This window comes from Manis pentadactyla, chromosome 12 (assembly GCF_030020395.1).
Source record: "Manis pentadactyla isolate mManPen7 chromosome 12, mManPen7.hap1, whole genome shotgun sequence".
NCBI classification, from domain to species: Eukaryota; Metazoa; Chordata; class Mammalia; order Pholidota; family Manidae; genus Manis; species Manis pentadactyla.
Window position 1 is genome coordinate 97,115,001 of NC_080030.1, and position 576,716 is coordinate 97,691,716.

General features: G+C 35.1%; 1 long non-coding RNA gene across 1 annotated transcript; it reads right to left on the reverse strand.

The window, feature by feature from the left end:
* Positions 1-90,749: 90,749 nt before the first annotated feature.
* Positions 90,750-448,458, reverse strand: LOC130679889 (uncharacterized). The gene is made up of 5 exons (XR_008992885.1): positions 448,401-448,458; positions 348,435-348,537; positions 261,286-261,342; positions 114,325-114,501; positions 90,750-91,313 (listed from the first exon to the last, which is right to left on the reverse strand). It is a non-coding gene; the product is annotated as an uncharacterized LOC130679889 (long non-coding RNA).
* Between the last annotated feature and the right edge of the window lie 128,258 nt (positions 448,459-576,716).

Genomic DNA, 576,716 nt, shown 5'->3' on the forward strand with positions numbered 1-576,716 from the left:
CAGCTTTGTTTCATAGTTCTTGAGAATTCTTTAAATTCTCTGTCAGCTTCCCAAATTTTCAAAACAAAGGAATTTTTATAAGACTTTGTAATTGATGAAATAAGTAAGAGGACCTTTCAAAATCAGAAAAAAATAGGTTGTGAACAAGATGTGCTGGGAAAGAGGCATGGATAGACCTATGGGAGTGAACACAAAGTCTGATTATTATATCTCATGTTCATACCACATGTTATTCTCATGTTAATACAGAGCATCACCTATAGAAGAGGTATTAAAATCCAAGTAAACAAATATCTTGATTAGTTGACATCAGCCAGACTTTGTCAGCCATACTAAGTTTGGTGTGATGGGCACTTTGAGTATCAATGATGATATCAAGAGAGGATGTGAAGAGGCTTGTGAGTATGAGCCCCCATTCAAGAGGCTGATCTTAGCTACTGCTAAGTAGCCTGCTGCTAATGACTAGAACTAAGGACCCCTATTGGTCAGGGTTCTCCAGAGAAAGAACAGAGCCAATAGGAAGAATATAGGGTGTGTGTGTGTATGCAGAGACAGAGACAGAAACTGATTAATTGTAAGGAATTGTCTCATATGATTATGGAATCTGACAAGTCCTTAGATCTGTGGTCAATGAGCTGAAGGTTCAGGAGAGCCGAGGTGTAGGTCCTGTGTGAAAGCTGGCAGGCTTGTTACCCAAGAAGGGCTGATATTTCAGTCTGGGTCTGAAGACCAGAAAATGCCAGTTTCCCAGCTCAATCAGTCAGGCAGCAGGAGCTCCCTTCTTCTCAGCCTTTTTGTTCTATTCAGCTCCACAATTGATTGGATGAGGCCCACCCACATGAGAGAAGGCAAGCTGCTTTACTCAGTCTATTAACTCAAATGTTAAGGTCTTCTAGAAACACCCTCAAGACACACCCAGAATAATGTTTGAATGACTGGACATCCTGAGGCTCAGTCAAGCTGACAGGTAAAATCACAAGGAACCAATATGGCATTATTCTTCAAGGAAACTAACCAGCTTTGTGCTGGCAGGTTTATTATACTGGACTCCTTCTCCCTGGAAGGAACAAGGATTTATCTTGACTAGAATCAAAATCAGACATATATTTCAAATAGAGGCTTTACTTGCCTGTGTGCAGGATCTGAGCCAGCATCATTTTTTAAGGCCATTCTGAGGGCTAGATCCATCAGCTTGCATAGAACCAAAGAACCCCCTTTATTACAAAAGCAATTCACCAATGAACATACGACCATGGTTATCTGCTGCGCCTATCACATACCTCATCTCCCAAAAGCTGTTAGATCAATAGGCTGACAGAAGGCACAGCTGAGGCACTAGTTTAGAGATGATACTTTTTTAGGAAGGAGTGCAGTCCTATAGGACACTGGATATTCCATGTATCAAGAGCAATCATATGGTGCTGTACACATGGGTTCAAGAATCAAAGAATGTCTGTCAGGATGGCCCTACTGACAATGACTCCCAGGGAGCTGCTTGGAGAATTAGTACCTTTCTTCCCCAAACCCTGAGCTCTGCAGGTTTATGTGTTCCTGTTTCCAGAGGTATATGCTTCCACCGATGGACAGAATGTATTAACTACACACTAAGCAATGACAACCACTTCATCTCCCCAGGCTCCTCATGCCAAGACACAAGTAGGAAAGAAGAAGTCACAATTCTGACCGAGGTACCTGATCCTGATGATCTGAGAGAGACAGTGTGGATGGTTTAGAATGGAGTTGGAAGAATATATAGGCCACCTGAGTGATTCACTTCAGTGTCCCTTGCTGCTCCCTTGATCAATGTTGATAAATTGGCAGATGCAACAGTCACTGCACGAGAAGGGTAAGGTGATGCGTGCTCAGGACGCTTAGGGTCTTGGTCTCATCATACCACCAAGGAAGCCTCTTGGATGAACAGGGTTGGTAGCTGAAGGTGAGGCTCTAGGAGTAGCAGAGGAAGGAGATGATGACTGCCAGGGTCAGCTCTAAGGTCAGCTATGGCAGCCAGGCCACAGGTCACTCCTCTAGACTCCTTAGTTTTGCCAGGAAATGGGGATCACAGTCCTGGAGGAGCTACTGTGTACGTGGTGACTGAATGGTGTGCTGATTCCTCCTTCAGGACTGAGGCGTTCACTGTCTGACCAACCCCAAGCCCTGTCATCTCAGCTCTCCGCACCTCTTGGGGTTGACCAAGTCCTTCCTGGTACTTGTATCATAGTTGTTTTTTTTCTTTTTAATTTTATTTTGGTATCATTAATCTACAGTTACATGAAGGACATTATGTTTACTAGGCTCCCCCCTTCACCAAGTCCCCCCCACATCACAGTCACTGTCTATCAACATAGTAAGATGCTGTAAAATCACTACTTGTCTTCCCTGTGATGCACAGCCCTCCCCGTGCCTCCCCCCACTATACATGCTAATTGTAATGCCCCCTTTCTTTTTTTCCCACCCTTATTCCTCCCTTCCCACCCATCCTCCCCAGTCCCTCTTCCTTTGGTAACTATTAGTCCATTCTTGGGTTCTGTGCTTCTGCTGCTGTTTTGTTCCTTCAGTTTTCTTTTGTTCTTATACTCCACATATGAGTGAAATCATTTGGTACTTGTCTTTCTCTGCCTGGCTTCTTTCACTGAGCATAATACCCTCTAGCTCCATCCATGTTGTTGCGAATGGTAGGATTTGTTTTTTTCTTATGGCTGAGTAATATTCCATTGTGTATATGTACCACATCTTCTTTATCCATTCATCTACTGATGGACATTTAGGTTGCTTCCATATCTTGGCTATTGTAAATAGTGCAGTGATAAACATAGGGGTGCATCTGTCTTTTTCAAACTGGAGTGCTGCATTCTTAGGGTAAATTCAAGAAGTGGAATTCCTGGGTCAAATGGTATTTCCATTTTGAGCATTTTGAGGGACCTCCATACTGCTTTCCACAATGGTTGAACTAATTTACATTTCCACCAGCAGTTTCCCTTTCTCCACATCCTCGCCAACATTTGTTGTTGTTTGTCTTTTGGATGATGGTCATCCTCACTGGTGTGAGCTGATATCTCATTGTGGCTTTAATTTGCATTTCTCTGATGATTAGTGATGTGGAGCATCTTTTCATGTGCCTGTTGGCCATCTGAATTTCTTCTTTAGAGAACTGTCTGTTCAGATCCTCTGCCCATTTTTTAATTGGATTATTTGTTTTCTGTTTGTTGACATGGGTGAGCTCTTTATATATTTTGGATGTCAGCCCTTTGTCGGATCTGTCATTTATGAATATATTCTCCCATACTGTAGGATACCTTTTTGTTCTATTGATGGTGTCCTTTGCTGTACAGAAGCTTTTCAGCTTGATATAGTTCCATTTGTTCATTTTTGCTTTTGTTTCCCTTGCCCGGGGAGGTATGTTCAAGAAGAGGTCACTCATGTTTATGTCTAAGAGATTTTTGCCTATGATTTTCTAAGAGTTTTATGGTTTCATGACTTACATTCAGGTCTTTGATCCATTTCGAATTTACTTTTGTATATGGGGTTAGACAGTGATCCAGTTTCATTCTCTTACATGTAGCTGTCCAGTTCTGCCAGCACCATCTGTTGAAGAGACTGTCATTTCCCCATTGTATGTCCATGGCCCCTTTATCGAATGTTAGTTGACCATATATGTTTGGGTTAATGTTTGGAGTCTCTATTCTGTTCCATTGTTCTGTGGCTCTGTTCTTGTGCCAGTACCAAATTGTCTTGATTACTGTGGCTTTGTAGTAGAGCTTGAAGTTGGGGAGTGAGATCACCCCCACTTTATTCTTCCTTCTCAGGACTGTTTTAGCTATTCAGGGTCTCTGGTGTTTCCATATGAATTTTTGAACTATTTGTTCCAGTTCATTGAAGAATGCTGTTGGTAGTTTGATAGGGATTGCATCAAATCTGTATATTGCTTTGGGCAGGATGGCCATTTTTGACGATATTAATTCTTCCTAGCCAGGAGCATGGGATGAGTTTCCATTTGTTAGTGACCTCTTTAATTTCTCTTAAGAGTGTCTTATAGTTTTCAGGATATAGGTCTTTCACTTCCTTTGTTAGGTTTATTCCTAGGTATCTTATTCTTTTTGATGCTATTGTGAATGGGATTGTCTTCCTGATTTCTCTTTCTATTAGTTTATTCTTAGTGTATAGGAAAGCCACAGATTTCTGTGTGTTAATTTTGTATCCTGCAACTTTGCTGAATTCCAATATTAGCTCTAATAGTTTCGGAGTGGAGTCTTTAGGGTTTTTTATGTACAATATCATGTCATCTGCAAATAGTGACAGTTTAACTTCTTCTTTACCAATCTGAATTCCTTGTATTTCTTTGTCTTGTCTAATTGCCGGGGCCTAGGACCTGCAGTACTATGTTGAGTAACAGTGGGGAGAGTGGGCATCCCTGTCTTGTTCCCGATCACAGAGGAAAAGCTTTCAGCTTCTCGCTGTTCAGTATGATGTTGGCTGTGGGTTTATCATATATGGCCTCTATTATGTTGAGGTACTTGCCCTCTATACCCATTTTGTTGAGAGTTTTTATCATGAATGGATGTTGAATTTTATCGAATGCTTTTTCAGCATCTATGGAGATGATTATGTGGTTTTTGTCTTTCTTTTTGTTGATGCGGTTGATGATGTTGATGGATTTTCAAATGTTGTACCATCCTTGCATCAGCGGTAATCAAAAATGATGTTGATGTTGATCCTTTTGATGTATTTTTGAATTTTGGGTGCTAATATTTTGTTGAGTATTTTTGCATCTACATTCATCAGGGATATTGGTCTGTAGTTTTCTTTTTTGGTGGTGTCTTTGCCTTGTTTTGGTATTAGGGTGATGTTGGCTTCATAGAATGAGTTTGGGAGTATTCCCTCCTCTTCTATTTTTTGGAAAACTTTAAGGAGAATGGGTATTATGTCTTCTCTGTATGTCTGATAAAATTCTGAAGTAAATCCATCTGGCCCAGGGTTTTGTTCTTTGGTAGTTTTTTGATTACCGCTTCAATTTAATTGCTGGTAATTGGTCTGTTTAGATTTTCTGTTTCTTTCTGGGTCATTCTTGGAAGGTTGTATTTTTCTAGGAAGTTGTCCATTTCTTCTAGGTTTCCCTGCTTGTTAGCATATAGGTTTTCATAGTGCTCTCTAATAATTCTTTGTATTTCTGTGGGGTCCGTCGTGATTTTTCCTTTCTCGTTTATGATTCTGTTGATTTGTGTTGACTGGCTTGAAGCTTATCTATTTTGTTGATTCTCTTGAAGAATCAGCTCTTGGTTTCATTGATTTTTGATATTGCTTTATTCTTCTCAATTTTATTTATTTCTTCTCTGATCTTTATTATGTCCCCCCTTCTGCTGACCTTAGGCCTCTTTTGTTCTTCTTTTTCCAATTTCGATAATTGTGACATTAGACCATTCATTTGGGATGGTTCTTCCTTCTTTAAATATGACTGGATTGCTATATACTTTCCTCTTAAGACTGCTTTTGCTGTGTCCCACAGTAGTTGGCGTTTTGTGTTGTTGTTATCATTTGTTTCCACATATTGCTGGATCTCCATTTTGATTTGGTCATTGATCCATTGATTATTTAGGAGCATGTTGTTAAGCCTCCATGTGTTTGTGAGCCCTTTTGCTTTCTTTGTACAGTTTATTTCTAGTTTTATACCTTTGTGGTCTGAAAAGTTAGTTGGTAGTATTTCAATCTTTTGGAATTTACTGAGGCTCTTTTTGTGGCCTAGTATTTTGTGGTCTATTCTGGAGAATGTTCCATGTGCACTTGAGAAGAATGTGTATCCTGTTGCTTTTGGATGTAGAGTTCTGTAGATGTCTATTAGGTCCATCTGTTCTAGTGTGTTGTTCAGTGCCTCTGTGTCCTTACTTATTTTCTGTCTGGTGGATCTGTCCTTTGGAGTGAGTGGTGTGTTGAATTCTCCTAGAATGAATGCATTGCATTCTATTTCCTCCTTTAATTCTGTTAGTATTTGTTTCACATATGTTGGTGCTCTTGTATTGGGTGCATATATATTTATAATGTTATATCCTCTTGTTAGACTGAGCCCTTTATTTATGTAATGTCCTTCTTTATCTTTTGTTACTTTCTTTATTTTGAAGTCTATTTTGTCTGATACTAGTATTGCAACACCTGCTTTTTCTCTCTCTTGTTTGCATGAAATATCTTTTTCCATCCCTTGACTTTAAGTCTATGCATGTCTTTGGGTTTGAGGTGAGTCTCTTGTAAGCAACATATGTATGGGTCTTGCTTTTTTATCCATTCTATTACTCTGTGTCTTTTGATTGGTGCATTCATTCCATTTACATTTAGGGTGATCATTGAAAGGTATATACTTACAGCCATTGCAGGCTTTAAGTTTGTGGTTACCAAAGGTTCAAGGTTAGCTGCTTTACTATCTTACTGTCTAACTTAACTCTCTTGTTAAGCTATTATAAACACGGTCTGATGATTCTTTTATTCTCTCCCTTCATATTCCTTCTCCTCCCTTCTTCATATGTTGGGTGTTTTGTTCTGTGCTCTTTTTAGGAGTGCTTCCATCTAGAGGAGTCCCTGTAAGATGCCCTGCAGAGGTGGTTTTTGGGAGGCAAATTCCCTCAATTTTTGCTTGTCTGGGAATTGTTTAATCCCTCCTTCATATTTATATGATATTCTTGCTGGATACAGTAGTCTTGGTTCGAGGCCCTTCTGTTTCATTGCATTAAGTATATCATGCCATTCTCTTCTGGCCTGTAGGGTTTCTTTTGAGAAGTCTGATGATAGCCTGATGGGTTTTCCTTTGTAGATGACCTTTTTTTTCTCTGGCTGCCTTTAATACTTTGTCCTTGTCTTTGATCTTTTCCATTTTAATTATTATGTGTCTTGGTGTTGCCCTCCTTGGATCCCTTGTCATGGGAGTTCTGTGTACCTCTGTGGTCTGAGAGGCTATTTCCTCCCCTAGTTTGGGGAAGTTTTCGGCAATTATTTCTTCAAAGACACTTTCTATCCCTTTTTCTCTCTCTTCTTCTTCTGGTACCCCTATAATGTGGATATTGTTCCATTTCGATTGGTCACTCAGTTCTCTTAGAATTCTTTCATTCCTGGAGATCTTTTTATCTCTCTCTGCATCAGCTTCTCTGTGTTCCTATTCTCTGTTTTCTAGTCCATTAATGGTCTCTTGCATCTCGTCCTTTCTGTTTTGAAGTCCTTCCAGAGATTGTTTTATTTCTGTATTCTCCCTCCTTAGTTCTTGCATATTTCTCTGCAAGTCCATCAGCATGGTTATGACTTTTGTTTTGAATTCTTTTTCAGGAAGACTGGTTAAATCTATCTCCCCAGGTTCCTTCTCAGGGGAAGATGTAAAAGATGTCGAAGCTGTCTGGGTTAGTCTTGTCTGGATCAAATTTTTTTGCCTTTTCATGTTGATAGGTACAATGGTGAGCTATTGATGCATGTATCAGCTGAGAGAGTCAAGCCTCTTTCCACTAGGCTCCTGGCCTTTCTTTACTGGGACCACTGCGACCCCTAGTGGCTTGTGTTGGGCAATTGCGTGTAGACTGGGTCTCTGTATCTTGCCGGGCTGGTATGGAGGAAGCTCCCTTGCTGTGGGCGTGGCCAGCCTCAGGCTGCTGCTCTGCTATGTCAGGACCCCGGAGGGGTGATGGACGGGGGGCTGTTTGGCTGTTTACCTCCGTGAGGGGTCTCAGAGCTGTTGCCCAGGGGGTTAGTGCGCCCAGGGTTCCCTGGAATTTCCAGCTGCTGAACTGTGACCTGGGATCCTTCCGTCCAGCCGTGGGGTCCCTGTCACTTTAAGACTTTCAAAAAGCACTTGCTTTTCTTTGTCCCAGGGGCGCCGGCTGCGGGACCCACTCACAGATTTTACTGTCCTGCTTCCCTAGTTCCAGCACCTCACGCATGCACTGTGTCTGCGCTCTGGTGCGGATGGCGGGGGCTGGGTGTTTAGCAGTCCTGGGCTCCCTCTCCCTCCCGCTCTGACTCTTCTCCTCCCACTGGGAGCTGGGGTGAAGGGCCTCGAGTCCCACCAGGCTGGGGCTTGTATCTTACCCCCTTTGGGAGGCACTGGGTTCTCGCAGGTGTGGATGTGGTCTGGATGTCCTGTGTCTTCTGGTCTCTCTTTTAGGATTAGTTGTATTTGTTGTATTTTCAAAAATATGTATGTTTTTGGGAGGAGATTCCCACTACCCTACTCACGCCACCATCTTGGCTCTGCCCCATATCTTAGTTGTTTTGCCCCCTCTGCACAGTCCTGCTTCCTTAACTTCCCCACAAGTAAATATCATCCTCAAAACACACCAGGGAAATTCCTGCATACACATCTTCATCTTGCAACCTGCTTCCTGGGGAACTTAACCCAGCAAACATATTTTAAAAAATATCTTTGGTGGAATATTCTATAAAATCACTTCCTATAAAGTAAAAACCCTATTCTAATCTTCAACTGCCAGGATGATATTTTTAGTGTTAGAATCCTCCATGTGCTTTAGAATTCTGGTTTTCCATTTATTTTGAGTTGGGATTCTTTCCCTCTTTACCTGCCCATCTCTTGTTGAACAGGTGCCTCCCTCACAGCTGCCACTACCTATGCCCTTCTTCACAGCCTTGCATTCAGTCTGTGGCTTATCCTCAGCAGGGATATGGCACCTCCAGTCTTCAGGAGAACGAGGGGTTTGAATTTTGTCTCGGTGTCAAGGTTGTAATTATCTCTTCCTAACTAGGTAGAGCCGCAGTGGGCTAGCAGCCACAGCATCTATCACAACACCAGTGATGCTATTTGTTTCATTTTATTATATTTTTAGGGTTCCTCTGATGAACAGGGAGAACACACCCCTAACCACCCGAATTCCCACAGTAAACCAAGCTTCAACCCTGAATACATTTAGGCCCTTCACCCACAGCAGTCTATCTCCTGGTCACAGGAATCCAGAACCCTGCAGTGGCGTGGCTTAGCTTAACATTTACGTTCTCTCTGTGCTCTACAAGATTATCTCTGCTCTTGAGACCTTTTTAATGTTGTTTTGTTTTCCTATTTGATATATCATCATCATGTGCATGGGGCAGAATCTACAGCAACCCTGAGAAACCCTGAGAATTACCTAACAGCTTTTCTTACCACAAGCAGTCCCTGATTCTGCACTGTGGTATATACCATCCTCTTTCATTACCACAATTATGTGCCCATCCTCAGTTTTCAGGCCTTATGAGCTCTCAGTATGGTCAGAAGCTTAGATCTTTCATAATTTTTAACTCAGTGACTTCCACAGGAGAGAGTAAATTAAGTATTTCTTAATAATTTTGAGTTTAAGGAAAGTCCAATGCCGAGAAAGAAAACAGAGGAAAGATAGACCTTGTGGGATCTCCAAAAGGTGAAGTCACCTTTCAAGACTACTTTTCCATTAATATTTTATATCTTAAAGCACTCAGTTAAGCTCCCCATTACATTGTTATGAAAATATGACACCCACCCAGGAATAGAGAACAGGAGTGGAAAAGAGGGTGCCAGGTAATATCAAAGCATGGCGTGTTCTTTAAAAATAGAGTTCCCAGTGGGTTGCCTCTTTATATATATTGGTATGTACTGTTTATGGGGTTTGGGGACTCAACTTTAGCATCAGGATGTAGTACAAAGTGCTGGATGCCTAGTGGAACACAGAGCAAATGGGGCTTAGTATCATCAATATTGCCAATTTCTCAATATTGCTAAGATTTACTTTGAGTTGGTTGCAACACTTATTTATTGGTTTCTTTCTCTTGAATATTATAATTAGTTATGTTCCCTTAAGAAATTACACATGTATTTATCTCCTTTAAGGATTAGGAGAGGTTCAGATTCAATAACAGGAGAGGAAAGATAATAGAGAATAAGAAAGAAGCTATTAGTTGAACATCATTCCTAGTTCTACAGCACCTAATGTAGTTGTGGCAGGAAATCTCAGCATATGACCATATCATTTTAATTTTGCTTGCATGGCGAAGTTAATTATATTGTAGCATCAGAATGTGAGCTTATTAAAACCATGGGTCTTTAATGGACAAAGTGTTCTTCATGTTTTTTTTTTCTTCGAAATTTGGCTCAGTTGTTATTATGTATTATGACCAACCTAAAAATTGTTCATTTAAATATTATTGCATATCTAACATGAAGGCTTTATTTTACTGCAATTCTATTTTCATGCTTAACTTTTTTATTGCCACCAATTTTTAACTGTCCAGTAATCCCACTGTGGTTTTACTACTGAGATAAAAGAACTAAAAAGACAACCTTGGCAACCCACTGCTTACTGGGATAAGCTCTACACAGCTCCCAAGCTTAGATTCCTACACTCATAGGACCAAAAAACTGTTTTGTGCTTTAAAAAATGTCATGACACTGAGATGAGAAGAGAATCAATATAGAGCAACATTTCAAAATGAAATATGGTATTAAAATGTAGAAAATTCCTCTAAGGTATCAAATCAAATATATTCATTTCTATAAACCACATTCAATTTATTAAAAGTGAAATTTTAAAGGTTTACATTTAATGTATCAGCCACCTGTCTAAACTGATATTAATTCAATTAAAATAGTAAAATTTATTTCATAATGAGTTTTCAAAAAGGAAATTAAAGAAAACATATTAAAAATTTTGTTAACCCCTGAAGTTCGTTAATATAAATTTAAAAGTGCAGTTGTTACAGGATATTTTGAGGTTAAAGCTCACATAATCTTAAATGTGTTGTATGCCAGTTTTGGCTTAGGTACTGAGCAAAGCGCCTGTTGATAGCACTTGTCAGCAAAATCTGGCAGTAGTGTCAGTGGTCTTGAGGCAGAAATCATAAAAAAAGTGAGAAGGACATTAGATCATGGTTACACTGTGAGGATCTGAATCCTGTCTATGCCTTACTTTACTCACCTGTAGAATAATGATACTAGAACTCAGCTCATAAAGGACTTACGTTAAACAAGTTGGTAAGCTAATATGTGTAAAATATGTATGGCAGTGTCTGAAATATTGCATACTCCCAGCAAATGTTAGCAATTACAGGTATTGTTTGTATAGATTATTAAACTCAAAGTGTTAAGGAAAGAGTAGCATCTGTAGGAGCTTCGGATGCCTTTACACTAGTTCAGCTGATGCCTTCTTTGCTTTAAACCTATTTGTAAGCTTTTCTTTGAAACTTCTTTCAAGGCCTATAGAACCAAAGGATTCAGCTCACACTGAATACATGACATATACTATATGCAAGATATTATTCTTGGTGCTGCAGATGAAAAATAAGTAATACACAATTCCTGCCTTCACAATGCTTATAGTCCAGAGGGAAAGATGAAATATACAAGTAAGCCCCACAGCACAGCACGCACTCAGTGGTTTAGTACAGAATTTTTGACACAGAGCCATAAGTGAGGATTTAAATGCATATTTTATTCTCATGGCACTGAAATATATACAAAGCAAGGATTGCTCAAGAACCAGCATTGGGACTGACCCTGTGTAAGTGTCCAACAAATGATTCTTGAAGGGATGCAAATGGTAATAAACATAAAATGGACGTGATGGTGGAAGCAAAGCTTCATAAAAATGAATAATGTCTTTGTTAGATTTTGAACGCTAAATAGGAGTTTATGAGATAGGGAAATGTGAAATAATTTTGTGTGTCCAGGGAATTGTAAACAGTTTGGGATTGATATGGTGAATAAAACATACAAAATTTTTTTCTAAGCCATCTCAAGAAGTAGAGCATCTTTGGAGGAGGGTTATCCAGAGAGGAGAATACGGTAATGTGAGACTTGAATCAAGGCTGTGACAGTTGAGAGGAGAAAGTCAGATGCTGAGCAATTTAGGGATTACTCTCTGCAAGATTTGGGGGTGAATTAAATGGGGTGGAGTGGAGATAACCTAGTGTCTTTTTAGAGATTTCAGTGTAGGGTGAAGCTCTGAGTGACTGGAGTGGTGACAACTGTGATATGATGACAGATCAAATTTTAGACACTACCAACATTTTTGGAGTCATTATTGTGTGAATAAAGACGATCATAAATTTCTGTAGTGTCGTTTTTATTGACCTCAGGGAAAATGAAACTGATTTTCTTCTCCTGCATACCCAATGGTTATATAGACATTTTCATTAGAAGAGCTTCCAAACATTTTAATTAATGGGGATGTATGGGAATTCGTATAAAGCCTAAATTGGGTTAATTAAAGATAAAATTTAGTTGAATAAACAAGTTCCTATTTATGTACTGTTGTCCTATGATTGTATTTTTTTATCTTATTTTTTTTTATTACTTTGTGGCACTAAGAATTCAGGAACCTGCCATGGGACCTCTCACTAACAAATACCAATTCTTTGTCTTGCTTAATGCAGAGTTGCCAGATGCTGATAGAAATTAAGGGGACAACATTTGTGTTTGGTGTTGGGATGTCCATTTAGTCATTTAGGCAATTTTGTCCTAGAGTCATAAGAATGCTGTGATCTAAGCTGTGTCTCTGCTTAGCTCCTGTATTTCAGAAATCATAATGTATTTGTAAAGCACTTGGTTTTATAACATCATTAGCAGAACTATTGTAAGGGTTAAAAAGTCCCTTTCTTCGGTTTTTCTGTTTCTTGTGATCCTCAAACTGAAGAAAGTAATGTCTTTAGAATATTTTGGAGCTAAAGTTTTACTAAAGTTGGTGCAACTTCAAAAGCTTAAATCTGACATTACAGAAGGTTTGCACAGAAGGGAGGGATGGAAGTCCTTCTAAAATCCAGGAAAACTCCAGAGAGTTATATTTTTTAAAGTTTGGGGTGGCAAAAATTACAGTGTTGTACATTTACTATACATATATGCTGAAGATCAATTTCAGATAAGAATCCAAGTTAATGATTTAGACTGTTGACATTGTTATTCTAGATTTACAAGCATTTTCCTTATTAAAAATAAATGCCAATAGGTGCACCCGGTTACCATGGATATTTCTTTAAACATTTTATGCATGCATATGGTATTTATGTACAGCCCTTAGCAAAGCTGTATAATCAATGCCCGCTGCGGTATCATTATACACGATAAGATTATTACAGACAGGCAGGTACATTCGGAATGATTAAAATATCTGTATACATTTTGCATAAAAAAGATACTTTTTGATAATTTTGGGGGGTACATTAATTGCTCTGCAGTTACTTTTAACGCAAACCACATAGCGCATCCTCAAATGGGATCATGAATGACTCAGTCTGTGTCATATCCTTTTTATTTAATTCCGGGATTTTCTTTTTTTTTTTTTAACATATTTTATGGAGCAGCTGTGGGCCCTGAGCTTCTTTTTGTCTCAAAAAAAAATAAAGGCCTCATTTAGCTCCTGTTGGAGCTACGAGATGCAATGTGTCTGATAGTCGAATGCATCCCGTCCTTTGTGTAGCCACTAACTCCAGACAGCATCGCAACGCCCTTCCTTGCTAAACTATGTGAGAAGACAGTAGGTCATTGCTGCGGTCTGCCATTCAACAACAAAAAAGAGAGGTGTGAAGAAAATGTCTGTGTACATTTGAGACAGACTGACTATCGCTAAGTAATTAGCATAAGACAGAGGCTGGCGCATAACCACAGGAAGGATAAGAAATTTTACTGACAGCTAAATTGGGACTATGTTAATCTGACAAAGATTGTGTAGAAAGGATGCTTGTATTTGGTTTCCAGTGCTGTGCTATGTACAGTTTCCTTTATCATCAAGCGATATTCAGGCTTCTTGGTGAAAGCAGGCAGTGTCCTGATCTGTGCGGTGTGAGACCATGGTCAGCTGTAACCATGACTACCCTGTCAGGGAGAAGTCGGACACACAATGGAATGCACTAATTCTAACTTTATAACCCTACCCTAGCTCTAGTTTACCAAATTCTTCTCAGGATTATTGCATTTAATTTGTTTCTTAGTAAATGACCTGGAAACGCCACAGCTCTCATACAAATCTTATCAGGGGAACTGAACACCATTTCCAGAAACCTCCCTGAGCTTTAGCTGCGAGACAACCTTTAGCTTTCCTCATACCCAGATGTCTTTTCAAGCAGTACAACCTTCTTTCTAGTTGAAGATTTACTTCACCCATTAATCATGTGTAATTATTTCCATGTTACAGAGTTTTTAGTATATCTGTAATGATGGGATTTATTAAATTTTATGTTAAAATGACTTATTTATGCGCAGAAGCAGTAAAAGACATGCACGATGCATTCAAGAAACACTACCCTTAGTTACAGGTGGTAATTACCTTAACATACTTGAGTGATTTCTTCCACTTTAGAGTCATAATTCACAACCACTTTTATGACCTAATTTTAGCACTTGGAATAAAAAGATGAACTTGTATTAATCTTTATACTTTTCGAATGCATGTACCTACATATTTGTTAGTACTAGAAATAGTAGTGATAGATTTAGTGGTCCTAAGTGATAAGAAAGTTCACATTATGATTTCACAATGCAAATTTTGCTTAGCTAGTTAGTAATTTCAATATCTCTGTGTAATAGCAATGCTGTGTCTGAATTATGAAGTAGCCACAAGACAAACTATGTTTAAAGTGTTTTAAGCACAAAATTTTATGTTTGAAGTGTTAGCAGCAGACAGTGGTTCAGGATGAAACCATAAAACATCACTGTAGCTACAAAGAAAATAATCATAACAACAAAACCAGATACCAGATAGAGACAAACTTAATGAAAAGTAAAATAGAACAATATGACTAATAAAACTGTATCTATAAGAATGAAAACACTCAATATATCATATCAGAAACTGTAAACCATGTATGTCATAATATTTCATCTTTTGGTCTGAAATTCCATATGATTTGCTATAGGTGTTAGGTAAGTATTACTTTACTTAATTAAAAAACACTTACAATCCCTATTCTTTCTAATCATTTGATGTTACTTGAAAATCATGCCTTACACATTTTTAGAGGGAGGGCTATTCTAGACATACTAGGTTTACAGCAGTGGCAAGGTAATTTAATCTCTGAAACTAAAATTCAAAAGAGGGGAGAAGTAACCTCAAAAAGAAGCGCTAGAGACTGAACTGTGTGCTCCCCAAATTCACATGTTGAAGCCCTAACCTGGCCCAATGTGACCATATTTGCAGACAGAGCCTTTAGGAAGTAATTAACATTAAGTGACATCATAATGCTGGAGCCTTATTCAATTGGACCGATAGCCTTATAAGAAGACGAATAGAGAGACAGCTCTTAGGAAATGTCTCCTTGCACATACACTGAGGATAGTCCATGCACCCAGTGAGAAGATGGCCCTCTGCCAGCCAGAAAGAGAGCCTTCACTAGGACAGGACACTCCTGCCATCCTGATCTCAGACTTCCAGCCTCCAGAGCTGTGAGAAACTAAATTTCTCTTGTTTAAGCCACAAGGTCTATGGTATTTTGTCATGGCAATTCAAGCTGACTAATACGGAGCACAATACATATAAATTATTCATTTATGTCTGAATAATTTTTATGTCATGAAAACTGTATAGTCCTATGCATCACATACCTAATTCAAGGTGCTGCTTCCGATGTTGGGCTTAGAGCAGAAATGCAAAGCCTGGGTTACTGTATTACTATGTAACTAGAGATTTTCACAAGTATTTCAATATCAGCAGTCTTGGAATATTAAAAAGTAATGTTTTTAACCACCATCTTTTCTATCTTGCTCAACCTTACTTTCACATATCTGAAAGATGAAATGGGTATATATTGTATATTAAATATTCTCGGTTATATGACTCTTCTTGCTGAGGAGGACACTTGACAATATGGTTTTTAAGATCATTGTTAAAAGTTAGTTTTCCTTATTTCTCCTTAGATATATATAAAATCCTGATGCTAGAAGAGAAACAAGCAACCATCTAAAAAGGTGAGAGATAAGGAAACTAACGTAAGTGCTATATGTAAAACAGAATACTACCAGTTTTTAGGAAAACTAGTGCTTTTGAGGATCTTCTCAAACAGTACCCTTAATCAAATTGATTGTTGTGAGTGATGTACAGGGTCCCCTTTCAGGACCAAGGACCTCATTCTCACAGCTGCCTGGAGTGCTTGCTGCTCACAGAATATACATCCTGACTGCTAGGAACTACCTTTGGGGAAGGGACCTGCCTCACTTGAGGTCTTTCCCTTCCCCAAGGGCAGTCCACCTACAATGACTAATTAATGCAGGTACAACGGCTTGCTCCCCTACCCTAACTGGGAACATCTCTAAAGGGCCGTCTCCGCTCCTTATACCCTCTGGGGTGAGCTGATGACTGTGATGGGCACCTCAACATCAGAATTCTCTGTAGACCCAGTTCCGTCTCCTTTGTCCCCTTGCAGGTATGGTCTCAGAGCACTCATCTCAATCTCCTCTGGGCACATCTTTATTTCAAGTGTCCATTTCCCAATGTCTTCTTGAAAATCATATTTTACATAAGAAGTCAACTTGTGGAGACATTTGAGACATATCAGGTAAGATTGTGAAAAGTCACCTGGGAACGGTGATGTTTGCAATTACTTAAAGGTAACTCACTACCATGTTTTACCTTTGTGGGCGGTGCAGAAATGCACTTGCTTTTCCCTTTACGGGAATGTAGGAACTTTTTTCCAAGCTGATGGGAGAATTGCCATAAGACTTTTCGTAGCTTCCAGCCATCTTTGGGGAGCTCCTCCAGTGAGGAAAACTGCCTCACCCGAGGTCAGACCCCTCCCTGGGGCAGCTTGCTTCCAACAGCAGATTACAGTGGAATCAAAGGCCATTCTGAAAGGCCATCCCAGCTCTAGAGTTACTGGTGGGTTTGGCTAAGCAGTGGACGAATGCACTCAGGCCAAAGGCAGTTCTCAGCAAGGACAGTGTGCTATACACCAGCAGCCAGCATTCGGAGCTAATGTGAGTATGAATTCCTGGTCCTGAAAGGAAATTGGGGAAAGGTGCCTTCTACTCCCTTCTGCCCATCCTTCCCTCCCTTCACTTCCACACGCATTAGTCCCAAGGGCACTTGGTAATAAATGTCTTATGTGCTAAAATTTGCCCAGGCTTCTTTCAGGGAAACCCATCCAGCAATGATATATTACATGTTTGTGTGTGGGGGTGTGTGTGTGCATGCATCTTTGTATGTGCATTTTATCAGGTGATGTAATTCTGTTGCATATTTAGCATCTTAAGTTTCAAAAGTTATCTTTTTTTGCTCTTTTCCCCCCTCACTAGGATTATATTTTTGACAATTCTAGGTGGTATTTTGTGTACTTCATATTAAAGCTGAGCTGTACTTAACTTCTTTTTCTTTCCATCATGCTGTCGGTTATCAGATAAAGGAAGCTTGATTGTGGAATGAATTATGATTTTGTGCTCAGTCTTGCTATCTTATTAGTAGGTAACTGAATAGCCTTTTCTCTCATGGTATTTAATGATTCTTCTGTATCAACAATATGGATTTAGTGAAATTTTATTTTCTATCAGACTACTTGGTAAATGTAAACTGTTAATTTTTGTGATGATACTGGTAATGTAAACAAAGAACACATCTTCAGTTTATAAATCTTTCAGCACTTGCTAGCTTTGAAATAGGAGCACAAGGTGACAATGTTAAGCACAGTGCTTAGCCTTTGCTATGTTTTCTATAACTGTACCACTACACTGCTGAGAGTCCCATATGGAGAATCACTTTTGCAACTTATTTGTCCATTACCCAAGCAGCTAATCTTGGGAAATCCTATCTAGAATAGCAATAATATGACTTACATATCAGAATCGTAGGTATTATCCACTGTTAGGTGGGTATATAGCCTTGCAGTATACATAGGCAACATGCAGCCTGGATATCAGTGACATCAGATTGCAGCTGGGCACTTATGAGACTCGGAATAGGGGTTCACATGAGTCATGGTGTGCACACACGCAACATGGAGCATGTTGTCCGAGGGAGTGCACAGAGAGGGTCCCTTTGGATGGAGGGGTTCTGCATTCTAGCACCGTTATGGGAAGTAGAGTGACCCTTGATATAAAGAACACAGGGGATATAGCAAGTTGATAGCTAGTTTGTTGGTACATAATATAAGAAAAGTATAAAGATATAATACAAGTGTTGGTAAACGACAAAGTGAAGAAATGGTGGAAGAATATGATCACTCACACAACAGAACAAGGAAGAGGTCAAAGCCACCTGCAATAGTAGAATGTTTCCAGATTCATGATTGACTGAATGAGACTCTGAGAAAGAAAAATTTTAAACTGTTGTTGTTTTATGTAATTTAATTATGGTGAGCATATATATTAGAATTGTATCATGGAGGCAATACAAATGTAGGAAATTAATTGCAAAAAGGACAGAAACAAAAAAATGCAGGGATCTTTTTATGGTGAGACAAAAATTTAGGAAAACATAAAAAAGCAGGGGATTATTAAGTAGATCATACTAACAACGGAGGAAAATTTATTTTATGAAGCAAGAGGATGATACAATTTTAGAAATAAAACAAATTAGGTAATATGCTTAAAATTAAGGATATCATATTTGGCAGTTAAACTGTTGACCAAATATAAACAATAATAAGGGTCAAACTATAAATATTTACATTGTAACCAAAAAATTTCAAGGGAGCTAAGAACACAATAGGAGTTTAACCAAGTAGAATTTACTAACACGGCAAAGGTCCTGAGAATTGGGTCCCCATTTTATAATGAGAAACATCACATGCAAATGAAGCAACCAGAAACTAGATGCTAAGTCATACTCTACTCTGAGAGAACGAGTAAGATAGAATCTGACTTTGTAAGACAATTGAAGCATTAAGTTAAAACGAAGAGAATCTGAGTAATGCTGAAGGGTTAATTTTTGTTTGCAAATTTGAGTGCTTCTGGGTTTATCCTGGTGAACCCGGTCAAGTCAGTGCAGTTTTACAAGCCATCTTATGCTCTGTTTCTTTGTTTTGTTCTAGAACATATTTAGATGTACAGAAAAACTGAGCACATAGCACAGGGAGCTCCCGCCCTACCAGCCCCCCAACCCATTTCTGCCATTATTGACATCTCGTTATGTTCTGTTTCTTGACAAGCCAGATGCCAAGAAGGAAATGGCGAGAAGAAAAGTTCGGGAAAGCAATACGTGGGAATACCAGTACTTCTTCTCCTGGTCACGTTTATGAATGCACTTAGGGACAGGCACCATGGCGTCAGTGAGGGTCACTCGCTGTCTTTCACATTCACCCCGGTGAGCGGCAGTGGAAGAACAGAGAGCAGAGCCATTAAAGACACAGACTTCTGGGCTTCATGTAATATGGAACTTCCTTCAAGGATTTCGTTTAGGCAATTTATGATGAATTCTTCCAGGATTGTCAAGATTAACATTTCATGTTTTTAATTTTTTTTAACATATTAACAACCTATATTATTTTATTTTCCTTGTATACAGTCAATGATACTTTGGCAATGAGTGTCAAACTTCTCATGGTATTTTCTTTAGCTTGTTATAATGCATAAAATGATATGTTAGAGTTATTTTTTCTATGTCTTATTTTTACAATTAGAATATAAGATCCCTGAAGGCAGGAACTAGGAAAATGTCCACTATTTTGTCTTTAAATTATAAATATGCAATAGATATGAATTCAGGCATTGCATTTGAAATATCACCAGGAAGAGGATAAAGAATAAGATACGGCTACACTAGCCTGTAAGAAGTAAAGCCTTTAGCTGTTTGACAGCTCCTGACATTTCAGGCCAACCCCTGAGGGGTGTATTGGTCATAATGTCAAGTTGAATATACTATTAATATACTTCACTGGATAAGTCTGAATGTTATTGCTTTTATTATCAGTGTGAAAGGCCCATAACTCAAAAACCACAAACCCAGTTGACTTATTAAAGAATTTCTCTTAGGGAAAAAAAAAACAAAAAATGAAAGCTTGGTTTATGATGAGATCTTTGCTGAACTGCTCTGTTTAAAAATGAAAAGCAGAGAACAGAGCCTATAGCCTTAACATCAGAATGGAGCCTTTGGAGAGCATGATACACATTCAAAAAGAATTGGTCGCAAAGCATTTAAAAATTTTTACCAAGCCCACTGGGAAAGGCAGTGAATGATTTCAAGAGGTTCCATTCTTAAAATAGACTAGAAATTTAATTAACACTGTGTAGTTTATTATTTCAAACATCACAACATCCATGATGTTGCTTCTGGCATGATTAACGCAGGCAACTGCTGAAGAGATGTTGAGTAAAGACTCACAAAGAAGCTAACTAATCTCCATGAAATTTGGTTCCTCTTAGTGATTCAATTTCTCCCACCTCAAGTGCACAACAGAATCAGCAGTAGCATGTACTTTTTTAGAACCTGTATATAGCCTCTGATGTGTCTTTAGATTAGGTGAAGTGCATACTATGTATGAAGGAATTTTTAAAAACTAATTATGACTGATTTTAAGATTAAAAGTAAATCACTCTCTTTGTAAAAAATGGTTTAAATTAAAAGACAAAATTTGAAATACACCAATCATCCCAAATCTCACAATTTAGAGTTAATGACATTTCTACTCTGGTGTGATTTCTTACTTTTAATCTGAGCTTTTTTACTATGTTGAGATAAATCATAGTATATATAATTATTAAAATGATAGGTCATATATTGTATCATATATAATTTATAACATGCATATAATATATAAGTACATATAAAATTAGAATTATATAAAAATGCATTTGTATTTTTTTTTCTCATCATACACTTAACTGTTTTCACATATCTCGAACTGAATGTTTTAGAAAATAAATGTATTGTCCTCCTTTTAAACATCGTCTCCTCCTGGTGTTCCCCATCCATTCGCTCTGATGCTAATGGCAGACCCCTGGGAGCCGTGCTCCACGCTGGGGCTCCCTCCACAGTACCTGCCTCAGTGCACTCCACTCACTCTTGCCTCTGCCAGTATCATTTCTCATGCAAATGAGTTTTCCAAAATCCAAATACTGTATGGTCTTGCTACTTCTCTGCTTCAAAGATTTCAATGACTTTGGTTGGCACTTAGTAAACTCCTTAACACAGGCCCTTGTGATCTGATTTTCATGTGTGTTCAGCCTTCTCTTTCCCACTCCGGACTTCTTTTAGTACTTCACATATTCGAAACTCCCATTACACTTCCGGGGCACCTCCTCGTCTCCGCCTTCCGCCTGGAGCGTCTCCCTTTACCTTTTTACTTTGCTCATACTCTCAAGGGATAACCTGAAACATGCCACTTGTTCACTAAAATCTTCCCTGCTGGATGTTTTTTTTTTTTTTTTAAATAATTATTTTTTATTGAAGGGTAGTTGACGCACAGTATTACATTACATTAGTTCCAAGTGTACAACACAGTGGTAGAACATTTATATACATAATTCTAGGTTCCAGCTATCACCCTACCAAGCTGTTACAATATCTTGACTATATTCCTTATGCTATACATTACATCCGGGTTACTTATTTATTTTACCATTGGAAGTCTGTCTTTATTTATTTATTTATTTATTTATTTATTTATTTATTTATTTATTTATTTTTGTGAGGGTATCTCTCATATTTATTGATCAAATGGTTGTTAATGACAATAAAATTATGTATAGGGGAGTCAATGCTCAATGAACAATCATTAATCCACCCCAAGCCTAATTTTCGTCAGTCTCCAATATTCTGAGGCATAACAAACAAGTTCTTACATGGAGAACAAATTCTTACATAATGAATAAGTTACATAGTGAACAGTACAAGGGCAGTCATCACAGAAACTTTCAGTTTTGCTCATGCATTATGAACTCTAAACAGTCAGTTCAAATATGAATACTCATTTGGTTTTTATACTTGATTTATATGTGGATACCACATTTCTCTCTTTATTATTATTATTTTTAATAAAATGCTGAAGTGGTAGGTAGATACAAGATAAAGGTAGAAAACATAGTTTAGTGTTGTAAGAGAGCAAATGTAGATGATCAGGTGTGTGCCTGTAGACTATGTGTTAATCCAAGCGAGACAAGGGCAATAAAACATCCACATATGCAGAAGATTTCTCTCAGAACAGGGAGGGTGAGGTTCTAAGCCTCACCTCTGTTGATCCCCAATTTCTCACCTGATGGCCCCCCTGCGACTGTGCCTGTCTTAGGTTGTTCCTCCCTTGAGGAATCTTACCCGTCTCTGGCTAACCAGTCATCTTCCGGGGCCATACAGGGAAATGTGAAGTTGGTAAGTGAGAGGGAAGCCTTATTGTTTGAAAAGGTTACCTTTTTACTTCTTTGCATATTTATGCCCTGTGGCTTCTATGCCCAGCATTTGTCTTGAGGTATCTTTACCACTTGGAGGAGTTATGATACTCGGTAAATTTGATATGAGGCACGAATTCTATTTAAGGGTTGTAATTAGGAAGGAAGAAGAAAAGCTATAGAAGTAGCAGACGGAAGAAAACATGGGAAGATTGATTATTTCTTTGACATATCTTCTTGTAGAGTTACTTCAGCATATATAGGTTTTAAGCTACTACTTAAATTGCACACACACATTAACATAATAGGAGTATAGTTACATAACCAAAGCATACCTGTAACTACCAGCCATCTCCAGTGAAACCAAGAAAACCATTAAGGCACCTTAGGCATTTGTGAAAACTTATCTATGATATGGTGGATATTGTCCAACTGAACTTGAACAGTCTGAGAGAAATCAGACAAATTAAAACAACCCATTCCTGGGGACTGTTCAAATGCCATATGTTCTTTTAACAGTAAATAGTCTGTAGTTGTAAGAGTTTGGAGCGCTACAATTTGCACTTCTCCAAATTCTTGGTTGAGTTCCAACAGTATAGATCCAGTCAAATTTGTTGTTTTACTGTATGCACAGGCCAGCTTAGATATCTCCTTCCTCATTCCCATGGCAAGTCCAGGAACTGGTGGGATGAGTGCATCTACAGCTGTAGCAGTGCGTGGATCTTTGTTGGGGATTTTTGATGATCATCTTCTGGCATGAGTCTTCCAGAGAGTGCAGATGTTGGAAGTTCTTTTTCATATCGTATCTTAGTTCATTTTCGAGGTAGCCCAATTAGGCTTTGATCCTCTGTATAAACACAAACAGACCCTTTGCCTACACTTTTATATGCCCTTTATACCCTTGTGTAGAACTCGTTGGAGGTTACCACACAGGAACTGCCCTATTTTTTTTTTTTTTGCTTTGTTTTTGGTATCACTAATCTACACTTACATGACGAATATTATGTTTACTAGGCTCTCCCCTATACCAGGTCTCCCCTATATACCCCTTTACAGTCACTGTCCATCAGCATAGCAAAATGTTGTAGAATCACTACTTGCCTTCTCTGTGTTGTACAGCCCTCCCTTTTCTCCTACCCCCCCAAGCATGTTAAACTTAATACCCCCCTACTTCTCCCACCCTTATCCCTCCCTACCCACCCATCATCCCCAGTCCCTTTCCCTTTGGTACCTGTTAGTCCATTCTTGAGTTCTGTGATTCTGCTGCTGTTTTGTTCCTTCAGTTTTTCCTTTGTTCTTATATTCCACAGATAAGTGAAATCATTTGGTATTTCTCTTTCTCCGCTTGGCTTGTTTCACTGAGCATAATACTCTCCAGCTCCATCCATGTTGCTGCAAATGATTGGATTTGCCCTTTTCTTATGGCTGAGTAGTATTCCATTGTGTATATGTACCACATCTTCTTTATCCATTCATCTATTGATGGACATTTAGGTTGCTTCCAATTCTTGGCTATTGTAAATAGTGCTGCAATAAACATAGGGGTGCATCTGTCTTTCTCAAACTTGATTGCTGCGTTCTTAGGGTAAATTCCTAGGAGTGGAATTCCGGGGTCAAATGGTAAGTCTGTTTTGAGCATTTTGATGTACCTTCATACTGCTTTCCACAATGGTTGAACTAACTTACATTCCCACCATCAGTGTAGGAGGGTTCCCATTTCTCTACAGCCTCGCCAACATTTGTTGTTGTTTGTCTTTTGGATGGCAGCCATCCTTACTGGTGTGAGGTGATACCTCATTGTAGTTTTAATTTGCATTTCTCTGATAATTAGCGATGTGGAGCATCTTTTCATGTGTCTGTTGGCCATCTGTATTTCTTTTTTGGAGAACCGTCTGTTCCGTTCCTCTGCCCATTTTCTAATTGGGTTATTTGCTTTTTGTTTGTTGAGGCGTGTGAGCTCTTTATATATTCTGGAAGTCAAGCCTTTATCGGATATGTCATTTTCAAATATATTCTCCCATACTCTAGGGATCCTTCTTGTTCTATTGATGGTGTCTTTTGCTGTACAGAAGCTTTTCAGCTTAATATAGTCCCACTTACTCATTTTTGCTGTTGTTTTCCTTGCCCGGGGAGATATGTTCAAGAAGAGGTCACTCATGTTTATGTCTAAGAGGTTTTTGCCTATGTTTTCTTCCAAGAGTTTAATGGTTTCATGGCTTACATTCAGGTCTTTGATCCATTTGGAGTTTACTTTTGTATATGGGGTTAGACAATGGTCCAGTTTCATTCTCCTACATGTAGCTGTCCAGTTTTGCCAGCAACACCTGTTGAAGAGACTGTCATTTTGCCATTGTATGTCCATGGCTCCTTTATCAAATATTAATTGACCATATATGTCTGGGTTAATGTCTGGATTCTCTAGTCTGTTCCATTGGTCTGTGGCTCAGCTCTTGTGCCAGTACCAAATTGTCTTGATTACTATGGCTTTATAGTAGAGCTTGAAGTTGGGGAGTGAGATCCCCCCTACTTTATTCTTCTTTCTCAGGATTGCTTTGGCTATTCGGGGTCTTTGGTGTTTCCATATGAATTTTTGAATTATTTGTTCCAGTTCATTGAAGAATATTGCTGGTAGTTTCATAGGGATTGCATCAAATCTGTATATTGCTTTGGGCAGGATGGCCATTTTGACGATATTAATTCTTCCTAGCCACGAGCATGGGATGAGTTTCCATCGATTAGTGTCCCCTTTAATTTCTCTTAAGAGTGACTTGTAATTTTCAGAGTATAAGTCTTTCACTTCTTTGGTTAGGTTTATTCCTAGGTATTTTATTTTTTTTGATGCAATTGTGAATGGAGTTGTTTTCCTGATTTCTCTTTCTGTTGGTTCATTGTTAGTATATAGGAAAGCCACAGATTTCTGTGTGTTGATTTTGTATCCTGCAACTTTGCTGTATTCCGATATCAGTTCTAGTAGTTTTGGGGTGGAGTCTTTAGGGTTTTTTATGTACAGTATCATGTCATCTGCAAATAGTGACAGTTTAACTTCTTCTTTACCAATCTGGATTCCTTGTATGTTTTTGTTTTGTCTGATTGCCGTGGCTAGGACCTCCAGTACAATGTTAAATAACAGTGGGGAGAGTGGGCATCCCTGTCTAGTTCCCGATCTCAGAGGAAATGCTTTCAGCTTCTCGCTGTTCAATATAATGTTGGCTGTGGGTTTATCATAGATGGCCTTTATTATGTTGAGGTACTTGCCCTCTATTCCCATTTTGCTGAGAGTTTTTAACATGAATGGATGTTGAACTTTGTCAAATGCTTTTTCACCATCTATGGAGATGATCATGTGGTTTTTGTCTTTCTTTTTGTTGATGTGGTGGATGATGTTGATGGACTTTCGAATGTTGTACCATCCTTGCATCCCTGGGATGAATCCCACTTGGTCATGGTGTATGATCCTTTTGATGTATTTTTGAATTCGGTTTGCTAATATTTTTTTGAGTATTTTTGCATCTACGTTCATCAGGGATATTGGTCTGTAGTTTTCTTTTTTGGTGGGTTCTTTGCCTGGTTTTGGTATAAGGGTGATGTTAGCTTCATAGAATGAGTTTGGGAGTATTCCCTCCTCCTCTATTTTTTGGAAAACTTTAAGGAGAATGGGTATTATGTCTTCCCTGTATGTCTGATAAAATTCCGAGATAAATCCATCTGGCCCGGGGGTTTTTTTCCTTGGTAGTTTTTGATTACCGCTTCAATTTCGTTGCTGGTAATTGGTCTGTTTAGATTTTCTGTTTCTTCCTGGGTCAATCTTGGAAGGTTATATTTTTCTAGGAAGTTGTCCATTTCTCCTAGGTTTCCCAGCTTGTTAGCATATAGGTTTTCATAGTATTCTCCAATAATTCTTTGCATTTCCGTGGGGTCCGTCGTGATTTTTCCGTTCTCGTTTCTGATACTGTTGATTTGTGTTGACTCTCTTTTCTTCTTAATAAGTCTGGCTAGAGGCTTATCTATTTTGTTTATTTTCTCGAAGAACCAACTCTTGGTTTCATTGATTTTTGCTATTGTTTTATTCTTCTCAATTTTATTTATTTCTTCTCTGATCTTTATTATGTCCCTCCTTCTGCTGACCTTAGGCCTCATCTGTTCTTCTTTTTCCAATTTCGATAATTGTGACATTAGACCATTCATTTGGGATTGCTCTTCCTTTTTTAAATATGCTTGGATTGCTATATACTTTCCTCTTAAGACTGCTTTTGCTGTGTCCCACAGAAGTTGGGGCTTAGTGTTGTTGTTGTCATTTGTTTCCATATATTGCTGGATCTCCATTTTAATTTGGTCATTGATCCATTGATTATTTAGGAGCGTGTTGTTAAGCCTCCATGTGTTTGTGAGCCTCTTTGCTTTCTTTGTACAGTTTATTTCTAGTTTTATGCCTTTGTGGTCTGAAAAGTTGGTTGGTAGGATTTCAATCTTTTGGAATTTTCTGAGGCTCTTTTTGTGGCCTAGTATGTGGTCTATTCTGGAGAATGTTCCATGTGCACTTGAGAAGAATGTATATCCCACTGCTTTTGGATGTAGAGTTCTATAGATGTCTATTAGGTCCATCTGCTTTACTGTGTTGTTCAGTGCTTCCGTGTCCTTACTTATTTTCTGCCCAGTGGATCTATCCTTTGGGGTGAGTGGTGTGTTGAAGTCTCCTAGAATGAATGCATTGCAGTCTATATTCCACTTTAGTTCTGTTAGTATTTGTTTCACATATGCTGGTGCTCCTGTGTTGGGTGCATATATATTTAGAATGGTTATATCCTCTTGTTGGACTGAGCCCTTTATCATTATGTAGTGTCCTTCTTTATCTCTTGTTACTTTCTTTGTTTTGAAGTCTATTTTGTCTGATATTAGTACTGCAATCCCTGCTTTCTTCTCACTGTTGTTTGCTTGAAATATGTTTTTCCATCCCTTGACTTTTAGTCTGTACATGTCTTTGGGTTTGAGGTGAGTTTCTTGTAAGCAGCATATAGATGGGTCTTGCTTTTTTATCCATTCTGTTACTCTGTGTCTTTTGATTGGTGCATTCAACCCATTAACATTTAGGGTGACTATTGAAAGATATGTACTTATTGCCATTGCAGGCTTTAAATTCGTGGTTACCAAAGGTTCAAGGTTAGCCTCTTTAGTATCTTACTGCCTAACTTAGCTCACTTATTGAGCTGTTATATACACTGTCTGGAGATTCTTTTCTTCTCTCCCTTCTTGTTCCTCCTCCTCGATTCTTCATATGTTGGGTGTTTTGTGCTGTGCTCTTTCTAGGAGTGCTCCCATCTAGAGCAGTCCCTGAAAGATGTTCTGTAGAGGTGGTTTGTGGAAAGCAAATTCCCTCAGCTTTTGTTTGTCTGGTAATTGTTTAATCCCACCGTCATATTTGAATGATAGTCGTGCTGGATACAGTATCCTTGGTTCAAGGCCCTTCTGTTTCATTGTATTAAATATATCATGCCATTCTCTTCTGGCCTGTAGGGTTTCTGTTGAGAAATCTGACGTTAGCCTGATGGGTTTCCCTTTATAGGTGACCTTTTTCTCTCTAGCTGCCTTTAACACTCTTTCCTTGTCCTTGATCTTTGCCATTTTAATTATTATGTGTCTTGGTGTTGCCCTTCTTGGATCCTTTCTGTTGGGGGTTCTGTGTATTTCCGTGGTCTGTTCGATTACTTCCTCCCCCAGTGTGGGGAAGTTTTCAGCAATTATTTCTTCTAAGATACTTTCCATCTCTTTTCCTCTCTCTTCTTCTTCTGGGACCCCTATAATACGGATATTGTTCCTTTTGGATTGGTCACACAGTTCTCTTAATATTGTTTCATTCCTGGAGATCCTTTTGTCTCTCTCTATGTCAGCTTCTATGCGTTCCTGTTCTCTGATTTCAATTCCATCAATGGCCTCTTGCATTCTATCCATTCTGCTTATAAACCCTTCCAGAGTTTGTTTCATTTCTGCGATCTCCTTTCTGGCATCTGTGATCTCCTTCCGGACTTCATCCCATTTCTCTTGCGTATTTCTCTGCATCTCTGTCAGCATGTTTATGATTCTTATTTTGAATTCTTTGTCAGGAAGACTGGTTAGGTCTGTCTCCTTCTCTGGTGTTGTCTCTGTGATCTTTGTCTGCCTGTAGCTTTGCCTTTTCATGGTGATAGGAATAGTTTGCAGAACTGGGTCGAGTGACGGCTGGAAGGACTTCCTTTCTTGTTGATTTGTGGCCCTCCTCTCCTGGGAGAACAGCGACCTCTAGTGGCTTGTGCTGCGAAGCTGCGCGCAGACAGGGTTTCTGCTTCCTGCCCGGCTGCTATGGAGTTAATTTCCGCTGTTGCTGTGGGCGTGGCCTGGCTCGGGCAGCTGCTCCAAAGTGGTGGAGTCGCGTTGGAGCAGGAGCGGCTGGGAGGCTATTTATCTCCGTAAGGGGCCTCCCTGCTCCCTGCAGCCCAGGGGTTAGGGTGCCCAGAGATCCCGGATTCCCTACCTCTGGATTAAGTGACCCGCCCTGCCCCTTTAAGACTTCCAAAAAGCCCCCGCCAAAACAAAACAACGACCACCAAAAAAAAAAAAAAGAAAAAAAAAAAAAAGAAAAAAAAAATTTTTAATTTAAAAAAAAAAAATTAGTTTTTAATTAAAAAAAAAAAAAAAAGGTGGTTGTTCGTTTTTCTTTATTCTCCGGTGCCAGCCTCAGGACTCTGCTCACCGGTCTTTCTGCCCTGTTTCCCTAGTATTGGGGTCCCTATCCCTTTAAGACTTCCAAAAAGCGCTCGCCAAAACAAAACAGCAGAAAAGCAAAAAAAAAAAAAAAAATGGTCGCACACTTTTCTTATGTCCTCCGACACCCGGCCTCCAGTGCCCGCTCACTGTTCTTGCTGCCCTGTTTTCCTAGTATCCAGGGCCCTGCACTCTGGCCCGGATGGCTGGGGCTGGGTGTTCGGCAGTCCTGGGCTCCGTCTCCCTCCAGCTCTGCCTGCTCTTCTCCCGCCGGGAGCTGGGGGGAGGGGCGCTCGGCTCCCGCCGGGCCGGGGCTTGTATCTTACCCCCTTCGCGAGGCGCTGGGTTCTCTCAGGTGCGGATGTGGTCTGGATATTGTCCTGTGTCCTCTGGTCTTTATTCTAGGAAGGGTTGTCTTTGTTATATTCTCATAGATATATGTGGTTTTGGGAGGAGATTTCCGCTGCTCTACTCACGTCGCCATCTTCCGCCCCTCCTCTGGATGTTTTTAAAATGTTTCTTGTGTTTCTGCCTAGCGGCATTTATCAACATTTAACTTGTGTTACGTCCTTGTGTCATGTTTATTGGCCTTGTTCCTCAAAAATTCTAAGATCCATTCATACAGGGGAGTCTGTGTTGTTTTTTCAACATCATGTACACGGTATATTTAGGCCAACATCTGACACATCTGGCCACTGGTTGTTATAAGTTTGAATAAATGAAAGAGAGCACCGACTCTAGTAATATTTTTCTGACATATTTGTTGCTAAAATCCTCCCATTTTAGTTTTGCCATATTACTGCATAGATCTATCTAAAAAACATTTTCAATGTGGTATATCCCATAGGTTTTAGGCTTGGATGTCCTCATTCATCCAGTTATTTTATAAATACTCTTTTTTATTCCTATCTGATTTTTGTTTTAAATTTTATATGAAAATAGTAAATCTTTATTGAGTTATTTTGGATTTGAGCTTGCATTTCTCTGGTCTGTGATGTCCCTTGTTATTCTATTCCTATCTATACCAGAGTCTAACTCACTGACACATTTCAATAGATGAACTGCATATTTCAGGGGCTTTGGAATTTATTCCAAATTATTAGTTGTTGTTTGTTTTTCCTTCACATTGTGATTTTCTTCTTAAATGGCAGATCCTCAGTTTTAGTGGCAATTGCCGCCCACACACTGTGCTGTAACTTTGTGAGTTTCCAGTGTGGTGTGTATGTGTGTGTCTCCCTAGGCTTATTTTAATGAAAACATACCAGAGAATTCGGCAGAGACTGCAGGATGCTTGCATGTGAACCTGGGAATTTAAGGATTTATTATTTACTATAATGAAATGAAATGCTGCCTTTAACCTAGTAGACCTTTCCCCTCAAACTTTCCTTAGAATTTTGTGTTCAACTAAAGTGTTCTTTTCTTTACTTTATACAGTTCTCTTAATAGGATTGTATTCTACCCTCTATGACCTGTGCAATTATTATAAGATACACCATCATTCCTATTCCTTGGCTTTTCCTAGCTGGGATCATAATGGTCTAGCAGAGTTGATAGCCCATCTAACCTCTTCTCTGAAGAAAATACTACTCTGAGTCTTTAATTTTCTGTTCCATGTAGTTGCTAGGTGGTTAAAGTGTGGTATGAAAATATTAAAAACAAGTTCCACATAACAAATAATTCAACATGTAACTTTGGGTTTATGCTATGCTATGTCATGGTCAGTGTTAGGAAGTTATTTTTGTAGAAATAAAGTATTATTTTTATCAGGTATAAAGCAAAATTTAGTTTTGGAGAGGTAGAATAATTTCTTAAATCCTAATAAATTCTCAGGTCAGAATTTGAATCCAAATCCATCAAATTACATATTCCAGTTTCATTTTATTAAATCATGTATAATTTCCCTTTTTAATTTGAGGGAATTTAATTCAATGCAAAGTTACATCAACATCCACACACGGTGGCACAAAATAATTAGTGGTATCCTTACCTTATAAGGTAAATTAAGAACACATTCTTTTGTATGTTATATCAAGTTTTGTTAAAATTAGAAGAAGTTATGAAAATCATGCACTATATAATGGTTGGTGTATCAGGAAATATGGGGCTAAACATTTACTCTCATATTATTCCACATGTATAGGTTTCATATAAAGATGAAATGATAAATATAAGAAATATGGGGCAAATAAAGCCTGTGTTTCTGCTCAGTGAATGAATTCTTGATGTATATTCTTCAGTATTATATTATTCTGCATGTGGTAGATATAATCAACAAATACATTGGGTATAACCTTATTTAGTTTGATCAATAGTAACTGTTAAAAATAAATGTGTACATGTGTGGAGACCTACTAACAGTTCAGAGGGAAAGGAATATATTATTCAACAAATCACATCCAAATGACTTCTTTGTAAGTTGTAAAGAAAAAGCAGTACATCCATATTTCACAACTTACATCAAAACAAACTTCAAGTATGTTGAGTATTTTCATATTTACAAAAACAGTAGAAAATAGAAATGAGCATTAAATATGAGTGGAGGTAGTGGGAAGCAAATGTTCTAATGTTAGATATAATGGGGGAAAAAACAAAGAAAAGATTGATAAATTTAAGCATATTGCAATAGAAAATATCCCTTTGTTTAACATGGAATAAAATTAATGTATTTCAAAATTATTTGCTGCAAATGTAAACTAGATCTAATGTTACTAAAAAGTAAATCATTTTGTTTTGTTTTGTTTTTATATACCACAAATAAGTGAAATCTTATGGTATTTTTCTATCTCTGCTTGGATTATTTCACTCAGCATAATATCCTCTAGCTCCATCCATGTTATTGCAAATGGCAGGATTTATTTTCTTTTTATGGCTGAATAATATTCCATAGTGTATATGTACCACATTTTCTTTATCCATTCATCTATTAATGGACACTTAGGTTGCTTCCATATCTTGGCTGTTGTAAATGAACGAAATGGCAGTAGACTCATAGATACTGAGAAGTGACTGGCGGTTGCCATGGGGGAGGAGTAGGGTGGCGGGGAGGAGAGGGTGAGGGGGATAAAGGGGCACAAAAAGTCTCAATCATAATAGAAGTTGCTCACGCGGATGACAGTATGGTATGGAGAATATAGCTGATGTTTCCGTAACATCTTTCTATGTTGGCAGATAATAACCACACTAGTGGGGTTAAGGATCTAATAAATATGCGCAGCTTTTGAACTACTGTGTTGTACATTTGAAACCAATATAAGATTGCATATCAATGATACTTAAATAAAAAGTAAATTTAAAAAAAGTAAAACATTCAAATTTACAAACAGCATAAAAATGTAAATGATGAAAAGTATCAACAAAGTGATCACAACTAACAACTGATTCTAAAATCACAATCCTTACTACAAGTAAAGAAATGCCAATTAAGTCATTAGTGAAACAGGCATTTTCCCTCTCAATTTAGAAAATATTAAGGAATACTTTATGTTATTAAAGGTAAGTAAAAATGTGTATTTTCTTACTTTGCTGGTGGAAGTGTAATTTGTATAACCAATTTAAAAAATAATTTTGCAGTATTTGTTAAGTGATTCAAGCAGTTCCTCTTTCTGGATTCTTCCATAAAGAAATTACCCTGGGGGATGGGAGTGGGAAAGCATTAGGCAAAAGTATGTTTGATGAAGCATTACTCAGGATATTAAAATTTGGAAATAATTTTAATATCCAACCAGTAGGAGCAGGCATAAACTGTGCAATATTCATCCAGTACTACCCAGTTCTTAAAATGATGTTTCAAGGTTAGTAGTATCTAGATAGTCATGCAATTTCCCTTTATAATTTCGCCCTGCCTGTGGTTGCACATTACTTAACATCAGAATAACTCAAAATCTCTTCGGTTGTGCTGCTACCTGCAAGTGGAGGAGCTCAGCTTCCACAGTCCATCCCATCAAACTACCCATTGTCTGCCATGACTTCAAGAAATTTGGGGAGACCTCTGATTTTTCATGTTCTTATGATCAAGCCTACTTCTGTTGGGGCTGCTGTTTCTCTGTTGGAACGATTTTCTGCTTCCCAGAGTTGATACTCGGTTATGTCTTTCCAGAGGGTAGGTCACCATAGGTCAGCAAGCCCAGCCATTCCCTGGAGGTCACCATGGTTTTAGCATTGCTGTAGATTTAACTGTTTTTTTTTTCTTCCTGAACCCACTCTTATTCCGTGGCTTGCTGCAGTTTCTGCTGCTCTCCGTGGGCCCTCAAAGCTACCTTGATTAAGTGTGTGGCTTTCTGCTCTTCATGACACTCACATCTACATGGAAATTGATGCACTGCCAAAATGTTCAACTTCTTCACCAAAGAGCAGTACCTTCTTCACCAGGGGCCAGGCGCTTTCACTACCTCTCCAGGCACATCCGTCTGTGCCCCGTGCTCCTGTCCCTCACTTGTCTCTGCCACCAAGGACTCATGCTGCCAAAACAGCATGACAGCTGTATCGAAGGGACTGTAGCAAAGATAAGAAGAAAGCTTGTTTTCCCCTTTTTGTCACATTCCACTAGAGGGTCCCGAAGCAATGCTGCCATGAGCCGAGCTCTTACAAAACATGCTTTCAATTTTTTTCTCACAGCCCTTCTCATTTCAAAGATCTAATTTCAAGTGACAGCCACCCTGCTGTATTCATCACCGCTAGCCTTTTTGAAGACTAAAATCTTTTTATTGGATTAAGAGTCCCACATTTGGCTCTATGCCTTCCCCTTCTTCCTAGGAAACCGGCTGCCCACTTCCAGTCCTTCTCACCATTACCAAGCAACTTTCTTGAACAGAGTCTAAATGCTTACCCTCTTTCCGGGGATCACATATACTCATGGGACGCATAAGCACATTCTTAGCTCTGAGAAACTCTGGGGTCCAGGCCAGTCCAGGGCAGCAACTACTTCTGTGCATCATCATCAGAATATTAACTCAGTTCGTGAATCATTTTTTTAGGTTTGCAGCTAGAATTCAGATGAGCGGTTTAAGAATTGGACAAATGGTTCTCAGAACTTCCTCTGGAAATCTATGCCTTTGTAGTTCCTATTTTATCACTTTAGGATCTCAGCAAAACCTCCTTTTCAGTGCAAAGTTACACATTCAGTGTCAACACGGGTGCAAACCTAAAATTAAGTCAAATGATGGTCTTCTGCATATAAACGTGAAAGCTGATGTGTTTTATTATTTGTCTTTTAACAGAGCAGATCATAGCGATGGGTCTCTGTCTGCATGGTATCTAAATAACCAGTATGTTTCCTTTGACATTTGATAATTTCCCCCCTGAAATACATTACCAATTATACATGTTGATTTATGACAGGCTCTAGATCAAACAATTGAACTTCAACCTTTCACAAAAGTATTGCTACTAAGAGACAACATTACTAAAAGACTTCTTTAAAAAATAAATTTCCTAACTTATCACAATATCATAAAGTCAAATTTTGATAGAGTAGTCCAGGGTATTTTCCCTACATATAATTTTTATACTTCACTTGGATTTGTATTTAGAGTCCTTGATAAATAATAACAATAAAAATGTTGATAATACACGAAGAATGTTTCTTGGCAGTTGCCACCATGTAAAGGTTATTGTGAAAAGTTTTATGGATCTAAGTGATACTGAGCTGCTACTGAACTTCTGATCATAGACCTAAAATAAATCAAATCTCCAATATTTTTCCCCCTGGAAAGAGGCATATTGATTTGTTTCTCACATAACGTGATTCACCTTTCTAAAACAAGATGTTCAGAAGAACCGTTTCACATTCCATCCCCAACAATTTTAAAGGCAATGGCTATGGATTTCCACTCCATCTTGTGTGTGTATGTATGTATATGTGTGAGTAAAACGAATACATATATATGGCTTACACACACATTTATGTATATATGGAATACATATTTTTACATACGGAATACATACACATACATATATAATACACATGGGTAAATACATATATATTCTCTAAGTAAACATAAGCAAACTAAGTAATTAATTCATATTAAATATTTAAGCATCTTCAAATTAATGCCTATTGGTTTCCTGGCTAATTATTCCCTAGTTTCTTACCTGCATTCCTTAATATGGTAAGTAAATTTCTGTTGCTATGGTTTAGAAGTTTGAACAGAAGACTGACAATTACATGATTCAAAGTAGATGACAGTTTGCCTTTTTGGAGGTAGTATTTATAGTCTAAAATAATAATTATCTGTAAGATTGTCAAGAGTCACAAAGTTATTATAATTATTAAACACTTTTATTCATCATAGTAATTTGGAATACAGCTTCAAATGGTTAGTCTCTACCTTCATAGTAGAAATTATACATTTTTCATTTAAAGAGTGAGGTAAGAGATGGAAAAGAGAAAAATCCAAATAAATTAGGCACTGACAACTAACTACATAATGCATACCTTAGCATAGAAGACTTGCTATAGTGATCAGGCCAATGCTCCATCCTTTCCATGATTCTATTTCTTCATAATTTGTGTCAAAATACTTTATATAATGGCCATAATATATTCTGAAGGGCCTGTCTTTGTCTATCAACCAGGAATTATAAAATACAACAGCACTTTCTTCACTGACTTTTTAAGATAGATAAATGAGATGGCAGATGAGTAGTATTTAGAACAGTGTCTGACATGTTGCATAGAAGCTCAGTAAACAATGATCATTATTATTAGACACAATCAAGGATAGTGCATAGCTGTCCAGCCACCTAGCCCCAGGGGTATAAAATATTGCATTAGTCTTTCTGCTCATCTTCAACTCTGCTCCCAGGGAGAAATGCTGATATGGATAGTTCAAGAGCCAGGGTCATGATCTTAGATGCCTGGTCCTTACTTCTGGAAAGCCATTTCTTGGAATGTTAATATCCCCTCCACTTGTGAATTCTGGGTGACTGTTAACTTGGAAGATAACTAGGCCTAGAAAGACCAACCTTTAGTGAGGGCTCTTCTGTTCTTACACATATGGATATGTTTTTGTTTTTACTGACTTTCTCTACCATCTAAGTCTTAGAATAGATGTAGGCTAGGAAAAAGTGGAAATAGGGCGCTTAAGTACTTGTCTTTAACCTAGATAAAAGAATGCTTCATCAATCCAGTGCAAAAAAAATATCACTCTGGGCTTGGTGAAGAAGTATAATAGTAAGAGAAATGTGCAGACTTGGTCTGATGCTCTGCATAGGTATTTGGGAGATCTTAAAAGAACTTGATAGTCATGGAACAAGACTATGTTTTTATATGACTTAAGAAAACTCTGTGGTCAGATATTTAATAGAGTCCTTATGATAGAGCATTTGGTTTATTGTTTGTTATTTTTAACTCTATCTCTAAGCTAAACTGGCCAGTTCTCAGAGAGCATCACTGATCAGTGTTTAGTAAAAATAGATGTAGAGTTACTTCCAGCATATACTCTCATATTCTGCTCCTTTCCATCATGAGATTCTCTGATGTTGCATTTGTCACAGTGACCGAACTTGTCTTCCTTAGCTTTGATCTTTGACATACACTCCAGGGTATAACTTCCATTCATTCATTTAGTCTTATAAACAAACAAAAGCAACAATATGATTAAAAGTTTGACCTTCTGGATAACCACTGCCAGATCTCTGGGCTGCAACTCCCTTGGTAAACGGTCCACATGGACATAGAGTGGGCCCCCTCAAGGAGTCATCTAAATCCTGTTGCATTTTTAAAGCCCATTTTATTGCATAAATATAACACAGATAAGGATACAAAACAAAATTCTAAGCTTATGCATTATCATTAAATCATCTCATTTACTGATTCAGAGCATGTAGCCAGCACCCTTTAAGCTCCCTTTCTGTTTTTTTCCCAGCCCCTCTCATCCATTTGTCCAAAGATAACAAGTATCTTGGCTTTGATGATAATAACTTGTGTCATATTCTTTATTGTATTGTTGTATAATCTTACATTCTTAAATATTAGAATTAAGTTTCCCAGGTTTTTAAAATTTTATTTTAATGGGAACACACAGCATATATGGTTTTATTTAGATTCTTTCACTAAATATTTTGTGTGGCATTTCTTCTTATTTGTGGAATTTGTTGATTATTCATCCATTAAGTAAATGTTTCATAATTTAAGTGCTCATTCTAGTTTGATGAGCATTTAACTTGTCTGCTGGTATTGACTAACGTGAAAAATCACTGCTCTAAGCATTCATATTCATGTTCTTTTGTGCATGTGACTACGTAATTGTTTTTCATATATTCCTAGGTTGTGCACTTTCTAGATCATAGGATAGAAAACATGTTCAGTTTTAGTAGACAATGTCAAAGTGTTTTCCAAAGGATTATATCAATTTATACTGCAACAACAATGTCTGAGATTTTCCATTACCTTACATTTTCTTCAACTCTTGGAATTCAGACTTTGTATTGTAGAGATTTTGGTATGTATATAAGAATGTCTAACTTTTGTTTTACTTGGCATTTTCCTGAGGATTAATACTATTGAGTATCTTTTCACAAATTTATTATCCAGATAAAATTGACCTGTTTTGTGAAGTGCTTATTCAAGTATTATGTCCCAGCTGTGTTGAATTCTTTATTTTTACTAACTGATAGAAGGAGTTCTTTGTATATTTTGGATATTAACCCTTTTTCACTCATAGATGTACTAAATATCTCTTCCCACAATATGGTTTGTGTTTTTATTTTCTGAGGGATTAATTCTTATGAATACAAAGTTCTTAATTTTAAATATATAACTTTATGTACACACATATATTTCAATGAATTTTTTTCATTTTGTTATTTAAATGTAACCATAGTAAATGCAAAAATGGGTATATGCTATCATACACGTGGTCCAGAAAATCAGTTACATGCCTCGTGTAAAATTTTTTCTATGTAATAGATGAAAAATAATAATTGAATATGGAGAATGATGTCTCATCAAAACATTTCACTATTGCTTGTATTAGTTTTATTATAAGTTGTGAATACTTTGTCTTTTCATGCTAAAGAGTGAGAGTGGCTTTAATACAATTTTAAATATTCAATTTTTAAAACTCTTATTATTGCTTATTCAAACTTGTGAATCAATGAAACTAAACAGTACCCTCAGATATATGATAGGTTGCTTAAAAACAGAAACTATTGCTATTGGCAATTATTTATTTATATAAGTGAAACTTTTCTCGATATTCTGCAAAAAAGAAGTTGATCAAATGATGGATAGAGAGAAAGAAACTAGAAAATCTTCAGATTATAAAGCAGATGTTTAAAAATAAAAAATCACTATTTGGAATACTGAGTATCCAAAAATATCACTTATAGAATTTGGGACTCATTGAAGCCATGTAATGGATCAACTTAATAAGGAATAAATGGAAGAAATTATGACTGAAAATAAACATATACCAGTACAAATATCTATAGAGCACTGCAGGAGGAGTTATGTGTTTCATAACTTTGCAGGCTTTGTGGAGGTTACAGAAGCACTCCACTGGGTTTTGGTCCTTAGCGTTAATGAAGGAGTCCAACATTGGTTATCCTTCTGGGATCTGTGGGCAGTATTAAACTCCCATCTTCAGGAATATGAAGACCAAATCCTTACTTCTTCTGAACCCATCATCTTTTCAAATTGATTAGAATAAATTACCCTAAATATATTACTTTATAGAAATGGGCCTTTTGGATTTGCATTTATATTTAAGGCAATTTCAGAGTTTATCCACTATGTTCACACCTCTATGTTCATCTCTAATTTCCTTCGGTTTTAAGGTCAGTACATTATTTACTCCTTGACAGAACCATATATTTTAATATAGTCATTGTTCCTATAAATCACTGTGTTAAGTGGAACAACGTGAATATGTTTATGTTCCAGTTTCCATAATGTTTATGTCACCTCCTATCCACACTTTTATATAGTTTTAGATATTGCTTACTTTAGTCATAATTTTCTCAAATAATAGAATTGTTTTCCTCCCACACACATTATACTAAATAGGTAGTTTGTGATTCTGAAATTTTTGTATATTTTATAAGCCTGGATGAATATCGCTAGTTTTCCACAACAGGAACGTTCAAGGGAACATTCTGCTCTGATTGCAATGGTCACTGCATATGGCTATTGAGCATTTGAAATGTGGCTTGTGTATCTGAAGAGCTGGGTTTCAGTTAATTTTTGATTACTTACAAAGAGCTTTAATTTTATGTAATAAATTTAAATTTAAATCATGACATGTGGTCAATGGGTACCACTTTAAACACTGCGGATATAGAAAACTACCTGCCTAGAAAATTTCTCCAACATTTCTTGTAGTTGTAGAAACTATGTTGACAAACTGTCACTCTTCAAGCATATGGCAATTTCTGAAAGTCCCTGATTATGGACAACTTTTTAAAACCTTGTATTGATATTTCTTAAAATATCCTGGTCTTTTGACTTATTTATGTCTATTATGTCATTATCTAGTTTCGTAAATAAGTAATAGATTATCTTAAGCACTTACATGGGTTACATTATCATAAGAATAATCTTAATATTCTCATTTATTGCCTTTTCCAAAAGGCTTACTCTAAGAAAATCATCAAAAAACTTTTTCACTGAAGATCTGGTGAAAATAATTCACCGGGTTTAACCCTGTATCATGTCAGCTTGTTTTGCAGTATTTAATAAATGGTCCCAGTTAAAAATTTTAAAAAAGGAAACTTGCTTTGGAATTTGAATGGCTATATTTAAATGGTATTTATTCTTTGATAAAATATTTCTCCAATTTTGTATGACATCTAGCCCATGACAATTTACTGTCTTCATTATTCATTTTTTCCACTCCTTGAAAGTATAATTTAAAAAATTTTAAGGACTATCTTGAATGTTGACAATTTGAGCTGGAAACAGTGGTTTTTCTGTTTCAACATTTGACCTTTTTTTACAAAAGACAGGGAAAAAATGTTTTTAAAATAGTCTACTGAATAGTTTTCATTTAAATATTTCCTTATTACTTATATTTTGCTGTGTTTTCCTTTTCAAAAATTGGAAAGCACATCTTAACTTTTCATTTACTCTTCTTAATGTTGACTGGTGTTGCAATCAATAATTTCCAGAGCTACATTTTCCATACTTATTTCTGTCCTCTACTGAAAGTCAAATTCAACATCCTTACTTGCTTTGTAGGTCTCAATAAATTTGTTTAAGGAAGCAGTCCTAACTCTTGTCTCAAAAACTTATCTCCACATTTCATTATAGTAAAGCATTCTATGTTTTTGTGTGGAAAAGATAAAGTTTCCTAGTACTTTACCTACAGCTTCCCAAATCTTATTAACCTATTGAGATAGTTTATCTGTAGAATAACTATTTTTCCTATTAGTGCTAAAGACTATATAGCCCATAATTATTAAATTGTTGGAGTGTTAAAATATCCTTAGAAATCGTCAGTTTGGGTCTTTGTAGGATTAAAGCTACCGTTAAACATGAATTTTGAGAAAGGGCAGAATATAATTCTGATTATTAGTAGGAAATCGTGCTGAAAAAACAGCAAGAAAATGAGATTGGGACATAAGAACAGAGACATGGAGTGTGAATTATGAAGAATTGCAGTATCACAGAGATGGAAGGATAAGGAATATACATTTTCTTTGTAAATGTTGGTATTTTCTACAAGTTTTTGTTTTGTTTTCCTTTGTCAATCCATCTCTCCTGGTTCTGAGAATTCATCCATATTCAGAACCTTAATGATATTATCAGTTATTGGTAAACGTTAATATCCCTTGTGAAATACTTGGAGGAGATATTTCTATCAGCCTTGAACTGTTCATCAAACCAACCAAACAACCAGATAACTAAGCAGAAAAAAAGCATTTGCTCTGATTTTAAAAGCATCTTTTAATGTACAGATTTTAAATGTATTAATCATCTAGTTAAGATGCTTGACATAAGAGAAATAAAAAATCCTAACTATTTTAGAGAGGAATAATTCAAGACTTAAAAGATACACATCTTACGTCACTCAACAAATTGAAAGACCTGGCAATGGATAGTTATTACTTCCTGGTGTCTATTCAGTAAACTGATACATTTTAGAATGTGTGTTTGCAAGATTCTGTATTGCATTGATGCATGAGCCCTGTTTATGCTTGTTTCCCATCATTCATTGAAATCCTAACACAAATCTTAAACCTGTGGTCTGGTTTGCAGCCTAAGTTTAAAAATAAACACTTAGTTAATGGTTAACAAGAAAAATGAAGGCAACAGTTCCTGTTAATCCTATCTCTTTTAAAGTAGTCTCATGTTTTTGACATGCCTCTCTAGTCCTGAGATAAGAATGTGGGCTTTTTGACCCCTTGTTTGTTTCATTTATTTCTCCTGGTTTGTGAAATACATTCTCAAGACATTAGTGAAACTGATAACTCAGGAACAAAACTGTTAGAAGTCACTAGGTGAGACAACATACCACAGCATTTATCTCTCAGGAAGACTTTCAAAGATGGCCGCATGGAAATCATTTTTCTTCCAAGTGCTTAAAAACATATAATGGTCAAATTCCTTAAAAATTAAGTACATTTTCAAAAGCTGTTCTGGGATAATTTTTTTTTTTAAGAGGTAGAACTTTTAAATAGATCTCAGAGAACTTAAGCAAATAACTTCACGTCAACATTCTTTTTGTTGTTAAAGGCAACAAACAATGATAATGTTGACAGCTAATCATGTAACGGTGAAGATTTGACATCGACCTCTGACAGCACATTTTAGCTTCCATTTATTACTAAGACATCAGCTAACAAAGATCGGAAGGGACAGTCTCCCTTTTCCATCCCTATTTTGGTGTGTTACTGCAAAAGAAAATTGATTTAAGTGACAAAGTCTCAATTACCACTGTTCTTTTCACAGAATACTTAATGGATTCTAAATCTGTGCAGAGAATCTTACTCAGACAGAGTCTAATTCTAACTAGCATCCTAACCATAAAAATGTGACTCTTCTGTCAGCACAACCCAGACCTCCTATGGAAGATTTTAAAGGAACCATGTACAGAGCTGCAAATATTTCATTTAACTTCCATATCATCCCATGCTGGGATTTTTTCCTTGTTCCTTATGTGTAGGTCAGTCTGCATATTTCCCACAGAATTCCCGCAGAGGACCTTTGACATGTACACGAAGTTATACAAACATTTGGTTGAGCCAGGCTACAAAATATGGAGACACATTCCAAAACTTCACACAGTAAAATCCTATGAAAATAGTCACAGGGGGAAAGCTAATTACCTGAGTGAGATGTTGCTTTTCTTTGATTTCTTTATTGTAACTTCTAAAACGATGTTTCCAGAAATACCAATGGAACCTCAATCAGTAACTTAAAATGCAAACACATATTTAAACATATTTTCTTTGCCTGCTTTGGTGGCCCGAAGATGCTAAAAGGGGAAAGACTGCTACATTTTTGTTTTGGGTGATCTCTAATATCAAGGATACTACTACAACATTTAAATATACAGTGAAAAGGACTCTTACTCTTCTTCAACATGTACCCTTGAAGTTAAGTGGAATTTAATATGAACAAAAGCTAACAAAGGAGGCAGCAGTTATTAATTGGTGTTTATTACACAGCTATTCGGTTCATAATACTGATACCAGAGTCATATAAAAGTGAAGATATCAATGAATTAAAACAAGGTAAATCAATGCCACGGTTGTAATCTGTGAATATACTAGGATGTATGAAGTGTGTTTCAGTTGGACGACACACAAGAGTTGTTGAGGAATCTCAGTTCCTGGACCGAACATAAAATATTTGGATCACAACTAATTCTGTGAATGTTCAATTTTACCTCTCTCACAGGAACATTATTTGTAGTCAACATGAGTAATCTATTTCACCACCTTTTATGCTGAATATAAGTGATATTTTAAAAAATAAAGTTTATTTTTAAAAATAAGTTTTAGATTCACAAAAATTTGCAAAGGTAGTACAGAGAGTTCAGTTCCCATGTAAATCAATATTCAGTTCTCCCTGTTTTACACCTTATATTAGTATGGTACATGTGTTACAATACACTAATCAATATTGATACATGACTATTAACTAAAGTCCATACTTTATTCATATATATACTATGTTTAGTGGAGAAATATTGAGGGCCTATGGACAGTGGAGAAAGCTGTTGGATTACAGATCTGAGACTTGATTAGCCTTCAGTTACTAATATGTTTGTGTCCATATTCACTTTCCGGTTTTAAGTTCCCCATCTCAAATTATAAGGTTGAATACTGTGAGCTCCAATCTGTTTCCTCGCTCTAAATTATCTGACTGTATTACTTATCACAAATCTCCAGAGCAGACATGCAATATAAATTACTTACGCAAGTAAAATAGATAAAGCTTTACTAGTTTTTTAAAAGTAGGATGATTAGAAATGATTTATTGAATCTTTTTGTTTTCTTTTGTGTAGAATAAAAGAAAGAAAAAATTCTAGAAACCCACTTTCTTTTAATCAAATTATCTCATTCAATAAATACTCACTGAGTGCTTAGTATATGCCAGGTACTCTCTAAGCAACACAGATAATAGGCAAAAAACCTCTGACCTCATGGAGTTTACATTCTACTGGGAGAGATGAGATTTACACCCAATAATTCTAAATAAATTCAATTCTGTATCATATCATGTATTTGGAATTTGAAGAGTATAAATTTCAAAACAAAGTACTTACCATTAAGATTATTTCAGGTTAGAAGTAATGAATCTGTAGTAAAATATGATGAAGAAAATCTAAAAACAAAATACCCCTCCTTTCACATACACAAAAAGGAGGAAAAAATAAAATAAAAGTTATGAGGATCTTTTTTTGATCTGCTCGGCCAGACTGTTTCAGTTTAAGCCAGTTGTTTTGGTGTAGTTCTTAAGTATCATTATTAAAACTGTTTGGTTTGGACAATAAATTATATCTTTACTTTAACCAAAATACAGGAAGGAGTCAGATCTCAAAGTATCTTATACTTCACATTAGGGAATATTTACTGCATGTGTAAATAGCTGTGGGCCCCTGGATAATCACCAGTAAATAATGGCCTGATGAGATTTAAGTGAAAATTCACTTGTAATAAAAACATTTTTCTCTATTAAAACAACTTGTAAAATTCTCAGTCATGATGTAGGTTGGTCATGGGGATAGTGGTACAGCATGGAGAGTATACCAGTGATTCTGTAACATCTTCCTATGTTGACAGACAGTAACTGCACTAGTGGGGATGAGGATTTAATAATATGAGTAACAGTTGGACCACTGTGTTGTATACTTGATACCCACATAATGTTGTATATCAACTATACTTCAATTAAAAGAAATAAAAAGCATAACAAAATTTTGAAAAGGAAATAAAAGTCCTAAGAGGAAAGGAAGAAACACAAAATAATGACTTGTAATTAATTAAGAAAATATGCAATGTATAAAAAGAGTACAAGGAAGATAACACAAATCCTATGAACCCTGTTATTCACATAGTATTTTGATATATATCATTCCAGTGTTTCTTTTAGATTTTTATTTCTTTTATTCTGTACACTAATGTACAGACACAAAATTTGATTGCTGGTCCAGAATGGGTGTGGGCAAGTATTAGAAATAGAGAGTCCAGAAACTGTTTTGTTGTAATAATTTTGATTAAAAAAATGAGGAATTGGAGTGAGTACTAGCAATAGAAATGGAAAAATACGAATTCCAGAGATAGTAAGTAGGAGACACAAAAAGAACTTAAGAAGCCAGTTTAGTTTGGAAGCTGAAGGAGACAAACGGATTGGAAGACTCCCAGGTTTTAGTGTTGAGTGACTGACCATACTCTGGAAGGAAATGATGAGAAGATGCTACGTAAAACAAGAAATGTTTATTGATTCATTTGAATTGAGTCAAATAGTGATGCGTTTGTTCATGATTTAACATCATCTTTCCCTTTGCATATTGTAAAAGTGCCAATTCCATGGCCTGTGGCTATTGATTGGCACAAATTACACAAATAAAGTCATATTTTATGGCCATTATCATTTTTTTCATATTACTTTAAAATAAACTCTTATATCTTTACTTAGAAACTGGATAAAACCTGTTTTTAAACCAAAACCTATGAGTAAAGTTAACAAATCATATTTCAATAGAAGCCAATTAAAAACAATGTGTCATGCAGTGGTTTTTAGTTTTCTCAAAGCCTTGTCATCTAAATGGGCTCTGAATTGTTGACATATACCCCCAACTTGAAAAGGCAAACTGTTGGAGTTTCAGCATGGACACCTCTGATCCTACAGTCTTTCTGGTTTTATATATAATTCAATTAGGGATAAAATTATATCGGAGCCAGTTCACTGTGCACAACAGTGTGTGGTGAAGGAAGGAGACAGAACCTTCATTGCCCAGCTTCCAAAGCTAATTGGCTTCTCTATGTGTTGCCTTTCAATGGGACTCCTAGGGAGGAGTAAGTTTAGTATGACAGCATCTCCCTGTCTGGGTTGACAGACTGTCAATGCTGAGTTTTATGAGACAGTAGCAGGCGTTTCTGATGCTGAGCACACCTGCCCAGCCTTCTTTCATATGTGTCTTTCCCTTCCACAAAGTTTGATGAAAAATTTCCTGGACACAAAATGAAACTTATATATCATGATTCTCTGCAAAGTATCACCATCCTCCTGCCCGCCTTCCTGTGGCATTCCCCACGGTAGGCATCCTGTCATGCTTAATGTCCAGGTGGTGTGAACATGCCAGAAAACTTAAGGGAGGAAAACCCCTGACCTGGGGCACAGCTAGAGAAATCATGCTGCTTCTATTGCCTTCATTTGTTCTGTTCAATTTTTCTCTCACTTTAAACTTAATCTTTTTCCTTATGCTTATTCTGTTTCCTTTGAATTTCTATCCCATTCCAAAGGTTTCCAAAGTCTGTCTTTCATAATATGCTCCTTTTATAGATATAATAATTTCCTAAAATTAAGAGAAATAGTATGATGTCTATGTTCACTTTTTTTAAAATTTTGGTATCATTAATCTACAATTACATGAAGGACATTATGTTTACTAGGCTCCCCCCTTCACCAAGTCCCCCCCACATCCCCATTCACAGTCACTGTCCATCAACATAGTAAGATGCTGTAAAATCAGTACTTGTCTTCTCTGTGTTGCACAGACCTCCCCGTGCCCCCCTACACACTATACATGCTAATCGTAAGGCCCCCTTTCTTTTCTTCCCCCCCTTATCCCTCCCTTCCCACCCTTCCTCCCCAGTCCCTTTCCCTTTGGTAACTGTTAGTCCATTCTTGGGTTCTGTGCTTCTGCTGCTGTTTTGTTCCTTCAGTTTTCCTTTGTTCTTATACTCCACAGATGAGTGAAATCATTTGGTATTTCTCTTTCACCGCGTGGCTTATTTCACTGAGCATAATACCCTCTAGCTCCATCCATGTTGTTGCGAATGGTAGGATTTGTATTTTTCTTAGGGCTGAGTAATATTCCATTGTGTATATGTACCACATCTTCTTTATCCAAACATCTACTGATGGACATTTAGGTTGCTTCCATATCTTGGCTATTGTAAATAGTGCAGCGATAAACATAGGGGTGCAACTGTCTTTTTCAAACTGGAGTGCTGCATTCTTAGGGTAAATTCCTAGAAGTGGAATTCCTGGGTCAAATGGTATTTCTATTTTGAGCATTTGAGGAACCTCCATACTGCTTTCCAAAATGAACTAATTTACATTCCCACCAGCAGTGTAGGAGGGTTCCCCTTTCTCCACAACCTCGCCAACATTTGTTGTTGTTGTTTGTCTTTTGGATGTTAGCCATCCTCGCTGGTGTGAGATGATATCTCATTGTGGTTTTAATTTGCATTTCTCTGACGACAAGCGATGTGGAGCATCTTTTCATGTGTCTGTTGGCCATCTGAATTTCTTCTTTAGAGAACTGTCTGTTCAGTTCCTCCACCCATTTTTTAATTGGATTATTTGCTTTTTGTTTGTTGAGGTGTGTGAGCTCTTTATATATTTTGAATGTCAACTCTTTGTCGGATCTGTCATTTACAGATGTATTCTCCCATACAGTAGGATACCTTTTTTTTCTATTGATGGTGTTCTTTGCTGTACAGAAGCTTTACAGATTGATATAGTCCCATTTGTTCATTTTTGCTTTTGTTTCCCTTGCCCGGGGAGATATGTTCAAGAAGAGGTCACTCATGTTTATGTCTAGGAGATTTTTGCCTATGTTTTTTTCTAAGAGTTTTATGGTTTCATGACTTACATTCAGGTCTTTGATCCATTTCTAATTTACTTTTGTGTATGGGGTTAGACAGTGATCCAGTTTCATTCTCCTACATGTAGCTGTCCAGTTTTGCCAGCACCATCTGTTGAAGAGACTGTCATTTCCCAATTGTATGTCCATGGCCCCTTTCTCGAATATTAGTTGACCATATATGTTTGGGTTAATGTTTGGAGGCTCTATTCTGTTCCGTTGGTCTGTGGCTCTGTTCTTGTGCCAGTACCAAATTGTCTTGATTACTGTGGCTTTGTAGAAAGAGCTTGAAGTTGGGGAGTGAGATGCCCCCAACTTTATTCTTCCTTCTCAGGATTGCTTTAGCTATTCGGGGTCTTTGTTGTTTCCATATGAATTTTTGAACTACTTGTTCCAGTTCACTGAAGAAAGCTGTTGGTAATTTGATAGGGATTGCATCGAATCTGTATATTGCTTTGGGCAGGATGGCCATTTTGACGATATTAATTCTTCCTAGCCAAGAGCGTGGGATGAATTTCCATTTGTTAATGACTTCGTTAATTTCTCTTAAGAGTGTCTTATAGTTTTCAGGGTATAGGTCTTTCACTTCTTTGGTTAGGTTTATTCTTAGGTATTTTATTCTTTTTGATGCTATTGTGAATGGAATTGTCTTCCTGACTTCTCTATCTATTAGTTTATTGTTAGTGTATAGGAAAGTCAGAGGTTTCTGTGTTTTAATTTTGTATCCTGCAAATTGGCTGAATTCCGATATTAGCTCTAGTAGTTTCGAAGTGGAGTCTTTAGGGTTTTTTATGTACAATATCATGTCATCTGCAAATAGTGACAGTTTAATTCTTCTTAACCAATCTGATTCCTTGTATTTGTTTTGTCTCATTGCCGTGGCTAGGACCTCCAGTACTATGTTAAATAACAGTGGGGATAGTGGGCATCCCTGTCTAGTTCCTGATCACAGAGGAAAAGCTTTCAGCTTTTCGCTGTTCAGTATGATGTTGGCTGTGCGTTTATCATAGATGGCCTTTATTATGTTGAGGTACTTGCCCTCTATTCCCATTTTGTTGAGAGTTTTTATCATGAATGGATGTTGAATTTTGTCGAATGTTTTTTCAGCATCTATGGAGATGATCATGTGGTTTTTGTCTTTCTTTTTGTTGATGTGGTGGATGATGTTGATGGATTTTCAAATGTTGTACCATCCTTGCATCCCTGAGATGAATCCCACTTGGTCCTGGTGTACAATCCTTTTGATGTATTTTTGAATTCGGTTTGTTAATATTTTGTTGAGTATTTTTGCATCTACATTCATCAGAGATATTAGTCTGTAGTTTTCTTTTGGTGGGGTCTTTGCCTGGTTTTGGTATTAGGGTGATGCTGGCTTCATAGAATGAGTTTGGAAGTATCCCCTCCTCCTCTGTTTTTTGGAAAACTTTAAGGAGAATGCATATTATGTCTTCCCTGTTTGTCTGATAAAATTCCGAGGTAAATCCATCTGGCCCGGGGGTTTTGTTCTTTGGTAGTTTTTTGATTACCGCTTCAATTTCGTTGCTGGTAATTGGTCTGTTTAGATTTTCTGTTTCTTTCTGAGTCAGTCTTGGAAGGTTGTATTTTTCTAGGAAGTTGTCCATTTCTCCTAGGTTTCCCAGCTTGTTAGCATATAGGTTTTCATAGTATTCTCTAATAATTCTTTGTATTTCTGTGGGGTCCGTCGTGATTTTTCCTTTCTCGTTTCTGATTCTGTTGATGTGTGTTGACTCTCTTTTACTCTTAATAAGTCTGGCTAGAGGCTTATCTATTTTGTTTATTTTCTTGAAGAACCAGCTCTTAGTTTCGTTGATTTTTGCTATTATTTTATTCTTCTCAATTTTATTTATTTCTTCTCTGATCTTTATTATGTCCCTCCTTCTGCTGACCTTAGGCCTCATTTGTTCTTCTTTTTCCAATTTCGATAATTGTGACATTAGACCATTCATTTGGGATTGCTCTTCCTTCTTTAAATATACCTGGATTGCTATGTACTTTCCTCTTAAGACTGCTTTTGCTGTATCCCACAGTAGTTGGGGCTTTGTGTTGTTGTTGTCGTTTGTTTCCATATATTGCTGGATATCCATTTTAATTTGGTCATTGATCCATTGATTATTTACGAGTGTGTTGTTAAGCCTCCATGTGTTTGTGAGTCTTTTTTGCTTTCTTTGTACAGTTTATTTCCAGTTAATGCCTTTGTGGTCTGAAAAGTTGGTTGGTAGGATTTCAATGTTCTGGAATTTACTGAGGGTCTTTTTATGGCCTAGTATGTGGTTTATTCTGGAGAATGTTCCATGTGCACTTGAGAAGAATGTGTATCCTGTTGCTTTTGGATGTAGAGTTCTGTAGATGTCTATTAGGTCCATCTGTTCTAGTGTGTTGTTCAGTGCCTCTGTGTCCTTACTTATTTTCTGTCTGGTGGATCTGTCCTTTGGAGTGAGTGGTGTGTTGAATTCTCCCAGAATGAATGCATTACATTCTATTTCCTCCATAATTCTATTAGTATTTGTTTCACATATGTTGGTGCTCCTGTATTGGGTGCATATATATTTATAATGGTTATATCCTCTTGTTGGACTGAGCCGTTTATCATTATGTAATGTCCTTCTTTATCTTTTGTTACTTTCTTTATTTTGAAGTCTATTTTGTCTGATACTAGTATTGCAACACCTGCTTTTTTCTCTCTGTTGTTTGCATGAAATATCTTTTTCCATACCTTGACTTTAAGTCTGTGCATATCTTTGGGTTTGAGGTGAGTCTCTTGTAAGCAGCATATGGATGGATCTTGCTTTTTTATCCATTCTATTACTCTGTGTATTTTGATTGGTGCATTCAGTCCATTTACATTTAGGGTGATTATTGAAAGGTATGTACTTATTTCCATTGCAGGCTTTAAGCTTGTGGTTACCAAAGGTTCAGGGTTAGCTTCTTTACTATCTTACTGTCTAACTTAAGTCACTTGTTGAGCTATTATAAACACTGTCTGATGATTCTTTATTTCTCTCCCTTCTTATTCCTCCTCCTCGATTCTTCATATGTTGGGTGTTTTGTGCTGTGCTCTTTTTAGGAGTGCTCCCATCTAGAGCAGTCCCTGTAAGATGCCCTGCAGAGGTGGTTTTTGGGAGGCAAATTCCCTCAACTTTTGCTTGTCTGGGAATTGTTTAATCCCTCCTTCATATTTAAATGATAATTGTGCTGGATACAGTAGTCTTGGTTTGAGGCCTTTCTGTTTCATTGCATTAAGTATATCATGCCATTCTCTTCTGGCCTGTAGGGTTTCTGTTGAGAAGTCTGATGATAGCCTTATGGGTTTTCCTTTGTAGGTGACCTGTTTTTTCTCTCTGGCTGCCTTTAATACTTTGCCCTTGTCTTTGATCTTTGCCATTTTAATTATTATGTGTCTTGGTGTTGCCCTCCTTGGATCCCTTGTCATGGGAGTTCTGGGTACCTCTGTGGTCTGAGAGGTCATTTCCTCCCCTAGTTTGGGGAAGTTTTCAGCAATTATTTCTTCAAAGACATTTTCTATCCCCTGTTCTCTCTCTACTTCTTCTGGGATACCTATAATTCGTATATTGTTTCTTTTCGTTTGGTCACTCAGCTCTCTTAGAATTCTTTCATTCCTGGAGATCCTTTTATCTCTCTCTGCATCAGCTTCTCTGCGTTCCTGTTCTCTGTTTTCTAGTCCATTTATGGTCTCTTGCATCTCGTCCATTCTGTTTTGAAGTCCTTCCGGAGCTTGTTTTATTGCTATATTCTCCTTCCTTATTTCTTGAATATTTCTCTGCAAGCCCATCAGCATGGTTATGAGTTTTGTTTTGAATTCTTTTTCAGAAAGACTGGTTAAATCTATCTCCCCAGGTTCCTTCTCAGGGGAAGATGTAGCAGATGCCGAAGCTGTCTGGGTTAGTCTTGTCTGGATCATATTTTTTTGCCTTTTCATGTTGACAGGTGCTATTGACTCTCAGCTGGGAGGGCCAAACTTTTTACTTGCTACTGGCCTTTCTTTACTGGGACACCTGCGACCCCTAGTGGCTTGTGTTGGGCATTTGCGTGTAGACTGGGTCTCTGTGTCTTGCCCGGCTGGTATGGAGGAAGCTCCCTAGCTGAGGGCGTGACTCACCTCAGGCCTCTGCTCTGCTATGATGGGGCCCCGGAGGGGTAATGGATGGGGGGCTGTTTGGCTGTTTAACTCCATGAGGGGTCTCAGAGCTGTTGCCCAGGGGGTTATTGTGCCCAGAGTGTCCTTTAATTTCTAGCTGCTGGACTGTGACCTGGGATGTTTCTGTCCAGCTGTGGCATCCCTGTCCCTTTAAGACTTTCAAAAAGCACTTGCTTTTCTTTGTCACAGGGGCATCAGCTTCAGGACCCGCTTACCATTCTTGCTGCCCTGTTTCCCCAGCATCCAGGGCCCCCTGGGCACGTACTTTGTCTGCGCTCTGGCCCGGATGGCGGGGGCTGGGTGCTCGGCAGTCCTGGGCTCCGTCTCCCTCCCGCTCTGCCTGCTCTTCTCCCGCCGGGAGCTGGGGGGAGGGGCGCTCGGCTCCCGCGGGGCCGGGGCTTGTATCTTACCCCCTTCGCGAGGCGCTGAGTTCTCTCAGGTGTGGATGTGGTCTGGATATTGTCCTGTGTCCTCTGGTCTCTCTTTTAGGATTAGTTGTATTTGTTGTATTTTCAAAAATATATATGTTTTTGAGAGGAGATTCCCACTCTCCTACTCATGCCGCCATCTTGGCTCTGCCTCCAGGGTCCTATGTTCACTTTTAATAAAGAATAAATATATCTGTATAAACTCACTTTTATTTCTCATCCTGTGAAGGAAATCTGGTTGCAAATAAGGTTCCTGATCTAAATGAGAAATTTTATATTTCCACCAATAATGACCCACATTTGTGTCTCCCTGGAGCTTAAACATGGAGACAAAACTCGATCTACTCTGAAAATTTTTATCTTTCGCTTAAGGTACTGAGGTGTAATTGTTCTGATAATCAGAGTTCCAACCATTCAAGATTTAATGAATTTCCTTGATTTTTTGAAATTTTATCACTGGAAATAGAGATTTTTCAAACTAGTGGTTACCTATCAATTACTACCAGTACTTTTTCTCCTTCACGAATATATTTTTCTGACAAAATACATTTTTTAAAGTAACCTACATTGTCACCTATTGAAGTCACATAAGAATTGAGAACATATTTTAATGTCAGGAAGACCCTAATACTCATACATGTATCCATTCAATAGTAAAATAATATTCATTAATCACTTAATATGGGAGGTGTATTTTTCTGAGCTACTCTAGGTGTTAAAATTATACAGGTGACCTGGTCCCAGGTTCCAAAGAACTTACAACTTAATTAAGAAAAAAAATTAATTTCCAAAATAATTATGAACTAAAGCCTATAATAGTATTATAAATGAGGTTCAAGAAAGTCTCTGAGGGCTAAAAGGTCAGAGAGTTGACTACTGGCTGGGAGATATTAGGTTTGTTAAAGGAAGTCACACGTGAGCCAGACCTACAGACACTCATCAGTGGGAGGCCAACAGAAAGAGGGGGGCTGATGAGCAAAGGTAAAGCAGTGGGAACATTTTTTCAGCAACAAAACTACCTTTGGCTGGAAGAATGTTCTATGTAGAGTGGTGGTGAATTCTAGATGCAGAGATTGACTTGGGTATTAAAAGACCTGGAATTTCAAAATCATGGGTCTCCCCACAGTTCAGTTAGCAACTGAGGAAAAATCAAATGCTTATGAATTTGAAAGTGAGTTTCTTTTTTTTAAAATACTAGACAGGTACCTTGGATACTGTTTCTAATTCAGAAATAGGTGACTATACATCACAGGAGATAATACACTGGGTTACGAGCCTCATCTTTCATATTAGAGAATCAATAGTTACTGTCTTGAGTAGATTAACCAAGAAAAGAAGAAAAACCGTAATATTTAAAATTATGGAGGTAACCATAGGAGAAGCAAAACAGAAACCTAAAGATGTCATCTCGGGAAAATGCGGCCAGAGGAGGTGAGGTGTGGCAATGGGTTGTGCCCCTTCATCATTTCTTATCAGGAGGAGGGTAACGAGGATAGGAATGACTCAAATACAAATCTTCAGCACAAACATCTTCACTGAGGAACACAGTCTCAACTCCAACAGCTAAAAGAATATCAATTTAGATGTCTTTTAATTCCATTAAAATATAAATTCTACAAGATGGAGGCATTGACTGTCTTGTTCACTAATTTACGTCAAATTCTTGGCCCATTGGTAGTACCTGGCCCATGTGGGCACTGAATAAATATTTGGACAATAAACAGTCTTCTTAGAATTAATGTGTCCATACATAAACTCTTTATTTCTCTGAGCCCAGACAGGCTCCATTACTAAGAATTTTTTAGTAACGCAGGTCTCTCAGATTAATACATAGGAAGTAGCTAATAATGGATTAATAAAAATGTATTGAGAAAAGAACACAAACCCTTTAGGGTAACTTTAAATTAAAAAATATTTAATTTTAATAATTATTTCCCTTTGAAAAAGATGCCCATCTGGGTTTTTGTTTTGTTTATTTATTTGTTTGGATTTTTGTTTTGTTTATTTATTTGTTTGTTTATGTCTTTGAACTTACTGATCACTATCAATAGCATCTTAATAGCGGTGATTGCTTGTTTCAAGACTTACCAAACTGAATGGAGCATGAAGAAGAAATGAGGAGAAAAATGTGATACATTTAACAATAACTTTGTGGCAAACAGAATCCTTTGAGAAATTCCAGTGACAGAATCACTACTTTCCTCTGAAAAGAAAATATATATATATAGTTTCCACAGTTTTCCACAGTTACGTAGATTTGACAAAGCCCCTAATCCTAAAGGTGGGTATATGGCAAAAACCATATTAAAACAATTGCTACCCTGGTACTAGAGAGAATCATAATGATTCACCTGTAGCCTCTGAAATGGAAAAGGATGTTCGCAAAGACTTAAAAGGATGTTTAAAAGGGAGAGAGAAATAGAGAGAGGACGTGCAAGAATATAGAGATAAAAGATAAAAAAAAAAAAGGGGAGATGGTGGATATGGATGATATTTTGCTTTTGGATCAAGCAAGAATTACAGCTCTGTGTCTTTCAGTTTCAAGAACCATTCCATTTTTTGCAAAATGCTCAAGGAAATTGAGTTGGGTTGTCTGCAACTTGTACCCCAAATGTTCTCACATTCATCTCTGTCTTAGTTGAGAGGATTTATTTTTTTAGCTAAATTCTGAAAAACAAAAAACCTAGGACATTAACAAGACCGATTCCATTCCATTCGTTTTCTGTAATACATTTATTTTTTGGCCATAGAGAATTATATAATAAGCAAGCGATTTGCTGTTATTTTATTAAAAATAGAGAAGAATAATTGAAAAAAAAATGATATTACAATTGCTGAGCATCAATATGCTGAGTATATTTTCTATACATATATAAGCATGAATAAAACAGGTCTTAAAGCATGAAAAGGTCTAGCTTAGGAGGCAGAAATAGAAACTGATAATTGAAACCTGATGGAGACATGTAATGAGAGGAACATCAGTATTTGGGATGTAAGATACTATAGGAAAGTCACCTGAACTCAGTTTTAATGGAAAAAAATGCAGCTATTTGGATGACAATGGAAAGGCCAACTTTCTAGGTAGAAGCCATGGCAGAAGCACAGTTGCGACTGGAATGAGTGGCACAGGTGTGTAGCTCCGGGATGGCTGGTGTGTAAAGAAAACTTTGTGAAGTTTTCTGTGATCACTTGGTTTGATTTCACGCCACTTCTCTAATCTGCCACAAACATCTTCTACTCCAAACAATTTTGCTCCATGAATTAGCTCTCCCTATTGGCACTAGGCTCCTTGAAGGTAGCAAAATATGGGCTACAAATTTTTAGAAATGAATGAATATACATACACGTACATTGAATGCCATTGGTCTAAATGTTTAAATTAATCTCTTTCTCACTCATGATTTATTAAATATTTGAAGAATGAATAGGTAATCAATAAATCCAGCACCAATTAATCATCAGTGAGGAAAGACAGTTTATGATGTTTTTTTTTTAGCTTATTCAGTTACCAAGATGCGAATATTCTTGAGAATTTTATAGAAGACTGAAATTATTGTAAAATGCTATTTATAATTTGGGCAAAATTTCCTTTAAATTTAATTTTTATCTCACTGCCTTTTTAAAAGAGTTTTAAAGCAAGGAAATAGAATTGCTTTGGAATGAAATATAAGGCCAGAATGCCTTCAGTTCTCAACACTGATAGAGCTGCTACAGTCTATTAGAAAACACCAATGATTTGTACGTTCCTACTAACAAGGTTTCAGAACAAACTAACATAGTGAAGAACATATTTTCACTACGAGTTTACTTACTTCTTCCCTTAGAATTCATAGGAGTCACAAACATGAACTTTCCACAACATTTAAAATTTTATTATGAGATAAAATTTGGCTACCAGAATCTTATAATTTAATATTAGATAAGCTATCAGAATCTGATAAGAAAAGAGACTGTTTCATTGATAACCTATGGCATGTCTATTACACATCTAAAGGCAACGCTGGCCCTTAGCAAAATATTGAAATGGGACCGCTTAAGAGTTCTTGGATTCATCTTTTCAGATACTTCATAGCTTTGCTTGGAGAGCCCGTCCATATTTCCTTGCTCTAGGCCGTTTGCGTGGGCTTCGAGGGCGGTCTGCCCTTGACATGGGCAGGATGCAATGCTCCCAAGACAGACCTAACTTTCCTATCCTATCCTGCAGATATTCTCTCTCCATCAAACTACTCTCTTTAAATGCTCACACCGTTAGTGCCAGTGGGAGCAATGGAAGGTACATATTTAATCAGGAAAAGAATGATGTATGTTAAATTCATAGCTAGCTAAATACATAGGCCTCCTAGATCACACAATCCTTTGTCCCACTTGAAATACAATCTTATGACAAATGAGTGCCTGAAGATTTGATACTAACAGTGAATTAGTTCAATATAAGGGCAAGCTAGCAGAATAATATGAAGTGGATATTTTTATGTATGGTTTTGGTGAAATCGTATCAGTGAAATGATTTATTCTGTTTCCACATGAAGCTAGGCTTTCCTAGCTTCCTAGGTAAAAATTGAGCTGTGGAAGAAAGCATGAAAAGTATTAAACTAGATAATTTGTACATTAAAATAAACATAAGATTTGGGAGACAAATTTTAACCCATCTTTTTTTGTACAACTGGTTGTGTTTTGTAAATTAATAGTAATAGTCTTAATACACTGTATGCTTTGATCAACTATCACTGCAAAAACTCAAAGAGAAAATTGACTTGGTCTTCAAGAAAATATGTATCAGTACAGATGAAATCTAAACTATGTATGACTAGAGTTGGCTTGAGGGAAGAAATGGGGTTGGAAGTAGTTGCTATTCAGATGCAATTGTTTCATAAGCCTGAATTCACATTTCGGTTCCCAGAAAATGAAATATTAAAAATAAGACTTTCTAGTCCATACCAGATTACATTTTTTCTTTTAGCCTGTGTTTTTCATTTGCATTATCAGTTTTATACCCTTCTTGCTGAAACTTTAATGAGAATTTTGACTGTAAAGAAGCTTAAGAGCATCTGTCCACAATTCATCAAATCATGATTTGTGTCCTTGCAGGCAGTTATTAAATTACTACTCACACTTCTCCTTTACAATCACACATTTCATGTAATGCTTTTGCTTTTTTGAAATTACAATTTATAATCATTTTCATAGACTTTTATTGTTGGGTCCTGTACAGATTCTTCAGATGTCAGTTGCCCCAAGTTTGGTGCCCTGTTTTAGCTTTAAACTGATCAGTCTAACATGTAGATGACGTCTTATGATTTTTTATCAGAATAGTCCTGTTTTTGATAGTACATTTCAGTATTATATGTTCAAAACTCTCAATTAATGTGATGAGCTGAATTACGTTCATTTCATGTTACCTGTGATTTCTAGGTTCTTTTGGGCCACAATCATGCCCAATTAGTCATTCCCTGTCTTGTATGTATCATGTTTTCTTTACAGTAGTTCCTGCTTTATATCTGACCTCAGGATTTTCATTATTTCCAACTACTCTTTTAACTTGTCGAGATCAATTTGAATCATAATCTTCTCTAAAGGGCTAGCCAATACATTTATTCTTCTGGGTCACTGATAAAATACATAAAACTGTATTCAATTCAGAATCTATGAGATATTCCTTACTACTTCTGTACAGTAGGTATTAATAATCTTTATCAATTGAAAACATGTCTGTAGAAGCCAATTTGGTGAAGGATGCCAAGATTATAACTCTAATCTCACACCAACCCATTGGCTTTCCTATACTTCATAATCACAGACCATATCTTTCTGACCTTTGTCACCAGTGAGATAAAGACATGAATGTTCAACATTTGAAAGATAAATTAAACGTCAAAGAACATTAAATATCATATTGTTATTTAAAGGATATACATAGCCTGTTATCGGAGATCATATATCTTCAAGATATAGACTAATAAGAAGGCAAAATGTAAACACCAAGGCCAGTAATTTAAGCTAATTACTGCCACCGAGCGTGATAAGAAAACTGGGTTGAATAGTGAAAAGGAAGAGGTGGTGGAATACTTTATTCATTTTATCACCCTCATGATTCTCACCACACATGGAAAGCAATCTTTATTAAGCCTTGTTAAATTTTTGTATTGGATTTTATGAACCAAGGGTCTCAGAAAACAGAAATAATAAATATTATACAAAGCAGCCTTTTTCTCCTTGAATTAATTCTGAATAAAAATTTATGTGCATAGGGTGTACATACAAAGCATAATTAAATATTTCTGTATAAAGATCATTCACACATATGTTGAGTTGCCATTTCCCTTGACATATGATTTTCCTGTGGAAGAATAAACTTGTCTTCCAGATCAACACATTCTAGGGATGTTCTACGTACTGAATAGCAAGTACTTTTTAAACTCCTTTGCTAGGCCTTCCCAATCTCCCTGGCCTTTTAAAGTTAGAGAAATTCAGGCCTAAGCCTGTGGATCTCTTATATTTTCTATTAACCTTCAGTTGCATAAACTTAGGCAAATCTCATGGGTTTATAGCCTATATGTAGATTAAACATCACATATCAATATACATGTCCAAGTTAAACCTTTTCCTTTAACTCTTTCAAGCCACACTTCCACTTCTATAGTCCATTCCACCCACCGTGACCTCCTTATAATTCTTTAAATACTTAGGCATAGGTGTACCTTAGGAGAGTTGTACTTGTTTTACTCTTGTTCTGAAGCTCTGTTACCCATGACATAACATACTTACTCCTGCTTTTTCAGTATTTCACTCAAGTGTCTCATGAAGCGAGATCCCCCCCGATCACCCAATGTACAATCTCATGTTCTGCCCAATCATAACTCTTTATCTCCCTTACTTTCTACTTTTTCTTTAGCAATATTAATATCTAAAATAATACATATTTTTTCTTGATTATTTTGAATTCCCTCATTAGACCAAAATGTAGACTACTTTTCTCAGTTTTATTTATTAATGGATTTATAATGCTTAGAATGATACTTGGCATATAATGGTATTTCAATAAATATCAACTACAAAATAGGCATTAGGACTATGTATCGGTATACAAAGAATACAAAGCAGTTAAAGTGTATGGTCTTGAATCAAGTCTCCTGAGACCAGAGTCCCAGCTTCATCACACTCATGGTATGACTTCCAGGAAGTCAATAGCTGCACTGGTCTTTGGATTCTTTATCCATACGTATAACAATAATAGTTGCTATCCATATTAGTTTCCTAGGGCTCTGTAACAAATTACCACAGAAATTTATTCTCTCAGTGGTGCATGAGGCAAAGCTATGCTCCCTGTTGAGGCTCTGGGGAAGAATTTATTCATGCCTTTCTCATAACTTCTGGTGGCTGCCATCAATCCTTGGTGTTCCTTGGCTTGTAGGTGCATTACTCTAATTTTGCCTCCACTGTCCGTGGGCGTCCCACCTGTGTCTCTCTGTGTGCCCAATATCTCTTTATGAGGACACCAGTCACTGGAGTTAGGCTTACTCATCCTGATAACAGTCTGATCTCATCTTAACTGGACTATATCTGCAAGGACCTTATTTACAAAGGAGGTTATATTCAGGTCATCATAATGAAAATGATAATAATGAGAAAAATAATATTGAAATATCTATCTCAAATTGGGGATCAACAGAAGTGAAGCTTAGAACCTCACCCCCCTGTTTTGAGAGAAATCTTCTGCATCCGTGGATGTTTTGTTGCCCTTGTCTAGCTTGGATTAACACATAGTCTACAGGCACACACCTGATCATCTACATTTGCCCTCTTACAGCACTAAACTATGTTTTCTACCTTTATCTTGCATCTACCTACCACTTCAGCATTTTATTAAAAAAAAAAATAATAATAATAAGGGAGAAATGTGGGATTCACATATAAATCAAGTATAAAATCAAACGATTATTCATATTTGACCTGATTGTTTATAGTTCATAATGTGTGATCAAAACCGAAAGTTTCTGTGATGACTGCCCTTGCACTGTTCACCATGTAAGAACTTATTCACTATGTAAGAATTTGTTCACCGTGTAAGAACTTGTCCGTTATGCTTTAGAAGATTGGAGACTGACGAGAATTAGGCTTGGGGTGGATTAATGATTGTGCATTGAGCATTGAGTCCCCTATATAGAATTTTATTGTTGTTAACAACCATTTGATCAATAAATATGAGAGATGCCCTCTCAAAAAAAAAAAAATCTATCTCATACTTCATACTCTATGCTGTGCACCAATCTGTAATTTGCAGGAGTTAAAGTCCTTTGAAATTCATAACAACTGAATTGGTTAATACTACTATTTTCTCCTAATTACTGAATGAAAATGAAGACACAGAGAGGTTAAATAAATTGCTAGAGGTGACATGGTTAGTAAGTGGTAGAGTCAGGATTAGAGCCCAGGAAGTCTGGCACGAGAGGTCTGCCTCTCATTCACCATTGTACACAGCCTCTCACTTCATTTTCACATTTCTCCCTAAACTGTGAATTCCATCTCTGCCGGAAGGGCCAGAGCCCGCTCTCATGCTCGGCACTGTGCACCCAGGGCTAGCTCACTTTCTGGCATCACTGTACTTGAATTTGTTTACTACTGACAGGCTACTCTTTCAATTGGGTGGCAATTGATACACTTGTTTATAAACAAATATTGAGCAAACTTTTGACCTTGATTTCTCTCTAACTTAAAAAGGACAAGCCAGAAAACAGTGGTCCTTTTTGAATATTATGTGGATGTATTTCCAATTGATCAACTCTGAAAACCACTTAAGTAATTTTATAATCAATAATCCATTTAGTAACTAATGTGAAAATATACCCCAAATAATGATTTCAGAAGAATTACCATCACAAATGCAATATTCCTATTTGATCATATCCCCTGTCCTAAGAGATTTTATATTCCTTGCTTTACAGTAGGGATAATTATGCCCCTAATCATTGGATGGTATCACATACTTAAATTGCTCATGTTTTTAGGTGATTTTCAAACAGAAACCTTCAAAACATTCACTTGTTATATGCAGTAAGCAACACTGTCATTTGTAATTCCATCCTGTACCTTCTCTTACTTTATATCTAAAAGACTAAGTACACATAAGATATCCTCAGATTGAAGACCTCTCAAATTATTATAGCATTACCTCTAGATATGAAGTAAACTGCTTGTTAAAAATACTAGTTGATAATCTATAATATTAGTAATACAAGAAATAGTTAAATATTACATATGTATCTGCATGTATGTGTACATACATATGTACTTTGCTTCCATAAAATAACATATAAAAATACTCAAAATTTAATAGGGACCAATACATAAATATAGGAGGGAAAAAATGTCATTATTTGTAGATAACATGATTAGAAAAGTATTGAAAAACAGACAAATTGGATGAAATGCAGAGCAGAGAAACTGGTCCTCACATACATGGAAACAGATATTGACAGAAGTAGATAAAACTCAGCAGAGGAAGAATGGATTCTTAAACAACTGTGCTAGCAAATCTGGTTAGTGTATGAAAACGTAGTAGATCCATTGTTATGCATTAAGATAGATTATGTATGCATGAAATAATTAAATGTTGAAAAGACACTTTAAAATGTTAAGGGAGGATATAAAAGATGAGATCATAAAACATAAGCATAGTGGCAAATTTCTGAAACAATATAATAAAAATATTAGAAATAAGTTTGATTTATTTAACTATATTAAAAATAAAGCTTTGATACAGCAAAAAGAACCATTAACAAAGTTAAAAAAGTATGCCAAGGAATGCATAGAAGAGTTTACAACACATGTAAAAGACAGAAGGATACCACCTAGATACATAAATAAGTCCTTAGTTCATTTATTATTTTAAAGCTCAACTATTAAGTACCTGTTTTATGTCAGGCACTTTTGTAGTCTCTTGGGACTTTTGGGAGAACAAAGGTAAAAGAGATCTCAACCTTTTTGGGAGATTACGTTTTAGCTAAGGGACTAGAGACAATAAACAAGTAATAAGTGATATGTGGGGAAAAATACCTAGTAATGAGAATTGGGACTATTCTGAATGAGATGTTGTAGTAGTGAAATTGATTACACATACATTACATGATTAGTCTCCTAGTAATGAAAACTGGGAGATGACTTGTAACTTTAGGTCTAAGGGTTAGGGTTGCTATGTGCAATGGTTAAGAGGCCCTCATTGAGAACTTTACATCTGAGTGATGATGGACAGAAATGAGGCATTAGCTTTTCACGTAGATAACAGTTGTTGTAAAACTTCTAATATTGAAACTTGTCAGCACATTCAAAGAAAAAAAAGAAGTTTGTGTGGTTGGAGTGTAATGCAGACAGAGGTAGTACTGAGATTTCAGGGAAGTAAGGAGATCCAAGCTATGTAGAACTGCACAGGCCACTGTTAGTATCAGACTTTGACTCTGAATAAATCCGAAGACTTTGCAATGGTTTGCTCGGTGTGGTGATAAGATATGAGCTGTATTTTTAAAAGAACACAATTCGAAATCAATAAAGAAATTGAAAACAACACAACTGCCCAGTGGGCTAAGGATAAATAAATATGCAACTGAAAAGCAAAGTTTAAAGACAAAATAGAAAAGCAGGTTAATTTAAAAGCATTTGAAATAAACGCACTGGTAATCAGAATGTACAAATTAAACATGAAGGAAATATTATTCCATTTTACACAACTGACAAAAATTTAAGCCATTTGGTGAAAATGGGCTGTCCTATATACTAATTGTGGGGATATAAATTGGTACAAAATTTGGGAAAACAATGTGAAGGCAAGTAGTAAAGATGAAGATATATATGCTGATAAACAGCTCTCTGGTATATTATGGTTATATAAATCAAATGTTATTTGGATACTATAATTTTTTTTTTTTTTACTTCTCCCCTGTCATCCACTTTTTTTTTTGGTATCATTAATCTACAGTTACATGAAGAACATTATGTTTACTAGGCTCCCCCCTTCACCAAGTCCGCCCCATATACCCCTTCACAGTCTCTGTCCATCAGCGTAGTAAGATGCTGTAAAAATCACTACTTGTCTTCTCTGTGTTGCACAGCCCTCCCCGTGCCCCCTCACACACTATACATGCAAAATTGCAGGATACAAAATTAACACACAGAAATCTGTGGCTTTCCTATACACTAACAATGAACTATTAGAAAGAGAAATCAGGAAAACAATTCCATTCACAATAGCATTGAAAAGAATAAAATACCTAGGAATAAACCTAACCAAGGAAGTGAAAGACCTATACCCTGAAAACTATAAGACACTCTTAAGAGAAATTAAAGGGGTCACTAACAAATGGAAACTCATCCCATGCTCCTGGCTAGGAAGAATTAATATTGTCAAAATGGCCATCCTGCCCAAAGCAATATACAGATTCGATGCAATCCCTATCAAATTACCAACAGCATTCTTCAATGAACTGGAATAAATAGTTCAAAAATTCATATGGAACCACTAAAGACCTGGAATAGCCAAAGCAATCCTGAGAAGGAAGAATAAAGTGCAGGGGATCTCACTCCCCAACTTCAAGCTCTACTATAAAGCCATAGTAATCAAGACAATTTGGTACTGGCACAAGAACTGAGCCACAGACCAGTGGAACAGAATAGAGACTCCAGACATTAACCCAAACATATATGGACAATTAATATACGATAATTTTTTAAAAAAATTTTGCCAATGTGATAGACAAAAAAATAGTATCATTGCTTAATTTGAACATCTTTAATTTTTAGTGAAGCTAAGCAATTTTCACAATCTGGTAATTCACCAATTATCATTGCCTTTTGTAAAAACCATGCTGTTTTTTCCTAAGAAAACTGTAAGTGCTTTGTATATGTTAAGATAAATTATGTAATACATATGTGGAATATACTATGAAGACCAATGTCTCATTATGATTTCTAGTTTCATTCTATTGTGGTCATAATAGATAGTTGGTATGATTTCAATCTTAAATTTGTTGGACCTGTCTTGTGACCTATCATATAATCTGTATTGGGTTATATTCTATGTGCACTTGAGAATAATGTGTATCTGCTGTTGGGTGAGTGCATCTCAAGTAGCATAAAGCAGGACTCATTATGTGGCATTTTAAATATGCTTGTCTTCATATATATATATATTTTTTAAATAATTATTTTTTATTGAAGGGTAGTTGACGCACAGTATTACATTACATTAGTTTCAAGTGTACAACACAGTGGTAGAACATTTATATACATAATTCTAGGTTCCAGCTATCACCCTACCAGGCTGTTACAATATCTTGACTATATTCCTTATGCTATACATTACATCCCGGTTACTTATTTATTTTACCATTGGAAGTCTGTCCTTTTTTTTTTTTTTTTTTTGTGAGGGCATCTCTCATATTTAGGATCCAAGAAGGGCAACACCAAGACACATAATAATTAAAATGGCAAAGATCAAGGACAAGGAAAGAGTGTTAAAGGCAGCTAGAGAGAAAAAGGTCACCTATAAAGGAAAACCCATCAGGCTAACATCAGACTTCTCGACAGAAACCCTACAGGCCAGAAGAGAATGGCATGATATATTTAATGCAATGAAACAGAAGGGCCTTGAACCAAGGATACTGTATCCAGCACGACTATCATTCAAATATGACGGTGGGATTAAACAATTCCCATACAAACAAAAGCTGAGGGAATTTGCTTTCCACAAACCACCTCTACAGAACATCTTACAGGGACTGCTCTAGATGGGAGCACTCCTAGAAAGAGCACAGCACAAAACACCCAACATATGAAGAATCGAGGAGGAGGAACAAGAAGGGAGAGAAGAAAAGAATCTCCAGACAGTGTATATAACAACTCAATAAGCGAGCTAAGTTAGGCAGTAAGATACTAAAGAGGCTAACCTTGAACCTTTGGTAACCACGAATTTAAAGCCTGCAATGGCAATAAGTACATATCTTCATATTTTAATAGACATCTTAAAATAAATGTTATTTTAATCTATATATAAAAATTAAATATTAACTAAGTCCTCTCCCATGATTCTAGGACACTTCTAATTCGTTATCATTATGAAAGTACTATATCCAAATATAAAAAATATTTAAATCATACTGAAATACAGAAGAAAAAATTAAGTACCCATATTCCTGTAACATAGTGATAATAATTATTATCTATTTTATTTATGCAATTTGTGACAATTTATTATCAATGTTTTCCAAGTTAATAAAATAACCTATAGCATGTGACAATATTTGGGTTTTATAGGTAAAATTTTATCAATATCCTTACTAATAAATTCTTGCATTTATCTTTACCACACATCTTTAGATATTCAGTATTTGGGTCAAGGTCTGTTCATGTCTTAAATATATTTTTTAAATATATTGCACCTCACTTTCTTGAAATGTATCAGTTTCTTCCCACTTCAAATATATGAAAGGGCTCACTTATAGCCTTCATTTGCCAAGACTGGGTATATTCTTTTACCAAATGTCATAAAATAATATTTCATTGATTTAATTTGAATATATGCAAACAACTATTTTGAATATGCTTCCTAAGCATTTGACTTTACCTTTCCAGTTTCTTCTAGTTTATTTCCTAGTTTATTATCTTCTTGTTATTTTATCCAATTTATGAAAGGGGAGCTTACATATCTTTTTAATCAATGGGAAAAAAATGGTAGAGAGATTCTGGTCCATTTGACATGAGACCAGAGGTGAAAAAATGAAATAAGTAAGCATAAAATTAAATTGGAAATAAAATGAGATGCACTGATTATTTCAGTTAAGACTATTTTAGTTATGATAATAAAAAAGATATGTGAATCCCCCTGTACTCCTAGCTGCTAATTACCTTTATGTTCTAGACAATCATATATTTTTCATTTCCCCTTAACTTTCAACTCCATGAAAGATTGGCAAGCTATAGGTGGCGAGGACTAGAGTATATTTCCATACTCCACCTTTTCTTTCTACTTAGAGATTTAGTAACATGGGAAATTTTACTTCTAAATTTCAAAATTCCTTTTTCTGATACTGATCTTATCTCCTTCCAGTTGGTTTTTCAGATATTTCTAATACAACTGTCATCACAATACATTCAGATCTGCAGCCCACTGTTTTTATGAGTATTCTCAATTCATTAGCTCTCCTTTTCTGCCCCTCACTTCCTTTCTTCTCCAGCTTAAAATCCTGTTTTAATAATTGCAACCTTCTCATAGCAACTCAATAAATTAATGAATAAGAAAGATGTGGTATATATATACAATGGAATGTTATTCAGGAATAAAAAAGAAAGAAATTCTGCCATTTGCAACAATATGGATAGACTTAGAGGATATGATACTAAGTGAAATAAGCCAGTCAGAGAAAGACAAATACCACTTGATTTAACTTATATGTGGCATCTGAAAACAAAACAAAGCAAAATAAACAAAGCAGCAATAAACTTGTAGACACTGAGAAATTACTGGTGGTTACCATGGGGGTGGGGTTGGCATGGGTGGGTGAAATAGGTGAAGGGGATAAAGAGGCACAAAATATTAATCATGATATAAATTTGTCATGGACATGAAAGGACAGCACAGATATTATAGTCAACAGTACTGTAATATCTTACTGTGTTGACAGTAACTACAGTAGTTGGGGTGAGCATTTAATTATGTAGATAACTATCAAATCACTATGTTGCACACTTGAAACTAATATAATATTATATATCAACTACACTGCAATAAAAATATGTCAATAATAATGATAATAATAATAATAATAATAATAATAATAATAATAATAATTGCAACATTCTTGGAACACACAGACTTCATTGACCTTCTGTTGCCTCAACAGTCAATAATCTAACCCTGCATGAATGTAATTCTTTTTGTTTGAGTCTTTATTTTTGCTTGTAGCAAAGGCAGACCACACAACTGAAGTAAGTCACGCAATAGGAAACCATACATTCTAATCCTATGAAGTCTCATTTATCAACCTCAGTTCATCCCTAGCAATCTTACTATGATTATCTGTATGATTCACATATTTACCATCAATCATACCATGTTGAACCATGCAAATATTTGAAATCCCCCTGCATTTCCTCTCATCTTGTTGTACACTTCTTAGTGAAAACAGAAGCTATCAGATCTATCAAGGTGCAAACTTACCCATGTTGTGCCTATCGTGTTTTTCTTGCTAAAATAGAGGAACTCTCTGTTCTCCTACGGAGGACCAATCCCTACTTTAGATTTTATCCTTAACCACTTGTTTTCCACTGGATCTTTTCCATTAACTTTTAAACTGGTTTAAGTCTTTTTTCTTGTTCCATTAAAAAGAACTCATACTTTTTTCCTTCTAGCTAATACATGGTGTCTTTACCTTTCAATCAATGGTCTCTGTTTCTGTACTGTCCACTGTGTCTTCATTTTCTCAGATACAATAACTAAGGTCATCAGTAACTTCTACACAGCTAAATAAATGGACATTATTTAATTTTTATAGTGCAATCTTGGTTTCATCTGCTCAGCACTTTTAGTTACTTCCTCCTGCAAAGAAACTCTGTTTACTGTAAAGAAGTTTTGCTGTGAGATTTAGTTGGAGTTGACATTATTTTTGAAATCCTAATTATGAGTGGGCCTACCAAGTCAGAACACTTCATCCATGTTGTTCAATTCGCGGGCAAAGAACAAGCACAGGATTCAAGCAAAGTCAGGCACAGAAACTGCTCAGCTCATCTGTGAGATTACATCCCACATATTCCCTAGGAAGATTACAAGCACAATACCAAGAGTGGTTAAGAGTTTTGCTCCAGAACCTGGGTGTTGAGTAGTTTGTTGCCTTTTTTTTCATAGAAGGGACTGACTATGCAAACTATTTTGGGGGGGATTGATACAGTGAGGTCTTTACTGGGATATGAAAGAGGAGGAACACAACCCTGGTTTCTCTGGAAAACAGGTTACCTCTGGTGAAAAGGCACTTATTCACATTGGTTTGTGCATCTTATATTCTGGCTCTGAAAGTAAAAGTGAGTGTGACCTTGATCTTCGACTTTAATTTTTTGGTCACGTTCTTTCAAACTTTATGTTAGCCATGACTTACTTCACTCATCTATTCCTCTGTTTACTGCACATAGTAAAGTTCATCAACGATCCTAGTAATATGGTTTCTTCTCATCTTTGATTCCTGTTCTGAGGGTCTTCCACTTTCTGTACGTCCTCACATCTATCTGAGTAAGAGGTTCCAGGCTCTGTGAACCATCTGCCATCTCAACCTCTATTTCTCTATTACATATGTTACTTTTTATCATTCACTATTAATAATACTAATAATTATTATTATCCTTATTTGATCCCCAAACATAAGGCAAGCACGGTGCTAAGCACTTTATATGATTCTATATTTTTACCGTAGAATCCTTCAAGATTACAATTATTATACCCATTTTACTAACAAAGTTACTGAGTTTGAGCAAGGTTATATGAATGATGATGATTATAGAGATGGTTGGCAGTGAAGAAGGATTTGAAGTCAGAGTCTCTGCTCCAAAGTTTATGTAACTTTCATTATGAAATGATTACACCCTCTTAAGCATTTTAATCCATATGCCCTAATCTATGGGTGTTGCACTCCTTCTTTAGAACTGAATTTTTTAAGCAAATCATTTCATGCTTTTATTCATGGATACCAGGTGTATAATAAACAAATCAATAAATTTGAGCCTGTATCATAAGAGAGCAATAATTTGCCTATTTTTCCTGAACATTTTAAAAAGTAGTATTAAACTTAATTTGTTTAATATCAATTTTAATTTTGATTTATGTTTATTTATTTGCTATTTATTTTTAGTAACAGGAAAAAAAATCACACTTCCTTAGTTTTAAATAATTATTTTAATAGTTTTAAATAAATTATAAATACTTGTCTGTCAGGGTTTTTCTTCTCATTGATAAATGTTGTAAAAAAAATCACCAATTAATGTTTTGGGGGGCATTTGTTTCATTTTTCTTGAGTAAGTTTTCAATATAGCACATTTTAATTCCAGACAAACAACTGGAACTGAGTCACATTTCCAGGGACAGATAGATTTATGCTGCCCTGGTTGTGAATGAATAGAATATTTGATTACAAAGTGATGTGACTTTTTGGAAACAGCAATTAAAGTTAGCTTGACATGGTTAATAAGCCAAACAGTGGAGGACAAATTGAGTGTAAATTACTCCTTTTGTAGTGATCAAACACATGAAGGCATTGTTATGAGTGATATTAATCCTAAAACTGAAATTACACAGGTGTGAGCATTAGTCAAATTCTTTTAAAATAAATGTTATGTTAAATGCTTTTTTATTTGCATAAATTGCTCTTTTAATTAGTTTTTCACATAAATAAAAATAAAAATAAAGTAATTGCTTTTCTCACATTGCACTTATTTAGGATGGACGAGAGAGATTCTGTTTACAGAATCTGGAATTCAAACACTCGCTTTTTTTGTGACCATGCCTGTCACTGCTACATAAGAAATGATGTCAATTCCAATACAAAAATATTGTATTTTTTCCATTAACTGGACCTGGGAATAATTACTTAGTTGATAAAGACTAGAATATGTACAAAAAATCATGTCTCTATATTAGGGCTCCATCCTCTTTGGTGTGTATATATAATCAATAAGCCTATTTGTTTATTTGCTTATTTGAGATTGACAGATTTTAAAGGATTTCAGGAACAAAAACTGCTGACTAAAAATTAAAGAAAAGCAATATCTCAAGGAAAGGAATCTGTCCCCTCCAGTTATATAGATGTCAATATTGACAGCCCCAATAAACTTTAGAAGGAAAAAAAAAACTCCATAAATAAATATGGTAGCAATCATGTTAGGCAATCATTAAAAGAATCTCAACGTGTGGGTGGAGTTGAGGACAGTAAGTCATATCATCCTGCTTGTTTTATAATTTAATCTTTTGGTACTTGAATTTGCTAAGAGAACATTTAATTGCTTTCTTGAACTATGCAAAATGCAGCCATGATTACATAATATTTTAGTAAAATAAAAACCAAAGACATTTTTTATAAATTCACTGTCAGTGTTAATTCAGGTAATCTGCTTTTGAAATATCACAGGTCACAGAGCAAGTTTTAAGTTGAAGAGGATGAAGTTACTTATGATGCTTGAAAACAGATAAAACCTGAGGTTTCTACATGGATTTGGCTCTTGTTTGCAAATTTGTACATATCAAGCTTAATAATACAATTTAGGATAAATGGAGTCTGGATAAAATTTAGTTTGAACTAGATGGATGCAATCACTCCTGAACCATTGCTGCCAGGAAGACGGTTAATGATGTGTACCGGAAGTGCCCAGTCACTTCCCAATAGATGGTCAGCTTTCTTGGAAATGCGATGAGAAATTGCTTTCTCCAACAAAGAGAGCAACCGACGCACCCATGCCTGTCACTGCCACATAAGCGATGATGTCCATTCCAATACAAAGCAGAGATTCCTGAGCCCTCTGGTAGAGAAGAAATGCTCCTTGCAAAAGCAATACAAAACAAAACAGAAAAATCTCACAGAACGTAAAGGAAGAGGAGCTTTATTGAACTAAGACATTAAATGTTTCCCTTAAACTTAAATCTTAAACCCATACAAAAATATATTCATAGAAGCTCTTAGACAAGACAGCCAATAACACAAGATTTAAAAACTGTAGTGCACTGACCTGTGTGGAAGACAGACAGAATAATGCAACAGAATTTGGACAGTAAGGGGAAACAGGCCAAGATCACAAAGACGATAGCTCAGCAACTGGAAACTGGTGGGATTTATGGTTCTTGTTAGAACAAAACACAAATGTATATACGTCTTAGTATAAAACACTGGCTTATTCTTTTTCCAGAAATCATATATTTTTTTTCTTTAAAAATGCTAATGTATTCATCCTAAGTACTATTGTTTATAGATCATTGGATAAGGGGAACACAGATTAAAAAGTAAATGGGAAAAATCCAGGTGCTGGTGATAATGTCAAGGAAGTGACTGGAGATGATATTGCTGGAGATGATTTCACATTGCTGGAGATGCTTTGATGATTTCACATTGCTGGAGATGCTGGAGATGATTTGACAATATGAAGAAAAAAATTAGTTTTTTAGATCCTATGATACAGCAATTTCTCTTCTGGAATTGATCTTTAGATATAATGAGATTAAGAATAAGTATTTATATATTAAGGGTATTCACTGTAATTTTTAATTATGAAAAAGTGAGTATGATGGCTAATTTTATGTCAGTGCGACTGACTGCAGGGTGTCCAGATATTTGGTCGAACATTATGTAGGGTGTGTCCATGAGGGTGTTTCTGGATGAGATTGACTTTTAAATCAGTAGACTTGAGCAAAGCGGATTGTTCATCCCATTGTGTCTGGGGCCTCATCCAGTCAGTTGAAGGTTTGAATAGAACAAAAAGCCTGCATAAGGGACAATTCATTCTCTCTGCCTATCTTTAAGCTGGGACAGCCGTCCTCTCCTGCTCTGGACTCAGATGAGAACTCACACCATTGGCTACCTGGTTTCCAGCCCTTTGGGAACTACACCGTCAGTGCCCTTGGATCCTGAGCTTGCCTACTGCAGGTCTTGGAACTTCTCAGCCTCCATAATCACATGAACCGATGCCTGACCATATATGTATACATATCCTATTGGTTCTGTTTCTCCAGAGAATCCTCACTAATACAATGAGGCAATCTAATGGTCCAAAACAGATAATGCAGTAAAAATTTACATTAATTTGTACGAACTCTTTCCGGAAAGCTAGAATTAAACACTGTCTTTCAGATGCTCCATACAGAATAACATTTTAATTATGCTTTTAAAGTGGAATGATACATACAATCTTCTTCACTGTAAGTGAAGCAAAATTTTAATTACTCACCAGAGGATTTCCAGGATTATGTTTGCTTGATAAATTGCATACCAACCATAGTAGATTAAAGATGGCCAAAAAATGTGTCACTCCCTCATGAGGAGGGCAATGTAATTCTCATCCCATTGCATCGGGATGGCACCTATAACTTCTGTGACCAATAGACTATGGTCGAAATGATATTGTGCCAGGGACCTACCCTTTGAGCAGCTTCTACTTCCAATCTTTAGGAATATAATCACCATGCAGTCACATGGGAAAGCCCAAGTGGCAGACACCAGATGTCCCCAACTAAGCCATCTTTCTTAAACTCCCAGCTAAAGCCAGAATGAACTCCGTAGATATGTCAATGAGCCATCTTCAAGTTGACCCTCCAGTTTCAGCTGAACATTCTCAACTGAGGTTGCATCAAGTAAGGAGAGACTGAGCCTTGTCTAAGTTATAAAACCAAAACTATGAGCTTATTAGTGATGCTATTTCAAATAAGCCACAGTTTCTAAACTGTATACTGAGTCATCCTGAGGTGCTGTAGTAAACCCTCAAGGTTTCCATGAGATTTTTTTTAATTTTGGAGAGAAATACAATAATACTTGATATTTATCAGTTATTGTGTGATTCACTAGTTTCATGTAGTTCATAGTTTCAACATTATAAGAGGCTGTGCATTTTTCAAAATAGGTATTTCAGACTCTCACAGCAGACTTCTCTCAACTTTATTCATTACTACCTGTAGGAATTTGTATATGTTACTTTTCTGTGACTTAGTTTCTTCATCTGTAAAATGGACATAATTATAGGACCAATTTAATGGAGTTTTTGAGAGAATGAATTAATTTCTAAATTGTTGATTACAGCGAGTAGCAAAGAATTCAATAAATGTCAGCAATGATTGTTATCCTGATGACATTTGTAATTCTTTCTGTATCATGAAATGAGCTACTTTGTAATAGTAAACATTATTAGAAATGTTATTAAGGCAGAGAGGATAATGCTACTTTCCTCTGCACTACATACAAATTCCTTATTGAATTTGTTCTTTTCCTACTTCTCTTCCCCATTCTCCATGATTCTGATCTTGTTTAGTGAATCTGATATAAATACAGAGGGAATCACACTATGCACTCTACTGAAATTGTGTGTTCTGGATGCAGCATTGGACCAAGATTGTTTTAATTTAACTAGGAACTTTCTATGACAGAAAATCAAGAAAGGAATTGAGTAAATATCTGAGACTGAGCCTGGAATTTAGCTGGGAACATTTAATTCAAAATATACTAGTTCTAACACTACCTGGGAAAAGGAGAGGTTCAAATAAGACATGATGTGCCACAAATGAGACAGAGCACATAACTAGGACCAAAAGTGGCTAGAGAGTGGGTACAGGTGTCTGGTTCACATTTGTGACACTTGTGTTTAAGTACATGTATGTGTGCACATGCATATGGATTTGTGTGTGTGCACATGCATGTGTGTGTAAGAATGGAATGTCCAGTTTAAATAATAAGTTAATCAACTCTTCTCTTCTTCATTGTGATTATCATTTGGGATTCTTGTACCTGTAAATAAATATAGGTATAAGCAGAGTGAGACTATATGGATAATTGATTTGAAAATAAGAATGTGTTTTAATATTGTTTCAGGAAAAAAAGCCTTTCCACATTATCATGCGGCCTAAAAGTAATGATTTCTAAAGTATGGCATGTGAGTTTTACTTCAGATTCTACATGTCAAAGATGTGTTTTTAAAAATTCAGGATATATTCATATATTAGAAGAAAGTAAACTATTTGCTTCACTTTAAAGTGAGGCTGAAATTTCATCTAAGATAATGATATAAAACTTAAATCATTAAAGTAAAAATATGACTTGATTTACAACTATATGTTATGATTAAATTGACATCAATCATGAAATTGTTGCATCACTAACTGAAGTTGGAGAAACATTGCATTAAGAGAGTGGATTTGACAAATTAGAGGGATGGGAGCAGTGACGAATAAGACTGTGTCCTGAATAATTTGATGGAGGGATAAAACAGCTTTGCTCTTTTCCCTGTAACTTTGCTTCACTAATTCACCAAAAATCCCTATTGGTCCTTGGCTTTGACACGTGATATCGTGAATGCATCACAGTAAAGGCCAGTTCTTGTTCAGTGATCTTTTCCAGATGACTGGCAAGGGCGCCAGGGGGCTCCACTGCAGTTTCCATCAGTCCCCCAAGAGGCACACAGCCCTGTTGCTTATCTGATGCACATTCCACAGGCTGCTAAGTATGCTTCCTTTCCATGAAGGATACTTTTTCCAACCTGAATTCTTAATTGCCATATGAAGGGCAGCTCTCCACATACATAACATCTATCATTTTAGAGCTAGACTTTTATAGAGAATGTTAGAGTCAGTCCCAAGCCAAGAGTGAGTTTCAGCAAATACCTGTTCTATTGTTCTTGACAGTGCTAAAATTTGAAACAGGAAATTATTTAATATACAACTAAAAGTCCTGAGTTTTGCATAACTAAAGGAAATAGTAAAATCTTAGAGAAGTTAAAGCAAACATTTGTGGACATGTTTGAAAATCAGCTTATGTTGAAAATCAGAAAATGTTCAACTTATTAGAATAGGTTTATGACATTCTAATATCACATAATTAGACATTTCTTACAGTTTTAATATTTATGGCAACTTCAAGAACTTCAAGATTCATTTCTTATCAAGTAGCATTAATATCTGTTTAAAAGTTACCCATGAAAAATTCAAAAAATTTGGATATCTCATAAATTCTTATTATAAATATGTAACTATCAAGATAATAGGAAACTATATCTCATAACTTCTGTGTCTATGTTGGCTAAAATTAAGTAGTGTATGCCATGCTTCTTTAGATATTTCTTAATAAAATGTTAGTACTACAGGGCAAATGGTTACAATAAAGTTTTTCCAGAAGTAATTGTTCTTTTCACGTTTTACATAGTCTTCATGTTAATAAGAGTACAATATATTCCACTAGTGACCATGTTTTATCATCTTTCCTTTCCCTCTACCCTACAGGAGTAACATGGTTATTAATAAGAATAGATAAAAGTTATGGCAGTGAATACAACTTTTGTTCCTTAGTATTATTTATGATAATTGTAAAATATTCTTATGCTGTTTGTGAAAGCTTAAATATATCAAAATAAAATCACATATCTTTCTCATTCTCATAATTCAGTAATTTTCCTAGTAATTTTTTTAGTAAAAAAGGAAAAAAACATTTATACATTTATACAAACATAAATTATTGTAAGTTGACTCAAAAGTAGAAAACCTAGCACACTACCCTCTAGGTACATCCATGTTGTTGAAAATGGAGGATTTCTTTATTTTTATGGCTGAATAATACTCCATTGTGTATATATATATATATATCACTTCTTCTTTATTTATCTATTGATGGACACTTCAGTTTCATATATATCTTGGCTATTGTAAATAATGCAGCAATAAACACAGGGGTGCATATATCTTTTTAAATCAGGGATTTTGTTTTCTTTGGGTAAATTCCTAGATAGCAGTTATTGGGTCGTATGGTATTTCTACTTTAATTTTCTTGAGGAACCTCCATACTGCTTTCCACAGTGGCTGCCAATTGATGTTCCCACCAGCAGTGTAGGAGGGCTCCCTTTTATCCACATCCTTACCAACACTTGTTATTTCTTGTCTTTTGAATGTAGGCCATCCTGACTGGTGTGAGGTGATACCTCATTGTGGTTTTGATTCGTATTTCCCTCATGATTAGCAATGTGGATCACCTTTTCATGTGCCTGTTGGCCATCTGAATTTCTTCTTTGGAGAAATGTTTGTTCAGGTCCTCTGCCCATATTTTAATTGTGTTATTTGGGGGGTTTTTTTGGTGTTGAGGCATATGAGGTCTTTATATTTTTTGGATGTTAACCCCCTATCAGATGTATCATCTACAAATATATTCTCCCACACTGTAGGATGCCTTTTTGTTTTGTTAGTGGTGCTCTTTGCTGTACAGAATCTTTTTAGTTTGATGGAGTCACACTTGTTCATCTTTTATTTTGGTTTCCTTGCCTGAGGAGATGTATCCAGAAAAAAATTGCTCATGCTTATGTTCAAGAGATTTTTTTCCTATGTTTTCTTCGAAGAGTTTTGTGGTTTCATGTTTTATATTTAGGTCAGGCAGAAAAAGACAAACACCGTATGATTTCACTTATTTGTGGAATCTATAAACAAACAACAAAAGAAGAACAAAACAGCAGTAGACTCACAGACACTGAGAAGTGACTGGTAGTTAACATGGGGGTGGGGTTTGAGGTGGGTGAATGAGGAGGGTGAGGGGGATAAAGGGGCACAAAAATCTCAATCATGACAAAAGTTGTTCAAGGGGATGGCAGTACAGCATGGAGAATATAGCCAATGATTCTGTAACATCTTTCTAGTTGACAGATAGTAACTGTACTAGTGGGGGTGAGGATTTAATAATGTGTGTAACTGTTGAACCACTGTGTTGTGTACTTCAAACCACTATAATATTGTATATTAACTATACCTTAATAAAAAACCAAAAAGGGCAATAAATATTGGCTGAAATGTGGAGAAATTAGAACCCTTATACAGTTGGTGGCAATGTAAAAAGTGCAGACACCATGGACAGTATGGAAGTTGCTCAAAATATTAAAAATGGAACTACCATATGATCCAACAATACCATTTCTGAGTATTAATCTAAAAATATTAAAATCAGGATCTCAAAGAGGTATTAGCACTCCATGTACATTTAAGCATCATTCATAGTAGCAAAAATGTAGACACAATCTAAGTTTCCACCACCAGATGAATGGCTAAAAAAAAAAATATGGCATATACAAGCAATAGAATATTATCCCGACTTTAAAAAGAGGAAATTCTCTTTATAGAACAACATGGGTGAATCTTGAGGACATGGTTCAGGTGAAATAAACCCATCACAGAAGGACAAATATTACGTGATTCCACTTATATGATGTTCCTAAATTAGTCTAATTTATAGAATTAAGAGTTTAGAATGATGATTGCCAAGGGTTGGGGGGCAGCGGGTTCAAGAGTTACTAATCAAAAGGCATAAATTTTCAGTTAAGTAAGGTGAATAAGTTTTAGAGATCTCCTGTACACATTGTACCTAGTTAACAATAGTGCATTACACATTTAAAAATTTAAGAGGGTAGATTTTTTGTTAATTGTTACCACAATAAAATTTAAAAATAAAAAAAGTGAAGGCAGAAAACTTTTTGGTATCTGATCAGTAAGATAGATACTGTCTATAGTCCCATTCTTTCATAAATTCAGTATTTTTAAACTGCATTACCAAACAGTTTTGAAGTGTCATGAAATCATAAATGTTCTTGGAAAATAATGTACTTTTGTGTCAGAAAAACTCATAGTAGAAACAGGCGAAATGCAGGGAGACTAAAGGAGTATTAGCATCCCCCTGGGTGATAGAAGAATTATTTTGAATATAGAGGTGTTGTCATCAATTTATACAATCTTTTAAGCTCCACCCCCATTCCACCCAATGCTACTGGTTTCTTCAAAGGAATGAAATGCTTTATCTTTTTGACAGAACAAATTGACTGGAAAATTACATAAACCCCTCAGCAGATGTTCTTCTCACTTTATTTGGGAATCTGCACTGCTTTAGAGTGTTTCCAAGACCCATGTGGAGACAGGCTTGCAGAAAGCAGTCAATGTGGGTAGAATCTACTACAACATATGCAAAGGCTACTGGTTACTCTTTTGTTGTACAGTCAAGCTCAATTTGGGTGATAAGCCATAATACTATTTCCTAATTTTTTAAAAAGTTACTAAACATTAAAAGACTTAAGCTATTCAAATTAGCCCTGTAAACACTAAGCATTTTCATACCCCAGTGAAGTTCCAAGGTCCAAATAGCTAGAAATGTGTTCATCATAATGGATGAGTCTTGGAATCAAGGATGTCAGGCAACAAAAAATAGGAAAAAGAAACCAATTTTGACTTCCAGTCCCCTGCATCATCTCTCTAAAAGTATGGCATACTAATCTCTGCAGCTCAGATGGCGTCCTCAAAATTATAATGCACACCATTGAGTTAAGCATCTGTATAACAATCTGAATAGTCATCCATCTCTCTGTGAAAAGTACTGCAACTTAATGCCACTTAATGCTACACGACACCCATTTATATAGTCTGCCTCTCTAACATGGCAAACTTATAACTGCATTTTAATCTCTTAATTTTTCAAGCTTTGCAAAAGTATTTTTTGTCCTGTAGTAAAAAATCAGGTACTGTAATGCAACCAGCTCTCAGTAAAAAGGCTATCAAGCTGTTCAATAAATTGTATATAAAAATATTTAAAAGCAGATGCTTACATTCCCAACACATTGCAATTTTTTGCAACTGTACGTAATGCATTAGTATTTTCAGTTACAGAGATCGTTTTTAGAAGGAAAGGGGAGCAAGCCACTCCAGAAGTGGAAAAGTATTTTAATGGAAATTTCAAGTTACATTAAGTCAGAAAAAAATTTAAGATAATATTGGTGTAAACTAAAATAATGATTGCCATAGTAACATGATTCACAGATAAGCAACTGCTCTATACATGAGCTTCCATTATGTAAGCTAGGTTTCTACTGAAGTGTTGATTATGAATCATAAAAAGGCATTAATCATAGAAATGATCACCTTCTAAAAGAAAATGGTCAGTCAGACTTTGCTAGCTTAATACAAATAGCTTTCCTGGTAACTAAGATTTCATTTTGGTGATTTCTTCTAAATATATGATTTTAAGCCCAGAAAAAAAAAGAAAAGGGTAACTTTTTCACCATTTTTTTTTTTTTTACCTAAATTATTCAGGTTTTTACATTTAGAAAGAGCTTGACCTGCCTCCAAAATACTTGAGTTCTACTTGAGGCTTTTCCAGTAACTAAATGTGCTTCATTGTTCACGTAATATTTGGATGCCATGTTCCCCATCTATAAAATTATGGAAGTTTCTGGCCCTTCCCAAAGATCCCTTAGGCACAGTGGAAAAGTGCGGAGAGGTTGGCAGAAGAGGGTGTTTGGGAAGGCACGGATCTCATACCAAATAATATGGATTTTATCTTATAAGCAAATAGTCTTTTAATGTGTTTCAGTTACAGCAGCAACATTGATAATGCTTCAAGGTTTGAAGAAAACAACAAAATAAAACTGACTTTTTAAAGTGATGGCTACTGGGTAAATAATTGCAGGAGAAAGAATTTTACATTTTGATTGATGTCATAAAATAGATTTTAAGGAAAAGAAAAATCACCTGGGAAAAATATGTGGAAAATGGGTATTTGAATTCTTTTTCATTTCTCCTGATGCCAAAGGTTTTCTTGAAATGCCCTATTTTTTCCTAAAGAGCACTCCACCCCTCCAAAAAAAAAAACTCTTCAATTACAATTTTGTGTAATTGTCAGTGTTTCTATCATTTAAATATGTATTAAATTGCCCTTTTCTTATATAAAAAACAGTTTCATCTGATGAATTTTTGAGGATATTCTACTATAATTATGATGTCAGCTCTACACAGAGTAATCTTAGTTCAGGAGTTAAAACCTCTAATACTCATTACAAAACTAGAATACCTTTAGATTAATGGCTAAAACACTGCTAATTTAGGCTAAAGAGAAGCCTAATTCCTTTCTTTTTTTGTTAAGCACACTAACAGCAAATTAAATATAGCATATAACTTTCTGAATAATAAGGATATCTGACAGGGCTACTATCTCTCTCTTTTTTTAAATTTTGGTATCATTAATATACAATTACATGAGCCACATTATGGTTACTAGACTCCCCCCATTATCAAGTCCCCACCACATTGTCACCATTACAGTCACTGTCCATCAGTGTAGTAAGATGCTATAGAATCATTACTTGTCTTCTCTGTGCTATACTGCCTTCCACGTGCCCCCCTCACTATATTATGTGTGCTAATTGTAATGCCCCTTATTCCCCTTCTTCCTCCCTTCCCACCCCCACCCTCCTCAGTCCCTTTCCCTTTGGAAACTGTTAGTCCATTCTTGGGTTCTGTGATTCTGCTGCTGTTTTGTTCCTTCAGTCTTTCCTTTGTTCTTATGCTCCATAGATGAGTGAAATCATTTGGTATTTCTCTTTCTCTGCTTGGCTTGTTTCACTGAGCAAAATACCCTCCAGCTCCATCCATGTTGTTGCAAATGGTAGGATTTGTTTTCTTCCTATGGCTGAATAATATTTCATTGTGTATATGTACCACATCTTCTTAATCCTTTCATCTCCTGATGGACACTTAGGTTGCTTCCATTCCTTGGCTATTGTAAATAGTGCTATGATAAACATAAGGGTGCATATGTCTTTCTGAGACTGGGAAATTGCATTCTTAGGGTAAATTCCTAGGAGTGGAATTCCTGGGTCAAATGGTATTTCTATTTTGAGTTTTTTGAGAAACCTCCATACTGCTTTCCACAATGGTTGAACTAGTTTACATTCCCACCAGCAATGTACGAGGGTCCCCCTTTCTCTTCATCCTTGCCAGCATTTGCTGTTCCTATTCTTTTTTATGTTGGCCATCCCAACTGGTGTGAGGTGATATCTCATTGTGGTTTTAATTTGCATTTTCCTGATAATTAGCTATGTGGAGTGTCTTTTCATTTGTCTTTTGGCCATTTGAATTTCTTCTTTGAAGTACTCTATTTCTTTATATGGATACTCTGAAAAATTATGCAATGTAAACAGAAAGTTCTAACTACTGTAAATTTACTCAGCACCCCCATTATTATTTAGCACTGCTTCAAGTGCTTCACAACCTAGAGGTAAACAAAGCATGGTTGTGATGGGGGTGCAACCCTTCATTGTTGAGGACAGTATCACAAGGAGAAAACAAATACAAGTGGACAAACAACACCTCTCCATCAAAGAACAATAGCTATATTGTTTCAAATTATAATATTATATCATAAAATATCTACAAATACCTTCATGAATTCATACATTTCTGTGAATCAATAGGTAGACACTAGTATTTTTTTTATTTTAAAAATATTCCTTTTATATCACCATATAAAAATGACTCAATCTAACTTTATATCTACAATCTGGCATCTCAGGAATACTGTAATTTTTAAGGGATAATCATGTTTTTTAGAGTTTCTACAATTTGCATAGAGTAATTATATTTTTCTTAATTAAATTCTTACATTTTCAATTATTTAAAATTAAATTCTTAATTAAATTCTTACATTTCCAATTATTTTCAAAAATTATAGTGTGGGTGGGAGATACTTTTATTTCATCTCAAAGGCAAAAACTTTTAACTATGTGATAAATGTTCCAGATAAAGGACACAAAATCACCATAAAAAGAGATGTGTGATCATGGTAAAATAAAACAAAACTTGCCTGGCTCTACCATGAGATAAAAATGCATATTTCTAAAATCACATGGCTCTTTAAAGCTGCAGTTTACTGCCTGTATTTCAGCAAAAGAAGTCCATCTTATTTAAGGCTCCATTCACTCAAACCCTGTCGCTCTGATTTAGATTGCCTTATATGACACTTTGACTTGAAATATATTATCCATCAGATCCTTTCAAATCATCTGACTAGCATGAATATTATCTATTTTGTTATGTGCTCCTTATCTTTTAATCCACCTCTATTTCCATAACTCCAGCATATATATTTGTTCAGTAAGCTTTGGTTTTGTCTGATCATCAGTCCAATTATTTACACATCATTTAAATTCTAATAACTTAAATCAAAGGAATTTAAAGAATAATGGGGCTCAATCGAGGTTAGTAAACATTCTCTTGTTTAGAGATGTTCACCTGTAAGTTAACTCTCTAGAGACCAAACTTGTGTGATTATGGTATATTTTGTAAAGTTTGAGGGGTGACAGCTTTCTGCCTATAGTTCAAGAGCACCAGGAAAGTTAAGATTAGAAAGCATGTAGAGAGGAATTTTTAGCAAGAACTGTGAACAAAATGTAAACAGGGACTCAACTTTTGTAATAACCAAAAGAAGCAGATAAACAATAAAATCTTTAACCATTCAAAATCAAGCCACTACTATTTTCTCCTCATATTTTACCCTCAACTGAATCTATTCAACATTTATAAAATATATGAAAATCCTTAAGAATTTACTAGGTCATGTTTTTTTCCTTGGTTCTCTGCTACATTAAAAGCTTCCAATTTAAAAATTCTAGTTTCAGAAATAACCTTGGGATTTCTTTAAACTCAAAGGTACTCCACAAATCACTGCAAAGATTCTATATACCACTATGGATTTACTGCCACCATTCTTACTGTAAATTATTTTGCAAAGTGATAAGAATCTGGGAGAAATAAGAGGGTTTAGTGTTTAAAAGTACATTTCAGAAAAAATGACCTTAGTATTGTGTGCTTTTCTAATAACTCGTAACAATAAAGAAGCCAATTGAAAACTTATCTTCCTCTTCATTGTGTTTAAAATAGGAAGGCAAATGTGCAGGGCATGCCACGCTGGTGTTCTCAATGGCTGCTCATATGTATGACATCCTCTGTGTAACAAAATACCTCATTTAATTATAAAAATAAGTCAAGGAAACTCAGTTGATTATTTAATGAGTATATAGAAATATTTTGAGGAAAATTAGTTCTCAAACATGTGAAGTGATAGTAGAAATGCAGGTGGCATTTATTTGAAATTTACAAAAATTTTCAAATGAGCACTGAATTGGCATAGAAAATACACAAAAGTTTCTGGTGTGTGTGTGTGCTGTGTGTAGTGGGCAGTGAATTATAATGATACAGGCTAAGGTATAAAGATGACAAAGGTAAATAGCATAAAGAAAAACAATATAATAAGTAATAGATATATCAAGCAGCTCTTCAGAAAAATAGCTAAGAGTGCTATGATTCCAAAACATATTATTGAGGGTATTCTATGGCACATGCTTTTATATATACACTATCTCCCTAAGTGAACATTTAACGATTATGCTGAAAATTATTCCAGCATACAAAATACAATCTCACAGGTTTCTAAGTAAATGGATAGTGAATGGTCTTCTACAGATGAATACATGTTGGTGGTTTTATGCTCTAGGGACATTTCCCTCTCCCTGAACATTACTATTGTGAAAGTCAATTAATTTGAAAAATTGAATATTTGGGAAAAATCATTTGATTAACTTGCTATTATCTAAATCCACATATTATGTTAACTAAGAGAAGCAGTTTTCAATATTTATAAATGGAAATCATACTATGAGAAGAAGGCTCCAGTCTGAATAGATAAAACTATAAAGCAGAGGACAGGCATTTCAAATGTTATATAACTATAATTGCTGCTAGTTTTTCTTTCAATAGGCACTATTTCAGTAAGATAGTTATTGTGTACTACAATTCTCAGTAGATGACACTAAAGATGCTAATTTATTTATTGTTCATAGCACAATTCTTCTCGATATAGATTATAGATTCTTTAAATTAACTACATAGGAGCAGTTCTATATTCAATATTTACATAGGAGCAGTTGGTTGCCTATTTGAACCAAGAGAAATCTCTTTCCCCACATCTGTATATCTGGAGACATACACACATACCCACGCATACTTATATTTTGCAGAACATTGAATATTCAAGTTAGAATATCGCAAATATCAGATATGAAATGTCAAATATTAGGTCACTGAGAATTTCTATGGTTTCTATATTTTCTGGGCAATAACTGTCCCCATGAGAAATAGTGCTTAGGCAATGCTGAATTCACACCTTCTTGCCATTAAGCTTAGAATTGCCTTAACTATTAAATTTCCCTAAACTTGACTTTCTAGCACTTTCAAAGAAAGCTCACAGATACGAATAAAAAACTTAATGAGTGAATTTTAATCATTCCACATCATCAGTACTCTAGATCATGATTTCAAAAATGAAAATGATATTTTGCTAGCATCAAATTTTTCATAACACAAAAAGGGAAGAATTTTTTATTGTGTCTTAAACTTAAAAAGTAGAAGTTCTTTCAATGTCTCTGATTTTCTAAATGTATCTGGCAGGTAAGCATTTGTACGCACAATCTCTAAAGTTAACTCCAGAGAGAAAAGTTAGTAATGTTACCCCGAAGAATAGTCTTGTCCTCTTGTTTTATTCTTTGACTCAGAAAATGGATAGGTGGTTCTAAAATAGATAAGAGAGGACTTAAATATTCCTACTATAAGAACTCAAAATATAAATATGTTAAGAAGAGCTAAAAGAAGGGAAAGTATCATAGTAGATCTGTGCTTATGAAATATAGCCTTGACTTTTTACTTAATCTATATAGCTAATAAAATTTTAAGTGTTCCTTGTGTATACCAGCTCCTTGAATTCTTTTGAGTCCTTCTTCAACTGCCAATGCAGTAACAAACCTTATTAAAGAACCTCAATAAAGAATGTTATTATTGACCAACAGCTGTTCTGCACAACACTGGTCCTTAAAACATTCTTGGAGAAAGGGAATTTTGTATTAAAGTAAGTTTATGAAATTCTGCACATTATTTCTCACTCTTGGAGATTTCTAATACACATTTTCATTTGATATTGCATCATGAGCATGTTCCTACTATAATCATTAATCTTTGAAAACATTTTAATGGCTGCATAATCAACCAGTATATAGATGTTCTATAATTTATCCATTTCTCTTCTGTGGACATAAAGATTTTCAATAGTCTGATTTTATTAAAAATACAGTATATAAAGTTTCATGTATATTTCTTATTTTTTATGGAATAAAAGATTAGAATAGAATTGGAATAATAATGGATCATACTGTATGAGCATAGTAAATATTGCCAAATTGCCCTCCAGAAAGTTATACCACTATATGAGTGTATTACTGTATATATTCCCAAGGTTATACACGTAAGAGCTTTTACAATCAGCATAAGGGCAATCCCAAAGGACAGTGAACAAAGCACTTAAAAGTAGGAAAATCAAATGGTTATAAATGAAAAGAGAATGTGCAAACTCTTGAGTAATTAAAATAATGCAAATTAAATCAATGACTAAAGATGTTTAATGTTAGATTAACAAAGCAATTTGAGAATTAAGATAATATTGTAGGCATTCTTATATACTGCTAAAGGAATGTCAACTTGGCGCAAGGTTTCAGGAGAGCAATTTAGCAATATTTATCATGCCCTCTAAAATAATACATTCACTTGATACTTCTATGAATATTAGAAATGTAGAAAGTAATTATTTGTTTAAGGATGATCAGCATGGCATCCTTAGAAGCAATGAAAAGTAAAAAAAAGATAATAATAATGGCCAAGAGTAGAAAATAAAAATCTATGTTGAAACTGCTAATAATGTCTAATGATCCCCCATTCTCTCCTACTTTCTTTATTAAAACAGCACTCAAATGTTTATACATGGTCACCTAAAATAAACCTTCCTTTTTGCTAGACTGGATGCATGATAAATTCAGGTGAATTGGATATAAACAGAAAATAAATATACAATATCTATAGCTTTAAAATGAAGGGTAGTCCTCTACTATTTCTATCTCCTTGCTATCATGTGGACTTGGTAGAATGAGTTGGATCAACTATCTTCATTCAATGGATATTGGAACATGGAGGCAGAGAAACAAAATAAGTGGATTGTAGATCTATGATGATTTTGGTCCTGCAGAATATTCTGTATCACATAACTCAGACTTTTACATGAAAAATAAATAGAGGTCTATCTTGTTTAAAATACTATTCTGATTCTTTTGTTACAGTAGCTAAAAACTACTTAAGTACATAGGAATACTATGCAGCAACTAAATGCCTCCTAATGTCATGGAAGAAATTAATACAATAATGTTGCAAAAAGAAGGCAAAAAAAATTATGCTTATTTTCTAATTTATAGATATTAAAGGAAAGTAAACTCCAAACTGTTAATGGAAGTAAAGTTTTGATGATAAGATTAGGAATGCTTTTTAAGATGAGCCTCTTATTCCAGACCAATTCTGAAAAAAACACCAGACAAATTCCAAAGAGAAACATTTTACAAAATGCCTGACTGGAACTTTCCAATAAAGTCAAGATCATCAAAAACAAGGCAAGTCTGATAAACTATTACAGCCAAGAAGAGTCTGAAGCGTCATGAGGATTAAATGTACTACCGTGTCTTGGATGAGATCCTGAAATGGGAAAAAAAGTATGTAAAAAGTAAGGAATTCTGAAAATGGAATTTAGTTATAAATATTTCAATATTGGTTAGTTAAATGTGACAAGTGTACACAGTGATCTATGAGGTTAACAACAGAGGAAACTGGGTGTGGGCCACATGGGATCGAACCACTGAACAGAGGACGGTGCCTGGTAACCGGCGCCAAGGGAGAACTCCAGCTGCGTGAAGAGAAGCAGAGATCAGCGCAATGCCAGACACCAGGAAGAGAAAGAAGCCCCAGCACTTCTGCCTGCTGCATCTTGGTATCTGAGGCCCCAGGAAAGCATAACACAGCGAAGCACTGGATGCAAGGGACAATGCTTTTACTCCCACAGAGAATATTCACTGTGGAGGGATGCCCAAGGGCCAGGTCTAAGCAGAAGGAGGAAACACTCACCGAGCTTAAACAGGGAGAAACTTTTCCACAAAAGGTGGTAAGTGTGCAGTTGTATCTTGTGGTAATGAAAGTTAAGGCCCAAGACCTGTTCTTCTTTGGCTGAGCCATAGTCCAAAGACAGCACACGGGACAGCCTTTCCCAACAGAAAGTCTCACACTAGCCTCCCAACTTTTCTGTAAGTATATATCTCTTCTAAAATGTCTTAAAAGAATTATTTTATAAAGGTGTTTCAGGCACTATCGCAGGCCACAGACTTTGCTCCCGATCTGTTACTTCACTTTGTCTGCAGAAGCCAGGCCTGCGGTGTCTCTAGCTTCTGCCAGATTTTCCGTCCAGCTTCTCTGATTCCCGAGCCACATGCACACTTAGCCCCAGGATGACGGGCAGCAGCTTCTCGTGCAAGTCACAGGCTTCCCTGAAGCTGGGGGCTGGGAGGCAGCGACAAATTGGATGGGGTCTCAGCTCCTTTTTCATGGATACCAGTTTTCCTTTACTTTCCCCTCTTTTATGTTCTTCTCACCTTCCCGGCTTCCTGCCCTGCTGACCTCAGATCCACCACCAGGCACTGAACCAAGACACAAACAAGAACTGCCTCCACAGTTTCCAAACAACATAAGATTAAACCCACATAATAAATCCCATATAATATTTCTTCCCTCCTGGCTATGCTTCCCTGATCAAATCTTCCCTGCTATAGCTATGGAATCTATCAGGACTACTTATTAAAAATCTTATGCATTGAGCACTAACTTCTTTATTTCAAGGGCTAAGGGCCATAGAATCAATCACGAGGAGCTTGAAGATTAGAAGAAAATGTGTCCTTGGACTTTGATTCCGTTTCATGGAACCTCCTTAAATGCTGCCATTTTCCAAAATGAATCAAGATAAACAACCATTTCATTGAGCTCTCCACTGGAGAATTAATAATGTTAATGAAATCTACTATCTAATCACTATATATTCTAGCTCTTTCCTAATTTCAAATTCATTACATCTCTAATGAAAATAAAAGTTATTTTTTGTGGTCAAAAGACATAAAATGATTAATCACATATCTACTAATGACATTTTAAAAGTCCCTCAGCCTAGAAATGTGACACTTTACAATCATTAAAAATCAGATTCAATTTTCAAAGATACTAATCTTAAACTTTATACTGCTGGCAGAAATATATAATTATATCCAGTAAGCTCAGATGCTTTGGATAATGGAAAAGCTCAGTTCTATGGTGCTGCCAGAAAATAATGTGCTCTTAGAAATTCTGCAAGTTGAATAGGGAGATAACTGATCCGAATATGACAAAGTGATGTTACAAATTGTTCAGAACAGAAAAATTCCAGATCCAAAGATATTTTTTTTTTTTTGAGACACTGATTGAGGTCCAAGAGCAGCATAATGGTACCAAATGGATAAAAACAACAATAAAGTCACTTTTCATGCATAATACATAGGCATTTTCTATTGGAGTTGATATCACCATCTGGTGTCTAATTATTCCCGCCTCACACCACAGGGTGGTACGCACCTAACGGAATGGCTGTACATTATAATAACTCAGTACACAGACTCTTAGCTGCTAATTGTAAGGTGCTAGTTGTGGTTGCTTTAAAGATCATGGAAATCCCAAGGAATTTGGTGTTCATTCCTTAAAATAAATATTTTGTAGGGTGTCCCTAGGTAAAGGAAATTCTAGTTAACTTTTATTTAAAAGATCTATTGTTTATTTACATTTAGTTAGTTTCTTCTAATATCTATAACAGAAATTAAATAAGGTCCTGATTCTCTAAACTCACCACATGATCCTTTTCTCAAATGGAATACTTTTATATTGATTTATTCATATGTACCTTTAAGTTTCAGGAATCATGGTTAACAGGTATATGTTCCCTCCTAAAATAACAAAAGAGCCAACAATTCTTATGAAACCATACATTTATTCATTCATTCATTCATTCATTCATTTAATTAGCATTCATTACATATTTACTAAGTATAAGAAACTTTTTTTAGGGTGTGAGGGAATAATTTATTAACCCTTGAGAAGGACTCCATTTCATCAATGAAAAAAATACATATAGATAAATAATTAAAATAAAACTTCGTAAATGCTGAAATAAAAGTATTTACAGGTTCTTAACAGAGTAGAGAGCAGATACTTGCTTTAAACCCTGAAGATACTGCTTATTTTCTTGGTTGGGGTTTTAGTTATTTATTGCTACAAGGAAACTTCCCCGAAACGTAGTGGCTTCCATCATTTATTTACTGAGGACTTTGTAGTTTAGCCATGGCTTGGAGGTAACAGCTCATGCTTGGTTCCCATGGCATCTTCAGGAAGACTTTGCAGAGGAACTGGAAGATCCCCTGGAAGATGGCTCCCTCACAGGGATTAACAGTCAGTCTGGCTTTGGCCAGTAGTTTAGGTGAGATGGTCAGTTGGGGACCTCAGTTATTTGGCACCTAGGGCTCTCCACGTGGCTGCTTCCTCAAAGAATGCAACTATTTTGCAAAAGAGAGGAAATAGAAGCACAAGTCTCTTGAAAGTTTAGGCTCAGAACTGGCAGAGTATCACTTCTACAATATTCTATGTGAGAAGATACAGGTCCAGCCCAGATGCAACGGGTTGGAGAATTAGACTGCACTTCTCAGAGCTCCATTTCTGGCTCTTTAATTCACTAGTTGGTATGAAATTTAGCAAGCAAATATAATCCTAGAAAGTACTTTAGGGAGTAATGTAAAGGTTTACTTCTCTTAAAATCCAGAGTATATGCAAAATTCCATTTTAAAACTATGATTCTAAAAGGGAAGCCCTATATTCCATGGAATATCTGAAATACAGAATTTATTTCAAGGTTGCCTGAAACAGTTATGCTAATCAATGGAAATTCTTGTCTATATCACAAATATATGCTAGATAAATTTAAGTTTGAAATTAACTTTTTGGTATACTGCAACTATGTGTAAAATGTTTATTATGTACCATAAGGTAATAAAATGTCATATATAATATTCATCCAACTATAAAAAACTTTCAGGTAAAATTATTATCCCCCTAAGGAAACTGAGGCTAAGGGAAATGAATAGCTTCTCTGAAGTTGTCCAGCTAATACATGGAAGATCTTGGGTTCAACCCAGAATGCCTTCTCCAAAGTCTTAGTGCTCTACAGTACTGCCTAGGCACAGAACAATCAAATATGTTTCACGAAATGTATTTTCATCTATTTTTCCATCTGATATAAAAATACATATTACCAGATGCACGTGTGGTAACACAAATTAATATTTAGAATAAAATAGGTAAAACTGGAAGATTAAATTATGTATGTTTAAACATCAGATTTAGGTAGCAAATTGTATGTTGAATCATATATTTGCTTAAGTGTTTATGTTTTTTGTGCCTTTCTTTCTATTTTATAGACTTTATGATGGACAGTAAGAGGCTCCTTACTTTGTACACAATGCTGACAGCCTAGTAGGTAGGAATTGAATAAGAGGAATAGATTGTAAAACTACTGCATGAAAAATTTATGAAAACAATACATTGGGTGAAAAGTCATTCAGAAGACCCAAATCCATAATATTAGGCCAACTGTTATCATATTGGAAAATTTCCTTGGGAGTTTTTACTCTCCATTTTTCTGTTATGCTATGAAAAAATTACATGAAAGTAGATTATAGTTATACTTTGAGACAATTATTTCAAGACCATTTGAGAGAAAAGAAGAAGTACTGAAGAGCTTTTTGAAATATTACAGTTGTATTTGTTAGACGGTTTCTCCATTAATGTTAATTAGGTTCCCCCTAGAGTCAAGAGCTCAGGAGTCTTTTGAAAAGAAAAATTCATTCCCCAACAGGTGACTATTTGAAGTTTTCAATTCATTCCCCTTTGATCTGAAACATTAAGAGTTGCTTCTTTTTCTTTCGTTAAAAGCAAATTTATTGAGATATGATTTACATGCCATAAAGTTCACGCAGTTAAAGTTAAAATTCAATGGATTTTAGTTTGTTTACTGAGTTTTGTAATCATCACCGTAATCTTTGAAGATTGCCATCACTCCAAAAATAAACCTTTTACCAAATAGCAACCGCTCCTCATCCCACTGTCCCACCCGGTGGTAGGCAACCTAATTATTTGAATTTATCTGTCATTTCAGATAAAGTGGGAAAAGGAATATAATCTCAGATTATGGATGATACAGTGTGTGACTCATAGGTCTAGATTACCCATGTGCCCATCTTGTATTAATAATACATTAAAGACCAGGCGATAAGGCTTAAAGTGCATCTTTGAAGTAATCAAAACCCTTTTAATGAAATACAGTTTAGCAATGGGAGCTGGCTCGACCTTCAGCTCAGGAATCCTGAATTAGTGTCACTTTCAGACGCCCCACCTGGATAACTGGAGAGATGAGCCCCAACTTCAAAGTCATGGGCTTTCTCCACGCTTCTCTTGTGCCATTATTTTTCTTCATGTCCTTCATTCCTAAAATACGTCATTTTAGGATCTACCCTCATGCCCAGAAGTTCTTTGCTATCAACTTTTTCCACATCGTTCCTGACAGTCACCATTCAAATTTCATTCTCTCACTAGTCTTGGGAGCCTCCTCCTCCAAATCCCGCCCACCAAAAATGCACACAACATTCAAAGTTTTGTTTTCATTTGTTGGTTTTGTTTCTTTCACAAATAATCTCTTTAGACCCCTGATTTATTTCACTGAGGCTCATTTTTACTTTGACACCTTGGATAATTACTTTCCCTTTTTTTTCTCTGCTTCTCGCTGTCCCCAGATGTAACATCTCATTACCCCTCCAGCAGGTCCTCGCTTCTTCAGAGCACTCCATTAAACACATCTTGCATAGCCTAATGCAAATGTTGTCCCTGGTAATTTATCAGCAGTTCAGCTGTGCCTCTAGTGCCCGCTTTCCTGTTGCTGAAATAAAATAAGTAAATATACATTTTTTTTTTGGCATTTTTAAGATGACTATGTGGCACAACATAGTATAATAAAATGGTAAAGGCATGGATTTAGTGTCGTATGATAGACATAAATCCCGTTTTGCCTAACTCTTGTCATTTGAATAATCTAAACCGCAATTACCTCATTTATAAAATAGGAATGATAATACTGCCCTCATAGAGTAACAAAGAGAAAACAATAATGTATTCAAACACTTGTGCAATGCCAAAAATGATCAGTAACATTAACAAACATTATTTTTATTATTACTGTTCATACACATTAACCTTCCCTAGACTTTTTTGGGTGAATCTGGGTACAATTCATTGAAGATGCTATTTTTATTGGAAAGTAAATTCCAAAAAAATGACTTAGACCAATTTTTTATGTAACAGTCTACTTGAGACTTGCTGAAGACTTGCTGTGTAAAAATAACATAAATGTTAAAAGATGATCTAGTTGATTCTGATCTTTACTTAGGAATATATACATATTCATCTGCTTCTTAAATTTCTCCATGAATAAGATGTCATTTAACCCTTACTTGACAAACTAAATGTAATACAAAAATCGTTCTAAGACACGTGACTGCCATCAAAACTTGTTTGGTATAATCTGATAATTAAGATAGAAAGATATAAGGCATAAAAGCAAGGTCTGGAATCCATTTCTTATTTGATTCGGCCTCACTGGGATCCCTTTTACTGAAATCCCTAAATACATTTCCGGTTTGGGGCAATCCCTTTGTATGTTTGCTTTTTTACATGAAACAAATTCTTAATTGTTTAAGGTCCCTTTCCTTGTCCAAGTTTGTAAGTTCCTTTAAAGCAGGCACGTTGTCTCTCTATATGTTGCTAATCTCCATAAAAAAACTGTGGTTGAATGAATAAATAGAACTGTGAATTCAGAAGAATATTTTAGACCTATTCATCTGAAAATAATGCTCTGATCCAAACCGGTTCCTTTGAGAAGAATAACAAGAAATTGATATCTGATATCACAAAATTCTGAATATTCACTGAAAATGTTTAAACACAATGTAATAGGAACTGCAGTTAATATGATTAAAAGTTTCCACTGAAAATCTTGGAAAACTTTTTTCTAATTTAGTAATGTAGGTATAAAATGACGAAGGAATAGTACTAAAATTGGGAAACTAAAGAACACTGGTGTTCTGCTAGCTTGACCAAGGCAAATTAAATTATAGAAGGACCTTCCAAATTGTTTGAAAAAAAAGAATAGAGTTTTCTCAAGTTAAAGACTTGCTCACAGTAGCTTTTCTTAAACCTTTGGCATCTGCTAGAAAACAAGAGCAGATGACTAAATGAACATGGAGTAAGCACACAAGACACTAACAGGACTGGAAATAATCTGGTCCTGGTGAATTTGACAGCCTTTTTCTTTCTGCCATCTAATCAAAAGTGATTTCGTTTGCATGCAAGGTACCATAGCGATTTTTATTTTATACTAGCAAAATTCGTTTTGAATTTATATTGTGAAATGATTGTGCCAATATCTCATGCTGTAGTGCAAATAGAGAAAAAAGTAAAAGGACCGTTTGGCATTCATGATTCATGAGGTTAACTCCCTGGCTCTCTGAGATACACTGGGGTATAAAATGGTACCCAAACGTACCAACCCCAGCCAAGTGCCTTGACATCGGGGCCAGCATTTCTCTCTTCTTTGTGCCTCATCATTCCACTACATAGCCTTGCCCATAACCCCTTTTTTTAAAAAAAATAAATGAACTACTTCATTAAATACATGCCCTGGAAAGTTATCTATAAAACCTGAAACTTGGGGAAGTGTGTGTCGTGTGTGTATGTGTGAGAGAGAGAGAAAGACAGAGAGAGAGAGAGAGAGGTTAAACAATCTGATTGAAAGTCTGGTATATCACTATTGTGTACCTTGCTTAAAATATGTAAAAGATATGAAATCAGCCATGATTTATTTGGGCAAAATGTTTTTAGCAAACAAGTTTGATAGAAGAGTGCAATTTTTATTTGAAGGGAGTGCCCCTATTTCTCTGTCAGCAATTCTAACATGTGGATGTTTGAAGCAGTTGGCGAGAAACCCAAAGGGGATTTATCTGGAGGCACCAGATGACGCCTAGGCAGGGCTAACAGGAAGGACGCTGTGCTGAGGATGGCCATGGTGGTTTAGGGGATCTACCATTGCTTTTAAGTTCAGAAACATAATTTCTGAACTTAAGAGCCAAATGTAATAAGTTACTCAGCACCTACAGTGATTATCAAATCATAAGTGATCCTCCGGAAAAATGCAAACATTTGTAGTTTCTGCTGACTCAGGCATTCATTCCTTCTCAAAAACTCTTTTTTGCTAACTGGAGTACTCTCCCCCGAATATTCTCCTGACAAACTGTTAAATCCCTCCAGCCTCAGCTCAAATACTAACTCCATGGCACACGGTTCCCTGGCTTTGGCATTCTTCTCATGTGCCAAATTGCATTCTAGATACCACTCCCTTCTAATAATCAACTCATCTTTTTATTCATTTGACTGTTAACCTACCTGTCTCTTCTATAATTTAATCCTAAATCTGAGTTTTCTCTTCAGTGAAATTAGTGTATCAAATTAATTAGTCTCTGAATTTCCCTCTAAGAATTGAGTTTGTTGTTGTATTAGGGATGCATGAGACTTCAGAGTTTCCATAAAATGTTCATAACATGGCAAAATTTTTTCAGGGTCATTTCCCCCTGGCTAGGTACTCCCCACTCTGTCTACCCTCATCATTTAAACAGACACCCGCAAGCTCAAAAGTCAATTATAAGGAATTAGAAGCACATCATAAAAAGGTATAAGGCTATATGTAGACCCATCTGAAAAAAAAATCAATTTCAAGTTGAGATAAAACCTGCTTTGCACATATCTGTTTACTGTTCTCTATCTCCCACAGCGATTACAACATTTGAGGTAAGGGCACACAAACTATTAATTTTTGCTTCTTCACTGTCTCAAAAGTAATATGAAAATATAATACCTGATGAATGAGTGAATAAATAAAAAGGAATTTACATAATTCATATATATATATGTATATATATTTGTTTCTTCCTGATATTGCTTGTAAATAAAAAAGCAGCTTACATTATTATAATTTTCTATATATTAGTACCTAAAGTATAAATGACTCAGGGAACAGTTGAGAAGTAGTCCAAAAATGCATTTAGTGTCCCTGGGACTCTTTTTGTCCCAAAGTAGTTGGTTTGATTGATTCCCAGATGCCAGTGCTATATGTCTGTCATATCTTCCTTTCTCCCAGTCATGGCTCACTTCAACCAAAAATATCTGTGTCTCGGTGTGTGTTTGTGTGCATGTGTGCACGCATGTACAGTGTGCTGAGGGCGATAGGTAAATATGAATATATCCAATAAAGAATGTGTTGATGCTCTTTATTCAATTACTTGATTTATATTTGAATGTTCCAAGCTGCACATAACCATGTGTTAGGAACTGTGAGGAATTAAAAAAGAATAATAATGACCCTTCAAAGCTCAGATCCTGATTTTACATTTTAATGGGAAAGCTCCTATAGCAGTAAACATACAGATACGTGAGTGACTCATGTCGGTTCCTGCCACGCCACTGTTTGCTTACTCAGCTTTTACTTATAAGTGGATCTTGCTTTGTTGTTTAATTTCCACTCCCTTAAATGAATGTGGCTTCTTCACAGCGGAATCAACACAAACCTCCAAGGCAGGCTGCTTCCTTCAGCTCTTCCAGATGCCACAAAGATTTCAGACAGTGAAACGGCCATTGCTATCAAGATGTTTGAATCATAACAGCTAAGCAAATGCTAATTTCTATGGAAAATTATCCATTCTCTTTTCGACTGCAAGTTTATTTTAAATTAGACAAAAGTGATAGATACTTGGAAATGTTATCAAACCACTGAAATAATCTATAAACCATGTTGGAGGTTTCTAATGTGAGTGTTATGAAACTATCCTTATGCGTCAATTTGATTCAGATTCTGCAAAATAATAGAGGACCATTAAGGAAAGAGTTTCAAGCATGCTTGTAATTTCAATTTAAAAAGAGCTACAGAATTTCTCATACTAGAACAAACCACTATTATTTTAATACGGGTATTGTCCTACTAGTCATCTGCACATTTCTAAAAGTAAAACAGGGACCAACCTGCTACTACTCACAATCGCTTTCCCTCCCTCTCCTCCCCCTAAAAAGGTATTCATTGAAAGTGATTGTCTTGAAAATTGGACCTACTGTTATACAGAAAAACTAATTCAGGAATAATATAAAAATCCTATAGCCTCCAGCAACTGCTTTTGATGTAAAGTATTTGTTCTCTAATTCTTCCTTTGCCAATCCAGAAGAACCTGGAATGTGAAATTTCTGTTTTTCCCTTTTGCTTTGAGACTACCTGCAATCCTCACAAGGCTGGGGTCAGATGAGGGGACCATCTGTAAAAAATGCATATCAGGTTTGCTATACTCAAAAGACGTGAAAAGCTTTAAAATGAGCACTTTTCTCATCGGTATTCTGCAGCACCACCTTAGCATGGAGGAGAAAATACCACGGTGAACCTCAAAGGAGAAGATAAAAGGCAATGACTGAGAGGGGCCAAAACCTCTTCTTAATTGAGCTTTAAAGAAAGAAAGGAGAGGAAAACAGTCCCATAGTCTTCTCTTGGCGAGATAACTTTGGACCATTTTGAAGTACATGTATTTGTGAGACAGCCACTTTTAGTGCACCAGATGGGATATAGTTAGACATAAAGAAAAGGCTTATGGGTTGTGGACACAGAAGCTGAGTGCCAAGTGAGGGGAAAGACTGTCAAAGCCACTCTGAGACACAGGCTAGGAATGCTCTGTGATCGGCAGACTCACCATATGGTACCACTGCACAGTCTGGAAATATTGAAGTTATCTGGACTCCTCTCTTCCCTGTCTCCATGTAGATACAATTTTAAATCAGGAAGTTCTTTTATTTGTTTTTGTAAGATTTTCTGCTCTATGGGCTGTCTCTCAAAATCAAATTTTAACGTGGACTCAAACCCTAACTTAATCAACTTGTACTTAAACGGCAGTTAGTCTTCTAACAACCTGTCCTCCCTGCATTTGTAATCAATGATGCCTTCATAATGCTATGAAGATGTTAACTTTCCTAAATGTTATTTTCCTTTTGCCACTTGCCAATTTTAAGAAATTTGAAAAGTTTTGTACGGTGTGACCAATCATGACAGGGACACATATTATGTTGTAAGCACTTATAATTCTTCTTCCCTGGAAAACCTTTTAACTTTGCCCCAGGGCTGATTGGGTTAATAATTGATGCAGATTGGAGAATCAGAAAGGGGGCTAAAATACCTTAGAAGAGGTTGCCTTTAATCATCTGGAGCTCTAAGACCCCATCATCTTTTCCCCCCTCACCTTCTGCCATATGCCTCATCCTTTGCCTGTGAACAACCCACTTTCCAAGGAGCTCTGAACGGAGGGTGGGACGTTGGAGACCTGATGGTGGGCGAGGACCATAAAGGGAAGACTCGCCGCTATAGCAAAGCGGCACTAGACGGCTGAGTTGGACATTTTCCTATGAGCGAGGGCATCCCTAGACATATCACCACTGTTTGAGATGTGGAAATCCTATTTTAGGAAGTTCTGTTAAAAGATTTATTATGTATTGCACTTCCTCCCACATTCAACTCGGGGTCTCCCTTTCCTGCCTTCCAAAGAAACTGTAAGTAAAACTTCACATTGTTCTTCACACATTTTAGATTTGGTCATATGTACGGCCCCTTGCTGCTCCCATGCCAGGGCAGAGGCTGGTCTCTGGGCAGGGCGTGGGGCACAGCACAGCTGACCCAGGGAGATGAAGTTATCCTCAGGTGAGACTGTGAGCTCTGTCGTCAGGACTTCTGAATCGCAGGTGAAATTCTTAAGGCAATGAGATCCTTCCTCAATGGAGACAGAGATATGGAAAATATTAGGATGCGTTCGAGGTCCTGGCCAGGCTTCCCAGTCTGGTCCTGGTCTTCAGAGGTCTGAACTCAAGCCAGCGGCCACCAGATTTAGCCCACGTGCTCCCAGTAGAGAGAGAAAGTTTAGGGAGTGCAAAACCAAGGATAGGAAAGAAATACCTGAGTCTTAAGTAGAAATGCTGCTGACATGTTACTGGAGTTAATAAGGAGCGGAGAGGAAGGGTTAGAGAAAGCCTTTAGGGTAGAGAAACAATGGAAACTAAAAGACAGTATAGAAACCTTAATGACTTTATTTCTCTATTGGAAACTCCAACTCAGGGGTTCTAAATTCTAGCTGTATATTATAAACTCTTGGGTGATCAAAAAAAAAAAATCAGTGCTTGCTCCCATCCCAACTTAATTAAGTCTAAATCAGGGGGGTGCTTCCTAGGTATTGTCAATTTTTTAAAAGTTCCCTGATTTCTTCTTAACATGCAACCAGGGCTAAGAATTACTGACTGCACTGGAAAGGGGACATGGCCATGTTGAGAGTTACCTTAGTGCGAATGAGTGAATGGAGCACTGAACTGCAGGTTTCTAGGGAAAGAAGAGGCCCTCTCCCCACCTAGGCAGATCCCAGAAACCCTGGCAGCCATATGATGAGGGGTGGTAAGGGGAGGACAGGAGACAAGGGAAGTGGAGCATCGGTTAAGCAATTCATACACAAATGATACTGAACACACATAGGTTCTGCCAGAATTATCCCTGTTGCTTAACTTTGGGAAAAAAAGAAAGGAAAGCTTTTTCTCTTATTGTACCAGGAAAGGGCTAAAAGCGAGTCTTGGAGCAGAGGCCTTAGGGCAGATTTGAGAAACTGGGACCAAGCTAAGTGTAGCTCCCCCTTGAGGTCAGGCATTAATAGCTGAGGTCCTGCAGGTCAGTACAGTCCAAGAAGAGTCTAAGCCCTAAATCAGAGACCCAACTTGAAGCCAGCGGGGTCCCATCAGTGACCCAGAGGCGCACGCCATTCTGCTTACAAATTAAATTTTAATTCTGCGCAATTAAATTCCTCAATCTAAAAATGGAAGCCACTGTCAATATGTTGTTATCATTTAGCAAACCATGGGCTTGTTGGACACAAAATCACTTCAGTCAAACCTGCCTTCTTTGCTGTTGTATGGATTTCTCTGCCATTTTTATTTTTTATTTTATTTTTTTACTATTTAGACAAAATGATTATTTCTTTTCCCCAATCTGTCTTGCCATGACAAATTCATTAGATATTTTTAATCCTGGCTTGTTATCTGGCTTGATCCATTAATTGAATTCCTCATACGCCTGCTTGTCACCTTAGCATTCATTCATTATTTATGTTGTAAATTTATGCATTTCTCATGCATATTCCTTGGTAAATGAGTTATTTTCAAATGCCTTGCCCTATCATCTTTAAACTGAATGTACAGGCTCTATTACTGCAGCTCCTGGCTCCTCCAAGCTGTTGAACATTGTGAGGAAAGATCAAGGAGCAATTCCCAAGGTATTAACTGAACGTCAAGTCATGGTTTACATCCAGCACCCAGATTCTCCTTCACAGCCCCAGCATTCTTCATTCAAGTCCTAATCAGTTCCTCTAAATCCCTACCACTTTTTTTCCTACCAGCTGTAATTTCCCAGACTTTCACTCTCAATAAACCTGGACAGTTTTGAGGAGTTGTTCTCATGTTTGAGCAGACGTTATGCATTTTAGGGAGGAAGACCGTAAGAGTAAAATGCCATTGGCATCATATCTTATCAAGGGGCACATATTATGAAGGCGATTTATCATTGTCAGTGTTAAACTTGATCACCTGGTTAAGAGTGTATGTCAAGTATCTCCACTATAAATGTTTTATTTTTTTCCCTCTTCCTGTACTCTCATCTAGGAAGTCGTTATGCATAGCGCACGCTTACAGTGAGGCCATGTAAGCTCCACCTCTTTGAGGCCAGAGTAGTGACGTCAATTATTTGGAATTCTTCTGCAGGAGAGAGTTTGCAATAGCTTTTTAACTGGTATTCCTACATCCCCATACTCTGTGCAACTTAGTTCCATCCTATAGCCACAGAAGTCATTTGAAAGCAGACATCTGTCCTCTGTCTAAAGCCTTCCAATGGCTACCCATTGATAGAAATATAAAATTATAAGCCCCGACCTCAAGGTATAAGGCCCCACATCCCCTGGGCACTCTAAATAGTGAATCTCAATGCTGGGTTCACCTCACAATCATGAACTCTCTTCAGAGAAGGCACATGCCTGGTCCCTGCTCTAGAGCTCTCCAATTTGTTGGTGAAATGTGCCTTTGAAATATTTTAGCACAGATTACCTTTTCATTATTATAAAATACATATTCTCACCTGATTATTTTTATAAAAGCCATGGTCTCAATAATTACATTTATTTATTATATTATTTATACATTTTCTAGGTTTTCTTCAGTTGCTTATTTGGAGTCAGTGATTGCCTTTTGATATTTCAGAAGTATTTGGGTACATGTCAGAAGTATTTCAATTCCCTCTCATTTATACATTTTTAGTAAAGGGTTTCCATGGTGCTGAAAAAAATGTAATTAGTTTATAATCAAGAAATGTATTTTAATGTTGTTACAGACCTCCAGAGCAATGAAAACTTCTAAGATATTCCCCAGATAAACTAAGTTATGAAGTATTATCTACATGTTATTAATTTTCTCTTCATAATCTCTGAACCTCATTTACCTATACTAAGTTATATTTATCATGTATTTGAATAATTATGGTAGAATATTCTCAAATTAGTTTATTAAAACATTAAAATATAGGTAACACAATGTATGTATATGTAAAGAAACAATGAAATTAGAGAATGTTGATTTAATATTAGAAAATGGTATACTTAGCTATATAACCAATTGATTTAGAAATATTTTATTTCTAAATATTTGTAAATTGATATCTAGAAAATGCTCAGTAGCTCACAGATCAATGTTTCACCACCAGAAACCCCTATTTTACACCATAGAAAGGGACAACATTTTCCTGAGTCAACTACAAGTTCAAGATACGTTAAGAAAGAGATGTTATTTTGGATATGATTTGACAATTCTGTATTTTTATATCTGTCTTTGGAAATAACCTCACTGCTATTTGTTTCCTGAAACAAGAAACGTTTATTGTCAAAATAAGAAAATTGAAGAGTGTAAGAAAAATAATTTGTCTTAACTTCATATTATCCACATCTGCTATTATCAAAAATGGTCCTTGTAGAAATATCATATATATACACACATACAATGTATATGTATGTATACATGTGCATGTATGTTCATATACAGTAATAAAGTACATTTGTATATGTATGTACTATATATAGTGTTAAAGGAAGAAAAGTTTCCAGAAGCCAGACATGTGAGGAAAGCCCAGTCAGGACCCTAGAGTAGAGGGAGGAGTCATAGCCTCCACAGGTCACGTCCAGTCAGATGCAGGGACTGGCCTCCCATGCACTCCACAGGAACACGTTGATCGGAAGGCTGTGCTGCAGTTGGTCCCTCAGGGCAGGAAGGTTCAGACAGTCAGAGGTCTGAGGAGATTAGGTGATACCAGCAGGCATGTGACAAGGTCTCTTGATTTGTCAAGAGGCCAAGGCCCAGAAGGCAAAGGGGCCAAGCAAATCTGGGAAGGCAGGCAGCCTGGATCTAGCATATGGTAAACTTTAACATTAAGGAAACCGATCTCATAATGAAAGTCTACAATGTAGGAATGAATATTTCAGTATCTAAACACTGACTGTATAAAATATATGAAAATGTTTCTGATTTGAGGTGCTGCAAAGGAGGCAGAACTGTAGTACTACAAAAAGGTTTCAAAATATATAAAAGGAAATATTGACAGATTATCAAGAAAATTTACAAATTAATCTCATAGGTTGAGATTTTAACAAACTCCTATCAGTAGATAGATCAAGTGAAACAAACATTTCAGGAAAGATATGTAAGATTTAAATGACATAAAACCACACACTTGATATGCTAGACATGTATACCTCCATAGAACACAGACATTGTATCAGAAGTCCCTCCTCTTCTCCCTACCGTATAGCTACACGTCTACCACCATCAGCAGTCAAATTCTGTATTCCCTCTTTCATATCAGATATCTCTTCCTTGTATCTAAAATCAATCCTCCAACTATATGTTATTCTCCAGCCCCTTCCTGTCCCTTTCTCAATAAAATAAGGGAACTCTTTAAAAGACAAATCCAGGTTTTTTTTTTAGACAGACAGAATAGAAAAGGTAAATAGATTCTGTGTGCTCATATATTAATTTTTTATATCCACTGCTCATATGCTTTTTAGATCTTCTTTTCTGAAAGAATACTCATGCTGAAAATAAAGTTCCCACCCCAAATAGTGAATATACATGATTGAGGAAATTCCTCTTCTGAAATTTCTTTCTAGTGTACTGTACATTAGCACAAAGCTATTTAAAAAGAACATTTCATAAGCTCTCAAAAAAAGCTAAAGATGAATTAATTGATATAACCTTCATTAAGTACTTGCTGTGTGTCAGGCATTGTGGTAAGTCCTGAAAATACACATTTAAGTGAGCTATTATATGGATCAGGGACACATTGAGTTCGAAGACTTGATTCACAGTGTTTAAAAGACAAAAATATTTATTCTGTCATATATAAGAAGTCCAGAGGAAGGCAGTGCAGGGCTGATACTGTGGTTATACGAAGTCCCATCGTGTTACCTGGTTCCTTCTATTCTTCTTCCTGCCCCACGTGATTTTTCATTCTCAAGGGTCACCTCAGGAGCCATGACGGTTCCTGGAGCCTCACTTATTACATCCTCAGGTACAAGAGGCAGGAAGGCAGGAGAAAGGAAATTAAAATATATACCATCCTTCTAATACACTTTTCAGCAATTCCACACAATACTTCTCAGAACTCAGCCACGTGGCATAGTGGTTTTAAAAGGGTCTGTACATCATAGCCCTCCCCACCCCCCAGGGCTCATTATCTTAGAAAGAAATTCAGGATTCTATTAATGACCAGAAAGCATGTTTTGGTAGGCAGCCATGCCTTTGTTCCCATTTCTCTCTGCCTTCAAGGGATACAGGATCTAGCAAAGGAGATTAATAGCTATTTTTTATTTTTATTTTTTTAAGGGCAAAGGGAACTTAGGAGATATAAAAGTCTTTTCTTCTGTATTGTGGGTCACAAAGGGTATAGTAGTCAAGTCCACTTGGAAAGGTCATGAATAGAATGATTTGCATATATTTATTTATTAATGGTATTGGTTTCAAAGTGTTTCCAATATATTACAAAAATTTTTCAAAAGGGATGGAGAAATTGGTCCAGTGTTTGGGTATCAGGTATTTTATTTGCACTTTCTCACTTAATCCTCATATAACCCTGTGAAATGACTATTATGTCTATTTCCCTGATAGAAACATGGCTTTTGGTCAATAACAAAAACTTACCCAGACTACATTTCTAGCAATGAATAGTAGTAGCATTGGAATCTAGGTCTTTCTCCCAGATCTTCCTGTTCTTTCAATATGCCATAAACTATCAAAAGCATTCAACTCAAGATGCAAAACTGGAAAACAACTCTCAGTCTTTTATTGAAGTGTACAGTTAAAATTTATTTTTAAAGGATCCTCCTAATTGTATATTCTTCATTTAATATACCAAGATTTTAGATTTCAGATCTGTCTGGATGACAGTCATCCTTCCCTAATCCCTTTCTGACTCCCCCTATTTTTCTGGCTTCCCAACACCTTTTGAACAATTTGCCTTAATCTGCGTGTGTTAGGACTCCCACCTCTGCCAGGGAGAAGTCAGGAAATGCACTTTCTCACTCTCCTTGGCTGTGCAGCAGAGGACTATGATTCAGGATTCCAATAACTGCTCTTGTCTGGTGACGCTTTATTTGGCAGCAGTCCACTTGGGGAGTAAGTAAACCCTGCATAGGGCTCATTTAATTAACACTGGATTTCCCAGAGTGGTACTGGCTGCAGTTCTGACTTCCAGTCCTAGAACTGACATCAGTGCTGGCCGAGTTTGGGCTGTAGTCAGGATGAGTTCTTGGTAGCTGATGATCACAGGGCAGCAACAGAACAAGCCATCTTTACCCTCACGCCAGTTTGTGGAGGGTTGTGGGCCATTGTTCCTGGAACTTGAGCATTGAGCTACCTTCCTAACAAATCTATGAACTTCCCAATATACTTCTGATAAACTCTTTTTGCATTATAGACCCAAAGATTGCTTCTCTTGCTTCCAATGAGTAATTATGAATAATACAGTACCTACATTAAATATCATAATTAGAGCAAAGAAAAATTGCTATGACTGAAAGGTAATGTTTCTTGAGAAAGAATGTTAGATCTGAAGGAGAAGAGCAAATTTGTCACACTAGTTTTGTGACTATAAAAAGACTTTTAACTTCTCAGAAGGTTGTCTTCTTTAAGAGGTGAGTAAATGTAATACTAAGATGCCATTTACCTAAAATGTTTTCTTCTCCCCAGATGAAGAGATGTAGTGAGATTGAGTACTGAACGTAAATCATTTAAGTTTGCTGAGCTCCGTGACAGTGATGGTTAATCTCATTTTCTCATCTCTCCTGCTGTGTGACCTTGAGATGATCATCTAAACGTTCTGTCTCAGTTTTCTCATCTGAAAATTGCCTACAGATAGAACCTGAATGACTGGGGTTGTTCTGAAGATGAAATGAGTTAATATGATTAAAGGACTAAGTGCTGATACTTACAAAGCCTTGCTGAGTGGTCATGTGTTAGCTGTGATTAGTGCCATTACTATGTTTGTGATGATTCTTGGAGCACTTTATTAAAAATACAGATTCTAGGGTATCAACCTAGATCAAATAAATCAGTAACTAATGGTGGTGCTCAACCATTTTTATAAGAATAATTGCATATAATGACTTCTTTGGGAGCAGAACTAGGATTGAGGACTATTGAGCTATAAATATCTGGGTTCATTATCAATGCTAGCCAAGTAGCAGAAGCTTTGTGTTTTCACACTTCAGTAAAAACATGTCAAAATATGTTAAGTTGCATAAGCAAAAAATTATGGTAGAGTCACAACAATAGCATGATGTAATAGAAAGTCCCCTCAGGAAAGATCAGGAGACATGTCCTAGATTCTAACTCTCAGATCAACTCTTTCAGAGACCTTGGACCCCTCACGTAATCTCTGCCCTTCAGTGTCCTGAACCAAAATCAAGGGGGGGCGCTGATTAGATGACCCAGAATTGTGTTACGGTTATTGATTGAAATAATTGCGAGGAAATATATGTGTATGTGCGTGTGTGTATATACATTGACTTATATGCATATGTGTGTGTGTATGTATATATATGTGATAGATCAGATTCAGGAATCAGAAAGAACCTACTAATTTATCAGTATTTGACCTTGAGCAAGTATCTTAATCAACTCAATACCCCCTTTAAAAAATAAAGTTATGTGAGACATATACAATAATATAGTTAAATAAAAAATAACTAAGAACTAAATAAACATTAGTGTTCTTTGAATACTACAATTTTACAATTCTCTGAATTAAATTGGACCTCATGCTGTATCTAACCACTTTTACCTAGCTGAATATTGAGTGCTGGACGCAAATACACAAAGAACGCATGACAATTACAGAGCCTCAGAAATCTCACGATAGTAATTATTAGAAAACACCTTTAAATACATTTAAATTCTTGATATAATGAAAGCTCTAACCAAAAATGCATGGTGGCTGATGAATCGCACATCTGCCCTTTCTGTTCTACGTGGGTGAAAAGTGAGTGCTTTCATCCTCTACCCAATATCTTAGTTTATTTTATGCCACTTTGGAAGTGATTGTTTTTCTGTAGAGTTGGATGATGTGATGGCTAACCATAAGAAAACACTAAAAGGTCAAAGTCAGTAAAGTCTGTCTTTTTCCAAACAGAAGTAAAAATGACTTCATGCTTCTGCAATGTTTCACTTTCATGCTTTTCATATTGGCTTGGTCAGGAAATACATCTCATTCACATTGATCATTATAGCACATGCCATCAGGATAGACGTAGCACAGTGTTCAAAAATAAATCAGCTAGACATCAGTGAACAACAAGAAGTAATACTCTTTGAGTCCCCTACAGTCTGAAACTCATATATTTATGTCAACTTGCAGGAAAATATATAGACATTAAGCCAACGTTAACACAATTTTTGAGAAAAGAACATGATAAATCTGGTTGTTGTATAACAATTTCAGATGTTGGTTTTTAAATTAGATTATTTTTCTATTTAATAACTATAACTTTATATACTTTCCTCTAAGTATACAATTCTCATCAGCCCTCATTGTTTATAAATGTTCCTACCTATGGTATTTAATTGCTTTGCAGAATGTCATTCTGAGCATTTCCATTCAAAGATCTTTAATTGAGTTAGCTAGAGTCCTTACATTTTTTTTTCAACTAGCTGTTCTTGACTTTTGAGATTTTATTACTTAAAATAATTTCTGTGTGTTATGTTCATTTTTTATTAGTTTTGTCTTTTATCCTATTTTTCTTATGATTCATTACTCTTGCTTCAAACTTAAATGGTTAAGAATTTTTAAAAATCTGTTGTTTAGAAATAAAGTGTTACTGCGATAATTACCTATTTTTTTCCTCTAGATATCTCTTTTCTTGAGATTACCTGCCTCTTGTAATTGATAACACAAATTCCTAAAACATCAAAAATGTCTGCCATATTCAGGGATCACTTGTTTTTTTAATGTATTTTCATATAACATGTAAAATCATTATTCGACTAAAAACAATTACTTCTCCATTATATCTCACAGAATGAATTAGAAAAATATGAACATCGTTAAAAACTATAAATCCACCTACAACTAAATTATTTCTAGTCTTTAGGTTTTTCAGGCTGATTCCATTCAGAGGTACATGATTCTACATAAAATTTTCATGACATTCCAGTGGAACATATCTCTTTTTTCTGTTTTGCCAGATGTGGAAAAAAGTTGATATTTTCAAGTTTGAAAAACCTATCGAAAAGTAACAGAGAAGGCAAAGATATTCAAATCCTACTTGTTTTCTCTTTTTTTTTTTCTAAAGACATTTATTGTTCAGTTGGAAAAAGAAGAAATGGGTGTAATAAAGAATTAGAACTCAACAACACAAGATCAAATTTAACTTAGCCTTTAGAGAACGTAAATAAATTCATGTCTTCAAATAATTACTGACTACTGAATGAATCTGTACTTTTAGAATGTCCTGCCCCTACTTACACCCCCTGTCCTGATTCCCGGTACTCTTTCAAGGTTCACCTTACACGTTACATTGTCTGTGAAGGCTTCTTTCTCTTTCCATCGTGCACCCTCTGGCACTCCAAACTTTTTAAGTTCTATAGCATTTAAAACACTACATTTCCTTATTTGCAATGTTGGATTGAAAAAGTCTTTCAGTTAAAATGTAAGTTACAGGAGCGCAAGATTTGTGTTTTACTAATGTTTTAGTATGATTGTTGTATCACATTGTAAGTGTTCCTGATAAGTGTTCCTTTTAAATGATTTCATCATAAAATCAACTTTGTAAATATTCGGAAATCATTAACATGCTGAAGAGGTGCTACCATATTTGTACAATTACTTTCAAATAGTGCTATGCAACCTCCTACTAGTTCCTTGCAGGTTCCTTACAGTGGAAAGAAGATGGGTCACATGTCCTCCAATATTCCTATAAAATCCAAGCATCTCCTCACTTGTCACTTGACCAGGACAGGTTCACTCCTTTTTGATTCAGACATTGAGGCTTTGTGTAACTCTCCTAGCATGTATTTATGAGAATTTCCGATGGGATATATTCTCAGGTCATTTAGCTTCTCCTACATACAACTTTGAAAGAATTAGGAAAAAAGAAAAATATAGGCTATCTATAAAAATAATTCTACCTCATCTCCATTTTCCAAGGATTGTGTATAAAATAAAAACCACAGACAAAATGTCAAAAATTGTGATTTCTCCATTGCTTTTTCAAAGCCTTCCATAATATCTTTGTGCAAAATCCAGAGAAATACATGCTGAGTGTACTGAAGAGTTTACAGTTAATTAAGCAAACATGCTAAAAGAGAGCCAATTAAGCAATAGTTTTTAGTATTATAGGAGACTGTACTTATTAGGCCCCTCCCCAAACTTGCAGAAGTTTATACATTACATAAATGCATTTGATATAGCAAAGTGCAAGGCTATTCTGATACCTAACATTAAGGGTCTTTAACCTTCCTTAATGAGCACATAAATAGCTTTATTATTATATATACAAATGCAAAAAAAGGATAAGAAGAGCTAATGCATTATGGAATTAAAGTTTAAAAAAGCATCAACATCTAAGTGGTACAATCTACTGAAATAAAAGTTCATGTTCATAAAAGTAACTGCATAAATTCAGTAAAAGAAGGGCCCTGGTTTTATAGCTGTTTGTGTAAAAACATATATCAGGAGTTTTAGTTACTGTGAAAACAGTGTTTAAAACATTAAGGTAATTTAATTCATTAATAGCAGTGTGATAGTCAAAACAAGAAACAAGCTATTGTATTCTGCCGAGATGAAATGCATTGAGCTCAGTTGTTAAGTTCTCATTTTGGGAGGAGCCCTGAAATATGTGGGAGCACTGTAAGTAGGAAGTCCAGAAAGAGTAGAACCTTCAAGGAGGCTCAGTGAAATGAGGAAGCTTAGTCCAGAGCAGAGAAGCCCTGCCACGCTCAGAGTACAGTTCAACACCCGGGAAGGACTGTCTTGGTTGTCTTATGTTTGGTTGCTACCTCCCTTCCCCTGAGGGAAAGCCAGATATATAGAAATATATATGCATAGAAATATATATGACTAATTATAAGGATAAACTTTCTGACATTCAGAATTGGTTAACAGTGCAAGTAATATCTCAGTTCCCTACGGGTGAAGATGTTCAAGGTAAGCAGGGATGTTGAAGAAAAGAATCTTCACTGGACAAAACGTGTTGCTAAATGCTAACAGAGGGTTCATAGCAACCCAGAAACCCATAATACCTCAGGACCACGTACGTCATGTCTAATTCAGCAGCCGACCTATACCTTTAAACTACTATGATAAGATGACAAAGAGGGCTATGATGTAGATTGTCAGAAAGTGTAGATATTGTGGGAGAAGATAGGAGTACTAACACTTCCTTAATGTCAGCCCCAAGTACTGGTCTAAGCAATTACTACATACATTAGATCTCACGTGACGTACTTAAATAGCCAAGGGAAAAAAAAAACCTGTCAAGCTCCTTGTGTTATTTACTTAAAGATGATATACCCTGTAAATCATTAGGATGAGTAACAATTAAAATGATTTTTAAATATTTGTATGGGATACAAAGCTGGCTAAAGAATGATTATAAGGTTTAACACCCAAAATGATGCCCCTTTCCTGATGCTTCAAGGATTCAGTGATTTTAGTATAAGGTCTCTTGATGTTTTCTGCATTGCATTTTTGTCAGCTTTCTGTGCTAGGAGTCACACGTCTCTATGAAGTCTGTTCTCTCTGATGCGATCCAATGGTCTATGACAAAAGTATTACATTTATATGTGTTATAGCTACTAACTGTATTCCTATCAGCTTGCTACTAACTAGCAAGTGCCTCTAACTAGCTGTGCTTCTTTGGCATGTAACTTACACTCCTGTGTTCAGCTTCCTACCTGCAACATTACAGGGTTAGGTTGGCTGGCTTTTAAGTATAGTATATTTACCCTCTGAAATTACTTGATTCTTTGCCAGCAAAGCCAAACAGAACCTACTTTCTCAGGGGAATTTTGATGACAGATGGCCTCCACCTTTTATCTACTCCGCAACACCAGAGAGGCTTAGACCAGTCTCTCTTCATCCTGTTATGTAGAGGAATCATAGCTTTTCATAGGTACTCACCAGAAAGCCTGTAGTCAGGGATTCTTCTGTTTTGCTTTCCAAGAATTCAAGGAATCTGAAATCCACAGACAAAAACGGCCCTTTTCAACTCAGTTTTGCTTTTGAGCTTTTGCTGGAGCCAAATAAGTAAATTTCAAAGGCTTGCACAGCAGTGTGGGTCCTGCCCTGGTGTGATGGCAGTTTTGCCTTATCAGAAAGCACCCAGAATGAGTTTCCTGCATGATCGCTTTGCGTTTTCAGTTCTCCACCTGCTTCTTAGGACATGTGTAAAATGTATTTTGCTTCTGCTATCTCCAGTTTTAGCATTTTCCCATTTCCCATTTTTAAGCTCATAGAATTTTAAAGTAGCCAATCCTTTTCCTTAATGAATATTTTAAAATAATTTGAATATTCAAAATATAGCAAAATAGTTGAAAGAAAAGTTTTTCACACAAAAACAAGAACATGTTTTACAGATTTCACACTTGTTCCTTTTTTTACTTGCTCTAGTCTAAAATGACTTTTGGGTATAGACATAAACCTAGCTACCAGCTGTCCAGATTTCTTCCCCTAAATTGTCTAAATTCAATTGTTGTTGAAGGCTAACTTCTGATGGTAGTTTGTATTCGGCAGCAGTAATTTTCTACATATTTTCTGAGGAGATTAGAAATTAGTTTGACATTGAAAAAGTCTAATATATCCCAAGAAGCAAGTTATATATCATATAGGTGAAGTCACCTAGTAATTTAAACAAAGGAAGTTAATGTAAAGAATAATTAAACTATGCTAGGTATGCAGAAAAAACAGTTAATATTAACAAGCCTGAGACTATTGTCCTTAGAGAGGCCTGCTTGCAAGGTTAGCCTTTGACCATCATCAGCAGACTCTTATTTTAGAAGGGTCCTCACCGTCCTCGGTAAGAATGCTCACTGTGCCTAAACTGTTGATGCAAATAACATCTTTTATGCTGAACACCTGCTTTCCTTCTGGGAATCTGGAATTTGGACACCTTCTAGGCAGAGGGTACCTACTACATGATCAGATTCTAGTAAAATCCCTGGCCACTGAGTTTCTAATGAGCTCCCCAGTAGACAATCCTTCATGTGATTGTCACTACTAGATGCTGAAGGAATGAAATAAGTCTGTACGACCCAACTTAGTGAAGACTCTAGTAACTTTTTACCTGGTTCCATGAAACTACTCCTTTTGCTGATTTTTCTGTGTATCCTTATCCTGTCATAGAACATGGTTATGAGTACAATTATATGCTGATTCCTGTGAATCCTTCTAGTAAATCATGAAAACTAGGGATGAACTTAGGGACACCTGACATGCTAACTTACCAAGAAAACGTAAAGGACATGCTAGGACAGAGAGAGAATACTTCAGAAAGGACACATTTGGAAGGGAGGCCCTGTGGGGTTCTTCTCATTGAACAAGCTCCAGTGGCAGCTCCATGAGTGGCAGAGAATTGAGTGGGTTTCAGGGAGCGAGATCTGGTTCTTAATTGCTGGGCAAGCAAGAAGCAACATTCCAGAGATTAGGCAAGACAAATCGGTGGGCAGACACGCAGAGGGAGTCAGTGAGTTCTACAGGCCGGGAGCTCCTGTTCTGCAATGGGAAGAATGAGAGAAACAAACCTCTGTGGCTCAGTCAAGCTGAGGCTGGTGTGGGAATGCAGATGGGGTCCAGGCCATGCGGGCTTGAGTACTGGCTCATGCACGGCCTGCATCAGGAGAGCCAGAGCTGCGAGTTGAGGGACCGCCTGCTCTGGGCTTCCTGTTGGAAGGAACGTCCCCCATTCCTCCACCACACACATGATGGACATTTTGCACAGCAGAAGGAAAAGCAAACGCAGCACTCCGGAACCAGGAAGAAACACCCCACCCCCTTCTTCTTCCTGCAATGCCCCTCCAGCTCCCTCTACTGACAAAGTTTAACATCATTTCACTGCAAAGGAGACGGACTTAAAGAGCCCAGTTCATCACCTCCGATCAGATACTGAAACATCAATTTCCATCTGAGAGGGAATACATTGATAACTGACTGGCACATACAGTGAAAGCACCTAAGAAGACCACTCAACAAACTTCTTTATTGAGCATTCCAGCCTGCCAGTTGATGTAAATCAAACCAAACCACATAGTATTTCTATTCCCTGCAAATAAATACAAAATTAAATATATTTACATTCCTCTTTGCTCCAGGTTTAATAACTCAGGACATACTTTTCTTGAAGTCCTCAGTATTTTCCCAAACACAGTATGCCTTTCACCTGCTCATGTATTTTTTAAATGGTAAATAAAACTGCAGGATAATAAATATGCAAGTAATTTCAATTCTAAAATTGACTGGAAGTCACTAGTCTCTCCTTGTTTCACTGTCTGTACTAAACTAGTATTAAGTGAATATACAATAACAACTAAATTGGGGTAAAGAGAAAAAAGTGCTACTTAATTTTTAATCTGTATTTTGCTGTTTACTATTCACATTTTGCTCAAATGAAGCAATACAATTAGATTTCAGCATTTTTTCTCCATTTTGTTCTCCCAGGCTACACTGAATATTTAAATTAGAAAAAGTGTTATTGATTTTCTCTTTTTTATCTTGAGCATGTTTCTGGTCTTATTAGGTTGGTGAACTTATTTTTTAATGGAACTTACATTTCCAACTTAAATTACTTTGTAGTACAACCTAATGTCCCATGCAATGATGTTATACCTGTATTTGTGTCAAATTTAATTATGAAGGCTTGATTTGCGTAATGTGCAAGAAATTATTTCCACTTTCCCTACCATGCAAACAGATCAATTTTCTCATTAGCCCTTTACATCAGTTCTGATTGCTTTAAGCTTATGCTTTCCTATTACTTTGTGCCTTAGCCAAATCTGATCTTTACCTTATGTGCGGACAGATTGACTATATTTAAGGAGATTTATTCGTGTTGACATATTAACTATATTAATCAATAATAGTGTAATATTTTGTCATTATTTTCTTTATTATTAATTATTTACATTGTCCCATCATAGTCTTTTTGCACTTTGTAATCGATTTCTAATAGATTTCTTCTTGCTCTTTTCTTCATGTCAGAATTTTGGAAAAAAACAAGCAATGAGAGGAACAGCAGAGAAGGTGACAATAAAAGATAAAGAGGAAGTGGGAAGTAGAGCTCATTTTAGGAGCAAAGCTTTGAATAAAAGACTCTAAGGAGAGTTCTTCAGGCTCTGTGCTCTGACAAAAGGAATGATGTGATGGTGCATAATTTTCCCACAGATCCTTTGTTCTTTGATGTGTTTGATGCACAAATAAAAATGTGGGTTGAAAGTTTGCAGAGTGGAGTTTGTGTGTTTACAAAGGGGGCTGTAAAGTAAATATGCTGATGCGTGTGAAGTCAAACATGCAAAATGGGCACTATTAGGACAACACACTCAGAAGAGGGTTTTCAGAATCCCACATGTTTCTGTGAATGCCAGGTTTTGTTTATTGTCTGCATGTAACAACCATTCCCCGAGAGCTTATTCAAAATATTTTCTAATAAAATGCTCTAGACTAGGAAGGTTGATTTTGTTTCATCAGTGGAAAAATTGAAGTAATAGTTACATGATGAAAAATGGAACTGTAAGTATGGTTACCCATTCCTTTATATTTTTGAATCTTTAAGACCCTGGTACTCAAACAAGGTGGTAGTAAAATATTTCTTACCTTCATTGTTATTTCACTAGAAATACTTGTGCAGTTTCTATCGAACTTTCCTTTCTTAATCTGTGTATGTATGGAATTTATATCACCCCCTCTATGTGTATATGTAGGATTTGTGTAACCTGGACCTCAAAACCTTGAGGAGTAACACCAAAATATTTCCTATTTAAAGTCCAAATTACATGATTCCTAGAATTGCACTTCTCTACTCTTTCCTCCAAAAAATACTTTAATTTCCCAGTGAGAAATCAAGCTCATGGTAAAGGTCAAAAACTCTTTGTGCTGACACTGTTTTTTTTTGAGGGTCAGCATAGTGCAGTGTGTGGTAATATCTAATAAATAAGTGTTTATTGCATGAAAAAGCAAGTAAATGATAGAAGAAGTAACCCTACTGTTCCCACCTTAACTGGCGCCCTGGTGTTTTCAAATGACAATGCCCTGGTTTTTTGGAATCCAACTGTCAGTACAAGTCTACATCTGAGATGCACTTTGCCCAGTCCCCTACTCACCGCTGCCAGAGCGTTCAGAACCTGGATTTATGCCTATTAAGGCTCAACGGTGACTAGACAAAAACAACTTTCCTGCTCCACAGGGGCAGAGGCAGGAATCAGTCTCGGACTTCGAACAGATGTACCTGATAGAAAAACAGACTAGATTTTATTGGAGACAGACCACCTCTTGGGAAAAAGAAGGTTCCATCTCTATCGGAACCAGTAGCCGAACTGGCAGGCTTGGATCCCAAAGTTTGTCCAGGGCACTGAGACAAGCTCTAGTCTCGTTACAGGTATAGTGTTGCATTTAAGGTTACCATACCATTTGCTGCTTAAGCCAAGACTCTACCGAGAGTGCAAGTGATACTGGTGATGACGACAGGTGGAAAGGGGGACGACCATATGCAAACAGGAATTCACGGTCACACTCCCCGTGGGGACACTTCCAGCTTCCCAGGGAAGGCTGTTCTGTGGAAGTAATAATATCTCATTCTTTCTGAGCTCCTTTAGTTCACTTCAGAGGGGTCAGGAAGTTGTTGCCTTCTGATGACATGGCTGTGTTTCTGTTTCAAGCAAATTTCACCCAAAGATCCACAGACTGGGTCTTCTCCCTTTGTTTCCTTCCTCTGTAGTCATAGGCTTCGCCTGTTTCATTCACCAAACTATTGCAAATCCCTAGAACTGTGCATTCCAAATAGCTGTTGTTGGATGAATATGTTATTTGTATTATGAATTTGTATCATAATACCTTTAGAGCTAAGTGCTGGTTTTCCCTATTCTTTAAAGTGCTACTTTCTCTAGTTTATATGGGAAAGTGGAATTCATTCCGTTGGTTTTCACATGATGACCTCCCTTCCAAATGTTATGCTCCCCTTCAAACACCACAGGTTTCTACTCACATTTATGAAGGACTGAAGAATTCCAACCTCCTCTTGGTGAGACTGTGCCATATTTTCAGGACCTCAGAAGAAGATGGTGGTGGTACTGAAGCATGGGTCATTCCCTTACACGGCCCCATCCCTTCTTTTCCTTCTCAGTACTGCCAACTCCAAGTTGCATGGTGGTATTAATCTTTACTGAAAATGAATAGAAAAGTAAAGTGAATTTCTAAGTCATGTACCCTTACTTACATAACTCCCTAGTGGAAAGAGTCAATTGCCACTTGTTGGGACTCAGTTACATTTTTAGATAAGGACCTCATAGTCTTCATTTCTTGTGAAATGTGTACATGCTGGATGGAGCATTGGAGGGTGGGAAAGGCAGAAGGCATTATATATAAGACAAAGAGGTTGGAAAGTAGGAAAAAATTTCCTTTAGTTAAGAGTTAATACATAAAGTACAGCATTAAAACAGATGACCCTATACAGACACACTCATAAACATATAAGACAAATTTGTATTGTCTTTCTGTTTGGGGGTGTGTATGTTTTAAATACCAGCTAATGAAGATGATGAGGTGAACAAGTATTTCATTGTTATTTTTGGACAAAATCTCTTCAGGATCACAATTGAGATATGTAGTTACTAGAACTCCAGATTAATCACTATACTAATACGGAATCATTGTTTCACATGTGGGCACAGATGAAATAATTAGCACTTTGCCTAATTTCACTTTTCAGATGGGAAGTTGCTACTCTGAAACTAAAAGACATATATATATATATATTAGAAAATATAAGCTTCCAGCTGACTACAATATGAGTGTTTTAAAAATGAGAAATGTAGTTGCTTATTCTGTGATTTGAGTTTGAAAATTTTGTTACAATACTCTGGACAGAATGCATTTGGAAGGTGAACCATGTATCCATTATTCTAGCCTATAGTTTCCTGAAATTTGTGTAAAACATACAATATGATCTCAATTTTACTGTTAGCTGGCTCCTGCTTCATAGATCCCAGAAAGTGAACACTTGTAGCTAAAACAATGTGAACTCAGTGCTCAATAGCAAATTTGGATGACATTTTGGTTTCATGAACAGATTTCCCAGGGTCTGGATGAAGGCAGCTGGAGGCAACGATGGAGACCTAATTCCACTGACAGCAGCAGGACGGACACCTGTTGATGAACAAGGGTTGGCATTTTGAGCAAAAAGGAACTTGTAAGTCTTATCAGAGTGTGAAATTTAGTGACTCTTCAGGGCTTCCTCGTAGTTGAATCACTTTTTTCAGCAGGACTCCAACTTGAAGGAGGTCTCATTCAAAGTATTATTCGTTTTAATCAAGGGCAAATGCTTATTTACTAACAGACACAGAAGACCCTGACAGTCTGCTCCTGGAATCCTTACCCGAACTCCTTGTCAGGGGCCATCTTTGTTTGCTTTCCCTCAGGGTTTCACGTGGAGAGACCACCATCTAAGGAATTTTGCTGGCCCACGTTGCTGCCTCTTTCCTTTCCCTTCTGGGAATGAGTGGTCAGTTTGAAAGAAGTAATTAAGCTTGCTCGTTCAGATTCCTGCTCTTTTGTTTTGTCTTGGGAATATGCCTGTGGGGTGGAAACACACAATCCCTACTGCTTAGTGCAGTAAGTTTCATAGAAGTCGTGTCACTGATTTTCCAGCTGTTTCCATTATGATCTAGCCATCATGAGTATAAAGGTGATGCGCTCATCTCTTTGGCTGACTTCTTTCAATCTTTCATAAGTTTTGAATCAGTTGAGGAATTAAGGATGATGTTGACAATAATATATATTTGGCCCCATAAAATACTAACGCCTCATTTTGTCCTTCTGTAATCCTTAAAGCTCTTTAAAATTCGTGATATAATTTCCACTATCTAATATCTTAAGAAAATTTCATGTGGACTAATGTGATATTCTTTACATCAAAGAAGAGTACACTGAAGCCCAATGTGTTATTTTCCTTGTTATGCACGTCAGTCAGTTTAAGAATTCGTTACTCAAATGCAATGTGTACTTTGGGTATGTGTATAAGCACAGGGTACTGCTAAGACTTGCCTGATCCGTCTTGCTACTGTATTTTTTGTTTGCAATCATCAACTAAATATATTAACCAAAACCAATTTTTTTATGGCGACTTTATGAAAGATTCAGGTTGACATTTTAAAACTTCCTTGAGGGGAACTACCAAGATACATTAGGAGAAAAATAACAATGCTGAGTAAGAGCTGATGAAAGAGTAAATCCTTCTGCATGATTAGTTCAGTGAAATGTTGAAGAATATTTTGTGTGCATGTCAGATCTCTTTCTTGTTTCAAACTAGTAATTTGGATTTACTTCATTATAGCCACTGAAGTACCTTAGCAGAGCCTGGGAAGAGGAGTGAATAGCCAGAGAGAAAGAGCAACAACACTTATAAAATGCGTTGTTCTCATAACTCAGCTCCAGATAACTCAAACAAGCACCTCGCAAATGACAATGCTAGGCTGAGCTCCACTCACTGTGAATGAAATGCATAAGACACAGGAGCCCTCCAGGAATTCCCTTGGTGAGCCTCAAAGTGAATATCCAAAAGATGAAACTCATTTCTCTTTGTTTCAAGAGCTGATCCTTCCGTTTTCAATCAAGGAATCAAGGATACTTTTCAAACCAATGCTATCTAACACTGTGGCTGACTTTTAAGGTAACAGAAGTTGTTATGTTTTGCTATAGCAACATGGATTTTTGTATGTGATGACTCAGTTAATGGAAATTTCATACTTTTTTTTTTAACTCTTTACCTAGTTAGTATAATTTTCCAATGTCAACATCTAGAATATGTCATTTTCTGAATGAAAATGTATTTGTCTGGCTCTTTTCAGGGAAATTTGGTATTCAAAAAATACTTCAGTGATAGCAAACAGATTTGTATTATTTGTAAGCAAAAGAAAAGTAAGGGGCTTGGTACATGGGTTCTGGATTTAGACAGAGGACATACAACATGGGACTACATAGTAGCTCCAAATCCTACTAATTGTGTGAGTGTGGCAAATAAGTTAACCTCTCTGTGCTTCCATTTTCTAATATTTAAAATGGAAAGAGTATTAATACTAACCTCTTAAGTTTTGAATACGCATATAAAAAACAACCCATTACTGAATAGTACTTCAAACATTACTGAGTGCACATCAAACACTAACACAATTGATTTTTGTGATTTAATTTAATCGTCACAGCAACTATTTGAGAGTGTACTAACTTCTCTGCCTAAGCTACGTTTTAGTATGTGGTAACTGCCTCTCCCATGCTGAATACTCCCAAATTCTGACTTCTGATTCAAAACACTCTGAGCTCCAGACATGTATATTTCTGCATTGTCCCATTTGACCATCTTTATAACTACATGAAGCCCAGTTGTAATTGGTTTTAATTCTATTTCATTCTTTTGTTTATTGTGTTTTCCTTGGTAAATGGCATCACACCTGAACAGTGCTCAAGCCGTAAATCTAGAAGTTATTCAATGACCTAAATATGCTGATTTACCTCACATTCATCCATTCACCCCCTCCAACTGTCCCAATCATCTGACAGCCCAACTCATTCTCCAGTCTCACAACTGGCCTTCCTGCTAAGAATTGTCTCCCCTCCTTCAGCCCTGTAATTCATTACCTCTATTGCAGCCAAAATGATCTTTTAAAAACTCATGTATGATTGTATCGCCCTATTGTGCAACACCCTTATTTTCCCTTTAGATAAAGGTAAAAACACTTCAGGTCCTACAGGTTCCTGCTGAGGAGGGCTTTGCTGACCTCAGCAGCCTTATTGTGCTTCCTCTGGCATCCACTGTCTATGCTTCAGGCATACCAGTCACGTTTCCTTTGCCCAAATGTTCTTCCCCTATATTGTCTCAAGACCTTTCCTCAGGCTTTGTCACTGCCTGGAAGACTCTCCCTTCCTGGCGTAGCCGAGCTAATTGACAGTCAGCTCGCAGGTCAGGGAGTAAGTTACTCCTCCCCTTATGCACCTATTAGACTTTGTACTTCTTTGAGCTCTCATTGCATCGGAAACTATGGTAACTGCCCAAATAAGCTGCCAGGCTGGCAGCTCCGTGATGGCAGGGAACACGCCTGCCATCTCACTGTAAACCCAGCACGGTGCGGTGCTTGTTGCTCATCACGGGTGCTCAGTGACTCTCCTTGCATGAGTCAAAAATTCAAATGAATGGTCACGTGTCATCTGCTTCCTGTACCCCGGAGGTGCTAGGAACTGGCTTTGAGTTACAGATTGAGAGAAGGATCAAGATCCACTGGAGACAGAGAAGGAAGAGAGATGTGTGGAAGAAAATAACAAGAGACAAAATCTTGGAAGCCCAGAGCCTAGGCAGTGCTGCTTTGAGATCAAGAAGCCGAGGGGATAGAGAAGGCCATTCGCCCCTTCCAACTCACAGCCCCTACTCCACAGCAGAGCTTCAGCCCAGCAAGGGCAGTGACACTATTATTTCTAGTTTCCATTTACTAAATGCTTCCTGTGTGTTTATACATATTACCTTATTTAATTATAACAAGCCTGTGAGGTGGGCCTGTCTGCTGTCCTTGTTTTAGAGATGCTATAGTGGAGACAAAGAAGCCTGAAGTAACCCACCCAAAGTGATGCAGACCAGAGATTCAAACTCAGGAAATCTGGTTCCAGAGCTTGTGCATTTAACAGCTATGTGCCCCCTGCCCACCGCCCCAATCAGGATGCCTGCTGCCAGCACGGCAGTCAGTGAGCACTGGCCAGCACTATATTCATAAGAGAAAATGGCCTGGGTGATCCCAGCAAGGAGAAGTCACTACACTAACAGGGAGAGAATACAGAGGGGACTCCCACTTAGCTGAATAATGTGAGACGGCTATTCAGAGCTTGCCCTGAACCAGCATTTCTGACATCAGGGTTCATTTCTGAAAGAATATTTGTGTGTGCTTTTATGTGTGTGTGTGTGTGTGTGTGTGTGTGTGTGCAGGTGGGGGGGAATGTTAAAAGATAAGATTCACCAAAAATCTGAAAACTAGAATTTAACTGACCTTTCTGTGAAGTATCCCTTGGTACATGGAAGGCATGAGTCCTCAGACACTCAGCTCCTGGAACTATCTGTGTTAGTGTGCTAGGACTGCCATAACAAAAGGCTGGGCTGTTTAAACAACAGAAATTTATTTTCCTGCAGTTTGGGAGGCCAGAAGTCCAAGATCAAGGAGTCGACATGTTTGGTTTCTACTGAGGCTTCTTCCCTTGGCTGTGGGTTACAACTTTGTCACTGAATCCTCACGTGACCTTCCCTCTGTGCAGGTGCATAGCTTGTCCCAATCTCTCCTTCTAAGGACACTAGTCATCATTGATTAGGATTCACCCGTGTGGCTTCATACTGCCCCGTGAAAGGCCCTATCTTTAAATGTGGTCTCGTTCTGAAATACTGGAGGTTGGGACTTCAACCTGTGATTCTGAAAGGACAAAACTGAGCCACTGATACCATCCTTCCTAGGAAGGCTGGGAGGTACACTGAGGCCTTTGAGAATGATTGCGTGGAACTGGTTAATCCCAGACTGAGAAATCTTTAGAGAATAAGGGCAAAAGCCAGTAGTGTTTTCTTTCTTTCTTTCTTTGCCCTCAGTGGCAAATGCGGAGCTAGGAGGATCTGTAGTGTCTGTTCTCGGGACGATCTTCTAGTGGCCCCACTGCTGCAAACTACTGAGACAGCCGGTGGGAGGGTTTTAGATGAACTGGAAATTTTGGAATTTGGAATATTGAAAATAAAAAACTAGCATTGTAGTGTCTAAACTTGCAATAGACAGCTGATTTATTGCTTTTTATGACAAGAATCACAAGGATTGAGTCTCTTACATGTGTAAAGAAGTATAATTATGACAGACTCCTTTTACTGCTGATGTAACAGTCATTTTCCAAAGTCTTCCTTTGTCACGCATCTTTTTCTTTTGTAAAATGCACTAATTCTATTCAGAAATGGGCATTTGTGCCCTTCAGTGAAGAGTAATCCCTTCATAACCCAGGAAAGGAATCTTAGTATATACCAATCGTGGGAGTTGTTTTTTTCTCCCAGCTACTTTAGGGTTCAGAAACGGTATTTGTTTCTTGAAAATGAGACATGAAGGACCCATCATCTGCTGGGTGGAACTACTAGGAATGTATTCTTCCTTCTGAAAATCAGAAAAACAAGTGAAGGCTGTTCTTTTCATGACTGTGTCTAGTGTTGAGAAGGTGACATTTGCGGTAGTAGACGGTGAACTTACATCAACGGAATCACATGAAGATGAGGCCATATTTGATGACGGTGGTATCTAACCCAATGATGAATGTCCTTATAAGAAGGAAGTGGAGACACACAGAGACACACACGGGGCCAAGGCCACGTGATGATGGGGCAGAGATTGGAGTAATGCAGCTGCCAGCCAAGAACATCCAGGGTTTCTGGGAACAAGGTAGGAAGAGTCAAGGAAGGCTTCTTCCCTAGAGGGCACACAGTCCTGTTGATGCCTTGATTTCAGAATTTTAACTTCCAAAACAGTGAAAGGATAAATTTCCATTTTTAAAAGCCATCTCATCTATGGTGCTCTGTTATCGTTATTCTAGGAAACCAGTACAGCAAAGCTGCCCTTGGATAACAGCAGGGTGAGAAATGGAAAGAACCCCAGTCAGTGATGCTGAGTCCCGGATGAAATTACACAAGCTCTGGTCTTCTTGTCTTGAAGAATATTTTTTATCCCTATTTCAGCCAATTCTAGTTTTCTCATTGTTGCTATTTATTGCTTTGACATCTCAAAGTGACCTGCAACATTCGGGGTGTTGCTAATATTTACGGAAGAAAAATACTTGGAATTGCCTGGAATTCCCTATGCTAGCCAAACAGGTGGAGGCTCCGAGTGTAGAGATTTGGGGGATTAATGTAAATGTGGCCTCTTGCATTCTCACAGTCTGCTGAAGCTTTCCCCTTATCATTCAAGTTCTGTTACTTATTGCCACTCCACTGTTATTCCAGACTGGTGTGGCCTGGGGAATCTCTAGCGACATTTGTTTGGTGACCAAGCACCACAGAAGTAAATTCCATTTTCCGTGTATCAAGATCCTAGCCTGAGTCTTGATTAAAGATAAAGAGATGCAAAAATACTCAAATCACATGCATGAAAACAAAATGTCTGCTTCTTCAGATAGTTCTATTTTTGTGTCTATAATTCTGTTCACCAACTGCATGGGTAACCTTTCTTAAATTTGCAAAATAATTCAGAAGTTTTCATGCTGCCAATTGCTAATCAAACCTTCTTCATCAACATCCACGCCCTCTTCCCATTTGTCATTTTATTCGTACATTGCAAACAGTGGCTCATGCAGCTCCTCTTCTCTTTGCCTCAGGAAAACAGGCTGTGTAACCAAGGGGAAGCTTATTAGCAGCTAAAAGCTCATTTTTAATGCTACCTAATCAGGTTGCTGACTCATTTAAATTATGAACCTTAAGAAAAAAATCTTCATTTAATGACTCAAATATTAGTGTGCTTGTCACACAGTGTCTTTAATATTTTGCTTCCTCCTAAAGGGTTTAAGTACTAATCCTTTGCCAGAATAAATGGGTAAACCTGTTTCTTTCTCAGTACATATGGTGAAAACCTATGAGGTCTGTCTGATTTATATAAGTGTATTTGGCTGCTATTTTATATTTATCCAAACTATGTTATAAAGAAAAAGTAAGGCTCAGATCCAAGAATAAGATTTTTTGATATGAAGACTGGACATGTTAGTGAATATGGCATATGCAGACTTCTCAACTATGAATGGCTTGCTAAAGTGAGTTCATTCATTCTGCACCATGCTATTTATCCTCACAATTGATTTATCCTATAAGTTAATGAATGAAAATGCAGGTACTTGAAATTTTCTTATTTTCTAAACATGTTTTTAAAGCTGTAGCATTGGAACTTTTATAGTGTTTGGAAGTTTTCTAACTGGGTGTGTGCTTTCATTTGTCAAGAAGAGGAAAACCCTGTGGCAACAGTTTGGCATCTCTCTGATGCCATTTCTCTGAGAGGAAATGGCTTCTCATTTTCTTTGTCAAGGAAATGATGTGAAATCGTATTACAAACTGAAGGACACCATCCATTCCTAAGCGGATTGGGCATGGATGTAGGTCATGTAAATCGACTGATAGCCTAATTATCATTATGTGGCTTCAAGTCCATGACTTTCCTACTAGAGAAGAAATGATTTCAGGAGCTACTCATGGATATAAGTGGGGCACCCAACAACATTTGTAGAAACAGCATCTGACACAAGAGAATTTTGCTCCCTTGAGAAGTTTCAAATATTACAAGGTTACTCTAGAAGGGTTCAACTGATATATTTGAAACATATGGGCTGTATAATGTTATGAGGGACTTAATCTGTCAACTAAAAGCAAGGGATATTTGAATAACATGGAAGACAATTACCTGGTCTCTGACTGGGGACTCCAGGAAGGACAATCTTAGTGATCCTCACTTTCAGTTCTAAGGCCCTTTCACTGAAACTATTCTTCTTGGCTACAACCAAAAAGAAAAAAAAGCTTATACTATCCTCCTTTCCACATGATATTCTTTCAAATATTTTGAAGAGAGCTGTGTCTGTACTCAATACATTGTAATTTGAGCATTGTAATTTGCTCTCCATTTATTTAGATCTCCTTTTATTTCTTTTGCAATGTTTTGTAATTTTCTTTGTGCAAGCTTTGTTTGTTTTAACTTATTCCTAACTTTTATTTCTTATGCTATTTGAGTAGAATTATTGTCATCACTTCATTTTCAGATTGTTCATTTTTAGTATGTTGAAATACAGTTTAGTTTTATACATCGGTCTTGTATTCCACGACCTTACTAAACTCATTTTTCAGTTTTAACAATATGAGTGAATGTGTATTCCTTGTATTTTTCTATACACAAAATTATGTCATATCTTATAGATGACTTCTTCTTTTATAACCTCTGTATGATGTCAAGTTTCCAAAACAAGTTTTTACCTTATCACACTGGCTAGAACCTCCAGAATACTGTTGTATAGAAGTGATGAGAGCAGATATTGTTGCCTTATTTTCAATCATAGGGAGAAAGCATTTCATCATTAAGGATGATGTTGTGGGTTTTTCACAGATGTGCTTTATCAGTTCCCTTACATTTCAGTTTTTTGGAGGGTTTTACTGTAAATGGGTACTGGATTGTGTTGAGGATATTTTTAACTGACTGAGATGACCATGTGAATTGTTGTTCTTTATTCTCTAAATATGATGTGATAGATTGAGTAATGGACCCCAAAATATGGAGTCCAAAATATAAGGATGCTCACATCCTAGTCCCTGGAAACTGTGAATATGTTATCTCAAGTACAAATAGGAAACTAATAGAGACCTTGGTACCTGGTAGTGGGATGCTACTCCAAAAAATGCCTAAAAATGTGAATGTGGCATTGGAATTGGACAGGGGCAAAGCCTAGAAGAATTATGCTGAACATATTAGAAAAATCCTAGGTTAAAATAAATAAGCTGGTTGTTAAAGACATCATTAGTGAAAATTCAGTAGGAACATGGTAGAAAAAGATGATGTTTTCTTAGAGAATATTGAACAGTCATAAACAGACTGTTAGCAGAAATATGCTTATGGTATTAAAGGTGCTTCTGCTGTGGGCTCATAAGGAAATGAGGAATATATTTTTTAGGAAAGGGAAGAAAAGGAATCCTTGTTAACACAATGCGGGAAGCTTAGCTTAATCATGTCTTACAAGTTATGTGGAAAGTAGAACTTGTAAGCAATGGTCTTGAATATTCAGCTGAGGTTTTCCAGCGTTGAAGGTGTGGTCTGGTTTCTTCCTGCTATATATAGCAAGCCATAGAATATTGTTCACAGTCTTCAAAACTGAGTGAAGTTTGCCTGGTAGGATTTAGAATCTTACTAAGACAGATGACTGCTTTTGTCTTCTGATTTTCCTCCTTTTTGAATGGGGTATCTATGAATGTTTCCTATACCTGTCCCACCTTTGTATTTTGGGAGGAGTTAATTTGTTTTCTAGTTTCACAGGTACACAGATGGACAGGATTTTTGCCCCAGGTTGGAATACTCCCAGTGCCTTACACATAGCTCATTTCAATGATTTAAATGATGAACCTGGGGACCTGAAAACCAGTATGTCTTAGAAGAGATTGTGGACTTCAGTTGATATTGTACTGAGGATTTTAGAATATGGTGAATGTATTTTACATGTGGGGTGGGCTCCCTTGGGACCAGAGGAAGCCCTGTGGTAGGCTGAACAGCAGCCTTCAAAGATATCCATTTTCTAGTCCCCAGGCCCTGTGAAAATGTTACCTTACACAGCAATAGGAAATGATTAGGAAACACATCTGACATATTACACCTACATTCTAGACTAACTTGGTACTCGTCAGACCATTCCCAGTTGATCATGGTGTTTAATGCTTTTACTTTTTATATAACCAGATTTGGTTTACTAATATTTTGATAAGGATTTGCAATTAACTTTTAGACATTCATAATGATACTTTATTTTTATTTCTCTTAAACTTCATCTCATGCATACCTTTTCTAGATGATTTAAATTGCCACACTACAACTTGTCCCAGGTAAAATAATATTGAGTATATCAATATTAACTTTCATTGGGTGAAAAATATGCAATGCATTTCTATAGTGAAGACATTTCTTTTTGGTTATACTTTAATCCTTAATACCTGCATATTTCTATGTAAGTTTGACACTTAAAAAACACTGTATCTACTTCCCCAACACCATCTTTGATCTTCATTTGGAACCAGGTACATCCTTGAAGTGTCATAACCTCTAATATGTAGTATACTCATTCAGTTACGTGAAAAGTCAAGTATCCTTAAATACCCATTATTTTAACATTAATTTAGATAAATCTTATTTTATACTTTCCTCATAGTTAATAAGCCATTGAATAACAAGCAAGGGTATTGCTGGTAGAGCTGGACCACTTCTTCAAGGTAGACTGAGTCTCCAACAAGATCAAGATAACTCAGCTTCTGTCTTTCTCCAATTTGCTCTGATAATGGTTCACTCCTAAAGTAACTTTATTCAGATTTTAGCTTTTCCTAATATTTTTCTTCTTCCTATGTGTTTCAATCTCTCATAATCTGGATGTCTTCCCAGGTTCAGTAATCCCAACAGACTTTGTCTTTGTTCCAGAAGTGAATAATTGGTTATGTACTTTGCCTATGGATTTTTCTTCTTATATTAATAGTTTCTCATTCTGTGTGTGAGCCCTGATGACTGCTCCGGATTCCAAGTCTTCTGGACATACTTTCCAGTTGTACCTGAAGGCAGTTAGATCCACCTGCATCTTTAGTCTCTAAAGCCATCAATTTAGTCACTCTCTTCTGGTCCCTCTGGATTCAGGTGACACTGCCTCCACCAAACTCTGAATTCATGGGATCATTATAAATACTGCTCCTTTCACATCAGACACATTAGACTGGAAAAATTTTAAAAGTAATTTAGCTGTATTTCACTATTATTTTTTCCTAAATCCCTTAAAATTGAAAGAATTCATGATTATATCAGTGAATGATACCAGAAAAAAAAAAGCCTCAACTCCTTCAATCAAATGTCACCATATAAAATACAAATGTAATTTTATTAAATACAAACCATTTAGTGTTTCCCGGTACTAGTCACTACACAAGGCACTAGGGCACAGAGGTAACAAGACCTATCCTGACCTCTCTCTCAAGCTGCTCCTGGGCTATTACAGGAGATGATCGTCAACTACAGTTGCTATCAATAACAAGGAAAAATGGTGATATTTTTAAAACTTTAATGACATTTGCCAAATAAATTCTCACAAACCATAATGTGGGAGGATATGGAACTTTCTCTCATGAATCATGTGTCCTCAGAGCGTTTCAGAAGAGGGTAATCACGCATATGCCAGAGGCTTCGTTTAGGCTCTTCAGAAGTAAAGCCTGAGATAATGTGCTGAATTTATGCAACTTTCTTGGGGGTGAACCTATGAGGCTCGATAGAAAGGGCTCGGTGAGAAAGGAACAGGGATAAAAACCAATGTAAAGTTTCATTCTGAGTTGCTGTTGCAGGCAGCAGGAGCTCCGTTCCTTCAGTGCCTCTGAGAAACAAAGGAAGGGTCTTCAAGCTGTCCCCCTAAAAGCCGGGAGAGTAGAATATTCACCCCTCATTTCTGCACACTATCGGCTGAGGACTGCCCACGGGGAGGTAATGCCCACACGCCCCGGTTCGGAAAGCACGAGGGTCACAGGAGCTCTTGAAGCAGTGCAATGAGAGCTTCCACAGAACTTCCGCCACATTGGTGGCTGAAACCAAAGGTGGGCAGAGGGGTGACACAGGCACCAGAGCCATTTGCTGATAGGAAACTTTAAAGTGATTTGGTATCCCTGAGGTATAGGATGTGCACGTGTGTGTTGGCTGGGAGTAGGAGGGTATAGAGGACACCTGCAGTGAATGGCAAGATACAGGATGAAAAATCAGGCAAGAGTAGGACTGATGACTGAAGGTGCCCAAGTATGAAATTCTGACTCTCCCAGGTTTTATAAGCAGTGGAGAACAGGTGATAATTCCTAAGTACTAATAATGTAGTAGCAGATGTGTTTGAGAAGGGTTACTCTGAAAACAGTTTTGGTGATGACATGAAAAGGAGCAAGATAAGAAGGGTGAAACCAGCAGAAGATGAAAGCAGTGGTCCCTTGGGGAGACAAAATAGTAACACCGAGATTGGAGATAAATGCCTGTATAATGGAGATGATGTACATAAGTTATGGAGCTGGAACTCATATCTAACAAGATGTGGAGAGGAAAGGGAAAGAGAGAAAACAACAAAGACTCATATCTCTGCAGATGAACAAGTGGGATGGTGGTCTGTCAATAAGAACTAAGAATGAAGTTCACAGACTCAGCTCATTAGGAGTGCAAAGAAGCATCTGGAACTTGCACATAGGAAACTGGCTGGCTAGGGATTTGGATTGGAGTTTTATATCACTAAGTAGCAGGGCAGTCTGCACCTGAGGTCATCCACAAAGAATATACATAAAGAGAAAAGATAAGAGGTCAGGCTCTAAGCAATGCCAATCAACAAAGAGTGAGTGGAAAAAGAGGAATAACAAATGTCAGGGGAAGGAGTGGTTGCAAGATGTTCACCTGGACACTGTAGTCATCGAATCTGAGAGGCTGAAACATGAAGGACACCATATTCAACTGCTTCAAATTGCAGGCATGTTAATAGAGCTGGCCATGGTCAACAGTGTTAAATATCTTGTACGTTTAAGTAATGTGAGAATGTTAAGTGATAATTAGATATTGCAGTTAAGCTATTAGGGATCTTAGTGAGATAAATTTCTGTATAGTACTGAGAGAAGTTGTCAGCTCACAAAAAGGTAAGGAGAGAATAGAAGAGGAGACAAAGCAACCTGGAGAGGATGGAAAGAAGAGAAATAGACAGAGGGGTGAGGGAGGAATAAACTGGGGCTTTTTTTCTGTGGGAGAAACTTGCACACATTTACATGCTTAAGAGAAAGGGCCAACTAGTATAGGAGAAAGAAAAGTCAGAGAGGAACAAGGCACCTAGGGGGAGAGCAGTGCATGGAGTTGGGTGGCTTAGTGTTGGATATGAAGATGGACACATCTTTGAAGAAAGAAGGGAAAAACAAAACAAAACAGGAAAACAGATAAGTTTAGGAGCTTTAAGTTATGAAAACATGACGTTCACAGTCTATTTACAATTTTAATGGTGATAAAATTAGACGACACAGATTTGGCTTCGTGATGACATCAGTTATTCAGGAGAACTTCACAAGGAGAGAATTTGTTAATGGATTTGCAGCACTTCTTCCCTAGGAGATCTTTAAGGAAGCAGAGACGGCCGTCAATCAGGAGTGATTTAGGTGAAGCCTAGCAATGAGGCCCCTGTTAATACCTCCCAGTACTCTCATTCTATCATATGTAGAATATGTATCAAATAAAACTCATCTTGGAAGCAGCAGTTCTTAGCTCTGTTGTAGGTAAATGGCACAAAGTAGTTACTTAATAATAGCTATTAATTTAATGACATAACATTCTCTACATTTTAAAAAGAAAGATATATCAATAGTTTCATTATTATCCTTGGACCAGAAAATACTAGCATCACTGGGGTTCTAATTAGGAAAATTATTAATAGAAAGATGTCCAATCTGGAAAATTTCCTTAACTGTATTTTTGAGATGAATTTTACACATTTCTGTAGTAATAATGTGCTTTTGTGATTTTGGGTTCCTATTTGAATATAGAAAAGTCCCTGTTTTTTTAAACAAAGAAGCACTGCATCTCAAGACTTTGCAGAAGTACAAGATATTGGGCACCATTGGGTCAGTTTCAGTTTCTGAAATTACTTGAAGCCTCGTTGGAGTTGATGCTGATGATAAATATATCATTTGCTCACAACAGGCCTCTCACTGTCTCTTAGGTGGGGGTCCCTTAAGACGTGGAAAACTTGGAGAAAAATTGCCCAGTCCACAGTCCATAGGCAAGTTTTTTCTCGACTGAGAATTATTCCCTCGCCCTGACTTACTTGATGGGTGTCCTAGTCGCTCTGCAGATCCAGACGCCAGCAGGGAAATCTGCTGCGGAATGTGGTTGTCTGCCTGTATTTTCACTGAACTTGGATGATTCTTTTCATGTCATGAGCGCAAATGTGCATTCAAAGTATGAGAATTAGATCCACGTCTAGTTTGTCTAACCTTCAACAACATGAAAACATAATTTGTAGTTTTTGCTTCTATAATGTTTTGGCACAGGACCCTCACTGACTGACATATTCTTCTCATATCTTAGCATTTATTTCAAACCAGCTATTTGGAGAGCATTCTCTCTTTAAATAAAAGCTAGAACAACTGGTTAAATTTTTTAACTTATGTAGATAACATAAAAGACAAAATTATGGTTTCTATAGGAACTAGGATATAATGGCCTTATTCTTCATTTCTGTTTTTAATGTAAAGAGATTCATCTAAGAATATATTGTGGAGTAGTAATCCACCTTTATGAAGGGAGATAAATAACTTTCCCTCTTGCAAGTTTCAGAGAGAGCAAGAAGAATAGGCATGAGTACAGTGGATTACGCTTAGAACTCTGTCTTACTAAGATGTCATTGTCCATAGGGGGCTATTTATCTGGTATAATTACAGCTGCCAGTTGGATTCTCCAAGTCCAGAGGTCCTTTAATCTTGAAATTATGAAAAGCAAACCAGAGGCGTACTGAGAATATTGAGCGTACACTAAAGGATGAAAGTGATTTGTCGTTTTCAAAGCAGTGGGCTCATATATAGTAATCTACACCATCAATTGTCCACACTCAGTGTAGGATTCTATCCTGTTGGCAATTTCTGTGCTAAAAGTTACTCAATTCCAAATCATCACAGTCCTGGCTTATTTTATATAATCTCAGAGAAAATTTTCAACCACTTGGTCTTGTAAAATAACAGGTAACTACTTTAGGAAAATTCTAACTTTGCCTTCAGGTACAGCTGAAATTCCTTGTTCAAAAGAAGTACAATAACCTGTCACAGATTTTGTGCAGAAAAGCCAATCACACCTATTCTGACTTCCAAACCATAAGCATAGACCAGCACTGAGTAGCACAGGGTATTTGTGCTCCAGGTCCCTACCAGAGAATACCATATATACTAGCAATTATTTTTCCTACAAATCTAGAAAAGCCTTATTTGACTATATATACCGCCAAAGTATCTGCTTTGACTCAAAGGCCACAGATTGGTGTCCCATAGCACAAATAAACTCACATACAAGTGTTTTGTTCAGCTTATAGTATCCAAAACTTACCTTTGAATTAGATAGCAATATTTCAAAATCAGGAGATTTCACACGAAATCGGACTGTTTGGCCTTTTCATGGGAAACTGGCAGCCTGTGTGGCTACAGCACATTAAAGTGGTCCTTACTAAAGTTTACCCACTTATTATTTTTGCAGTCATTTGTCTTTGCAACCCCTGACTAGAAAGTCAAATTCTAGCTCCACTTATGAATTGTCAGCTTGAAAAAAGGTTATATAACTTTACTGCACCTCAGTTTCCTCATATATCAAATATCACAATAACTTTTACTGAGTAATTTCAGTTAAAGTAAATTATATATTGCAGACAATATAGACTGTCACAGGCATCAGTGTGGTGATACTGGGGAACCTGTAGCTAGCTCAGTTTAATTTCAAATTCTTTAGATGATCAATTTATGAGGTGATCTAGAATCTGTCCTGTTTTCTCCAGGGTCCAAAACCTAATGGGTCATCATAAACATCGTGCATATTAATCAAGTCTACAATTCCGATATTAAGCATTCAAATGTATGCTATTTTGTAGCATAAATTTTAATTGTTGAGGTATTGCACATTGGAGCCCTACAGTCAAACACATTTTCCCTTTGGACATTTTACATGGACTGTCAATCTAAACAGGTGGCTGTTCATTAACAATTAAATATATAACAGGCCAGATTAGTTATATGCACTATTGAAGTCCTTCAACATGGTATTATTCTGTTCTATAGGTTCTTCAATGAGAAAACACATTTTAATCAGAAGATGGCTTGGTAAATTTGGAATCACAAAAATCAGGGAATTCATTGTACGATTTGAGTTGATTAAGTTATATTGTTACACCGGGCAAGAGAAGTCTTTGGTCTTTTCATCTGCTTCCTTGGATTATCCTTGGATGAACAGAGATTAGATTTGACACTGAACTCTATTTATTTTATTTTTCATGCTTAACCTACTCTCCTTCTGATTGATACTGATATTTTGTTGGATGTGTGAATTCATGCAATCAGGATTCATTCAAGGCTTGCTCTTCTCCTGAGAGAATCTTTGCCTTTCTAAGATAGGTTGTCTACTCCTGTCTAGGTTGATTATGTCTTGATCTTCCTATTTAATTTGCAAATGATCATCTTATTTGAAAAATCTTTGTAACCTGTTAGTTACAATGAGATTGGCTTTTTTCTTCTTAATTCCTTGTGAGAACTTGCTCCCTAAATTCCACTAATAACCTATTCAACTATTCTCTGTGTGTTGTTCGTATGTCTGTATTTTATGTGTTTGCTTGTGTGTCCTTTGGGAAGAATGTTTAATATAAGATGTCACACAGGCCTCTGAGTTTCTAAGAAAATAGTTTACCCTTTTGGGCTTCCCTTTTTCTAATCTGCCATATGTGGTGATTAGAATATTTATCTGAGATCTTTTCCATTTTAACAGTAACAGTCCTCTGATCTCATGATCATCTTGATATTAAAGAAGTCATGATATTGAATAATAAGCAACAATTCATAGTATCTTTGGCCTAAAAACCTTAAGCAACTGCAAAAGAATCATATGTACTTTCAAAAAGTTATTAAATAAGTAACTTGAATTTCTCCAGACTTTACCGGCAGATCTAAAAAAGAAAAAAAAATGTGGCTCTCAGTCTTACTTGAGTGGGACCAATGACTAATAGAGTTATAAAAAAGATATAAAATATACTGATTAAACATATACATTGAATATAAAAATATAATACCTTTATTTTAAAATGGCAGGAGAGTGTTTCTATATGTATTTTACACAGTATAATTATTTACCTTTTAAACATTTAGTCATATTCAAATATATTTAGTTACCTTACTTGATATGGTGTAATAGTTATAAAATAGCACCAAACATATAACAAGTGCTATAGCCATTGTATATATTCCATGATTATAAAAAAACTATAATATAAAATAATACAATTTGTATTTTTCATGCTTAACCTTATTTTTTTTACAAAAGGTTTGATTACAAAAAAAATTCAATTGATCCTAATTTATTGAAATCAATTGAGCTCTTAATTATTCACTGTGCTTTATAAAACTCAAGGTCTCTTTATTATAGGTCAGGTAGGCCATGAAATCTAAAGAAATTAAATTGGGTCATATAAAAAGGAGAGACTTCCCTTATGCTAAGTGAAATCTTAGTGAAAGGGGTGGAAAAAAAGGAAGGGAACTAAATTGATCAGACATGCACATTTTTCAGTCCTATGTTTCCATGTTCACACAAGAAAGTCAGGATCAAGAAAGTAACTGAGTTGACAGTAAACTCAGTGAATGTAAGTTGGTAATAAATTCCTGCTTCATTTAATTTTCAGAACACATATAGTTTTAAGATAGTCAGTCATCAGTGAGGACTTTTTTCCCAGGGAATTCATTTTTTTTCTCCAAATTTTGTGGTATTAGAAGGGAAAGAGTAGTCAGAAGTGAAATGAAACTTCTACTCTCACGTGGCTTAATGAGGAATTTTTGAATTCCAGTGCAATCATTTTCTGTCGGTGTGCCGGAAGAACCGGCAACTGAAGAGTTGAACACAGATATTTATTTAACAGAGAGTTAAATGTAAAGGACGGTTAATGAGGATATCAAAGAGAGACCCGCACACATGTTCATTACAGCATTACTCGTAATAGCCATGTCATGGAAACAACCTAAGTGTCTATCAATGAATGAATGGATAAAGAAGATGTCATGTGTGTGTGTGTGTGTGTGTGTGTAATATTATCCATGAGAAAGAAGGAAATCCTGCCATTCATGACAATATGAATGAAATGAGCCTTAAGGGCATCATGCTAAGTGAAATAAGCCAAACAGAAAAAGCAAATATTGTATGGTATCATTTTTATGTGGAATCTAATTAAAAAGTCAAAATCATAGAAACAGAAGGTAGAAAAGTGGATGCCAGCTAGAGGAGTGAGGAGGTAAGGAGAAGTTAGTTAGAGGGTATAAATTTTCAGATATAAGATGAGTATGATCTGACGATCCGATAAAATAACATTAGGTAACTACAGTTGATAATACTGTGTTGTATGATTGAAATTTGCTGAGAGAACAGAACTTAAATGTTTTCACACAAAAAAGTAATAAATGTGACATGATGGATATATTTGGATATGTTAATGAACTAGATTGAGGAGTCTTTTCTCAGTGTATTCATATATCATATCATCACAATGTATAATTTAAGTATCTCACAGTTTTATTTGTCAGTTATACCCAATAAAACTGAGAAAAAAATAAAGAGCAATGAGTGAGGTTTGTGGACTGGGTGGAAAGAGGTTCACTGAGATGTGGGACTAGCATGTGGAAGGAGAAATGGATGGTTTTATTAAGATGAACGGCCAATCCAATCACTGATGTTCCTGCATTTCAGGTTCTTTAAAATCATTAGCCCTAGAAGAATGACTCACTCTGAAAATAGGTAGTATTTAAATTGACACAGCTTCTCTGTGTCCTAGTAATAAGAGGCTGAAACACAAAAGAGCCTACTAGGTAGGCAAATAGATGTCTACTTCATTCAAACTTTTTGATGTTGGTCATCAATCCACATTGTGCCCCACTGCCTGTGGAAGAATGACAGAAAATATAACTGACTGCTGAATGGATACCTCTGGTTTCCGAAGCCTAATTGCCCAGATAGACTTCGTACATACCTCATAATTCTTTGCAATTTCTTAAAATTGCCCTGTATTTCAGATGCTTTGTTTATGCAGCTGTAACCTTTGCAATGGATTTTCCATGCAATGGATTCAATCATACTCTCTATTTGATGAATTTATGTTTATGGCTAACACCTTGTTCTTGTCTTGCTTTATTCTCTATAAACAAAAGGAAAATACCTTGAAAATTTCCAAAATATGGATCTATACTCAGAGTAGCTCAATTTGTGGTAAATTTATGTTTTAATTTATAATCATTTGGTAATCAGCCCCAGCCTTCTTTAATGCATTCATAACATGTGAAATGTTTAAACTAACACAAACTAAAAGGTGTTGTAATATATATACTGTATATATTTTATTGCTCTATAAATAACTTTTTCCCTGAAAAGAGGGAGGAATACATTTTTCATGTAGTTCAACAATTCTCAATTTATTTTTAAAAGAATCACTTTTATTGTCTAAATATTTTAGAGTATATCCTGAGAAACCTCTAAATAAATTATTTTTCTACTTAAAAATAAAGCATATCTCTTCACTCCTTAAATGTGTCCTCACAAGTAACCTCCTTTAGAAGAGTACTGAAAGTGGGGGAAAAGTGAATTGTCAGTGGAGAAACCTGAAACACACACCTCAGCCACATGAGCAAGGGTAACATCAAGTGAGTGTGCTCTTGATAGCATGTGGTGACAATGGTATTTACTTCTGTAATTGCCCTCCTAAAAAAAAACATAACCCAGTCTAATTATGATAAAAACATCAGAGAAACACACATTGAGAGATATTCTACAAAATAACTCACCAGAACTGCTCAAAACTGTCAGGGTCATTAAAAACAAGACTGTGTATGAAACTACATCCACTGTGACACCATGGACCTTGGCTGGGTCCTACCAGAAAGTGAGGACAAATCCATCTGTCCACTGCTCAGCAAAGAGAATGCATTCTGTCCTCTCTCCTCCATTCAAAGCGAGAGGGAGGTAGGGCACAAGGCCTGGGAAACAATCCTATTTCCACCTGCAATGGCCTGAGCAATAGGAAAATTTGATTCTGTCTGATAATCTATTCTGTGAAATCTTTCTGTTCTTATATCTAAAATAAGACATGTACTTAAACGTCAAAGATTGCCTGGCTTTTATTTGTTTGTTTTAATTCAGTTCTCCTAAAATAACTTCTCAAAATGTCATAATTATCTCCAAAATAGTGACCAGTTTGGAAGAAAATTACTGAAGAAATAAGCACATCCCCACTAGAGGAAAATAAACTATGATAATCTCATTATGTCAATAGCCTTCCAGAGAATATTTAAGGCTTTCTCATTACCTGCAAGTGAAATCCACTCTTAATGCGATTTTCAAGGTTTCTAGTTTTTATTTCCAAGTGTATACAATAAATATACCATAAAACTTCAGTCTAAAATTTAGTTAACCTCATAATACTAAATAGAATGTCTATCCCTTCCTCTGTACCTCTGTGCCATTTTCATAGCCTGGAATCTCATCTTTGATCTTATCCATGTTTCTAAGTTACATGAAGATTTTAATTTTAACCTTAGCTTTCTTTAACCATACCAGCTTGCAGTGTATCCTAATACTTCTTTAGTAATATATTGAAAATTGGAAAGCTTTATCATTCAGTAATTTGCCATGCCCTGCCCAGTGACATCTCTTGTGGAATTAGGTAATAGTTGGAAACCAAATGGAACAGAGTATGAAACTTTGTTATTATAGTATTTGTCTATAATATATTAATAAAGGATTTTATACGCTGAGAATTAGAGTGACCTGCTTAAGATCACAGAAATGGTAGGCAGCAAGATTATAAGGCTAGATCCACAAGTTAACCTGACCCCTGAGTCTGGAACTCTTTTCTATATAACATTCTGCATTGTTCAGTCCTGAACAATGACAAGATGTTAGAAAACATCTTGAAGATGTTAGAAAACTGTATATATGCATGTGTATATAAAATATATATTCCACTTGGGCTTTCACTCTTTTCCACTATTTTGTTCTCCTCTCGCTGCAAGAGCTGGAAAGATTTCTCTTGCATCGGTAGCTGACTCTCTTACCACTGCATGCAGTCAAGAAGCCAGGACAAGTAAGTTTTAATAATATACATTAAACGCCTGTGTCAGTGAGGCTGATGGTACAAGATGAACAGATTTGTCCCTGACCCATTTGTTCTCAAACCTCTTTCAGAGTCAACTCAATACATTATGTTTGCCTGCTTTCTCCCTCCGGTCCAGAAAAGTTTTTGACTGCCAAATAGAGATCCCCAATGTTTGTCATAAAATGTATTATTTTGACCCTTCAAACTATATCTTAACAATAGAAAAATAATATTTGGCTGCAAAATAAAGAGGCATTGCAGTTAATGTTTTGTGAACATAAGCATGTTAGAATTTAAGGATTATGATCTCTTGCTATGCACTCCAGAAAGTATGTGAAAGTTTTCATGTTTGATAGCAGCAGCCTCTCCTAGTGCAAGGACTAGTGTTGTAATTCCCAGCCTTCTCAATAGCGATTTCTCTAGCATCATGCATAGAGCATGAGCTGAATTACTGTTGGTTGATGGAATATTATATATGGGCCACATCAGAGATAGCCCTGCTCAATGAATGACACAGCATGTAATAGGATTCAGTTAAGTTACTTTGTCATTGATATATTTAGTACAATGAGATTACAGTTTTTTTTATACTACAGCAATGATGTTAAGTATAACTTTTCTTACTGTAGTTTTCTGCCTGATATTCTTCCTGTCCTCTAGTCTTATTAACATAATCCTACTTAATTAAAGGTAGAAAAACATTCAGTTTCCCTGGCTCCTTTGCCTCTAAGGGTTGCCATGTGACAAAGTTCTAGCCAATGAGACATAATCAAAAATTGCATTAGGGTGGAGAGAGTCATGAAAATTATTTTTTTCTTGGAATAAAGGGACAAACTCAGCTGGCTTCAGTGGGATGATCGCCATCTACTTCTCTGCAGTTTAGACTCTGATGTGAGGCCACAGACTGTAAGTGGGAGGGAGGAAGGAGCTTGGCTGGTTCCTTTTTGCACACGGAACTGTCCTGAATGGCTTACTTCCAGACTTCTGTGTTATGTGAAAAAAACAATTTGTTTAAGCTGGATAATTGAGTCCTTTCATCTGCAGTCTAACATAATCCCAACCACAGCACTGTTTTAAAATTGAATCAAGTATATGGTAAAAGAAACAAGGTATAATTATCCTTATTATCCATGAAGATCTGTCCATAGGGATACTGGTAGTCATGATTTGTATGATCAGGTTTCCTATAGGTGTTGTACAAACTCTGCCAAGATTAAGGTCAAAGCCAATATTACATTCCAGTAAGTTTTCCATGCTCTGTTGTTTAACAAGGTCTTCCAAACATGGAATCAGAAGGGAGAATTCCCAGGAGTAATTAAACATCATTTGTTTTGTATTTGCTTTTGGAAAAATGACTTATTTCAAGATTCGAAAAGATAAGTGACTGATCAGGTCATTCATCAAGAAAAAGTAATATAAGTGCCAAATACAATTAGCAAGATATATATATAAGTCTAAGTATGTGGTCCCATTAAATTTATTTGTGATATGAGGCCTGCATATTGTGATTTAATTATCAGAATCCTCTGAAATTTTACTTCCGTTTTGAAACTCATGTTTTACCTTTTTATTCATGTAGTAAATAATTTTCTCTCAATCTTAGCCATATGTCTGAAACTTTCATTATGAATAATCATTGAGAGTATAATGAGTTTACTAGACATCATCTTACCTACAGTTGGCTTGCACCAGCTCTGGAAAGTCTAGCGTGCTCATCCCTTCCCATTTCCTCCTTCAGATGTGTCACGCTGTTAGCTTGAAATTGGCCCTAGTGGGAATGCTTACACCAAACAAATCGGCAAATGCTGCAGATCAGCCAATGTGTATGTGTTTTGGGGGTGGGGGAAGTTACTGGTTGGGTTCTGGGAAAACTGCAATGACATGCTACATGATCCTTTCATTCATTCATGAACATTTTTATGGAATTCACACTACAAGAAGACATGTACTACTGCTATTTGGAGTTTCCTTCTAGTGTGCAAGGTCTTCTACTAAAGATGTTTACAAGACAGCAGGGGATATTTCATCTGCTCACAGACCTCTGTAAGGCAAGGCAGTGTGTGATAAAGACTGGTGAAAGGCAGTGTCAATTAGTAATGTAATTCTGAGAGGGGGAGCACTTGTGTGTGATCTAGTGAACTGTCCAACATGTCATTGAAGTGGTATCATTTGTCCTGAATCTTAACACTGAGAGAAGAAATTCATAGGTGATAGTGGGTATGGGTGATAGACAAATAGCTTTTTTGCTATTTTGAACTATTTTCTTATATTTTATTGATATAATTTTATGTGTCTTTTCTCCCATTAGGTTTTGAAAACTCTTCACAAAGCAGAAGATGAATACTAATCTGTTTTGTTTCCTGCCACAGAAACTGTCACAGTCTACATCCTCAGTTAATGCCTCTGGACTGAATTCAGGTGGGAAAAAGAAAAAGAAAATGCAATCTGTGTTTAAGAAATGGTGAACACTATAATTAGGCTGGATGAGATTGTGGGAAGTAAAGTGCATTAAGAGAGATAAATAAGAAAATGAGGTGAATTCAGATCATGAATTTATTACATAGATGGAAAGCAACTTTTATTTTTAGTAGGCATTTAAAAAGTATTTAGTAGTAAAGGAGAGTAATCAAAGCATGCTCTAGGATAATCTGACAGCTGTATTTGAAAGTGGATTACAGGGTTGAGGCAGTAATGAATATTCAGAAAATAATGAAATGATATAGGTAGCAAATCAAAATGGCCTGAATTATCAAGGGGATGAAAAGGAATGGAATGATAGAATACAGTAGACTCCAAGGTAAATAAGACAGGAGAATTTATCATATTGTACAAGATAGGTGAGTGAGAAAAAAATATATAGATGACATTAGAAATTCTAAGTCAAAGTGACTGTGAACATGAATCTATTTGAAAAACTTAGGAAGTTAAAAGAGACTTTTATTTTTGTCTGTTTATATTTTCAAGGATGTGAGCATTTAGTATGTGTATAACTATTAGATGCTTTATAAATATGAGATATTCATTAAGAATATCAGACCTGAATAAATTGTTCAATATATACATGCTTATATATATATATACATATATATGTAATCATATTTACTTGCAAAATAGTATGGCATATATTTAAAAGAAAGTTTTATTTGTAATATATTGAATTTGTCGCTGAAAATATATAGCATAAACCAAACTTAGTGCCTAATTCATTTTTATTCTTAATCAAAGTTTGTTTGCCAAAACCAGTAGAGTTGCAAAAAAATGTATACATATTCCACTAGTTCATGAAATATTGGTAACTTTACCTAAGTATACTTTGGGGTTATTTAGTAATAGTCACTTGTTAATAAATAAAAAAAATCACACAGCTATTCAAATTGGCATATTATTAACAAGGGACTAGTATACAACTGATCAATTTTCAAAAATTCCATTGAACTTAAGTTTCAAATACAGCACGACTATATTTTCCAGTTTTATTGAGATATAATTGATATACATCACTGTGTAAGTGTAAAGCAGAATGGTTTGAGTTTAGACATGTGACCTAGAAGTGTACTTTATGCTGTAAGTACAAACTTAATGAAATTTGCAATTCTTATTTAAATGGCAATGAAACACAAAGTCAAGTTTTATTTACAACTTGCTTAACTTGAGTGTGAAATGGTTATATTGATCCTTTCTGTGTTGCGTGTTAACCCTTTCTTGCTACTAGCTACTTACTGAAAGTATTTTCTCATTTTCTTTGTTAAAATAGGCCTATTACCATGTCTATAAAACCTTCTATGATTCTTTTTTCCATTAAGTAAGATACAGAATAATATTGACTACTTATACCTCAAAGGAACATTTTTGAGAAAGAATAATAGTTTTAAATGCTCTGAATTATTTAAAAAAACTTATTTCTGCCCAATAGTTTAAAAGTATTATTATGATATGAATATATGAAAATAATATTATGAACAATAACTTTATAATGCAAGAAACACTAGAAAAGACCCTAAGAGTTTTAGAGACTAAAACTGGTAAACTAGTATGATATGAGATTCACTTTAACTGCTACCAATTCTTTAGGGCACTAGATAGACTGACTAAGATGCAGATTTACTATTCTTTGGATTCTCATGAAAGAAAAAATAAAGACATCATACCTAACTTTCATCTGAGTTTCTTACCTATTTTGAATCTTTAAAATAGTTTGTGTCAGGAAGATGTAACGAGGGTACATAAAAGGGTGTATCTGAACATGTACATGATTGCCAGGTATGATTATTATTAAAATATATATGAATATGAAGAGTTATAAATCTGAATTAAAAAATTATGACTTGAATTTAAAAATCCACAACAGCATATATCAACAAGGCAAAAATTGACTTGTAAGGGGACACATAAAATAATACTGGACTATGTGAAAAAATGAAAATAATAAGGTGAGCAGTCTCCAAACGACCTCTTTCTTGTCATGTGCATTTAAGAATGTCATACAAGTAAGGAAACCTAGAATATCACATAGAGAAGCAATATGAGATTTCTTTGAATTTAGAATAAATGGTTTAAGATCAGTTTGGGAGTTAAAACAGTTGTGTGGAGTTGAATGAAGCATGTGTTTATCTCATTGAATTTTTATTTGTGATTCACTAATAACCCCATGATTTTTTGGATTTTACTCCAAGTGAACATGCAAGTCACATTTTACTTTATTTTACCTCAAAGAATAATGTTGCTGCTTTTGATGAAGTTAACACAGAGTCTTAGTTGGCCACAGTGACAATTCACCCCTTTTTTCTATGTGACTACCTTCTTTAGTTAAGAGCTGATGGACAGAATAGGCACTTTGTTGAAGGAGCAATTAGAGAGTAATAAAATCTACTTTTCTCACCATAAACAAATACATTTATGGTAGCTTGGCACAGTCATTGATGATGCAGTTTATGACAGAAAATGTCATATTCATTGTGCATATGTGTATTTTAAAAGGGTAGTCTAAAATGGATCTAAATTGTTAAAATTTAATCTACCATGGTGATTAAATAAACTATGCTGATGCTTCATGGAAAATTAAATGACAGAGCAAAAGTATAATTTTTAGGATAATCTATAAATCTGAGTCATTAATTATGTCCTAAATTCTTCTTTTTTAACCTTTCAATGATTCCAAATATATATATATATATATATATATATATATATATATATATATAAAGAATCTGAAAACTTTTTACTACCTCTCTGGTCCAGTCCATGAATATCTTTAGCAGGTATTATTGCAATGACTCTCCCATTTGGTTTCCCCATATCTACCCTTCCTTCCTATAAATATTCTCAACACAGCATCAAAAGTACTCTTTTTTTCAAAACCCTAGTAAAAGAAATACTGCTTATAATGGCCAGAATCCCTACATTATGTTCTCTGCTCCACAAACCCATATCTCTAACGTTCTTTTTTTGCTCTTTTCCTGTCTCTCGCCTCTCCTACTGTGCTGGTCTTGCTTTCCACCACACCAGGGTTGTCACGCTTCCACTAAATATACTCCACCCTGGTTGTTCCCTCTGCCTGGAATACTCTTTCCCATATATCCACAAGTCTGATTCCCTTATGCCCTTCAAATCACTTTCTCAAGGATATACAGACCACTCTCTTTAAAATAACACTTCCCATCCAATGTCCATGCCCCTCCTAGCCCTGCTCTGCTTTATAGTGTTTATCCCCTTCTAACTTACATACAGTGTTCCTGCTTTTTATGTTTATTGAGTGTTTCCCTGTTAGAATGAAAAGTTTACAAGACAGGGCCATTTCCTTGGTTTGATCACTGATGAATCCGAAGACTTAGAGAAGTGGGACAAAGAAGTGTTCAGTAGATATTTGTTGAATGAATCGATGAAAACTCTACTACGGTTAAAAGGTTGGGAAGAAGTAATAATCTCTTTCCTATACAGAAAGGCATCCGGCTGACCCCTGAATCCCTCTTTGTCAGGCAGAGCAGGGGCATATTCTGTGTGTAAGTCCACAGAAATGGATGGAAGAAACCTCATGATCTTAAAGTGCATCATTATAATAAAAGCAAATGAAATTAGATAAAAAGCTGAATTCATTAAATATTATTTCATTTTGAGCATAAGTTAATATTTGTTGCATTAACCCATTCAATTGTACATTTGACCCAACGTCATGATGTAGCAACTTAGGTTTTCTTTGGGAAAAAAAAAAAATGAAGAAAGTATTTCAGATCTTTTTCTTTTTTAATTAAAACAAAACAAGTAAAAAAGTGAATACTGCTTTTCAAACTTTATCTAACTAAGCACAAAACACATGGAAAGATGCATAAATGTAAAATTAAATTTTTGCTGTTCAGAAAAAGAATTTGGATTTGAGAGCAAGTGAGCTAAAATAAAAACATGCATAATTTACACTACAGATGGGTATATTCTCTGCATTAAATGATACCTAGCAATTTCAGGGAGAAAGAAAATAAAGTGACAATCAACATTAAGAAGGTGGCAAAAGTAATCAGACACATGCCATGTGTAAGAAAAGCCATAATGAAGTTTCCATAGGAATCTTTTTTTCATGACTTAGACACCAAATAACTATTTCACAAGCTTCAGCAGAAGTTCACAGTGCACTTATCAATAATGCATCCAGCCACAGCTTTAGATATTAAAACAAGAGAAAGTTGACTATATCAAAGACCCGAAGTTCAAACACATTATACTGTGGAGTTTAAAGTCAGGCAAGGAAAATATGGGAGTGAGGGAGGTAGATTATATTCAGATGCAAAAATGCTTTTGTTAAAGGTTGAGAATACATTAGCAATAAGGTACAGGGCCTTAAATTTTACAAATCAGAGTGTATACCAAAAATCCCGAAGGTGTGAACAAAATGTTCACCATTTAAACAATACGAAGCAATTGAAAGATAGAGATCATTGTAATTTAAAGTATTTGCGTTGCATGAGATATTGCATGGAATAATCACTGTTGAAAATATCAGCAGAAAGACAAAGAGCTATAACACAAACCTTTACATTCATATGTGAAGCACAGTAAACCAACAAAGTGAATTTTGCATAGCCACGTCTGTTTTTTTTAGTTGCATAGTTGCAAAGAAAGATTCAATGTGGCCCTAATCATAATTCATAAATAAAATGGTATTATGAGAAAAAAATCCATCATTGTAAGAACAACTGACTGATAATATAGTTGGCTGGTCTTTAACAATTATAACAGTAAGTAGCACATGGTACTTTATTTTACTTGGCCCATACCATTTTTTATTGCCCTCTTATTTACCATTATGTAACCAGAACACTCCGGAATTGTTTCAGTATGTTCAGAAAAGTAAAGTCTGCAAAATCTATATTTTATGGCACTATACAATTCTGATAAATATCTGAAAATTATCCCTTGATTAATCAATGGGGCAAATAAATAAAATAAACATACTTAGCTTTATATTTGGTTCTATGGAAGCCAGTCAAATGAAGTTCAAGCCTAGTCAAAGCTATTAGGCAGCAAGAGTTCAGAAGATTTAGCAGGTGGCAATCACATACGTAAAACACATGTTTTTAGAATGCCGAACTTTTAGATTAGATCAGTTGTAGAAATTTGCTTTTGAAGTTAAGCATTAGGACACTATTTTCCAGTTTGGCCACTTAAAGGATTTGCTTGAATCATAGCTACAGGTCCAGAATCATGATGCTCAAAGATGTTAAACCAGATACAGCCTATATTTGGATCACTCCCAGATGCCTTAATTCATATTATATTATATTATATTTAAAAGGCAGGCCAGTCATGTCTCTCTACTTAAATTCTTTATTAGAACCACTTGAAATTTCAAATGCAATAAAATTTAACATAGATAAATGTGTATCAAGTTAAAACTCAAAAAATAAACATGTATCTCTTGGTATCTTTGTATCCCTCTAAAAGTCACCCTTAAAATAAGAATTAATGTTATTTTCCCCCTTTAACCATCAATATAATGTTTCTAGGTAGAATAATGACTTAGTGTTCCAATAGGAAAATGATTCAGACCATAGTTAGAAATAATTTCTCTTGGTGTAAACATGTTTCAGCTGCTAAATCGGCAGCAGTGGGCTTCTGTTCCAGAGATGAATAGTGGATTTTCAGGGACTGTATTTTCTTTAAATGAGGTGCTCCTCTCAATCAAGAGCATATTCATTAAAAACTCAAGGGAAACAGAATTGAATAAAATATGGTGTTTGGCTTCACAGAGCTCTAAATACACCTAGTAACTTCAATATGTGGCTTAATCGACTCAAGAAAGAATGGGATGTTTGGTGTCAGTGACAAAGACAGAAGTTGTCATGGGACTTGGTGAAAAACTATTTCCACCTCAGCTGGTCTCCCTGCAGTTGTGCCGATCATGACCAAGCCAGCAGAGGGGCATCTGGTTACGGAGGACAGGTGACCAGGGCCACAGGCAGCTCTACATGGAAACACACAAAATACCATTGCTACCTGTTTTAATTTTTCATTTTTTTCTGTGACTTAAGCCAATTTAAAATGATTATGAATTATTTTGTATTTGTATTTCAGTCTAAAAAGCAAGTACAATATGAAATAAAATTTAAGGAAAGAGAATTCTGGAACATCGGCTTTGGCTGACGTTAAGTACAGCTGACCTCATTTGATTTTCACTTCAAATCCGGCTTCAAACAATAAAAGATGTCCTCAATGTCTTCCCCCCAAAATGTGACACTGTAAGCCACTTATGGTACAGTTAAAAATAGTTATGTGACACAGTTTGCCTTAAAAAATGCTCTCTGAATATGAGTGATCATATGTTACAAATTACATTCCTGTGCATTTTTATATTATTCATAGGTATTTATTTTATTAGCCTAAATGTATCTCTCTGTCAATAGCAAACTTCATCCTGTTGAAAAGAGGACTGGAGTGTACTAGATAAATACAAGGATACTAAATCAGACTGTCTTGGATGGAGTCCCAGAAACTGCAATCACAAGTTATGCGATCTTCGGAGAATTATTTCAATATTTTGTGTCCCAGTTTCCTCTTAAAAATGGGGATAATAATGGCCCTGTAACTGTGTTGTGTGGTTTAAGAGTTAATCAACAAAAAGCAGTAATAGTGCTGCCTGGCACGTGGTAAGCTATCAATAAATGTTAGATACGGTTAAGTTTAAGAGTCTTTTTTATTCATTGTGAAACATAAATTCTTAAGGGAGCTGAATTATTATTTTCCTACTGAAACACTAAAGCATGTTTCAAGCACAACAGATTTTAAGTTTTTCAGTACGGCCATTGTGTGCTTTCATTACTGTATGAACACATAGGTTTTATGGGTCAATAAATTAAAATATTTTCATACTTTTGTTAGTGATATGCTGAAATACTGTCCAACAATGTAATGCTTTCAGGTTTATTTTTGAAATTTTTGTATGATTTTTATTTTTCCAGTATAATGCTTGGCAGAAAGCCAGAACAATCGCATTAAGACAAAAGTTTTCAACATGACAGGATAAACACATAAATTATAACTCTTCTGATAAATTAGTTGTATGAGTGAGGCTAGGTTTGTGTAAGAAGCAGACTGTACTCTAAAATTCAAACTCGTCATTTAATTTTAATTTTTTTTGGTAGCCTGTTTGATTAATGCAGGTGATTTCAGCCCAAATTGGGAAAGGAATTGCTACAGGTGTAAATAATGATACTTCATTGCTCTATTCAGCTCAATAAAAACTGAAGCTGCACACTGATTAGAAGTAGCCTGAATTGTCTTCTGCAACATGATCATTTTTCTGATTACTACTAGGAGCTAGCTTTTCTCTATAACCTTTCACTATTATCTAGAGTTCTTTGTGAGCAGATATCTATTCCAAGTGATTAAATGGGCTCTTTGTATATAAAGAGTATTTCCCCAGTATCTAGCAATTCTTTGTTTCAAAATTGAAGTGAGTGAAAACAATCAAGTACCTGGGGAAAGAAAAGAGGAATAAAATGGACCTCTTGAAGCCAGAAGTTCAGAAATCCTTGAAAAAATACCATTTCATTATAATCAGTACAATTGTTCAAAAATAGATCTAATCTATTTTAGATTTGAACAACATGCCACAGTTCATTTTAATATAAACAGAGAAAGAGCATTCCACTAAGTTGAACAAAGAAAGGTTTCTGATTATTTTTCAAAACGTTTATGGTTTTACAACAGATGTTATTAGGCAACTTGAAAGATCTTGTGTACTCATCCAGGTGCCTCTAATGACTTTACTATCTCATTGTGTACATATTTCCAAGCATGAAAACAAATGATTGTGCTACAAGATAGTCTTTGTAGTGAAATTCGTGGTATTTTCACAAAATTCAAATGAAAGCAATTAGTGAACTGTAAACATAAAAAGAAAATAGCTGTCAAAATAATATTCAGCTTATCCATTAAAAGATAACTTTTATTTTCTCTGCATTCATGGTGAAATTCAAGATTAGCTGCAATAGTGAAATAATTAAGGAATTCTTTTAAAATATTTTCATGGCACAGGGGATTCCTAAAAATGGGTTGGAATTATCAGTGAGAGAAGAGAAAATGGAAGAGAAGATATGTACAGTGCTAGGCTATAATAATCCAATTACTTTCCATAGTGCAGAAACAACATGCAATTTCCACACCTGGGAATATGGTAGGATGTTATTTACACAGTTTGATTCTGAATATATATAGTAAACTCTTTTTTTTTCCCCCTATTTCGGTGCCTATTCTTTTCTACTTCTCTAGCTTTAAGTTAAAAGTGACATTTCTTTTAGCTTGCTGTTTCGGTTGACAAACAACAGTGTTCTTCTCTTGGGATAGACTTGACTGAAGGAAGTGCATCAAGTAGGGAAGTAAAAGTTTGTTTCCCATTGCTCTCAATGTGCCTGCCGCTGGCTTCCCATGAGGGAGATGACAGCAGCTTCTAGGATCTTTGCAATTTCATTTTTGCCTGTAAGAAGGAACATAAAATCTAAACCACCTAGAGGAGCATTATACAATCTGGATTGCAAGGCAAAGTAATTCTATTTAAACTCAATCCCCCTTTTTAATTTGACAACTCTCCCACTGAAGAATATTAACGTTTGAAACTTACTATTAAGAAAGGTGCTGTGTGGTTTTAACAAAGGGAGAAATTTTTTTCATATTTTACCATTTGCCTGCCAGAAAATACATTGATTTGGTAGTTGAATTCTTAGTCCTTAGAAACCACTCAGAAGACTTTATTTATTCAGATATCTATGTTTTTTATATTGCTTATGAACATGGAGAGGTTATATTTGTTTCTGGAAGATGCTGTTTATTGTGAAGTCCATGAAATAAATAAAGGCATAGAAAAAAATAGCAAGCCAATTTTTAGAAAACACAGTGAAATGATATTCTGGTGGGCAGGGTTTTTCTTTTGTCTGTCTAACCACTTGATTCCAAGTAATTACCTTTGTATCTATACAATTGAAATATACTATTTATAACTCCAAGAATTTTAGTTTGTTATAGCAAACACTAAGAAAAGGAGCCTGATTTTTCTACATATTTCTTTCATTGCTGATGTCTAGAGTTCTTTAATTTTGATTCATCATTTTAGCCAAAAAACAGGCATACTTATTGGATGCATTGTGATATCTGTCATCTGCTTTTCAAGTGCACAGATTATTTTCCAAATATGATGTCTGGTCACTTGCTGTTATGCTATTTTGGCAAACACTGAGTGGGTGAACATGACTCTCAGCAGCAACACAAATTTATCTTCCAATACTTGGGTTAATATAATGCTATTAGTTGTATTAAACCACAAATATATCTTTCAATACTTGGGTTAAAAATGCTATTAATTGTATTAAAACAATGTATTATATACCAGTGTCACTAGTCCTTTTATTTGAAGACCCTCTAACAAAAGAACCACTGACAGTCTGTTACATTCAACTTAAAGTTGAGTTATTTAATATGTTTTCAGAGATAAATATGTATTTTTGTAAAATGTTGAAAAGGCCTTGCTCTATACTCATCCCACCATCATGGATAAAAGGAATAGCTTCTTTTGTTGAACAGAAAAAAAAAATCAGGTCTAAGTCTCAGTGTGACTGATACATTCATATACTGAGAAAATTAAAGAATTTCAAGGCTGAATGTATCTTAAAGTAAGACCAACAAAAGCAAAAGGTAATTTACAGAGGATGAAATCGGTGTGCATAGATGTGAAATCACTGAGCACAGCTCACACTGCTGACATGGTAATAGGAAGAAGACACCTTTTCCCACCTCTGACTCCAAAGAAGAATGATGGCAATTTGAAGAAAAAGGTGCCATGACTCTACTTGACTTTGACGCATTTTGAAGGAGTTTGTGATAAAGAAAATGAGCATATTAATTAAACTTCTTTTTAGCCAATAATATTTATGTTCAAGGTCAGAAATTAACTTGTGGATTTTCTTCAGTTAGGATAATGTTAAAGAGTAATGAAAGAAACAATTGAACATTTGTGATTTGAGGGGGTAAGATAGAAAACTGATCGTTGATAGAATACAAATATGAATCTATGGACTCCTTTAGACACCAGGAAAATGTCTGATTTAGGAGTACAGGTGCTTTGGAGAGCTAGTGGTAGAATAAAATGATTTTCATTGAAAAAAATAAAAATACTAAGCCTATTGCTTTAGTTTAGTCAATCTAATATTGGAAATCACAAAGTATATATAACCAGTAAGTGCAATTTCATGAGCTACATAGCAAGGTATAAAATACAAATCTCACTTAATAGTTATATATACTTGGATATTTTTTGATAACTATAGGAAATGTCTCTCATGTATTAAAAATTATTAATATTTTCATGTTACAATTTAGAGAGAAGTAGCATGTATGATGGAAACTGCACATGTTTTTGAGTAAAAGGTCCTAAGTTTATGTCTTTTGCATGATTTACTAAGTGAAAATTTTAATGAGTTAATTTAATATATATGTTGTCCTATTTAAATGTAATGTAACTCTATATGTATGTATGCATTTTATAATATAAAATTATAACATATAACTTATCTTATATATAAATATAGTGATAATAACTATCTCGAGTTTAGTTGTGAAGCTAAACTAAGGGCATAAAAATATTTGTTAAATGTCTTATAAACTCTAATATATATATATATATATATATATATATATATAAATGCTAGTTACATTTATCAAAGTTTATTGTTATTTGACCTAATGCAAAATTATTTTTCAGTGATCTATATTTCTATTTATTTTAAGGGTCAACCACATACTCTATTATAGCACAGTCTTATTTGGAATGTTACAATGCAAATTTAATAATTTAATTTTTAGGTATTAAATATATTTTTAATAAAAAATTTTATGTAATGGCTAATTGCATGGGTCTGTGTATTTAATTTTCCAATGATAATGATAGTATCTCCTTATTTTATACATATACAGTTTTGTAATATGGAATATTGGTTTGAAATGATGGGACACTTTATCCTTTTAGCTTTAAAACACATTTTATGCATTTTATTTAAAACACTGTAACAGTTATTTAAAAACAGAAGTCGTCCCTATGAAGTCTTTAGTACATTTAATAATGCAGCTATATATACAAAAAAAGATATAGATTCATTGAATATATTGCAATGAAATACCTACATAAAGGCCTACAGTAATTTTAAATAAAATCCTGTCAATGTGGTAAATTTGTTATATTTATATTACTAAATAAGGTAGGAGAAAACTAGTGAAAGAGGAAAATTTTGTTTTTATTCTTGGCATCAAATCTGAAGATCTCATAAGAAAACAAGCTCAAATGATTTGGGTCAGTTCAGATATTTTTGGTTAAATATGCAGTATTCATATGCCATACACTGGTACATCAATTAAAATAAATTAGATAGAATATTAGCTCTACCCATGTGTAAATCTTGCAGCTTCCTGGAGAGAATTCTTTGATCTATGTATGTAGAAAGAAAGAATAGAGGCTGTTCATCAGTCATTTACTCATTTCCTAGTTGATTACCCATCACAGATCTCTTCAAACTTGTGGGCCTAACACATATCATTATGATCAATATTTGAAGAAGAAAGAAGTGATGTAACTGTAGAAGTATAGTGTTTGCCAAACACTGAATCTGGTCATTGCAGTGGAAGTAAAGACTATCACAGCTTTTGTTTACATTTTGCATCACATTCTTTTAAAACCAATATAAGAGTAATAACATTCACAAAGTATATTTTTCAGCTACAATAGAATAAAACTACAAACCAAAATTTGAGAAATTCATAATATGTGAACTTAAACAGCACACCTCTAAATAACCACTGTGTCAAAAAATTTTGAAGGAAATTACAAAATACTTTGAGATGAATGAATGAAAATAAAAACACACATACCAAAACTTACAGGATGAAAGAAAAGTAGTGCTTACAGAGAAATTTAAAGTTCTTCTATAGCATAAACTAAGACATATCTCAAATCAGTAACAGAAGCCACCACTTTAAAGCACCAGAAAAAAAAAGAGAAAGATAAACCCAAAACAGGCAGAAGAAAGGAAAATAGTAAAGGATTGGATTGGAAATAAAATGCATAGAAAAAAAACACTAGAGAAAATTAATAAAATCAAAAGCTGGTTCTTTGAAAAGATTTTAAAAATAACTAAAGTATTAGCAAGATTGACCCAAGGGAAAAAAAAAAAGACTCAAATTTCTAAAAGCAGGGATTAACAAGAAATATTAGGGTTATAATGGACTACAATTAACAATTGTAAACTAACAGATTACAAAACCGAATGGCTTGATGGGTGAATTCTCCCATGATTGCTATACTAAAAAATATGCATAGTAACAAGTGTTGACAATGATGTAGAAAAATTGGAGACCTCATAAATGGGTGGGATTATAAATGGTAACAACTGCTTTGGAAAATATGATGGCAATTCTTCAAAATGTTAAATACACATTTACCATATGACCCAGCAATCAACTTGCTTCAGTCAATGCTATTTTAAGAGATATAATGCAAGCAGAAGTTTCAAGTGTACTTGCTGTTTGGAATTGCTCACTTCTGCCTCTGTAATCAATATTCAGTGAATGTGCCCAGACAAATCCAGTGGTCCCAGGAAGAAGAAGAAAGAGGAATGAAACAGGAACGTCCCAGCCAAGCCTCACCTACATCAAATGACCTGCAGCTTACCTGCCACTAACTGACATGTGAGGACACAAAATAAATGCTTATTGTTGCAAATCACTGATATTATGTGACTTATTTTACGTAATAGTAAACCGATTCACTTCTACTTTGCCTTTTCTTTCAGATGTCCATAAAGTTTGAAAGAAACTGAATTAGTTGATCTCAAAAAACTGGCCAAATTCTATGAAATATTTATTATAGTACTATATCACTGAAACAATCTTGGAAAGAAAAAGAAGTAATGAAACATGATTCATAGATTGAAATAGATGTGAATAACTTTTTAACACATGGAAAATTTTAGTATATAATGAAAATAAATTTCTATTAAGGAGAAACTTTTTGAACATTACCACTGATTACATTTCATTATCCAACCAGAAGTGTGCTATCTCCCGAATTTTCCAACCATCTCTTGTCTTTCCAAATTCACACATCTTTTCTGCCATAAATTTAAACTTTTATTAAAAAATATATTGTCAAATAACATTTTTAATTGCCTTTAACATTATATAATCTCTCTTTATGCACTCTTACAAATTATATGACATCAACTAATATTTGTGGGTTTAGTTTGTTATAATCGGCACATTTCAACTAGGTGGCTAAGGCTGGCCCTAAACCTATTTGAACAAATGGTATTTCTCTTTTTAAAATTTTATGTAATTATAAACATTCTGAGTTATTAACCCTGTAATTAAATTAAATTATTTTTCTTACTATCTTATTTAACCAATTTATTTCTTTTTCATCTTTTGTGAATCACTTCAATGTATGAATTAACATTTCTGTACACAGTTATCTATAAAATATTCTGACAGATAAACTGTTCCTCCTAGTTAAAATATTCTGCTTCTAACTCTCTAGGATCTGTAGGGAATTCTCACTATGGCTCTTAATCTTTATTTTATTTATTTATTTATTTATTTATTTATTTATTTATTTATTTATTTTCTATTTTTCTGAAGAGCATTATGTTTACTAGGCTTTCCCCTAATGCAAGTCCCCCCCACAAACCCCATTACAGTCACTGTCCATCAGCATAGTAAAATGTTGTAGAATCACTTCTTGTCTTCTCTGTGTTGCACAGCCCTCCCGTTTCTCCCACCCCCTCATTATTCATGCTAATAATAATACCCCCTTTTTTCTTCCCCCCCTTATCCCTCCCTACCCACAAATCCTCCCCAGTCCCTTTCCCTTTGGTACCTGTTACTCCATTCTTGGATTCTGTGATTCTGATGCTGTTTAGTTCCTTCAGTTTTTCCTTTGTTCTTATACTCCACAGATGAGTGAAATCATTTGGTATTTGTCTTTCTCCACTTGGCTTATTTCACTGAGCATAATACCCTCTAGCTACATCCATGTTGTTGCAAATGGTAGGATTTGTTTTTTTCTTAGGGCTGCGTAATATTCCATTGTGTATATGTACCACATCTTCTTTATCCATTCATCTACTGATGGACACTTAGGTTGCTTCCATTTCTTGGCTATTGTAAATAGTGCTGCGATAAACATAGGGGTGCATCTGTCTTTTTCAAAGTGGAGTGCTGCATTCTTAGGGTAAATTCCTAGAAGTGAATTTCCTGGGTCAAATGATAAGTCTGTTTTGAGCATTTTGAGGAACCTCCATATTGCTTTCCACAATGGCTGAACTAATTTACATTCCCACCAGCAGTGTAGGAGGGTTCCCCTTTCTCCACAGCCTCGCCAACATGTGTTGTTGTTTGTCTTTTGGATGGTGGCCATCCTTACTGGTGTGAGGTGATATCTCATTGTGGTTTTAATTTGCATTTCTCTGATAACTAGCGATGTGGAGCATCTTTTCATCTGTCTGTTGGCCATCTGAATTTCTTCTTTGGAGAACTGTCTGTTCAGTTCCTCTGCCCATTTTTTAACTGGATTATTTGTTTTTTCTTTGTTGAGGCGTGTGAGCTCTTTATATATTTTGGACGTCAAGCCTTTATCAGATCTGTCATTTACAAATATATTCTCCCATACTGTAGGGTACCTTTTTGTTCTATTGATGGTGTCCTTTGCTGTAAAGAAGCTTTTCAGCTTGATATAGTCCCACTTGTTCATTTTTGCTTTTTTTTTCCTTGCCTGGGGAGATATATTCATGAAGAAGTCACTAATGTTCACATCCAAGAGATTTTTGCCTATGTTTTTTTCTAAGAGTTTTATTGTTTCATGACTTACATTCAGGTCTTTGATCCATTTTGAATTTACTTTTGTGCATGGGGTTAGACAGTGATCCAGTTTCATTCTCTTACATGTAGCTGTCCAGTTTTGCCAGCACCATCTGTTGAAGAGACTGTCATTTCCCCATTGTATGTCCATGGTTCCTTTATCGAATATTAATTGACCGTATATGTTCGGGTTAATGTCTGGAGTCTCTAATCTGTTCCACTGGTCTGTGGCTCTGTTCTTGTGCCATTACCAAATTGTCTTGATTACTGTGGCTTTGTAGTAGAGCTTGAAGTTGGGCAGTGAGATCCCCGCCACTTTATTCTTCTTTCTCAGGATTGCTTTGGCTATTCGGGATCTTTGGCGTTTCCATATGAATTTTTGAACTATTTGTTCAAGTTCGTTGAAGAATGTTGTTGGTAATTTTATCAGAAATGCATCAAATCTGTATATTGCTTTGGACAGGATGGCCATTTTGACGATATTAATTCTTCCTAGCCAAGAGCATGGGATGAGTTTCCATTTATTAGTGTCCTCTTTAACTTCTCTTAAGAGTGTCTTATAGTTGTCAGGGTATAGGTCTTTCACTTCTTTGGTTAGGTTTATTCCTAGGTATTTTATTCTTTTTGAAGCAATTGTGAATGGAATTGTTTTCCTGATTTCTCTTTCTATTGGCTCATTGTTACTGTATAGGAAAGCCACATATTTCTGTGTGTTAATTTTGTATCCCACAGCTTTGCTGTATTCTGATATCAGTTCTAGTAGTTTTGGTGTGGAGTCTTTAGGGTTTTTTATGTACAATATCATGTCATCAGCAAATAGTGACAGTTTAACTTGTTCTTTACCAATCTGGATTCCTTGTATTTCTTTGTTTTGTCTAATTGCCGTGGCTAGGACCTCCAGTACTATGTTGAATAACAGTGGGGAGAGTGGGCATCCCTGTCTAGTTCCCGATCTCAGAGGAAAAGCTTTCATCTTCTCGCTGTTCAGTATGATGTTGGCTGTGGGTTTATCGTATATGGCCTTTATTATATTGAGATACTGGCCCTCTATACCCATTTTGCTGAGAGTTTTTATCATGAATGGATGTTGAATTTTGTCGAATGCTTTTTCAGCATCTATGGAGATGATCATGTGGTTTTTGTCTTTCTTTTTGTTCATGTGGTGGATGATGTTGATGGATTTTCGAGTGTTGTACCATCCTTGCATCCCTGGGATGAATCCCACTTGGTCATGGTGTATGATCCTTTTCATATATTTTTGAATTCGGTTTCCTAATATTTTTTTGAGTATTTTTGCATCTGCATTCATCAGGGATATTGGTCTGCAATTTTCTTTTTTGGTGGGGTCTTTGCCTGGTTTTGGTATTAGGGTGATGTTGGCTTCATAGAATGAGTTTGGGAGTATTCCCTCCTCTTCTGTTTTTTGGAAAACTTTAAGGAGAATGGGTATTATATCTTCTCTGTATGTCTGTTAAAATTAAAAGGTAAATCCTTCTAGCCCAGGGATTTTTTTCTTGGGTAGTTTTTTGATTACCGCTTCAACTTCTTTGCTGGTAATTGGTTTGTTTAGATTTTGTGTTTCATCCTTGGTCAGTCTTGGAAGGTTGTATTTTCCTAGGAAGTTGTCCATTTCTTCTGTGTTTTTCAGCTTCTTAGCATATAGGTTTTCACAGTAGTCTCTAATAATTCTCTGTTTTTCTGTTGAGTCCATCGTGGTGTTTCCTTTATCATTTCTGATTCTGTTGATGTGTGTTGATTCACTTTTTCTCTTAATAAGTCTTGCTAGAGGCTTATCTATTTTGTTTGTTTTCTCAAAGAACCAGCTCTTGTTTTTGTTGATTTTTTATATTGTTTTATTCTTCTCAATTTTATTTATTTCTTCTCTGATCTTCATTATGTCCCTCCTTCTGCTGACTTTAGGCCTCATTTGTTTTTCTTTTCCAATTTTGATAACTGTGATGTTAGACTGTTCATTTGAGTTTGTTCTTCCTTCTTTAAATATGCCTGGATTGCTATATATTTTCCTCTTAAGACTGCTTTTGCTGTGTCCCACAGAAGTTGGGGCTTAGTGTTGCTGTTGTCATTTGTTTCCATATATTGCTGGATCTGCATTTTAATTTGGTCATTGATCCATTGACTATTTAGAAACGTGTTGTTAAGCCTCCATGTGTTTGTGAGCCTTTTTGCTTTCTTTGTACAATTTATTTCTAGTTTTATACCTTTGTGGCCTGAAAAGTTGGTTGGTAGGATTTCAGTCTTTTGGAATTTACTGAGGCTATTTTTGTGGCCTAGTATGTGCTCGATTCTGGGGAATGTTCCATGTGCACTTGAGAAGTATGTGTATCCTGTTGCTTTTGGGTGTAGAGTTCTATAGATGTCTATTAGGTCCATCTGTTCTAGTGTGTTGCTCAGTGCCTCTGTGTCCTTACTTATTTTCTGTTGGTGGATCTGTCCTTTGGAGTGAATGGTGTGTTGAAGTCTCCTAAAATGAATGCATTGCAGTCTATTTCTTCCTTTAGTTCTGTTAGTATTTGTTTCACATATGCTGGTGCTCCTGTGTTGTGTGCATATATATTTATAATGGTTATATCCTCTTGTTGGACTGAGCCCTTTATCATTATGTAGTGTCCTTCTTTATCTCTTGTTACATTCTTTGTTTTGAAGTCTATTTTGTCTGATACTAGTACTGCAACACCTGCTTTTTTTTCCCTATTGTTTGCATGAAATATCTTTTTCCATCCCTTGACTTTTAGTCTGTGCATGTCTTTGGGTTTGAGGTGAGTCTCTTCTAAGCAGCATATAGGTGGGTCTTGTTTTTTTATCCATTCAGTGACTCTGTATCTTTTGATTGTTGCATTCAGTCTATTTACAGTTAGGGTGATTATCGACAGGTATGTACTTATTGCCATTTCAGGCTTTAGATTCGTTGTTACAAAGGTTCCCGTTTACTTTCCTTACTCTCTAAGATTCTAACTTAACTCACTTAGTATGCTGTTACAATCACAATCTAAAGGTTCTTTTCTATTTCTCCTCCTTTTTCTTCCTACTTTAGTCTTTATATATTGGGTATCAGATTCTATGTTTTTTCTCTAACCCTTTATTGGCTTTGGGGATAGTCAATTTAATTTTGCATTTGCCTCGCAATGAGGTGCTCCACCCTCCCTTCCATGATTTTACTACCTCTGGTGACAGCTATGCGACCCTAGGAACACTTCCATCTATAGCAGTCCCTCCAAAATAGACTGCAGAGATGGTTTGTGGGAGGTAAACTCTCTCAGCTTTTGCTTATTTGGAAATTCTTTAATCCCTCCTTCAAATTTAAACGATATTCTCACCGGATAAAGTAATCTTGGTTCCAGGCCCTATTGCTTCATGGCATTAAATACATCATGCCACTCCCTTCTGGCCTGTAAGGTTTCTGCCGAGAAGTCTGTTGTTAGTCTGATGGGCTTTCCTTTGTATGTGATCTTATTTCTGCCTCTGGCTGCTTTTAACAGTCTGCCCTTATCCTTGATCTTTCCCATTTTAATTACTATGTGTCTTGGTGTTGTCTTCCTTGGGTCCCTTGTGTTGGGGGATCTGTGGATCTCCATTGCCTGAGAGACTATCCTCTTCCCCAGATTGGGGAAGTTTTCAGCAACTGCATCCTCAAAGACACTTTCTATCCCTTTGTATCTCTCTTCTTCTTCTGGTATCCCTATAATGCCAATATTGTTCCACTTGGATTGGTCACATAGTTCTCTCAATATTCTTTCATTTTTAGAGATCCTTTTTTCTCTCTGTGCCTCAGCTTCTTTGTATTCCTCTTCTCTAGTTTCTATTTCATTTATGGTCTCCTCCACCATATCCAACCTGCTTTTAATACCGTCCATCGTGTTATTTAATGATTGGCTCTCTGACCTGAATTCATTCCTGAATTCTTGGGTGTCTTTCCGTACCTTCATTAGGATGTTGATGATTTTTATTTTGAACTCCCTTTCAGGAAGAGTCACGAGGTCCATATCATTTAAATCTTTCTCAGGAGTTGTATTAACAATTTTACTGTGGACAAGGTTCCTTTGGTGTTTCATGTTTGTATATGGCGCCCTCTAGTGTCCAGAAGCTCTATTCTGGAGCTGCTCAGCCCCTGAAGCAGTGTCAGGGGTCACAGGGGAGTGGTACTGGTGCCTGGGGGTAGGAAAGAGCTGTTCCCCGCCTCCCAGCTGCTGTGCCTGTCTCCACTGCCTGAGCCAGTGGGCCGGGCACACAGGTATAAGTTTTTGTCCCAGAGCAGCCAGATATGGATCCCTGCTTTCTACAAGTAGCCGGAATCCCAGTCTCCCCAGGAACTCTGCCTGTATTAACTTTCCAATCTGGCAGTCACGTGAGTCTCATGAAAGCACCATGAAATGTAGGTTTGTGCTCCCAGAGCAGATCTCTGGAGCTAGGAATTCAGCAGTCCCAAGCCTTCCACCCCCTCCCTGCTCCATTTGTCTTCCTCCCACTGGTGAGCTGGGGTCGGGGAGGGGCTCGGGTCCCGCAGAGCCACAGCTCTGGTACGTTACCCCTTTCAGTGAGGTCTGCTCTCTTCTCCAGGTGTGTGCAGTCTGAGTGTCCTCTTTCCTGTTGCTCTCTCAGGATTAGTTCCACCAATTAAATTTTCTAATTGTATCCAGTTTTAGGAGGAAGCCTCTGTCTCTCCTCTCATGCCGCCATCTTTAATCCTCTCAGGCCTCTTAATCTTTTTAACTGTACTTTTTTTGTCTCATTAGACAAATCAGAGAGATATCATAGTTTTCTTCATAGAATTGGAAATAATTGTTCAGTGGCAAATTTTAATTTTGAAAACTATGTCCACATACATATGCCCAAACTGTACTTTTGAACACTTTATTTTGAAATTTAAATTTTGTTCTGTAATGGGAGTCTCTGTGTTTGAGATTCTGGATTAAATTTAAGTTTATGCAATCTCATATTAAAGGAGAAGGAAAAAAGATAGAAAAAACATACTTTTTGCAAAATTTTAGATTTGTGAGGTTAGTTTGATGTCTCATCTTCAGTATTCTCAGGTGTGTTCTCAGGTGCCATAGCAACAAAATATTATTTATGATTGAGAAAACTTGTCATCCACCTGCCAGACATGCTACTGGTTTAGTGGATACTGGTTAGGGAAGTGGAGTAAGGCAATCTTCTCCCAATCTAAGATCCATAGATTCCTGACAGCCACCTGCTAACTCACCATTTATATTCAATAACATATTTTTCATATGTAGTTTCATATTTTCATGAGAGAAAGAGATGCTATGCCCTACTGAATGATTTTTAAAACTGAGCACCTACTGTGTACCAGGCTGGGTCAGGAATACACCACAATTTTTGTTACCCCCTCAATCTGGAATTCCAACTTGTAAAGGACTTAGGCCGGAGCAATAAAAGAAGAAAGCATTTTTACTTGATCATAATATAAACTGTATTTTCTCAGAATATCTTCTGTGATTCACATAGTCACGTTAAAATGTTCTGCATAAACTATTGTATTTGCTAAAATAATGACCCCAAAAGACACCCAAAATACAGAATCGCATAGTTAAAATCACAAAATCATGTCACCCATGTGAATACATTGCCTTGCATAGCAAAAGGGCTCTTAAAGATAGGAGTAAGTCAAGGTTATTGAAATGGTAGTATTATCTTGAATATCAAGATTTGTCTCATTTAATCACATGAGTTCTTATAACAGGGACATAGCTGTGATGATAAAAGCAGAATTTGGAATGATGCGAGGCCTGGAGCCATGAAAGGAGGGCAGACTCTAGAAGCTGGAAAAAGCCAGGAAATTAATTCTCCTTTTCAGCCCCTAGAAGTAATACAAGCCTGACAATACCTTGATTTTAGCTAAGTGAAAAATTCATTTCCTAGTTTTTCTCTCCAGAGTTACAAAATAATACAAAATTATTTCAAAATTATGAAATTTTTGGTAATTTGCTACAGCAGCAAAAGAAAAAGGAATGCATTTGTAATCTCCTAAGTAGTTTGTTTTTCCTTTTTCTTTTATGTCATTAAGAGATAATACATCCCAGGAGGCTTTACAAAAAATTATAGCCTCTTATAGACTGTACCTAAATTAATCTACAGATAATTCCAGTAGAAATATGGGAAATAAATTTTTATATTTATATTTACCTTGTCATCTGTGATGCTGCTGTTTCACTTAAACATAAGCAAAATTACCTTAGTATATGCTTATTAATAAAACTTCAAAGGTTTTATTGTTTGCTCCTGAAATAGTGATTACCCCTCAACCAATCTTTTATTTTTGAAGAGGAAGTAACAATGAAGATGCTGAGAAGTGTTTATTCAAAAATCTTTGCAATATATCTATTTTATCACTCTATCATCCAAAACCACTATCAGTTTGTGTGAACATCAGCTTTGAGAATAATGGAATGAACACACAGTTGTAATATGTGAGGTGGTCCAAAATGAAGTCATAGGAAGACCTGAACTCACCTCCTCTCATGGACACACTGAATTTATACCTACATATGGATCAATTGCTCCTGAAGAACTGAGGGCTGATTGAACAGCTTCAGCAAAATAATAGGGGGGACCACACAAAGAAGGGTAGGATGGATGGAGTAACAATGGGAATACCACCTCCAACATGGCAACCTGGAGTGGGGAGTGATTTCACTGAAGCACCTACATGCAGAGTCACCCAGCCTAGGGCAAAGGGAAAGTACAGTGGTTTCAAGGGCAAGTAGACTATAAGTGAACATATTCTATTTACTAACCTTTTAGTGTCCTCCAAATGGGCAGGGAACTGCTGGAACTCTCTTCAGGGTCAGAGAAGCCAGAAAGTGTCATTTTCCTGTGTTCCCCCTCACCTTGACAGCACAGACAGTATCAGGGGACAAGTGCTCTAGCTGGTGTCCCAGGATGTCCCAGGCCCCTGGCCTCCACCACCCCCAGCCTCCTGCGAAGGCAAGCCTGGTACAGCACGCTCCAGGACCCTTCCAGCACAGCTTGACCTCACCATCTCACCAAAGTGGTTCTGGGGCAGTATAACCTAGTATCTCCCAGCTCACATTGGTTCCAGATCCAGCTGTCCTGCAGGGCAACACCGATGTGTGGCATGCCCTAGGAATTCCTGGCCCACATCTTCTCCTGTTCCAGCCATCCCACCAGAGTGGCCCCAGGACATCATGCTCAAGGATCCCACAGCCAGAATCCAATCCCGCCATGAAAAAGGTATTCCATGCAAATGTAAATGAAAAGAAAGCTGAGTAACAGTAGTCATATGAGACAAAAATAGACTTTAAAACAAAGACTGTACCAAAACACAAAGAAAGACATTACATAACGATAAAAAGACCAATTTAAGAATAGGATATAACTTTCATAAATATTTATGCACCCAACATGGAAGCACCTAAATATATAAAGCAAATATTAGCAGACATAAAGGGAGAAAGTGACAGTAATACAATAATAGTACAGACTTTAATACTCCAGTTATATTAATAGATTGGCCAGATAGAAAATCGATAAGGAAACAATGACCTTAAATGACACATTAGGTCTGATGCACTTACTAGACATGTATAGAACATTTCATCCAAAAGTTGCAGAAACACATTCTTTTCAAGTGTACATGGAACATTCACCAGGATAGATAATGTTAGGCTACAAAATTAATCTCAGTAATTCAAGAAGATTGAAATGATATCACATATGTTTTCCAACTATAATGTATGTAACTATAAATCAATTATACCAAGAAAACTGGAAAAAACACAAACATGTGTAGGCTAAATAACATGGCAACTAAATAACAAATGCATCAGTAAATAAATCAAAGAGGAAACATAAAAAATATCTTGAGACAAATTAAAATGGAAATACAGTGTTCCAAAATCTATGGGATGCAGCAAAAACAGTTCTAAGATGGAAGTTAAAAGTGACAGGCCTATCTCAAGAAGCGTGAAAAATCCCAAATAAACAATATAACTTTAAACTAAAAGGAATTAGAAAAAGAAGAATAAAGTCCAAAGTTATTAGAAGGAAGGACATAATCAAGATTAGAGGAGAAGTAAGTGAAATAATGACAGAAGAGGAAAAAAATTAAAAAATAAATGAAACTGAAAGCTGTTTTTAATGAAAAGATAAATAAAATTGATAAACTACTAGCCATATTTATTAAGAAAACGGAGGGCCTAAATAAGTAAAATAAGAAATGAAAGATAAGTTACAGCTGATATCACAGAATTACAAAGGATCATAAAAAACTACTACAAACAAGTATTGGTCAACAAATTAGAAAACAGAAGAAATGGATAAATTGCTAGAAACACACAACTTTTCAATCATGAAGAATCATGAATAAATTGAAAATCTTAATAGGAAACTTACAGATCATGAAATTAAATCAGTAATTTAAAAAGTACAAAAAAAGTCCAGAAACAGATAGCTTCAGAGGTGAATTGTATCAAACTTTAAAGAGTAGTAGCTAAACTTCTCAAATTTTCAAATAAATAAATAAATAAATAAAGGGACATATCCAAACTCATTTCACAAGGCCATCATTACCATAATACCGATATCAGATGAAGATACCACACACACACACAAAAGAAAATTATAGGCCAATATCCCTGGTGAGGATATTTTCAAAAATACTTAACTTAATATTAGCAAACTGAATTCAAGAACACATTAAAAGTTTCATACAGCATGGTCAAGTGCGGTTTGTTCCAGAGATGCAAAGATGCTTCAACAGCTACAAATCAATTAACGTGATATACCTCATTAACAAGATAAAGAATAAAATCGTATGATTTTTTTTATTTCAATAGATACAGAAGAAGCATTTGACAAAATTCAAAATAAGTTTATGGCAAAAAGCCTCAGCACAGTGAGTATAGAAGGAATGTTATCAACATAATAAAGGTCATATGTGACAAACACAGCTAACATCATAATCATGAAAAGCTGAAAGATTTTCCTCTAAGAAACAGGAACAAGACAAGAATGCCCCATCTTGTCACATTTATTCAATAGTATTGGAAGTTCCAGACACAGAAATTAGGCAAAAAAAGAAATAAAGGATATTCAAATTAGAAAGGAAGAAGAAAAACTCATGTGTTTGCACATGACATGATATTTTACATAGAAAACCCTAAAGACTCCATCTAAAAACTACTAGAACTAGTTAATGAATTCAGTAAAGTTTTAGGGTACAAAATTAATATACTAAAATCACTTGCATTTTTATACACTAATAATGAGTTATCATAAAGACAAATTAAGAAGACAATAACATTCACAATCACATCAAAAACAATTTTTCAAAGTCTAGGAATAAATTTAACCAAGGAGATGAAAAACCTGTACTTCAAAAACTCTTAAGAGATTGATGACAGCACAAGTAAATGGAAAGATAAGATATATTGTGCTCATGGATTGGAAGAATTAATATTGATAAAATGACCGTACTACCCTAAGTAATCTACAGATTCAATGCAATCCCCATCAAAATACTTACAGCATTTTTCACACAACTAGTATAAAGGATCCTAAAATTTTTATGGAACCACAAAAGACCTTGAATAACCAAAGCCATCTTGAGAAAGAATAATGCTGGAGGCATCATGGTCTCTGATTTTAAACTATACTAAAAAGCTATAATAATGAAAACAGTATGGTACTGGCACAAAAATAGATGCAATGGAATGAATAGAGTTCAGAAATAAATCCATGTCAATTAATCTATGACAAAGGAAGCAAAACTATACAGTGGGGAAAAGACAATCTCTTTAATGAGTTATGTTAGGAAAACTGGACAGCTACATAAAAAAGAGTGAAACTAGACCTCATGCCTTATACAAAAATAAATTCAATATATATAAAGTCTTGAATGTAATACCTGAAACCACACAACTCCCTGAATAAGACATAGGTAATAAGCTATTTGACAGCAGTCTTACTAGTATTTTTTTGGGACCAGTATCCTCAGACAAGGACCACACAAAAATAAGCAAATGGGATTATCTCAAATTTAGAAGCTTTTACACAGTGAGGGAAACCATCAACAAAACAAAAACACAACCTATTGAATGAGAGAAGATAATGCAAATCATAAACCAGATAAGGGGTTAATATCAAAAATATATAAAGAACTTATATAACTTAATATTAAAAAACATAATTGAATTAAAAAATGGGAAGAGGACTTGAACAAAGAAGACATACAGATGGATAACTGGCACATGAAAAGATGCTCAACATCACTAATCATCATGGAAATGCAAATCAAAACCAAAATGAGATATCTCCTCACATTGGTCAGATTGGCTCATATTAAAATGACAAAAAATTAAAAGTGTTGGGGAGGATATGGAGAAAAGGGAACTCTCATACACTATTGCTGGGAATGTATATTGGTGCAGCCACTATGGAAAACAGTATAGATGTTCCTCAAAAATTTAAAAGAACTAACATACTATCCAGCAATTCCACTCCTTGGTATTTATCTGAAGAAAACAGAAACACCAAATCAAAGACATATATGTGTCCATATGTTCATTGGTACATTATTTACAATATACGGAAGCAACCTAAGTGTCTATTAATAGCCAAATGGATGAATGAACAAAAATTTTATGATTACACACACACACACACACACACACACACACACACACAGAAGTGAATGCTACTAATTCATGATGGTAAAATATAAAAATACATAATGAAATATAAGTCAGCCACAAAGAAAAATAAACTCTTGCTATTTACAACAACATGGATGAACCTAAGGGCATTTTGCTAAGTGAAATAAGTAAATAAAAATACCATATGACTTCACTTATATATGGAGTCTAAAAAAAAAAAAGAACAAACAAAACAAAATAGAAACAGACTCATAGATACTGGAAACAACCTTCTTCCAGAAAGGGGAGGGCTTGGAGGGTGGGTGAAAGAGGTGAGGAGTATGAAGAGGGTCAAAGTTCCAGTTGTAAAATAAATAAGTCATGTGGATATAGTGTACAGTATAGGGAATATAGTAGTCACTTTGCATGGTGACAGACAGTACTAGACATTATGGATGAAATGCACAATATTGAATGACTATGATATACACCTGAAATTAACAGGATAATGTACATCAACTATACTTTGATAAGAAAAGTAAAAAATATAAGTAAAGGTGATTAGCTATAGACAAAAAAAAAGAGCAAATCTGCATATGTGCACACACACAGACACAGACAGACACATCTACACTCTTGGAAGGTTTGCTTAGTAAACAGATGTAAATTAGCATCAGAAGTCACCCAAGGAAAGACATATTTTTCTCACTAAATCTAAAAACACATTTTCAAAACACCTCAAATGTCTTCTTGTATGAAAACTGGAAAATACTGGAAAGTAATATTAAAGGAAGCAAGAATGGCCCTAAGATACATTGCTTTATAAATCCTTTAGCTAAATATCCTTGAATCAGTTTGACCTGTCATTATTTTTTTTATTCAAATAAAACAGCTAAGAATGAGTGGTTCTTTGAGAAAAATATGTAAATTTAAATGTTTAATTGTGTCAATGGAAGCAAGAGACACAGAATTTCAGGCTATGTCCTTGTCCTACTTTAATGTAACTTACGTTCTCTCATTTCTGGGTAAGTTACAGAGTTCATCTCCTAAAGCCCCATCTGCTTTTCTTGTACTATTACTAATTTCCCCTCCATATTTCCTCTCCCTTTTCCTTCAGAATCCACATTGGCTTCATTTTTCAAATTTAAAACCCAAATACAGGTGTGATCAGTGATTACGACTGTAAGGAGCAAGCTACAATGTTTATGTTTAAACATTGTTTAGTATTTTTCTCCTAATTACAAAGAAGACTGGAAGCTACAGAGGGAGAAAATTTTGTATATAAAAACTGGATAGAATGAGAAAAGATTTAATTAACCCTCAATTCATTCATCTACTTAACAAATATTCTTTGAGCATCAAATGTATGCCAGACACTAGGGCTGGAGAAACAACAGTGACAAAACAAAGTCTGTCCCTATGGAGCTTAAATACATTGTTTAGAATATTAAAAATGCTGTCTAGATATCTCTTCTGATAGTGATAGTTTTTATCTAAATCACTATGTTTCTCTTAAAATCTGTGACACAATATCCATATTCCCTCCATAGCTAATCAAAAAAGGAAGTGCAATTCCCCTTCCAAAGTGCCAGACAAAAACTTCACTTGGCATATTTTCCCTTTTCCCTTTAAATGCTTAGGGGAGGGGTTAAAGAATAATTTTGCCATAACAAATGATCACAAACTGGCAGCTTAAAATAGCAGAAATTTATCTTCTAGAGGCTAGGGGTCCAAAATTGCAACAGCAAAGGGTTACACTCTCTCTGACGGCTGTTTGGGAGAATGTATTCCATGCCTCTCTCTTAGCTTCTGGTGTTGCTGGCAATCCTTGGTGCTCCTTGGATTATAGGTGCATCACTCCAGTCTGCCTTTGTTGTCACATGAATTCTCCCCCATGTCTTTGTCTCCATGCGTCTTCTTTCCTTATAAGGAGACAAGCCATATTGGATTAGTGCCTACCCTACTTCAATATGAGGTAATTTAAATTACAATGACAGTATTTCCAAACAAGGTCACAATTTGAGGTTCTGGAAAGGATAAATTTTGGAGAGACACTGTCCAACTCAATACTGTCTTCTACTATGCCCTACTTGGGAAGTCCACTCTTTCAGCTGTGGAAAGTGCTTCTCCAGTTATGAATACACAGACCATGTAAATCCTCAAGCCAATGGACCTGCTTGTGATAATCATCTTAAGTGGGAATATGATTCCTGTTAGAATGCCTTTTGCCTCTTCCTGGTTAATACCTGCCTCAACTTTTTGCCCCTCAAATTTACAGGATTCCTTTGGCTTCATGAAATTTATTTACTGTGCTATGGTTGAAAGCCTAATTCAGAGAGGTTTTCTCTTGATGTGCAACATAACATATGCTCCCTCTTTCACCTCTACTTTGGTGGCTTTGAAATGCTATTAATTCATGACAATGAAAAGAGTAATTGATTTTAAACATATGTTTGTCTAACTGATATCTTCCAATAGGGAAGGGCATTTGCTAACTTACTCTTAACTAAACAAAGCTGGGTCTTCCTAATGTGAAAGACATCATAATTTTCTTGAATGAGGAATTGGGGGAACATGATAAAGAAGGAAGAAGTCTCCTTTCTAACTATCCAGATAAGAAATTATATCTTGGGGATTGTTTGGCTTGTTTCTGTTGGAGTTGGGTTACCATCATATGTTTGTTCCACAGGCACTTACTTTAAGTGGCAATTAAGGTCATAGTTCTTCCCTATTGATTGTACAAGCACTAATAACAATATAAGCCCCTAAAAAGAGAAGGTTAGACACTAATTTACAGATGGAAGATTAAATACATGAAATAGTCACTCAGAGAACTCCAGTGCAAGGCAAGTAAGTCAAGACAAATCTACGGAGATGAGGAATGGAGAGACTTGAAATATTAATTTGGTAAATGAAGCAGACTAGCAAAGAGTAACTGACTCGCAAAGTGAGAGACAGTTGTCAGCAAGGAAAGCAACATGTTCTGCAGAGTCGCCCAGAAGGTATGGCTTGGTAGGAAAAGGTGTCACTGAAGAGGGATTGAATGTGGGCTTGACAATAGGAGACTTGGTTACAAGTTTACATGAAGTCATCAGGCCTCCATACCTCCATGGTGATGGCAGAAGATTGAACAGATTACAAAGGGCATAAGGATTGAAAGACCCTAAACCCAGGGTTGGGGAGTATATCATACTCAAAAGACAGTGACAAAGTGCATGTTTACATGCTGACTTTATGACTGCCAGCACTCCTGTTTCAGTCTTGTCTAGAATGTTAGCAGACCCTGGTTTGTAATTCAAGATACAGAATCAGAAATTTGCCTTCTCAAATTCTAATCACCGCAGGAGAAGATTTTCACATTAGCAGTCCCCAGTGAAATGGTTCAGTCAAACGAGCCAGAAATGAAGTGCGCATTTGACGTGCTGTGCGTGTACTCAGAATTTCCAAATGGGTTTTCGGTCCTTCATTCTTAAATATGAACAAACAGTCAAGGATTGCCAGTTATCTGAGAAATAACTTTAACCTGAAAGATAAAGACCAGAAAGAAGAAACAAATGAACAACAACAAAACATAGAGGAAAATTCTATTTTGTGGGATGGAGACAACTTGAAAAAAAGGAGTGAAATATAAATTACTCTTATTCTTAGATAAATGAAAATGTTACCTGTAAAACAAAATGAGCAGTTGTAATAAAAAAGAAATTTTCTGAGATCAAGACTCAGCTCTTAGAAATATAAAGCATAGTAGAAAAAAAGTAAAAACTTATTAGAAAGATTGAAGGATAAACATACTATCTTCCTGAAAATAGAGTAAAAATATAAAAATGATTAAAAATTATTTTAAAGAGGATTTGGGGTTTTACCAAGATAGAAATACTTTGGAAGTATATCAGTGAAAATGTACAGATCTAAGTCCAAAAACTTCTTGATATCGAACATTTGGACTAAATTTAAAAGAGAAAAATTAATATTTTAATACAGCTAATATCTAAACCCTTATGGCAATTATGAAAATCACACGTTTATCATGGCAATATCCTAAAATGTGGAATGGGAGCTTGTCTGAAAGTAAGGAACACATGACTATGCTCATCTCTCCCCCTAATCCGATGAGTGACATTGAATGAGCCACTTTTGTCATTCAAATTCCTCATATTAGATTGTCGATCTTTGAAATCCTTTCGAGTTCAAACATACTATCACTGAATACTAAATGCTCACCAAAGCTGTAGAATATGTGCACACATGCATATACGGTCTATATTTCTGCTTTTCCCAGCCAAGATGACATTTACATCTTAGTGCTGTCTTTAAATTGCTTCCAAGCTATTCATACCAGGAACCATTTTCCAGTTTAACTATTCATTCCCGGGTCCTGCCACGTCTGTCTTGTTTTAGGCCTGCTGCGCTGTTGCCAGCTGCTCAGTGGGACATCAAAGTGTCACTGACTTGGCAGGAAAAGTTGATAAATGATATGGAGTGAGGGCCACTTTGAAGTCCTGCAGTGTCACCAGAAATACACAGTGAAACCAAAACAATGAGAAGTAGGGGGCAGGGCATGGACCACCGCAGGAAATGGCCCTCCGAGGATAGAAAAACCATTCCCAGATAAAGTATTAATAGGGAAAGGAGATGGTAGCTTAAAGAATAAAAGTGATCAAGAATATATAAATCATTTAGTTTTCCTCAAATAATTTTCTAAAATCCATGATGAGTTAGCCTCAGGGACTTTCCGTTAGTGCACTTCTGGGGCTTCTGCTCCAACACGTCTACCTGCACATGTGAGATGACAGTGTCGGTAGGTCCTCATTATGTGGAATTTTATTCTGGACATTGTCCCCTCTGTTTCATCATCTGTTTCATTTTTGGAAAGTACACTTGACTACTGAAGAAAGGGTTAGAAAAAGCAAAGGACATATGGAAGATATCTATTTAGTGATGCGTGAATCCACTTACTGTGAATTCTCCATGAAAAAACGTGATCTATTCAAAAGAAAACACCGAGTATCAGGTGCACGTGTAGGAAGCAACACGGCCAGGCAGAAAGAAACTTCATTAGAACAGCATCTGCTCATTGGGCCCTTCCCACTCTGGGCTCCAGAATCAATGTTCGAGTCAGGTAAGACATAAAGCATAAATTTCAGATATATATTACAGAGTTTTGAGGACTTCCACATAGAGATTATAGGAGGACAACAAATTAACAAATCATTCCTGAAGAAAATTTAATGCACACTCTAAAAGGAAAAGGACTTTTGCTTATATATATATTATCAAAACTTAACAATCATGCGATGAATATACATTATATATATGTATATATACACACATATATATACATATACATATATTATTAAACATCAAGGCATTCATGAATATGGGTATGCTTGAGTCTGATCTTCCACATGCCTGATTCATGCAGACATCTAGGTCATAAGATATGTGTAAGTACTTAATTTGCATGGATGACATTATAGAAATGACCAGTATGGGAAAGGAAAATATGAAAGAAATACAAGGATTTTACAAAGAATCAGGGCTATCTGAATTTATACCATTCTGGGATAAATAGTGTGCCACACTCTGCTTTTCCAGGAATACATACAGTCAGGATTAGAATGAACTGAGAATAAATGGACTTCTACTATATCTCAAAACTTGGATAATATTTTAAAGGTAAGGGAGGTTATACTTTATGATTACTAGGCTATGATTCCCTAAGACAATTCTAGAGCTATGCTGAAATCTACCTGTCATGGGAAGCTTTAAAAGGGCCTCTTAACAGAAGAGTTACACACACACACACACACATAAACAGAATTAGAGATGCTTTGTAGCAAGGTAGGGGAGTCTATTATTTCAGTGTCTGGAGGTAAGCAGCAGAGATGGGATAAGTCAAATGGCAAAATAATTGGAAGACTGATGGCTAACTTAATCTGTTGGGCAGAGCGGTGACTAAGGTTGACTGGTGGAAGGTGCTAGCTGGCCATCACTAAGGAAGGAAAAATAATGAGTCTCAGTAGAATGAAGGGATCAGTACACTAAATCAACTAGTTTGATACAGGAGGCATACTTGTACTTCTTTTCATCTTTGCTTATATATTTTGACCTATAACTTAGGGTGGATAGAATGAAATAAAAGTTGACTGAAGTTCAAGCTTGAATTTTTTAGACACTCTAGCCCACTGCTTATGATCTTCAACAGAGTTATTAAGATTACTTTATGTATTTATTATTATATATGTAATTGTTATATATATATATAATTTATGAAGTGCTACTAATTGAGCATATGAAAATGGGCTATTTTTAAATTTTGAAACAATATGGAAAATATTCAATATATGAGGTGGATGAGGTCTCAAAATCTGGAAATCATATATACTGGGGTAGATTTTTTTATTTTTTATTTTATAGGTTTTTATTAAAGCAATTCACAAATATGTACAAGAGTTGAGACAACAAAATAATGAATTTCCTTCATCCTACCTCAGCAGTTACCTATTCACGAGCAATTTTCTTTTATCTTTACCTCACCTATACTCTTTCCATCCCTAAACCCCTGCACTGTTAATTGTTTCCTTTTTTTAATTAAAGTATCATTGATATACAATCTTATGAAGGTTTCACATGAACAACGTTGTGGTTTCAACATTCACCCATATTATCAAGTCCTCGTCACCATCCATTGCAGTCACTGTCCATCAGCATAGTAAGATGCTATAGAGTGACTACCTGCCTTCTCTGTGCTGTACTGCCTTCCCCATGACCTACCTATACTGTGGTTGCAAATTATAGTGCCCCATCATCCCTGTCTCCCTCCCTCTTCTCCCACCCTTCCCAATCCCTTCCTTTTGGTAACCACTAGTCCCTTCTTGGAGACTGCAAGTCTGCTGCTGTTCTTTTCCTTCAGTTTTGCTTTACTGTTATACTCCACAAATGAGTGAAATCATTTGGTACCTTTGCCACCTGGCTTATTTCACTGAGCATAATATCCTCCAGCTCCATCCATGTTGTTGCAAATTGTAGGATTTGTTTTCTTCTTATGGCTGAATAATATTCCATTGTGTATATGTACCACATCTTCTTTATCCATTCATCTACTGATGGACAGGTTGCTTCCATATCTTGGCTATTAGAAATAGTGTTGTGAAAAACATAGCGGTGCATATGTCTTTTTGAATCAGGGATTGTGTTTTCTTCAGGTAAATTCCTGGAAGTAGATTTACTGGGTCAAATGGTATTCCCATTTTTAGTTTTTTGAAGAACCTCCATATTGCTTTTCACAAGATTAAACTAATTATATTCCCACCAGCAGTGTAGGAAGGTTTCCCTTTCTCCTCATCCTTGCCAGCATTTGTTGTTCCTTGTCTTTTGGATGTTGGCCATCCTAACTGGTATGAGGTGATATCTCATTGTGGCTTTAATTTGCATTTCCATGATTAGTGATGTGGGGAATCTTTTCATGTGCCTGTTGGTCATTCAAATTTCTTTATTGGAGAAGTGTCTGTTCAGCTCTGCCTTACTTCTCACACCACCATCTTTTTCTGACTCCCTGCTGGGGTAGTTTTAATTCTCTAATTTGTGAGTTGATAAATTGCTAATAGTTTATGAGAATAGTCTTATGAGGAAGAGTTTCTTCAGTTTGAAGAGAAATAACATAAAACCAAAACAATAATTTTGAATGATAAATAGCCAGTAATAAACACAGAATTACTGGTTGTTGCACAGATGAGTATTGTGATAATTTGCACCCTTGAATCATTACTGGGATGACTTCCAGAACATTTTCTGAGAGGAGAAAAAGATGCTTAAATGTGGCAGATGACTGGTTAACACTTAGCCAGAGCCTAGCTAGCTACATAGCCATTTCAATTCCCTTTTTTTAAAAGCATATTTAAAAGGATTCAAACTATCTGTTGGATTCCAAACCTTGTTGATTCCAAGGCTTGCACTCTATAGTGTCCTGATTAAGGACTTAGTGAAAAATACTGGGGAAAATTTCAGGTATTCAGATGCCAGGCATAGTATATTTACATGATATATTTCCTTCAGTTAGGTTAGTCCAAGAAATATTCTAAGAATGAATTATATTTTTAAAAGGTAACAAAGATTACTTTATTCTTTAGTATATACACACTCTACATCTTGCATATTTGTTTTCATCCTTTTCAGTTGTCATTGGTTTTCCTAGAATGCTGTCTGATTTTTGCTAGCATCTATCTCTTTATCAGTGGAGAAAGTTCCTTTTTATTCCTAGTTTACACTGAGAGTTTTTATCATGAATGAATTTTGAATTTTGTCAAATACTTTTTCTGCATATATTGGTATGATAATGCTCTTTTTCTTCTTTAGTGTGTTGATGTGATGGATTATATGAAATTATTTTTGAGTGTTGAACCAACTTATGTACCTGGGATAAATTCCATTTGGTTTGGTGTATAATTCTTTTCATAGCTTTTTGAAGTATATTTACTTATATTTTATTGAATATTTTTATAGGTATGTTCATAAGAGATACTGGTCTATAGTTTTCTTTTCTTTTAATATCTTCATCTGGTTTTGGTACTAGGGTAATGATGAACTCATAGAATGAGCAATTCAGTCTGCTTCCATACTCTGAAATTTTGGAGAATTTGAATAATTTCTTTCTTAAATGTTTGGTAGAATTAACCAGTGAACCTGTCTGTGCCTGGTACTATTTTGGAACTTTATTAATAATTGACTCAATTTCTTAATACATATAGACCTATTCAGATGGTCTATTTCTTCTTGAAGATTCTTTCTTTTGAAGAATTGGTTAATCTCATCTAGGTTATTAAATTTGTACATATGAAATAGCTTATAGTATACTTTTATTATCCTTTTAATTTCTATGGTGTTTATAATGATGTCCCTTCTTTATTTCTTGTATTAGTTATTTGTGTCTTCTCTCTCTCTTTTTTTTTTTCTTAGGTAGCCTGTTTTATCAGTTTTTTGTCTCAAAGAAGAAGATTTTGGTTTTGTTGATTTTTCTCTATTGATTTACTTTTAAAAGTTTCATTGATTTCTGCTTAATTCTTATTATTTCTTTTCTTCTGCTTACTTTGGATTTAATTTGCTCACTTTTTTCTATTTTCCTAAGGTAGAAACTTAGTTTATTGATATTATTCCTTCTTCCCTATCATCATCTCTTTCATTTTAAGTATCTGATAATAATTTTGGCATTTTCTCCCTTAATCAAAAAAATTTATGTATTAATACAAATTGACTTTATATTTAATAATTAAATGTTCAAATACCACAAGCTATTCATACTTAATGCATTATAGAATTTAGGTAATTCCACTGAAGGATTAAAGTTCAAAATTTGGCAGGTGCAGATTTCATTAGCAGCAGTAACTTTGAAGGTAATTGGCAGTTGAGTCTTTCAGCCTCAGAGCCAGGGGCCCATTTTGTCCCTAACCAAAAAACAACAATTACCATGTGAGTTGATTATTCATGATATGATTGTACCTGTACCTAATTGTGGATGCAAAGGCAAAATTAGAAGGAGACCTCTTTTTGAATTGACTCTACATAGGTATTATCTTTTATTGTTATTATTTGGTTGCCTTGAATTAGGAGTTGCAAAGTGAGCCTTATTGAAGCACTTTTATGCATGGATATTTGAAAGTGACACATTTGTCCATCTTTCATTAATGAAAGTTTCAAGTTGATTCCTGTTCCACTTCATCACTGGCTAAGTGATACTCATTTAGATTTAAGACAAAACCAGGCCTATAGGCATATAAGTATTTAACTTTCTCAATCCTCTACTAGGAAAAATTGCTTGGTATACTCGATTCTATTTTACTCTAGTTTCTTTTACAGATTTTTTGCTACAGTGCACAAAGGATACTGGTATTTTTTCCTTATTTCTTTCCCTCTTCCCTTCCTCCCCCCCTTTTTAAAAATATATCTTTGGTTTGTTTGGTTTTAATATAAGGGTAATACTTGCCTCAGAATGAGTTGGAAAGTGTTTCTTCCTCTTCTATTTGGTGGAAGTGTTTGTGAATAGGTGGTGTTAATTCTTTAAATGTTATAATGTTTCAGTGGTGAAGCCATCTGGGATTGCATTTATCATAGAAGTTGTTTTTAAAACTAATTGAACCACTTTGTTTTGTAGTTTATTCAAATTTTCTATTTCTTCCTGACAAAGTTTCCATAGTTTATGTCTTTCTAGTAATTTATCCATTTCAAAGATATTACCTAATATGTTAACATTGGATGTTAATAATATTCTCTTGCAATCTTATTTATTTCTATAAGTTTAATAGTTATATACCTGGTTTTATTTCCTGATTTAAGAATTTGAGTCTTCCTTCTTTTTTTTCCTTGATTGGTATAGTTTAAGGATTTTTAATTCTTTTGATCTTTCTAAAGACCCAGGTTTTGGTTTGCTGATTTTCTTTATTGTATTTTATTGTCTCTGTTGTTATTTATTTCCTCTCCAATATTTATTGTTTCTTTCCTTCTTTTGGCTTGGGACTTTACTAGTCTTCCTAGTTTCTTAAGGTGTGGGGTTAGGTTATTGACTTGAGATCTTTCTTCTTTTTAAATATAGGCTTTTAGGGCCATATATTTTTCTGTAAGCATTGCTTTTAGCTCCATCCTATAAGTTTGGAAGACTGTATTTCCATTTTCATTCATCTCAAAGTATTTTTTCTTTTCACTTATTATTTCTTTGACTCATTGGTTAGTTAGGAGTGTGTTCTTCAATTTCCATATATTTGTAAATTCCTCACATTTCCTCTGTTATATATATATACACATTTACTTAATTTTTTTATTGAAGAACATACTTTGTGTGATTTCAGTTCTTTTAAGTGTACTGAAGTTTTTTGATGGCCTAGCATATAGTCTATTCTGAAGAAAGAATGCACTTGAAAAGAATATGTATTGTGCTGATGTTGAGTGTAATGTTCTATAAATGACTACTAGTTTTAGTTTGTTTATAGTGGTTATTCAAGTCCTCTATTTCATTGTTGATCTTTTGCCTAGTTGATTCATACATTATTGAAAGTAGGATATTATGATCTTCAAACTATTATTTTTGTGGTTTAAATTTTAATTTTTTTTATTTACTTATTTTTTTATTGAAGTATACTGAAATCATTATTTTGAATTATCATTTGCTCCCTTCAATTCTGCCAGTTTTTGCTTCATGTACCCCCAAATGCATGGGTTTCAGTTGTTAGGACTATCAATGTTTATAACTGTTATAAGTTTCTGACGGACTAACACTTTTTTCATTATAAAATGCCCTTCTTTGTTCCTGGTATTAATTTTTGTCTTAAAGTTTATTTCATCTGATACTAGCATAACCATTCCAACTCTAATTACTGTTTGCTTGGTATATCTTCTTTCATCCTTTCACTTGTTCCTTTTGCTAGTTTTTTTCATGGTTGTCCCAGGAAATACAATTAACACCTTAATTTAAGCAGTCTAGTTCATATTAATATTAATTTTAATGCTATACAAAAAGTGCTCCAATAGAGGTCCAATTCTTCTACTATCCTTTTTGCTATTATTACTACCCAAATTATGTCTCTATTTTTTATAAGCCCATAAACATGCCTTTATAATTACTGCTTTATGCATGTCTTTTAAATATGATAGGAGAAGAAACAAATTCAAACAAACAAAAAAATTTTCATGCTATTAATCTGTGTCACTACTTTTACAAGTGCCCTGTATTTCTTTGTGTGAATTCAAGTTTCTGTCAAGTGTCCTTTCATTTCGGCCTGCAGATTCCCTTTTATATTTCTTATAGGGCAGGTGTTATTAATGACAAATTCTTTATTCTTTTTTTTGAAAATATGAAAATGTCTTAATTTTTCTTCCATGTTGAAGGAAGCTTTGATGGATATAGAATTCTTATATGAAGTTTGTTTCTGAATTCAGGACTTTGAGTATGTCATTCTATTGCTTCTGGTCTCTAGAGTTTGATGAGAATTTAGCTATTAATCTTTTGAGGACCCTTTTTATGTGATGAGTCATTTTTCTTTCTGCTGCTCATAAGATTCTCTTCATTTTGTATTTCAGAAATTTGATTACATTCTGCTTAGACATGGACCTCCCCAAGAATACCCTACTTTGTTTCATTGAACTTCCTTGGATGTATAGATTAATTTTCTTATTTAAATTTGGGAGGTTTTGGCCCCTACTTCTTCATATATTCCCTCTGGCGCTTTCAGTCTTCTACCTCCATATTCGTATAATGAATTTGTTGGTGTGCTTCCTGGTATCCCACAGGTCTCTGAGTCTCTGTGGATTTATCTCACTCATTTTTATTTTTGTTTTTAAGATTAGATCATCTCATTTGACATATTTTGAGGTTTGCTTATTTCCTTTTCTGTCACTACAAATCTTCTGTTGAGCCCCTCTGGTAAATTTTGCATTTGAGTTATTATACCTTTCAATTCCAGAATTTCTATTTGGCTTTTCTTTTCTAATTTCAATCTCTTATTTATCTATTCTATTTGGCAAAAAATTGTTTCCTACTTTTTTTAGTTCTATACACATGGTTTAAAATAATTTTTTGAACTTAAATACAATAGCTGACTCAAAGCTTTGTCTAGTAAGTCCAATATCTAGACAGCCACAGAGACAGATTCTGCATATTGCTTTTACCTTGTGCATGGGCCATACTTTCCTGTATTATGTGTGTATTAGAATTCTTTTTAATTTTATGGACATTTTAAATCATGTGGTAACACCAGGAATCAGATCCCTCCTACTCCCCAAGGATTATTGTTGTTGCTTTTTGTTACTGATTTGGTGCTGATGGTTCAGTGAGTTTCCTGGATCAATTCTGTAAAGTGTGCATTTTTGTCTTGTACAGCCTCTTCAGTTTCTGCTTGCTTAGCTTAGGCATCAGAGAATGGCTAAACAGAGACTTCTTTAGATGCCTAGAACAGTGCCTCTTCCACTGTTAGTTGAGGGGCTCTCTGTTATTGTTGGACTATGTTTTCAATGTTCTGGAAGTTTACAAAGTTACCTTAACACCTTACTTCTTGCCTATTCAGAGACAAGGTCAGCGCCCATGAGAGAGTATGTGTCTTTCCTGCTCATGAGCACAGTGCTAAACATGTCCTTCCAGATTCCTAAGAAGTTTTCAGATCTTTTCAAAGCTCCCATGGACTTATCTTTTCTTAGATTTTCCTTTTAAATTTGTTGACCAGACTCTACTTGACTCCAGCTGATATCACCACTTCAGGTCACTGGGTGTTAAATAATTGCTACTTAGTTTTTTTAGATAAACACAACAGGATAGAGATTTGCCACTGAGTAAACTTTGAATCAGACCAAATCAAGACAAACCTCTGAATAAGGTTTTTCCAGGAACCTGCCACACAGGTCAATAATGATAATTCTCTGTGGTTGAAGCTTTTTGGGGACTCCCAAACCTATTCTTTGCTCTCCAGTGGCTACTGGACACCAAGTTTTCACTGCTACCATGGTTGTGAGGCTCCTTGTTCTCTGTTTCTGGTGATCTGTGAAGAGGGGATGGAAATGGGGACAGATAAACTTCCACAGAGCTTACTGTTTTTACTGAGATTCAGTCATTTTTCTTGAATAAACATTTTTCAAATTGCAAAAACTCTTAATCTCTGGAGTTCTGAGTTAATTTTGACAATTCCTCTGGTGTCCCCACTGTTATTATGTAGGAGCAGACAGAGGTCCTTACTCCATCCTTCCAGAAGTGCTTATTTTTGGTGGTATTAACTTTGATCACTTGGATAATATGGTGTGTGCCAGGTTTCTGCATTTTGAAACTATTTGTTTATCTTGTCATTGATAGTAATCTTGTGGAGAAGTACTTTGGGTCTATGAAAGTATTCTGTTTCTAATTGAAATTTCAATTTATTAATTAATTTATAATTCCTAATTTTATTAGATGATGTATAATCTGTTACTGTCATTATTTATTTTAATGATCAAATCATCTCAGAGTTGCCGAACAGAAGCCATTTCAAGCAGGCTTTTGGCTTTTGTCTTTTGGCATGACCCACCATGCTCTGAGTCCTTTCTTCATTTCCACACAAAAAAATGTTCCAGGTTATCTTTACATTCTTTGCCCAGGCCTGAAATGAACTGTTCTGTAGAGGGCTCCACTCTCTTCAGTAGATGAGAGTGCACAGAAACCAAGACCTGGGCACTGGCTGTGCCTGTTTTTGTAGGAGGATCATTATTCCTAGGCCCTTGCAGTTGACAGAGTTAGGGGACATGTTTGTGTGCATACGTGTGTGACTTTCATGTGCATGTACACATATAAGCATGTATGTACTTATATGCATATCACATTTTATATTTACTTCTATAAATACATAGATATATAAAACTTTGACATCCTGCCAATAACTCCAAGTCTATAGCACAAAGAAAGCTTTATTCTATTTTCTCCCTTCTCATATGAATCCTCCATCTCCTGTAAACTACCTTTACTGTCAGTATATTTACTTATTTAAACAGGTCTTCCTTTACATAACCAGGCTTCCATTGCCAATCCCTCCATGCCAATGTTCTTTCCTTATCAACAGCCTCTTTTCTTGGCTTTGCCTCACACACCTGGCAGACCACCTCCCGCACTCCATCACACGGGTGTTCCCCCTTCCCTCTCATCCTGAGCTGGACCATCGCCCCTCTGAACACCCTTCTACATGCCCTGACTCTGAAACCCCATTCCTGACTTTTCTCTTACTCAGAAGTCATCCTCAGTTCTCTTCGTTCTTGGTAGCCCTTGCTGCCCTGTATTTCCTCACCTCTGGGGACGCCCTTCTTATCCCACGTAGGCACTGACACCTCATAGTTGACCACCACCCACAGAGATGCCTTCTTCACCCGGTCTGGGCTCTGACAGCATGCACGTCTGCCATCAGCTAGAAAACCTTTCTTAAAGCACTCATGTTCCAATGCCCTGAGAAAGGCCACCCTTCTATGCAATGCCCTCCTCAACATGCTGTTTGGACTGAACCCCTTATATGAGGCCACCACAGTTAAGCATCCTGTGCCAAGTGCCATCTTGCATAACCCTGTGTAATGGTTATGAGAATAAATTGATTAGGAAGGAAAAGCAAGGGAAAGGGAAAAGGAAGAAACCGTTTGGAAATTTTAAATATGTTTATGAATTATACCTTATATCCGAAAGATGCACAAATGTAATTTTTTTTTTTTAATTTTGGATCATCGGTACACTACATTTTTTTTTTCTTTTTATTTGTAGATAATTATTTTTTATTGAAGGGTAGTTGACACACAGTATTACATTACATTAGTTTCAGGTGTACAACACAGTGATTCAACATTTATATACATGACAATTCTAGGTTCCAGCTATCACCATACCAAGCTGTTACAATATCTTGACTATATTCATTATGCTATACATTACATCCTGGTTAGTTATTATTTTACCATTGGAAGTGTATACTTTTTTTTTTTTTTTTTGTGAGGGCATCTCTCATATTTATTGATCAAATGGTGCACAAATGTAATTTGTCTAGTAAAAGGAGTACACTTTTGCTACTCTGCCTTTTAAAATAGAGCAGTTTTTAAAATTCTACAGTCTTTGACCAACTGCTGTGTTTTGTTTATAGCATACATTTCCTGGCTTGAAGCAGTTATTAAAGAATGAAGGCTAACAAGGTCAGTGACTTTGATTTTTCATTTGAGTTTATGGAAATACATTCTTGCATAACTCAAATGACTTAAATTCAGGGATATCTAATAAAGGAGTACACAAATCGCTCCCACATACTACCTAAATACCATTGGATTTTTACCAGTTCAAAATGAAAAATGGGATTAATTTCTAAATGGATTTCACAGTCTTGGGAAAGATTCAAAATTAAATTAAACTTTGAAAAATGTAATCATATGCAGTAATACATAAATGTATCCTACATAAACATATTACAATGGACATATATATTGTATTATGTAGTTCATGTGGGTATCAATCATACAGTTAGTCATACATTAATTTGGTTTAAGTATTTGTATGAACTATGAATACACATGTACATAGTTAATACATATATCATCATGTATGTAGTTTTCAGGAGTATTCTTTTTCATTAAATTAAGACTTGAGGCTTGAGAGCTTATTTCTTTTACTTGGGAGAACAGTCAAGAAAATAAGAGGAAAGAGGAAAACCCACTAACAAGTTTTCCATCCTTTATTGAATTCATTTTTGCCTGACCAAGGTACCGAACGTTGAATTGGATAATGACTATGTAATGACATCATTCTTACAAAATAATCTTAAAAAGGAGGGGAGACTGGGAGAAAAATTTTTACCAGCTTGTTCATAATTATCATGTTAACTTACCCACGTTATGTTGTGAGTGAGGATAGTTCAAAACTGTAACTCTAGATTTTGGGGGAAAAAGGATATTAGGGTAATGCATTATTCCTTAAACTTGTGTCCATATAAATCTTTAAACATTCTAAAAGATAAGGTTAGAAACAAAACATGAGGAATTGTATTCCAAAAACCATAATTGCAGCAAAATCAATTAGACAATTTTTCTTGATCGCATCTGAAGACTTGACACCACACATTCCGTTTATTTGCTTCTGGCCTAATAATCCTCTGCATGCTGAGGAAAATCTTTGTTCTCCGATAGAAGTAATAAAGCTGTCTGCATGATTCCCTCTTGTGAGACATGGAGCGTTCGTATTTTATTTAATCTATTGGTGTGCAGCCTTTTCAAAGTAAATACTTCACACACATTGAACAGAGAAAGACATGCAAGGGGGCTGGCCCTAGAGGTGTAAAAATTAAAAAGTGCCCTGTGAAGAAATAACGATGGCTCTCTTAAAAAATTAAATAAATAGGTATCTTGGGTCAAGCGGGCTTTGACTCTCATTGCTCCGGGAGTGTGCAGGGCTTCGTATTCACCCAACCCCCCTGTTCCATTCAGTTGTTCCTGTTGAATAGAAAGCATCGAGAAAATGAAGAGATCTAAATGCCAGCAGGAGAGGAGCTGCATTCTTCTAGGCATGTCCTGAGCCTAGTCACCCAGAACAACTTGTGATCCCTGGACAAAGCTGTTCACAGCAGGTGGCCATATCAAGAAATTTTCCTCCTGGAATTAGATATTATCCCAGGAATCACTACTGAGTCAAACATAATGCCCCATCCTGCTGGGTCAAGTAGGATTCCATTTCAATTTCTTTACACAACGATGCGTTTCATCTTGTCTGCGTACAATGACAGTGCTCAGGCATGAAATAAATCGAAGTGCCTGAAAGGCAGAATTATCCCTTGAACCTGCAGCATTCCCAACCCCAAAAACATACATTGTCAAGTGAGTTCCAGATAAGCAGGATCTTCAGCAAGTGTTTGTGCTGGTTGGCTTCCTTTAATCATACTCCCTTTTGTAAAACGGATTTTCGAGGGGAAAGATAAATCATTGCTGAGGGAAAAAAAAAAAAAGGCTTAAGAGGTTCATTTTGTGTGGCTTTCCAAGGTGAAACAGGTAATTCAGAGTAGTGAAAGTCTTTTGTGATCGACTTAATTCATCCTTCATTTTACCGAGAAAAAAACTATTGAAATAAGACTGAATAAAGTGCTTTACAACAATGTTCCGACAGATAGAAAAGTTATTTCTTGTTTGCCAGGATACTGTCCAAAGTCTGGCAAATGAACGTTTAGGTTGAGAACCAGATTTTCTTCCACCTTCTGTTCAGAAAATGTAGCAGTGCTCTGGGATGCGTGGCAGATTAATTTAAATACTTTTATCCATAACATACCTTTGCCTCCAGGGCCTCAAAACAACTTCAGTGTGAACGTGTGGCCAAGGGACATTTTTCTTCATAATCGGTTATGTTTGAGCCCTTTAGATATACAGACGTGTGAAAAAAAATCCAAGAAATTATATTTCATTTTTGCTTTATGAGATGAAAGAAGACCTTTCTTTGGCAGTCATATGTTTTCCAACCTGAAATTATATTCTACCTGTAAGAATAGTTCTCTGGAATGTATTTATGGGGAAGAGGTTGATTCAGAAATTGGAGTCATCTTAAATTTTAATAATTTTGAATACCTTGAAAAGTTGTTATGCAAAATCACTATTAGAACAAAAGGACAGAAAAATTTAAATGCAAAAGTTGGCTTGGAAATAATGGATATTTCCTATAAAATTATTCTCTCTTGGTTTCAGGTTTCTTTGATTTAAAGGTGCATATTTAGGCAGTGTGGAATGCAAAATGAACTGTACAGTTCAAGTTGTTACACAAGTTTAGAACACTGTTTTTGCTCTTTTTATCAATGTAAATGAGTATACAACAGTGGTCCCAAAACTGAAGTAACTTATATACCAGATGAGATTGAATATTAGGGTTGCTTTCTTCCAAACTGTATAGATTTGATTGTGCATATTGTGGAGTGAATTGCTTTAATTCTGAAAATTAGCTATAGCTAGAAAAAGGCAGGTAGTTATAAATGAACATATTTGCCCATTTAGAACACAGAATTTAATATGAGTGGTCTAGAGAATCTAGAAAAAGAGAAATAGTTGTTACAAGATATTTTTCTGATAGGGCCAATTTAAGACAATCCCATCAATGGAAAAGAAGAACCCTATGCTTTTAAAAATTATGCTAAAAAAATATGAATGATGACTAGGTGTTTCTAATATTTTTGTTGTTTACAATTTTAATGTTTTTTATCATTACTTTATTCTATTAATTTTGAAATGATGTATTGAAATAGCTTAGATATGGACTATGAAAGGCTCTGTAGTTTTTCTAAGTATATCCAGATATCTGTCACTTTGAAGAAAGAAGTATGTGCTAATAAGGTTTTTCTTTTTATTTCTTCTCCAAGTACATAGAGCATTTCATCTTATATCAATATTTGTATTTCTCTGATATATTTATATTTTTTCTTATAGTAAATACATTGAAGTTGTAGCTAATGTTATATAGTTTTATATACCTCATTACACTTAGCTCAGTGTTTTATATCTAAAGATGGTCAATACCCATTTAATAAATGCACCAAGATTAAATGTTATATTTAAAATACACATCTGAAATAAATTTACAAAAAATAAATAGGAGAAAATTATTTGCCCTACAAGATGATTTTTATTTTGAAATAACCATTTTTCCTTTCTAAATTTAAATATTAATATATTAAATCTAGGAAACAATTTAACATATAAATTTTTAAATCCACATAATTTTCGTGAATTCAATTTCAAAATTCTAAGTAGACAGCATGTAAAAATTATCTATCTGGAAGAAATTTTTCACTTGAATTCTTCATTAATATATATTACAGTTGCTGATAGAGCATATCCAGGGGTAATATTTCAAAACACTGAGAGATTTTTATTTTTCCAGCTCTCATGTGTTTGTTCCAAACTTCCTTATGAGTATTTGTCATAATCGCTGCCTGAATATCCTTACTCAGCCACGTATGGGTCTTCAAAGGAGAGATGATTTCTTTCCTCCTCCTTTAAATCTTTAAGAAAAAAAAAATTGCTCCAAATGAAGATTCCTTATGATGTGGTCTGCTGGTGAAGATGAAGTGATAATAGAAGTTTTAACTTCAGCTTTTTAGTTTTCTGATACATACAATCATCAAGATTTAAGGAAAGGAAGTTTTTGTTTCGTGTTAACAATCTATATAAAATGAAAGTGGAAACATTTTGTACTCAGGGTCCTGGGCAAAGATGTTTGAAAACCAAATGTGTTGCGTAGGCCAGGCTAAAATATGGTGCAAAAACAGCTGCCCACCAAATCCTATCCATTGCAGATGGTGTTTCCAGTACCCTGCATAACCTTATGTGGCCATCAGGGCTCTCTGTTCAATGAACTCTCTGGACACTCAGGCTGAGGAAGCAGTAATTATCTCAGAGGTTGCTCATCACCATGCCAGAAGGAAAAGAAAAAGTGACAAATTGCACATGGGCTGTGAAAGCTTAGATTTCACTGGCCAAAGCAAGCCATATGGCCAAAACTAACTAGGAGAGGGTATGGAAATGCAATCCTATCATGTGTCTGCGAGGGAGAAGCAGCAGGGTTCTTAGTGAGCAGAATTAATGATTGCCTCAGCAATTTTTGCCATTTTTGCATCTTCTTTTTTACTTCCTCCAAGATATTCAACTTCTCCTATGTCTCTGACTTTGAGAGTCATTCAGGATATATTCATTTAAAGCCTCTTATTTGAAAAATACCGGGTTCTCCCTTGGGAGATAGGACAGTTTCCTTGCCCTAAGCTCGACTCTTATCAGAACATTTTTGTTTAATAACATGGGTGATAAGCTTCTGCATATTTTTAATTGGATATTCCGCTGAGTGGTGGCCACCATTGCGTTCAATATGTTTCTTTATTATTAGCATCAGTATCTTAGTTATTAACGAGAATATCTAAAGTAACTAATAAAAACACCTGTGAGTGCTTTAAGACAATGAAGCATTGTACTGAATATAAAGGCTCATAGTTCACTCAAAAACAGGCATTGCTCAACTGCCACCCAGGGTCAAGGAAAAAAGAGGTAGAGAAACAGCCAGGTGCGGAGATGCATTCTAGTAATAAATTCTGTGCCCCCCACAGCTTTGTGTCCTGATGATTATTTCTCTTATAGCATCTGTTCTCAAAACATTTCAGACCCACCATGTGAGAGACCGTATCCACCCCCAGGGACAAAAGAAAACATGTTTTTGAAGGAAGACGAAAGGGCTGTTTGTTTTGGATGGTGTTTTAGAGATGTGAAGGAAGAAACAGGATTTGGAATACATGGAATGAGGTATGAGAAGTGGCATGGCTGTGAACCACATGTCTAAGGGACAAAAAGATGATATTGATCTAATGATGGTAAGAAAAATAAGACAGATTAAACATAAAGGACTTAGGATGATTTCTGGTTTTGAAGGAGCTTAATGATCTCTTAGCTGGAAAAGGTTTGCTTGATCATTTAGCTTGAAATATGAAATCTAGAGCATGTAATCTTGCCTAAAGAACTGAATCACAATGCCTTAATCATAAAAATAAAAAAAACAAAATTATCCAACAAGACTAAACCATGGGAGTCAGAATAAGAAGAGAGATAATGTCATAAAATAAAATCAGTTGCCCTAATTTTATTTTGAAGGTAAATGAATGGTAGCTTAAATGTAAGATAAAGGCAAAAAGACACTTACATTAAGTTGAAATTATATTTACAAATGAATGTGTTATTTACAAGGGGAGGAGGACAAGCTAACTTAGATATTTGAGACTAAAGAGACTCATTTTCTTCCCCATGCCCAAAGGTTTTGAAAGTAGAAATAAAAATTGTACTGTGAGTACCTTGTAGAAAAAGGCCGAAGAGACACTAAGGAAGAAAGCACATACTGAAATTGAAGAATTGTCAGGGAATATAGGACTGTGAACTGTAAGCTGTACTATTATAAGATGCAGGAAGACACTTTTCTTATACTCTTACTATGTAATGGAAACAAAGTTTATAACAAACGCACTTTACTTCCACTGTCACTGAAGAAAATATAACTTTGATACAGAGATGTCATGGAGGAAAAAGTCCGCTATGTACAACCAGAACATATCTTCCATGGATTTGAGCAGAAAAGGTGGACAGCAAAGTTAATGTGGGACTGGTTACACTGGGATTGTTTTGAGTAGTGGAGGTCGAAAAATTTGAAGGGAGGTAGTGAAGCTGAGAGAAGAGAAAGTAAGCAGATAATCAATGAAGTAGAACGAAACTGGGACGATGTGCTGGGAAATGACCGAAAAACCTCTGGTAGTTGAACAAAATGCTCTTAGAAAAACTATGTGTAATGATTAGATTTGAGTTAATCTGTATCTACAGAATTAGCACCCCACCTGAGCCTCACATTCCTTTGATAAAACCCACTACACATATACACACATATTTGATGATGGAGAGAATTTTTTTTTAAACTCAGCTGAAACTCAGCTTTATGCCTAGGTCCCAAACAATTTGAAACACAAACAACATATAGGAGGTGATAACATGAGCTAAGGGCTGAATTAAGTCACTAAAGAAAAGAGTGTAGATCCAGAGATGAATATGAGAACATAAGGGCATCATAAGGCCTTCCTTATAGTAGAGAAATCTTGGAGAATGTTCTGGAATTCCAGTGGGAATGATACGAGGAGGAAGTATCCTTGAGGCAAATTGTTATATTTCAATGGGCAGAGAAACCTCAGATCACAACTGGCTTTATGGTAAAGTAAAGAATATATTCTTGTTCAATGTGAGTATTAAATAATCTTGGCTAATAGGAACATATTTCATCTGTCCAATGTGATCCATCATAGATACTGTATAAGCATCAGGCATAAAAGTGTGAATAAATATAGCCCCTATTATTACACAATCTGTTCTTCTCTTGAGCAGGAGTAGTGAGAGGGATTGAATAACCACCCCTACGCGAGGAGATATTCTATGGCAGCAGCATGAATCATGGGCTATGATCATGGAGAGGAAAAGAGTGGGAAAGGATCACAGCAAAAAAGAGAACACTTTTGATGGGAGGCTCGAAGGATGAACAGAGGTTCACTAGACAGAAAAATACAGATATTTCCAAGTCCCTAAATAAGCATATGCAAAATGAAATTGCTTTCTGTCACTGGGGTCAGCTAGGGAGTAATTTGGTGTAACAGAAGAGCAGGGTAGGGTGCCTCCACTGGCTAGTGAACAGGCAGGTATCAAAGCCACAAAAGATACAAACAAACAAGATACAGATAAAATATTGTGTATGAAATGTAAATTCTTTATTGATAATGCTATGTTACTGAGTGCAACAACTGATTCATGTTTCCAGCACCATTCTCGTGTTTTCTCTCACATAATTTTTCCTTTGTACATGTGTCCCAGTCACTGTCACCTTCCTCTAAGACATCCAAGACAGAAAGCTTTAAAGTCATCAATCACAGTACAAATCTATCTTTTCTATTTCCAAAATCCTTTGGTTTGGGAAATAAACAAAACAAACAAACAAACAAAATCCTCCACCTTACCACAACCATCTTCTAACTGGTCCCTAAATTTACTCAGTGCATTCTACAGAATGTTCCTAGTTTTGCTGATTCTTCTCCATTTTTACTGCAGAATTCCTAACTCAGATCTTCATAACTATAGATCTGAATTTTGGCTTTTATTTTCTTACTAGCTTCCCTGAATTCTCCTTATCAATTTCTCTGAGCCATTATCCAAACTGCCTCCAGATGTGTCTCTCTAAAGTTCAGAAACTTTGTCATGTCACTTTTTTCATCATTAATCTCAGTGGCAAAATGCTTCATATGACGTTTAAGACCATTATTTTCCTAAGTGAAAACTGCACACTAATTCTACAAAACTATTCTCTGTCAGTAATAGTTAACAAAGTTAGAGCATTCATGGAGTCACCTCTCCTCTGATTACATTTAATATGGATATATGCCTTTCTACATGGATATATGTGAAAAAATGGTAAATGAAGCCTTCACAACTCGATTAACTGTAATATTTGCAATATGTAATATTATATAGATGTATAGCTGTTATTTATCATGATTTTCCAAACTCCCAAGCTTCAAACTACTACTAACTAGTACTTCCATATTAAGAATATTGTGGCTTTTAAACTACTTAAGATTTCAGAAAATTTATTTGAGGGTATAAAGGTGTTGCTAATGTAATTTCCAAATTTGATGTCACTTACAATGGTCACAGTAACTGAATCTATATGCTCTTGTCCTCATGAGCTTGGCTGAGGTGAGACATGAGGGACATGAAGCAGAATCTGGAACTCATGACTTTTAGATATGGTGCATTCTGTTTAGCAACTCTGAATATGTAATGCCCAAAGGAGTGAATGAAAGCCCCAAACGTCCTGATTTATGGAGACTCTTGGCCTGTACAGCTGCACAAGCCCTGGCTGAACTGTGATTCACACTGTTTGTTGGGTCAAGCCTTTCTCCTGTTAGTGAATAGCATCTCCTTTTGGTGTGAAGAAAGAGTAGGCAGTTTCACAATGGAGCTGGATCCTCTTAAACATATAATTTAAAGCTTCCTTTTTAAAGGATTTACCCATCAGCAACGTTTCAAATCCTACAGTGGTATCACATACAAAAAAAGAAAAACATGGCAAATTCTACCCAGGAAGGTGGGTATTACTTCCAGTAACCAAGTTATGAAAGCGATTTGTCCTCATTTTTTATATGTATCTAATTTTGTTACCATAGATTTATTTATAGATGAATCACCCAAATCGTCATTTAAAGGTTGTAATTAGAAACCCCGAGATCATGGATTTCATGCAGACAGGAATGGTTAGGTGAAATGCACCCAGTGACCTTGACAGTATGCAGACAGATAGAAAGAAGATTAGTGAGTATTTTATATTTTAATATTTTGCTTGCATAGGTTTGCTGTTGAATAACAAATCACTACATAATAAGGACAATGGAAAGCAATAGCTCTTTCAACTTACCATGGTGAGCAACCTAACAAATTTTACATTGTGTGACTCAGGAAATGTAAACATGGATCAAAATATCTTACAACATGGTATGCAAAGAAGTGACAGCTAGAGACACTGTAGTGAGGGAATACACATACTGAAATTCGTTAAATCAAGAAGGTTAAATTGAAAGGATTTTGCCCCTTTACTAAAAGATTGAAAATTAACCTGAGATTACCCACTTCCTATAAAATAAACATGGAGAATCAAGGCAGCAATTACTTTACTGCTTTTATAAACTCTCACACTATAAAACAGTTACTAGCTTTTTAACATTTTACTATGGAAAGTGATTTACAATAATATTTGAAAGGACATTTCTTCCTTGAGAAGTTCTTTATTATTTTTAAAGGGGTAAGAAGAGCATGAGCAGCAGCAGGGAACCACTTAAATAAAAGTTCAAGTGCCCTTTTCCAAATAGGACAAGCTTTTAGTATTTTATATACAACGTAGACTGATACAATTTTCTGTGGGGTTTCTTCAACATATACAATGGCTATTATGAAGACCCAAAGTATTATTGACATGAAACTAATAAAGTGGAATTTTCATCTTTCTTTAAGGTTCTTTCCCATTCTTACTGAAGAATATAAGATTACTCAAGGAAAACCAGTATTCAACTGTACAATGTTTGCAGAAGAAACAATATGGACCACTTCTGTGGACACCCATTTTTTTCATCTTGAAATTGAAAGCTTTTTAACAATGCATCTAGCAGTAGAACTATAGGGCATAGCAAAAAGCAGGGGTCGGGGTGGGGGAATGTTGCCTTCATTTATATTGGAATTATTCTGACTGTAACTATACCATGAATCAATAGCCGGGTAGGCTAAGATAGAGAATAACTGAATAAATATTCATATTTTCATTAAAAAAACTTAATGATATCACATTGGCTCATCATAAAAGTAATCAATGGTAAAATTTGTTTCCAAATTATTTCACAAGATTAAATTTTTCTTTCATCAGGTAGGAAGAGAGTAAATTGTAAAATATCCTTTAGGAGTGAACACTTAATACAAAATACTTCTTTAGATAAAGACGAGTAGATGCAAACTTTAAAAGCTCTTTGCCTTTGGAACGTAGCAGCTTGAAGAACATACACAACCTTCCTGGGATGTTTAATGCCGTTTCATGCTGCTCATGCATGCACGCGTGCACACACACAAGCACTATGCTCATTTAATGGCAAATAGTTGCTGTTTCTATTTGAACTGATTAAGACATATTTTTAAAAGTAGGCTTTTGGCTTTTGAAATGGCACCCGTAATAACAAAGTGACATAACACTGCACTTCTGTAATTCAAATGGGCTGCCATTGAGGCAAGGGAAATGAGTGCCTCTGTGCAATTTTCCTCCTTTTTTTTTTGTGACTTAAGCAGATTTACTCTTTAACAGTGGAGCTTCAGCAGATGATTATGACATCAAAGTGTGACAGACAGTGATTATGAACTGCAGGGAGAAAAGGCGGTTAAAAAGAGACAATTCATTCCCATAGCTTAAAGGAACGATTTCCTTGGCCAAAATGTTGTGCCAGGATTCTTTTTAAAAGAAACGAGAGTGGAGGCTTAAGCTGTTCCGTTTGATTTTTCATTTCCTTTTATATTTCAAATCACGCTGTCTCCGACATACCCAAGTCCTTCCCCATCTCACTCACCCACCGCCTGCATATCCTATGGGATCTGTTTTTGACCCAATTACTTGGTGGATTTGAGTATTTTTATCAACAGATTTCTCAATATCAGGAGCTTTTATTTTAATGAAATTGACATCTGGCTGTTACAGCCTGATTTTGTTTTTTTTAACTCAGCTATAATCTTTTTCATTTTGTGACCTCCCTTTGGTTTTTATAAAGCTGTTGGAAATAGTGCATGCAGTGGTGGTTAGTCATATCTTTGGCTATTTATTAGAAAGATTAAAAAATAGTGACTATTTGCTTATTTTATATTTAATTTTACTGTTTCTAATTCCCAGCTCATTAAAATACTCTTGTCTGAAACATAGTAATTATATGAATTACACATAATATCACGTTATTGAATTTAGTTAGCAAAACCACCTTGATTCTTAGCCAGATGCACTGCTCTAAATATAAAATTAATACATGGTATCTGAGACTTTTAAATGAATATTAATATAATTTCCTGTGACATTTTAAATAATAATTTAAATATTCAACTTTTTTCTGGAAAAAAAAATTGCCCATCATTTTTAAGGCATATGAATTTTTAAAAATTCTTTAAATTTAAAAAATATTTTAGAGAACTATAATTACAAATATTTTTAATTATGCTACCTATACAGTGAAAAATATATCATATTGACTTTTAAGAATATTAGATTTTGCTCTCACATGAGTAAATTATTGAAAGGCACTCAGGTGTGGTTCTTTAAGGTGACTAGGAAGCACAGTGAATAGCATGGCCATAGTACGTTCATTCAAAGCACTGATCTGCCTTATCTTCTGAATTGGGTGCCAGGTAGAATCTGTAACAAAATTTTGTTAAGGTGTCCATAAATTTTCCAACTGGAAAGGAAACAAGCTATATATTCAAAAATTAAAATATCTGAAAATAAATGAAAACTTAGTAATACTCAAATAAATAATAATTAACAATATCTCCATGGATGGAATTTTCAGACCATCATGTACAAAAGTATTCTACTCCCATGTATTCAAATTTGAGTTCTTGAAGAAAAGATAGCATGTTGCAAAAATATATTCTAATATCAAGATCAAGTATTAAACAGATGCCTAATTCCACTGTTTTACTATGCAAGAACACTGGTAGTTTGTTATCTATTCTGCAACCTTTTATTTTTATGTGCTGTGTTTAAAATATTTATCATATTGCTGCTCCTCTTGCTGTTTTTGTGTTATTTTTTATTGTAATAAGCACTGTGCTCTTAGCTTAGACTGAATATTACCCATGTACACGTTTGATGTAGTATGCCTTCTTAAAGGCTCTATACTATTGATTCCAATATTGTGTGACAGAGGGTTACCTGCCAGTCCACCATAAGGAATTTCACTTGTTTGTTTTATGGTCTTCCTTACCTATCTATCTATTAGTCTTCCTATCAATCTCAACCTCAGTGAACAAATAATTTGATATACTAAAATATGCATGTATTTTAGAAGTAAGGCTTTAAACAATTGAGGGAGTCGTATGAAAGATATTCCCACATCTTTAGTTCATGCCTTTGTCACTGACACTGTTAATTATATTACTGATTATGTGACATCAGGCTAAGAGCAGAGTATACACAATTTATTTTGTGGAGTTTTATAATCAAAGAAAATAGTAAGGAAAATGGCATTTTAAGGTTTTTCCCATTTAAAAGTAAGAGAATTTGCTTTGAAAGACTGGATTAGCCCATCTTTGTTAAAGGTACATGTAGACACATAACTGCTGACCCTTGATCTAATACATTTTCTTCATTTCTGTGAATTTATTATGTCTTGTATAATTGGATTTCTTAGAGATTATTCTAAGTATAAAGATATTCTATATTTGTAATTATAACCCTGATCAATAATTTATTGGCAGAAAACAAAAGATAAATATGATTATGAAAACCTTAAAAGGTCTGCCTTATCCCAGTGGTAAACAGAAATTAGGAGCATAGATATCATCAGAAACACCAAAATCCATCCTTTGTATCTATGTCCACATAATCATGCAAAGCTGCTCCAGGTAAGAAAATATATTTGACTTAAATATTTACTGAAACTTACTTATTTCCCAAAATTACTATAGCATCATAATAAATGTAGCAAAATGCTATATTGAAATTAATGAGAAGTTTTTCCAAGACCCCTCAACACTGGAAGTCACTTTTCCATTTTAAGTTTCTGAATCAAAGTATTTACAGCAGCAGTTGTGGAATGGCTGCTTTGCCTTCATGGGTACATTAAACTTGTAGAATGAGTGTCAAGGTCTTGGAAGAAAATTCTCAAGGCAACAGTGGTGCACTGTCTTAGAAAGCACCTTTGTTAGCAAGAGGATACTACTATGAAGAAAACGGATGTGAATGGCTGTGTGTCAAAGTAATTCAGAGGAGTTTTTGTGTGTGTTTGGATAGATGGACTTGAGCAGAAAAAATGATTTTAGAATAGCTTAATCAATTTATTTCACTCATGGTATCCTTTTTACATAGTACAACATTTATACATGATAAAAATCAATGACTGATTTTTAAAAGAGTTCACTGAATATGTAAAATATCTATCTATCTACCATGGAATAGGACTCTACAAGTAGGGAAGTAGATACATAGATACACTATCTGATAAGAAACCTTTATTATTGCTTGATTGACAGTTTTTCTATTCTCAGTAGAAAGTAAAAGAATGGTGTGTCTTAAAACTAATACACCTCCAAACTCAACCAGCAGCTCCACCTGCACTACCTGCGCGTCTGTAGCATTTACCGTTTCCAGTACTCCTTATGTTGCTTCTGCCTCTCAGTGACCATCTTCAGGCCACTTCCCTCAATAAAACTCCCTTTCCTAATTTTGTCACTTAATATATTCATTTATCTTTATGAGATCATTTCAAAACGCACTTCCTTGGTGAAATTGTTCTCAATTATCACAAAATTATTACAGAATTCTAACCATACGTTAGCTAGCACATAGATCATGGATCAGTCTCCTTCTCGATGTATTACATGTATTACTCTCTCCTCCATATATATGAAGAGAGAGAGAAAGAATACTACAACAATGGTACAAGGACACATATTTTTATATGAATCTATTGTCTGACGGATTGTAATCTGCTTGAGGCCAAGGATTAGGCTCTACTTAACAATGTCACCTCAGACAGCAGCACAATGCATGGAACGCACTCTGTCAATAAGTGGTATCTGTTATGCGCTTGTTGAAACTCAGTAAACACTAGTTGAAATAATAAGGAAATAAAAGTGTCAATAGTGAATATATATATCACATATTTTCATAACTTATTTATATATTACAACTGTAGTTAAACAAGTTAACATTACAGTGTTGAAGCCAAAGCTAGGAATTTAATTTTTCTGGTCTGTTACCCATTTATTCTGATTTTGATTATGCACTGACAATGTTTGTTCTTGGATGATGAGACTTGAGAAGATTCTGAATGAATTAGCCCAATTTATCCTTATTATGTTGTTGATGGAGCATTAAAATGGTCAATTTCCCAAATAATCTCATATATAAAAAACAACATATTTATATTAATATTTTGATATTTTCAAATAATTCAAAATATATTTAAAAGCATCACTTTTAACTTTGTTTTATAAACTTTCAAAATTATTTGCAAGATTAATATATTTAGATGATAAAGCCATTTAAACTTTTTGCTTTTACTGTCTACTCAAACATTTATGAGACTAGGTTAACATGAAAAAAATGTACGTGAACTTAACATTTGCTTGAGTGTTATAGTTAAGGGACCAAACTGTATTTGTGAAAACTGCATTATTTAAAATTCAATCATTCTTGATTACTGTGGCTTTGTAGTTGACCTTGAAGTTGGGGAGCAAAATCCCCCCCACTTTATTCTTCCTTCTCAGGATTGCTTTGGCTATCCAGGGTCTTTAGTGTTTCCATATGAATTTTTGAACTATTTGTTCCAGTTCGTTGAAGAATGTTGTTGGTAATTTGATAGGGATTGCATCAAATCTGTATATTGCTTTGGGCAGGATGCAACCCTAAGTGTCCATCAGTGGATGAATGGATAAAGAAGATGTGGTACATATACACAATGGAATATTATTCAGCCATAAGCAGAAAACAAATCCTACCATTTGCAACAACATGGATGGAGCTAGAGGGTATTATGCTCAGTGAAATAAGCCAGGCAGAGAAAGACAAGTACCAAATGATTTCACTCATATGTGAAGTATAAGAACAAAGAAAAACTGAAGGAACAAAACAGCAGCAGAATCACAGAACCCAAGAATGGACTAAAAGTTACCAAAGGGAAAGGGACTGGGGAGGATGGGTGGGAAGGGAGGGATAAGGGGGAAGGGAAGAAAGGGGGCCTTACGATTAGCATGTATAGTGTCGGGGGGGCACGGGGAGGGCTGTACAACACAGAGAAGACAAGTAGTGATTCTACGGCATCTTACTACACTGCTACACTGATGGACAGTGACTTTAATGGGGATTGTGGGGGGGACTTGGTGAAGGGGGGAGCCTAGTAAACATAATGTTCTACATGTAATTGTAGACTAATGATAACAACAAAAACAAAACAATCAATCATTCTTAAAGCTGAACATAAGCCCAATTAAACAGGGTACGAAGTTGCTTACTGTATCTTTACTTAATACATTTTCACTCTATGCATCCTTGGTTGTAATTAATCAATAAAAAAACATTTTCCAAAGCTACCCAAAACGTTTTATCTGAAATCTGTCTTTCTAATTCCCTTTCCTTGATAAAATGTTTCATTTTCACCATGATGGCTTCTTATTTATCTTATGCTTGCTGTACAGTGGGGGACTGTGGGTATCTCTCTCCCACCAAAAAAAAAAAAATCATCAAGTGTGGCAGAATGATCAACTGCTATTGTCTTTTACTTTTCATATTTGAGAATGTTGGTTCTGTTTTAAAAGGTATTTTTAATTCGGAAGAAATCCTAATAAATCTCACTTCTCCCCTTAATAGTTCTGTACCTTTAGGCAGATTTTTTAGACAATGTGCCTAAATTTCCACACCTGTTAAATGGAGATAATATAATAATACCTAACTCAAAGGATTTTCTTGGAGGATTAAATGGATTAATATACATAGAACAGGGTGCATAATTATTTGAGAGTTACTTTAGATGTTATTGTCAGTATTCCCTTTGGTTATAAAGAGAATTCCTACCCAAAACTTCGATGCACTATCATGCTTTCCTGCTTCTAATGAGGACAGGCTTATCCTATGATTCAAAAAACTGTCCAGATGGTCACTAAAGAGATTCCTCAGTTTGGTAAGAACCTGCCTTAGTGGTCAGTTATTCTTACAAAAAAGTTGGTGTTATTTGAAAGCACTATAGTATCTGCCTGCAAGGGGTGATCTGAGAGGTAGCTACCTCACTCACTGCCTGATGTAATGTTTGAAATACCACATATCTCTTTTTTGAATCTTAATTCCATAGCTAAAATATATCTAAACAAGATCTTTTCTTGGTATGGATTATTTAACAATTATCTAAGACAAAAAATTCTTGTTAAATTCCAGATGTGAACTTTCAGTAAAAAGGAAGTTGGTGGAACACTGGAGACAAATAGATTTACTTCTTAATTTGAACCCATTAAACTTGTTACATCGTCATCAGTTCTCACAGTTTTATCATGGAGGAGCACCTGGGTCTCCAAGTTTCTTCCTGTGAGAAGTCCCTCTCAGCAAAGGTCACTGCTGTTAAGTCACATGAATAAGTCACAGGACATTGAAGGAAAACCTCATAAGGATTTCCTGGGAGTAGGTACATAAAGCAGCTACTAATGGGACCACCGCGACTCTGAAAAGCTCAGGTTTGACCTTAGACTGTTAGAATGCAATTATATGCAGTAAAAGTGTTCATCGAGCTTCATTATATTGCAATTTGAGAAACTTACTCAAGAAAACGGTAGGGAAAGTGTTCTGATTAATTTTATCAATTACATTTCAAGGCTACTCTCCACCTGGCTTCCCACCTTGCAAACATATTGTTCCCCTTAAGGGTTCTTTCCATCTTGGTTATTCATTCAGTCATTGTCATCCCCTGCATTCATCTCCCCCGTTTTGGAAGTCTCCCATGTGCAAATACTGGCATGGTACAGCACATAGCCCAGGTCTTGCCGTGCTCTGGACTGGAGCTCCATCACTAAGGTGCTTCCGTTGCTCCTCCTACCAGCCCTTCAGCAGGCTTCTGTGGATGCCGATCTAGAGCAGCCCAGCATACACGAGCATGCATCCAAATCTTCACATGTTCAGGACTCTCACCAACCTTACTGAGACTTCCACGGAACAGATGCACCAAGAAAATATAGGGAAATGATTTTAAGGCACAACTCTCTAAAGGGATAACCTTTGTCTTTGCCCTTCATATTTGTGTAAGTAATGCCACAAAAGGTGTAGCAGAAGAGAACTCATAATGAGGTCTTAGGCCATGACTCAAAAACAAAAGAATGTAAGAATGGCCAAATATTCTTCCATGATTATTTAAGCATTTAAAGCTATAATCATAAAGGAAACAGCAGAAAATAGCTTGATAAACCACAAATTTTATAAATGAGTATATGTGTTTATTTCATTTATCTGTAAAAATATATAAATATGCATTCTGGCTAAGGTCCACCTGGAGCTTAAAGAAGAAACTCAGAACAAAGATAAAAATATCCTATTTTTAAAAAAATCTTTTGTTGAAGCTAAATAAATATTACAAGAATAATGGCATAGTGTCTTAATTCTGGAATATTTAAGTGTTGTAACTTTATTCTGACAAACATGTAAAAGTATAAAAGCATTAAAATTTAAAATCTGTGTAATTGGAAGAAATATAATTATATACATTGCAAATTTTTTAACACTGCAAATATGGAAATTCAAATATGATTGAAAACATTGGCTTTACATTATTCTTTGCCACAGAGATAAGACTCTGTCAAGTGACTATTTCAACATGCCAGTTGTATTACAAAGTTTGAGGCTTTTTTCTTTAATCAAACAAAGCAAACTTAATTATCTTCCAACTATTTCCCTCATATTAGCTACCTACGAAAATAAGTTCTATAATGAAGCCAAGATGTAACTTCAATACAATTCTAATATATTTTAGTTCAAAGGAAGTCTCTTAACACCCTTATATTCTTACTTACAAGACTTGGCTTTAACGGCATTTTTTAAATTTGTTAAATAGTTTAAGGAGAATTATTTATCCCTATTTGAGGACATACATCATTTAAATACAGTAACTTACTTGAAAAAAACATTTACTTAGATGTATAATTTTGATGTGTTTAAAAAAATCACATATTTTTCTAATATCCCCATGTCTTCATTCCTCCAGCACTCTGGGCAATATCCTTAGAAACTGGGATAAAATTGACTAAGTTTTCATTTTAGAAAGAATATCTAAATATTTTTTAAAATTAATTTTATATTTAAGCATTGCCTATAAATATTTAAACCTATATAGCATATAGCATTGATGTTTCTTAAATTCTTTTACATATAAAAAATAAATGTGAGTGTCATGTCGTCAACGTGCAGTGTTATGGACCTACTGAAACTGTAAATCCCAAAGTAACTGTAAAGAATAGAGCCTTAAGGAAGGTAATTCAAGTTAAATAAGGTCATAAAGGTAAGGTCCTAATCTGATAGAATTGGTGTCCTTATAAGAGAAGAAGGAGCCACCAGGGAGCTCCACACACACACAGAGGTGGTGAGAAGACATAAAGGCAGCATTCTGCAAGCCAGGAGGAGAACCCTTGCCAGAAGCCAAATTTACTGGCACCTTTGCCATAAGCCAGGCTCCAGAATTTTGAGAAAACAAATTTGTGCTTTTTAAGCTACTCACTTTGTGGTATTTTGTTACGGCAGCCCACGCTTACTAATACACACAGTCATTGTTATTTTTTTCTTACTGATGATCTGAAGTACACAGAATAGATTGGTCATAGTTTTTGGTTCTTAATCGCTGTTATCAATTGTCCTTTGCCAGGTCACCTTTTATTTTATTTATTAAACTGGAGAACCTATATATTACTAATAACTTGATATTTACCTAGGTGTTCCTCACCCTATATTGTTGCCCAACATTCTGATACATGTTTAAAGTTCCCTTGTGCTTTCTTTTTTAGTTTTCTCATTAAGTAATTAACATATTGTTCAGTTTTAGTTTACTAAATTTTAGCTCTGAACTCAAATCATAGGATTCATACTGTTAGAAGAATAACATTGAGCATAGAAACTATTGTACTAAACACTTTGTGTTCTTTGTGGTGCAGGAGATACATAATTTTAAGCTTATTCTATCATTCCATATATTTGGTGTTATGTTAGAGTGGTTACATTGTAAACACAACTAAAGCACTTTAAATATCTCTTTAAAAACTTCTCTTGTCTCTGTCTTATTAAAAGAAGTTATACATACTTGCCTCTGGAGGAACATATATATTCCAATTAATATAATATACAATAATTGAAGGGCAGGAAGAAAAGAGTTAGCAATGGGAGGAAACTATCATTTGAGGCCTGAAACGTTATTTGAAGTTGTTTTTAGATTAACCTCGCAATCATCTCCACTGGTCGGGTCACTGGGTAAAAATTATCAGGCAAAGGGTTTTCTTTTTTTTTTTTCTTCTATCCAGGGTCCATTCACAGCTACTAAAGTAAATCACTCAACTCACAACTTTATACCTGCTCTGTTTACAGTGCTGTTAACATGGCACTTCTTACAGTTTTTATTCACTAATTCAGTTACTTTCTGACTCTGTTACTAAAACATTTACAGCACATATTTTGCATTTACCATATTCCAATTGTTTGCTTTAGAGTTTGTAAGATGTGAGCCTGTTTATTCCTGTGAGATAAAATATTTTAAATGTTATAATTATTTTCAAATATTCTTAATACTAGTTCAGAACTGAGTTATTTTTAATAATTAGTAAAATTAACAATGGGTATGGTATTTGAAGAAAACGGCATCTTGTATATATTATTACATAGTGATAAAATGAACTAGAAAGCAGAATTATCTAGTCATATTTCTGCACTTCCATGTTCTTATTAAGGCAAACACTGCTCTTAGCTTTTTCATAGTTGCTTCTCAGAGAATTAGTGGGAAGTTGTTATAGAGAGCTGTAAGCAGAGTTCACTCTGAGATTAATAACTCACATGGGAGAGACGGGATATATTCTGCAATAACCGTGCACTGCATTTTCCTCCAGACATGTTTGTACAACATTCCTATTTAGATATATAATTATTAAGAAAGGCTCTCTTTCAGTTTTCAAGACATTTAGAAATCAATTGACATTGATGAAGACAACTAGACAGGATAGAACTTTGAATCGAATTATTTAAGCTAACAAATTGCATTTATGTCGAGATGGTTCAAATAGATGTACAATTTTTTCTTGTAACACGAATCAGCATGTTCGGATGTTTTTCTTCCATCCCTAATTCCACCTAACTGTTCGTGGTGATCTCTATTTATTCCTTACCCCAACACCTAAAAAAAATGCTAAGAATCTGGAAGGCTTTTATTCAACTCTAGTTGTCAGAATACAAAACAGGAAACGATTGCAAATGCTCTTAGCTGATCCACCTTTGTGTTCCAAGCACAATGCCTCAAAAATCCACCTGCTGGAAGTCGGGTGGTGTCCGCAGAAGGATGTCATGGTAATTTGGAAACTGCTGAATACAGAACAGAGGGTTTTCCTGCTCTCAAGCTCGCCACACCGGTTTGGCTGGCTCACTACATGCCAAAACTTTTGATGGATGTGCTCACTTCAGTCACGGGCAATTTTAACTCATATATTAAGTAGCTGCTGCTTCCTCTCCATTATAGTTCCTTGTCTGGGGCAGATCAGAGTTCGGGTTTTGTCTGTGTGGGGCTGACCTCGAGCCGTAGTGTGCTTTTGTTGGGATTTAAGTAGGAGGCAAGCTAATATTTCGAAACTAGCAAACTTTTACAATCTCTGCTTTTCTTAATTATAGGGATCCATGTGGTAAAGAGCTTTTCATTGCTACCACATAGCTTTTTAGGAGCCTCAAGGAAGCCAGAAATGTTGTTAAAAGCTTTCTAAATACATAGAAATTCTTTTGAAATGTAGAAGATTTAAGTGGATTGATTCAATATAACCAACTTTGGCAGCATTTTTTCCCATTTTATCTCCCATATTTATTTGTGGAAGACATTGTGTCTTACTAGTATTTTTTGGTTGTGTATCACACTATCCCCAGTAGATCTGGGGACTGAACACACTTAGAATCTACTCATTGTCGAGACACTGACTGTAAGGGAAATCACCATATAAAGGGTTACGTTTTCAGATTTAGTATAAATTCTTATCAGTATGCATGGTAAGTAATACAAAAATAATTCACACTTATTAGTAACCCTTCTCTGTCTTCAAAAATGTTACCTACTAATTAGAAAAATATAATTAAAATTTGAAGTTAAACAAGTCATTATTATTATCATCAGTATTGTTATTATTATATCTCAAAAATACGATTTACACTGAGACACATTCCTTGATCTTAAAAGGCACTGAGGAATATTTCTGGAATGCAATAAGATTTGCTAAATCTTTCAATTTGGTGGGGGTATATTTTAGAGAAGGTGAACTGCTGAATATACCAATATTCAGAACAGAAACTTTGTAAACTATAAAATCCAGATTATAATCAACAAATAGTTATTATATGTACAAAAAATAGCTAGTCTAAAAGAGGCAAAAATAGTATTTTCTAAATTGCTTAGAGGAAAGAGAAAAATTAAGCTCAAAGTACTTGTCCAGAGATACATTTTAAAAAGCTTCTTTCTTATATGTTCCTTTTTGGCATGAGTTGGTATAAGAGTACTTGACAGGCCCAACAACTTCCCAGTCAAATCTCCTGCCATTTGAACCAAATAAAATGAAATTGCCCATGGAATGAAAAGTTGCAAATATTAGATTATTTTAATTCATGAGACTCTTAAGTCTAAGTTGCACTATCCAGTTTATAGGAGGCTTAGATTTTAGATGCCAGTCTGGAGAAACCAGGCAAAATGAGTGTTTTTTTCTTGATCACTGGGTAAATATGTATTTATTTTATTTTTAAGCTTGTCTTGCCCAGAAAAGTACCAGTTTAGATTTAAAAATAAGCATATTTACTTTGTATTAAAATTTTATGTATAATACAAGTAGTGAAAAAGGGGGGCAACTTTCAAGGACCAAGGGTTAGATTCAGCTTGCTGCTTGTTTTGTGAATAAAGTTTTATTTGAACACAGTCATGTCCATTTGTTTTCATATTGTCCATGTCTCCTTTTGCACTGCAAAGGCAGAGTCCAGTCGCTGAGAAAGACACAATATGGCTTGCAAAGCCTAAAATGTTTATCATCTAACTCCTTACGAGAAAATGTTTGCTAATACCTGAGTTAGAATAAATAAGTATTTTATGCTAAAGATAAAGGCCATAATCCTGAAGTTTGAATGTTTTTAAAATATTTTAATATTTTAAATATGGAGCTAAAGCTAGAAGATAATAAAACAATTGGAATTGTGTTCCTATAATCATTGTTTCAACATAATCACCATCTTATATTTACAATAATACACTCAATATAACATGTCAGAGTGAATAATTAATAGCTCTTAAAGAAAAAATAATAGTATACAAAATACAAATTCCGGGCATGGTGTTTATGCTTATTCTAATATATTATGGTGGGAAAAATAGATTAAAAACAAAAGTTCCCATTTCCTAATCATTAGACTTTATTTTATAAAAGTAAGAAAACTCAATCTTTTTTTTCTTTTCTTTAATTCTTGGTGAATTGTTATGATGAGTTCTAGTTCCCCAATGAGTGAGTACAAGCTATAAAAATAGTCAGTTTTCTTTCCAATGCAGCACAGCATCCATATGACTATAGCTTAATTAAGAAACCAGGAACAGTCAGATGAGGTACTCAGCTCTCACGCTATGGGTGGCTGAGTCACAGGCATTGCTGGAAGAAGTTGGCTCCATCAGCGCTCTTTAAAGAAGCCATCAACTAAGCAGCGTTTGCCTTTTTTGTGTCTCGGAGTCAAAAGGGTGGCATTTCCCTTGTTTAAACAACCTTTAGTGTGTAATGACTTCTTACTGAGAATTTGATGTTTATACATTATATTTTGATTATAACAGGAGGGTAGATAAATTTAGGAATTTATCTGGATATAAGTGAGGAGAACAGAAGAGCAAAGCTAACGTATTTACTGGAAGAAAGGAATTAAGTATAAATAAAGCCCGATGACCTCAGGAAAAATAATTGTAAGGGTTAGCAATGTTTTACTGGGCTCCTTATGTCTATCTTTACCTTTTCTGTTTACTGCCTTTAAATTTTATTTCAATAATTTGTTATTACCTTATACTAGTGCTTCTAAAAAATCAGGCATAGGTATCACCTAGGGAGCTTGTTGAAATACAAATTCTGATTCGGTAGGTCTTAAGGGAGGCCTAATGCTCAGTAGTTCTTGCAGGATCCCAGGGAACTGATGTTTTTTGGTTCCAGAGCATACTCTGAATAGGAAACCTTAGATGACACTAATAATGACTGAAAATTAGGGCATTAGGAAAAAGGCAAATGCATTATATGTGAGAAGACTTTGGTTGTTATCTTAGTACTCTTGCTCAAGTCATTACGTAGCTCAAACGATGAATAAAAGCTGTCAAAATTCATTACGAAAAGGAGTTTTCTACAGATATTCTTAGTGGGGAAGACTATTTTTCCTGTACATAAAAATATCCTTTCATGTCCATAAATAACCATTCTGCTTCACTCTTAAAATGTTTTTGGATTTCAACAAATCTATACTTTGTAGTGCTCTTAATAAATATAGATGAGAAAAATGTTTCCAGTTATTTATTTAAGTAAGCCTCATAGTTTTCATATATTCTTGTTCATTTTGAATATTTTTCTCACTCAGTGGTGCAAAATATTAAACTATTTCATATATTTCCTTTTACTGTAATAGCATTCATAGATATGTGCATATTAACATGAAAATTCTATTCTTTGCATTAAGTCAATGTGATTGTCAAGAAAATCTAGTCCTTGAAAAATAACAGATAAAAATAAATAATTAAAAATATTCCTTTAGCTTAAGAAAATATGGCACATGTAATTCTCTAAGATTATTATATTTAAAGAAAATCTAGTCCTTGAAAAATAACAGATTTAAGGAAACATGTCTAAATAAAGGAGAGATCTAAATAAACAGATAAACAATTATTTACAGTTCAAAATTTTTAAAAATAATCAGGCCTTAAAGAACATATTATAGTTCTCTAAGTTTCTCAAAAATTTAAACCTTAATATGGGAGGATAAAAGGCTTACATTTACAATTTTGGTTCTCAAACAAATATTCAAAAAATGATATAATATTTATGTATTGTGAAATAACTATATCCTAGAGAATGCACACTACTTTGCGATATAGAGACTCCTTGGAGGTGCTTGTGTCTGAAAGAGGCAGGCACTCTCAGAAATTCACCACAGAAAGTGCAAAGCAGAATCGAAATTATGATTGTGATCCTCAAAATACAAACAATTTCCACTGAGTACCACAAAATCCATGACAACAGACGTTGTGTATGCCTAACCACTAACTTTATATTAAGGAAGAAATTCCAAAACAGACATGTTAAGGGATTTTTCCATGAATTACACATCTATATGGGAGAGAAATGGCATATTCTCAAGAAATTCCTTTCTAAATTTTGTTGATCTTCTTCAGAGCCATAAACAGTAGATAAAGAATATTATTAAATCTCACAGGAGGAAGTAAGAAATCCACTTAGCCTAGGGCTAATCTCCTAAAATTCTTCCAAAGAACACTGATAAAGATACAAAATCTGGGATTATTTAATATTCTTTCTTCTACTCCTAATTCTCCCAATTGATTAAAGCCCTGAGAGAATTGGAATGTTTGGAAATACAGCAGGAGAAAAAGCATTGTGAAACTCTGAATACCTTTGACATTCAAAAATAATGCCTCTTGAGATCTTCCCTTATTCCTAAATATCATGATAGCAAATAATTTGCCCAATAAATGCACTAACATAGAATGGACAAAAGGAAGTAATTCACTTGGAGCACCAATGATACTTCAAACACAGGCTTAACGTTAGTTAAATAGCTTTTTAAATCACATTAGCCACTTACAGAAACTTTTTAGTATTTAGTTAAATAATCAGGAACTAACTTGAATTTTTTATTCACAATTTATATCCTCTAGCAAAGAAAAAGACCACAATATTTCTTAGATCTTTTCATTTTTGCCTTATAAATACTGCTAGATTTGCTTTCAAATATATATGAAATATGTATATATATGTACATATATATATACATGTGTGTGTGTCATATATATGATAGCAAAATATTTGTTAAATGCTTATTATTTGCATACTCATACTGTTTCCGTTATCCCAGCATTATGGTAGTTAACAGGCTTTAAAAGAGAGTAGCAATACAGTAAGTTAACAGTTGAAATATACTAAAAGTCAAATTACAACCCTTTGTGAACAGATTAATTACACATACTAAACTTTTTACCAGTAGCATGGATGTTAATTTGGTTTCCAAAATCAACATTTAAAGAAGTATCTCACTTAATATCCCTCTATTTTAATAAATTGTGACTTCTTCAAAACAAGTTGTTCTTTCGCATGTGACTTTCACGTTGAAGCATGTATTTTCTGGGGAATAAGACATGTAAAAAGTATATTTTCTCTGCTGAATCAATTGATTTTCCTCTTCACTCACTATGAAATCAACATGTGTCTCTCATTTATAAACATTACTCTAAAATATCAGCTTTAAAGGCATAAAGATGTTAATGATCCATTTCTAATAGGAAGGAAAAATATTTTAATTGGCCCTACAATGTCTAAAATAAAAATTCATAATCTCTAAATATATATATAACTATTTTAACCAATAGTGTATGATTTGGAAGTAGTCTCCAGAAAGTCTCCAGGTGGCTCTAGCAAAGCAATTGAGTTGTTTTATTACAATCAGACAATCTTCAGGATGTAAGGAAAAGGGGGGGTTGATATTAACAGGTTGCATTGTTTCTTCAGAAAGCTTTGCTTTGATCTCTCCAATGACAAAAAGTTCTTCTCTGGAACTGAATATAATACAGATGTCAGAGATGATTGATGGACTTGGGGTGGGGTGAGGGGGTGGTTTACAGGGCTAAGCCATTGGAGACACTGAATGTCTGTATGTACTGGTATCATTCTATTTTTGTTGTTACTGTTGTCCTTTTCTTCTGGCCTTCCTGTTAACTACAATTTACAAAGGATTCTTTACACTTTGACTTGGGTTCTGGGTGGCTGCTCCTTTTTACAGACAACTAATATGAAAGGTTTTTTTTTTTTCACTTACAATATAATTAATTATTACTGTAAAAATTCTTCCCATAACCCTTTTGCTGTCAGGTGAGATGCTTTTCTGCTTTTTCCTGTGTAAGTTGTTTGTTGATGGTTTGTTTCCTAACCCCAAAACAAACTGAAGATAACGACCTTCAGTCTTAGTTGGAATCCAACCTTTTTTTTAATGAAAAGATACTCTCTCCAACAACCTTCAAAACTGTCCTTCCACACAGTCTCCTAGTGAAAAATGCAAATTGAATAAAGTTTAATGCTTTTGACATGATTCCTTGAAAAAAAATGCTAAGATATTTTCATATGCAAAGCAAGAAAACAAGATGATCTGACTTGTCCAGTGAGAGCTCTGTACTGGCAGCACAGTGCCCCCTAAAGTTATTCTTGAGAGAATATGCCATAGTATCTCAAAATATATATATATTACTTAATAAAATACCACTACCTGACTTCTTTTTTCCAAATAGATCAGCTTCCCATTTTAAAAAAAGCACATTCATATAAGAGACTATACAAAGTTTCTGTATTATGTCAACAATAAATTTAATCACAAAAATGTCCTTTTCTTACCTGAGTTTCTATTCTGTGCTATTGAAAAATAATAATAAGGTGAAATATGTTAATAGCTGAAGGCTCAGTTAAATGTTTATTCTGATTACTAAACATGTTATGCCAAAAACTTGATAATTTTAGAATCTGAATTGAATACTTCTTTTTTAAGTACAGAATAGTTTTCAAATGTAAGGCTGCATTTATTAAAAATATAAATGTCTGTGTCTCAGATCAATGATTGAACAATCAACAAATATGGGAAAAGTATTCAAAGAGAATGTGTACAGATTTATTAAGTTGTGGCTTTCTTACCATTTGCATATATTTACAAATTTTACTTTAGAGTTCACTAAGTAAAATATTGCACCGATGTTGTAAAAGTGAGAATAAACCCTGCTTGAAAAATAAAAACAGAACAGCCATGAAATTTATCTTTCTTCTAAACCAATTTTCTTTTAAAAAGAAAATTCAAATCTTCCATCTTTCATAACAAACAATTAAGTTTATATCAATTCTCACATATACTACAAAAAATCACAGGTTGTCTGAAAGGTGTGGTAAGATATACAATTTATATATGTTTATCTTTCTTAAAATATAAAAAGACCAAAAAGTAAAATATAAGAAGACCAATTTTCAAGACCAGTTTTTCTTACTGATTTTGGGAGAGCCATGGGCACAATCTTGACGCTGACAAAATGAGAACAGAAATTGCACCTGATATTATTGGGTCTGCTCCTGCTTCTGCATTTTATTATTTTATTCAGGATTTGAAGTAAACTCTCAAGTCTGGAGAATTGAAGTTGCAAAATGGTCACCCAAACTGAAATTTTAATGTCTCCTTAGGATGAGAAATATATTCAATGATGATCCCAGTAGACAAAGTGTAACAGGTAATTCGTAGACATTCACCTTTACTATGGCTGCAACATTGTGCTTGTGGTCAATGTTCAAAGGCAAAGCACATAAAAGCCACAAAAATTATATACCAGAGAAAATGAAGGTGATATCCAAGCCAAGAGTCATTTTGCCATAATGTTATAATCACTGATCTCATCAGCTAGAGACCGAAAGGAAGTACTAATCTCTACATACACAATATCTCTGGTTAACTCACAGCCAGTGGAAATAGACAAAGGTGTAGTTTGAAGAGCCACTTTGGCACATTTTCCAGGCCAAAAAAAATTACCAAACTTAGTTTATTTTGTGAAAACCCACTGACTTTCAACTAGTTTATTCCCAAGTCAGTCCATTTCCAAATCTATGGGATCAAACTTCTTTCTGAGTCTTGGAAGTATAAAGAAAGTATTACTTGATTGAGCACTTAGTAATCGCCCACCACTGTAATTCCGTGCATGACTTAGCCACCACAATAAACTTACGAATATGCACTTTTATTCTAATTTTTGACAGTGTGAGCAATCTGAGGCTCAGTTTCTCTAAATTGCCTAATGCCTAATAAATGCCTGAAGACTGCTATAAATCACAAAGTTAGAATTAAAATCTTTCTTTCTTACTCAAAGATAGTGATCTTTCCACTTTATCACAGGGGCCAGTGGATAACTGGAAATGGCTGAGAAATATATAAACCTATTACCCGGAAAGTGAATCTGGACATTTGCTATACCATCAAGCCATTTGAATGATGATACTTTATGACTACATGTAGTTTGTTTTGGAAGTTCTGCACAGCTATTTATCTCTAAGTCTGTCAATCTGTTTATCTATCTGTTTATATATCATCTGTCAATATAAAAATTTTGAGGGCCTATTCATCAGTCTTCTAAGCCTCATTAAGGATGCTATCACATTTCAGTTTTTAATTTATAGGTTGTTTTCTTAAAATTTCAATTCGTCATGAAACAGATAATAGAAAATAATTGAACATTTTTCAGTGTATCTTATTCCCACTACTACCTTGAAAAACATACATTCCTGCTTTTCTTATCATTCATCACAGTAATGTGAAATATTGTCAAATCAACAAGAGAGAATAACTAACTTTTAGTTATTTCCAGCTTTCTACAATCTTGGATTCTCATCACTTCATTTTCTAATTGCATTTTTGAAACTAAAACCTGAGTGATACAAAAATATTATTATATTACTGCCAACTTCAAAAAGTTTTAAATTTGTGTCTAAAAAATAAATATATATCCCTAATTGATGCCCTGTCATTTTTCACAACAGAGAAATGTTTAAATAATTCCATGTATGCTTTTTGATAAAATCCTGCTGTAGAAATATAAATCCCCTAATATATTTACATCTAAAAGAATACCATATAGAGAAAAATATATATGTAATGCTAAATTTCATAAAATGAGCTCAATTACACATGCACACTGTTAGTTAATAGTAGAAATAGTTTTAAATGTAAATCCTAAAAATGACATGGTTGGACCTGATGATCTATTCTTACCACCCTAAATCTGCATATACAATGCATCCTCAATCTGAAATATAATTTCTGTATGACCAGAAATGCATCTAAATAGGATCTTCTTTATTTAATTGAAGTGAAAGAGTTTTATTGAAGAAAAGTAATTTGCCAAAGCCAGGTATTTATTTTCTTTCATTAAAAGGTCACCCAGAATTGTAGAAAAGCTCCTTATCATTAATATGGTTGTTGAAGCAGAAAGCAGTTAACCGAAAATCATGCTCCTTTCCACTATTAATAATGGCTGATGTAACTTCCTTTAATGCTTCCTGGCCTTATTCTGAAAGGAAACTTGGGGTAGGCCCTATGGTACTGACTTTATTTTGCCCTCTGAGCTTGTGTTTCAGAGAACCCCATCCCTCAGCCCACACAGGGTGCGGAGTCTGCCCTCCAGTCTACTTTTTCCCCTCAGATCTTTGATTCCTAGGTTATTTAGTTAATGATTTCTTTCATGTTCAAAATAATTATTTTGCTCAGAGTGATCATATACCAGCAATATTTTTTCACTACCTTCCTTTTAATGATGAATATGTATATATTTTTCATTAAGTGTTACCAATTTCAAAGAGAATATTTCCCAAGAGGTACATTAGAAATAATCTCACAGCAGAATATAAGAAGACAGAATGATTTTTAAAGACAGCAAAGAGCTATGAAGAAAGACATCAGTAAAAGGACCTTCTATCTTGAGAGCTAATTTGGAAAACACTCTTAAATGTAAATTAAATAAGCATAATATAAGCATAACAAGTTCATCAAACTGCAGTATTGAAATGCTGTAATAAGCAGTCTCGGTAAGTCCTATAAATGATTCTTCTGTTCATTCTCCCAGTTTACTATTTTCTCTTAGCAGAAAAGGAAGTATATACACATACACAAATCTGGCTAAAAATAACAGACACTTCCAAGCATACTGACTGAGATTTTTTTCTCCTTTGTTAGAAAACACTTGCACATACAACACATAGAAAAAGCCCTGGCAAATAAAAATCTGAAAAATGTTCTTATATAGATAGACATTTTAGGTATCATTCTTTCTTCTTCCTAAAAAATGTTGGCCATGTAGGAAACAACTTTAAAGAAAAATATATTGGCAAAAATAATAATAATAATTAAAGCATGTATATCATTTATCAAACACCATTTTACAAATGATGCTAAATGAAATTTATAAAGCTTGTCAAACTTTAAATATCAACAGAGAAAATATTACTACTGTTTTTGATATACATGTTGATTGCTCCCTCCAGAAATTCCATTTATTGCACACTAACCAGCTTCTTTGTGTATTACTGAAAGATGCCAATTTAGGATTTTTCTGTTAATATAGGCAAAAGGTTTTGCATATCAAGAGTCCTTTTCAAAACATGCTAAGATTTTATTGAACAGATATAATGCAATATAGAAACTTAGATTCCTTTAATTCAAAAATGAAGAATTATACTTTTGAAATATGCTTCATTATTTTTTTCCACACAATTTAAGTCACTAGTAAGATTTGGCAAAACCACTACCCAATGAATACATTACGACCTCATCTCAGCTGTGAAGATATAAGTTATATCAAGTTTTTCCATAAAATATTTGTATAAATGCTAGTAAATTTAACATGGTCAAGATCTTTATATTTTTTACTAATGCAGAAAATGTTCAAAAAGACCATATTTTTTTAAGCTTGAGGAAACCAATCCAATCAAACTTATTTTTATTAATGACTAATTCATTTGTATTTCCTAGGAATTATGAAATTATAAACATGACATTAGCTAATTAAAGTCTGTCAATTAATTAGTTAATTACTTGTCACCATAAAGAAGTATGAATATCTTAGTGAAAAAAAATACAGAATTTCATTGGAATTAAGGATTTTTAACTATACCATTTAATTATTTCCCATTTTACAAGCACACAACCAGTAGTGCTGTGGTGAATGCATCTGGTAGAGTGGGCCAATGACCTCCATGAGCACTGGACCTTAAGTACAAGCACATTTCCAGGTGATCAGCAATGACATATGACTCATTGTTAATTCTTCACCTTGGTCAGAAACCTTTAAAATTAGTGAAATCCTCTTATAATTAGTTTCCATGAATAGTAACTTTTTATTAGAGAGAAGTTTTCCCTTGACATATTATTTCACATTCATTAAAAAGCCTTCTTTTCAGTCTAATGTCTAGAACTACAAAATACCTTTAAAATTGTGTTGCCTTTAGAACAGGTATTTTCTGGACCTTTTTCCACTACAGAGCTTTCCCTTCACTGATTTACTTCTTATGTAAGTATGTGTTTATTAATTTTACATGCATATATTTTTTGTATATACAATGATATTTTTGCTAACCATTTCCATTTTGTTTGACATTTATTGTACTTAACACAACATCCCTAGTCAAGGTCTTTTATGACATTAATTTATTGTATAAAGAAATTACCTTATAAAATCATGTAGACAAGAAATAAAGTTAACATCTGTTATCTTTCCCTTTAAATTTTATTTGAATGTATGCTTTCTAATTATGGCATGCTAATTTAACTAGGTTATATATCTACTTTATTGAAAGATTGGTTTTGTCTGTTTTTCTAAATCAGAACTTTTTCTTTGTAATAGTGAAACTGTAATAACAATTTATTATTTTTTACAATGATATTTTTCACAATTTTGTAAAAAAGGTAGAAATTTAAGCTGACAAACCTTAAATGAAGGCTATTGTGTGCATATGGAAGCATTCACTTGTGACAGCTTTTTATAATTCTATTATCCAAAAAATTTAGTATTGTGATTATTTTTACATTACTTAATATACATTGATAATCATGGATTCTAAGGCTATGAGGAAATGTCAAAGTCAGAAGTCACAAATCAGAGTCAGGTATACAGGTACATTTAGAATTTTTTCTGTGTGCAATGTGGCGTCAAGCACAGTCAGCTGAAACCTCTGGATTCTGACTCCTTTATTTTTTTTGTAATAGAGTACATGTCAGTAATACTCAAATTTTCTTGATTCTTCTGGGAATCCTTTTGTCTTCTAAACATATATCAATTCTTGCACAGCATTTCCCATCCCCATCCCAAATTTCTGTTCCCATTTTACCAATCCAGATTATGTTTGCAGTCACTTTAATTGAATCATGTAAGAAACAAACAACAACAATAAAACCCTTGGTAATCATACTTTAAGGACTGAATCATAGGTAAAGTAAATACAGAAATCGCACAGCTAGTAGAGGGAATACATTTGTCTTTCTCCATTTTCTAAATGAATCATTTAGCAAAGTGGAGAAAGCTTGCACCATGGATCAGTTAGATAGTAGTATTAATGCTGCAAAGATGTAGAGTATTCTTACAGCTTTGACAGGTGAAAGGAACCAGAAATGTGTGTTACATATCTCCTCAGGAAATGAGCTATAGTAACAAGTGATGGTACTTTGTGTAGGGCATTCTCAGTGGACATAAATCTAAAAAAGAAAAATGCCTGTCACATAGCCGAGATAATACAAATAATAACCTGTCCTTAAAACTTATTCACTCTTGGGGGCTTAAACTTTAGGAAATTTTGCAAGTTAAAAGATGGCAAATTTATTGTTTTAACTTCGAACATATTTTAAAACAAGCTATAATTTCAGTGTTCATATAAATATTTGCATTGTTGCAGTTCATTTTGAAACTTCACGTTGAATTCACATGCAATACAAGTTAGATTTAAAACTTCCAGATTATGAGGGAAAAAATTTAATGTATTCAAGAATTATATTCAGTCCACAGAATGAACGACTTGGGAAAAAATTAACTGAATAACAATAAAGCCTAAGTTAGAAGGATAAAGCACTAAACAAATGAATCCCAAATATCTTAGTTTGACAATACATATAAATTATTTATATTTAAATTTGAACCCTCCATTAGAGAGCATATTCTCAGATTAGTTCAAAGCAACAGTATTAGCAAGTAAGGGCAAGTTCTTGTGCATTCTACAATTATAGACATGAAAATAAACAAGGAGTAAAATATAAATGCAAAGACAAAAAGCAGGACTTTGAGTGTTATCAAATAGTACAAGAGGCAAGGCAAGATGCTTTGTCTTTGACTTTATATTACCAAAAGTACATTAATTGACAAAGATGATAGGAAAATTATTGTACCAAATGGCATTACACTAAAAATAAAGGTTGATTATGAATAAAAACATTTTTGGACAGATCTTGTGAAGAGCTATAGAGACTATAGAGGTTTTTTAAAATATAATGAATACAGCAGATATTAGCTTAAATTTATTTAAATGTGTGCCTTGATAATATGTTATTCAAATGTCAGTCCAATGAACAATTTCAACTGACCATATCTGACAAATTTTAGTTAATTACAAAACATTAGAAATTCTAAATAACACATTCTAAGACCACAATGCAACCAATAACTGCAACTTAAAAAATTAGAAATTAGAAACAAACTTGGAAATACAAAAGAACATTAAATTCTCCTAGCAAGAGAAAAACAAATAAAAATTATAAGTAGACTATGACTCAGTCATAGGCTTTGTAGTATTTATGTAATTCAAGTTTTAAAACTATGATCAGAAAAAAATTACAGCTACAAATATTTTATTATTAATACAAATAAAATAAGTAAATAGGGTATATTTAATTTAGTTAAATGACAGTATAAAGAGAGCAAAGGAAATGGGAAGAAAAATTTCCATGTAACTAATTTTTTGTGTTCAATTTTGATAGTATATCTAACAGCTGATGGATGGGTTTACCCAGAATTGGCATTTTTTAACTGTGACTTTAAGGAGAAGATTGTTTTAAAAACAGACAAAAAGTCTCAATGTATTAGCATGAGCCAATTGTTTTGATATAGCCAAGAGTTTAGTTTGCCATGCAGAGGACTGAATTAATGATTTTTTCTTGTTCCTCTTCCCCATTTTCTTCATTATTATCTGCTTCTTTCTTCTTCCTTCATCTTCATAATACATATATTCTTCTGAAAATTATAATTTCTATAATATTATTTTCACATTTATGGAGTGATGCCTCCCAATGAACATTTCTTTATAGCATTCATTCATGAAGTGTGCCTTAATCATTCCTAGAATCCTAGCTTTGTTGGTTTCATGGATAAAATTTCAAATGGTTTAGTTTTACTCCTTATACACTGGACCCTTATAAGTTGCTATGTGATGCTATGCCTGGATTCTCTTATGTTCATTTTTGAAAGTATGCAATTTATATTACTTTGAAAACATTTATTTATCCATAATTATGCACTGAGAGCTTCAGGGCCAGGCAATGTGGAAAGTAAAGCCAGAAGTAAGAAAGAAAAAAACATCATATTTCCCTGACATGAGGTTGAGAGTTTGGCACAAGGCTGCCTAGATGTGCCTAGATGTGCCTAGATGTGCCTGTTTGTAAAAATCATTTAGCATTTCCTAAATATACAGATTTTCATTAATCTTCTTTAAAGAGTCTACATTCTAGTAGTGTTTTACTAGGCTCAGAATTTTTTTTTTTAAACAAATATACCAGCTGATATTTAGGATCAAGCAAGTTTGGAAAATACTTGTCTACTGACTTTAATCATTGACTACTTAGCCTAAAGCACACATATAAGTTCTCCTGATAGTCAATGCACAATCCATTCAGATTGTCTGGTCACAGGGTCAGTGATCTAGCTAGTAAATCCTCTCATTCCTTCTCATCATGCTGATCACATTGACTAGCTGACCTGATAAATACAGCCTCAAAATCCTCTTCGTTGATGCTTCTCAGAGTTCTTCAGTGTAAGAAGTGAGCTTTTATGAACTCTGGTGGCTTGGGAAAGAAATACATACCTCTCAGATCAATTTCAGTTTAAAGAACTAGAATTTGTAAGAAGGAAAATTTCCTGATTTATTGTTTTCTTTATTTCTGGAGCCTTATTTTCATTTTTATAAGGCCTTTGCTTTTGGCCATTTATTACCATACGCTTCTTAATGGTTCAACTATATCAGAATGATCAGATGAAATAAAAATTGTGATAATGAAACTGATCCTAGGGCCTTATAACCTAACACTATTAGTTAGTGTGATTTGGGAAATAGCCAAATACAGTAAATGAATACTTGTCAGTTGATTCTAATGCAGTCATGTTTTGGAAATACTTCTAGGTGGCCAGTAATTTATTTGAATTGTTATACTTCCTCTCCAGCTGACAAAAGAATTCTAGTTACATTGTGTAAGGAAAAACAAAACTTTAGGAAATGACTACACTGGTCTAAATGCAGGTATTTTATATCTACATTCCTTAGATTGATAATTTTCATGTGCATCATATTAGTACAAAATACACATACACATATGAATATAGATAGATAAACACACATACACACACACGCACACACACACATATATATATATATAGAGAGAGAGATACACACACACACAAATACTACCTGGACAAATAATGACTACAATAAAAATCAAGGGGTGAGACCCACCCTTTCCTCTGGTTCACTTTCCCTTCTCTGATTACAGAACATTGGTAAATCTGTATCACTGGGCAGGGAACTGGAGTACTTGTGTATGGATGAATCAAATGGACCAAGAAAATGATTACAGCTGATAGTCATACTGGATTATGTTCCCTATAGAATAGCAAGATCATCCCCTCACTAATCAGACCACACTAAAAATTACCATTTGAAAATTCTCTGACACATGCATCCATACACAGAGTTTACAATCAAATTTTCAACGTTTTATTCTCAAACATTGACAAAATAGACATTGGATTCTCTAGTATAAAAAGGATAGAGAATAATATAAACAAACAAAATCAAACAACAAAAAATAAAAGCAACTTGTGGGAAATGGAAATAATAGAGAAAGCAGTTTACACACACACACACACACACACACTTCACAAAGTGCTAAGGTAATTGCATATATGAAATAAAAACAACTTGCTATTTTAAAAAAGAAGTAAGTAATCAGAGAACAGCAGAAAGTACTCCTGTAAGTTAAAAATACAAGGGCAGAAATTTAAAATTAGATAGAATGCTTATAGAAGAAATGAAGAAAATTTTCCAGGAAAAGAGAAAAAAGAGAATGCCAGGCTATATGAGAAATTAAAATCAATGAATTTATAGCATCATATTCAGAGTTCTGATATCATATTAATATGAGCCCCAGAAAGAAATAAACATTTTCAGAGAATGGTTAAAGAAAATCATCCAAAGGAGGGACCTAAATTTTCCAGATTAATATAGATAGATAGATAGATAGATAGATAGATAATAGATAGATAGATAAACAGATAAATGGCCTAGTGCAAAAATTGAGGGGAAAACTGAAAAAGGACCCATGTTATCAAATATCAAATGTACACTTCAGGACCAGGGATAAAAAGGAAGACAGCTAGTGTAATGTGTGTGTGTGTGTGTGTGTGTGTGTGTGTGTGTGTGTGTGTGTGTCCATGTGCCTGCACATGTACATGTGATAGAGAGAGAGAGAGAAAGACTGGAAGGGGGAAAAACAAATGAAAATCAGAAGACCCATCTAACAGAGCCAACATGGAGAAAAGAGAAAATAAAAGAGAGGAAATCTTCAATAAAATAATTCCAGCACATTTCCTAGGACTGAAGAACATGATTTTACATATTATAAATGCCAAGTAAATGCCCAGCAAAAACAAATTTTTTTAAGCTCCACACTAAGGTGCATTTTTTTTTATGGTTTTCCAAAACATGAGAGAGAAAAAAGAAGATCCTAAAACCTTTGTAGGAGTGGAGCGGAAGGGAGTCTGCAAAGAAAATACATAAGCTATGTGAAGGATAAATTCTCACTCTATTCATTTGCTTTTGAAAGCTTATCACACTGTACCTTTTCACTGATTCTAATTATAATGTATCTCATTTCACATAAAGAGTACAATAAAGAGACAAGGTCAGGGTGAGGGAGGGTGGGGTGTGTGGATAAGGCACTACAGACTTCTTTGCTTCACCTTTGCTTTTCTCTAAGACACTCTGAATAATGCTTTTTCTTTAATCCTAAAATGAACTGATCATTTTAGGATTCAGTTCTTCTTTTGGCTTTGAAGTTCCCTTTCCAACTTTAATTACCTTTGATGGTAGGGTAAGACTCTCACCCAGCAGAATTTATATGCTTAGGTTGATATAGCACAAATTAAAAAGAAAAAGAAAAAGAAAGTTTTGCTTAAAGCAGCATTTTAAATTGTAAGGACACATCACACTGACACACACTCACTAATAACGTTTAGCAGCTTTTAACTAAGCTGGTGAGGGCTCTTTTTCCCCACCCCGCACTTACAGACAGCCGCCCCTTCCAGCTCATGTACTGTTTTTTGCTGATAGACTGATGTCTTTATTTAGAGAGTTATAAAGAATTGCTTCTAGTCATCAGCAGTTTCAAAAACTAGCCATTGAAGAAGGGATAAAGCCTATTCAGAAGATGGATGACAGCTTTTCATTTAAGGATCATACAGAAGGATATTTCCTTCTATAAAAATAGATTCTGCAGTGTAGCTTGAGACTTACATTTTGCAAGGGATCGCCGCCCTAAAAAACGGCACTGAAAATCAAAGGCTAAAAGGCACAGGAATTCTTTGTTTTCGTGTAAAAAGAGCCCCGCATGACAAAATTGTTTCAAATCAAGGTACACTACTTCACACACAAAACAATTCTGTAACTCGTCCTTACTATAATCATATTTTTATAGAGCATTATAGCTGGGGGGGGAAATGGCTAAGTTATCTTATTTAAATAAGCATTTTGTTTTCTAGGACCTAATTTTGTCTAATGCCGCTAACAAGAATAAAAAAGAACAGAAAAGGAAATAGCTTAGAACCAGGTAAAAGGAAAGCATGTCGCAACTATGAATACACAGAGTAGTGCTTTTTGTTATCTTCTGTTGTTTAAGAAGACAAAGATTCTCAATCAATTCCTAAAGCAGGAAATATAAATGCCGCTAACTGATTAAAAATTTTGAAACCTGGATGATGATATTTTTCTCATGTGCCCGTGTGCCTGCACATGTACATGGGATGGCAATAGCCATCCAAAAATATGGTCCCATTTTCTCTTGACCTGAAAGTCTAAGGGAAGAGGAAGTTAAGGAACAAATCAGTGTACCTAGGATCTCTAAAATGTATGTGTAATTTGGTGAACCTATGTATGGATGGTAATATTTCTGTCCAGGTCTCGGTCAGCACACCAGCACTCTGTTGTTTTTCTCAACGTTTCTCTGTACTGCTCACTTCTGAAGCTTCTTCGTGTTAAATCCCACATAAATCTAAGCTAATTCAAGTCCAGCATTTGATTTAATTACTGAACATTCCTGTCCTCCCTCCCCAATTTGTAGAAAAACACTACCTTGCGATTCTCACTCTTTCGTTCTACAATACAAAAGCTGGAGATTTATTTATTTTTCTTTATTCTTTTCTTTTTATCTATCACACCAACCAATAATAAAATGTTTTATGCTATAAGGCATTGTTGTAAGTCCCTTATCTTTTAATATAAGGAGACAGGGAGAGTGGTTTCTATCTCTTAAATACTTTAGAATATTTTAATTCTAAGATTACATTCCTTGTCTACTGGCTACAAACTTTGTCCACTAAAATAAACTGGCAAGAAATGTGACATTATTTTTCAAAAGCACAGCTCAGTGCACTATTTTAAGTTTTCATTCCATCAGGAGTCAGAAACCTGGCTCTGTTGATTCAGAATATTCCCAGTCCCCACAACCCTACTCACGTCCATAGCTCTGTGTCTGTATCCGGATAGCTTTGGCTGCCCCAAGGCACTGGGTGGAATGCCTTTTCCTCGACCTGTGCCATCTCTATATCACGGCATTCATAAAACTTCCTTGCCCCTTCCAGTCCTCAGGATTGCTGAGTGTTGGTCCTTGTTCATGAATGCAAGGCCTTTCCAGGTCCAGCTCTCTTTCAACCATTTTTGGCCTCCACTGAAAGTTGCCTGGAACTCTTTTAGGCTGTTTTACTATCTGTGTAATACCACACTCCTGCACACAGGGAATCAGCACTGCATATAAAACTTGATGTTTTCTGGCCCATTGTCACTGCATGAAATGGGGGAGCTGAATTTTTGCTCTGTCTCCAAGTTTTAGCTGAAAGTAGGATACAGGTCCTCTCTGCTATCTGGGTAGAACTTCAGAACATTCTCAGATTGTTTAGCCAGGAAGACTTTAAAACTATTTTAATATAAGGATATATATTAGTATAATAAAACTAATTTAATACAATATCCAGACTTTGGATTTTGGCATATCAAAAACCAAGGAAAGTCTTGATTTATTAAACAGTATTTAGCTATAATAATGCCTCCTTGAGTAAACAGAAGACATATAGTTTATCTACTGAAATAGGGGAAGGTCATAGGTTTAGGGAAATACAGATGGATGGAGGAAAATACTCATTAGTAATTATATCAAGATTTCTAACCACACAACTCACACTTTTAGTTGATTACAAGTGTAGTGATTTTTTGTTAAACTGATCCCTTCTTTTTTAATTGGACAAAATCCATTAGCTAACTACAGAACATAATAGCACACAGAATTAAATTAGTTTTGAATAGTGGTTCAGTACTTTAATAGATAACCCAGTAAACATTAAAAAAAATACTTCATTTGCCACATCTTCAAAATAGGGGTAATAATACTTAAATATTGAATGTCATGAAGACTAAATGTCAGAAACATATAAAGAATTTTGGCAACATCGGTAACTGGCAGCTATGCAGGCTAGCATAGCACACTCATACATCGTAGGAGGGTGTGCAAAGAGGTGTTAACAGATTGAAACTGTACGTTACACAGGACATTTTAGAGTAGGTTATTATGAAGATTATTTTTAGGAGGAAATTACTCTATATCTGACTACTGAGTGCCTTAATCCTCTCAAAGTGCTTCAGTGTTCTTTATAGCACTTATCACTGTGTATATATATATTTTTTCATTGGACAACTGTCTGTCTTACACATCATAATGGAATCCATATGAGCATGAGGACTTTGTTGTGCTCCCACTATGTCCCCATTTCCAAGTATGGAGCACATAACTAATATTGATTTGTTAAAAATATATATATATGTGAAATAATAAGTGAATTCATTATATATTGATTAAATTTAGACACTCAGAAATATACAAAACAGAAATGCATGTGTTTACGGATTGAATTTACATGACGGTGAACATATAACACTTAAACTTTAAAAGTAAACAATCTAAGTTTCTCTCTTACCGCTACCTGCTGCCGCTACGTGGATATTTGAGAAAGGCAAATGGGAGGCAGCTATAAATAGAATGAGTTCATGCCAAGGAGCAGAAGCATCTTCCAGATAGCATTTACCTGGAAATTATTTACCTGAGTAAATTCCTCCCACCACATCAAAAGTGTGAACTTAATGAAAGGATTTTGCAAGGGTAGAAATAGTTTCATATTTTAAAATGATCTGTTCTCACTAGATCTAGATGAGAATTTCTACATTTTGCTTTAGCCCACACATTCAGGCATCTTCAAGGAAGAACAGAAGAGTAGTAACAGTGCCTTTGTTTACTCTGAACTTCTTCTTATTGAATTTTGAGTGATCACAGAAGACTGGTAACTCCTGGCGATCCAAATGTTAGCACATGTGTATTAGGAAAGAGAGATCAAGGTAGGAAATTTGTGCTGCATGTGCCACAGACGTAGATCAGCCCAAAAGCCAGAAACAGGATCCCTGGAGAAGAGAATATGAGCCAGAAATAGGACATTTAAGTGGACATAGAATGGACAGTGTAGATGAGATTCAACAGGCAAAGATAGAATAGAGGAGTCCATAAACAAAACAATACCATTGGCATGAGGCCAGGGGTGTGCAGAGGCCATGAAGAGTTCAGTAGTGGTGTGCTACCAAATGGTTAACCAATGGCTCTTTGAAGAAAAATGAAACATGATTTGTTGGCATTTGCCAGTTTCCATGGTACAGATATTCCCACAGTGGCCTATGTTAAGCAAAAAATGTTTAATAACTAGATTATAGAATTCTTGAAAATGGGTGATTTTGCTCAAGATACTCATATTTAGATGATCATGTGGTATTAAGGCCCTGCTAGACATGCAAGTGAAAAATATTAAATTTCAGGCTAATGAATTCAGACTAATGAATTGGCTCTTTATTCTGGAGGAAATAATGACCTGTAGTAGGCTTTGAAGGGCGTGATGTGTTCTGAACAGGCTATTCACGCGCTTTATAATGCTAGAATGAGGCTAATGAATTATAAACTAAAAGCCAAAACAGAGCCATATATTTCAGATTGCCAGGGGATGTACACACTGAATGTATAAATGTATTTAATGGGAAATACATTCTTTTCATCATTTTCCTTTTCCTTTTCCTTCTAGTGATATCTCTTTGAAATAAAATCTTGTATTAAAATAGATGTTTTACTCCATTCTCTCTTACTTTTCTTTAACTCTCTGTTAAACTTGATGCCCTAAGACTCTTCACTTGCCTGGGCATAAGGCAACTTCCCCACGAAAGAAAATGGAAGGAACCTAAAACTGCTGTTACTTTGCTCAGCTGTTTATCCACCAATAAGCCTATTTTTAGACAGTAGTTCTGGCTAGTTTTGTCATGCTTCCCAGAGCAATCCCCATAGCCACCCCTAAACTTCTGTCGAACCTCTCTGCAGTGGGAGTGGGAGAGGGGGACAAAAACACACATTAGAGGCAGCTATGAAAAGGAATGAAAAGACCAGCAGAGAGATGTCTCTCTAGGGAGGCCCATTTCTTAACCTCCAGATATGAAAATCCCCAAAGACAAATGTCAACTGTTTGATATTTATGTTTATTTATATCTTGCTACTTATTTTGCCCAAATAGAAGTCTTTAGACATTGAGAGCTAAAGTAAATTTTTATCCCTTTTAGGAATTCTCCTGGATTCTATGTGCTATGGCATATGACAGTTCTGAAATCTATCTTATTAGTATCTGTAACGATCCTACTCAGAGTTTAAGCAACTTTCATTAAAATGTTCAACTCATCAAGTCATGATGAGTAATTTAAAAACTCCTCCACTTCTTTTCTTGATGGAAGACACGTAGAGCATAATTGGATGCTATTGTGGTAGAGAGCATTTGGTATGATTATTCCTGACACATTGCTTATCACAGTACAATCTTCAGATAAATAAAATAACAACTCACTTCCCTTTACAACAAAGAATATACTCAGAGATAACAATGATGGGGGAATTTTGAAACTCTACTAAATTCATATGTTAATGAACAGCTGTGATGTTTCCCAGGCACATTACTAAAGAGAAGACAATTCCCAGGTTTCTGTACAATCTGAAAACTTTTACAAAGTCTCAAACAAAGAGCTGAAAGCAAATGTATCAGTAGTTTTCACAATATGCCCATATACCTTTGTGGTTCTGTATCATCACTCTGCTTGGCTGAGAAGGCTTGACTATTATATCAGTATTTTTATTTATTTATTTTACACTTTACTACTTTTATTGGAAAATGGAACTCTCCAAATACACAACACTGTTCAGGTTGCTATAATTGTTTACTTCTGCTCATGGCAAAAACTAGAGTACATCAGGAAAAAATAGTGTGTAAGTTAGCAACAACTATGTCAACATATTTATAGATTAATTATACCATGTGTTCATTTTCTCTTTCTCAATGTAGCATGGAGGTCTAACTATGTACCAGCCAATGTAATTAGTAAATAGATGTAAATATGACTAAGAGTCCTCAAAGAACTCTCAGTCAGATATCTACTTGCAAAAACATATTCCCTGCCATCACAGATTTTAAAGTTAGTTGGGTAGGCAAGACATATGTACATGAAATGTAAAATAACCACAAATTTTGAAATTAAATACATTCTTATATTTCCTCTGTGACTAAGTCCTCTGGGAAATAACACCAAGGATATATGATTTTCCACCTTTTGGTATAAATGAACATGAAAAAGTGATTCAGAAACAAATATTACTGCTTTAATATCAGGCTGAGGTATGTACTTCTTGATTTCCTTTATTGGTTGGTCTAATTACTAATATGGTCTGTAAGGATTAATTCACTTTGACATTCACACTGGTAGGAGATTTTCAATGAAAAGCAATTCAAATAATTCTCATTGTCTGTTCAGTCTGCTGTGCCATGAACATGTGAATGCGTCCAAATGATATGGTAATCAAGCCTACCAAGTGGTAGGTGCCATGAGAAACAGAAATCTTTCTCAAGAACTATATATATCCACTAGTATTTGATTTGGAAAAAAATGAAGATATTTCAAAAAGAGGTCTAAGTATGGTCGTTGAAATTTGGATCTTTATCTAACTTTCAGAGCCCTCGAACATTTCTCAACAAACCACATGTACAATCCAGTCAAGGCATAATTATCATTTAGCTCAGGCATCAGTTTATACGTACCCTTTATTTTATTTTCTTGGATAGAATTAGTGGCAGCTACTCTGCAGTGTAACTGCATAATGGTATAATTGTAGAGTCGAGTCAGGGATGACTTCTAACAGATTTTGGGAACATCCTACCTTCTACAGAGCCCAACAGATATACTGTGAGTAAAGATTTGCACAAGCTTAATGTCATGATATAACTTTATTTCTTCTGTTGAACAAATTTACGGTTGGTTTTCTTCTCCTTCCTTACTTTTCAGCTTCTCTGTCTCTATGTATTGCTTCCCTAAGGCTATAAACATGCTGAAGTCTGTTCTATATTAAAGAATTATCTCTGTGCCTGCCCCTTGCCCCCATTACATCCACATTCCCCTTTCTGCCCAAGACAAGTACCTCTAAGGAATATTTCACCCTTTCTGAACAATGACTTCATGAAATGAAAACTGGCAAAATCCCTAGGGGACTTCTAATGCCCCAATTCAATATACATTTGACCTCTGTGGCATTTGAACATGTTGATTATTTCTTGAAATCAGCATCTATGTGTCTTTATTCTAATTGTCTTTGTATATTTAAATATTCCTTCATTTTCTCCACTAGTCCTATTTATTTGCCCGTATCTTAATGTGGTTTCTCCCAGATTCCATCCTTAGTCTTCACCTTGTTGGTATCCTTCGCTCGGGTGGCTTCAACCACTACCCATGTAAAGGGAGCTGTATCTAAAGTGCACATCGAAAGAGAGAGAAGTTTTCAAAATATGATCATATGTCCCTCTCCCACTAATCGAGGTCAGTGGATTTGGATTGGGGCTGTGGTGTCTGTAAAAGGCCAGTAGGTGGGGAGGAACCTATGTGAGTCTGTGTGAGAAGCCCTAATGAATATGGTATTGGGTCTCTAAGCTCCAAACCCATGGACCGAATTGCCTGCTGAGAATATTCACTATAAAGAACCATGGATAGTTCCTACGTGTCTTAATCTAAAGAAGAAATTACATCTCCTCTAATACAAAGCCATTGAGTCTTCTATATTCCTTAACTCAGTTATTAGCATTTACCATCCATATAATAACCGAAGTCAGAAACTTGCAGGTAAAATTCGTTCGTCCTTATTTCTCACTGGGCCTTTTAAATTCATCTTAAACAATTCTATATACATAGCCTTTCCTCTCCATTCCTAATGTTAACTTTGTTTAGAATCTTCCCTCTGTATGAGCCATTCCTTTTCATTTAATGTATACACACACACACATAGACAAAACTTTCAGAATTCAGCTCAAACTCAGTTTTCCAGTAATACTTATCCTGACTGACCCTTATAGATCACACACTGCCCTCCTGTCCTTTCAGTGATGTTTTCGTTGTGGTTCTCAGTTCTCTACATATTTCAGTCACTTTACCTAAAATTCTTAAAATATCTATTTGAATAACTTTCATACTTTGATGCAGGAGTCATGATTAGCTTTTTTTATTTCTGTTGAGGAACAGAATAACTAACCTACTATAGAGCCTTATGTGTATGTATGCACCTGTATAAATATATGTATACATTTAATATTCACGAGGATGTGACTGATGACCTAATGTTGCTTTATAATGCATTGTTTTATACATTATTTCTAGTTTTCTACATTCCTTTAAAAGAGGTTGAGTTTGAAATATAGATTATCTCTCAAAATCAGCGTATGTGTCTTTATTCTAATTATCTTCAACATTTAAATCTCCCTTCATTTTACATATATTTTTACTCTACAGGATTTGTTATTTTTAATTAATCTATGACACACTAAAGTGTAAAGATTTACAACTTATTCACCTTTACACAGTATGTCATTAAGAGTCAGAAAGCTATCTAAGATTTCTGATCTAATGCTATTTCAAGTAGAAGAATAGTCCCAAATATCAGGAATTCCAAGACATTTGCCACTGGTTTAAATGTGAGATTTGGAAGAATTTTCAGTAGGCTCCAATAAGGTTGTGAGTGTCTCCATTTAAATTCTGCTTGAGTATTTAAAACCATTTAAAACCACCTGTTTGTGCATTCAGTTTCTCATGTTGCACACATAAATGTGAGTTTTTGCAAGCAAAAACAGATGCACTCCTAAAATGTGTCAGCACATTTTCAAAAGCCTACTGAAAATGTGTCCTCGTATGTCTCCAGACTTTGTTATAACTTACATCAGTGAGCTGTATAAATTGGTTTCTTGAATATCCATTAATGCAAATTACTAGGCCAGGAAAACACCACACAAGGACCTGTTAAATCTCACAAATATAACATCTTTCCTAGGAAGAAGCTAAAGAGAACAAAGTTATGCTGGCACTTTTTATCCTAGGATGATCTTGGGAGTAAAGATGGTTTATTAGAAAAAGAATCATACATTAAAAGAAATTCATAGATCGTACTGTCCCATTGCCCCTCAAATACACTGAGTGAGGGAAAGAAAGAACAACTACAGTTTTATCATAAAAATTGAAAATGTGTTTCCATATATCTTATTATAAGTAGACTGGAATGTAGAAAAAAAAGGAGAAGATGGGGTAGAGAAGGATGATTAGTTCTTTTGGTGGGGGGAAATGTTCATTAGAACGTATTTGTGAATTTCTAATTATGTAAAAAGAATGAAAAGGATAAAATACCATCCACCTTTCCTTGGTTGATAGGTCTTAGATAAAATTCGTTGGTCTATACATACCCAAATTGTTGCTAAAAGGGAAGGAGTGGGACCTAAGTCCCATGAAGTTCACTGACAGATAACCGAGTGACAGAATTTGCTTCCCAGCATTAAGTGCCAAGTTGGAACATTCCACTTGCTTCATTCGTTTTTAATTCCTGCTTTATCAAGCTCCTGTCAAAACTTATCAATGAAACCCTGTTCTATTTCCCCATATTTGTGGGTTTTTTTCACTGCATCTTTGCATTCAATCTTTAAAGATATGCAACACTACTTTATATCAGTTTGTTTTCTTTTTCTCAAATGTGGTACTGGTGATGGTTCATTTTATGTGTCAACTTGACTGGGGCCACAGGGTTGCCCAGATATTTTGGTTAAACATTACTTCTGAATGTATCTGTAAGGGCATTCCTAGATGAAATCAACATTTGGATCAGTAGACTGAATAAAGCATATTTCCCTCCGCAGTATGGCGAGGCATCCTCCAATCAGTTCATGGCCTGAATAAAATAAAAAGGCTGAGTAAGGAAGAATTCTCTCCTTCCGCCTGTTCTTTAGCAGGTACATTGGTCTTTTCCTGCTTTGAACTTAGCCCCAAACTGGAACCTGTGGCTCTCCTGCTTTCCAGTTTGCGAACCGCAGATCTTAGGACTTCTCAGCTTCCGGAATCATGTGAGTCAGTTCCTTACACAGACATGCCTCATTTTATTGCACTTTGCAGATATGGCACTTTTTTTTTTTTTTTTTTTTTTTTACAGATTGAGGTTTTGTGGTGACCCTGTGTTGAGCAAGTCTATTGGCACCATTTATCGGGCAACATTTGCTTGCTTCATGTCTCTGCATCACAGTTTGGTAACTCACAATATTTCAAGCTTTCTCATTACTATATTTGATCAGTGATTCATGACTTGTTGAAGTCTCAGATGATGATAAACAGTTTTTTTTATTAATCTATAATTGCATGTCGAACATTATGTTTACTAGGCTCCCCCCTTCACCAAGTGCCCCCCCACAATCCCCATTACAGTCACTGTCCATCAGCATGTAAGATGCTGTAGAATCACTACTTGTCTTCTCTTTGTTGTACAGCCCTCCCCATGCCTCACCCCACATTATACATGCTAATCGTAATGCCCCCTTTCTTTTTTCCTGCCCTTATCCCTCCCTTCTCACCCATCCTCCCCAGTCTCTTTCCCTTTGGTAACTGTTAGTCCATTCTTGGGTTCTGTGATTCTGCTGCTGTTTTGCTCCTTCAGTTTTTCTTTGTTCTTACACTCCACATATGAGTGAAATCATTTAGTACTTGTCTTTCTCTGCCTGGCTTATGTCACTGAGCATAATACCCTCTAGCTCCATCCATGTTGTTGCAAATGGTAGAATTTGTTTTCTTCTTATGGCTGAATAATATTCCATTGTGTATATGTACCACATCTTCTTTATCCATTCATCTACTGATGGACACTTAGGTTGCTCCCATTTCTTGGCTATTGTAAATAGTGCAGCGATAAACATAGGGGTGCATCTGTCTTTTTCAAACTGGGCTGGTGCATCCTTAGGGTGAATTCCTAGAAGTGAAATTCCTGGGTCAAATGGTATGTCTATTTTGAGCTTTTTGAGGAACCTCCATACTGCTTTCCACAATAGTTGAACTAATTTACGTTCCCACCAACAGTGTAGGAGGGTTCCCCTTTCACTGCAACCTCGCCAGCATTTGTTGTTGTTTGTCTTTTGAATGGTGGCGATCCTTACTGGTGTGAGGTGATATCTCATTGTGGTTTTAATTTGCATTTCTCTGATGACAAGCGATGTGGAGCATCTTTTCATGAGTCTGTTGGCCATCTGAATTTCTTCTTTGGAGAACTGTCTGTTCAGCTCCTCTGCCCATTTTTTAATTGGATGATTTGCTTTTTGTTTGTTGAGGTGTGTGATCTCTTTATATAATTTGGATGTCAACCCTTTATCGGATCTGTCATTTATGAATATAGTCTCCCATACTGTAGGACACCTTTTTGTTCTATTGATGGTGTCCTTTGCTGTACAGAAAAAAATTTTAACACTAAATTATTTTAAATTAAGGTAGGTACAATGCTTTTTTATACATACTACTATTGCACATTTAATAGACCACAGCATAGTGTAAACATAACTTTTATATGCACTGGGAAATGAGAAAACTAATTTGACTCACTTTATTGCAATATTTGCTTTATTTTGGTGATCTGGAACCAAATCTGAAATATCTTTGAGATATGCCTAAAATACTTTAGGTAGATAGATAACAACAGATAGATAAATGATGACTGATGATAGATTAGATAGATAGATAGATAAATGCATGCATACATACATACATACATACATACTATTGGTTCTATTTCTCTGGAGAACCCTGAATACTATAGTTCCTTACAATATCTCTGACTTTAGTTTCCTTACCTCTCCTTCCTTACTACCTTTGACTACATGGCCATTTGATATAAATCTCAAGAGGTCCTTAATTTCTACTTCAGCACTACATTAATGATACATGTATTTTTTAATTTTTATGTAGATTTTTTTAGAATGCATGAAAGATACTTACATTCCATTCCTTCAACATGGACAGCTATGTTGTCCCCTAGTCTTTGCTACAAAAAAGTGATACTGTGATCAGTACCCATGAATCTTGGTCTCTGAAGATGAGTATCTGTACAACATTATCCAAGAAATGAAAGTGATGTGTCAAACTTATTTGCATACTTAATTTCTATAAAAGTTGACAAAAAGTTTTAAAAAAACTGCAATAACTTATCATTCTACCAATAATGGATGAGTGTTTCTATTTCCCCCAAATCCTTGACTTTCTTGATATTATTTGATTTCCTACTTTTTCAGTTGAGTAGAGCCAAAGTGAAATTTTATTGTTCAGTTTGCATGTGTTTTTTTTCTGATTACTAGTAAGTTTGCATATCTCTTCATAGACTAAGAAGTAATTAGCAAACTGCAAAATTTTAAGAGGCTAATAAAACCTGACATCATAACCAGATAAGGACAGTATAAAAAAATGTTGTAGGACAATTTCAAAAATAAATAATTGACTAGTATTGTACCTGAATAACTGTCTCCTCAAAAATATCCACATCTTAATCCCTGATTCCTATGAATATTAACCTACAGAGGAAGAAAGATAAATGTTACTTTATATGGAAAAACGTGTGATTAAATTAATGATTTTGAGATAGTAGACTATCCTGTATTATCCAGGTGAACTCTATATTAATTTCCTGTGGCTACTGAAACAAATGATCATGAAAATTAGTGGCTTAAAATAACAGAAATTTATTCTTACAGTTATGGAGGCTAAAAGTTCAAATTTGATATGACATGGCCAAGGTGCTGGCATGGTCTTGTTCCCTTTGGAGGCTCCAAGGGGAATCTGTTCATTGCCTTTCCCTGCTTCTGGTGGCTGGTGGTGTTCCTTTGCCTAGCGCTTGCTGTAAAAGCATGCATATTTTATGTCATTTCTTTCCAATTACTGGGGAATAGGCAGCAATTGAACAAGATATTCAGTTCTTCCAATTGCTCTCCATGCACATTGTGTACATCCTTTGTGGATGCCCCTGGTACTTCACATGGATGGGCTGGTTCTTGTAGCAGCAAGAATTTTTCTGGATTCTTCCAAGTTCAAGAAGTCATCAGAGGAATAGCCAGTTGTAGGAGGTCTCTTGAGTTTTTCAGAACAGTTCTTCACCAAATCAATTTGCTTCATCAGGTCTCAGATACCTCGTGGTAATGATGATCCAAGTCCCTCTCTCACAGAGACATTGTTGTTTCTATTAGATTGTGTCTGTGGAGCATAGCGTCTATGTGATCTCCTTTGAGTCTGGCTTCATACAATATTGCTCTGTGCACATGTTCAGATTCATTGAAAAGAAGTTCCATATTTATTTTTGAAGCATTTTGTTAAAATTCCAATGCTCTGTTGTGATTTCTAAATGTCTTTCTAGATTAACCTGGGGAATAACTGGTAACTTTGCATTATTGTGTTATTTCATTTTCAAATACAGACTGTCTCTCCAGTTATTCAGTTGTAGTTTTATGTCCTTTAAAGATTTAAGAATTCTCTATATAATAATTTACATATTGATTCTCTTTGTCTTTCTTTCCTATGTCTTATTTTTTGTATCCTGCTGTATAAACAAGAACGTTTTGCAGTATTTGGAACAGTATTAGTGGACAGTACTACTGATGTGGCTGAAGAACTTAAGAGCAAACAGAAAGCAAAACGTAAGTATGTTCAGCACACACAACAAGAAGCTCAGTGCCAGAAGTTACGTGATGGAGTCAAATCAGTTCCTCCAAAGAAACATGGACATACCATTCAGAGGCCCTGATGGTGCCTGTCTTATCTCTCTTGTTTCTACAGACCGTCTGATACTCTCATTCCAACTTAGTGTATATCCCAACTCTAAGGTCCCCATAGGCTGCTTTGTTGGATACAAAACAGCTTTTATGACTGCTGCCAAGATCCAAACTTACACTGGCTCTCTGCTGTTTTATGCTCCCAATTCTTTCCCTAAATCTACTGCCTAATTCTTTTGTCTCTTCATCTCTACAAAGATAACTTTAGCTTGTAAGAGAATAAAAGGTCCTTGTGGGTAAAAATAACTAAATTCATCAACAAACACACACATGCAAGGAAAAATAAAGAGTTCCTGAGTGGTTACAAATATTTTGAAAAATAAACTAAATATTGTGGATTGCTCCTACCAAATATTAAGTTCTACAAAGTCCAGTAACTCAATAGTGCATCGATATGCTGGAAAAAGATACTTTTCAGTACTTGGAAATGATAACACTGTCATCACAAGCCAGTAAGAAGGGGCCTAGTGAGCAAACGGTATGTGAAAATCACCTCACCAGCAGATCAAAATAAAGTTGTTTTCCTACCTCTAACCATGTTTAAATAATCTCTGGATGGATTGAAGACCTAAATGTGTGAGAAAAATTGTAAAGAAAAAACAAAGGTATTAGAATATATTTGTGACCTATGGTAAAAGTTGTTAGGGAAATAACTGATGTATTTAACCACATCAAAAGTAAAGATATCTTTATCAAAAAATGTGCATTAAATTCTGCATTAGGTGGTAGGCTGAGAGGAGATATTTGTAATGACTGTACACAAAAAGGATTAAGTCACACATTTAGAGTAGACTCTCTGAAACTTGCATATCTCCATTAGCAATGAAGAGACTGCCTACCTGTTTAAAGTAAGACTTACTAGTTCTGGCCTTGAGGCTTTCTTTAGTGGAAGAAAGAAAAGAGCGTCCACGTCTTTGGCCTCCAATATTTACCACACATTGTGTTGGATGCACTGCCCAGAGATAGCATATGAGCATGAAGGGCACAAAACCATACTTTATACCTTATATTACCTAAAATTTCTCTCAGAAAGATAGTATATTTAGGTTTTATGCATATTTTCATTGGGAAAACAATAAAAGAATATTTCATTCATAGTGGAAAATGCAAAGATAAAAACTTCCAGTGCTTTCAAGATAATTTTAATTAGCCTTTCAATCGGGTACGTAATTTGCAGTCTTTCTCAACATTTTCTTCTATTCTTGCCAATCCATTTTATCCTCACTCTTAAACCAAAAGGTTTTTAATTTTTTAATTTAAAATATTTTTATGAAATGACCTCTTGACCACGTATGAATCTATCCTCTTATCTATTAATTCCTTCAAATCCTGGGTATTTGAAATTGCTCAAGCCCCATTTGGTCTGGATGATTATGCTGTTACTTGTGATTTTACTACTAAAAGTTGATAGTATGTTCATTTTAGAATCATGAATTAAGCCATAATCCTAAATAAATTGCTCAATAATAATTTAAGCTTCTGAAGGTTTGATTAAGAATGCTAAGGATTATAAAAAGACTGATGACCCAGTATATGGGGATAAAAGGCAATGTCTTCAAACTTTTTTTAGGCATCCATACTTGGAAATTAATAATACTAGATATTTCTAACACTTTCTGCTTTAGAAAGAAAATGCAGATATAAAAGTTAGTTCTAAATAACTATTTGGATATTAGTTAAGCAATGTTATAAATAAACATAGGCATATTGTAGTGCCTTGTATTAACTTTCAAAATAGCTCTTAAAAGAACTAGAAGACTTTTGAACCAGCAGTTTCAATTGATGCAGAAAACCAGAAATTATATAATTCTTGTTCTATATTGGTACATTCATGCTCCTCCCTCACCTCCTTTTAAAATAGCAATATTGAGTCTCTATTTTAAAAGTGTATATATATAGGTTTTCTTTTTCCATAGTTGGAAACAAGATATATTTTCCTGTAGGCTTATTTCAAATGCCTGCTCTTTTTTGTATCTTCTTTCTTTCATCATTTGTTCTTTAGATTTTTTATTCTCCAAAGTGTTTTGGTCTCATCTCTCTCTCTTGAGATACAACTTAAAAGAGGCTGAAGTAAAATTCTAAGCATGCCTCTATATCTATACTTCCTTGATTTCTCTTGCTGGCATTCCTCTTTTTAGAATAAAGTGTAGTCATACTGTTACCTTGGATTGGTCCCCATTTTTTTCCACTCTTACTTTTCTCCTCAATCCATGTAAGATTCCTTGTATCCCTTTGTGAGGTGATATGCAAGGTTCATTAAGACCATGTACTCTGGTGAGAGAAATTTTCCAATCTGTAAATTATTCATGGGTGACGATCTACCTGTCATAGATGCTGTTTATGCCCCACTCAGATTCCCCTTCAACAGCCAGTGTATATATTGTCACAACCGCTCCTATTCTCTAGAGAATGTCTCACTGCTGATGACAGCCCTCATGTTCAAGAGTTAAACCACCCCACACCCTTGTCCTGGGAACAGTCCGCAAGCAATGACAGATCTGTGAGTACAGAAGGTTGACCACGTATCTGTCTCCAGGGGATGCAGCTCTGATAGTTATTTGTGCTTTAGAGATTTTTTAAAATTGAAGTATAGTTAGTATACTTGGTTTCAGTTGGACAACATAGTGATTTGACAATTATATACATTGCTAAATGCTCACCACAACAAGTGTAATTACCATCTGTTATCAAACCAAGATATTACAATATTGACTATATTCCCTGTACTGTACTTTTATCCCCATGATTAATTTATTTTATAATTGGAAGTTTATATCTCTTTAACCCTTCACCTACATCAACCAACTACATACCCCACCCCTATGGCAACTACCAGTCCTTTGTGTTTACAAGTCTATTTCTGTTTTGTTTATTCATTTGTTTTGTTTCTTTTTAGACTCCACATGTAAGTGAAATCATACTGTACTTGCTTTTCTCTGTTTCTGTTTGACTTTTTCCATTTAGCATAATAATGTTCTCTAACTCCATTCATGTTGTCGTAAATGGCAAGATTTCCTTCTTCTTTATGGCTGAGTTATATTCCCTTTCATATATACATACCAAATCTTCTTTATCTATTCATCTATTGGTGGACACTTAGGTTGCTTCCATATCTTGCCTGTGTAAATAATGCTGCAACAAATACAGGAGTGCCCTATCTTTCTGAATTAGTTTTCTTTACATAAATTCTAAGAAGTAGAATTACTGGGTTTATGGCATTTCTATTTTTAGTTTTTTAAGAAACCTCCAAACTCTTTTCCACAGTCACTGCATGAATTTAGCCACTATTGGTGGAATATACAACAGTGTTGAAAGGTTCCCTTGTCTCCACATCCTCACCAACATGTGTTATTTCTTGTCTTTCCAACGATAGCCATTCTGACTGGCGTGAGGTGGCATCTCACTGTGGTTTCAATTTGCATTTCTCTGATGGTTAGTGATGTCGAGCATATTTCATGTGTCTGATGATCATCTGTATGTCTTCTTTGGGAAAATGTCTCTTCAGTTCCTCTGCCGATTTTTCACTCAGCTCATAGATTAGGCTAAGAATAGATTTACTTGAGGTCCCCCTTTGACCAATTCATTCCCCTTCTCTATCCTCCTACTCGTACTCCCATATATGCTTTGCTGCAGAGCATTTGATGCATCATGCATGCCCAAATTCCTGTCTCATAGAAATCTGACCTAAACATTTTGCTACCAGGAGTGGTTCTAGGAAGCATGCATGAAGGATGGGATTCCGGAGTTGAATCATTTACCAGTCAGCAGGCAATGAAAACCCCATCACTGGTGGTAAGTGGAATATTGATAGACCTTAGAAATGTGACAGCTAAGATTTTAAGCTGTCGCAAAAAGGGGTGGGATTCAGGTAGACAGCACCAACATGATGCACTAGCCTGTGCAGTGTCTCTGGCCATTTAGAAATAGTGAAGAATCATAAGAATTATACAAGAATTATAGTATTTGTAGGGACTGGGGCTTTTGGAGGGTGTTGCTAAACATCATTAATGTTTAAAGAGGGGAAATGATAGGCTTAAGGAAATCAATCATTAATTTAAAACAAAGTGTGATAGTTGGAGTGTCTTCTTGGCAGCCTTTAAAGAGACTCTTGTCTCCAGCTGACAGAAATGCAAGTCAAGCACGGAGTCATCACTGGATTGAAACTAGTCCAATAATTACTTGTAAAGGCAAATGAGCCACCAAAAATAGGCTAAGTCATGGTCAGTGTTCTGGGTTTAAGGATTTCAGGCAAGTGCAGAATATAGTATAGAATGATTTCCATCCAAAATTTTAAGTGTTCTTGCTGAGAAAGATTTAAAAGGTATTCATTAGGTATTGTGAATAACTGAATATTAGGCTGCAATATTGTCCTTATTTTTACAGAAAGGAATACTGAACACTTCAATAACTAGGTATTACACATAATCTAATTTAATTCTTACAACTATCCCAGAGAAGCGGAAACTATTGTAATGACCACTGTACAGATGGGAAATACAAGCAAACAACTGCTGAAACATCTAAAGGTCAGCACAGTGGCATGTGGGAGAGCTAGAATTAAAAAGCAAGTTTTGATTCCATAAAATGCTATGATGCTTGTCTATTTGATTCTTTCTTCTTCTGAATAGTTGAGAATCTTTGAAGATTATAGTTTTGTATTGTTTTTCTTTTCTTTGTTGGACATGGGGAAAATATTTAGTCTACATACTGTAAAATTTAAGCAATGTAGTGTAGAGAACCAAAATGCCTGAAAAATTTACCTAGTGAAATTAGATATGAGCAACATACACCTTCAGTCTAAACACAGCAGTGGTCTACACCTGGAGGTACAGGTGCCCTATCAGGCTCACAGAAAGGTTCATTTTCATTAAAAGGGAGAGGTCTCCAGGAAAATAAATCACCTAAGGGAGGAAAAACAGGAGGAATATGAGATGTTTAAGGACAATGGGAAGACGGGGATGTGACGTAAGGAAATGCATTTGTGGTTAGCTGTGCTGGTCAGGACTTTTGGGTTCAGTATCCACAAACTGACATAGATATTAGGGAAAGTGAAAGTTTACTGAAAGGCTTCATGTGCACTGGAAGCAGTGCCATTCAGAATCAGGAGCAGCCCTAAGGTTCTGCTACTCTCTCAAATCCTGCAAGGCATCTTTGTATGTTCTTTCCTTGTATCTTTTTTCTTCTCACCAATTCCCTTCATAATCTCCTGTCCAGGTTGATTGGTTAGTTCATTGGTTAGAGGCCTACAGGGTAGAGCCCTTTCTCAGCGTCACTGATCAGTCTCTATGATCTGCATGTGAGTCCGATGCTCACACTGGTCCAGAGAATGGCTATCTTTGTACGCAGTTCATTTCTTTGTCTGATTCTCCTAAGCATTGAGCTTTGGATAGGCAGTGTCAAGAGGGTGATTATTTCTGGCAGCAAATGACTGATATCTGGTATACAGATTGTATTCCTCTAATATTTGGTGATCATGTACTTTGTCATCACAGTGAGGTCACTTTTGAGAGTGAAATGGATGCTCTTTATAGTTACATCAGATAACAGGCATAAATCAAGACTCTCACAAACTGGAAGGTCTATCTGCTTTTCCTACGGCTCCCACTTTCCTTTTGTCTTTCTCTTCTTCAGAAGTTAGCGGGCAAAGAAATGCCACATCCATCTGCTAAGAGTTCTCATACGACATGATGTCATCAGGGCTGGTATCTCACACCAGGTCAGGGGCTGCAGGACTGTGGGGCAGCTTCATGGCTGTGCACACTCACAGACCTAAAGCCCTCATATTATGAAGATATTTCCTTGTTGACTGAGAGACAGCAAAATCCTGGGCAATATGCATTATTAAACAGAAAAGGCAAAATGTTTATGAGAAATATCCTAGTATTTCTAGAGTGCCCGTTTTTCATCATTACCAGTTTATTATTAACATTATTACTACTTCAAATGCTTTCTTTGTCGCTTTCATACAGAGCGACAAATATATGAAAAATAACTTTTGTAGATTTGAAGCAATTAGTGGAAAATCAGTAGGATTCAAAAGATGAGTAAATTCTTAGCTGTGTGATCTTAGTCAAATTGCCTAAACTCTCTGGACTTCTTTAGCCCCAATTAAAAATACATTATTCGAATATGAAAACTACAAGTATTTACTTTATAGGCTAATAACATTGTAAAGAAATAATCATGATTTCACATAGAACTGATCTTATGAATGAGACCAAAGTCACATTTGGAGTTATAATTTATAATTTGTGTTTATCTGGTTCCCCCAAGAAGCGAACCCTGGAAAATAATTTGATGTGTAAGGATTTTATTAAGGAAATTGCTTGTGACAAAAAAATGGGGATGGATCTGTAAAAGACTGGTAATGCTGTCAGAGAGCAATACAAGTCTGACCCAAGAGGAAGACAGAGGGAAGGGCAATTAATAGATGGTTAGGCTCTTGAGGAGAATGCAAAACAGACTAAGCCATTAGAAAAACCTTGTTTCTTCAGGGGTGGGTCTGCTTTAATAGTAATATCCTGCTGTCCTCAGACACAGGCTTTGACCAGCTCAAGGAAAACATGACTTTGGTGTGATGTGGCAATGGATTTTAAATTCAGAAGTATGACTAGAGGTCTGCTTCTCCACGAAGATTCAGGAATCGTCTCTTTCATCTCTTGGGTCTTTCTTCCTGAAGGGAAATTGATTGTGATAAACTACACCACTCACTTCTGCAGCTGATCCCTGGCCTGTAATTGGTATTCATATTCTTTGTCCTCCACTATCCATTATAAATTCCCCTTATCTTCAGTGATCATTTGAGTAGGTCCTGTTCATTTACCAGGTAGAAACTTTCATTCCTAAACTGTTCCTATCCATGATAACCATATCCTTCCTTCTCAGGCCTGCACATGTCTGTTCACAGGCACAATGGGGCAAAGGAATACCAGGGTGTGCCCAAGTTGATTCTCTGTGTTTAAGACATATTTTCCCTGTTTCCTGTGTGTAAAAGCATCCCTAAAAAATAAAAAATAAAAACTAAAAATCAAAATGAAGCAAAAAAGTATTTTGCTGTTCAGAGTTAATTATTGCTGCCAGGAAAGTGATTGTTCATCTTAGTCCCCTGTCCCTGGACAATAGGAAGCCAAAGTGGCCTGGTAACAGCTCTAGGGGTTCCGTGTGGCCCTTGCTATGCACCCTGTTAAGCATGTGCCTTGTTTGAGGACTGAGACCTCCCACTCTTCAGAGCCCAAAACTGGGAGGACCAAAAACACAAAATCCCCCATGGATCTTTAGGAATGGTAGTAAGAGGGGCCACTCCAGCTTCCTGCTTTTAGCTCCTGGGGTCATGTATGCTTCCTGTTGTGAATACAGTGCAAGGAGTTCTTTGATCTAATAAATACACTGTGTCCTGAAGGATGGAACCCAATCCTTTCAGATGTTGTAGATTTAGCTTCACTTTAGAAGATTATTACAGTATATTGCATGTTTTACAACCAAAAATTCTATGGTCGTGGGCCTGCTCCTTTACTTCCTTCACCATAAAGTGTGTCCCCTGTCATACCTGTGGATCAGTATTCTGTTGGCCCCTAGATATTAAAGCTAGTTAAGGATTTGTAAGCAGGCAGGAAAGGAAAATTCATACCTAAAATAGGTATCTAATCCTGTCACAGTGAATGGGTGGCACTTCCAGGATAGAAAGTCATCAATACAGACAACTTGCCAAAAAGAGTCTGACTCCTCATCTAAGGAAATAATGCCTTATTGGAGATACAGTGTTGGTCTCTGTTACTGATAAAATGGATGCTTGCAATATAATCACTTCATGGAATATAATCCACTGGTACCATTCTAGCCTTTCACAATATATCCACTCAATTATTCTCATTTTTCTATGCCTCCTTACTTCTTCCCACGTAGGGTAACTATGGCATTTCTAAACTTCCAAGCCACCTGACGTCCTTGCCAGAGGGTTAAGTCCCATGTCTTGAGACAGGGTCCCCAATGTCTATTAATTATTGCCATCCTCTCAGATTTTAGCCCACTTGATCACTCATCATTAAAATCTAGTACATGTGTACTACTGACACTCATGACATTATATGCCAGCCAGTTCTTGCAATTATTAGAACTATGGTCTCTTTCTTCCTCTATCAGCCAAAAAAGTTCCCAGACCAATTACATTGGAATTTTACCTTAGATTTTAGCCTGGCAGCTAGGAGAGCCCATGAGGGCACCTCCTGAAAGAGGCATCTTAGCTTTGTGTGGGAGTGGTTTTTGCAACTTCCCCTACAGCAAATGTGATAGCTGTTACTATAAAAGGTGGTCCCTTTACAAGTTCAGAAAAGCCAGGGGAAGTTGAAATGCCAAATCTTCAGAGACAACCTTATATGTTACCTGCCCTGCATCTCATGATCTCAGATTTTGCATATCAGGGTCTCACTTTACCAAATGGCCCTGCATTCAAACATCTCTGAAACTTTTTGACTCTACCAACTAGGATTTCAGCCATGCATTTCTGGAAATAAAGGCCTCCTTACAGGCTACCACAAAAGGCCTCTGCCTCTCACAAGTAGCCATGAACTGCATGTTACCATCCCATAGTATCTCAGCACCCTTCTATAGGACTTTAATACAGCAAAAGGTAACTAGCCAGTACCTTTGTAGGCATAATTCTCTCCATGTGTTGCAAACTCCTGTATCATTCTACCTATCACAAAGAAGCACTTTCCTTCAACAGAATATTTTCCTAGGCTACTTCCCATAAAATCTTTGACATTGAGTTGCCACATTTTTCCAGAGACTATCCATGCCCCACCTATGAACCAAACTCCCGCTCACTGCCTGTGATTACACACACACACACAAGTACTGTCAATACAAGTTAGTACCTATACATAGTATTTGAGTATATGTGTGTGTGTGCACATATATATGCACAAGCACACACACACACATATAATCTTAAGTGAAGAAAGAGAGAAACAAAGTTAAGTGGAAACATACTAGACCACAGTGCATTCACATACAGTATAAGGAAAGTTTGGCAAGGCTGCCATGAGACCCTCAAATCAACATTAACCATCGGAAGTTTCAATTCTCCCAGGAGGGGACCAATTATTACTTTTGTAAATGAGACTGCTCAGAAGGAAGGGAAAGAAGATGCAAATGTAGAGAAAAATGAAATTTTAAGTGCAAGTTTTCTAATATGTATGACTTTTTAACACATATGATATATTTATTGAAAATAAAAGGCAATTTGAAGGACTTCATGATGGCTGGTTGGAATCTGTTGTTCTTTCAAGCAATAAATAATAGGATTATATTTATGGTTTGCTTTGGAATTTAAGAAAAGAGAAAACTGTGGTTATAGAAAGACTTTTTTTTAAAGAAGGAAAAGAAGGAATAAAATAACATTACTGGTACCCTGTGCATTTTAACAACTTGTGTGGCACGTGACGTCAGGAACTCAAGGAAGCAAGGCAAATCCTTATTCTGATCACATATAGTTTAACAGGTAACAAATGTAAGTTTTTGCCATGTTTATGCATATCACAAATACATGATTCTGCCTGCTAAACTACGTGTGATCGGAATACAGAATTGCCGACTTCCAAATAATAAATAAATATGTATTGATCTACATATATTTGCATATAGAACACATATATTTACATACATATACATATAGTATAGCATATATGCATATATATACACACACATAAACATAGACGACACACACACACACACGTATACAAGATGTTACTATAGTTACTGTAGGTGTCATCACTGAATGAATAGATATTTTAAAATTATAAAGTTTCACTCCTTTTTATTAAACTATCCCTGCTGTACTGCTTTTTTATCTTGAAAAGAAAAGCTATGTCATATTTTATGTGGGATCCCATTGTTCTGGGCCACTGATTACACATGTTGGGCCGTAGTAAAGAGTGATGGTGTATAACTTTTCATAACAGTCCTGGATAATGAAAGAAGCCAAACTGTCTGCAAAGATCGAAATGGATATCCCATTGTAAAAAAGACCTTGGAAATAATTGGCAATCATGTAAAACTTACTGAGTATTTTTTTGGCTGTGTTTCTGTAGTGGTATCTGTGAAAAGTGTAAGAAGACATGTGCAAGTGTGTGAATGGATGTATATATATATTTTATGTGTGAACTTCACACATCTTCATTAGAAAAATATTTTCTTGAAAACCAAGAGTATAAATTTTTCAGAATTTTAAAGAAATTACTCTTTAAGAAAGTTGGTGTCCTATAGTTTGGTTTATTTCTGTGTTTCTGAAAATAAAGCCCAGTCATCCTAGGAGAGACAGCTATACATGTGAAGACATGAGGTCTGGCTAGAACTCAATGACAGAGTTACTACAGGAACTTAGTAAGTTGTTACCTTGCTCCTCAGATAACTTCTTCTTAAAATTAAATGAATAACAAATGACATCATGAACAGAAGTAAATAACGTAACACAAACCAAAAATATACAGAGCTACAAGACAGAATATAACAAAACTAAAATATTTTTTAAAATAGTATTAGTAGTGCAAGCTACTCTCCCATGGCAAAACCAGGATTTGCAGTTCAGAGCCTATGGTAATTCCCTGTTGCCTCCTCTGAAAAAGCTTCCTGATTAGCCCACAACTATTATTACCAACCAACGGTCATGTCTTTAACATTAAAATTACTCCTCGTTTTCCCACTGGAGTAAGCTATTTGAGATAAAGCGATATTAGTCATTTTTACATTCCTGTTTCCCAGAGTACTTCTTGTCATATCCCAAATATTTCCCTAAGTGAATAAGAATGCAATATATTTCTCTAATAGTATTTCATCTCTGTATCTGCTACACACCTGTATAACCTAGGTGTTAGATGGTTTCACCTTCTGTTTTGATATTTAAATATCATAGTTCTAAACCCACATCTCATACAGTATGGACCATTTCAACACACCCAGTCTCTCTAGATTCTTCAGGTTGAAGGAAGGAAGCAGACAGGTATTGTTTAAAAATACTATATAATTCTTCTAGTCATCTAGGGATTCAGGTTCTGGCTTTATGCCTATTAGTTTTATTTTCGGAATAATCTCTGCATGCTATGCTAGATGAATGCAATTGTTAAAAACCCACAAAGAACTTAAAATTGAAAGATAGGCAACTAGATGATTTTCTTCTCAGGTTTCATCTACCTACCATGTTGCAAGTCCTCTTGTTATTATTTTGCACCACTTATTTTGCCCCTATATTACCATATTCTTATACAAAGCAGCTTAGCCATATTTTATCATAAGGTCTTTCCTAAAAATGTTTTCTAAGCTATCACACTTCTGTACCAAAGTGAAGCTGATAGGATTCCATCATCAATATATAGGATTCTATTTTTCCAATAGTTTTCCAGTGCTTACGATTATGAGTTCCCACATTTATTGGAGAATCAGACCATGCTTTGAATTAGATAAGAAAGCAATTACTTTTAAAATGTTGATGACTTAATTCCCATATGCTTCACCCTAATTTGGCTTGTATTTTGACCAATGGTTTTGTTTTTGTGTATACAAATGAAAGTAAAATACACAATGTAACATACAGTATATATTAAATTTAACATATTAAATGAAAGTTTTAAGTATAAAATATATAAATTATGTATATATGTATAAGTGTATTTATAATGCCCCAATTATTCTTTATAGCTGAGAAATGATTGTTCGCTATGGGTTTTGAAAACATAGAGGGTGGCAGGATTTAGGCTAGAGAAGATTATGAGCCCATTTCATTGATGAGTGAAGGGCATGAACAAGGTCTATGCTGGTCCCGGCTTCCATCTTCACTATTTACTTCAGGCTGCATATTTTGTTTTGTGTTTATGTGTTGCTCTTATCTAATCCTCCTGAATTTTACCCTTAGTTTAAATATTTCCAGTATTTCATTTTTGTTTGAACAGCTTGATTATGGTATCACTGCATAATACGTGACTTACACATTCAAGGTGTACAGTTTGATAAATTTTGATATATGTGAATGTCTATAAAAAAAGTTAGCACAAAGACAAATGAACATACCCATTAACCTCAAGAATTCAGTCAGGCTTATTTGTTATTCCTTGTACACGTTCTTCCTCATTGCCTCCAACCCATTCCCAGGCAAGCACCGATATGCTTTCTGCCTAGGATAATTTGTGTTTTCTAGAGTTTTGTACAGATGGAATCACATAAAGCACTCATTCTGATGTTGCTTCTTTCACTTCTCAAAATTATTTTGGGATTTAACTGTGACATGGCTTGTGTTATATTTTCCACAGTAGTATTCCATTTTAAATGTGGACACTTAGGTCTTTCAAGGTTTTCCTTTTTTTTTTTTTACAACTCTTAAGCTGCTATAAACACACACTTTCATTTCTCTTGGGAAAATAACTAAGAATGGAATAAATGGGTCATCTGATTGTTACATGTTCAAATTTTTAAGAAAATTCTGAAATGTTTCCAAAAAGATTGCATAGTTTGTATTCTCACCAGCACTCTATGAGAATTCCAGTACCTCTACACACTTGACGACAGTCAGTATGACATTCGGTAAATTTCACAATTCTAATATGCATGTAGGGGCGTACTGTTGTGGTTTTAAATAATATTTCTGAAATGAAAAAATTGGTGTTGCGTCTCTCTTCATGTACTTATTTGTCACCCCTATGTCTCCTATGGCAACATATCCTCAAGTATTTCGCCAATTTTTTAAATTGGGTTTTTGTTCTTATCAAGTTTATCAATTAGTTCTAATCCTTTGTGGATTTAACAGAATGTTCTACACAGATTATCAAAGTATCTCTAAATAATACAATTTTACTTCTGCTTTCCAATCTGTGTGTGTTTCATATTCTAGTCTCGTCCTATTGAACTGGTTAGAACTTCCAGCACAATCCTGGAAAGAGGTGATGAAAGCAGAAATTCTAGTTTTATCCTGATGTTGATGGTGATAGCATTTTCTTTCACCATTAAGCATAAATTAGCTGTTGATTTTTCATAGATGTCCCGTACCAGATTGAGGGAGGTGCCTATGTTTTGGGGTCCCTGAGAAATTTTATTAAAAAATGAATGTTGGATTTTTCAAATGCTTCCTCTAATGAAATCATCATGTTTTTCTTTATAGCTTTCTATTATGATTAATTACTTTGATTGCTTTTCAAACATTAAAACAAAATTTCAGTCTGGGTAGAAGTCCCAGTGGATTATCATTTACAGTCTTTTTATATATTGTTGTATTAGATTTTGATAAACTTTCTTTAGAATTTTACATACAGGCTCATGTGTGATATTGATCTATGGTTTTTATTTTTTGTAATATCTTTGATTTTGTTACCTGAGTAAAGCTAGTATCATAGGATGAGTTGAAAGCTTCCCCTTTTCTTCGATTTCCTATAAAACTGTGTAGAATGGATTTTTATCCTCTTGAAGCATTTGGCAGAATTGTACAATTCATCTGAAAGTAATTTGTGCCTGTAGTTTTCATTGTGGAAAGGTTTTTTTCACCATAAATTCAATTTTTAAAATAGAGTATCTACTTCTTTTTTGTGTGAACTTTCATAGTTTGTGTTTTTTTGCTCATTTTATTTCAGTTGTCAAATATATTGGCATATGTATATTAACTTGTTACTATTTTAATTTCTGAAGAAGCTGTCATACTGTCATGCCTATCTTTCTTGATATTGGTAATTTTTATGTTTTATGTTGATAAAACTTTGTTAAAGGCTTACCAATTTTTTTGATGTTTACAAAAAAGAACCAATAGTTGGTTTCATTGCTTTACTCTATTTTTTTTGTTTTTTCACTTTATTAGTTCCTGCTGTGATATTTTTGTGTTTTTTGCTACTTATTTTGGGTTGAATTTGCTCTTTTTGTTTTATTTAGTAAGTTATAAGAAGAGAACTTTTTAATAGAATATTTTAGTGCCATACATTTCTATGGTCCCTAAAATATGTGCTATTTATCTACCTCTCACAAAATTCTAATTTGTTGTATTTTCATATTCATGGTATGCAAAATATTTTCTAAGTTGCATTTTGATCTCTTCACTGACCCATGTGTTATTTTTAACTGTTAATTTCTAAACATCTGTCAATTTTCTATGTATCTATTACTGACTTCTAATTCTATTGTATTGTGATAAGAGAAGATACACTGCGTGACTAAATTCTTTTTTTTTTATTTTGGTATCATTAATCGACAATTACACGAAGGACATTAAGTTTACTAGGCTCCCCCCTTCACCAAGTCCTCCCCACAACCCCGTTCACAGTCACTGTCCATCAACATAGTAAGATGCTGTAAAATCACTACTTGTCTTCTTTGTGTTGCACAGCCCTCCCCATAGCCCCCAACACTATACATGCTAATCGTAAGGCCCCCTTTCTTTTTTTCCCGCCCTTAACCCTCTCTTTCCCTTTGGTAACTATTAGACCATTCTTGGGTTCTGTGCTTCTGCTGCTGTTTTGTTCCATCAGTTTTCTTTTGTTCTTATATTCCACATATGAGTGAAATCATTTGGTACTTGTCTTTCTCTGCCTGGCTTATTTCACTGAGCATAATACCCTCTAGCTCCATCCATGTTGTTGCGAATGGTAGGATTTGATTTTTTCTTATGGCTGAGTAATATTCCATTGTGTATATGTACCACATCTTCTTTATCCATTTATCTAATGACGGACATTTAGGTTGCTTCCATATCTTGGCTGTTGTAAATAGTGCAGCGATAAACATAGGGGTGCATCTGTCTTTTTCAAACTGGGCTGCTGCATTCTTAGGGTAAATTCCTAGAAGTGGAATTCCTGGGTCAAATGGTATTTCTATTTTGAGTATTTTGAGGAACCTCCATACTGCTTTCCACAATGGTTGAACTAATTTACATTCCCACCAGCAGTGTAGGAGGGCTCCCCTTTCTCCACAACCTCGTCAACATTTGTTGTTGTTTGTCTTTTGGATGGTAGCCATCCTTACTGGTATGAGATGATATCTCATTGTGGTTCTAATTTGCATTTCTCTGATGACAAGCGATGTGGAGCATCTTTTCATGTATCTGTTGGCCATCTGAATTTCTTCTCTAGAGAACTGTCTATTCAGCTCCTCTGCCCATTTTTTAATTGGATTATTTGCTTTTTGATTGTTGAGGTGTGTGAGCTCTTTATATATTTTGAATGTCAACCCATTATCGGATCTGTCATTTTCGAATATATTCTCCCATACCGTAGGACACCTTTTTGTTCTATTGATGGTGTCCTTTGCTGTACAGATGCTTTTCAGCTTGATATAGTCCCATTTGTTCATTTTTGCTTTTGTTTCCCTTGCCCAGAGAGATATGTTCAAGAAGAGGTCACTCATGTTTACGTCTAAGAGATTTTTGCCTATGTGTTTTTCTAAGAGTTTTATGGTTTCATGACTTACATTCAGGTCTTTGATCCATTTTGAATTAACTTTTGTGTATGGGGTTAGACAGTGATCCAGTTTCATTCTCTTACATGTAGCTGTACAGTTTTGCCAGCACCATCTGTTGAAGAGACCGTCATTTCCCCATTGTATGTCCATGGCCCCTTTATCGAATATTAATTGACCATATATATTTGGGTTAATGTCTGGATTCTCTAGTCTGTTCCATTGGTCTGTGGCTCTGTTCTTGTGCCAATACCAAATTGTCTTGATTACGGTGGCTTTGTAGTACAGCTTGAAGTTGGGGGGTGAGTTCCCCCCCACTTTATTCTTCCTTCTCAGAATTGCTTTAGCTATTCAGGGTCTCTGGTGTTTCCATATGAATTTTTGAACTATTTGTTCCACTTCATTGAAGAAAGCTATTGGTAATTTGATAGGGATTGCATCGAATCTTTATATTGCTTTGGGCAGGATGGCCATTTTGACGATATTAATTTTTCCTAGCCAACAGCATGGTAAGAGTTTCCATTTGTTAGTGTCCTCTTTGATTTCTCTTAAGAGTGTCTTACAGTTTTCAGGGTATAGGTCTTTCACTTACTTGTTTAGGTTTATTACTAGGTATTTTATTCTTTTTGATGCTATTGTGAATGGAATTGTCTTCCTGATTTCTCTTTCTATTAGTTTATTGTTAGTGTATAGGAAAGCCACAGATTTCTGTGTGTTAATTCTGTATCCTGCAACTTTGCTGAATTCCGATATTAGCTCTCCTAGTTTCGGAGTGGAGTCTTTAAGGTTTTTTATGTACAATATCATGTCATCTGCAAATAGTGACAGTTTAACTTCTTCTTTACCAATCTGGATTCCTTGTATTTCTTTGTTTTGTCTAATTGCTGTGGCTAGGACCTCCAGTACTATGAATAACAGTGGGGATAGTGGGCATCCCTGTCTTGTTCCTGATCTCAGAGGAAAAGCTTTCAGCTTCTCACTGTTCAGTATGATGTTGGCTGTGGGTTTATCATATATGGCCTTTATTATGTTGAGGTACTTGCCCTCTATTCCCATTTTGTTGAGAGTTTTTATCATGAATGGATGTTGAATTTTATCAAATGCTTTTTCAGCATCTATGGAGATGATTATGTGGTTTTTGTTTTTCTTTTTGTTGATGTGGTGGATGATGTTGATGGATTTTCGAATGTTGTACCATCCTTGCATCCCTGGGATGAATCCCACTTGGTCATGGTCTGGGACCAATACCTTGATGTATTTTTGAATTCGGTTTGCTAATATTTTATTGACTATTTTTGCATCTCTGTTTATCAGGGATATTGGTCTGTAGTTTTTTTTTTGGTGGGGTCTTTGCCTGGTTATGCTATTAGGGTGATGTTGGCTTTATAGAATGAGTTTGGGAGTATTCCCTCCTCTTCTATTTTTTGGAAAACTTTAAGGAGAATGGATATTATGTCTTCTCTGTATGTCTGCTAAAATTCAGAGGTAAATCCATCTGGCCCGGGGCTTTTCTTCTTTGGTAGTTTTTTGATTACCGCTTCAATTTCATTGCTGGTAATTGGTCTGTTTAGATTTTCTGTTTCTTTCTGTGTCAGTCATGGAAGGTTGTATTTTTTTAGGAAATTGTCCATTTCTCCTAAGTTTCCCAGCTTGTTAGCATATAGGTTTTCATAGTACTCTCTAATAATTCTTTGTATTTCTGTGTGGTCCGTCATGATTTTTCCTTTCTCGTTTCTGATTCTGTTGATTTGTGTTGACTCTCTTTTCCTCTTAATAAGTCTGGCTAGAGGCTTATCTATTTTGTTTATTTTCTCGAAGAACCAGCTCTTGGTTTCATTGATTTTTGCTAGTGTTTTATTCTTCTCACTTTTATTTATTTCTTCTCTGATCTTTATTATGTCCCTCCTTCTGCTGACCTTAGTCCTCTTTTGTTCTTCTTTTTCCAATTTCGATAATTGTGACATTAGACCATTCATTTGGGATTGTTCTTCCTTCTTTAAATATGCCTGGATTGCTATATACTTTCCTCTTAAGACTGCTTTTGCTGTATCCCACAGCAGTTGGGGCTTTGTGTTGTTGTTGTCGTTTGTTTCTATATATTGCAGGATCTCCATTTGGATTTGGTCATTGATCCTTTGATTATTTAGGAACGTGTTGTTAAGCTTCCATGTGTTTGTGAGCCTTTTTGCTTTCTTTGTACAGTTTATTTCTAGTTTTATGCCTTTGTGGTCTGAAAAGTTGGTTGGTAGGATTTCAATCTTTTGGAATTTTCTGAGGCTCTTTTTGTGGCCTAGTATGTGGTGTATTCTGGAGAATGTTCCATGTGCACTTGAGAAGAATGTGTATCCTGTTGCTTTTGGATGTAGAGTTCTATAGATGTCTGTTAGGTCCATCTGTTCTAGTGTGTTGTTCAGTGCCTCTGTGTCCTTACTTATTTTCTTTCTGGTGGATCTGTCCTTTGGAGTGAGTGGTGTGTTGAAGTCTCCCAGAATGAATGCATTGCATTCTATTTCCTCCTTTAATTCTGTAAGTATTTGTTTCACATATGTTGGTGCTCCTGTATTGGGTGCATATATATATATATATATATATATATATAATGGTTATATCCTCCTGTTGGACTGAGCCCTTTATCATTATGTAATGTCCTTCTTTATCTTTTGTTACTTTCTTTATTTTGAAGTCTATTTTATCTGATACTAGGATTACAACACCTGCTTTTTTCTCTCTGTTCTTTGCATGAAATATCTTTTTCCATTACTTGACTTTAAGTCTGTGCATGTCCTTGGGTTTGAGGTGAGTCTCTTGTAAGCTGCATATGGATGGGTCTTGCTTTTTCATCCATTCTATTATTCTGTGTCTTTTGATTGGTGCATTCAGTTCATTTACATTTAAGGTGATTATTGAAAGGTATGTACTTATTGCCATTGCTGCCTTTTAGTTTGTGGTTACAAAAGTTTCAAGGTTAGCTTCTTTACTTTCTGACTGTCTAACTTAAGTCGCTTGTTGAGCTATTATAAACATGGTCTGATGATTCTTTATTTCTTTCCCTTCTTATTCCTCCTCCTCCCTTCTTCATATGTTGGGTGTTTTGTTGTGTGCTCTTTTTTGGAGTGCTCCCATCTAGAGCAGTCCCTGTAAGATGCCCTGTAGAGGTGGTTTGTGGGAGGCAAATTCCCTCAACTTTTGCTTGTCTGGGAATTGTTTAATCCCTCCTTCATATTTAAATGATATTCGTGCTGAATACAGTAATCTTGGTTTGAGGCCCTTCTGTTTCATTGCATTAAGTATATCATGCCATTCTCTTCTGGCCTGTAGGGTTTCTGTTGAGAAGTCTGATGATAGCCTGATGGGTTTTCCTTTGGAGGTAACCTTTTTTTCTCTCTGGCTGTCTTTAATACTTTTTCCTTGTCTTTGATCTTTGCCATTTTCATTATTATGTGTCTTGGTGTTGCCCTCCTTGGATCCCTTGTCATGGGAGTTCTGTGTACCTCTGTGGTCTGAGAGGCAATTTTCTCCCCTAGTTTGTGGAAGTTTTCAGCAATTATTTCTTCAAAGACACTTTCTATCCCTTTTTCTCTCTCTACTTCTCATTTCCCTATAATGCAGATATTGTTCCATTTCGATTGGTCACTCAGCTCTCTTAAAATTCTTTCATTCCTGGAGATCCTTTTATCTCTCTCTGCATCAGCTTCTCTGCGTTCCTGTTCTCTGTTTTCTAGTCCATTAATGGTCTCTTGCATCTCGTCCATTCTGTTTTGAAGTCCTTCCAGAGATTGTTTTATTTCTGTATTCTCCCTCCTTAGTTCTTGCATATTTCTCTGCAAGTCCATCAGCATGGTTATGACTTTTGTTTTGAATTCTTTTTCAGGTAGACTGGCTAAATGTCTCTCCCCAGGTTCCTTCTCAGGGGAAGATGTAGAAGATGTCGAAGCTGTCTGGGTTATCCTGGTCTGGATCAAATTTTTTTGCCTTTTCATGTTGACAGGTGCAATGGTGAGCTATTGGCTTTCTGTCAGCTGGGAGAGCCAAGTCTTTCCACTTACTCCTGGCCTTTTTACTGGGACCACTGCGACCCCTAGTGGCTTGTGTTGGGCAATTGCGTGTAGACTGGGTCTCTGCATCTTGCCCAGCTGGTGTGGAGGAAGCTCCCTTGCTGTGGGTGTGGCCAGGCTCAGGCAGCTGCTCTGCTATGATGGGGCCCCGGAAGGGTAATGGACTGGGGGCTGTTTGGCTGTTTGCCTCCGTGAGGGTTCTCAGAGCTGGTGCCCAGGGGGTTAGTGTGCCCGGGGTTCCCTGAAATTTCCAGCTACTGGACTGTGACCCAGGATGCTTCCGTCCAGCTGTGGCATCCCTGTCCCTTTAAGATGTTCAAAAAGCACTCGCTTTTCTTTGTCACAGGGGTGCTGGCTTTGGGACCCACTCAAAGATCTTGTTTCCCTGTTTCCCTAGTATCCAGTACCCCACACATGCACTGTGTGTGCGCTCTGGTCCGGATGGCTGGGGCTGGGTGTTCGGCAGTCCTGGGCTCCGTCTCCCTCCCGCTCTGCCTGCTCTTCTCCCGCCGGGAGCTGGGGGGAGGGGCGCTCGGGTCCCGCGGGGCCGGGGCTTGTATCTTACCCCTTTCACCAGGCGCTGGGTTCTCGCAGGTGGGGATGTGGTCTCGCTATTGTCCTGTGTCTTCTGGTCTCTCTTTTAGGATTAGTTGTATTTGTTGTATTTCAAAAATATATATGTTTTTGGGAGGAGATTCCCACTGTCCTACTCACACCGCCATCTTGGCTCTGTCTTCGTGTGATTAATTTCTTTTAAATTATTATGAATTCTTTTATGACCCAGAAAAAGGGTATGCCTTTTTTTTTCAGGTCCAAACTCACCACAATGTAAGTATCCCTAGGTTTTTATTTTGGGATATTTGAGTTTTCTTTTGTGGACTAATGAATGGTCACATTTTGTGAAACTTACAGATCTGGTTAGTCTGTAATTTTCTGAGATGATGTTCTCATACTACAGTCTTAGATTAATCATTTTATCCCTGTAGAATTCTATTCTCTGCCATGATAGAATAATGCCTAGATGACTTGCCTCAACCAAGAACCACTGCAAAAGACTGGACTTTATGAAGGAACCTTTATATTTTTTTTCGAGGCACTGGAATGAAGATAGTACACTGCTATCGTCCTAAAGAAGGGAAATAATTAATTTGAGCTTCATGCTCACCCCTTCTTCTGGTACACTCTGCAAACTGTAACACTAGGAAATGGAATACACATAAAGATTAGCAGGTCAGCAAATTGGAGGTGACAGAATTCGCATCCCAGGAAATCTGAGGGAGTTGATATTTGTGGGTGAGAAAACTGGAGATGAGGAAACTGTATAGAAGGCAGGACTCAGAAATCTGCATAGGTTTCCTCTTGAGTTCTGGCCAAACACGTTTTAAACACATGTTTATGCAGGTTGACTGTGAAACCCCCAGCCACTGGGGGACTAAAAACTGAGTGGAGATTCCACTGGTCACATAGTGCTGAGACATACTAAAGTACCCATTAGGCAGAACAGAGATGCCTTGTTGAAAACACCACATTCTTCTGTTTGACTACATCTTATGAAATCCTCTTATCCTAGCATTTGAAGTTTTTCACTTATTCTAGTGTTTCTTTTCTACTCAACTTTAATTCTACTCCTAGTATTGTTTTTTTTTTCTATTTTTTAGTGGAAGTCACTGTCAGTTTGTAAGGAAGATTTTTAAGGTATTCTGAACCTCTAGAATGGCACTAATAAGAATACATAAGTCTCATAAGCAGATTTAACTTTTCTAGTAGCCACATTACAAAAAATGAAGAGAAACTATGGTGCAATCAATTTTAACAATACATTTTATATAATCTTGTTTATCATAAACAATACCATTTTAATTTTAAATCAGTAAAAACTATTGGGATATATTATGGTTTTTTTCCTTGTTTTTTCTAGGTGGTGGGGTCCTTAAGTCTCCAAAACCTGGTGAGTATTATCAGGTTATCAGTAAATTGCAATCTAGACTAGCTTAATAGCCCTGTGTGCCAGGTGGCTATTGTATTTGTCAGTACAGCTCTTCAGAGATTACCTGCCTCAAGATGCTCTGATCTTCATGCTGCTAGTTAGTGGGGCTTGGTGAGTATTTTAAGCCCTAACCCACAAATTGCAGCCTACAGAATCTTTTCCCTGTTTCTCTCACTCTTCTCAGACTGCAAGAGGGAGTATCTGCTGGCATTTTCTGGATTCTGACACTTTAGAATTATTAGGACTCACTAATGATTTCCTGCCCTCAGCCACTTTTGCACAGTTGATAAACCCTGAGGCTTTTGATAAAGTCCTGCTGTTTCATTCATGTTCTGGGCATTTGGGGGAGGGGAGGTGTGGGGGGCAGAAACTTGTGACCCAGTTTTGTTGAATATTTTGATTCTGTTTTCTTTGCTGCTCCAGTTACTATTTCTATTTGTGTGTCAGGGTTTATAAAGCAAACGAAGCATCATTATTTTGCCCCACTCAGGATCATACCTCATTATTTTTAGCTCTATTTTCTACCAATTTATTTGTTCAATATATCAAACCTTTTTTTCTAGGATTACATTAATGCTCAGTAAATTTACACTTGAGAAGTTTCTTGAGTGTTAGCTGGAGTGTGCTTTATTTTCTTTATTATGTTTAATTGTTTAATTTGTTCATGACTTTCTAAAAGTTTTCAATTATATATTTTTCTTTCCTTTGTTGTTATTATTTTAGTGAAATATATCTCTGTGTATTTCCTTCTATGTTATATTGAAAATAAAGGAACTAAAATCTTATTTGGCTTCATTTTCTCCCTTAATTTTGAATGTCACTTTTGTTGAGTATTTAGATAACAATTTGCAAAGCTTTCCCTGATGACCTTAACATATTTTTCTATTGTTTCCTGGCAATCAGAGTTGGTGATGCAATTTCTGATGCTTATTCTACAGTAAAGAACTAGAATTTTGCCTATGGAAGCTTTTAGGAATTCCATTTCCATTATTCTTCGGATTCTGAAATTTTCAGCAAGATGCCCTGGCTATGCCATCCACTCATTTGACACTAGGCCTACTTTTCAGTCTGAAATTTTCAGTTTTAAGAATTTTAAAAAATACATCCTTTTCTTGTTTGTTTGCTTTACTTCTATAATTACATTTGATTTATTTTAGAGCTTATAGCTCTATTATCCACATCTTACTACTTCCTCTAATTCTTTCCATTTCTTTGTGTTTATATGACTAAGAAAATTCTCTGGTTCTTCCTCCATTTGATTAATTTGATCTCTCTGATTGGACATTTTTCTCTCCTGCCTATTAGTTGAAGTAATTTTAATTTTACCTGGGCATATTTATTTGCAATTTATATGAAATCTAATTGTTTATTCTTTATAAGAGAAAGATTATCCTAACCACTCTGATGAAATTATTTATACCTATATAAAATCTTCATCTTATTAATTCTATCATCTCAGCTGTTAATTCTTCAGTTTGTTAATTTTGGAACTGAACTATCATTCTTTTCTGAAAATTATTCTCTGAATCTTATTCTTCTGTCCAGACTTCTTTTTTTTACACACACACACACACACACACACACACACACACACATATATATATGGTATCATTAATATACAAAAACATGAGCAACATTGTGGTTACTAGATTCCTCCCATTATCAAGTCCCCCACCATGTACTCCATTACAGTCATTGTCCATTAGCATAGTAAGATGCTATAGAGCCACTACTCGTCTTCTCTGTGCTATACTGCCTTCCCCGTACCCCTCCACTACATTATGTCTGCTAATTGTAATGCCCCTTATTCCCCTTATCCCTCCATTCCCACCCACCCTGCTCAGTCCCTTTCCCTTAGGCAACTGTTAGTCCATTCTAGGGTTCTGTGGGTCTGCTACTGTTTTGATCTTTCAGTTTTTGCTTTGTTCTTATACTCCACACATGAGTGAAATCATTTGGTACTTGTCTTTCTCCACTTGGCTTATTTTACTGAGCATAATACCCTCTAGCTCCATCCATGTTGCTGCAAATAGCACGATTTGTTTTCTTCTTATGGCTGAATAATATTCCATTGTGTATATGAACCACATCTTCTTTATCCATTCACCTACTGATGGACACTTAGGTTGCATCCATTTCGTGGCTATTGTAAATAGGGCTGCAATAAACATAGAGGTGCATATGTCTTTTGAAATTGGAATCCTTCATACTTAGGGTAAATTCCTAGGAGTGGAGTTCCCAGTTCAAATGGTATTTCTATTTTTAGTTTTCTGAGGGACCTTCATACTGCTTTCCACAATGGTTGAACTAGTTTACATTCCCACCAGCAGTGCAGGAGGGTTCCCCTTTCTCCACATTTTCACCAGCATTTGTTTTTCCTTGTCTTTTCTATGTTGGCCATCCTAACTGGTGTAAGGTGATATCTCATGTTGTTTTAATTTGCATTTCCCTGATAATTAGTGATGTGGAGCATCTTTTCTGTGCATGTTGGCCATATGAATTTATTCTTTGGAGAAGTGGTCATATCCTCTGCCTATTTTTTAATAGGTTATTTGATTTTGGGGTGTTGAGATGTATGAGTTCTTTATAAATTTTGGATGTTAACCCCTTGTCAGATACATCATTTACAAATATATTCTCCCATACTGTAGGGTGCCTTTTTGTTCTGCTGATGGTTGGTGTTCTTTGCTGTACCGAAGCTTTTTAGCATGATGTAGTCCCATTTGTTCATTTTTTATTTTGTTTCCATTGTCCGAGGAGATGTGTTCAGGAAAAACTTGCTTATGTTTATATTTAGAATAGTTTTGTCTATGTTTTCTTCTAAGAGTTTTATTGTTTCATGACTTATATTCAGGTCTTTGAGCCATTTTAAGTTTACTTTTGTGTATGGGGTTAGACAGTGATCCAGTTTCATTCTCTTGCATGTAGCTGTCCAGTTTTGCCAACACCAGTTGTTGAAGAGGCTGTCATTTCCTCATTGTATATCCATGGCTTCTTTATCATATATTAATTGACCATATATGATTGGGTTTATATCTGGGCTCTCTAATCTATTGTATTGGTCTATTGGTCTGTTCTTGTGCCAGTACCAAATTGTCTTGATTACTATGGCTTTTGTAGTAGAACTTGAAGTTGGGGAGCATAATCCCCCCAGCTTTATTCTTCCTTCTCAGGATTGCTTTAGCTATTTGGGGTCTTTTGTGGTTCCATATGAATTTCAGAATATTTGCTCTAGTTCGTTGAAGAATGTTGTTGGTCTTTTGATAGAGATTGCATTGAATTTGTAGATTGCTTTAGGCAGGATTGCCATTTTGACAATACGAATTCTTCCTATCCATGAGCATGGGTTGTATTTCCATTTACTGATATCTTCTTCAATTTCTCTCATGAGTGTCTTGTGGTTTTCAGAGTATAGGTCTTTCACTTCCTTGATTAGGTTTATTCCTGGTATTTTATTCTTTCTGATGCAATTGTGAATGGAATTGTTTTCCTGATTTCTCTTTCTGCTAGTTCATCCTTAGTGTATAGGAATGCAATGGATTTCTGTGTATTAATTTGTGTCCTGAAAGTTTGCTGAATTCAGATATTACATCTAGTAGTTTTCAAGTGGATTCTTTAGGGTTTTTTTATGTACAATATCATGTCATCTGCATACAGGGACAGTTTAACTTCTTCCTTGCCAACCTGGATGCTTTTAATTTCTTTGTACTTTCTGATTGCTGTGACTAGGACCTCCAGAACTATGTTGCATAAAAGTGGGGAGATTGAGCATCCTTGTCTTATTCCTGATCTCAAAGGAAAAGCTCTCAGCTTCTTACTATTAAGTATGAATTTGCCTAGTTTTAGTATTAGATTGATGCTAGCCTTGTAGAATGAGTTTGGGAGTATTCCCTCCTCTTCTACTTTATGGAAAACTTTAAGGAGGATGGGTATTAAATCTTTATTAAATGTTTGATAAAATTCAGCAGTGAAACCATCAGGTCTGGGGCTTTGTTCTTAGGTAGTTTTATGATTACCAATTCAATTTCATTGCTGGTAATTGGTCTATTTAGATTTTCTGTTTCTTCCTGGGTTAGTCTTGGAAGGTAATATTTATCTAGAAAGTTGTCCATTTCTTCTAGGTTATCCAGTTTGTTAGCATACAATTTTTCATAGTATTTTCTCATAAATCTTTGTATTTCTGTGGTGTCCATAGTGATTTTTCCTTTCTCATTTCTGATTCTGTTTATGTGTGCAGATTCTCTTTTTTTTCTTGATAAGTCTGCTAGCGGTTTACCTATTTTATTAATTTTCTTGAAGAAAAAGCTCCTGCTTTCATTGATTCTTTCTATTGCTTTATTCTTGATTTTATTTATTTCTTCTCTAATCCTTATTATGTCCCTCCTTCTATTGACTTTGGGCCTCATTTGTTCTTCTTTTTTCAGTTTCATTAATTGTGAGTTTAGACTGTTCATTTGGGATATTTCTTCTTTTTTGAGGTAGGCCTGTATTGCAATATACTTCCCTCTTAGCATGGTTTTTGCTGCATCCCATAGATTTTGTGGTGTTGAATTACTGTTGTAATTTGTCTCCATATATTGCTTGATTTCTGTTTTTATTTGGTCATTGATCCATTGATTATTTAAGAGCATGTTGTTAAGCCTCCATGTGTTTGTAGGCTTTTCATTTTCTTTGTGTAATTTATTTCTAGTTTCATACCTTTGTGATCTAAGAAGCTGGTTGGTACAATTTCAATCTTCTTGAATTTACTGAGACTGTTTTAGTGGCCTAGTATATGATATATTTTTGAAAATGCTCCGTGTCCACTTGAGAAGAATGTGTATTCTGTTGCTTTTGGATGGAGTGTTCTGTAGATATCTCTTAAGTCCATCTGTTCTAATACATTGTTCAGTTGTTCAGTGCCTCTGTCTCCCTACTAATTTTCTGTCTGGTTGACCTGTCCTTTGGAGTAAGTGGTGTGTTGAAGTCTCCTAAAATGAACGCATTGTGTTCTATTTCCCGCTTTAATTCTGTTAGCATTTGTTTCACATATGTAAGTGATCCTATGTTGGGTGTATAGATATTTACAATAGTTATATCCTCTTGTTGGACTGACCCCTTTATCATTATGTAATGTCCTTTTTTGTCTTTTGTTACTTTCTTCATTTTGAAGTCTATTTTGTTTGATACAAATACTGCAACTTCTGCTTTTTTCTCCCTGTTAGTTGCATTAAATATCTTTTTCCCTCCCTTTACTTTCAGTCTGTGTATGTCTTTGGGTTTGAAATGAGTCTCTTGTAGGCAGCATATAGATGGGGGTCTTGTTTTTTTAATCTATTCAGTGACTCTGTGTCTTTTGATTGGTGCATTCAGATCATTAACATTTAGGGTGACTATCAATAGGTATGTACTTATTGCCATTGCAGGCTTTAGATGAATTGTTATGAAAGGTCCAAGGGTAATTTCCTTACTATCTAACAGTCTAATTTAACTCACTTAGTGTGCTATCACAAACACAGCCTAAAGGTTTTTCTTTTTTTTTTTTTCTCCTTTTTCTTCCTCTTCCATTCTTTCTATTAGCTATCATATTCTGTACTCTTTGTCTATTCCTTGACTAACTTTGGGGGTAGTTGGTTTGATTTTGCATCTGCTTAGTAATTAATTGCTTTACTTTGCTGTGGTTTTATTTCCCCTGGTGACAGCTCTTTAGCCTTAGGAATACTTCTATCTGTAGCAGTCCTTCCAAAATTCACTGTGGAGGTGGTTTGTGTGAGGTAAATTCTCTCAGCTTTTGCTTATCTGAAAATTGTTTAATCCCTCCTTCAAATTTAAATAATAATATTGCTGGATAAAGTAATATTGGTTCCAGACCCTTCTGCTTCATTACATTAAATACATCATTCCACTCCCTTCTAGCCTGTAGGGTTTCTGCTGAGAAGTCTGATGATAACCTGATGGGTTTTTCCTTTGTATGTGATCTTTTTTCTCTCTCTAGCTGCTTTTAAAAGTCTGTCCTAATCCTTGATCTTTGCCATTTTACTTATTATATGTCTTGGTGTTGTCTTCCCTGGGTCCCTTGTGTTGGAAGATCTGTGTACTTCCATGGCCTGAGAGACTATCTCCTTCCCCAGATTAGGGAAGTTTTCAGCAATTACTTCCTCAAAGACACTTTCTATCCCTTTTTCTCTCTTTTCTTCTTCTCATACACCTATAATGTCAATATTGTTTGGTTTGGATTGGTCACACATTTCTCTCAATATTCTTTCATTCTTAGAGATCCTTTTTTCTCTGTGTGTCTCAGTTTCTTTGTATTCCTCTTCTCTAATTTCTATTCCATTTACCATCTCTTCTACTACATCTAATCTGCTTTTAAATCCCTCCATTGTATGTTTCCTTTCAGATATGGAATTTCTTAATGATTGAATCTCTGTCCAAATTCGTCCCTGAGTTCTTGAATATTTTTCTGTACCTCCATGAGCATACATATGATTTTCATTTTGAACTCTCTTTCTGGAAAATTGGTGAGTTCAGTTTCATTTGGCCTTTTTTTTGGTATTTGTGAGATTTTGGTTTGAGCCAGGTTCCTTTCACATTTCATATTTGTATGTGGTGTCCTCTAGTGCCCAGAAGGTCTAATCTCTGGAGCTTCACAGCCCCTGGAGTGATGTGGGGAGTCGCAGGGAGTGGTGCTGGTGCCTGAAAAGAGGAAACAGATGTTTCCTGCTTCCTGATGGTAGTGCCTGTATCCAATGTCATAACCAGTGGGCCAGAACAGGAGTTTAAGCCTCTGTGCTTTGCATCTGTAACTGCCTTAGTTGGGGCCTCCCTCTGACTGGTCTGATGCCATGGAAGGGACTACCAGTTTGTGAGCTTGTGCCATCAGGCCAGGAGGAAGGTGCAGCAGGCTGCGTATCACAGTGAAGGGCCTCAGAACTGAGCAGCCAGCCAGGGAGATGGAGCACCTGAAGCTCCTGAAGGTTCCCAACCTGCTGGGCAGAGCGTTCCCAGACAACCTTGTCCACCTGTCCCTTCTCCCGTGCAGCAAGCTTCATGCAAACCCTGCCCCTTCAGCAGCCCTCTCTCTGCTAGGAAGTCTCTCAGATTGCCCACTTTTCCTTTGTCCCAGAGAAGGTAGATGTGGATCCCTGTCTTCCACAAATGGCTGGAATCTTAGTCTTTCCAAGTATTCTGCCTGTGTTAGCTTTCCAACCCCACTAATATCCAGAGCATCATGCAATGTAGGTTTGTGCTCCCAAAGCAGACCTCCAGGGCTGGGTGCTCAACAGTCCAAGGCTTCCACCCCTTCCCTGCTCTGTTTCTCTTCCTCCTGACAGTGAGCTGGGGTGGGGGAAGGGCTTGGTTCCCGCCAGATCAAGGCTTTGGTACGTTACCCTGTTTTGTTAGGTCTGCTCTGTTCTTCGGGTGTATGCGGTCTGGTTTGACCTTCTTTCCTGTTGCTCTTTTAGGATTAGTTGTATTAACTATAGTTTTTTAATATATGTAGTTTTGGGAGGAGTTCTCAATCTCACCTCTCACCCCACCATTGTGAGTCTCTCTCCTCCTGCCCAGACTTTTTAAAAGATATTCTTCTCTTGAGGATTTCTCAGACCTTAGTCATACTTTGCTGTGGTCCTATGTGACTTTGGGAGGTCATAATGATATTTCTTAGTTTCTTACTGATAGGTTTCTAGCTGAGCTCTATCAGTGACTGGAGGAGGAAGATTGATAATAGCATTATTCCAGTAGCAACTGACACCTTTTCTGGAAAGAGCCTCTTTCTCACAGGTCGGCGGGTGAGAACCAGCCCCTGGTAACTCCACGGTAGTATTGTTATCCCCACCTGGTACTTTTTCTGGGGTTTATAACCTGATTTGGATAGTTGCTCTTCTGTGTTGCAGAACCAGCTCTGGGGCCCTTTGTCAAGGCCTCAGAACAGCCATGCAGCCACTCGTCTTCATTGTGCCCTCCAGGAAAATAAGCCCCCTCCATTTTGTCCCTCAAGCTCAGCAGATCACAGCTTTTTCCTGCAGTTTCTAATATCTGAGCTGTTTTACTATTTCCTTTTTGCTCTCTTAAGCCTTCCAAGATGCATGTAACCAATTCTCTGTATTATATTCCCTTTTTGGAAATGTACTTTCTGTTTCTGTTACTGGACTTTGAATATATTCTTATTATCTGTGTTTGAAAGCTCATTATATAGAATTGCCAGGTAAAATGCAGGATCCAGTATTTAACACATGCTTATACTAATAAATTATCCATTATTTATCTGAAATTTAAATTGAACTGGGCCTCCCTTATTTTCATTTGTCAAATCTGACAGCCTTATGATTATTTTCCCCATCAGTCTCTTGTTTGATTCTGATAAAGGGATGGGATATGCTGTTGAGAAGAATGTGCTGTTGCTGATCTTCTGTATGAAGTGTCGGCTATTTCTTGGGTGAGTCTACCTGAGGCACTGTTCTGCCAGTTAAGTTCTAGTGCCAGCACTCATTGCCTTAGACTGGCAGGAAGTACAGATGCTGCTGCCAGACAGCACACTTAGGGTTGGGGGACCCATGCTATATTGGTGTTCAACATATGAAATCATTAATGTTAAGTGATGGTTTTCTTAAAAAATCCATAAGTTTATCCTGAGGAATTTTTGTTTCACGATTTATAATTCACTCTTGTATTCAATTAAGCTGAATGTGTGCATCTGTTTATTGGATGGTTTATATGTGAAGATATTAAGAAACACATTTAACCAATAATTGCTAAATATATTAGGCCAGATATGCATGATACCTTATCCCACAACAGTATAGAAGATAATTACTTAATTATCCTTTTCTAAAAAAATTAAGAGAAACAAATGAAAGATAAACACACAGCTTGTGATTAATGTACAGCCTTCAATTTAATCAGTTGTGGAAGGAATTTCTGGACTTCATGTACAAGACCTAACAGTATAATGGCCCATCTACTCAGAATCAGGAAGCAGATTTAATTAGACAATTAGTATTTTCTATCTCAGTTCCCATTTTGATTATCTTTCCTATTATTCTGAATTTCAACAGATCTCCTGCATAGTACACCAAACTTGGATTAAAATTCTTATTCCCTGAGCTAAACTTACTTGGATAAAGTTTAACTAAATATCTGATTCAGCTAAAATAAGGTTACACTTTATTGCATTTTTCTACTGTCTTTATATTTGTTTTCCATGTGTCACAAGATATAAGAATAGTCAGGATAATTTGACAATAAAAGTTAAAGATATGGAAACAGTTGAGTGTGATACAAAGAGGGAAAGATGGAAAAACACCTTTGAAAATATGAGATCAAGTCCTTTAAAAATAATTTTAACTGAATAAAGGAAAATACTGTAGGTCAAGAGTCTGGTTTTTATTATTTAATTCTTTTTCTTTGGCTTATAGAAAAATGTAGGTAAATAACTCATCCTCTATCATATTTATACCCACATTCAAAGGGAGTTATCCAATTTAAATTAGTGAAAAGTACACACAACTAACTTGTAAAAGGATGAATGCTAAATAATGAATATTAGCTATACTTTTACTGGAAAAATACATATGCCTGATTCCTGTACTATAAAGTATATTACATATAGAGTATATTGTTTAATTTCCTGTTATTCCTAACAAATAAATTCACATTCTTCCCTGTTTACAGGAATATGGATGACTAAGGCCATATGTATAAAACTAAACAATATCCAAAGATGATAAATAATTTTGATACCTTTTCTGGTTGGGTCCCTGGGAAGCTGTAATGGAGACCAGTGTGTAGGATCAGCCCCTGAGGAAGGAAAGAAAGAATAAATGGACAAGGGGAAAAGTTGGGCTGCAGTTTAGTCTTAACAACATCCTACTTTTTGGTGAAGAGGCTAGGCCTATATAATCATGCATCCACCAGAGATAGACATTTCAGGGGCAAGCTTGGAATGAAATGATTCCCCAGCTGTGGACAATTTTCTAAGAGGGCTAACAGCTAGAAGCACTTTGAGCAGCAGGGACCATATCTTTCAGGCCCAAAGAGAGCTCTAAGGTACAAACCACAGCATCCACTTCAATAGCATAAAGGCCTTATTCGGAAAACCAGCAAGCATTGCGGTTATCACTTGGAAAGAAAGGGATGATAAAATGAAGTGAGTGGCAGAAATAGAAAAACTAAAACTTCAGTATTGTTAATGAAGCTCTGTACTTCATGAGGAAAGTGTGATGCTTCTGAAAAGCCTGATATATTCTTTTCCATTCTAGTTCAGGTAATAATGATTGGGCTGGGGGAGCACAGCTGAAGTTATATAACCCCATTATGAGGTAAGTTACTGGAACTGTTAATTAGGGCATTTGGTACCAGCTAAGAAACCTTAATGAAGTCAAATTCCTTCCACCTCTGGTCTTTAGCTATGGGGTCAAGCCAATGAGAAAGCCAAAAAATAGACTGGAATAAGAACATCCATATACCAAATGATTGATAGTGCCTAGCAGGTTCAGGCATTACTCACTGTGACTAGACTCCAGGTAGGAGATAATTACAGAGGGGCTCTATCCTTGAAAAGTTCAGATACACACACCTAATCTTAAAATCAGTGTTGACCCAGCCCCCCATTGGACACTGCTATTTCCCTTTCAAGCACTGAAAATATATAAACCCTTATATTTAACTGGGTTTCCTATAGATTTATTTGGTCTCATGCTGGTCCTCTTCCGGGAAAGGAAAGAACACAAAGTATGTTGCCTAAAATTAGCTTATAATTTCTCCAAACCTCACTATATATTTTATAGGTCAACTCTTCCTATACTGAGATCTTTTTGAAATATCAAAAGTTCAATTGCTGGACTACGTCCAAGCAATGATGCTGCTGATACAGTTAAAATGAAATTGTGGTCATATACAACTATTCCTACTAAATTCACAAAATATCCATTTGGAAATATCCTATAGTCCACCTAGTTCAGTTATCTCTCATTTGCCATATGAAATACAGGCTTAGAAGTCAAAGTTACACAGTAAGTTACTTGAAGAACCAGGACCAGAATGCAAGATTCTTGACATACATAATTAACGTGAAAAGAATGTTTAGTACTTTTTTTTAAAAAAGATATTCCTCAGTCATATGCTGTGTTTCCACTGAGCAATGTAGAGTATGCTAGTATGAAACAATTTTCTTATCCTGTACCTGAATCAAGTCACTATAATTAGGAAAAGAGAGGAATTTTGTTATTGACTGGGGGGAAACCAGGGGATCCTGAGCCCACCTCCTGCCATGTACACACCAAGTTTACACCTACACACAGCATTTCATCCTGAGGAAGAACACAGGTCTGAGTGAACACCTTCTGCACAAGAGATAAACAGACTCCATAAGAAAAAATTGCATGAGAAACAGAGACATGGTAATGGAGGGAGCCCCATGCCCAGTGCAGCCCTCCAGTAAGGTGGGATATCACTGAGCTACTGGAGCTCAGACTTGCCTGCCCTGGAGCACAGAAAAAAAAAGCCATGAATTGGAGGGTTTAAAGCCGACCATGAATATGATTGAAGGAAGCTGATTTTCAGAACTCAAGCACTCACCAAACAGGAGGGGAACTGTTGGAACTCTGTGACCACAGGAGCTGCTGAGGGTCATTGTTTGCATTCCTAGTGCAGAAACTGGCAGGACAAGCATTATTGTTTGTGTGCCCCCCAGACACTGCTAGTGTGGATGGCAGGAGGCTTTGCACCATTGTTTACATTCCCGTGAACACTGCTAGTGTGAGAGCCATTGTTTATGTTGCCCATGCACATTGCTAGTCTGGACAGGAACAGTATCAGGGTGAACACATCAGCTTCAGTTGTGATGGAGGGGGTCTCCTGGCCCCACTCACAGCCAAACACACCTGTCAGAGATCCAGCAGTCCCACCACGGAGGCACTACTGCAACACTCGCTTGGATTCCCCCTGCTCATTCCCTTCCATCCCTGACCACCCTGTTTGCATGGCCTTGGCCTCAAGCCTAGTCAAGAAACTCCCAGACTCCAGCCATCCACCTACAGCTGCCCCACTGGTATGGCCCTGGCTGGCATCTACGTGGAAGACCCATGCACAGTGCATCTTCACTCTGTCACCCCACCAACTAAGTCCCAGACTGTTGCCAACCTGGAAATTCTCGAACTTCAGCCCTTTGACACCCAGCATCCCTACCAGCCTGGCCCCAACTAGCAACCCCACAGCACACTCAGCGAGAACCTCAACAAAGAAAGGAAGCATATAAAAAAAAAAGAAATGGAGAATATAATAAATGAAATGAGAAAAGCACTAGAGGAAATCACCAGCAGATTAGAGGATGTAGAAAAATGGATCAGAAATTTGGACTACAGAATAATGGAAAGCCCTCAAGCTGAAGAGCAGAAAGAAAAAAATGAAGGAAAGAAATGAGGGCAGATTAAGGGAGCTCTGAGACAAGATCAAACATCCCAACATCCATAGTATAGGAGGCCCAGAAGGAGGAGAAAGAGAGAAAGGGTGGAAAACTTACTTAAAGGAATGATAGCTGAAAACTTCCCTAACCTAGACAAGGAAATAGACATCCAGGTCCAGAAAGCACAGAGAGCTCTAAACAAGATAATGCCAAGGAGGTCCACACCAGGACACATAATAATTAAAATGTCAAAGATTAAAGACAAGGGAGAAACTTAAAAGCAGCAAGAGTAAAGCAAGGAGTTACCTACAAGGAAAACCCCACAAGACTATCATCTGATTTTTCAGCATAAACTCTACAGGCCACTGGGGAGTGGCATAATATGTTTAAAGTGCTCAAAGAGAAAGATCCACAGTTAAGAAGAGAAATGTCATATGATCCAGTAATTCCACTTCTGGGAATTCACCCAAAGAAAACAAAATCATTAACCCCAAAATATATATCCATATGCACTCCTATGCTTATCACAACATTATTTACAATAGTCAAATATGAAAACAATGTAATTTTCCATCAATAGATGGACAAAAATGAGGTGGTGTATATATATAATGGAATAGTACACACTCATAAAAAAAGAATGGAATCTTGCCATTTGTAACAACATGGATGGATCTAGAAAGTATGTTGCTAAGTAAAATAAGTCAGATTGAGAAAGACAAATATAATACGATTTCACTTGTATGTGGAATCTAAAAAAGACAATCAAACAAACAAAACTAAAAGAGATTCATAAGCAAAAAGCAGACTGGTGTTGGCTGTGGGGCAGGGGTGATGGGTAAAACTGCAAAAGGGGAAAAGTTAGTGAGACTGTTTGATATCTTGATCTGGGTGATGGTTACATGAGTGCATACACCTGTCAAAATTCATCAAGTTGTATTCTAAGATTGTGCATTTATTATATAAAGAGTTATGGCCTATAACAATCACACAGAGTTAATAGATAAATAAAAACAGTCTTTACAGTTATAAATTGGGTTACTGGCAAACAAGATGAGGGCTATGATATATTTTGTGTTGCTATTCCTCTGTCAGTTTCTAAGAACAACTGTTTTATTTGGTAATAACAGTTATATGTATCATGTAAACAACAAAACCTACATTAATTCCCTTCTAATTATACCTTTACAGAATATGTGACATTGCAGTCATTCCCCTAAATATCTTAGGAAAGAAATTTCAGATGTACATGAAATCCTCAAAAATATTTTTTTTTTGCTTTTGGAACATTCACAAATAAATATCTCATTTCTCATAAATTAGGATATAATATAATAAGTCTATTAAATTATATGTTTCCAAATTATCTTCATATTTTATAGAAATTTACTAATTTCTGACAAAGACTAAGTATAAATAAATTAAAAAACAGAAGCAGGGCCATCATTCTTCTATGAATAAACTTGAGATTTCTTTATTTTTGTATCATTTATGGTATGCTAATAATGTGAGGGTATTTATCTAGATTTGGATAAAATATAATTATTTACTTCTCTTAAAGAGTATCACTGTAAAAGATAATAAACATTGAGCACATGTTACTATGCATACAGAGAGATTGTCACTGTTAACTAAATAGTAAGGGACTATTAAAATTCTAAATTATGGATTAAATATTTTTTGTTATAATTTGATACTGAATAAGTTGACAGTTGACATATCTTTCCTGAGTCTGTTTATAGAAGCTTCTTAAAGTCTATTGATACGTTTACTTTCCAAACACTCACATCTGCCAATTTGGCTTTTTCTCACTTCTAGGCTCTGGTGCAAGATTATTCAGTAAGGTTTTTTTCCTCTCCAATTAGTTCCTAAGTCCAAGGTCTGGGCTATTTTTGTTGTTGTTATGAGAGACTGAGAAAAAATAATTTTCCAAACCTTTTGATCCTGTGATTGTTAATCAGTGCTAATTTACAAGGGCCTTTGCTGGTCTGTCCTATAGAGAGGGAAGAAAAAGAAAAAGAAGGGAGGGGGCAGGGAGGGAGGGGAGGGGGAGGGAAGAGGAACAGAGGGGAGGAAGGGGAGGGAAGGGAGAGAGGAAGGAAGGGAGGAGGGAAAGGCAACTAGAGCCCTGCTAGAGTTACATTTAAGGAAGCACCCCAGCAAGGCTCTCAGTTGAGCCCATGGGATCTGACTCCCCATTTCCAGTCCTGGAGAGCTGGGGCAGTGCACTTCATTGGTCTTTTCTTTAGCTTGTACATGGTACTGATTCCTGTCAAAAGAAGATCTGTAGGAGTTAATGAGCAATTAATTCCATTTAAGATACTTAGCTTTGTGTTTGATAACTGGTTGGCATTTAAATACGTTTACAGTCCTTATCATTGGCTTTGATGATTATGATAGCTTTATGATGGTGTTGTTATGAATATTCCTGACATTACTTCTATCATGAAAAAAAAGTAAATAATTAGAAAAAGTTTTTGAAAATATGTCTTGAAAGAATATGCAATAAATTGACCAGCCAAAATGTATTTTGCCCTTGACACAAATGGGAATGCATTTGTGTATTCTAATTACTGAGCCCCTTGTACCCCTGGACATTTCATAAAAGGCTTATAGACAAGTACAGGCGTTAGTTGACAATTCTTTAAAATGAAACTGGATCTTTAGCCGTTCTCCGTCCCTATTATAGATTGTTTGGAAGGTCGGCTGAAGCCACAAGGCTAAATGAATTAGAGAAAATCTATATCAATACACAAATTCTTACAGCAAAACCTGAGCGATTATCAAAATGAAACAGAAACATTGTTTAGACAATTTTCCTGATTTATCTTTGGGCACAAACATGTGGTGATATTCCCAGAATGCCTTAGGTGGGAGACTGTCATCCTTTTCTGGTGGCCTGCTTATAGAGAACAACACAAAAATGCAATGAAAGGCCTGAGTATGGGCTCTACTCAGAGAGGCTTGCTGGATGTCTTAGTTCACATTTTATTCTCTAAATATAAGAAAGAACTTAAAATCACACACTGACTTAATGGATAACATTTTGAGATAATAAATTAAGTGACATTGCTATTTCTTTTGGTGACATGCATGCCTTGCTCCTTTCCTAGACACACACGCATCACACACACACGTACCCGAAAAGACAAGACAGACTGTCTCTCAGCACCAAACTCTGTAAAAGCAGAATCCTAAGACTAATATATCTGAAGTTGTGTGGCCAGGTTCCTTATTGTTTATTGAGAAAACATTACATATCATCAGAGGTTTGGTCCTAGATCAGAATACCCTGGTAAACACAAGAAGGCACTTGACAATTTATGTGGGAGGGGAACATAAAGAAGCTTAGTTTAATCACCAGCAAGCAGCATCAGCTATTCTTAGTGCAACAACTATCCCTCTCCCCAGATTTCACATGTAAGATCTAATTTAATTTTTATCCTTAACTATTTTTTCTATTTCCTATCTATGAGAAAGAATAGTGCTTTCTGCTCTGTAATTTTTGGTTGTAGTAGCTCCACTCACTGTACTAGCTAGATCCCTCACTGCCTGGCTGTGAGTTGACCACAGTGGAAACCTTCTCTCCAAGGTTCAGCGCCCTCTCCTATACCTGTAGATGTTAAGAGTTCTGGAATTAACTTGTCCTTTTGTCCTTTTACACACAGAGGTGGTTAACCACTTTCTGCTGAAACAATAGGATGCTTCACCATCCCTTGTTAGATTTTGTTAACACTGACAACACCTTTAAAAAAGACAATGACAATATTAATCTCTCTTTAATCACCTTTTTGAGTGCACCAAAATGGTAATTTCCAGAAGCCTGATAGATAACCACACTGGGTGTTATTTTTCTCTCTAAAATTTTTGCTCAAAGTCACTTTTTTTTACAAAAACTTGGGCACTGATTATACAGAATCTAAGTTTTGTATTTCAGATTCTCAGGTGTGGGCTTCTTGTTGGAGAGACCAAAAATGAACTCTATTCTACATTACAATTTCAGGTTATCACAGGGACAAAGAGGAGCAGTGGATATCAAACAGCAATTTTAAGCTTGATGGACAAATTTAAGTTTTGGTATTTCTTCATTATTTAAAAAACAAAAACAGTTAATATTATCACCTTTATCATCACTAAATGTTGCTTTAAATCAAAGTTTTTGAAGGACTGTGATTCTTATCATATTCCTATCAACCCAGTGTTCCCTCTACCTCCTAACATTTTGCCATGTCATGAAATAAAAGTTGTATTGTAGGGTAATTTCACAGATGTAGACAATTGTCTTGTCCAAAGACATTAAAAAGTTCCTGCGTCAGAAATCCCCAATTGATTAATAGGACAAAATATATAGAGCAATCTATATAAGTTAGATAGACAAAATATATAGAAAGTCATGGAAAAGATTTTGTTTTCTCTTAAAGTTCAGGAAAAAAACATGCTATGTCAGCTAAAAATTAAAAATAAATAAATGACAGCTGAAGGAGGGATTTAAAATTCAGAAAAATAAATTTAAAATAAAATGTATTGTATGAGCCTCCTGTTACATTTAAGGCCAAAATCAGTAGTTATTATTAATTGCTATTTTACTTACAACAAAGTCTGAGAATCACGTAATAAATGTCATTACTGCATGCTTCTTTGAGTTCAACCATTTATAGAAAAGTCAAATAACTAATCAAACCCAAACCAAGGCAAATTGGTATTTCATCTGCAGCTTTATAAAAAATTCAAGGACAGGTAGCAATCCGATGATCACATCTTGATTCTAACATATTTAAGCTGACTTCAACCAAACTGAATTTTTTTTCATTCACAAACTACATTACTGATGTAAGTGCTACTCTAAATCCCATTTATTTTTATGCTGAGGTTTTAGGTATGACCTTTAGAAAATGTCCAGGACAAACAGACCTTAAAACTTTGTTTAGCTGATTTGAGTCATCTTTGTGACCCTAAGAAAAGTGCCAGTGTTTGAACAATAGTTGAAGTGTTAGGAGTAAATGTCTGAAATAGAGTTTAGACGTGAAGAATGTAATGAGATTAAAGAAAGTCTAATTTACTTTTTGTAACCTTAATCTCTGTATAAAAGGTAACATTCGAAAAGTCAATCTATGGAGTATTATTTTGCTAAACATGTATATTAATGTTAAATGGGAAAATAAGTGAAACATTTGCAGGTTTCGTGAGAAATAAATGGATTCTTTCAGGAGTGAAAAATATCTTAGGGTTATTTGTTTTTAATAATATCTGCCAATCAAAAACTTATGAATAAGAAAAGAAAGGAGAAGAAAAGAAAAGCCTGCGATGCCAAACAGATTAGACACAGTGAGCTAAGAAAAGGAAGACGGATAGAATTGTTTACGGGGCACGTACTCTCTCCCCTTTCGCGCTAAGAATAAGCAGAGCCCCATTTGTGGAAACGTAACTGAGCAGAAACCTGCCGCGTCTGCTCAGCGCCGCTGACCCGCCAGCTGGAAAGAGCGCTCAGTTTAAAGGGTTTAAGCTCTCAAAGAAGCCAAGACTCGGCTGATCATCTTGGGCTCAGCATATTGTGAGGCATATGAACACTCTCTTCAAAACTGGCAGAGAAAAAGGAAGGAAAATTGAAAATCTAAACACAGTAGTCGGTTAAAATTCAGACAATCGTAAGGGTTGTGTTTTCTCTGAAGCATTTGCTTATACTCATGCTATCAAATAAAGAAATAAATGGGTTTACTTTTGGTGGAGGGGGGAGACGACCAACGCACGTATAGATTACTAAACTACTTTTTAGTGCACGGCAAGGAAAAAAACAGGCAAAAAGAGAGGACATATACATATTCTACTCTGAAGTAAAGAAATTTGTGTCATTTTTCTTGTGTGATCTAGTTTTTTTGCAGCCCCTAGAAACTGATTTATGTTATTTATTAACATGCTCTATTATTAATTTTAACGAAAAGCATGAATAAGTTTAGACATATTTTAGTAGAATCTTCACCATTCTAATAAATAAACTTCAAAGGCATGGTTTTGAAAACAAATATGTGCAATAACCCAAAAGAAACATTGGCATATTCATTATCCTTACTTATAAGAAGGAAAAATATTGACTTTACTAAATTGACATAACAAAAATATTAATTTCTATTCTTCCTTGTCATCTACTTTAAAATGTCTGTTCTATATATGGAAGAGAACACAATGTCCCTCACTCCTGGGAATATAAAAACATGCTGCCAACACCAGCTTGCACTCAGAGTTTGGATTTATTGCATGGATACAAAGACAATATGGAAGACAGTCAAAGTTCACCACTCCTGGGCATTTCACAGGCTGAGAGCCGGCAGGGCAAATGCTGCCAACTTATCTGCCCTCAGCATTTCTCCTGATGCAACTCAGAATTGCTGAGCTACTGGTTGAGAATCAAATTCTTACTGGTAACACATTACTGACAAGTTTTTGAGAGGTAGATGAATAAGTATTCACTGAAGTTATAACAAGCAATCTTTTGCATTATAGTGAGGTTCCTATTTCTAGGCTGAAACTGAAGTCCAGTTTCAATGCAGAAAAAGTTCTTTCCTTAAGGGAATGAGACACACATGAGAATAAAATACATATATAATCCTAGATTCCACTTTGAATGATTTCAAAACATATAATTGAATACTAAGGAATTCTTATGAAGTTTTAATTATATAACTTTTCTATATTTATTGTATTTACTATTAGGTTGCCTTTGTGCTTAGCCTATCTCTTTAAACTACTCTATTTCAGTTTTGGATTAAAGTTAGTGTTTCAAATATATAACTACTGTCCTAGAAATCAAGCAGAATATCATATTCTATAAGATTCCTACCATGTGATGTAACATTAACTACCTCAGTATGAAAGAAAAAAAGATTATTTTTTAAAGTAATTTAGACATTCTTTACTGTTAACAAATACAACAGGAAGGAAAGTGTAGAATTTTTTGATTACCTCCAACCAGTAGAATCATGTGCTATTTTAAATGGTTCTTCTGTTTGAGAAATACAGTATCATTTTCTAGGAAATAGATTTTCTTTCCAATATTCTCTTGTTTAAAATATTTTCAGTTGAGTTGTTTTTATTGTGCCAAAATGAAGTTTTTATAAATTGTTTATGGGTGTCAAAGTTCCCTAATAGTTCAGTTGGACTGTTTACACTCCAAACAATAGGAGGCAGGCAACATTTCTGTCAGTGTTAAGAGGTGATCTGCCAAGTTTTAATGCAGTGGTTCAAGCAGGAAAGGCAGTTTGGTGGGAAAGCAAACAGTCCACTGCTTGGCAAGGTTTGGTTTGCCAACAGTACAGCTGAAGGTGTCTGATATGATACATTGTTTCTCCACCATTCTTCCAGCCCTACGTCAGAATGTGTATTCTCACCTGGAGTCAATCTGCTGAATTCTTTTTACCTTTTAATGGGAAAATGAAAATTACATTTAAGGAATGATAAAAAAGGATATTAAAGAGTTTTTCTACATTGATTTTCCATGAAGCTATGACTAGAGAGAATAACAAATGCTAGTTGTTCTTTCACATCCAGCAGTAAATTCCCTCATCCAGTCATATGGAGAGAAAAACAATCTGTATGTCTTAAAAAGTTCTATCATATGAAATCTACTTCCCCAAACTAGGAGGGAAAGTGCAGACACTATGCAGCTGAAGGGATTTCTCTGCAGCCTGAAATAGCTGTCTTACTTGGCTGTAAATCTCCCTCACACAATGCCTGAGGTCTTGCTTGCAGGGATGTAATGAAGTTATACTGCCTGAATGAAAATTTGAAAAACAAATTAGGACAGAGGACCTTGCCAGCTATCCATGATTTGTGGCAATGATTATCAGTAGCTAGTGTGGGGTGATTCACTGTGAGAACACCAAATCTCTTTGTCCCAGGCCCCCATGTTTCACTCTAGTGTCAGTATATCAGGGGAAATGAATGCTAAGTTGTAACAGTCATAGTTAGTGTCACACATGTTTGTAACACATGCACAGAGAAATTTACAGCTGGGAAAAACTGTGACACATCCACTGCTGACTTGCTTGATAAAGGTCTTATCATCCAACTGATTCAGTAGAAGTAACACACCCTTACGCATGGTGACTTCATGGTGCATTCATCTAAAAATGCCTTGTGCAAGGCTACATGCATTAAATTATTATGTGATAGGAACCAGGTATATAATAAACCTCTGATGTCTGCTTAAATTAAGTCCCTCAAAATTCAAAAATTTAAAAAAATTACATAGTAAGAACTCATGAAGTGAAACGTTATTAATTTGAACTTTTTGATAATAGACCAAGATACATACTCTTTTCCTACTATCTCTAAAGATAATAAAATGTTTTATACTAATTACATGTTATATTATATTAACATTATACATTTTTAGAAGATTTGTTTTATACAATTTCATAGAAATAAAATCTCTAGGGACTTGAAGCAATTTAGAAACATTTTCATAAATTGACTATTAATTTAAAATAATTTTTATCAATATATTTAAATTCTTTACTAGCTTATCCCAGGTTAATTACTAGAAAGATAAGTTTCCTGTTTTGGGAAAGAACTATCAGAGTGAAAAGGGTGGGAATTTCAGCCATCAAAATTCCTTTGTTCTAAGTACCCAAGCCACACTTGCGCACAAAAGATTGTTGAACACCAATGGATGCTGTAAGAGGAGATTGCAGGATTTTAAAAATAGAATTAGAAATTTGTTATAACTGGTTAATGGTGAAAATGAGGGGGTGGTATCCAAATAAGGAAATCAATGTTAATGCCAAAGCAAAGACTGATATGTAGTAGAAGTGATCCCAAGAACGCAGAAAACAAAGCGTAGCTGTCAATGGGACAAATTACCCTTATTTTCAAAAGTGGCAAAACTGATCCTTGATTCCACACAGAAACAGCATGCATGTGACAAGCCCAAACTGTCCTCTCCCAAGTTGTCTACTCATGTAATCTTCAAATGCTTTTCCCAGTACATTGACAGAGTTTCCTGGGTATTAACATTTGAAGATATGACACCATCACTCATTTCCCTCAAATAGGAGCTAAAGGGAGATAAAATTAGAAGAGTTTTCCTTCAACAGTTTCTATGGAACATATATTTTTAAAGCCTCTCTGAAAAGTGCTATTCACCTCTTCTCAGATTTACACTCCACTTTACAAGTATACAGGGAAGTACATGTAATAAATTTAAATGTGTTTCCAGTTTAAGAACTACCTCTATCAATTGTTATAACCAGTCAATTTGGGATAAGCATTTCTGATATCTGTGTAAACTGTACATTTTATATTCTATTGGGTTGAGAATAGATGGTCTAGAAATGGTAACCAGTGTACACTGTAGATTTTCCTCTTTGTTCAGAAAGGGAAAACAGCTTTTTCAAAAATATATTTCTTAAGATTATCAAAGATACTAATCTATAACTAACACATTTGCCTCAGAAATTTTTATTTTTGTTTTAATGGCAAAAATAAAATCTCATAACCAAGAAGCTAAGATCAAAGTGATCAACGTCCAACTATATAAACTCATTTTTCTAGCTTATTTCTCTTGAATGTCACTGCCACTCAGGGACAGTCATAACGCTACCCTTAGCTCCTTTCTCTCCATCATCAGCCAAGTAATTGACACTTAGTCAAAGATCAGTTTATGTCTTTCTCTCCTTAGCCCCCATTTCCAACTCTCACTATGGTTATCTGTACATAAAAGTCTCACTTCTGAGTTACCACAATAATCTCATATTTGTACTTACTGACTTCAGTTTCTTTATAGGTCACTTTGTACAAATGCCTGTGTAAGCTTCATAAAATAGCATGAATTAGCCTGTTCAAAATTTTGGATAATAGCCCACTGGACGAGAGTTCAGCCTATGTACAAAATGTTCTGTCTTCTGATCATATCATTTTTATGGTATCTTGAAAGTTTTGATTTGTAGTACTTTCAATATTTTTCTGATTTCCACTTTGGCCCTTTGACCCACTGGAGCAAAAAAAGGGCTTCTAAATGTTGGCCATGTTCTATTTCTTGACGAGGGTGATAGTTCTAAGGTCTGTGCTCACTTTACTTGTTCTAGACAGAAAGAGGTATATTTATGTTTGCACACTTTTCAGTACTGAGTTATCCTTAAATTTAAAAAAAAATTCATTTGAAGAGCAAACAGTTCTTAAGGAATAGAAATGCTGTATCAGCTTAGGTTGCTCAGGGGTTAGGATGCAAAGTGCGGTTCCAGTTAACCATCATGTCACACAAAGCAAGCAACGTCCTGAGAATGGATCCAAATATTAGAAACCAGAGTGGAAAAGTGTTGAGAATAAGGCAACATTGATGTAGACTTAAAAAATACATAATTTAACCTTACAGTGCAAAGTGTAGGGTTGTATGCTTTAAGAAAATAATAACACCAATGAGTGGAAAATTTAATAAGCATTTTCATATGCAATTTTAGCTAATTTTAAGAGTACCTTTAATTTTCAAATATATTAGTGTTTTCCAGTTATCTTTTTTTTTTACTGATTCTTAGCTTAATTTTATTGTGATCAGAGAACATTATATGCATATTATCAATCCCAAAAAGCTTGTTGAGGTTTATTTTCTTTGTGGAGTACCATAAGGTTATTTTTATAAACGCACCAGGAACAATAGAAACAAATATGCATTCTGCATTTGTTTTGTGCAGTGTTTTATGAATACATGACAATTAAGTTCTAAAGTTAGGCAATTATGATGTTCTAATCTTCTATAGGAAGATCTGATATTTTTTCTGTGTGCCAATCTATAATTTGAGTCGTGTTGATTTTCAGTTCTAGAATCCATCTGACTATTCTATATGACTCCTAGATTTCTGTCAACATTTATTGTCACTAAAACTGTTGAAATGTTAAGCATTATTTTAAAATCAGAGTCTGAATACTCCAATTTCTAAATTATTTTATCTGAATTTATCACCTGTTTTTTTCTCTTGGTTTTTAATTATTTCTTGATTTTTTAAAATTACCTGTTATTTTGATTGGAATTTTTAATGAGTGGGGAAATTTAGTATAAAAATTGTAGAGATAATTTGAAGGAATAGATATATTTTTCCAGATTTTTTTCTGCTATCAGGTTAGTGAAAATCACCTTAAACCAAGGTTTTATTTGGAAACTTCATATTTTGGATCAGGTAATTCTTTGTTTTACAAAGTTGTCCTGTGCATTGTACATCTCTGACCTCTACCCAATAGATGCTAATGGCGTTACCCCAAGTTTTGACAATCAAAAATGTTTCCGTTTATGGCCAAAGGCTCCCAGGGTGGGAGGGGTGGGAGAGTGACTGTATTGATGCCCCTGCTTAAGAACCACCGCTTTAACCCATTAGGAGCCAAGTTAATTTGAATCTTGTGAGAATTATTCTTTTCTGGTATGATCATATTTCCAGGATTCAGACCTTTATTTTTCCAAATGAAAACCAAAAATGTTTATCAGAACCCCTCCTACTTTGAACCCCTAGTCTTATGAAACTAATGAAAACTTTGCTCTATATCTCAGACTCTCTTCTACTTCTTTCTGCTCAGATTCTCTGCTTTTACCTGGCTATGTATCTGAGAAGAAAGTGATGCCAGTGTCAGACTGACCTTCTGGAGTTTACTTGCTACATTGCTAAACTGCCCAATCCCTTCAAACAGATACTTTTTATTGTTCTTGAAGCTATTTTAGCTGTCACAAGTAGTTGGTTGGAGTAAAGTAAGCCAGCCTGCCATTGTCAGAGGCTAAAAGTCCCTTTAACCCAACTGTTTAAACTTAAGTCCCAGGATTGCATATCCCTGCTCTTATTGGCATTGCATGTGTCGCAAGCTCATCCCTGAGTCACTGTATCCAGAAAAATGAAATCCTCAGTTTCGTTTTTCCTAAGCTCTGTTTTCACATTCAAAGACATGAGTAGGGTCAATCCTCCTTGAACTCCACTGAGAATGGATGACTGGTAGTTCCACAAGTATATCTAATGGCTATTACCTACAGGGGCAGGGGAAGAGAAGCACAGAAGGAGGGAAGGTTGGGCAACAGGCTAAGGTTAGCAGGTGAAAAACAATAGTTTTCCATGAAGCATAAGTGAAAGCTGAAATATAATTGGTCTCCTAGAAATGTCAAATTATTTTTTAAAAAGTTTACTGATTCACAAGACATTTCCTTAAAAATTTAATCTCTAAGCATTAGTTTAAAGTGCTATATTATGATTTTGGATACACGAATTGAACTCAATGTATAAGAAATATCATTCAACAGAAAGAGATTCTAAGTTAACTGAACTGGATAGATATACTTTATCACTTACTTCAAAATATTATACCGTGTGTGGTCAGGAATTATATTTCACCTCCCATGCATTGGTTATGGCTGGTAGACTTAAACTAATGCATTGATTTCAGATATCTGGGATGTGTCAAGAGGGAGGAAATCTAATAGAAACTATCAACCAAGACCCCTTGTGCCCAAAATTTTAGAACTGAAATAATTTTTGTATTGAAATACACAATATACAACAAGTTTTGTATTGAAATATACATATAATTAAATATAAGGGAAGCATTATTTAGCTATATTTTTAAGCAGACATTGTAAGTGAAACTAACATTAAGCTAAGTCAATATGAGGTATTCAGGAATGATTCAGATTTCCTGAATTGCCAATATATTCATGATTATTTATGATTATTAATTGTATTCAGTGGTGATTAATGTTTCCCAGATATGTATGCTTTACCTTATCTGATGAACCCTATTATTCTCACCATTTCAAATACACGATTCATTTGTATGTGTGTGTAGACATATACCAAAATTAAACATATATATACAAATGTGTGCATATATATGCATATGTATGCATGTATCTAAACATATGTAGATATATATGTATATGTCATGTTCAAATATGTAAACATATGCATATATAAATATATATGGATACATATATATAAATGCGTGTCATATATGTACATATGTGTATGTATAAGTACACATATACATAAATTCACAATTTATGTATATATGTTTAAGTTTACTACTATATACTTAAAATTTGACCACTGACTTCAAAATAAATACTTGGTGTTTATCTGTTTCCATTACTTAATAGAGTGTACAAAACAATCATTTATTGTCTAAGAAAATGTTCACCCTTTTGATATTCAGGCAGTTAATGTCAATTCTCTTCTATAGACATTGTTCTTAATAAGTCCAAAGTCAATTTCAACCTAGAGGATTAACTTAGTTCATGAGACCAGACCACCAGAAAAGCTTATTTCAGAGGATCACTACAAATTCACCTCAACTACCTTCAGAAAATAATTTAAACTTCATTTTGTGCCTGTAGATTGTGGGATGTGTATCTCTGTGTGTGTGTGTGAGAGAGAGAGAAGAATGGAGCTATAGTTTTGTGTTAAAAATGGCTGAAGGGCAACGTTATAACTTGTATCATAGAGCACCATTAAACCTGACATCTACAACATACTTGTTTTTTTAAGTAGGCAATAAGTAAATCAGTGATGACTTGGACAATTATTGAATATAATTTGGTAGGAAATTCACCAGGGAAAAGAGGGCCTCCAGAGAATTCTCTGAACCTAGAGTAAGCAAAGTGGAAGGACTGACATGACATCAAAGATTAAAAGGTATTTTTTATAAATATTTTTTTGTTTTTGTTTTTGCTCTTGTTTTTTTGCAATTCCATTAGTAGTATAATTGGAGCATAGGGCAAAGTATAGAAGAAACTTAAGTATGGATTGGTTACCTTAGCCTGAGCAGACTTCAGGAAAAACAAAAAAGCCATTGTTGCTAGATTATAACATTAAGATATAGCTGTTGAAAAATCCAAGTGTTTTCCAGTGTTCAGAGGAATTTCAGGGAAAACATATGCACACACTGTTCCTTCTGTCACTGTCAGAGTAAAAAGTAGTGTCCCATTTCTTTAGGAAAGGAATAGTTTTGAGGATGAGCCAGTCAAACTGTGTTCTAAAGTTTTATTTGTCTTATTCAAATAGAAAGAGGAGACTGAAAGTTGCATTTAAAAATACTTGCAATTATTTTATGAAATAAGGAAAATTTACAAATGTACATATAAGCAAAGAGGAGAGGAACAAAACTATGATTCCTGACATAACAAAAATTAGTCCCTTCTTTGGTTTCTTCTGTCAAAATCTACCCTAGGAAAAGACAAGAAAGCAGTATCCACAATACAGCATCACCACCAAATGCTAGGAGACCGGTGAGGCAGATGATTTTGAAAAAGTTGGGTGGGCTGTGGCTGGTTGTAGCCCAGATGGACTATTTAGGCTAGCCATGGTGGTGGGGGAATGATAAATATGAAAATGTTGGAATTTCTTATTTCGGCCCTTAGTGCATCCTCTCTCTCACCACCACTATCTTGGAATAGCTATTAGCTGCCTCCTTTAGCTGAGGTCAGTGGGTGGTATTGGGGAACCACAAAAGCCTTTAGGTAAGGTGCTGAAGGACATAGGTGTGAAGGGACTGATTTTCTATGATTTTTTTCTATCGATATTCTAAGAACATCGCCTTCACCCAATGCTGCTCTTCTTCAGAATGTTAAGGTGAATTCCTAAAACTGATCTTCTGGAAATGACAGTCAATGTGTGCAACTATCAGTGGGTTGATGGGGCCTGGGGCTCTTGCCGAGGTCTCATCCTCCACAGCCTCCTTGAACTCACTTGAACCAGGTGCTAGCCTTCAATCCCTTGATACATTTTAGAAGCTGTGTAGCTGATAGACTCAGGAAAATAAGAATTCATAACTAAAAGAATGTAAACACTTAAAGTGAACGGTTACCTTCAAAGGAAACAAACCGACATTACCCGCCATTGGGAACAGATATGTTAGAACAATCTGACCAAAAATCTAAAAAGAGAAATGACTTTTATTAGCAAATTTGAATAAGAATGAGAAACCCCTAAAAGAGCAAACTAGAAATATGAATTGTAAAAATTTAATAAAGACACAATAAATGGGGATAGTAAGAGGCATTTAGCTGGGGATCAGGTAGTTTGGATTAAAAGAGACCCACTCAAAGGAAACAGGAAAGGTAAAAACAGAGAAAGTGTACGATTTAAGAAATACAGAATATATAAGGAGAAACACAACATTCAGATAAGTTTTTGAGAAAAAAATTGGAGGGGAATTGTTTGTAGAATTGAAAACAATTACCCTGAATTAAAAAGGATATAAAGAGCATATATGTGAAGAAACAGAGAGCCAAGAAGAGCCACTAACAGCAACGAAAAAGATTAAGGAAGTATTTACCTTGTAAATTATTGTAAAATAATATGACTACGATGGAGAGGTATTGGAGAAGGGATAGATTAAATGATCAGTGGAGCCCAAGTGAGTCTAGATACAAACTCATATTTACTTAAAACCTTGATAAATCGTATAGTGCAATGAAAGATCACTGAGGAAATAAGGAATTATTCAATAACTGGTATTACAAAAAAAATCTCTAACTCATCTCACTTGATTAAGAATTTAAATGTGAAATGGAAAATTTTTTAACTCTTGGAAGAAGATACATCTTTTTGACTGAAATACAGACTGAAAAGTACATCTTACTCACAGTGCAAGAGAAGAGATTTTAAACTTTTGGAAGAAATTTTTTAAACTTTTGGAAGAAAAAGTTTAATCATAAAGAAAATAAACATAGCACTAAAATTAAAACTTACCAAAAGCAATTAAAGAAAATGAAAGATGTGCTATAAAGTAGAAGATATTTGTAACACATAATTACAAAGAACTTGTATCAAGGACAAAGAATAATGTGTAATTTAAAAAATTTCCACAAATTAATTTTAAAAAGGACCAATGAACCAATAGAAAAACAAAAGGTCATAAATCATGAATAGATGCATTCATGATAGGCCACAATGTTTATGACTCACAATTTTATTGAGATATTCAACCTTATTATTAAGCAAAGGAAAGCTAATTTAAACATAAATGAGATACCAGTTTAGAAACATTTGAGTGGCACAGCATGAAAGAGCTAACCATTTCAAGGGTTTGAGGGTCTGTACATAATCTGTATTCCTAAAACATTACCAGTGAGGGTTTTCAACAACTTTCTAAAGCTTTGGCAACATTTTATAAAGCTGAAACTCATAAAGGAGCAAGTTTAGGTCATGAATAACAAAAAACATAATTAAGAATTTTTAAAGCAATTATCTTTGCATTACCAGAAAAACTGGGAAAACTGAGCTACTCATTGACTGAAAATTTATTTAAAAACGCTACTGATTCAATCATGTATTATACAGCAAGAAAAATAAATGAGCAGCAAGCATACTCAACATTTTATTTTATAAGTATTGTATTTGTGTTGGAAGAGAAACTCCCAGTAGAAAATATGTGCTATGTCTTTTAATAGAGATCTAAATAAGTAAAATTTAACCATAGATTGTTTAGGCTTTAACGATATATATGAAAAAATGAGGAAGTGGTAATGTAAAAAATAGTAGTTTCTTCTAAAGGGAAGACTTCGGGATGGTATGGGAAGGTATGCATAATTAGATGTAAGTAATAGTGTACTGGTTTGAAAGTTGATGGTATTTTCATGGCTATTTATATATTGTGAAGAATATGAATGAAATAACAAAATAAATAATAAAAAGTCCTATTGATAGACACATGATGATAATGTGCTGTGAACCAAGGATTGTGATTAATTCAGTTCTATGTATCTAAGTTTCAATTAAGGAAAAGAGCAAACAAGGGACCTAAGCTAATTTGTGTCTGCAAATTCTTATTTTGTTAGATTTAACATTAAAAATAAACTTGTTTCTTTCTATGTAACACAGCAATCATTTTTCACTCATTAAATCTTATCTTGGAGTTTCTATACATAATTATTTTTAAAAGCGCTTAAGTGGTTACAGTGGTCTATCTATTTATATAAAGGGGGAGCACAATGTATTTTTAAATGATAAGAAAATTAAAATTAATGGAAAACATAGCTAAGAAAACAGTAGACACCATAATCTTTTCAAGTTACAGATATAATTGTACTTGTCTGCTTCAAACAGACCATATATACCACTGACTTGATCATTACAGTATTTATGTACACTGTATGATCCATATTATTTTTGCTCAAAAATGTTTTTATACAGTAACTGATTAAGCAAAGTTCACTAGTTTTTTTAATTGAGATATAATTCATATACCATAAAGTACATACTTTTAGAGTACAATTTAGTGGTTTTTAGTATATTCACAAAGTTGTACAACCAATAGTATTATCAAATTTCAGATGCTCATCACCATTAACAGCCCTCCTCATTCCCAAGTTCATCATCTATTCGTAGGCCAGAAAAAACCGCCTTGGTTATTATAGTTTGTAGTAAGTTTTGAAATCAGGAAGTATGAGTTTTCTAACTTTGTTCTGTGTTTTCAAGGTTCTTTTTGCTTTTCTGAGTGCCTTGTATATCTGTGTGAATTTTAGGATCAGCATGTCTTTTTCTAAAGGAAAAGAATAGCAGGTCAGATTTTGATTGGGATTGAATTGAATCTGTAGATCAGTTTGGGGTACACGGCACCTTAACAAAACTAAGCCTTCCAATACACAAACAAGAATGTCTTTCAAATGTATTTAATTTCTTTCAGTGATGTGGTTCCCAGTGTAAATGTCTTATATGTGTTTTGTTTAATTTTTTCCTAAGCATTTCATTATCTTTCATGCTATTGTAAGTGGACCTTTTCATAATTTCATTTTTTTGGATTGCTGATTCTAGCATACAGAAGTACAATTGTTTGTTTTTTTGTGTGTGTGTTGATCTAATATTCTGCAACCTTGCTGGACCCATTTATCAGCTTTAATAGTTTTTAGTGAAATCCTTAAGATCTTCTATATATAGAAGAGCATGAGATTTGTAGAGAGGTACTTTCAATTCTTCCTTTATAATCTGGATTATAAAGAAAATTATTTTTTCTTAATTACCCTGGCTAGAATCTCCAGTAAAATGTTTTATAGTAGTGGTGAAAGGGGGCATCCTTGCGTTTGTAATGTTACTAGGAAAGCTTTCAGTTTTTCTCCATTAAGTAAGTTATTTATGGGTTGTTTGTAGATGTCCTTTTGCAGGTTAAATTCTCTTCTAGTTTGAGCTTATGCAGTCTTTTTTATTATGAAAGGGTGTTAGATTTTGTTAAATACTTTTTTTTGTACTAATTGAACTGATCTTTTGATTTTTACCCTTTATCCTTTTAGTAAGTTGTATGGCACTGACTGATTTTTGTACTTTGAAACAAACTTCCATTCCTGGGCTATATCTAATTTTGTCCTAGTATATACTCCTTTTTATGTCCTGCTGGATTCAGTTTGCTAGTTTTTATTAAGGAATTATATATATATGTTCATAATTGATATTGGTTTGCCGTTTTCTTTTCCTACAATGGCATTGCCTGGTCTTGGCACCAGAATAATACAGGCCTCATAAAATGAGTCTGCAAGTATTTTCTCCTCTTCTAATTTTTGGAAGAGTTTAGGAAAAAAAATAATGTCTATTTAGTGCCATTTTATCTGTGTAGGACCTACATTTTTTTTTTCTCTGCAATTCATACTTTGTGAAAAACTGGGCATTTTAAAGAATACAGTCTCGTAACTCTGGCAATCAGGCTCTCCATCCTCCTTCCTTGTTTTCCTTGTTTTTGTTGTTGTTGTTTATTGGTTTTCCTGAACTGAGTCTGGGTGAATTTTGTGTGTGTCAGTGGCCATTGAAGTTTCTGCTTGCTTAGCTGCATGGTCAGCTACTGGATGGACAGAGATTTCTTTAGATGCCTGGAATGAATGCGTCTCCTAGTCTCCTGTTGAGGCCTACTTCCAACCCTCAGCCAGGAAGTTTACATCTATACCTTAGCCTTTATATCTTCTTGAGAAAGGCCTCAAAGTTATCCAGAGTTGACGTTTTAAGGGCTGTTGCATTTTTCGTGAGAATTCATACCGCCCTAGGCACATGCACAGTGCTACACATGTAGATGGCATTCCAGATTCTGTGGAATATGTGGAAACTTTTAAAGCCATATATGGATATCTCATTTCTCAGCTTTACTTTTAAGATTTTTGCTTAGTCTATTGCTTTCCCCAAATTACCCACTGACTTAGACAATTCAACAATTGTTCAACGATTTAACAATTTTTTATTATTTTTGACAAATACCCAACAGGGGAAGACTGCTTGCCCTGGGCAAGCTCAAAGTCAGGTCCAACGAATAAAGTCTTTTAAGTGGGATCTTCCTGGGAGGCTCAGCTAGATCACATAAAGACAGGTATCTGGGAACAGACACTCCAAACCCAACCTCCCTCCTTCTACTTCTTCCAAATTGCTGATTTTAATTGTAATTGTGGTTGTTAATTTTCAAGACTATTGAAAGCTGGGAGAGGAGGATGGAATCAGGTCATGTTAAAATGCCCTAAATCTCATTTTTCTAAATGAGATTCAGCTTTTTTTTCTTCAATAGACACTCCCTTGATTAGTGAAAGTCGTTGGTTAATTTGAAGAATTCTAAAAGGTTCACTTTGACCATTTTTGCCAGTATTCTCATTGCTTTTGTGGTAGAGTTTTCAAAAGACTTTACTATGCCATTTTCATTCATGTCATTCTGACGAAGTTATTTCTTAAGAAAGAACACAATATACGGGATTGGCCCCACTAAATTATTTATATTTGTTTGTATAAAGTGAAATCTTTATTTGATTTTTTTAAACCACAAATTAAAGGGCTATAATAATAGCTGTAACATTTACAACGGTGAAAAATCATTGGTTAATCAATTCTTTTGTGTGGGATAAAAACTATAAACCTATCAGAAGATGTTTCTCACAATTTTAAGTTAAAATTTAATCTAATTATACACCAATAAAAAGTCTTTCCACATAACTTAAATTTTCCTTCTGAACAAACTTAATTAAGATTTTTGAAGGTGCAGACAGCAATTCCTTAACAAGAAGGCAACTCTAAATCGAAAATATTAAAGAACACTTTGAAGTAGCTAATAGCGTATCACTGATGGCTCCAGCAGCATTGTGTGGTAAACTACATTAAAATCTGTGGGTTTTTTCATACAACATTGAAAGGAGGGTTGTTGGCTATATTTAAATTTAGATATTTCAGACTTTTTAGCAGTACAAGTGAAGTCAAAAAGAAAACATTCTCTGAGTGCTCATTTGTAATCAAATACATATATTTATCTTTGTGTGTATGTATGTATATATACATGTATCTACATGTGTGTGTGTGTGTGTATACTTCTAGAAATTATATCTTTTTAAAAATTAAAACAGGAATCTACAAATAAATGATTTTGAAATGGTAAATAATCCATAAAGCTTTCAGTCGAAGCTGAGTAGATATTATTCTTTGATAGTGGAGAACATAAATCTGTAAGGTGATATCTAAGAAAATTTGAGAATAAGAGTTGGTAAATTTTGCAACTGTCTTACACTCTTTTTAGGCCTACCTTTTTTTCATAGTTTATCTTGCATGCTCACTTGGAGAATAAACAAACCACTGCTGACTTAGTGTCCCTTTACAAGCAGGGAGAACAAGAAGTCTAAAGAGCTTTAAAAGACTTATCAAAATTTAGGGGTTAAAAGGCTTTGTGATATGTTAGTTCATTTGTTTGTTTGACATCAGTTAACAAAAGAGTATGAAATAAAGGCCATAATAGTACTCATTTCTGACTAATAGTCCTCTGTAGAAGGTATTCTAGCTGGTGGTCAAATTAACATTACAAAAATTAAAACAAACACAAAGCAGTTTATAAGCATGGCAGCATAGATGGATCCTTATTTGAGTTTAATTTAACCATGTGAATGGATTCTACTAAAGACTTCTAGATATCTTCTAATGCTGTCCAACTCCAAACTCAGCTGTTACCACTCAGTGATAAACTCTTCGCTTTCTAATGTTTTTCCCCATAAATGCAGGTGGGTGTGGTCATATGGAAAATGAGATTATTGATACATGTAAATATTTACCTTAAAAAAATGGGCCTAGGCATATTGGAGGGGAAAGGAAGGGAGCAGATAGAGAAGACACATTTGGAAAACATTTCCCTATTTTCTGTTTTTAAAACTGACCTATACTTGCAGAAAATAAATTGCCAGTTTCAAAGAAAGGTTCAATCTATTGGCTAAAATATTAAATGTGAATGAATAAATACTTACCCTAGTAATTCAGCTAAGGCCTAAGTGACATAGTTCTTCCTAATTCAACACAGAAACTTGAATCAGTTGTCAAAAAAATAGGTATCTCTTCAAATCTTCAATAATTTTACTTTTTCTATGGCAGGGAGAAAAAATGATTTCACTTCCAGTCATTCAAATTCTCTAGTATCACTGGAATTCTTTTTCTGTATAATGTCAGAGGTGTTTCATATCCATCTAGCAAGAAGCATCTGATTTACAAGTTAGGTCAGAATAAAAGAAAATATTTCATGTGTGTCTAGGTGTGCTGTGGATGAGAATTGGACACTGATAGACTTGAGGATGTATGGGATAGAGGGAATTTGTCATGCATCAGAAAACTCACAGAAGGAATTTGATAGGGGGCTGATATTTTCTAAATCATCGCTGAGGAGGTCGATGCAAATTTCTGTGGTCAATCCCTTCACACACACACAGATACACCAAAACAATAAATAAAATTCCTAAATGTTGTTCTACTCTGTAGAAATTGGGAGTGAGGGAGGAATAAAAAAAGGGAAAAACAGACAAAAAGAAAGGAAGGAAATAGGCAAGTCAGCACAAGGAATACTGAGGAAGAGTCTCTAACTGCCCAGATTTCAGCTGTGTCTACATGCATAAATCTGATACTATTACAGACATGCCTTGTTGTGCTTTACTTTATTGGATTTCACTGATATTGCATTTTTTTTTTTTTTACAAATTGAAGGTTTGTAGCAACTCTGCAACCAGAAAGTCTATTGGCACCATTTTCCAACAGCATTTGTTCACTTTGTGTCTCTGTGCCATATTTTGGTAATTCTTCAGATTTCAAAATTTTTCATTATTATTATATTTGTTACTGTGATCTGTGATCAGTGATCTTGGATATTACTATTGTAACTCTTTAGGGCACCACAAACCCAAAGAACCCAAAGAAGACCATGTACTTATTGACAAATGTTGTGTGTATTCTGACTGCTCCACCAACAAGCCCTTCCCCCATTGCCCTCCCACTCTTTTGGGCTTCCCTGTTCCCTGAGACACAACAATACTGAAATCAGATGAATTAATACAAGGGTCTCTAAAGAGGAGTCACTTGTCCCTCACTTGAAATTTAAAAAATTAGAAATGATTAAGCTTAGTAAAGAAGGCATGTCAAACGTTGAGATAGGCTGAAGGCTAGGTTCCTTACACCAAATGATTAGCTAAGTTTTGAATTCAAAGGAAAAACTCTTGAAGAGAATTAAAAGTGCCATTCCAAAGAACACACAAATGAAAGAAAGTCAAACAGTCTTATTACTTTTATGGAGAAAATGTCAGTGGTCTGGATAGATCAAACCAGCCACAACTGTCCCTTACACAAATACCTGATCAAGAGCAAGGCCCTCATGCTATTCAATTTTATGTAGGCTGAGAGATACAAGGAAGCTGAAGAGAAAGAGTATGAAGCTAACAGAGGTTGGTTCATGAGGTTTAAGGAAACTATCTCCATATCTCACAAGAGCAATGTGAAAGCAGCAAGTTATCCAGATCTAGCTAAGATAATGAATGAAGGTGACTACAACAAAAAACACGTTTTCAATTACAAGAAATGGCCTTCTAGAGGAAGAGGATGCCATCTAAGGCTTTTGTAGCTATAGAGGAGATGTCAATGCCTGACTGAAAAGTTTCAAAGGACAGGCTAATTCTCTTGTTAGGGGATAACACAGCTGGTGACTATAAGTTAAAGATGATGCTCATTTACCATTCTGAAAATCCTAGGGACCTTAAAAATTATGATAAGTCTTCTCTGCCTGTGCCTTATACATGGAACAAGAAAGCTTGGATGACAACACATCTGTTTACATTGTAGTTTAGCCAAATTTTAAGCCCACTGTTGAGACTTACTACTGAGAAAAAAAGACTACTGCTCATTGACAATATTCCTGGTCACCCAAGAGCTCTGAAAAGAGATTTTTAACGAAATTAATGTTATTTTCATGCCTGCTAAACATTGCATCCATTCTGTAGCCCATAGATCAAGTATTAATTTCAACTTTTAAGGCTGATTAAGAAATACATTCAGAAAGCTATAGCTGCCATAGATAGCGATTCTTTTGATGGATCTAGGTAAAGTAAATTGAAAATCTCTGGAAAGGATTTGTTATTCAAGCTGCCATTGGGAACATTCTTGATTCAAGAGAAGAGGTCAAAATATCAACATTGATAAGAGTTTGGAATATGTTGATTCCAACCCTCAAGTATAATTTGAGGGGTTCATGACTTCAGTGGAGAAAGTAGTGGCAGATGTGGTGGAAATAGCAAGAGAACTAGAATGAGAAGTGGAGCCTGAATATGTTGCTAAACTGCTGCAATCTCATGATAAAACTAGAATGGATGAGGAGTTGCTTCCTATAGGTGAGCAGAGAAAGTGGTTTCTTAAGACAGAATCCACTCTTGTTGAAGACACCCTGAAGACTGCTGAAATGGAAACAGAATTAGAATATGGCATAAACTTAATTGATGAGGCAGCAGCAGATTTTTGAAAGAACGGACTCCAATTTTGAAAGAAATTCTACTGTGTGTAAAATATTACATGCTACAGAAAAATCGTTTGTGAAGGGAAAAAGCAACCAGTGGGGCAAATTTTAGTGCTGTCTCTTATTTCAAGAAATTGCCACAGCCACCCCAACCTTCAGCAACTACCACGCTGACCAGTCAGCAGTCATCAATGGCAAGACACTTAGCCAGAAAATAGAGTATGTCTTGCTGAAAGCTCACATGATGTTTAGCATTTCATAGCAATAAATTTTTTAAATTAAGGTATGTACACTGTATTTTTAGATATAAGGTTATTGCAGCATAGTGTAAACATAGATTATAGTATAGCATAATGTGACTTTAATATGCACTAGGAAACCAAAATATCCATTTGAATCACTTTATTTCAAAATTCACTTCATTCCAGTGGTCTGGAACCAAACCCTCAATATCTTTAGGGTATGCCAGAGTAAATATTGACAAAACTCTAATACTACCATAAAGCACTTCCTTGTCATATAATAGTTATAAATGTTAGACATACAAAGCACCTGAGAGGTCATCTATTAAGATTCCTCATGTTACAGAAGAGAAAACTAACATTCCAACAAGCTGACTTTTCTGAGGTCCTAGATATATTTAATGACAAGGACCCAAGCCTTACAATTCTCAAGCCAGTGTTCATTATACTATATCAGTTTGTAGTATTACATTGCCAAAATATCTGTAGAGATACATAAAGTACAAACGAAGGGAGGAAGTCAGTGACTAACAAAAACGAGCTCATGAATGTTTATTGTGACCACTATAACATAAACGGAAACTCAGAGTTTGGCCACTGGTGAGGTTCTGTGGTACAGAGATCTGGTTTAGCCAGTCCCACAGCCAAGACCGCTATGAGTTACCTGACCATGCAATAACACTCATCTTATAACTGCTGTCTTCATTAAATATATTCAAGCATTTTCTGTGTCTGTGGTTGAATAAATCTTAGTGATGCTCACATATTATTATTTTTTCAATTAATGTGCTGGTGGTGACATGCATAAAATTGACCAGAGTTACTAGGGAGAGGTAGAAATTTATATTTTGGTAATAAAATTATCTCTTAATATAAATGTCTGTCTAATTTTTCTAGAATTGTGGGACTCTAGAGAGCATTTTGGTTTTGTTTTCATCAAAATGGTGTTAGGGCAATAGTTTTTTGTCAAAAAAATTAATGGTATTCTTAAAATCCCGAAATTTATTTATTTCTTTGTCTCTTTTTAAATTCAATAGTTTTCTTGTTTTAATTAATCCAGGAAGTTCTGTCCTTTTTTTTTACCCATATGCTATGGTTTTAATAATAAAGATCAGGTATTTGTTAATGCACAATAGATTGTCAATTTTTTAAATATTATACCTCTGTAAAATAGATATAAAATTAAATAATCAGGTTTATTAATATTTATGTGATAGGAAAGATAACCATTCAAACCAAAAATCTACCTTCAATTTTATCCAGTCCAACTCTCACGATGAGACATGCTAAAACAGAGCTAAATAAATGACACATAATCTAAACTGAATGAATGCCTATAGGAATTTATACAGAATAATAAGCAAAGTTCTTCCGTTCAAAATTCAATTCTGATTGGCATGCAAATGTCAAAAGTCTATGAAAATTAGTCCTTTTCATCCATAAACACTTTCCCATCTTTGGTTTAAAAATTAGCTTTGAATATTACCTATTCTATTATTTCAGCCTGTAATCATTTCCTCATTAATTTTAATATTCTTTCAAAAAAGCAAATGGCTTAAGTATTTATTTGACATTGATGAGATGCTACTTTTCTTAATATGACCACTAAAATGTATGTTTAAGTAAAGAGGTTAAAATTTTTCTCTTTTCCTCCAAATTAAATAATGGAAGATGTGTAAAGAAATGTTTTTTTATGCTGTCTTTTCTGTCAAAACCCTAAAACCACTTTTGCTGAAAATACACATGTAAAAAAGTGCACATAGTTTTGCTTGCTTCGTTTATACACAGAATTTTCCTGATTCTTTATACTTCTCCATTGTTGTATATGGAATTCTGCCTTTAAAAAATAGTTCTATTCATAGGCTGCGTTTTTCTTTTTTGGAATGGCAAGAAAAGAACTTGGATGAGGATTTGAAAAGAAATCACTTTAAAATAACAAAATAAAATGATATGAATGAAAAAAAAAACTTTGCAATGTTTTTTATTTTCCCCCAGCCTTCTTGAGGGCTGGATCCTGGTTTAAAACTCTTTCTTTTTCTTTTTTTTTTTCCTCAGCATATAACACAGTACTTGGCACATCATGAAGGCTCAATAAATATTTGGTCAATGAATGAATGTGTGAGTAAAAAAAAAATAATTGCATGTGCAATTAACTACACTCCCAGTGATTTCTTGTATGTGCCATTACCCATTCTTGTTTCAATTTTTATGGAAAACTGACTACTGGAAACCCTTTTGGAAATTTCACCCAGAATGACTTACATCTGATTCAAATCAGAAGAACAATCAATTTGGCGCCATCATAAAAGCTCTCAGATGTTAAAGGTGACAAAGCGGGCAGAACTCGTCCTAACAGATTATGGATACCATGTGTGACAGAATTAAGTGGAAAAATGTTCATAGAAATGCTGAAGTAGAAGGCATGTCATGCCCACGGGGCTTGGCTGCAGGATACAATGCATTCACTGACATGATGGCAAAGCTGGGTGGCATATCATGTATGGCATATGGCAGGCTTCTGCTTCAGCAAATGCGTGCCACATGCCAAAGCGTGGTGTAGTTTCTACTGATTACTCCATTTCTTTTTCTTTCCAGTGTTCAGAATTAATATTTAAGTTTTTTGCAAACCATAAAAGAACACAAGAAGTCCAAACATACACTTGTTCAACAGTGCATTTCCGTATTAATGATTTATCCACCTTAAAAATTGCATTTGTACACATTACTTCTCAAAATAAAAACTAAGAAGGAGACTAAAAGGAAAAATTATCTAATTAGTCAAAACAGAATCACTTTCAAATTCTAAATGTATATATGTATACTAGTACATATGCTTTCATATTCTACTTCTCCATATTCATTTCTTCACTTGTTTAACAAATTCCCATAGAGTCCATATGTTAGGCATTGTGAACACAGAGATCAAGTCATGATCCCTTCTCTCAAGGAGCTTGCAGTATTGATAGGGAAAAATAATAAAAAGAAAGGCTAGTGTGAGAAGTATAGTAGGGACAAGAGGTGGGGGGAAAGGTCATGAGAAAGGTAAGAAAGAATTAGTTGGGAAAAATCTCACAGTACATGACAGCTGTGATTGGCCTCTTTAAAGAAATTATGGATTAACCATTTAGGAGAGAAAAGAGAATATTATTAAAAAAGGTGTGTTTACAAAAACAAAGAAACATTAAGTTAATATGTTAGTTTCCAGGTGGTGCAAATAATTTAGTATTGATAGAACATAGTGTATAGAAATATGTCAGTATATCTAGAAGGTAGGGGCCAGAAATCCACTGTACGTTACGCTGAGATTAGATTTTATACTGATGGGGATACAAAAACCATGAAAGGGTTTTAGTAGACAGTGATGATCATATACATGAATTAAAGACATCAATCAACCTTCAGAGGTCACAAGAACAGGAAGAATGGGTAAGATAATAATATTGAAGGCTACTGTAGTTGTCTAGATGGTAATAATAAGGGCCTAACTAAGATATAATGAATGGAGATGGAAGGGCAAGGACTGCTCGTAGAGCCATATCAGCAGTAGAACAGCAGGTTTCGCTAACCAGTTGGAAACCTCTGAAATGAATAGGTAGAGGGCATTTATTGAAAATTTACTATATGTGGAATTCATATAATCCCCATTAAAGTCTGTATGTCTAATATTATCCCCACTTGGAAGATGGAAAATTTAAGGCTTAGTTTGTTCAGAAGTGTCACCTAGCTGAGAAGTGGTGGGACTATGACCCAACTCAGGTCTCTCTAATTTTATAAATCTTTTAGTTACCATTTAACATATTGAAAATTTCCAATACTAAGGAAATAATCATTCTAAACCCAAAAAAATTTCAAATATAATTCACTGAGAACCTTACCTTTTTAACATAAAAAAGTGCTGGCTTTGGTTATCTTATGAGCATTAGTTGAATATTTATTCACTGAAAATTTTTACCTATTCCATACTAAGATATCTAAATGCTTGTGAATTTTACCCTTAATGCATGAGAACTTTCAGTCATTCATTTAAGCTAAACCTCAGTTCAATGAACCACTTTTTACTGACAGCACTAAGTGCTGTTTTGGTTGCTAGACATACAATTTTGAGCCAGACAGCTCCTGCTTTCAAAAAGCTTTAATTCCAGTGGAAGAGCAAAAAATAATGAAGTAAACATATAGTGAAGTTTCAGGTAGTAAGTCTAGAAGAAAAATAAAGTAATACATAGGCATAAAGAGTGACAAGAATGGATGTGGTAATAGATCAGATCTGAAAGAAGCAATTAAGTCCAGTGGAATTCTGCAGATGGCCCCAGGTCAGGGCATAAGAATGGGCTGGTGGCAAACAGACAAGTTCTTTCAATTTGGCAGCAAGAAGAGTAACAGATAAATTTTAGAGGTAAGATGTAGGATCCCATTGGAAATAAAATGTTAAACATTTCTCTTATTTATTACTAAGAACTATTAACAATACAGTCCCCACCACTGCTAACCACGTGTTATGCTTGAGATTCGTGATATTCCTGATATCTCTGGTACTCCGAAAGGTGCAATACATATTTGATACTGAGGCTGTATCTTCGTGGATATTGAAATTGAAGGGAGATTGAAAGTTGCAGGATAGAGAGGAGAGACACAGCCCAAACTGGAGGTCTGTACTGACTTGTGGGGTATCCATTTCCCTAGGCTAAACTACACTCCCGCAGATTGCCTTTCTGTTATGTATCTGGATGGGGTTGGAAAGACAGTTCAAAAGATGCCCTCCTGCAACAATGTGAAGAAGGGAGGAAAGCAATAGCCATTTCATAGAGCAGGCACAAGTCTACACAGACACACAAACACATCCCTTCTCCTAGTTTAATCAAACTCCTATCTAGGTGCTGCTTTTTGAAGGGATTTTGCAACTGTTAATCAAAGTTTTTAATCAGTTGACTTTAATTTAGTAGATTATCTTGGGTAAACCTGACTTAATCAGTTGTTAGCCCTTTAAAAGAGGACATAGCCTTCCTGAGAAAGAGAAAGAGTGGGCAATTAGTGGGCAGTGGGCTTTGGCTCTTGTGCATGGGGTTTCAATCTGCTTGGAATCTTTCCTTCTTGGTTGCCTGAACTGTGAGCAGTCAGAGCTGTTTAGCCAGCCACCGTGATTGGATAAGCTAATTTCTTGTAATAATCCATATATCTCAAACTAATTATTTTTCCCTGGATGAATCCTGATAGATACAGAGAGTACCTGTCAGAAGTATCCAGCAGGGAAGACACCAAATAGCACATGGACATACCAATGAATTACCAGTGAAGTACCTTTTTACCTCTTTTCCCATTCCTCCAGTCAAACTTGCTAAGGTCAGATATTTTGAATAGAAATTCAGAGGAGCCTTTCCTTACGGTTTATAATTTGTTTCATGTTAAAGAGCAAAGAAAACATGACCATGCCCCAAAATCCAGATAGATGATGTACTAGTATGGCTGCTATACCAGACTTACTTATTTACTACAAATGTACTGGCTGAAAACAATACAAATGTATTCCTTTACAGTAGTTTTGTAGATTTAAAGGACAACACAGTTCTCACTAGAATAAAATCAGGGTAACAGCAGGTATCAGTTCCTTTCTGAAGACTAGGGGAGAATCCATTTCCTTGCCTTCTCCAGCCCCCAGAGGCCACTGAATTCCTTAGCTCAGGGCGCCCTTTCTCCTCTACAAAGCCAGCAGTGGCGGGTGGTGTCCTGCTCACATGGCATCACTCTGACTTTAACTTCTGCCTCCCTATTTCACTTTGAAAGCTGCTGTGATCATGCTGGACTTTCTCAGATAATCCATGATAATCTCTTAAATTTAAGGGCAGCTAATTAGCTGTATTCCACCTGAAAACTTAATTTCGCTTTGTTCTGCAGCATAACATAGTCACTGGTGGTGGAGATTCGGATTTTGACAACTTTGGCAGGGGAGGGAAGTTGGATAATTATTCTGCCTACTACATATGAGTTGTTTATTTGTATCTGGAAAAACTAAACATTTCTGCACTTATTTTCATCCCTTGATGAGATATAACTTTACTGAGACAAATGACTCTCAACTGACAGGAAATCACTCCTGTAATTAAATTACAGAGATGGAAAAATTTGAATTTGTCAGCTAAGTAGGAATTGATCTATATCCAAACATATAATTCCTCTTTTTATTACTATATATCTTAACACAATTGTCATTTTCATCTGGCATTCACATTTTATGTGAAAGGTATTATCATTTGAGTAGAGTTTAGTGTAAATATATTTTTTTCTATGGCTTTAAGTGGTGTTCTGTGAGTATTTCTGTACCTGGGTTTTCCAATATGTTGCTAAAAGGTAACTTTTAATGTGAATGGAATAATAGGCAGTTGGTCTAATATTCAAAGCTATTTCAAAAAAGCATTTACTTAAAAATGTTAAAAATGGAGGTCATTATAGAAAATTGACTCCAAATGGCTTCTTAGTCAAAGAGAGATAATTAGGTGCTTCCCTGAAGAAAGTGGTATATTAGGAAATTAATCTCCATGGAATTGGTAACCTTTATGAATTTCAGTGATTTTTCAGTTCTTATATTTGATTATACAATCTGGAAACCTCCAAATATATCAGCAAACCCACAGGCCCTACTGACAGCTGCTTCAACAGCCAAGAAGAGGAAGAGAATAAAGAAGAATTTAAAAAAAACCCTCAATCTTGACTTCACCATCAGGATTCCAAAGCAGTTCTGAAAGCTTGAGAATGTTCTTGCATTTCAGCAGTACTAGCCTAAAACCATGATTAAAAAGGAGGTGACTCTAAACAGGGACGGGTAAGGATGAAGAGGGAAATGTGAGGAGGGACAGTGTACCAGTGCCACATCTGAAACTGGTTCAGAAAAGAAAAGGATCAATTAGCTCCAAAGTTTAGAAACCATTTGGGCATACTTTTAAAGACAAAAGAAAATCTTGCTACAGAAATGCAGTTCAATGTTGAGAGGGGATGAGCAGTGAACAATGAATTCCATCAGTTTTGTAGGCAGCAGTCCTTCTCTTTCGTACAGTATTATCCATTATTGATGAGCACTATTTCTGAGTGTGAAGGAACTATTTGAAAACATTAACATAGTCTATTGGATGTGATTGACATTGTCATTTCTTTCATATTGCTGTTGGCAAGAGGCATCCCTGTAGACTTATGTGCATCTGGACATTACTAATATTCTTGTTATGCAATCAGGGCAGCTGTGATATGGAAATTTTCAGCATTGTATTTTATGGTTTATTTTTCAGCTTTTACATTGTATTCTATTGAAAAACATGTAAGTCAAGCATTTTAGTATGCAATGATCAATCAGAAAAATTATCTCTTTTCTAATCTGTCTCTTCTCCAAATTTTAAAAAGAATTTATCTCATTGTTGGAGATATGCAATGACTGTCTGCTAGCCAGGCAGTTATTTAGAACCATGTCTATTCATGGTATTCTTTTTTGCCCTCCAGTTTTCAAGGTACATTACACTTTTAATTGTCCTACTGCAAAAAAAGGGTAGCTACTGTCGAACTGCTGTTCAGTATCACCACCACTGACTACCTTTTAATCAACAAAATTAAAAGTAACAAGGTCAAGGACTAGAGAAGTAAAGAATCTAAGAAAAAAAATTAAGCACCCCATCCAATTGACTTTTAAATATGTAAGTAGCTAAGCTTCCTTTCCTCTCAGCTGGCCCCCTTCTCCCTCCTCACAGCCCATATGCTCACCCACACAGAGATCTGTGTTCCTAAATGTTGCTAACTTAACTTCATATGAGCATACCACCAGTCGGTCTGTTTCTCTGTACATGAAGTGAGGACTAAAACATTTTCAGTCAGCTAATGCTGGTAGTCATTAATAGACAGAGGTGCAACATAGCAGCCCTGTTCTTTTTTTTTTTATATATTCTACTGCCAGTTTTGCCAAATGTTTCAAATGTCCTAAGAATTCATCTTAAAAAAAGGCTCCCAAAAGTATGTTTCATCTCTTGGCATATCAATAAGTGTAGCACACACACAAAGGTGGTGGCGGGCAAGGTGTTCCATTGTAAATGCCATGTGGGAATGTTTCAGGACTTTGGGGTGCCTCGGAGTCAGACGAGCTCTCATAAGGCTGACACAAAGTAAGGATTCTCTTAAAAAGGTGTTATAATTATAAGGTTTCCTTAAAATTATATTACTTTAGAATATTTTCATCTCACAGACTATCTAGAGTTATTAATGTTTTATGGAACACATTTTGGGGAATTCTGATTTAACTGCATTTCTCTATTAAATATAGTTATACTAATGGGACCCACTTTAAGGGGAAAAATTACTACTACTCTTTCCATACACAGTGTGGCATAGTGGCTAAGAGAGGGCTGGCTCCAGATTTCCACTTCCTGGGTTCAAATACCAGTTCATGTAACTACCTGTTGTATAACCTTGGACAGGTCTTCTACCCCTTCTATTATTCAAATTTTTTCTCTATAGCAAAATGAGGAAAAGTAATAGTTCCTTTAAAAAAGAAATAATGTGCATAAAATGGTAGGCTATAATAATTCCTATTTACTCTCCCAAATCCTTTGCCTCTGAAGCCATCATTTCTCCTATATCAGCATGGCAGGTCGTGGTTATGTTGCATGGTACAAGTGGCTTTACCAGGATGTCCTATCAAAATACCAACAGCATTTTTTGATAAACAGCTCTAAAATTCATATGGAACCACAAAAGATTATGAATGACTGAAACAATACTGAGAAAGAGGAATAAAGTTGGGGAGATTATGCTCCCTGACTTGAAGATATACTCCAAAGATATAGTAACAAAACAGAATGATAGAGGCTCAAGAACAAACCCATAGATCAACAGAACAGAATAGAGAGCAGAGATATAAACCCACATATAGAGGGTCAATTAATACACAATAAAGGAGCCATGAACATAAAATGGGGAAAAGACAGCCTCTTCAATAATTGGTATTAGGAAAACTGGACAGCTACATGCAAGAGAGCGAAACTGGAGTTTTTTTTAACTCCATAAACAAAAGTAATCTCAAAATGGATTAAAGACCTAAATGTAAGACATGAAACCATAAAACTCTTAGAAAAAAACAGGCAGAATTTTTTTGAATGTAAGCATGAGCAATTTTTTCCTGTATATATCTCTCGAGAAAGAGAAACAAAGTGAAAAATAAACAAGTGGAACTATATCAAACCAAACTGAAAAGCTCCTGTACAGCAAAGGACATGATCAGCAGAACAAAAAACAACCTATAATATGGGAGAATATATTAAAAAATGATTTATCCGATAATAAGTTAACAGGCAAAACATACAAATAACTCATATGCCTCAACATCAAAAGAAAATAAATAACTTGGTTAAAAAGTGGGCAGAGGGCCTGAACAGACATTTTTTTCCAAAGAATACAGATGGCTGATAGGCAGATGAAAAGATGCTCAAAACTGATAATCACCAGGGAAATGCAAATAAAAACCACAATGAGATATCACCTCACACCAGTTAGAATGTCCACTATCCAAAAGACAAGAAATAACAAGTGTTGGTGAGGATGTAAAGAAAAAGAAACCCCCATACACTGCTGGTGGATATGTCAATTGGTGCAGCCACTGTGGAAAGCAGTATGGATGCTCCTCAAAAAACTAAAGATTGAAATACCATACAACCCAATAATTCCACTTCTAGAAATTTACCCAAAGACAACACAATCCATGATTCAAAAAGATATATGCACCCCCATGTTTACTGCTGCATTATTTGTAATAGCCAAGATATGGAAGCAACTAAGTGTCCATCAGTAGATGAATGGCTAAAGAAGATGTGGTACACATACACAATGGAATATTATTCAGCCATTTGTGAGATTCATTTCAACCAAAAAAGTAAGAAATCCTGCCATTTTTGACAATCTGGTTGGACCTAGAGGATAGTACTATGCTCAATGAAATAAGCTAGGCAGAAAAAGACAAATACCATATGACTTTACTTATATGTGAACTATGAAAACAAACACAATGAACAAAATAGCAGTAGATTCAATAGACACTGAGAAGGGGCTGGTGATTACCATAGGGGAGGGGCTGGGTGTGTAGGTAGGGAGGGTGATGGGGATAAAAGGGCCCCAAAATTTCCAATCATAATATAAATCGATCATGGCGATGGTAGTATAACATGGAGAACATAGCCAAGGATTCTGTAACATCTTCCTATGTTGATAGATAGTAACTGTACTATGAGGATTTAATAATATGAGTAACTGTTGAATCACTCTGTTGTATACTTGAAACCAATATAAGACAATCTATCAACTCTATTTCAATTAAAAAAAACTTTATAAAAAATTTTCTATTGTACCTATACTTTAGGGTTTTGGGGAAAGTTTATGTTTGTAGGAGAACTTCAGGGACATCTGTTCTTAGCAGATGTTAATAGTCTAAATTTAGCATTCTGGAAATGAGAGGCAAAAAGAAACATAAGTGAGGGACAAGTGCTGAGCCTTATTAGGTCAAACGGTGCAGTTTAACTACAGTTTCAACACAGTTACAAACAGTACTATCTAAAGAAATAATGAGAATGATTGCAAAGCTCTTGTACCTGCATCCCTATTACTATCATATTAACATATTTCTAAAGAATGTTCCATCCTCTTAAATAGAAAATGATAACTTTATATAGAATACCCAGTAAAAATGAAATGCAAAACAAAGTCCAACTTAATAAGAAATTAGGTCAAACCAAGAAAATGGATGATTAAAATTGTCTTTTCATTGTCTCTAGATGTGATTAAACTATGCTGACTTTAAACCATTGCATATAATTTGACAGCCTTATGAGTTAAATGTAAATCATGGGATACAATTAGAAGTAACAGGAAAAAAGAGGCATGTTGTTTAGTGTATTAAATTTCCACAGCAGGTGTGTGCAATGAAGACACTGACAAAATCAGACATGATTGGCCCACTAAAAGAAAGACTTTCTTGCTGGAATTCACTATTTTCAGTGATAAGAAATGTAAGCCTATCATTTCAGCTAAGGAACCATATTCCTCTGTTCACCAGATCTGAAATAACTAAAGAATGAACTAGTCACATTTTTTTCTGGCTCATTTATTCAAATTCACCATATTTCATTTCATTTCATTTTTTAATTACTGATAGTATGCTAACTCCAAATTATTTTGAAGCTTACTGTCTCTGTTACCATAATGGTGGATTCCTTATTAAATAAGCATATGAACTGCCACAAAAAAGTTATTAATATACTATACAAATCTGAACAATCTGTTAACTATTTATGGATAAAAAAATCTTATTTGGGGGTCATTTATACATACATAGACATGCAAACAGCTCCTATTGTTTCTCTACTGTCTCTTTGTCGTGTACTCACCTTTCTTCCATTCAACTAACCATGGTCTTTACAGCTACTAGGACAGAGTTCTGAGAAAATCTGTTAATGTGAAAGTGAAAGGAGAGCATAAACCCTAAAATTATGAGGAGTTATGGAAATAAATCCTAGGACTCTTAAAATGAACTAGATTATCTATAGGTGGCCCCTCTCCCCCAAATATTATCTCCTTTCATTTTCTGGAATATTGCCTTTTATTTTTAAGTTTTCATTATATTTTATAAGCCGAGACTATTTTGAATTAGAAAGTCATTTATGAATAAGAGAATCAATCCCCTAAAAGCCCCAAGGGCCAAGGAATTATAATTGCATGTTTGCACACATTAGTTTGATGAAATTAGTAAATTCCTAATGCCTATATAGCTCAGATGAAATTACAGTTGATTGAAAATTTAATATAAAGCAATTTAACAAATAAGAGAAAAGCTGGAATAGAAATGAATTAAATCAATTTCTGAATGTATTTTTTAAACTTAACAGTGATTTTAGAAATAATATACTTAAAAATTGTGCATGTTAAATGTAAAATTACCTATATGTTAGCATGTGTAACTAAATGCAAATTACAAACTAGAAAATAGCAAAATAGATATGACAAATGTTGTTAACCTTACATTTACAAACAGCATTTATTTAAAAAATGGTAAGAACTCGATGAATAAAAAGACAAAGAATGAAAATTAGCCTGAAAGGTAAATAAAAGCACTGAATGAATATATAGAAACTATTACAATTTTAGAAGTGATCGCCTAAACATTGATTAAAATATTAAAAGATGTTTATTTCACCATCAAATCGCCAGCACTATAAAAATAAGAGTACTCTAGGCTGGAAAGAGTTTATACATATGATACTTTCATAGTGGGATTCTGGAGAAGGAACAGATGTAAACTTTGTGGAAAGCAGTACAACAATATATTTCAAGATATTTTCATTTCTGTGTCTTCCACCTAGTAATTCTACTTCTTGGTGTCTATATTAAGGACATAAGCAAAATATGAAAAATACATCCATTACAATAAATAGGAAGACAGTGGGTATAACTGAATGTCTAGCAATAAGGAATTATTTTATTTATAGCACATCTATAAATTATATAATTAATGTAATTGTATAATTATTAAAATTGTGTTCATGAAATATTTCTAGGAAAAGGAATGTGTAAGCTATAATGCTAAGTGATAATAAAGGTATTAAAATAAATGAAGAAATTGTATAGAAAAATAATGGAATGAAAACCTGAAATATTAATGGTAATCTCCATGAAATTCCCCTGCATATTTTTCAGTATTACCCAAATTTTCTTTCTGAGCATTATTAGTTTATATCATACATTAATATTATTTAACAGAAGCGTAAAAGAGAGAGATTGTTCAATTTTGGTTAAAACAGTCTTAGTGCCTACACTTACTCAGCCATTCAATTTTTTTGACAAAATACTGCATGTATTTATATATGCCTGGCACTGTTCTACACTTTGAAGTTGATATTGTAAACAATATACATGTAAGTCCTGCCTTTACAGAGCTTACATTTAGTGTGGCAAGAAAACAAACATCACAGTTTTATTGGAGTGAATAATGGAAAAGAAGAATAATAGATAAATGAGTGAGTGAGAAATTAGAACATGGAGATAGGGACTTTAACTTTTCACTTTTTCAAAGAGAGTAGCAAGCAATCAGTGTTAGCTTTAAGATCTTGGTGGGTTTAGGGTTTTGCTGTTGCTTTTATCAGCAGTAATGGGAGAATTCCAGTGGAATAGGAGAAATGGATAATGCAGGAAAAAAAAACCCTCCAGAGAAGGTTACAGAGGATGAGATCCAGAGCACAAACTAGGGACTAAACTTTGATGCAAGAAGAGAAAGTTCTTTCATTTGAAATACACGGAATGACAGAAAATGCAGGTACAGACAGTACAACATTTATAGCTGTAATGTTGGGAATATGAGAATATTTAATTATTTACTTCTTTATTTTTGTCAATGAAAATGATGTAATGGTGTGAGCTGAGCACGTCTGCGTCAGTGTTTGTGTAAAGGAATGAATTAACATGGTAAGTGTGAAGAAAGTAAAACATCTGTGAAATAGTTTGAATTTCTTGGAAAGCAGAAAGTGAACTTACCAGGGAAATGTAGCAATATTGCTGGAAATTTGATTTATAGTTGAAGTATATCCTTTCTGCTTGATTGTATGACTTTCTCATTCAAATGCAGGTAACTATGTTCAAGATCATTGGGATTCAGCCAAATAATTAATGGTTCCACATCAAAAAAGTATTTCAGCACTAACCCTCATCTAATGCATCTCATAATATTCTCACATGCATTTGGATACTTATCCTATAATGTCAAAAATGACTAGGTAAATATATGCCCTTCTCTTTCTTCTAAGGTATCTCATGTATTTTCCTACCTGAACTCTGCCTAACATAGCAGATAAATTTTCCAGCATGCAAAACTTGGCAAGAGAACATGTAAAGGGAGAAGAACTTAGGAAGTGGAGGCACTTAGAAAAAAAGCACTATTTCAGAAAACCTCCAGTGCTCTTGTTATGGTCTTGCTCTACCGCTGCTTCTCCTAGTGTCTTAACTAATGTTGTCTTTACATTTGTTGAAGAAAGAACTTCTTCATGTCTCACAAATGCATGTGAGAATACTATGAGATGCATTAGATAAAATTATCACTAACTTTAGTGCTTTTAAGTTCTTTTGATTTCAAACACCTAAATGACATCCTGTTGTAGAAAAAAAACACTCTGGAAAGAAAATATTGTATGGAATATATTCTTGTATCTTAATTGTTAAATTAGATTGGCATTACAAGTAATCATTTTATAGGAGTAACGAAAACTGAATAATGGAACTGAATGAATGCAAAAGCTTTGGTTACATTATTTCATAAATACTCATGTTTTGTACTTATGATTTGGAATAGTGGGCTTTTAACAGACGCATCTATCTCTCATTCAGTGCCCACTGACTTCCTAATGATTATGCAATGCTCACTTACAAATCTCCGTTTTTATCTGTGTCAGTTTTTCCCTTGTTGCCATACCCTTGTCTGACAGGAGAAGGGAAAGGGCACAATGAACACCAGGAGGTGGGCATTCAGAGCCCACCAACTGGAAAACAAGTAAACTCACAATTCACTTAACTACTCAGTCACTTCAGGCAACATGCATTCAAAACGTCTGCAACAGAAGCACAGGGCATTTTTTAACCATTTAGTCATTTAGAAGCATGTTTAATGTCACTTGTACAGATTTGCTTTTATTTTTTCTTTTGAAAATGCACTGCCCTTAATTGCAACTCCACTCACTGTAATGGGGCAGCACTTGGCCAATGTTTAAAAAGGTTCCCACTACCTGTACACTGTTCAAAATACTTTCCTGTGAGTTTCAACTCATCTATTCTTTCATTCATTCAAAGTGTTAGACACAACTGCTGGTGACTGAAAGACCAATAAGTAATCAGTTATGCAGAGTCAATGTAGGACGTTATACTTGGATTTCTCCAACTCAGACTGATAAGAAGGAAAAGAGGGGCATGAGATTTCAAGAAGAGGAAATACCTGAAAAATTAAACAAGCAAAGAGTAAACAGATGAAAGTGAGATATGAAAGAACACGTTGTGTCCAAAAGTTTCTGTAAAGGTGAGTGGTCTATACAGGAGAAAAATTAGGATTGATGAAAGATGGTGGCGTGAGAGGAGAGACAGAGGCTTCCTCCTAAAACTGTATACAATTAGAAAATTTAATTGGCGCAACTAAACCTGAGAGAACAACAGGAAAGAGGACAGCATCAGATGGCACACACCTGGAGCAAAGGGCAGACCTCAGCAAAAGGGGTAATGTACCAGAGCTGTGGCTCTGCAGGACCGAGTCCCTCCCCCACCCCAGCTCACTGACGGGAGGTAGAGAAACCGAGCTGGAAGGGAGTGGAAGGCTTGGGACTGCTGAATACCTAGCTCCAGAGATCTGCTCTGGGAGCACAAACCTACATTTCATGGTGCTTTCATGAGACTCACATGACTACCGGGCTGGAAAGTTAATACAGGCAGAGTTTCTGGGGAGACTGGGATTCCAGCTGCTTGTGGAAAGCAGGGATCCATATCTGCCTGCTCTGGGACAAAAACTTATACCTGTGTGCCAGGCCCACTGGCTCAGGCAGTGCAGACAGGCACAGCAGCCGGGAGGCGGGGAACAGCTCTTTCCTACCCCCAGTACCGCTCCCCTGCAACCCCCGACATTGCTTCAGGGGCTCAGCAGCTCCAGAATAGAGCTTCTGGACACTAGAGGGCGCCATATACAAACATGAGATGCCAAAGGAACCTTGTCCAGAGTAAAATCCTTAATAAACTCCCAAGAAAGCTTAAAATGATATGGGCCTTGTGACTCTTCCTGAAAGGGAGTTCAAAATAAAAATCATCAACATCCTAATGGAGGTACAGAAAGACATCCAAGAACTCAGGAATGAATTCAGGTCAGAGATCCAATTGTTAAAGAACACGATGGAGGGTATTAAAGGCAGGTTGGATACGGTGGAGGAGACAATAAATAAAATAGAAACTAGAGAAGAGGAATACAAAGAAACTGAGGCACAGAGAGAAAAAAGGATCTCTAAAAATGAAAGAATATTGAGAGAACTGTGTGACCAATCCAAACAGAACAATATTCGCATTCTAGGGATACCAGAAGAAGAAGAGAGAGAAAAAGGGATAGAAAGTGTCTTTGAGGAGGTAGTTGCTGAAAGCTTCCCCAATCTGGGGAAGGAGATAGTCTCTCAGGCCATGGAGATCCACAGATCCCCCTACACAAGGGACCCAAGGAAGACAACACCAGGACACAGAGTAATTAAAATGGGAAAGATCAAGGATAAGGGCAGACTGTTAAAAGCAGCCAGAGAGAGAAATAAGATCACATACAAAGGAAAGCCCATCAGGCTAACATCAGACTTCTCAGCAGAAACCTTACAGGCCAGAAGGGAGTGGCATGATGTATTTGATGCCATGAAGCAGAAGGGCCTGGAACCAAGATTACTTTATAAAGCAAGATTATCATTTAAATTTGAAGGAGGGATTAAACAATTTCCAGATAAGCAAAAGCTGAGAGAGTTTACCTCCCACAAACCATCTCTGCAGTCTATTTTGGAGGGACAGCTATAGATGGAAGTGTTCCTAGGGTCGCATAGCTGTCACCAGAGGTCGTAAAATCATGGTAGGGAGGGTGGAGAAGCTGATTGCCAGGCAAATGCAAAATTAAATTGACTATCCCCAAAGTCAATCAAGGGATAGACAAAAAGTACAGAATTAGATACCTAATATATAAAGAATGAAGGAGGAAGAAAAAGGAGGAGAAATAGAAAATAACCTTTAGATTGTGTTTGTAACAGTATACTAAGTGAGTTAAGTTACACTCTTAGATAGTAAGGAAAGTAATCTGGAACTTTTGGTAACCACAAATCTAAAGCCTGAAATGGCAATAAGTACATACCTATCGATAATCACCCTAAATGTAAATGGACTGAATGCACCAATCAAAAGATATAGAGTCACTGAATGGATAAAAAAACAAGACCCATCTATATGCTGCTTACAAGAGACTCACCTCAAACCCAAAGACATGCACAGACTAAAAGTCAAGGGATGGAAAAAGATGTTTCATGCAAACAATAGGGAGAAAAAAGCAGGTGTTGCAGTACTAGTATCAGACAAAATAGACTTCAAAACAAAGAAAGTAACAAGAGATAAAGAAGGACATTACATAATGATAAAGGGCTCAGTCCAACAAGAGGATATAACCATTATAAATATATATGCACCCAATACAGGAGCACCAACATACCTGAAACAAATACTAACAGAACTAAAGGAGGAAATAGAATGCAATGCATTCATTTTAGGAGACTTCAACACACCATTCACTCCAAAGGACAGATGCACCAGACAGAAAATAAGTAAGGACACAGAGGCACTGAACAACACACTAGAACAGATGGACCTAATAGACATCTATAGAACTCAACACCCAAAAGCAACAGGATACACACTTTTCTCAAGTGCACATGGAACATTCTCCAGAATAGACCACATACTAGGCCACAAAAAGAGCCTCAGTGAATTAAAAAAGATTGAAATCCTACCAACCAACTTTTCAGACCACAAAGGTATAAAACTAGAAATAAATTGTACCAAGAAAGCAAAAAGCTCACAAACACACGGAGGCTTAACAACGTGCTTCTAAATAGTCAATGGATCAACGACCAAATTAAAATGGAGATCCAGTAATATATGGAAATAAATGACAACAACACAAAGCCCCAACTTCTGTGGGACGCAGCGAAAGCAGTCTTTCGGGGAAAGTATATAGCAATCCAGGCATATTTAAAGAAGGAAGAATAAACCCAAACGAATAGTCTAATGTCAGAATTATCAAAATTGGAAAAAGAAGAGCAAATGAGGCCTAAAGTCAGCAGAAGGAGGGACATAATAAAGATCAGAGAGGAAATAAACAAAATTGACAAGAATAAAACAATAGAAAAAATCAATGAAACCAAGAGCTGGTTCTTTGATAAAATAAACAAAATAGATTAGCCTCTAGCCAGACTTATTAAGAGAAAAAGAGAATCAACACACATCAACAGAATCAGAAATGAGAAAGGAAAAATCACGATGGACCCAACAGAAATACAAAGAATTATTAGAGACTACTATGAAAACCTATATGCTAAGAAGCTGGAAAACCTAGAAGAAAAGGACAACTTCCTAGAAAAATACAACCTTCCAAGACTGACCAAGGAAGAAACACAAAATATAAACAAACTAATTACCAGGAAAGAAATTGAAGTGGTAACCAAAAAACTACCCAAGAAAAAAAACCCCAGGCCAGATGAATTTAACTCGGAATTTTATCAGACATACAAAGAAGATATAATACCCATTCTCCTTAAAGTTTTCCAAAAAACAGAAGAGGAGGGAATACTCCCAAACTCATTCTATGAAGCCAGCATCACCCTAATACCAAAAACCAGGCAAAGACCCCACCAAAATAGAAAATTGCAGACCAATATCCCTGATGAATGCAGATGCAAAAATACTCAAAAAAATATTAGGAAACCGAATTCAAAAATAAATGAAAAGGATCATACACCATGACCAAGTGGGATTCATCCCAGGGATGCAAGGATGGTACAACACTCGAAAATCCATCAACATCATCCACCACATGAACAAAAAGAAAGACAAAAACCACATGATCATCTCCATAGATGCTGAAAAAGCATTCGACAAAATTCAACATCCATTCATGATAAAAACTCTCAGCAAAATGGGTATAGAGGGCCAGTATCTCAACATAATAAATGCCATATATGATAAACCCACAGCCAACATCATACTGAACAGTGAGAAGCTGAAAGCTTTTCCTCTGAGATCGGGAGCAAGACAGGGATGCCCACTCTCCCCACTGTTATTCAACATAGTACTGGAGGTCCTAGCCACGGCAATTAGACAAAACAAAGAAATACAGGGAATCCAGATTGGTAAAGAAGAAGTTAAACTGTCACTATTTGCTGATGACATGATATTGTACATAAAAAACCTTAAAGACTCCACTCCGAAACTAGGAGAGCTAATATCGGAATTCAGCAAAGTTGCAGGATACAAAATTAACACACAGAAATCTGTGGCTTTCCTATACACTAACAATAAACTAATAGAAAGAGAAATCAGGAAGACAATTCCATTCACAATAGCATCAAAAAGAATAAAATACCTAGTAATAAACCTAAACAAGTAAGTGAAAGACCTATACCCTGAAAACTGTAAGACACTTTTAAGAGAAATTAAAGAGGACACTAACAAATGGAAACTCTTACCATGCTGTTGGCTAGGAAAAATTAATATCGTCAAAATGGCCATCCTGCCCAAAGCAATATACAGATTCGATGCAATCCCTATCAAATTACCAACAGCTTTCTTCAATGAAGTGGAACAAATAGTTCAAAAATTCATATGGAAACACCAGAGACCCCGAATAGCTAAAGCAATTCTGAGAAGGAAGAATAAAGTGGGGGGGATCTCACTCCCCAACTTCAAGCTGTACTACAAAGCCACAGTAATCAAGACAATTTGGTATTGGCACAAGAACAGAGCCACAGACCAATGGAACAGACTAGAGAATCCAGACATTAACCCAAATATATATGGTCAATTAATATTCGATAAAGGGGCCATGGACATACAATGGGGAAATGACAGTCTCTTCAACAGATGGTGCTGGCAAAACTGTACAGCTACATGTAAGAGAATGAAACTGGATCACTGTCTAACCCCATACACAAAAGTAAATTCAAAATGGATCAAAGACCTGAATGTAAGTCATGAAACCATAAAACTCTTAGAAAAACACATAGGCAAAAATCTCTTAGACATAAACATGAGTGACCTCTTCTTGAACATATCTCTCTGGGCAAGGGAAACAAAAGCAAAAATGAACAAATGGGACTATATCAAGCTGAAAAGCTTCTGTACAGCAAAGGACACCATCAATAGAACAAAAAGGTGTCCTACGGTATGGGAGAATATATTCGAAAATGACAGATCCGATAATGGGTTGACATTCAAAATATATAAAGAGCCCACACACCTCAACAATTAAAAAGCAAATAATCCAATTAAAAAATGGGCAGAGGAGCTGAATAGACAGTTCTCTAGAGAAGAAATTCAGATGGCCAACAGACACATGAAAAGATGCTCCACATCGCTTGTCATCAGAGAAATGCAAATTAAAACCACAATGAGATATCATCTCATACCAGTAAGGATGGCTACCATCCAAAAGACAAACAACAACAAATGTTGACGAGGTTGTGGAGAAAGGGGAGCCCTCCTACACTGCTGGTGGGAATGTAAATTAGTTCAATTATTGTGGAAAGCAGTATGGAGGTTCCTCAAAATGCTCAAAATAGACTTACCATTTGACCCAGGAATTCCATTCTTCTAGGAATTTACCCTAAGGATGCAGCATTCCACTTTGAAAAAGACAGATGCACTCCTATGTTTATCGCAGCACTATTTACAATAGCCAAGAAATGGAAGCAACCTAAGTGTCCATCAGTAGATGAATGGATAAAGAAGATGTGGTACATATACACAATGGAATATTATTCAGCCATAAGAAGAAAACAAATCCTACCATTTGCAACAACATGGATGGAGCTAGAGGGTATTATGCTCAGTGAAATAAGCCAAGTGGAGAAAGACAAATACCAAATGATTTCACTCATCTGTGGATTATAAGAACAAAAGAAAAACTGAAGGAACAAAACAGCAGCAGAATCACAGAACCCAAGAATGGACTAACACTTACCAAAGGGAAAGAGACTGTGGAAAATGGGAGAGTAGGGAGGGATAAGGGCAGGGAAGAAGAAAGGGGGTATTATGATTAGCATGTACAATGTGGGGGGTGGGGGAAAGGGGAGGGCTTTGCAACACAGAGAAGACACGTAGTGATTCTACAATGTCTTACTATGCTGATGGACAGTGACTGTAATGGGGTTTGTGGGGGGGACTTGGGGTAGTGAGAACCTAGTAAACATAATGTTCTTCATGTAATTGTAGATTAATGTTAACAAAAAAAAGTTAGGTCTGATAACCAAAGAAATTTTATGAAGGCATAAAGGACTGGAATTATATGGAAAATAAAGTCGTGTTTGTACTTCACATCTTTGGAGGAATTAGAACCAAGGAAGTCTGGAAGCATTGAGAGTGTGGGTTAGTACTGCAGGAGGCCCACGGGATACCATGAGCATCTGAACCAAATCACTGGTACCAGGTGTGAAGAAGAGGAGAAATGTAAGGCATCTTCAGGATGGAGAATCAACAGGACCTAATGAACAATTGCACAGGATGAAGAAGGAGGACAGCTGTTAGTGACATAATTCTCTGAGGTATACAAAAAGCAAATGATTTTGGCTTTTCTGAGGCTTTTATAAACATACTGGGATTATTAGGAGAGGTACCACCTAAGCCCATATCTTATCATTTCGTACCTGGCATGTAATTGGTTCTACAGATATTAAGAGCAAAACCCTGCACAGAACCCAGAACAAGCACCTACTTCAGGATTTTGCCTGGGGCCAACCCTGTGTACAAATAACTTGCATAATTTTCATAATGGAATTTTAATGGGTACAATTCTCTGGATTTTTTCTTTCTTTCAAAAGAGTGCCAACATCTCATGTAATACCAATATGCAGGTGTTAACAGGATGTATAAGCCTAAGGCTGTTTTTATACATGCGCTATCATGGGCGATTACAGTATCATTTCTCATGTGACTTGGTCAGACACAGCTCCTCTATACGGGGGGCAGAGAGCTGTCATGCAGCAAGTCACAGCTGGCCTATTTGAACAAATTAGTGAGCAAACATCACGTCATTATTTCTAATAGAGAAAATAATAGTGATAATCTAAATGTTTCATTTTTGTTTTTTTCTTTTACCTGCAAAGTAAAAAAAATACATAAAGCAATTCAGGTTAGATATTGTTTGCAAAGTTAAAGATCTATAATTCATGTTTTCTAAATAGAGTTGTCTTGATAAAATTTATAAATTACATTTATACAAAAAAGAGAAATGCTCATTCATGGCTACATGGATTTCCCACAGATTATTTATGGCTAAAATAGTGGTTAAGTTATGTCTTTTATTCAAACCTGATATGAATTAAAGGAAAGTATGAAAAAAGAAAAAAAAGTAAACTTGTGGGTCTACTGCTGAATGATAAATTTATTCCTTGCCTAAAACACGGAAGTTAAAACACAGAATGCAAACAAGTTACATTGCAAAGTTATTGGATTTAAAATTCAATTATACTTTGAAATTTTCATTCAACAATTATATATAAATGTTTATGTATCATTGCTCTCAATACCTATTGACACAAGCATCAGTCTATAATAAATATATCCTTAAGTTTTATAGTAAACAAACCAACAAAGGAAAACAAACACAAAATTCATTAGAAAAGAAAACATAAGTAGATATTGAACTTACAAAATTAATAAATAAATTTTACCCAGGTTCAGGGTTCTATTTACATTTCATAAAAAAATATTTACCAGCTGATATTCCTCATAGAAACCTAAGCCTTTTTGGTCTATTATTGCTCAGTTAGCTGTCCATACAACACACACACTAAGGAATAGACAATTCTAACTAGAAATAGAATATACTTTTGAAGTTCGCGGAAACAAATATATTTAAAAGATTTCTTTATTTCCTTTGATATTCAACCTTGATCAATATTTATTTGAAGAGGTAATTGTAAAATCCCCAGAGCTCCCAAAACAACATAATTAGACTTTCAAGCACAAATTCAAACACAATGAATTCCAATTGACCAAAGAAAATGATGTGAACATCTTGCCTTTTGTTTAAATATATTGATCATTTAAATTACAAGTTATGGGAAAAGTGAAGGGAATTAGTGTTCAGTATATAGTATATATGTGTGGGCATGTATGTGTGTGTGTGTTTTTGTGCCTTAAAATGACGTAGGCAACAAGCAACAAACAATATTACAGTAAAATATGATTTAAAATGCCAGGTATGTGTTACTAATGCATTATTTTTCATTTCATATTCATTTAAATATTGAAATATTGTTTTCTTTGTGTAGGAAGAAAGTGTATTGCAGGAGAAGAACTATGATATTCTTCCAATTGTGAGGGTGGGATCTAAGTTAGTTTACTGTAGAATTTCATTTGGAGGTCATTAGAAGTCACTGTAAACTCAGAATTTATAGTTGTTAATTTGTCCTTTCTCCATGTTCTGGGAGGACAGGGGTACATGTTGGGCATGGCTGGGAGGAAATGTACAAAAGTAATGCCAGTGCACAGCTCTCAGAAGCTCTACCAGTGACTTCATCCGTTGCAAGCAATTTAATCTAAAAACTAAATCTTTGTCTGCATTGAGGATACAGTTGAAACTTTGTAAAGATTATGTAAGTCAATTTAGAGTACTCTTCTGGCTGCAACAGTGGCCTTGAATAAGAATAAATCAGGTCTGAGGAGAAGCCCTTGAATATAAAGCACTCTGAGAAGTAAGAAGATCCTTGATAATTGCAGCAGGCCAAGGAATCAAAGGGACTCGGCCAACACAGGTCACACTGGTGGTCTCTCAGGGTTGTATTATCTTTCAGTCTTTTTTTATATACTTTCACTTCACTCTAAAGTTTTCATTTGCATTAAGATATTAGGAAAGAGTTCTACTTGGTTCTATTTGGAGAAAAGCAGAGAAAAGCGAGACCTGCAGTAGCCAGAAAAAGCAGATGCAGAATTGTAACAAGTGACCCAAAGAGATACCTGGGCATCAAGGAGTCCACAAGAGGTGGAGAAATCCATGTGAGTTAACAAGAATTTGCTGGGGATTTTCAGCAATTGTAAATAAGATATGTCAGAAAAAGGAGTGAAGGAGGGTAGGAGAGAAGGAGGGAAAGAAGAAAGGAAGAAAGCATGGATTTCCTGCAGACAGGAAGAAAGGAGGCTTTGTGTGAGGACATGCGTTGGCGAGGCATTGGAAGGAGAGGGGATCCCCCAAAGTCTGGGGAACTTCAGATTTTGTGATATTACTTGAGTTATGTGTATATTGCAACAGTTGCTTTTTACCATAGTCATAGTCAAAGAAACTTCCCTTTGTGAAAAAAGGAAAACTATAACTGTGATTACAAAATCACATTCAGTATCAAACATTTAATTCAGTTAATCTTATTCAAATTGGGTGAAATATTATTCAGGAGCATTGACCATAACAATGAGGAATGACCTTCACAGTATTAAGAAGTGTGCATGAGTAGGAGAGGAGAGAAGGGGCAGACAAAAGCAGACTGACAAAAGTATCTTTACATATAACTCAAAACCCAGTCCCTCAGTCCTGTTGCTGGAAGGTTCATTTCTTGGGGCTGATGCATTTATCTAAGGCTGTGTAGACAGCATTCACCTATGTCCGAAGCTTCTCTTCATGCTGACACATCAATGTGCAGTCTGTTGTTACATAATGTGAAATAAGCTATCCACATTCATGATTTTATGAAATTTGCTCTATTTTTTATAATGATCTTCACATTTCAAAATGAGAAACTTCACCAAATTAGTAATGGTTTAAAGTGAGGGATTTTAGAGTCAGTGATGGATTGCTTATGCAAGCTGATAATCCTTTCTTTTCCTATAAGTGATATGAAAGGTAACTATTGAACATCACTTCTCTCAATCCCTTAAGTACTCTGCTCTTCAGTTGATCCAGACTGATCATAATATCCCAGAAAGACTGAGTCTAGGATATAAAAGGGGAAATGTTACACTTATTTCAAGATGATCACAAATTGAAAACTTAAGTCAGAAGCCAGAAGGCAGAGTCACCACAACTGCGAAGCCACTGGCCTGTCTTGGCAAGCCACCATCAAATAGCAGCCACTCACCATCTGCACTGGGGACATGTTTCTCACACATCTGAAACACACACAGGAAGGGCTTTATAACCATCCTGCCCATGTCACATTAAGATGGGTGTCAAAGTTGAGACCTTTATTCTCTGCCTCTCTCTTTTTAAAAATGACCCCAGTGTATATTCTGAACTATAAGTAGAGGTTTTAACCTGATTTTCTATTATATTTTAAATAATTACTACTTTAATAACATGCTTATTGTACAGTACAGATAAGGCATACAGTAGTTACCACTTTTTAGGGGTTTTCAATTGAGTCTATACTAGCAGAGAATTTTTAAATATTATATAATTTATCTTTTAAAAAATTCCCCTCTTAGTCTCAACCTGGAAATCTTTGCATGCTGTTGAATACATATATTTAAAATATCAAATTAAAGAGTGTCTACTTTTACTCTACTCCTCTTTCCTAATATTTCAGTTAATAATCAACTATCTCTTACCATTTGATTACTAGCAAAAAAGCAGGGACTGTAAATAGGTAGAAAGAGATTGATATCTAGGTAATTTGACTTAGGAGAAATTGGGCCTAATAGTTGAAAGAAACTTTTTTCTGAAGTTTGACTGTAATACATGTTACTCTTGTACTTAATGCTGTCATTAAATAGTCACTACAAATAATGGACATTTTTAAAACACTGCTTGTGTTACTTGGGAAAGATGAGGTATTAATTACATTGTTTGATTCATTCAAAACATTAGTAATTCATAAAAGAAAACTGGGTTCCTACTATTATGCCTTTAATTGTATTAGCTTTGGGTATGTAAATGTTAGTAAGATATAACTGTTGTCCTTAATGTGATTTTAGACTTTTGGGGGTTTGGGGTATGTATATTACTATACAAGCTGCTAAGGTCACAATGTTTCAAGAGGAAATGTGGAGTATTTAATTAAGAAAGGAATAATGATACTGTCCAGAAGTGGGGTGAGAGCATGACAGAGAAGAGGTGAGGATAAGGAGGATTGTACAAACTTCCACTTTACCTTCCCATTTTCTTCAAGAAGAACCATTTCTACAGGATGATGGTACATAAATATTGAAATAATCTTGAAAACACATGTTGCATTCAATCTCCTGATTTAACTTTCATATGATTTTTACATGATTTTCGTATCTTTGCTCAATAGAGTAAAATTAGTATCATTTAAAAATACTGTTTTAACCTAGGCTAAATTTTTGGTTGACCCCCCCAAGGACAATATGTTTTAAATGTACTCAATGAAAAACTCCAAGTAAATGAATTGTTGACATGAGAGTTTTCTAGAATACAAAGCCCTTAGTTTATCTATAAAGATAAGGAAGAGACCTAGAGAAAATTGAATGTCAGCTGTATTTAACTTCTCTTATACACTATCAGCTCCATGAAGTTGCAGTTCTATCACTTTACTTAAACGAGTAATGGGCTCTCTATACCATCTTGAGGTTTTCCTTTATGGTTTTCTGTAGAGTATGTTGCTATGGAAAACTGAGGAAATGCATTGTTTCAGAAAACTGCATCTATCAATATACAGTTGCAGATAATTGCATTAATTAATTAAAGATATAGCTATGTTAGGTATAGGAGGTTAAATTTTTCTACACATTTGTGTTCATTTACTGCAGATGCTGACCTCACTGTCTTATAATAAATTAACTAGTATGGAAAATCTTCATCCCATTATTAGTTTAGGAATAGATCTAAAAGCCTTTCTCTTTGCAAAAGTTATTTTCAAAAGCAAATCACATGTGATTCTAGTATCTTAAGTTCTTAATTAAAATTTCTTAAATTATTAATTTATGAAGGCAGCACAATACCTCATTATTTCACAGGTCTAACAATGTTTAGTGTACAATGTTTAGTAATTCCATTAAAACATGCATTGATTTTATGTACACTAAACTTCTCTTGCTATTCAAAATTCCAGTCAATTTTCTTTCATTTCTTTCTCAAAGAAAAAAATTTCGGTTAGTCACCAATTTAATAAAATAACTTTAGAACAGCTTGTAGAGCATAATTAAGTTCTTCCTTTTTCATTTTAAGAAATACAATCAGCAGCATGAGTTCAAACCCTGAGCTGCAAGCAAAAGTTTCACAAAGAATCCCTTCTCCTTTATTAACTGTAAAATAATTAGAGGTTGAGGAAATGGCAACCAGGGGTTATGAGGGCAAATGGTGAAAAGAGTTTTTCTTTTCATTTAATTATTATAAGAATGATCTTTGAGCCCAGGAAACTGTTAAGTATCAATATACCACTAAAATATAAAATATTACTAAAATCTCACAAAACATTTATTTTTAGATGAGAAGTTCTGCTCTACTCTTTCAGGTGCACACCTCGTTGGGTCCGCGGCATGTGTTGATCTAAGTGGGGTTCTCCTCTGGAAAGATTTGCATAAAGGGGGGCTTTGCTATGTCAATATTCTCTAGGCTATGTTGCAAACAACATATTCAACTCTTCAGTATTACTCTTGGTTTTGAGAAATGTGAATAATGGGCAAGTGGAAAGTAAAGAGAATCATTTGCTACCTTGTTCTTCCAATCCTGAGAAGCTTTTTTCATTCAGAGCACCCGCCTGCTCTTTCATTCTTAACTACCTGTCCTCGTCAGCGGTCAGCTGGTTGTTGTGATGCTCTGTTAGCCAACATATCCTGTCAGGGCTGCTTCTGTCTCATTCTTCCTACATCAGTTGAGTGCTCCATAGTGAGTGCCGCAAAAGATGGACAGAATGTAAGAACAAAGTCTTACAGAAATTTTTAAACAAGGATACTGTCTTGTCTTTGCTCAATGCATGGCAATTCAAGGGATAATATTTCTTTTATTATTTTGTCATTTCATCAACAAAAATTAAAAAGACCTACCTACTTAAAGAACTAGTATTTGGCAAAAAATACAGTACTTTCTTCCAAATGATTCATACATTTTTAAAACAGTTTTCTAATACCACAATTGATTATGTCAGATTTCTGAAAAATTCTAACACTACAGTGTTTAAGTAATGATGGCTTTTTTAGCGCTTTCTCCGATTGTCATATATAACAATGATAAACTTCAAGTGGTCAAATGTCTATCTTTTTTCTTTCTCACCTTTCATTATTAATATTCTTGATAAATCTGGCTAGTAAGTTTGAACTTCAATGAACATATTCTATTATAATAATTTATAACTTCCTTGTTTATTCAATTTTTTGAAAAATTTCTGTCTCACATTCATGACTACTGCCTATTATTATTATTACCATTTTTATTGTTATCGTACCTGTGCTTATAATTCCTCAATCCCTGTTTCTTCTCTAATGGCTCACTTATTTTTCTTCTGATCTGGTTATAAATCTAAGATGGTCCAACTTAAAGAAGAGTCAGTGATGGCAAAGTGAGACCTTAGTAACATTTTTAACTACATTTTTTGCATTAACTAACTAATTGGCTATTGAATTCTTACTATTCAGTAGATAATTTTCTTGGCAAATATAAATACATTTTTTCCTCTGCTCATTAATATGCATACTTTAGTATAATTAGAAAAATACATAACAAGATAAGAGGAATTATAGCAATGAAATGACAAAGCAGAGGAAGAGCAGCTAATTTTTGCCTTTGTGAATCGAAGAAGTATTTAAGTTGAATTTTAAAAGGAGAAAAACATATTTGTAGGCAAAGAGAGTTTTGGGGAGGAGTAGGTGGAAACAAAGGTGAAAGTAATTGTTAAGTAGCGCACACACATTCGCGTAAAAATTCTATAACAATTGGGTTATTGCTTAGAGGCCATGATTCTCTCCTTCAGAAGTATATTCTAAAATGCTGAAATTGGCAAATGACTCTACTTTAAATGAAGATGAGAATCATAAGTAAGGAGTGCTTCATACTATTGGCCACTGGACTGTATAGATAAAAACAGTAATTTTCGGTACTAAAGAATATAATGAGAAGCTAGCTTACTAACACATGGACTCTATCTGAGACTCAGTTAATATTTTACACAAAAGAACAGGTCTTTAGTTACAAGAAGATACCTCTAAACATAGTTTTTAAATTAACTGGCCTGACAAATCATATTTAAAGAATATTATTGAAAACTATATACACTAATCAGTAAATTTTATTCATTTTTAATAAATACTAATATATCAATATATAATAAAAAAGATAATTCTACACAGTAAATTTTTTGCTAATATTTATAAGTTGAATTTTTTTTTTTTTGCTATTAATAGAAGACTTCTAAATTGCAATGCTCTCACCCTCCTAGTTTTTCAGCTTTGTTTTTCAAGGTATCTTTGTTCTCTGCATTGTTGAATCTTTTTAACAGCTTACCTTCTGGATTTCACTATTTTTCAGCATATTACAAGCAGTATTTGCCCTCTGGTTGAGGCTGAAAGAACCACATGGCTAGGTTCAAAGATTATCTTTAATAACCATTCTATGCTTCAGTTATTACCAAAATTAGAGTGACAGAAATGCATACTTTCCCTTCCTCCCCTCCATAAGTTCCTAGATTCTGTGCCTTAAACAACTTAAGTGCATGCCAAGCATTTGTATTTTAAAAGAATAAGAGCTGGCATATTATATGATGCAGTGGGCAACACTGCCACACACACAAAAAAACATTTAAATTTAAAAATAAAGCCCATCTAGCAACTGCCAGTACCAACAGAAAGGAATCACAACAAGGAGAACAGGACAAACTCCTCAAAAGAAGAAAAAAAAAATGTGGCTATTGAATTTGGGGGCTTGTGCTTTCATTCTCACTATATTTCCCTTTAGAGTGGGGTAGCTCTAGGCAAAGATTTAAATGTTGGCTTGAGCAAATATTTTTTTCCTGTGGAATGTCTCCAGGGAATCTCTGACTGAGATCCAAATTCAAGCCCATTGTAATCTCCATGCACTATGAGACATATGGAGCAGCAGATTTGTGCAGGAGGGCGTAGTGCAGATGTAGGATGGTGAGGATGTTACACCGTGAAGCTGAAGATAGCATCTAGGGGTGTTCAGAACCATCAGTTTCACTCTCTGGCTTAGAAAAAAATGTAGAAAGAAATTCAATTGGAGAAAATGATGTGCAGAAAAAATAACAGAACATAATATTGAAACATTTAATGGTCAAATTGAACCTGAAACCAAGTTAGGCAAAAAAGAGCTGGACTAATAACAGAGATCAGATTGGGTGTGTGTCAGAAATGACATGTGGCATTTGATAATATGATTATTTGCAGTATCTGATCTCACTGACATCTTACTCAGAGTGCATATATAAGTGTAGGAAAAATGTTGACAAATTAGAGGACAATGGGGGAGAAATAAACATAAAAACAACATGAAAGGGAAACTGATTTTCTTGAAAATTTTTTTAATTCAATGAGAAGATGCTATTTTATTGGAAATAGAGAAATTCATATAAAACTGTCTAAATCTGCATGATTAAGAATAGAGTGAAGGCTTTGTGTGAGAAATAGGCAAAACTAGGTCATTAGGTCAGTATCATTACAGGGAGATTGCATTTGGTAATTTTATGAAATTCTTAAGGGAAAGTGTGAAATTTGCCATTTGAAACAATTTTTAGAATACTTGTTCAGTTCCTCAAGTTACTTCATCAGAAGTCAATTTGGGATGGCCTTTAGGCTATTCACAGAGTGGAAGACTGAAAATCTTTTCTTTCCAATCATTTATTCATTCATTCAGTAAATATTAAGTAAAAGTCATCAGTGAATTATCAACATAATAATAATGACTATTTTAATTCCTTAAATGTCAAGGTTAAATATAAGGCCATCCACTTTTTTTCTTTTGCTCTACAATTAAACATTCAAAATGCTATTGTTTTCCCTTTGAGAATGTCAAATTATAAGCTGTGAATACAAATAGCAATTTTATACTCTTAAAGTCAGAGAAATACTCTCTATGTTTAATTTGTTTTAGTTTCAGTATGAGTTCTTTTCAGGGTGCTTTAATGTAGTAAGTCCAGCATAGAATTTGCCTCAAGTTTCAGTGTTTGCTATTGTCATTTAATTAGATAGATGGATGAAGCACCTATTTGTAGAATTGCATGAAGTCTAAGATACCAAAACCTTGGATGCAAACAAATCACACAGAGAATGAAAGTAAATTCTACTAAGAAAAATGTTAGAGTAGTAAAGATAAATTTTGTACATTTATTTATCTTAAAATGAGAAAAGAAATATATGCCAAGAATATTTGAACTACACTTTTTAAATTACAAAACAAATATCAACAAAAACACATATTACATATCTGGATAATATTGAGGCCCTTTAGCCTTATGGACTTACTTAAAATATCAGATCCTAAATTTAGGTGGAAAGAACATTTAGTTAAAAATTTATATAAATCTTAACATTGTATATATTTCCACATTAGTTACTTATTTATACTCTAATTATTTTGCTTACTTTTTTTGTAAAATATCTCTTTATATTACAATTATATCATACACAAACAGCTTACTTTCCTCTTAACTACTATTGCATGTATCTAAATTCAATAGCAATTCTTTAATTCAGCGATTATTTATTTAGTGCAGTGTGTGTTACTCTCTTTTTAGATACAGGAAATAAAGACAGAAAGAAAGCAAAATTTTGTCCTCATGAAGCCTCCATTTTAATAAGGGAGATAAAAGAAACATAAATAAACGTATAATATGTCAGATATTTACAATTCTACAAAACCAATAAAGCAGGGTAAGACACAGAGTGTGAAGCAAGAGGCAAAGAAAGAACGGACAATTTTAGATAAGGGGCTCTTGGGGAGGCTTGCTGGGAAGTAGGCATTTGAGCAGATAATGGAATGAAATATGACTGGAAAACAGCAGAAGAGAAATGGGAAAAGGCAGAAGAGCATGTTCAAGGGTCAGGAAGAGTCAGATTCTGTACAGAGTTTGGGTTTTATTATGATTGTCATGGAAGGACATTGGCTTCCTTTGAACAAAAGAGTGGCAAGATCTGGTTTCTATTTCTAAATGCCCATGCCTATTTGGGTTTGTTCTGCAAGAACCAGGCAGTGACTTGGAGTAGGGCTGCACTAGTGGAAGTGGGGAGGGCTCCAGGTTTAGAATACATATTGAAGGTAAAGCCAAAAAAACGTCCTGGTAAAGGCAAAGAGTATAATGGGAATGACTCCCATCTTTACAGGTTGTGCAAACTGATGAACATTGTGGCGTTCACTAATAAGGAATATGCAGCAGGTAGGAAAAATAAAAATACATTTTAATCATGATATTTTATGTCTGAGGAGATTATTGGATTATTAAAATTACAGGTGCAGAGGAGGGTTGGCAAGACTAGAGATAAGGATTTAGTAACTTTCACTGACATATCTTCTCCAGCTGCTCCCAGTGTCAGATGCAATTGATGTGGTCAGTTCCCTGCAAGCTCAGATTAAACTGGATACTGATACATTTTGTCCATGAGCATCCCTAGATCCATGGGGACCCACTTAACCCAGTCAGGAGAAATGGGGAGTGCTCCTGAGGCTAAACTCCAACTAATGCATGTGTGGAGGGAGGCAGCTAGTGTGTAAACCACAGCGTTCCACCATTTCAAGGAGATAATTCTGAAAATATTTTCCTATGTTTTCTTGGAAGTTCAGAGCAACTGAGTTTTACTGCTTGTGATGGTTAATTTTATGTGTCAATTATGTAGGCCACAGTACTCAGATATTTGGTCAAACACCAGTCTAAATGTCACTGTGAAAGGTTTTGTTAGGTGAGGTTAACATTTAGATCAATAGACTTTGAGAAAAGCAGATCATACACCATAAAGTAGTGGGCCTCATCCAATCAGTTGAAGGTCTTCAGAAGAGACAGACAGAGGTCCCCAGAGGCAGAGGGAATTCTGTCTCCAGACTATGTGGGAGCTGAGGTGAAATGAAGTCTCAGTTACTCTCTTGGTGCCCAGCCTGCCAATTAAAGCTGCAATATTTAGATTGCCAGCCTCTCAGTGTGAGCCAATTCCCAGTCTCTTTCTCACTCTTTCCCATATTGCTTCTATTTCTCTGGAGAACCCCAACTAAAGCAGATTTGGGTAAGAGAGTGTTTCTAAAGGACCAGAATCTTAAGGACCAGTTTTCTGAATTGGTTCTGATCAGAATTAGAAGCACTATGACTCTATTTCTAGCAGTAAAAAGAGTATTAATAATCCCTGTTGTGATGTGGCAATGGAGTGATGAGGAATATCACCATTAGTTATTCCAAATCAAGAGCATTGTAGGCAAGGTTCTAGCTGATTATGTATATGAAACTTTCAAATATTATTGTCAAGTTAATCTTAGGGCTTTAGTTTCACATGTGAAATAGGAATAGTGCTTTCTATCCTGGCATGCCATTGTGAGGATTAAAGAATACCTGAGAGACACAGCACACAATGTACACTCACTAACTTGTAAACCTATCACTATGACTTTGGTGACTGGTCCTAAGCTTTTATTTACTGTTCTCAATCAAGCGACATTTATAAACTATGTATTCCAAGCACTGTTCTGGACATGGGAGTTCAGTGGTGAGAAGCATCAATACCTCTGTTCTTTTAGAGCTTAATGTCTGCATTAGAAGGAAAAAAAGGCTTGAAATAAAGTTGAAAACACTGTATATATTTTAAAAGAAGAGCAAGATCAAAGGCATTTCTAGTGAGAAATAATAATGCGCTTGACATGACAGTTGTGGAGGAAATCTATCAGGAAGTAATGGATACAGAAAAGATGAGTAGTGGCTGAATATTCACCAAAGCCAAAAGGAGTTAAATCATAAGAGCTTAGAAGAATGATTTGAAGTTCTTGTGAGATTTAGGTTAAGTGATTAACCTGTCACCGTACCAGACTTTATGGGATGCCAGGGGTCTGTGACCATCTCTCAGTATCTTAAAATCTGGAAATATTTTCACTGAGTTTATTTCCAGTTCTCAGAATGCAGCTTCATGTTTATTTGCTCTCAAAATAGAAACTCATACAGCAAGAATTGTTTCTCAGTGTAGTAACCTATTTAAGATTCCAAGTTTAAAATACCAGATGTCCCCTACATTTTGAAATAAACAGTGATTTTATTCATCCATAGTCACCTATAATTTGTCCTCAAAATTAGCAGGCATGTGAGTAATGTCCAATCTCTTTACCAAAACCAATTTCCTTCTTTAATCAGTTATATTCTTTTAAATGTTTCAAGCATTTAAATGGGTTTGAATATTATGAAGTAGCATGAGTTCAATTATTTCACACACTAAAATTATAGCATGTAGAATTTATTGTGTTTAAATGCGAACATTATTATAAACTCAGGACAGCAGAGAAAAATCTGATCATCTAGTAGAAATGGAACAATATCAGTCTGAATACTGAGTTTTTAGGTTTATTCATTGAAACCCCAAATTCTGATCCATCAGTCTTACAACAAAAAAAATTAAAAATAAAAAGAAGGTAAGAAAAGAGTCATCATATTATTACTTAAATTAAGGAAATATTACATAAATCTGAAAAAAAAAGTTTGACTAAAGGGTGTTCTCAATACCATTTAATTCGTGGGAATGAAAATGCTGTACATAAAGAGATGAGGAAAAGAAAGAAAAAATGAAGGTGGGGTAAGTGCTCGGTAATGAATCACATAATCCCAATCTCTGTCACAAACTGTAACATTAGAAACTGAAGCAATCCCTTGTGTCAGCCCTTGACTTTCAATCGTTATATTAGCATATTTTACATATAATTGGTAGAAATGTTTGCATTTCTTTTCTCAAGGTAACTTTGCATTTTTTAATAAGGCAAAAATTATTATAAAAATTGAATGCTATTAGCCTCTTATAAACTGGGCTTTTCATTTGCATCAGAGGAAAAATTTTTAAGGGAATTTGGGGGTCCTATTACTTCATTTCAAAATTTTGTCATTAGAAGTTCATCAGCCTACTTTTTATTTCATATTCATTTGAAATTTCTAACATCAAGGCAACAAATATCTTAGAATCTAGTTTCTCTGGTATCCGCCGACTACATCACCTGAGGCATTTACAGAACACTGAGCATGAGACACCCGCAGCTTCGGTGCTGAGCTATATTAGGTGTGGCATCAGGTTTTCACTGAGATCCGTATGAGCAATCCCATTCATGGACCTCTGGATACAAATAATAAAGGGGCAGATGACTAGTTCTGTTCTTAAATACTCAGCAAATTACTAAGCACTGCTCTCATTCATGTACAATTAATTGTCGAGTCTAATGACTAACATTACCTTGCCATAAGAGATTGTATTTTATTTCACATACGCTGAATATTTGAATTACAAAGCAAAAAATAAAGAAATAAGTAAAATATATTAAATATAGTCAACCTATTTCAAACAATAAAATATCAGTTCCTTGTTAGTGTGTAGTAATAAGCAGGTTTATTTTCATCAGTAATCTAGACATTAGTTTCATAGGAATTTCTTTCAATCCTTAAAGTGTCAAAAACTTATAATAAGTAATCATAATTTATCTTCAAAATTCATTAAAAAGGACTAGTTCCATAAGACATATTATTTTGTTTATAATATGAAAGTCAATAAAGCACCAAAAGAGATTGTCAATCTACTTTTAGTAAGAATTATGTTGGAAAATAAATACCAACTAATTCTTTATATCTCCTTAAAGTGCAACTAATGAATTCATGTCATTTAATTGTGAATTATCTATTTACAAATCTATGCAGCTCTACTGTTCTGGTTTATTATGAGAAAATGTATGTTTAAAATAAACCGTGCAATTATGAAGTAGAAAATCCAAAAGTACATATACTGACAATAATTACAAAATAAATATATATTTTCATAGTTGAGGGATACCATCCCTAGCTTTGTAAAGTGTATTTTACTTCATGCTCACAAGGTAAAATACGTATATGTAGTTTAAAATACTCATCACAACAAACAGAGTATTAGGCAGAAAAATAATTTGCCATTAAAATTAATCTAATTCAAAATATAATAAGAATATATAGTTGAGCTGAGTATATTAGAATAGTTTAAATAAATATTATAATTATTCATTAAATTCCCCAGTTTTCCTTTCTTTTTGAAACTAATACTCTCTGACAGAAATTCAACATTGAAACTGAAGGCACTGCAAAAGGACACAAAAAATGACACTTTCTTAAGATATCAGATATATTTTATACAATTAATTATATCAAAATTATTGAGAAAAATTATTAACTCCTAATATTTCTATCATTCATTTTAATACTATGACCAAGACAGGAAATAGGTGTGTAATGTCAAGTCAGCTGAATGGCTACTCTTTTGTGAATTACTCAAATTAGTAATTGAAAATTTGTGTTTTTATAGAAGTTAAATTGCCTTGAGCTGATAGTTGGTCTCAGTGATGTGTATACACACACAGAAACATACGTACACATAAATTCACATATATATTAAATTAATATACATGTGTAAGTATATGAGTGTATGTGTAAATATATTGCATTTACATCACTTTATTAATTTGGTACATCAAAGTAGCTTATAGTGTAGGAAGATCCATAACCAAAATAAATAAATGAGGGTGAATTCCCCAAAACCCCATATATATCGATTGTCATGAAAACTTCAAGAGAGTGTGCTAACACATTTTGCACATATCCAAATGTTAGTGTGTAAGATACTGCCTTTATCTGTTTGTAAAACTCTGTACCCTTCTTTAGCAACTTCTTCAGTAACTTTGTTATTTTTATACCACTTTCTCTAACATAACCTTAATTGTGATGGTTATACCCGATGACAACATTTTTATTCCTAAGATCTCAGTACAAATAAAATGTAACTCAGTATTAGACACACACACACACACACACACACACACATCATGAGAAAGCTAAAGTACACTTGTATGATTTTCTCAACCTCCTATTCATTGCTCTCTGAATCTAACTTTGAATAGTCTTGGAGAGACAAATGAATGTTTTACTACATAAGGGAGCTAAAAATACAAAAGAAATCAGGTATGGTACAATTTGATGGTTTCCGATTTTGAGTGCCTAAAGCTTATGTAACCAGGGATGCCCTCATTTAGAAAAGTAATCACAAATTCACAACACATCTACCTGTGATAGTGCTTTATAGTCTACTCAGTAACAGAGTACAGTTTATCATTTACAATATTCTTTTGTCTACTCTCGACAGCTGTTGACTTCATAGTATATAGTATAGTAGAGTCACCATAGTGACACTAGTAATCAGATTACTCCTTATCTTCCTACATCGTCTTTCTTAATTGAACGCATGAGCAGAGTGATGGTGGCAAGGGTATGCTTAGATTATGCCAACTAGCCATTGGATATTTGGAAGTATTTAGGTACAACTTTTATGTATTGAGATATTTTTGACATTTGTTTCTCTCTAAAATATTTGTGAACTGTGACCCACAGAATATTTTGTAAGCATAATTAAGTTAGGATACTAGGGTTTTTTTATTTTTAATCTACAAAGATTATGTGTAATAATCTCTTCTCAGGCAAACAGTGCTCTTTAAATTGCTCTTGATTTTCACCATGGTTCATATTTATTGTTATAAAATGTTTTACTAAAACATAATCTCCTACTGTTCTTTCTCATTGATTTTTTTCAGGCCGACAACGGAAATGGTAATTTTTTTTCTTTAAGGTAGCCAAATCTTCACAGTTTTCTACCAAATGTGTCTAACTTTGAAATATATTATCTGAAACAAATCCTCTCTAATATGTAAGTATAGGTCTATGGGATATGTTTATTAAAGTTTGAATGCAGATTAAACACTGCAAGGTTAAATGACAAGGTTAAGTGTCTAATTTTGCAGCCCTTTTATACCTGGTGAGGGCTAAGGCTTTACTAATGATAGGATTAAATATGGTTTCGAGCTACAAACAGTTGCTCCTCGTTCCCTGTAGGTTAACCTCTATATTCTGTGCTTATCACAAACAGAGAGGAAATAACTTTCTAGGCCTTTTGTGAGTCTTTTAAAATGCACAGACTTTAGGGAAATCATATTTTCTTGAAGGAAATGAGGCATGACCAATCACACAGAACGTGAGAAAATCCCTGGATAGATGACCTTTGCCACATGTAAAAGAAACTGTTCAGTGGCTGAGGTTTCATGGATTTCATGCATGGAAATCAGATTTTCTGGCCACCAGTGCTGTTCAGTAAATAAATAATCCATCATTGTGTCAAACAGTTGGAACGTGGAGACACTGCCTCTCTTGCTATTCTGAATAGACGTTTCCAGTTAGTAACTTATGTAAACTGTTTGCATATCAGCAGTTGTGTGAGCGATGTTCTAGTTTTCACTATGTAAAATAAAACCACTTAGCTTAGGTGATGTTCACCTAATGGTCAGAGTGTTCATTTGATTCTGCCTACCCCTTTCAATTTACTGGTGTGTCCTGAAGGCATTAGGGTAGCAGTTTTCACTTGTATTCTGTGGGATGTTAGAGCACAGCGCTAATTCTTTAATAGGCAGTTCCAATGATAATATTAAATAAGCCTACATGTTATTTGATCAAAACCAGTAACAAATGCGTTCTTAAAATATGTTGGCATGATTCTCCCCGAATTGTTTTAATATTTACATTTTAAATATACTGGGTTATTACAATAAAGTTGGTTAAGATGATGATCTTTGACATCTACATTAGTTTCATTTCCTTTGGGCAAGTCATAGCTACCTGAAGCTACATTCCTCATTTGTTTTTACCAATTTAGCTAGCTTTTGCTCTTTTACTTTAATTCTACACTAATTGTTGTTTTAGCATTTGCAGCTATATCAGCAAAATATCAATGTAGCCACACACGTGCGCACTTACAGGCAGAATTAATTTAGCTTCCAGATCTGTTTCCACTAATGGACCGCTTCGGGTTTCCACTTTGGCTTTGCTTCTCCTAAACAGGAAGAAAATATCCAAGTATTTCAACTATGTTTCTGACATAAAGCACATTTATGTTGCTTTAGCTAACTCCTACACTTACCTTTGATATTTAAAGTGCCTTCTTGCTAAAATGTCAGGCCCCTCTGCCACAACAAAGAATTTTTCTTTCCTGTCTTATTTCCTAAGTATTTGAAAATAGCACTTTACTTTATTAGCCCTTTTTACTCTTCCAGAGCACAGGGGGACTTCTTTTGCTTTAGAGCAGAAGTGCTCCTTTCATTCTGTTAAATCCATCTAGCATTTTGAGAAAAACTTCAAGGAATTAATCTATTAAGTGGGTATGAAATAAGATATATGGAAAAGTTCCCTGAAAATGGAAACAATGGGAAAAATTGTAATCATTAGATGTAAAATACCTGGTTTCATTTCAAATGATTTAGTAAAAATGTTTGTTTTACCATAATGATATATGCTATAATTATACCCTGGTTTAATTTTAATTCTGTAAGAAATTCAGTTAGAATTATTTTCATAGACATCTATCAGATTATATTTAGACAAATGAAAGTTTAACTTTTTTTAACTATGTTATGACTAAGATTGTTTTGTTTTGAATTTGTCACCTGTATAAACCCTCTAGTTCTAACACATTTTTGGATTTAGAGATTTATTTTCTAAAAAAGGGACCCAGTGAGTGTGAGATTATTATTTAATCTACCAAGTAAATTAATAGAAAAAACAAAATTGACTTCTAACAATTTATAAGCAAGGAAAAAAAGCAAAGGAACTAAGAAAGTCTTCATATATGTTCTTGCTTATATTGTAAAATAAATATTTTTTTCAACCTTGTAAAGTAAAATAACAACCAAGAAAAATCCAAATATTTTATATATTTGTAAGAAAATATGTATTTCAGGACATTTATTCATTAATAACATTTGTTCTGTATTAGCAATTATTTAAAAATTCATAGGTTTATGCATCACCTCACTTGACTTATGATGTATTTTGAAATCTACCATTCATTTACCACAAAAAGGATTTATGTCCAGGAAGTACAAAGTAAATTGACAACACCACAAAGATTTGCCTCAATGGGCGTTTATTACTCCCAGGTTAATCTAGGCTGCATATTCTACTTTAGCACATTTCCCAATTTACTTCTCTAAATTAAAATAGTCAGATATATATTTATAATCAACTCTTAGTACATTTAAATATTCTGGGTATTTTTTCATTTTTAATAGACAAGTATCCCATGTAAACTGTTAAAAATTAGAAAAAAAAGCACTGTTAACAATGTGATCAATGTCATCCATACACTTTTGGACATCTTCAATGCTTAAAATTAAACATACAATAAAGGGAGGAAGAAACCAGCACCATATTATGCATACTATTCTATATTAAAAAAATTTTTTTCCACTTAATTTTTGTGAATATCTTGCCATAGCCTCAGATATGTATGTATGATGTAAGTAGATGAATCATTCAAGGTGCAATCAGGAAAACAGAAACCACTTTAGAAATCAGGAGAAGAAAGATATATAATGTAGGAAATGACAGGCTTAAATGCTTCTCAACAACCTGGGAGAATGAGGATTAGGAAGGCCATATTCAATTAATCTGGAAGTGAAATTACTGCAAAGACCTTGCCACCAATGATTGCAGCTATGTCTCTGTATCAGAGAGAGTGATTCCGAAGAGGACGTCTAGAGGCAGCCGAATACTGCCAAAGACCTAAGGTGCTTCAGCACTGAAGTGCGTAACCCTCAGGTGTGGCCTCCAAAGCCACGGGGTGCTGTGTACAAAGCCTCTAGAAAACAAGAGCTCTCCTCTTTTGCCTTCAGAATCTAACCCGGAACAGTTTGGGAAAGGGATTATGGGCAAAGGGGTAGAGATGAAGTTAAGTTGAGAAAAGGGCATTAAAAGGGTATTTAAAAACAGTCATCACTGTTTTAATGGCTGCATACTATATCTTTATGGATTTACATAATTTTCTTAGTTAATGTAATTTTTGGAAATCCAATTTTGCTATTATATATATAGATATAAATATATAACTGCTATATTCATATTGCTTATTAATATATTATATATCATATTATATATTTATAGGTATTCAAATGATATGTATATGAATATATAACTGTTATATATATATAAATATATATATTCCACATAAGGATCTGACTTAAAATTTAGGAAAATAACAATATAAAGAAAACATAAATTATCTCAGGAAATAAAAATCTGATATATATAAGAAATGTGTCATGAACTTAATAATTCAATTTGGGTTTGGGGTCAAGAATGTCAATCTCCAAATAATTATCAAAATTTGATGATTCATTATTTCATATATCCATTTATACAAAACTGGCTTAAATTCATCTATTCTGTAGAGAATTCTGTGAAAGTTACCCAGAAAAGAAAATGTGTCTTAAGGTGAAGTTTCTGAGATCCAGACACTTATAATCAAGTTGGTTAGATATAACATAATTTACCATTAAAAAATAATAATAAAAAAATCTCAAGCCAGGCTATGTGGCTCAATTTTTAAAAATTTTCAATTCTGATATATCAAGTGCAAAAATGATTTTATATGCAGGGACCCTAGCTGAGCACAATATCAGGCCAATATACAGATTTGAGTAGGTATTGTTAAAAAACAGACAATAGGCCCAAAATAGAATCACTTATGCTAAGCTTCATGTCACCAGAACCTTAACTTTGCAATTTTGACTCTCTCAGAAATGGGATCTTAAGCCGTCAAACAGGAATTGCCTGATTAGCACTCGTTAGATAATCTCCCTGTTAGACCACTGCCATACCCTAAAGAAAAGTAACTTTCCAATAACCAACCCATGTTTTAGCCAATATGATTTCCTTGTTACCTTTTCTCCTGCCTACAAAAGACTTTCAAACTGTACATTAGCTCGGAGCTTCATTTTTTCTGCTAGATTGAATGCTGCCTGATTCATAGCTTTTTGCTCAAATAAACTCTTAATTTTTTAAATATGACTCAGTTTATCTTTTAACAGTATTAATTATATACAGTTATATACTTTGATGTGAAATGTTTCCTCTCTTACGGAGAAAATACCGAAATAAAGCACATTGATGAAAAATGTCAAGGGAAAAACTTCATCACATACAGAGAAAATAAAATACAAATAATCATTTATGCAACATTTCTTGACTTCTCAGGGTCCTATTTTAGCTCTTGTTAATACCTTTAAGTTGCCTAGCATTTAAAAATGCATTTTGAAAGAATCATGTAGAAAGAAACTTAGTCAATGACATAAAAATACTCATTTCATACATCCTACTAAAAGAAGTAGATGCTTTCTAAAGATGTTTTAATGAGAGAATACGCATTTATAATTTTATATTGTAAATGTCATGAGATGTATTCCTTACAGTCACAAATGTCAGTTTTACTCCAAAGTTCATTTATTTTTTTTAGTAGTTTTCTGCCTTAAAAAAGTGCAGTTTCCCTTTTGCTTCAGGCATATATGTATTTTTTAGAAAACAGCCAATTTTTGCTCTTTTGTTAAAACAAAACACACAGATATTGTTAGCCTCTGACTATATAATCCTCAGCATGAGAAGCAATCCCTTCATTAAAAATAAGTAAATAAATAAATAAACAAGAGCCTGTATTCTACACTCTGGAGAAATCCTGAGTGTGGTTTGATACCCAAGAAGAAAAGCCCTTGAAATGAATCTAATGTCACATTATTGAAAACGTAACTGCACAGATTAACTTTTTTCACTCTGCAATGGCTTACAAAGCTTCAAATGCCCAGAAATCTCCTAAACCAGACCATTTAAGGAATCTAAATAAGCTTGCATGGTTTTAAGCTTTCTGACTTCGAATGTTAGCTTTGAAGTTCTGCCAGAACCTGACTGCAGGAGAATTGCTTTTAAACTGAATTCATGACACTGAAATTAGTGTTGGAGGTTCAATATACCATGCTACCCATAGACAGCCATTGCATATGGTACCTTTGAATTAATAACTCTCCAAAGATAAGAAGTGTAACATCCTGGCTTCAGTATTTATTTATTTTTCATCCTTACACACTGGGCTTTGGATATGGTCCAGTTGAAAGAGCCAGTTGCTTTAATGGCACATGGCATTTGTCCATGGGTAAGAAAGCATGGAAAGGAGAAAAGAAAGAAGCTTATAAATGCTTGAACTATAAATTTCCCAATATCGCATTCTTTCCCCTTTAATTTTTTCTACATTTTCTCTTTTTTATTAGATAAAAATCCTACAGCAAAATTCTGGACAGAACTCCATAGCCAAGAGTTTTTTGCCAACTTCCAACCAAAATTAATTCTAATTCCTAACATCTCTAGACCTTTACATAGGCAAATTTCATCTCATAGCGTGAGGTTAATTACTAAGCATTTTTAATATCTACATAAAGATTTCATTTTAATTTGAAGATTTGCATTTTGCCTGTCAGAAAAGAGAAAATTCTGTCATTTGGTTCTCCCCTCTCATCCTAAATTTAATGTAAATTTTTCCACCCAGTGTTAAAAAAAAATCCCAAGTTTTGCCATTTGAAGGCAGAGTCACATATGGGGGAATTTATTACTGTCTTTGTTTCCCCAGGATTTCCAAGAAAACATTAATGCTGTTATTATTATATAAGTCTGGTATCTGTCACAAAATTTTGGGGTAAGAATGTTCCTGCATAAGGTTTTATCATTGTGCCAATTAAAATATTTGACCAGTAACTCTAACAAAAAGTAAATATATTAAATAAATACATACATAGCTCAACTATTAACATAGATATTTCAAATATTAATCCAGAAGGATTTTTTTAAATTCTTCTTGATGTGATGATTTTTACCTCTCATTTTATGAGATTTCCTACTGAAATGTGGCCCCAGGTAAGTAAACATATTCAGCATCTCAAATAATTTAATAAATTACATGCCTACAGCATTTTCAAAATATTTTACATATTTTATCTGAAAACATAACCAAATATGAGAAACAATGTATTGATTTTCTGTGTAGATAGTATGAAGCAGTCATATTTAAGCAGCCTGTCAAAAATACTAATTTCTTTTTCACTTTAGCATGTAAACAGAAGAGTAAACTTAAAGAAAACGCATTGTTTTTACAATTCTTTCTAATCCCATTTCTATCCTCAACTGTTTAGCATTTTGTCCTCTCATTAAACTCATTCAAAAATTACTGAAAAGTCACACCATCCCAGCTTTGATTATTAGCTTAGGTGATATTTAGATGAAAATATATGGTCCCATCTTTGAGGGTTATACAAGTCTATTGGTTAGATGGATACAATATAATAAAACAAGTGCCATAATAACAGTTCACTGTGTTTGGATTATATGCAAACATGAATCATGCATATTTGAAAAAGTATGGTGAAAAATATTAATGAAGTCTTACTTTATGTAAAAACTTTAAAACACGGTGACCCAACACCAAAAATTCAAAATTCATCAAATGTGCCTAATTTTAAAATTTGTAGGCAGAATGAACCATGAACTTTGCTAATCAATTGACTCTGGTTGTGCCAGTTTAAGTGCCAAATATGATCCACCATATTTTTAGGTGTACATTATTTGAGTTTCTTCAGTGAAACTTCCTAATATCTCTCAAACCAAACACACAAACAGGATCCAAGTATTATAAAGGTATTTTTTAAAGGTAAGAATCTAAGCCTAGATAAGACTGCCATAGAATGATTCAGAGATGTAATAATAATTTAAACTTGGGAGTTTGTATAGGAGTTAAATGAGTTTTCCAGTTAAATGCGGTAGAAAGACTTTACTATGCTGAAAAATAAGTGTATGTAAACATGATATGTTGAAGAGTCAGTAGTCCAATAACTATTTCTCAACAATGAGAGGGTTGAACAATAAGGTTGGCCAGATAAACAAAAGATATACAAAATAATTTGGACATGTTATTTTAGAGATTATGATTCATTGAGAGACTAAGTTTATACCTCTATTTCTTAACATAAAACCGATAACTATCCATTTTTTAATGCTCATGGCATGAAAAGACTGCTAGATCTGTCTCTGTATAACTGAATTTTTCAGTAGAAAGGATAAAATCTATTCCTGTGACATACAAGGGTGAACATGATTCTTTCCAATTAATAATAAATATTGGTGGAAACCGTGTATTAATGTTACCCTTTACCAGTGTTTAACAGAATAACTTGTAAAAGTAAGCATTCAAAAAATGTATTTTGAATTGAATCACATTTTATTTGATCAAATAAATCAATTGTAATTTGTTTAGTGCTTTGTTTATAGCTTGAACATTTCCTTCTCTGCTTCTATGTATAATTAAGAACCTTGTAACTCAGTAAAATAACTCAATGTCTCAAACACCAAATCTACAAAATTATTGCTTTATCTGTTTCAAACTCCCTTTTGAGGATAAAAAGATTTTGCAAAAGTGTAAACCTGCCTTTGTAAGTTTAAAATGCTTTGTGCAAACACAATTATTCCAGTTAGAGTAGAGCACTCAATGAATATTTTAATATGTCAATGGAGAAAAGTGTTTTTATGCTTTCCTTCCATATTTTAACTCCTTGTAGACCAAATGGAGTAACAGGAACCAAATTTTTTTTCCTTCTTGGAATTTTCCCTGCTTGAAATAGCCAAAACCTGAAAAATAATGTAGAACAATGTTTTCAAGACAATAGACTTCAGGAAATGAAGAAGGTATCCCTAGAGACCCCAAATAATTTAGATGAACTCACTGATTGTCCCAAGTTGCAGCCTTGATAGAGGGGATTCCCTGACATCTCCCTCAGGGAGGCCAAGGAAGACGGAATTTGCAGAGGAGACTACTGGAGAGTAGAGGAGAAGGATGCTCAGAAAGAAATATGGCGATAAAGGATCATCTCAGAGTGTACAGCAGACTGCTGATAAGGACCTGCAGATCAAACTACCTAATACAAACAAAACACTCATAAGGAATTACAAATAACAGTGCCTACCTGGTACTAATCACAGGGTCAGAAATCACACTGGTTTCCACAAAACAGACTGGACACCTCCTAATTCATGTTCATGTGACATTAGGTAGAATATCCAGATAAATCTTATTTCTGGAGAAAAATTAGCCCTAAAACAAGCTCTCCTCTGGTGCTGCCCAACTGATATTAAAAGCAAGAGCTGAGAGTATCAAACTATTTCCAAGTTAACTGCATTCTAGAACAAAATTCAGGAAGTCTTATAAAACTACAAAAATGTCATGCATATAACAAAGTAAAATTCACAATATCTAGCATCCAACTGAAAAATTGCCATGCATGAAAAGACCAAAAAAAAAATGCAAAATGAAAAGAAATGTCAAGAAAAGAAATGAAAAGAAAAGTCAGTTAATTGAAACTGACACAGAACTGACATACATATTACAATTAGCAGTCAAAGACATTGAAGCAGCTATAACTATATGTGGCCTATATTCGAGTAGATACTTATAGGCATAAAAGATAAAAAATACTCAAATCAAAATTCTAACATGAAATCTACTCTGGCTGTGATAAAAATTACAGTGGCTAGAATTAACAGCAGAATAGACCTTACAGAAGAAAATGTTTCTGAATTTGCATTGAATTTGATATAGTAACAGACATTCCAAAATGAAACAGAGGGGAGAAAAGAAGGTGAACAATGTAAGAGCATCACTGATCCACAGAATAATTTCAAGGTGCCTACTTTTAAGAAATCATGCTGGAAATATACCCAAATTTCACAAAAACTATCAATGAAAGTTCCAAGAATTTTGAAGAACCACAGCACAAGAAGCACACACAAACATAACTGCCAAGGCACATCATAATCAAATTGCTGAAAACCAGAAATGCAGGAAAAAAATCCTAGACATACCAGGAAAAATATGTCTTACTCTTATGTATAGGAGAATTGAGATAAGTAGGACAGCAGCTTTCCTACTGGAAGAAAAGTGAACAAAAAAGGAGATAGTGAAGAATTATTTAAGTAATTGGAAAAAAAAAAGGCAAACCAGAATTCTATACACAGTATAAAATATATTTTACAAATGAAGGGAAAATTAGGATAGTCAAAATCTAAAATATTTCATCTCCAACAGATTCACAGAACAATAGACATTTAAGGGAAGTTGTTTCAGGTAGGAAAAAAAAGTGATACTAAACAGAGATATTAATCTATGCAAAGGAACAAAATTCACTAGAAATGGTATCTACATGGACAAATATATAAGAAAAAATTTTTATTATTTAAATCTCTTTGAAAATATAATTGTCTCTTTAAAAATAATATCAATGTATTGTGGGGTATATAATATTAAATGTACAATGTATGCAAGTGATCATATAAAGGCTGAACGGTTCTTGTTCTATATGCAAAACATTATAATGTCAATTGAAAATAGACCCTGGTAATTTAAACATAAATATTATAAACCCTAAACAAACCACTAAAAAAACAAAATAAAAATTATTACTGATTAGTCTTAAAGGGAGTGGAAGAAGTAAAAATTGTATAAAAAAAATGTTTAAAAAAGCCTAAAAAAGTATAAAAAAGAGAGCAAAGAACATATGAAATAGAAAACCACAACATGGCGGCGTGAGTAGGACAGTGGGAATCTCCTCCCAAAAACATATATACTTTTGAAAATACAACAAACACAACTAGCCCTAAAAGAGAGACCAGAAGACGCAGGACAGTGGCCAGACTGCAGCTACACCAGCGAGAACCCAGCGACTGGTGAAAGGGGTAAGATACAAGCCCCGGCCCGGCGGGACCCGAGCGCCCCTCCCCCCAGCTCCCGGCGGGAGAACAATAGGCAGAGCGGGAGGGAGACGGAGCCCAGGGCTGCCGAACACCCAGCCCCAGCCATCCGGGCCAGAGCGCAGACACAGTACATGCCCAGGGGGCCCTGGATACTGGGGGAACAGGGAGTAAGACCTCTGAGCGGGTGCTGAAGCTGATGCCCCTGTGACAAAGAAAAGCGGGGGCTTTTTGAAAGTCTTAAAGGGACAGGGACTTAACAGCTTGATGGAAACAACCCAGGTCACAGTACAGCAGCTGGAAATTACAGGGAAAACCGGGTGCACTAACCCCCTGGGCAACAGCTCTGAGACCCCTCACGGAGGCAAACAGTCAAGCAGCCCCCCCATCCATCACCCCACCGGGCGCTGCGAAAGCAGAGAAGCAGCCTGAGACAAATTCCGCCCACAGAAAGGGAAATTTCTCCCTCCTGGCCAGGCAAGACACAAAGACCCACTCTACACGCAATTACCCAACACAAGCCACTAGGGGTCGCAGTTGCCCCAGTAAAGAAAGGCCAGTAGCAAGTGAAAATTTTGGCCCTCCCAGCTGACAGTCAATAGCACCTGTCAACATGAAAAGGCAAAAAAATATGATCCAGACAACACTAACCCAGACAGCTTCGGCATTTGCTACATCTTCCCCTGAGAAGGAATCTGGGGAGATAGATTTAGCCAGTCTACCTGAAAAAGAATTCAAAACAAAAGTCATAACCATGCTGATGGACTTGCAGAGAAATATGCAAGAACTAAGGAAGGAGAATTCAGAAATAAAACAAGCTCTGGAAGGACTTCAAAACAGAATGGACGAGATGCAAGAGACCATTAATGGACTAGAAAACAGAGAACAGGAATGCAGAGAGGCTGATGCAGAGAGAGATAAAAGGATCTCCAGGAATGAAAGAATTTTAAGAGAGCTGAGTGATCAATATAAAAGGAATAATATAAGAATCATAGGCATTCCAGAAGAAGTAGAGAGAGAAAAGGGGATAGAAAATGTCTTTGAAGAAATAATTGCTGAAAATTTCCCCAAACTAGGGGAAGAAATGGCCTCTCAGACCACAGAGGTACACAGAACTCCCATGACAAGGGATCCAAGGAGGGCAACACCAAGACACATAATAATTAAAATGGCAAAGATCAAAGACAAGGACAAAGTATTACAGGCAGCCAGAGAGAAAAAAAAGGTTACCTACAAAGGAAAACCCATCAGGCTATCATCAGACTTCTCAACAGAAACCATACAGGCCAGAAGAGAATGGCATGATATACTTAATGCAATGAAACAGAAGGGCCTAGAACCAAGACTACTGTATCCAGCACGAATATCATTTAAATATGAAGGAGGGATTAAACAATTCCCAGACAAGCAAAAGTTGAGGGAATTTGCCTCCCACAAACCACCTCTACAGGGCATCCTACAGGGACTGCTCTAGATGGGAGCACTCCTAAAAAGAGCACACAACAAAACACCCAACATATGAAGAAGGGAGGAGGAGGAATAAGAAGGGAGAGAAATAAAGAATCATCAGATTGTGTTTATAATAGCTCAACAAGCGAGTTATGTTAGACAGTAAGACAGTAAAGAAGCTAACCCTAAACCTTTGGTAACCACAAACTTAAAGCCTGCAATGGCAATAAATTCATACCTTTCAATAATCACCCTAAATGTAAATGGACTGAATGCACCAATCAAAAGACACAGAGTAATAGAATGGATAAAAAAGCAAGATCCATCCTTATGCTGCTTACAAGAGACTCACCTCAAACCCAAAGACGCGCACAGACTTAAAGTCAAGGGATGGAAAAAGATATTTCAAGCAAACAACAGAGAGAAGAAAGCAGGTGTTGCAATTCTGGTATCAGACAAAACAGACTTCAAAATAAAGAAAGTAACAAAAGAGAAAGAAGGACATTACATAATGATAAAGGGCTCAGTCCATCAAGAGGATATAACCATTATAAATATATATGCACCCAATACAGGAGCACCAACATACCTGAAACAAATATTAACAGAACTAAAGGAGGAAATAGAATGCAATGCATTCATTCTAGGAGACTTCAACACACCACTCACTCCAAAGGACAGATCCACCAGACAGAAAATAAGTAAGGACACAGAGGCACTGAACAACACACTAGAACAGATGGACCTAATAGACATCTACAGAACTCTACATCCAAAAGCAACAGGATACACGTTCTTCTCAAGTGCACATGGAACATTCTCCAGAATAGACCACATACTAGGCCACAAAAAGAGCCTCAGTAAATTCCAAAAGATTGAAATCCTACCAACCAACTTTTCAGACCACAAAGGCATTAAACTAGAAATAAACTGTTCAAAGAAAGAAAAAAGGCTCACAAACACATGGAGGCTAAACAACACGCTCCTAAATAATCAATGGATCAATGTCCAAATCAAAATGGAGATCCAGCAATATATGGAAACAAATGACAACAACAACACTAAGCCCCAACTTCTGTGGGACGCAGCAAAAGCAGTCTTAAGAGGAAAGTATATAGCACTCCAAGCATATTTAAAAAAGGAAGAGCAATCCCAAATGAACGGTCTAATGTCACAACTATCAAAATTGGAAAAAGAAGAACAAAAGAGGCCTAAGGTCAGCAGAAGGAGGGACATAATAAAGATCAGAGAAGAAATAAATAAAATTGAGAAGAATAAAACAATAGCAAAAATCAATGAAACCAAGAGCTGGTTCTTCGAGAAAATAAACAAAATAGATAAGCCTCTAGCCAGACTTATTAAGAGGAAAAGAGAGTCAACACAAATCAACAGTATCAGAAATGAGAAAGGAAAAATCACAACAGATCCTGCAGAAATAAAAAGAATTATTAGAGACTACTATGAAAACCTATATGCTAACAAGCTGGGAAACCTAGGAGAAATGGACAACTTCCTAGAAAAATACAACCTTCCAAGACTGACCCAAAAAGAAACAGAAAATCTAAACAGACCAATTACCAGCAACGAAATTGAAGCGGTAATCAAAAAACTACCAAAGAACAAAACCCCCAGGCCAGATGGATTTACCTGGGAATTTTATCAGACATACAGGGAAGACATAATACCCATTCTCCTTAAAGTTTTCCAAGAAATAGAAGAGGAGGGGATACTCCCAAACTCATTCTATGAAGCTAACATCACCCTAATACCAAAACCAGGCAAAGACACCACCAAAAAAGAAAACTACAGACCAATATCCCTGATGAACGTAGACGCAAAAATACTCAACAAAATTTTAGCAAACCGAATTCAAAAATACATCAAAACCATCGTACACCATGACCAAGTGGGATTCATCCCAGGGATGCAAGGATGGCACAACATTCGAAAGTCCATCAATATCATCCACCACATCAACAAAAAGAAAGACAAAAACCACATGATCATCTCCATAGATGCTGAAAAAGCATTTGACAAAGTTCAACATCCATTCATGATAAAAACTCTCAGCAAAATGGAAATAGAGGGCAAGTACCTCAACATAATAAAGGCCATCTATGAAAAACCCACAGCCAACATTATATTGAATAGCGAGAAGCTGAAAGCATTTCCGCTGAGATCGGGAACTAGACAGGGATGCCCACTCTCCCCACTGTTATTTAACATTGTACTAGAGGTCCTAGCCACGGCAATCAGACAAAACAAAAAAATACAAGGAATCCAGATTGGCAAAGAAGAAGTCAAACTGTCACTATTTGCAGATGACATGATACTGTACATAAAAAACCCTAAAGACTCCACCCCAGAACTACTAGAACTGATATCGGAATACAGCAAAGTTGCAGGATACAAAATCAACACACAGAAATCTGTGGCTTTCCTATATACCAACAATGAACCAACAGAAAGAGAAATCAGGAAAACAACTCCATTCACAATTGCATCAAAAAAAATAAAATACCTAGGAATAAACCTAACCAAAGAAGTGAAAGACTTATATTCTGAAAACTACAAGTCACTCTTAAAAGAAATTAAAGGGGACACTAACAGATGGAAACGCATCCCATGCTCATGGCTAGGAAGAATTAATATCGTCAAAATGGCCATCCTGCCCAAAGCAATATACAGATTTGATGCAATCCCTATGAAACTACCAGCAACATTCTTCAATGAACTGGAACAAATAATTCAAAAATTCATATGGAACCGCCAAAGCAATCCTGAGAAAGAAGAATAAAGTAGGGGGGATCTCACTCCCCAACTTCAAGCTCTATTATAAAGCCATAGTAATCAAGACAATTTGGTACTGGCACAAGAACAGAGCCACAGACCAATGGAACAGACTAGACAATCCAGACATTAACTCAGACATATATGGTCAATTAATATTTGATAAAGGAGCCATGGACATACAATGGCGAAATGACCGTCTCTTCAACAGATGGTGCTGGCAAAACTGGACAGCTACATGTAGGAGAATGAAACTGGACCATCGTCTAACCCCATATACAAAAGTAAACTCAAAATGGATCAAAGACCTGAATGTAAGTCATGAAACCATTAAACTCTTGGAAGAAAACATAGGCACAAACCTCTTAGACATAAACATGAGTGACCTCTTCTTGAACATATCTCCCCGGGCAAGGAAAACAACAGCAAAAATGAACAAGTGGGACTATATCAAGCTGAAAAGCTTCTGTACAGCAAAAGACACCATCAATAGAACAAAAAGGAACCCTACAGTATGGGAGAATATCTTTGAAAATGACACATCCGATAAAGGCTTGACGTCCAGAATATATAAAGAGCTCACACGCCTCAACAAACAAAAAACAAATAACCCAATTAAAAAATGGGCAAAGGAACTGAACAGACGGTTCTCCAAAAAAGAAATACAGATGGCCAACAGACACATGAAAAGATGCTCCACATCGCTAATTATCAGAGAAATGCAAATTAAAACTACAATGAGGTATCACCTCACACCAGTAAGGATGGCTGCCATCCAAAAGACAAACAACAACAAATGTTGGCGAGGCTGTGGAGAAAGGGGAACCCTCCTACACTGCTGGTGGGAATGTAAACTTGTTCAACCATTGTGGAAAGCAGTATGGATGTACATCAAAATGCTCAAAACAGACTTACCATTTGACCCAGGAATTGCACTCCTAGGAATTTACCCTAAGAATGCAGCAATCAAGTATGAGAAAGATCAGTGCACCCCTATGTTTATCGCAGCACTATTTACAATAGCCAAGAATTGGAAGCAACCTAAATGTCCATCGATAGATGAATGGATAAAGAAGAGGTGGTACATATACACAATGGAATACTACTCAGCCATAAGAAAAGGGCAAATCCAACCATTTGCAGCAACATGGATGGAGCTGGAGGGTATTTTGCTCAGTGAAACAAGCCAAGCAGAGAAAGAGAAATACCAAATGATTTCACTCATCTGTGGAATATAAGAACAAAGGAAAAACTGAAGGAACAAAACAGCAGCAGAATCACAGAACTCAAGAATGGACAAACAGATACCAAAGGGAAAGGGACTGGGGAGGATGGGTGGGTAGGGAGGGATAAGGGGGGGAGAAGTAGGGAGGTATTAAGATTAGCATCCATAGCGGGGTGGGAGAAAGGGGAGGGCTGTACAACACAGAGAAGACAAGTAGTGATTCTACAACAGGTTGCTACGCTGATGGACAGTGACTGTAAAGGAGTATATAGGGGGGACCTGGTATAGGGGAGAGCCTAGTAAACAAAGTATTCGTCATGTAAGTGTAGATTAATGATTAAAAAAAAAAATGCAGTTCCTATGTGGTGACCTCTAATGAGTTCTACACAATGATATAAAGGACATATAAAAGTGTAGGCAAAGGGTCTGTTTGTGTTTATACAGAGGATCAAAGCCTAATTTGGCTACCCCGAAAATGAACTAAGATACGATATGAAAGAGAACTTCCAACATCAGCACTCTCGGGAAGACTCATGCCAGAAGATGATCATCAAAAAACCCCAACAAAGATCCACGCACTGCTACAGCTGTAGATGCACTCATCCCACCAGCTCCTGGACTTGCCATGGGAATGAAGGAGATATCTAAGCTGGCCTGTGCATACAGTAAAACAACAAATTTGACTGGATCTATACTGTTGGAACTCAACCAAGAATTAGGAGAAGTGCAAATTGTAGCGCTCCAAAATCTTACAACTACAGACTATTTACTGTTAAAAGAACATATGGGATGTGAACAGTGCCCAGGAATGGGTTGTTTTAATTTGTCTGATTTTTCTCAAACTATTCAAATTCAGTTAGATAATAACCATCATATCATTGATAAGTTTTCACAAATGCCTAGGGTGCCTAACTGGTTTTCTTGGTTTCACTGGAGATGGCTGGTAATTACAGGTATGCTTTGGTTATGTAACTATACTCCTATTATGTTAATGTGTGTGCGCAATTTAAGTAGTAGCTTAAAATATATACATGCTGAAGTTACTCTACAAGAAGATATGTCAAAGAAATAATCAATCTTCCCATGTTTTCTCCCGCCTGCTACTTCTATAGCTTTTCTTCTTCCTTCCTAATTACAACGAATTCTTAAATAGAATTCGTGCCTCATATCAAATTTACCGAGTATCATAACTCCTCCAAGTGGTAAAGATACCTCAAGACAAATGCTGGGCATAGAAGCCACAGGGCATAAATATGCAAAGAAATAAAAAGCTAACCATTTCAAACAATAAGGCTTCTCTCTCACTTACCAACTTAACATTTCCCTGTATGGCCCCAGAAGATGACTGGTTAGCCAGAGACGGGTAAGATTCCTCAAGGGAGGAACAACCTAAGACAGGCACAGTCGCAGGGGGGTCATCAGGTGAGAAATTGGGGATCAACAGAGGTGAGGCTTAGAACCTCACCCTCCCTGTTCTGAGAGAAATCTTCTGCATATGTGGATGTTTTATTGCCCTTGTCTAGCTTGGATTAACACATAGTCTACAGGCACACACCTGATCATCTACATTTGCTCTCTTACAACACTAAACTATGTTTTCTACCTTTATGTTGTATCTACCTACCACTTCAGCATTTTATTAAAAATAATAAAGAGAGAAATGTGGTATCCACATATAAATCAAGTATAAAAATCAAATGTGTATTCATATTTGAACTGACTGTTTATAGTTCATAATGCATGAGCAAAACCAAAAGTTTCTGTGATGACTGCCCTTGTACTGTTCACCATGTAACTTATTCACTACGTAAGAATTTGTTCTCCATGTAAGAACTTGTTCGTTATGCTTCAGAAGATTGGAGACTGACGAAAATTAGGCTTGGGGTGGATTAATGATTGTGCATTGAGCATTGACTCCCCTATACAGAATTTTATTGTTGTTAACAACCATTTGATCAATAAATATGAGAGATGCCCTAACAACAACAACCAAAAAAAAAGTACACACTTCCAATTGTAAAATAAATAAGTAACCGGGATGTAATGTATAGCATAAGGAATATAGTCAAAATATTGTAACAACTTGGTATGGTGATAGCTGGTACCTAGAATTATCATGTATATAAATGTTGAATCACTGTGTTGTACACCTGAAACTAATGTAATGTAATACTGTGTGTCAACTACCCTTCAATAAAAAATAATTATCTAAAAAAAAAAAAAAAAAAAAAAAAAAAGAAATAGAAAACCAATAGCAAGATAATGGACTTAAATCTAATCACATCAATAATCACTCAGAAAGCAAATGAAACACTTCCAGTTAAAAGTCAAAGAAAGAATGGAAAAATGAGCAACGCCCAAATATTTACTACCTATAAAAACTCGCAATTTAAATTTAAAAATGGGCTGTACCTAAAAGGACAGAAGATATACCATGTTAACACCAGTTAAAATAAAGTGGAATTGGCTATTTTAGTTTCAGACAAAATAGATTTCAGACCAAGAATTTTACCAGGAAGAAGAAATGATCCTTTTACATGATATAAGTAGTTAACTGGGGGACAGAACAATCCTAAATTTTCATGCTTTTCATAATAGGGGTTGAAAATGCATGAAGGAAAAACTGCTAGATGGAGAGAAGAAAGACAAAAGTATGATTTGTAGTCAGAGATTTAATTACTCATCCCTCATTATATAAAACAAGGAGGCAAAAAATCAGTGAGGATATAGAAGACTGGAACTAACTTGAAATGACTGACATTTATAGAGCATTCCAACCAGGGACATTAGAATATATACTCATTTAAAGGACACATACAATATGCACCAAAAAACAAAACTGTTCATCATAAAAAATTCTTAAGTACATTAAAAATGTAATTAAGTTAGAAATCAATAAAAGAAAATCTCTAGAGAAGAAAAATTCTCAAATATTTAAAAATTAAATAGTATATTTTAAATAACCCATGGTATCATTAAAAAAAAAATCAGAATGGGAGCTAAGGAAAGCCAAATAAAAGCATTGACATGCAGACAATAATAAAGATCAAAGGAATAAAGATGAATATGTAGAAAAATATAAAAGAAAAAGATTATGTAAAACAACATAATTACATTTTGTGAATTTAGAACATAAAAATTAAAATATAAATGAATACCCTACAAAAGTGCAAGGTGTAGATGAAATTTATTTGTTCTAATGCCTTTGCTTTGTGGAACAAATGATACTGTACTCTCTGGGATAATCGTAATAATACAAGTCTCTATAACTAGCATCCTAAAAAATGGGGGAATGGAATATTTTTTAAAAATATTGAATGAAGTCTAAAGAAGTAAACAGAGTAAAGAGAATATAAAACATGAAAGATACAAAGGAAACAAAGGATAAAATGGTAAACTTAATTCCAAATATATAAAAAATACATTAATATAAATGGTCTGAATACTCCAATTAAAAGAAAAGATTGTTAGACTATGAAAACAAAACTAAACTTTTCTTAGAAGACACAACTTATACATAAGGATACAAAAATCATAGAAAATAAAAGAGAGAAAAAGATTTATCACATGAACAGTAACAAACATAGAGGTGTTGGAAATGTACTGTATCAAAAAATCTCTAAGGCCATGGACATTATTAGACATAGGAGAAATATTTTATAATGATAGTTTGGATGATCATCAGGAATATATATGAATTCTAATAGGATGCATCTAATAGAAATTCCTCAAAATGAGATAAACATAAGCTAGACTGAAATAAAAGGAGAAACAAATTCACAATCACACAATGAAAGATTCTAATACCTCTTCCTCAAGTGAATGACAGTAACCGAATGCTGGCAAGGTTGTAGAACAACAGGAACTCTCAAAAACTGCTAGTGGAAATGTAAAAATGGTATAGCCACTTCGGAATAGAGTTTGATAATTTGTTACAACACTATATATACTCTTAAACCATACAATTCAGCAGTTGTTCTCCTTGATATTTACCTAAATGAGTTGAAAACATATGTCAACACAAAAACTTGCACAGAGACATTAAGAGCAGCTTTATTCACAATTGCCAAAATTTGGAAATGATCATGATATTCTTCAGTATGTGCATGGATAAATAAATGTCAGAACACCCAGACAGTGGAATATTATTCAGTGATAGAAAGAAATGAGCTATCAAGCCATGAAAAGACATGGGGAAATCTTAAGTACCTGTTGCTACATGAAAGAAGCCAGCAGGAAAAGGCTGCATACTGTATATGATTTCAACTATATGACATTCTAGGAAAGGCAAACATGGAGACTGTATAAAGATCAGTGACTGCAAGGAGTTGGGAGTGGGGAGAGAGGAATGGATAGGCAGAACACAGGATTTTAAGGGCAGTGAAATGATTCTACCTGATATTATAATGGTGGATTGGTGCCATTATACATTTATCCAAACTCACAGAATGTACATATCAACAGTGGAACTTAATGTAAACTTTGGGTGTTAACGATGGGTCAGTACAGATTCATCAGTTGTAACAAATATATCACTATGGTGTGGGATGTTGATAGTTGGAGAGGCTATGTGTGTGTAGGGGGTATAAAGGAACTCTACTTTCTGATTGACTTCTCTGTTAAGCTAAAAGTGCTATAAAGATAAAATATATTAATAAAATGCAGAAGTAAGTTAGTGAGGCTTGACTTAGTGGTTAAAATGATACCACAAAGGACTAGACCTGCCCCATATCTAATCTTTGTTTTCTGAAATGTTTTATCCATAATATCCCATATGGTAGTCTTCCCTAGATTCTCTCTAGAATGTTTGTAAATTGGCAACTGTAAATCTCACATTCTCACCAAAATAGAGAATGTCAGGGAGATTGTCTCTTCTAATATTGACAGCCTGAAGATAAATTGTTTTGCAAGTCTTAGAAACAGAATATTCTCTTTGAAAGTCATGGGCCCTGATGAAGTTTTTCTCTACATCCCTTAGCTAATTAACTGAGACAGTGGCATTAAAGAGATCGATGGGCTGATGTTAACCAGAAGAGGACAGAAAACCCACATCAACCGTCTTAGAGTAACTGAGTGGTTACTAAATAAGAAATTGAGGATGAAGAGATGTATTGTTAGTTTATTTCTTCCTGTGACTTTGAGTTACCATCTGGTGGCATTTCTTTTCAACCTGAAGTGCTTTAGAATTTCTTTGAAAATGATTTGCGAGCATCATATTCTTTTATTCTTTGTTTATCCAGGAATGGTTTTACATCCACCTCAGATTTGAAGGATCCGTTTCTTAGATATAGAATTATTAGATGAATTTTTTTTCTCAGCACCTTGAATATTGTACACTATTTCATTGCCTTCTGGCATTGATTCTGATGAGATATTAATCATTAATTATATTGACACTCTTTATACATGATGATTTAGTTTTCTCTTGCTCCTCTCAAGATATTTTCTTAGTCTTTCATTTTCAACTTTAACTATGATGTTTCCTCTAGGGGTTGATCTCCTTGTGTTCATTCTGTTTGGGATTAGTTAAGATTCCTGGATCTGTAGATTAATGTTTTTCATCAAATTGTAGAAGTTTTCAGGTATTATATTTTCAAATACTGTTTTCCGTCTCTCATCATCCTTGGGAACTCCAGTTACACTTACATTGGTATATTTAATCTTTTCCTATTGGTCTCTGAGGCTTTCTTATGTTTTCTTCATTCTTTTTTCTCTCTGATAGTTCAATGCCATAGTTCCTATTTCTTTCTTCTGCCATCTTGACTCAGCTATTGAGATTCTCTGGTTAAATATTCATTTAAATTATTGTACTCTTCAATTTCAGAATTATCACTGGTTTTTTTTTAACACTTTACATCCCTTTGAGAATCTCTTAGTTTATTCATTGTTGCTATTCATTCCCTAAATTTATTAAACACAATTCATTTACATCTTTGAACATATTTATAGTAGATACTTTGAAGTCTTTGCTAAAGCCTTCATTTGGAATTATTAAGAGACAGTTTCTAGCAACTATTTTTAACTTGAATATGGGTCACAATTTCCAGTTTCTTTACAGGTATCATAAGTTTCTTATTGAAAACTGGACATTTCCAGTAGTTATTGTAGCAATTCGGATGGATTCTGAAGTTTTCTAAAGGTTGTTATTACCTTTCACTTAAAAAGTTTTTTTATTTCTGTGTTTCTTGCCTGAATTAAATCTGTATCTGTTTCTCCTGCAGTGCGGGGCTATTGAAAATTCTGCTCAGTCTCTGTTTGTTTTTTATTTTTGTTTTGTTTTATTTTGCTTTGGGTTATTGTTATTCTTGTTCTAATTTGTAAGTTTAGCTTCCTAGGAATTGACTTTTATGTCCATAGATTAGTAGTCACTCAAAGATTAGACAGAGATTGTGTTTATGGGAGCCAGTAAGACATATATTGTATGTGGGAGTTGAGGAAGAATATTTAGTGTTTATGTCATTTATAGGTCTTTCTTGATTTTTATTTTCTACTGAACACTTTTGAGTCTCCTATGTTGTATATGTACAAGCTCAGAATAGGCCAGGAGTGTGAAAATAGCTTAGGGCCTCTCCAGTCTACTCTCTAGTGAAGCCCCTTCTGTTTTTATACAGAGAAACAGGTAGTAATATGCTAGACCAAACCAGAATGTAAATCAGACTAGTCAAACTGACCACTGGCTGTTCCTCATATGTTACATTCAAAGGTAATTTTCTCAGGAAATAATGAGCCCATTTGTCCATGACAGAGAAACTACTGGTCCCCATGGCCTGCCTTGCCTGGCAAAACTTCCAATTTGCCCGATTTAGGAGTGGGGATATGGGCTCAGCCCTGTGCCAGAAGGACAAGATTCTCAATTTTTTCTTGCCTAAAGTTCAATAATTCTTCAAATATAAATGCTCCTCAGATTGTTGTATTTCTTTGGTAACTTTCCAGCCTTGTAATTGTTGTTTTGGTCGTGATAGTTTTATAGTTACTCTTTGGGGCATAGCTCATTCATCCACAGCTATAAGTTCTACACAACCTCATTCATATGCATAAATAAAGAATGATCAGGAGCTCATGGGCAGAAGGAATAGGAAAACATGTAGGATTGCTTTTAAAATAGTCAAAAATCCTCAAAATGAAATAATTCAATGACCTTGCCATATATTGAGCTTTTATATGAAATTTTACAAACTGTAAATTCCTATCTTTTTATAAATTCCATGCCAGATTCTTTAACTAAACAAATTCTTTATTAAGCAACTCATTATACTTCTTTCAGCTCTCCTTTGTTCAGCTTCTATATATCAAATCATTTGATGTATTTATTTACTAAACTTTTGCACTTTTTCAAATCAGTGCCAGATGTTCCATGAATGTAGAAAACAATAGTGACAAAGATGCAGACTTTGTATTCAGGGATATCACAATCTTAAGGGATAAATTGAACACAAACCCATTAAAGTATTAGCTGACAGCACAGAACATATGCTATTTGCCCTTCACATTACCTTCAGTAGAAAATATGCATTTCACAAGAGGACAAGAGGTGTTCAGTTGCTTCAGCCACTTTCTTCGCAACATAATTCCACACAAGCATCATCTCCTCATGTCCTGCAGAGAGCACAAAAACCTGTAAGGTTTTAGAAAGCTGCAGCAATACATTTTCTGGAAGCTAATCTATTTTCTCAAAGTCTTCCTTCTTTCCCAGAGCCTTCCATACACACCTTCCCAATTACATCGAATCTCCCAAACCCTGGTATTTTCTGAAATCTTAATTAAGTACTTAAAAAAAAAAAAAGGAGAAACTCCATCTTTTTGGGACGAGGACATTTCCAACTTTCTGTGACTAATACTAAGAAAACAGAATATTTTCATATCAACTCAACAAGTATTCTTTCAATATCTTTTCCAAGGAAATAAATGTCAAAGTGTGATATTATAGTGAAACACTGTAGTTCCCTATAAATTTTGCAATGAAAGCAGCTCTATACAGTAGATTCATGATGAGACAAAATGAAAGAAGAAGGATTAGGCAGCAGTCAACTGATATTAAAATGTCAAACACAAGGTGAAAATAATCCTTTGATTGAAGATAGTGGCGACTGTGGAATACTTTCACAAGGATGAACAACTATTTCAGTGAAGATATCTTCTTTCATTTATTTCACAAGATACTGTTCTGTTGAATGAGGAGAAAGAGGAAGAAATAACAATACTTAGCTTTATATGAGTCAAAATTAATTTGTGCTCTGATAACAGACTAACTTCAAACTCTCAGCAGCTAAAAACAACAAAAAAATATCCCTTAGCTGCTGGCTCAAGGCAGGTGTAGGGACCACTGGCAGGCTGCGCCACCATGACCCACTTTGCAAATGCAGCTTATTTTAAGCTGAAAACCATCAAGGCCCAAAAGACTCAGGAAGATACTTTGACCTTCCCTACCACAACTGCATAGAAATAATTTAGATGGAGGAACTGCTGCATGATATCACCCTGAAGAGATATGTTATAATGTAAACTAGGAGTAATAGGAAGGCATGTGACAAAGCCTGTAAAAATTCTATCTGTGCCCCATTATTTCTGTGCGGCCCAAAAAAACATTTGTTTACTAAACATTTACTCTTTCATATTCCTGTGAATTGTTTCGTTTTTCCTTCGAAGTCTCAGACCCCTACCCCTTTCTTTTTTGTTCAGGGTGCCATGTATATCTCTTTCTCTTTGACTGTCTTTTGAATCTATGTCTATGGAGCAATTTTTCTTTTTTCCTCCTGCTAATCTGTCTCATGTGAATTTGATTCTTAAACCAGAAAGAAGAATCTCAAGGGGCAGAGGAAATTTATTCCACTCCAGCACAGCATAGTGATGAAGTCTTTGCTCATTACAGCCACTGAGGCTAATGGAGACTCCATTTTGCTTCCACTGTCATCAAGGAACAGAAAGGAGGCTCAGTAAACTGTGAATTAGCCACTGTTAAAACTTCTGCCTGAAAGGGACATACCTACTTCCTTTCACATTTCCCTGACCAAAGGAAGTCACAGGCGATTCCTAATGAGAGCAGGCGTGCTCAGCCTTTCCAGCAACCTGGTAGGACAACAAGAATATTTGTGGGCAGCCTTAACACCTAAACAATTGACGCAACCTATAATCTAATGAGGGGAATTAGATCTCTACTCCAATGTCAATATGATAAAGGTAGAAGAGCATAATGATAAAAATATAATGGTAATGACAATAAAAAATATTTATGATGTCTAAGTTTCATCAATTCATTATTTTACCAGTCATCATTCTAAGTGCTCTGTGTGGTACTAAAGTATTTAATTCTCAAAGAACTTGACGAGGCAGGTAGCATTGTTGTTATCTCATTTTACAGATGAGGAAACTGAATTACAGAGAAATTAAATGACTTATCCATAATAATAATAATATTTGTGTGTGTGTATATTTATATATATACACATACATATATACAGTTAGTGACTGAGCCATGAATAGAACCTAAGGGGTAAGAGTCTGCTTTTGCACCTCGACCTTCAAATACTGTAGAATATAAATAGGTTATTTGCCTTAGTACTTCGATTTTCAACCCATAATTTTTATTTATAAGACAGTCCTTCATTAAAAAACTTGAAACTATCAAGAATTTGTTATAAAACTAACCCAAGTGGAGCATCTTTGATTAAAGTGGGGAGACCTTCCCACTTGTATTATCTCCTACCTACAGATCTAGAAGGCTGTCATTAATATAAAAAATACTTCATGCTTCTTGATTTGCTAAAAATATGACTAATTAATATGACCCTTCACATTCTCATACCTGAGCTAAGTTATCTATTTATGACAGGTGTTACTGTGACATTAAAAAAAAACCAAAAAACAGAAAGTAGCCTGAGACACAACCTTAGGAGTCTATTTTCAAGGTGAAATTAGAGATACTGAGCTTTTTATTTCTAGAGTTAAAATTTTTTTTAACTTTTCTCAATTATATATATGCAAACAAATCCAGGATTAAGACAGCTGTAAAGAGAGAAATGGACAGAGCTCCATAGACAGGATGAAAAGCACTATCATCCCAGTTAATTATTAGCCAGCTGTGTGATCCTGTCTAATTCTATAAAGAGGTCAAAAAAGCACAGCTATCTGGCAGCCACCAACAGCGAGAGATTGAATATCCTCTATACTCCATGAAGTCAATGTACCTGTTGAAAATATTTGCTCTTACAGTCTTAAATATGCTTCCCATTACTCTGACTTCATTAATATTGAAATGAGAAAAATACTGACATTATATACTTTTCTAACTTCTCTAATACTCTTTTCTCTGAAATGTCTGGATATAAGAAAGATATACAAAGCCAATATTTACAATGTTTCTTCTAAGAGTACAACATTGAACTTAAATAGTTATCACTTACATATTATTTTATAGAAATAAAAACTTGAAAACAAGCAACCTCAGTTTCCAGTCAATAGCAATATCAATATTTGGCATCTTAAGTTACCTTTAAAATAAGTATATGGTAATATAATATATAATAATTATGTGTGGGATGTGAGAAATAATTTAAATAAATACAAAAATACATAAGTAAAAACAATACACATATTTTATATACACCCCGCCTGCCCACACACAGAGACATATTCATTCATTGAATATTTCCACTTTCTATTGTTCTCTTTTAATTAACCTCATGAAATGTTAATACATTTCAGCCTTGTCATATACAACAGTTTTTAACCTCCATAATTATAACTGGGTGTCATTATGACTTAAAGAGACAGGTTAAAATATTTCATTTCTTAGAATATTTTCAACTCTGCTATTATTAAGATGAATTGATAAGTGGAAGTGTGAAAGGCTTTTTGGGTTTATACAGCAAAATTGATAATATTTAAAATGTAGTTATTATACAATTAAGATTAAATCAGAATACATAATAATTTTACTGGTGAAAAGACAATATAGCACCAATGGTTTCTTTTCCAGTGCCTTTATATTTCTTGAAACCTTCTAATATAAAATATGTACTTCCAATAATTTATCTTCTTTATACTGAGGGTCTTATATTACAGTGCCCTTCTGGACACACCATTCAAAGTTTTCTAATTCTTAAAGAAACCAAAAAATGATTAAGAGGATTTAACTACATTTTTTTCCTATGGTTCTTGCAGAAGTTGTACATCAGACATACGACACAGTAAACAATCCTAAAAACAAAAGTCTCACTTTAGACATTATTGGTTTTTCAATGTCTTGAACTTGCCACCATTGGGACTTTTCCCCCCTGAGTTGTTCCCTATTAAATGCTTCTACCTTATCTTCTAGGACACTTAAAATTCTTCAACACTTTTTTTAATTTAGAATAATTTGTTCTTTTATGGGAAGCGGGGCACCAGATATTAAGCTTATGCCATATTTGTGTTGGACAATTAATTTCTCCTACGAAGTAGTTACATTGTTTAATCAGGTTGTTTGACTCAGAAGAAGCCTGTTTATGTTCTCAGTGCTAAGGTTATGAAACTTGATAACAGATTTTTCTTTTAGATTCCACAAGCATCTCCATATATTCATTCCTGTATTGTTATGGGACATTTTCATAAACCATTCTAGGCAATGATATTATCGTCATTGTCCCAGTATGCTACGAGGCTCCGTTGCTGTCATTAAGGACTCACCTGCCAAACAGAAATACTTATGCTTTAACCAATGTCTTTCCTGCCATCCAAATGGTCACAGCTACTACAATAACAAATGCCATCCATCCTCAATACCTATCTCTCTAAATCTCCAAAGAGTAACATCTGAACAAAGAATAAAATGGGCAAAATCATATGAAGTCACATACAGCCAGATTATATTCTTGGAATGAGTTCTACTAGCTGTTAACTGAAGAGAGTATACAGTGGGTTGGGAAATAAGAAAAGATCAAAATTTGTCCTTAATAGAATTTTTTCCTCTATGTAAGTATTATTGTGTTTAATCTCTGAGTTTTTCATCTCTGGGTAAGTAGGACATTCTAAACCAAAATAATTGAATTTGGCTTTAAGAAGTACCACTATCCCCTGTTAAGATAACTAGACGTTGAGCAATTTTTTAAATTCCGTCTCATTTATTACATAACCTTGGAGTTCTTTAATATCAGTTTAATATTTTGGGGGGTGGCAATCTGACCTCTCAGTTGTATTATCATACATGTTTCCTGCTCTCTCAAAGGGAGGTGATCTAGATTAATGAGTTTGAACTCCACAGATTAATATTCTATAAGCAGCAATCATTTTTTCAGTTGGTACTATTTCACAATTTCAATTGTCTAAAATCACTTGGGACCCATACTAACCTAGAGGGATGACAGACAAAACTAAGCCAGTACTGCCATGATGCAAATTCTCACACAACCTTCAGAAATGAGCATTGATTTCGTTAGGATTGGACCACAGAGGAACTGACTGCTACCAAGGCAAGTAGACAATTTGTTCTTTAAAGGATCTTTCAAAGCTCTTTCCCTAAGGCTTGTCCTCTAACTAAAATCATGCCCAGGAGATAAATGGAATCCAGAGAGAGATACTGCACAGAAGCTCAGAATGTTTACTGAAGTTCGATCAAAGAGAATCAGACTATGTATTTTTTACCAGAGCACTGGTGATGCAAATTAGTCTAGGAGGGTGGTGGTATAATGAACATCAAAGTCTTTCATAGAATCAGGATTTTTAAAAAAGTGAACATGTGCTCTGGAAGTATAGGCAGAATGTTGTTGGAAATGAAAATGAACGAACTCAACAGTTAAATAATTAATACTAATATTGCACACATTGAAAGTATATTAAATATTTTATAATAATATAATCCATGTATTTTTAGGGGGACAAACTCAAAAGAGGTTTTCATTATCTGTCTTCAAAAGTTTCAGTGCTTTATCCCTGTTTTTGTAGGATACTTGATAGTGAAATAAACAATAATAATTGAAGTAACTGGTAACATTCTCCCAAATATTTGCAATCATTTGTATGATGCACCTTATGAGTGGAAAAAAGCATTTGCTTTTAAATATTTATCATTCCTAGCAAGTATGATAACATTTATCACATGCTTACTCCACTACAGGCACATACTAAGTATCACACATTGTCTCATTTCATCCTCACAATGGTGAGACAAAAGAAGATACATTTCTCAAAAGTGCATAATATTTACTGAAATTTGATCAAAGATGAATTTGATGACTTCTTTTAATCACATTGTACAATACAATTTGTCTTAAAATAAAATAATTTTACTATATTCCTTATGAATAAGAATATATATTAGAAAGATTAAATAAGTCACAGTCACAGGGGTAATAAGAATGGTGTAGTAAACATTTGGATGGTGACCATCTGACTAGGGAGTTAGGCTCTTATGTGATCTGGCCATGTGAATATTCACTACAATAAAAATACTGTGAACAGTTGTTTGGCTAATATTCTCAAGACAAGACTAGAAGATGCTGTTAAAGTTTTTTTAAACACAGCCTCCGGGACACAGTAGTCCATTTACTGCACTGCTGGGCTATAAATATTATTCAAAACAAATTATAAACATGAATTTATAATATAGTATGTATATTTTAGATTTCTAGGAATCTGTAGTTGGGAGGGAAAAATAAAGTTTGTGAAAAAAATTAAAAGAAAAAACAGATTTATTATTAGTAATGGCTAAAAGACAGTAAGAATGCTGTTAAGAGAAATTATAGTCTTTTTCCCCATTACACAATAAAGCAAATTGATATAATCCATAAATTGAAGAGAACTCATCAGGTAAGTTTGATCAGAAAATAATTTATGTAACAGATAGGTCTAGAAGAATGCATAACATACGAAAATAGAGGGGACAAATATTATTAATGGTAAGAGAGTCGTAAATAGTAATATGGAACCAAAAAAATACAATAGAGCATCTTTATGTATGGTCCATGGGTTGTTTCTCAATTTTGAACAAAGACAACATAAATGGTTAACATAGCTTACAAAGGTACTTTTGGCTTTGAAAAGGTATGGAGAAAAATAAATATTGGGGGGTTGCATTATGATCTTAAGTTTTACACAGGCAACAGAGAGAAAAACATGCAATGGACTTGATTCCCTAGTTGTCTCTTGTAAAGATCTGATCTTTTAACATAAATTCATAAATGTAAATTCCTAGGCAAAATGGAGTTAACATTGAAAATTAAAGTCAATCAAAATACAGTCAAGGGACTGAGGGTCACTGCATGCCCTGTATACATCTAATCTGCTGGTTCCATGATTTCAGATTTTCCAGCCCCCAGAACTGCTAGAAATACATATTTGTTTTTAAGCCACCCAGTCTATGATATATTTGTTATAGCAGCCTGAACAGACTAGGACAGACTTTAGCACTGAGAAAGGAAGTGCTACTGTAACAAATTCCTAAAAATGTGGAAAGGCTTTGAAACTGGGAAGTAGGTAGAGGCTGTAAGAGTTTTGAGGTATGTATCTTACTTCATTGTGAGTGGTCTGTTGTTATGGGTGAGTGTGATAAAGGCTTGGAAGAAAAGAGAAGAGCTGTGGAAAAAAGCTCATTTCTAGAGTATATTTAAGCAATCCTGAGCAGAATGTTGTTAGAAAATGAATTATAAAGGCCATGTGATGAGTTCTTGGTTGGACATGAGGAACATGTTATTTATTGGAAAGTGGAGAAAAGGCCATACTTGTTTGAATGTGGCAAAAATCCCTGGATGAACTGTGCTCGTGTCCTAGTGTTTTGTAGAAGGTAGAACTTCTGAGTTATGAAATTGGATAGTTAGCTGCAGATAACTTCTAATCAAAATGTTGAAGGTGAAGCTTTGGTTCTCTTGCTGGCTTATTAAAAATCCCAGAAGAGAGAAATGACATAAGATAGAATTGTTAAAGTAGTTGTTGAATTAAAATATTTGGAAAATTCTTAGCCCATCCATATTGAAAAAAAATGAGAAAGTGTCCTCAGAAGAAAGCACTATATGTGTGTCTAGCCAACCCTTTGATAAAGAGGTGAGTCAGCCACTTCCACAGAAGTCAGGAGCTGACACTGTCTTCTCTCCCCAGCAAGTCTTTACAAAGCTCCTCAAGGTTGCCACTCCCACCAGGGGCCCAGAGTGCAAGGGCCCCTGGGACACTGCAGTTCAAAGGAGGGGGCCTTCAGCCTTTGGGACTATGGACAGAGACTGCTCTGCTCTCCTTATTTTGGATTCCTTTGTCTGACTGTGGCCATCACCTGTCCATGTGATCACCAAGGAGGAAAAGAAAATGTGGAACCAGGGTGGGGTAAGGAAAACGTCAGGATAGAAATAAGAAAAAAAAATTATATATATATATATATGTATGTATGTATATGTATATAACCAAGAGGAAAGAAAGTAGATTGTGGCAATTAGAACAAATAGATTTCAAAGAGATGGCCCACAGAATCCAGCATGACAGAGAAGTGAAGTCCTTTTTTCAAGTAGGGCAAAAGTACAAAACGAATTTTAATTAGGATACTTAAAAATCTCTCTCCTTCTAAAAATGTCAGCTGTATATACAATAAATATCTTCACTTTGATGGGCTCTGTGATATTTATAATCCTCACAGCAATCCTAAATAGGAAATTTAATTCCTATTTTTTCAAAAGAGGATACTGACTTTCAGGGAGGTTAAATAAATCAAAATCCAGGTAACTGATAGCTGAGATAGCATAGCTGAGATTTGAACCAAATCTGCTTGATTTCAATTTCATGATTTTTAGGCCTTATAATGTAGGCAATTTTTGTTCAACTTGTAACAACAAAAAAAATATTTTACTTACATATTTTCCCACTGAAAGGAATCCTACTCTTTCATTTGTTTATATATTTTTAATTGAAGTATTGTTGATATACAATTTTACATTGGTTTCAAGTATACAACACAGTAATTCAACAGTTGTATACATTATTAAATCCTTACCTTGAGGGTAATTACTATCTGTCAACATAGAAAGAACCACTTACTATATTCTCCATGTTGCACTTCCTCCCTGTAACCAACTTATATTATGATTGAGATTTTGTGCCCCTTTATCTCCCTCACCCTTTGCACCCACCTACCCTCACCACTGCCCCATAGTAACCACTAGTCATGTCTCAGTGTCTATAAGTCTACTGCGGTTTTTGCTCATTTTGTCTTGTTTTAGGTTCCACATATAAGTGAAATAATATGCTATTTGTCTTTCTCTGCCTGGTTTATTTCATTTGGCATAATACCCTCTAGGGTCTACCTGTGTTGTCACAAATGTCAAGATTTCTTTCTTTTTTATGGCTGAATAATATTCCATTCATTGTGTATATGTACCACCTCTTTTTATCAATTCAGCTATTGATGAACACTTTGCTTGTTTCCATATATTGGCTATTGTAAATAATGTGGCAATAAACAAAAGGGTGCATACATCTTTTCAAATCAGAAATTTTGTTTTCTTCAGGTAAATTCCTACAAATGGAGTTACTGGGTCATATGGTATGGCTACTTTTAGTTTTTTGAAGAACTCCATACTGCTTTCCATAGTGGCTATACCAATTTACATGCCCACTAACAGTGTGGGATGTTTCCAAAAGGAATCCTATCCTGTTGATAAGGCAAATACTCTGTTATGTCCTAAATTAAGTGATACAAGAGCCAGGAAATGAGGAAGAGAAAAAGAAGTCATCAGTCAGTAGCCACAAGCCATGAGTAACTGAAACTTCACATTCCTGGATAAAGTCAACAATCATCTTGAAGGTCTTTAATACCACCGCATCCCCTTGCACATGATCAGTGTCTGACCATCATCAACAATCAATCTGTGAGCCTTTTGTAAGGATTACCACCTATCCCAGGACTTTGCTGTTTCACATTAGTCCACCTTCCTTATCTACAGCCAATATGAATTTAAAGATCTTTCTTTCCATGAGACCCCCCCTCATAAATGTGCCCTGTTTTTGAGTCTGGCAGACAAGTTGTTTCTGTGAACTGACTTGCTGCTGATGAAGCAGAAACTTTGTGTCCTCGGACTCAGTCCATATCTAGCTAGCATGTGTAAAGGCCCAATAAACCCTTTTTATTTCAGAGATTTCTCAGTCTCTAGAGCTTTTGATCTGTCATGTGGTGGCATCAGTCAGTGGGATACAATCTTCAGTGGAAAAAGACAGCATTCCCTCAAAATCAAAGTACAGGTGCTCACTGGTGGTCCCCTTGTGACCCATCAAATTGAGGTGCATCCCTTCTTTTTTTTTCAGCCCCTCCAAAGGTCAGGACTTAGTACCCACAACATGTGGTCACTGCATTCTGGCTTTAGTGGAACTTTCTGTTCTAATTGGCCTTAAGTGGCCGCCCTGCATGTCTGTGGCATGAGTGTCAGTCTGGAGCTGGTGAGTGTGAGGGGATGGCCTCAAATCTGTTGTTTGCTTTGTTGTTTTATGCCAGTGACTATTTATCTAGATATATTTTCTGATTATTTGTTAATCTAGACATATTCTGTCATTTCTCTTTCTGAAATCACTGAGCTCATAGTGATACTTTGGGTGGCCATTTAGTACAATATCAATTTGGATATATTTGCTCTTGGTTGGTCAAAATCCCTAGTTCACAAATTAAACTGCACGAGGATGTACCACCCCAAAGACAGACAATTGCTCCTTATGACCCTCTCAGAGGTATTTCTTGGTGACTAGTAAACTGTGGAAGTGTTGGGACTTGGTGCATGATGTGTAGCAGTCTCACAGGGCTTCCTACAGAAGAACATACCTCATTCCTGGGTTAGAAGGCACATCAGTCTAATTCATCTAGAAAGTGCACATAAGGGTTTGGTCACCCAGCACTTTGAACAACCCTGAATACTGCTTGATATTCAGGACCATCTGAGACATGTAAGAGAGCAGCCAATGACCCATTGGTGAGACCTGGGAGTGGCTGCTCAAAGGAGCATACAGATCAGAAACACATGGTCAACTGAGAGCAACCACTTAAATTATGGGGAGTCAAAACTCCAAAACTTCCCCTGATCCCCCTTCAGGAACACTGGCTAGTACTGTGCATAAGAACTACAGGGCGGAACCATGACTGTTTTTATCTAAACGGGCTAACCTTAGTATATGTTTTTGCAATTCCCTGAATAGGGTACTTCTCATTTGGCAAAATCAGTCTTCTTGTGATCTGAATTGTCTTGTTTTGTGTAAATAAAGGCTTCAGATAATGGAAGAGCCTTTAAATTCTAAAGAGCCCCACATGCCACCTTCCAGCACTAAAAATTATAGTTTTGGAAGCTGTGAATATCTAGCAAAAGTGGTAAAATGTTACTAAGCTTATTTTATGTACTGATCAGTTAGCTTAGTAACTATCAGGTTGGAGCACCTATGATTGGACAGAAATTTGAGTTACACCCCATTTGCAGCCAGATATGTTTGGGCAGAAAAGTGGGTTGAAACTCCATTTGTGACTAGGGTCCTATCAAATGGCTTCAGTCCTGAGAGGAATGAATTACACCTAGACTAGTTATGGCCACTATGAGAAATTAGTGTTCCAATGAGATAAAATTATTTAAGAAGTTCAGTTAAAAGCAAAATCTCCAAAATTTCAGAAAAGCTTCATTAAAAGTTTCACTACAAAGAATAGAAGCTCACGAAGGGTGAGAATTTTTAACCGAAGCAGCTGTTCTGAATCTCTGTCGTGGTGTCCAATTCAGAGGAAAATAATGTTGTCTCTTCCTTTCCAAAATGCAGGCACATTGGTTAAAAATCTTTTCTCTCCCAGGAATAGCTATAGCCTTCTTGCCTGTCCAGTTTTACATCTTAAAACTGGGCTTGGCTCTCTGCCTGCCTGGGACATACAGGTTGTTGATTCTTTTAGCTCTTTTGGGGAGTGGCTCAGGATCTTGAGAAGGTTGTGTCCTTTGCACCCTTCTGCGGACTCCTCTTACACTCAAGGGGTGTCATTGTCCTGACTAAAAACTGACAAGATATTTAAAATAAATTTTAGGAGCTCTGAAGTAAAAAAAAAAAAAATTGGAAGCTAATATTTAGAACTTGACTGAAATTTCATACTCAGGATAATGTAGACAGATAAAGCTATGATGTCATTTAAGTTACAACTCAATTCTTTATGTTGAGAGAAACTGTCCTTATCTTACAGATTTTTCCCAAACCAGGACAAATCTAGGAATATGTCATAGTCTACTTTTAACTGGTATGTGGATCATCCTCAGTTGTTAAAACAGAGAAAAAAAGTAAAAAAAGAGGCCTTTTGAACAACAAAAAAATACAAATGGCTGTAGAAGCCCTTTTATAAAGGATCACTAGAGCTTCTATAAGGTTGGTTGTTAAAGACAAATAGGAATCTTAGGTGTCTTCCCCAGAAATATAAAAACTACGTCTCTGTTTGAGTCTGTCTATATGTTCAAGTATGTCTATAAATATGTGTTGTGAATGTGTGAATTTTTTCTGTCTCTGGATGGTACTGTCAAAATTAATTTGTAAAGAACTCTACTTAATTGGTTTAAAAAACAAGCACTTTTAAGCATTTCCAAATCTCAGAAATATAATAGAAACTAACTCAAATGTTTTTCAAGTTCATGTGATGAGAAAATTTAAGCTTGCTTTAATTAAAATAGGTTATTATCTTTAAGGTTATTAACATTAAAATGAAAATTCATATTCTGCCCTGGCTTACTTAACTTCATGTAAGTTGGTATTATCTGTTAAACCTTTCAAAAATAAATAAAAAGGCTTGTGAGATTGTCTGACTTTTTGGAGGTAACCTATGTATGACTGTTGAGAACAAATAAACTGAATATGTGTAGTAGGTGAACATTTTAGAAACAATCATGTGTTATGGTGTAGGTAACTTAAAATAGCTTAAAAATATTTTTGGTGACCTGAAATCTTAAAGTTTTGCTAAGCTAAGTGACAAGTTTAGTTATTTGTTGAACATCTAGGTCAATTTTAAGTAAGATAAAGTAATGAAACATTAATTACTGAACACAGGCTTACTTACTTTTAACTTCTTATTACAGAGAAAGACAAATTTGGGTATGTTAGGAGACACGTGTGCTTTTTGAAAGATTGTACTATGAAGAAGCAAATGTTTCTAGAAAATATGACATGTATTCATAAATTTGCCAATCTAAAGAATGCTGCTGTAACAGTTCACAGGTGCTTATATTTAGTTTTTGCTAGAAATTAAGGTCTTTCAAAATTAAGAATTCTAATAAGTATCATTGAAGTCACTAGAAATAATAAGGGAAACATCTCTGCACACACACAAAAAAGATGTGTGTTTTCAGTGAAAGAAGGTATTTAGAAATACATTTTATTAAAGGAAAAAGCAAGGAAATTTTATCCTAAAGGTGAGAGCCTCGTTATTTAAAGAAGGAAAACCTAGGAAAAATATGAATGCAAAAGGAAAGTTGTAAATTTGTGGGAAAAGAATTTTAATGTGTGATCCATCTGGCTAAAATGAAAATGAATTTACTTAAAATGATTTTAATATCAAAGTAAGCTGTACAAAATTAAAATCTAGTTCTCTCTATTAAAAAGATAAAGTTTCCTTGTCCTGTTGTTCTGCTCTTGATAGTAAGAGATTGTGAGGAATTTTTGTTTTAATTTCCAGAAGACAAAATTCTGTGCTTCATGATATCTTTATCATCAGATGTTTGATTACTTAAGAAAACTGAGTCTTCTTTATATTAAAAGATCTAAGTTTTGCCAGCAACTATGTAACCTTCTATATTTGCCTGTGAAGTCTCTGTCACTTTGGTTGCATAGATAAGTAACTATTGTTGCACAATTATCCTATTCAACTAAGTGTGGAAAAAAAACAAACAAGTTTTGATACTTTTGACAGAATCCCAAAATTATCAAATTTTAAATGATTAAATAGACTTATTTAATATATTAAATTTACATGGGAAACACTGTCAAATAAGAAGTAATAGAGTCTGTATGTTATATTTGCATAGGCATTTAAATGTTCCAGAAATTATGTGAAATCCCTAGAAATCTAATAGGTCCTAGTATAATATTATCACTTGTAATTATTCTCTTACCTTCTAAAATCATTGTCATCAAAACTGAGGCTCACACTAAAAGAAGTGAACATGAGCATTGGGGAGAGGCCCCTGCTGACTTTCATGTAAAGAGAGCAGTAAAAGGATCTATAAAAAATGTGGCTCATGTGGACAAAGTCCATTTTGCTTCTACCCCCACAAAAAAAAGTCATCCCTTTATGCCAGGCTTTTGCCATCCTAAAGTATGCTCCTGAATCAGAGAACTGGAGATGGACCAATAATACTTGTAAAAATCAATAGGGCAATGGGAAAGCCCAAGGATGCCACTTGGTTCTTCCCGGCTCCCTGGCAAACTCTGTTGTAGCCTCCCCACTCTGGACCCTTTGAACACCTGCAGCTGGACTTCATGCAGCTGCTACTTTGTATTGGTTGTCAATAGGTTCTCGTTACTGTGTGTTTTCTGGGTGGGTTGAAGCTTTCCCTGTTTGCCATATGCCTTTGCAACATCTGTGGCTAAGATACTGATAGAGAACATTGTATCAATCTAGGGAACGGCTTCTGCTCTACATAGTGATAGGGGAACTCATTTTCCTGGATAAATTTTCCAGAAGGTTTGTGCCATCTTGTCAGTATTACAACATTTTTCTTACACATACCATCCACCATCCTCTGGGTTAGTAAAAAGTACAGATGGAATTATAAAAACTTAGCCAAACTTAAGGAAACTTTAAATTTTCTTGGTCAAAATTTTTCCTTAAAAGTTCTTTTGAATCTGAGATCCACTCCCTTAGGAAAGGATCTTTCCTCTTTTGAAATCTTAACAGGAGGACCTAAGCATCCTGGTGGCCTTAGACACTTCAGTTATAAAAGGAATTCTTACTTATTGCCAATACTTATTAAAGCTGTTAATAAAAAGCACTCTTTAGTAAATCAATTTTTACAGTAAGAAGGAGAGTGAAGTTCCATCCCACAGAATCAAACCTGGAGATTGTTTTATTGTACTGAAAAAGACATCTCCACAAAAGTTCTTTACAACTCAGTAAAGATCTGTTCCAAGTACTTTGTGTGAAGCCAAATTGCATGGAATTGGCTACTGGATCCATATGTCCTACCAAAAGAAAACGAAAAGGCTAGTCCAGCAGAATGGTCCAGCACGCCCACCTGCTACCTTGGATCCTGCCTGAGTAGGAAGAGAAGCTGCTGACATCTCTAAGCTGACTGCTTCTACTCAAGAACCTGGACCAGGCCAGTATATTCTCGAACATTCAAGATCACCCTAATCTATATTCCTTCTATTTCCTTTCCTGTCATAATTCCTAACACTAAAGATGGATGATCAGGCTACAGAAATCTAAAAAGCCCAAGTGCCATCACAAAATTTTAGAATTTATTTATTTGGACTATTGCTATTACAAAAAGAAAGACTCTGAGTGATTCAGCTCTGACTGGGGAAATACTAAGGTGATGGTCCATGGGGTTATTTCAGAGATCTCTCAGTCTCTTAGACTTTTTGATTTATCACTATTTTGTTCTTTAAAAAGTCAGTCATCTTTCATTTACTTGCACAGAGCAGTGTGAAAAACCACTAGAGGAGTTTTAGTAGTGGCATGCACAGTATAATAAATAGGTCTGTGCAAGGCTCATTAGGCCTGTCATCACCAATATTTTTAATCATCAGGATGGAGGGTTAACATTATTGCAGTATTATAGATGACATAATATACTCAAAGAAGATAACCTGTTTGAGGGTGCCATATCTTTAGATAAATAATTAAAGCAGACCTAAAGATGAGGAAAACAAAAGGATAAACATTGGAAAAGAAATTCAACATTTTACTTTTTGTCATTATACTTACATATACACATCTCTGGAATTTTAAAGAGACCCTGAGTTTAATTTCAGTGAGTCAATGTTGTATTTTGGAGATCTTGTTTAATGATTAGATTTATTCTTTTTCAAATGTGAATTATTTTAACAGTGCATAGGGCCTTTTCAGTAAAATTTATAAAAATGTATGTAAACTTTGTAATCATATACATACATGTAAAAACTATTATTCAAAAATGAATAGCGTTTCTAAGGGTTCACTTTAAATGAACTTTTACTTTTGCTTTTTGCCCTTCAATCTACCTGCTAAATTAGGCTACTGGTAACCCAAATTCCTTCTCCCTACCAGTCTTAACTGGTGGCTCATTTAGTATTAGATAAAACACTTAGAGAAGGTATCTTCTCTGAAAAGTTAATCCCTTTCCTTTTATTTTGCCCTGAGATAATAAAATTACTTTCTTTCACTTTGAAATAGGCCTAGAATCTTTCCCTCAACATATACTCAGAGCCCCCAACTCAGGTTGGTGTACTTAGGAAATATCCTTCCATTAGGTGTCCTTTCTTTCACCCCGGAGACATGGACAAAATGTTGAGAGTGTATTTCTTGTCACCATTGGGTAATCAAAACAGAAGCATAATAAGGCCAGATGAGTAAATGATATAACTAAAAAAAAAGTTCTTGTAAATATTTCATACAGAATTTTATTAGATGTTGAACTATACATTTGCATTTTACTCTCTGGAGTAAATTGCAAACACATTACTATTAAGAGTTATACTAAAGTTAGGTCACAACAGTTTTTTTTCATTTACATAAATGAATCTTCATTAATTGAAGGATATAATTTAAGAATAATTTGTCCATATTCTAAATGCATAATAATTGTTTGCAAAGAGTTGGATAATATAGATATTTATAACCAAAAGCTTAAAATTTATGCAAGTTGATAATATTAATTTATCATTTAAAAAATCTAAAATTATCAGTAAAATTTCATAAGCCATCAACATTTTCACTAGATATTAATCTGCATTTTGGGTTTTGCCCTGCCACTAGTAAATTAAAAATATGATCCTACAGCCCAAGTCATAACATTGAATTATTTTTGAAAGAAGAGTTTAAAATGAAACATATTTTAAATCTCAAAATTAAGTTCTCTTTAGAATATTCCAGAATATAAAATGAAATGCTCAAATACCTGACTTCTAACCCTTCTCCATTTAGATGGTCAAAATTACAAAGGTAAAGGGATTGAAAGATTCAGCACATCTGTTTTACTAATGAGATATACAGACATTAATGCATAATTTCTCTTGCTTTCCAAATAATACTTAGAATATATGGCAGTGAAATAAAACTTATTTTATAACAAAATTAATTTGCCAGCTATTACATTTCTAAATATTTGTTCTATATCTAATCTTTTCCCTAGATTTTGAGTCATTCTATTACACACACTGGGAACCAATGATTAATACATAAATATACTTCATTTTGTTTGTTATCAAACAAAAAATATAGAGCTAGGTAATAGCAAAAAAAATTGCAACAGTGACATTCAGAAGCTTGTCCAGTTTATCAATTGAAAACATTGTTTCTTTAACTTTTTAAATCAATAATGCAATTTACTGAATTTTAAGACACTGTTTTATTAGTCATTGCCAATGCCTTTTATAAACATAAACTCATATTTTCAGAAAAACATGAAGATGAATATGTGTCTAAGTCATCTACTAACAAGAGTGGAATAAGAGGTCATAGGCAAAGTGCTTTAATAGACCCTTCAACTATAACAGAAATGGATTAACACTGTACATAATAGCAAAATACTACCTCTTTTGAGCTTACAATGGTTAAAAAATAAAACAGGAAAAGCTCTTTATAAAAGCACGAACACAGTTTTTAAAAAAATCTTCCTACTTCCTACTGCAGAAAATATAAATTATATACTTTGCAACCAGCTGTAATGGTAGGCATAGGCAGCTGGTCCAATTTACTGTATAGTACTATTGTACACATTGTTTGATGCACAAATTACTTATAATTTCTAGAAGTGCATCTTTGCAGTTTGATATTTTTAAGCAGCACTCCAACAACTAGAGAAGTTGTAGACTTTTGGAGAGTCTAATTCTGAAAAGTCTTTACCATTGCTGAGTGTGTTTTTCTACATCATGGCTTACAATAGTCTATTTTACAGGTTTGAAAAAGTAAACAGAAATGCAAGATGTTTTCCATAGACTTCAGGAAAGAACATAGAGAAATTTTGATGATTTTTATGTTCTGATTCTTTAAGTTAAGTCTTTTAGCTGTGCCCACGGTAAAAGCTTATCTGCATCTCAAAAATCTGCCATCATCATAAGTAAGGAAAGGAATTCAAACTTCAGAGCGCATGGAATTTGGGTGAAGTGTATTGGGAAATAATTCATGAATTTGAGCACGGTTATTAAAAGAAAATTTTTGGTTTTATCCAAGCCAAAGAAGAAAAGCAAGCACTTAGATTAAAATCAAAAGGTCACTTTACCTACTGTGAAACTGTAAAGAAACTGAATCAAGCATTTTTCTGAGTATCTGAATTTGTCTTTTCATATGTGTCAATATGTTGAATCAAGAAGAGGTAAGGTTAAAAATTCTTTTTCTTTCTTTCAGTTCCATGTCAATGCAAGCCAAGTGACCTAGGATGACTTCTGTCAGTGTAAATCCTGGGTTTTTTTGGCTTCTATTGCCCCTTGATGAGTTTGCATACTACCCAGACTTGTTTGCTCCTGGCTCCGTTTTGCTGACATACTTAGCTTCTTTAGCATGTTCTTCTACTATATCCCCGTTTCTCTCCTGTGAAAATAGTTGCAGGTGATATGTCAAAAATGGAATTGTAAGTGAATGGATTCTAAGTGATTATCAATGGTCTCTTTCCTACATGTTTTCTGCTGGTTTTTAAGGCTCACTGCATTTTCCTTTGGAAATTTGGGTTGGCTTAAAAAAAGAAAAGATTAACTCATTATGACACTTGTGGGTCTCTCCCACTGACCCTGGCCTTATGTTCTAAGCATTTGTCTTTATTCCATCTTATATTTTCTGCACTCATAAAACACTTTCTTTAAGCACTGACATTAGCTTTATCTTTAGTCCTTTTTAGGATGTTCTTAATAGCACTGTCCAAGAATAGAAATATAAGACACATGATTACATTCAAGTAAATAGATATGACTGATGTCACCTTTTATACAACATTTCAGTGATACTTTGCATATTACTTCATGACTCATAGATTGATGTTTCTAGTACAGACATCTCTCTGAGCCTCCGATCCATAGACTGAGTTGCATGCATGGCTTCTCAATTTGAACACAAAATGACATCTTAAACTCAGTTGAACCTATAAACTCTGGACCTGTTCCTCGGATTACCCTTCCTCCTAACTTTCACACATCAGGGAGTGCAACTACCAAACACCTAGTTCCCTAAGTCAAAAAACTGAACATCTATCACCCTGTATTAGTTTACTAGGGTTGTCAACATGACATACCACAGATTGGGTGGCTTAAACAATAGAATCTTTTTTTTTTAATTCTGGAAGATAGGATCTAAGATCAAGGTGTTGGCAGGGTTTGGTTTTGTCTGAGGTCTCTTTGGCTGTAAATGATGGCAGTAGTCCTCCCTACACCTGCAGTTTGACTTCCCCTGGTTTCAGTTACCTGGAGCAAAGTGGTTCAGAAGCAGATGGTCCTCCTGCTGACGTATTGTCAAAAGGTCAGTAGTAGCCTAACACTATGTCACAATGCTTACATCATTCACCTCACTTCATCCTATCACACAGGCATTTTACCATTTTACAGCATCACAAAAAGGGTGAATACAGTATAATAAGATATTTTGAGGGGTAAATGCTATATTCACATAACTTTTATTACAGCATATTATAGTAGTTCTATTGTATTATTGTTAATCTCTTAAAGTGCATAAAAATTTTTATAAATTAAAATTTGTTATAGTATACATGTGCAGAAAAAAAACATAGTATGTAATATATAGTACTCTCTGTGGATTTAGGCATCCATTGGGAGTCTTGGAAATTATCCTGGCCAATAAGGGGGGAGTGCTGTATCTTCTTACTGTGTCTTCATATTTTCCTGTGTACCTATGTCCTCTTTTTGTAAAGACACTAGTAATACTGGATTAGGACCCATCCTAATGGCCTTGTTTTAACTTAGTTAAGTTGTTAAAGATCCTATCTCAAAATAACTCACTTTCTGAGATACTAGGGGTTAAGGGCTTAACAGGAATTTTGGCATAACCCATCCTTACTCTCTCCCACATACTCACTCCCCTATCTTCAATCAATTATGAAACCCTGTGGATTCTACCTATTATATATGTCTCTAATATGTCTGCTTTTCTCCTTCACACTGCACTAACCTAATCTACGACAGCATCAGGTTTCACTTAGATTTTTTTGCAAAGACTCCTAGTCACATGCTGCTCCAATCCATTCTCCAAATTAATAGTTAGAATGGTATCTCTGAAATCCAGATCTGACTATATCACAACAGCAAGTAGTGTCAGGAACTCAGATGAGCTGCCAGGTGTCAGAGGAGCCCATTAAACAAGACTAAAATGAAAAAGTTAAGCCTTTAATCACTTAGTGCCATGGTATAAGCAATAGTCTTAACTCTCCCATTCCCGTGGAAGCATGTACGCACCCGCTGAGGCTTAGGTAGATAAGGGCAAAGGTGCAGGTTCTCACTGTTTAAGGAGCCCTGAACAAAAAGCTCCAGCAGTTTTAAGGAACCTGAGGCTGGAGGGAAGGGGGCAAAAGGGGGCAAGGAGCAGAAAAACATTGAATACTGAGACAGAGTGGGGGAAAAAATGTCTTGAAGTTTCCCCTTCTCCTGTATTCTATAAGGAGGCCTTGGCAGAAGGGCCTGAAGAGGACCTCTGCCCAAGGCCTCACATAAAGAGATGTAGGACTGAGATGCCTGGGCTGGGAATGCAAATACTCCAAAGAGAATGACTGGACAGGCCAGGGGAACCTGACTCCTTGACTTCAACTCCTTTGAGAGCAACTATGAAGTTCTAGCTGTGCACCAAGTCTAGTGTGTGTGCATGTGTGTGTGTGTGTGTGTGTGTGTGTGTACCGAAGGATGGGAAATGGCTTTATCCCATTAAGTCTGCCAGATAAGGCCTTTGCAATTGCCTACTGTCAAGCCCAAAAAATGACACAAAATATTTTAACCAAGACCCAGGCCCCTTGAATAGTACAGTAAGTATATTTAAATTTTAGAAGCCAGGATCAGACTCCATGGGTTCAAATCCTGACTTGAATATTTACAAGCTATATGATCCTGGAACAGTATCTTCAAATTTATACTTTATTTCCACCAATTAAATTTGGTATAATGACAGCATGTACATTTTATGGATTGTGTGCTGTCTTATATGAGTTAATAAAAGATTCTTAGAACATCATTTGTGTGTGCTAATTGGTCAACACATGTTAGCAATCACTATCATACTCATGATCATTACTATTTTGTTTCAAGGAGAACATAACTAAAAAATATGTATGTTAAAATCATTTTAATTATCTTATACTTTTAGCTTGTAAGTAAATGTATTTCAATTGACAATTTAGAAGAATAATAAAAGTAATAAATTAGCCATGATGCAGTGTTCATTATCTTTAAGCACTTACTAAGGTGAAGCAATATAAGTGAACATTTCCATATGTAAAAAAGATGAGAATACTAAATAGTAAACACTAAATTATGCTAAACAGACACATCTTCCTGTTTTAAATATGGACCATGTAAGGATTTTATATTTCTTCACAAAACTTGAATTCTGTGTCAAAACATATTAGTATACTGAATACAAATCCTAGAGTTATCTTAACAATTATGTTGCTCACCACTGAGTTAAAATGTTCTAGACAATAAATGAGGGAAGAACATGATGTCTTTCATTTATAGAAGATTGGCTTAGTACTTGTCTGAACATTTGGAAGGATTACTCCATTACCTGAGTTTTTATCATCCTTTTCTTATTTTAAATTTCTCATTCTCAAAATACAATGTGGGCTTTCCTTGCAAGAAAATTTTGAAAATACTTAGTAAAAATTCTGAGGTTGTTTTGTTTATAACCTTATTCCTAAAAATAAATTTCAAAGAACAATTTAAGAACTATTAATTTGAGAGAGAAACATTGAACAATACAATAAATGTATACTTTAATATAGTCCCTTGAAATTTCTTGTCATGTAAAATTTCAGAAAAAAATTTCAGGATGATATCTCTAATGTAGACCAATATTTACTTAATATGATACAGAAAATCTGAGGATTTTGCTAAATACATGTTGCCCTAGAGAGCTGTGATTATTCTAAGGCTTGGTGAAGCCCAGCAATCCTGAATGGTATATGCTTATATCATTGGTAATGGCTGGGTCTTATTAACCTTATATTATGATTGAAAATGTACATCATGATTCTGCCCATCTAATTCTTATATAGGAGATGCTTTGTATGCTTTAATAGTGAATATTAGAGTTTTTGGTTTTAAAATCATAACTTGAATTAAGGGAATTATAACCTTATTCCTAAAGCTAAATTTCAAAAAGCAAGTTGCATTTCATTATAGACAATCTCCAGAATTAGGTAGGTGTAATCATTTTCATTTAAACATATCAGAAAACCTTACTTTACCAGTATGCGCGCCCTCTCTATTGTCTATCTTTTTTTCCATTGATTTTTACGTGAAAAATCTGAGGACAAAGATTCTTACGTTAATATTACTGTTTCACCTGTGAGAGTGGCATTTTTGCTTAACTGCAAGGTTACGTGGTCAAACAACCTGGTTAAGAGCATAAGTAGGTAGTGACAGACTAGAAGACAAATTATAGAATCCTGAGACTCAATTTGCAATGAATCTATATCACACATGCCCAAATCATTTGGCTACCCACAGTTTAAGGGATCCAAGGGGAACACTTCAAAGAAACAGATACAAGGGGGGTGAATCTTTGAACTAGGAGATTCTTTTAGAGTGGAAACACGAATTGCCAAAAAACCACAGATGTTCACCACATGAACAGGTGAAAAAATACTACTCTTTCAAATATATTTATCAAAGTCTTTTCTGCTTTCTGTAATTTCATTTTAAATGGGCCTGACTTTTTGGCTGTTCTGTGCTTAAAAACCCTAATAAGCAAAGACAGATTTTGTGACTTCACTAACAATGGTGAGCCAGAATCTCAAGGCCTTTTCTGGGCCTCTTCTCTTGGCATATGCAATTTTCTAATTGCTGTTCTCTAAAGCAAGAACTGCAATTAGAAAAATGTTATCTGAGGACACAATTCAATTGAACATAATTTGGCATTTCAATTTGTTTTCTAGCATTGAATCATTGTAATGAAAATTTTACTTGAAAACTTGGTTCGTCTTACTTGCAATTGAGCTTGTGATTTATCCACAGTATGGATTTTCTTTTTCAAATCTTTATTGGGCCATAAGCATACTCATCAGCATCCATGCAAAGTTCCTTGGAAATGCCCTTAACAAAAATTAGCACAAGAAAGCAGAACTGCAAAATTTATTTTTAAATGTACTCATTTATTTATTTTTAAATGTACTCATTTATTATTACCTCAAGAGAAGAAAATGTGTACTCCATAACCAAGAAGAAAGGAAATCTTAAGAGAATATATGTCAGTCTTCTTTCATAGCAGCCGTATGTATTTGGGGAGTGAAATAATTAGGAAATAATTAAAAGCTTTTAAATACTGAACATCTGTTTCACAAAAAAAAATATAAAATGTTTTCGTTCAGTCTCCTTCATTTAATGCTAGGTAGGAAATTGTGGGCCATCAGATAAACTTTTTTGGGTTTAAAAAAATCAAATCTGAGACTTGTTAGAATGAAAGATTGGATTCTTAGAGGCAGCGGTGAAAGTTTCAGTGCTGAAAGATGATAGTGATCTCAACTAATAATTCACCAACAGAAATTTTATATTAATGTGTAACTTTGTTTTGAATATTTTTTATTTCTAATATTTTTTAAGAAGTGTTAAGTGAATTTATCTCTAGGCATTTTGTTTTAACTCTTCCTGGTCAGAAGAATCTATGTTAGTAATATATACTTATCTTTTTTATATAGCTGTACAGTGGAAAATTTATTAAACCAATGTTATTACCATCTGGCATCTTTTTAATTTGTAGCAATAAAATTGGGAATTGGTAAAACATAAATATTTAATAAGCCTTTACACCACTTCATCCCTCTCAAAAGCATAAATAAGCATAGCAAGGAGCTTGAGGAAAAAAAATTTCAGCAGTAGTTTATAAAACTTGAATTACTGATAGAAAATAATTTCAGTAAATGTGTTTATTGAATTTCCTATCTTAAGAGCAAATCGCAAGATGACTCTGTTGTCTTAAATAGGTCAGGGTATTGCTTATTTAAAATAAATATTTAATAAGACTGAAACAACATGAGTTATAGCTAACAATTATTAAATGCTTACCATGTGTCATGTACTAATTTTTTTCATTAATTTCAATAGATTGAATAAATCTAATTATTAATTAGATTGAATAAATTAGATTGAATTTAATCAATTAGATTGAATAAAAATAATTAGATTAAAATAAATAATTTTAATCCTTACAATAACCTGACAGTGTATAAACTACTTTTATACCTAGACATTAGTGCTAAGAGATGTTAAATAACTTTCCTCACCCAAGTCATATAGTCAAGGTATTGAAATAAGGCTTCATACCAAGACGGGGTCTGACACCTGAGCGTAAGTCCAGGTTCATTATGCTGCGCTGCCTCCCAATGGAAGTTTTAGGTTCTCAGCTCATAAAGACTTACCTATTAGAGCACATTAGAGCATGATCTTTGGAATTAGGTAAAATACACAAATACCAGTTTTACCACTTATTACTCTTGATCATTTTTGAAGTTCCCTAACTTTTCTGAGCTTTATTTTTTTGTCTTCAGTAATAACTAACCTTTCCCACCTCTTAAGAATCATTATAAGAATGTCTTATTTTTACATAATGAGAGGTGTCCAGCATTGTACTTGATATAAGCTTCGTGATTAATAAATGTTAATTTGTATTCCTTATTTTTTAATATGACAAGGAATATGTATAGAAGTCAGAGTGGGTGGCATACTCACATTGAATGACTGAAAGGACTAGGAAGGCCAACAAATGTCATTTTTAAAAATAGAAATGACTTCCTAAATAATTTGAATACTCTTTTGACTGAGATAAGAAACTTTCACTGACTAAAAAGAATGCATCCAAGGTTGCTCATAGGTTTTACTCTGAGATATCATTCACAGAGAGTTGTTGCAAAATATTTTATCTGCATTTGGAAGTGAGTTCAAGTTTATAATAAATTATGATTGATAACAGTTCTGGGTTAGTGACAGTGGTGGCTGCTCAGAACATGATGAATCTCAACAGAAAATCATGCAGTGGACCTTCAAGGGCATGAAGAAATAATGAGGGTACTGAAAACAATTATGATGCTTCTGCCCAGCAGAACACCCAGAGTACCAGCTGAGTGGTGACTGAATCTTAGCCAATGTTCTGTGTTCTAGTTAAGAACTGGAAATGCATGACAATACCGTAAAGTAAGATCAGGGAATGCTTAAATAAATCCTCACCATTCCCTGAACAAACAAAATCACGGAGTGGCTAGGGACAAAGGATTTCAGGACGTTTTGTGTTTTTATGCTTAGACCTAGTTGCAGAAATGTTTTTTAGATAACAGTATTTTCTGTTTAATACAGCAATTAATACTTAATGTATAAAATTAATCAGAGATAATTATAATTTTGATGTAACTCCTTTTCAGTATGGTGTGTACACATACACATACATTTCCCTCACTAAGAAATGATTCACAAAATACATGGCATCTTCCAACCTATTGCATCAATTAATCATTTTCCATCATTTTCCCACTGCTATTAGATATTGTTTACACAATGATTTTCAGTGTTTGGAAAGCACAAATATTTTATATCTTAATTTATTTTTGGAAGTTATCACTCGATTTTCATTTACATAGATCTTGTGCTAATCTTTATCTGAATTGATCTTTGGATAAAAAGCTATAGATTAATAATTAGTTCATGGTCATTTTAAGTTTTCCTTTGTTTAGTTTAAATAAATTGCCAAATTGTTCTTTAGAAATGTGCTATAGTCAACAGCCATATATTAGAATGTCATTTCACCACAGATCCATAAAACCTTGATATGGTATTATTTTTTTAATCTTCAAAAACTGGACAAATGGTATCTAATTATAATGTTAATTAATTACTATTGTTATTTTTTCTTCAGAGAGAATCACTTGCCTATCTTCATTTGAAAATTACCTACTCATTAATTTTACCCATACTTCTGTTAGGGAATCCTTCTATTCTTCCCTTCATTTTTTCTTAAAGTTTTATAAGCATTCTTTTAAATTTTTTTTCTGGAGAAAGCATTGAAGTAAACAACAAAAATCTTAGTTACAGCTCAAAGAACTTTACTAAGTTAAACATATGAACATATGCATAACCCAGAGGAACATTTGGAACATTCCCAGCACTTCAGAAGCCTCTTTTTGCCTTCTTACATTCATTTATGTCCCCAAAGGCAACCACTACTCTAATTCCTAGCATCATAAGTTTTTGTGAAATTTTTATAATTGAAATTATATAGTTTGACTTTTTTAATCCATATTTTCTATGCAGTTGAGCCAAGATTTTTCTAGAGACAGTAATTTTTAAAAAAATTTTATCTCCATGTATAGAAGCATTAGTTCATCACTCTTATTTATTTTTATTTATGTATTCTACTGTTGATGGACATTTAGGTTTCCAGCTTTTGGTTATCTTGAATAAATTAGCAATGGATATTCATGTACATATATTTCTGAGCATATATTTAACTATATCTATTATGTGTACACATAGAAAGAGAATTGCTGGTTTATAGGATTTGCATATATTCAGTGTTAGTAGATACTGACAGTGTCCTCAAGTGGTTGTACCTATTTACACTTCTAGTAGCAATGTATGAGAATTCTGGTTGCCCTGCCTCTTTACTCATACTACCTCCTCACCAACAGTTATCTGGTGCGGGTCTGTAATTTATGTAGTTTGTAACTGGGTATTTCCCTGATGACTAATGATGTTGAATGGTTATGTTCACCATACATCATGATATTATCTTACAAGGAATATTCAAGTCTTCTGCCTCTATTTCCATTAGATTTTCAGCCATTTCTATGTGAATTTGTGTAATCTTTATAAAACCTTAATAATAATAGTATGCAAATATCCATTCCCATTGTGTGTTTCTGTGTTCTCATGCTGATTCACCATTGATGACCTAGTAATTTTTGATGCTATACTGGACATTATGGATAATGTATATTTTTTCAGAATATAATTCACTTTCTCCAGGATTTTCAAATTTATTTGAACAGTATTTAATGAATTATCACAAATTGAAAGCCCCCTTATTCATTAGTCATTTTTAATTGTGTGCTTTTATAATTACCCAGCTTTTTCTTATGTTTGTTGTGGATTTACTATTTTATTATTTTCTGTTTATTAAATTTTTTTATGTCACCTATTTATGCTATCACCTTAGTTAATATTTTTTCATCAATCCTTATATTTATTTTGGCCATCTCTATCATTTTTTTAAATTTTGATATCATTAATGTAAATTACAATTACAATTACGTGAACATTATGGTTACTAGACTCCCCCTATTATCAAGTCCCCCCCACATACCCCATTACAGTCACTGTCCATCAGTGTATTATATGATATAGAATCATTACTTGACTTCTCTGTATATACTGCCTTTTCCATGTCCCCCTCCCCCCCACTACATTATGTGTGCTAATCGTAATGCCCCATTTTCCCCCTCATCCCTCCCTTCCCACCCATCCTCCCCAGTCCCTTTCCCTTTGGTAACTGTTAGTCCATTCTGGGGTTCTGTGAGTCTGCTGCTGTTTTGTTCCTTCAGTTTTTCTTTGTTCTTATACTCCACATATGAGTGAAATCATTTGGTACTTGTCTTTCTCCACCTGGCTTATTTCACTGAGCATAAGACCATCTAGGTCTATCCACATTGTTGCAAATGGTAGGATTTGTTTTCTTCTTATGGCTGAATAAAATTCCACTGTGTATATGTACCACATCTTCTTTATCCATTCATCTACTGATGGACACTTAGGTTGCTTCCATTTCTTGGCTATTACAAATAGTGCTGCGATAAACATAGGGGTGCATCTGTCTTCTTCAAACTGGGCTGCTGCATCATGGGGTAAATTCCTAGAAGTGGAATTCCTGGGTCAAATGGTATTTCTCTTTTGAGATTTTTGAGGAACCTCCGTACTGCTTTCCACAATGGTTGAACTAGTTTACATTCCCACCAGCATTGTAGGAGGGATCCCCTTTCTCCACATCCTCACCAACATTTGCTGTTTGTCTTTTGGATGTTGGCCATCCTAACTGCTGTGAGGTGATATCTCCTTGTGGTTTTAATGTGCATTTCTCTGATGATTAGTGATATGGAGCATCTTTTCATGTGTCTGTTGGCCACCTGAATTTCTTCTTTGGAGAATTGTCTGTTCAGCAACTCTGCCCAGTTTTTAATTGGGTTATTTGCTTTTTGTTTGTTGAGGTTCATGAACTCTTTATATAATTTGGATGTCAACCCCTTATCAGATGTGTCATTTATGAACATATTCTCCCATACTGTAGAATGTCTTTTTGTTTTACTGGTGGTGTCCTTTGCTGTACAGAAGCTTTTTAGTTTGATATACTCCCACTTGTTCATTTTTGCTTTTGTTTCCCTTGCCTGGGAAGATATGTTCATGAAGAAGTTGTTCATGTTTATGTCCAAGAGATTTTTGCCTATATTTTTTTCTAAGAGTTTTATGGTTTCATGACTTACATTCAGGTCTTTGATCCATTTTGAGTATACTTTTGTGTATGGAGTTAGACACTAATCCAGTTTCATTCTCTTACATGTAGCTGTCCAGTTTTGCCAACACCAGCTGTGGAAAAGGCTGTCATTTCCCCATTGCATATCCATGGCTCCTTTATTCTATATTAATTGATCATATATGCTTCGATATATATCTGGGCTCTCTAATCTGTTCCACTGGTCTGTGGGTCTGTTCTTGTGCCAATACCTAATTGTCTTGATTACTGTGGCTTTGCAGTAGAGCTTGAAGTCAGGGAGCATAATTCCCCCAGCTTTATTCTTCCTTCTCAGGATTGCTTTGGCTATTTGGGGTCTTTTGTTGTTCCATATGAATTTCAGAACTATTTGCTCTAGTTCATTGAAGAATGCTATAGGTATTTTGATAGGGATTGCATTTAATCATCTGTAGTTTGCTTTAGGCAGGATGGCCATTTTGACAATATTAATTCTTCCTAGCCAAGAGCATGGGATGAATTTCCATTTGTTTGTGTCCCCTTTAATTTCTCTTAAGAGTGTCTTGTAGTTTTCAGGGTATAGGTCTTTCACTTCCTTGGTTAGATTTATCCCTAGGTATTTCTCTCTATCATTTTTAGTTGTATGTTTACATCTGTAATTTTTAAAATTTCTTATTTAGAAAATAAAAATGTTTAGTACACAGACTTCATCTAAGTACTTCTTTAATTGTGCTCATAAGGTACTGATAAATGATATTTTCGTTACATTTCTTTCTAGAAAGTATGCAACTTAGGAATTGGTTTTCATGCTGCCAACAGGAATTTTTCCAAAGATAAGTTTGGTGTATTTTTTTTTCTTGTTTTACTTTTGGTAAATTCAAGGTAGTTAGGTTTTTATTAATAATTTCTTAATAGCTTATTTTTTAGAGCAGTTTTAGGTTCACAGTGTAATTGAGTGGAAGATACAGAGATTTCCCATATAACCCTTCCTTTATATATGCATGGCCTCTCCTCTTATCAATATTCCCCACTAGAATGGCATGAACCTACACTGATACATCATTACTATGCAAAGACCACAGTTTACATTAGGGATAATATAAATTAATAATTTCATTAGAGACTATGATATATACTATTCCTATTTTTATAGAATTTCTTAACTACGAAGAATTGTCAGGGTCTATTTTCATGTTTCATAGGTATGTGAAATAAAAGCACACTGATTTTATGCTTTATTACATAAAAGACTTAAAAATATTATTACATGTACATACAGAGCCTACAATATATTTGACAGAGTTTGTGTGTGTGTGTGTATGTGTATATGTGTGTGAAAAAAATCAGGAGATAAAGAGAATTTTCTACTTCCTTCTTTATTAGTTTACAGTATTCTAAATGTTATTAATAATCTCAATATCTTCGTTTGTTTTGTCTACATAGCAGTAATAGACTGAGTTTAAGCTTCCTACAATTGTTTTCTTTATTCCTTTATGTGCTTATGTAAATTTTTGCTCTATGAATTCAGATCCATATATAAAACTTCTTAATAATTCCCCATTGGAGACTTTTGTAGTTTATAAAGTTATCTTCGCTTCATTTCATTTTTTTTATTAAATTTGACCTCTTATTAGTAATATCATTCTCAATTTCTTTTAATTTGCATTTGCCAAGTAGTTGGTGTTTTCTTTAACATTCAAGGTAATATATTAATTGTAAGTATAATTAATATAGCATATGGAAGTGGTTGGAGCTTCTATTTTTGATCAAATATGATCGTTTTCATTTTTTCAAGACAGATTAAGCTAATTTACAAATATTAATATCAGATATTTTTTATATTTAGATAAGCCTTATATATTTTGATGTTTGCTTCCAGGGCTTCTTTGTTTTGGTCAGTATTTGAGTCAGGGAGCTCCAGGGTCCTGTTCTTCTTATAATAGGTGCTTACTTTTCAGGTTCCTCCTTTGGTCTTACTATTATCATTGCATTTTACAATCATTCTTTACACTTTAGATTTGTGATTATACCTTCTTTCATTGAAGATGAATTCTCTTTTATTATTTTATTTATTCATTATTTATAGAGTTATAACTAAGAACTGGAGTTTTTAGAAATACCTTTATTGGACTGTTTTTGAGTGGAAATTATGTTGCCCATTTTAATAAACTGTTTTGGTGAGGTTTTTATCTTGGTTCCCACTGAACCACTGCGTTGTAGTGAGTGGTGTAGAATGCATCTCTGCCTATCACGGGGCCACACCCAATGACTACTGTCATGACTAGGGAAACAAACCACAAAAAGCACTTCATTAATTGTGAACTGATAAACTCATATGTTAAGGAAATACTTTATATGACAGATGTGTAAGGAGAAAAATAAGGACTATGGCATTAAGAAGAGAGGACAAAAATTATAGGTAATTTGTTATTAATATGTGACTGATCTGTTTCTCTAATTGCACTCCTTATAGGTCAGTGACATCAGAGTGAAGGGTTGTTGCAGAAGGCTGCATTCTATCCTGACTCTGCCTTTTAACTGGCTTTGAAATTGTTACTGAGATTACCTTCCTGATTTGCCCACCTTATTTGTGAAATTGAATATTGATGATATTGTTCTTGTCAGTTTGCACAGGTACTTTTGGAAATGCTTTGTGAAGAGTTATTCAAATAACTGTTAGTGTTATTTGAATTAATGTAACTCATGGAAAAATACAAGCAAGAAAAGAAAGCCAATATTTCAATAACAAATTTCAGTAACAAACTAAACTTGTATTCTTTCAGTTGCTAATACAGCAAAGGTTATAATAATACCCATGGCATATAATTAAAGTGGGTATGTTACAGTACACTGCCCACAATCACTCTGAACTTGTTTTCTAATGAACTCATCTCCTCCCACTAGTATTTTTTTTTAGATCACTTGCTAAACTATTGTGCAAATTTGTTCTTGGTAGTTAGTTTAACCAATACATAGAGAAGATGAAAAATTTTCAGTGATGATTAACCTCATTTCTCTGTCGATATTTCCTAGGGCATTATGCTCATTATTATTATTATTTTTTAAATTCTCATTTAAAATGTATTATTAATCTTTCTTTTCTCCAGATGACAAAGCAAAGCTGGGTGATTATTTAATAACCAAGCACCACCAGCTGGTACTCCAGACTGGTGGAAGTTACCATGTGTTGCCACTTCATCCTATCATAAATTCTTAAAAATGAGAATAGGAAAAGCACATTAAGATCATAAATGCCTTATGATATGAACCATGGAGAAACATCAACATTTTAATGCTATAACCAACCATCAAGGAGATGGGGTGCGAAATGTAGGATATCAAGAAAAATGGATATACATTAATTAGTTTAGCTAACTTATGTGACTTTCATTATAAGTGTCCTCTGAAAGTGTCAAAATGCCACATTTTGAATTTAAATGTGAACAATGCATGCTTATTAATGTCAAAAATATTAGTTCAATTATAAAGTTATAGAGGTAATGAAATAAATGCTACATACACAACAGAGAATGAGCAGTGTGCATTTAATGCTTATTTGGGTCCTTTTTACAGTTATGTGACTGCTTTATTGCTTATCTTAGGACAATTCTGCTTTATATGGACCAGTGGGTAGTTTATTTTCTTTCATTAATTCTGAAGTGTGGACTCTATTATTAACTCATAAACTACTCCATTGACTCACCTCTTCTAAGGTGGCTCAGGTACTGAGGGAAAAGTTTGGTGAATTTTATATTTGACACTTTAAGTCATTAAGTTCTTCACTTATAGAATAAAAGCTTCCTCTAGTATAAAATAAAAATATAACAAAATATTTTAGATCAGTTTAATTTTGGAAAATAGAACAGGCTTTTTAGGGGCACTTTTAATATACTGTTGAATCAGAGGAAGAAGAGAGTTCCTTACAGTTACAGATGAATTTTAGACCCTTCTCCTTTGCTAAGACTAAATAAGGTAAGGCCTGAGACAAATGTGAAGTCTTAATCAGATAGAGGTTAATTTTCTCACCATTTATGCCCTTACTACTCCCTCCTTTGATAAATTGGAACTGTTCTCTTAGCTCTGATTTAGGGAACTGACCCCTTTCCTGACTAAATCTTTTGGATTATTGTAACGTCCGCAGTGCTCTGAGCAGTAAGAAAAAGGGTTTAGCCGATCTACTGTGTGGCTACTCTTACTCTCTCACTTTCCCACTTTTGCTTTGCACCTGCAGCCACTGGAAATAGGGGCAGCAATAGCAGAAAGTAGGAACAGGTGCTCCCTCCACCCTTCCTGCCCTTCCGATGGAGGTCACCCTGTCTCTGAGAGCTCTCTGACAAGGTTGTGGGCAAACATGAATAGTTTTCACACTCAGCTGACTCCTTGCACATAACTTTATATCATAATACTTTGATGGTCATAATTAGAAAGTAATAGGAATTATTCTGGTATGGTATGATAGCCTCTAACTGAGAGAGAAGGTAAAAGGGCAACAGAAGACCCAGACTGGTGTCATAAAGGAACAGAAAACTGAAAGCTTCTGTGGCCAGTGTGACCTCGTGTAGATGCTCTGAATGGTGTGCAACATTGACCATCATGAATGTATAATTTAAATTTCAGTACCCCTTAGCAATGTAAATTATCATCTGAATATTTCAAGTCTGCTAGAATTCATTTTGTTTCTGAAAGTTTAAAACAGAAAGTAAATATTTATCATGCTAAATGAGATAAAATGAACCTTAAAATAGAATTATTTTAAAAATTCACTTACACGTTGTTTGTTTGAAATTCAGAGTATCACTTTTTCCCAAATAAATACATGTACAGAGTCTGACTGTATTTCCAAATCATCTCTAAAGGCCGTTCTAGGGCACTGTCAGGTCAGCTTTCTATTCCTCATTCCAAGAACCATTTGACAATTTTCCCTTCACAATTTGCTGTACCTCATCTCGGTCCTGTCCTAGATTAGACACAGTGTTAGTACTTAGGATTTTTTTCTTGTGCTTATCCAAAACCACTGACCTTGGAAATCTAGTTCTCATGATTGAGAATGCTAAGCAACAGTTTTGATAACATTATTTCAATGTCTGTAAGACTTTTAACACTAGCTCTCTAAATGATGCTTTGCTACCAAACTTCCCCAATAATAAGATAACATTTATATGTAATACTGCTCTAACCCATATATATATATATATATATATATATATATATATATATATATATATATATATAATCTTATATAATCATTACTACAACACTACGTGGCTGGGGAAGTTTAAAAAACTGAAGCACAGAGTAATTAACTTTTCCAACACCACAGAACTAACACTGGATGAGCTGAGACTTGAATCTGAGTCGGCCAGGTCTCAAATCCGTATTAGAGAGAACTCTGGTAGTCGCCCAGTCTCCCTGGTTCATCATATCACTTTCTTCAAAATTCTTTATTTCCATGTTAACCTCTTTGTCTCTTGCTCCAGCCATTATCTTTTCTAGAACTCCCTGACATGCCTAAAGCTATGTTACCAGGATCGTCTCGTCACTATATACATTAGGGGCAAGATAATCCACCACTCTTTGGTCTGGTTTAGGAGCTATGCTGCAAATGCATAAATTAAAAATACTTTGCCTTCCATGAACTTACTAGTGGTAGAAAGTGTTCAGGAAATAAAGAAATGCTAGAATTTGATCAGAATAAGATGAAAGGATTAAAAACAATGCTTCTTCCTTGAGGAGGTCAACTGAGATGGCTGTCCTGGCTTCAGGCTCGAGTGAGAGGTAGCCCAGAGGACGGTGCAGTTTACATCTCTTCTTTGGATCTCACCAAAATTCACTTTCAAAGTTTTTGTTCTTAATATCACCCAAAAGGGCCTATGAAAGATGTTAATTAATTTTAAGTAAGAACACTTAGGCAAATTCAGGACCAGTTAAATAGCTTGAATTCCTCACTCCTCTAGGGATGGCCCCATACAGCAGAGTAGGAAATAGTGGACTACATTATTCATTCTACTTGAGCAAGTAAGGGAATGAATCAGAGTCAGCTGGGTCTTTTGAATATAGTTATAATAGTTGTCCAACATGGTAGAGGACATTCCAGACAAAAACGGGTTCAAAGGTACTAACAGCTTGGGGTTATTAATTTTAGAGTACCACTCATTATTTCATGCATTCATTAGTACCATAGATATTTTAGAAGTCTACAAGATGCCAAAAACGTTTCTAGGTACCTCATAATATTTATAATAATCACAAGCCATTTCAATGCAGATATTATTATCACTATTTTAGCAATGACAGAACTGAAATTCAGAGAGGAATATATTGTTTACAGAATTATACAGTTAGTGTTAGTTGGTCTGAGATTCCAATCCATGAATGTTTACCTCTTAAGTCAACACGCATTGCTCTAAACCAGATAAAATATTGTGGCCTAGGCTGAACTGAGCCAAGAGGGGGAGAAACGTTGGAAGGGGCTAGAGAATTAAACAGGGGTCAGGCTATGAATCGAAATTAACATGATCATGTTTGTGTTAAGAAAATAAACAGCGATCTTTTACCAGTTCTATAAAGAAATATTAGAGAAATACAGATTCAGTATAATGAATAATCCCAAACAAGAACACGGGTCTCTCAACAACTGGAGAGGAATTGGGGTGGTGTAGAGGAATAAGTATTTCAAAGTGGAACCAGCAGGATTTGATGGTCAGTATGTATAATTGATTTTAACTCCTTAATTTGAGCATAGTTTTCTGGGTGTTGAAGTGTTAGAAACTATTTAATTATAGATGATAGGTTTGGAGTGAGAGAAAGAGGTAGAGAGTGCACACACGTGTGCCAGAGAGAGTCGGGGGAAGGGTTCACGGCTAAGCTTGAGATATAAAGAGTCCACCTTTCATCTTGCTACTGAGCCTGCTTGCCAACACTTGTCCCACAAAAATTGATTCATTTAGTGGCTGGGCAGGTGAATGCACCTTTTCTTCTGACCTGCACCACTGCTTTTCCAAATTCTTCCTGATTCCAGCTGGATAATGCAGGAGCACATCCCCATCATCTACGTTGTGATAAAATTTAAACTCTGCAGAACTAATACCCAGAACATTTTGTGGGTGGCTTGTGCAAGAAGCTTGGCTTTAACTCACTCCCCAAGACATATCAATGCCTTCTGTAAGCTAAACTCCATGAATCCCCAGGCTATGGGCAAACAGATCATGCTCTTCCTTATGCCCAAGTCTTTGCTTAAGCAGCACATGGAAGTCTTCACATACAACCCCACTCTCTTTCAATGTCATGTCCTTGGTGAAGACTTCTCCACACTTTGACCTCAAAAAGAGTGTTTAATTCTACCTTTTTGCAATGATAGCACTTTGCATAAAACTTTACTATTGTGTTAACCTCCTTATTACTTGTGCTTCCATATCTGATTCTCTCCTTAGACTATGCACATCACAAGGATCTTGTTTTATTTCCATGTCCTCTTGTAGCACAGTGTCAGTCACTACATTGGCAGTGAATCACATTTGGAGAACCAATTACTACAGGTTTTTGTTTGCTGAGAAACTATGGGATTCCTTTCTATTGTCCCTCCATTTATCTCAAAAATGGTATTTAGGACCACCCCGGTGGGCGGTAAGCTGGAGATGAAACACTGATGCAAGCAGCTTCTAGGGTAGGTAGGGCAGTGCTCTAGATGGAGTACAGTGATAGTTCCTATCACTGGGCTACTTTTCATCAATTAATCTTTAAGTCATTATGCAAGCAGTTAATGATTGCATTCATTTTTCTCTTGAAAGGACTTTCTAATTAGAAGAGAAGATAAAAATGGCTTTAAAATACTGGAGTATTTTGAAGTGAAAGATCACTATCTGGAAGTAGAGGAATAAAACGAGTGTGTAAAAAGAAAAACCAGGACTATAGTGAGACTACTTTGCCTGCTTTTTGGAATAATGCAATCACTGTCAACAACTGAGAATAACAACTTCAAAATGTTTAGAGCGTTCCTTCTGATTCTGATATATTTTGACAAGCATTATGTTTTTAATTATTTGCCAGAGAATAAAATATTAGGCAATGCATTTGGGATCAAATATTGAAGATAATAAAAAGAAATATAGAAGGACATTAACAGCTAAAATACTTTTAAATGGGATATAAGTTCCTTTCTTTAAGGAGAAGAACATTATATGAGATATATACCCTTAGTGTTTTAAAGTATTAAATAATTCAAGTCAACAAATACTATGTAATATAAATTATACACAGCAATGATTGTAGATAAATTAAAGTATTCAGTCATAATGCCATTAAAGAGGGAAATGCGATTGAGATAAATTGAGAAAAGATGGGTTTTAAATTGCAGCATTAAAAGATGAGACATAAGTTACAAAATATTAACTATATTTGCCACATTTGTTTATCTGATTAGACCCAAAGAATGTTCACAGCTCAGAGATATTTTTTATGACTCAGTATGAGCGAAAAAAGGAGAGAGGCACCCTGAGACAAAATTAGTTTTGCAAGGTGATAGATGAGGTTAGATTGAGTGGTAGCATATAGAGTATGAACAGAGTAGCACTGACAGGTCAGACTTATCAAAAATATGCTTGTTTTCCATTTAAAAGATGCCTATAATGTAAAGTGACCAGCCTACATACATACTGGTTGCAAATTACCCACTAACTCTCATCCATGAATAGGTAACAGGTTTAAATTGATTCATCAGTTTAGCTTGTCAACCCCCCTGCAGCCAGACCAAAAGGAATAAAATGTAGGAAATGGAATTTTTCCTGGAAAAGGAACTGTAGAATGAAGAAGCTGCATAACAGTAGATGAACCGTAGGATCTGGGAGTTGGCAACAAGGCACTGAATGTTGTTTATAATCAATGATATCAATGAAGACTAATTTTCCTAAAGACTGGAGGAAGCCATAAAAGGTAATATTATAACCTGAAGCAATTCATTCTTCTGGGTCATTGTTCTGGTTAAGACGTCGTCTTGAATATATGGTGGTGGAATCCATATAAATTCTCCCTGTGAGCATTTTCAGTATTGCATTCCAGGTGATTCTAAAAGATCCTCAAGGGATACAAGTTTGTATTCTAATTAACAAAAGAACTCCCCATGAGGATGACATAATTTTTCTAAACTCAAATTTTATGCTAAAGAAACTATTAAATGTTTGATGAATGAGAGAAGAGCCATCAGAAAAAGATTTGTACATTTATTATCATACTATTTTATTATTACTTAAAAAAAATAATCTCAACACTATGAAAGCTCAACTGATTCCAAAAACTGAGCTACAGACCTATTATAATTCCTAGGGAAACTAGGATGTAGCTATATGAACTTGAAACAAGTATCTTTTCTTTTAAGTTTTGAGCAGTGTTAAACATTTCCCCTAAGGAATTTTACCAACAGCAGAACATTATTTTTAAATTAAATTTTTCATTAAATGCTTGTTTCCCTTGAAAAGGGAGCAGCTGTTAGTGCTGGCAGACTTTTCTCCCCCCAAATCAAAAACAATTTGTTTTGTGAATAATCTACAATATGACAATTTGTCTACAAATATGTCACTGCCTGTTTACCTCAGTGTGTGTCGATTGGATTTAGCCCCGTATTTGCAGAGAAGAGAGGTAGGCAATCTTGACAGCATCCCTGCCTGCAGGCCTGGCACCATAGCCTCTCCCCAGCTTCCTTCAGCCACTAAGAACCGCAGGGAGTGAGAAGCCACACACTGTGCAGAGTGTGGGCTTTGCAGGACTAGGCCAGTTACAAAATTAGAGACCTGGGCTCTCACTGAGAGAGTAGAGAGCTGTTCACACAGAGGCAGATCTTTCTGTACAACACTTTGATTAAGTCTAGGAAGAACCTTAATAGACTGCCATTTACTAGAAAGGAACCTTTGGAGACAAGTGTTGGGGGAATGTAGTTTGATTTATTTTTCCCTTCTATCAGCTCCCTCTATACTGAACAGCTGAGGCTTGCATTAAAGGAAGATCAAATAAAAGGCTTATTCAGCATTTACCAGATTTCCAGGAAGGAAAAAAATTTGTCAGCTTTAGCTTACTTATATGTAAGTATATCCTGCTACATGTCAGCTTATGTCACTCTGTATGATGTATGATTCACCCTGTGTATTCAGGATTATAATGAGAAAAGCTCCTTCCCATCACTGGGCACAGGGTTCCTTTCATTAAGGCACTTGCACTGTGTGCATATATTCACGAGATTGACCTGAGCGAGTGGACTCAAGAACCACACTAGACTGCTTCTATGGTCTGTGGATTATTCGGATAGATCCTAACATTGTTAATTTGTGACAAATGATAACTGTCCCTTTTCATAGCACTCAGCAGCAGCATTAGTGTTATGATAACTGAGTTACTAATCTCTATCCTTTTTCTAAATATTTGTTAATACACACATGCACACACACACACACATACACACACACACACACACACACACACACACACACACACACACCTAAACTGAGATGTTGTAAGGAAATGACAATCCCAATAGACAAATGATTTAAGTGGCAAAACTTAGAGCAGGACATGTATTAACTTGCTATGTGAATAGATATTATGGATTATTTATTAATGGCTTCAGATATGTTTTGAAAATAAATTTCAATACTAAAGGTAATCCAAAGATATTTATCTCAAGCCTCAAGTATGCAAGAAGCTAAAATTCTGAGCAAAAATGAAAATGTAATTTATTTTACACTGAGACTTTTTAAACATACTATGATTTTGCATAGGGACAGGGCTGGCAGAAGTGAATACTACTTTCTTAAAATTTACTTGTAAAACTACAAGTTTTACATAATACACAGAATTATTCGTGAGAGAGAAGTCTTATCTACATGCCTGCACTGGTTTCTGTTCAGATACCATCATAATATGAAAATAATGTAGAGGTGCCCAAACTGGGAACAGCATGCCCCTATCCCAGCTACAAAGGCTGCCTGAAAACACCTTAAAACAGAATGTGCTGTGTGGAAAGGGTAAAAAAATATTCTTTTTACATATGCAGAAAAACACTTATTGAAGACATAATTAGAGACTTTTAGGTAAACACTTAGAAAAATTAGATAAAACTGAGATGATATATGAAAAAACTGATTCCCTTTTAATTCCTCTACATATAGGGAAAGAGAATTTTAACATTGTGTTTCATTCACTCTAAAGTAACTCAAATCCATGGTAAACTTTTGAAAAAATAAACAATACATGAGGTAGAGTGAAACACAAAACTTCATATATTAAGAGTGAGGTCAGGAAGGTATGGGAAGGGATGATGGGCTGAACATATCCATTAATTTTTGTTTTCCACTAAAAAGAGAGAAAAAGGATTTTCTGAGTCATAACCTACAAAAAGATAAAACAACAACTAACTTTTTGGAATCTGGAATGAAGATAGATGGCATGTGACTGACTTAGCATATCCAAAAGAACTAATTCTAAACTGGCAGTGGGGAAAGTTAAGTAACACAAGTTATATAACAGAACCATGAAATGATGTAGAGATTGGCAGCACTGGATGCTTCTTGATGAGGAGAAAAAGGCAGAGAAAAACAGCAGAATCACATGAACGACTATTGAAGAAGCGTTTCGAACCCTCTCCATCCCCGCAGGAGCTCTGGGAAGGCCCACACTTCTGGACACCTACTGCACGGCCCCCGCCCCCCGTCAGTGCATGGCTTGTGAGTCTGCTGCTGTGCGAACGTCAGACAGACTCCAGTGTCATCTCCCTCAGGTCTGACCTCATTCACAGAAGGCCGTCTCATCCAAGTGCTCATCCCTACCTAGGGCAGTCTACCTCTAATGGCTAATGAAGGATGTTAAAGGTCTAACAATTGAAGCCCAAGTAGGGACAACTCTGAAGGGCTCCTCTAGTTCCAGAGCCATCTGTAGGGTTAGCTGAGTCTGTCGGTGAGGCTACTTCACAGCATGGCTTTTCCCTTTGAGCAAATATAATTTCTTCCCTTCCGATCTATGGGTATTGGATCCAAGGGATTTCCTTCATGAATATCCTGTGCACATACTCCATCTCAAGTCTCTTTCCCTACAACGATGACTCTTCCTAATTTCTGATGAAGACTGGTGACTTACCCTTAGCAGTCTGTAAAGCAAAAGGCCTTCTTGAAAGAAGGGGATGCTAGGAAGAACTGAGGGCAGAAATTCTATACTTAAGTTAAAAGTGAGTATTCATATACCAAGGCAAAGATATAAGCCATCTTCCTTCAAAGATTGTCTTTAGGATACTCAGGTAAAGCATTTTCTGGAGAATCTGAACAGCCTAAGAGGAAAGATATAGATATGTTTCTGTTAAAATGAAATGGTCCAACCAGATCCCCTCACAGTGAAACCCAAAGGTGAGCCTCATTTGAAGCTTTAGAAGAAAATCAGAGATAATCAAGTATACATAGAAACCCTCTAAAAAGAAAGGTAAGTACTGGGATATATATATTTATTACATAGATACATATACATATATATGTAATAAATCAATTTGGAGGAATCAGATACTATTAAGAGATTAGGAAAATAAAATAAAAATAATATTGTCAAAAATAAAAGAGAAGGTATTATATGTATGAAACAAAAACAGGATGTTATGAAATAAAGAATAAGAACTAATTCTTGGAAACTAAAAAGATGTTAGCCTAAAAAAAAAGTCTTTAGAATCTACAGAGGGTTGAGGCCCGCTCTCCAAAAGTACATCAAGAAAAGCAAAGATATGGAAAATAAAATAGCAATTACAAGAAACATTGAGAGTAACTCTAGAAGTTGCAATATACAAAATCATGAAGTCCCCTAAAAATGGAACTGAGAAAAGAGAACTAAATTATCAATAAAATATGAAGAAATGTTTCAGTTCTAAAATTAAAAGAACAAATAGAATGCCACAAAAATAGATGAAAACAGACCTAAGCCAATGTATGTTATTTTAAAGGAGCAAAATGAAAATTCAACAATGGTCTTGGAATGGGATGGAGTAAATGCTGCTAGACAAATGACAATTTATTCAATAAATCAGTGCTGAGAGGGTGAAGACAGCAGGAGAATTGTTAAATATCAAAAGAAACTTAAAAGACAAATCAACATAAGCCAATATATGGATCATGTGGACCTTACCTTCTTCGCTTGAATATATATTTTTACCAGACCACTTACAAAAAAAGACATGTATGGAAGATTATACATCTAGTTACTAAATATATTAAAGAAATGTTTAACTTACTGATTGTATCATTGTTATTGTGGTTCTGGTTAAAAAAAAAAAGTAGCCTCTATCTGGAACACATATACTGAAATAATTACAACTGACATCATGATTCGGGGAACTGCTTTAAAATTTTCTTTTCCCTCCTTCCCTGCAAAAAAAGTATGAAAGAGTATGAGTAGATGAAACAAGTGTAGCAGAAAGTTAATGAGTGCTAAAGCTGGGTGATGGGCATGGGAGATCAGGACATTATCCTCTCTCTTTTTGTAAGTGTTTGTAAATGTCTACAATATTCATTTTTCTTAAGTTCTAAAAAGATACCTAGCCAAATAATCAAGTGAGAAGATAATACAAGGTCTCATTTTTAGAAATACAAGATCTCAAAAAAATGTGCCTCTCATATATAGTTTCCTTGAAAGTTATTGGAGGAGATGGTCCTCCAAAATGAGAGCATAAGGCAAAACAAACAAACAAACAAACAAAACAGAGTACAAGAGGTAAAGGACAAAGGAAAGGCAATACAGAAGAGACATAAGAGACTCCCTTAGGATGATTACATCATTTTGAGCTTCTTGTGACTATTCAAACCAGGAGAACACACACACACACACACATACACCTACTTTTCCACTGACCTCACAATCATGTGATTCCAGATTTGACTTGATTTTGGTCCCTTTTATTTGTATTTACACAAGAGTTTTAAGATGGCCTCAGCTGCACTAATTAGTGATCTGTAGAGAACAAATTTTTATAAAATTGCAAAGCTCTTAGGGACTCCAGGGAGTTCTCTTCCAGGCACAGACCACACTGTCGCTCTACCAAAGCAGCCCAGGGTTGTGGTCCTCCTTCAAAATGTTAAGGAAAGGATCCTTCATACTAACTCACAGTGGGTCTCTTGAGAGCAAGTATGAAGCATTATTAGCTGTGACTTGCCAACATTAAGGAGCAAACAATCAGCACTAGACAAAATGTGTTAGCACACGAATGCTAAAGTCTCCCAGTGACTTAGATTTCCATCAGATAATTATTTTTCTAATTTCCAATTTAATTGTGGTATGTTAAATTTAAAGTCATGTTCTTCTTCTCTGTATTTCAGAATAGTTTTGACTTGAGAACTTTTAACAATGCTTTACATTTTTTATTGGACATTATATTTGAAAAAGTTCCAGTTTGCAAGAGATGGATATTATCTTTATGATTTATACAGAAAGTATATTTATTGAAAGAAATAGAGGGGATATCAGAAAATTGCTACAAATCCATAATGTCAGACTCAGGAAAATGAGCAGGCACATCAGAAGACTATGCTTCTCAGATCTTGCCCAGAAAGATGCTGCTGCCATGGCCAATGGACACTAGCATCTTCAGGCGCCCCTCCAGCACAGCTGACACTGGTAATAGTTTTCGCCACTAGCCCAGCTCTCCTAAGATCCTAGGTATCACAGTGCAGCCCCTGTAGCCAAAAGAGTCCTTTACAGGCCCAACTGCTTGCTTCATTAGCTCCAATTCAAAGTAAGAGTGACTGATGGGCCAGGAATGTGTTACATACCTACACCCTGACTGCAAGTAAGTTTGATAAAAACTTCTGCCAAGATTGATAAGAAAGAGATGCCATGAACCAAGGGAAAAGTTTATAGTATTGGGCAATCAGAAACACAAACTTATACTATAATCCTTTTGCAACTAATGTATATAAGCACAAATTTATTTTTTTATTTAAAAATTCAAGAGTTTGTGAATTAGTAATGATTGAGATCTGTCAGTACAAACTTTCTCAAAGTGATGATAATTTTGCAAAAACATTTATTATGAGGGATTCTATGTACATTTTATGTTAGGTACTATTAAGTGTGTGCCAGGAGGAGAGACAGAAGAGTAACTAAGATACCTCTCTAGTTAATAACCTGTTTACCTAGCACCATAAATACTCTCTTCCTCCCTGGTAAAAGTATTTGCTTCAGATCTTTGGAGGTTAAACAGTGGACAAAAAAAAAGACATCAAAAAGTGATGCATAACATAGCATATATATAGAGTTGAACAGTAAATCAACTACCTGAGAACTATACACTGAATCAAACTATACAGGCTCAAACAAAGTTAAGAAGCACAACATCTGGTTCCAGCTTGCCCCCCAAGAACCAGGCTACTTTAGGTGGGGAGCATATACTTTCATGAGAGTTCATAAGAAACATAAACTTAGGAGAGTTTCAGCTCTTCTAAGGTCCCAAAATATTAGATTTTTTTTAAAAAAGCTGTTTGAATAACTAATTAAGAAATTCAAACCTGTAAAGGTTAAAGCAATTAGAGGAAGATTTTTGCATTGCCAGGTACCAGAGCTACTTCAGAATGCAACACCCAGTTTATCAATTCCATGCAACTGAACCTTGTGTTCTTTCCTTACAATAGGAGCTGTGATGGAATTTTCATTTTTTTTCTCCTAATTTAGACTGTGGCTTAAGTCACATCTAGTGGTCACAGTACATAATGTATGCACTGTTCTGCTTAAGCTTAAACAGTGTTGTGTTCACAATATAACATTTATTAATACTTCATGCATGAAACAAAGGTATTATAATGCAGAACATTAAGGTGATATAAATAGTAATTTATCGAAGACAAAAATATGATTTTCTACTATTCTAAGAAATCAGAAAGCATACTTGACAGATCAATTGGCATAAAAATAAGACTCAGTGCTTGAAATAAGTAATTATTTTAGAAATTCTTAAAATAATACAGCCACATCATATTGAATTCTATAAGTCACTTTAATATTTTTAATATTTCATGTTATATTGGACCTGAACTTATTTTAGGTTACTGAATCATGTATGCTGTAGTTCACTTTTTAGTTTCCAATTTCTTTTAGTTTGTAAAAGGTTTTACATTTGCATTTAAATAGGAAGGAAATGTGATAAAGATTTCAATTAAAAGGCTGTCTGTTTGGGTTAATTCATTTTTAATAGGAACAGTAAATATTTTTCAGTTGATATAGTTCTTACCACAAGATCAGTTCATTGTTCTTTTTATCCAGTTATGTCAGGTGGTGCTCAATAAAGAACACTATAATGTCAGTGCTGGCTATTTAAGAAAAATTTCTCATTTCTTCATTGATTTTTTGGGAAGCCCAAGCAAATTTCTGAGTAGTACTTGAGAAAACTTATGATTGCAGGTCACTAAATTAGTATGAAAGTTTCTTAACACATAAATAAACATATAAAATATGTGCAACTTATTAATATGTGTGTTCAAGGAAGTGTATACATAGACTAATGCATACATATGGAATAGATTTTCATTTTAAAGTCATTTGATGAAAAGGAAAAAGGAAAATCTTATCTTGAAAATTTGGCTAAGACTTCTGAGTCTCATCTATTTTATAGGGATAGGTTGAATTCTCTATAAAAAGAATGGCCATCCTTTAATTAGCCTTCACATATACTATCTGCATTTAAAGTGGAGGGAGGGTCTGCAATCCCATTCAATTTTTTTTTTACTTCTAAAGCTAGTTCTTTGAAATTTGATCACAGATCTGTTGTTTGGTTTTAGGTATGTCCTTTGATTCTAAACAAATTCAGCTAATTACATGAAGTCTATTTGAAATATTCCATCTTAAGAAATAATTTACATATGTTTGTCATGCTTCAAGATTTTTTAAAATTTTGTTTTGTTTGTATCTACAACTAAACTTGCAATATATTTCTTAATTTACCTAGTTTCTAAGAAAACAGTTCACTTTCTCCCTCTTCAAAAACCCAAAAATTGCGCTGGACATCCTTTTGTGTAGGTGAGGGAATATAGGAATTTAAATAAAGAATTGGGGCATTTTATTAGTATATTTGGCTTCCTGCTAGCAGAACATCACACTAGTGGGTATAAATGGATTAAGTTTCCTGTAATGCCAGCCAGGAGATATCTTGACAGTTGTATTTTTCATTCTCAGATGTCTAGTTAAAGAAAACACAGGGGTCCAATTCAACCTTTAAAAATGTTATCTTTTGACTAAAAAGATTACTGCTTTGAGATGCAATGAGATTTTCCACAGCAAACATAGAAGAGGATTATGCTTTTCATTACTCTGAGTGAAGAATGGACTGAATAGGTATTGGAAATAAAGGCCATTTCTAGAGGAAATTTCTGTAGAAATTACAATTTATTTCTATTGTTTCTACCAAAAATTCTTAAAGAGAGAAGGTGAAAATTGGACTAGAGAAAGGTCCATATTCTCTTTAGAAATTGCTCCTTAGCTCCAAAAAAATATTTAGAGGGTTTTAAGTGTTAAAATATATTCTATTTCACCTAATTTTCAGCTGTTTTATCCAATTTATCATTAACATTAGAATCTATTTTTCCCACAGTATGTCTGTATTTTTACGCAGTGTCTAAATTGACTGCTTCATGGTAGATATTTTTCCAGCCATATTTAACCACTGATCAGAGCTGAATTGATTAGAGTGACTGTGGACTAATTCAAATCAGAAAAAGTGGCTGAGCTCACCAAACAAACCATGCTACGGCCCAGTAAATGTGTTCATATAAGTACAACCTACTGCAATAAGTTAGACATGTTGGAAACACAAACTCTAATGTGGTTTAAAGCTTTAGTTTATTAGAACTTATCTTAGATTTTTAACTTTAATTTAGCAATGAGTCTTTAAACATATTTCTCTGCAGAACTAGTAAACTTTAAGAAGCATAAATTTGAAATAGGAAAGGGATGAATTGAATTCAGCATCAACAATTTCAAACATCTTTGTTTAATAAAGGTAAAGTAAGTGCTCAGCTGAAGAATCCTCAGGACTTTTCAGAGTAAATTTTATTTAATGTCTTACCAGTATCTCTGAAAAGTCAAAAAGCAGTACTTGCTAGAAATTGCTAAATTTAAGAAAACCTGCATCATGATATTTTTTCATCATCTAAAACCTGAAAGTCCAAAACCTGTGTACACACAAACATACATACATACATGGAGATGATAACAGCAAAAGTATGCAGTAAGCCTATAATACAATTTAAAATGTCTTACAAATAATCTATACTACAGATAAATCTAGTTCTCAATTTATAATAGACTTCAAAGTACTGCTTTGTTTATTTGATTTAAATTGCATTTAAATTTAAATGTCTGCATGCATAAAAGACTTGTAACATTTTAGCATCTACCATTTTAATGAATGTTTCTAAAAACTTCAGATAGATAGCCAGTAAACCATCAAGAAAGTCTATTTCTTGGTGAATATCAAGAAGTTACTTGAATGAATGTATTCAAATAGTTATTTTGATTAAAGTTAAAAATGAGAAAATGTTTATGTTAGTTTATTGTTGTTATCTGGAATACTTTCCACTTCCATTTTTGACCTTGTAATTTTATAATGATTTAAAAATTACATTTTATTTCTTTAAACCAATCATAGCTTTCCAAATTGCAATAAAACTACCTGGTTATTTCCTAGCAAACATTAACTGCTGAGGGTAGATGAGCTATTTTTAAATTATATAAAACAAAAAAAATCATTTTTATTCCTCTACCTTAATGTTAAGACTAGCAATTACATAAGTACATCTACTGTTTAGGGATACTGTTGGGTTTATCACTAATAAATCTCCCCCCCACACACACAATTAGCATTACTGAAGCATCATATGTATCACACAGAATTTTGAAAAGGTTGCTGCCCATACAACAGTGGATAACTTGTAGTCAAGTCACAAATGTCTTCAAGTTTAGTTAGAAAATACCATGTTCATTTATTACATTACTAAGCAAATCAATATGCAGTCTTAATCCTATTACTTTTCATTTTCTTATCTTGTTATATTCTTATACTAAAATTTGAAGTCTTCTGTGAAGAGGGTCAAACAGCAGGGTAGCAAATTGGGGACATCTTTAGGAACAGTATTTTGAGAGATTCTTTTGGAACTTGTGTTTCTCTTTACTAAGAATTACTTCCTTATTACATTCTCAGTTGAGAGCAGAGGTCCTGTCTATATAAGAAAATGTACACTAGAAATGACTCCTGTTTTAGAAGAAATCTTTCATTAACGCTTATAAACCATCATTTTTGTAGTTTTTCTGAACTTTTACTTAAATTATTTTTTTCAGGCAGATTTTCTTCATGTTAAGCACTGATTAGTGGACAGTATAAATAATGAAAAAAACTTCTTTCTTTTAGTAGATTTGTTTTGAAGTCTCTCAATGCTTACATATTAAATAATGGTACTTTTGTTACCTCACAGAAGAAAGACAATGAAATAGTGTCACTTTGGGACAGTGAACCATTTACAAATCTTGTTAGAATTTGTAGCCTCAGGAGAAAAAAATAGAAGTATGATAAAATCTAGTTCAAAATATAAAAATAAATTTTAATGGTATGCAGAGAAATACATACACATATACATATTCACACTTATGTTGGCATTGATCCCAGTGGTAAGATTTAGTGACTTAATTCTTGAACTCTGCTCTCTTTTGTGTTAATTACTAGTAACAAGCTATATTTTGTTAGAGTTCTATAGATTTCAAATGATCTATTTTCTAGTTCAGAAATTATTGCAAATCCATAAAGTAGGTTTTGTCTGCTTTTTTTGAATAATGAAACTGAAGTCCAGAGATTTAATGGACATTCATACCCAAAGTTATACCATTAATTAGTAGTGGATTCAAACTTAGGTTTTCCAACCCCCAGGTTTTTACATTATCAAGAAATAATTATCTGTAAGATCCAATAGAGTCTAGAATGTTTTATTTGTATAAAACTATTTATGAATATACATAAATAGGTATCTAAACATAGTATTAATCTCTACTATATGAATATATTTTATATTAATGGATACATATATTTATCTAAATTAATGTATAAATAGGTAAACTAAGAGTCTAAAATACAAGGGATATAAAGAAAAACATGAAAATTGAAGCAAAGTAATTCAGACCATTATGCTTATTAAGACATTAATAAATAATAAAAAGTTTCAAAATTATGCAGAGAGCCAGTAAGATCCTGGTCTTTAGTGTTTCAGTGGGATCCTTGACTAAGCTTTAAGTGTGGCATTAGCCAGTCAGAGGGGATTTCTATTTTGTTTAATTCTCGTCAAACTATCTCATAATATATATATTTTTTAATTTCTAAAAACTTATTAATGTGCTTTGAAACTACAAATGTCTTTACAAATGATTTATAAGGTGGTACTCTTGCTGCTTTAAAAGTAGTTTTAAGCGTAGGCATGCATCTGGGGGAACGATGTCGAAGTATCGAACAGGACTGTTGATCAGCTTCATTCTTTTACAGCAACCTCAATAAGTAAGTGAGAAAAATTATCTTTAATGCTTATAAACACAGACTAACAAGGATGCATTCAGCTGAAATTGATCAGAGTTATGTTTCATGATTGTCATGTTCTTCAAAGGACAAAGTAGCACTTTTTTGTTTCAGTTAAAAGCATCTGTGTTTATTTCCATTAAATTTAAACATCAAATATATGGAATCCTGCTACATTTTCAGAAGGTACAGGTTTAGGGCAATGACTGTCTTCAGGTTAGCAAGTAGTTTAACATTTACAGCAGTTAGGAGGGTTGAGGACAAAACTTTGTTTTAAAGCTATTTAATTTATAACTGAAACTGACAGCTCAGATAGAAACATTGGAAAAATAAATTGAAGACTACTATGTTGAGTTATTATATAATAAAAAAATAAGCATTTAGTAAGGATAATACAAGCCAAAGTGAGCTGAAATACAAGTCTTCTGTGTGTGTGAAAATAACTATGCTTTACTCACTTAAGATCTATATATTTTCTTGGCTACAGCCAGTATCACTTGCTTATAGAAATAATGGCCTTTTTGGGTATTCTACTTTAAAAATTATGAATCCCATTTCTTGCACCATATAATGTCTATAATTTTATACATTATAGATTCTCCTAAAGTAAAACTTTTAAATGAAACTATAAGATACCAAACTATTGATCAATTTTGTTAAGAAATGCCTTTTACATTTATTCACATTTGCAGATTGTACATACAGATTCATAAATCTACAAAAGAATTGTGATAACCATCTAGGAGCTTTCTTGGTTTTCTCCACTGAAGGTTCCTGTGTGTGTGTGTGTGTGTGTGTGTGTGTGTGTGTGTATATATATATATTTATTTATTTCTAAAGACATTTCTATTAGTGAACATACACTACTCTAAGTAAAACAAAAAATGAATTTGCATCCCCAATACATGAATATTTAATATTAATTTAGTTAGTAATGAGTCTACTATATTAATAAGTAGTATAGAAAGGGAAATGAAGTAAGTATAAGGAATCTTGTGGATCACCTTCACACCTATTGGGGAGTACACAACCACTTAACCTGGAGACCTCTGGTCTGTAGTAAAATCGATCATCTCCTAATGTTAAGGTATAACTCAAAAATATCTGCATCAGGACGAAAGCAGTCCATGCTGGGGAATAATATATTAAAGTAATATCAGGGCCCTGGAAAGGTGAGTTAACTCTCATTCTCTAAGAAGGAAGTATTGAATTCACTCTTAAGGTGAATACAATGCATCCTCTAGTGTCTTGTACATGTAAACGCCAAACTTCAATCCAGTCTTCTCATTCTATGGTCAACACTATTCCCCTCTTCAGTTTACACTGGTGGACCAGTCACATTTCAGTTGTTAGCATAAAAAGGAATAACAACAGCACTTAGACCAACTTATCACACAATAAGAATAATTGTGAGCATAATGATTCTTCAATGTGATGTAAGAGCTGTCAGTTGAATATTTTGATTTCCTTGTATATATTGATTTTCCCCATTTGGTTGGATTCTTTTTGCACTCCTAGCCCAGGTTTGAGTGTCTACTTGTTAGGGCATCCTAAGGATAAATTCTTAATTAAAATAAACATTATAAGATCATAAAGTCATCTCGGCACTTCTCTCTCTGAGGTCTCCTGTGATTTCTAAGTGCATAGGATTTTTCTCAATCTTTCAGCACACCTCTCTCCTTGAGGTGGCCTACACTCCCCTTTGAGTGTGCACTTTCTTTCTATAAATAAAACCTTTAGGGAGAAGATTAAAGATGGTGGCATGAGAGGTGAGACAGAGGCTTCCTCCTAAAACCACATATAATATGAAAATATAATTAATACAACTAATCCTGAAAAAGCAACAGGAAAGAGGACTGCGCCAAACTGCATATACCTGCAGAAAAGAATAAACCTCATGGAACAGGATAATATACCAAAGCTGTGGCCTGGCTGGACCCTAGCCCCTCCCCCACCCCAGCTCACCAGCAGGAGGAAGAGAAACAGAGCAGGGAGGGAGTGGAGGCCTGGGACTGCTGAACACCTAACTCCGGAGATCTGCTCTGGCAGCACAAACCTATATTTCATGGTGCTTTCATGGTACTCTTGTGATGAGGGGTTTGGAAAGCTAAAACAGGCAGAATACCTGGAAAGACTGAGATTCCAGCCACTTGTGGAAAGCAGGGATCCATATCTGGCTGCTCTGGGACAAAAGAAAGGCAGGCAGTCTGACAGACTTCCTAAGAGCAAGAGGGCTGCTAAAGGGGCAAGGATTGCACAGAGCTTACCTCTCAGGAGAAAGGCCAGGTAGACAAAATTGTCCGGGTGCACTCTGCCCAGCAGGTTGGGAACTTTCTCAATCTTCAGGTGCTACAGCTCCCTGGCTGGGTACACAGTTCAAAAAACCCCCTCATGATACGCAGACTACTGTGCCTTTCTCCTGGCCAGCCCAATCTGGCTAATAAACCGGCAAGCCCTACCCTGGCGTTAGGCCAGCCGGGGGAAGTCCCGTCTACAGCAACTACAAACGCAAAGCATAGAGGCTTATACCTGTGTGCTCTGCCCACTGATTCAGGCAGTGGAGGCAGGCATAGCAGCCGGGAAGCAGGAAACAGCTCTTTCCTCCCCCTAGACACTAGCACCGCTCCCTTGTGACCCCCGGCATTCCTTCAGGGGCTGAGCAGCTCCAGAGAGTAGAGCTTCTGGGCACTAGAGGGTGCCATATACAAATATGAAATGCCAAAGGAACCTGGTTCAAAGTAAAATTATGAATATAACCCCTGAGAAAGACTCAAATGAAATCAACCTCATGAATCTTCCAGAAAGGGAGTTCAAAATAAAAATGATTAACATGCCAATGGAGGTACAGAAAAATATTCAAGAACTCAGGAATGAATTCCAGTCGGAGATCCAATCATTGAAGAGCACAAAGGAGCATATTAAAAGCAGATTAGATACAGTGGAGGAGATGATAAATGGAATAGAAATTAGAGAAGAGGAATGCAAAGAAGCTGAGGCACAGAGAGAAAAAAGGATATCTAAGAATGAAAGAATATTGAGAGAACTGTTTGACCAATCCAAATGGAACAATATCCACATTATAGGGTACCAGAAGAAGAAGACAGAGAAAAAGGGATAGAAAGTGTCTTTGAGGAGGTAATTGCTGAAAACTTCCCGAATCTAGGGAAGGAGATAGTCTCTCAGGTCATGGAGGTGCACAGATCTCCCAATACAAGGGACCCAAGGAAGACAACACCGAGACATACAGTAATTAAAATGGCAAAGATCAAGGATAAAGCAGCCAGAGAGAGAAATAAGATCACATACAAAGGAAATCCCATCAGGCTATCATCAGATTTCTCAGCAGAAACCTTACAGGCCAGAAGGGAGTGGCATGATGTATTTAATGCAATGAAGAAGAAGGGTCTCAAACCAATAAAACTTTATCTGGCAAGGTTATCATTTAAATTTGAAGGAGGGATTAAACAATTTCCAGATAAGCAAAAGCTGACAGAATTCACCTCCCACAAACCATCCCTACAGTGCATTTTGGAGGGACTGCTATAGATGGAACTGTTCCTAAGGTTTAACAACTGTCAACAGAGGTAATAAAACCACAGCAAAGAAAGTAGAACAGTTAATCACTAAGCAAATGCAAAATTAAATCAACTATCCCCAAAGTCAATCAAGGGATAGACATAGAGTACAGAGTATGATACCTAATATGTAAAGAATGGAGAAGGAAGACAAAGCAGGAGAAAAAAGAACCTTTAGATTGTGTTTCTAACAGCATATTAATTGAGTTAAGTTAGACTCTTAGATAGTAAGAAAGTTAACCTTGAACCTTTGGTAACCATGGATATAAAGCCTGCAATGGCAATAAGTACATAACTATTGATAATCACCCTAAATGTAAATGGTCTGAATGAACCAGTCAAAAGACACAGAGTGACTAGATGGATAAAAAAACAAGATCCATCTATAATGCTGCCTACAAGAGACTCACTTTAAACACAAAGACATACACAGACTAAAAGTGAAGGGATGGAAAAAGATATTTCATGCAACTAACAGGGAGAAAAAAAGCAAGAGCTGCAGTACTTACATCAGACTAAATAGACTTCAAAGCAAAGTCACGAGAGACAAAGAAGGACATTACATAATGATTATGGGGTCAATCCAACAATGCAACCATTATAAATATCTATGCATCCAACACAGGAGCACCTATATATGTGAAACAAATACTAACAGAATTAAAAGGGGAAATAAAATGTAATGCATTCATTTTAGGAGACTTCAACACTCCACTCAGTCTGAAGGACAGATCAACCAGACAGAAAATAAGTAAGGGCACAGAGGCACTAAACAACACATTAAAACAGATGTACCTAACAGACATCTATAGCACTCTACATCCAAAAGCAGCAAAATACACATTCTTCTCAAGTGCACATGGAACATTTTCAAGAATAGATCACACACTAGGCCACAAAAAGAGCTTTGGTAAGTTCAAAAAGAATAAAAAATTGTACCAACCAGTTTCTAGGACCACAAAGGTATGAAACTAGAAATAAATTATGCAAAGAAAATGAAAAATCCCACAAACACAAGGAGGCTTCACAACATGCTCCTAAATAACCAATGGATCAGTGACCAAATAAAAACAGATATCGAGCAATATATGGAGACAAAGGACAACAATTATTCAACACCACAAAATCTGTGGGACGCAGCAAAGGCTGTGCTAAGAAGAAAGTATATTTCAATACAGACCTACCTCAGGAAAGAACAATCCCATATGAACAGTCTAAACTCCCAATTAACGAAACTAGAAGAACAACAAATGAGTCCCAAAGTCAGTACAAGGAGAGACATTATAAAGATTAGAGCATAAATAAATAAAATCGAGAAGAATAAAACAATAGAAAGAATCAATCAAGGCAGGAGCTGGATGTTTAAGAAAATAAACAAAATAATAAACCCCTAGCCATATTTATCAAGAAAAAAATAGAGTGCACACACATAAACAGAATCATAAATGAGAAGGAAAAGATCAATATGGACACCACAGAAATACAAAGAATTATTAGAGAATACTATGAAAAATTATATGCCAACAAACTGGATAACCTAGAGAAATGGACAACTATCTAGAAAAATACAACCTTCCAAGGCTGACCCAGAAAGAAACAGCAAATCTGAACAGACCAATTACCAGCAATGAAATTGAACTGGTAATCAAAAAACTTCCGAAGAACAAAATCCTGGACCAGATGGCTTCACCTCTGAATTTTATCAAACATGTAGTGTAGACCTAATACCCATCCTCCTTAAAGTTTTCCAAAGAGTAGAAGAAGAGGGAATACTTCTGATTTCATTCTTGAGGCCAACATCACTCTAATTCAAAATCAGGCAAAGACACCACAAAAAAGAAAATTAAAGACCAATATCCCTAATGAACATAGATGCAAAAATACTCAACAAAATATTAGCAAACCAAATTCAAAAATACATCAAAAAGATCATCCATCATGATCAAGTAGGATTTATTTCAGGGATGCAACGGTGGTACAACATTCGAAAATCCATCGACATCATCCACCACATCAACAAAAAGAAAGACAAAAACCAAATGATCATCTCCATAGATGCTGAAAAAGCATTTGACAAAATTTAACATCCATTCATGATAAAAACTCTCAACAAAATGGGTATAGAGGGCAAGTACCTCAACATAATAAAGGCCATATATGACAAACCCATAGCCAACATTATACTTAAAGCGAGAAGCTGAAAGCTTTTCTTTTAAGATCGGGAATAAGATGAGGATACTCACTCTCCTCACTTTTATTCAACATAGTACTGGAAGTCCTAGCCATGGCAATCAGACAACACAAAGAAATAAAAGCCATCCAGATTGGCCAGGAAGAAGTTAAACTGTCCCTGTTTGCAGATGACATGATATTGTACATAAAAATCCCTAAAAAATCCACTCCAAAACTACTAGAACTAATATCTGAATTCAGCAAAGTTGCGGGATACAAAATTAATACACAGAAATCTGTTACATTCCTATACACTAGCGATGAACTAGTAGAAAGTGAAATCAGGAAAACAATTCCATTCAGAGTTGCATCAAAAAGAGTAAAATGTCTAAGAATAAACCTAACCAAGGAAGTGAAGAAAGACCTGTACTCTGAAAACTACAAGACACTCATGAGAGAAATTAAAGAAGATATCAATAAATGGAAACACATCCCATTCTCATGGATAGGAAGAATTAATATTGTCAAAATGGCCATCCTGCCTAAAGCAATCTTTAGATTCAATGCAATTCCTGTCAAAATACCAACAGCATTCTTCAACAAACTAAGAAAATCATCCTAAAATTCATATGGAACCACAAAAGACCCCAAAAAGCCAAAGCAATCCTGAGAAGGAAGAGTAAAGCTGGGGGGATTATGACCCCAACTTCAAGCTCTACTACAAAGCCACAGTAATCAAGACAGTTTGGTACTGGCACAAGAATAGAACCCCAGACCAATGGAACAGACTAGAGAGCCCTGATATAAACCCAAGTATATATGGTCAATTAATATATGATAAAGGAGCCATGGACATACAATGAGGAAATGACAGCCTCTTCAACAACTGGTGTTGGCAAAAGTGGACAGCTACATGCAAGACAATGAAACTAGATTATTGTTTAACCCCATACACAGAAGTATACTTGAAATGGATCAAAGACCTGAATGTAAGTCATGAAACCATGAAACTCTTAGAAGACAACATAGGCAAAAACCTCCTGAATATAAACATGAGCAACTTCTTCTTGAATGCATCTCCTCAAGCAAGGGAAACAAAAGCAAAAATGAACACATGGGATTACATCAAACTAAAAAGTTTCTGTACAGCAAAGGACACCATAAGCAGAACAAAAAGGCACCCTACAGTATGGGAGAATATATTTGTAAATGGCATATCCAACAAGGGGTTAACATCCAAAATATATAAAGAATTCACATGCCTCAACAACCAAAAAGTACATAACCCAATTAAAAAATGGGCAGAGGATATGAAGAGACAATTCTCCAAAGAAGAAATTCAGATGGCCAGCAGACACATGAAAAGATGCTCCACATCACTAATCATCAGGGAAATGCAAATTAAAACCACAATGAGATATCACCTCACACCAGTAAGGATGGCCAGGATTGAAAAGACTAAAAACAACAAATGCTGGTGAGGATGCAGAGAAAGGGGAACTGTCCTACACTGCTGGTGGGAATGTAAGCTAGTTTAACCATTGTGGAAAGCAATATGAAGGTTCCTCAAAAAACTAAAAATAGAAATACCATTTGACCTGGGAATCCCAGTCCTTGGAATTTACCCTAAGAATACAACTTCTCAGACTCAAAAAGACATATGCACCCCTATGTTTATTGCAGCATTATTTACAATAGCCAATATATGGAAGCAACCTAAGTGTCCATCAGTAGTTGAATGGATAAAGAAGATGTGGTACATATACACAATGGAATACTATTATGCCATAAGAATGAAACAAATCCTACCATTTGCAACAACATGGATGGAGTTGGAGGATATTATCCTTAGTAAAATAAGCCAGGAGGAGAAAGACAAGTGCCAAATGATTTCCCTCATTTGTGGAGTTTAACAATGAAGCAAAACTGAAGGAACAAAATAGCAGCAGACTCACTGACTCCAAGAAGTGACTAGTGGTTACCAAAGGGGAGGGGTGTGGGAGGGCTGCTCAGGAGGCAAGGAGATGGGGATTGAGGTCTATTATGTTAAGTACACATGGTGTGGGGGGTCACGGGAAAAACAGTGTAGCACAGAGAAGGCAAACAGTGAATCTGTGACAGTTTAATACACTGATGGACAGTGACTGCATTGGGGTATGGTGTAGGGACTTGATAATATGGGTAAATGTAGTAACCACATTGTTTTTTCATGTGAAACTTTCATAAAAGTGTATATCAATAATACCTTTATAAAAAATTGAAAAACAAATAAATAAAACTTTTGCTATACTTCAAAAAGTAAAGTCAACTCATATTTCCATTGAAGAGCAGAAAGCATATTTTATGCATGTGTCCTAAGCAGTGGTTTTTGAACTTAAATACACATATGATTCTGATTCCGTATTCTGCTTTTCTAACAAGATCTAAGATGATATAAATGCTGTTGGTCCATGAAGCACAGTTTGAGCAGTAAGGCCAAATAATAATAATAAAAGTCATAGGCACATTATATCATCTGCCAACAGCTGTAGCCTCTGTTTAGTAGGGGACTACATAGACAGGCATAAATACTGTGGCATCTATTATCCAGTAAAAGTGGAAATGGTAGAATTTACATAAGGATTAATGTCTCACCATGAAATTGAGAAACTGATGAAGTATGAATTCCAGTCTCAATGAAATCTCATTAGAAATTGATCAGATTAATAACTAGGGTAGGGACCAAGAGAAATGAGATGATTTTAATGAGCACCCATTGTAGTATAATATAATGTGCCTGTGACTTTCATTATTAATTTTAGGCTAATTTGGGTTATCAGAATAAAAAAATGTAGGTTGGGTGATCTTTTTCAGAACAGTGAGTATGTAAGTTTTCAAGGAAAATTAAAAAAAAAAATTTTTGAGAATTACAGAATTTTAGCTTTTTATCACTAGTCTAGCAACTCAATAAAATAGGTTAGATCTAACCATTTCACTTCACTAATTGTATGAGCAGTATATGCCCAGTTTTATTTTCATTTTGACGTACGTGAGGATCCCTGCAGCTGTACCTACTTATACCCCATACCTGCTTATAATTAGATCAATATTCAGAAATTAGCAATCATTTATTAAATATTCCCTAAGTAGATGTAGGCAAATTATGGTCCACAGGCCCATCCCAACCTGCAGCCTAAAATCTTTCATAAATAAAGTTTATTCAGATATACCCACACCCATTAGCTTATATTTTGTCTACTTTGACTGCTTTTTCACTACAATGACAGAAGCGAACAGTTACAACAGAGATCATCTGGCCTGAAAAAGCTAAAATATTCACCATTTGGTCCTTAAAAAAAGAAAGGAAAAGGTTTGTTGACCTTCATTCCAAATTCATATAAAACATTATATAATAAAATACATTTTCTCTATAAACTACTACAAAACACTCTTTGTATTCAGCAACAATCCTGGAGATAATAATGTAAGTGTAATTACAACATTTATTTAGGGTGAGGTACTATTCTAAGGGCCTATGCACATGTGGTCATTGAGGAATCTGGATTGTACTCTGGTATTATGTGTTTCCTTCTGACCAGACCGTGTTTTTTTCTTTTCTTATGAGTTTGCTGAAAAGCAAAACTAACAGTCTCAACCACTTTTATATTAAACAAGGTGAAGCAGTTGAAATATAAAAGAACTTGATTCAAGGATACCATTTGATTCAAGTCATCCAAAGGAAAATGTATATTGTGGTGATTTCAGTAGCATGTTAGTGTTTCACCTGACAAAATAAACCTACTGACTGTAACCTCAAAAGGTATTTACAGGTTGAAGCTTTGGTTCTGAGATAACAGAAGATAAAGATCTTGATTCCAATAGCTGCTCATTCTTGGCCTGTTGTATAATTTGTGCAAAGCTAAAAGGCCTACAGTAGAAAAACAATCCACAATGTCTAGAAACTAAGTCTTAGACTAACAGGAACCCCTTCAGCGGCCCTACACTAACACTAGTACTTAGCACACATTTCAGCATAGTGAGGAATTGGTATATATCACAATGTCTTCAATTTCCTTATGTGTATAAAGAGAAGTCCAAATTAGAGTAGTTATGGACAACTGCATATTAAAATTGTCTAGAAAGCTAAAACAACAAAGATGCCCTGGACCACTCACAACTTATTAAATCAAAAAACTTCAGTAGTTTTAATTTGAGCTAGGATTTAGAAATATTAGGTTAAATTACAGATAATGTCCAATGTTTCACTGGTACGCCAAACATGATAACATTTTTCTCCGGATTTCTATCTGGGATGATGAGCGTGAACAATAGCAGGCAGTAAAAAAGTCTAGGGGTTGCCTTCTGTCTTTGCCTTTGTAGTAACCTAAATGGGTAAGAGCAAAACAAACACATTTATAGTTATACTAAAGAGAATAATATGACAGAGGTTATATGGGGAATTTCACAGATACATTTGCTCAGCAGATGAGTATGAATGGGTGTTCTTTGTTTTGTCTCTGTTTTGTTTTTACTCAACATTTAAATCAGTAGACTTTATTTTTAAAAACCAAGATTTTGAATTTCTCTTGAAAAATGTACTAACACCAGACCTGAATTTCTACATGACAAGAATTGTCAAGATCTGAGTGTCAGGTGCTCTTTTTAATAGGAACACAAACCGCCCAAATCAACACAGTTTCCATCATTGTTTTTCATCTCGCTGACATCAGAGTACAGCGTCAGTTGCCATTTTATTGTTGTCCTCATTCTCCTGCTTTCTTTATAGTATAGAAATATTATCTCTTCCTGTCTTTGCCTAAAGAGGGAAGACAAAAGACAGATTCACAAACTGCAGATTTCAAGAAAAATGGGAATAAACATATTTCTTTCTGGCTCACCTTACTCTTTTACATTACTTGTAAGTGTATGATAGACATTTGAATTTGTGACCCAGTCTAGGGCAAAAATATATATTCTTGTTCTTTATCTTTTACTGAGACATTTTCCAACATTTCTTTGCTGTGAGATTAAGGGCTTTCCCTGATGACAAATTCAGACTGGCTATGCTCATCAAATATTTAGGATGGCAGAAACTAAGCTTTCTTAAGACTGTGTATGCATGCACTTATTTGTGTGTTAAGCATTTGAAACAAGCCTTAGAAATTAACATGTATTACTCAATCATCTCTTTCAATTAAAAATAAATAGCCACTATTGTTTCACTCTTTTAATGATGTGGAAACTGAAGGTCCATAGAAAAATAATTCGCTCAGGATCATTCGATTATTACCTTAGGTAACTTGGGGTAGTACTGTGGTTTACTTCATATCCTCTTATACCGTAGACTGTGCTACCTTCAGAATTTGGGAAGCTAAATGTTTCACCAAATTCAAGCAGATGGAATATTCTCAAAATTAATGTGCTATGGATTGTTTGAATATGTTAAAATCAATATATTAAAGTCCTCCTCTTTATTGTAAATTTAAGCACCCATGTATTTACTATTTTCCAAGTTAGCAGTTTCCTGGTTACCCAGAGGAGGTCAGGATCACTACTGAAGACTTGGGGTTCATAGTCTCTGAACCTCAAAGCTATCTGTCCCCTTCTTTGAGACATTGAACATATGGCAGTATGTTATATTCAAAATTACTTTGTCTTTCTTCACACAATTTTAAGAATAAGTTCCTAGAGGAGTTATTTTTTATTAATTTTATGCCAGTTGTGCCTTTCATAGTATCTTGAAGAGAACTGAATTTAATAGAATATTGAATCTGCTTAGGAGTATTAGTTAATGTAGAGAGAGTCTGTGAGCTCTCTGAAGGCTATTCAGTAGAGTGAAAAAAATAAAAGCCTTGCATATGAGCTGGAGGTAAGAAGACTCATTTATAAGCTGGAAGAAATACAGACTTCCTTATTTGTTTTGTTTTGGTTGCTACACATCATTCTGAAATAGACATGAGACTGCTTGAACTACTTTGGGTCCTGTGGGCTGACTGGCTTTGATGGGACTATGTAAATCTCCCAGGGATAAGATTCTAACTAAGATTTGAGTTCAGTAGCAAAATGAGAAGAAAGGTCTGGTTATTGACATAATTTCCAAAAGAGCTCACTGTGTTTACTTTGTAAGGCAGTGAGTGCCAGTGAATTTTAAGGGTTCAGAATACATTCCTTAGACTGTTGTATTATAAAGTCTTTGTCAGTATATTAGTTGGCTTCAGTCTTCAAACAGCGAGAAAACAAATGAAACTTTCTAGTTCAAGTCTTAAACTCCAGACATAATAGCAAAAGAGCTGGGGTGTTTATCTCCACGTGAGGGATTTACCTTGCCCTGTGGTTATAGAAATAGCATCTAAACGCTGCTCAAAAGATCTTTAGCAAGAGTAAAGTGAAACAATTATTTGATGGGGGTCAGGATGGGAGAAGACACTATTTGAATTATCCTCTCATCTCTAGGCCATAACCAAGCTTGGAATTTTGGCTGCAGAATGTGTACACAGCATGGCTTTGTGCTATGATCTCCAGCATGTTTTTGAACATTTGTAATCTGTCCATGAGAATCTTTTCCTGAGGGTCAGCATTAAGAACATCTAATAAAGGGAAATCATTGCAAGGTGGTGTCACTCTTGTTTCACTTACTCCTAAAGAGTTGGTATTGTAACCCATAGGAGTCTACTTTCCCGAGACAGGCATTCAGAGTTTGCTTTGTAATCTGAGTTTTAGATCCCTCAGGCACTCAGCATGTTGGCAATCCCCTGTAAGATGGTATCAGTGGGGTACAAAGTGAAGTAAAGCGGATTGCATCTGACAGAGTTCCTTAAATAAGTTGTTCAATTGATGGGAGAGGTGGGAAGCCTTCCCAGGGTGATTAATTCGAATGACCGAAACTAGTTGGTGTGTACTTTTAAATGATTCTTGTCTCTTATTATTTTCCTGAAGAATAGTAAAAAATTGATTCCAGAGAAAGAAGAATTGTATAAAAATTTAAACATTTGAAGTCCTATGTTATGGAATAATTTTAGCTAAAGGCAGTTGTTTTCAAAATTAAGTGCACAGGAAAATATCCAGGGGTGCTTGTTCTATCATGCTGATTTCCTGAAGCCAACCATGGAGATTGTGAATCTGTGAGTTTCTGGGCTGGAGCTTGGGAAATTGGATTTTTAACTAACACTTTAGGTATTCGTCATGCAGATAATTCAGGGTGAGGTGGTAGTAAGAGACAACTCCAAGAAATGATGGAAATGTGATCTCTAATTGAACCTTTCCCCTATTTACCTATACAGATGAACCTTTCGTTAGAAAGTTGGAGCAGATATTACTTTACAGATATTACTTTAGAGAACAAAAAGAATGTCAGTAAGGTTCTTAGTGCAAAATGAAAGAACTGGAGCTCCCTGGTCAGAAACTGCCTTGGAAAGTAGCTTTCAAAGTGGTAAAGAGAAAATTAGAAGAGTATTTGGACAAATGACTGTCTCTGTCCATAATTTGTTGCAGACAACCTGTTTTCAAGTAAGTATAAAATTGTCCCTACTCCATTTAAGAACTGTCCCTACTTCAGTTTATGTGCTCTCTCCATCACACTTTAGGAATCATGTACATTTATTTTAAAAACAAATGATTTTTAAAAGTCTAAATCATGCTTAGGTTTAGATCTAGTGGGAAATCATAGGTATACATTTAATTTGTATTTCTACAAATTATATTTCTTCCTAAATTTTGCATTTCTGATTCTAAGATTCTTAGATATTTGTTGTGCTCTCTCTCACAGAAAATAAACTATGAATAAAATGTAATACACTGAAGTTTAATAAGGGAATGCTTTCCAAAGCCTAATGTATCTACCATAGAGCTTTCCAAGCTTTTTACATATTTGAAATTTTGGACTTCAATGACTAATGATTTTCTACTCCTGAATCCATTGATAATGTCTTTGTGTCACTCCTTAGAACTTCTCTTCATAATGTTAGTTATTTAATCAGTTTACTTTCTGGGAGGGAAATTATTCTAGATAATCTAAGTGGGCCTGCCTTACTCAGTTGGAAGACCTCAAAAGCAGGGCTGTGCCTTTACCAAGAATAAATAAGAAATTCCACCTATGGATAATACCTTTGGTCTGTGCTGATGGAGTGTTGTACTATTCATCATATTCCCTACTGACTCCCTGCTTTATTGATGTCACATTTGCTCAGCTAGCCCCTATACAATGACATAAGGCAATTCCTTGAAATAAATTTCAGAATGTAAATCTTAATGTAAATAATAAATCAATATGTCTTAATATGAATAGTAAATGTCTCTGTCTCTGTGTGTGCAGGGCAATACTGGTATCTGACTAGTAGAAAAATTTCTTAACAAAATTTCATACCATTAAACAATACATAGCAGCTTTACTTGGGAACAACAGGTCAAGATCAATGCCTCTAAAAAGGGCTACTTACCTATTATTCATTTGTTAATTTACATTATTATTTTTCTAATTATGGTTAATTCTAGGATAAACTCTTTTTCAGATAACACATTGTTTTAGATTTAGTAAGACTATAGTTGAATAGAAAACTTAATTAAATGTTGAATGTGCTTTTCCTATAGAAAATTAAGAAGTCCTGGGATATTGTACTAAAATGGTACTGAGACAGGTGGTAGTAGGACACAGGCAAATACAGGTTCAAAATCCTTGTAAGTTTCAAAAAGCCCCAATCCAACCATCCTTTTAGATAGACCTCAGCTGCTCTGACTAGTTGTGCCCTATGCAAATGAAGTACTGTATTTTCAGCCAATCAGGAATGAGTTAGTTCAGTTCTCTATTAGTTCTGGGGGTGGGGAGGACTTTCTCCTCTCAGGAGGCAATAAAATCCCAGACACTACAGTCCGTGTGGTATCCTCCCTTGGATTGGCTGGAACTTTCTCTTTCTACTCATTAAAAGAGTTTTGCTGGTTGCTTTGTACCCTTGTCTGCTTCATTCTTCATTGCCTCTGAGACACGATCCTGGAGAAAAACAGCATAGTGGCACTAACATCTTTTGGGGCCCATCCAGGATCTCCTTTGAAGGGTGGGTACTGGTGCGACCAGTGTCTGTCTTTCCCTTTCCTTATAGAGATATGCCAGCTGCTATATGTAACATTGGACACCCATCCATCATGGAAAAGCCACTAGCTCAGCTGCTGACCTTAAAAGACTCAGGTGTTAACCCTCCTACACTGCTGGTGGGAATGTAAATTAGTTCAACCATTGTGGAAAACAATATGGAGGTTCCTCATAAAACTAAAAATAGAAATACCATTTGACCTGGGAATCCCACTCCTAGGAACTTACCCAAAGAGAAGCAACCTAAGTGTCCATCCGTAAATGAATGGATAAAGAAGAGGTGGTACATATACACAATGTAATATTAGCCATAAGAAGAAAACAAGTTCTACCATTTGCAACAACATGGATGGAGGTAGAAGGTATTATGCTTAGTGAAATAAGCCAGGTGGAAAAAGACAAGTACCAAATGATTTCCCTCATTTGTGGAGTGTAACAATGAAATAAAACTGAAAGAACAAAACAGCAGCAGACTCACAGACACCAAGAAGGGACTACCGGTTACCAAAAGGGAAGGGTGAGGGAGGGAGAAGGGGATTGAGGGGTAGTATGATTAGTGCACGTGGTATGGGGGGGTCACGGGGAAGACAGTGTAGCACAAAGAAGACAAATAGTGACTCTGGCATCTTACTAAGCTGATGGAAAGTGACTGCAATGGGGTGGGGGGGGACTTGATAATATGGGTGAATGTAGTAACCACAATGTTTTTCATGTGAAACATTCATAAGAGTATATCAACGATACCTTAATAATAATAATAAAAAAAAAGACTCAGCTGTTAGGTTCCTCTGAATCCTCCTTGGTTGATCCCCTGAGACTCGGGAATGTCAGCCAAGAAAGGGCCAGAATTCTCTTTCAAAGCTATTACTGGCTGCAAGGGACTGCAGGAGACAGGCAGACAACTGCAAGATCCTGGCCAAGGCTACTCTTCAACAGACTCTCTAAGGTCTCCTGTCAGCACTCAGACCCCGACTGCCCAACTGGGTATCCATAAGAAGATGTTTCTCCTTTCTGTCTCTCTCTCTGAGGAGTTTGGGGGGAGGCTCTCCTGAGTATCTTCTTCTGAGAATGACTTGGGTGACATTCTCCAGCAGCCTGCTAAAGCCCCTTAAGTGAATTGAGCATTCCTTTGATTCTTTCTCTACTCCACATTGCAATAAAGATGTCCCCTCTTTGGGACCCCTCTAGCCCCTCCTTCTGCCATGTCCTCCTCACTCAAGATTTGGGAGAATCAGGCACATACCACCATTTGGTCAGATATTGGGCATAACCATACTTACTACCTGTTGCTGGTGTCCTACGGATTATGCGAAAGTAAATGTAAATTTTCCCTCCTTCCACAAAAGGCAGATAATCCCTTGCATCCCATCCCCAGCCATAAGGCACTGACTGGGTGGGGATTACAACCTCTAGATATGGCAAAGGAATGACTTTCTTATATCACTGCCTATTAAGGTGTCGGTAGGCTGCATGACTAGAAAACTGGGTCATGTTCAAGTACAACCTAATAATCATGACTTCCTGGGCACAGCTTCTAGGTTACACACAGAAAAGCTATTGTTCTCATTCTAACCACCAGGGTCTGGAAGGTCTTCCTCAGTATCCAGTGTGTCAGGTACCCCTCCCTACTGGAAAATACATTGAGACATCTTTTATGGCAATGGTTCCATTTGGCATGGGAAGCATACCGAGATCTGTATTTTTGACTGAGATTCAAATGGATGCATATTATACCAAGATGGAATGGAGTCTGTCCTCAGGCAGCTCACTGGTACTACAGCGTGACTGTGCTGGCAAGTCCAGGAGCAGATATTCTCTGTATGCTGTCATGAGTGCAGGAGGGGGCTCAGACTTCCCTATAAGAGGGAAGGGACAGGTCAAGGGATGCCTTGGCCTTCAGATGCCGGAAACAGAAATGGAATGCCCCTCTTCCCTGGTGTCTTTAAGATGGGCAACTCCTGAATCTAAGGCCATTTCAGTCACTACTCCTCTGGGATGCATCCTTTAAAAGTGGAACACCTTTGACCCCAAACCTTGAAGAAGCATATGATCTTCTTCTGCACCCATGCCTAGCCCAGCTACCAGCTAGGAGATGGGGCAGAATGGCCACCTGAGGGAAGTATTAGTTACCTCTTCTGTAGGAAGGAAGGGAAATGGTCATAAATCACCTACATGCAAGTCTTCTTTGCCCTAAGATGCACACTGGAGTTGTGTCAAATACGCAAGATAGACCCAAGAGTCCTAGCCATGATTACCACCAAGCCTGATACCGCAACAGAATCCAAGTCAACTTTGGGGCCACGCCTGGGTGGAGATGGGCCTTTCCAGGAGAAGGAAATGACCCCTCCTTGTCCTCCTTACTCTGAACAGCCACTACCCTGTCCTGTGTCACTGCCTCACCACCTCCTTTACCTTCTCTGAAACCTCACTCCACCAATCCTCTTCCTTTCCATTGGGTGCCATCCCCACTAATCTGCCTTTTGCAGGAGATGCCAGGGGTAGGGGTGGAGAGAATTTTCCCTGCAGGATCTTAGGCAAATCAAGACAGACTTGGGAAGGTTCTCAGATGATCCAGACAAATACGTAGATGTCTTTCAAAGTCTAACTCATATCTTTGACATGACTTGGAAAGATCTCATGTTACTCTTGAAGAAGACATTGACAAGCAATGAAGTTAGGACTGCCCTCAAAGCAGCTGAAAAATTTGGAGATGATTTGTTCCTCTCCTATAAGGATTCCCACAGGGGCATGGCTAAAGGAGAAGTATATCCCACAGGCTGTCAAGCAGTCCCTTGGGATGACCCAGAGTGGGACCCCAGTGACCCACTGGTGACCTGGAAGCATAAGCATTTCCAGACGTGTCTCCTGGAGGGACTCAGGAGGAGCAGAGTCAAGCCCCTAAATTACGCTAAGCTTTCCTTGATCATTCAGGGGAGAGAGGAGACCCCTCCACCTTTCCAGAACAACTAAGGGAAGCCTTGGTTAAATACACCTATCTGTCCCCAGATTCAGTTGAAGGGAGTCTGATCCTCAAGAATAAATTTATAACCCAATATGCCCCAGATATTAGAAGAAAGCTACAAAAGCTGTCTTTGGGACCTGATGGTACCCCGAACCACCTCCTAAAGGTGCCTATGGCAGCCTTATACACTTGGGACTGAAAGGAGTCTAAGGAAACAGACTGGAGAGATAGAAAGAAGGCAGCCCTATGGGTGGCTACACTCTAAACCAGCCTCCCAGAGGACACCCATATGGCTCTACTGGGTTGGTGCTACAACTGTGAACGTGCTGGGTACTTTGAGAAAGAATGCGCCAGCAAGGCCAGAGGGCCTCCCCCTGGGCACTGTCCTATTTGCAGAGAAGGACATTGGAAGGTGGACTGTCCACAGAGGCAAAGGCCCCGGGGGACATAACAACATGCCATCATGGTCCAACAGGACTGAAGGGGTCCAGGGTCTCCTGATATGTCTCATGTAACAGGAGCCATCACCCTCCAAGAGCCCCAGGTAGTCCTCACAGTGGAGGGGAAAGAGACTGATTTTCTCTTAGCTACAGGAGCCTCCCTCTCAGTCTTCTGGTTCAGTCCTGGCCCTCTTGTCTCCCACAAGTACAACCATAACTGGAGTTACAGGAAAAGCCCTGACTCGACATTTCACACATCCGTTGAGTTGCAGCTGGGAAACCCTCTTGCTTTCCCACGTCTTTTCATAATCCCCCAAAGCCCTACCCCATTGCTAGGCTGAGACATCCTATCAAGACTAGGAACCACCATCCTAGTAGCTCCTGGGCAGGCCCTCCTATCCCTCGTGGAAATGGAAATAGACTCCAAGGCATGGGTCACCCAGGGAAAGATAGGCTGAGCTTGAACTGCTCAGTCAGTTACAGATTAGATTAAAAGACTCAGTTATCTTTCCCAACCAGAAGCAGTACTTCCTGACGCCTGAGGCTCATAAGTGCCTAGAAGACATTATCACAAATCTGAAGTCCCAGAGCCTCCTGGTACCATGCAAAGCAACAATCCATGCAATACCTTTATCTTGGGAGTCCAGAAGCCCAATAGAGAATGGAGATCGGTGCCATACCTCCACCCGGTAAATGAGGCAGTGGTTCCCATTCATCCTATAGTGCCCAACCCACATACCTTTCTGACCCAAATCCCTAAAAATGTCAAGTGGTTCACAGTTCTACACTTAAAAGGATCTCTTCATTTGCATACCCTTGCATCCTGATTCTCAGTATCTTTTTGCCTTTGAGGATCCCTCCAACCAGGCTACTCTGCTACCATGGACTGTCCTGTCCCCGGGGTTCTGGGATAGTCCCCACCTACTTGGTCAGGCCCTGTCCGGAGATCTGCCAGACCCTTCATTTCCCTGAGTCCAGGTCCTACAATACGTAGATGACCTCCCTCTCTGCTCCTCCTTGGAGGAGGACTGCCAGGAAGGAACAAAAGCCCTCCTCAACTTCTTAGCAGAGAGAGGGTATAAAGGCCTAAGTGTATCAAACCTCAGTAAAGTACCTAGGCCTTGTGTTGTCTCAGGGGTCCAGGATCCTGCGCACTGACAAAATAAAACCCATCTCCACTTTCTCACTGCCTAGGACAAGAAAACAGCTCAGGGGCTTCCTAGGCATCAGTGGATTCTGCAGATTCTGTGTTCTTGGGTTTGGAGAGATAGCTCGTCCCTCATATCAGCTGGTCAAGGACACACAGGCCCATAATACATAAGTTCTATCATGGGAACCAGGGCTGCAATGAGCCTTTGAGCAGCTAAAGAAGGCTCTATTACAGGCCCAGCCCTAAGCCTCCCAGCAGGAAAGAGTTTCAATCATATGCGGCAGAACAGAAGGGAATAACCCTGTGGGTACTGACTCAGACTTGAGGCCCAGCCTAACAACCTGTTGGGTACTTAACCAAGGAACTGGACATGATGGTAGGGTGGCCAGCTTGTTTACAGGACATGGCAGTAGTCCTCTTAATCCTTGAGATTATAAAGCTGACTCTAGGGAATGACTTGACTGTGCTTTCTCCCCATAACATGACAGGACTGTTAACCTCTAAGGGAAGCCTCTGGTTATCTGACAGCCGCCTCCTAAGCTACCAGGCCATACTCTTGGAGGGACTTGTCATTCAGATAAAGAAATGCCCTCCCTCCCCCATCCAGTCACTTTCCTCCCTGAGGAACAAGCAGAAGTAGAACATGATTGTGAAAAGGTCATTCTTGACACTTAATGCAACATGGGAGAATCTGAGGGGAAACTCTTCTAGAAAACCCAGATCTAATTCATTTTACAGATGGGAGTTCATTTGTGGAATTGGGAACCTGGACGGTGGGATATGCAGTAGTGTCTCTTAGTGAGACTGCTGAGAGTTCTCCTCTTCCTCCAAGAACCAGTGCCCAGCTGGCAGAATTAATAGCTCTAACTAGGGCTCTGGAAGTGACTGAGGGACAGAGGGCTAATATATACACTGACTATAAATACGCCTTCCTAGTCCTCCATGTCCATGCCACTATTTGGAAAGAAATAAATTACCTCCCTGCAAATGGGTCCCCTATTAGATATTATTGTGAAATTGACCAGCTAATGTGCACTGTCTTCCTCCCCAAAGAAGTGGCCGTTATACATTGCCAGGGGCACCAGAAGGGAGTAGATAAGGCATTAGAGGGAAATTGCTGGGCCGACTGTGCAGCCTGAGAAACATAGTCAACCATCACTATAGCACCCCTGTTTTGGGAGCATTTCCTAAATCAAATCAAACCCCAGTATTCAACAAAAGACAAATATAGCCCTCTGGGAGGGGTTCATTTTTCAGCCCTCAGGGTGGTTTCAAAATGAAGAATGGAAACTTCTTACCAACAGCTAACAGGTAGAAATTGTTAAAAACACTTCAGAAACTGAGAGGAGCCCAAGGAAGAAAGAAAGGCAGTCCTCTTTTTGAGCCATGAGACTTAGCCTTAGTTAAGTCAGCACTTAGTTAAGACAATACCCTCTACTGGTCCTTCTCTCACCCCCATTTGGGAAGAACTTTATACAATAATTCTCTCTACTCTCCCTGCAGCAACAGTGACAGCACGTGAATCTTGGATCCATCACTCCCGACTGAAGCCCTGGGTGTCTGAAAAAGCAAGTCCTGCTCTGAACAAAGAAGACTTCCTACCTCATTATTCCTGCAAGACTAGAGAAGATCTGAAGTATCTTTTTAGGTGATAGGCACCTAAGAATTTGTTTCTTCCTACCTAGTATCCAGCAAGCCTCAGATGGTGATGCAAATGAAAGCTCTCATGACAGCCCCTCATGGCCTCTTCCGTGGGCCGCTGGATCACTCAAGGAATGAACACATACTGCCGTCCCCAGCCGGCACCCTCTGCCAGTAGGAATCAGCTCAAGCTGTCTTTGTCCTTCTTCCTAAAAGTTAACATTACCTCTTCTGAGGGGGGTTTGAGGCAGGTGATTGTAGGATGCAGGCAGATAAAGTTCCAAACCTTTGTAAGTTTCAGAAAGCTCCAATCCAACTCAGCCACCTAGACCTCAGCTGCTCTGACTGGTTGTGCCCTTTGGAAATGAAATGTACTTTCAGCCAATCAGGAGTGAATCAGTTTAGTTCTCTATTAGGTCTGGTGCGTGGAGGGGACGTCCTCCTCTCAGGAGGCAATAAAACCCCCAGACACTACAGCCCTGCTGGCATCCTCCTTTGGAGCCCCTCTTGATTAGCAGGATCTTTCTCTTTCCACTCATTAAAAGAGCTTTGCTGGTTGATTTGTACTCGACTGCTGTCTCCATTTTTCATCACCTCTGAGACACGATCCTGGGAAGTAACAGCATTCCAGCAGGAACAGTACCAGCAGCATTTATGGTAAGATTCATCTATGAGAAGTAATTCCTGTTTCTGATTGAACCACATATAATAATATGAACCTCTAAAACTATAGCTTTTGTATTGATATTATACAGCAAACAGTTTTCAGAGAAAACATTCATGATTAAAATTTTAAAAATTTAGAAAAGGGTGAAATGACATTATAATGATATTTGTACATATGGGATAACTACTTCAGCTATAGAGAATGACACATTTTCTATAATGTATAATCTTGCTGACGGTATGATACCACAGGACGTAACTGATGATATTGTTCAACCTAAAGAACTTACCAAGAAATATACCATTACATCACTGCAAAACTATATTTTTCCCTTTTATAAGATATATTTTTACTATATAGCTCCCAGATACCTGATAAGTTTATAAAATATGCCAATTTTTTTGTTAAGGTCCTCCTAATTTTGTATATTTACATAGAGGGAATATTGCCACATGATGTGCACATTAGAAAACAGAGGAAGTTTGCCTTCAAGAAATGTTTTTCGACCCTATTTTGAGGATTTAAAACTCTATACTTCCCAGTAATACCTTAAATGACCTTATAATTTAACACTGATATGCTCATCAAAGTGCAGGTATCCCAAGAGAAAGCAGAAATAATGTTTTCCAACAGTAATGTGGCATACAAAGTGTTTTTATTACCATAACAATCATTGAAAATGGAAGTGTTGCTGCAATACAAGCTAGGCAAAAGAACCTTAACTTTTTGGCTGCAATGTTGCCAGATAATAAAATTGTTTTAGTTCATTTACTAGCAGAACAATGGGGCATTTGCCTGGTAGCTAATACCTTTCACCACATTTGAATAAAACATTCATGACAAGTCAAAAATAGACCAAATACTTGTAGTTCCATAAACTAAGAAAGTGATTAAACACACACACACACACACACACACACACACACACACACAGTCACAACAATAAAACAAAATATGGGGGCAGGGACATGTGTAAAGGATATAGGAACCAAGGAATCATTCTGAAAGAGATTCCATGGTCAAAATTGGAATAATATGGGTAACAAAATAAATAATGAGAGTATTAGATTATAATCCAAAGAATCAAAAAGATACCCATGAGTCCATACTAATATAAATAATATTTAAATAAACAAATAAATGAGGGAGAAGGGATGCATCTTTCCTACAGAGAATTCCAAATAATAAATATAGGAGGGATAAAGGAAATAAAATTCACCATTAAAAAAGCACAGCAACAGTTGCTGTAGACAAGACTAGCAGAGTAAATTTAAAGGTGTGTGTAATAGGAAGGAAAAAACTTTACAGTAAGGAGCTTGGCAAACACTATCTTAACCAAATGACCAAAGAAGGCATCTTCAGTAAGGCATGTTAATGTCAAGAATCCTGTGGTATGATGTCATGAGAAGAGCACTTCCCCTTTGTGAGAATTTCCCACAAATCCATAACTCCAGTTTAACCATGTGAAAACATTAAACAACTGAGGGAGATTCTACAACCTGATCAAGAATCTATGTAAAGGTCAAAGACATGAAAAACAGAGACTCAAAAACTGTCACAAATTGGAAGAAACCAAGGAGGCATGATAACTAATTGAAATGAGGTATCTCGATTTGGATTTGAGACCATAAAAAAGGTATCAGTAGAAAAACCCATGGAACCCAAATAAAATCTGCAGTTTAGTTAATAATAGTGTACTAATATTAATAACTTCTTTTGAAGAATATAGTATGGTTATGCTAGATGTGAACATTAGGTGGGGAGAGGGGAGAAAAATGATTAAGGTGGGACATGCAGAACCATGAGATTTAGACTTACGGATTAGCTAGTTGAAAGAGGTCCTCTACAAATATCAGTTGTGCTATTTCTTTGTTCCTAATTATTGCTCTTTTCAATTATGTCAGTGTTTAAAATGCTGATGTATACTTAACATCCTGTACATTTACACATTAGATGATTTTATATCAGAAAGAATTTGAAGCAACTCTTATAAAGACAACAGAATTGTGTGAGTTTGGCACCTACCACCCAAAATAGTGATCTGGACTGTAAACCTGCAAATTTGCTTATGTTTTTTGCAACCATCCCTCATTTTTCAGTGTAGGAAACCCAGAAGGTTTCTACATGCTGCAGCATTATGTAGAAGGTATCAAAATCATGTTTTATTTAATTATTAAACCTGGTCCAAATCATCTAAAGCTGAATAACATCTACAGATTTAAAGTGGCTGACGTCTGGTGCTGGTAATGATCATACATCTCTAGTAACACTGATACACCGGACTCTCACTGGACGTAACTGAATACTCTTTCCTGACCAATGACAATGGACTTTGTCTTAACTCATCACATATGAGTGTGTGGGTTTGCTCCACCTTACCTGTCGTGCATTCACATTAACATGATCACAATGAACTTCCTCTTTAAGCACATCAAGGAACCACTCTATGAATTTTTTCACTAATATATCCTTGCGCAGCAAGCAAAAGTTCAGAGCACATTTTGTTGATCAATATAGTGGTATTCAGTGATCAATATACTATGTTTTTAAACAATATAGATTTGGTGATTAACAATATGGATATAGGAATTTGGGTGATTATTTTTTCTTTGACTAATTTGCAGTTTTAATTTGAACAGTATTCTAGTACTTTTTGAAGTTTGTATTTTAAAAGAAACATTTATGCCTGTTTCTTAATGTTATTAATAAATGGTTAAAATTTAATATATTTTTTCTTCTTCACTAGTTTCATGACTTCTTGACATTTTATATTGAAGACCTTACAAACTACAGGAATCTGCCTCTTTTCTCATTTTTGTATTTATTTCCAAAGTCATATATGCTAAGATTTTAGTGAAAAAATGAATATGGTAACATCTGTTCAAACTACCTGATGGGATATTATTTTTCTTTTGCTCATAAATTAAGGTAAATGATCAAATTAAAGATGAAATATCCTCAATTACAACAGAACAGTAATTCTTAAGTGTATTCCAGGAAACTAGTTTCTTAGAATTTATCAAGTGTTAAGTGAAAAAAAAAAAAAAAAAAGACCAAAAAAATCACACCCTGGTCTGAGGATTGGAAAGCACTGGGTTCAACAAAGTTTAATAGCTGGTTTTTCTCTAGGATGTTTCCTTTAGTTCAATCATCTTGTCTGTGTATGGAGTGGAGCAATGAAACTCCTACAAGAAGGGATATTTGTATTATCTCTGAGTCATACTTAAAGTATGTTTTTCTTTCCCTTTGGCTTTAAAAATTCTATTATGCTTTGTCTACCAGCCAGGAAGTATATGCTCTATCCTCACTAACCCCACCACCCCTTATCTTTGGTAAAAGATTTTTTTTAAGTATCCTATTTATCCTAATAATTGACATTATGATGAAGGACAAGGTTAAGTACTAAATCTAGCTATTCTAAATATTCTTATTCCAAGGATTAGATTGAGGAAAGTGTTCAAGTTCTGGAACTAGAAGGCATTTCATCCAGTCCCAGATAAACACATCTCACTCTATCATGTTCTTCAAATGAATGAAATGAAACCTGGGCAATGTGCATGAAGCAGTTATCTGAAGACCTTGAGAGGTAAATCTGTTGGCAAGAAGACTAGGGAAAGGTACCAGAATTTAAAATACTAACAAATGTGGGTAAACTTGCAGTATTTCCAGAATCTTTCACCTAGGCTTATTCCATCTCCATACAATAGGTGTGGACAAGGGGCAGGGGAAGTGTGAGCAGACACCTGGACCAGAGAGGTATTTTGGGGCTTCTTCACAGTCCGGATGGGGAGAAAGATGGACCATCAAGAATACATGACTTATTGTAAGGAATAAATGGGTTTCTCCCATTTTATTTTTCCCTTTGACAGATTTCAGCTGCAAAGGTTTATTTGCCCCAGGCTGGGAACACATTTTCTCCACAGAGTTCCACAAATCAGTGGTGAGCTTTTTTACCCTCTGGTATCACCCAGCCTAAACTCAAAAGCAGACTGAAACTCAAAAGTAGACCCTGAATAAGAACTGAGAGATTCCCCAAAGAATCCCTCTCTGTTCTAAGAGTCAAATAGAATGGGGACATCTCTATAGGGCTTTGTCATCTTTGTCCATTCCTCTTGACCAAGCCCCCAAGCAATCCTGCTGTAGTTGGGTGGTAAAATTAGCATCTTTAGCAGGCATCACAACTCTGAAGAAAAGGAATATTTTTATTACCACACAGATTGATAGGCATCTATCTACCAGGGTAGAGTTGTGGATTGAATCCCTGTTGCCCTTTCTTCTCTCTCTGTCCTTGTACTTCTTAATTTCATATGCCGACTCATTTGTAAGAAATGAGCAACAGAGTGGAGAATCCAAAGCCCAGCTTTTTGGCCAGAAGACTGGGAAGGGAAACCTCTAGGAAACCAGAAAATGTCAGAAAGATTGCAGAGTGGTGAAATATCAGGAGAACAATTTCATAAAGCTGTGTAAAATCTCCTGAGTTTACTTCAGAGCCTTACAAGTATGAATCTTACCCTAAACAGTATACAATAATCTTTGAGAACTAAGCGAAGAGGTAGATCACCACATAAAACTGAGCCTGACCACTAGGTGACACATTAGGTAGATCTAAACAGCAGTATAAACATCATGAAAACTGAAATGACATGAAAACTACACACTAGAGAAGGAAAGGTAGAATTTTCACTCAGAGTCTCATCTGATAGATTTCCTGTCATAGCAAAAACAAACAGATAAAAGAACAATTTTATGATTTAAGTAAAAACCCACATTGTCATAACATAATATCCAAAATTTCTGTTACACAACATAAAGTTGTTGGCACACAAAGAACTAAGATAATTTCAACTAACAAAAAAAGAGGCATTCGAAAATGGCACTGATGTTGAGGAGGGAAGGAAGATAGGAAGAGAAAGAGGAAAGGAGAATACCTCAAAAGAGGTAAATATTACATAAGTATTAAGCATATATGACAGTTGAAAGAAAAAATATAAAATTATAAGGCTTCCAAAATATTTAGATATCAGAGCTATTACAGTATAAACAGGGAGGATTTCTGTGTTCCTTAGGTTTCTGTATTCAGCAATGACTTAAAGAAAATTTTGTGGGAAATTCCTATCCAACATAAAACTTTTATAACTGTTGTATTGAACAAATAAAGTCCAATGAAGAGACTTCTACTGTCAGCCAAGGTGAACTAACAGGACAGCCTGCCTGAAACAACTTTAAAAATGCATAAAATATGACAGAAAACGGCACTCAAAATATTGGAGTTTAAATATATCGATAAATCTATTAGAAGTTAACAGAGGAATGTATAATAAAAATTATTTTACACAAACGAAAAAAGTAAAACTAAGAAAAATATCCAAAAGGACAATAACTGGTGAATGGACAAACAAGTATAGTATATAATGGAATACTTTTCAGAAATAAAAGGGACGATATACCCTGTTACATTCTTAAGTTTCAAAAATATTATGCTAAGTGAAAGAAGAGGAAAAATTTATATAATTTATGAGTCAATTTATATGAAATTTGTGACAAAGTAAAACCATATAGGCTTTAAGCAACCAGTGGGACTGGGGATCGGAGCCACAACTGACTGCCAGCGAGTGTGAGAGGACTTCTGGGAGTGACAAAAAAAGTACTGGAACTCTGTCCTGACATTACTGCACAACTCTTTTTCATTAAACAGTACACTTAACATAGATGAATTTCAGGTTAGTATAGATGCTCCAACAAAGTAACAAGGGCAAAAGTTAAAGCAAAATGTCAACAAAATATATATATATATATATATATATATATATATGGCAATTACCTAATTAGTATTCAGAATTATTCACAATTGCAGTAAAACAAAATAAAACCACAATAATCAGATTTATTCATAAATACCCAAACTTGGAAATAAGATCTCCTTCCCTAAGTGAATGCATAAACAAACTATGGTACATCCAGGTAATGGAATATCATTCAAAGCTTAAAAACAAAAACAAACAAAAAATTCGCTTTTAAGTCATAAAAAGACATGGAGGGAACTTAAATGTATATTGCTAAGAGAAAGAAGCCAATCTGAATAGGCTATTTATGGTATGATTCTAACTCTATAACATCTTGAAAATGATATGCCTATATGTTATCAAAAACTATGGAGAAGTAAAAAAGATCAATGAAAGATAAATAGGTGGAATACAGCATAGTTATAGGTCAAAATATTTTGTATGATACCTTAATAATAGATTCATTATATGTTTGTCTAAACCTGTAGAATGCACACCAGCAAGAGTGGACTGTAATGTAAAATACAGACTCTGGGTAATGAGGATGTGTCCAAAAAAGTAGCAATATACTACTGTGTTGGGAAATATTCATAAAGGAAGAGGCTGTGTATGTATGGGGAAGGAGTATATGGGAACTGTTGTACTTTGTTCTCAATGTTGCTGTGAACCCCAAACTGCTCTAAAACATAAAGTCTATTAGAAAACACCATGAGATACTATGACACATACATTAGAATGTCTGAAATTTAAGAGTCTGACCATTTGAAATGTTGGCACATATATGGAGATAATGGAACTCTCATATGCCATTGGCAGGAATGTTCAATAGTACAATAACTTTGGAAAACAAAGCACCAGTACTTTGACAAAAGTCAAATGAAAACCTATTACTTGATCCAGACATTCTACTCCTAGATACTTACCTAAGAGAAATGAAAGCAAATATTCATACAAAGATTCATTCACTAGTGGTCATAGTAGCCTTAATTTTAACAGCCAAAATTAGTAACCATTCAAAGGTTCACAATTATCAGATCGATGTATAAACAAATTGTATTATATCCACACAATGGAATATACTATTCAGCATAGAGAACAAAATATTAATATACACAACAGTATGGATTATAGTTAATGAACAAAGCAGAAGAATACATACTATATGATTGAATTTATACAAATTCTAGAAAAAGCAAACTGTAACAGAAAACATCATAAAAATAGTTTTGTAAAGTGACAGAAAGCGATCAATAGTTGCCTGAGACAGGGATGGGCATGAAGTGGGGGGAGAGAGGCATTACAAAGAGACGCTTTTAGGGGCTTGGGGAATAATTATTATATTGTGATAATGGTATTATGACTTATAGATGTATGAAAACTTACAAAATTGTATACTGTGAGTTAGTGCAGTTTATTGCGTATCAGTCACAACTCAGTAAAACTTTAAAAAATATATTGAAATGAGCTATTTCTGTTTCATCCAAGAAGTTGTTCTGTAGGGTCTTCACTGTCAATTGTTTTGCAGTATTGGTCTGCTAACTAAGTTTAGAACACATTTTCTGACATCCAGTTCAGCAAGTTATATATTTGAGAAGATAATCATGCAATTTCAGGTAAACTGATTCAGAAATGGCATATAGGTAAATTCTGCCATTTCTGTCCAGAACATTTTCAGGAATGCCATCTAGTTGAAAAGCAAAAGCTTTCAATTGCAGATGGGTGGTTGCTTCAATGACATTTATTCTTTAAAATATGATGAATACATTGCTTTATTCAATTTTTTCCCGAAATTAGGCCTCAATAAAAATCGTTTTTTGATACTTTTGTGAGTTTTTTTGTGTGTGTGCTATATACAGAGAGACTGATTTCTGTGAGGCTTATAATACATAGATAGAGGTCATCATGTTCAGACAGAAATGGTTTGGCAATGATTCTATTCCATAGAGATGTTCTGATAAAGCACAAGCTTAAGCTCTGTAGGCTGTTTTGACCTTCTTAATAATAATAGCTAACATTTAGTGAACACTTAATATGTGTAATATATTATCTTATTAAATCTTCCCTACAACCTTTTGAGGTCTGTGCTATAAATATCCTCACTTCACAGATGAGGACACAGAAGTTTAAAGAGGTTAAGCACCTTGCTCAGAGGAGTAAGTGAGGAGCAACATTTCCAAATCAGGTGTGTCCAAGGACAGAACTGAGTTCTATTTCTATATTTTATGTCTCCCTCTTAATCACAGAAAAATAAGCATTCAACATAGAGGTGGAAATTGACAAATACTTACTTTAAAATTATAGATGTTCTATGTGAAGAACCTCTGGTCACATGACTGATTTTATTCAATCACTTATGTATCTTGTATACCTATAAGCAAGGTGTGATTTCACAGGAATATATTTGATGGATTTCATATGATTTTGGAGCCAAGGTCACTATAAACTGTAGCATAATTTATCTCTTATTCATTGTCTTCTCAGCTTTGGCAAAGACACTTTCATAATTTGAGGATAAAAAATAAACAGTTGTTAACAGAATCAGCTACCATTTTCTAGGGCAATAACAAGCGATAATCCTCAGAGGTCCACCACCTCTGAATGACAAGGGCAGCTTCCTTCAAATGTACCTGAGAACATACTGTTCTGTCTGTATGCTTTTCCCTAACTTTCCCTCTTTCCTGTTCCTATCTCTGTGTATGGTTCTTTTTCTTTCTCCAATGTCTACTTCTCTCAGTCAGAAGTGAGGCACTAATCTTTAAAACAGCTCTACCGGACCCATTTTCTGGCCAGGAAAATTACATTGAACTCCTTTGAATTTTTTCCTCAATTTACCACTCACTACCTGATTTATCATTGCCAGTATCTAAAGGACCTCTTGTTCACAGTACTGGAGACACCCCACAGGTGTCCTCACGGTGCTGACCATCTCCACATCTGGTCTCACAGTAAACTCCATGAGGCTTCACTTCTGTCCTACTAGGACCTCACAGATAGGAAGCCTGGCCTATCTCCTGTTATTTCATTTTGCTCAGTACAAAGTTTTATGATACCCTACATATTTCTCTCTTTTGCTTTTATTTTAATTTTTTACTTCCCTTTTCATGTTTTTTCACTCACTAACATATTTATTTTCTTCTATTCACATTTCTGTAGATTCTTATTCACCAAATATGGTTAAAATATTTTAAATATTATTTTGCTCAAAATTGTTATATGTTCCCCATTCCTTATTTTAAAATTATGTGAATCTAATTTTTTGTTCAAATCTGTCTGACACCACTCTTCATTATTCAAAATTATGTGATTCTGAATTTCTGTGTTGCTTTACTCTCAAAGTAATAAAGGACCTCCTAATTAGTTTATAAATTTGTTATATAATATAACATTTCTTCATTTATGTTGGCTATAGGCCATGAATCATGGAATTCCCTACTTCATACCAATTATTTACTAGAATCACTTTCCCATTTCAAATGAAGTACTTTGTTAAAGCCTATAATTCTTTCTGTAACAATCTACATTCTTTCTCTAAATACACTGTAATTCTGAATTTCCATAGAGATACACATTATTAAAAGCACATCAAATATGTCAAAATATATATTTAAAAAGAATTAGGCTGGAGTAGTAATTCTCAGGCTGGGTTTGCACACCAGGTTGTGAACTACATAACTTATAGAAATATACTAAAATAATAAAACAAGGGAATCCTGAAAGTATACTCTACAACACTTGTTAATGGGGATTACAAGGAAAAAAGTTCTCTCACCAGTTTAAAGATGGAGTTAACATAGAACAGGTACTAAATAAGGCATTTAGATTTATTTTCCAAATCTTAATTCAAAAAGCATCATAGTATTTGATATAGACCGATGCTATAAGGAAGATGGAACAAAATTTAAGAATATGAAAGAAATAGAGAAAATCAACTAAGTCATAATTAGTAAAACCATATAAACATATATTATCAAACAAATGTAATTAAACACAACAATAATGGGAAAATTATTCTAAAAATTAGTAGTAATTGACATACATGTAGATATCATTAAAGATAAATTATGGAAAAATTGCTGCAAAGGACAAAAATAAAACTTACTGTTAAGTAAATACTGATAGAGAAGGAAACTTCATCATTAATAATTAAAGCCATGTATACTAATGCAGGTTAAAACATTTTAATGACTGACTTCACATCTGTTACTCTAATAAAAATCATTAACTATGGTTTGCCAGGCTATGCAGAAGCACACATATTGTTAGATATATCCCAGTGAAATAAGCATTCTAAAATAAAAAATGCTGGTTATAGAAGTATATAATACTGAAAAAATAAGCGATTATAGATGCCTCCTTAGTAGGCAACTTGGAAATAACAGTAAAAGAAAATGGTTACTAAAATGAGTGAATGAATTTGATGGAATACAATATAGCTATTAGAAAAGTTGTGTGTTTTTTGAAAAAATATTCTCAAGAAAGCATAATAACTGGTGTATTGATTATGTCCAAAAAACCCATAACTATTCTGGAACACTAGTTATAAAGTCTATGCTTTTTCCACATTTAATATTTAATGTATTTGGCAAATACTTTAAAATGCTTTGGAATTATTCCCTTAAATTGTGTATAATAATGTGTAAGATATTTCACAATGAGCTCAATTTGTAAAACACTACTTTGTAATTCTCAACTGAAAACTACTAATTAGGACTGGACTGTGCGTTTCCTGGCTTAGTCCTTCCTTCCTGGGATTAAAGCTAGATTTAAAGCTGCATGATTGATTGCTTCAAGTGACTTATTAATTTGGTGAAGCAGTTAGCTTGTTGATTGTTTTCACTGAATCAATTAATTGTTGGAAAAATTAACCACATTCATTTAGTTGTTTGCTGACATAATCTTAATCATCTTAACATTCTTCCTTAGTTTTTTCCAAGTGGGAAATTGGATCTTAACCACAGAAATCATGTGAGGATAGAGAAAGTGGAAAAGAACCATCCTCTTTAGTTCATTTGACATTTTCTGTTACATGCAATTAGACCCGGAGATCTAATGAATTAAAAAATAATAATAATTACACACACTTAATAATTTTCACCATAGTTTTGCTATGACAAAAATTGGGCATTTCCTACTTGACTGAAAAGGCAGTACAAGTTCAGGGTTGGGAGCAGCCAAATCCTACAAAGTACTGTAATTGCTACATATCATGACAAATCAGAGTCTACTCCATTTACAACATGAAATGTAGTTTTTCCATGACAACAAATAACAGTTTAGCAAGAAATGATCCATTTATTGGTATCTAAGCATGAGAGATTGTTCTATTTAGTTCATGTATTTTACCTCCAAAAACAGTCTGTGTTGAATTAATGGAATATTTCTAGAACAAAATCTTCTACAAGGCTATAATTGATGGAGTTTCCCTACTATAATTGTAACATCCTTTTTTTCCCTCAATATTAAAATACATGGTGGGAGAAACAGAAGTTACCAAAGCAACAGAAAAGATCTATCTCCATAAATCTCTATTTTTCTACATTAATTTTGCCTCTTAAGGATAGTGGGACCTTTCAAATTGCATTGATTCTATTAGCATTGAATGGATGTTGATGTAAAAATTTAGGAGCCAGAGCTACAGTAGCAAATTTCCTAAGGCATTTATGATATGACTCCCAACACATGTTTCCCCAAATTATCAGTGATATTTAATAAGCTCAATAATATACTCACACCAAGGTACAAATTGAACATATGTTCCTCTTCAGTTCGCAAAGAAGGATAATTTAAGTTTCAGAAAATGGTGTTAAGCAGGCATGCAAATGGGGAGTCTTTTATCACTAGGTAACCTAACTGTCCCTTGGTATAGATTTGGGAGGGAAAACTTTATTAAGTAGCTTTTGCCCAAACCACTAAAACAAACTCAGTTCTCAGTGACAATTGTGATAAAAGCCTAAACAAACAAAAATTGTTTTATCCCATTACCCAATAATAATTGAGGTTTTCTGATAGGATAGATTCTCAGGAATCTTGTGATTTTAGAGTCAAAGTAGGAATCAATAATAGAAGACGCATACAGTGTTGTAGCTAGAAGAGAGAATATGAAAATAGTCTTGATCTTGACAAGGTCTGTGAAGGTAAAAATTTATCTAGGAAAATCACCAATGTTTTTTCATATTATTATTGATCTCTGATGCTTTTTGAAGAAGAGACTTAATTCCAGTTACATGGATCCAGGGGTGATGGGGAATAGGACTATGTTAGCTGTATTTGAGAAAGAAATTAACTAGAGTTTCAAGTGTGCCTTGTCTAGGTGTCTCCAAAAAAAATTTTAGGTGAAAATTTTGCAGATGCCTTTCAACTTTCATGTGGTATTTATATTTTATTGTTTTAAATAAATATATCCCTAATAGCAGCTGATATTTTTGATAAAATGCATTTTATTAACACACATTTGGAAAATCATTCCACATGCATGTTACAAATATTTTGGTATGTGTGTGAAATTGGAGCACCTTGTCTGGTGTCCACAGACTAGAAGTTACTGCAGTACATCTTTAGCAAGGAAAGATTTTACAAGATGAAAACTAATTCAAAGTGCCCATTCATCACAGGTAGCCCTCTAAAGGAGTATTTTTTTAAAAAATGTTACTTAGAACAAATGAAATCTTCAGTTAGAACACCTTATTAAATAATGAGCAGGTGATGCTCAGGAGGTAGAAGGCTGGAGAGAGGTGTGGTGCTCTTCATCATGAGCGGATGGATGAGGGAAGGTGTGGGGGATAACTGAACATGGGACCATAAATGTAGGAAAGCTAAAAACATGGATTTGAAGCACAAAAGTAAGATTTTTAAAGGAATGCCTAAAGTAAGATTATGAACCGAACTCCTATAGATAACTTTATAAATTCTCTACTCACATCCCTCTGAAATCTTCAGTGTATTGATTATCAATTCCTTGAATAAGAAGGGATTTTTCTAATGTAAATGTTCTGGTTTGGCAAAAACAAAAAGCAGTTTTCTCTAGGAACGACAGAGAAACTGACAGTCTAGAAATGACATTACATATGACTGAGGATATTTCACACTCTTTTATTACTTTGTTCTAAGAGTGGAGACAGTGGTTGATAATTTATAAATAGCATTGTAGGTTGTAATAAATGACTTAATGGATCTTTTTGCTCTTTTAGCAATGGGATGGGTCAAGTGATGACAAACATTTTGAAGCCTTACAGATTCCAAATGAAAGGAACAGGTTTCCTCTATTGAAGAGTGTTGTGTGGAAATTCAATTTTTTAATGTCAATAAGGATAAATAAAATAAGAATACAACATGATCAAGATACTTGAGTTTTAATTTAATGCAAAAGCCTCTTGCACTAAATAATGTGAAAGAATTATACCTAATATGAGTAAAAAATATATGTATATAAACATAAATCTATTATTATTTAAATAGGAGTACATCATTTTGTAGACACTCATGACCATGGGTGGGTATTTTTTCTGCTTTAATTTTATTTTTTTTGGAGAAAAATATGTTATCGACGAAAGATAAAGAGTAATTGTTTTTTTATAGATGTAGTCCTGTACTAGAATGTGTATAAGTTGTGACACTCTTGGGTTGTACAGAAAAGAGCATATGATATAAAAACAAAAGGGCGGGTGTTTAGTTCCATCCATATGTCTTATTTTCATGTATCTCATAAAAGTTTCAACAGCTTTGAGTTTGATTTTCCACACCTACGAAATGTCCTTAAATTATACTCCTCTCTTATTGGTGGAATTATAAGGAACTCCAAAAAATTTTGCATAAACTAAATAGGACATATTTATATATATGTATATTACTTGTGTGCTTCTAAAACACTTAATTCACATTATGAAAATAATAAAAATATGTGGACTTACTTATTATTAATATTGCTTCTATGTTCCTTTTCCATAAAAGGAATCCATCAAATTGTTGCTGCTCTAAATGTTTAGTTAAATGAACTTTTCTTCTCTGTTCTCTACTCTTATAGCACTGTACTGTTTCAAAGAACCTATCTATAATATGATTCCTAGCCCAAGAGAATCAGTAAGATTCTTATATGTTTATGGAGTCATTCTTTATGCTTTTCACTTAATATTATAGCATTGATTTCTACAGTGATCTATGAAATGGGTACAACCCATGATTTCTACATTTCCACAAGGAGAACTAAGGTCCAGACAGGTTGAGTGAGTTTAACTAGTGACAATCAAGATTAAAGTAGAGGCTTGCTGAATCATAATCAAGGCTTTTTCCCTTACACTTCATTTGGAAAAGACTTTAAAGATTTTTTTGTGTGTGTGGCATTGAGAGTGGCATCCCAAATTTATACTCAGATCATTTCAGGAATCAGGTTCTTTGAAACCAGTGTAAATTCTCCTAAGTTATTAATTAGTATAACATAATATAGTAGAGTATTGTGTCAGTAAGTCAAGCAGATTAACACAGTGCTTTTCAGTCTTCAAGAATTTTTTCATGTGTGTCAGTTTATATTCACCATCATGCAAATTATGTTCAAATCTTAAGACCAAATCATTTCAGAAAGACTTCTCCATATACTCTAAATTTGTATGTGTCACATATGAAGACTTGTACTTTGAAATACATGTTAAAATTTCATTTAGAAAACCTTAGTACCTATAGGCAGTATCAACAGTCTTTGTTAATCCTTTGCCATACATAATTTCCTTTTAGTGAGCCAACTTGGCCCAATGAACAATGCCTGATTACAGTGAGAGGTTTGGCCTCACTCTATGGATCATTTCTGCATTTATATATAACATTTCAAGTACTTAATATGGGCCCACTACAAGGCTAAGTACCTGAGATAAAATAGTGAGAAGACACAGTTCATATTCCAAAAAACTTAAATAACAGGGGGATATATGGACAAGTAAAAAGACAACTCAATACAATGCAAAGGAATAAGTACTTATAGAAGGACACAGAAAGAATACTACTAAGGTAGTCTTGCAGGGGCAAGGAAGTCTTCCTTAAAAGATATTTGATCTGAGATCTAAAAAGTGAATAGGATAAAACAGAAGATAATTAAAACTTTACCAGAATCACAAACAGGGGAGATAAAAGTGTGAAAGAAAGAAAGAAGGTGTAACGTGATATTGGAAACTGCAAGGTGTTCAGGGGCAGAGTACTGCAAAGTCAACTGCTAAGGTGGGATGAAACCAGGTTGTCAGATGACTAGATAGCAAGTGGGGAGTCTGGACTTCATTCTAAAGAAAAACAAACAATGAGGTATCATGGAAGTATGTGGTTATGGACTGAATTGTGTTCCCCCCAAAATTTGTATGTTTAGGCACCAGTCCCCAGTGTGACTGTTAGGATTCCAACACATGGATTGGGGGAGAGGGGGTACAACCCCCCACAACAGAGAAATGTAGTTAACCAGAAAATTATTTACTGTAATGTTCTTTTCACTCAGTTGCCCAGGTTTACATCGCTGAATAAACCAAACACTGAAAGATTTTTTATACATTTGTGATCTCAAAGATACATGTGGGGCATTATGAATTTTTCTTTGACTAGAGGCATATGTTTTTACTTGATAGTTTTTTTCTTTTTTTGCTTTCTGTGCTTTAACTTTGCCTGAAAAAATCTGCATATTGCCTTTAATTATTAAATCTATTAGGCACCTCCACTAAGAACATAGATAGTGGCAACTATGTGATGTAGGTAAATTTTCCCTGACTGTTCACTCTATGTTATAATGACTCAATATTCACCTTCTGCACTGTCATTGGAGAATACGTACATGTTTCATAATCTACAGTTTGACAGAACAAGGAAACCAGCAGGTGAGACTTACAGGACCCAGCCAGTGAGGTAAAACTAAATGTCCTCATTTGTTATGGATACAATAATTGTTAAAACCACACACATCTTGTGTGGTTAAAGTGTGACCAAATGTAATTTTCTGACTATAAAGTTATTAAAGCTGATTGTATTTCATAGTAGGGAAAATGAAGCGTATTCAAAGAAAATAATTGAGTTACTTGAATCTCCATTCAAGATAAACATTTTTTTATGATGAACACATCTGTTTATTTCCAGTCTCTTTCTAGTCCTTCAAATTCTATTTCTCCTTCTCATTCTCCTCCTTATTATTTTTACACACTTCCTATATAATTAGCTTATTATTTATAGCCTTTGTTTTCTCATATGCCATTAACTGTGAATATTTCCAGATGGAAAATTGAATTATCGGAATTAGGATTTGGCTGAGAGTAATAACAACAGCAAAAACAACAACAAGAAAACCTATCCCATTAAGATCAAAATGTTTTCCTAACTGGAAGAAGTTAGCCTACAAGTGTAGATGATACTTCTAGATTGTTCTCCACAGGAAGCTTCCATCCCCAAGGTCATCTCATAGTTCTAGATGACTGTTGGGTCTCTAAGTAGTATATGTTAATATGAGAGTCGTCCTCTTTAACAACATGTAAAATTTCACTCATTTATTCAGTTTAATAGTGAACACTCATGCTCATTTTAAACTCTTGCCTAAATGTTAGCCTGGTATCGACATTTTATGACTCACTTTATAAACAACTATACCTACACAGCATGATACCTGCCTACATTCAACCTCAGTAACCACAACTGTAGGAAGATTCTCCCCTAGTAAGTTTATGCTGGTTGTCATGAAAGAAATATTCAAAGTTTCCATACTTTGGATATATGCTCTTGAAGTATTAGAGTTTGAACACCAGAATCTGTATCCATCTAAAATGTATTTTTACTGGAATATGATGAACAATTTGTAAGGCAAATTTTTTAAAGACAACAGTGGAACAGATAACTTTATTAAAGCAATGGGTCTTTCAATTAGTTTGGTATCAAGGATGTCAAACGTTCACTTTCTTAGTGATCAAGAAAATATTACTAAAGTAAAAAAAAAACATAGTGATTGATGAAATGGCTAAAATCTCTAGCTATTTTATTTCTCAAGGGAAAAACTGTAGGCCAAACTAACGATTTTATTTATACATGTCCATGATCAGTCACATAACTAATACTCAGAGAGTAATGCAGAAAAAGCATGATGAACTGATATCCAAAACAGTTCTTTAAAAGTGGGTATTACATATTTGAATATTTTTCTTTCCAGTCTATTTCTAGCACTAATTTATGTGCTAAAAAAAATGAAACACTGTAATAGCCTATCACCACTATTTTTCTGCCTTATTAGACAAGATAAATTGTATAATCTTCTTTCATAGCACCAAGTGAGGTAGTCATTTAATTATCTGTGAATCAAAGCAATTTAGGTAAGTCTTTCTGATCATTATCACAGAAAAATCAAGGAACAAAAATGCTCAATAATAACAATGTCAACCACAAAACAAAGCTAAGCCCTTACAATTTTCCTAGAATAGTAGGGTTCGTTGTTTGCTCATGTAGAATTGCACTGATTCCAGAATTCCTCCTCAAGCTCCTTTCCTCTGACAAGATTCATGACTCCCTGGGGTAGTATTGTGTGCCTTTTCCTATTCCTACACTTACCACCACTCATTTATTTATTTCTGTTTCTAGGGTAGTCTAGCTGGCAAGCTTTGAAAATACCAGGGTGCTTAATTGATATGTGTATACCCAATTTATATATATATATATATATATATATATATATATATATATATATATATATATATACACATACGTACACACTCAGAAACTATTTCTCCATAATCTGGGTACCAAATATGTTTACTAGAAAAATTGGTTTTAAAAATATGTACAACTCCTACAGATCTCCCTTTAGAACATGCAGTAGCCATAGGTGTTTTATGATTGGGTTTCAAAAGACAAGTCTGTAAACTTCTTTATACAGTTCATTACATAGTGTGAAAATTATGTTCCATGTATTCTAGTTGTAAGAAATAATAACAGGATTTTCCCCCAAATGACAACAAACAGAAACACACAATGTTCAGGGAAACTTGTCAAGCTTTTAGGGGTAAACTTACAAAATTGTGTGTGTGGCTAAGACTGGGTCCCTCTGGAGTTTTTAACTCTCAGAATTGTCCGCATTGAGTGTCCCACAATTCATCAATCATAGTCCAAGTTCAGGTTTTCCCACCCCAGCACTAGTTTCGGGGTATTTCCGCTCATGAGCCTCCCCTCTGGTAACCTGTAGTTCTCTTCACTTGTCTGGCTCACCAGTCTTGGGGATTGTTCTCCTCATGACTACAGTAAATGGCTTTTCCATATTGTCAGTAGTTACTTATTATGTGTTTACACTTAAAAAGATTATAATCACATACATACTAAGTTGTTTATCTACTATTTTTTGTTAAAGGACTTTGACTAGGAAAGTACTTTCTCCAGCAAACCCTATCTGACTTTATATTTTTAACTATTTTCTCTCTTGTGTAACAAATGTACCACACCTTGTTTAATTCTGATTTTATTCTAATTTTATTATACTCAGCTCTTTATATCTCTGCCTTCTACACGAATTTTTAAGCTTCCTTAAAGTAGAGAATCAGTTGTGGGAGGGAAGGTGTGGGATATATAATAAAAGGCTTGAACCCCCAAGCCATACATATGTCTGGACAAAAATCTCCTATTTCTATTAACTACTATGTAGCTTAAACACAAAGGCTTCTCTCTGAGACAGTTTTGTTATCTGTAAAATGATGATTACACTACTATATTTCAGGGTGTTAAGCAGTGTCTAAGGCATAGTTGGCACTGAGTAATTACTTATGGAATCAATGCTATTTAAGGATTCAATATAAACTATTAGTCCACTTAACTTCCAGTTATCTCTTATCTTCAAGATATGGCAGAATGTTTTCCCTTATCTCTTTAGGATTTTGTGGAATACAACATTATTAATTTTTTGCATTGTACAAGATAATGATGTAATAACTTTAACCTTTTATTATATAAATCTTATAAATAACATGATTACAGCAAAATTAATACAGAAAATATTTAATGAGTGCATTTGAACAAATTAAAAGGGATAAATTAATCTTCAGCTTAAATACAAATATACATAGGATTGCAGGAATCAGTCTCAGTATCCTTAAGAATATTTTGGTCCATGGTCCATAGCTTTCTATTTTTTTTTACTGGATTGCTGTAAACAAAATTTTATCTTTTTGCACTACACTTCTGCACTTTTCCACCTACTTGCCTCTCTCCCAGATACAACACTACTGCATCATCTTGTGTGGTTAAAGTGTGACCAAATGTAATTTAGTAAGGAGAGAGGTGAAATGACATGAAGCATGAAATTTAAAAATGAATGTCACACTGTTTTTCATACTGAATACTTAGCATTAATTCACATTGCAAGCAACTCAATGCAAATAGTTTGTTGCAAAATAGAGGAAAGTAAAGGACTTTATTATATTCACTGTAGTTGGGAAAGTTTGGAAAATTGATCTTCAAAAATCAGACACAGGCACTTAGCTATGTACTGCGATTCAACTTCTAGAAATTTTAATATATATCACTCATGCTATCAACTCAGGGCACTGACAGATAGCTGGTACCACATGGGTGCACCTAACGAATTCAGGCTGATTTCTATGGGACTCTTCAAAGTATACACAGTTTGGACCCTTAGCTCTGCCTGTTTTGCATGATTCTTCCCCCAGTACAATGTCTTTGCAGTTTGCCAGCTCTGTTACCATCCTTTTTTTTTCTTTTTCTTTTTCTTTCAGGAGAGGAGTCAATCTAAACTGATTAAAGGCAGAAAAAGGGATGAAGAAAATAGGAAATACGTATCAATGAATATGAGAATATATTGCTAGTATCTTGGTCAAACTGGCAAGAGATTTCTGGAGATATTCCCAGAAGAGATATTCCCAGAATTGTTTTCAACAATTAACACATTTGGCATGTGAGTTTGGTAGGTCAAAGTATATAGGCTCACTGTTCCAGTCTCAGTTGTGAGATTATTTCTGAGCTGCCTGGTTTAAATAATGAAATACTATCTTCCATCCCACATTTCCAAAGAATACTTTTGTTCTTGTAAGAAAGACCTGGTATGTACATTTATTCATAACCTCCATCTCAACCTTGGGCATTTTAGATGACTGATCACAATTTGAGAGCTCCATGAATTATGAATTCAATCTTCTCTTCAGATAACATAAAGTTTGTGGGATACATGAATGGTAGAGCAATCCTTTTAAAGTCACATCAGTGAAAAACTGACTGGGAAGAATTTTTCTCCATTAGCCATATAACCTAAGCCTAACCACTTTTTGAAAGAGTTCAACAAGTACATTGGCAACCAACAGTATGTCTTTGAAAGAACATATGCAATTGGATGTTTAAATTCTTCTTCACTTGTTAATACCCAGACTCACTTCCTCAAAGCCATAAATCAAGTCCTCAAATGTCCTTCAAACTGTTGGTTGAAAGGAATAAAAGCAATACATTACTTCCCATTGCAAGCCACAGTTAGATAGTACAGTGTTGGATCTGTGGCCAGGCAAACTTTTGATTTTGTGGATTTCAGATCAAACTGAGTGCTTTCTGCTTTGTTTGGCACCATTCAAACCAAATCTTTGAGGCTTTAGACCTTGTAAAGCACCAGGTAAAGTATCAAAGAATTAAAAAAAAAAAAATCAGTGCGAATCAGATTGGTACATTTCTTTTAAAGGCATATACCCTTACACAGCATCAGGGCATAACGTGAAGCTGCTTGTTAATGACTTCACATAAAAAAAGAATTATTTTCTTTCAACACTTCTATTTAATATTTGTTTACTAAGATCTATGTCTGATACAAAGGAAGTTACAATGAAAAATGAAGCTGGTCAATTCTATGAAAAGCAAAGTGAAAATAAATTAGACTAAAAAGAATTGTCCTCCAAATTCTATGTATCTGATTTGTTTAGATTTAAATAATTATAAAATGGATGTTAAAAATTGTATTTTAAAATTGTATAAATTACAACTAGGCCTATGTTTATTTTATTTATTGTTTTCATTTAACTCTGTTCATTATCAGGGTCTATGCAGTAGAGAAATGTAAATTTTTTCAAAGTCTTGTATTTAAATACTATGCTTTGGGCTCCTTAAAATGAAATTATATTATTGTGTTCCAATAGGTAATCACATTAAAGTTATTTTACTGGCAAATAAACCACCTTCTCTAGAAAGTATGTGCATATAAGTACAGCTTTCATTTACTTTTTTATGAGATAGCGAGATTTTATTCTAACCTGTCTAGAATATTCATAATCACTTCATTGCAGTTAATTCTACCTTACATCATCTCTAAGACAAACTAAATTTTCAGACAAAGTAAGAAAAAAATAGTATTCATATAAAAGATATGAAAATTGCTCAAGAGTTTCACAGTTAGGAAAATAATTGATATAAACTGAGAAAATTATTTTAGGTAAAATAATTAAATTATATTTAATTAAATAATTTAATTATGCATTTGTCTCAAGACAATATTTCTCTATCAAACTCTTGTTTAATGGATACATAAAATACATACTTAGCATGAACTTTATTTCAGGATTATTCAGATGTATATTATGTATTCTACTTTTCCTTGTAGGTGTTGGACATATACAGACAAAATAAAAAGCTAGACTATTCCCATATTGCAAATAGTGGAAGAAGGCACTAAACTCCTGGGTCAGAGGCAAATTATTTTATTATGTAGGGGAAAAACACTAAGACTGTAGTCAGTATGAAGTTCATATTGCTCTCCCATGCACCACATGGGTGGCACTTGTATGTATGTATGCCTACATAAGTAGTGGGTTGTATTAGGGAGACCTTGTTAGATTCACCACTTTTTTGGTAAATGAAAGTACACCTGCTTTTTTGTCTGGAGAGAGATGTTCCCTGCTCCTTGAAAATATGACAGTAAGAAATGGCTCAAGTAAAGAGTATTCAGAGATTTCAGTTTTTGAAACATCCTGCAAGAATTTTAAGATCACCATTCCAACAGACTGTTTAATAAACAGAGTATCTGTTTGAAATTTTCAAAGAGAAACAAATGACTTTAAACATGATATGGAGGATTTACAAACCAATGAAATAAGACTCATAGAAATGAAAAATGTCATAAAGATGTATTAAATAGATAAAATGGCAGAATAACTGAACAGAGAAGCAGTAAACTAGAAAATCAAAAGAACCTACTCAAAATAGAGCAGAGAGATAAAAAACTTTGAAAAAGATGACACAAAGAAATAGAGAATAAGATCAAACATTTAACCAATCCTAGAAATGGGCAAGATAATTTAGGTAGAGAAAGTATTTAAAAGGTAACAGCTGATAATTTTCCAAAATGAGCAAAACACATCATACTCATATTAAACACAATCCTAAAGAATCCTTAGTAGGTTAAATAAACTGTAATCTACACCTATGCTCAACATATTGAAACTACGGGAAGCCAATGCCAAAGGGAAAAATATTAAAATAGTCCAAAAAAGATGGGAAATAGAAGGATTTCTTACAAAGATATCTGAATTTGTAGAGCTAATTTCGCTCATTTAAAAGTCAATAAAAGAAGAAATCCACTCAAGTCAAGATATTTGGTATTCTGGGGATGTGTCACAAAACAGCGATGCTCCCTTGGAGGGATTTGTATAATACACCGCACAGCATTCCCATCTGCTTTCTCAGTTGGCACTTCCTCTTCTCTTCCTCTAGCTCTTTCCATTCTCTATTTCTCACAACCAAGAAATGCTAAGCTTCTGAAACTGAGTCACTGCCAGAGGCAGCTCCTCCTCCCCTAAATTCGAGCTTTCATTCTAATCTGGATCATCAAAGAATATCTTCCCATCAGATAGGATGATATTCCTGAAATGAAATATTCCTGAAATAAATTCTGGTTATTACATGTATTTTTTTTTTTACCTCACAGGACACATATGACTTTATGATTCAACCAATCATTAAAGCAGTTGATGAAAAGTTATTCCAAAGTTGCATTGTTAGAAAAATACAGATGCTATAGTTGTAAATTGAGAGGTTGAAATGGTACGATTTTTTCAGTCTCTGAAAGGCTTCTTATTATTCATAAAGTTATATAGCAATTGTTCCTCCACTACTAATGTTTATTCTCAATAGATGTTAGATAGATGATAGACAGGTAGATATAGATAGATGTTCAAGTTTCTCCCATCTTCAAAACAATAAAAATACCAATCCAAATAAACAGTCTCACACTTTTCACTTGTAAACTTCAAAAATATTCTACTTCTGGTTTCACTACATTCTTGTCATGGAACTTTCTCCTCTTTTGGCTTGTGTGATATCATTCTGCTTTGTTTTCTTCCTGCTTTCCTGCTTGTAATGAGGTGTTGAAACATAAAGGCTCTGATGACAAGTTGTTTTGCATGTTAGCTCAGTCCTACCATATAGGAGTTTTGTGACTTTCAAAATATTGTGTAGGCATAGCCTCAGCCTTATCATTTTGAAATAGTGGTGACTGTTTCACAGGCTCTTTTGAGAAATAAATATTTTAACATGTAAACATCTCAGGTTATATTATGTGTTTATTAAATGGTAGGTGCCTCACATACTTCTTCCTTCCTGTACTTTAACTGGTCTCACATGGCAGATTTACTAATTAATTCATCTCTTCAATTCTCCCAATCCAAGGCTTTTAATCTTAAACTTGACCAAAACATTATTTGTCTTCTGAGTAATTTCATCCACATACATGACTTCTAGCACTTTACAGTGAAGATATTTTTATCTCCATATCTTGCTTTGATATCTTTTTCTCTCACAGCTATATAGATCATTTGTAAAATTTTACTCATGTGAAATAGGCAGACTCATGGCCTCATAATTTCATCAAGCCAGGTCTTCTTCCTGATTTTCTAATGTAGTAAATGCCTCTCTCCATAGTCACTTTTTTAAACGTGAGAAACCTGAAGAGTTTTACACAATTCTTTCCCTCACTTTCCACATGCAATTGGCAATTAAGTCTAGCTAATTCCATCTTCTAAATGTTTCTCCAAGCTGTATTCCTTTGCTATTCTATTCTATGCTATTCCACTCATAATTTCTCAGCTGTGGTACCCTAATAATCTACCTTCATAACACCTGCCTTCCAGATAAGTTCAAGCCATCTTTCTTATCATTGCTAAAACAAATATTCTAAAATCCAACTGTATTCCTCTGCCTGAAATAGTCACTCCACATTGTATGTTCCTCCTGAATCATCAAGCAACCATGAAAAAAATCTACAGAAAGCAATTCAGTCATTAACTTCTCCAGGAACAGTGGCCTTATCCTCCAACCATAGATTTAGTGTTTTATCAAGGTAGTCCCATAAAAACAGAGACATATTTTTCAGGCACATATGGCAGCACTTATCTTTCTCAGACAGTACTTTATCATATTGTGAGTAGTAGTGAAATTATCTGTATTTCTCACTAGGTAAGGAGTCTTCTAATGATATATATAATGAACATTTATTCAGTGATAGTAATTGCCAGGAAGTATACTAAAGCTATGCATGGATTACCACATTTGATCCTCATAAATCTCTATGAAGTAGATAATGTTATTATGAGGATTTGACAGATAAAGAAATTAGAAGTCACAGAGGTTAAGTAACTTACTGAATGTCCCTTAGCTAGACTGTAAGGAAGACAAAATTCAAATTTAGCAAGGTAGTTCCAGACCTGGTTTTCATAACTACACAATACTTTCTCCTTTAGAATTCAAGAACCATTTCTTTGTTTCTGTTATCTTTGATGTCTAGTACCAAATCAGAAAAGTTACATTGTGTGAATATTCACTGAATGATAAAATGAATGAATGAATGGATGATGAATGAATAAATAAATGGCTTATTAGAGTGTTTTTCACTTTGATATAGTAGATTTTCCTTAAAAATACTGTTTGGCCAGAGCTCAAGCAAGAGTCTATACTTAAAATACTAATAAAACCTGTATTTGAGTCAAAACATTCATGAAAGGAAAAAAATACAATATTTTTAAATTTTGGAGTATTCACTTATAAAGATTTAAATGACTGCTCTATTTTGAATAAACATGTAAGTCTCTGAAAATGTTTAGATAGATTCAAAATATAGCCGTGTACAAAATGAGTCTGTAAATTTCTCTTTGCTTCCTTTCCTACACAGTTAGCAATTTTAGAGATGGTGACCATGAGCAGACTAACAAAATACATCAACAGATTCCTCATCTGTAAAGTGAGGACAATGGGCTATGCAGTCTCAAAGGTCCCTTTTTACTCCATCATTTATAATCCTCTGACTTAATTTATATCATATGCTTTACTAATGCACAGCATGTTTTCTTTTAGTTCCAGACTAATTTCTTTCTTTTTCTAAGTCTATAGACTACTGTTAATTGTCATGCCTAATCTATTAGCTAATTTGTAATTGAAAAAATTTCACTGGGGACATTGAAAAGGACCCACAATTTGCAGAGGGTAGAGTGGGAGACCTGCTGTGCCTGGATTGAAACAGCTGTTCCAAGGACCTTAAGCATCTGGGGAAGCCATCCAGAGAAAGGCCATCCACTGTGCTTTGATCTCTCCACTGAAGCATGCCTGCCCATATGCTTGAGGAGAGCCCAGCCTGGTAAATCCGCACCTAGGGCCAGCCTTTTTCCCCTTGTTTCTGTCCAGGAAATGGCACCAGAGTTTCTAAACTATGAGTGAAATAAAATTCATCATGCTGAAGTTCTGGATGAAACTGAGGTTACATAATATTACATTAACTGGGCTGAGTAAACCAACATTGTCTTTAAAAGCAAACAAAAGGAAAAGCAAAAAAGAATAAAAGGGTAAAGTTTAAAAATATGTGTGGAGAACTAGATAGTTTTTAAAATGCTTCCCAAGTATTTTCTCCTCTAATCCCCACAAGAGTCCTCTGAGTATACTCTAATTACTTCAGTTTTATAGAGAGAGAAACTGATTTTCAGATGGTTGCTTAGGAGCTCATAATTAGTAAATATGGGATCTGGACTGAAACCCAAATCTCCTGTTACAAATTCTTTATGCTTTCCATCACTGCACATCATCCTAATAGAGAGGATGACAACATAGATATACTCAAAGCACACTTAAGTTTCTAAAAAAAATTGTATATGTATATTGAAGGCAAACAATTTTATGGAATGAAAAAAAATGCATGCCATTTAAGAGAAAACTTTACATAGCTTATTTCTATAAGAACACATATTAAGTTCATGAATATTAAATTTTGTTACACTCTGTCAATGAAAGCAGTTAAGAGTATGATTGAGCATTGATGATGGATAATAATCAAGCATTATTTGACTCACCAAAAATGACATTTAAAGTATCTTTAACTAAAGCAAACCTCTTCTCCCTGAACAGGGGAAAAAGTCAAGGATATCACTGTATCAGGACCAACTCATTTTTGATACCTGCCTTCGTCAGAAACCACTAATTGCCTACCTTACCTAGTCTCTTCCTCTAATTTACTGATAGTACCTCAAATAACTATAAATAGCATTTTTAAGCTTTTGACATATGAGTTGCAAACTACAGTTGTTGTATGGCTTCAAAGAATATTCTTTGTGTGGAAAACTCAATGCAATGTATATATTTCCCTTTGCCCTTTCCTTTTGTGCTGAATGGAGGGTGCACATGGTGCTAGTTGTGGAGCCACCAATTTGAGACTGAAGAAACAAGTATGAAATATCTGCTATCTGCTAAGGATGGTTGAGAAAAAAAACAAAGATTATGGAGCAACTGAACCAGTACCAATACGCCTGGACCTGGTCTTCCTGCATGATATAAATAATCTGATATTTAGTTATGTTACTATTATTTGCATTCCTAGTTATATGCAGCTGAACATAAAACCTGAGATATTTACCCTGAACTAATCACCATATCCAGGGAGAATGATGGGAACCGACTGGCTGATGTTTGGTCTGCTGCTTCTCATCTAACTCCTGTCCTTTCAGATATATTTTTAAATCAGCCTAATTAAGAGTCCACATCACAAACACCATACTGGTGCTATGAAAGGAGGGAAATGCAGGTCCTGTTAGAAAGGGGAAAAAAAATAATGAATAATGAGTAGTCCCTCACAGATGTCCACTGTAATACCCGTGTAATTTGACTACTCCTCCATTTGGATATACCTATAATATTTATATTTTGTTATCATCAGCAACATCTTGTTAAGTTTATTGTAGATAAATAATTCTAAGAGTTTCTGTGGGTTTTTATTTCCTTCTTCTTAATCGATTACTAGAAAGAGAATTACTGGTACAAATCTTACTAAATTTTCTTATAACCTTTAATACAGTTTGCTTAATTGATTTTTATGTTTGTTTCAATTTAAACTTCTGTCCCAAGTGTATAAGAAGGCTCAAAGCACAGTTATTATTATCACCATCATTTACTTTTATCAGCATATGCATTCTGCTTAATTGCATATGCAAAAATTCTTTTGCACTGATCTTAATTTTTTTAATGTAAACAGTTTTAGTTTTTTAATAGGATGTATTTTATTTGTAAATCACAAAGTAGTTAACAAAAATTTCAAAGTGTGAAAAGTAGAATTTTAAGTAGCTGTCAATTAAAATCTCTATAGCAATGGTTCTCAAACATTGAGTATAAGCATCAAAATCACCTGGAGGGCTCTTTATTTTTTCCAGCTTTATGAAGTATAATTGACAAATAAAATTGTATGTAATTAAGGCGTACATTATGATTCAATACTATGTATATGTTGTGAAATGATTACCACAATCAAGTTAATCAACACATTATCACCTCATGGCCATCACACCACTTTTTTGTGTGTATGATGAGAACACTTAAGATCCATTCTCTCAGCTAATTGAAAATACACAATACAATATTATAACAATAGTCACCATGCTGTGCATTAGATTCCCCAGAACTTACTCATCTTATAAATGAAAGTTTTTTACCTTTTAACCAATATCTACCCATTTTCCCCACCTCCCATTCCTGACAACCACCATTCTACTGAGTTCAACTTTTTCGTATTTCACAATGTAAGTGAAATCATACAGTATTTGTCTTTATCTGTCTAGCTCATTTCACTTACCATAAAGCCCTCCAATTTCACAATTTCATCCATGTTATTGCTAATGGCAGGGTGTCCTTTTTTATTGCTGAATAGTAATTGTTCACTTAAATTTTATTTATATATATATATATATATATATATATATATATATATATATATATATATTAATTCTACCATATTTTTAATTTTCTGTATTCATTCACCTGACAATACACACTTAGGTTGTTTCCATCTCTTGGCTATTGTGAATAATGCTTCAGTGAACATGGAAGCACAGGTGCCTTTTTGAGATATAGATTTCATTTTCTTCAAATATATATCCAGAAGTGAGACTGCTGGACCATATGGTAGTTATATTTAGATTTTTAATTCTAACTATATTTCCTTTTTGTGAAAAGATTATTTTATTTATAATAATAATTTTTAAATTATTAAAATAAAAAATTCTTAATTTTTCTAAGGACTGTACTGTCTTTAAGGATTGTATTTGTCATGTTTCAAATACTCTTCCAGTTCTTTAACTCTGTTTAAACCATCACTTTTAATATTTTGAATTGGAAGATTTCATATTTTAGAATAGCCTAAGCTTATAAAGTATCTTTTAAAATTTCATACATTGCTTTTATATTTAATTATAAATCACTTAAGTCTCCCTTGCATTTTTTCTTATTAGAACTTTTTATCAGTTTTTTTAGAATAGCTTCTTGTTTTTATTCATCTCTATAGGCAGTTGATTAGTCTTTGATTAATTTATTTTTTTATTTTTACCAATTTCTTTTTTTTTACATTCCTTTGGGTTGATGACATTTTCCCATCATGTTTAGGAAAATACTCATTAATGTTTATTTCCTGTTTTCTAAAACAAATTTAAGAATATAAATTTTCCTCCAAGTTCTTATTTAGCTTCATCAAACTGCACATCATGCTGCTATTCAATCATATTAGCTTATAGTAAAGGTATTTTACTCATTCACTATTCATAAATCCACTTTTATGTTCCAGATCTATATGGTGAGGACATCTGTTTATTATTTAATTGCTAATGTTATACTGCAGTCAAAGGAAGTTCTTCTTTGTGGAGCTGATTTTTTATAATTTAATGAAACTTCTTTTACAACCTAGAAGTAACTCATTTTTGTAACGGTTGCCTGCACCTCATAAACAGCTACAGAGGGAGCAATTGCTTCTGAAGAAATCCAGACAACAGTTGAGCGTCTCCTATATACTGAGGACTATTAAAACAGAGAGGAGACACACTCTTGTCATAAGCCCACAGTTACGGCCGTGTGGGCTACACATCGAAGGCACCAACTTTTCCTGCGGCCACCTGAGGAACTGACCCCCTAGCTCGCCTGCTTCTGGGCGCTGGCTGGGCCAGCCCTCACTAGTCCCTTGGCACCACAGACAAGAACGAGCCGTTTTAAACCAGGGCCGGAGCATCGCCCGGGGCCAGTCCCGGCGGCTCAGCAGGAGAGCAGCAGGGCCGCCAACGCCCGCTCCCCGCGTCTCCCTGCTGGGGGCAGGACGCCCGTCTGAAGGCCCCACTCCTCCGACTGCCCGCAGAGGGCCTGGCGTCTGCCGTGCCTACCTGGGGCTGCGCACGGCATCCTTGGCCGGCTCCGGCCGCTGGCACCTGAGTGCCTCAGCTGCCCCTAGGTGGACGGCGGGCGGGTGAGGCGGGTGAGGCCTGTGGGCGCCTCCGCGGTGCTCCCTCCGCCCCACGCACTTCCCGGGGGCTCGGGGAGGGACACAGCCCCAGCCCCCACCCGGAAGGAGCGGGCCTGCTCCGCCAGCGCCCGGGTTCTCCGCGGCGGCCTGGGAGTCCGACTTCCGCCCCGCGCCTCGGACGCGCGCCCGCCGGTCACTTGTCTCCTGGGTTTGACAGGGCGGGTGGGCACTTTGCTGAACTCCTGCCCGCCTCTTACTTCAGAAACAGAGTGTCTTGCCAGTGGGTTTCAGCCCCAGGCAATTTCGCTATGGATTCAATGTGACCAAAGAAATTGACAGCAAAATGTTCTTGGGGTGAAAGGGTTATACCCAACTTTATTTCCAGGTGGCAGGTCAGTCACTAGAATCCCGTTCACTCAGAGTGAGTCTGCATACAGCAAGCCGGTCTCTGTCTCTGGGCCTCTCTGTGCACACAGCTGTCCCGCACAGCCGTCCTCCGGGCCTCTGTCCTCGGCGCTGCCACCTCTCCAGCCTCTGCTCTGCTCTCCTGCAGCCTTGCAGCCCTGCCACCGTGTCACCCCCAGAGCCCTGGGCAGAGCTCCTCAGATAGAGTCAGCAGCCATGTATGGCCCACAGGTGTGCAGTGAGCGAGTCAGCCAGGGCCGGGTGAGAATCCTGGCCACAGGAGCTCTCATGTTATCCTGCCGGAGCCCAGCCTCCAGCCAGCCCGCCTGTCTCTGGGGCCTGTGCCCGGGTGTGACGGAGGGCGAAGCAGTGGAGGCAAAGACGGGGAGGTCCGCAGGAAGCCTCAGGCGTTGGCCGCAGCAGCACCCCCAGCCCTGCGAGGAGCGTGGCCCCCAAGCTCCAAGCCCCCAGGCCGTGCCCGAGGAGAGTAGCAATGGGACCACACTAAGCGCCCGCAAATTCCCACCTGCTACCCCAGGACTGGCTTTTGGGGCATGTCTCAGGGAGCTAAAGAGACTTGGCACACTTGTCTCATGGGTAGGTGACCAGGAGAAAATAATAATGGTAAGTACATGAGGAATTATGTTAATTAGCCTGACTGTAGTAATCATTTCACTATGCATATCAAAGCGTCATGCTATCCACCTTATATATATATATATATGGTTTGTATTTTTTAAAAATTAAAAAAACATGGGGCTCTCTTGTCCCCTCCTGGCATGAGCCAAGAGCTCTTTCCTCTCACTTTACAAATAAAAGCCTCTGCCTGGCTCTCCAAAAAAAAAAAAAAAAATTTTTTTTTAAACATGGCTATACTCAATGTGTTTTGGGGACAACAGCTGTTACCTACATATTTCTTAGAACACTTCAACTATTATGTTGGTCAAACCTTCCAAAATTTCAATTGTTTTATCTACTTTATCATTTTCTGGGATTTAAAATGTCTCTTAAGACTTTTGTCATTGTTATTTTTATTTTTTTTTAACTAATAACCTTTTTCTGTCATGGATCGAACCACCATGTTCAGTATTGTCGTTTTAGAGGAGAATGGGGAGGACAACATTGTTTTTTAAGTGTAAATCCCAGTCCTTTTTGCAACAAAACTCTGCTCCCATAACACCTCTTAGATAATATCTTTCATGGGGTGCATAACTCACTAAAACCCTCATCAATATTATTAAAGCTCTCAATTCTCAGAAACAGGCTTCTGAGAATTACAAGAAGATGATGCTCCCTTACCGGGAGACTTTGCTATTGATAATCAGGAATCATAAGGTGTATTTTAATATAGTGTATAGCTTATGTAAACCTGATTACAAAAGCATAGCCGTATAAATACATATACATAAAATCTAATATTAATATTCTATTTTATAAACCCAATGGTTTATCTTAGGTTTACTCCTAATATCTATTATAAAATTAGAGATTTTACATGGTTCCTGTGATTTTTCAAATCTATTACAAAATTTATTTCAATCAGTAGACTCATAGACTGATTCTCAATGACAAACATATGGGAGACTTAGATTTGAGCCAACAGCCACTTATTACTTTAACTATGAGGATTATGCCATTGCTTTTTTAGGGACTGGAACACTGACATTCATCATTTTTGGCATCTTAGCCTGGTATAAACATGCATGGGACTGAATTCTAATCAGAAGGTTTCATGAGAGATAATATGCAGTGATTAGCTTATAACTTTCTCTGAATTTAATGATTGCTTTTTCTTTGCAAGTATACTCCAGTCATTTCCATTGGATTTGAGGATATCCCACATATTTACAGATCGTCCCTTAGGATAAGATTCTTCTATGATGGCTCCTCCTAAATATTACTTCTTGATTTTTCCATCTTTACTCTTTAGTGGCTAATCTTTCATTGTAATTAAAGGGTCCTTTTAAATTTGTCCTCAGAATTCTCACTTGATAAATGATAAGGCTTATTCCTGTCCTTGAGCTGCTAAAAGTAACTCAGAACCAATGTAATGTTTTATTGACCTATAATGAGCCTTTGATAAAGTAGAAGTTTCACTAAAATACATGCATTTGATATGGATTTTTGATTTAGAATCCTTTTAAATATATTAAGGCACTACTGATTAAGAGTAAAAAAATAATGTATTTGATATATATTTTCTAATTTTAAATGATAAAAGTGACGACTTGCTTCTCTCCCATATTTTTATATGCAACATTCTATGATTCTGTATTTGTGATTGTGTAATTGTAAAATCCTAAATAACCCTGTAAATCTTTAATATGTATATAGTATATATAATTTCATATATACTAACTCATTCTATTCTTATACCGTTTTGCAGATGAAGAAATGATTCACAGTGAGATCAAATGACTTTCCTATGTCACCCAACTAGTACGGAATGAAGCAAATATTCAAATCTGATCAATCAGCTTTATCCAGAGTCTTTTGGGCTTGATTGGAATTTTTAGCAACATATGGTAAGCAAGAAAAAATAAAACTACATATATTACCCACAAAAGAGGGTGGGAAAATTCTCATATGGGTATAGGGAAAAGATGTAGTATTGTATTAGAAGTAGAATGGCAGCATACCCGATAGGAACAGTATTTCTGGCAAGTGTAAAATATAAATTTAACAGTTTCATTTCTTTCTACTACTCATTAGTGTGGCATATGCTTTCTTGTTGTTTTTTTTTACCCCCAAATATTGTTAAAGGTATTTGTAAGAATGCCCAGTCACTCTTATCCTTACATAGTTTTTTTTTTTAGGGGGGCGGGGAATGTCTAAACAATAATCAAGAAAACTAACAATAGAAATATATATTTTAAAGAAAGAGGAAAATTACCATTATTATTTACAAAAGTGATTATAGTTTTAAAAATACCTCCCAAGAAATTAAATTAAAATGTTGGAATTCAAAAATTCATCTAGTTTGAAAATAAAATGGGGCTAGTTCCATATGGCAACCTAAAATGTCAAATGTCAAATAGTAAGTGAAATAAAATACACAGAAATTAAAAATGTGCATTATAAATGTTTCTTGGAAGGAAAATGAAGCAAATAATTGGATGTGTATACCTAATAATAGATGGTATTTTCTCTTAATTGGTTGACCACACGCTTATTGAGTAATCAATATATGGCATGTACTCCATGAATAAAATTTGAGTCAAACATTGCCTTTATAGAGCTTATTGTTTAGTTGCAGAGATAGTCATATGACACAAAATATTATTATGTAATTGAGACTGTAACCTAGTCAGGAAATTCATAGAAATTACCTAAGAAATAGACAAACAAATTTACTTAAAATCTAAAATAAATTGAAGAGGTGGGAATGGGTAACCTCTTCAAGGTTGAGGGAACCTATCGTAAGGTTGCTTGTTTGGGCAGAAATATAGCAGTATTAGGGAAAAACTCCTCTAAAGTTAAAATACAATGAGCAAAATGAAGTATATTAAAAGACGAAATTGTGGTAGAGGGTACTTAGCAGATAATATTATTCCTGCTCAGTTAAAAATATGTTCTTAAGAGCTAAGGGACACCATTGTAACATTTTAACTTAAGAAGTAAACATGATCCTATCTATGTTTTGTAAAAATCACTCTGGTCACAGTGAGAGAATAAATTTCAAATAGGACAAGTCAGGAAAATCAAAAGACAAGAAAATATTACAAGTTGAGTTTGTTCTCCTTGTTTCTTGTCCCTACTGCAATAATGAAAGGCAGAGACAGAGAGAAAGTTTTATTTAAATACACTTCAAGGGAGGAGTGGGCCAGTCAAAGTGGACATAGGCTGGGAACTTTAGGGGACAGTCTGTTTATCACAACCTAGCTGGGAGGCACCTCTTTGATTGACAGGGTGAGGTCATTTGATTGATAGCTCTAGTTAAACACCCATTCTTCTTGGGGCACATGTCTTTTTCCCAAAATGCACACAGAAAAGCCCATGGGGGTGGGGAGCAAAATTACAGTTTTATTCTAATGATGTTATAAGGAAGTGTGGTTTGGGTGGTTCTAAATTTTGTTTGGTTAAACCCACATTGGGACCTGTTTGGGACCAGTTTGGCCTGGTCCTGATAGACAAGAAGTTATCTTCCTGCAAAGACTTCATGTGGGACTCCCTGAGGCAGTTTTTTTCCACAAATCTTATCTTCCCCTTCCCAGGCTGCGTATGTCTATTTTTCTACCTAACAAAAGGAAAGCATGAAAGGTGAAGACAAAGATGATACACAGCTTTCTGACTAGAGTAGTGTCATTTATTGAGATAGAAATAATGAATTAACTAAAGATTTAGGAAAATCAAAAAGCAAAACAAGGAAGTAAAATAATTAAACCAAACATCTGTCTACCTACTTATCATCTATCGTCATCTATCTTTCTATCTGCCTTCATTAGAATTTAGAATGTGATAAAAAGGTAATTTTATACAATGAGAGACACAGCATTATTCCATTAGTATTGAGACAAATGACTAACGTGAGAAATTTTTTGATTAGGACATACTTTTGAAACTTTAAGCAAAATAAATTTAAAATATATTAAATATTTAAAATAATGTTTAAAATTTAAAACAAAAATTACCCGAGTAAAATATAAATTAAATATTCTTGAATTAGGGAATATTCTGAATATTAAACCATTGATCTCAGCTTCAAACTGACCATTACGTACTTTGTTTGTGAGCCTGAGTCTGGAAATTTGCAAATCACATTTCTCCTTAATAGCTAATTCTTATTAGGTTCTTTAAATAGTAATAAATAGCATGAAACTGTAGGAGTGCAGGGAAAATGAAAGTTCCATGGCCAGGATCTCACCTGATCCTGATCTACTCACCCACTGTGTATGTGCAATGATGCAATACTTAGCCTACTGCTCAGATGCATGCTTGCATACCTTTTGACAATAAGCCATTATTGCCTGTGATGCTGTAAAAACAGCCCTGCCTGGTTGTAAGAGCAGAGCAGAGGCTGGCGGTGAGGTCAGCGCCTAGAGCAGAGACAGAGCCTGGAGTGGAGGCAGCACCTGGCGCAGAGGCTGAGCCAGAGGCAGAGACAGAGACGGACTTGCAGACTGTCAGAAGCAGATGTGATTCTAGCACTTGACCTGCTGCCATGAGACTAAAGCTTGGTATGAGTCCCTTTTTACCCTAACCTTCCATTGTCATTTCTCCATTTTTTGGCCTCAGTGAATCCAGAGAAAACTTGCCTGAATCTGGGAACCTCCTTCAGCCTAGAGCTACAAGGAGAAAGAAATATATACTACTTCTGTTTGCTTCCTGCTTCTGTTGCCTACCAGGACAACACTGCTTCCTCACAACAACAGAAAGCTGATTTTTTTAGCAGCAACTGGTTCCAGTGTGCAGTCTTTCCATGCTGTGGCAAGGCATGCTTTTCGTGCTGTGGCATCTCATAGGTTGCCCCAACACAGTATCACCCCTTCCTCAGAAATCTGAGTTCCAGATTCATAGGACTCCCTCCAAGCTTCTAAATTTTAACAATTCTAACTTTCTGTCTTTGTTTCCCAGCTATGGAGGTGATAGTTGGTTACTTCTGTTATACCTGTCTGCTCTTTTATCTTTCTAGTTCTCTAAAACCCAGTTAATAATTCTTTATACATAAACTGTCTCTGTCTCTGTTAAACTGTCTGATGACGTTTCTGTATCTGGACTAGACTGATGCAGAATTGTTATTTAACTGTAATATCCATTACAGAAACCCTAAAAGAAAAGAATTTAATATTTGTTAATGTTTATTAGAAAATTGATTAATATTCTCTGGAAACCTATTATTTGTTAAGTAATTCTGTAAGTTCTGGGAACATAGAAGTAAAGACAGACTGAATCTTTGACCTTAAGGAGTTTACATGGTATTCAGGGGTAGAGTATGAAATAAGGTCTAAATAGATAAGCAAGATAAATTTAAGTGTTGATAAGTGCTTTAATAAAGAATGATATGCTAGAATTGCAACAGTGTCTAGGGAAGGGGGTAGGATGGATATTTGACTTGAGACCTAAAAGACTAATGAACAAACCATGAAAATATCTGAAAGAAGAGTTTCCTAAGCACAAGGAAAAGTATGTATAGTCCTGAGTGTGAAATGCGCTGGCATTCTTTCTGTTCTTGTAAGAAGAGAAAAGAAAAAAAATTCTGTGCTTCTAAAAGAAAGAAAGAGGAAGGGGAAGGGAGGTAGAGAAGAAAGAAGGAAATGAGGAGGAGGAAGAGGCAAGTGGGAAGAAATTAGAAAACTAAGCCCAAATCAGATCATGTAGAGCATTTTAGGTCATAGAAAGATGTTTCTATTTTATTCTATTAAACTAAGAGCACTTTGAAGAAGTTTAATCTGTAAATGATATGATGTCATTTATGTATTAAAAGATCACTCTGACTACAGGAGGATGCATGAGTCATGATGGCCGGCAGGACAGGGTGCAGCCAGGAGTAGAGGGAAAGAGTTATTAAGTTACTTGAGTTGCATGGTTATTAAGTGATGAAACTAAGTTCAAAATACTTCTGCCTCATTCCAGAGCCTGCATGCTTTTTACTTCATGTTCTGTTGCTCTCAAGGGTAACACCAATTTCTTTTCATTTATGGTTTGAAAGGAAGACATTGAAGAGAAAGGCTTAGAACATTTTTAGTAAGTACACTTTTGCTCAAAGTCTTTTAATGCAACATTTATCTATCATATAAAGAAGAAAATGCATAAACATAAAACTAGATTAGTGGAACTTAACAGTAAGAAACAAGGTTATATTTTCAAGGCTATTATTTCTTTATGCATTTGAAAGATGTCAAGTCCATCTAAGAACCCTATTGATATATGACTGTGGGGTAAATTGAAGTTTGCACCCAGAATTTCCTGCCCTATTTGTGTATCTTCACATTTAGTAGGTTGAATTTTGGTTTTTTTAACACCTGCAATTTATTATTCCTATGTTATTTGTGGCAAGGGAGGTCTGTCATTTTTCCTTTCTCAGTTTATAACTTGATCTAGCGCTATAATCAATACCATGAATACAACCTCTACTCCAATATTCCTAAATTTTTTTTTCCCCACCTATGGTACTTACCTTAAAAAATCTAAATTCTCCAACCATTTCTGTAGTATACACAGACTTCTGAATGTAGTCAAGCTGGGGTTCTTGTTCGCAGAGGGAGAATGAATTTCATTAACAGGCAAGGCAGGAGCTTTACAGAGAGTTTTTATTCAATTATATAGAGACAGAGCTTGATTCAGGATAAGAGAAAGTATGGAACTCCCCACAGGTGCAGGGAGGGGCAAGGCTGCCTCTTGGGGTCTGGGTGGCTAGGGTTTTATACTTGCTGCAGTGGGAGTTTTCTATAGATTCAGCCAGAATGCTAGTTATATCTTAACCTATGTCTGTGAAGGTTTCCTGGATACCCTATTGTAAACTAATGGGCCTACATGACTGCGAGCAATGAGCTGTTCTATACCACTGGGTCCCGATGGGGAATACATTGTTACACTGTTTCAATCTCAAGCACCCTGTTTTGTAAGACTTTGTCCTTTTCCAGGGCCCACACTGTGCTTTAACTGGGCAGGAGTTAACGTCCGGCTGCCTTCCTATCTCAGTAGGGGCTGGAGAAGAACATGCAGTCACACTGACTGGTCTTTGAATTAAAGGCCACAGACCTCAAGTGAGCCTTCAACCTTTCTCTAAATCTTATTGTATTTTTAACCGATATTTTTTTCATCTCCTCAGATCCAGTCTTTATATATCTCAAAACTGCTCTCTTTCTTGGAAGACTAATCTATATGGGATCTTTAGATTTTGCAAAATTTTAACCTTTACTGGGAACACCAGTGAGGGGTGGAGAATCATTTATCATATCTGTATTTGGATCACTCAAAATTATTGGAGTTTTGTATTTTCAGCCCTTACCACTAAAAAAACTTGGAACCAGGACTATCCATATTCCTCAGGAACTCACACCAGCATCTAAATTATTTTTGCTTTCTCTCTGACTCCCTTCCTCCTCAGGGAAAGAAATATTTTATCTAATCTCCAGGGCTTAGCTATACCACTAACATTTCTCAATTACACTTCTAATATTTTTGCTATAGCATAGAGTCCTTATATCCTACTCTTAAAAGTTAAGCTTTTAACTTCTTGTCAAGACTTGTTATTTTGCATTCTACCCTATCATCCCAATACAATAGGTCAAGCTTTATGAATATCTCAAGCATTAAGATAGCATAAAATATTAAGCAATATTGAGGAATAAGGTAATATTTCACACACACACACATACATATATATATGTGTGTGTGTGTGTGTGTGTATGTATAGATATAAAGTTTATTGGCCCCCAGAGTCTAAAATAGCCCCCCAAACACAAAACACATTAACTATAAATCTAACAGGCTTCTTGAACTGGTAATGAGTTTACATTACTGGAGGTATTAATGTGAATTAGAGCAATCATCTCTCTAGTATATTGTTCAGTAAATTAGCACATCATAAAGAGATTGGAAAAGATAGCTTTCTAAGAAAAACATGAATTTTATGATTCACTCAAACTCTGAAGTTTTATGCTTCTACTGATGAGATTCAGGATGTAGTTAAGCTCTTCAGTCAAAATTCTTTCCATACGATACGTATTTCACTGATGGCACTACTCCATAATAATTACAAAATCAAGCATGATCTGGATTATTTCAGGTATCTAGAGTAGACAGAAAGCTCTTGTGATATTCTGGTAAACATTTTCCCAAACTTAACAACTCCATGCATTGTTTTTAGACCTTGTATGACCTTAAAATTTTGGAAGATGATTATTCAGGAAAGTGTTAGGTATCTTGTAGGTCTCAGGAAAGAGCTATTCCTTTTATAGGCAGATGTTAAAAATTCATTATTTTACTCATTATATAAGTATTTTTGTGAAATTCTATTTTAGAAGGTACAATAGACTAGGCAAAAGAAAGTATAGAAAATAGCACCTTAAGAAGCTCCAAATAAATATATTCAACATATATAATCATAAAACTAGGCAAAAAAATAAGTGCCCTAGTAGATACTGACATTTCTACCATGTTAATTAGGGAAAGCTGCAAGTGAGAAGTGGCATAAAGAGTATAATTTTAAAGTATAGATGAGAAGAAAAGATGTAGGCAAAAATGGAAATGGGGAAGGGGTGAAGAGTATTTACTGATTTTAAAAGGCTTTTAGTTCTATAATCATGACACTGGATGAACTAAGGCTTCAGAATGAACGGTCTGCTGTGTTGAGGTGAAATTAGGGTAATAGCAGCATCTTCTCCAGCAAATGGTTTTTCTCATGATTTCCTCCAATCCTTGGTAGCCTACAAGGCCTGTTTTTTTAAAACAGTGTTGCTATCTTAAAGTTACTATTTGCTGTTTGACTTTTCATTTTAAACTTTTAATTATATCAAAACACTGGAAACCCACAAAGCAATTCCCTACCTAGTTCTTAATCAAAATAATACTTTTGTTTCCCAACAGACAACTATGCTATGAGTTCCCTGACACCTACTATGATTTTTTGTCTCCTTCGCCCTGGAGAGTACCAGTGCCTGCTGTCCAGTGTAAAAATATTGAAACTTATTTTCATTATACATGTCATTTTTATCCTATTTTACTTTTAAAAATGTGATTATTTAAAATTATATTTTTATGTGACTCATGGATCAGTTAAAAATAAGGAGTTTAAACTATAGACAAGATCTATGAAAATATATAACATACTGAGGGTAGCTCATTATTCACTGAGTATTGTGCCAGTCACAGAGTTATCAGTAAAACTTTTAACTATTAAATTGATAAGATATAAAACATATACCAAATATAACTAATAAATCAATATTAATAACAATACATTTAACATTATAGGATGTCCTTAACTACTCACTTTAAAATGAATTTTATTAAATTGGAGTTATAAATACAGCTACTCAAATTGTTTAATCTCCTCAGGTTTGTCATAGTGTTTGAGAAGCACTTGCTTAAATTCACAGCAGCATTATATAGATGCTGTAATCTACTTGGAAGAAGTAGTAAGTAGAATAACTGCAGATTAAAGCACACATGTAAGAGGAGTTTGTGGAATTTGCAAATGGTCAATTTGCAACAAATGACAACTTCTTATACATAAACTTCATGTTACTCTTCATTATTTCAAAAATTATCAAAACCAGAGAATTTAAAGGGTCACTGCATATATTTCAGTAGTTGCTATTAAAGATATATATAGTTTTCAAAATAATATGCTGCATTAGCATAAATACCATTATTTGGTTTTGTCTGAATTACTAGACAAAAGTCAAATAGCAACAATTCAGAATTATTCAAAAACAAAACAAAGCAAAAAATCAGATTCAACAGTTCTCTAAACAATAGTAGTTTGTATGCTTAATGTTCTATCTTTGTTGTTAAAATTATGAAACCAGACAATTTTCTAGTGCAGTGTTAAAAGTTACGGCTACTGTAGTGCAAATGGTATAGGGATAAATTTAAATATTGAAAAAATTGTAGATATTACACTTGACTCAGGAGTGCTGCATAAAAGATCAAATATTCACCAGACTAGTTAGTGGCTTAAAAAAGATCTTCTAGTGATATGTATTTATAATTTATATTTAGTGTATTCAGATAGTTAATTTTATTTTTTGACTTTAATTTTAAATTGCTGGAGAGGGTAGAAATAGTTCACAAAGATTTCTTGGGCAGACAAAAATGTTAATAGACATACTAGGGTTTGCAGCTATTTTAAGTCAAAATGAATTCTTTAATCCTCCATCTAGTGCAGGTAGAATTAATTCATTACCAACCTCACAACAAATATCGAGGAAACTAGGTCTGCTGTAACTGTTAAATCGTGGTAGAAATTAGGAAGTGTTGAAATGGTCTCATCAAGAAACTGTGCATAATGTCATTTTGTGCATTAACAGAGTCTTGTTCAAAAGAGTCTTTTTCTATCTTCATTTCACCATTGCTTGGCTCATTTGAAACAGCCAGCATGTCTGAAGCGGTTTGTAAGTGTGGATGAAGACACTGCTCAGCACAGCTCGTTAACTAGCGATTTTACCGCAGACCATCTTGAGCATTTGCTTCCTCATGGTGCACTCTTTTGAGCAGAAGGAAATAAATAGTTCAAGTTATAACTACACTTCTTGAATGTGGGTGGTTTCTTGAGTCAACTGATAATACTAAGTCGATATCTTGGCTGCAAGTGGTTGTTCTGTGCACATTTGAGTGTGGATTGCTACAGAAGCAACAAAATTCTCTAAATGATAGTTGTTTGGATGCTTAATGTTCCATCTTCATTGTTAATTCTCTTCCTCTTTCCCTGGAGGTTCATAAGGTTAAGAGGGACAAGTAATTCGGGTTCTAGTCTCTGCTGTTGGCTAGCTGTACCTGAGTAAACACCAAAACAGTCCTGATTCTTACCAGAAGCGTTCATTCCAGTTGGTTGAAATAAGGACTGTCTCATTCCGTCCTTCTCATCTCTCTCTCTCTCATACACAGACACACGCACACACACACACATTCCCTTTCCTCTCCATTTTCCCTCTCTCAGAAAACAGATTAAATTTTAGTTTTGATGTTTCTGATAGTTGTTTCTATAATTCTAATTAATGTACTATATGACTGTAGTTTGATTATTCAGCTTTTGACATTGGTGACTATTTTCTATAAATAAGAGATAACTCACACTAACCCTCTTTGCCCTCTCTTTCAGTTATTTAGTTACATTTTCATTATTAAAATTTTACTTGGTTAATTTAAATTACATTACATATTTGCAACCTGCTATCTCTTGATACATCAAAATTCACTATTATATGGTGTTAGCCCATTGTGTAAGAAGAAATTTCATCCTTACTTATTTTTTTTCTTTTGTCTTTTAATCTGTCCATTTCTTTCTTCTATATCATCACTTTTATATTTTCAATGTTAATAAAATTTGTATTTATTCCTGAAAGTATACATTTTCTGTGAAATGTCCAAGAAATGAAATTAATGTATAGTGTTCAGTATATTATGATTAAAATATTTTGACTCCATGCCTTAAAATTATGCCTGTGGGGAAACTTCCCATTCTTTGCCATGTTGCCTCTCTGGAAAATGGGGAAAGGCTGGGTCCCTAAACGTTTGGTTTACTGACTCTGCAGCAGCTCCTGTGGTGGGAAGCTCACAGCCTGGTGTCTCAGCTAGAGATAACCAAAACTCAGCACAGGGTGAAGCCTGCTGTTCTCTGTAACTTGTTTCTCCTAAATATTTGTAGGATATCAGATAGACTATGTTGAAGCCAGAGCCCATTGTAGCCAGGAAGGAAGCTCATCCCCCTGTCTATATCCTTCTTTCACCAGCAATGTGTCCATTGGACACATCGTACCAGTGATGAATTGAAAAGTTGCGTAGACTTGGTCTTTTTAGCACACATCTTGACAGAAGTTCTTTATTCAATCTATAGCTTCTAGTCAGTCAGGCATATCAGTTAACCCAGTCCCCCATTCCCATTCATTCACATATTCTTTATATTACAGAAATATTACATGTATATATACCCAAACTGTAATATCTTTCTGTTTTAATGTGTGATTAAAACTTAGAGGAGTTTTTACCACACTTCCAGTGTGGATTCCTCCTCCTGTTATCCATTCCCTTATATATTTCTTTATATATTGCTAATATTCTACTTGCCTTTACTTCAATTCTTGATGGTCAGTTTATAACCTGATATTATGTGTTCACCTTATTACTGAGATAATAGCAATTACATAATAATTATGGGTGATACAGTACTTACTATATCCAAAACACAGTTCTTAGTATTTCACACATATTAACTCATTTAACCATCACAGTAAGCCTATTATTGTCCAGTTGCCCATTTTAAACAGACCACAAAGAGGTAAAATGACTTGACAAAGATCACAGAATTAGTAAGTGGTGCAGCAGTGCAGTGGAACACTAAAGCTGAGGCTCTCAGACCCTCCAGGATTGTATTTCTAATATTTCTTTAGTTACCAAGTTTGCAATGGAGAATTGGCTTTATATTTTAAAACAGTCTTTTCTCATTTTTCTGTTTTCTTATTCTACCTTACACTGTAAAGCAAATAGAGTTTAATTCTTGAATATTTGAACCATTTATATTTGGTAATTTTCCAGTTTGGGATCTAGGTAGAATCTGTCCTCCTGTGTACAGTGAAATCGTTGCTCCATTTTTTCTAATATCTAGTATGACTGATCAGAAATCTGGAGACAGTCTGATTTTTGTATCTTTATAGGATAAACTGCTTCTCTTCTTGCTAAAAGGTTTTGTAGCTTCTAATTTTCTCTGATATTCTAAACTTTCACAAGTTGCATGTCATGATGGAAGAGTTTCGATTTATCTTTTTGAACACTTAATTCTGAAAATATGCATAATATTTTCATCCACTGTTTATTTCATTATTTTTCTTCCATTTCTTCTGCTTAACTTCACATTTTAAACCTTTATTCAATTATTCAATTTATTGAATGTCATATTTCATATTTTTCTAGAACTTGAACTTTTCTTATTCTTGAATCCTTTTTCATTAAGAAGAACTCTAAATATATTTATTACAAATAATACCTTAAAGGTTTTGCTTCCTTCAGGGTAAGTTGTCTTTCTTCAACTTGATTCTTCACAGTATCAATTTTCCTCCAATGCCTGGTAATTCTTATGCAAATAGTGAATTTAGGACTAGAATAATGAGGTGCAGCTAGTGTACGTGGCATTGTGTTTCACAACGGGCCTCTCCTCAGTATTTGAACATTTACTTAGCTGAACTGAATATGTGGGAAGGTCTTCCTGACTAGCAAGACTCACTTTCACGTATAATGACAAGAAATAGATGGAAATTCTGGGGTCCATACTAGTGCAGAAATAAAAAGAGCTTTGTTTTTAAAACCCAACAGCCATACTAAGTGTCCTAACTCCTTACAGACCTATTGGATTTTTCTTTTTTTTTTGATTAGAGAGTAGAAATATCCCCATAGACAGGGCAGGATGGGGTGTGTTTAACAGCTTGCCTTGCTGTAATGTGGGAGGGGCAAATATGTAGGAGTTTCTCACTTTTGTGAATGCATCTTTTAATTAACTTATTCTGATTTTTGTCTCACAGCATATTACTATTCTCAGTACCCAGTAAGCTGGGAGACTTTCTGCCATTTTGCATGCTAATGAGCATGTTCTTGACTGTGCCTGCTTCCACCATAGTTCATCCCTTAATAAAATACCATGTGATAATGAAAGATAAATTTTTGTCCCTCATTCTCAGAACTGTAATAAACATACGTCATTTAAATGAGATTTCCGAAGGGTATGTAGCTAAAAATATGTATTGTTTGCAATACTGAATTGGGAGCTCTAAAGAACTGCTTCTAGTGGTCATGCCTATTTGGCTGGGACAGTGTGAGGTTTACAAGAAGGTGACTGACTAGTGATATTAGTTAGATATCATGTTCACTTAAAAGTACAAACTTTCCTCGATTTCACTTAATCCCCGCCTCCCATTCCCACTCCCTCCACTTTTCTCTTTTTCCTCTTTGTGTTAAAATTAGATTAAGATATTTCTAATTTCATAGCCTCCAATTTCTCCTCTCCCATCCTTATCTGAGATGACTCTAATTAGGACTTTCTCCCGACACTCTACTGAAGTTATTTTTCTAAGGACACAATGACCTCCACGATACTAATTCCAGTGGTTGTTCATACTACTAGTATTACTGGAGTTATTATAATATTTGGCCAAGCTGCTAAGTCAGTCCTGCTCAATGTTTTTTCCACTTCTCTTGAGATACCTCCTAATTCAAAGGTAACTTCTAGATACTGTTGAGTCTGAGTCTAGTTTTAATATTTGACTGCTGATATCTTTTTAGCTTCACCCTTCCCTCATCTCCTCCAGCCCCACATCTGAGCAAATTGATGAGAAAGCCAGGATGCTCCCTCCTTTGGTGAAGGTGGAGATTTAAGCCACACAAGAACCTGGCTATATTCAGGAAACCCCACTCTAAGCCTACTCCTAACCACAATAAAATTAAGCAGGGTCTCCCATCATTGTCCTCTCAAGCCATTTTGGACCAGTTCGGGAGGACTTCCTCTCTGTGCCTGTGAAGCATTATGTAAGTACAAACATTTTAATGCCCTCTTGGTGCATGTGTGGCATCATCAGTCACCTTATCTGCACCAGACTTCTCAACACTTCAACCTCTTAATAGGGCTCAGGAAAAGGACCTTTTCTTTATTTTAATCTATGTTCATTCCCTCAGTGATTTCATCCAGTCTCATAACTTCAAATACTATCTATGTGCTGGCAGTTCCCAAATGCATTATCTACATTAGTCCCTCCCTTGAACATCTCTATCAGTTAATTACTTAATATCCTACTCAGATATCTAAAAGATGTTTCTAAATTAACATTCAATCTTGAGTTCCTAATCTGCCCCAACCCTTTTCTTCCCATAGTTTTCCCATCCACTTAGTTACTTGATCCAAAAATCCTGGAATCATTCTTAACTTCATTGCCTCACAAATATGTACACAAATCTTATCTGCTGTATAGTCTTAATATATAGAAAATCTTACCATCTTACACTGTGACTATTACCACAACTATCATACAAACTAATATTATTTTCAAACCAGGATTAGAGAAATAGCCTATAAATTGAAATGTCTTCTCCAGCCTGTGCCTCACAGTCTTCTAAACAGCAGCCAAAGTGACCTTATTAAAATGTAAGTTAGCCCATTTCACTTTTCTGATGAGTCCTATCCAGTGGATTCCTGATTCACTGAGAATAAAAAATAAATTCCTTTGAAGTGCATACAAAAATCAGTACAGTGTGGCATCCATGATTCTCTGACTTTGTCTTCTATTACTTACCCACTAACTTGCTTTAAACCAGCCGCCGTACCCACCTTTCAGCTCCTTAAACACAGCAGAAATGTTTTTTTGTTTTTTATTCTCACAGGCTTTTATATTTGCTGTTCCCTATGTCTGGAATGAAATCCCTCCTTGTATCTTCATTGCTCACTCCCTCATGGGCTTTAGGTCATCACTGAACTCTCACTATCTCACTGAAGTATTTTCACTCAATCTCATTCTCTGTCTTTGTTGTTTCTCTACTGCACTTGTGAAATCAATAGCTAATATATCAGTTTTATATTTTATTTAAATTTTGTCTCATAGTTTATCTCCCATCGCTGGAGTATAAGTTTCATGACAGCATGGGTTTTTCTGTTGTGTGCATTGCTGGAAGAGTACTTAACACATAATAGGTGTTGAATAACTATATTTGTTGAAATATTAATTTAAAATAATGATTAAATTTACATAATATAGCATTGATAAATTATTTCTGTTAGATTTCCTAAATGTTCACTTTATAATTCAATCAGTATAATATACATCCTTTAAGTAACTGACTTGCTTTCTCCATTTCTGTAATGGAATAATAATAAGTCATTTTGCCAGGTTTGATGATAAGAAATAACCTGTATGACTTATCTGACCTTTGGTGAAATACATAGGTTATGTTTCAGTTAAATTCTGGGATAGCTGGTATGCAAAATATTGTGCGGTATGTATGTGTATATGTGTGTTTATTTTAATTATGCCACTGTTTAAAAATGTATCCTTAAGAGCAAAGATTAATAAATGAACAATAGCTAATAGAGTACCATTATGAATACATACATCTGACTCACTCTCTCCTGGGGCCTGAGTAGTGGAATAACTTGGGCTGGGTTATGATCAGGCTCTGAGACTGAGAGAGAAAACTTCATCACATAGATTGTTGAAGATATAAAAAGAATGGAATGAATTAGTGAGAATTAGGATTAGGGACAGATTAGAGGTGAATAGTGAGGGTGAGAGCTAAGTGTGCAGTTTGAAGTCCAGGAAACAAGCAATGTGTCCAAGGATGCATATTAAATAATATAGATAGCAAGGATAACCAGAACCAGGTAAGCAAAAAATAGTAACCTTAGAGAGTCAAGGAGAGATGATGGACCAGTGCAATTTCCTTGAATAATTTTGTTGCCTGTGGTTGACCTTTTGGTATGTTATGGGCTAGGACAAATAAATATTCTGACCTCAAGGATATTACAATCTAATGAAAAAAGCAAGCAAAATACATTAAGTATTAACAATGTACAATAAACATTTTTTTTAATTACACAGAAATTTTAGTCCTGTGAGTTGGACAGAAAGTAAACGGACATACAGAATAAAATCTAAATGAATATAAGAAGCAACTAGATTTCCTTAAAACGTTTTTAAGTATTCAGTACCTTTATTTAGACCATCTTGGTTCAATATTATGTCTCTGTTTTTAAATGAAATGAAAGTCACAGAAAAGAGTTACCTGTAGTTCTGTCTCTATACTGTAAGTTGTCTATGAAAATAACTAATTATTAATAAGGATTATTTTTACCAAGGGATATTATTACAAGAAGATTGCTTAAACCTGAATGGTCTATCCAGATTTTATAGCATTAATATTTTTATATTGAAATTGTACAGTATGCAAAAGTAATTATTTGTTCTAATTTAGAAAAATTAGATTTGACACTAATGGGTTATGTAGTTTAAAAAAAAAATCTTGTAAAGAGACATGTAATTTACATTTTAATACATCAGGCTACTTCTATGCAAGGTGGCCAAACCTTCTCTTTTGAGAAAACCTGGTTAAGTGTATTAATGGTTGGGCTGTTAAGCACATCACTTAATATTATTCACTAACATTTATTGATTCTTGAAAGAGACTTGCTAGTAAAGCCTTATTCCTGTACTGCTAAGATTAGGTTTATCCTGTATTAATGCTTTAGTTTGATCATTTAAATGTCTCCCAAGTTCAAGTTTTACATTTTAATTTATTCTTAGACCTCTAACAATGCAACTAAAACTTTAAGACTTTGCTCACTGCAATGATTTAGCCTTGATTTAAATAAGCCTGGGCAGATTGGCAGCTTTAAATAACACACAAAAAGCAGTATTTTTCAAGATTTTTGTACATAACCACACATGATTATAAATGTTATGAACAATGGGATGTGATTGTTCATAGAGGAAGAAAATTTCCTTTTATAAATTACAATGCATCTTTTCTTTCCAAGTAAGAATCTTCACAATAGTTTTGAAATGGCTTTTTAAAATAGCCAGTAGAAAAAAAAAAAACATAAAATAAGTCAATCAAATTAAAAGATGACTAAAATTTTCTTATTTTAATATTGTTTCTAGGCTTACCCATGAAAAGAAAAAGTGCCCAAAGGTCACAAACCAAAGTATCAGAAGTTAAAGATGTCTATATTTTTTCTCAAAAGAAAGTGTCTTTTTTCACAGAATTTCTTTGTATTCTTATAGTTCCATTTTTATGAGCATGGTGCACAAATTTGATGTTAAGTGGCTATTTCAGTTGTCCCTAAAGGATTTTTTTTTTTTTTTGCATAGAATATAAGATGTTCAAATAATCAATATAAGTTCATTTTTCTCAGCAATTATTGGGTTGTTTGGCCATAGATATATCACCTTATCTGGTCATTATCTGAAGAAAGAATTATTCAGATACTTCCTGTCTCCTCCATTTTCTATGGATTTTTCCCAAATTTCTATAGGTATGGTCTTAAGAACTTACTGTATTTGTTAGAACACATTTCACTTAATCTTAGTTGGAACCTATATGAATATGCCCATGCACACGCCATTTCTACCTAGTTTTACTCTCACGAAAAAATCAAGATGAAATAATGTCTGAATGCTCAAACTTGAGTTTCTCGAGGGTAACTGCATATCCAGGATAAATGACATGAGGTAGGCAGCATATCTGTAGTAATTGTGTACTAGGGATGAGGCTTGAGCTCCTATTTATTAGTTTTATATTAATTAAACAAAAACCATACTGGTCCATGGACTGGCCAAAAGATGACAAATGTAACCCAAATAAATGAATTTGTTGCATTTATTATGCACAGATATTCTATATCCATATAACTATAGATTTTGCTTTTTATGGATATTATAATATAATAATGATAAAGCAGTAATACTTGATTTTAAGGATTACTGAAAGAAACTTTTGAAGTTGTATGCAGTGGTGTTTTTAATTTTTTTCTAGGAAGTACCTGACTGAGAAGAGTGTTAGTTAAAACCTCTTGAGTAGTACATCTGGCCAAGACCTATTTCATTTATAGCTCTGAGCAAGTTATTTAAATACCTTTAAAATGTGATAATAGTATTCACCTCTGGTCGCTAACAGTTTTGAGAAAGCTTACTAATAAATAATCGTATGGAATTCATTCAATGTATAAAATATTATACTTCTAATATATCATTTCCAAAGCTGAAAGAGTCCCATATTTTATTTTTCCAGTACAGTAACACTCTTGTTTCTGAAATATACTTTAGCCATGAATCCTAAATAAGCCTACTTAAATAATCCTTACATAACTATCAATTCTCCTTTAAGTGATAAATCTTTCACACATATGTACCTGGGTCTCATCAGACAATGTTATCAGTGATCTGAATTTCCCCAGCTTTAGCCACTATCTTCTCTTACAGCATCCCTCAAAAATCCTTCATATATTGCTTTTTTTCACTCTTCTTCCTCATTTCCTTTCTCCTTCTCATACTGCATAGTATTTTTCTTACTTCTGCTCCCTCTTTTCCTCTCTCCCTCTGTATTTTATTGAAATACTAGTAGTTCTTGGTACTGATTAAAGTGCTGTTATTCAGCAGTGAATAAGACTAAGTCACTGCCTTCATCATGGTAGGATAATGAGATCCTAACAAAATATGCAAATATGTAAATGATTTATTTGCAGACATGAATAAATTATATAAACTAAGTAAAGCAGGTCAAGTCAGTAAAGAGTGACTCCAGACAGGAGTGTGGAATGGAAATGATTATTTTCATGAACATGTTCAGGAAGATTTTCTTTCTCAGGAACTGATACTAGACGTGAATGACAAAAATACAAGATATAAACAAAGACATGGGTGAAGAGTAGACAACTTTCTTTTTAGAAAGAGCTTATTTCATTTGGAAGTTCTCTACATGGAAGATAAGACATGAGCACACACTGTTCTTTCCAGTGATGCATAGATAGTAAATATTAGGAAAGCTATTCCTATAAACAGGCAAAAAAAGATAAGTTATATGACCACATCAGTATATGCCAAAAAGGCATATGACAAAATTTTTAAAACACTCCTGATTTTTAACCCTTAGCAAAATAACAATAGATGATTATTTCCTTACCCTAGTTGAAAAATATAAAAATTTTATATCAGTCCACAACTTTCTGTTTCATTGGAAACATTATTGAAACACTAAAACAATGAAACATGAGACCCATTTCTGTTGAAATCTAAAAGGATTAAAGGAAGCCCACCATCACTTTTTAATTGATCTAGAAGTACTAACCAATGCAAGGGAAAAAAAAAACTCATTGGGTCAAACAGAATTGTATCTGAAAAAGGGTTGAATAGGTAACAAATGAGGTTGATGAGAAAGGCAGATACCATATTAGATTGAAAGGCATTGGCTACTGCCAGCACTGGGTAATATTCTAAGTGTCTTGAAACATAACAGAACCATTAGGAGTCTTAGAAGCCATTCAGGTGATTAGTTATCAAAAAGATTTTCTAAGAGTTTTCCTCTACTGTTCTAATTTGTGCACAAGATACCGCTTGACACTATTTCTCCATCCATTGCTATTACATTCATGAAAATGTTCTTCTGTACAATTTCCATCTCTCCTGAGTTTGCACATGTCCCAGGGATCCTCTTTCTGTGAACACAAAGCCTCTGGGTGGAAAAGCTGCCCAGAACCAGTGAAGTAATTAGTAAAGGTATATTCTTTCTCCAGTTCCATAGTGTATTTTGTCCTCTGGCTTTATAGATAGCATAAAATCTAACAAGCCTCAAAACAAGCATAGGGACCCACTTATACCCCTTTTTCCTGGTTTCTCCCATGACCTAGCAGAATGTCTTCCATTCTCTATGGAAATTTTTATTTGCTTCTTGTACTTAATTTCCTACTCTTTTAGTTAAACAACAAAACACAACTAAAGTCTACTAGCATATTCACTAATGCATATGCACATCAGTGTCTGGTACCAACCTCTTACAGAGCTACTTATTGAAAATTTGTATCCATTAGACTAATAATAATAATAATCTAATTTCTATCTATTAAAAAGACTGAAAAAGAATTCATCACAAGTAGTTTGATTCTATGTTACTGTAAAAATATTAAAACTTCTAATTATAAATGTTTTGAAAATTGTAAAATATGCAAAATTATAAAAAAGAAAAGATTCAACACTAGTAATCCTATCATTCAGAGTGAATGGCTGCTAACATTTTGTAAGTTTTTGTATGTGTGTTCATGTATTATGTGCTTTGTACCATTTCAGAGGTTTATTTTGTCTCAATTTATTTTGAATGTTTTAAGAACAACTTTCTAAAATAATTTTTAATTTTTTTCCTCTTTACATAAGGTTCAGGTTGGCTTTATTTAGGAATCTTATTTCATTATCTTCATTGTCTTTTGGCATTCTTATTTTCTGAGACTTTTAAGTTAACCAGATATTTTCCCCTTAATAAGTACTTTTTTTTTTTTTTTACTATAAGCTTGTAGAGATTATTTTTTAAGTCTTTTAAAAAAATGCAACACTCTCACAGAGGTATGTCTCAGTTCTGGTATATTTTAATTAATGTTGCCTGATCTTCTGTGAACTCTTCATTTATGCAAATTCAAGTCTTTAACATAGGAAGATTTTAATAATTATTAATCTGCTATTATATAACCTATATTTGTTCCCTCCTTCGGAGTTAGGTCATGTTAATCAGTATTCCATTTTTTCCCCTCTGACTCCTGAGATAATTTTCAAGATTTTCATTTATGTTATTAATTTTATTTTACTTAATGTCCAATCTGATTGTCTCATCTCCTTTGTGGTTTTATTTAAGCAGGTATACAGCCATGAACTTCTCTATTTCCTAATCTGAACGTCATTAGTCTTACATAAATTTCATTGAATTGTTTTGAGAACTTGACTAAGACATTTTCTTATATTTCCTTCTTTTTATTATCTTTCAGAGTGGTTTCTTTCTTTTAAAATTCCTTGCATATAGCTCATAACTTTTTTCTTGTTATTTATTTTATTTAGATTTCCTGGTATTCGTATTTGAAATGAGTTCTGTTTATATCTTTCAGATCCAGACAAATGAAGAGCAAAAATACTAAATTTTCAGTGGTTTACTTGTCTGCTTCAAAAATCCACCAACTTGAAGAAAAAGGTAAGGTGGCTAATGCTTGATGTAATTTGAAGAGAAAATATCTTCTTCTATCCTAGGTTTTCCCCACTGTGTTCGGCGTGGCTTTCTTGCTTTGGTAGGTGACTGTTCCTACTGTTTACCAGGCATGGTAGTCAATGTTAAAAACCAGATTTAGAGTGCCTTTACTTTTTGCCTGTTATGGTTGTCTGAAAATTATAAATCAGGAGCAATTACAAGATTAGATTATTTGGTGTAGTCTCTTGTATCTGGCATTCTTGCTAGAGTTGCAGAAGAATCTATATTGTCTTTCCAATTTGTTCCTTTTAAATTAATGGGCCAGTGCCTTCTGTCCTCATACCTCTAAGTGAAGGGATGTTTAATGGGGCTCTGCTAAATTCACTTCATTTATTCCTCAAAGTATCTATTCCTTACCACAGAGGGAGCATTACTCTAAATCTGACACTATCCATTCTATATTTAGCAAAAATAAATTCATTGAATATATTAAATGGTTGTCCATACTTTCTCAGTTTTAAGAACTCACACCACACATACACTCAATACTGAATCTTTTGTATAACTCCCTTTCCTAGAAGATGCCATTTTTATTTGAAAACTAAATAACTGCTCCAAAATCCACATCTCCTTTTCCCTACATGTACTTGTTATGTTTGTCAACAAATATGAAGTTTTTTTAAAGTACAATTAGAGTATGTTCTTTGATGGAAAATCATTAAGTGCTTATTGTTTGCATAGCTTTCTGGATAATAAACTGCATGTTTCAGTGTGCGTGTGTGGGGTGGTAGTGACTATTACAGCACTGGGCAGGCACACCTTGTCTTCCAAGAGTATGAGCTCTAACTGAGACGTAAGGCACTCACAAACAACAACTGCCTAAGGCAGAAAATAAAAAGTCTCCTAAGTAGTAAGTACCAAAGTAAGACAATAAGTACCAAAGGTAGTTGAAGGAGGGAAGAACATTTATTAGACTGGCTTATTCAGAGAAGGCTGTGTAATTTTAACAGGAACCTGGAGGGGTTAGGTTCAGTAGATCTGAGTAGCAGTTCATCCAGGTAATAAGAAAGGAATGGAATTCAGAATGTGAGAGGCATGCCTGAGAAATGTAATGTATCGCCATATAGTCTGCTTATTAGGATTATCATAATTTCTACTAGCACTTCCATGTCATCTAGAATACTTCAATAACTCCCATAATGGAGTGCATAGAAGAAAAACATCCATAAATGCCTACATTTCTTAAGCATCTTAATTTTCCTTTTATGTTTAACTTAGTGGGCTTATACATTGAATTCTACATGGAAAATTATTTTCCCTTAAAATGTTGAAGTCATTTCTCCATTATTCTAGCCTCCTGGTATCATTGAGATGTTCAGTGCCATTCTGATTGTTAACCCTTTACATATAAATCATTTTCTTCAGAAAACTTTTAGTCTTTATTTTATCTATAGTATTAACAATTGTATGATGTACCCAGATAAGCGTCTTTTTTTTATTAATTGCACTACTCCCTTAGATGTATGCTTTTCACTTTTGTGAAATTTTATGTGTTAACTCCTTGATAATTTTCTGCCCCTGTCTTCTTTTATTCTCTTTTTTTTTTGAATGCTTATCAAAAGGACATTGAACTTCCTAGATTGAGACTGATATTTCAATCTCTCTCTTTGTCCATTTCCTTTTGCTTTGGTTCTACTTTGAGGACAACACCTTAAATTTACCTTTAAAACTTTTTAAATGTAGCAGTTATATTGTGTTTAAGAGCATTTTCTTCTCTTACTGTCCAATTTTCCAAAATATCTCATTATTATTTCATGTATGGAATGTTTTCTCTTTCTTTTTTCTCTCAGGTTATTAATAAGGTTTTTCTTTTCTCATTTACTTATTCTCTTGGTACACTTTTCTTTTTCTCTCTGTTTTGCTAGTGGGGTATAGAAACCAAGGCTGTTGATTGTTCGGTAAACTGACATTCACTTAATGAACCTGCTTCCATAACTTTCCAGGATCTGTACCTACCTTTTGCTGTCCCAGCCTCCTCTGACATGAGTTTCACCAAGATTGTATGAATCAAATTGTCTTTTTTTCCTATTTAAGTTCATTCTGCATCCATATGAGTGTACATCTTTCTATACAGGAAAAAATAAGTAAGTCTGTATAGCTACTTACTCCAGATCTAAGAGTTCTTCTCACAGAGCCCTGGAAAATTCTAAATTTAAAGAAAATAAATACATAAATTAGGAGTCATCTTTGAATTTGTAATCAGAGTAAGTAACTATATGGCTATCCACCAAAAAGAAACAAAAAAAACCTAAGTTCCTATGTCCAGGATCCTCAGCTAACCCTAAACTACTTGATGATGTAATTGACCTACTGCTAGGGTGATGCTTCCACACCTGTTGGCAAAGAGCTATTGTTGACTGAGTCACTATATAAAGAGCTCCACCCAGTGCTCTAGGTGGAGGCAGAGATGGAGATGGATTTCAGGACTTAAGACTGCTGGATGCAGATGTGATTATAGTGCATGACCTACTACCATGAGAATAAAACTGGGTATAAACCCATTTACCTTAAAGACATTCCATTGTCATTTCCCTATCTCACTGAATTAATAGTGAACCTGCCTGGATCTGAAACCCTCAGGCAAGGCAGTTGGCATAGTTGGCAAGATTTTCTGTAGACTGAAGAACAGAACAGGCTACTCTCATGTGTGTGTGTGTGTGTGTGTGTGTGTGTGTGTGTGTGTGTGTGTGTGTGTGGTGTGCTTCAGTGGGCTGTCCCTATGGATGGGGAGACATTCAGGTGTCCTCCAATGGACACATGGTCTGAGTGGCTTGCCTCCTAGAGTACTGGGCTCCTCCCCAAGATGGATGGGTAGGTAGAGGCAACACCTGAGGCAGTAGAGGGGGCCCTTGGCACAATAAGGATGTCCTTTGAGAAGCAGAGTGCCCACAAAGCAGCAGAAACCATGGGTTGGTTGTTTCTCACAGTGCTAAAAAAAGCTAAAGATGAGAGGGACATGCTTCTGTGAGAGACAAAAGAACACAAACTGAAAAGTGCTTTAGATTTGTTGAAGAATGAAATGGCACTGACATGAGAGGAGGCAGCATGAGGATGTGAGCTGCAAGGTGCTGTGGAGGAAGTAAAAGATTTGTTGAGGAATGAAATGGCATTGCTGCAAGGCACTGTGGAAGAGGTAAAGGCCATGAAGGAGGAGGACATACTCCTGCAAGAAGCATAAGAAGCAGCAGCACATGAACATGACATGTGAGGTGCTGTGGAGGAGGTAAAATTCTTTGCAGAATGAGACGGTGGCACTGCAGGGTGCTGTGGAAGAGGAAAAAACCATGACAGAGAAGGAGTACTTCTGCAAGAAGCACGGGAAGAGGCAGCATAAGAATGCCAACTTTGAGGAATTGAAGAGAAGGTGAGAGAGTAGTTGAAGACTGACCTAGAATTATTCTGAGGCACTGTAGAAAAGGTAAAGGGTGAGCAGAGGAGGCACTTGAAGAAATGGCAGGAAAGGTGCCACCAGCCCCTGAAATGGAGAAGGAGCTGGGGAAGGATGGAGTGGTGCCAGAGACATCAACCCTTCCTGTGCTGAAAGCCCACCTGGCTATAATCAAGAAAATAAAGGCAGAGCAACCTTGAGTTCCTCTGGGAGAGGTGCAGTCCTCTTCCCACGTCATGGAGTACTCTATGCTCTGCCTCTATACGCAGGCTGAGCTGGTAGATTTAGGCTCCCAGTTTGGCAGAAGCCTTCAGAGTCAATATCAGCTTGGTTCCTGCATCTTTGGGATGTAGGGATGGATGAAATTGTTCTGTTTGAATCAGAGATGGAAAAGCTGGCTTTTGTGACAGTTCATCCTGCCTTGAGGCAGCGATTACAAAATGCACATCAGATCTCAGGGAACCACTTCCTTCTTGATTGTTTTACAGCCATGCTTCACACTGTATGGCCCAATTAGTGATTTGCCATTTTCCCTTGCTATATGGCAGACATATGCCAAGATCCAACAGGTGTTACAGGAGCTAAGCATGAGAAATGCCATTTCTAGCCCAGAGAATTATGGCCCAGATGAAGAGCCTTGTACTATGGGAATGATGAATGTGGTGCTTCAAGCAGCTTCCTTATCCCTCTTTGAGCCCCTCATGGCTATTCTTGTCCCTCACTTAGGGAAGCCCACAAGTGAGGTTACCCATATGGTAGCAGGCTCGGGAGAAGCTCAAACAATGGGAGCAAGGAAGGAAATATGGTCTGTTACTCAGAGGAAGAGTTTAAAGGGCTCTAATGGACATAGTAGACAGCATGCAAGAACAGATGGGCAATGTAAGCAAAGATACGAAAACACTAAGAAAGAACCAAGAGCATAATTTTATAATTGTAATACTAATTAATATATGCAAATGTATTCAGATACAACCTAAGTACTATAGGACCACTATAAAAGAGGTATAACATATATGTAATGGGAATACCAGGGAAAAAAAACAGAACAAATACTTGAAACAGTCGTAACTTAGAATTTCCTCAAATTATTGTCAGACAGTGAAACACAGATCCAGGAAGCTCAGAAAGCACCAAACAGGAAAATTTCTAAAAGGATCCCCCTACCCACACAGCAAAAATAATAAATAAAACCTACACCCAAACATATCATTTTCAAACTATAGAAATTAAATGTAAATAAAAAATCCTGAAAATGCCTGAAGAAAATATACACTTTACCTATCGAGGAACAAAGTAGAGTTACATCTGACTTCCCCTTAGAAACCAAGAAGAGAGTAGAATGAAATAATAAAGTGTTGAGAGGAAAGAAAAACAGAAAAACACCAACTTGGAATTCTGTACCTTGTGAAATTATCCCTCAAAAATGAAAGAAATAAAGACTTTCCCAGAGAAATGAAAATCGACTTTCTTTTTTACTAGGAGAACTGCCTTGCAAGAAATGTTAAAAGATGATTTTTAGACAAAAGGTGAATAATAAAGGTCAGAGGCTCGGGTATATATAAAGAAAGGAAGATCACTGAAGAAGTAATAAGTCAAGATTAAAATAAAAACTTAATTATTTTTCTTATTCTTAATTAACCTAACAGATAATAGTGTGCTCAGAATAATAATGCCAACAGCATACTTGATTATGTATAAGATACACATGCTTGTGTGTGCTTGCATATGACTAAAGTGACTGACAGCAATATTGAAAGGGACAGGAGGGAAAAATTAGGATCATTTCATTATTATAATGTTCTCATATTACCTGTGAAGCATTAGAGTGTTATTTTAAAATGGACATGGGTTAGTCGTAATTGTATATTGTAAAATCTAGGGCAACCACTAATAGTTTATAAAGATGTATAACTGATATGTTAAGAAAGGAAAGAATATGAAATCATATATTATACTAAATTATAACAACAAAAAGCAGAAAAAAAAATGGAAGGCAAAAATAGGAACAAAGAACAAGGGCCACAAATATGAAATAGTAGTAAATATGATAAATATTAATACAACTATATCAATAATCACCTTAAATGTCAATGAACTATATAGACCAATAAAAATAGAGATTGTCAGAATGGATTAAAAAAATCCATTTGCTGTCAGATCCTTTTGCTATATGCTATCAGAGACACGTTAAATGTGAAGATATACATATATATATATATATATATATATATATGTAAATTATTGTATAAAGTAAATGGATAGAAAAAATATACCATGCACATGCTAATCAAAAGAAAGCACATGTAGCTGTATTAATTTTATACATTGGACAATTCAAGCAAGGTAAGTTATCAGGGATAGAGACAATAAAGATGAAGGGGTCAATATTCTAAAAAGACAACAATTTTTAATGGGTATGCCCTTAACAACAGAGGGTCAACTACCTGAGATAAAAAATGATAGAACTGCAAACAGGAATAGATGAATCTACTATTATAGTCAGATACTTTAATACCCCTGTAACAGAAAGAGACCTATCCAGCAGGCAGAAAATCAATAAGAACATAGTTGAGCTCAACAACACCGTCAATCAACTGGATATAAGTGACAACAATAGACTACTTGATCCAACAAAGGTAGAACCCATGTTCTCAATCTCAAGGTAACATTCACCAAGATAGATCACAATCTGGGCCATAAGTCACACCTTAAAAAGCTTAAAACAATAGACATACAATGTCTACTCTCATACCGCAGTAAAATTAAACTAGAAATAATAACAGAAAGTTAATGGAAGACCACAAAATATATGGAGATTAAAGAACATTCTTCTAAATGACATATGGGTCAAAGAAGAAATCTCAAGAAAAATTAATAATATTTTCAACTAAATAAAGATGAGAACACTGCTTATCAAATAATATGGGAGACAGCAAAAACAGTGCCTAGAGGGAAATATATCATATTGGGTGCATTTTAGAAAGAAGAAAGATTTATAATCAATAATCTAAGTTTTCACCATAGGAAACTAGAAAAAGTAGAAAAATTTAATCCAAGTACATAGGAGAAATAAAAAATAAGAGCAGAAATCAGTGAAATTGAAAACAGTATATCAACAGACAAAATCAATGAAATCAAAAGTTGTTTCTTTGAAAAGATTAACAAAATTGATAATACTCTACCTAAGCAAATTGAGGGAAAAAGAGAGAGGACACAAATTACTAATATCGTAAGTAAAAGAGGACATCACTACATATTCCATAGATATAAAGATGATAATATAAGAATTTTCTGATGCTCCGTATGAAAATCTAATGATGAATATATGTCATTATACACTTGTCCAAACCCATAGATATACAGCACCAAAGTAAACCCTAATGTAAACTATGGGCTTTGGAGATTTATGATGTTTCAGTATAGATTCAGCAATTATAACAAATATATTACTCTAATGGGGAATGTTGATAATGGGAGGCTGTGGATGTGGAACAGCAGTATATGGGAACTTTCTGTGCCTTCCTCTCAATTTTGAGGTCAAACTAAAACTGCTCAAGAAAATGGTCTTTAAAAAACTACCCACCAAACAAAGTAAAAGTAGAAGGAAGATGAAAGAAATGAGAATTGAGGAAAATTCCAAGATGCTTCCACCAAATAAGACTGAGGGAAAGAATAAGTAAAGAAGTAATAGAAGAAAATTAATGAGTGAAAATAAAAGCAAAATAATGATTTTGTAAAGGCCCACAAAATGTTAAGCAGGATAAGTGATAAGTAATAGATATCTTGTAAAGTTGTACAACTCTGAGTTTAAAGAGAAAATTCTATAAGTTTTGTAAAGAAACTTAAGAGAGAGACAGAAACAGAAGACAGAGGAAGAAAGAGAGGTCTAGTTTTATTGCAAGAGTGTATTAGTTCCTCTCTCTACCAAACACTAGCCAATTCCTGCTCTTGGTACATTCCACTTCTCATCAAAAACTCCCAAATTTGCTTCACATTTCTGCTGCACACAGTCTCTTTAGGAACATCTTCTAATCTTATTTATCTTTCGTTCATTACAATCCCATGTGCTTTCCCTATTTGGGAAATTAACCAATATCTCTGGTCACAGATTTCATCCATTTCTATAACCAGTCATTGCTTCATATGCTTATTCTTGTTTTATTGCTCAATCTACCATCTTGAATTAGAAATCTGACCTATTACTAGATGTGAAAATGTGGTAAGTTAATTAGTTAATTTCTCAGTATCCTTGTTTCCTCATAGATATAATCCTGGTGAGATTCAGGAGCCAGAGGAGTTTGGTAGAATGAGAAGTACATATAGATCCTGGATAGTTATGTTAGCTGGTATATGAAGTGAATGTCATTTTACTGAAGAATCAACAGACCTGGTCCCCAAACCCAACCAGTAATGCAGAGGAGAAAGAAAAAGAATTTTAAGAGAGTAACTAAATGATTATCAAATAATATGGGAGACAGCAAAAGCAGTGCCTAGAGGGAAATATATAGTATTAAAAAAAAATGAAAAAAAAAAAACTGATAGGAGGAGACATGCCATACATGAAGTAACAGCAGGGTATTTTGAAAAAGTGAACATTTAGAGAACAAGAAAATGCTGTTAAGTAAAATGTAACTACTACATTTGGAAAGATTTTAAAGACAAATTTAAGGAATGAAATCCCTGGCTCATCATATGAATTTAGTAATTACTAGTGTCACTTCCTGTATAAGTAGCCAGAAGTCTCCAGAGAAATCAATAGGGTATCTATATCTTTATCTATAGCTATAGCTGTATCTAAGCTTCTCTATCTATCTATCCATCTATCTATCTATCTATCTATCTATCTATCTATCTATCTATCTATCAATCATCTATGCAGAGATACTTAAGTAATTGTCTCATATGATTTTAGGGGCTGGCAATTTTAAAATTTGTAAGACAGTCTGGCAAATGACCTCATGCAGGAGGCTTTCTTCCCCCAATACCTGTTTTGGCTCTTAAGGCCTTCAACTGATTGGATGAGGCTCACCTATATCATTCAGGGTAATCTCTCCTTAAGAGATGTGGATGTGAATGTTAACTACTATCTTCATAGAAACACCTAGATTAGTATTTGATTAAATAACTAAGTACTATAGCCTAGCCAATCTTACATTTAAGACTAACTATACATTCTTCTGATTGGTTTTCTGCCTAATAGTGTCAAAGACTGATGGGCATACTTCCCAATTTAAGAAGCACAGCTGGTTTTAGGGGGGGAATTAACTTGGTTATCCAGTATCCACCCTGTGAAATCTTAGCCTAAGCAAAGGTGATTATGATAATGGGATTTAGGCTTAGATGAAGGTCATCAAAAACTGAACATTTATTTACTTTTTGCCAATGACTTTTCTGATCAGGAGATTTCAAAGTGATAAAGTAAAGCACTGGAACATTTCCAGGTTATTCCAGGAATTTCCAACACTTTGCATAAAACAGACTCCTCACTCACCCCCTTAGACTATAATGATCTTTTAAAAAAAAGGCAGTTAAAAAAAACTCAAAACCAAGTTCTCAGGAAGCTGTAAGGTGACCCCTTTTTTAACCAAACTGCCCTGGACTTACCCACACAATGTTGTGTTTCTAGAGAAATCACATGGGGATGCTCCTTGCTTATTCCTTAATCACTTTATCCATGTGTAAATATTTGGAGGCAAAGCTGCTAACCTTATCAACTGAATGAATAGATGTTGTATATAAATAAAACTGGAAGAGAGCACAGGTTGCAGCTTCAGCATTTTATTTTGTTTTCACACTGGTAAAAGGTATTCAATATAAAAAGATAGAAGAATTTTATTAACAGAAATTAAGACAAAATTTTTATGCAGTTTTAAGCAGTCAACGTACTTCAATTAAATATTGCTTAAATATTGGTTTTTATCATTGTGTGAATTAGGAACAACTTATTATTGAATGGGTTTTGATTTTTAAATCTTAAGGGACCTTAAAAATAAAGGATAAAACCTTATAAAACCTTAAATGATATTTTAACTAAAGATTCTTAATTTAGGTATAAATTATTTTTATTTTAATATCCAAAAATGCATATTTAATAAATTTGGAGAACCAATGTAATTATTCAATAATTGATTTTCAATTATGATAAATTTATATCAGTGTAAATAATAATTGACTTTCAAATAAAATTCTGAATGATACCAAGACTGTTGATGTCATAAAGCTTATTTCATCAGTCTTGACATTTTATAAACTCTACAAAGGATGTATTCAATCTAAGAATGTGTTTTTGTATTTCTGTGCTGAAATGAATGTTTTCACTGTTTAAACTAAATGATTCAGTCCCAATATTAACTAATTCCCTCAATGGCCACATAATACATAATCCAAACTTTATTATTTACTTCAGCTTGAGGGATAGCTATTTTTTCAGACCAGAGAGAGAAAGGAAATTATCCTTTCCAACTTCATTTTTCCCCATTAATTTTGCAAAGGCATTTTCATCATGTAGGGTCCTGTCACGTGTTTGCTCTAAAAAGGGAATGTTTTTCCATTTAATCATACTTGCTGTATGCTTTCAAAATTCTTGATGGAAAATATTTGGGGAGGGCTTTGTTACTGAAAACTACACCCAGTGTGCATTCCTGCACTATTTAACCTTTGATTTTATTATTTTAGTGCCTACTGTATAGAAAAATCACTATATTTTTAATGCCTTCTATATATAAGCACTTCCTAGGAAGTTTACATATGTTATCTTTTAAAATTTGAGCAACAAACCTTATAGCTATAACTTTTCTCATTTCAAAAGGGAATTTAATGAGGATTGGTGTATTTCAGTAGTATGCCCATGTATACCTATCTAATTGGTAGATTTAAGGTGTATATCCAGCTGTATCATTACATTGAATCCTCCCCAAGTTCAGTGTTTATCTACTATATGGTAAAACTCAATACTCCCGGTAATATCCCAGATATGGCTTCTAGAGTATCTATGACCTGTTGCTTCAGTTTATTGTTTGGCATACTTTTGAAAGTTAAAAAAAAATGAAAGTGACCACTTATTTTTTTTCTTAATTATTTTTGCTTTTTGTAATAATAGAACCTTCCAGGACAGCAGCGGGGCCTTGATTATAGTAGAAGTATTTGTTTGTCATCTTGCTTTGCAACTTTTGTAATATCACAGTTGGCCTAGATTTAGCTCTTCATATTTCTCTATCAATAATAATTTCTAAGTTAAAGGAGAATTCTAAGTTGGCACTTGAACAACTGACTCAACAATAATTCTAACCATTGCTAATGAATAGAACTAATCTCTGTTCATGTTCAAATAGTTTTATTCCTTCTGAATTCTTCTCCTTTGAATTTGCCTATTTTTCTAATCCCTAGCCCTCTTGAATTGTACTTATTCTACTTTTGCCAAAGCATGGGTGACGCATATATATTATTATATTAGTGTTCATTAACTTTGATTTTTTTAACTATGTAAGCAAGTAGCACCATTCTAAGGTACCATGTCTTCAAAAATATATACAGTCTTTTTATTTTATTAGACTCATTCTTTTCAATAATTTTTTGTAGAAGGGACAGAAAAACAATTCTTTAATCCATCAAAGATTTCCATGTGTTTCCCTGTATTTCCCTAATCCCTTAAAATTAAATTCATGTTTTGTGACTAGTTTAAGCCAGTGACAGAGCATAAACAATTGTTTCACTTCCAATCTAAACTAACAATGGTGTGCTTTCTCTACCAGTCTATGACTATTCCCAAGTCATAGCACTATCAGAGGTCGAATGTTATGGATAGTATAACTATAAGGAAAGCCACCAGACACACATTTAATTGAATTAGGAATAATATTTATAGGATTAAATTAATGATATTTTTATACTAATTTGTTACAGTTTTATGGCTTGGGCTATTGTGCATAATAATACATCGGTACAGTCTCCAGATACTTGGCAGTACCTCCCTTCTTCCAATAAGATGTTGACTGTAAACTCTTTTGTCCATACATAATTTTAATCATAACTTTTTAAAAGGTGGATTTTGCTAGCTAAATTTTTCTAAAAATGTCTAAATAAGCTTAACTTTATATCACAACATAAATTAAAAACATTCTAAAAATAGAAATGAAATATTTGGGTATATATTTATAATAGCTCCATTATATTATGAAAGATTAATCTACAAAAAAATAAAAGCATAGCAAAGCAATGAGAGAAGCATATCCCCTCCCCCCATACATACAGACATACTTCATTCAATTGTCTTATCCATATGTCTTATGTACATTTCCAAACTTATATCTGTGACAGAAAGCATACAATAGGGTCTATAAATCAGTGCAGTATAACAAAATATTACAGTATATTAAAAAACATATTGCTTCATTAAAACTTAGAGACTGTTGTAGCACCTTCATCTTCAATTAATGCTATTATTTATTTGTTTATTTATTTTTACAACATAATAGATCTTCTTTTATTATATATGGAATATGCCTTCAGAGCATACAGTAGATTTAATTCCTTACATCAATAAATACTTGAGGTACTAAAGTTAAAGGACAATTCAGCATATTCTAGATTCCTCTCAGTGTGGCCCATCACTGTTCAGCAAAATGCCTGACCTCACTCCTAAGAATTCCAGGAATATAGAAGTCATTTCATAAATGTATATTCAAGTGCTTTTTTGCCAGCAGCCCTCACAAATGATGTACAAGATACACTGAATCAGATTTCCTGGATTTTATTCCAGCTCTCCAGTCCATTTGTGGGGGACTCGGCCTCAGGCTTTTCAATAAAATAAGAGCATTAAATAGTATCAACCTCCTCTCATTGATTTAATGTGTTAAAATTTAATTTTTTAATTTAGTTGTTTAAATATGAGTGATTTAATGTGTTAAAAATTTTGAACAGTGCTGAACATAGTGCTTGGCACATAATAAGCACTATATCATGTGGTGTTTTTTTTTACTTAATTAAAAAAAAATTAAATGACAATTGTGGGCATGTTGTGCTTCCATCACTGACTAAGTTAAAATATAAATGAGTTTCTGACAATGTAGGGTCTTTTCGTTAAAATACTCTCTTTTAGTCATAAGGAAAGAGATTTAATTTCCTCAAAACTTTTGTCCAACATAAAATCAAAACACCTACTATTCCCAAATGTTTTCACAGGTAAGCCATAGTGCCTCCTCCCAGCGGGAACCTTCTCCTGTTCTTACTGCACTTCTAGGTACCTAACTTCTGGTGTTATTCACTGAAGGTGGAGCCTTGTGACTCATTGTTACCCATCTTACATCCAACACTGGTGTCTTGTTCCCACTATCAGTTCTAGCCTGATGATAGGCATCATTTTTGTTTGGATTTGTTTTCTGATTGGTTCTCATTGGTCCTGCCAGGACTTACCTTCTTGAGCCAGTTTTGTTTTTAACCATCATATCCATCTTTTCTTCTGATATTTCCTATTGCAGTTCTTTGTGTACTCAAAGCTTTTGTGCACAGTCATTGACCTCACAGTTACTACTCCTTTTCATATCTTTTCCAGAAAATTTTTTTAAAAAGTAAAGCCAAATAGTGCTTTGAAGGTATGTATTTGATTTGTTCCATCAGTTCATACCTCAGTATGGTGTTACTGTGTGAGACCTTCCATTGCTTTTAATTTCTTTTCTGAAACCGTTGACCCAGAGAAGCAGCGAATTTTCCTGAAAAAGCTATAGAACACTAGTGCCATTCTTTCTTCCTGATTCACAGTCTGTGTGTTGTTTGAAGGAAACCAGAGTTGACCTGGGACTTTCTTTCAAAGATACAATGTGTACAAACTTTGAACATCTGCATAAAATGAATGACAAAGAATTAATAAATAAATGTATACATTAACATAATTTATATTTGTAGAGTGATTTGATGAGTTCACCAAGATAACTGTATTATAGTGTAATTTAGAGGTAGGTGGAAATTTTGCACATGAAACTAAAGTATGGTTATAAATGGAACCAATAAAATCTATAATAAAATGAATGTTTATAAAGGTTAGGGTGGATATTGATGTAATTTTAATTTTTACCTATTAATAATAATATGAAAATGTAATTGCTTACATGGATCATGACATCTATAAAAATAAAATCAATGGATAGTGAAAGCCAAACAAAGATAAGAAATATATTTCCTTGAAGAGAACACACACACACATATTTACAAATGCATACTTTCACACACATGCCAAAACTCACACTTATGTAACTATATATATATATATATATATATATATATGATGTTATGTATTATTTATACATGAAGTAGGTATTATTTGTAAATAGCCATTAAAATCTTTGTAATTTAGAGCTCCTTATAACTATCTCAGAAGCCTGGGTTATTTGCCATGAGAGCTGACAAGGCCATGACAAGGCTGAGAATTCCAAAAAGATTAGAATATCAAGTTTATATTGCTGAGTATTGTGGGTACGCACAGCAATTAATGGCTCTGAAATTATATCTTCTCTAAACCACTTAAAGATTGTGAGCCATAGTTTAAACATACAGAGCCCAAAGACTCTTTTCCCATCCCCTTATCACCAGCCATCACAAGTTTTTTTACACACCTCTTGGCTTCACTCTCTAGCCACAGGACTCACTTAGGAGGTATTTTCCAACAAGAAGAATTTTTACCACTCTGGGAAACAAATGAAATTGAAAATATAGGAGGAAGTTTACTTTATTTGGTCTATCACAATTTAATCTTCAGCTCTAATAGTTTATTTGCTAATCCTACTAGACTAAATTCTTGCAGAGGTCTTTAATCTGTAATGATATTTATATCAATGCCTGCAAGCAGTGCTATAGTTAATGGTCTGTTGTCATTTCCATTATAAACTCCTTATTGCACAAGTAACAGAAGAACCAAGAACCTGTGACTTTCCTAGCTGAGGGCACATTTCAATGCTTTTCTGAATTACAGTATTAGCCAGAGCACTTTTGTCAGGCAGTATTTTCAGGCAATTTAAGAAATAACATTTAAAGGGGAAAAAAGAAATCAAAACTCTACTCACTATCTTAACAACCAAATAAATATCTGTAGGTAAAATTTGTTCTCTTTTTGTAGTTTCTTAAACATGTTAAACATATATTTACAAATAATCAAGTTTTGCATCATTATTATATTACTGAGGTATTGTCTGTAGTAACTGGTTCAATTAAGTACAAAATAATTTATAAACATGAGGAACCTTTTATACTGGTTTGCTCAGATTTTTAAACTATCTACTACTATATCTAAAGAGACATGAATGAGAGGTATTACTAACATATATCTTATGAAAGACAGTTTTGCAGTATAAACATTGAAAGGGGCTGATAATTACAGTTGTAACATAGTTGAAATGGATAAATATAACCATAATCTTTTCACTGAATAAATTATACAGCTGAGTGTTTCATTACAATGTTTCCTTGCTTAATGGAGCAGAATATGGAACCAGTAGTTCTGCTCTTTTTTTGACTAAGCTACTTAGATTTCTGTGAGATGATAGGTCTTAAGAGAATAGTCTTCTCTTAACGAAATTGGGATGTTTCACAGTGTATCAACAAAAAGGGGAAAAAATACAAATTCAGAAAATACAATGTTAAAATTTTTATTTAAATTAAGTGGCAGGAAGATATGTTATCAACTGCATCATTATGTTTAATTCTAAAATGGTTTAAAAAAGTGGGACATGGGAATATAATGTTTATAATTTTCAAAGTTGAATTTCTCTCATTACACAATTCTGAGTTAGGAAAAATGACACGTTGCTGGGGCTCCTCCTTCACTGCAAGAACAGTCCTGTCCAGGCTTCCCTTGCTCTCTATGCATCTCCTAGTCAGTGTGTCTGTGAGGACCGTGGAGGGAAAGACGCACTGAGCCTCACTAGCTCATGGCTGTCTCTGAAGCAAAATGCAAACCTTCTGTGAATGAGTCATTTTGAATAATGTGTTTCATGATTTTTTTCTTACTTTTAAAACAAAGGCACTTAAAAGTCATAGTCGTTTTTGTCATATATTTTGAAATTTATTATATACCTTCCTGTATGTATAAAGAGAGCACATTGAAAACCATTTAAATTGTCATTGATGATTCAGTCAGAATTTAAAGTACTGTCTTGTGATCTAATATAACAAAATCCCCAGGGCATATTGAGTTATGTAAGGCTGTTTGCCATTATACTAAATGACCTTGCATTGAGCTGTATTTGTGGTTCTTATATTCTAGTTTTGTGAATATTTTTCATATTTTTCTCTGATTCCTGGCTGTAGGCTGACATATTTTATTATTCTCATTGGAATTGTTAGTCTGTATTTCAGTTTAATTAAATTTAATTCAGTTTAGTTTTATGTCGCCTTATATTTTTTAAATACTATTTTATTTTGCTTCTATTGTACTGGCAACCCAGAAAAGGTTGTTAAGAACTCATGTAAAACAAGATGCCATAGCTATGAATGAGCACCTTAGTATATTCAGTGCTTAAGCATTATTTCATATATTGTCTGACATGAGTTGGGACTCTATAAAATTTCTCTTGCTCCTTATTCCATATACTTTGTATGTCTACAAGATATATCTGAAAAATTGCTAAATGACAGGTAGGTGATTTGTTATGATACAACAGGATAATTTTTAAGTATATTTACAGATAAAGTACTAATAGAACCTTATGAAGATACCTTCAGTAACCCCACTATAAAAAACCCTCAAATAACTGTTTTGGGGTTTTTGTATGCATTTCTAAAAGACAAAGCTCACTTACTGCTTTAAAATAATAATAGCAATAATTTAGATGCAAAACAAAATCGAAGGAAATCTAATATCTAAATAAATATTTAATATAAAATATATGTCTATTAAAATTTTTCATGGTAGGATTGCATTGGCAATTGTTGAAAATTGAAACTACATGCATGCACAATAAGAATAATGATAGCTTACATGTGTTGAACACAATACCGTGCATCAGCAGCACTGTTCTAAGAACTTGTCATTTAGTAACTCTTATAATTCTCACAACAAAATATAGAATGTGCGTGTTATTTGTTTAAAGTTAAGGAAATCAAAACATGAATGAATATGAAACTTTCTCATGACCCCACAAATAGTAAATGGGTAGTTAGTAATAAATAAATCTAACCCAGGTAGTCCAAAAAATGTAGTCTCTTACCCATTGTATGCCTTAGTAGGAGACATATAATAAAGCATCCATCCAGTAGAACATTAATACCCATCCAGTGAAACATGTCAGTTATGACTATGCAGAAAACTGAAAAACAGAAAAGTACAAAGCAAAAATACACACACTTCATGACTATATCTTTTTCAAAATATGATTTGTAAAGAGATGCTAAAAAAGCACAAAGAAAATGATAGAGATAGAAGAATTGAGTCTTTTTTTCTGTATATATTTTTTTGCTTTTAGAAAAAAGTTGTAGTAACACTTTACATGAGATCTACCTTGTTAACAAATTTTTAAGTGTACAATACCGTATTGTTAACTGTAGGCACGACATTGTACAGGAGATCTCTAGAATTTAATCATTTTGCATAACTTGCATCATCCATTCAACAGCAACCCTCCATGTCCACCTCCCCTAGACATCATTCTCTTCTCTGCTTCTATGTGTTTGACTAAGATTCCTCACATAAATGGAATCATGTAGCATTTGTTCTTCTGTGACTGGCTTATGTTTTTTAGGAGTTTATCTTGGTTTATAATAAAGTAAGTGTATGTTTGGGTATATTTAAAAATATATAGTAAATTTAAGAAAAAATGACAAAGCATATGTTAAAATAAGCACAAAAATACTTATATTAAGGACGAACAATGGTATTTTTCAGCAATATGATTAACGCATAAAAGACACCCCCAAATGTTTGTGATACACCACAAGGGAGTCCATCTCCTGCCAGCCTTTCGTCAGATTCAAAAGCCTATTTGGTTAGAATTGAGCCGGACTCAGTGCACGACGACATAGGTCCATGTGATAATAAGATAAGGCAGACTTTCTTCTTTATCTTTTCCCAGATGATGACAACTGAATATACTTTGGTGATTCCTAATTCCTTTAGTGTCATCCTGATTCCTCTGTGGAACACGCAGCTAGAGTGTGGTCCACTCTCCCTTCCTTGTACTTGGCTCTCACTCCTTACTCCCCTCCAAATCTAGAATCTTGACAGTTAAGGAAAGAGCCTTTAAGATTTGTCCTCACCTAGTCCTCTAATGGCTAGAAAAATTCACAAGATTTTACTCAGCGGGAACACAGAGGGAAGGCAGAGAATATTGAAAATATGGAAAGTGAATGAAAATGAGCACTCTCCCTCCCATGCTCGGAAAGCAAATATTCTTCACCATGAATGGTTCATAGAAACATCTCTCTACCAGGAGTGTTATATAAGGATCTCCTGTGATGAGGTTACTAGTGTCCAATTAGCTGAGTCAATCCCTTTCACAGACAAAGTTTCAGAAAATAATCATTAATATAGCATGTGTTATCTGCTTGCATTAATCCAATAAAAACAGATACACTTTTACTGAAGTATAAGCAACAACTGTAACCATGCTTTTTTTTTTTGAAATTGATATTTTCCATGTCACTATTAATGATCTCTAGTAACCATTCCTGGACCTTTTTTCTGTGTCAAGTACTGTGCTGAGTTATTTATATCTGTCAATCCTCACATCAACCCTGTATTCTGAGATGAAATACTTTCCTGTAGTTGGAAGTGCTTCTAACCTGTGCCCTTGACTACTCTTTATACCTCAACCCTTTTATCACAAAATCAACCAGTAGCCCCAACCAACAAAACTAATTATAATAAATCAGCAGTTATTAAGTAGTCATCATTTTCCCATGTCCCTACTTACACCGAAACCTTTGCTTTAAGGGAAAAGTAACTGTGTTAATAGAAATAAAGAAGTTCAGCCATTATCAAATTGGCATTTTCACACTGAAAAGCTCAAAAGCATTAACCTGGATTCATGACAGAAAATATTTGTAAGGGTATTCACTCATTTCCTTCCCCATCCTCGTAATAGATATAGATTACCCCAGATGGGGAGGATGGGGGAAAAAGAGTTGGTGTAAATACATGCTGTGCATGGAAGGACTCTCTGAGAAGGACTTTCAAGTGCCTTCTTATCCGAGAACGGATCCAAAAAAGGAAGAAAATGAAATTTGAAGTAAGTTTTGAAATGTAACAGTAAGTAGAGTGGTGCCATCAGGAGCTCTGGAGGGGCTGCCCCCCTGGCCTGGGCCGCAGTGATGAGGAAGCCGCAGAGTTGAGGCGGATGCCTGGACGACCCGGGCCAAGGGAGGCGCCAGATAGATCACAGAGATGGTGTCCAGAAGCAGCCGAATCTTCTGGTTCATAATTTTATCCTTGTAGTTGGCTTCATAACTATCCTACTTTGGGATTCTGTAAAGTGCAAACTACCCCCCCAGTTTGATAGATAAGTCAGTCATAGCTCAGAAAAATTCCTACCTCTTTTTTACTGAAACTATAGGTTGTCTCTTTAGGTACCAAACATGAAAACACAAAACCAGTTGCCTTATCTTAAAAGAGAAAGGGGAGTAATTAGATGAAAGACAATGTATTATATCAAAGAATATTATACTGGTCCTAAAATACTTGTATTCCCCAATTCCAGTTGCCTGGATTCTGGTGGTTTATGAGGGTAGTCCCCGCAGATATCTCTCTCCTTGACATACCTGGCCTGTCTTTCCTTGGCAATTAAGGAAGGGAAGCCAAAATATAGGACTCTAAAGAATAGGTGGCAAAGGTCTACGTTTTTAATAAATTCTTTGAGCTGTTGTATAAAGAAAGACAATGGGGGAATGTGGCCCCTGTTTGTATACAAGTGAGGGATAGAGAGAAAAAGCAGAGAAAGTCAGGTTAGAATGTGAATGTGGCCCTGAATCAATCCTGGCCTAGTCTAATATGAGGGACTTGCCTGAAGCCAAAGTCCTCTACCAGCTCTCTAAAAAGGAGGCCCAGTGGGAGCAAACAACTTCTTTTCTGTTTTTCATGCTTTGGGTCAAAGTCAGTTGCCTCGCTTATATAAGTCCTCTTTCCCACCTGGGACAAAGGGCCAGTGAATTCAAGTGTGTCCAGGCCAGAGGGCAGACGCCTGAGGGAAAACAGCCTTTGGTTTGGGAACTAGGACTCCTCCATGTATCTACCAAGTGGACTTTAGACATCTAGTTAGATTTCCTGAGAGGAATATCTGTAGTACAGAGAAGTAACATCAGTTTTGAGGCCTACTTTTCACTTCTTGAAGAATTCTCAAGATACTCGAAGGGCAGGTAGGAGGAGAAGGATATTGGGTAGAAACAGGGCATGGTATCTCTTATTTAGCCCTCTCTGTTTTCTATGCCTGAGGAGCCTGCTTACTAAGCAGCCGCACGGGTGGGACAACTAGTCAGAAGCCTAGCAAATGGCCTTTGAGAGAGGAGGGAAGATCTCAGCACACATACCTGGGCACTTCACCTCAACTGATGAGGAGAAAGGAAAACCTTTTTCAGTTGTCCTGCTTTGCTGAGCTTTCCTGCAGCCAACTTAATGTTATCTTAAGCGGTTTTTTGTTTAATTATCTAGTTCCATTACAAAGTGGGATGACTGCTTAAAATGCCACTTAAGATTACCTTCAGAAGTGTTATTTACTATGTTTCTGGAAGAGTTTGCTTTGTAGGTTTTACATTATTAATAGCGAATGATGTAGGCTTTTTGGAATTTAATTTAGATTGAAGGAGTAGATAAAAGGAGAGGTTGACAAAACCTATAGGATGTGTTAAGAAAATGAGGCAGAATAACGCTGCTGAAGAACTACCGATTTTCCAAAGCCCATTAGTACTGTTAATAGAGAACTAGAATGAAAAGCATCACTGTCTTGCCAATGGGTTTCAGCCCCCGACAAGTTCACTATGGATTCAGTGTGACCAAAGAAATGACAGTAGAACATTCCTGGGGTGGAAGGGTTATACACAACTTTATTTCCATGGTGGTAGGCCAATCACTAGAATGCCATCCACTCAGAGTGAGTCTCTGCCTCTGGGCCTCTTTACCCGCTCAGCCATCCCAGTCTCTGTCCTTGGCGCTGCCACCGCTCCAGCCTCTGCTCTGCTCTCCTGCAGCCTTGCAGCTGTGCCATCGTGTTGCCCAGAGCACTGGACAGAGCTCTCTATATAGAGTCAATAATGACGCATTGCTCATATGTCTGTAGTGAGCAAACCGACCAGGGCCAGGTGAGAATCCTGGCCACAGGAACCTTCACTTTATCCACAATCGCCCACTGGACTGGGGTAAGTGGAGGGCTGCTCATCCCGAAGGCTCCAAGGGCCAGGCCTTTGACTAGGTGTGTTTAGACTTTACAGACTCAGACATTGCCTTAGATCTTCATTCAATAGCATTAATGTATACCTTTTGTTAGGTAAAAGACAGAATTAGTATTTTTCTTCTGTAACTCCGTGATAATTAACCTTAGGTGTAGTTATTTGACTCAAGAACCATGTTACAGAAAAATTGACAGTGTAATTCTGAAATCCACTATGATGTTACAAAGAAAATTCTCATCTAAGTAGTATAAAAGACACACAGTATAAAGAATGTTTTTAACAGCTCACACTACAGCTGGTGAAATCTCTGGTTCTGTGTGTGATGAGAAACACTAACACTCCTAGATTTTTCATACCGGAGCATCGTGGAGGAAGTGAAGGTTCCTATGACCAGGATTCTCACCTGGCCCTGGTCAGTTTGCTCAGTACACACGTGTGGGCAATGCGTCATTACTGACTGTATATAAAGAGCTCCACCCAGTGCTCAGAACTGCTTGGCTGCAGGGCTGCAGGAGAGCAGAGATTGGAGTGGTGGCAGCACTGAGGACAGAGACTGAGACGACTGTGGGGGCAGAGGGGCCCAGAGGCAGAGACCAGCTGCATTCCGAATCACTCTGAGTGGATGGGATTCTAGTGATTGACCTGCCACTATGGGAATAAAGTTGGCTATGAACCCTTTCACCCCAAGAATGTTCCACTGTCATTTTTTTTGGTCTCGTTGAATCCATAGTGAACTTGTTCATCACTAAAACCCATTGGCAAGACAAGCATTTATTTAGAAAAGGGGATGTCAAGCAAAAAGGCAATGAGTGATTTTCCTAAAGAACAAAATGAAAGTAATTTATTGATTCACTCCACCATTTAAGTAAATCCAGACATTAAAACAGGTACTGAAGAATCACCTGAATTCCTTCAAATATAGTAAAGTCCTGTTCATTTAATACAGCTCTGAGAGATTGATCTGTCTTGATCATTCTTAGTTTCCTGAGCATCAAGTCAACCAAATATGTTAAATGTCCAAATTGTAAAAAGCAATGAAGCAAAAGTTAAAAAACAGTAGACAAGTAGGCATTACCTTAAGTTCAACACTTAATTAGGGACAGAGCATATGCACATGGAAATAAACTCCAGCATTATTACATCTTTTTACTGACACAGAAACTAAGTACATATGCACTAATGGGATAATTAAGTAACTCCCCAAGCTGCTTACTAAATTCCTAACTTACTAACTTACTAAGAAGGAATGATTTTGTAAGTGACTTTGACATTAAAAATGAACTGGTTCAATGAGAAATTGCTCAGCTGTATCTGTTTGTTTCCTTTTTTTTTCCCAGTAGCCTATTAGCACATTTAGGTAAGATTATTCTATTAACTGATTAAGTGTTTGCTGTCTGTTGCACTAAGGACTCCAATTACTCTGCTCTTGCATTGCAGGTTATGCTGGCCAAAGTATTTATTAAGGCGGTTTTAAAATCTTGTGGCAAAAATGAACAATTGCACTTATACTGTTAACACACACTTCTGCAAAAACAGAGTCTGTTTCCTTCTACCCTGCCCATCAGGTACCTGTGATTGTGGCCTGCTCCAAAAATAGTCATAAGTAAAATTGTCTCTAAAACTAGAATTTATAGTTGGAAGTTCATTGACACCAAGTATATTTTTGCCCTACTCTCCTGTTGTACCTTTACTATACATTATAAGTACTTGGTAAACAAATAAGGATATGTTTCTCAAACTGGACTTGCCAAACAATATTATCAGGTACTCAGCTATCAAATTCCCATCAACAAATAAGCTTGAGAAAAGCTGCTATTCCCTCTTTTTCGAGAATCACAATGCATATTAACATATGTAGGCATTGAACAGTCCTGAAGTAAAGAAATTTATCTTCATTTAGCCCAATATTTTCCAAATGTGATTCGTAATGTAGCATTTTTATTTTGCAAAGTTCCTGCTATGTTTAGAAATTAATCAAAGGAATATCATTAGAGAAAGGCTGGAATGGAGAATAACCTTCCTTGGGATGGGAAGTGGACTTTCAAGTCTTGGCCTGTCACTGAGAAGAATGGGGTGAGGGCAAGAGATGAGAAAGCGCTGCCAGGGTCCTGTCTCTGCCACTACCAAGCTGCTATGCCTGGTGTGGACAAACTGCCTTTCTCAGTCTACTGTGGCCCAGAAAGCAACCAGGTAGTCATTATATAGAGTCCTCTCGAGACACAGAAGTGTCTTTAATGAACTCTGTAATAGAAAATAAATAAATAAACTTTTTGCAAGTATCAGAAAAAGGTATTAATGATTCTCGAAACACAGTGCCATTCTCATTAAAAGCCAACTGCATTGTGGGCAGTTGAAAAGGCAATGAGTGTGGCTAAGTGGAGAGGACCTTTGGATTTGAGATGTATAGACTGTTTGAAGACTTAGTTTGATGTTTTCTAGATCTAAATCTCATTATTTTTTCTGTTCATGTGTGTGTAGAATTGGTAAACAAATGAAAACAAAAACCGGTATGTAATATGTGGTAAATAAGTGCCATGTTACACCTTTTAGTTTTGAACTCTACTTTCCCTAGGATAAAATATCATGAACTAGAGACTGAAAGAAATGCTACTAAAATGATATAGAAAAATTAATTTCAAAATGAGAAAAAAAAAGACTAGAATGAAAAAATAACTCAACACATAGCTTACAAATAAAGTGAAAATGATTAACTTGTTTCTCTTTTTTTTAAGACAATTTTTAAGAGCAATTTTAGATTTACAACAAAAGTGAGAGGGAAGTACAGAGATTTCCCATATACTCCAGTCCCCACACTTGACAATAGCTTCTTCCATTGTCAGCACTGTTCACCAACATGGTATACTTTTACCAAGGATGAACCTACACCGACATACAAGCACCCATGCAACTTACATTTACAGTTCATTCTTGGTGTTGTGTATTTTATGGGTTTGTGCAAATGTATAGTGACATATATCCATCATTATAGTATCTTAAAGAGTATTTTCACTGCCCTGAAAATCCTCAACCCCCATGCAACTGCTGATTTTGTTACTTTCTCCATAGTGTTGTTGCCTTTTCCATGTCATATAGCTTGAATCATACAATACATAGCCTTTTCAGATTGGCTTCTTTAACTAAATAATATACATTTAAGGTTCTTCCAAGTCTTTTCATGGCTTGATAGCTCTATTTTTTTAGCACTATTGTCTGAATCTATCTCAGTTTATTTATCTGTTAACCTACTGAAGGACATCTTGGTTGCTTCAAAGCTTGGCACTTATGAATAAAATGGCTATAAATATTCATGTGCAGGATTTTCTGTATACAAAAGTTTTCAACTTCAAACTACGGAGCAGGATTGCTGGGTCATATGGTCACAGTATATTTAGTTTGGTAAGAAGGCATCAAACTCTTCCAAAGTGCCTATACCATTTCGCATTCCCACTAGAAGTGTATAAGAGTTCCTATTGCTCCACAGCCTCATCAGCATTTGATGTCACTGTTCCTGACTTTGGCTCTTCTATTAGGAGTGCAGTGGTATCTCACTGCTGTTTTAATTCGCGTTTCCCTGATGACATCTAACGTGGAGCATCTTTTCATATGTATATCTTTTTTAGTGAGGTTTCTGTTAAGGTCTGTGACTCATTCTTAAATAGGTTGTTTGTTTTATTAATGTTGAGTAACTTTGTTTTTAAATCAGTGTTGCAACCATAGCTTTGGCTGTGAAATGTTACAACAGTCCCACTCTTTCTAACAGAATTCAGAAGATGTTACACTGGAAGTACTGCAGTGATCCAGAATGGGATGATCTTTTTTTAAGTATAACTGTCATGTGATTCTTTATATGAAAAAGTTTATGATGTCGTGTCCATTGCCAATGGTGTAGAATGGCAATGCAGTTGGCCCTTGAACAATGTGGGAGTCCGAGGTGCCAACACCCCCACACAGTAAAAATTCACATGTAACTTTTAACTCCCCCAAAACTTAATTCCTAATAGCCTACTGTTGACGAGATGCCTTACCAGTAACAGAAGCAATTAACACACTTTCTGTATGTTATGTGTATTATGTACCATATTCTTATAATAAAGTAAGCTAGAGAAAATGTTTTTCAAATTGTCACAAATCTCCATAAAAATCTCCAATATATTTATTGAAAACAATATCCACATGTAAGTTGCCCTGCACAGTTCAAACCTGTGTTCCTAATGGGTCAACTGTAGTGGTTGAGAAGCTGGCATTTAGACGAATGTGCACAGTTTACAATGAAAACTTCAGAGTCATGTGAGCACAAACATGTGTGTGTCAAAGGGAAAGCAGGCATCCAGCATCACAGAGTGTGTTGATGAAAACAGAATAATCCATTTGTGTGAACTTATAGAAAACTTTGTGCATATGATTTTCAGTAGTAATTTAAAATACTCCACAAATAACAGTAAGAGTATGAAATGCAAATGTACAATGTTCTTATTCCTGATGAGGGTATTTTGCTTTTGACATAAAATCTTAAGCTAAAAATTTCTTTCTATAATAAGTAACATAGATGCATAAACAGAGGCATCCTCCCCATTTCAGTCAAGATTCTAGTGCACAAGTAATAATCATATAATAACTATAATGATAATCATTTTACAAAAATCATTTTAGTATTTCAATTTATAGTTTATGTTAAAACATAACTGGAGACCCATTTAAATTTGAGAAAATTATATTTAAGGTAGGGATTCTCAACTTCTTTATTGAGACAGTGAAAATTCAATTCCTGTTTCACTCAGATGAAGCCTCAGACTCAACTGGTTAGGGTATAACAAAGAAATATATAGGCACAGAGTTTGTGTGGAGGGCAATTAGGGAAAATATCTGCAGTAATTCATAGAGAAGGGAATTTTTACAGATATTTATTTTAAGTGTGATGCCTTCTATCAATAATGCCTCATCTGTAGGTAATTTCTGGGAGATTCACAAAAGAACAGCATTTCTGCTGACTGAAGAAAACTGACCAAATTAAGATCTATAGTACAATTAATAGAGCCACATGATTTAAGACAAGTCAAAGAAGTACACAGCAGGTTAATGAGAGAATCACAGGCTATTAAAGACAGAAGGAACTTTACTAGAATCCCTTCATTTTACATAAAAGAAAAGGTCAGAGATGGGAAAGTAGTGACAATTCTAATATTAGAGCTTCCATCTCCTGGTTACCAAACTCTTTTCATGAAAAAAAGAACTTAGAAGTTTCAATATCTAACCCAAGTTTAATATTCTACTCCTTTATGATTGCTCTTTATAAAACATTAGTTACAAATCTTCTTTGAAGACCTTCTTTCCTGAAGTACTGGAAAACTCTTGTGAGGTATATAATAATAGAACTTTACTACAGTTAAGATAAATTTTAAATACCTTCAATGCATTTTTATATTTGCATAAACAAACCTAGAACTTCCAATTTCCAGTTCTTTGCCTTGAACTGAAGTTTTGGATTAAGCAGGATTATTTAGACTGGATTATTTAGAAAGCTGGTATGTTTCCTTCTCTTTAGTGTCATCTTTGTTCTTCTATTTTCTCCATATTGTAGAGATATTGAGAACTCCTTGAAGGTATTGTGCATTCTATACTTTTTTAAATTCCATATAGTGCCTCACAAATGTTTCAGACCTAGTAAAAAATCTAAAGAAAATTTGTTTGATTGAATGACTCATAACCTTAAATGTATATGTAAAGCTTATCTCCCCTTATTCTTTCATTTTAACAAATAATGTGATTTATTTTAAATGCATTTTACTATGTTGAAGGTCTCAACACACAATTGTCAAGTTAATACTTTTTTGTGCAAAAATCTAGAGAATGCTTATCCTACCAATTCTGCAATATACTACATCATTGCTTTGGAGTGTAATTCTGCTCTGATGTATGTCCACAAACACCATTTTCTGCTTTCTAGCTGCAAATTTCTGAGGTGTAAAATCGTATAAGGCAACCTATTATAAGGTCCATGTCAATCAAGATTTTCAAAACTGCAAATCCAAAACAAATAAAGGAATGAATTAGGCATTAAACCTTGTAAATCTAGAGCCATCAATTTAAATATGTGTTCACTAAAACAGAATTCCTCTTGTTTATTTGTAAGACAGAATTTTTTTCACAGGATGATTTTCTTTTCCAATTTTATTGAGAAATTATTGACATACATTCTCAATATTGACAATATTAGGAAAATATTGACTGTGTAAGTTTAAGGCCTATAGCATAATTGTTTGATTTACATATATATTGTGAATGATTGCCATAACAGGTTCAGCTAATATCTATCTGTTCAAATAAACATAATAAAAATAAAGGAAAGAAGAAAAAAGGAAAAACAATTCTTCTTGAGAAGAGCTCTTAGAACTTACTCTCTGAACAACTTTCCTATATATCATTTACAGCAGTGAGAGCTATCGTCATTGTGTTGTACATGGCATCCCTAGTACATATTTATCTTATAGATGAGATTTATAAAAAGTTTGTACCTTTTAAAACTTTCATTCAGTTCCCCCTTCCTCCAACCCCAATGTCTGGTAACTGTAATTCTGAGCTCTTTTTCTATGAACTTGATAACTTTTGTTTTTTGTTTTTGTTTTTACTTGTTTTTCAATTCCACATATAAGTGAGATCATGCAGTATTTGTCTTTCTCTGATTTAATTCATTTTATACAATGTCTTCAAGGCATTCAGTTTGTGGCAAATGGTAGGATTTTTTTATGGTTGAATAATCTTCCATTTTGTAGATATGCATACCACAACTTCCTTATTCTTTCACCCATCAGTGAACAATTTTGTTGTTCCCATGTTTTACCTATTGTAAATAATTCTGCTATGAACATGGGGATGCAGATATCATTTCAAGTTAGTGTTTTTGTTACCTTTGGCAATTTTCTCAGAAGTTGAATTGCTGGATCACATAGACATTCTATTTTGAATTTTTTGGAGGTCCTCCATGTTGTTTTTCATAGTGGCAGTGCAAATTTACAGTCCCAGCCACAATCAGAACAGTCTCGTTTTCTTAGATACTGGAAACATTTATCATCTCTTGTCTCTTTGATGATGGCCAGTGTGACAGACAGGAAGTAATAGTTCATTGGGATTTTAATTTTTCAGTTCTTAAACTTTTAGTGATGTTGAACATCTTTTCATGTACTTGTTGGCCTTTCATGTATCTTCTTTGGAGAAATGTCTCTTCAGGTCCTTTGCCCATTTCTTATCCTTTTTGTAAAAATGAAACCAACTTCCTTAATCCCCTTCACTTATTTCATCCAGCCCCCTCTCCTCTTCCCCCTCTTGGAACTACCAGTTGATTTTCTGTATTTATGAGTGGTTTTTTTTGTGTGTGTACGTTTTTTGTTTTGTTTGTTCATTTATTTGTTTTATAGATACCACATATAAATGAAATCATATGGTATTTGTCTTTCTGTGTCTGACTTATTTTACTTAGCATAATACCCTCTAGGCCATCGATGCTGTCATAAATCACAAGATTTCATTCTCTTATGGATGGATAATTCATTGTGTATATAGATTATATATATATATATTTTGTATTATTATATGCATATAATCCCACATCTTCTTCATCCATCTACCATTGGATACATATCCATATGTTTCCATATCTTGGCTATTGTAAATAATGCTGCAGTGAGTGTGCATACATATCCTTTCGTCTTTTCATCTGATGGTTGTCTGTCTCTATGACTTCTTTGAAAAAATGTCTATTCAGATCCTCTGCCCATTTTTTGTTTTTTGTTTTTGTTTTATGAATGTTGAGTTGTATGAGTTCTTTATCTGTTTTGGACTGGACTTTTCTTCTTTGAGAGATATTTAATTACTGATTCAACCTCCTTACCAGTAATTTCTCTATTCATATTTCTATTTCTTTGGAATTGTTTTAATAAGTTGTGTGTTTCTGAGAATTTTTCAGTTTCTTCTAAGTTGTCCAGTCAATTTGGTGTATCGTTGTTCATAGCAGTCTCTTATGATCTTTTGAATTTCTGTGGTATCAATTGTAATGTATTTTGTTCCATTTGCAATTTTGTTATTTTGTTCTTTATCTTTTTTCACTTGGTTTCTCTAGTTAAGGGTTTGCCAATTTTGTTTATCTTTTAAAAAAATGAACTCTTATTTTGGTAATTTTTTTCTATTGTTCTTCTATTTAATTTATGGTTTCTTTCATTTATTCTGGCTATGATCTTTATTATTTCCTTTCCTCTGCTGATATCTGCCCAGTTCTTTTTCTAGGTTTTTTAAGGTGTAGAGTTAGGTTGTTTACTGGGGATCTTTCTTGGATCTTAATTATTGCTATGAAATTTCCTCTTAGAATTGCTTTTGCTGTATGCCATAGGTTCTGGTATGCTGTATTTCCATTTCTTTTGTCTCAAGAAGCATTTTTATTTCCTCCTTAATCTCTTCTTCAGCCTATTGGTGGTTCAGGAAAGTGTTTAATTTTCATGTATTCTTGAATTTTCTTGCTCTTGTTATTGATTTTTAGTTTCATATGTGTGCTCAGAGACTTGGTATGATTTCAGTCTTCCTAAATTTGCTGAGACTTGTGTTACCCTAACATAGGGTCTCCCCTAGGAAATGTTCCATGTGTTCTTGAGAAGAATGTCTATTCCACTGCAGTTGAATAAAATGTCCTATATTTGTCTGTTAGACCCATTTGATCTATAGTGTCGTTCAAGCTCTGTGTTTCCTTATTTATTTTCTTCATGATCTCTCCATTGTTAAGAGTGGGGTATTAAAGTCCCAAACCATTGTTTCTCCTGTTTATTTCTCCTTTTAGCTGTTTTAGTTTTTCTTTATATATTCAGTGCTATGATATTAGGCACTTAAATATTTATAGTTGTTATATCTTCTTGATGGATTACTCCATTTATCGTTATAAAATGACTTTCTTTTACTCTTTTTACCATTTTTAGTTAAAGTCTGTTTTGTCTGATATATCTACAGCTGCCCCAGATTTTTGTTTGTTTGTTTTGTTACCATTTGCTGGGAATGCCTTTTTTCATCCCCCACTCTGTCAGGCCAAAGTGAGTATCTTGTAGGCAGCAGATAATTGGATCTTTTTTTTTTTAAGTCTATTCAGCCATTCTGTCTTTTGATTGCAGATATTAATCCATTTAAGTTTAAAATAATTATTGGAATGTAAAGCTTACTATTGCCATTTTGTTTATTGTTTTCTTGATGTTTTGTAGATTGTTCCTTGTTTCTTATCCATTCTACTATCATTTTTTTGTGTGTTTTGATATCTTTTGGTATCTGTATGCTTTGACTTCTTTATCATGTTCTTCTGTAACTACTACATGATTTTCCTTTGTGGTTATTATGAGACTTACATAAATTATGTTAAAATTATAACACCCCATTTTAAACTGATAGCTTCAATAGAATCCACATACTTTATACTTTTACTTTTCTCCCTCACATTTCAGATTATTGCTGTTACAGTTTGCATTCTTTGACTGTTTATAGGTCTCCATTTCTTTACGGTCAGTTATTTGAGCTTTATTAGTTTCCTTTGGTAGTGTCATATTTACCCGCTCTTTTGTGATCCTTGAGTTTTATAATGATGGGGCAGCAGGCCAGGGCTCAGGGCCTGTACTGCTCATTATATGGAGGCTAGAGTCAGTCCTGAGTGTGCCCTGAGTGTCGCTGTCAGGTGAGGCCACTGGTCTTCCTCTGCTGATTGGGTGTGCTCTCTGTTCAAGTTCCATGACACATAGGGCTGTTGAATGGGTTATGCAACTTCCAACATGCTCTAGTTGGGTTTGCTGTTTGGACAGGCTGAAGGCTGTTCTCAATGATGACTGGGGCTACCAGTTAGATTCTCTGCCTAGGCACAGTGGGAGAAGCATCTCTAAACCTGGTAAAGCTCTTCTTTGTTAAATTAAGCTGACCCATACCTACATTCCCTGGCTGAGCAGGGTCATTGACTTTGCTCTGTAAACGATTGGCTCTGTCTGCCCTTCTCTCAGCTTGAGCACTGCTGGTCCACATAGCCTTCAGATATTTTCACCAGTCTTCTGGTCAGATGGGGCTGGAAGACATTCTCCACAGCAGGTGGAACTATGTTTCAGTCCCCTTCAGGCTCTCTGATTGGGAGCAGCTAGGGGCTACTCAGCCTTGTTTATGAATTAATACCCCTGATAGTGCACAGCACAGGGATCCTCCACACCTGATACTGGCTTTGCTCTGGGGCATTTACTTCTCTGCCCACCTGCCTGTCTGCTTGAGTGCTGCTGGGCTGCCCACCCTCCAGAAATTATCACTAGCCCTTCTGTTTAGATGGTTTCAGAAGACACTTTCCACAGCAGGTCGGGCTGCTACATAGCACCTTGCCTGAATGTGGGCAACACCGGCTGGCAAAATGTCTTGATTGAGGATCCAAATGAGGCAGATCTTATGCCCTGCATAGTTCTCTGGTCAGAATGTACCCCTGACTTGATTCTGCAGATGAACAGATTTGCTGGTAGGAATTACCACTTGGGCACTTCAGGTAGCAACTCCATCTGTTCTGTCAACCAACTTCAGGTCTGTCACCATCTGTGTGCTGGCTTTTCCATCATAGATTCCCAGTGCTGGGCCCTATAGATTGTGTAATCCCCATGGTGTGAGATCCTAATAAGAACTGCCCCTGAATGACTTACATTGCTGGACATGCTGGTTGTCCCCCTGGATTCTCTTTTCCCAGTGGAGGGCCTGCAGCCTCAAGGAGACCACTCTGTGTGGTGCTGGGATGGTCTGGAGGAGGTGCAGTGTGGTCAGTGTGTAATGTTTCTGTTATCTTTTCATGAAGTCTGTCTTAGCCTTTGTGATACAGGGAGGTGTTTCAGCTCCACTGCCATGCTTCCTAGGATTCTCTCCTAGTGGTGTCTTGTTCTTGAATAAATGTAGTTGTTCTTATTAGGGCGAGTGAAGTTAGGAAAATCCTATGTCACTATCTTGTTGAAGTTACTCTCTTGCCTATTCTAACATGCCAAGCATTGATATTTTATCTATTACCTATTAAAGTATGGATTCTTTAGCAAAGCTGTTTTCTTTAAAACACACACACATATATATGTACACACTCATGTATTTTAAACCTCAGATCAGAAACAAATAAAAGGCATAAGTGATTACTTTTACTATCTCAAAGGATAAGAAAAGATAGAAATAACCACAAAAAATCAAATAGCTGCAACATGCTTCTATGTATCCCTAACAAAGAAATTTCCCACTCCACAATTGTCATCTAGAAGAAAATATGCCTCTTAGGAACCCAGGTGCAAATGGTTTGACTGGGATTTCTTCAAAGTCTAAGAGGACTTCCATAACTTCCAAACCATTTACAGAGTTTTTCTTTTTTTCTTTTTCACAGCTAATTCTGAGCTAGTGCAGCTGCTGCTGTAAACACAATAATAGATCAGTTTACTGGCATGTGTTTCCTGATTTAACATCAACAGGAAATAATTGTCAAGACTTGAAAGGGAATGCTCTAATACATTTGTTGTACACTTAAAATTTAATATGAACTTACTTAATTATAATACCTAGAGATTTTTTTAAAGTGATATTAAATAGTTTCTCTTTAGAAATAGCTAAATTTGAGTTTAAAGATTTTATGGCCTGACTTTAACCTATGTAGAACATTTTTATTCTTTTATCTTTTATTGTAATGACTCCGATATATGAAAATAGTTAAAAAGAATTCTCTGTGGCATATATAGACTTATGTAAGTAATTTAACTATTATGAAAGTTAATACAAATGATAGAATTTTGAAAAGAATGAATACATTTTTTCTAAGAAATGTTAATTATTGATATTGCATTTGAAATTCATCTAATTTCCTTATTAGATTTTCTTATGAATATGTGGTTGAAACCAACCACAAAATCCACTTAAAATAAGAATTTAATTTGAATATTTTTCTATGAATAAGCCTTCTGAGGTTTTAGAAAGTGATGTAGTCAGGATTACATAATACCAAACAAAATGTTAGAAAGAAAAGAACACAATAAAAGTGGATTGCTTTCAAACCATTGAAAAAGTGTATCTATTCAATTTCAACTAAATTTTTTTGTTATGTTAACTAAAAAAGAGAGATTTTTTCTTTTTTTTAACCATAGATGCAAGTTTTGCCCGTGTTTTAGATTTATAATTTATAAGTACACAAATATTCAAGATTTATTCAATGCTTAGTATATGCCAGACACTGTTTATTTGTTCACATAGATTATCTGACTTTTCATATTTTTCTATATATTTTTATTTCCCATATTTTACAAATGAGGAAGAGGTAGTATAAACTGGTATGTGATAAAGCCAGAATTCTAACCATGTTTTTCCATGTTTTCAAAAATACAGACTAAAGTTAAATTAGCTTGAGTGGAAATGGACTTAAACTTATATTACCATAATATGCTTTCACAGTAAAACATGATAGCTTTTTTTAAAGGTATTTTTTTCCATACTTTAAATATACTATTTTGTTGGCTTAAGGCTCATGTTTATGGATGATCTCCCTAGTACCCAGGTACTTTTTAGAAGCTTTCTTATTTCTGTTTGTTTTGTTGTCGTTTGTTTTATTTGCCCTTATTTTGAACAGTACTTGGCCTTGTGCTTTTAGCTTTTGCATTTTACACTTCCTTAAAATCCTAACCACCCAAATATTTAGTTAATTGTTTAAACAATACAAAAGATATTTCACACAGATCTTCAGAACTATTTTTCCAATGTTTTGAAGCAGTAATTCTGTTTTTGTAAAAGTCCCTTTGACATAATAATACATTTCTCTCCAGCTGTATCTAAATAGGTAATGACATAAAGAAATCCTTTTGGGTACTTTAAATCCTGAATTATTTGAACAAAAGTTGATACTATGTAAATTTTCAAAGAACCTGAAACTGGCTACCAATAGAATGATGTAGTTTATATACAATTAAGCTACTTCATATGGTAGATAATAAAGTACTGCTAATTCTGTGCTTCTTTTTGGAATAAAAATGTATGCCTAAAGAGATTCAAATAGTATATTGAAAATAATTCTGTCTAAAGCAATGAGTCTGAAACATAATTGCCAACTCTAATTGTCTAAATGTCACAGATTCAGTAACTCTATCTAGATAACTAAGTTGCCTTATATGTTACTTAGATCATGAGATTTTTGCCATAACATATAGACTGTAACTTGATGGTGAGATGCTTATCTGGTAAAATTCTGACTCAATGTTTAGAGTAATGTTGGAATAACTACAATGTAGTCTATTCTGGACGCCATGTGTCCATAAATTCTCAGTGAGGTCTATTTGCTCGAATATTAATTTCAGTTCAGATCCATCACCCCTCTTTCAGCAGTTCAGTCACATGATACATGGGAAGGATAGCACATTATAGTCATTCTTTCTTTACTTAACTAATAAAATAAATATTATCACTTTTTTCATGAAAATATGTGTAAAAATAAAAGATACATGGACTCAAAAATAAGCCATTAAATTTTTAATCCTACAGAAGAAGTTACTGAAATATTCCTGTAAAAATATTTTGACAAAGTTGACTTGAAATCCTTTATAAATATATCTGCTCTCTGTAGAAGCACTGATTTATAAGGGAAATAAAGAGTTAATAAAACCAAGTAAAAGTTATTGAGAATGTGATCTTAAAGAGAAGGTTATTCTTTGAAAATCAACTTTGTACAATCTCTAGCAAACTACAAAGTTTATGCAAAATAAGAACACTGCAAATTCAGCATTAATCAAATTACTCCATAATTAATGTTATCAGCCTTACCCAGAGTGTAACCTGCTAACCTTACTTTTGGGATTTGTATTTTCATTCTGTAGCCACTCAGATTACAGCCTTTTAATTTATATTTTATTTTATTATATAACATAAGCCCTAATACTTAAATTATCAGTAATTTTGAGAGGCTTAAAAGGCCATTCCCTCATATTTGATGATGGTAAATTTGGTAAAACTTTCTTCTGAGACTGGTATTTTCAGTATTATATGGGTATTGTTGTTAATGAAAGGGAATATTTGGTACTCCACATGAAATTTTATGCAAGTGTACATGGATTCTTTAAAATGAGATAAACAGTTATATATATATGCTTTTTTGTATGGAAAGATGTCCTTCCTCAAATATAATTGTGGAATGTGTTGGTAAGTTCAATTGTGTTTACCAGGAAGATAATAGTTCTTTTTAATAAATGTCATTATTTTGGTTGCTTTTTTATTTTGTTTTTAAAAAATGAGAAACTAATAGGAAAACAAACTATAGTTCTGAACATACAAAGCAGAATGTCCTATGAAGTAGAGAAAACTTAATTAGAGATTGCCATAGAAAACTGAATAGTAAGAATGAAGAAGTAATGCTTTTCCTCTGATAAACAGGTTTACAAGGCTGTGCTGGATTTATGTCTTTTAATTCCAAGTACTAAGAAAGAGAGTAAGTCAAATTACAAACAAACATGCAAGGAAACAAACCAGATCTCAGCAAGATTGAGATATTTTGGCTAAATAGATGACTGTGTTATACATATAGTTTCAAAACATGTTCTACTATAAATTATGATCCAGTAAAAAATAACATTGTATGTTTTAGATGGTGACTTGGTGTGAAAATATAAAGAGACCTTTAAAATGACACTTTTGTATGGCAAATATTATTTGAACACAGTTAATGTTCAACAGCCAATAATAAGCACCAAGGATTTTTGAAAATTTCTCTCATTCATTCTTGCTCTGCTTTTATTATTTAGATTAATTTTAAAATTAGAATCTTATTTTTATCTTATTGTCAGTATTTCCTTATGGATCAAATGAGAAAAAGAACAGAAATATTAAGTAAACCTTTTCAAAAATTATTGGTAACTATTTTAATTATTATGTTAAGTACATAAACATAAATCATCTCCATGTCATCTTTTAATTTAGTGATTAATGCAAATAGAAATAACTTGGCAGCATGGAAATCCAGAGACCAAATACATTTGCTTTCTTTCCTCACTAATACCCCCAACTAATTAATAAAGTATGTATTGATTTTGTTTATGTAATTTTTATGGATTTGAAGTTACATATAACAGGTAACTACATAATGATTGGGTACTGCATAATTTAATAAACAATATTAATAATATCTAAGATGAAAAATTGAGAAGAGCCAAAGCATAACATTATTATATTTAGATTCATGATGCCTCATAAATTACATAAATGTTTACTTTCTGTTTCACACTCACTAAATAGAAAAGGAACTTAGAAAATAGAAATATATATAATAGAAAAGAAAATAGAAAGGGAAACTGAGGTCTTCCCTAGGGCAAGTGTAGGTTATCATAGACCCTGGACATTTAGACTTATTTTAATTGATTATCTAAAATGTGTACCACTTTGTGATTTTTTTTCTTTTTAATATCACCCGTTGGGCCAGACATGGATTTTTGTCATTTTCTTAGTTGAGACAGCAACTACCACTTCACTGCCACTTCTTAGCTGCTTTTTCGCTGTGTTCTCTTCACAGACATTCCAATCCCTATCCTCAATTTCCCAGATTTTCACCCTGAGCATCATTGCCATCTTTGTGTCTTATATCTCAAACTTTCATTCACCTCCCAGCTTGCCCCTAGACTTGAGCATTATGTGAGCCCCCTGGGAACTGGCCTACCTGTCCCAAAATCTACAGTTTCTATTCCTTACAAACAAAAAATGCTGGACTTAGAATAAGTTGATTTGACTCCAGTCTTGGCTCTGAATAATTCATGAAGATTTATGCAGATCACTGTTAATGCCCATCATCTCTTGGGCCTTTCTCTTCAGCTGTACAATTTATTCACCTTATTTTGGCAGTAGCATAAGAGCAAGTCTCTGGCAAGAGCATTGATTTCTAGGCAATTGCCTCTGCACCTTCCCACTTCTTCAGAGATGGGCTCACTCTTGGAATTGTGTCTTTGCACTGTTCCTTGTCAATAGGCTTCATTTCCTGACTTTTATATTTACATTTGGTCTCCCATTTGATAATTTTTTGGAGTCCTTTTTGGATTTCTGGGATTTTGGATTCCCTCTTGGCTTTTGATTCAGCTTGATTTTCTGGTTCTGGCATCTTCTGCAATCTATAATGCTAAAGCCCAATTTTAAGTACTAGTTCACAGGAGCCCTGACTCCTCAGTCCTAATCTTTTTTGTCCTCTCTTGTGGTTTGACTTTTATTATATGTAGTTGGGGTGTTAAAGTAGAAAAAAGTTTTTCAATTCTGCATTTGCATGCTATTTTTGTTTTTCTTTATACCCAGTCAAAACTATTCCTACTGGCTTCTGGGTGGTGCTCTGAGGGGTCTTCTTGCTGTAATATAACTATACTGTAGAAGGACACATTCTTTAAGACAAGATATAAAATGGTTGACAAGAACACAATGCAGTATATAAATGGGAAACAAATCACAGCAATAGGTGCTACATAGAAGAGAAAACATGGTCATAAAATAAATATGGAATGAATCTCAACATAATTATTAATTGGGGAAATGTAAATTTAAAGCACAATGTATACTGTTTTATATCCCATAGATGGTCAGCTGTCGAGGAACCTGATAATACCAAATAGAGGAGAATTTGTGAATTAAAGAAACCTTTGAACCTGGTGAGAATGTAAATTGATGCATGCACTTCAGGAATATAGTTGCCATTATCTTAATATTCACATATCCTTAGAATAACCAATTATGTAGTTTGATTTTGTTAACTGCATATTTTTTTATTAAGGTAGCATTGATATCCAATGTTACAAAGGTTTCACATAAGTAAGACTGTAGTTATTACATTCATCTATATTATCAAGTTCCCCCTCCCCACACCCCATTGCAGTCACTGTCCATCAGCGTAGTAAGATGTTATAGAGTCACTACTTGCTTCTTTGTGCTACACTGCCTTCCCTGTGACCCTACATTATATGTGCTAATCATGATGCCTTAATCCCTTTTTCTCTCCTTCCCCAACTCCCCTTACCACCCCTTCCTTTTGGTCACTGCTAGTCCCTCCTTGGAGTCTGTGAATCTGCGGCTGTTTTGTTCCTTCAGTTTTGCTTTGTTATTATACTCTGCAAATGAGTGAAATCATTTGGTACTTGTGTTTCTCCACCTGGCTTATTTCACTGAGCATAATACCAACTAGCTCCATCCATGTTGTTGCAAGTGGTAGGATTTGTTTTCTTCTTATGGCAGAATAATATTCTGTTGTGTATATGAAACACATCTTCTTTCTCTAATCATCTACTGATGGACACTTAGGTTGCTTCCATATCTTGGCTATTGTAAATAGTGCTGCGATAAACATAGGGGTGCATATGTCTTTTTGAATCTGGGATCTTGTTTTCTTTGGGTAAATTCTTAGTAGTGTAATTCATGGGTCAAATGGTATTTCTAATTTTAGATTTTTGAGAAACCTCCATATTGCTTTCCACAATGGTTGAAATAATTTATGTTCCCACCAACAGTGTAGGAGGGTTCCCCTTTCTACACATCCTTGCCAGCGTTTGTTATTCCTAGTCTTTTCAATGTTGGCCATTCTCATTGGTATAAGATGATGTCTCATTGTGGTTTTAATTTGCATTTCCCTGATAATTAGCAATGAGGAGCATCTTTTCATGTGCCTGTTGGCCATCTGAATTGCTTCTTTGGAGAAGTGTCTGTTCTGATACTCCACCCATTTTTGAATTGGGTTATTTGCTTTTTAGGTATTGAGGTATGTGAGTTCTTTATATATTTTGGATGTTAACCCCTTGTCAAATATGTCAATTACAAATATATTCTCCCATACTGTAGAATGTTCTGATGGGGTTCTTTGCTTTACAGAAACATTTTAGCATGATGTAGTCCTGTGTCTTCATTTTTGCTTTTCTTTCCCTTACCCAAGGAGATATGTTCTGGAAAAAGTTGCTCATGTTTATATTCAAGAGATTTTTGCCTATGTTTTCTACTAAGAGTTTTATAGTTTCATGACTTACATTCAGGCCTTTGATCCATTTTGAGTTTACTTTTGTGTATGGGGTTAGACAGTAACACAGTTTCATTCTCATACAAGTAGCTGTTCAGTTTTGCCAACACCAGTTGGTGAAGAGATTGTCATTTCCCCATTGTATGTCCATGGCTCCTTGATCATATACTGATTAACCATATATGCTTGGGTTTATATTAGAGCTCTCTAGTCTGTTCCATTGGTCTATGGTTTGTTCTTGTGTCAGTACCAAATTTACCCAATTGTCTTGATTACTGTGGCTTTGTAGTAGAGCTTGAAGTCAGAGAGCATAATCCCCCCACTTTATTCTTCCTTCTCAGGATTGCTTTGTCTATTTGTGGTCTTTTGTGGTTCCATATGAATTTTAGAACTATTGGTTCTAGTTCATTGAAGAATGCTGTTAGTATTTTGAGAGGGATTGCATTGAATCTGTATATTGCTTTGGGCAGGATGGCCATTTTGACAATATTAATTCTTCCTATCCATGAGCATGGGATGTATTTCCATTTAATGGTGTCCTCTTCAGTTTCTTTCATGAGTGTCTTGTAATTTTCAGGGTATAGGTCTTTCACCTCCATGGTAAAATTTATTCCTAGGTATTTTATTCTTTTTGATGCAACTGTAAATGGAATTATTTTCCTCATTTCTCTTTCTGCTAGTTCCTCATTAATTTATGGGAACACAACTGATTTCTCTGTATTAATTTTGTATTCTGCAACTTTGCTGAATTCAGATATTAGATCTAGTAGTTTTGGAGTAGTTTTGGAGTGGAGTATTTAGAGTTTTTTATGTACAATATCATGTCATCTGCAAACAGAGACAGTTTAACTTCTTTCTTACCAATCTGGATGCCTTTTATTTCTTTGTGTTGTCTGCCTGCTGTGACTAGGACTCCCAGTACTATGTTGAATAAAAGTGGGGAGAGTGAGTATCCTTGTCTTATTCCCGATCTTAAAGGAAACACTTTCAGCTTCTCACTGGTAAGTATGATGTTGACTGTGAGTTTATCATATATGGCCTTTATTATGTTGAGATACGTGCCTGTATGCCCATTTTGTTGAGAGTTTTAATCATGAATGGATGCTGAATTTTGTTGAATGCTTTTTCAGTATCTATTGAGATGATCATGTGTCTTTTGTCCTTCTTTTTGCTCATGTGGTGTATGATGTTGATAGATTTTTGAATATTGTACCATCCTAGCATCCCTGGAATAAATTTTCCACTTGATCATGATGGATGATCTTTTCGATGTATTTTTTAATTCAGTGTGCTAGTATTTTGTTGAATATTTTTGCATGTATGTTCATCAGGGATACTGGTATGTAGTTTTCTTTTTTTATGGTGTCTTTGCCTAGTTTTGGTATTAGTGTGATGCTGACTTCACAGATTTAGTTTGGAAGTATTCCCTCCTCTTGTACTTTTTGGAAAACTTCAAGGAGGATGAGTATTAGGTCTTCACTAAATGTTTCGATAAATTTCAGCAGTGAACCCAGCTGTGCTAGGGGTTTTGTTCTTTAGCAGCCCTCTCATTGTTGGAAAGTTTTTTAAAGTAACCTCCTTTCTTTTATACCAGAGCAGCTATCTGTGGATACCTGTTCTCTATAAGTGACTGTAATTTCATTTTCTCTGAGTATTCTGCCTGTCTTTGTTTTCCAACTCCACTAATCTCCAGAGCACCATGTAATGTGTGTTCATGTTCCCTGAGCAGATCTCCAGGTCTGGGTGTTCATCAGGTTTAAGCTTCTATCCCTCCCCACTCCGTTTCTTTTCCTCCCATTGTTGAGCTGGGGTGTGGGGAGGGCTTGTGTCTCACTGGATTGCAGCTTTGCTACTTTACCCTTTTTTGTGAGGTCTTCTCTCCTTCCCAGATGTAGGCAGTCTGTTGCAGTCTTCTTTCAGTTCGCTCTTTCAGGATTCATTTATTTGCTGTATTTTCATATTATATGTGGTTTTGGGAGGAATTTTCTGTTTCGCTTCTCATTCTGCCTTCTTTAAGACTCTCCTTTATGTATGTTAAAGAAATGTTTCCACATTTGGTCCAGGAGATATATAAAACAATGTTTAAAGCAGCAACTTTTGTGATAGCAAAAATCTGGAAATGACTAAAACAAAAAATCGACAAAGGGTTGACAACTAAACTGTTATAAGCAAATGACAGGATATTATACAGAAATAAAAAGCTGTAATTACCTACAAAAACTCACCATAATACACATAAGCATTAAACAATCATTGTATGAGTAATGTAATTGCCAGACATTATCTATAGTAAGATATATTTTCATAAAGATCAGAAAGAAATAATTCTATGTTATTGAGCATGTAAATATAATAAAGTTGTAAGAATCACAAGAATGATAAATATAAAACTTGGGACACTGTTATTCTGTAATGGAGATAATATGATAAAATCAAGTAAAATGCTGGCTAGTTGAGAGCAGAAACCTTTATCCTCTACTGCATATCAAGAAATGCTAAGGAACTATAAATTCTGACAAGCTTGTAGATACTTCTACCTGACTAATAGGTAGAATTTTTTTAAAAGTGAAGTATTTTGTTCAGTAGCACCAAAAGAAATCAGGCAACTGAGCAGTTAGTGTATGTTTGATAGGTCAGATGGTATTATCATTTTCTAAGAGCCTCTTAGATTTTTATGATGTAATCTGTGTGAGCACTTTCCATTTAAGAGAGTCCAAGAGGATCTGTATCAGGCCGCAATAACCACGACTAGATGTATTTACTAATAAGCCCCATTATCAGCTCATTGCTGCTCAAGAATGCATGCTGTGTGAAAAATTTGTTTCCCCCTTTCATTTCAGGTCTCTGTGAATGAACAGCATAGAAAAGTGGGAATCCACTAACTCATTTTGGGGGATCAAAAGCACTCAAACCAAAAGAACCAAAAAAATACATTTCACATAGAAACCTTAAATTAGTCTTGATGTCATCCAAATGATTACGTCTCCCATTCTCTGAGTTCTCTTAACATTTCTGCTGTAAACATGTTTTGATATTTTGACACTTCACTTTCTCCTGACTTTTATGATGTCACTCCATTCATTTCTTAGAAGGAACTTAGGGGTAGGGAAGTCCATCTATTTCTTATAATTCTTCCTTGAGCTCAGCACTGTGCCCCACTAATTGGGCAGCTGTGCATATAAATACAACCTTTCTCCATGAACTTCCACCTTTTCTTCAAAGCAACTTTTCCACAGGTCAAGGGTAAACGACTGAAGGCAGCTAGAGGATGACGTAGTCTTGCCCTGAATCTTTACCCCAGCACTAATGGACTATTGCTGTAAAAAGAGTGTAATGGATGACCTATGTTCATCCGAGTGGTTGACACACTCTTATTTTACTGTCCTTAAATAAATACAAATAATCTGTTAGAAAAGACATAGATTTACCTTTTAATTTTAATGAAGTTAAAGATGAGAAAAAATAAAATCAAAAGAGGCTCTATGGGGCTCACATTGAGTTAAAGAATATTCTGGCTGTTTTGATATAAATATCAATAGAGAATGGTGGGTGCCATGAATTCCTCAAACTTAAGCCGGTGGTTTTCCTGTCAGTATCACCTAGATGCTCTTGTCTGCAGTCCTCTCATCCTTCATTTCTGTTAGTCAGTTCTTTGACCACTGAGCCTGCTAAGGAAGGAGCAATGTGCTTGCCTTATAATAGGGTTTGATAAACTTTTTCTAGATAGACTGTAAGCTTTCTGCGAAACCAATCAATTCTATCATTATAGACAGATAGCAGCTATACACAATATATAAATGAGTGTGACGTAATCAAATAAAACTTTATTTCTTGGCACAAATTTACATTTCATGTAATTTTCATCTTATACTAATTAAGGTGTTTTGATTTTTTTCCAACCATTTAAAAAATGTAAAAACTCTTTTCTAGCTTTCAGGCTGTAGAAAAACAGGCAGTGGGCTTGTTTTACAGCATTCTTGGCACAATCCCTGCCAATAACAGTTAAGACATTCTCAGTTTAATGCAAGGATACCATTGTTACCTTAATCTAAACTAAAGCAAAGTAAATCCACTCTCTTGCATATTCACACTTGTATATACTGGACTTCCAACAATCATGGACAGGCTTTTGAAAAGTATTATATTTGCTTCCCATCAGTCAACCAAAACATGAAGGAAAAATTTTAAAGCCCTCTTTAGGAAAAAATGAAACATTAACTTTCACATTCAAGTGTAATATATCTTGTTTTATAAATATCCTTAACTAATGCTCAACCAGGAAAAATGCACAGTGTGGTGACTAGCCATAACTTCAGAGAATTTAAATAATTTTCTATTTGTTATAGATCTGGTTATTCCTTTTAGAAGCACATACCAAATAAATTTCAGAATTAATGTGCTAAATCTACATTCAGAAATCCAATTTCTTAAAGATAACTGTGATGGACTAAGAAATGGGCAAGACTGCATAATTATGGTGCTGCTGGGTCCTGGTAGAATTCCTCTTGTTAATATTCAGCTGCTTTCAAGGAAGTCACTGGATATCAGGATGTATCTTTCTAATCATAGCTCTGCCTTAATAATACCCTTGCTAAAATCTTCTTCCCTGCATATACTTCCTTAATTTTTGATGTATAAATTCCTTTATTTGGACTACTGATCAGAAAACTGCCCACTGCCAAATCATTGATCTGAATTGTCTTCATTGCCATAGTCTGATTTTTCAAGTATATCAGTGGGAAATCTTTCATACTTTCCAAAGATGCCAGGTTGAATTATGAAGCAATTAAATTGTTTCCTTTAGTCTGCTCTGGGTGACCTTACCCATTTTTTGTCTTTGTTTGTTTATTTCTTAATAGTATCTTGTCACACACTCTAACTACAATTAGTGTTAATTTTCCTTCCTCTAACTTTTCTGCCATGAGATACAGTGATTTCTTTTTGTCTAAAGCTCATTTACATTTTCACCTGAGAAGGTGTAGGATCTCAGTGAGTCATGCTTCCCACTGAACCCAATTACTCCTACTGTGCAAAGGAAAGTGAGCCTGAATATCCCGTGTGGAATAGGCAACATATGGTTGCTATCATCAACACAGCTGGAACATCTGTGTATGAATTCATGCTGTGTGTGCATCACTTTAGTTGTATAGCCTTATATGAGCCTGAGAGTATGTAATCAGGAAGAAGCCTTACAGATAATATAGCAAAGAATTAGGGGAGTAGATGTGAGAGATATATTTTCCTAGTGACTCTACCAGCTCTTCATCCTTGGTAGGACAAAGGTGATTGCAATTACCATTTAAAATTTTCTCAACCTCAAAACTTAAAAGAAATCCCAGAAATGAATTAGAAGAGTTGTGTAAATGATATCAATCTTTTGTTCACCATGTATCAATCCCTTAGCAAATTAATAACAAAACAATGAGAACACAACACTAACCATACTTATGCCCATCACTGTCCTAAAGCCTTCATATGGGTCATATTATCTAGTGTTCCAAAACCACTGTATGTTAAGTCCTATTGTATTATCTATTTTAAACAGAGGCATGAATGAGTTAAACTGCAAAATTGTTAAGAGATGAAACCATTATACATACCTGTTAATTTTCCTCCTGTTCTTGAAATATATCTCAAAAAGGATGACTGCAATTGTGGTTTGTAGATTTTTATAATTTCTTTTCACTAGTGATACCAGCTCAAGAGAGTTACAGGTTTAGTAGGAAACAATGGCTATGTATTCCCTTTCTGAATTACCAGGGAAAGAAACAAAACATACCAGAGAGAAGTCAGAACAGAGGTGAAAACGAACAGGCATGGTAAATGGAGAGAATAACAACTATCTCTTGCCTCCCACATAAGTAAATTGGCAACTAACCAGATGCTTATTTAATAGGATCTTCTTAGTCTAGGAAAGGGAATAGCAATTTCCACTGAGGAAAGAATCTGTAAACATGAGCTTGCTATATAAAGAAGACATAAATGATATAAGGAAAACATCAAGAAAGAAATCCACAAAATATCCAAATCTTTATTTAACAGTTTACAGGAAAAATCTAGATAGCATTGAACATTTACAAGGAACTCTTAGAACTAATTTCGTTTCAATATAATTCCACAAACATCATTAACCTTCTATTTTAATAAGGCACTACTGTTCTCAGAATATTTCCATTACAAATATTAGATTTAGAGTTGAGTTATACAGCCTTTCCCTTCTTTTCCCTGTGTTTTAATTATGAACCAGCAATTCATTAAAAACAAAAACAAAAAAAATGCAAAGGAAATGCAAAATATTAATGTCAATTTAAGGGGAAATTGATCTTCTCAGTATCAGAATGTAAATGGAAGGTTTTTAGCAAAATAATTATATTACGCTAAATTTATTAATGCCTTTTGTGACCTAGATCTCTGGTAAATTCTGAAGAAATAAATTCCCAACAGACATAGGAAAAGCTGTTAGAGTACTAAAGAAAATTAAGAGTCTATGTGTACATTCAAGTCCTATGCAGCATAATAAAATATTTGAAGTTTAATTCCAAAGCTACATGATGAAGAAATGTAAAGTTATCCAACGTTATTTACAAATGGCTATAGGAATTAAAAGCAGGGATAGATGTCCATGGAGTAGCATAAATTGGGATGACTACTGTGTGTTGAAGAAATTGTGGACTGTACTTGAAATAGAATGGGAGCATTTCTGACAAGGGACTTAACAAGGAAGTGAGAATTAGCAGTAATAAAGAGGGTGGCTTGACTGAAACAGAGGAGTTGATTTGAGAGGGTTAATAAAAATTAAATTGGTACCATGAAATTCCTTAAGTGTTACATGGAAAATCAATTGTTTTATATTTCCTATAAAAGAAATTGACATTACACAGGAATTCCACTCCTAGGAATTTACCCTAATATTGCAGCACTCAAGTTTGAAAAAGACAGATGCACCCCTATGTTTATCGCAGCACTATTTACAATAGCCAAGAATTGGAAGCAACCTAAGTGTCCATCAGTAGATGAATGGATAAAGAAGATGTGGTACATATACACAATGGAATATTATTCAGCCATAAGAAGAAAACAAATCCTACCATTTGCAACAACATGGATGGAGCTAGAGGGTATTATGCTCAGTGAAATAAGCCAAGCGGAGAAAGAGAAATACCAAATGATTTCACTCATCTGTGGAGTATAAGAACAAAGGAAAAACTGAAGGAACAAAACAGCAGCAGAATCACAGAACCCAAGAATGGACTAACAGAGGATCAAGGCCTAATGTGGCTACCCAGAAAACGAATTAAGATACGATATGAAGAAGAACTTCCAACATCAACATCCTCTGGAAGAGTCATTCCATAAGATGATCATCAAAAAACTTCAACAAAGATCCTGGTGCTGTTGCAGTTGTAGCTGCACTCATCCCACCAGCTCCTGGACTTGCCATGGGAATGAGGAAGGAGATATCTAAGCTGGCCTGTGCATACAGTAAAACAACAAATTTGACTGAATCTATACTGTCGGAACTCAACCAAGAATTAGGAGAAGTGCAAGTTACAGCACTCCAAAATCTTGTGACTATGGACTATCTACTGTTAAAAGAACATATGGGATGTGAACAGTTCCCAGTGTGTTGTTTTAATTTGTCTGATTTTTCTCAAACTATTCAAATTCAGTTAGACAATATCCATCATATCATTGATAAGTTTTCACAAATGCCTAGGGTGCCTAACTGGTTTTCTCAGTTTCACTGGAGATGGCTGGTAATTGTAGGTCTGCTTTGGTTATGTAGCTGTATTCCTATTATGTTAATGTGTGAACGCAATTTAATTAGTAATTTAAAACCTATATACGCTTCTGTTACACTACAAGAAGATATGTCAAAGAAATAATCAATCTTCCCATGTTTTCTTCCGTCTGCTACTTCTATAGCTTTTCTTCTTCCTTCATAATTACAACCCCTAAGTAGAATTCATGCCTCATATCGAAATTACCGAGTATCATAATTCTTCCAAGTGGTAAAGATACCTCAAGACAAATGCTGGGCATAGAAGCCACAGGGCATAAATCTGCAAAGAAGTAAAAAGCTAACCTCTTCAAAGAATATGGCTTCTCTCTCACTTACCAACTTTACATTTCCCTGTATGGCCCCGGAAGATGACTGGTTAGCCAGAGACGGGTAAGATTCCTCAAGGGAGGAACAACCTAAGACAAGCACAGTTGCAGGGGGGCCATCAGGTGAGAAATTGGGGATCAACAGAGGTGAGGCTTAGAAACTCACCCCCCTGTTTTGAGAGAAATCTTCTGCATCCATGGATGTTTTGTTTCCCTTGTCTAGCTCGGATTAATACTTAGTCTACAGGCACACACCTGATCATCTACATTTGCCCTCTTACAGCACTAAACTATGTTTTCTACCTTTATCTTGCATCTACCTACCACTTCAGCATTTTATTAAAAATAATAATAATAATAATAATAATAATAATAATAATAATAAGGGAGAAATGTGGAATTCACATATAAATCAAGTATAAAAATCAAAGGAATAATCATATTTGACCTGATTGTTTATAGTTAATGGTGCGTGATCAAAACCGAAAGTTTCTGTGATGACTGCCCTTGTACTGTTCACCATGTAAGAACTTATTCACTATGTAAGAATTTGTTCACCATCTCAGAACTTGTTCATTATGCTTCAGAAGATTGGAGACTGTTGAGAATTAGGCTTGGGGTTGATTAATGACTGTGCATTGAGTCCCCTATACAGAATTTTATTGTTGTTAACAACCATTTGATCAATAAATATGAGAGATGCCTTCTCAAAAAAAAAAAAAGAATTGACATTATGTGAAAAGCTTTTGGGAACATCAGTCCATTAGGAAAGTTCAAGAGCAGCAGTAACATGAAAGAAACAAAATTATTGAAGACCAAAAAGACAAGGTAGTTGGCAATGAAGAATTTTCACTGTGACATTAGAAGAATGGCTGAGAAAATGAAGAATGGTATACTCTGATGAAGGGTAGAAAAAAAAAGTTAATCCCAAGTTTTGGAAATTTAAGGGTCAAGGAATTTATAGTACTAAATATAAAAATGAAGCTATTAGCTAAGAAGAGAACTCCATCAAGAGGGAAATAAATTTTTATTTAGACATTTTGTTTTTTTAGTGATGACAAATAAATAAATGTAGTTGTTATTCAGCATAGGTGAATCTAAAAGTCTTAGAGATAATATTGAAACAGAGGATACTGAAGGGAATGATATTCTTTCATGTAACTCCAGAGTGAAATACAGTCCCAGCCTGGGACAAATAACCTCTGAAGCCAAAATCAGTCAAAGGGAGAAATAAAGTGGGAGAAACCCATTTATTGCTTACAGGAAGTTGTCTGCTCCTGCTTGTGAATATCTCTTGTGACCTGGCTGCAAAATGTTCCCCAAAATACCTCTCGGGTCCCGGGGCCTGCTTGCTCTCTGCCGCTTTGTAATCATGTATGTATGGAAATGGACTACTCTCCACCCCTTGGAAACACCTACTGATGTTAAGATACACTAAGGCCATGTGAGAGATTCTGGAAATACTGCAGTTTAACCCACATTTCAAAAGCAATGCATGCAGAAAAAAGTCAGAAGTTCAGTGTGTGAAAGCTAGTGAAGTGCAGAGAGACAATGATCGGAGAAAGAGCAGTCCTAAAATACACTAGTTAATGGCAGGGAAAGAACATGTTAAAATAATGAAGAAGTGATTGGCTATCATTAATGAAAAGTTAGAGGAGGAAGGGAATATCTCAGTATATTTATGGAAAATAAAGATTTTTTGAAGATTATTTCATGATTACAATGAGTGTTTAGCTTATATTCATGTATTTGTTAATGTGTGAAGTTGATACAAATGAAGAAAATATAATCCTACATAACCATTTTTTTCTCCCACAAATGGAATATTTTTATATTTATCTCCAAAGTTTTGTAATTGTTAAGTTTGTCAAAACTTTAGTTCTCATGTACTTGTTTCTAGAGAGTTGTGGAGAATGGGGCAAACGTCTCTGCCCAATCACTAAAGTCAGTAGGCTAGGTATGACTTCTTATGCTTAGTTGTTTCTTGAAGTAACAGAATTCCCACAATAAATGGTGGAAACATTCAAGTCAGTAATACTTTTATACATAGTCAAAGCAACAAAGTTTCAGAAGTTACCTTTCTGCATGATCCTGGAATGCTAGGATACATGTTGCTTCTACACTGAACTGAACACTTATTTGATTGAGTGAGGGATCATAGTTTACTCATAAATTCTACAAACGTTTCAGATCTCAGTTAAAAGATCTACAGCAAACTTCTTCACAGTTATAGATATATGTATTTATATATATATATATATATACATATATATATATATATATATATGTATATAAATTAACATATAAATATGTTACAGGTTTGTTCTCCTGGGTTTTTATCCCTACTGCAACAAAGAATTGAAAGGCAAAGATACAGTAGTGAAGCAGAGCAAAAGTTTAATTTGAATACACTCCAAGAGAGGATCAGGCAAGAGTCAAGGTAGACAAAGGCCCTAAACTTTTAGGGGAGGATCTATTTATCACTGCCTAGCTGGAAGGCACTTCTTTTGACTGACAGGATAAGGTCATTTGATTGACTGCTCTAGTTATACACCCATTCCTCTTGGTGCCATGTCTTTTTCCAAAATGCACACAGAAAAGGCCATGTCAAGGAGGGGAGAGAACCCACAATTTTATTTAAATAAGATTATGAGAAAGGGTGGTTTGGGTGGTTCTTAGTTTTGTTCAGTTGTGCCCCCACTGGGACCTGGTTGAGACTGGTTTGGCCTGGTCTCAATAGGCAACAAATTATCGCCCTGCAAAGCCTTTGCTGTCTTCTCATGGGACCCACCGCCTGGGCAGTTTCAGCAGCTTTATCCTTGAACCTTATCTTTCTGTCTCCCAGCTGATCATGTCTATCTTTCTACCTAACAAATATATATGGAATATATTTTATTGTATGTTACATATATAATATGTATATAAATTACTATATATGTTAATTTTAAAATCTAAATCCCTGATAAAGTACAATTAAAACTAACAATCTATATCCTCAAATTTGAAGGTTAATTTAGAAAAATAATCTTAATCTATTTATAACCTTAAATATTACCTGACTTTTGGGTGTAGCTTTGTTGCTTCCTAGTTGCATAGTTTTTTTATTTCCTCATGTCTTTCATAATGTATTCTGTTAAGTATGTCTGCAAGTTTTAATGAGAAGTAGGCCAGGAGAGAAATGTTACTGTCCACCTAACTTTACGGTATTGAACAGGGATAATTTCATCTTTCCTTTACAAATGTAGAAAAAAATTCTTAACACACATAATTAATAAATGTTTACTGAATGAGTAGATTAATATCTTTATGTTTCAGAAAAAGGAGCCAATAACAAAGAGCACAAGCCATTCCAGGTCACACACAGAATTAGACCAAAACAAATGATCAGGTAGATAATTCCATGTTCTTGGCAGAACATTAGGCCCTGTTCTCAAGGCTAGGTCTCTGGAAATTATTCAATAGGAAAACTTTTTGTTTTATTTATTTAATTTATACCATTCTTTTTTTCTTTGATATTTAGGTTTAGCTCCCCTTAAGTAGCATGACCTCTTTCCCCAAATGCAATCTGCCTGCAGGGCCAGAAAAAGACCCCAGACCTCAGGTGTTCTCCCATCTCTATATTAAATTTGATTATTCTTAGCCCATTGTTATTAACTAGTAATTTAACAAGTTATTGGATTAAATGTAGTCAAATGCTATCTTGTTCTAATTATGTTCATACATCTTAAACATCTAGATATAACTGTTTTAAGAAACCATATAGAATAGAATAAAATTTCCATGTGGAGAGGTAAATGTTACCTCACTTACTAACCTGAGAACCCATGGGCAGATGCTTTATATCACTGCTGCAATTACCCCAAAGCCTGTCACTGTGGGTGATCTTGACTGGGATTCAATACATATTTTTTAACCAAATAAATAAATAAATCTTAAATAGAAAATAAATAGTTCAATAACATCTATACTATCTATTGTTACTTGAAGTTGCTAACTGTCATTATTTCAGTCCCACATACCGCTATCTGTGCTGGTTTTAATGAGATTTTTAGCAAAGAAACAGGACTCAGTTCTCATTTTGTGTTCTATATCCAGTAATAGTTTATTGGCAACACTGAGAGATAACTCGCTGGTGATCTGATTTAAATTCAAATAAAGAATTTGAAAAGGAAACCTCTCTTGCATTGCCTTTAGCTAATATTGTTATGCTAATCCTAAATATGTATTATGCAGTCAGAAGCTTAAATGATCAACAGTAGTTGCACATTTTTCTCCTGAATTATTTTTTGCCATGTTTTAAATTTAGGCAAGGTAAGTTTCCTATCTATATTTTTACTTCAGCTAATGTACCCAATAGCAAAGTAAAGAAAGAGAGATGTTTTAAAAGATTTAGAAAAGCTGTTCAGCATAACTTTTAGAGTTCTACATATGACATCAAATAAGTGGATTTGAAAGTTAAGTTTAGAGAATGAAGACAGTCATTTGAACATAATGGATGATACAACACTTTAATGTTTCTTATTTTGAAATATATTCAACTTTGCCAATAAAGTAAGAAAAAAGTCCTTGAAAAGAAATGACTTTTTTTTAAGCCAAATACTTGTTTATTGTGATTAAATCAATCCCATAAGAAAGAGCGATTTAAGAAAACATCAAGCTACTAACTGTAGAGGAAATATTTACATATTGCCCTTTTAGAAATGGTACTATTTTTATTTACCTTATGAGATCATTATCAATATAAAACACAATATCATAAAATATATTATTTTAAAATTAAAATATGATTTACAATAGTTTAGAGGCAAAGCCCTGCTTCATTTTATGTGTATGGCACTATAAGGAATATATATGAATTTTACATATACACACTAGAGTTTTTGCTTAACATTAATATAACGTATTCCTTTTATTTTAGATCATGTTAATTCACTAACACTTTACATGACCTTGGTAACAGCTGGAACATGAACAATACTCTTAACTTGATAGTACAGTTTTGATAAAAAGTGTTAGTGAAATCTAGTAAGCCCTTTTACATCATTCAAAAAAATTGTCAATGGTAATTATGCAAAAATACATTATTTTTTCAGTAAGTTTGTGTACAAATGTGCAAATGCCTGTACATTTACCCAACCTTTCATAATGATAAAATTTCCACATGCCAACATAGTCTGGTGTGTGCAAGATCATCCTTACATGTAGATGTTAAACTGAGAGCTAAGCACTACATAGCACAAAGGGATTTTAGTGACATGAAAGAATATTTTTCCATTAAAAGAAAGAAAAAGCTTTCCCAAAATGGTCATGAAAAAACAAAGAAACTGACCCTAATTATAAACTTTACATTTGGTCCCATTTTAAACCTTATTTTTATTTATTTTTGACTGCATTTTTCCCCCAATCTTTATGCCTCTATTTTTTTTTTCTTTTATTGCATTGGCCTTTCATACAATGCTGAATAGAAGTGATGATAGTGGGCGTACTTGTTTTTTAGTTAAAAAATATATTTTTATTATTTTAAATTTATTTTATTTTTATTGAACTATATTTTTGTGTGATCAATATCAATGACAGATGATGATATAGAATTCTGATTTTATAGAATTCTGCCCTGAGCACTGGCATCAAGGCCTTTGACCTTGATTGTTTGAATTCATTCTTCTGACACCAGCTGAATGGAAGGTTTAGAAATTTCAATCTTCCCCCAAGGGTTTTACCAGTACATACTGCTGGGCCGCCCCAACTACCTGGTTGGCAGTGGGGAAATTTAATGATCTCACCTGATACAAAATCACCAAAGTTACTGGCACAATGTGATATAGAAGAACATGCATATATATATATATAATGAGTAGGACTTTACACTGATGAGAATGTTTGTATATTGTGATACAGATGAGAGCAATTATTATAATATTATTACAATAACTCTTATAATACTGATACTAGCCAGTATGAGCACATAGCTGCATGTGTGTAAAACTATGCTTTTGTAAATGTTTGGTACTCAAAAATGAAACATTGCACATTGAAATTAATTATAAAATCACATTTTAATTATATCATATTAGACCAGTCAATCAGATCATAATTATAAAATGATAGTTAAATGTTTTAATTAAAAATCCAAGATTTAAAAATAAGTCCAAGGCAAATTACTATAACTGCTATAATCTTTTCAGAGGTTTTGAGATGAGAAGTAGCTGTGATTAAATAATCAACAAAGGGAAAATATATACATTGATTCTTCAGTACAAATGCATAGAAACAATTACATTGATGAAATACCACTCCATATCTATGTGTACTTCTGATCCAGAGGAAAAGAATACAGAGTTTAAAACAAATAATTTAAGTAGAGTATATTAAGGGAGAATAACTATTGCAATTCTATCCCTGCTGCTGCTGGTGGAGAATCACAAATCAGTGGGTTAGCCACAGGTGCTGTAAATAGCATGTTTCACACACCAGGATCAAAATGCCTTTGGAGCTGGAGAGAGAAGGAATCATTGAAAATAGGACTCCCTACAACAGTTACAAAAAGTTTTGTGTGTCTGTGTATAAAAATATACCTATAATGGACATTTAAGAGATAACTGTTTCCTAATTCCAAAGCTGCTTGTCTTTGTCTAAAAAGACTACTTCAAAGATTTAATAAGATCTGTAAAAATTCCCTTCTAAGAAATTATGATCCATAATTATATTACTGTATTTCATATTCAAGAAACATTAGTCAGAAACAAGTATTGGTTTAATATAAATCAATTAAAGTAAAGCCTCAAAACAAAAGTAAATAAGATGCTATTCCTTTTGATAAAGGTGACTTTCAGTAGCAAAAATTCTATATTCCATAGAACACAGCCACTTTACCCATTGAATCAAGTAGAGTGGGAGATATGAAGGAAATACTATTGATTTTAAGCATTATTTGAACCAACAAACAGATTTAAAATGACCTTCCACTGTGATAACAATATCTATAATTTGAAAAGAGTTTGTAGAGGAAGGAATTTTGCAAGGTCTGGAGTAAGATAAATGGCAATTTATAGAGGTCAGTTGGCCAATTTCAGATCAAAATAGTTGATATTGCTGCAAAGCAATAAATATATCAACACAATTTCTGGAAAATCACAATTGAAGGTACTTTAATTTTCAAGGAATTGTTTTACTGGTCACTTTGGAATTGTTTTATCTAGAAAGCTAATGTTATAACTTTGACAGTTACTACTTTCAGGTATGTTCACAGCGAAAAAACATATTGACTCCTTAATAAATATAACTATAGGAATTTGACCTGATTTCAGGTTTGCTGAAAGGGCATTATATAATGAACCGTAAGTCTTTGGTCAGCTGATGATTTAAAAAGTAGAAATAATAATAACGATTACGTTTAAAATTTTTACACATTAACTTCTTTTACATAACATAATGCATATTTTCAATCAAACCTCATAATTTTTTTTAGGGTTAGTTCTATTTCCTCTGTTCTACAAATAATTAAGAATTGATACCCATGGTTACAGTGATTGGTCCAGACTCATGTTTAACTCACAAACAGAAGTCAGTCAAAAATTTTAGTAATGCAATATGAGTAAGTTCTGGAGGTATACTGTATAAATACTGGATTGTATACTTAAAAGTGTGTTAACACTGTAGAGTTTCTATTAAGTGCTCTTACACACACACACACACACACACACACACACACACACACACAAATCAACATAAAAATAATAAAAGGTACAGGAGGAAACCTGTAGAAGTGATGGATAAATGTGTGGTTTGGATGGTGGTGATGCCAATTCTCACCAGTTTTATTTACATAGGAAGTATTAGCCATAGAAATCAGACAAGAAAATGACATAAATGTCATCCAAATTGGTAAGGAAGATGTAAAATTACCAGTATTTGCAGATGACGAGATAGTATGTATGGAAAAACCTAAAGACAGTACCAAGCACCTATTACAATTAATTAATTAATTCACTAAAAAGTCCAGGATACAAAATCAATATACAGAAATCTGTTTCATTTCTATATACAAATAATGAACTAAGGGAGAATTTAAGAAAACAGTCACATGTACAATTGCATCAGAAAGAATAAAATACTTAGGAATAAATCTAACCAAAGAGGTGAAAGACCTGCACTGTAAAACTATAAGACACTTTTGAAAGAACTTGAGAAAGATACAAATGAGTGGAAATCTCCCCTACGCTCATGGATAGAAAGAAATAATAGTTAAAATGGCCATAGTGCCCAAAGCAATCTACTGGTTCACTATTACCTTATCAAATACTAATGGCATTTTTCAATGATCTAGAGCAAATAGTCATAAAATTTATATGGAGCCACAAAAGACTGAGTAGTCACAGCTATCTTGAGAAAGAAGAACAAAGCTGGAGATGTCCTGCTCCCTGATTTTAAACTGTACTACTTAGCTATAGTAATCAAAACAATATAGTACTGGCACAAGAGCAGATACACAGATCAATGGAACAGACTAGAGATCCCAGAAATACACCCACACCTCCATGATCAACTAATCTGTGACAAAGGAGGCAGGAATATACATCGGGGAAAAGACAGACTTTACAGTAAATGGTGTTGAGAAAGCTGGCCAGCTACATGCAAGAAAATGAAACAGGATTGCTATCTTATACGATACACAAAAATAAACTCAAAATGGATTAAAAACCTAAATATAAAACCTGAAACCATAAAACTCCTAAAAGGAAACATGAAGTTTACACTTTTGAACATTGGTGTTAGTAATTTTTTTCTGGTTGTGTTTTCCCAGGCAATAGGAACAAAATAAAAAATAAACAAGTGGGACTACATCAAACTAAAAAGCTTCTGCATAGCCAAAAAAACATCAACAGAAAGGCAACCTACTGATGTGAAAATACATTTGCAAATGATATATCCAATATAGGGCTAATACCCAAAATATATAAGGAACTCATACAACTCAACAACAAAAAAATTTAAAAATGGACAGAGGCCCTGAATAGATGCTTTTCCAAAGAAGACATACACGTGAAAAGATGCTCAATATTCCTAATCAACGGGGAATGAAAACTAAAAACATAATTATATATTACCTCACACCAGAGTGGCTAATAACAAGACAAAAAGTAATAAGTGTTGGTGAGGATATGGAGAAAAGAGAACCCTCATACACTGCAGGTGGGATTGTAAATTGGTACAGCTACTGTGAAAAGCACTATGGAGGTTTCTCAAAAAAGCGAAACATAGAAGTATCATACAACCCAGCAATTCTACTGGAAATTTAATGGGAAGAACATATAATTACTAATTGGAAAAGATAAATGTACTCCTATGTTTACTGCAACATTATTTACAATAACTGGTACATGGAGGCAACCAAAGTGAGGTTCATCAGTAAATGAATGAATAAAGAAGATGTGGTACATATACACAATGGAATATTATTCAGCTATAAACAAAAGAAAGAAATCTTGCCATTTGTGACAACATGGATGGACCCTAGCGGGTATTATGCTAAGTGAAGTAAGACAGACATAGAAAGACAAATACCATATGATTTTGCTTATATGTAGAATCTAAAAAACACAAGTGAACAAAGTATAAATAGACACATTAATACAGAGAATAGAGTAGTGGTTGCCAGGAGGGTGAGGACTGGGTAAAATAGCTGAAAGAGGGTAAAAATTAGTAAGAATGTTTATTCATATCTTGATCTAGGTGATGTGTACATGAGTGTACACACATGTTAAAATCCATCAAACTGCAATCACAAACTGCTTTATGCATTTAAATGTATGCAACTCAATAAAAACATTATTTTAAAAATGTGTGGCCTTGATTGTGGTAGTGATTCTACAAGTGTATATGTATCCCCAAGTTCACCAAGATGTATATATTAAATATCTATAGCTTTTTGTATGTTAGTTATAATTCAGTAAAGGAGTTTTTAAAAAGCAGTTTAAAATAATTCAAAATGTTCCATAATTTCCAGTATTCTAAGTTGGCAAACCTTAGTATAAACTGGCATGTAGAGCTTCAGAACTGATGCATTTATAGTAATTTAAAAAACTAAATAGAAAATAGGCAAAGTAAACCTGTCTAAAAGTAAAGCTCATGTAAAATGAACACTCTTAGAAGCTCTTCTAAAATTGCCCAGAGAAGGGATATTCTTCTAACCTAGCCAGTTATCCATCCAGAGAAAACATTTGTCTTTGTAACCAATTTCAAGCTGCACCATCAGGAATTTTTAACTGTTGTTTGCTTCACTCATTCAGTTCCCTTGTGACTGAGAACTCCTCCCTTTCAGTCTCATTTTGAAAAATTGTTTTCTGGGTTCATCAAATTATTTTGCTGTGCCCTTTTTCAACTTTCAGCTCAAATATTGTTATGTTCTTGTTCTTGTTAATCTGATTTACAGACAAAACATAATCTACTTATAAGAGAGCTGAAGAAAATATTTTAAGTATTTCCTGCTTTGAAAATTATAATTTCCTTAGTTGAATTTTTCAAGGTTTAAAATAACTATAGTTTAGTTATTGGAAATTCTTTAAGAATAATTTTCCTAGAGGAAAGACTTACAAACATGTTATTTCTAGAAGTCTCCGCAAACATTGGGTCTATTCATTTGCTTTACCAATTTGTCTACTGTTTTATCCACTCATTGCTCAAAGCAGAAGACACTAAGTAGACCTAAAAATCATGTGTGAAAATATCATGATAATTTCCTATTTAAATGTATCAAAATCTGGGGAGGAGAAAGGGATAGACAATAGTACTTTAAAAATAACTTTTAAAAAGGAACTGTTGTATGCCCGTTAGCCTTATTTCCCCACATTTGCCTTATCATTCTGTCTCTATCAACCTATATGTACATATAGTATTTCACCTAAACCATTTGTGAGATGGAGCCTTCACTAACCCAACACCCTTTAATAAATAACTTCAGGGTATGTTAACTAAGAACAAGCTCATTCTTTTTTATAACCCCAATAAGGAACTTTCTAACATTGATTCAATGCTGTTAAATAATGCACAGTGTATATTCCAATTTTAAGTTTGTCCAATAAATGACATCTATAGGTTTTGTTTATCTGATCTAGGATCTACTCTGGGATTATTCATTCTATTTGTTCATCATGCTGCTCCAGTCTGCTTTATTTCAGAACATTATCTCAGCCTTCCTGTGTCATTCTAGACCTTGACATTTTTGTACAAGATCCTACAATTTGGGTTATTCTAATATTCCTCGGTGATCAGTTTCATGTTACAGATTTTTTTTGGGCAGTGGTACCACGGAAATGATTTCTCTATTACATATTTCAAGTTTAAATTTTTTACAGGGCTCAGGTGGTCTCAGAACTAACAAAGTGAATCATATCAAAGAAGAACTACAGAGAGGATAAACTACTAGGAACATAAACCAATCACTTGTAAATAATTAATTTTTTTATTAATCCACATCATATGACAGGAACTGTAATAGATGCTAGAGCTATATTGATAAAGATGCTGGATTGCTAGCATCAAGGGTCAGAAAACTACAGTCTTCTGGCCAAATTCAGCTGTGGCCTTTCTTTCATGGATTTTTTCATGACTGCTTTTGTGGTGGAACAGCAAATGCAGTAATGGTGGCAGAAACCTTAGAAAATACCAACTCACTGTCTCTTCACAGAAAATGTCTGCTAATCCCTGCTGTAAAACAGCGTAATTCTAGCTAATACATATTTTCTTAGATAAACAATTATTGATAAATAGATGAGTAATGAGAAAATATGTTAACGGTCTTTATTTTTTGTGGGGGGTAGATTTTGACATTCCATCTTGTAAATATTACACTATTTAGCACAAAGTATTTTATAGCAATACTTTAAAATTCTCTACTATTCTAAATATTCTAAAATATTCTAAAATACTCTACAATTTATAGGCCTTCCTTAGGAAGAATAAGTGATTCCAAGTACCTAGAAATCCTGGTGTTTCTGAACCTACGTCTCCCAAGATTCTCTTGTTCTCTTGTCTACTGCCTACTGTAAACCTTACTTCAAAGGACTAAGCACAGGAGGCTTCAGGATTTCCTGTGTCAGCAAAGACTTTCTTTTCCTTCAAGTGATTTACTAAAGGGGGAATCAGATAGACTTTACTGAAATATATTCCATGTATCCTGAAGAAAAAAAAAATTTGTCCCATTTAAGAACTCTTTTGCTTATATCTTGAGCAGAATCACATTTTGAAACTGGTGTCTGGACATGTGAATAAATCCCATTACCCACTAATAGGATTTGTCTGCACACCTCCTGCGTAATTCTTGGGTAACTGAAAAGTCCTTCACAGTAGGCTGTTTTTTTCTTTAGTTTTTTTCTGACATCTGTCAAAATAATTTCACTCTGTGATGCATTTGTTTCATTTAGACCCAGCAAAAGTGTGTGAGACTAGTTGTTGATAAAATTCCTGAATAGCACCAGTTATTCTCCCTTATTTCACTCAGTGAGATGCCTTGAATTTTGCCTTTTATCTGGGAGAAAAAAGCAACATTCAAACATTTGCAAAACAATTTGGCGGTGAAATCAACAGCTGCTTTTTTTTTTTTTTTGAGAGGGCATCTCTCATATTTATTGATCAAATGGTTGTTAACAACAATAAAATTCTGTATAGGGGACTCAATGCACAATCATTAATCAACCCCAAGCCTAAGTCTCAACAGTCTCCAATCTTCTGAAGCATAATCAACAAGTTCTTACATAGTAAGTTCTTACATGGTGAACAGTGCAAAGGCAGTCATATCACAGAAACTTTCGGTTTTGATCACGCATCATGAACTATAAACGATCAAGTCAGATACGATTATTTGTTTGATTTTTATACTTGATTTATATGTGAATCCCACATTTCTCCCTTATTATTATTATTGTTATTATTATTATTATTAATAAAATGCTGAAGTGGTAGGTAGATGCAAGATAAAGGTAGAAAACATAGTTTAGTGCTGTAAGAGGGCAAATGTAGATGATCAGGTGTGTGCCTGTAGACTAAGTATTAATCCAAGCTAGACAAGGGCAACAAAACATCCACAGATGCAGAAGTTTTCTCTCAAAACAGGGGGGTAAGGTTCTAAGCCTCACCTCTGTTGATCCCCAGTTTCTCACCTGATGGCCCCCCTGCGACTGTGCCTGTCTTAGGTTGTTCCTCCCTTGAGGAATCTTACCCGTCTCTGGCTAACCAGTCATCTTCCGGGGCCATACAGGGAAATGTAAAGTTGGTAAGTGAGAGAGAAGCCATATTCTTTGAAGAGGTTAGCTTTTTACTTCTTTGCAGATTTATGCCCTGTGGCTTCTATGCCCAGCATTTGTCTTGAGGTATCTTTACCACTTGGAAGAACTATGATACTCGGTAATTTTCGATATGAGGCACAAATTCTACTAAAGAGTTGTAATTAGGAAGGAAGAAGAAAAGCTATAGAAGTAGCAGACAGAAGAAAACATGGGAAGATTGATTATTTCTTTGACATAACTTCTCGTAGAGTAACTTAAGCATGTACAGGTTTTAACAAACTACTAATTAAATTGCGTGCACACATTACATAATAGGAATAAAGCTACATAACCAAAGCAGACCTACAATTACCAGCCATCTCCAGTGAAACCAAGAAAACCAGTTAGGCACCCTAGGCATTTGTGAAAACTTATCAATGATATGATGGATATTGTCTAACTGAATTTGAATAGTTTGAGAAAAATCAGACAAACTAAAACAACACATTCCTGGGAACTGTTCACATCCCATATGTTCTGTTAACAGTAGACAGTCTATAGTCGCACGATTTTGGAGCACTGCAACTTCCACTTCTCCTAATTCTTGGTTGAGTTCCAACAGTATAGATCCAGTCAAATTTGTTATTTTACTGTATGCACAGGCCAGCTTAGATATCTCCTTCTTCATTCCAATGGCAAGTCCAGGAACCAGTGGGATGAATGCAGCTACAACTGCAACAGCGCCAGGATCTTTGTTGACGTTTTTTGATGATCATCTTCTGGAATGACTCTTCCAGAGGATGTTGATGTTGGAAGTTCTTCTTCATATCATATCTTAATTCATTTTCTGGGTAGCCAAATTAGGCTTTGATCCTCTGTATAAACACAAACAAACCTTTTGCCCACACTTCGATATGACCTTTATACCATTGTGAAGAACCTATTGGAGATCACCACACAGGAACTGCTTTTTTTTTTTTTTTAAGAGAAAGTAATATTATCAGAAAAATGTACTTCCATAGCTGATCATCTGACACCCTTTAAAAGATCAAAATTAAGGATATGTAAAGCATGCATTAATCATTGATTTGCAGTTAGTTTTATCCTATCAGGGAGTAATACCCCTTTTCTTTCTTTTTTTTTTTGTTATCATTAATCTACAATTACATGAAGAATATTATGTTTACTAGGCTCTCCCCTATACCAAGTCCCCCCCACATACCCCATTACAGTCACTGTCCATCAGCATAGCAAAATGTTGTAGAATCACTACTTGTCTTCTCTGTGTTGCACAGCCCTCCCCTTTCTCCCACCCCCCACATTATGCATGCTAATCATAATACCTCCTTTCTTCTCCCCCCCCCTTATCCCCCCCTACCCACCCATCCTCCCCAGTCCCTTTCCCTTTGGTAACTATTAGTCCATTCTTGGTTTCTTTGATTCTGCTGCTGTTTTGTTCCTTCAGTTTTTCCTTTGTTCTTATACTCCACAGATGAGTGAAATCATTTGGTATTTCTCTTTCTCCGCTTGGCTTATTTCACTGAGCATAATACCCTCTAGCTCCATCCATGTTGTTGCAAATGGTAGGATTTGTTTTCTTCTTATGGCTGAATAATATTCCATTGTGTATATGTACCACATCTTCTTTATCCATTCATCTACTGATGGACACTTAGCTTGCTTCCAATTCTTGTCTATTGTAAATAGTGCTGTGATAAACATAGGGGTCCATCTGTCTTTTTCAAACTTGAGTGCTGCATTCTTAGGGTAAATTCCTAGGAGTGGAATTCCTGTGTCAAGGGTATTTCTATTTTGAGCATTTTGAGGAAACTCCATACTGCTTTCCACAATGGTTGAACTAATTTACATTCCCACCAGCAGTGTAGTAGGGTTTTAAGTCCCTGTCATTCAAACCAGCTCAAAAATATGGTTAAAAAATTGTTAAAGAATAATGATAACTATAGAGATTGTCTGAAGAAATGGAAATACTGCTGATAATTTGATAGTAGAAATGTTGTACTTTAAGAAGTAACAATAATACACTCTAATTTTTAGGATACAATGGTAATTTACACTAGTAACAATACATTTTGGTCAAATTCGATATTTAATATTCAGTAAAGCTGGATTAAAAGTCCAAAATATTCTAATTTGGCAGCCTATTTCTGCCTATACCTCATTCCTAGTTGCTAGCAAGAGGTACCCTCCAGGTCTTCCCCTGTATGGCTTCTCTGTTATCAGTCTAACCTTCTAATAATAACAATACTAACAGTTGCTAGAAATTGGTATTCTGTAGCATGTTCCTTATTTATTTTATCTGTAACTCTCAACAAACTTTCTTCAAAGCAGACATTATTTTCTCATTGTTACTGATAGAAGAATGGGCTATGGAATTCCCTTGACTCGCCAAAGGCCAGCCAGTAAGTGACAGAATTAGGATTAAAACTCAGATGTATTGCCAAAGCCCTCTCACTTATATCCCAGAGCTTTACACATACCATTGGTGATTAGTTGACCTCAATTATTAAATGTAGAGCAAATTTTTAAAATATTAATTCCAATTTGAACACCTTTTGTTTTTCTTGAGCTCTTATTCCAGAATTATATTTTTCTTAATTGCAAAATGATACAAGAAACCAAAAAAACCTGTGCAGTGACAATGAACCTGCATTATTTATGTGTTCTTTGAAACCTGCTCATTACTGTACTGCTTGACATTGCCTGATACATGCCAATCTGACACAAACAAGAAGGCTTCTGGGTATTGAACTTTTTCCTGTCAAATGATGTTAAAGAACTAACCTAAAATATACCTCCAACTTCCGTACTCTGAGTTTTATGCTTCTTACTTATTTATATAGAAACTTTCTATTATGTTTCTTCAAGTTAGCTGAAATATTAGTAAATTTAATTATTTTAATAAAATAATTCTCCTTTCAAAAAGTTTTGTTTTTAGACACAAAAGAAAATAGCCATAATTTCATATAATCCATAGAAAATTAAAAGCAATATCTAAATATAAATTTATCAAGCTATATCTTACTATTTTGATGGACAGTGACTGTGATCAGGGATGTGGGGGGGACTTGGTGAAGGGGGGAGCCTAGTAAACATAATGTCCATCATGTAATTGTAGATTAATGATACCAAAATTAAAAAAAAAATATTATCAAGCTATGATCACACCTTACATATTAACATGTTATATGGACACTCATTTTAAAGAGAGATAACACATAATGCTAGACACTTCTTACTAAGGCCTACTAGGAGATATCAGAACCATCCCTGCAAATCCCAGACACCGTCACAACCCCTTCTATTTCTGCCTTTATGAAAAGAATAGAGAATGGAAAGGAAACAACAGAAGTACAAACGATTCATTTTGAAGGAAGTGAAGTATTTATAGTTAGAACTTTTTTCATTTGTCTAACACCAGCTAGGCTGTATGAGGAAGGGGACATATAGGAGGTCTCCAGGAGAATCACCTATGATCCAGAATGCCTACAAAAGAGGACACTGATTGAACTGCAGAATCTCCAGAGTGACACATAACTAGCAGGGTGAGGAGGGATTACAATATTAAAGAGTCTAAATAGAAAAGAGGCATCTCAAAGTGAATAGATGGTAAGAAGAAGCAGCAGAAAACAGCTGTCCCAGTGGCCACTGGTTCAAGTGAGGTTCTACTTCGCCAGGAGAGAGAAGCGAATAGGTAGGACTGATGGGAGACATAGCCACCCTCTGTGACAGGGATTTTATTAATGGATAGAGTGGATGTGGAGTTGAATAGCATCCCAAACACATCCTCATTCGTTCTCACACTGACCACTAGAATGCAATGAAAATGGACCAAGCCAGGCCATGTCAGGACCTCGTGCCAGCCCTGGTATGGTAATATGCCTGTTTGGATCCTTATGTTTCCTATCTGACTTCCATAAACTCTTCCAGTGGGACAACTGTTGGAAGGAGGGGATGGAGAGAAGTGGAAAAGCAAACCATCTGCCTCCCATTCTCTCTCTCCCAAGCCTCACATTTCCCAAGAGAGGAAAGGAAAGCTGAGGATCAGTTATAAAGTTACAAAGTTAAGTTGGACTGACCAGCAAGTTATTTAGTCCACTCAGAATGATTTTATATGACTGTGAAGGAGGATTGTATGTGGCCCAATTGCAGAACAGTGGTTAGACTAAAGCAAAAAGTGTTGTGTTTATACATTATTGAGACAGAAACTTCACAAAGCTAGTTATATAAATTTAGCATGTTAATGCTGTAATCATTTGCCTTTTAAAAAGTATGCTCTTGTTCTCATAAAATAAAAACTCATTGTCACATATGTACAATAATTTATAATATAAATTTGCCCTTATGCTTAAACAAAAGTGGAACTTCCATGCAGTAGTATATGTATCTTTCATGACATATTAAGATAAGTAATGGGATAAAAAGGCAGGGAAGAAAGGGTTAAAGCTGTGATAGACAATGAAGTTACCTGTTATAACAATATTGAACACTGACTTCTATTATTTTTACTTCTCATTATTCCTGCATCCAAACTGCTAAACTTACATACTATTGTAGCAAGGAATTTGGAGCTTGCTAAGGTTAGATAAAAATTATTTGTTTTTGAAAATTATTCTTTAAGTGTATACATTAAACCATATGTCTCAAAAAGAAGTGCACAAACTCTTAACAAATATTAGCAAATATAACTCAGCAATGTATAAAATAAACCATATACTATGAAGATAAACAAGATTTTATTCCAGGGTTTCAAGGATAGTTCAATATTTGAAAACCAGTCAGTGTTGTTCACCATATTAACAGGCTAAAAAGGAAAAATAACATAATTGAATCAATCGATGCAAAACAAGTATTTGACAAAAATTGAAAACATTCATCATTTAAAAAAAAATCAGAAAACTAGGAGTAGAGGGAATTTCTTCTACTTGATAAAATAAATCTTTATCAAAACAACAACAAAAACTTTTACACCTAGTATTGAAGGGTGAAAAATTGAATGCATTCCCCTCAAGTTTGGAAACAAGGAATGGGTGTCTACTTTCAACAGTTCTATTCAATATGGTACTGAAAGTACTAGTCATGGAAATACGGTAAGAAAAGGAAATGAAAGTCACACAGGTCAGAATGGGAGAAATAAAACTGTTGCTGTTTATGCATAACATGATTCTCTATGTAGAAAATCCCAAGAAACTTCCTTACAAAGAAATCTCTTAAAATGAATAAGTGAGTTCAGCAAGGTCGCAGTATGCAAAATCCAAATACAGAAATCAATTTTATTTCTATGGACTAGCATTTGATACATGGAACTGAAGTTAAAATTATAATACTTATATGGAAATATAATAGAATATGGATAGGACATGCATGCCAAAAGTTATTTTTAAAAACCTTTTAAATTCTGATGAAAAAAATCAAAGATCTAAATAAATGGAGAGACATCCTAAAATCACAAATATAAACTTTTAGATAACATAGGCAAAAATCTTTGGGATTTAGGACTGAGTAAAGAGTTTTTAAACTTGACAATAAAACACAGGACTCATAAAAAGAAAATTTGATAAATTGGACTTTATCCAAATTTAAAATATTTGTTTTGTGAAATGCACAGTAAATAGAATGAAAAGACAAGTTTATAGACTGGGACAAATTTTTGCAAAATACATATTTGATTATGTATACCTAGAATACAAAATGAACTCTCAAAACTCAACTGTAAAAAAAAAATTCATTTATTATATAGGAAAAAGATTTGAGACATTGGCATTTCACTGATGAGCATCTAAGATTGGTGAATAAGCAAATGAACATGTATTCACTATCAATAGCCATTAAGGAAATCTAAATTAAGGCTGTGATGAGATATTACTACACAGCTAATAGAAGAGCTAAAATTTTAAAAAGTAATAATAATGCCAGTACCAAATATGGGTATGGATGTTACAGAAACTGAATCCATCAACATTGATGGTAGGAATGTAAAATGGTACAGCCCTAAGGAAAACAGTTGGCACTTATAAAAATAAACATGGAACTACCATGAAACTTGCAATTGTATATATCTCAGAGAATTTAAAACATGTATGCACAAAAATGTTCATAGCATACATGTACATGAATGTTCATAGCAGCTTTATTTGTAATAGTCAAAACTGGGAAATAAAATGTGCCTTAATGAATGAATGTGTGAATGGTTAAATGAAAGTCATACCATCAAATATTAACAATAAAAAAGGAACGAGATATTGATACAACGACTTGGACAGATCTCAAGGACATTATGCTGATCGAAAAAAGTCAACTGCAAACTGTTAAAACTGCATGCTTCCATTTTTATAACATTCTTGAATGATGAAATTATAGTGATAGAAAACAGATTTGTGGTCACCAGGGTTTAGGGATTGTGCCAGTAAGGCGGATGCGTATGAACATAAAGGAGACCTTTGTAATGAAATAATCCTCTCTGTATTGACTGCAGAGGGGGTTATTTACACTAATCTATATGTGATAAAATGTCATGGAACCATGCACATACATTGTGTCAATATCAAATTCTTGTTATTAATATACTCTGTGTAAATTGTAACCATTGGAGGAAACTGGAGAAGTGTACACAGGTTCTTTCCAAATTAACTTTGCAATTGCCTGTGAATCTAAAATCATTTTCAAAAACAGTTTTAAAATTAAAAATAAATATATGAAAATAAAATACAATCTTGTAAATATATTAAACTGGATGAAATTCAATGACAATAATCATATGCTGGGATTCTTCTGGGCATCTGGGGTCTATATTGTTGCCCCATATTTATTTTTTATGTTACTTGTATGTTGTCTTCTTCCTTTACTAGATTATAAGTTTTAGGAGGGCAGACTTTTGTCTGTTTTGTTCACAGTTGAATCCCAAAAGATTAGCTTAATACTTGCTCAATATTGAGTATGACGTACTCAGTAAAAAATGCTGAATGAGAGAATTAAGATAAGAGATCCACAGCCTTAGCATGTACAGGCCATAATTTATGACAATAAATAAAATGACATTCAGTCTCAAATCCTGATCATGAGAATTCTAATAATTATAAGAAAACACCTTTTTATCTCCTACGTACCTTCAGATCTTGTGTTCAGTTTACCCAAGTATGTGCAGGCAGACAGTTACTCTATTGCTTTTTAAAATTCTAAGTAAACAAAAATTGCCTCGCTAGCTATGAAGTATATGATTTTGAAATGTAGAACACAAAAATAGTTTTTAAAATATAAAGTTCTATGTTGTTTTGCCTATTTTTATTTAAAAATATTTGCCAAGAGGTGACCTTTTCCAGGAGACAGATTAGGTTATGTTAATGTGGAGGACAGGATGTATGGGCACATGGTTGGAGTAATGATTTAGCAACACTGCTTGGACAGTTTGGGTTTATCAAGAAGATAGGCAGAAACAGCTGTCTCACAAATGTTACAGTGGAGCACTTATTTTAGACCTTCTGGACCTTTCCTGGTCCTGTCTTTTGGCCGGGATGGATCTCAGGGACAATATTAAAGCAAATCTCAAAATGTGAGTATTTACTACTCTCTACAGTTTCTGAATGTGAAGAATAAGTCCTGTGATCTCAGGAGATGCTTGAGTCTTGAGCACCATCATTAGTTTTTCATGTGACTTTTGGTTTTCTACAGGGACTGTAATAATTGATCCAATTTCTCAGCTGTGCAGACACATTTAAGGAAGGATATAACATAGGACTGTGATACCAAGGAACAGTGTAAATTAGAATCATAAATAGATCCTTACTATGCACCAATTTTCAGTAGTCCCAGTCAGGAAAACTAATCTCATGCTCCATATGAATTCCTGAAAATCAGTGACTCAGAAAGTGGTACAGTGGCTAGGTCCCTAAGTTTGTTTTTTTTCTTTTTTATACCATTAGTTAGATATTATTACATTAAAGGTTAACTCTTAGAAACAAATGCATTGAATAAAGGAAAAAACTTCATTTCCATTTTTGATAATTAACAGTCTATAATCTTAAACTAACAGTAAAAAAATTTGTCCTGAAAATAAGGGATAGAAAGTGGAAAAGAAAGAGGTAACAGTATGGGACTCCTTGAATTTGGGGTTCTTTGTCCAGGAACTTTTTGAGTAGAAGTTGTTTACACATGGAGGTGGTCTACTAAATTCAAGATTCTTGGGAACCCTGTCTCCTTCATGATTCCATTTCCTCTGGAATATTTTGAGATATTGTCATTTCTACATCTCTAAGTAGTAAAGACCAGTAGGTCATGGGAATGAAATGATTTGTTTTGATCTGGCATGGTCCAGGCATCCAATCTTTGTAATTTAAATGTTGCATCTGTAGTTAATAGTGTCTTATAAGGTCCTTTCAACAAAATTCAAGAGCAATATAATGTTGGTTTCTTTTTCAGTAAAACTAGGTCTCCACTTTGAAGGTGGTGTAGGGATTCCTATGGTTTATCCCTGAGAGAAACCATTTGGATTTGCTGGTTAAAAAAATGGATAAAAAACTGCCTTAATCCTTTAAAGAATTTGACCATTTGCTAGGGACTGAATTGTGTCCCTCCAAAATTCATGTGTTAAAACCCTAACCCCTAATGTGACTGCATTGAAGTTAATTAAAGCTAAATGAGGGTATAGGATGAGTCCCTCTTCCAATTGGATTAGCATTCTTATAAGGCACCAGAGAGTTCTCTCCTCTCTTTCTCTGTCTCAATCTGTGTGTGTGTGTGTGTGTGTTTCTCTCCCCCCTTATGTGAGGATGCAGTGAGAAAGTAACTGTTTATAACTCAGGAAAAGGACCCTTGCCAGAAACTGAATTGGCCAGACACTTCATATTAAATTTCTCAGCCTCCAGAACTGTTAGAAATAAATTTCAGTTGTTTAAGCCACCCATGCTATGACATTTTGTTTTTGTAGCTGAGCAGACCAATGCAGCATTTATACCTGTAAAAATATATAATCAGTTACAGGAGGTGCAGTCCTCATCTCATAGGGTGAGATTAGTGATTAGTTCATGCAGTGATATACTCTGCTTTCCTTAGGGGAATATCTGAAAGGCATTAAAGAGGAGGGCATTTCCCTCCATCACAGCGGCCATACTTATTCTGATAATTTTCAAGTTGTATCTAAAAAATGTAGTCTGTTCTTTCAATTTTCATTGATGACTAAAGACAAGAAGAATGTGGTATTTCTGGATGATGGACAGTGTCTTCCAAAGCACTTTGATTATAGTATCTGTAAAATCGGCACCTCAGTTAGTAAATAATTCAGTATACCCCAAATTGGAAATACAAAGACTGTAAGATAAAAATAAGACATCCAAAGGTAGAGACAACACTAAAAGCATTCTTACTGCCTCTTGAGGAAAGATGAATGCTTAAAATCTATCTTTCAATATTCAAAGAGACCTTTGGCTCTTGCCTTTACAGTTTTGCCAGGTTTACGAGTTTGGCAGATGGGACATAATACAGAAACATCCTTGGGAATTTTGAGTGCAGTGGCCTTATAACGGCAGATTTAAGGTTAGAAATAATTAATCTATGCTATGGGGAAAGAATGAAGCTGTTCTAGGTAATGAATTGTGGTACCTAGCATTATCAGAATGAAGGAGAAAACTACTCCTGAGGGATAACACACAATTAGTTTATAAACAGGTACTCAGTGATTGCCTGGTACTGAGGACATAATATATGTGGTGAAGACACTGAGAATTGTCTAGGGCCTTTTGATTTATACCATGACCAATACCACGGGTATAATTATATATATGATAGAAGTAAAAAGTCAATCAGTAGATTGACCCTGAGTGCTTAGTGCATAATATTTAAAAACAAAAATCAGCTCCTAGACAAATATTATACCAACATGTGCTTGAACATTAGTATGCTTTTGAACTCAGAATTATGTAATCATTAAAATTTATTTACATTAATGTATTTACTTACAGATGATGAACTATAAAAATTGAAATGCCAAACAAACATGATTGATTTTATAATCTTTCTCGTATAAGAGGAAAGAAACAATCAGGTTGGTATCTGGTGGCCATTCCAGGAAACAGATATTTATTCTTAATTTGGTGATTAAACTTGGGAATGACAAGAAAATAACACTTGACCAGGGAGATAAGACATAGAGAAGCCATATTTTTTCTAAGAAATAGTACCAGCAATAAAGGGCTGTGATTTTAGCAATTTAAATTGCACTCCTCAAAATAAAGACACTTTAAAAAAAATGATTCAGTTTGAAAATACGCTAGAAGCATTGAAAGTTAACAGAATATTGTAGTGATAAGAATGAAGGTTTTTAAATCTATTTGATCAGTTTTACTCTTTTGAATTTAATCTAGTAATATTTTTAGAAAAGAAACTATAAAACTTTTCCCTTACAAATAAATCTATTAACATAGAGTTCAAGGTTGTTAGAACTTTTAACGTATTTCATTATTTTCATTATTCATATTCATATGAAAATTTATAATCTATATGTAACTTTACATATGTGTAGACTAAGGCATATACATGGGTATAATTATATATAAGATAAAAGTAAATACTGATATTAGCTTTAAATATAATTAACATTACCAATATATCAAGTAAAACAATGTATATTTTATATTCATTATTGTATCTTAATATGTTTTTGTTAAGAAAGGACACATCATATCCATTACTTCATAAATACATTCTCATCTCTGATTGACATACTCAGTATAATCTCAAATATTTGAAGTATTTATGATCTTTAATCAAAACAACCAACTTTAGTTCCTCTAGAACAAGAGAGAACTAGTAGGTAGGAAATTCAAATGTGCTACCTATTTTCCCTCAAGAAAAGTTATTTTTTGTTACTTTTGCAGATATATAGGTGCACAAAAAATATTACCCAAAGGCATTTGAATATACTGATCAATTTTAGCTCTTCTGTAAACATAAGAATAAGGTTAAACTAAGTTTAGTGACTAATATGCTAAATCTTTTTACTTTGAATTTATCCCAATATTTTTTACAAATTTATACAATTTAATGTTAGTGAAGTTACTAAATTTAATTAAGGGTATGAAAATTACAATTTACATCTATGCATTAAGCCCTTATAATTTATAGCATTAAAAGAAATGAGATTAAAAACTTGAAAAACAGCCATTATTATAATTAAATTAGATAAACAATTTTAGATACTGAAATCTTAATTGCAGAAATAACTAATTTATGTGACTCAAAACTATTGTAGAAATTTAAAAAATCAAGTTATGTGATTTTAAGATTAGTCTCATGTAAACTAAAATATTGTATGTTAATTTATATAATAAAATTTGGAAAGATACAGAGTAAACAAATATTAACTTATTTAGATGATTCACTTGTTTATCAGGAATATTAAAAGAATATTTTTACAGTAACATTTATTTACTATTACTAAAGTTTAAAGACTAATGTTTAAAAGCTCTTTCTTTTTTCTTCGATCAGAGTTGTAAGTTTAACTGTCTTTAACCTACATTCTAAGGGAAAATAAATGCAGCTTAACAATTATTTATTTTTTAAAACTTTACTCCCTGTATTGACTTAATATTTATAGATTACACACATAATGATAATAAAGTATTTTGATAGATCGGTATTCAAGATTTTCAAGAGGATGGGGAAAGGAATGGGAAAATGAGTAAAAATAAATAGGTTAAGGAGAATTAAGAGGAGCCAGAGTGAGACAAGAAATTTCATTTTAAAAATGTAATCATATATTGTTTATAGTTCATGAAGTGTGATCCAAACCGAAAGTTTCTGTGATATGACTACCCTTGCACTGTTCACCATGTAAGAACTTATTCACTATGTAGGAACTTGTTCACCATGTAAGAACTTGTTCGTTATGCTTCAGAAGATTGGAGACTGTTGAGAATTAGGCTTGGGGTGGATTAATGATTGTGCATTGAGCATTGACTCCCCTATACAGAATTTTATTGTCGTTAACAACCATTTGATCAATAAATATGAGAGATGCCCTCTCAAAAAAAAAAAAGTACCTACAGTAGAGCTAGTATTCACGGACTCCAAGAAAGTCAAGATCTGTACAAAATATACCTAATCTTTGAAAGTATTGTTTAAACAGTGATTTTAGTGTGAAGGAGGTAAAGAAAATATGCAGAAAATGCATGTGTAGAATAACAAAGCAAAAGATATTTTAGTTTCACATCTTGGCATTTAAAATAAAATTATGTATGTCCAAAAAAAATGTAATCATATTCCTTGGTCAGTAAGGTTAGTGAGATTAGATAAGGGGATTCCATTTTATACACAGCCTGCTCCCTTTCCCTGCACCACATACGCACAATAAAGATTTGTTACATTTGGTTTAAATAGCCTCTTTCTTCTGTGATCTCTTAAAGACATAAAAGACAATCTCATGAAGGTTTCTTCCCTTTGTTTTAAGGTGACTCTCAAATTAACAGATTTGCTCATTGCAAAGTACTGAGTAAGTCCATGTAATTCTAAATATCCTTAGAACATTTCTCTCAATATTCATACATCTGTGCCAGTAGCAGCATAATATGTGTATACATGTGTGTTTGAATGTTACCACTCTCACCTGTGTGTTCAAAAGTATCCTAGAAAGCAAAGGGAAAACAAAGTGGTGAGGTCTTAGCCAAGGACTGTTATTAATGCTCAAGCTGCACTCTGACATTACAAGACAGAGTGCAAGATAGAAGCACTATTCGTATGTCTGTCTGTGCTCGGTCACTTCCAAGAGCACTGGCTATGCGTCTCTGATACAGCCTTCTTCTAAGCAGAATTACAAGCCTAATAGTGATGGAGGCATGGCACCAGAGCTGTCACTTAAATCTTTATTAGCTAATTTTTTATTGAAACATAGCAAGCATGAGAATAGCTTCAAAATGAATATTTTAGGGGGAACAGGAAGTTTAAAGATTTAGTAGGATAATGGAGGAAGAGCAATTAATGTTCTGTTTTGTGACGATAATTGTTTACTGTTCAAATTGTCAGAAAGTTAAGGGGAAGCATAAGTTTTGTTAACTGTGGGATGAGATATCCCACAGGACTGGGCCATGGTTTATAAGTTGTTGGTTGCAAATTTTGGGTTGGTCAATGCAGGTGGGGAGGAATATTTGAAGGCTAAGTGCTGGCAAAGGTCAAAGGATAAATTTTTTAGTCCTTCATGGCCTGTTAGACATTCAGTCTATAATTCTAACCACCTGTGAAGAGGAATATATTGCTTCTCTCTCTCTCTCTCTCTCTCTCTCTCTCTCTCTTACATGCACAAACACGCACACACACACACACACACACACACACACACACACACACACACAGTTTCCCTTAAACTCTGTGGTATTGTATTGCCTTCATCCTTTTTAAGGCTCATCCCACATTCTTTGTGCCTGGAAAGACTTAGAAAACACAGGCTAGAATAGTGTTCCTTGATGCATCTTTGGCATATGATATTGGGGAAGTCACTTACCTTTCGAATTGATTTTCTATGCTTTTCATTTTCATTATTATTTTTTAACTTATAGAAGAAAATAAAAGTTGTTCAAGAGAGGGCAACCAGAAATGGAATCAGAAGACAATAGAAAGCTGGAGAAATGATCACATTTCAAATCTAGGCTTCATTTCTGTACATTCATGGAGATCACATTCTTTCTGTTATTATAATATTTATTAGATATATTAATAAAACCCTCTACACCATTGTTCTTTTTTAAATACCTAATCATACTTTCTTTAGATACTATTTTAATTCCCTTATATATTTTGGGCAATCAGCTTTCTCTTCATTTGCCTTGGAAGATAGCCTTCATTTGCAGATAGTTAATTTTTAGACTTTTGTGCTAGTGACTTTTTTATTATTAATTATTTTATTTCAGGTAGTAAGTTATTTCCAAATGAGGGGAAAATGAAAAATTAATTGAATCATACAAATGTATGATTATTTCAGGGAATAATTTTGGACATGAAAAATAAAAAAATCTGTGCATACATGCTTACTTTTGTGAAGTTGTTTCCAAATGTGGGAGTTTTCCTGTTCTGTGGAGGTGAGAATAGAAGGACACACATATTCTTATCTTTTATTTGCAATAAATCTACAGAGAGGTCTTACTACCTGATAGTAATAGAGGTGTTTGTATTATGATATTAAATCTGAGCACATAGCATCTTTTTCTGCATATAAGAAAATGAAATTGATTTTATGACTCTATCAATGAGAAAAGTTTCTTCCGCCATGGAAATTAGTCTCCTACCAATGTATGCATGATGGGGCTGCAAACTCTTGGGTACTGATGAGTGCTACAGAGACATACACCTGCCTCCAAATGGGCAACTCCAGGGACTGGGATTGCTGTTCACATTTCACAGTGGTATGAATGTAATGATGCAAATTTGCATGGAGATATAGAGAAATTCATCATCAGAAGAAAAAATGAATCAGAGATACAAAACAGAGTAAAGTGGGATTAATAGAAAATACTTACTGGTCCCTGTTAACTTTCCAGTTCCTGCTTCATATTCACCAAGAATACTCATTGCTTTTGGGTTTTCATTGTTTCAGAATCTTTCTATCAAATTCCTTTATTGTTTAAGCTACCTCAAGTGGGGGTCAGTTGAAACCAATAGAACATTAACTAGATTATTTTGAACTAAAACACTTAAATGCTATTATCTGATACAGAGTTGACCAAATTTTCCAAAACTTTTCCTTTCAAAAGTAATCCCTTAAATGATGGACTTACAGAAGGTGTCCTTATGCTTCTTTCTTTCACCCTCTTCCTTCTCTTTATACACAGAACATGACAAACACTTTAATTTATCAAATGTGGCATTTCTTTACTGGAATAGGTTAACTGGATTTTTGCCAGGCTGTGTTAGAAACTCCTTAAAATATTATCTCAGAAGCATTTCCTGGCTTCTGACTTAGGCAGGCAGGTCAGGCTTAGTTCATGCACAGAAAATTCATTATAACTGCAGCACTTATTAATGAAAAAAGTTAATAAAGAAATTTATTTTACACACTATTGACTTTGTTCACTGAGACCTTTTCAGATCTTAACCCACCCTCAGAATTATCAGTGTATTTTAACAATGCCTATTTTCATCTAAGATACTGCATTTATATGTGTTACGAATAATATTTATCTGCTTGAATACACTTTTTTCTACCTCTCCTGATTTTTTCCAAGCTTGGAAAATATACCAAAACAAAGAGAATGAGCTGTAGCTGCCTTTCTGAGAAGGAGGAAAAAACCCAAGTTTTTATTTCATCACCAAAGATACCTTGAGTCACTGGGGAAAATTCTACTTCATTTGTGACTGAAAGCTTTATGTTTTTCAATAAGCATTTTCAAGACAATGGATATCTTCCATAAGTATGATGTAACTAAGTGTTAATTTTACAGTGGTCTCCTGCGTATGTGAACTAATTCAGGTTCCCTCAAGAAATTCCTGTAAGTGTGAAGTACAGCATATGAATTCAGGTGATTCATCTTAATTCTCTACAAAAAAAAATAATATTTCAAGTGAGAGTATTTTAAAGTGACTGATGAGCATATTGAACGAACAATAAATTGCCAGTCATGATGAAAATATATTGATGTACTAAGTAAATATCCTCTGGTAGCTCTATTTGATTTAAAAAAAGAGAGAGAGAGCAGAAGAGACAATGACCCCTAATCCCCTTGCCCTGCTTTGCTTGCGTTTTGCCAACCTATTGAGATCACTGTGTATTAGGGCTTGTCCAGACAAGCTTGCCAACAGACCAGGAGCCAAGAAACATGGATTTGGCAAGCATTTTGCCATCCTGTTCTCAGGGTGCCCCTGTAAATCCCAGTATACTTCATCAATGCAACTTACATCACAAAAAACAATAAATGCAAATTTCTTCCATTACTTTCAATGTCATAATGATTTGGCTACTACTTTGCTTTCTGTATCACGCTCCTCTCACCAACAATATACCAGCAAAACTGGCCACTTTTCCTTCCCTGAAATATACCCATTTTATTTCCCTCTAAGGGTCCTTTGTACTTTCTGCCTACACTTTTAGTCCCTGAAATTTCACAGTTTGCAAATCATTTCAGTTGGTAATTTTCTTCATTTAGACTGGATGATGAATTAACTTAATGCTAGCTTTTTGCCCCTTAAGAATACAAGCTCCACAAGGCATAGATCTTCTCTGTCTTGTTCGCTGCTGAATATGGATTATCTAAACCAGAGTAGATCGGACAGTGGGAAGTCCATATATATTTGTTGAATGCACGCATCACAATATCAACAGAAACAAATGTTGAAAGCCTGATATATGTGGTAACAGATACTGTATTTTTACTTATTTAAAATGACCAAACCTTAAATCAGATAGTTTCAATGAGAGACAGCAAGAAAAAGGTGCATGACTCTTGGGAGTGCTATAAAGAAATAGAGAATATATAAATCTTTAAGGGGTATAACATCTTATTGTTTTTTTCCAAATGAGTCATTGGTTTAAAATAAAGCTGAGAATCCCTGCTTCAGTGACTGGTGTCCAAAACCTGGGTAATCTAATCTATGTGTTTATCCTACATGTGTATATGTGTGATACTACAAAAAACTGTGTATATATGTGATACTATAAAAAAATCAATAGTCTATATTAAACATAAAGGGAATAATTTGTTACCTTCCCTTTCATATCCAAAGGCTATCATTCTCTTCTTTATCTGTTATAGAAAAACCTGTTTCTAGTGAAGATAACAGGTCTTCAAATCAGAGAACTAGATTACGCTTGCAGTTCTACCTTTATTTAATCTTTTTTTAGTCTAAGTCTACGCAGCTATAAAATGGCAATAATGATAGTAGTTACCTCATAGGTTGTTACTAGTATGAAATCAGATCAGAGTCTGCTATGTAAATGAACAATGCCGTACAGTTGCTGTATTTTATTTATTTACTTAAATACTTGTATTTTATCTTTTTTGAATACTTTACATTGCCTAATTTAGGCTGCCTAATAAAACAGCCTATAAGTTAACTATTACCACAGTTAAGAGATAAGAAAACTGAGGAAAAGAGAAGTTAAGTAACTTTCCAGAATCATTCAATTAGTAGTGATTCTCACATAGAATAGCTACTTTACATTTTATCCTTGGTAATACTATTTCAGTGGTCCTCAATACCTAGAGCTACATCGAGCTTAAGTCACACTGACAACAAATAGAATTGTTCCAATATTATCCCATTTATCTAGGTCACCTTGTGTTTTTACATTCTGATTTTTCCTCGTTTATCTTCCCTGACTCTTTGGTCAGTTTTGTCTTTGTCTCAAATCCCCAAATTCTCATGGAGAACTTTAGCGGTACTAAGGAATGGTTGAAGTGCTTTGACTCTGAGCTCCAACAGTCCTGAATTGGAAATCTTGGGTCCATAACTCAATAGGAGTATGGTATTAGTCAAATGACTTTGATATTTAAGCTTTAGATTTCTTTGCATAAGATTTTGGGAAATAATAGCACTTTGTAGAGTGGTGTGAGGAATCAATGAGAAAATATTTGGGACCTAATACGTCGTTTGTAACCTAGTAAATGCTTCTCTAGTTTTAGCTTGTCACTGATCCTGCTGATCTGGATCACCCACGCTGTGTTCCTGGTACAGTGCTTATAGTCACCTTCCTACACTACACATCTGGAGGGAGAGTGTGGTGAGGATCATTGAAACTGTTGAACATTTCTGACTGCCCCACTTTTCCAGCTCCTGGTAAAATTGGACTTCCCTGATCCTTTGAAGTTGGTCGTGGCCAATGCTTTGGCCAGTGAAGTGTAGGTGGAAGTGTTTGTGTCTTTTCCAGGCAAACATAGCTAAAACTAATGAATGATGTATCATCTTACCTTCTCCCTGTTACCCTAGCTGGGAATGTTCTGCACGGCAGATGCCCTCCTGTCCTGATACCAGGAACTGGTGGATGTGGGGCAGAGTTTCCAGCAGAATCTGTTTTAGGCACATAGTAAAGCAAGAAAGAATCCTTTGTTGTTAAAATGCCATTAAGATTTGAGGTTGCTCACATATTCTAGCCTATCTGGACCGATTCAGGGGCATGACACTTTTAGTATCCCCTTCTAAGACATCACTAGGGGAAAGGAAATCTATTCATTCTAACATGCAAGATATTTTTTCTCACAGTATCTGTTTTGGATTTTTTCTCTTTGCTTTTATCTTGATAAGTAAATAGAACTGGCACTTGAACAACATGGTTTTGAACTGCGTGGTTCCACTTACATGCAGCTTTTTTTTCAGTAAACACTGGAAAAATCTTGGGAGATGTGCAACAATTAGAAAAAAAAAACTCACAGATGAACTCTGTAGCCTAGAAATACCAAAAACATCAAGAAAAAGTTAGATATGTCATGAATGCACAGAATATATGTACATACTAGTCTATTTCATCATTTACTACTATGAAACATACACAAATGTATTATAAAAAGTTAAAATTTATCAAAGACTATTCACAGAGAAACATAAAGACGTACATGTGCCATTCACGGTCGAGAGAAATGTAAGCAAACATAAACATGCTATATTATATCATAACTGCCTAAAATTAGTTGTAGTATATTTTGAACTATGATAATGATTTCAGGTGCTGTTGTGGTGAGCTCAAGTGTCGTGAGTATCCTTAGAATGCCATGTGATGCTGTCATCTTAGTGTGAGCAGTTCATATCTCTAATAAATTTTTATTGCAGTAAAAAAGTGATCTCTTGCGTTTTTCATGTATTTTTCATCACGTTTAATGCAACATGGTCAACCTCAAATAAACCCATAGTACCCAAATGAAGCACTGCTAGGGTTGCTGGAAGTGCTTCCAAGAAGCAGAGAGAAGCCATGACATTACCAGAAAAAGTTGAATTGCTTGGTATGTGCCATGCATGGAGACCTTTATCTGCAGTTGCCTACCATTTCAAGATGAATGAGTCCATCATCAAGACCACCATAAAAAATGAAAAGGACATTTGTGAACTGTTGCTACAGCAAGGCCAACAGGTTGTAGTTTTTTTGAAATACCTTTTAACCTCATATTGAAAATGCAGCTTTTATGTGGGTGAAAAATGTTTATCAGAAAAGGCATACTGATAGACTGTAATATGGTTCTACAAAAAGCAAAGTCATGATAAAACAACTTACAGCAAAAGGAAGGAAAAAATCTAAAGTTGGAAAAATTAATGCCAGCAAAGGATGGTTTGATAATTTTAGAAAGAGGTTTGGCTTAAAAAATTTCAAGGTAGCAAGAGAAGCAGCCTCTGCCAACCAAGAGGCAGATAAGTTCCAGATGCCATTAAGAAAATCCTTGAGGAAAAAGGATATCAGTCTGAACAGGTTTTTAATGCAGAGAGAGGTACCCTATTCTGGAAAAATAATACCCTACAAAGGGTATTCATTAATAAAGAAGAGAAGAGAGCACCAGGTTTTAAGGCAGGAAAGAGTAGATTAACTCTCTTGTTTTGTGCAAATGCAGTCAGGTTTATGATCAGGATTGCCTTTATCAATAAAACCGCTAACTCTATAGCATTGAAGAAAAAAGATAAGTATCAGCTGGCAATCTTTTGATCATACAAAAAGAAGATCTGGGCAAGAACACTGATTCTTGATTGGTCCCGTGGATCCTTTGTCTCTGAAGTCAGAAAGTACCTTGCCAGTAAGGAGCTGCCTTTTAAAGTTCTTTTGATATTAGACAATGCCCCTGGTCACACAGAACACCATGAGTTTATCACCAAAAGCATTGAAGTGGTTTACTTGCCCCCAAATACAATATCTTAAATTTAGACTCTAGATCAGGGGGTCAATAAGGACATTTAAGGATCATCACACACAGTAGCTGTGGAGAGGATTGTCAAGGCTATGAAAGAGAACCCTGGTGGAACATCATGAAAGTCTGGAAGAGACCATTCAAGATGCCATTGTTATAGAAAAAGCTGTGTAAGCCATTAAGTTCCAAACAATAAATTTCTGCTGGAGAAAACTGTGTCCAGATATTGCTGTGCATGACTGGACAGGACTTATGACAGAGCCAATCAAGGAGATAATGAAAGAGATTGTGGCGATGGCAAAAACCGTTGGAAGATAAAGACTTTCAAATACGGATCTTGGAGAAATTCAAAAGCTAATAGACACAAGAGGAGTTAACAGAGTAAGACTTGGTGGAGATGGGTATTTCCCAACCAGGGCCAGATGATGAGGAAGAAGACGTAGGAGAAGCAGTGCCGGAAAACAAATCGACATTTTATTGTCTGACAGAAGGGTTCTGATTATTCAATGCTGCTTTTGACTTCTTTTGCCACATGGACCCTTCTATGACACTGGCACTGAAACTGAGTGGGAAGGATTGATACTACCTAGAAACGTTTTTAGAGAAATGAAAAAGCAAAATTATCAGACTTGAAGCACAATGTATTTCCATAAACTTACGCCAAGTGTGCCCCTCTCCCCTGCCTCTTTACACTTCCTCCATTTTTTTTCAGCTCTGCCACCCCTTAGACAGCAAGACGACTCTTCCTCTCCCTCCTCCTCCTCAGCTCATGCTACAGGAAGACAATAGGGCTGAAAACCTTTATGATAATCTACTTCCACTTAATGAATGGTAAATAATCATGCTGTACAGTTAATAAACTTTCTGTTGTGTGTGGAATGTCTTTGCAGGAAAATCTGAAACTGTACAGCAAAAACTGTATGAGACCTCTTTATGTCATTATTATCATCATTGCCTAAGTATTCATTATGTAGAACATCGTGTACAAGATGTATGGAATTGGGTAACCTATCCTTACCTAGGCACGTGGTGGGTGATATCTAATATAAAGTGAATGTGTTACTTTTCTTTACTGTTTTAAAACTTTGCTTTCAAAGATCAACATTTCCATACAATGTGCCTCTCTCTCTCATAATTGGAGAAACTGCATATCAACCTAACATCATAAGTGACTTTTTAAAAATGTAACAATGTTTCCAATACTGTATTGTGAATATAACTATAATACTGTATGCTATATTTTTCTTATAAGGATTCATTCATTAGCATATATGCTAGGTGCCATAAAGCAATCATATCACTGTTTCCTCATTATCAGTTCATGAATCCTCATACCTGTAAATAAATATGAATTTCTTTTTCACATTTCTTTCATGTATTAGTAGCATTAGTAATATGTATAATATCTACAGTGTTTTTGTATCGTAGAAACAATGTAGATTCTGAGAGACAAGATCCGTCTCATAAACAGATGATGTAAACATAGTATCGATAAATATAGTACAGTCCTTTAAATGTATTTTATCTTCTTCATGACTTTCTAATAACACTTCATTTACTCTAGCTTACTTTATTGTAAGAATACAGTATATAATACATATAATATATAAAATATGTGTTAATCAACTATTTATGTTATCAGTAAGACTTCTAGTCAACAGTACGATATAGTAATAAAGATTTTGGAAGTCAAAATTTGCACTCAGATTTTCAACTACAGGAAGAGTTGGTACCCCTAATCCCTGTCCCCCACCCCATTATTCAAGGATCTACTCTACTTCATTTTCCTTAAAGGAGAATTGAGGGCTCTGTTGAAGACAGTTCTGTAAGTTTCAGGATCATGGGAATTAGAATAACAAAAGGAAATCTATGTAACAGGAAAGGTATGAATAACTCAAATTGAGGAATGACACTCAGAATTTAGAAATAATGTTTCTCATCATTCCATGTGACCATGATTACCAGAGTGTGCCATGGGGCAGTGATCATGCCAAGGTTGACTTTTGCTGTGTAAACTCCCTGAAACTTAAAGCACGTGTAAATATTACTTGTCACTAATTATATTGTGGTTCATATAGATTGATATTGTGCCAAGGTTTCCATACTGTGAAGAGCTTAGAAGTTTTTGATTATCTTGGTGATGGGAACTTTACTGTGCCTTTATGGGGATATTAACTACAGGAGGGTTTGAATCAGAAATAGCCATCTGAAACCTTGACATTCCCCCGAAATGTTTATCATTTATGCTCTGTAGATGCTTAAATGCTAATGTAATACCATTGATGATAATAGTAATAGTTATTTGATAAAAAGAAGATAAACTTTATTAGGGTTTTCCAGAGAAACAGACTGAGAAAAAAAAAAATATATATATATATATTAAAAAGAGAGACAGAGAGACAGGAGAGAGAGTGAGACACAAAGATTTTAAGGAATTGATTTACACAACCCTGAAAGAGGCTGTCATTCCTAAATTTGCAGGGTAGACCAGCATGCTGGAGACCCAGCAAAGAGTGATGTTGTAACTCAAGTCTGAAGACACTGTGAAGGCAGCATTTCCTCCTCATTGAAGGATGTCAATCTTATATTTTCTCTGATGGCCATCTGACTGGATGAGGCACACCCACATTTTGGAGAGTAGTCTGCTTTAGTCCAAAGTTATTGATTTAAATATTAATTTCATCTAAAAAAATCTTCACAGCAAACGTCTAGACTAATTTTTGATGAAATATCTGGGTGCTATGTCCAGCTAAATTAAACAATATTAACCATCAAACATATTAAAATCTAATGTTCAATGACTTGAATTTTTGTGTGTTCTTACCCTTTATTTTCCTATGAACAAAATTTACTCACACAAATTTAGAAAAATATTTTCATTTCCAAAATTAAGTATTTTAATTACATGTTCTTTGAACTTTTTGACTTCTTTCCTATACCTGTTTTTTAACCTTTTTCAGATTGCAGAAAAGAAAACATGTTCAGATTGACTCTTGTTAGTGAATATTTACTGAACTGATACACTGGGAAGGAAGAATAGAAAATGTTAGCAAACACACAGCTCTAGATATAGTAAGTGCTAATGGGTTGGTCATTCTGTTTTCCTTTCTGTGGAAGGATCCCTGGTTTTACTTTATTATTTTTTTTTTAGGTAGCTGGGAGACTTCCTTGCAACTGCTTCTTTTATTGTTACGTACTCATTTTTTTTTAAATTTTGAAACTACAGTCCTTAAAGGAAGAATGAGACCAAAATAAATCTATTAGAGACAATCAGTTAATAATTAGCATGTTGCAATTTTGCTAGACACTGCTATCATGCTTTGCACCTCCTGAGCCACTATGTAGCCTAATTTGAGGTGTCACTCTTTGATTCCTGATCCAATAAATTGTGGCCTGTGTGGAAGTCATGTTGTACTAATTGTGGCCTCCTGTGTGTTAAGAGCTGCTTCTCACTTCTTACTTGGAGGCAAGCTGTGCAGTTGGCTACCACTTGCAGGATTACATCCAGTACCACCAAGACTTGGATCATTACATTTTTATAATAATTTTCAAAACAAAAGACCTGGGATAAAAAAATACTTTCTAAGCCAAGTATTAAGTATCTAAGTGTACATATATAATTTGTCTCTATTAAAACCATCACAAATTGTATTTTAATAAAATTAAAAAAAATTGAAAATTTTAGAATATAGTACTAGGAGCCAAACATAAGATTTTGGTTTTATAATGTTGAAAAAAAAGTATTTTATGGAAACATCAAAACAAATGATCTGAGCAATTATGAAAAGATAAATGATGAGCAAAACTGACTTTCTTTTATCTATCATTGCAATAATGATTATGGAGTAGTTGGTGTCTAATTATTGAAAAGAAAATTGGTACAAAATTAAGGTGGAAAAAAAAGAGAAGGGTTACCACACTAACTGATGAGTAAACAAATTAAATAATCAAGGATGATGAAAAATCAAAAGTGATTGGTATTTTTCACAGTACGTTCGAAAGAGTTTTAGTCTAAGCAGCCTGGGTATCTGGTTGAAGGGTCTTGTTTCAATGAGGGATCTCCGTGCTCTTTGACTCATCTTCAGCTTGCCTTTCTTGCCAGAGATAATAGGTCCATAAAATTTTACAGTTACTAGAAATATTTAAATGCTCAGTGAAGAGGCACAAAATGACCTATTTATACTTTTTTTATTAGTGAAAGCAAACATTTCTACTAAAGAATACTTTTTAGAGTTCCATTTTCCTTCTGTTAGCTGCCTTCGCTAAACACCTCTCTAAATAACAGGCATATTTTATAGACATACTAGTTTTATGACACTTGTTTTAAGTTTCATATTTTCTTATGAGAAAAATGGTACATAAATAACATAATCTCAATGAGAGTGGTGTACTAGTGGATGAATTTATTTCCACATTATCTAGTTTGTACTCCTTTTTTAAACCAATTTGGGACATAGTCCTTAGTTTTCAAATAGTTGTGGCAGTTCTAAACCTAAGTCGCTGAGCTCAATTAAGCTTCACTTGCTACAGCTCTAACATCTTACCATTTTTAGTTCTCTGTTACCGACATGTTATCTAGGCAGATAGTGCATTATTTTTTGTTTTTAAAATTTTTTATTGAAGAATAGTTGATTCTTATCCTTTGTTGTTTGGACATCAACTTAAGAATGTTTTAGTAACAGAGGAGTTTATTATTGTTTTTGGCAAGGTGGTCAAAGCAGAAGTAAAGGGAAACATTGTAAAATAACTGACTGGAGGAGAAATTATTTAGTTCAAATTAGTTTATCTTTATTTAGCTGTGAAAAAGGCAAGCGTGCCATACAAAGATAAACACACACAAACACCGGCACCCAAGAACTTACTACCTAGTGTGTGATACAGACACAAGGCATTCCCCTCTACTACCTTTGGCATAAGGAAAACACTGCCTTTATAGTTCTAACGTTTCATTTCTGATTTGTTTATAAACGACTTCTGAGTAGGTGAGAGGCAAAGGGCAGCAGTTACCAAATTTCGGGGGGTTCGTAGGCCCCAGTGAAATGTAAAGAGGATGAGCATCAGATTAGTGGAATAAGGGAAAGGCTGCAGTCAAATATGTGAGGAAAATGCTGTTTGTGGGACCCGTGTTACAGGGAATAATTACTGACAAATACCATCCTCCACACCTGATAAAAACAGGATGATGATTTTTAACTTACTATATTTTTACACGTTGTAATCATCATTAAATGTTCTCTTTGCTTTTCTCTTCCTAATTTATGCCATTTCCTAATAAGTAATTTATTATTTTTAATAAAGCTATTGAAATTTGCCCTAGAGCATTATTCTTCATTTTTTGGGTATTAAGCATGCAATCACCCCTGCAGTGACCACCAAAGCAAAAAGACCTCTGCCTTTCTGGGTTGGGATATAGCTTACCTGCAGGCGTGAAACTGCTCTAAGAGGTTATCTTCAAACTTCTGTTTCACAGGAAGGCCCTGAATAATAGCAGATGATTGTCTTAATGACTTTGAATATGTTTGCATTGTCAAGCTACTTTTGAAAAGGTGACACTTTGGTAAACCAAGAACAATATTTGGAAAAAGTATTACGCTTTTTAAGTTCACTTTGTTTTCATTTGGTGGAAAATATTTTCCTATTATTAAAAGAAATCTATGTGTAAGAAACCTAAACTCTTATATCACAAAATGACCCCACATTTATCTAGAGAAAATAAACCCCAAGAATATAAATCAGAAGAGTGCAAATTGGTTTTAAAAATACAGTTTTAAATAGTTATCAAATGCAGTGCACACTCCATAAACTGCAGACAGCTTCCTGAATAAAATATGAGGACATGTAGCTCTGTGACTATCTATCTCACTCAGTTAAAAAAAAAAAAATCTGAAGAAAATTTCTAAATAGGCCATACACTATCTGCAAAGGAATAAACAAAGTAGCCAGCAGTGACAGTGTTTGCTTTTCATGTGGTGGAACTGTGTGCGAATACAAGGCCTAACAAATGTCAGCTCCTCATTTGCAAATGAAGATGTAAAAGGAAATTTCGGTGACAGTACATGCAACAGTTCATATTTGAAGTTTGGCACAGTGAACTGACAGCCACAGAGGAGCAGCAGTGGCCTAATCCTTTCTTTCTGCCTTCTAGCAATAAGAGTTGGGAAGGGGGGAAGTTAATAAATATGTGATGAGGAAAAGCTGCGGAAGAATGGCATGTTTTCTCCTCCGCAAGAACTCATCTTCAGAGATAATTAACTAGGTGACAACATACAATGTGTCATTAACAACAGCATTCAAATCATTTCTGGACTTAAGTACAGTTTTAAGCCGCTTATCAGATTTTCATTTCTGAATCCATTCAGCTGTCAGGCTTACATCCTGGCTCTTTATTGAAGCTCACATGGGAATCCAAACCTTCTAATTTTCTATACAGATTCATTTCAGAATCAATTAGAGTTGGTGGCAGCCTTGTCCCTCTGTGCAAAGGGGATTAGCTGGGCACTTGCTCAGCTGAATCTACCTCTGAATGTACATTCATCCTTCCTTCGAGAATGAGCCCTTTCTCCCTGCTTCTAGAGGACTCTTCAGCAATTGAACTGATGTAGACAACAGATGGCAGATAATCACTCAAACAGCCTCCAATTTTGTCAGGAAAGGAAAAGTGCTCATCCAGTTCTCTCTTACAGTACGTGGGTAAGAGACTTCTGGGCATTTGAGGCATGCTCTGCTTTTAAATAGGGAAATCTACACTCAGCCCCCCTTCTCTGGCAGTCCCCTAACAGTGTTATCCTTGAGTCTCTGTCCTACTCTCCCTCATCAACTATTGACACTACGTCTTCTCATTCCCCATCCCATCTCACCCAATTTTGTTGAAACCTTTGTTCTATCCAGACCTAAAAATCATCTTTAATATTGACAATAAAACACTTTAATGTTATTCTTTCAGGGAAAAAAAAAACGTTATTATATAGCATACTAAAGGTAACAGTGCTCTATATTGATTGCTGTGCAGATAAAGCATTTTATGAACAATCTAAAATTGTGTCAACTTACATTAAGAAACATAGACAATGGAAGCAAGGAACATTTCTTTAATTTTTTTCAATATTCTGCTCATTTAACTTGAATATTTGAGTATATTTTGCTGTATTGAAATTGTTTACATTCTTTGTTTTTAAAGTTTTATTAGAATAGTTCCTGTGCTTAGTTTAAACAAAGTTACAAATTTAACAGTTAAAAACAGAAGTTAATCTTCTTTGTCCTTTAATGCCTTTCAATTATTTTAGAAGTTTCTTCTGGTATTTTCCTTCATATTTGAAAATGCTGCACTTAATATTACTATTTCCTAACCTTTCACTTTTAGATGTTATGTATTGACTTCTATCTAAGAAAAATCATGTTTGAACTCATTCACTCTGAGCTGCCATTTTGCAATTTTGTCCAGAAATGCCACCAGGATTAGTAACCATATTCCTTCATGTGCAAGCCAGGGCAACTGTGTCGTAAATAATGCCTGGCCAAATGCTCTCAAAAGACACAGTTGGTTGATTATAAAAATGTGTTCTGATTTCAGGGATGTTACAACAAGAAAAATATGAACCTAAAAATTAATGAAATAAATTCAATGATGAGATAGATGAATATACATTTCTTTTAATTTTGTGACTATCAAAATAAGGACTATTAAATATTTCCTAGGACCATTAAAGATCCAGATGAGCAAAGGAATGTTATTAAAGACATTGCATTACCGTACACCATTTTGTTATTCCTCGGTTTAGTAATTGCATTTTTTATGTTGATTACCTTTATCTATATCATTCAATAATTTGTTTGCCCAACTCTTCAACACAAGTTTAAAACCCAGCTAAGCTCAGTCAAAAGTATCAAGTTGTTTTTTTTTTTGTCCTTTGGAAACATCCCTTCTGAAAGTCTCTTCTTCGTACTCTAAGGAAAAATGTTTGTTTTCATTAAGTTAATTCAGACTCCTTGGAAGTCTGCCCATTCCCTTCTGTGGGGCCCATTCCCTTCTGTGGAGCCCATGTTTCATGGCTTTTCTGTTTTTCTCATTTTTCATTACTCATGGGACATAAGCTCCAGAATCTTAAAGAGAAGCACACGGGAGGAACATTTTTTAAATTACTGCTTGTTTGACGGTACTTTAATGTTAGTCTCTCATTTGATTGATGTTTTGGCTAGGTATAGAATATTTAGATGAGCACCATATATTTAAATAGCAATACCTTCATTGTATTATACTCTGAAGTGTTAGTTTTGATGGTTGTAACTGCATTATCATTTTAAGCCTCTGTATGTGAACTCTTTAATTCTCTTCAGAAATTGTGAGATTATTTCTTATCCTTGAAAAATCCAGAATATTATATTTGGGTGTGTATCTTGATTGTTATGCTTCATTGTACCCTTTAAAAATGTAGAAGCATGTCTTAAGATCATATTTGCAAATAAGTTATATAATAGGGGGTTATAATTAAAATGTGCAAGGATTCATAAAACTCAACACCAAAATAAAAAGAAAAACATAAAACACAAATAATCCAATTAAGAGATGAGCAAAAGGCATGGACAGACATTGTTTTAGAGAAAACATACAGACGGCCAATATACACATGAAAAGATGCTCAGTATCATTAATCATCAGGGAAATGCAAATCAAAACTACAATGAGATATCACCTTACACTGGTTAGAATTACTAGTATCAAAAAAAAAAAAAGCCAAGAAATAACAAATCTTAGCTAGGATGTATGGAAAAGGAAAGAAACCCTTGTGAAGTATTGGTGGGAATGTTAAGTTGGTGTAGACACTATGGAAAACAATATGAGGTTTCTCAAAAAAATTAAAATGGAAATACTATACAACCTAGTAATTCTACTTCTGGGTATCTACCGGAAGAAAACAACAGCACCAATTGGAAAATATATATGCCCTCTATGTTTATTTCATCGTTATTTACAATAGCGAAGTTGTGAAAACCAGCTAAGTCTCCACTGATTGATGAATGGATAAAGGAAATGTGGTATATATATATTATGAAATATTATTCAACTGCAAAAAAGAAAGAAATCTTGCCATTTTCAACAATGTTGATGGACATAGAGGATACGTTAAGTGAAATAAGTCAGACACAAAAATGCAAATACTATATAATTTCATTTATATGTGGAATCTAAAAACCAAAACAAATGAACAAGCAACAAACAAACAAGCAAACAAAAGGCTAATCAACACAGAAAACGGTCTGGTGATTGCTAAAGGGGAGGGAGTTGGGGGGATGGATAAAATAGGTGAAGTAAATAAAAATGTATAAACTTCCACTTATAAAATAAAGAAGTTTCACTTACCATGGTGAGCATTTCATAGTGTATATAATTGTGAAGTCACTATGAACTAATATAATATTGTATATTGACTAAACTTCAATGAAAGAAACAAATATATAAACATGTACCCTCAGTTCTAGAATTTTTTTTTTCTACTAATAGTTTTTAATTCTCTCCTTTATCTTTGCCCAATCTTTCTGGAGATTCTAGCATATAGACTTGGTTCCTACTGAATTGAACAACAGTTGTACTTATCATTTTTCCAATATTGCCTATATATCTACATTTTAAAAAACTGAGTAATTTATTCAGTGGAGTCATTTATTTCTTATATTTAAAATTTTTAAATATAATTTTTTGGCTCTCAGAATTTTAATTCTCAAAAATATTTCCTTGTTCTTTGCTCCCTTTCTAAACAGCATCCTATTCTTATTTGATAGTGAAATATCTTCTCTTACTCATACACAAACAAGGTTCTTTAATACATTGTCATCATTTTTGTTTAGCAGTTAATTATATTAACTATATTTAAATTAGATTTAAGTATCAATCAATAAAACATGTATTAAACTATATTGTTACCAATTTTAGGTCTTACTTTCATTTGTGTAGATCCATGCTTCCATTCATCTGGTATAATGTTCCTTCTGCCTTGAGGATTATCCTTAACAATTCTTGTCGTACTGTTCTGTTAGTGATGAATATTTTTTCATCTGTTGTATATCTGAAATTGTCTTTCTTCCACCTCCATTTTTTTCTTTCTTATTTTAACACACACATATATATTTTTATTGAAGTATCATTGATATGCAATCTTATATTGGTTTCAAGTATACAACACAGTGGTTCAACAGCTCCCCGTATTATTAAATCCTCACCCCCACTAGTGCGAGTACTATCTGTCAACATAGGACTATGTTACAAAATCATTGACTATATTCTCCATCATTTTTAAAAGATATTTTGGAAGAAGTCCAAGGTAACATTTTATTTTCTTTCAATATTGTAAGAAGTTTAAAGTTTGACCCTGTCTTTTTGCTGGTATGAGATATCTTTTCCCATGTACATAAAGTGTCTTTTTTCTCTGACTTTATAATATTTTGTCTTTATCATTAGGTATAAGCAGCATAGCTTTTCTTTTGCATAATCATCTTCATGTAACTGTACTCATGGTACTCTAAACGTCCTGGTTCTTTGGGTCTGCAGTTTATATCAAATTTGCAAAATAGACAGTATTTTCTCAGTTATTTCTTTCAGTATCCTCCACTATTTTGTGGACTCAACATACATATATGCTAGGCTACTTGACATTGTCTCACAGCTCACTGTTGCACTTTGCATTTCTAAAAATTGTTTCTCATTTTTTATTTTTATTTTGGATACTACTATATCTTAGCATTAATCTTTTTTACAATGTCTAGTCTTCTAGAAATCTCACCCCCGGTACTTTTCACCTCACACATTACATTTTTCATCTCTAAAAGTTCAACTTGGTTATTTTTAATTATCGCCTATGTCTTTTTGTGAATATGCACAATATAGCTGTAAATGTTGTAATATCACTGTCTGCTACATATAGTATCTGTGTCAATTATGGTTTGATTTCAGTTGATAATTGCCCTAACTTTGGATCATGTTTTCCTACCTTCCTGGTAATCTTTGATTGGGTTTCAAACATTAGGACTTTTTATACTCTTTTAGATACTGGGTACTTTTATATTTCCTTTAAGTATTCTTTGGATTTTTTCTGTGATCAAGTTCCTTAGGAAAAATAATCCTCTCAAGATTTGCTTTTATAATTTGTTATGTGGTTGCAGATGAGGCTGTTTAGGGCTAATTATTTTCCTCTGGAGGCATGATTTTCCTGAATACTCTACCCAAGGTAATGTGGTTTAAGTTTTTTTCCAGAGTGGCTTTTGGTAACAGGCATAATTTCCAGCATTTTCATTTTTTTTTCCCAGCGTTTTCTAAGTACCATATATTGTTTCCTTTAATTCCATCTGGTAGGTATTCACCTCATTCTCTGTTATCTTCCTAATACACATGCACAGATCAGTACACTGCTTAATAATCCGGAGTGCCACTGTATATCTCCAAGGTTCTTTCTCCTGTGCTCCCTTCTCTGTGGTACTGTATGCTGCAAACTCCACCTCCTTTGGTGTCTTCAATCTCAACACCCTTTCCTAAATTTAGGATATATAGGTCCCACCTGGGTTCCCCCTTTCTGTTCAGTGGCCTGGAAACTGTCTCAGGTATAAACTAGAATAATCATAGGACATATTGTTTTTCTTCTTATTCTTTTAAGAATCACTGTCCTTTGATGCCTGCTTTGAAAAGTCTCGAAAACATTGTTTATTATATACCTATTCTTTTTTGGGGGGGGGATTGTCTTTTCCTAAAGATACAATAAATGTGGCTAACATTAATTCATCCTGCCTAGCAGTGGAGGTGCTCCCATAATGTCATCTCTGTCAGGTTATATTTTCTGTTAGTTCGGAAGTCCTGAATTTCCATTTTCTCATTTCCACTAGTTTTATATAGTAAAGATAACCATTTTTTAAATACAATTCAGACTTCCTTAATCTTAATTAAAGGTATCATCAGAGAATCCAAAAGCAATTTGATGATTGCCTTTTTATCTTCAATTCAGATGCAGGAAAACGATGCATTGAATTTTAGTATTATTATATATACTGTATTCTATTTTTCAGGTATAAAAATATTTATCTCATTAAAACTTTAATTTTGAGAGAACAAACTTTTTATTTTTATAAACTCACTTCGTTATTTGAAAAGATATGTAAGATGAAGTATATGAACTATTCTTAAATATTTTTAATCTGAGTAATCACAAGCCTGTAGTGATTACATAGTTGCTCTACATCATAGCTGGTAGATACAGTATTGCAGTTCAATTCTACTTCCAAGATCCAGTTCTAATATTTCACAAACTTTAATTACTAAATGTTTTCACTGTAGAGAATATAATCTAAATTATTAAGCATTAATACTACTCCCCCAAATTAACTTTTACCCAACATTTATATAAGAAAAATAATAAAATTGGCACACAGGCATAATTGCCTCCCCACATGAAGTGGGCATGCATTTGACAATATACCAAATACAGCACACACATCTTCCGAATGGTTCAATGGCAATGAGGAGAAATATAGGAGATATGAAATGTGTGAATTAGAAAATTGAGAAACAAATTGTATGTATCAGGATTGGTAAATGCTTTAAAAAGCAAACCTTAATATTTCCAGTAAAATACTCTTGTTTAACTTGTTTTACATGATAACCATAGATTTTAAAAAGTATACAAATGTGGGCTCTTTTCCTGTGACTATTGAGAAGTTGAGCAAAATAATTCTGACTCCTTTCTAGGTACATAAGTAATCTTCTTTCATAATAGAAGATAAATGCTCCTTCCCCCAGATTTATTATATGTCATCTGAAATAAAAGAGTTCTTTTGGAATGATCAATGTATTGGCCCTTTGAGTAGATGCAAATTCAAAGTGTATGTTTTGGAATGAGTTAATATAGCTTTAAATACTGTCTCTGTCAATTACTAGGTGTGTGACTGTGGAAAAATTGTTTAAATTTCTGTTTCTCAGTTTCCCTACATAGTGGTTAATAAGAATATTAAATACATGGGAATAAATTAAAGTAATTGGAGTATAATATGCACCTCCTTGAAAATCCTGATAATTATAAAAATGTGTTTTTTTGTTCAAAAGATAAGTACTTTGAATAGTTTTATACAAGAATATCATAATTTGATTTCAAACTCACATGGAATCATTATTAGTTGCAGGACTCTTACCATTGACTAACCGAATAGCTGGCTACAAATCTCATTAAGACAAGATGTTTCTGGAAATAGTGTTTTTGTCAATATAGTATCCTGATAGTGGTTAAAAAGTGACAATGGACTGGTTAATCCTTTTTCTTTTTCAATTTTAATAGAGGTGTTAAAAAAACGTATTTCATTTATTGCTTCTATAGCATGCTTCCTTTCTCTACGTAGGTATGTGTTTCTGACCTGTATCACTTTCATTCTGCCCAAATAACTTCTTTTGAAGTTTATTTTCACATTTATTGCAGGGTATATCTGCTGCTGCTGAATTCCCTTGGTTTTATTTTTGCTGTTATTATTCTTTATCTAGAAAGTTTTTGTTTTTCCTTTACATTTAATGGATAATTTTACTGGATACATAACACTATATCGACATTTTTTTTCTTTTCTTTCTACATTTTTCATATTTGACTCTGCTTGCTTCTTGTTTCTGACAAGATATCTTTTGTAATTCTTATCTTTATTCCTCCACTGAATCTTTTACAACCTTTTCTTTATATCTGGTTTTCTGCAATTTGAAGATGATATGCCTCAGTTTAGATTTTTTCACCGTTTATGTTGTTTGATGTACTTGGAATTTCCTGGATATGTGATTTAGTGTCTGTCATTAATTTTGGAAAAATCTCAGCCATCATTACCTCAAGTATTTCTTCTGCTCAGTTCTCTCATTCTCCTCAGATCCACTTGCTCATATGTTACACCTTTTGAAATTGCCACACAGGACTTGGATATACTGTTAGGCACTCTGCATTGTTCTTTTTTTGTTTGTTTGTTTTTCACTTTGCACTTTAGATTGGGATATTTTTATTGACAGCTTCATTATTGGTAATTCTTTCCTCATGCTAACTATGAGCACATTGAAAGTATTTTTTATCTATGTTTAGTGGGATTTTTTATATCTTGCCTTTCCTGTTGATACTATCTTAGAGCTCCATTATTTTTGCCTATCTTGTCATTTGTTCTTACACATTGTCTACTTTTTCCATTAGAACCATTAACATATTAATCATAATTATTTTAAATACGTTGTTAATAATTCCAAATTCTGTTATATCTAAGTCTGTTTCTGATGGTTGCTTTGTCTCTTCAGACTGTTTTTCTTGCCTCTCAGTATGTGTTGGAATGTTTTTGTTGAATGGACATGATACATCAGATAATAGCAATTGAGGCAAGAGGCCTTTAGTGTGAGGTTTTCTGTTAATATGGTCCGGAAATGATGAACATTCACTCTTTCTGTAACTGTGGGTGTTAGAAACTTTAATTCCTTTGGTGCTTTTGTTTTTGTCTCCTCCTTTAGAAGATTCTGCACTTTGCACCTGCTTCCGTTGTAAATTCACTGTCATTATCCTGTAGCCCTGTTGGCATGGTAGCAAAATGTGAGGGATGGACACAGTTCTATAATCTACAATTCGATCTCACCTTTTAGGGAGACTTTGTCCCAGGGCTGTGAACTTTACACAGGTTTCTTAGTTCCCTCACCTTCTTAGGTGAGACACTCCCTATTGGGAGTTCCCTTATAGGTAACTAACTGATTTTTTTCTTGCTGCTATCCAGATTGTCTATCTTTAGTTTTTGACATGTTAATTATAAAGAGTTTTGTTGTAGACCTCTTTGGGTTATTCTTGTTTGGGATACTCTGTGCTTCCTACATCTGAATGGTTGTTTCCTTCTATAGGTTATGGAATTTTTTCCATTGTTTTTTGTTTTTTACCTTAGGGTATTTTAAAATTATTTAATCATTTTTTGAAGTAGAGTTGACATACAACATTGTGTTAGTTTCAGATGTATAACATGTGATTTGACATTTGTATACATTACAAAATGATCACTACGATGTCTAATTACCATCTCTTACCATTCAAAGTTATCACAACATTACTGATGACATTCCTTATGCTGTACTTTACATCCCTGTGAATCATTGACGTCATTACTGGGAGTTTGTATCTCTTAATTCCCTTTATCCGTATCACCCATCCCCCCACCTCTCATCCCTCTGGTAACCATGATTTTTTTCTCTGTGTTTGTTAGCCGATTTCTGTTTTCTTTTGTTTGTTGTGTCCATGGGATGAGATGAGCTCGGGATCTTCCTATGCTCTGCTGCCATCTTGAACCATCTCTGAATCAGCAGCATCAAGAGGGAACAAGCAAGTGTCCCCTGTGTTTATAGCAGTACTAGCCTGCCTGTTAATTTTTCTTGTATTTTTGTTTGGGTAAATATGAATGACCTATCTTAAAGTTCATTATTTTTTTTCATAGCTTGCTGCATTCTGTCTTTGAAACATAAAGTCCTTCCTGTTCTCTCTCTCCCTACCTACAGCTTACATTATAGTTTCCATCATTAGGCTGCAATTGCTTACATTACCTTGCATGTTGACTCCTTTTCCATTAGAGGTTAATATACTAATCATAGTTATTTTAAATTCCCTGTTATATCTAAGCACATTCCTTCTAACTGTTATATCTCTTGACATAATTTTATTTCTTGACTTCTTTGTGCACATAATTAAAAAAAGGAAAGCTTGTATATGATGATAAAGACTGAAAAAAAAAATCGTTATGCTTTGAAATGGACATACCTTCATATTTTTCCTTATGCTTTACCTTGTGTGTGAGGTCTGAGATTAATTTTTTCGGAAGTTAAGGTGGGATGTTAGGGTATTTTTGTTACTTTGGTGACCCTCACTGCTTCACAGGCTTCAAGTTCCTTTCGTGATACCTCCTGTTTAGACTGGGGACTTATTTGTTAAAGACTTCCTTTGAGCTATTACTCCCCTACATTCAGTTCTTAGACCTTCCCTTTCTTCCTTGTCTCAGAGAGGTCCTCTGTCCAGGAATATTTCACTGCTGATTGTTTTTGACTTTTGTTGGCCTGTTAGTTTTTGGGTTATGAGGGAAAGCACATTCTCAATTACTTTTATTAAGCCTCAATCTTAGGCAGCCACTTTTCCCCTAAGTATTGAGAATGTGGCCTTCTCACTGTCTCAGATCCTCCTGTAGTTGTCATTCTGGGTGTAGCATACATTCCTGCCTTTTTCCTGGGGGTAAGAATATTGTGTCTGTTTCCTTCAAATATAATAAGGGTGATATTTTTGCCCTTCCCTTCCAATTTAAGGCTTTTGTTCTCTATGGGAGGTATGAGATAAGGAATTACTTCATATGTTTCCTGCAGCAGCTGCTATTATTCTTCCCTTGGCCTTTGCTACAAAGGATGCTTTCTAAATTTTATCATCAATATTTTTAGTGAGCACTCACTGAAGTCCATGTGGGAGGGCATGCAAGTTGGAGAGTTTGAATCCCCCATACACTCTATATTTTGCTAGACCACATTTGGCCTTTAACAATTCCTTAACAATTTTCAATGTTTTAAAATATCTCATCAGAAGCTGTTCCTGCCCAGGTAATCATGTAATCATGTCCTTTCTCTCCTTGCAGGTTTGCATTGCTTTCATAGATTTCATATTTCATAGAATTTGGGTTAATATTTGCCTGCAAACTCAGGTGTCTAATGGGTTCAAGGAAAGTGGTAAATTTGTACTTTATCTATTTTATTTGTTTGTTTCTGTAATGGTAGAAACTATACTCTTCCTGTTTTATATACACCAAGCAAAAATTAGAAGTCTCTTGCCTTTATTTGTAAAATATATTTTGTTGAATATAGAGCTCCACATTTGGTTTTTTGGTGGTAGTTTTTACAGTAATTTTTGGATGATAATATATTTTGACTTACCTATTTCGAGACAAAAAGTTTGCAATAATACTTATATTTTTACCACTATATGTCATAAACCTGATTTTATTCCTTACTGATTTTCTCTTTAGCAGTAGGGGTATTATCCTGAGTTGAATTTGCTTGTGGTTTTTGTAGTTCTTGTTGTCCATAGGCTTGTACTTTTCAACAAATGAAAAAAATACTGGATTTTTATTTATTTTATATTTTGTCTTTGCCCCATGTCTGGAACTCTATTATGTATATTAGATTTTTTAATATTTTGAACACATCACTGAAGTGCAACTTATTTTTTTCCAGTATTTTTTTTTGGATGTTCTTAACAGTTTATGTTGCTTTGTCTTTGAGTTTGGTGATCTTTTATTCTGTAGTATAATCCCCTTAATCCAATATACTGAAATTTTCATTTCAGACATAATGTTTTTCATCCCCAGATATTTGTTTTTTTATATCTTTCATTCTTCTCTTTATTATGTTCATGCTTTCCATTTGTGTACTTAATCCATTTTGTGTACACATATCCACATTTGTATACATAGTATTTTTATAAAACTAGATTTTAGATTCTTGTCTGATAATTCTATCATCTTTGTCATATTTTAGTTAGTTTATATTGGTTTATTTTTCCTAGTTTTGAGTTAAATGTTCCTAATTCTTTGTATATATAGTAATATTTATAAATTGTACATTGTTGAATGTTAAATATTTTTTTTCTACTCCATTAAAGAATCTTACACTTTGTTCTAGCAGGCAGTTGAGTTACTTACAGAGCAGTTTACTCATTACGAATTTTGTTGTTAAGCTTTAATAGGGCAAATCTAGAATATCTTTTAATCTAAGACTAGTTTAGCACTATTACTAAAGTATAGCCCTTCTAGGGTATCCAGTAAGGTATATTTATCCATGAATTCAATGAAGTCTCTCTACTTTAAATTGTGAGAATTTACATGACTCCTATCTCTATGTGATTTCCAAGGATTGACTTTCACACCATAAGCATACAGATTGGTATTTGGCTAAAGGTGCAATGAGACAGTATACAGCTTTGTGAATGTATGTCTCTGCATTGATCCATCCTCTGTGAAACTCTGCCATATAAATTTCTAGTTGACTTGTGCAATCTTAGTAACAGTTTCTTTTCGATTCAGTAAGAATTTCTGATGGCTACATTTGATGATTTCAGGTTATTTGGTTCTATTACTGTTACGTCAGTACTACTTTTATTCCTGCTGCTGCTGCTACAACTGTTACAGAAACTGGTATTTCTAAGGTGTATAATCAATAAAATATTTACAATTCCTGCTTGTTTCAGTGAGATATTTTCTGTTCTTTTCCTCAAGTATAAAATTATTTCTCCTGTTAATCATGATGAACAAACTTCTTACAATTACCATGTTGCTTTACTCAGTAATAGGAAGGACATTCCTTGTAGGCATGTAGATGGTCTTTGAGATTTAAAAAGCATTGATTCTAGTTATTCTTTTCTCAGATTTCAGAAACCTATTGGTGGGAAATCGACTTAGATTGTATAGCTTCATACTTCTTAATGTTTATTTTTATTTATTTTTAAAAATTTAATATATTTGTATTGAAATATAATTAATATACAATATTATATTGGTTTCAGGTGTACAATGTAGTGATTCAACAGTTATGCTTACCCCAATCAGTGTAGTTACTGTCAACATAGAAAAATATTATGACATTATTGACTATATTCTCTATGTTATACTTTCCATCCCCATGACTAATTTATATTATAATTGAGATTTGTGCATTCTTATCCCCTTCACCTATTTCATGCAGTCCCTCCCTCACTCCCATGGTAACCAGCAGTATCTTCTCTGTTTCTGTGAGTGTATTTCTGTTTGTTTACCTGTTTTGTTCTGTGTTTAGATACCACATGCAAGTGAAATCATAAGATATGTGTGTACCTGACTCACTTATTTCACTTAGCATACTACCCTCTAGGTTCATCCATGTTGTTGCAGTAAGATATTTTTCATTTTTATGGATGAGTAATATTCCATCCTATATGTGTACCACATCTTCTTTATCAATTCATATATTAATGGACACTTGAGTTGCTTCCAGATTTTGGATATTGTAAATAGTGAAGCAATAAACATAGGGGTGAATATATCTTTTTGAATCAGAGATTCTGTTTTCTTCAGGTAAATTCCTGGAAGTGGAATTACTGAGTCATGTGGTATTTCTATTTTTAGTTTTTTTAGGACCTCCATACAGCTTTCCATAGGGGCTGCACCAAGTTTCATTCTCACCAACAGTGTACAAGTGTTCCCTTTTCCCCACATCCTTGCCAACACTTAGTTATCTTGTCTTTTGGATAGTAGACATTTTGACTGGTGTCAGGTGATACCTCATTATGGTTTTGATTGGCATTTTCCTGATGATTAGTGTTGTTGAGCACCTTTCCATGTGTCTTTTGACTATCCCTATGTCTTCAGGAATGTATCTATTCAAGTCTTTTGCCCATCTTTAAATGTCTGATTATTTGTTCTATGGTGTTGAGTTTTATGATTTTTTATTATATTTTTTGGATATTAGCTGCTTATTGGATATATAATTTGCAAATATATTCTCCCATGTGGTAGGTTGCTTTTTAATTTTGCTGATGGTGTCCTTTGTTGTGCAGAAGTTTTTTAGTTTGATATAGCCCCGCTTGTTTATTTTTGCTTCTGTTTCCTTTTCCCAGGGAGATATATCCAGTAAAAAACTCATGCTGATGTTCAAAAGATTCCTGCCTATGTTTTCTTCTAAGAGTTTTATGGTTTCACATCTTCCATTAAAGTCTTTAATCTATTGCAGATTTACTTTTGTTTGTGGTGTAAAATAGTAATCTAGTTTCATTCTCTTACATAACTGCCCAGTTTTCCCAATACCATTTGTTAAAGAGATTAGCTTTTCCCCATTTTATATTCTTACCTCCTCTATCATATATTTATTTAACATGTATTACTGTGTTTATTTCTCTGTCCTCTATTCTGTTCCATTGATCCATGTGTCTATTCTTGTGCCAGTACCATACTGTTTTAATTACTTTAGCTTTGTAGTATATCTCAAAATCACGGAGTTCCAGGCTTCATCCTTCCTTTTCAAGATTGCTCTGGCTATTCAGGGTCTTTTGTGGCTCCATATGAATTTTAGGATTATTTGCTCTGATTCATTAAAAAATGCCATTGGTATTTGATAAGGATTGCAGTGTACCTATAGATTGCTTTGGGCAGTATTGCCATTTTAAGAATATTAATTTTTCCTTTCCATGAGCATGAGAGAGATTTCCACTTATTTATGCCTTCTTCAGTTTCTTTCATCAGTGACTTATTGTTTCAAGGTATAGGTCTATCTCCTCTTTGGTTAGGTCTATTCCTAGATATTTAATTATTTTTGATGCAATTTTCAATGCACTTGCTTTTGTGATTTCTCTTTATGCTAGTTCATTGTCAGTATATAGGAATGCCACTGATTTCTGTGTATTTATTTTGTATCCTGTAACTTTACTGAATTCATTTATTAGTCCTAATAATTTTTGGTGGAGTCTTTAGGGTTATATGTATATATATATATCACCTGCAAATAGTGACAGTTTTACTTCTTCCTTACCAATTTTATTTCTTTTTTTTGTCTGCTTGTACTTCCAGTATTATGTTAAATAAAAGTGATGAGAGTGAACATCCTTGTCTTTTTTCTGATCTTAGTGGAAAAGTCTTCAGCATTTCACCATTGCGTATGTTAACCATGGGTTTGTTGTATATGGTCTTTATTATACCGAAGTATATTCTCTCTGCATATACTTTGTTAAGAATTTTTATTATGACTTGAGACTGAATTTTTTCAAATGCTTTTTCACCATTTATTGAGATGATCATAGAGTTTTTGTCCTTCCTTTTGTTAATGTTGTATATCACATTGACTGATTTTTTAATATTTTCCTATCCTTGCATCCCTAGAAAAAATCCCATGTAGTTATAATGAATGATCTTGTTGATGTATGTTTGGATTGGTTTGCTAATATTTTGTTGAGTACTTTTGTATTTATGTTCATTAAGGATATTGTTCTGTAGTTTTCGTTTTTCTTTTTGTATTGTCTGCTTTTGGTATTACAGTAATGTTGTCTTCATAGAATGAGTTTGGAAGTATTCTTTCTCTTCAGCTCTTTAAAATACTTTAAGAAGGATAAGTAGAAAAATCCCACATGTTCACCAGAATGAACCTTTTAATGTATTTTCAAATTTGGTTTGCTAATATTTTGTTGAGGGCTTTGCATATTGGTCTGTAATTGTCTAATTTTGGAATGTCTTTTCCTGGCTAAGAGTTTGTCTTTTTTGTTCATCTTCTCAAAGAACCAGTTCTGTTCCATTATTTTTTTTTTCGATTGCTTTCTTAATCTCTATTTCATTTATTTCTGCTCTGATCTTTATGTACATCCTTCTAACTTTGGTCTTTGTTCTTCTTTCTCTATTTCCCTTAGTTGTAAGTTTATATTATTTACTTGAGATTGTTATTTTTGCTTGAGGTAGATTGTGTTTCTATAAACTTCTGTCTTAAGAACTGCTTTTGATGCAGTCCCACATATTTTGAACTATTGGTTGTTTTCAATTGTCCCCATGTTCTGTTTGGTTTCCTCTTTGACATGTTCAATGATCCATTGATTATTTAAAAGCATGTTGTTTAGCCTCCATGTGTGTGTTTTTTCTAGTTTTTCTCTAGTAATTGATTTCTGGTTTTATACCACTGTGGTCCATAATGATACTTGATACAATTTCAGTCTTCTTAAATATACTGAGACTTGTTATGTGAGCTAATATGTGATCTAGTCTGGAGAACATTCCATGTGCACTTGAGAAGAAAGTGTATTTTGGTAATGTGGAATGGAATGTTCTATATGTCTGTTTAGACCATCTGGTCTAATGTGTCATTTGATGTCACTGTTTCCTAATTTATTTTCTGTCTAGATGATCTATCCATTGGAGTAAGTGAGGTGTTAAAGTCTCTTACTACTATTATGCTGCCTTCGATTTCTCCCTTTAAGTTTGTTAGTGTTTACTTTATATATTTAGGTGATCCCATGTTGTTTGCACAGATATTTACAATCATTCTATCCTCTTGTTGAAATGATCCATTTATCAATAGGTAATGTCCCTTTTTGTCTCTTATTACTTTCTTTAATTTAAATTCTGATTTGTCTATTATAAATATTTTTTCACCTGTTTTATTCTCTATTCTGTTTTCATGGAATATCTTTATCCATTCCTTCACTTTCAGTCTGTATGTGTCTGTAGATCTAAAATGAGTCTTTTGTAGACCGCATATAAATGGGTCTTATTTCTTTATCCATTCAGCCATCCTATGATTTTTGATTCATGCATTTAGTGTATCTACAGTTAAAGTAATTTCTGATAGGCATGTATTTACTGATACTTTGTTAATTGTTTTCTGGCTGTTTTTCTATATCTTCTGTCTTCCTTTCTTGCTCTCCTTTATTGTGATTTGATGATTTTCTTTAGTGTTATGCTTGAATTTCTTTCTCTTTATTTTTTGGGTATCAATTACAGGCTTTAACTTTGTGGTTACCATAAGGTTCATATGTAACTTCATATATATAACAGTCTATATTAACTTAATCGTCACTTAATTTTGAATATATTCTAAAAATGCTACATTTTAATTCTTGTTCCTCCTCTGTATTTTATGTATATGATGTCATAATTCACATCTTTTTGTCTTTTGTACCCCTTGACTAATTTTCTATGTAGTTGATTTTACTACTTTTGTTTTTTGAAATTCATGCTTTTTTAAATGATTTGTCTACTACTTTTACTGAGAGTTGTGTTCACTGATGAAAAACATTTAAATTTAAGAGCATTTCCATCTACAGAAGTCCCTTTAACATACCCTGTATGGCAAGTTTACTGATGAATTATTTTAACCTTTCTTTATCTGGAAAACTTTATTATCCCCTTCAATTCTGAATGATAACCTTCCTGGGCAGAGGATTCTTGGTTGTAAGTTTTTTCCCTTCCAAAACTTTGAATATTTCATGCTGCTCCCTTCTGATCTATAAAGTTTCTAATGAGAAATCTGCTAATAGTCTTATGGAGTTTTCCTTGTAGATAACTGTCTGCCTTTCTCTTACTGATTTTAATATTCGTTCTTTATGTTTAACCTTTGCCACTGTAATGACTGTATGTGCCTCGGGGTCATCTTGTTAGGGGCTCTCTGTGCTTCCAGAACCTGGATGTCTGTTTCCTTCCCCAGGATGGAGGATTCTTCGGCTATTATTTCTTCAAATAGACCTTCTAGACTTTTGTCTCTCTCATCTCCTTCTGACATCCCTATTATGACAATATTTGTTTTACTTGGAGTTGTCATGAGCTCTTTTAGCACCTCCTCATTTTTAGAAATTCTTTTTACTCTGTTGTTCAGCTGTGTTGCTTTTGAATGCCCTGTCTTGCAGCTGATATGTTCCTCTGTATCCTCTAGCCTAATTTCACTCTCTCTATTGTATTTTTCATTTGAATTATTGTATTCTTTAGCTCTGATTTTTTTATATATGTTTCATCTCTTTCTTGAAGTCCCCCCTGAGATCATCAATTCCCACTTCAGTGTGCAACTTTATAATCACTCCTTTGAATTCTTTATCAGGTAGATTGCTTACTTTCATTTCATTTAGCATTTTTTTCTGGTGTCTTATCTTGTTCTTTTTCTGGAACATAACTCATCTGCCCCTTCATTTTGTTCTGGTTCTCTGTGTTTCTTATTTTGTATTAGATAGATCAGCTATGTCTCCTGATCTTGAAAGTAGTGGCTTTATATAGGAGGCATCCTGTGGTGCCCAGAAATGAAAACCCTGCTCTCACCAGAGGCTGGTGCTTGACAGGGTTCTCTGTTGTGGCTGAACTGCAAATGCTATAGGTGGTCTGTGGGTGGGCCTGCCTTGTGCCTGTCTGCCAACAGTTGCAGCTCCCCCTGCTATCCTCTGTGAGGCTTGGGGTTTCCACTCTGATGCCCTGTGGGCAGGGCCAGCCTTCTGCCTGTCTGATGACAATGGCAGATCCCCACTTCTGCACCTTTGTGTAATGTCTGTTGTTTCTGCTGGGATATGCTATGGGCAGAGTAGCCCTTTGCCTGGTGACCCACAATGACCCACTACCATGGGGCTGAGCATGTTGGGAGGAACATATCTGCAAGGGAATGCTAGGGCTGAGTCAGCAGTGTAGGTAGAGAATTTCAGAGCTGTGACTCCTGCAAGGATCGGGCCAGTTGGGCTAAGGAAGGGCTGGGAATCTGCTTGCCCCTTATCCTCTATAGAGTGCATCTTGAGACACCTGCCCCTCCAGCACAATTCCCAAAGCTAGCAAATCTTTCAAACTGCTGCCTCTGTTTTGGGTCTCAGAGGGATTGACAGAGCATGCTAGTCCTCTATAAGTGACTAGAAACTTCCCCCCATCCCTACAACCAATTAAATAATGGGCAGAGGAAGAAAATAGGCATTTTCCAAAAACTATATACAAATGGCTAACAGACACATGAAAATGTGCTCAACATCACTAATCACCAGGGAAATGCAAAGCAAAACCCAAGTTACTACCTTATACCCATAAGAATGGCTATTTTATAAAAGACAAGAAACAACAAGTGTTGGCAAGGATAAGCAGAAAAGATAACCTTCATGCTCTCTTGGGGCAAATGTAAATTGGTGCAGTCACTATGGAAAACAATATGGAGGTTTCTCAAAAAACTTGAAGATAGAACTACAGTGTGATCCAATAATTCCATCTCTGGGTATCTATCCAAAGAAAACAAAAACACTAATTTGAAAAGATACATGCCCCCTTACATTCATTGCAATGTTATTTACAATAGCCAGTATATGGAAACAACCTGTATCTACCGATGAATGAGAGGATAAAGTTGTGGTGTACACATACATACACTGGAATACTTCTCAGCCACAAAACAGAATGAAGTCTTGCCATGTACAACAACATGGATAGAACTCGAGGGTAGTATGCTAAGTGAAATCAGACAGAGAAAGACAAATACTGCAAGATTTCACTTAGTTGTGGAATCTAAAATGCAAAACAAGTAAAAAAAACCAAAATATACCCAAACCCATTAGATACAGAATACAGAGTGGTGGTTGCCAGAGGGGAGAGCATTTGGTGGATGGCGAAATAGGTAAAGGAGATCAAGAAGTAATAAATAAGTCATGATGATGTAATATACAGCATAGGAAATATAGTCAATAATATTGTAGTAACTTTATGTGGTGATGAATGGTGACTCTTTTGATGAAAATTTTGCAGTGTATACAAATGTCAAATCATTACGTTGTACACATAATAGTAATATAATAATGTATTCCAATTATGCCTCAATAAAAAAGTTACCTATGTCAAACAGCACATTAGGAAAAAAATACACTAACTAATGGTGGCATTACAAATCAGTTAAATGGAGGTTTGGGGCACAGAAGAATAAACTGTTATATTTTTCTACTAA